Source organism: Planococcus citri, chromosome 4 (genome assembly GCF_950023065.1).
Source record: "Planococcus citri chromosome 4, ihPlaCitr1.1, whole genome shotgun sequence".
Taxonomy (NCBI): domain Eukaryota; kingdom Metazoa; phylum Arthropoda; class Insecta; order Hemiptera; family Pseudococcidae; genus Planococcus; species Planococcus citri.
In genome coordinates, this window is record NC_088680.1 from 70,374,134 (window position 1) to 70,841,727 (window position 467,594).

At 35.3% G+C, this 467,594-nt stretch overlaps 9 protein-coding genes and 1 long non-coding RNA gene across 17 annotated transcripts; 5 read left to right on the forward strand and 5 right to left on the reverse strand.

Moving 5' to 3' along the window:
- Positions 1 to 20,206: 20,206 nt before the first annotated feature.
- Positions 20,207 to 21,098, reverse strand: LOC135844607 (large ribosomal subunit protein eL39). The gene is made up of 3 exons (XM_065362845.1): positions 20,940 to 21,098; positions 20,565 to 20,668; positions 20,207 to 20,379 (listed from the first exon to the last, which is right to left on the reverse strand). The coding sequence occupies exons 1-3, from the start codon at positions 20,940 to 20,942 to the stop codon at positions 20,331 to 20,333; spliced, it is 156 nt and encodes a 51-aa protein (XP_065218917.1). The 5' UTR covers positions 20,943 to 21,098; the 3' UTR covers positions 20,207 to 20,330.
- Positions 21,099 to 23,004: 1,906 nt separating this feature from the next.
- DNApol-epsilon58 (DNA polymerase epsilon subunit 2) lies at positions 23,005 to 32,857 on the forward strand. Its single transcript, XM_065359650.1, has 11 exons — positions 23,005 to 23,281; positions 23,350 to 23,500; positions 23,574 to 23,746; positions 23,815 to 24,031; positions 24,123 to 24,244; positions 24,322 to 24,463; positions 24,541 to 24,776; positions 24,857 to 25,040; positions 25,116 to 25,292; positions 26,150 to 26,246; positions 30,752 to 32,857. The coding sequence occupies exons 1-10, from the start codon at positions 23,211 to 23,213 to the stop codon at positions 26,234 to 26,236; spliced, it is 1,560 nt and encodes a 519-aa protein (XP_065215722.1). The 5' UTR covers positions 23,005 to 23,210; the 3' UTR covers positions 26,237 to 26,246; positions 30,752 to 32,857.
- A 68,285-nt stretch (positions 32,858 to 101,142) lies between these two features.
- On the reverse strand, positions 101,143 to 106,175 carry LOC135845277 (uncharacterized). Its single transcript, XM_065363747.1, has 8 exons — positions 105,878 to 106,175; positions 105,434 to 105,778; positions 104,894 to 105,013; positions 104,679 to 104,801; positions 104,242 to 104,583; positions 102,045 to 102,164; positions 101,830 to 101,952; positions 101,143 to 101,547 (listed from the first exon to the last, which is right to left on the reverse strand). The coding sequence occupies exons 1-8, from the start codon at positions 105,905 to 105,907 to the stop codon at positions 101,203 to 101,205; spliced, it is 1,548 nt and encodes a 515-aa protein (XP_065219819.1). The 5' UTR covers positions 105,908 to 106,175; the 3' UTR covers positions 101,143 to 101,202.
- A 49,602-nt stretch (positions 106,176 to 155,777) lies between these two features.
- LOC135842271 (centrosomal and chromosomal factor-like) lies at positions 155,778 to 275,394 on the forward strand. Its single transcript, XM_065359649.1, has 2 exons — positions 155,778 to 156,924; positions 269,239 to 275,394. The coding sequence occupies exons 1-2, from the start codon at positions 156,168 to 156,170 to the stop codon at positions 270,219 to 270,221; spliced, it is 1,740 nt and encodes a 579-aa protein (XP_065215721.1). The 5' UTR covers positions 155,778 to 156,167; the 3' UTR covers positions 270,222 to 275,394.
- On the reverse strand, positions 247,193 to 252,164 carry LOC135843893 (uncharacterized). 2 transcript variants are annotated; one of them, XR_010558401.1, is made up of 8 exons: positions 251,453 to 252,164; positions 251,095 to 251,352; positions 250,819 to 250,974; positions 250,519 to 250,739; positions 250,278 to 250,450; positions 248,105 to 248,194; positions 247,916 to 248,009; positions 247,668 to 247,805 (listed from the first exon to the last, which is right to left on the reverse strand). XR_010558401.1 is itself a non-coding variant. In XM_065361940.1 (7 exons), exons 1-7 carry the CDS (start codon positions 251,471 to 251,473, stop codon positions 247,390 to 247,392), a joined length of 1,524 nt encoding a protein of 507 aa, XP_065218012.1. In that variant the 5' UTR covers positions 251,474 to 252,164; the 3' UTR covers positions 247,193 to 247,389. The 2 variants fall into 2 exon arrangements, 1 of the variants encoding a protein (XP_065218012.1); XM_065361940.1 differs by having other exon boundaries at positions 247,193 to 247,805; positions 247,916 to 248,194.
- Positions 275,395 to 276,414: 1,020 nt separating the features above from the next.
- LOC135842270 (hypoxia-inducible factor 1-alpha-like) lies at positions 276,415 to 408,577 on the reverse strand. 5 transcript variants are annotated; one of them, XM_065359644.1, is made up of 15 exons: positions 408,323 to 408,576; positions 382,393 to 382,580; positions 379,768 to 379,922; positions 376,886 to 377,056; positions 376,534 to 376,778; positions 376,301 to 376,429; positions 373,383 to 373,489; positions 371,531 to 371,675; positions 348,095 to 348,993; positions 317,468 to 317,721; positions 306,175 to 306,398; positions 300,339 to 300,679; positions 292,272 to 292,591; positions 281,601 to 281,997; positions 276,415 to 277,225 (listed from the first exon to the last, which is right to left on the reverse strand). In XM_065359644.1, exons 1-14 carry the CDS (start codon positions 408,379 to 408,381, stop codon positions 281,647 to 281,649), a joined length of 3,588 nt encoding a protein of 1,195 aa, XP_065215716.1. In that variant the 5' UTR covers positions 408,382 to 408,576; the 3' UTR covers positions 276,415 to 277,225; positions 281,601 to 281,646. The 5 variants fall into 5 exon arrangements, with proteins under 5 accessions (XP_065215716.1, XP_065215718.1, XP_065215717.1 ...); XM_065359646.1 differs by lacking the exon at positions 408,323 to 408,576 and adding an exon at positions 394,771 to 394,793; XM_065359645.1 differs by lacking the exon at positions 408,323 to 408,576 and adding an exon at positions 383,436 to 383,602.
- Positions 408,578 to 408,923: 346 nt separating this feature from the next.
- LOC135842274 (mitochondrial intermembrane space import and assembly protein 40) lies at positions 408,924 to 410,317 on the forward strand. 2 transcript variants are annotated; one of them, XM_065359653.1, is made up of 3 exons: positions 408,924 to 409,172; positions 409,299 to 409,386; positions 409,597 to 410,317. In XM_065359653.1, the coding sequence occupies exon 3, from the start codon at positions 409,820 to 409,822 to the stop codon at positions 410,246 to 410,248; it is 429 nt and encodes a 142-aa protein (XP_065215725.1). In that variant the 5' UTR covers positions 408,924 to 409,172; positions 409,299 to 409,386; positions 409,597 to 409,819; the 3' UTR covers positions 410,249 to 410,317. The 2 variants fall into 2 exon arrangements, with proteins under 2 accessions (XP_065215725.1, XP_065215724.1); XM_065359652.1 differs by having other exon boundaries at positions 408,924 to 409,155.
- Positions 410,318 to 410,758: 441 nt separating this feature from the next.
- LOC135842276 (uncharacterized) lies at positions 410,759 to 434,470 on the reverse strand. 2 transcript variants are annotated; one of them, XR_010558104.1, is made up of 5 exons: positions 434,396 to 434,470; positions 423,660 to 423,888; positions 419,029 to 419,167; positions 410,990 to 411,122; positions 410,759 to 410,876 (listed from the first exon to the last, which is right to left on the reverse strand). It is a non-coding gene; the product is annotated as an uncharacterized LOC135842276 (long non-coding RNA). The 2 variants fall into 2 exon arrangements; XR_010558103.1 differs by having other exon boundaries at positions 410,759 to 410,908.
- On the forward strand, positions 418,520 to 441,233 carry LOC135842273 (uncharacterized). Its single transcript, XM_065359651.1, has 5 exons — positions 418,520 to 418,736; positions 424,166 to 424,445; positions 434,438 to 434,539; positions 435,830 to 435,955; positions 440,820 to 441,233. The coding sequence occupies exons 2-5, from the start codon at positions 424,256 to 424,258 to the stop codon at positions 440,933 to 440,935; spliced, it is 534 nt and encodes a 177-aa protein (XP_065215723.1). The 5' UTR covers positions 418,520 to 418,736; positions 424,166 to 424,255; the 3' UTR covers positions 440,936 to 441,233.
- Positions 441,234 to 444,296: 3,063 nt separating this feature from the next.
- Positions 444,297 to 465,245, forward strand: LOC135843501 (uncharacterized). The gene is made up of 3 exons (XM_065361418.1): positions 444,297 to 444,625; positions 457,454 to 457,627; positions 464,616 to 465,245. Exons 1-3 carry the CDS (start codon positions 444,538 to 444,540, stop codon positions 464,726 to 464,728), a joined length of 375 nt encoding a protein of 124 aa, XP_065217490.1. The 5' UTR covers positions 444,297 to 444,537; the 3' UTR covers positions 464,729 to 465,245.
- Positions 465,246 to 467,594: the final 2,349 nt, after the last annotated feature.

Below are 467,594 nucleotides of genomic sequence, written 5' to 3' on the forward strand. Positions count from 1 at the left end.
AGATTTTTGAAACTTGAAATTCCCGCAACATTAATATTTATCAAATGGAGTTGGCAAGCTGAAATTTACTTCGCAGGCTACATGGTGGTTTCAAATGGTTTTGAAGCTTCCAGCTACTTTTAGGAAATTACAATTTTCCAAAAAAACGTCATACAACCTTTCAAAATGTTGCTGGAGGCTCCAAAACGACTTGAAATTTACCAGCAGTCAACTTCGTAGCATATTGAAATTAGTTTGCAGGATGAATTTCAACTCTCCGTCTTGGTACTCGTATGATAAAAGTTTGGGGAAATTTCAAGTTTCAAAAATCTACTGGAGGCTCCAGTAATTTTCAAAAAAGTCGTTGGAGGCTCTAAAATGACTTGAAATCCACCAGAAGTCGTTTTCAGGGGGTGTCAAAATTGGAGTGTAGAGTCAGCTTTCCATCTCCATTTGATGAAATTTTGTGAAAATTTAAAGTTTCAAAAATCTGCTGGAAGCTTCAGGAATTTTCAAAAAGTCGCTGGAGGATCCAAAACGACTTGAAATTCACCTGCAGTACTTTGTAGCGTATTGAAATTAGTTTTTAGAATAAATTTCAGCTTTACAACTCCAATTGGATGGAATTTTGTGGGAATTTTGAGTTTCAAAAATCTGCTGGAGGCTCCAGAACTGCTCAATACGGGTTGAAACCATTTCCAATCGATTTGACATATCGAAAATAGGGTATATCCCAAATTTCAGCTTTCTTGTTCAATTTGGTAAAATTTTGATTTTTTCCCTCATTTTTAGCCTAAATTGGATTTTCAAAAATTCGCCAAATATCGAAAAACGCACTTTAGCACTTGAAATTTTGACAGTCGATAAATTTTTGTATGATCTTTCGATCTACCTTTGTAAGGTTTGAAAAAGTTCGTGCAAGTCCTATGTTGAAACGCAAAATCTGCGATTTCGGCTGACATGTCAATCAAAATGCCCGCCATTTTGTAAGTGAGGCCAACTTTTTTCGGGTAAGTTTACTTTAAAATGTTCCTTAGGATGTCCCCTTCAAGAAAAAAGTTGTCCCGGAGGATCGGCGGGGGGGGGGTGCAATTACTCCTATTGTCATATGCCGAACTATGAGGCATAAAATGTCAAACTTTCTGTTTTCAGTTCGGATCTCACACGAGCTACCCTCAATCCCTTTTCTTGATTTCGGACCAATAGACCAAATTATTATTAGCATAGTTTTCGGACGAGGCCATATTCATGGCAAACGCGTTATATTATGAGCCTACAGCATACCTATGGATATAACATAGCAGCTATGGCTATGTACATAAGAGTTGTCTAATGCTTGTGGAATTTTCACAGTCTTGTTGAGGTTTATCTTAATCCGCCTACACTTGTAGGCTGCAGCGCGCATAGTCATTGCACGTCATAGAATAATAGATTAATGGCACCTAAATCGATAAGATATTCGCATTGGCGAGCCGCGCGATGGTGATGGTGATGGCGGGTTGCCTTTTGCTGTAGGTATACTCGCGTCGTACTATGTAGTATTTTACGAGTACCTACGTCCACGTCTCTACCGGTTTCTTATAGTCGTATTTTCAAAACACACCGTGCTCAATTGACGAATTACTCTTTGAGAAAAACTTATTTAATAGCGATGTGCTGAGGCCAGGCGGCTTCTTCGAACACGAACAATACACATTGTTGGCGTGATTCGGTACAGTACAGTGCAGTGCAGTACACTGCAACCAGCTCAACTAATGATCTTCATGTAAGTCTAATTATTCTTATATTAGAAAAAAAAAAAAGGAAGGAAAAAAAATCCCCGTATAGCCTTAACTACCAGTTATCGACTGCGTTTAAATTGTATTTTTATTATAGTCTGCAGCGCGCGATGGCATATAGTGGCACAAGTATAGTATAAGTACTATACGAGTAGGTAGGCATCAAAAGAAAGATATAGAGAAACACACTGCTGAGAAGACGAGTAAAAAGAAAAATTCACGGTGACGGTACGTCTATATTAGGTCTAGTTGGTAGCTGGTCACCAATTAAGAATCGTTTACTTGGTCAAAAGTATAACCCGGCCGGGCGGCCACCTTCGCCATTATTTTGTCAAATTTTCAAACTATACCGCGGTTGTTTCTCGAGGAGAAATGAAAAAATTGTCGAATCACTACGAATAATGATGAATAGGGGGAGGAAAACGAAAAACACGACCCTAAAATTCTTACATTTTGTGAATGCGTGCGATCTTCATAGGTAGAGGTACCTTTGACTGAAGAAAAGAGAATCGAATCGAATCGTTCGACATTCTTTTGTGATTTCCGGCCAAGATACAATAAGTACATGATTTAGAACAAGGAGGCGAACAGTGGCAGGCTGAGACGATGACGACTGAGAACGAGAGAGAGAGAGAGGAGTGGAAACGTGGTATTAATAAAAGTGATCTTCATCGTATAGGTATTAGGTACGAGTATAGTTCAATTGACTCTTGAATACCTATTACCTGAGAGGTAGGTACATTGGTACAAGGTACGAGTACGTGTGCGAGTAAGTAAAGTCGGGTTACGTTGACCTTATAGCGCTGCAGAGTGCAGAGCGTTGTGCAGATGAGATGGAGAAAATACGAGTAAAAACAACTCGTCGTTGGTTTTTAAAATGTCGATTTCGTGAAATAAAAATAATTAACGCCGCGCAGCTCTGGATGCTGTCCGTGTCCGTGTGCCGCGCCATCATAACTGTCTGGGAATTGTAAAGAAGCCTGAGGTCGAGCCAAGGCAAACCAGCTTCCGGCTGCATTTAAGGGCTGCCGTGGGCAACTGCTCTCTCTCACTCGTTCTACCTGAGACTCACCCCTTGACTCGATTAAGGTTCGTTTGCTTCCCTCTCTGCCTCTCTGTCTCTCTCTCTCTAGCACATCTCTTCGCAATATCTTTCCAATCAATCTTTTCCTTCTTAAACCTTATTATTATTTGTGATTATTAATAGTTTGTTGTGTACTCCACCCCGCTGTTGCGCTGTCCGTATCCGTATCTGCACCGATAAGCTATAATACTCTATAGCTGCACATCCTATAATACCTACTTACTTACATAAAACATCAATACCAGCTCGTAATCTTTCAAACACGCAAACGTAATTTTATTTTCTTCTTCCCTCCTCCTCCGCTTTCTATACTTACATACTGCTGCTCAATCAATGGTGATTTTTACGCACGGAATATATGCGCCAGAGTTGTCGTCGTAATTCGTCTTCCAAATCGAAAAATTCGACCACTCTGTGTACATTTTTTCGTGAAAAATTTCATCAAAATTGAGATCTCTAGAAGGGTAGGAAAAGGTACGATTAACAGATTCGAAATTAAGTTAAACGGTGAGGAATCAGTCGACGATCGGATGTTGACCCCTTGGCTATATAATAGAAGATACTACAAATTTGTGGAACAGGTGTGGGTTTTTCTTGTCACGCTATTTTTTTTCTACTATATGCTTTGGGCGTTAAAACGATTAATTTGTTGCCATATGGGGTGGGTCACTGGACATTCAGTAGCATGATTGCAGCTTTATAATATTGGCGTGTATCTTTGTGAAAAAATGAACGCTAGTTTGATTATTCTGTATAGGTAGTAGAAGGCGAGGATTAGTTCACGTAGGTCTGTGTATTTTTGATTTTTTTTTCGTTCGGTTCGCGAATGTGAGTTTACAAAAGTGAGTCTGCTTAATTCATAGGTAGCCTATACTTTTTATAGGTATCGAATATGCTAAAGGAACGTATTGAGGTGTAGTTGCATTTTTGGAAAGAGCACTGAGGGTCATTCCACGTCAATTCGACCAAAAAGTGGTAGGGGGTTCTGCGATTTTTTTGAAATTTTTCCTGTGGAAAGACTTTCCGGAGGAATGACCAATGGCGTAAATCGCAGCCCTCTAGTCCATTTTTAAAGGCAGCCAGGGGGTGTCAAAGTTTTCAGTGAACATACAATATCATCTATTTCAGAAGTGGATTACTCGATAACCGCGATACCTACCAAAATAGAACTTTTTCCCATAGTTAGGGGTTTTGAAAGGCTTTTTGGTGATATCATAAAAATCAGTGTTGCCACTTTTTTTCGTACAAAAAATTAGCTCAAAAAAATTCGAAACGTAGTTTTCATATGAGGAGCTGAGAATCAAAACTCACATTTGCCAAAAAAAAAAAAAAACGTTTTATGGCAGATTTGGATATACCGTTTTACACTCTATAATGTGACATATTCGGTTTTTTTGGATCAAAGTCATTTTGGTGTGAAATTCACCTTCAAAACCAAGGGTTAGAATCAAAACTCACATTTGCCAATGGCAAATGTGAGTTTTGATGAAAACTTAGTTTTGTTTGCAAAATTCCATAGGGAAAAGTTTGATAACAAGCTGAATTTTGGTACACGGGGGTTTTTTGATACGCTGAACACGAATTTGGGGTGTCCAGGTGAATCCGGTGTACGCTTCCCCCTTTTTTGTGGACCTTAAGCCCCCAAATTTGTTTTTTTGCGTTTAAGTCTGAAAATATGCAATTTTATGCAAGATTTATGTTTTTTGGGTCGCAGAATACGAATTTGACAATATTTTTTTTGTAGGGGTGGGGGATGAGGGGGTTAGGGGGGCGAGAAATTCAAAATTTGACTATAATGATGTGTGATATGTCGAAATGTATGTTTTTGAGGGTGTAGATCACGAATTTGACAATATTTTTTTTCGTAGGGGTCAATGGTGGGGGCTGAGGGGTGAAAATGGTTAAAAATTCAAAATTTGACTATAATGATGTGTGACATGTCGAAATGTACGTTTTCGTGGTTGTAGATCACGAATTTGACAATATTTTTTTCGTAAGGGTTGATGGTGGGGGATGAAGGGGGTGAAAAATTCAAAATTTGACCATAATGATGTGTGATATGTCGAAATGTATGTTTTTGAGAGTGTAGATCACGAATTTGACAATATTTTTTTCGTAGGGGTGAATTGTGGGGGATGAAGGGGGTGAAAACGGTGAACAATTCAAAATTTGACTATAATGATGTGTAATATGTCGAAATGTACCAAGTATAAATAATTCAACTGAAAGTGAGTAATTTTCATCAATTTACTCGATTTTAGTTTGTTATAAAGTCGTTATAGAGGTTTAATTTACGTTAAAACTCCGTGTTTTGCCTATTCTGCTACATAAATAGGAATAGAACAAATTTTTGCACGTAGATGCACGGGAAATCCCAGGGGCTAGTACTTCAGATAGTGTATTTCAAGATGTCATTTGCCATTTTTGCCCCCGAATGCCCCGGCGACGACAACAGTCAATTATAGTGAAAAATCATGGTGAATTTTGTTTAAATGTTACAAATTTTTTCTTCCAGGGACTTTGACGGCTCTCCAATAGAAAATTCTCCATCCCCCACCCTTCACCTTTTCTACACCTTCAAAAACTTACATTTTGACATATCACACATCATTATGGTCAAATTTTGAATTTTTCACCGTTTTCACCCCCTTCATCCCCCACAATTCACCCCTACGAAAAAAATATTGTCAAATTCGTGATCTACACCCTCAAAAACATACATTTCGACATATCACACATCATTATGGTCAAATTTTGAATTTTTCACCCCCTTCATCCCCCACCATCAACCCTTACGAAAAAAATATTGTCAAATTCGTGATCTACAACCACGAAAACGTACATTTCGACATGTCACACATCATTATAGTCAAATTTTGAATTTTTAACCATTTTCACCCCTCAGCCCCCACCATTGACCCCTACGAAAAAAAATATTGTCAAATTCGTGATCTACACCCTCAAAAACATACATTTCGACATATCACACATCATTATAGTCAAATTTTGAATTTCTCGCCCCCCTAACCCCCTCATCCCCCACCCCTACAAAAAAAATATTGTCAAATTCGTATTCTGCGACCCAAAAAACATAAATCTTGCATAAAATTGCATATTTTCAGACTTAAACGCAAAAAAACAAATTTGGGGGCTTAAGGTCCACAAAAAAAGGGGAAGCGTACACCGGATTCACCTGGACACCCCAAATTCGTGTTCAGCGTATCAAAAAACCCCCGTGTACCAAAATTCTGCTTGTTATCAAACTTTTCCCTATCGTCGTAATTAAAACAGTGAAAAAAAATTTGATTGCAAATCTTGGAGTCAAAACTCACATTTGCCATTCTTTGTCTGGATATTAAAGCAGAAGGGAGCTAGGTGAAAATCAGTCAACACAGGGAATCGTGTTCTAGTAGCGCTATCTAATGATTCATTTTGGTATTATAAGTTTTTTCAACTGGCAACACTACTAACTCAGTTTTTCGCGTTTTTCTCAAAATCGTTTATGGTGGCAAATGTGAGTTTTGATTCTCAGCTCCTCATATCGTTCCGACTCTCAAAAATTCTGAAAAAAATATATTACGGACAACTTTTCATTCTGAACAACGTATTAAAAAATTGAGATGGCACAATGTCGCAAAGTCGATTTAAAAAAATTTCAAGTTTGCGGAAAAATTCGATTTTTTGATTCAAATCATGAAAAAAAGTTTTGATTGGTGAAGTTGGCCCATTTGACCCCTATTTTTACGTATCTGTTGAAAAAATTTGAAAAAACCTTTTACTCGATGAAATAAACTACTCACAAAAAAATCAAAATTCGAAAAAATTCAATTTTCAATTTCAAACATCAAAAAAAGTTTAAATTTATTCAGTCGTCTTATTTTGACCTCTTTCTGACGTATTTCATGAAAAAGTTGATAAAAATTACACTCACAACAAAAAAATAAAAATTTGTTTATTTTTTGAATCTTTTCGAATTTTAATTTTTTTGTGATGAGTTCATTTCATCGAGTGAAAGCGTTTTTCCACATTAGAATTACTGCAATTCACACGAAACTGATGAAATGCCAGTTTTGTATTCTATTTTTTTTTTAATTTTTGGTTACTTTTTCAAACTTTTTTTTCATCAAAAAGTCACCAGGTTATGAAATATGACTTTTCAACGTTCTGTTGAATTCTGGTGACTTCTGGTGAATCAGACTAAGATTCACCAGAAGTCACCAGGTTTGCTAAATTGGCTCAAATAAGGCCACTTTTTTCACCAAAATTAAGTCACTAGGGTATGAAATATGACTTTTCAACGTTCGGGTGAATTCTGGTGACTTCTGGTGAATCTTGGTAACTGATTCGCCAGAAGTCACCAGGTTTACAAAATCGCTCAAATAAAGCCTCTTCTTTCACCAAAAAGTCACCCGGGTATGAAATATGACTTTTCATTGTTCTGGTGAATTCTGGTGACTTCTGATGAATCAGTCACCAAGATTCACCAGAAGTCACTAGGTTTGCAAAATCGCTCAAATAAAGCCTCTTCTTTCACCAAAAAGTCACCCGGGTATGAAATATGACTTTTCAACGTTCTGGTGACTTCTGGTGAATCTTGGTGACTGATTCGCCAGAAGTCACCGGCCAGAGTTCCCCAAAACATGTTATAAAACATGCCAAAATGAAAGTTTTTTATATAAAAATTTTCAATATATCTACTTGTATGTATTACGATTTTAGATTCGAGTGAGTGGACCAAAAAATACCTTTTATCGTGCTTACATTAGCACAATAGTAGGTACTACTCTTGATATACCTGCTTACTCTGTTATATAAATGGTTTGGATGCCATTAATGACTTAAAGCACTAATAAACATCGAATGGTAGGTATCAAGTATCAACTATATTTAGAGGTATACTAGTCGATTGATGGCTGGAAATTGTAAACATTATGATGTATGTCTAATTGTCTATACTCTACAGTAAAACAGTAAAGCTATGGGTACCATATGCAACGCTTCACACTTGAAATCTATTGTTTTATGGCTATTATACTCCACACGAGATCTACGCGGCTATTTGTTACAATACAAATCGACAATGTACGAGTACCTAGCAGTAAATTGATCGATGAAAGCGAGATGCCAACGTAAATATTACGTAGATTTTTCTACAGGCTCGAGTGAAATAAACCATTCCTCGGGGCAATAATAAATACCCATTAAGTAATTCGATAAAAATACACCTCAATGATTTTCCATCTTCGTGATAAATTGTAAGAAAGTAAAAAAGAGCAAGAGTATATTATAGTCCGGCATACGACAATAGGAGTAATTGCACCCCCCCCCCGCCGATCCTCCGTGACAACTTTTTTCTTGAAGGGGACATCCTAAGGAACATTTTAAAGCAAACTTGCCCAAAAAAAAGTTGGCCTTACTTACAAAATGGCGGCCATTTTGATTGACAGGTCAGCCGAAATCGCAGATTTTGCGTCTTAACATAGGACTTGCCCGACTTTTTTCAAACTTTACAAAGGTAGATCGAAAGATCATGCAAAAATTTATCACCTGTCGAAATTTCAAGTGCTAAAGTGCGTTTTTCGATTTTTGGTGAATTTTTGAAAATCCAATTTAGGCCAAAAATGAGGGGAAAAAATCAAAATTTTACCAACTTGACCGAGAAAGCTGAAATTTGGGATGTGCCCTATTTTCGACATGCCAAATCGATTGGAAACGGTTTCAACCCGTTTTGAGCAGTTCTGAAGCCTCCAGCAGATTTTTGAAACTCGAAATTCCCACAAAATTCCATCAAATTGGAGTTGTAAAGCTAAAATGTATTCTAAAAACTAATTTCAATACGCTACGAAGTACTGCAAGTGAACTTCAAGTCGTTTTGGATCCTCCAGTGACTTTTTGAAAATTCCTGAAGCCTCCAGCAGATTTTTGAAACTTTAAATTTTCACAAAATTTCATCAAATGGAGATGGAAAGCTGAAATTTACTCTACATTCCAATTTGAACACCCTCTGAAAACGACTTCTGGTGGATTTCAAGTCATTTTAGAGCCTCCAACTACTTTTTTGAAAATTACTGGAGCCTCCAGTAGATTTTTGAAACTTGAAATTTCCCCAAAATTTTATCAAACCAAGACGGAGAGTCGAAATTCATTCTGCAAACTAATTTCAATATGCTACGAAGTTGACTGCTGGTGAATTTCAAGTCGTTTTGGAGCCTCCAGCAACTTTTTGAAAGGTTGTATGACGTTTTTTTGGAAAATTTAAATTTCCTAAAAGTAGCTGGAAGCTTCAAAACCATTTGAAACCACCATGTAGTCTGCGAAGTGAATTTCAGCTTGCCAACTCCATTTGATAAATTAATGTGGCAGGAATTTCAAGTTTCAAAAATGTACTGGAGGCTCCAGTAATTTTCAAAAAAGTCGCTGGAGGCCCTAAAAAGACTTGAACCCACCTGAAGTCGTCTTCAGAGGGTGTTAAATTTTTTTTTTTTTCAAACACCTCCGACGCACTAGGCGCCAAGGGGTTTGTATTTATTTAAAAGAAAAAACAATCTTAATTTTAGGGTTACTAATATTAGCTATTCTATAATACAAACTATACCTTCACCCCAAAATTAAGATAAGGGACGGGAAGGTGAATGGGGGGGGGGGGAGTGAGACGGATCATCCACCCTGACCCAAACCCCTAGGCGGTTGCCTAAGGCTCGATCTCTGCCAAGTTCTAGGAGTCGTTACTCACGCGTACCTGTCTGATAGCAGACCGGGCCCCTGACCCGTCTTTGGGGGAAGTTTGAAGGGGGAGTGATTTCGCCTAGGGGTGGTCCCAACAAGTTGGGGCCCCTAGTTTAGAGACTGAGAGTACATTGGGATATTTGTGGGGCAGTCAGCGCACTTGCTACTGGCTTCTCGCTGACCACCCACATTAGAGATTGTTATGTTTTTCTATGCTAATCTAAGGCTACTAAATACAATTTTAGATATCTTGATCCAGGACTGTCTTCAAAATCACGACTTCTGGATGTTTGGATAACTTCTTTTTGTTTTTGGGTATTATTATTTTGGGGATTAATAAAAAAAGAAAGATATTATAAAAAGAAAAAGTATAAAAAATGAAAAAGAACAATATTTACAGTTTTTAGTTATTTACATTAAGTATTTTGAGTTTGACAGGCCATATCTAGACAGACTAAATTACACCTGAAACCCCAGTTACAAACATTTACATAAATATATATAAGGTGGAGGGTGCTATTTATAATTTGTCGGCACCAACCACCTCTTACAAACTAAATATAGGAAAGGTATTTATTTACATCTTAAAGCTAAAGTCTATTATCGGAAATCAGGTTGTCGCTTGGTACTGGCTACACTATCTTCGCAATTGGGTGCAGACTCGGACTGTAATTGGGGAGCTCTTGAAGAACTCGATGATTGAGTGTCTAACCAGTCCCCAATCCAGTTGATCCAGTCCGCAGCCCAACCTGGGTATAGCCAGTTTCTTAATTTCCAGTTCTGCGCATTTTACAACTAGATTTTTCAAAGTAATTAAAAAATCTTTCTTTGTTGGTTTTTGATTATACACTTCTTTTGTTACCATGTAGAGTATGTAGTTCTCGATTTTTTTACCATTTAGTTGATGGCTTGCTTTTTGATCTCTACTATCTCCCACACCGATGCCCCCTGCCCCTCAGAACATCTCTTGAACCAAATTTGCGAGTAATCTGCTTAGCGACGCCTGAGGACATCTTGAAATCTGCACTGACACAGTGCGCCAGTGCATATTCGGGGAAACAACGGAGAAGATCTTCTTCTATTTCCTCCAGAGTGAAGACACCGTTGGAAGTTGTTACCAACTCCCCCCAGCTTCCCCTCTGGAGCTTCTCGTTCAAATCCTTTTCTTTCTGGTCTAGTATTACTTTGACACGTTTGGGTGTGCTTGGGGCAGCCATCAGGTACTCTCTATATGGAAGTAATGCCGCCACCGCAGCCGGCCCAGCTGGTCTATAAAACCTCTCCTTAACAGCCCTAAGAACCAAGTACTGCATTGGGGGTGGGTATATGTGATGGTAGAAGAGTAGAGTATAAGGATGACCTAGCTCCCCGCTAATGAGAAGTTGCTCCAGGGCCCTGTCTACAATCCTACTACAGACATTTTGGTATTCTATATCAGTGAAATATTTTCCTACTATTGATTGTGGGCTTATGGGATTATCCTTCATTGTGGGTTTTTTCATATGGTCAAAGGAGTTTTGGACAACAGGGTGTTAAAATTGGAGTTTAGAGTAAATTTCAGCTTTCCATCTCCATTTAATGAAATTTTGTGAAAATTCAAAGTTTCAAAAATCTGCTGAAGGTTTCAGGAATTTTCAAAAAGTCGCTGGAGGATCCAAAACGACTTGAAATTCACCTGCAGTACTTCGTAGCGTATTGAAATTAGTTTTTAGAATAAATTTTAGCTTCACAACTCCAATTTGATGAAATTTTGTGGGAATTTCGAGTTTCAAAAATCTGCTGGAGGCTCCAGAACTGCTCAAAACGGGTTGAACTCGTATCCAATCGATTTGGCATGTCGAAAATAGGATATATTCCAAATTTCAGCTTTCTCGGTCAATTTGGTAAAATTATGATTTTTTCCCTCATTTTTGGCCTAAATTCGATTTTCAAAAATTCACCAAAAATCGAAAAACGCACTTTAGCACTTGAAATTTTGACAGGTGGTAAATTTTTGCATGATCTTTCGATCTACTTTTGTAAAGTTTGAAAAAGTTCGTGCAAGTACTATGTTAAGACGCAAAATCTGGGATTTCGGCTGACCTGTCAATCAAAATGACCGCCATTTTGTAAGTAAGACCAACTTTTTTTTGCCTAATTTGCTTTAAAATGTTCCTTAGGATGTCCCCTTCAAGAAAGAAGTTGTCCCGGAGGATCGGCGGGGGGGGGGGGGTGCAATTACTCCTATTGTCATATGCCCTACTATTAGGTAAAGCAAAACCAGGAGATTCCTCGAAAACATATATCCAAAGTAGGGGCAATTTTCATGATCTGGAAAAGCCAAATCCAAAAGCACCTGTATTCTAGTTTGGTGTACGGAATTTCAGGTGTGTTAGTTGAAAAGTGAATTTTTTATTCACAAAGTAGTGTAAAATTAAATTTTAGAAAGATGTACATAGGTACCTAGCTTTGATTTAATGAATGAGAAATATGGATACACTCCTGCGATCGCTAAATATTTATTTTTTTGTTTCAGGTTGAAAAAAATCAATGGATTTTCCCAGTCTTCAACTTTGCCTTGGTAAGTTATTTCTATCACAATTTACTTCATCAACTCGAATTATTTTCAATTTTATGCCTGAAAAGTGACTGAAAAAATGAAAAGAAATTGCATGCCTTCACTTTTTCATTTACAAACACAATCGAAAAAATATTTATAATCCGCATTACAACATTTACAAAACTATTCAACTCTATCTGTATACGTAGGCGTAATTACGAAATCGTCTCGAGATTTCCGAGAGCACAGTAGGTCAAAAGGGTAGAAAAAGAACGGCGATCGTAAAAGACGCGCGAGGGAGCTGAAGAACGTTGTTATAAGAAGGCGATCAGACGTACTCGTACTTTAATTCAGCGTTAATGAAAGAAATACGCGAATACGCGCGTTTAATTAAAATATTGCACGTTTTTTCGTATAGCTATTTTAAAAAATAATGGAGCAACATAAAACACAGAGTAATAATACGTAATCACGATGATAAAATGGAAAAAGCATCACGCATTTGTATGGGGCGATTCTCTCGGTGAATAGTGAGTCACGTAAATGTTACATCCGTTTGTCATACGCGAGCCGTACGTATCACACTCCTATAGGATGCGAACGCTCTGTGCTCTGTGCTCTGTCCAACTCCAACAGTGGTCATCTTGAATAAAATCGTGTGCTGCACGTTTGAATTTTTACTTATAAACAATACAAAATAGGAAAAAAAAATAAGATGAAGCAGACATCTTGAAGATGAGTTACCTACCTATACCTACTCTACGAGGTACATTACTTTTTTAAAAGTTGCCATCTGTGATCGTTGTAGATGAAAAAAAAAACAATGTAATACGTCGATAATTACTAGACCATTATTCGGGTGTTAATTTTTTGGTTTATTTATGGGCGGAGAGGCGGTGGCAATGGTGGCAGGTACAGGTAGTTGTGCGCGGTATCACGAGAATGGGACGAAAGAAAGCCTGAGAAAAAATGCTCGTTTCGGCCTCCTTAGCGATCAAATTCTCAAAGAGCTATTAATTTTTGTGATTACATTATTAGTAATCACGTTTCGTGACTGGTAAACCAAGTTATGATGAAGGAAGGGAAAAAGATGACTGTACAGAGCACGCGGACTAGATCAGGCAGAAATTTTAATTTTATTGCCGCTCATAAAGTTTCGATATAAATTAGAAATGAAAGGCACTACTTTATTGGCATCTGTGATTTATTTATCCAGTTTTTTTTTTATGTAAGCTCGAGCTTGCGCGTATTGCTAAATATTCGCGTTCGTTTGTGTAGTAGGTAGGTCTTGTTGGTTGTAGATTGGATTCGCACAGAACTAAATACTTACCAATACTTTGCTTTGGTTATCTGATCAGGTAATCATGGCGAAGTATCGTTGAACATCTCATAATTGATCCAGTTCCAGAATAAGTAAAGGTATCCAAACTAATGCAAACATTTTTGAATTGGACAAAATTAAATCGAAAGACCATGAAAAAATATATCTCAGCCGAAATTTTGGATGCTAAAGTGCAATTTTCGTTTTTTTTTTTTTGTCAATTTTTAAAAATCAAATTTGGGCCAAAAATTCAAAAAACTCAAAATTTTACCAAATTATGCTACAGAGCTGGAATTTGGTGTAGGTAAGTTAAGTACGAGTATACCCTATTTTTGGCCCATCAAATATATCGGAAACGGTTTCGAACCGTTTCGAGTAGTTTTGGAGCCTCCAGAGGATTTTTGAAAGTTGAAGTTTCTATAAAATTTTACCAAATGAAACAATTTACGATTTTTTGAGAAATTTTTGAAAATCAAATTTGGGCCAAAAATACAAAAATATCAAAGTTTTACCAAATTGGCTTAGAAAGCTGAAAAAGATTCTCAAAAGCTAAAATTTCCATGTAATTTTCCACAATGAAGTTGGAAAGCTAAAATTTACTTTTAATCCCAATTTCAAAATGCTGAGTTAGGTCAGCAGGTGATTTTAAGCTATTATGGAGCCTCCAGCGACATTTTGTAAATTCCAGTTTTCTAAAAAACACCATCAAATCTGTCCAAATTGGCTTGAAAAAAATGAAAGAAAACATCTCCGACAATAAAACTGAAAATCTTGATCATTTAAATTAGGCCTAAAAACAGAAATTAATATGAAAATTCTGTACATTATTTTGAAATCAAAAACATATGTAGATTGAATGAAATTGAAAAATCTAAAAATGAAATTGAAAACAATGAAAATAAAATAGGCCGGCGTAAAGTATCCTCTTTTGGGGAATATTTTAAATCATGGATTTTTCTTTGCTTAAGTTGAGTCAATGTTTAAAATTTCTAAATAAATACATTTTGTCTAACTTTAAAAAATTATTGCCAAAAAATGGTCAAAATTTTTGGTGGATTAGGTTCTAGTAATTTTTGGTCAGTTTCTGATAATTATTGGTAATTTTTTGGTAATTATCGGTAAGTTAGCCTCTCTTTTTTTGCTACATCTAGTAAATTTATGCAATTTTCGGTAATTTTTTAGATAATTCAGACTAAATTGACCTCTTGCTCATTTTTTTTGATAAATTCCTGGTAATTTTAGGTAAATTTTTGGTAATTTTATTGATAGTAATAGTATCATTACATATAAATGAAATTGTTGTTTTATGTATTTTCTGTTGGCAAGTTTTTGTAAATTATTGACAAAAATAGGTACATACTAATGATTTTTGGTAATTGAATTTAGTTGGTCGTTTTGGGTAATATTCTGGTAATTTTGTGCAAATTACTGGTACCTAATTCTGGATAAATTTACAGATAATTTCAGATTTAGACAAATTATTGGTAATTTTGGTAAATTACTGGTATTTTTGGTAAATTACTGGTAATTTTGGCGAATTACTGGTAATTTTGGCGAATTACTGGTAATTTTGGCAAATTACTGGTAATTTTGGTAAATTACTGGTAATTTTGGATTCTGGTAAATTTCTGTTAATTTTGGATTTTGGTAAATAACTGGTTATTTTAGATTTGGGTGGATTTGTTGGTAGTTTTAGATTTTGGTAAGTTACTGGTAATTTCAGGTTTTGCCAAATTACTGGTAATGGTAATTTTAATAAATATGTATTTATTGGTAATTTTAATTTTGTATTTTGGCAAATTGCTGGTAATTTTGGATTTTGGTAAATAACTGGTTATTTTAGATTTGGGTAAATATGTTAGTAGTCTTAGATTTTGGTAAATTACTGGTAATTTCAGGTTTTGGTAAATTACTGGTAATTTCAGGTTTTGGTAAATTACTGGTAATTTCAGGTTTTGGTAAATTACTGGTAATGGTAATTTTGGTAAATTACCAGGGATGAAAAGCTAGCCAAAAGCTTAAAGCCGAAAGCTGAAAGCCGAGCAGATTTTCGCACTTAGCCAAAAGCTAAAAGTTTGCAAGTTTCATTTTTTCCAAGCCGAAAGTTAGCCGAAAGTTCCATTCTTTTGGCTTTTTTCAAAGGCTTTTTTGCAGAATTGAATTCTCTAAATTTAGAAGAAACAAAAAAATTGAAAAATTTCATTCAATTTTATTTTAATGCGATTTAGTGAAATGAAAAAAAAGGAAAATAATTCTAGCCATGAATATTCTCCACTATCACTAATTATGAAATCAATGTACCTGATCTAATTTTTAATTCCATTTTGTTGTAAATTGATGGCGTATCAGCTAAAAGTTTAAAGTCGAAAGCTGAAAGCCAAAAGTTAAAAGCTAAAAGTCTAATGGAATATAGCTGAAAGCTGTTAAATTGAAAATATAAGGAAAAGCCATTGAAAGCCGAAAGTCTGGCTAAAGCAAGCCTTAAAAATCAAGATAGCCGAAAGTTAAAGCCAAAAGTTTCAATTTTGAAATTTCAAGCTAAAAGCCAAAAGCTGAAGTTTCATTTTAAGGCTTTTCATCCCTGTAAATTACTGATAATTTCAAGTTTTGGACTTTGATAAATTACTGGTAATGGTAATTTTGGTAAATTACAGGTAATTTTGGTAAATTACAGGTAATTTTGGTAAATTACAGGTAATTTTGGTAAATTACAGGTAATTTTGGTAAATTACAGGTAATTTTGGTAAATTACAGGTAATTTTGGTAAATTACAGGTAATTTTGGTAAATTACAGGTAATTTTGGTAAATTACAGGTAATTTTGGTAAATTACAGGTAATTTTGGTAAATTACAGGTAATTTTAGTAAATTACTAGTAATTTTGGATTTTAGTAAATTGCTGGTAATTTTGTATTTTGGCAAATTTCTGGTAATTTTGGATTTTGGTAAATAACTGGTTATTGTAGATTTGGGTGAATTTGTTAGTAGTTTAAGATTTTGGTAAATTACTGGTAATTTCAGGTTTTGGTAAATTATTGGTAATGGTAATTCTGGTAAATTATTATTGGTAATTTTAATTTTGTATTTTGGCAAATTACAGGTAATTTTGGTAAATTACAGGTAATTTTGGATTTTGGTAAATTCCTGGTAATTTTGTATTTTGGCAAATTGCTGGTAATTTTGGATTTTGGTAAATAACTGGTTATTTTAGATTTGGGTAAATTTGTTAGTAGTCTTAGATTTTGGTAAATTATACTGGTTATTTCAGGTTTTGGTAAATTACTGGTAATGGTAATTTTGGTAAATAACAGGTAATTTTGGTAAATTACAGACAGATATTTTTGGATTTTGGCAAATTTGTGGTAATTTTGGATTTTGGTAAATAACTGGTTATTTTAGATTTGGGTGAATTTGTTAGTAGTTTAAGATTTTGGTAAATTACTGGTAATTTCAGGTTTTGGTAAATTACTGGTAATGGTAATTTTGGTAAATTATTATTGGTAATTTTAATTTTGTATTTTGGCAAATTGCTGGTAATTTTGAATTTTGGTAAATAACTGGTTGTTTTAGATTTGGGTAAATTTGTTAGTAGTTTTAGATTTTGGTAAATTACTGGTAATTTCAGGTTTTGGTAAATTACTGGTAATGGTAATTTTGGTAAATTATTATTGGTAATTTTGATTTTGTATTTTGGCAAATTGCTGGTAATTTTGGATTTTGATAAATTACTGGATATTTTAGATTTATGTAAATTACCAGCAATTTCAGGTCTTGGTAAATTACTGTGTATTTTTATAGTATTAATTATTGGCAAATAGGTACTTGTATTTTTGGTAAATTAGGTGTTAACAATTTTTCAATTTTTAGTAAATAATTAGTACCTACTTACATAGTTGAAAAGTGTTTAGAAGATTGCTGGCACCTGGCACTTTTGGTGATTTTCAGGTCATTTTTGGAAAAGTAGTGTTAATTTACCTATCATTTTTTGTTGAATTATAAAAAAATTTTCACTTTTTTTTGTTGAATTTACGTTAATTTTTAGTTATTTTCTGGTAATTTTTGTCAATTTCTGGTTGATGATTTACTGGTTACTCATGGCAGTATTACTGGAAGCTTTTCAACGAGTACTTGTGATAGGTATAAAACATTTTCGAAAGAAATAGTCACTTTTTAAAAATTACAGTCTTTTAAAGATTACCCCAACTTTGGAAAAATGGTGTGTAATGGGTCAAGTAGGCCACTAACAAGCACCAATCGCTATCATACGTGCCAAAGTTAATTTGGTCAAATTTCAGGGCAATTTTTTTTTGGAAAACTCGAATTTCTAAAATGTCGGTGGAGGCTCCATAACACCTTAAAACCGCATCAAGTCGACTCAGAATTTCGAATTTCAGTTTTAAAGTAAATTTTAGCGTAGCTTTCCAACATCATTAGGTAAAATTTGTCGAAAATTTCAACTTTTTAAAATTTTCTAGAAGCTCCAGAACTGCTCAAAACTGTTCGAAATATTTTTCAATCGATTTGAGAAGTCGAAAATAAGCCACTGGCCAAATCTCAGACTTCTAAGTTACTTTGGTGAAATTTTTTTTTCATTTACCTACCTATAATTCAAATTGGCGTTTTCAAAAATTCACTTTAGCAGCTGAAATTTTGGCTGTTAATGTATCGAGTAAGTAATTGGTTCATCAAAGATCATCCTACAACAGAAAGATCACCAGCATCATTATTAAGGAGTGTCACTATCGATAGATGATCTGGTAATTAATCGAAAATCGCCCAAGTACCTAATCTACGTTGAAATGACGAGCATCTGAATACCTAGCGTCACGATTTCCATCCATTTCGTCTCACAAATATTTAAAATTTGCAATTTATGTTGCTAAAGTTTTTAATCAAGATCTTCGCTATCGCATTAATCACTTTATATGGGTTTGATGATGCGATTAACGAATTTATGCGAGTGTATTCTACGTAGATAAACATCAATACATTTCTATAAATTAACAAAAATATGCAAATGGATGAATAAATTTGTAAATAATACGCTATTTAAATTATTCCGAGCAGTCGACACAAAACCAGTTATTTTTTACGATCCGCGAACAAAGACGAATGTGTAATTCTTCGTGAGATCCTGCAATCTCTGAAGCTGCAATTATTTCAGCACGAATGCTGAAGTATTAACATTTTGTTTTTGAATAAGGAATTTTTCTGAATTATTTTTTCGGGGTTATTTGCTCGACAAGTATATGAGGACTTTCTGTAACGCTAATTAGTAATTAATAATTTGAAAAGAGCTGCATTCGAGTTAGAATGTTCAATACTTTAAAAAAAAAAAACAACTTGGGAGATATTTCCACACCGAAAATATACATTATAGAATCAAGAAGTAACATTTTGATAGGATGTCTTGCCTACGTGAATATTCTATTTGTACGAGTACCTACGATGAAGTTGAATTTTTTCGTTTATATTTTGAAAGAAAAAAAAGACTACCTATTCAATTATTAACGAAATCGAGTTGTAATTAACGAAGAATAATAGGTAGATATGAAAAAAAAAAAAAAAAAAAGTAAGAACATGAATGAGAAGAATGTCCTCTATGGTCGGCTTCCAAGTTGTTTTTCTGTCCAATTAGTGAATATTTTTCAACGAACGATGTCGTCAACTTACTTTTAACCATGAAGCTGGGTCTGAAATACGGGATTTCTTTGAAATGAAATATTTATCCGAATTGAATGAATCAGGTTGGTTTTTTTTTCATTTTCATTGTTGTAGGCTATTTAATAATTGAATAGAAACATTACTTCAATTAACGAATAAATTGCAAAAGGGTTAGGTACCCATTGGGAAGGAGGAAGAGAGAGGGGTGGTGGAGATGACTTTGAAATGATTCATGATTACCTAGACGGTTTCTTCTCCATATTTATTTAGATGTTTCCAAATTAACTAACTTTAAACCAAAATGATTGCAATTAGAGAATATAATAAAAAGACAATAATTTCGTGAAAAACGATCACTCCTGATGATTAAAATCAAAAATTAAAAAATCATTTTCAAGTTAATTTTTACCACGTAAAAACAAAAAGATAATTGGTTTGTAGCTGGAAAGAAAAGGATGAAGAATGGTGGAGATGGATATCCTCTTCAAATGGCATGTCCAAGTCTAAGACACCCTACAGCTGGATTTTTTCTACAAATTATTTCTCTAGGACCCTTATTTTCATGTCGACTGGTTCTTATTTGTACCTTTTTAACGTCTCACTTCTCTTAAAAATATTCGCAAATCTTGACAAAGGACTCACGCTTATCCTCACTCAAACCTTTCAAATCGAATTCGAAAACCAAGTTTGAATTACTTACTGATAACCACTGTAGATATTTTGTCAGAACCTTGTCACTATATCAAAATTTGGAAAATCATATCAAACACACGAACACAAGAATGAATTTGTCATTTTTCATGTTTTTACCATGTTCACTGAAATTACCCGAATTATTCTACGTCTTTGAATACTTCGAGTCAGTTCGAGTCTAGTTATTTCAGATTACAAAAGAGTGATCTTCCAAGTTCAACGTTTCATCAAACAGACCGAAAAAGTAACTCACTCGAGACGTTCATTTGGACCTAAAACGATCACTGCAGCAAATTCTGCTCGAACGTTGCAAAAAAATCAAAATCTTCTCAACATACGAGTAATTCGATGAAAAACACTAATTCGAAGACTACCAACGTGGAACAAAATCATTCTAAACTAAAAGAAACACATAAGATACAATTCGAAGAATACTGTTGACGTTTTATTCGTAAATTTCACACAACAAAACCATCATCATAAACGTAATCTAGAAAATAGATTCATGAAAATTAAAGAATAACGAAACGTTCGATTCCGGTTGTAATTACAATTTGAGCTTGGTTCTTCTCCAATGACGTCTTTTAGCGTTATATCTGTAACAAAAATTAACAACTTTGATTAATCAGCTGTACTTCAACTCTAGATGGAAAAACGGTATCGGTGGTTAAGCTCTAGTTAAATTAGTGGTTGAGTGGAAAACGAAGTTAGAAGCCAGGAATACGATCTTTAGAATGGAACTTGGATTGCTAATTCGAAAACGAAATGAAATGATCATTACCTTATGGTGTTACCGGTACGCATTCTGATCCATTGAGGGATGGGTCGATTCTGTTTCAGCTTTTTGGCAAGCTTTTGCTTGATCTTGAAAGATTTATGCGATGACTGAAATAAAACACATTTATTAGACAATGATTAACGTAATAACTCTCGTGAGGAAAGTTGAAATGTTATTAGTTGGGCAATAACCATCGAGGTACACATTTCAGCGTTTTCTCGTGTGAATTGCATACTTTGAGAAGAAATGTATACCTCATCGTAACGTTGTGTGGTGGTTCGTTGCTAATGCAAAAATGGACCCACTAACGTTAGCGAGAGCATTTCGAAGCAGGTGAATGCTTACAGAATAATTGATAGTATAACGAGAATAACTTACCATAGCGAGTGGAAATTTAAATCATACAACACTCGAAGAATTTCAATAAAATTTTACTACGTCAAGTTCTTTTCCAAAATTTTCAGAATAGAATCCAAACATGATAAGAAATTCGGCTTGAACACATGTCCATCGATGATTTCTTCGGTGAGCTACTAGAACGCCATCTATATTTTGATTTTGAACATTGATGAAAATAAATGAAATTGAAATGAAACTTTTTAGTTTTTTTTTTTTTTTAAATTTTGAAATTTGAAAATTCAAAATTTGATTTGAAATTTGAATTAAATTGATTGAAATGAAAAATAAGAAAAAAAATTCATGATAATATTGATAATCATGATTTATTATTCATGATCATGAAACAAGACGTTAGTTAAGTTAGGTAAGTCATAAGTGGTAAGTATATTGTAATTTTTGTACGTTTTTGATTTTGATGATGGAAGTGGAACAAAAATCAAAAATTGAATCGAACTTGAAGCTATGCTGATTATTCATTGTCTAATTTTGTAATTTAAATAATTATTCGTTGAATTTGGCGAATTCTTCGTTAATCGTTATTCAACTACTTCAGCTTCAACTTCAATCTCATGGAGTTGACAGAGAAATGAGAAGAGATAGTTGACGCTGTTGACACAGTCGAAAAATGAAATAACATTCAATGAAGTAATACATAAATAATGCTGACATGAATTAAAAGCGAACATCGTACTTATTTTTGTTTTTTTTTTCTTCATTCAATGTTCAAAATGATCTAATGATCAATAATAACTACGTCGGTGAAGCATTTTGAGCGACTATTTCGCGATGTTGTTTGATAAAAATAGACTCATTCAAATTCCATTTCATGCTCACTTCACCTACACCACTCATATAAACCAGAAATCCAGAATTTAGAAAATCCATCCATATCCCAAATAAATAAACAAACAACTTACGCTGAATTTCGCGTATTTTTATATATTGAAGCATTCAAAGCATTTTAATCATAATATTTAACACGTACACGCCTTTTTTTTATACGTAACAGGAAAAAGTAATACATCATTTATAAAGAACTAATCGATACATTAATTTTAACGTTCGACAGGAATTGAAATTTTAAGACACGAAACAATATAAACTACCGTAACAAAAACTTAACGATCATTTTCGAACTGTTTGATGTCTTTCCTGTGACTCAGCCAGTTTTCTTTCGCCATCCAGTCGAGTAAAAGGTAACCGGCAACAGCAACTAAAAAACACGTATTCAAAATAATGTTAATCGCTATCGAATATACGAAAATGATACGTTATTATGGCGAACATCGGATGGATCTACTTGACCACTTACATGGTACATAAGCTCCGATTGTTTGCTTGACGCGTCTAGGTAACGATGAGATAGTATCCTTCAGTCCAGGTATGATACCGATTTCGAAACTTGATAATCTGCTGTAGACTATGTGTCGCAGATGATATTCACGTCCTTTCGGTCCGTGGCCCATTTTTCTGAAATTAAAATTTATCTGTTATAGAGATCCGAACTCGAAACTGTACTGTGTACTAGAGTCTATAGATAGTGCACTGAATATTGATTGGTGTATTCTTCGGAAGGTTGTTGGGAACGTGTAAATGAGAATCAGAGATGAGAATAACTGAATTAAACGAGTTATAAGTCAGATTATCGACGAATAGTAGTGAATTAATAGTAATACTTGGTGTTAACCCTTATGACCTTACTGTAGATGGAATTGTTATTTCGTGATTATCTGGAGAGAATGTTTGATTACAATAGATGGAATAACAGAGTAGACGTTAAGGAATGACTTACCAGCTTTTTTATATGAATATTTCTCCGTTAAATAAGGATTTTTTCAATAATTTATTCGCACTATCACAATAAATCTTCAAGATTTTTTTTTTATCTCTCAGCTGAAATTTCAAGATCGGAAAGTTCGTAAGGTCGGGTTTTCGAACGAACGTTTTGTGCTTTTTCTCTGTTAAATGTGGCACTGTGTAAACTACGAGTGCACTTGAACGTGGACTGAGTACGATTGCGCATGCGCCGCTGCTTGGCGCGACCTGCTTGCAAGATGATTCATGGTTGAGAAAATTTGTGTTCATTTCGCGCTATTTTCTTTGCTAAATTTGCAATAATAATGTAATTCGTGTAGTTTTTCGTACTTTTAATCGAATATTTTCGCGTTTATGCTTCCAGAATCCTCGTAATATTGTCAGAGTATCACAAACGTTCGCAGTAATCGTGTAAATAAGTCATACCGGTTTCCAATGGACGAAAATCGGCTACTCCGAAAATCCATCATCACTTCCTTCAGACTCAATGGATTGAGTATTAAAGGGTAAATATAAAATTACATCAGTTTATTAATACTCGAACGGCGATATATTTCTTTGTATTGAATCACAGAGATGCTTGCGATTACTTGGTATCGCAACTGGGACCGGTCACTGAAGAAGAACGAAGCTCGTGGATTAGTAAAGTTACAGAATTCTTGCAGAAAAAGAAATCCTTATCGGATCCGGTCGTTTTAAAGAGTCATGTAGTTTCCGCCGTAGACGTTAGTATTGCATTTTTACTCGTACATTACGTATAATTGAGAACTTCTCATTGATATTGGCGCAATTTCGCAGGAATGTTGTAAATCTGAGATGGAAACAGCCGACGATGTGTTCTTCGTGATTGGAGCATTCGATGTACCGAAATTCAATTATCATCACGATACCAAAAAGTTCATACGTCGAATTGACGCTAAACGTAATGTTTTTGCCGAAGCTGAACACAGAATCAAGCATTTCAGTGACAGGTAATGCTGTATCTTGAATTACTCCTTGGTTTTTGTTCGGATTCAAACATTTCGAAGTTTGTTCGCAGATATACGATGATTAAGCAGAGAATCGATCGTCACGAACTACTTAGCTCTAGAAATAAAAGCTCAGATGAAGCGAAACTTCGAACGATAGATTACTTATTGAGTTGTGCGGCTGAAAACGAGAAAGTCGTAGTGTTCGGTATCTTAGCTCAGTTGCAAGAGGGTAAATATTTCTTAGAAGATCCGAGTGGGATTTTACCGTTGAATTTATCGCAAGCAGTATCCTTTTTTATGAACGAAAAGCTTTATTAGTTATTATACTCGTAGTTGGATCGTAACTGAATAATTTTCCTTAACTTTGTACGTACATATTTATCATAACGGATTATTCGCTGAAAATTGCCTTATTTTAGCCGAAGGCGAGTTTTGCGATGGCGTACTATGTGTCCATGGATTAGCTATGCCTCCTCCGGAATCATCTAAAATTAGCAGGTTGGTGTTTTTTAAATTTTTTCTGAGACTTAGGAGTGATTGTGGTTTGATAAACGTACGATTCGTTGTGATTACAGAACTTATTTTGGTAACGCGAACACGTTTGGCGGTCCATCTGAAGTATCTTTGAAAACTTCGGCTAGGATGATGAAAATTGAGGAATCTAACGAAGAAGCGATGATTGTGTTTATTTCCGATATATGGCTGGATAACGCAAAAGTAATTTTTTTAAAAATTGGAGTATTTAAAAAACAGTACGAATTTCATTAATTTGTGTTGTGATTTTTATGTGACAGGTTTTAGATAAAATAAGAATGTTGCTAGCCGGATACGACGAATATTCACCCCTAGCCATTGTTCTAATGGGTGATTTTCTATCAAAACCTTATGGAAATCAGCACTCGTCCATGTTTAGAGATAAATTCAAAGAGCTCGCTGTTATTATTAGTCATTACAAGAATCTGTTAGCAGAAACTACCTTTATTATCGTACCGGGTCCGACTGATTCACCTTACGCTAATATTTTACCAAGGTTCGTTTCACAGACAGAAGTTGGTGAAAATGATTATTTGAAAGGTTTAAATTAATTTCCTGGCGTGTTTTTCTTTACAGACCGCCGTTACCGTCATTTTTAACCGAAGAATTTTCGAAACGAGTGCCCAAAAGTATATTCACCACGAATCCTTGCCGTATTCAGTACTGTACTCAGGAAATAGTAGTCTTTCGAGAAGATATTCTGACAAAGATGTGCCGAAATTGCGTCCACTTTCCAGAATCCGGCGACGTCTCTTTGCATGTGAGTTGTTATTGTTGATTAAATTGTGATAATCATGCTACATAATTATTTACTGTTTATTTATTTATTTTACAGTTTGTGAAAACAATTCTATCGCAGTGTTACCTGACACCGGTTCCTTTATCGGTTTGTCCTGTGTATTGGAGCGAAGGAGCTGCGTTAACTATTTATCCTTTGCCAGATGTGTTGGTTGTAGCTGATCAACGTAGCCCGTTCAATATCACTCATAAGGATTGCGTCGTTTTTAATCCAGTGAGTAATTTTTCTCTTCGAAATTTTAATATTGATGGCAGGTATTTTGAAACCATGAAAAAAATTGCGAGCTTGCGGTTCTAAATTTTGAAATATCTGTTTAGCCTCTAGAAAAATTATCACCTGTATTTTATTCAATTCTTTTGTTTTTTCTCAACTTGAGGATATCTATTTGAGAGATTCGACATTTTTTAAGAGACCTAGGGAACTTTTTTATCTTGAGAATGAGATTTTTTACAGGGATATTGACCAGAAATGTAAAAATTTTAAAAAGTTTTCAGACTAGGAATTTTTCATTTTTTAAAAATTTTATTTATTTGTTTGATTTTTTCAACCTTTGGAAGCCTTTCAGTCTTTATGAGGATCAACATTGGTTGAGAGACGTCAAGCAGTTTTTTCCTTGAAAATAAGCTTTTATGATACTAAAATGTAAAACTAAAATTAAATCACAGATTTCAGTTTTTCTTTTTTTCCCCCAATTGTTTGGAGGCTCCAGGAAGTTTTTTTAAATTGTTTTTTTTTTTTCAAATTTTGGTGTTATTTTGATAGGAAATATGAAATTTTCAACAAAAATACCAGCTGTGATTTATTCAATTTTTTAAATTTTGGGGGGGGGAGTCGATTGGGAATTATCATTTCAGAAAATGTGTCATCCTCAGGGGGTGGGAGCTTCATAATAAGAGCCATCGTAGTCTATCCGGATTTTGTATAGAATGAAGGCATATTATTATCATATTCTTGCAATTGGAGGCGCATGTTTCGTTGAATGAAATCGTTCGCCAAGCTATAAGCTTCGAATTGCTTTGTTCAGTTATTAATTTTCCTCAGATTTGATCTTTCTATTGTTGTTTTTACAGAGTTCCTTCTCTCTTCGTCAGTTCTGTTTCACCGTATACGTTCCAGCTTCCAAACAAGTTGAAGACAGCCAGATATCTACGGATTGAATCTTTTTCGGTGAGTTCGCTCAACTTGTAAGGAGATCGAGAAAATCAAAAATTGCGATAAAAATGTCTTTTGAGCATTTTTGAAGAATTTTAAGCTCGAAATCGAGTCATAATTTTTGCGTAAAATTCGAATAATTTGACAAAACTCTTTTTTTGGGGTATTTCTGAAGAATTTTTAGCCCGAAATTGGGCCATGATTTATAGAATTTTTGAAAAATTATCACGTGATAGGTTAAAATGTGTTGATATTTCACCGAAAATTCAAATACTTGCCCGAAAATGTTTTAAAGAAATTTTGAAAAAATTTTAGTCCAGAATTGGGTCATGATTCATTGATTTTTGAAATATATTTTTAAAAAGTATTAATATGGGACCTATCAAATTAGATTTCAATTTCGCAAAATATTCAAACATTGTAACGAAATTTTTTTAGCATTTTTGAAAAATTTTCGCGTAACCGATCAAAATGGTTCGAAATTTCACTTAAAGTTCGAATATTTCGGCGAAACTGTTTTTAAAAAATGTTGAAGAGTTTTGAGTCCAAAAATGAGCCCATTTACCGGGTAAGGTAATTACTGAAAAATCTACCAAATTTTAAGCTTCAATTTTTCAAAAACACTCAGAAAAGGGTTCACGTAGAAATTTTTTATTTTCCCACAAAATTTTAATCAATTTTAATTTGTCGCGAGAGATTTTTTGAAAAATTCAGAAAATCATAACCCAATTTTGGGCTTATTTTTCAAAAAATGTTCAGTAATTTGGATTGTTTTTCCTAATTTTTCTGAAATTTTGAGGCATTTTATTACTTATGGCAATTTTTATCAACTTTTTTAGTAATTTTATAATTTTGAGAATGATGTATTAAATTTAATTTAGAGTTGAAAAATAAAAAAAGGAAATCGATTTTCGAGTTGAGAAACTGTTGCTTTTTTTCTCTTCGTCATCTTTAGTGGTTTTTTATCTGAAAAAAAAAACGAATTATTAAAACACTCGTACGCCGACGTTATAAATTCCCACCAAAGCCAATAACGTGAACCCGAAGACTGGAAGGGAGTGAGAACAGCTTAACCACGCATCAAAGATTACGCTAATCAGCCATTTAACGATTAAGCTGCGTGCAGTTGAGCACCCTAGGGAGTTAACTTCCAACCGTTTCGATTTTATTTTGTTCTTTTTTCAACACAGCACTCAGTTATTTCGCTATCTCTGCGGTGATCATTAATTATACGAGATATTTATGTGGTGCAATGTATAATTTTTTCAAATTTCTGTTCAACAGTCGTTCAATTTCGACCTTATCTTCATCGTTACTGAAACTTTTAGGCATTTGGCACGTTTTCATTTTGATTGAACAACATGAATACTGGATTGGGAATTTTTTATTCCACTTTTTTTTTTACAAAAAATGATCTAACAAGGGAATTTCTTGAGGTGTCCGTCTCCGATTTGAACCAGACCGCGATGTTGTATGGAAAGAGCATGTTCTAAAACCCCCAAATCCAAATATTCAGCTGCCCAAGTTGATTTTTCGATTTTTGGTGAATTTTTGAAAATCCAAAATTGACTTTTTGGTGACTTATGCTTTTTTTTAAAAAAAAAGTACGTACTTGATCTGTAAAAATGTTCAAAATAAGTCCTAAAACTGATATTAACCCCCCCCCCCCCATCCAAATTTTGCCATTTCCAGCCATTCTGGAGCCTCCAGCGCTATTTTTCAATTTCTCCAGAATTTTGAATTTGCTCCAGAAGGCGTGAATATGAAGTTGGGCAGCTAAAAATCGAGTTTTGTTTTATACTCGACCTGTTTAACGAATTTATCCACATTTGAGCTGATTCTGGAGGGCACACCTCAAAAGTGGTTTTGTGACCAGATTTTTTCATAATAAGAAATCCAAAAAATCAAAATTTTACCGTTTGCGAGGAAATTTTCGAAATTTACGCGAATCGCTGTATTTCGAACACAACAAACCCCCTGAGCCGGAGTTCCGCCATTTCCAGCCATTCTGAAGCCTCCAGTGCGATTTTTCAATTTGCTCCAGAAGGCGTGAATATGAAGTTGGGCAGCTTAAAATCGAGTTGTTTGTTGTACTCGACCTGTTTAACGAATTTATCCACATTTGAGCCGATTCTGGAGCGGACACCTCAAGAGTGGTTTTTTGACCAGCTTTTTTTCAAAATAAAAATATTCAAAAATCAAAAATTTCCCGTTTGCGAGAAAATTTTTGAAATTTGCGCGAATCGCAGTATTTTGGTATGAACTAACCCCACGAGGGCGAATTTCGCCATTTCCAGCCTTTCTTGGGCCTTCCTTTAATTTTTGGATATTTTTATTATGAAAAAAGCGGGTCAAAAACCCACTCTTGAGGTGTCCCATCACGAATCGGCTCAAATGTGGATAAATTCGTTAAACAGGTCGAGTATAAAACAAAACACGATTTTTAGCTGCCCAACTTCATATTCACGCCTTCTGGAGCAAATTGAAAATTCTGGAGAAATTGAAAAATCACGCTGGAGCCTCCAGAATTGCTGGAAATGGCGAAATTTGGATTTGGGGGGTTATTATCAGTTCTAGGACTTATTTTGAACATTTTTACTGATCAAGTACGTACTTTTTTAAAAAATGCATAAATCACCAAAATAGTCAATTTTGGATTTTCAAAAATTCGCCAAAAATCGAAAAATGAACTTGGGCAGCTGAAAATTTGGGTTTGGGGGTTTTAGAACATGCTCTTTCCAAAAATCGCGACCCCGTTCAAATCGGAGGCGGACACCTCAAGAGGTTCCCGTATGTTTCATAATTGACCTTGGGACGACCTTCAAACTCAAATTTCCAAAATAATTTGTTTTTCAAAATATAAAAATCCCCAATCGTCGATCTTTTTATTTTTAACCAAAAATTTTTTTGATTTGAAAATTATGTCATTTGCACATTTTTAACTGTCACACCTTTGCAGAAAATCATTTTTTTATTTTTTTCTCAAAATTTTGGATTTTGGCTTCGAAAAATCTGCTTAATGAAGTTTTACTCCTTCTCATAAGTAATGACATTTTTCAATTTCCATCCATAAGATTCTTCTCGGGTCTCAAAGGGCTGATATAGAATTCGGATACGATTTTGTGCATCGCTGTACAGAATTCCAAAGGCACTCGCGATCAAAAGTACACCCTGTTTTTCCACGCTGGTGCATTATTTTATTAACTCGACGCTGTGATAATTCCTTTTTGTGACGTAATCGCATCCTTGGTCGTTATCGCATTAAGTTACTTGGAGGTTTCCGTTAAACGGATATATGTGGAACCCACGTGAACCCTGTATAACCACAACACATACATACACATTTTACCCAACACACACCGTAGTACCAAACCAACTAGGTACTACATAAATACAACAAACCAACAATAACAATCTCGTATATATTCCCTACGACGATCACATGAATTAACCATGACAGAGTAAAAAAAAAAAAAAGCTTTACGTCGCTGCTTTCCTTTGTAATAACAGTAATAACAGCTAGGTTTTTCGATTTAATAGCGGAACATGACTCATAATAATTTTAAATGCATTTTCAAATTATACTCTACGTGAACCGAACGCTTAAGGGAGGTCACAAATGCAAATCTGTATACATTATACGATCTTGAGCTACTTTCGAGCTATTTTTCTTTTTCTTTCTTTCGTTTTCCTATAGTGTATTGTATACCCCGATGTAATAGAGTATTGAATGGCTTACAGTCGAAATTTACGAAAAAATTTGCACATGAAGAAACCGAAATTAGCATTTTTTGTTTGCGAAGCTGTCGCGCCTCGTTTTCGCTTCGGCGCACGTGAGGAAATATAAACAAAAGGTAGTGACTGGGAATGCCCAACCTGTCGTGTACTTGGACTTGATTTTAACAATGGTGCTGCTTCGTGTATTTTTCTCAGAATGAAATTTGCAGGTAATTTTTTTGGGGGATATTTTTTAGTTTCTGGATACCTTTTTTTGTGAACCCCTTGCCCCTCCCCAATTTTATGAAAATCGAAAAATCACGAAAATGTTGTGTGACGTGTCGATTTCTACTGATTTTAGGGCGCTGAATTCGAATATGTATTAATTTTTCAGATACCACCCATCGATGCCTTTTCATCTCTCAAGTACGAAAAATCCAAAAAAAATTCTAGTGTTTGAAAATTTCCCCTCAAAAGTCCTGCAAAACGATTAAAATTTGCATAATTTGAGATCCATTGATTCATGAATTTAAAATTTTCTAATTTGAAGCATGTGAGACTTTTAAAATGAGTGAGGAAGGTGACTTCAATGCGCTTAATTTTTTAAACAAAATGTTTGAAAATGGATAAAAGACTCAACACTCAAATTTCAATTTTATTTGACGTTTATTTCAACTGCTGTAAATAGCGAGCTGTCTCGAATTCGTGAACTGATTTTGTGCTCAGATGTGATTTAGTTTTTTTTTTCGTTGTAAATAGCCACCCATACCTAATTGATTTTTTATTTTGTTTTTCTGTTCCAGGTAAGTGCAGAATGTTTGCCATAAGAATAGAAAATGATTAGCAAGTCAGCAAGTATGTTTTTTTCTACATAATTCCTGGAGAAATACCAACCATGTCGTATATGTGCTACTCTTGGAATGGACTGATGGATAGAAAAACAGATGTCTCAACATTTTTCATTCCTGAATATTTTGTTATAATGAGACTTTTCATCCGCAAAACCGAAACGAAGGTTCTATCTTTCAAAGTTTTTGAAAATGACAAAAATTCGTCCAAGTTAGGAAATTAGGAATACCTATTTGATTTCTGAATTTAAAAGAAAATCCAATGATTTGAGGCACGAGAGACTATTTTGGACTTAGGTTCACCGATTTCGTTCGAAATTTTTTGTACGTCTCCTGCATTTGAAAATGATGGGAAATTTCCATCATTGGCTCCCACATTGATCTTATGGAGGTAGGGAAAGGTTTGTTTGTTTTTTAGCAGTTGAAATTGCTGGAGTTTGAGTAGGTACTCAAAAATGCTGTAACTTGAAGAAAATCTGTTTACTAAGTTTTAAAAAAGTGTCGGAGTAATTTCAAAAATATTTTCCAAAAATTTCGAATTTCAAAGTTGAGCTTGAATACTTATTCAATTTTTTAAAAGCTTGCCAAATTTCGGAACCACATGATTTGAAATTTTTGGAAATATTCCTAGAAGCATAAATTTTTATGATTTTTACTACGACGTTTTCGTGGTGGAGGTTCGCAAAACGATGATTTGGGGGGGGGGGCTACGGAATCCTAAAATTGGAGTCAAATGTAAAATATCGTGTGACCTATCGTTTTCTACGTTGTAAAGAGCGCTGAATACGAATATCAATTCACTTTCTTGATTAGACCCCTCCAACGTACCCATTGACCCTCCAAAATCGTTTAAAAATGGAAAAAAATCGTGTAGCAGTGGTTTATTAGGGGTTTCCCCCCAAATTCACCATCGACCACAAAATTTCCTGAAAATTGAAAAAATTATGTGACATACGGTTTTTGAGAGTTTTGGGAGTATCGAATATGAATAGTACAAGTATGAATTTGTTTTTCAATTTTCCAAAAAAAAAAAGAATCATTAAATAATTAAAAATTAAATATAAATAAATAAATAAATAAATAAATAAATAAATAAATAAATAAATAAATAACATAATTATATTTAAACATAAGAAAAATGAATTGAATAAAATATTATTACTAAAATAAAAAAAATTATATAAAAAATAATTAAAATTAAAATGATAAAAATTGAACTTGAATAATCAATAAAAAAATTAGTATAAAAAAATCAACTTGAAAATCAATATAAATAATATAAAAATAAAAATAAATATACTTACTTATAATAATAACCAATAATTATTACTAAAAAAAATCCTATAGATCTAGAGATGTATTCTAATACAAATATATTTCATGCAGTTTTGTTCAATTTTTTCCAAAAATTTTCAGATCAGGCATTTTTTTCATCATACGAATAACCTAAATACCACACGATTTTGTTAATTTTCAAGAAATTATGGAGAGAGAGGCTGGGGATCGAGTAGAAAAAATGAGGATATTCGTATTCTGCGCTCAGGGCTTGTATTCGGTCACTTTTCAAGTATCTTGAGTTACTAAAGTTACAAAAACTACTCATCTTTTAATTATTTTTTCTAGAAATTTGATTGCAAATGCCAAAAAGTTTCTATTTTGGTAAAAATTGCAATAAAATCTCACCCATTGTCAAAATTTTCCAACAGTCTCATTTATTGCTAAAAATTCTCACTTTTTTTGTAAAAAAATTCCAAATATTCGTTTTCCTCGAAGAATTATCCAAAAGTTTCTCTATTTTACCTCAATGAATGTCAATAAGTATTATATTTTTACCGAAAAATCGATCAAGATAGGTCTCCCATTTTCAACAAAGACAGCGAAAAACTACCATTTTGTTTGCCAATAATTTCGAAAAATTCGTGCTTTGTACTAAAAATTGTCACTCTTGTTTTTTGCCAAAAATTGTTCAAAATTGGCAAAATTTCTAGTTTTTTGTAAAAAAAAAAAATTTAAAAAGTTTGCTTTTTTTCAAAAAATTTAGCTTTTTAGCGATTTAAAAGATTACCTAGTTTTCTTTCTTTTGCCGAAAATTGACAAAAATTACAATGAAAAAAGTCTCAATTGTCGAAAAAAAAAATGTGAAATATGTCTAGGTATGTAATTTCTTAGCCAAAAATTCCCAAAAATTGCTAATTTTGGGCAAAATTATCGTTCAAGGTTTTTTTAATCCAAAAGCTTTAATAAGATATTTTCTGGAAATTGCCAAAAGGAATCAATTTTTTGTCCATAATTCCCGAAAAGTTCTGCTTTTTGCTAAAATTGTTGAGGTCTTGCTTTGTTTTTCTAAAATCTGCAAAATTCTCAGTTTTCAACAAAATTTTTAAAAATAGTCGTTTTTTTGCTAATTTCCAAGTCTTACTTTTCTTTGAAAATTTTTCACGTTTCTTTCTTTTTTGCCAGAAATTATCAGAAAACTATTTCTTTTGTCAGTCTTATTTTGTTTTACCAAAAATTGTGTTTTTTTTTACTGTCGAAGAATCTTGATTTTTCAACAAAAATTCGGCTTTTGAAATTTTTGAGATTGATATCGCAAAAATTAATTTTTTTTTTAAAAACCATTTATTTTTGTTCCTAACCTAAAAAGGTAAGAAAATAAACCTTTCGCTACCTCGATTTTGAATATTGCAAAAGTATCGACCTGCTGCCAATAATTATATAGTGCAACCGAAGGCATTTTATATCTAGTCTTTTACGTTCAGATTATTACGTAAATACGAACCAATTTCTGAGAATCTATCTGTCCATAAAATTGCCAAATACTGGTAATCAGCTTCTAGAATTATTTACTCGTAGATAGGTCGCGTTTATCATTTTGTCTACGCTTTCGTGTACAAATATATTTACCTAAGTAAGGCATAAATATAGGATACTTAATACCTATTCCTTACAGTGTGCAATGTGCATAAAAGACTATATTTCGACATCGTCATCGGTGTATCGGCGTTTCCATCCTCTCTTTCATGGCTTTTTATTAGTATCTTGTCGTGTCTTTTTCTGTCGTATGGTTTGATGGTGGAAAAAAGCTGATTTCGAATCATCTTCCTTGAATCAGGGTCTGACTAACAAGGGAACCTCTTGAGGTGTCCGCCTCCGATTTGAACGGGGTCGCGATTTTTGGAAAGAGCATGTTCTAAAACCCCCAAACCCAAATTTTCAGCTGCCCAAGTTCATTTTTCGATTTTTGGCGAATTTTTGAAAATCCAAAATTGACTATTTTGCTGATTTAGGTATGCTTTTTTAAAAAAAAGTACGTACTTGATCAGTAAAAATGTTCAAAATAAGTCCTAAAACTGATAATAACCCCCCAAATCCAAATTTCGCCATTTCCAGCCATTCTGGAGGCTCCAGCGTGATTTTTCAATTTCTCCAGAATTTTCAATTTGCTCCAGAAGGCGTGAATATGAAGTTGGGCAGCTAAAAATCGAGTTGTGTGTTATACTCGATCTGTTTAACAAGTTTATCCACATTTGAGTCGATTTTGGTGGGGACACCTCAAGAGTGGTTTTTTATCCAGCTTTTTTCATAATAAGAAATCCAAAACAATCAAAATTTTACCGTTTGCGAAGAAATTTTCGAAATTTGCGCGAATCGCTGTATTTCGAACACAACAAACCCTCTAAGGCCAAGTTCTGCCTTTTCCAGCCATTCTGGAGCCTCCGGTGCGATTTTTCAATTCTCCAGAATTTTCAATTTGCTGCAGAAGGCGTGAATATGAAGTTGGGCAGCTAAAAATCGAGTTGTGTGTTATACTCGACCTGTTTAACGAATTTATTCACATTTGAGTCGATTCTGGAGCGGACACCTCAAGAGTTGTGTTTTTACCAGATTTTTTCAAAATAAAAATATCCAAAAACCAAGAATTCCTCGTTTGAGAGAAAATTTTTGAAATTTGCGCGAATCGCTGTATTTTGTCATTAAATTAACCTCACGAGAGCGAATTTCGCCATTTCCAGCCTTTCTTGGGCCTCCCTTTAAGTTTTGGATTTCTTATTATGAAAAAAGCTGGTCAAAAAACCACTCTTGAGGTGTCCCTACCAAAATCGACTCAAATGTGGATAAACTCGTTAAACAGATCGAGTATAACACACAACTCGATTTTTATCTTCCCAACTTCATATTCACGCCTTCTGTAGCAAATTGAAAATTCTGGAGAAATTGAAAAATAGCGCTGGAGGCTCCAGAATGGCTGGAAATGGCGAAATTTGGATTTGAGGGGTTAATATCAGTTTTAGGACTTATTTTGAACATTCTTACTGATCAAGTAGGTACGTACTTTTTTAATTTTTTTAAAAAAGCATAAATCACCGATTGGATTTTCAAAAATTTGCCAAAAATCGAAAAATGAACTTGGGCAGCTGAAAACTTGGATTTGGGGGTTTTAGAACATGCTCTTTCCAAAAATCGCGGTCCCGTTCAAATCGGAGGCGAACACCTCAAGAGGTTCCCTTGTAAGGAGACGTGTCTTTGATAATTTAGAGTACACGAGTACTTTTCTCATCATCGTCGGTCTCATGTTGTTTCGTACGTGCATCTTCGGCTCTCTGATGCAGCTCATCTGTAGGCTGTATAGTGTGAAAGAGCCCTACTGGCGTTTCTAGTTTAATGACAAGTCTGGCAGGGCACAGCCGAGCCAACATGAACAGAACAGTTGAAACAGCCTATACGAAAGACTCGTTCCATGGGGGGTTGGTAATACTCGTATACGTACAATATGTTATATACGAGGCATTCAATTCTTCGTATACTACATACGAACGAGTATATTGGACGTACGAATTAATGATTACCAAATGCATTATCTCCAGTCAGCAGCTAAAGTATAGTATATGCAGTGAGGCCAGCCCGGGCATATCCGATATGATTTATTTGTCGATTGCCTCCCTACCCCCCCCCCCCCCTCTCATCGCCTTAGCCTTCCTCTCTTCTACAGATAGCATCGCCGAGTTCGCATCGCAAAACGTTTCGTTTCGTTTCGTTTCTTATAAGTCATTAATTTTTTTCTTCTCTCAACCTGAGAGATTATAATTTCATCGATGTGGTTTCTTTCTTCTTTTATGTCGCGCTATTGTACGTAGGTAAGGTACGTACGTACGTATAAGGTGCAGAAAAATGGAAAAAAGGTCATTCAACCGAGAAATCAATTCTCTATTGGGAGCTTTGACGCGTTAGTGGCACTGACTGTTGTGGCTGTGGCGATGGCGATGGCGTTCCTGTTGTCATATCGAAGTGCCTTTTTCTTACCGTTCTGTGTCTTTCTCCTCGTTTTCCCCGTACCTTGGCCAGGCCTGGCTGCGAGTCGGAGTTTTTAGTTTTATTGCACGAGAACGAAGGGTGAAAGTTTATACTTTCTCAACTTTTAACATTTATTAATGCCGAATGGCTAACGCTGCTAACGTCAAATAATAACGTGCTGGAAAAAACAACCCTTAAAAGGCTTTAGATTACGCAGCTGGAGAAGAAGTCGTTTCCCATTTTCGTCTTCTTATTCGCTCTTCTTCTTGCTGGGTGTTCGAGGGAAGAAGTTATAGTATACGGAGCAGCAGGCAGTGGGCGAGGGCGAATTTCTCTGTGGGACTGTAGCAGGTTCGTTTAATTGCTTACTTCTTCTTTGATTTGGTTCTCGGCGGGAATATCTTCTCTGCCCAAAGTTCATACTCGAATTAGGAGTCGGTCGGTGGCCTTTTTGAATTTCGATTCCGAAAAATTGTATACTTCTCTTATTCAATTGATCGGCGATTCAGATGGAGAGAATACGAGTAGATGAATAAAAATTAATCATTGATGTTTTCAATACTTGGGTTGTAAAATTTCATTTTTACCTATTTCGTCGGCGAAATAGCGAAAAATTTGGCGCTTATAAACGGAAAAAATACACATTTAATCGTAAGTTTAGGAAGGAAGTCATTTTATCGACTGATTGTTATAGCAGTGCAGAAACCGATTAACGTAGGACGTAGGTAGGTAGGTAGTATTACGCTAATTTGAATATCTGCGTCGATTTTAATATCGTAAAAAGTGAGCTCGCCCCTTCTTCGTTCGACCATTTCCTGTCCCGCGTATATTTAAACGCGGAAACGTCAACTGTGGGAGAGAAAACCTTGTTATTTAAAAAAGACGTTTTTAATTAATGAATTTTTCAGTAAAAAAAAAAGAAGAGAAAAAAACCGAGGAATCATAATAGTAATATAATAATGGAATGAATCAAAGCACAAACGGGATATATAGCCTGGGGTGGAAAAGCGATGAGGGAGGGAAGAATTGAATAAAAAGACAAAGACGGAACGAGAGCACTGTGAGACACTGACAGGGAAGACTTGAATTGATTTAGAATACGCTGTGCTGTAAAGAGGTGGTGTATTGATGGACAGGTTATATTTCCCTAATCCGTTTCCTTGCCTCGTTTACTGACAGTAGTTTATTTTATGGTAATTTTAGGTTATTTGATTAATTTTAGTTCTGATTCATTTATTTTTTTCTTTATTTTTGAACAGTTTTCTTGCCAATTTCGTGTATTAGGCTTGCCTCACGCAACTTTGCGGAGCTTTTGAGATATTTCTTGAACGCTTATATACCTTTTTTTTCAATGGGATTTTGTGATGGTTTTGTTACGTAGTTTTTCAGTTATGAAATTTCAACAATTTTAATCAATTTTTTCGTTATCAAGTTTAGGTTTTTTTCCAACGATCGATTGAATTTTGTCGGATTTTCTGTTCGTAATTTGTTTTTAAAAATTTTTTGTGTCATTTTAAGCAAATTTTGGTAATAATTTTACGTAACTTTGCCAATATCTTTTACGAAAGTTTCATCATTTTTTCGTTCTTTTCAACTATGTTTTTTCATTAATTTTTGGCCCATTTTGTAAAGTTTGTATGTAGTATATTCGGTAACACTTTGATAATTTTTGTATCGTTTTCGCCGATTTTTCATCAATTTTTTTTTGTTACTTATAATGATCTTGTTTCTAATATAGCTACTTTTTTTTTGCCAATTTTTAGCGATTTTGTTGAAATTTCGTAATAATATTTTAGCAATATTTTACATTTTACTCATTTTTTGCTCAACTTTTCGGTTTTATTTTGGCATACTAATTTTTCAATTTCATATAGTTTTAGTCGTTTCATCCATCATTGGGTCAAAATGGAAAAAATTTTGTTAATTTTTTGATAATTCAACTTGTTTGTGAATTGAGATATTGCCTCCACAAATTTCAAAAATATCGAAAACTTGCTATAAAAATTAAAAAAAAAAAAAGAATTTTGGCAATAAAAGAGAAGCGGTTAAACAATTTTGTAAAAACAGGACCTGTTTGGCTAAGGAACGTTTGGCAAACTCTGAAACAAAAACAGGACTTATTAGGCAGGCAAATGCTTTGTGGACGTTTTGTCGAGGAAAAAAAAAACAAATTTCTTGGAAATGTTGGTATAAATCACGACCATTTTGACCATTTTATTAAAAAACTACAATATATTTCCTGAGAAATTTGACAAAAAAACAGGAATTTTTTGAAAATTTTGGCAAAAACACGATTTTTTGGGCATTACCTATTGGCAAAACTGGTTTTGTTTGACAATTCTCGAAAAATTTGACCTTTTTTGACAATTTTGATCAAAATGGATACTTTTGGAGAATCGTGTCAAAAATGGACACTTTTTGACTACTTTTCTAAGAATTAACACTTTTTGAAATTTTTCGTCAACTCGTCAAAAATTGACACTCGTAGAGTTTTGACGAAAAAACAGGAATTTTTGGACAATTTTGGCAAAAATAAGATTTTTTGAACAGTGTGGGGTGGGCATTGTTTGACAAATTTTAGCTATTTGACTTTTTTTTTGCCATTTTCCCCCAAAAGTTGAAATTTTCTAAAAATGTTGACGAAAAAACTGGATTTTTGAAAAATGTTGTCAAAAATGAGATTTTTTGAGCGATCATGGCAAGAACAGGACTGTTTGGCAATTTTATCAAAATGTTACTTTTTTGACATTTTTTGAGAATTTTCGATTTTTTTCAACAACTTTGGTAAAAATAGAATTTTTTGGCAATGTTGCCAAGAACAGCAATGCTTGACAATTATAGAAAAAATTGACTCTTTTTGGCATTTTTCTTCAAAAATTGGCTTTTTTCAAGAATTTTGACAAAAAAATTTGAATTTTTAGACAATTTTGGCTAAAAAGGAATTGTTTGGGCGATGTTGAGAAGCAAGCACAGGACTGTTTGGCAATTTTATCAAATATTGACTTTTTTGACATTTAAGTATTCCCAAAAATTGACATTTTTTGAGAATTTTGACCAAAAAAAAAAAATAGGAATTTTTCATCAATTTTACAGTATTTTTTGGCGATCTTGCCAAGAACAGCAATTAACTTGACAATTATAGAAAAAATTGACTCTTTGGCATTTTTTCTCAAAAATTGATTTTTTCTAGGAATTTTGACAAAAAAGTTTGAATTTCTCGGGCGATATTGAAAAGAGCAGGACCGTTTGGAAATTTTAGCAAAAATTGACTCTTTTTGACATTTTTTGCCCAAAAATTGACACTTTTTGACAACTTTTCGTCAACTCATCAAAAATTGACACTCTGAGAATTTCGACGAAAAAAGTGGAACTGTTCGACAATTTTGGAAAAAATAGGATTTTTTTGAGCGATCTTGACAAAAACAGGACTGTTTGACAATTTTAGCACAAATTGACCTTTTTTGACATTTTCTCCCAAATTGACACTCTGTGAGAATTTTGACAAAAAAACAGGACTTTTTGACATTTTCGGTAGAACGGGATTTTTTTGGGCAATTTTGACAAGAACAGGAGTTTTTGACAATTTATCACAAATATGACTTTTTTTGACCATTTTGCCAAAAATTGACGCTTTTTGACATCTTTCCCAAAAATTGACACTTTGTTGACTTGGGCGAATTTGACAAAAAAAAATCAACAGAACTTTAGTATGCAACTTTACTAAAAAAGAGGATTTTTTATTCCGATAGATAATGTGAAAATCAATTCTTCTTGGATGTTTGGGGTTGAATGGGGGGGGGGCATAGTGGGCTGTGAGAATCCTCAAAACGGGCGTAATTCAAAAACTTACAATGAACTCTAAAACAATGGTACAATGATATCCTCTTTTATGTTTTTGGGGTCGAAGAATACGAATTTGACAATATTTTTTTTATAGGGGCGGGGGGTGAGGGGGTGAAGGGGGCGAAAAATTCAAAATTTGACTATAATGATGTGTGATAAGTCGAAATGTATGTTTTTGAGGGTGTAGATCACGAATCTGACAATATTTTTTTCATAGGGGTCAATGGTGGGGGCTGAAGGGGGTGAAAACGGTGAAAAATTCAAAATTTGACTATAATGATGTGTGATATGTCGAAATGTACCGAATATGAATAATTCAACTAAAAGTGAGTAATTTTCACCAATTTACTCGATTTTAGTTGTTATAAAGTAATTACTTATAGAGGTATAATTTACGTTGAAACTCTGTTTTTTGCCTCCTCTGCTGCATAAATAGGAATAGAAAAAATTTTTGCACGTAGATGCACGGGAAATTCCAGTGGCTGGAAATACTTAAGATAGTGTATTTCAAGATGTTAATTGCCATTTTTGCTCTAAAGTGCCCCCGCGACCTCCACAGTCGATTATAGTGAAAAATCTTGGCGAATTTCGTTAAAATGTGACAATTTTTTCTTCCAGGGACTTTGACGGCTCCCCAATAGAAAATTCTTCATCCCCCACCCTTCAACCCTTCTACACCCTCGAAAACGTACATTTTGACATATCACACGTAATTATGGTCAAATTTTGAATTTTTCACCGTTTTTACCCCCTTCATCCCCCACCATTCACCCCTACGAAAAAAATATTGTCAAATTCGTGATCTACACCCTCAAAAACATACAATTCGATATATCACACATCATTATGATCAAAATTTGAATTTTTCACCCCCTTCATCCCTCACCATTCACCCCTCTACGAAAAAAATATTGTCAAATTCGTGATCTACAACCTCGAAAACATACATTTCGACATATCACACATCATTATAGTCAAATTTTGAATTTTTAAACATTTTCACCCCCTCAGCCCCCACCATTGACCCCTACGAAAAAAATATTGTCAGATTCGTGATCTACACCCTCAAAAACATACATTTCGACATATTACACATCATTATAGTCAAATTTTGAATTTTTCGCTCCTCTCACCCCCCCTTACCCCCACCCCATCAAAAAAAATATTGTCAAATTCGTATTCTGCGACCCCAAAAACATAATGGAGGATATCATTGTACCATTTTTTTAGGGTTCATTGTAAGTTTTTGAATTACGCCCGTTTTGAGGGTGCTCACAGCCCACTGGGGGGGGGGGTTCGAAAAATTATGGACCTACAACTTTCATGAATCAACGTGTCCCCAAAAAAGAAGCGACAAAAATTGGCCCGGCGCGGCGGTACGTAATATCTTGTGATTTTGTTGTGTGATGGCAACACTGCGATCGGAAATTTATCATTTTTATTGTTTTTTTTTTTTTTTCGTTCTATGATTTTTAGTTTTTTGGCGATACTGCTTTTTGAATCAGAAATTTTGAAATTCGATTTTTCTCGCAACTTTTAAGATTTCTGGTTGCTAATTTTTTTTCCAAGAGGTACCTATGTTTTCGTCTTGCATTAGAATGGATAAAGATTTTAATCTTATTCTATAGGTCTAGAGAATTATTCGTACCTCTATCTACCTGTATGGTTTACACTTCAGATTATTAAAAGCCAATTTCCAGGCGTGGGCGTTATTATTTTTTATACCGAATTGAATGGTTTCTGATGTATCGTTGACATTTCCATTTTGTACCATGCTTTATATACTTAGTGGATATACGTGTGCGTCCTATCACATTACCATCGAATTATCGGATACATTATCTTCTACTTTGCCTCGTAATAGGCTGTTAGAATAATACCACGATCCTTGTCCATAACACTCCCTCATCGCACAGCGAATTTATCCGGCTTCCTAGATTTTATCCGGCGCTCGAGCGTATACGTGAATTAGCCTCTGTGGCGACGAAATTGCCTACGCAGCGCCGTGAATTTTTCCTTTCAGTTTCGCGCCAAAACAAGCGTAACCGTAGCCAGCCAACGAGTATACGAGATGAAAAATGGAAATCCATTTCTCGCTAGATGCAGACGAGGAGGAGGAGGGGGTAATTTTTCCCAACGCTTGGCTCGACTTATACTTACTAAATAGCATAAGCTGGTTTAGTAATTCGCTGTACACGAATATTTCACGTCTCTCTGTGGCCAGCTGTGAGTCTGAGACTGAGACAGAAACGAAATCGATGAAAATGTAATTTCTGCAACAATTACCTACTCAGCCGTTGCGTTGGTAAAAAAAAAGCTGGCATTTTTTTCAGACCTTTTCGTTGTATTATTTCAATATGTACAACAGACGACGACGAGCTATTGTACGATAATAATAATTGCTCGCGATATGGTTATGGCATCCAGGATTCATGGATGATGATGATGGGGGGGGGGGGGGGTGTTGGTGCAGGCGTAGCGTAGGCTGCAAACATTATTGCGAGTATGCGAAAAAATACCATAGGGAGAATTTTCCAGTCTAACCGTTGGCTTTTTTCATATTGATTGGTTGGTATTATATTTATGGTGTGGTGTACGTGTATTTCGCACCCCCTTTTTTTTGGTCCTATTTTTTTTTTTTTTTTGCAGAATACGTGCGATTGATGCGTTGAAAAAACATGGAGGCGGGTAAAAGGGGGTGTATTTTTTCAAAATATATACGTATTTTTGACATGTGAATATGTTGCCGGTTGATGGTAATCAGCGATCTTTGTTATATAAAGATACGCATCGTCGAAGCTTTTTTTAATGGCTGGCTTTTACCGCTCGCTCGCTGGTTCTCTTTGGGCTCGTAATTAACGACACGACTATACGGTTATACAAGGTACCTATAACTATATGAACAGGGCACAATAGACCGGTGATTTGACCCGAGGCTTCGAAATGCGTTGGATGTTCGCGGACCACCCTTTTTTTTTTTTTTTTAAACGTCGCTCGTCGTCTTGATCGTATTACAACAACGTTGTTCATTTTATAGGTATTATAGATGTAATCGAATTCGTGTTGCGTTCTTTTTTTTTCCCTCTCTTTTTCAATGGATTTAATAACGTGTGGTACTCGAGGTAGCGCGTTTTTCTTTTTTCACGAGTGGTTTAGTAAAAAGCTTAAATATTATTCAATTGGTTTCGTGTTTAGGTGCTTGAGTTTGGGTGCGTTCCTCACCCATTATGGTATAGGTTATGAAGCACCTATATAGCAGTGTGTATGAGTGAGTGTATGGTATACGTAAAGTCACGCAGGCGCCCGAGTCTTTATTTTTTTTTCTTCACCGTATGTAGTTTGCTTTAATGAGATGAAATAACGTAGCGAATTGAAGGAGTCTTTGAAGGAGATGCTTCGTTCATGTATAGTATACCTATTACCTACGTATTATATTGAGGTGCTACATGTCTGGCTGACTGTGATTTTCAGTGGCTCTGATGCTGCTGCGATATTTATTCCAACGTTTTAAAATGGTAAACCGTATAATAAGGATGTTGCTCCGGAATGCCACGATGACGAGGGAGCTGCCAACCGTAGTATTAATGGGAACGGATGAACAAAATTTAACTCGCATAGTCCGATATCTTGAAAGCGGCCGCCAAACCAATATTCACCCAGTACGAATCCTCTAGTCATTCCTTGCGTATTAGTGTAGTGTTTGGATTTGATGCGAGTTGTGTAAATAGAAATATACTAAATACGGGGAGCAGTAGGGAGAAGGCAGTTACCTTTTTTACCTGATAGTAATAATGGTGGATTTATCTTATGGTTCGATAATTTTTTTCTTGTTAAGTGTTGATCGGAATGTAAGCAAAAGATGATTGAGTATGTCTAATGTACTTACTGACGAAACGGGTTGAAATGACCATTTTGAGTTTGAACTGGGTGTCCATTTTCTAGGAAATCGAGAAAAGTCAGAGAATTTCGCCCTTCATGGAAATGTTTAGAGAATTCTAAATTTTTACTCCCAAGTGTCATAATAAAATGATGATTTTGTTCTTCAATTGCCTAAGAAGTCCTTAGTCCTGTTTTTTCAAAATTTCCCAAAAATCTTGGCATTTGTCAGAGTTGTAATAAAGTCCTTACTTTTGCTTAAATTGCTAAAAAAATTACAGTTTTTTTTCTGAAACATCTCCAATTGCCGCATAGAATTCCTGTTTTTGGGCAAAAATGTCAAAATTGACATGTTTCACTTTTTACAAAAATTTCCAAAAAAAAACAACTCATTTATTGCCAAAATTGTCATAATGATCCAACTGTGTCAAAATTGTGCAAAAGTTCGCGTTTACACCAAAATTTCCAAAGGCAAAAAGTTGCAGTTTTTTCCAAAATTGTCAAATAGGTATGTATAAGTCCTTTTTTTTGGCCAAGATTGAAAGAAGCCCTGTTTTTTTTTTTGCCTAAAATGCGATTAAAAGTCCTAAACAAAAGCACTTTCGCCAAAATTTATCAAAAAATCTCTTTTTATTCAAAATTGTCAAAAACCCATTTTTTTCAAAATTGCTAAATAAAAGTCCTACTTTTTGCCAAAATTGTAAAAAAAAAAGTCTTTTGTCAAAAATGCAATAATAATAAAGTTCAGAAAAAAATACACTGATTTTTATTAAAATTGACTAAAAAATATCCTTTTTTCAAACCGCTCTTTCTCCAAATTTGCTCAGTAAATGTTCAATTTTTTGCTAAAATTTCCAAAAAAAGGTCACATTTTATTGCCTAAATTGTCATAAAGATCCAATTTATTGTGGAAAATTGTATAAAAGTTCGCATTATTTACTTCCAATTTTTCTCCAAAATTGTCAAATAAAAGTCCTATCTGTTGACAAAATTGTAAAATTTAGTCCCATCGTTTTTTGCCTAAAAAAAAACACTGCTTTTCGTCAAAATTGACTTAAAGTACTTTTTTTCAAAATTTTCAAAAAGTACCTTTTTTCAAAATTGTTGAAAGTCCTGATCATTGTCGAAAAAACTTGTTTTTTCTTAAATCTTGCTCGATAAAAGCCCTATTTTTTTTGTTGATAAAATTTCCAAAAAAAGCCATATTTTATTGCCAAAATAGTCAGAAAGATCCTTTGAGTCAAAATTGTGTAAAAGTTTCAATTTACGCCAAAATTACCAAAAAGTCCTGTTTTTCATCAAAATTGCTCAAAAAGTCCTATTTTTGCCATAAATTGTCAGAAATACCTATTTTTTTGGTCAAAATTATTAATCTTGTTTTTCTCTCAAAACTTTCAATTCCAAAAAATTAAAGTCTTATTTTTTGCTAAAATTGTCAAAGTCCTGTTTTTTGTCAAAATTGTTCAGAAAGTCCTATTTTTGCCATAAATTGACGAAAATGTCTATTTTCTGGTCAAAAATATAAAAATTCTGTTTCTTCCCCAAGATTTTCAATTCCAAATAATAAAAGTCCTATTTTTAGCTAAAATTGCCAAAAAGTCCTATTTTTCATCAAAATTGCCCAAAAAGTCCCATTTTTGCCATAAATTGTCAAAAATGTTTATTTTTTGGTCAAAAATATAAATTCTGTTTCCTCCTCAAGATATTCAATTCCAAAAAATTAAAGTCCTATTTTTAGCTAAAATTACCAAAAAGTCCTGTTTTTTGTCAAAATTGCTCAAAAACTCCCATTTTTGCCATAAATTGTCAAAAATGTTTATTTTTTGGTCAAAAATATAATTCTGTTTCTTCCCCAGGATATTCAATTCCAAAAAATTAAAGTCCTATTTTTAGCTAAAATTACCAAAAAGTCCTGTTTTTTGTCAAAATTGCTCAAAAAGTCCCATGTTTGCCATAAATCGTCAGAAATACCTATTTTTTGGGTTAAAATTATTAATCTTGTTTTTTTCTCAAAACTTTCAATTCCAAAAAATAAAAGTCCTATTTTTCGCTAAGACTGCCAAAGTCCTGTTTTTTGTCAAAATTGTTCAGGAAGTCCCATTTTTGCTATAGATTGTCAAAAATGCCTATTTTTTGTCAAAATTATAAATGTTGTTTTTTCCCAACACGGCCAACACTTTCAAATAAAAGTCCTATTTTTTTTTTTTGCTAAAATTGCCAAGAAATTTTTTCATCCAAAGTTGTAAAAAATTGGTCCAAATCGCCCAGAAAGTCCCATTTTTTGTTAAAAATTTTCAAGAAGTTTTGATTTTTTGCAAAAGTAGTCAAGAAGGTCCTTTTTTTGCCAAATTTGTTAAAAGTAGATACTGTTTTTGTCGAAAATGCCCGAATATTCTCATTTTTGTCAATATTTTTTAAATGGCCCGTGCATTTTTGTCAAAATTTTCAAAACAATCGTTTTTTTTTTCAAGATTCCCAAATATTTCATTATTTTGTGAATTTTTTTCGACTTTTATAGGCCTCATAAAATGTACATAAGGGAACCAACATCATTTAGGAGACCGGAGAAAGGTTTTATTCTTCATCTTTTTTTTCCAAATTTGGAAGGGGAAGGGGGAGGGGGTTTCATACAAGAGAGTCGACATCATTTTTGGGGATCTGATGAAGGATTTTTCTTGAAAAATGGAATTCTACAAAGTGAAAATGAAATATGTATTTTCAAACAAAATTTCCCTGATTTTGATTTTATTCTCATTTTGTGAAGCGCTGATGTGGACTGAAGGTCCGGGAGAAAAATTCTGGCGTAGAAACAAAACATGTTGGTAAATTGAATTAAAAAAAAAAAAAATTCAACTAAGGGGGAGGGGTTACTGGCACCACTCTTTTTTGCAGACAAGGAAATATAAAAAATAGGGAATTATTTTCTCACCCGAGCCCCGAGGTAACAACTTTGAGATGGGAAGTGGAAAATTTCAACTAAAGGCCAAAATCAGTTCAATTTTGCGATTGGACTAATTTTTTAATGGAGTAAAGGACCTGCGTGAAGTTCGCGGATTTGTGTGTGAAAAAGATCACCACAAATGTTGGTGCTGATTTCCTCACTTTTCTTGCTCCTCTTTTTCATATCGAAGCATATACGAAACGTCATTCACCTTCCACATCTAGAACTCACTCAACTCACCCTCATCGTGCAATTCGAACAATCGCGTAATTGTACAATCATATACACGCGAGTCTATCCAACGATCTATTCAACAACGTGAAATAATGAAAAATATATTCATTTTTACTATAGTACAACGACTGCAAGAGAGTGATTCGTGGAACAAATCCCCACAGGGGGAATACTGTCCAAAAAAAAAGAAGCAAAAATACAGCAAGTGGATAGCGGGCCGCTATGTGCATTTTATTATAATGACGACTACGGTACCCCCCTGTTAAATGCATTTGCAAAATCCCTCGCTCGTTTGTACTGTATAAACGTAAGCGTAATAACCGTGCACCCCAACCCTATTCTTGAGACTGACGGACGTGGCGGAAGCGGTGCGGTGGTGGTGTAAAATTTTAGCATACTTATTGAGGGTATAATGCGCCTTGTAGCAAGGTTTTCACAACCAGAACGAGGACAAGAGTAGGCAAAATAAAGGAGACGAGCGCCGTACCAATTATGCGTTAGTACTCGATGAATCTTCCACCTTCCTCATCCTCTCTCTCTTCCCCAACACCTATATCTATGTATAGCTTTATCGGGCAGAAGAATGAAATTCTCGCTGTTGTAAATAGAACAATAAAGCCGCCCGAAGTATTTTCGCAAAAGCCTCAACAATTACCACAATTAATGGTACAACCATAGTACGTATACGATAGACGACGACGACGACGAAGCGAAGAAGAATACATTTATGTCTATACATATCTTACATAATCGGCCTGAAACGTCAAATTGACGTTTCGAAAGAAATAAATTGATTTCTTTTTTCCCTGTATACTTATAAGCCTGTACATGCTACACCGGCACCGTTGGCTTTGGCTCGCCTTGTTTTCCTAGTATAGTATTTCCATCATCGTTCAACGTCCCTTTTCTTTTTCTGTCTTTCTCTCTGTGGTAGGTTTTTTTTCTACTCGTACGATATCGAATATCGAATATTGAGTATCGAGCACCCTACCTTCGACATATGGTGCGCCTGTATTCGTCCAACTGAAATTGTATCGCATCGATGTACCTACTACTTGGGTAACAAAAGGCAACAGAATATAATCTGTGATTTCAGGGCTCAACTTTCTACGTGATAGAATTGCTTTTCTAAAAAAAAAAAAAAGGTAGCCGTCTTGCAATAATAAAATTATAAAATTAATAAAATATGTAAAAAGAACTCGTACGTTTGAGACTACAATTTCTTCTATTTGGTTTTTTTTTTTGTCCAATATTTTTCAGTTTTGAACAAAGCAAACAACATGAATCAAATGTAGTGAATTTTGGTATCAATATTCTCCATGAACACTTTCTGAAAAATACTTTTTCAAAAATAATGCTCAAATGTTATGTTATACGATACTTATTGCGAATTGAAATCTCATCAGTCATCATTCTAGTCGCCTTACATAATACTAAGTCATGTTGCGAAATCAAAAAATGACCATTCTCGACAATAATTTACCACCCATGTCCCATATATGACACACCTTCATGTGCCACAGTATTCTCAGCGCAGTTGTTTTCACCTGTTCGACCAACACATGTATCGAGAAAACAGAACCTTTTCGGAGATCATTACTCGTATACAGTGTGCTGCGAAACTACGACGAGTCGTTCTTTATGTACCTAAAGAGAATTAGAATGAAAGTTTAAGTGCTTGGTACAGCGCGGCTTTTAAGCTAGAAAATAAATGAACATTGAACGGCTGAATTGAAGCAGCAGCAGTACCAGCAGCCGCCGCGCTGCCCTCGTACAATTTACTTGGAGTGCTGTGTAGTTGATGGAAATCGTGCTGTATAGCGTTATAGCACGAGGTTTTTATAAGCTGCTAAGTGTATACTAATTTACATTGGATGGATTTTTTGATCAGATAGCTGAATTGATAACGAAAGATGAAGAGTGTTGAAGGAGCGCACATTTTTTCATATTACGTCATAGAAATGGTCCATGCCAAGTTTTAAAAAGATAATAAACAGGAGTATTTTCAAACAGATCCGTTCTTTTGAGAAAATATCACTTTTTATGGCAATTCGAGTGAAAAAAGTTTTTTTTTGGCAGAAATTGGGACTTCTTTACAATTTTGGTAAACAAGTAAGATTTTTCTAAAAGGATATTTTGGCGAAAAACGGGACTTTTTAATGCATGGCAGTCCAGACAGACAGGATTTTATGGCATTTTAGGCAGGAAACAAGAATTTAATACAATTTTGTCACAAAACGCACCTTTTTGACAGTTTTAGCAAAGAAGCAGGACTTTTTTGACGTTAATAAAAAAAAAGACTTTATAGCACTTTGTGAGCTCTAAACCGGATTTCTTACAATTTCCTTAAAAAAAAAAAAAAAAAAAAAACAGTAAGTTTTCTTGAAAGTTTTGACAAAAAATGGGACCTTTTGTGCAATTTTGACTAAAACAGTAACTTAACAAATTTTGCATAAAAAGGACCTTTACAATTTTGGTTTAAAAGAAGACTTTTGGCAATTTTAGCAAAAAAAAATAGTACGTTTTATTACCTGGAATTGAAAATCTTGGAAAAAACAGGATTTATAATTTTGACCAGAAAATAGGCATTTTTGATAATTTATGGCTAAAATGGGACGTTCTGGGCAATTATGACAAAAAACAGAACTTTTTGGCAATTTTAGCAAAAAATAGAGCTGTTATTTTTTGGAATTGAAAATCATAAGAAAAAATAGAGATTTTTGACACTTTATGGCAAAATGGGACGTTCTGAGCAATTTTGACAAAAATCAGGACTTTTTGGCAGTTTTAGCAAAAAATAGGACTTTTATTTTTGGAATTGAAAATCTTGAGAAAAAAACAAGATTTATAATTTTGACAAAAAAATGGGTATTTTTGATAGTTAATGGCAAAAATGGGACTTTCTGAACAATTTTGATAAGAAAAAGAGGACTTTTTGGCAATTTTAGCAAAAAATAAGACTTTTATTTTTTGGAAATGAAATTCTTGAGAAAGAAACAAGATTCATATTTTGACCAAAAAATGAGCATTGTTGACAGGTAATGGCAAAAATGGGACTTTCTGAACAATTTTGATGAAAAAACAGGACTTTTTGGCAATTTTAGCAAAAAATAGGACTTTTTTTTAAGAATTGAAAATCTTGAGAAACATGATTTATAATTTTGACAAAAAAATAGGCATTTTTGACAAATAATCGCAAAAGTGGGACTTTCTAAGCAATTTTGATGAAAAACAGGACTTTTTGGCAATTTTAGCAATTTTGGAAATGAAATTCTTGAAAAAGAAACAAGATTCATATTTTGACCAAAAAATGAACATTTTTGACAGGTAATGGCAAAAATGGGACTTTCTGAACAATTTTGATGAAAAAACAGGACTTTTTGGTAATTTTAGCATAAAATAGGACTTTTTTTTTAGAATTGAAAATCTTGAAAAACATGATTTATAATTTTGACAAAAAAATAAGCTGTTTTGACAATTTATGACAAAAATGGGACTTTTTGAGCAATTTTGATAAAAAACAGGACTTTTTGGCAATTTTAGCAAAAAATAGGACTGTTATTTTTTGGAATTGAAAATCTTAGAAAAAAATAGGGATTTTTGACACTTAATGGCAAAATGGGACGTTCTGAACAATTTTGACAAAAATCAGGACTTTTTGGCAATTTTAGCTAAAAATAGGACTTGTAATTATTTTTGGAATTGAAAATCTTGAGAAAAAAAAACAAGATTTATAATTTTGACAAAAAATAGGCATTTCTGACAATTAATGGCAAAAGTGGGACTTTCTGAGCAATTTTGATGAAAAACATGACTTTTTGGCAATTTTAGCAAAAAATAAGACTTTTTTTTTTGGAAATGAAATTCTTGAGAAAAAAACAAGATTCATAAAAAATGAGCATTCTTCAAGTCTGTTTAAGTGGGAGAGGTTTTTCCAAGGATGGACTAATTTTTTATGTTGAAAGAGCTTGTTTGTAGTTTGGAGAGACCAAAAGTTTCGCCATTTCTCAAGTTTTTTAGAATTGAAAATCTTTGGGAAAAAACATGATTTATAATTTTGACCGAAAAATAGGCTTTTTTGACAACTAATGGCAAAAATGGGACTTTCTGAGCAATTTTAATGAAAAACAGGACTTTTTGGCAATTTTAGCAAAAAATAAGACTTTTATTTTTTGGAAATGAAGTTCTTGAGAAAAAAACAAGATTCATAATTTTGACCAAAAAATGGGTATTTTTGATAGTTAATGGCAAAAATGGGACTTTCTGAACAATTTTGATAAGAAAAAGAGGACTTTTTGGCAATTTTGGCATAAAATAGGGCTTTTATTTTTTAGAATTGAAAATCTTAAGGAAAAATCAAGATTTATAATTTTGACAAAGAATAAGCGTTTTTGACAATTTATGGCAAAAATGGGACTTTCTGAGCAATTTTGATAAAAAACAGGACTTTTTGGCAATTTTATCAAAAAATAGGTCTTTTATTTTTTAGAATTGAAAATCTTGGGGGAAAAACCAGATTTATAATTTTGACAAAAAGAATAGGCATTTTTGACAATTTATGACAAAAATAGGGCTTTCTGAGAAGTTCTGATGAAAAACAAGACAATTCTTGGCAATTGTGGCAGTAAAATGTGTTTTTTTTAAGGACTTTTGAGCAAGTTTTAAGAAAAATCTGTTTTTCGACAAAGATCAATATTTTGTTTAAAATTGTCAAAAAGTGTCAATTCTTGTTAAAATTGCCAACAAGTGTCTGCAGTTTCTGTCAAAAAGTGTCAATTTCTGTCAAAATTGTTAAAAAGTGTTAATTTTTATGAAAATTGTGAAAAGTGTCAATAACTTTTGTCAAAATTATCAAAAAAAAAAATTGTTTCGGCTCAAATTGTTAAAAAGTTTTATCTTGTGCGAAAATTTTCAAAAAGGTCTGTCCCCCCCCCTCCCCAGGCAAAAACCAGGGCTTTTTTCAATTTCGGCAAAAAAAATAGGTCTTTTGTTTGACGATTTTGGCAAAAAATTGGAACTTTTTGGAAATTTTGGAATGACAATTTCAGCTATAAAAATGAGGTTGTAAAATGAAACTTTTATTGGGCAAGTTTTAAAAGAGCAGTTTTTTTTGACAAAAATTAGGACTTTCACAATTTTGAAAAAAAAACTTTTTTGTCAATTTTAATGAAAAAGAGTAGGTTTTTTTCAAGACTTTTAATTGCATTTTTACAGTTTTGGCAAAAAATAGGACTTTTATTCGACAATTTTGAGAAAAGGGTTTTTTGACAAAGATTTAGAACTTTTTGACAATTTTGAAAATGAAAGACTTTTTGGTCAGTTATTAACAACTTCAAGGAGTGGGAGCGGAAAAAAAAGAGAAAAATGTCCACCGTTCATAAAAATGAGGTACACCCTTGTACATATTATGCAATCGATTTTTAGTATGTAGACAGAATGGAAATTTCAATTCGAGAAATGAACAGGCTTCCAAAGTGGGTAGGTATTTGAAACTAACCAGAATAAGATAGCAAAGTCGTTTCTGCTTTTCCGTCGCACCATTCTCGTACTCATTAAATGTTTAAACTCACCCTCGTCGTGAGATTGTTAACGTTCTCGTATCGTACTAAATTCCAGAGATGCTGGATGCGTTATGGTATCTCGCGTATATGGTAAATAGTACACTATACATACTACGAGCAAGATGCTAAGCATAAGGAACGTTAGCGAGGTTCGAAAAGAGATTGTTCGCCGCAATAAAGTACAATGTTCCAGACTTACAAACAGATAAAAGTGTTGTATGACAGGAAGTCATCTGTTTGCTCGCAGATAAGCTTTGTCCCTGCCGCAGCTCGGCGGCATTTTCTTACGCCTTCTCTCCCTCACTCGCTCACCCTGCCTGTCCGATGGTAATGGCGCTAGCGTTGGGTTGTCGTCGTCGTCGTCGTCTTCTTCTTCGTCGAAGATAAGTGTATTTAAACGACTCTTCTGAAACCGTAATTGCCCACCCTTTTAACAATCTCTAAATGCCAACTCGGGAAAATTTTCTTGTTCGCCATATGCCTATAGCCTAACGCGACCCAACTCGTTCGCGTCCACGTTGCCAAAATTATCCTTCTCTCATATACGAGTATAAGATGAATTAATTGCAGGGATCTTCGTCGTAGCGTAGATGAGATCTAGTCGACGACCGAGGCGACCGTTTACCAACGTCACTAACAGAGTTTTTGCCGCGAGATTGTCTATTCTACCCTCATCAGCGACGTCGACGTCGAATCAGGGGTATTCAGAACGAATGAATTAGTACCTATTTTACTTAGTTGTTTATATGAATCAAAAATGAGAATATGGCTTGTTACAGAGCTAGAGATGTAGGTACCTACCTACGTCTTTTCGTACCATCTCGTTAATATAATTATCATCAGTCGTCGCATCTTCTCGCATCTTATACGTCCTCGTTCTTATACGTATTACCACGGTTTGTGCAACCTGAAAGAGACTAATTCGATATAAAATGCCTTTAAAAAAAATAAATAAATAACGTTCGCGTTCCGAGCCCACCCTGGCCCGCATTACTGCACTACTGATGATGCGACCTTATACAGTACACTAACTACTATAACTAATTCCAATTACGTAGTCTTTTGCCTCGAGAATCAGGCTGCTGCGAAAAACAGCTTCGGCTTTTTCTCGCACATCTCGTTCTCGCTCCTTTCAACGTCTAGAGCTGCGCCTCCTCGCCTTTCGCCTCTAAAAGTACACTCGTTTCAATCTGAATGCCTTTTAGTTGCGCAATATAAAATTTAATGCGTTTACAATGTAGAAGCGGAGGCTCTAATGCGGCGCTACTGTTTTTTTCTTACGGATTTTTTCCCTTCGTCGTTTAGTAATAGGATTAAAAATATTTTATAAATGAGCTTCTGTTCGCGTTCTGCTTTGCTTATAGGTCATCCAGCGACGAGCATTTGTTTCGTGTGCTTTTCGTTCGGCCTGGTTTTGTTTTCAGTTTTTTCATTCTTCATTAATTCGGTATATTGTGCCCATGCGACCAGCAAAAGAGCCTTTTTTTAGAAAAGAATTTGTTCAGTTTTGGATACGAGGGGGGGGGGGGGTATCAAAACTATCCTTCTTGGTTTCCTGCGATATAACTTACTAAAATTGATTGAAAAATCTCCAAACTCACCAGTAAGTTGGTAAAACTGAGAAAAAAATTGTTCACAATAATTATTATGAAAAGAGAAACAACTGAGGGGCTACTTTAAAGAATCACAGCCCCCCAAAACTTATATATTCTTCGCATTTTTACCTAATTCTTCTAAACCACGACGACGAGTTGACTCAATCTTCGTGTTATAAATTCATTTCGAATACTATAATTAAAAATAGGTATTAGGTATGTATTATACATTTTCGTATTCTCGGGAAACAAATTCCTTCAGTGAATTGGTTAAATTTATCCCACATCTCGTAAAGACTGGTCAATTGGTGGATAAATTAAAGATATTGGCCCGGAGGGTGATTCGTAAGCGCTGCCGAAGGTGAAGTTTTAAAGGGTGCATAAGTAGATGAAAGAGAAATGGGCGGGACAGAAACGCAGAAGGTAATTTAACGTTTTTAAGATTTTTAGCCTTTATTATTATTAGACTGTATTAAGTGGGAATTTAGTACCTATATAATTTGGTTTTCAATTTATTTTTAAATATGCACAAAATTATCAGCATGGGTACATTGTGATTATACAGGTAGAATACACTCGAATTAATGTATTATTTTATGCGTTGCTTTGATTGTAATTTTTCGGGAAAAGGTTAATAGGTACGCGTCAATTCTAATTGGGGATCGTATTGTGTACCTAAAAAGACTTATCGGAAACGAGTTTACCTCTCGCTGAGAATTTGAAAGGGGGATCAAACTAATATGTAGTATTAGAATTCCATGATTAAAACCACCTGAAGCACTTGTGCTAAAACTATGAGAGAAAAAATGTACGAAAAAAGAAACGTATCATGTTGAACATGCAGTCGATGATCCATCACATAACTGATTAGCAAGGTTGTGAAAACTAGAAAAAAAAACAAAATACCGAAAAAAAAACCAGAACATTAGGTACGTTAAAAACTAAATTTTGAATGAATAAAAATAACAAGCAATGAAAACCAAGAAAAAAACTTAAAAAAAATAACGAAATCTGAAAACCAAAAATCTAGGAAAGAAACCAAAAACTGAAAAACAAAAACTAAAAAACTAAACCTAGAGCTGAAACCCAAAACACATAAAATCGATATAAAAGAAGCACTAAAATCAGTGATGAATCAGTAAAAAAATTGATGTAATTTTAGTGAAATTTGGCAAATTGTAGCAAACCATACTTAATAATGACTTGAAAAGTGCGAATATATCTTTTCTATGCTGTTTACATGTTTTGTAACTCTCTTTCCAAAAAAAGCCATAATTTCTTGCCAAACTTGCAAAAAAAAAATCCGGCATAATTATATTGAAATTTTTATTATTTACCAAAATTGTAAAAATAACCTGGCTTTTTTGTCAAAATCATTCACTCAATAATTTTGCTTTTTCTATCATATGTACAAGTAAATACGAAAAAAATATCAAATATGTAAAAAAAAGTGGTTCTAACTCTCCAGCAAACTTGCAAAAAAGGCCCTAGTTTTTTTTGCCAAATTTCGAAATAGTAGAGCTTGTTTCATCAAAGATTGAACAAAATCCTCTATTTTGCAAAATTGATGAAAGTTTGCTGATTTTTTTGACCTAACTGGCAAGAAAAACTCCTGCTTTTCTAACCAAAATTCGTCAAAAGTACCAAGTAATTTTTTTTCAAAATTGTGAAAATATTCTGCTCTTATTACCAACATTGTTTTTAAAAAACCTTTTCAAACTTGCCAAAAAATTCTGTTTTTTTCTAAAATATCATCATCATCATCATTGAACTTTGACCCAGTGAGCTGTTCAGCCCATCTGGGAAAATGTAGAATTGCTCGCCGAGTCTTTTCTTTGGTCTTCCTCTGCTCCTCCTGCAGGGTGTCTAACAGGTACTGCAGGTACTGCAAGTACTGTAAAAGTACTGCATTGAAATCCTCGGTACTGCAAGTACTGCAAAGTACTGCATTTTGCCTGAAAAGAACTGTATTTTTTCTCAGAATCATTGATTTAAAATTTTTTAAAAACCTCAAAATGAATTAATTGGTGAAAATTAAAAAAAAAAAATGTTCATTTTGTACCTCAAAAAATTATAACACTGGTTAAATTGATACTTTTAAAAATTTTATATCGACAAATTCCAACCGGTTCAGAAATATTTTTTTTCTTGGGGGGGGGGGGGGGGTTCGGTGTAAGCTGGATAAAAAAAATAAGGTAATGCAAAAGGTACTGTAAAAGTACTGCATTTCTTCGGAGAAATTTTGTTAGACACCCTGTCCTGCCAGTTGGAGTGTATTCTTTGACTTTTCGAGGGGAGCGCTCATCAGGCATTCTGTCAAGTTTTTGCCATTTCTTTCTGTAATCTTTCACTTGTCTACTGATTGGCTCTGCTCCTGGCTCCTTCAGGATGTTTGCCTTCCTCTGGAGCATATATGCCAATCACTGAAATATCTTGGTTTCCAAATTTCAGATTTATCTCAAGTTGTCTTTCACTCCATATTCTACAGTAAAAGCTCGTTATAACGCTCTTCAAGGGACCGGAGAAAAAGAGCGTTATAACCGGAAGCGTTATAACAAGCTTTTACTGTATATGCCTGGATGTTGTCTTTGAGTCTGTTCCATGTATAAATCATAATCCCTGCTCTGGCACATTCAGCTTTTCCTACTCCAGCATACAGTCGGGTGAATTCTCCTCATTCATCAGTGCTGCTGCCCTTTTTCTTGGTTTCTGTGATAACAGTTATGTCGATGTTTCTCTGCATCAGATTATAGACACTGCACCTGGGCCCTCCAGGAAGACATCCAACTGCAGGCAACGGGGCAACGGGGAAAAGGGATGGTAGTAAAATCTTGTGTCATGCCAATTTCTCCCGCTGGGTGCTTTTGGCTGCGCTGTACTTCAATCTGCAGGCAATGAGGAAAGGAATGGTAGTGATATTTTGTGTAGTGCCAATTTCTCCCGCTTGGTGCTCTTGGTTGCGCTGTATTTTGTTCAAGAATTCGACACCAGCGCAGCCAAAAGCACCCAGCGGGATAAATTGGCATGGCACACGTAATTCAGCCAAAATGGCCGCTAGTTGGATGTCTTCCCGCAGGTCCAGTGTCTATACATACATCAGATGTATTCCAGCTCCTCTTCTTTTCTATTTATTCCTCACACATTCCAGGTAGCGGTCTTCAGCCTGTTTTGTTTCTTCCATAGCGTGGGCTTTTTCGCCTGCTGCCCAACAGGGTTCCCTGATTTTCCAGCTGGTTTCTTCTTATTTTTGTTTTCTCAAGAAATTGTTTTTTTCGCTTCTATGGGTTTCTAGCCCAAGGAAGTATAGCTTGATGAGGGGACTGCCCTCTGCGCCGTCAAGCCGACTTTCCCAAAGTTTGGTTATATGTAGCACCAAATTCTCGCTTTTGTACAGGATTTGTGTCTAGCACTAGCAGTATGTATGACTCTTGAGTATCGGGGTTCGCAAGCTTTGCTGCTCTTCCTGTTGCTGCTTCAGGGATATTTTCCGATTGTTTTCTCCTCTCTCCTACTTCCTGAGACGGCTTTATGTTGTAACCCATTCAAGTTGCAGCTTTCACGCTGGGCACAAGCCAAGGTGTTAGGTTTGGTCTTAACCTCATCCTCAGCTTCCAGCCTGGCAAAAATGAGTTACCAGCCTCTGTGACGTGGACGCTCCAAACTCTCTTAAGGTTTGTGTTCTCTACTCCTGGGACTGGCAGTTGTAGTGTAGATTGTACTTACCCCAAGTTGGCCTGAGGGGCCTCCAAAATATATATTAAGTATATTTTTTTTAATGGCAAACATGTCCTGCTTTGAGCCAAAATCGCGAAAATTATCGTTTTTTTGAACCAACATTTTGAAAAAGTACTACTTTCTTCATAAAATTGCAAAAATTTTGTTTCAGAATTTTACAAAATTTTTGATTTTTTGTACCTGCAGTTGTAAAAAAAAATCTCAATTTTCCTTCAATCTTGCAAAAAAAGTTCTGTTTTTTTTTTTTTTTAATGGCAATGATGTTCTGCTTTTGGCCAAAATTTTGAAAAGTTATCGTTTTTTTACCAAAATTTGGAAACAGTAGAGCTTTTTTCACTAAAATTGTAAAATCTCCGGTTTTTTGTCAAAAAAGTACGTACTAAGTAAATATAATTCTGCTTTCATTCAAAGTTTTGAAAAAAAGTTCTGCTTTTTTTTTACCAAACTTGTAAAAAAATTCCAATTCTTTTCCAAACTTGCAAAAAGTTCTGTTTTTTGATAAAATTACTTTAGTTTTTTCAAAATGGTGGACAAATGTAGGTACTGCTTTTAGCCAAAATTACAAAAAAAACATGGAAGTATGTTTTTCAAACCAAAATTTTGAGAATGTAGTGCTTTTTTTAACCCAAATTTCAAAAAATCCTGAATTTTGCATAATTGTAGAACATCTGTTGCATTTTTGGCCCAACTTGCAAAAGAACTCCTGTTTTTTTTCTACCAAAATTGCAAAAAAGCTTCAGTTTTTTGTCAAAAGTATCTACAAGTAAGTAGTAAGAAAATTTTGCATTTTTTCAGTTATATTTTTTAACAAAATTTGGCAGTATAAGAAAAACTTGGATTTTCTACCGAAACTTGTAAACAAGTTTTAATTCCTTGCCATACTTCAAAAAAAAAAATTCTTTTTTCTTGTCGAAGTGGTTTAGTTTTTATTTAAAATGGCCTACAAATTTCCTACTCTTGGCTAAAATTGCGAAAAATTATTGTTTTTTTGACCAAAATTTTGAAAAAGTAGAGCTTGTTTTTACCAAATTTTCAAAAAATACCTACAGCATTTTGCGAAATTGAAGAAAATTCGCTGCTTTTTGGTCTAATTTGCAAACCAGTCCTGCTTTTTTCTGTCTTAATTGAGAAAAGTCCTGCTTTATTTTTGGAAAAATAAAGAAAAAAGATTCTGCTTCTGCCTAAGTTTCAAAAACAGTACAGCTTTTTGGCTGAAATTGCTAGAAGTTCTGCAAAATCGTGCGATGTGTCCAATAATATGGTTTCGAGGGTGCTGAATACAAATATAACTTTATTATTTCATTGATTAGGCTCCTTCCACGCCCCCCTCCTCGAATCTCCTCTATTGTGGTCAAAATCTAAAACTATTGACGAAGTCATACGATATCTGACATTGTTATGAGTTTTCAAAGATGCTGAACACGAATTTGGCCTTATTCTTCGGTTATCCCCTATTTTATAGTAAAATAATGGAAAAGTTCTACCTAAACGCTGTGCGAAATATGAGAGAGGAGAGGGCAGAGGAGTGTGGGATCGAAAAAATGGAGTCATAATTATTATTGCACGTGAATTGTTTTAGGTAATGGTCCGAAAGAATGAGGGAAAAATGGTGCGAAGCGATGTGGGTCTTTTATGGAAGAGAATTTAATTTTGTTTTTGAAATGAGACATTTTTTTTCTCGTTTTAACCGTGAAATGAGAACGAGTAGCAGTCGTGTTCGTGTTTTGGTGTATGAGCCAGAGATGCTACAAAACGTTAAATTCATAAATTTCACATCGCATCGCGAATTAGCGACTAGATTAACAATATTACGACGACGACTATGAGAAATTTACGTACCTACCTACCTATCTACCTATCTAGCTAGCTATATCACAAACACAGTCACAACTGACGCCTAGTACAAGTATTTAATTACATTTTAAATTACCCACCGTCGCGTCGAGTCGCTCTATATCGAATACATATTTGTCAAGTGACAGCAATTAATCTGTGTCATTTTGTATATTCGCAACTCGCGTGTGCCACTGCCTGCGCAACAACCACAACCGCAACCGTAACCAGCCTCTGCTTTTATATTTGCTCTACGCGGATAGGATACATATGTGTATATCTCACTCTATATCTCTTTCTCTTCGAGTGCATAATACGAGTACACATAGGTACGTTTACGTACATAGACATACGAGTATATATAATTACTCAGAGCTACACACATCACACATACCTGCTCGCTGCTCAATTGTCAGGATGCATGGCATGGCACAACACAGCTCAGCATAGCATATCGAAGCGAAATAGCAAATAGCCTGACTTGAAACCATATGCTAACGATGACAGCTTCAGCTACATACTTATTATGTCTGCGTATCATCATCATCATTCTAAAATGTAGGTACTCGTATAGCCAGCCAGAGCCACGTTCGAAGGCTTTTTAGCTAAAACTAGGCACTTCAGTCTTCAAGTTGTATGGTCGATGAGTCGAGTCCACTTTGCGTTTACGGCTCGAAAACCGGATAACATTTTTAAAAGGTATTCCTATGCTCTTAACCAATTCCTTTCCTATAAAATATTATGTAGTAAAGATACGACTATACGAGTATGTCGTCGTCGTCGACGTCGTCAAAAGCTAGACCAGTTCCAAACATGCTGAAAAATTATACAATTGGTTCGCGTATAGACATTTTTCAAATATCTATACCTACCAGCAGTAACCACTCTCGGCAAATAAAAACTCACTCGACTTAATCAAACAACCGCCATCGCCAGTTTGGACAAAAACAATCATACCGGTTGTTGGAGGAGTTCCAGTTTTGGAACGTCATCGCGCTTTTTTATTTCTTCGCAGCCTGTTTTGGTTCTCTGTGATGCCCATTTCGTATACCTAGGTCAAGGATTGCTAAAATTCTTCTAATCTAATTCCTATAGTGTTAATCGCTCTTTGATCTCTTCACGATACACCGCGCCGATCGCGATTGTATGTAACTTTTCAGCGTGTAGGACAACGGTTTTTTTTTTGGTCGTGCTGCGAACCTTTTTCGTCTATCTTTGACCAGCTGCGAAACCTCACTCTTACCCCGAGTTCCCTTATCATTCATTGGCATCATTAGTTATTCTGAAATGTTTTTTTCGATCTTATTTCAAGCAGTTATCACGACCATCGGTCATTTGCTATCTTTCTAGATGATTTTTTTTGAGCAATTGATCAAAAGTATTGGTATTATACATACTTACCTATGACATAGTAGGGTAAGGTTGCCTAAATTGTATCACTGCTTGGTTTTTAGGACCTAAAGAGCCCAATTTTCATTCTTTTTGACTGATTTTTTTTTTAAATTGTAGCTTGAAACTTTGTATATCAAATGACATATCAATAGAGTAATTTATTCTTAAACGAGATGAGATATTTCAGTTTCCGAGAAGGTCTTCAAACGGTACGATTTGGGAAACTAGTCTCCTTAATCGTACCACCAGTTCCCAGGGCAGGACCCAAGAGCACGTGGCCCAACGAGATATCCCATTTTAGCGGCCCTAATTTTGGGCTCCTCAATTAATAGCCAAATTTTTTTCTCCCATTTTTTAAAGTGCAGGACACTGCGCATAAAAATTCATTCAAAAATTTTTAAAGCGGCCCAGTTTTTACCTCATTGGCCCAAATACGTCGCGGCCCACTGAGATTTTCTCGGTAACTCAGTGGGTGGGTCCGGGCCTGCCAGTTCCAAGTTGTACTACCCAGTCATTTTAGTCGTATCATCGAGGTAGAAAAATTCAAGAAAAAGCAAAAGGTTTTCATTCGTGTAGTTTTTACCTGGTATGATTTAGGGAACTCATTGCATGTATGTAGTGCAAATGTAATGGCATGATTTAATTAGGAAATCTCAATGTGGTACGATTTGGGCAACTTGGGCATTTTTTGAATTACTGGCAGCACTGTCATAAAATATATGTCTTGTAACTGACATCTGTGCGCGATGAAATGAATATAAATATGTGACGTGCTGTACGAGAATCAACCTTAGGTCAAAAAAAGGGGTTTCAAGTTAATGAGTGATCCGTATAGAAAAAAAAGACGCTCTTTCCAATGGCGCAAACCGCAACTTCGTATCTCCTATACTCTCCTCGGAAATCAACCGCAAAGTTGAGGGGTAGGGCCAAAATCAACACAAAATTCATTTTTTTAATTTTTTATGATTGTGGCAGTAAAAAATAACCTAATTTGCATACTAACACTTTTCAAGCCCCATTCGTGTATTTCACTTTTAAAAAACTTGTCAATTCATTATTAATTTTTATAAAAAAAAGTAGAATAAATTGCATTTTTGGTGAAAAATCTGCTTGAAAAAAATTAAAATGAATAAAACAATTGAAAAAAATTTTTAAAAATTGTTGACCCTGGATAAGATCAAACTTCATTCCTTCTGCGCAACAGTCCATCAGCCGCGTCACGCGACTAACCCGGCAGCATTAGGACCATGCAGTTATGACTGATTTACAGAAACAGTCACGGAGCCAAAGGGGGACCTATAGGAAACTACTGGAGATGTTTCTGTTGCCTACCAACCTGAAAAGAAGGCGCAAACCAGGGCTGTAAGGTAATTTAGGTTGGTAAATTACGGCGGTATTTTACCGTATTTTACAGTATTTTACCAAAAGTTTATTACCGTATTTTACCATAATTTACCAAAAAGCCAAATTAACACGACGAAAAACTTTCCCTATAAATTTACAAAAAATGTCCATGGAACATTTTCTATAATCTTTAATAACACCTAAAACAGATGGTAATTTACTTCAGAGGCAGGTCAGAAGTTCAGAACTTGAAATGTTCAAAGTCAAACTACAGAAAATAACTCTTCACATCCAAATTAGTAAAATACCATAAATACCGTAAAATACCGTATTTTACCACCGTATTTTACCAGCGAATAAATTACGGTAATTTAACAGCCCTGGCGCAAACACACTTCGAAACTTCAAATCTGTGTTTCTTAAAACACACTTTTTGCACTAAGGTCGATTCTCATAGAGCACTTCACATATGTGTTTCAAGCAATCCATTGAAAAAAATTCCACTTGATTAATCCTATCAGGTCTCCAACACCTTCCATACATAAAAAAATATAGATCACAACCACATATTTTCTTTAAATCGTGATAAGTTACACCAACATTAGTTAATCTGGCTGATTATTTTTGTATAGTAGGTAGCAACACTGACACATTTCAGTTAATACCTCAAAAAAATTATAGGAGTGCTACTTCTATGAATAGTAAGTCTAAAAAGGAAACCCTTTGACTTTGCAGTCTGGATCAAAATTTGAACTGATTGTAAGACGTTGAAAAATCGGCCCTATTACTCCAATTTTCAGCGGTTGAGGTTGATTTTTCAATTTTTGACGAATTTTAGAATTTTAGCTATTTGCTGATATGACTTGCAGAGAGCGATGTACAACCTTCAGAAAGTAGCAGATGAATACGGAATGAGAATATTGTCATAAAAAACAAAGGCGATGGCCTTTGAGGGGAAAGAGCCAATTCGCTGTAAAATTGTTGTAAATGGACTGCCAGTAGAACAAGTCAGAAGCTTTGAATATCTTGGGTGTGATCTTATAAAGGAGAGGTCGATGCACAAATTCCTGAGAGTAAGTGGGGCAATAAACTGAGCCATCCTTTCAAGAAAATTCAGAGCCGAAACTCAAATAAGAATCTACAATACACTGGCAAAACCAATGCTGCTGTATGGAAGTGAAACATGGACGATGAGAAAGGATATAAAAAGCAGAGTAACTGCAGTGGAAATGAAATTCATGCGAGCCACTGCAGTATATACGAGACACAATAGGAAAAGGGATGAAGACATCATGAGGGAGCTAGGAGCAGAACCAATCATTGGATGGGTGAAAGATTACAGAAAGAAATGGCAAAGACACGTTGATAGAATGCTTGACTAACAGTCCCCTCGAAAAGTCAAAGAATATGCTCCAACTGGCAGGAGGAGCAGTGGGAGACCAAAGAAAAAACTTGACGACACATCGGCAAGCAATTCTACAATGGTAGGGGATGCACCCACAGCTTCCACCTAAAGGGAAGATGTGTTCCCTCGGAGTGGCAGCACTGCTGCTAGTAGTGCGCTCTGTTGGATTAGTACAACTTACACCACTCTGAAAGCAGATATGCGTAGACACATTGAGTATATTTTCACTAGTGCTAGCGTTAGGTAGCATTTTAGAGCTTCCATTCCAGATGCCTTTTTATATTGTAAATGTTAACTGTTTCAATCAGAGATTAATTACAATATTTATATCTGGCAAGATCAGGTTCCCTGGGCTTAACCTCGTGTAGAACATGCTGGGCACTTCCCTCTGAATATCAAGGATATCTCACCACACTACAATTCTTCTACTGTTTCCCAGATGGGCTGAACAGCTCACCTGGTCAAAGTTCAATGATGATGATGAGGTTTATGTACCTAGTTCTACAGTGATCGTTGAAGTAAAAAAATTGCACGAGAGATTTATTGTGGACTGTACATATAAAACTTGGAAAACATCTATCTTATCTATTAGGTATACATATTAAAAGTTCATAATGTTCACAAGATTTACCGAGTTAAGGGAGAGCAGGACGGGTGAACACAACAGAACACTATGAACAGAACAATAGATATTATACTTACTTACACAAAAATTTTCGAATTTTCTAAACATTACCCAAACAGAACGATGTAACGCTCTGAACAAATGGATGCTAACCGAACAAAATGGTTCAACGTTTTGAACAAAAAACAATAATCAGAACAGAACAACATCTTCCAATTTTATTCAAATTATTCACTTTTCTTCGTGTTTTAGACTTCATTTTTATATGATACTAAGTTTTTTTTTGTCTTTCAAAGGCAGTAAAAGGCTTAATTTTTGAGATAAAAAGCTTCTTCCTATTTAGAATTCATCATGTAAGTGAAGAAAAAAATGACTGCAAAAGTGAGAACAGAATTCAAAACAAAATAGAACCAAATCAACCTGAAAAACCAGAGCAGAACATCTACTATGAAAAGTTTTTCTTTATGAACAGAACAGAACACTACAATCGTTTCGTTCACCAGCCCCAAGGGAGAATGAAATATTTTTCATGTTGTTTATAATATTCTAAATTTTTTACCATGATGTATAAATCTAGCAGCCATTTGCCTCGGTCTGAGGATGAGGCCTTGTCGATCCTTATTTTGGTGTCTTTATATGGTACAAGGATCCAATCAGTTATTGTTTCACGACCCTCATAAGGCTGAACAACCATCCCAAGCAAGTAGATAACATTACATTTGGGTTTATTATCAAAGACTCTCTCGAAGTCAGTGTTTAAGGTGACCACATATTTGAAAAGTTGAAAAATGTGTTCAAGGGGCGTTCGCATTCCGAACTTAAACTCGAAGACGAAATGTGGCTTACCATCCTCTTGCGCAAAAATGACCATATCCAAATTTTCACCATCACTGCCCTCTGTCTTCAATGCAATGCCTTTCTCACAATCAAACTTCATAGTTTTGAGTGTTTGAGTGATTTGGGCAGCAGCAAAAAACTCCTCTTCACTTTTCTGCGTGCAACTCTCAAGTGATGAACTCATCATTGGAAAAGATTTACCGTTGAACAGTTCTACATAGTGATCTATATCGCATTTATCCAGCGAGTCTTGAAGCAATTTTATCAAAGGTTCGTAGTGCAATTCATCGTGTGGTTTGCTTTTAAGATTTTCAGGAAGATCGCTCTCTATACGCTCTTCGACACCCTTATTTGGGTAATGGAGATATACCATTTGCGACTTCTGGCAGTACGTCTTGATTGTGAGGTAACCATCGCTGAGCATTTGCTTGTGTAAAGGGAACTGCCACTTTTCGGTAGTGTAGAATATATTATTTGGATCATAGAGTTCTTGTTTACTTATGCAGTAGTATTCTAAATACGAAATTCCCTTTTGCTCTTTTGTCATCCGTGCTATTATACCTGTTATATTAACTATTTCAGACCTGAAATCGTATAGCTTTAATTTACTCAAACAAGAACATACTGAACCTGGATCTAGTAATGTGTTGCTGGTTTCAGTGCTGAAACGATAGCCTCCATATTTGTTGATAATTTTTTCTACCATCGTATCAATGTCCGTGCCATGTTCTTGTGCCAAAATTTCTAAATGTGCTTTGAAATTCTTCCTGGTCTCATCTACAGTAAATCCCATTATCGATGAAAATTTCTCTTGGTGTGTTATGTCTTCTTCCAAACCATTCAGTGCTCCACTAAGCATTGATAATTTTGAAACACCGAAAATTAGAACCAACCATAATTCTGAGCTTTTCGCAGCCGCTCTAATGGCCAAATAAAATAATTTTAGCTCGGTAATGATATCATTTCGAATGTCCATGGGTGACTGCGTGAAGGGGTAATCAAATCCGTCTATTAAAATACTAACTCTTGAATTATACTTGGATTTTAACGCTTTAATTAGCCACTTGATGGAACCCTTACAATCACTTGTATTTGTGGATAAATCATACCCGTTGGCTATCTGCTTTATTATTTCTTTTAATTCATTTTTAAAATCTTCAACAGTATCCAGACTAATTAATTCAAAATTGATGTGAATCACTGGGTTCCTCTGCCATGTTCCATTCGGTTCAATTAAGTTTCCCATTTGTGATAGGGCGGTGTGTCTAAATAATTCTTCGGATCCGTACAAAAATTCATAAACCATTGAAAGGAAGAATGACTTCCCGAAGCTTCTAGGACGTGCGAGGAAGTAAATCTTATGGACAATGGGTACATCATCGTTGTATATTAGTTCTTTCAGGAAACTTGTTTTGTCAACAATAATATATTCTTTGCTGGATGTTTTAATTTCTCGAAAAGACTGACCTTTGTACGGTATTGCTGGTAATGAAAGTTTTGTGGATGGAGGTGTAGTGAGAATACCCTTTGTGCTGCCAGCTGATGGAGACACTGTGGTTTCTTGTAGAAGGGCATTTTGAGCAGGGGTTGGTTGAGTCTTCGTATCCTTTTTGTAGTCCTCTGCTGAAGGGTGCTCTAATGAAGTGCTATCTTGTGGAGGGACATTTGATTTAGGGTCTACAGTAGAAATGGCTAGTTGGTATAACAACAAAAAAACCACGTACACATACATAGCATACATAAGTACGGAGATATTTTATAGACTGAAATACAACGCATGCTGTTACGTTATAACATCACAACACCGCAGGAATGAATTAAGAATTTACTTAATTTTAAAACATTTTTTCATGATCCAGCGTAAAAGATTCCCAGCTTATTAATACTCAGATTGCTGGTCAGTATCCGTAAATCTGCAGATGATATGTATTTCATTTTATCTCGGTTGTGATTATTAACTGATTATTTTGAAGACTAACCTCGAGGAACCTTTTCATTTTCACTTCTACCTTCTGAATTTAGGTCAACCGATGGACAAAAACATTTTTTTTCTCTGTCAGACTTGCCAAGTGAAGGTTTGTCTTCCTTCAAAAATCGCAAAAAAGCTGTTTTTTTTTGGCCAAAATTGCAAAAATGTTGTGTGTTTTGTCACAATTGAAGAAACGGTTTTGGTTTTTTTCTTTTTTTTTCTCAATCAAATTTTGAAATTTTATTTTTATTAAATCCGACGACGCCTCTTTGTAGAAAGTGCAACCAAAAAAAGTTATGATATAGTCAAAATTGTGAGAAGTCTTAATCTTCCTACAATTGTTTATTCATTCGCGCCCTCTAAATTTTAATTCTTCAAATTTTTTGTGGTTCTATTTCAAAATGAAAAAAGTTGAAACATGAATTTCAAATCACCAATCGTTCTTCTCTAAATATCGAAACACTTGATAAAATTGTCCAAAAGTTGTTTTTCTTTCGAAATTTATTTTTTCGTTCTCTTTTAAAATAAATAAAATCTTAAATCGAATGAATTCCACCCCCCACCCCCTTCCCTAGAGTTTGAAACATTCGTTGAAACTTTCTGTTGAAGGTTCTGTAATTTTGAAAAAAAAAACAAAACTTTTTGCAGAATTAGAATTTTTTTACAAGTTTGGAAAAACTTTTTTTCAAAACTTTAAAATGAAAGCAGAATTATTTGGTACTTTTTTGACAAAAAACCGGAGATTTTGCAATTTTAGTGAAAAAAGCTCTACTGTTTCGAAATTTTGGCCAAAAACAAAACGTGATTACCATTAAAAAAAAAAAAAAAAAAAAAAAAAAAAAAAAACAGAAAATTTTCGCAAGATTGAAGGAAAATTGAGAATTTTTTTTACAACTGCAGGTACAAAAAACAAGAAATTTTGTAAAATTCTGAAACGAAAGCAAAATTATTTATGCAGTATACTTTTGACATAAAACTATTACAATTTTTTAGTAGTCTACTTTTGACAAAAGCTTTTTTGCAACTTTATGAAGAAAGTACTACTTTTTCAAAATTTTGGTTCAAAAAACGATAATTTTTCCGAGAAAGCAGGGCATGTTTGCCATTAAAAAAAAAAGTATTATAAGTATTTATATTTTGAAGAAAAAAAAACAGAATTTCTTGGTAAGTTTGAAAAAGTTTTTTTTCAAACAATTTTGGTAAAAAAAAAACAGAATATTTTCACAATTTTGAAACAAAAAAGTATTTATAGTACTTTTGACGTAAAATTTGGGATTTCTTGCAATTTTGGTTAGAAAAGCAGGAATTTTTCTCGCCAGTTAGGTCAAAAAACCAGCATTCAAATTATTCACTTTTTTCGTGTTTTAGACTTCATTTTTATGATACCAAGTTTTTTTTTGTCTTTCAAAGGCAGTAAAAGGCCTAATTTTCGAGGTAAAAAGCTTCTTCTTATTATGTATGAGAATTCATCATGTAAGTGAAGAAAAAAATGACTGCAAAAGTGAGAACAGAACAAAACAAAATAGAACCAAATCAACCTAAACAAAACCAGAACAGAAAAAATGAATCAAAATTAACTTGAACAAAACCAGAACAGAATACTATGAAAAGTTTTTCTTCATGAACAGAACAGAACACTACAATCGTTTCGTTCACCAGCCCCGAGGGAGAATGAAATATTTTTCATGTTGTTTAAAATATTCTAAATATTTCCTCATGATACATAAATCTGGCAGCCATTTGCCTCGGTCTGAGGATGAGGCCTTGTCGATCCTTATTTTGGTGTCTTCATATGGTACAAGGATCCAATCAGTTATAATTTCACGACCCTCATATGGCTGAACAACCATCCCAAGCAAGTAAATGACATTACATTTGGGTTTATTATCAAAGACTCCCTTAAATTCAGTGTTTAAGGTGACCACATATTTGAAAAGTTGAAAAATGTGTTCAAGGAGCGTTCGCATTTCGAACTTGAATTCGAAGACGAAATGTGGCTTACCATCCTCTTGCGCAAAAATGACCATATCCAAATTTTCACCATCACTGCCCTCTGTCTTCAATGCAATGCCTTTCTCACAATCAAACTTCATAGTTTTGAGTGTTTGAGTGATTTTGGCAGCAGCAAAAAACTCCTCTTCACTTTTCTGCGCGCAACTCTCAAGTGATGAACTGATCATTGGAAAAGATTCACCGTTGAACAGTTCTACAAAGTGATCTATATCGCATTTATCCAGCGAGTCTTGAAGCAATTTCGTCAAAGGTTCGTAGTGCAATTCATCATGCGGTTTGCTGTTAAGATTTGCAGGAAGATCGCTCTCTATACGCTCTTCGACACCCTTATTTGGGTAATGGAGATATACCATTTCCGACTTCTGGCAGTACGTCTTGATTGTGAGGTAACCATCGCTTAGCATTTGCTTGTGTAGAGGGGGCTGCCACTTTTCAATAGTGTAGTACATTGGATCATAGAGTTCTTGAACACATATGCAGTAGTATTTAAAATATGAAATTCCCTTTTGCTCCTTTGTCATCCGTGCTATTATACCTGTTATATCAACTATGTCAGTCCTGAAATCGTATAGCCCTAATTTACTCATACAAGAACACACTGAACCTGGATCTAGTAATGTGTCGCTGGTTTCAGTGCTGAAGCGATAGCCTCCATATTGGTTGATAATTTTTTGTACCATCGTATCAACGTCCGTGCCATATTCTTTTGCCAAAATTTCTAAATGTGCTTTGAAATTCTCCCTGGTCTCATCTACAGTAAATCCCATTATCGATGAAAATTTCTCTTCGAATGTTATGTCATTTTCCAAACGACTCAGCCCTGCAAGTATTGGTAATTTTGAAACACCCAAAATTAGAACCAACCATAAATCTGAGTTGAGTGCAGCTATTTTAATATCCTGGTAAAATAATTCCAGCTCAGTTCTGATACTTTGTCGAATGCTCTTGGGTGACTTTGTCAAGGGGAAATCGAATTCGCCTATTAAAATACTTACTCTCGACTTGTACTTGGATTTTAACGCTTCAATTAGCCAACTGATGGAACCATCATAATCACTAGTATTTGCGGGTATAGCATACTCTTTGGCTATTTGGTTTATTCTTTTTTTCAATCTATTTTTAAAACTTTGAACAGTATGCAGACTAATTAAATTAAAACTGATATGGATTACTGGATTCATCTTCCATTTTCCATCCGCTTCTATTGTGTTTCCTCTTCGTGATATGGCGGTGTTTTCAAAGAATTCTTCGGTTCCATTTAAAAATTCGTGAACCATTGACAGGAAGAAGGCTTTTCCGAAGGTTCTAGGACGTGCGAGGAAGTAAATGTTTTGGACAGAGTTTATATCAGCATTGTCTAGTAGCTCTTTGAGGAATCTCGTTTTGTCAACAACAATGTATTCTTTCCTCGATGTTTTGGTTTGTCGAAAGGTTTGACCTTGGCATGGTATTGCTGGTAATGAAAGTTTTGTTGATAAGGTGTTCGTTGGTGGTGCAGTACTGCTTGAAGTAGAATTGAGAATAAGTTTTACTGGGCCATCTGGTGGATGGTCCACTAATGAAGGGCTTCCTTGTGGAAGGTTTTTCGGAGTAAGGTCTGCACAAGAAAAAACTGGTTGGTACATATGCTTAACAACAACAAAAAAACACATACACATACGTAGCATACCTACCTACACAAGTATGCTAAATATTTTATACACTGAAATACAACGCATGCTGTTACGTTATAACATCACAACACCGCAGGATTGAATTAGGAATTTACTTAATTTTAAAACATTTTTTCATGATCCAGTGTAAAAAATGTCTAGTTTATTAGTAGGTACTCAGATTGCTGTTCAATATCAATAAATCGGCAGATAAATATGTATTTTCATTTTATCTCGGTTGTGATTATTAACTGATTATTTTTAAGACTAACCTCGAGGAGCCTTTTCATTTTCAACTTTTATCTTCTGAATGTAGGTCAACCGATGGACAAACTCGCCAACTAAATTATTTCAGATTTTAGATGTAGGCATCTGGGCTAATAACATAAGTGTATTGTCTTTAACAACTGCATGATTATGTAGCAGCTGTGATACAGCTCAAATTCAAGTCTATCACTAGACGTTTTGTTTTAGCTGGGACAGGCAGCGGAAATTCTGGGAGTCAAAACATTAATTTTCGAGTAATTTATAATTTTTGGAAAATTTTTCAGGGTGTGCACAAGCCTGGTAAACCTGGGAATGTCAGGGAATTTAGTGAAAGGTTACTTCAAACAGATTTTTCCATTTCTCATAATGAAAAAATTCACCTTCGCTTTACTCAGACAATTTTTTCGCTGGTTGGTTTTGTCATAAATTGCCAATTTCCCAGAAAGTCGTTGTTTTTTGCAAAAATTGTTGAAGTCTTGCATTTTATCAACTCAGTTTGATGATTGTAAGAAATCCTAATATTTGAAAACTCCAAAACTAAAATACTTATTGTCGGAATTTTTGTATTTTCCCAACTTTCGCGGAACACGGGGGGGCAGGCTGCCCCCTAGCCCCCCCCCCCCTTCGCTTCGTCCCTGCCAGGCAACTGCGGCTCCGGCTACCTCCCAATGGAACTAATCCACCAGAGTGCACTGACATAATCAGTGTAGCCTCCGCCTGGCCATAAATTCCCATCTAGGTGGGTAACTTGGAGTCCCTAGTCCCCACTACAAATTTCAAATCACCAATCATTCTTCTCTAAAGATTGAAACACTTGATAAAATTTCCAAATGTTTTTCTTTCGAAATTTTTCTGTTTTAAAATGAAAAAATCTCAAATCGAATGAATTTCACCCTCCCGCCACCCTTCCTTCCCTAAAGTTTGAAATATTTGATGAAACTTTGTGTTAATGTTTCTGCTTTTCTGCCAAAATTGGAGAAAGTCTGCATATTATTCCACTTTTTTTCTCCAATTAATTTCAACATTTTCTACTCATTTGATTTTCTTTTAAAATGGAAACATTTTTACTCGAATCAGTTTCACAGCCCCCCTCCCGCCGCCCTCCCACAATGTTTGAACCAATTGATATTCTCCATTCGGATATTTTCTTTTAAATTTTGGTTTTTTAAATTTTTCTGTAATTTTCTTCAAAAGTAGAGAAATTTTGACTCGAATGAATTCTGAGTTGTCCCCTCCCCCTTCCATATTGAAACATTTGATAACATAAATCCTGTTACAATTAAGTTCTACGTTCAAGTCAAAATTACAAAAAAAATTGTTAATTTTTCCGATAAAACTTTTTTTTTGATCTTTTGCGCGATTTTTGTATTTTTTTTCATGTTTACCTACGCACGTAAAATTTTAATTGTAATTTAATGATTGTGAAAGAGAAGAGTTTTAACTAATCAATCATTTTTTTTCTGTTTGTTTCAGGTAAGTGCTGAATTTTTGCCACAGGAATGAAAAACGATTTGAAAATGAGCAAGTACATTTTTTTACGCAGTTCATTGAAAATAAAAATTCAAACTTCTTCAACACAAAAATTAAATACTTTATGTGCATGTCCTAAATAAGTTTGGAAGAGGGTAAAGGAACACAGTGGGTTTTGTGAGATCCTACCTTGACAAAAATTTGAGATTTGGAACTGGAAATTTTCAGAAATTTTTGTCCCATTTTGAAAATGACTACCCTTTTAATCAAAAACTCTCTAGGCCTTAATTCCGTGGCAGGGAGCTCCCTTCCCCCCGCCTCAAGTTGGAATAAATCAATAATTCAAGTCTGTACACATTTTTAAAAATAATTTACAAAAATTGTACCAACTTTATTCTTATTTTTTCGACTTTTTCTGATTTTTTGTACCAAGCAAGAGGGGTTTTTTTTTAAGTGGGCTTTTGGGATAGACTTTGACCAGAAGTGAACAATCTTCATTCTTCATAAAGTTTGACTTTTTTTCTCAACTTTGGAGGGTTCTATACGTACAAACTGAACCAACATTGTTTGGAGGCTGTGAGAAATATTTTCTTAGAAAATTAGTTGTTGAGAAGGATCGTGACTAGAAATGAAAAATTTCCAACAATTTTCTATTGAGTTTGGTTCACTTTTTTATTACTTTTTCCAACTGGAGGGTGGAATATTCCATAGTAGGATATCTAGGGAGGGTTTTCTTTGAAGCGAGCATTATTTAGAAGAATTTTAACGCAGAAATGGGAAATTTTTGGGTTAATATGAGTACAAAGAAGTTTTTTCAACTTCAGAGGCTTTCGACACACCTTTTTTCAGTAGATTTTCCTTCAAAATTGAAAAAATTCGACGAGTGAGAGGCACAAAAAAACGAATCCCTGAAAATAAAAGCCACCCTAAGTTCTGTTTATTTTTGTGCGTTGTTATTCATTTTACCAAGTGCTTAATAGCAGTGCTAAAACTGTCATTTTTAGTGATACAATTTGACGCTCGAATGTGTACATATCCAGTACGTTAGCTTCTGTTTGCAAACAATAGCGAAGTGGTTTGATAAATAGAGACGAGGAACCGTCATCGTTGTCGTCGACTCGTCGTATTTGAATTTTCCACCAAAGGAGGGGGAAGGCTCTCGAAGGAATAATAATTTTCCGACTTCCGGCGACCGATGACCGACGACAACGTATTGATTTTGGGCCATGGCTGTCGATCATACATATAGGCATTCTGTGACGTTGATTTATATGGAAGGAGGAGTAGGTGGAGGAAAATACTCGCGAACGAGGAAAATGATTAACAATTATAGGTTACGTTGTAACGACAAACTAGTATTTTTTTCCCTCGCCGCCTCGAGTGGATGGGACGATTTGAGTCCAGGTGATTTATGATACGTAAAATGCTCGACGATGATGGTGAAATGGTGGACAGTTGGACACGTACTCGTTTACTTGTTGTTTTCAAGTCCGAAAGCCGAGAAGCGTACATGTTCAATTCATTTCAGCGACGAAGGGGTGAGTGTTGTAGGGGTTCTGTGTGCACCTGAAATTTCACCGTCCGCGTCATCGCTGACTGACTGTACCACCCTTTGCAAAGACCATCATCATCCCTCATGTTACCTACTCGACAAACGAAGGTGCCAGCGTGGTAATAATTTCAACTTGCAACGTCCTCCGTCGTCGTCGTTCATCGCGTCAATATGTCGAGAAAACTCGGCCGGTTTTTTGCCCGCGCGTCTCCCATCTCGGCCCTTTCTATTTCGCTATATACCGGATAACGTGACGTTTCCCACGGCTCGTTTAATTTGCAAATTAAATTCGAAAAGCTCGAGCTCGACGAGTCGGTAGTTCGGGGTAGCCTGTTCCTGTGCACGGTGTACGTGTGGGACTGGCAAGTGGGAAGGCACAGCAGTCGAGCAGACTCAAGTACGAAAATCAACATCGTAACGCATTTGTTTACTTTAAAGGCTGCGCTTTCAAAATCGTATAGATAGATACGGTTTAATGCGAAAAATGCTATTTTTAACGCGTCCTCGAAGCGATGCGGTGGTCCAATCAATTTTACCGTTTTTATAACTACCTCTCGTATCGTCCATGAACGACCCCTTTTTTCCAGCGTTATCGTCGTTCGCCAATAACGTTCATTTTTTACTTGTGAATTGATAATGTATTCGTGGGCAGTTTTTATAGAACAATTGGCGATTTACCGATTCAAATTGCTGCCTTTTTAAGGCGAAGCAAAACGCGCCAGTAGGGAAAATTTTCGATAAAACTAGGGATGAGGGTATTCAGGGTGGCCCTGGAAGATTATTTTTGGATAGCTATCTATTGTTGACCATGATGGTGCCTCATTGTTTATCACAATTTTGATATTTTTTGACATTTTGATCCCTTTAAAATTAGCATAAAAAAATTAAGCAGCTTGTCCCAGCTAGGAAAGCCAAAAATTCACCAAAAATTGAAAATTTTCCCAAAGTACAAAATTGTTTATAAAATTAAAAGTTTACCAATCATGAAAAATTTTGAAAATTTTCCAAAAATTTGAAAATATACCTACCTTAAAAATTGAAAATTTCCTGAAAGTCCAGATTTCTTGAAAAAAATTGGGAGGGGGAAGAAAACAATTCTAGTCCACTTCCAGTACCTATGTTCAACAAAAATTATCACCTGCATGACGCTGGGTTCTCTCAGTAGGGGTAACGGCCCAGTTTTTTTACCCTCTCTAGTTCTTTTACCCCCCAAAAATTTTCTGAAAAATAAGCCACCAAAGTCATGAATCAAATTGAAAACTATATCAACATGTTTTGTGGTTCTTTTGGAACACAATGCCCTTGAAAAACTGCATTTTCCATTTAATCTTCATGGTTCAGGGGACTTTGAAAAATGTGATGTGAATTTTAGTCGATTCTCTTAACAAAATTTTAAAAGTGTTTTGATTTTAAGGATTGGACGCACTAATTTCCATCAAAATGAGTTCATGAGTACATCGCTGAATTCTACACGCTCTGGTCTATTAGATGAGCTGGTTAGTTTTCATCAAAATTGTTTTCTAAACATTTTTAGAGGGGGTAAAAAAATAGGGAACGATTCAGGCCCAGTTTTCTATTTTTTTTACCGGGTAAAAAAATAGAAAATCCATATTAATTTTTGTTCTCTAATTTTTTTACCCCCCACTATTTTCAGAATTTTTGCTCGCTGAAGACCGTTTAAAGGCGTGATATAAATTTTATTCATTTTAGGGTTAGTTTTGAATGTATGGCTCTGAACTTTTGTAAATAATATTGTCTAAAAAACACTTTCTACAGTTGATTACATCAATTTAAATGATCAACCAAAAAAATTGAATAAAATATGATTGATACCCCTCTAATATAGGTTGTCTGTGAAAGCAAACAAAACAAAAACGGGTACAAAATTGAAGACCTTAAGTATAGCAATAACATGGAAACAGAAAATTGTAGCAGGAACTTTCACCATCTATATCCGCAAAAAATGTCTAAAAAATAGTTTCTTGTGAAAAAATGCGTTCATCTGGCGGTCCAGGAATTTTAGAGTCCAAAAAATACGTGTATTAAATTTTTTTGTTGAAAATTTGCACAATTAATCTTTATAAATTCTCAATTTTATTCTCAATTAGGTTTTCAAGCAATGAATACACTAATGATAACGGAAAGGGCACTTTTTGGCATGATTAATTAATAATTTGTCAGGAAACGTGATATGTCCTTAGGGGGGTAAAAGAATAGGGCCGTTACCCCTATAATTGAAAGAACCAACCTAGTTTGTCTGAATGAATGATCAACAACAGTAATAATTTATTCAATAGAAATTTCTTTGTTCTGAGACTGGCGATAACTACAGAACCATCTGATATGTCAAGCCAGCAAAGTAATATTGAAGATTATGTACATAAACAACCTAGAAACACACATGTGCTTTATAGACCTGGAAAAAGCATATGATAGGGTCAATAGAAAAAAACTCTTTGAAGTCCTAAAAGATGAAGAAATAACATATAAAATGCTAAAGTTAATAAACAGCATAATTATATGAGAACACTAGAATAAGAGTTCAAATTGGAAATAAACTCTCAGAACAAGCAGAAATGAACAGAGGAGTTTGCCAGAGATGCCCAATTGCCCACTGTCATGTGTTTTATTCAACATGTACATGGATCACATGGTAAAAGAATGGCAGAAAATGAAGCCAAAAGGAATCAAAACAGACAGAAGGCAGGAAATATCAACAGTGCTATTCGCAGATGATCAAGCAGTACTAGCCAAAACAGAAGATGACCTACAGAGATCAATGTACAATCTAACAAAGACATCAGAAAAATATGATATGAGAATATCATCGGAGAAAACAAAGACAATGGCCTTCAAAGGAAAGGAACCAGTAAGAAGCAAGATTGTAATTAATGGAAAAATAATTGAACAGGTCAATAATTTCAAATACCTGGGAAACACGATATCATACTAGGGAGAAGTAGATGTTGGTGAAAGGTTGCAAAGTTCCTGAGAGTCATAGTACTGATAAATAGGACCCTGAGAAGCAGTAAGGTATGAAAATAAACAAGATTGAAGGTGTACAATACCCTAGCAATACCAAAGATGACTTATGGAAGCGAGGTATGGGCACTGAAGAAGTCTGATAGAAGAAGAATAACGGCAGTGGAGATGAAGTTCATGAGGGGAACAGCAGGGGTGTCTCTCAGAGACAGAGTACCATCTGAGAAAATAATAGCAGATCTCAAGAGTGAAGCCAGTCATGAAGAAGATAAAACAGTATAGGAAAGATTGGAGAAATCATGTCAAAAGGATGGAGGAAACAAGATCACCAAAGCAGGTCCTCCAATATACACCAATGGGGAAGAGAAGCAGAGGGAGACCAAGGAGGAAACTCATTGATACCTCAGGCTCATCCTCAACAGGTTCCACACTGTAGCAGATAGGCCAACAGGCCTACTGCTTAGTGCTTACAAGGAAATGACGATGACAAGACAGGGCGGACCCAAGAACAAGGAAAATTTAGCAGCCACTGAGATATCCCATTTCAGCAGCCCTGATTTTGGGCGCCTCAATTACTCAGCCAAATGTTTTTTCTACTATTTTTCCAAGTGCAGGACACTAAGCATAAAAAAATTCATTCAGAAATTTTTTAAGCAGCCCAGTTTTTACCTCATCGGCTCACCAAGATTTTCTCGGTAACTCGGTGGGTGGGTCTGGGCCTAATGACAGGTTATACTCACTCATGCACAGTCAAATCTCTCTAGAACAAGCAGGATTTGTGAGAGGAAGAGAAACTATAGGGAGTAGATCCTCAACCTCAGATTGCTGATTGAGAAAGCACGCAAATACAATGTGTGTACTGTGCTATGTTTTGTAGATTACGAGAAAGCGTTTGACCGCGTACAATGGCAAAAACTGTGGAGAATTCTACTCTAGATGGGCACCCCAATACCTCTGGTGTGGCTGATGAAACAACTGTAAGAAGGGAGCATGGCAAATGTTTGAATTAACAGAGAAACAACGTCGGAGAAATTCCACCCAGAGAGGAGTATGACGGGCTGCATTATGTCCCCACTCCTGTTTAACCTATAAGGATAATAAGTATATAATTTTTGAGACTGCAGCTACTGGTATCAGAAAGCACCAATGATGATGGCTCAGGTGAATGGCAGGGAGGAGTGTCAATTGGAGGTGTACAAATTTCAAACCTATGTTACGCTGATGACACAACCCTCATTGCCTCAAGTGTTGATAGTATGACCAGTTTTCTGAAATGCCTGGAAGAGGTTAGTGCAAAATATGGCCTGCTGATGAATAAAGCGAAGACGAAGATTATGATTGTGAATTGGCCTGAGAACAACTTGCACTGAGATCCAGGAAATTGAGGGAATCAAAGTGGAGAACAAATTTGTATACCTGGGATCCATTGTGGATAACAAAGGAGGCAGTGAAGCCGAGATAGGACGCAGAGCGCAAATTACGAGAAGCACCATGTTTTGCCTAAAGAAAATTTGGTCAGATGCAGCAGTGAGCAAGACCCTAAAGATAAGGCTGGTAAACGCTCTGGTTTTCTCAGTGTTTCTCTATGTGTCAGAAACCTGGGCAGTATGCGAGGGAGACAGAAGAAAAATTGATGCGCTCGAGATGTGGTGTTGGAGAAGAATGCTTTGGATCCCACAGATGGAGAAAAGGACCAATGTTTCCATCCTAGGGAAAGTCGGTGTCTAGAAAAGGCTGTTGGCAGTGGTTCTCAGCAGAATCCTCAAATACTTTGGGCATGTCACAAGGGCTGATGTGATGGAGTCCCTGTTCATCCAAAGCTAGGCAGAGGGAACAAGAGGATTGCGCGCAGCTTCCCAGCATGCGTCCGTCAGGAGCGCCCTAAACAGAGACAGTTGGAGGGAGCTGGTGTATCGGGAATTATAATCAGTTAATCATGATACCCCCCGAAGGGGTGATACGGCACCAAGAAGAAGAATAATTTATTGACAGGAAGCTTCACCAGCCCCAGACGATCCCTAGTAACCAATCCATTTAAATATACCTAAACTAACAATACTACAAAAAGGTTGAAAATGTTTCAACATTGAATACATTTTCTAAAAAATTACAAATTACTAATCAGAAATTAGTGTTGTACCTTCCAACATTTTCGCAGCATGCCCCTGCCAAAACAGACTGCCTGATAACAGGCTTGAATATCGCTGTGTTACAACTGCTACATAATTATGCAGTTGTTACTTCGGTGTAACGAAGACAGCACAGTTGTATGTACGAGGAGGTAGGTATTCGATGAAATTAGCATATACCTACCGGAATATAAAATTTCAAATAATTTGGTTGGCGAGTATGTCCATTGGTTGACCTATACATTCAGAAGATAAAAGTTGAAAACGAAAAGGCTACCCGAGGCTAATTTTAATCATAATTCAGTTGATGATAATCGCTACCTAGATAAAATGAAATATCTGCAGATTCACTGATATTGAACAGCAATCTGAGTTCTAATCACGTTGGTAGAAATTTTTAACGCGAGAGTATGAAAAAATGTTTTAATCTGTGGCATGTTGAAACTACTTATGTAAATTCTTTATTCAAACCATGGATGTTGCGATGCCATATTGTTACAGGCATACAGGCATGTATTGTATTTCAATTTATAAATTAATGTCTCGCGTACTTCTGTATGCTATCTATGTGCACGTGGTTTTTTTTTTTGTTACACCAACCAGTCATTTCTACTGTAGACCATAAATCAATTGTCCCTCCACAAGATGGCACTGGCACTTCACCGGAGCACCTTTTAGCAAAGGACAGCAAAGAAGATCCGCGTGCTCAATCAACTCCTGCTCAAAATGCCCTTCAAATACCGTACCATGGCCAATACCTTCGAGAAATTAGAACATCAAGACCAGAATACATTGTTGTTGACAAAGCAAGTTTCCTGAAAGATCTAATGTACAATAATGATATAAAGTCTGCCCATACGATTTACGTGCTTACACGTCCTAAAACTTTCGGAAAGTCATTCTTCCTGTCGATGGTTTATGAATTTTTGTATGGATCCGAAGAATTATTTACCGAGCTAAAATTAGTTTATTGTGACATTAGAGCGGTTGCGAGAAGCTCAGAATTATGGTTTGTTCTAATTTTGGGCGTTTCAAAATTATAAATATGTACTTAGTGAAGCGATGAATGGTTTTGTACAATGACATAACATTCGAAGGAAAATTTTCATCGATAATGGGATTTACTGTTGATGAGATCAAGACGGATTTCAAACCACATTTAGAAATTTTGGCAGAAAAACGTGACACGGACATTGACACAATGGTTCAAGAAATTATCAACAAATATGGAGGCTAACACTTTAGCACCAACACCTCGGACTCGTTACTGGATCCTGGTTCAGTGTGTTCTTGTATGAGCCGATTAAAGCTATTAGATTTTGGGCCTAATGTAGATGCTCTAGACAATATTGTGGACCACAATATTGTCTAGAGCATCTACTTTAGGCCCAAAATCTAATAGCTCTGAAGAGAAGAAGATCTCTACCGAATATACGCCAGCCACTAGCAACAACATGGAAATCCCTTTACATATCCAAATGCACACCGATGGTTAACTGACTATCAAGATGTACCATAGAAAGTCGCAAAAGGTATTCATCTCGATTACCCAAATATGGGTGTTGAAAAGCGTATAGCGAGTAGTCTTCCTCCAATTGTAATAATTATGGAAATTAAGAATAACTACAGTAAAGAAGTAACTTTTTAATGTTTGAAGTTCGCATTTTTTCAGACCTGTTGTTCTAAAATTTTCTCTTTTTTCAAGGTTTTGAATTCTTGAAATTTCCATTTCTACTACAAAAAAAAACAAAAATTGCCACAAATTTTTTATTTTTACAGATTTTGAAATCTTTTTTTAAACCATTCTAGTCCGGCATATGATAATAGAAGTAATTACACCCCCCCCCCGGCCGATCCTCCAGGACAACATTTTTCTTAAGGGGACAAACTTGCCTAAAAAAAAGTTGGCCTTACTTACAAAATGGCGGCCATTTTGATTGACAGGTTAGCCGAAATCGCAGATTTTGCGTTTCAACATAGGACTTGCACGAAATTTTTCAAACCTTACAAAGGTAGATCGAAAGATTCTGCAAAAATTTATTACCTGTTAAAATTTCAAGTGCTAAAGTGCGTTTTTCGATTTTTGGTGAATTTTTGAAAATCCAATTTAGGCCAAAAATGAGGGAAAAAATCAAAATTTTACCAAATTGACTGAGAAAGCTGAAATTTGAGATGTGCCCTATTTTCGACATGCCAAATCGATTGAAAACGGTTTCAACTCGTTTTGAACAGTTCTGGAGCCTCCAGCAGATTTTTGAAACTCGAAATTCCCACAAAATTCCATCAAATTGGAGTTGTAAAGCTGAAATTTATTCTGCAAACTAATTTCAATACGCTACGAAGTACTGCAAGTGAATTTCAAGTCGTTTTGGAGCCTCCAGTGACTTTTTGAAAATTCCTGAAGCCTCCAGCAGATTTTTGAAACTTTGAATTTTCACAAAATTTTATGAAATGGAGATGGAAAGCTAAAATTTACTCTACACTCCAATTTTAACACCCTCTGAAGACGACTTCAGATGGGTTCAAGTCATTTTAGAGCCTCCAGCGACTTTTTTGAAAATTACTGGAGCCTCCAGTGGATTTTTGAAACTTGAAATTTCCGCAACATATTAATTTATTAAATGGAGTTGGCAAGCTGAAATTTACTTCGGAGACTACATGGTGGTTTCAAATGGGTTTGAAGCTTCCAGCTACTTTGAGGAAATTTCAATTTTCCAAAACAACGCCATACAACTTTTCAAAAAGTCGCTGGAGGCTCCAAAACTAAGGAACTAAATACCAGGTATGGAAATACGCCATCTTTGGATATAGATTTCGTAGTTTTGACGGTGATGTGATTTTTTCATTTCAGTCATATAAAGAAATGAAATCAAAAAAATGGTGGGAAAATGTTTATTTTGTGTATTAAAATGAATATGAAGTAAAAAAATAATGTAAATTGGCGGTATTATTAATAAATTGAGTCCTTAAAATTTTTTTTCTATATCCAAAGATGGCGTATTTCCATACCTGGTATTTAGTTCCTTATCCAAAACGACTTGAAATCCACCAGCAGTCAACCTCTAGCGTATTGAAATTAGTTTGCAGAATGAATTTCGACTTTCCATCTCAGTTTGATGAAATTTTGGGGAAATTTCAAGTTTCAAAAATCTACTGGAGGCCCCAGTAATTTTCAAGAAAGTCGCTGGAAGCTCTAAAATGACTTGAACCCATCTGAAGTCGCCTTCAGAGGGTGTTAAAATTGGAGTGTAGAGTAAATTTTAGCTTTCCATCTCCATTTCATGAAATTTTGTGAAAATTCAAAGTTTCAAAAATCTGCTGGAGGCTTCAGGAATTTTCAAAAAGTCACTGGAGGCTCCAAAACGACTTGAAATTCACTTGCAGTACTTCGTAGCGTATTGAAATTAGTTTGCAGAATAAATTTCAGCTTTACAACTCCAATTTGATGGAATTTTGTGGGAATTTCGAGTTTCAAAAATCTGCTGGAGGCTCCAGAACTGTTCAAAACGAGTTGAAACCGTTTTCAATCGATTTGGCATGTCGAAAATAGGGCACATCTCAAATTTCAGCTTTCTCAGTCAATTTGGTAAAATTTTGATTTTTTCCCTCATTTTTGGCCTAAATTGGATTTTCAAAAATTCACCAAAAATCGAAAAACGCACTTTAGCACTTGAAATTTTAACAGGTAATAAATTTTTGCAGAATCTTTCGATCTACCTTTGTAAGGTTTGAAAAATTTCGTGCAAGTCCTATGTTGAAACGCAAAATCTGCCATTTCGGCTGACCTGTCAATCAAAATGGCCGCCATTTTGTAAGTAAGGCCAACTTTTTTTTAGGCAAGTTCGCTTTAAAATGTTCCTTAGGATGCCCCCTTTAAGAAAAAAGTTGTCCCGGAGGATTGGCGGGGGGGAGGGGGTGCAATTACTCCTAAATTGTCATATGCCGGACTATTCAAATTTTTGAATTTTGTTTTTTCTAATTGTTTTAATTTTTTTCAATGTTTGATTTTTCAATAGTTTTTTTTCAATCCAAGACTAATTTCAAATTTTATGGTTCTACTTACTGAGCTGCTGAAAAGTAGCAAAACGTTTATTTCGGAGTAAGTAAATTTGTGTTTTGAAAAATCTTTCTTATCAAATGTTTCGCATTAATTATGCCAAAATATCAAAATATAACTTTCCTTTTTTTTTGAAAAAAGTTTAGGTTGAAATTTTTTTTGAGGGTTATGCTTTTGCTCAGTGTAAATTTTTTATCTGACAAAAAGCAACTTTGTATGCAAGTACGTAGATCTTGCAGTGCACTATAACCATGAAGTGGTATTGTAGGATGGGGTTGCTTTGCATAAATACAAATCGCAAACCAACATACAAAGCTAAACCTAACTAAGCGAACACGAATAGGTATTACTAATGGCTATTATATTCGTAATATGATTGCTTTTCCACCGCCGCGCCGCCTCTCTTGTATGTATGAACTTTTCCACCACTTCCACATTTTCATATTCCAACTCGTTGGTACTCCGCTCCTCTCCTCTCCTCCGCCTTTTATGTTATTTTTAAAAAGTCTCTGTCGAAATAAGGGTCAACCTGCAGCGTGTACCTCTACCTACCTACGAGTACCAACTACCCAGAGAGCACGTCTCGCAGATTACAAAAGGCACTGGCACTAATACAAACACAAAAGGCAGCACCGCATGAAAAACTCTATGCCGAACCCTCAACCCTCAACCCTCGTCGCAAAAATCATCCATAATCCGGCGAATTAATGAAAAAATTCAAATCGCCCGGTAATATTTTTACTCACTGGCATTGGCTTGCCTTGCCTTTCGCTTCGCTGCTTCTCTCTAATAACAACTTTTTAATGCCTCGTGGGCGTTTATACTCGTAGTATACGTCGGAAACATGGCAAATTCGATATTTAATAATAATAGACTTTCCGCCGCTCCTCGTATAAAAGACCGCGACTTTGGCGACGACGACGTTGCTGTTATTGAAAGGTTGTTCTTTTTTTTTCCTCTCTCATTTTACCCCGATATTGCGGCGGAAATTTTCTTCTAGATTTCCCACCGTTGAACCATCCATCTTGTTGCCACGCGAACTAAGTACTATGAGGGGTGCCTCATCGTATAGAATGATCGATTATTATTATTTTATCGCGCCAAATGAGGAATCGAATTGAAACTATTTTGGGTTGGCGGTTTGAGTACGCATGAGGTACTTTTTTGAACAGTTTGGATACTTAATCTATACTTACTTGTTTTTTTTTTTTCGTGAGATTTGGAGTTTGATCGCGATAAAATCTATAGACAGTGTGAAGTGAACTGATGTTTTTTCGGTCTACAGCCAAAAAAATTGTTTAATCAAAGCCAGCTATGCACTTTGAACCGAATGAAACCGTGAAAGAAATACACAAATTGAAGAAACATGACATTCGTACTTTCAAAACACACGAGTGGGTTAGTGGAAAAAATTTACATCATTCATAGTGGTAAATTATAACATGAACGTTGTGAAGCAGTTATTTTTCAAGTGTTACTTGGATATGTACGTATACGAGCAGTAATTTACGTTAAAGTGAGATGGCAGTTGAACGTGTAAATTTGCTCGTTAAATATTTACCACGTACACGCAAACGCTACAACGAATCATAACGAAAAAGCGTTAATTAAAAGGACACAAATTACACGTCCGCGTGTAGTGTACCAACAAACTCTCTCTCTGTAAGTATACGATATATAAGGCTGCGAAAAGTTACCCCTTTCGCGAAGATATGTACGATGTACGACGAAGGCGTCGGTCGGTGTTTGTGGTAAACAGACTCGCGTATGTATGTATTCGTGTAATTGTGTACATTACGTAGACATACTACAGACACATTTCGTATTTGTATACTTATAAGTATAAAGTGTACCTACGTATAATTTAGCGTTAGAGAAAATACGACCGAGCGATGCTTTGTGGCGGCGTTTCGTTGAAAAGACTAAAACAACCACGAAATTGGGTGCGGGTGTAAGGGTCGTAAAAGCAACCAACACACAACTCGTGGCTGTGTAACTTTTGCTGTAAACGGATATTAAAAGTGACCAAAGCCTGGCTATACGTATACACGGATCCGCTGCTGCAGCAACCCGAACGCAAAGTATAAGCTAAAGCTGCACCAATCTCGTTTCACGTAGAATACGAGTACGTGAAAGACCCACCACCGTATCTTGGCATTATTCCAACACATTTTTCCTTTCAAAAACTCGTATCGAATTTATCGAAAATTAGACACGACCGGAGGAAAAGTTGTTTAAGAGGTTGGCCTTTCAGTGAGGACTTTGGCTTTTTCAAATGCTAAAATGAAACCATCTTCCTTTCAGATTTCAGGTTCTAAAGTTCATTTTTGGATTTTTGAAAATTCGAAAAATTCGAAAAGTTGTATTGAGAACGATATTTAAACTTTTTCACGAAATACATGAATTTTTTTGAGCAAAACGAACCAAAATGCGAATAATGCACTCACAGGGTGACTAACGGTTATGAAAGTCACAAAAAAAAATCAGGAATTTTGGTAGGTGGTCATAAAAGTCATGAAAAAGTCATAAATTTTGCTCGAAAAATACTTGAAATTTTTTTTTAAAGCCCATAAAATGAAAGAAAAATTTAAAAATTGGAAATTTGTTGAAAATGTGTAGTGGGAGAAAAAATACACGAAGTTCTCCCACTTATGTGGGAGAAAAATATTTTTATCTGTCACCTACACTGGGAGAAATTTACATACGAAAAGTTCAGTCACCTTAATGGGAGAAAATTTTCCTGTCTCCTAATTGGGAGGAAAATTCTCATTCGCCATAGCAGCAGAATATTTTTCTACCCCCTAAGCGACAGATTTTCGATCATTTTAGTGACCAATTATGACGTCAGTGACCAAGCCGCGACAATTTAAACTTCCTACTCAGTGGTGGTGGCGCTTACGTCCAATTATAATCAAGAAATTATCGAACATAGCTGATTATACTCGATTGCATCATCGTTTTTTAGGTGGTGGCGCCAAGCTGTCCACCACTCTCGCGATAACAACCATTAGAAAACCAGTTCAACACAAATATCGCCGAGTATAATCGAACATGACGTAATTAGGGTACTGTACATTGGGTATGATTGACGTCAGCCATTTTGGTTGTCTCGCGTCGTTGTGTACATTCATCGGTAGTAAATGTTGTATAAGTGTGAGTAAGTCTCACCCACACTTATACAACATTTACTATCGATGAATGTACACAACGACGTGAGACAACCAAAATGGCTGACATCGATCATACCCAATGTGCAGTACCCTAATGTAATTCTAGTGCCAGCCGCGAATGATAGCGCCGTTAGAAGCGTCGAGTGCTTGCGCCACTGACTGCATACATTTCCCCACCCAATTTCTAGTAAAAAGTGCAGTTATAAAAGCTCTGATCCGAGACAATTTAGGCAGGACTGCAGACATCGACGCCACCAAGTATAGTTCCAACTTTACTTCCATCTCCGCGAATGGGCTGGAGCCCATTCGCCAGAAGAGACCAATAAATCCATCTTTAGCTCAATATTTCCAACTCTAGTTCCTACTGTTTCCAGCTTTAGCTTCCTTCAGTTCGTGATTTATTGGACTTTGATGAATTTCGGCATCTGCAGCCTCGGACTTTGTCATCATCTGCGATGACATTGTTTCTCAAGTCAAGTCCCTATGGGTCAATTAGTGAATCTTCAGCTGCCTCGGATCACTCTTTGAAATGCACAGAGATAGGTTTTAATAAGAAGTTGCCTTGGTTCACATTCCATCTTTAGATTTAAGTTTCAAGACCTTGGCTCACATTGTCTTTCTTTATTTTCTTTTTTGTTTGAAAATGATGTATCGCTCAGGACGTGCATTTTAGTTTTAAGTTCAACGGATGGTTCACTTCGTTCCTTTCTTTTTTTTCTTTTTTTAATATTTATTTTCCTTTTTGTTGCTCCTAGTTTAAGTATTCCCAAAATTCCCCAGGGTTGCGATCCTTTTTATTTGTCTTTGTTTTATCCCTTAAGTATAAGAATAAATGTCCTAAATGTGAATTTGTCTTGGACTTTTATTCAACTTTTGTGACTTTGAGAATTCAATGAATATTTCCAACTTTACCATAAATATATCATTCCGTTGAAAGTTCAATCATATCTTAGCTCAAGCTTCAATTGATCCAACTGTAACCCCACATATTATAAATATGTAAATATTGGGGAGGGAACCCATTTTACATCCGCGATTTGTCCGATCCTGAGATCTTGATGAGCTAGTCATAGAATCGCGAGAGATATCAATTTTGACATCACCAATATTTCCATCACTATTTTTCCAACAGAACGAGAGTGCATGAATCTGATATCCAGATGGCCAAAGAGGATTTGAATTAGTCTATATTTTCTTACCTTCAAAGAAATCAAGATTCAAAAATTTCCATTTTTGAATTCTTGGTGAAAAATCAAAAACTTCAAAATGAAAAATTTAATTTTTTATTTTATGGTAGTTTTTGGGTTTTTCCGAATATTTCTCCCTCCACAAATGTAAAGAAACTGAAAGACCTACTTGCCTACAAATTGAAGAAATTTTGTCGCAGTTTCAGGTTTTTGAGTTGGGGGGAGGGGGTATTTTGATGCGGTAAAAATGTGAAAAAGTCATGATTTTTTGTCTGAGTCGAGTTTTGTTGGACACGGTGAATCAATTCGACTTCCTCTCGCATCAACAACCAACAGTCAAAGGGCAATTCTGGAGCCTCCGGCGATTTTTTAATTTTCAAGAATTGAAAAATCGCTCTGAAGGATTCAAAAATGAGTTCTAGAACCTATAACTTGATTCCTTTCGAACTTTTTAGACGGTTACTGGAAAATTCCAGAAGTGCCAGTTCAAAAATGAATTTTTAACCAATTTTCAAATTTCAGAAAAAATAAGTAATTAGCTCTGATCAAAGTTGTAAGTTCTAAAATTCATTTTTATTTTAGACTTTTTGAAATAATTTCTGGAGAAAAATTGAAAACTCGCTGGAGACTCCAGAATGGCCCATTAACATATTTTTCTGATGTGTATGATAAATGATATTGAAGAAATTATTCGTATTGGTTCACTTTGCTCAAAAAAAAATTCAAGCAGGTTTCATGAAGAAGTTTATAGGTTGTCCTTATAACCTTGAAACAGCATTTTTTAATTTTTTTAATTTTCAAAAAATCAACTTTTTGCTATTTTGGTCCATATTTGAACTCAGCGCCTCCAAATCAATAATAGTCGATATAAGAGTTTTGAAACTAATACGGCCACTCATTGTTTGTTTAAAAAACTTTATTAACGGGTATTAGGCCGGATTACAAAAATAGATTTTGCTAATATTTCGCAAGAATTACATCTAGCTTCTTCAGAGCAGTGTTCGGTGAACACTGCTCTGAAGAAGCTAGATGTAATTCTTGCGAAATATTAGCAAAATCTATTTTTGTAATCCGGCCTAATACCCGTTAATAAAGTTTTTTAAACAAATAGTCGATATGTCACTTCACTTATGATTTTTTTTTTGAAATTTTTCAGAAGTGGGGAGGGGGAGGGAGCTGTGTAAGTGTTAGATGAATTTCGAACCAAATGAAAATTTTACAATTTTCCAGATTGATTTTTCATTTCTTCATCGATTTTTGGAGGATTTATATACGAAGGAGCCAACATTGCTTGATGAGGAACCGACGAAGGTTTTTTTTTTTGTTGAAAAGTTGGTCATTTAACATGAAATTCTTACAGAAATGTGAAATTTTCAACAAAAAGATTGTTGACTTTGATCTATTGATTTCTTAAAATTTTTATCGAGAAGGGGGGGGGTGGACAGGGTTGAGCTCCACATAATGAAATCACCCCCCCCCCCCAACCACCGCAAGTTGGTGAAAAACAAAAAAAAAACATGCAATCAGTTGATCAAAGTCTGTAGATTTTTTAAAATTCCACGTTTCTGTATCTGAATTTTCTTGAGTAAGTAACCACCTTTTTAAGAAAAAACTTTCAGCCCGTCAAGTGATGTTGGTCCCTTTGTGTATAAATCATTCCATAATTGGACTAAATACCCCAAAAAATGAAAATTTTGAATTAGCGAACTTTTTTTAAAGTTTTAGTGCTACCTATTTCGGACTCGTTGTCAGAAAACGTAGTCAAATAGGGATGAAAGTACATATATACTTGGAGGGTTTTTAGGAGGGAGAAGAGGAAAGAGAGGTTCGACTGAAAATTTGCCGACTGATGTAGGGGGAAAATAACAATTTTGCCTTTTGATAACATATTCAATATTCATATGGCTTATAAAATTTGGATTTTCGGTTTTGGATTTTCGGGGGCTCAAAAAATTTTTATTTTCTGTTTTGAAATTTCGGAGGACCAAATTATGAATTTTTTCATTTTAAAACAATAGAAAGAGATTGGTCCGAGTGTAGCAAGGCTGAAAACTTTTAAAAATTTGCATTTTGAAAAAAATGGGTCATTCCATGTCAATTCGACCAAAAAAATACGATTTTGGAAGACGATGTCTTTCGATTTCGCTCAAATTTTTTTTACAATATCTACCCACCCAGTAAATAAGAAACCCGCAATCAGTTTGGTCCCAGCCCCCTAAGGGGGTGGGTGGGAGGGCTTCCATTATTATCACATTGTCTCGAGGTACTCAACTTCAGCAGCGTATTCCTCCAAAACTATGATACTTTGATCAAAACTGATTTCACAGTTCGAAAGGGTATTGAATTTTAAACTTCTTAAGCATTTTGAAATTTTCAAAAGTTAAAAGTTAAACTTTCAAATTGAAAGTTCAAATTTCAAAATGGCGCTGTAAACGAAAGCTACTATTTAAAATTCTGAAAAAATGTCCATAGTTGTACCTTTTGATGCTTTTTTGAAATATTCAAGTTTCGAGATGAGATCTCTTGATTGAGAGGGAGCACCCCCACCCCCAATTTTGGGAGAAACTTTCGAAAAAAAATCTGGGGCATGTGATATATCGAATGGCATGTTTTTGGTAACGCTGAACACGAATATGGCGTTAGATTTTTGATTGGACCCCATCCACGGCCCCCAGCACCCCCAAACGGGGTAAAAGTTCAAAATAGAGTTTTTTTCAAGCGACATATCAAATAGTATGTTTTTAGTGACGCTGAACACGAATATGACGTCAGATTTTTGGTTGGACCCCATTTTACGGCCTCTTGACATTTTTTTTCGACTTTTATCAATTGGGGGAGGTTCTGGGAGCCATGGGTGTGGTCAATTTGAAATACTAAGGCTATATTCGTGTTCAGCGATATCGAAAACATACTATTTCATGTGTCACACGATTGAAATCATTTTTTTTAGGTTACCCCCCCCCCTTGAGGAAGTGTTGGGGGCCATTGATGGGTCCAATCAAAATTCTGACGTCATATTCGTGTTCAGCGTCACCAAAAACGTACTATTTGATGCGTCGCACGAAAAAAAAAACTATTTTGAACTTTTACCCCATTTGGGGAGGTGCTGGGGGCCGTGCATGGGGTCCAATCAAAAATTCAACGTCATATTCTTGTTCAGCGTTACCAAAAACATGGCATCCGATATATCACATGCCTCAGCTTTTTTTTAGATAGTTTTGCCCAAAATTGGGGGGAGGGCGTGCTCCCCCTCCATTGAGAGATCCCATATTTCAAAAAAGCATCAAAAGGTACATCTGTGGAAATTTTTTCAGAATTTTAAATGATAGCTCTCACTTACAGCGCCATTTTGAAATTTGAACTTTCAATTTGAAACTGATTGCGGGTTTCTTACTTACTGGGTGGGTAGATAAGGTAAAAAAAATTGAGCGAAATCGAAAGACATGACCCAAAAACATTGGTCGAATTGACTAAAAACGATGTTTTTTATGCAAAGGAGTGTATTTTTTGGCTTCTAAAATTTTAGAATTTGAAAATTTTTTTTTAGGATGTTAATTTTGAAAAAGAAAAAGGAACAGACCCAAGTGAGGGTGGTTTATTTTTTCATTTTAAAACTTTAGAAGTTAAATTATGGGTATTTTTTGTAGAAATTTTAACTTTGAAAAAGAAAACAAGCCTGAGCGAAACGAGGGCAAAAGCTTTCGAAAATTTGTATTTTGAGAAGTGAAAAAAAAAACGTGTTTTACTTTCATCACAAGCCCTCCTGAAAAAACGAGCCCGGGAAAACCGCCCCCTTCGCCCCTTCCCCTCTCGACGGCCCAGCACCAAAATTCGTATTATTTGTAATTTGACCTGTACCCAGTACCTTTATAAAATGAAAGCTGCTTTCAACTTTTTTTTTTTCATAATATCAACGGAGTTTGAAAAATACGATAATTTCTATAGCTGACATTCTTTCTATTCTTTCCCTCCTCCTCTTCCTCCTCTCGAATCAGGCGCCACGCCGGGCAAAGCATCGCTGGTCGCCATATCGGTGGAATTTTATCGATAAGGTTAATCTATAATCGATTATTATAACGTGTTAACGCGTTCGTAAGATATAATTAGTTCGGCATAGTTCGGGCACTCGCCAGCATCCAACACAAATAGGTGAATTATTCACGTAGCCGGTTATTATACGGCCGGCGACAGCGACAAATTCGTAAAATCGCGACCATGAACACGAATTACGAGTAATATGTGAGTAGGTGGCGACAGAAATCCATATTTTCAAAGTGTTGATAATTTAGATCGACGGGCGAGGTATTTGAACTGGCGTGTGTAGGTTGAAATGTCAACTTTCGTTGAATTTTGAGTGTCTTGAATTTTTTTTTTTGAAAAAATTACCTGCGAAAAATTTTATTGGATGATTTCAACTTGCAGGGGTTTTGTACGTTATTTCAATTTGATCTGTTTTTTGGAGCTCATTTGGGGCGAAAATACGTACACAACGTCTGAGTATGAATAATTGCTCTTTTTTTTTCTCGTAAAATTTATTTATTTCTGGATGAGGCACCAATAATGGTGACCAGATGAGGAGACAAGTCCACGACCAGATAGAGAGAAAACATCGCTTAGAAGCCGAAACTACAAAGTTTCTTCGTAACTATATCTCGCTGGCGTTTCCAAGGAAACAAAATGTGGCCGTGCTGCCGTTTACTTGTTAAATTTTATAGATACCAGGTCTACAAAGAGCAGAGTATAGCGAGCTCCCCAAATACGTGCATCCCGCTCATTCCATACTTTAACCAAGATTTTTTCCACGAAATGGCAATTTTGGGTCGAACTTTTGATTTGAAACTTTTTGAAAACGCGCGACATCGTCGTTGGAAATTTTCAACTCGAACCCTGCAACTCAAAGAGGCGAGGAGGCGGAAAATTATGGGATTTCCAAGGCGTCGAAAATGTAGGTAACGTACGCCGCCGTCGTCGTCGTCGCCGAATTGATTTTTCTCTTTTTCGACTCTCCCTCTCGTTGCACAAGACCATCCGATGAAGGTTATACACGAAAAAAAAATGCGTAAGTTGTGCGCGCTTATTTTTTCCAACAATCGGTATACGTCGCTGTAAGTTGTGCGCCGCTTTTGTTTCGGGTGGTCTATTTTCTTCCCAACGTGGGTAGGTTTCGAGTACCTTTTATTTGGGCTTATTTCGCAGGTAGCCGAGTACCTTCTGTATTATGAGGCAGTCGAGATTGCAGTGTTTCACGAACGAAATGTGCGTGAGAACGAGAAGTCAGCTGACTCGGCATGTAAGATTACAACGAAGTAATATTATTCGACCTTATGAGGGCAAAGATGGCGTCGTAACCATTATACTGGCGTACGCACGTACGCAGCTCGCGATACGACTCGATGTACGAGTACGATCAATTTTCATCGACGAAATGTGTAATTTATGGAATATACTGCCTCATAGAAATGAACGTGTTTATGCAATGTGATGTGGGTAATGCATCTCGTAGATGGGATGGTTTAGTTGAGGTAAAGTTAAATCAAATGAATGGACGTGGTTGGAAGAAACCGTAATTTTGTTTTTTTTAATCCAGCATTTTGAAAAATCTGGTGCTCAGTACACAGCTGAGAAAAAGGTGAGCGGCGTCGTGATAATTTTTAGTCCCATTTTCCTCTCTTTATTGGCCAAAAAAGTGAAAATAAGAACCAAATTCGGGGAAGTCAGAAGTCATCTAACATATCAAAAAATCAATGTAGAATGGAAAAATTCGTGTATTTTTTGAGTTTTTTGACTGTAAAAAACCTCGTGTTACACCATTTCCCTTTTCAGTTGGCTTTGGTAGGGGGGTATCCCTGAAGCCAGAAAAATTTTGACTTTTTGAGTAAAACAATGAAATTGTGAAACTGTTCAAATAAGCGGTTCTGAACAGATTGATGGCGATGACCGATGTCACTCAATTCCATGCAATTTTTTTCGACCGATTAATCAATTAGGTATCTCCGATTGTTTGGGACAAATGAATAGAAAGGAGGCGGAAAAGTGCATCACCAGCCAAAATTTCAATTGCTCAAAGTAGCCAAAAACGGGGGGGGGGAGAATCAAAATTTTACTCAGTGAATTGGATAGCTGAAGTTGGATTTGAACTCTATTTTCTGTTGAAAATAAAGTAAAATTTGCATAAACGATTACAATGTTTACACAAATTTTACTTTGCTTTTAACTTTTCCCCTAATTCGAGAATTATCGAGCAATAAATTGACAGCAAAACTGCTCTGGAACGTCGATCATGTTTCCTCGAATTTGGTTGATGTTAAGATGCTTTGTAAGCGGCGATGAACTCTGATAAGCAACTCAATCAGCTACCTGGATCCACAATATTATCGCATCAGCATTTTCGATAGGTACACCAGTTTTCGAGTGTAATGTACTCAGGCATCCGGCAAATTCAGCATAGCTGGAATGTTTGAGCTGTCTTTGAGCTGATGTCTTAGATGGTAAAATTTTCCAGAGTTATTGCTAACACACTGGCTGCGTTGAGGCGTGTGTCTCTGGTGACATAAAGCAGCTGGTTTGCTGATGATCGATGATCAATAGGGAACATCAGATGTATCGATGTCTGATTGCTTTCCCCAAGGTCAAAAACCTACATTCGGCGTGTTGTTAGGAACTATGGATGTCTTTGAAGTATCCATAGTGTTTTTCCATTTGGAACGATGTTGGCTTCAAACAGCTTCTGCATATGATTTTGGTGAAGCTTCAAATTCAGCCACAAAAATCTCTATCTCAACACAATTAGCTAGATCGTTGACATCTTGAGATTTCAAATGATTTTGGCCGCGTAATAATCGCCAAATGGTTTGCCAAAATCATCAAATAGTTCCTTGTTTGGGAATGACTAGTTTGATGTAAAGAACTAAATACCAGGTATGGAAATACGCCATCTTTGGTTATAGAAAAAAAATTTTAAGGACTCCATTTATTGATAATACCGCTAATTTATGTTATTTTTTTACTTCATATTCATTTTAATACACAAAATAAACATTTTCCCACCATTTTTTTGATTCCATTTCATTATACGACTGAAATGAAAAAATCATATCACCATCAAAACTATGAAATCTATAACCGAAAATGGCGTATTTCCATACCTGGTATCTATGTAGTTCCTTAGTTTGATGATGCTAATGATAATTCCAACAACAAGTGTCAAGACAACTCTGCACTGGGTTCAGACTTGACAAAATGGCGATTATTATGCTGCCAAAATCATTTGAAATCTCAAGATGTCAATGATCTAGCTAATTGTGTTGAGATAGAGATTTTTGTGGCTGAATTCAAAGCTTCACTGAAATTGTACGCAGAAGCTGTTTGAAGCCAATTGTTCCAAATGGAAAAACACTATGGATACTTCAAAGAAATCCATAGTTCCTAACAACGCGCCGAATGTAGGTTTTAGGCTACAGACATTTACATGAGTGTTGAGCGTTAGTGGGAGTGTTTTCAAATTTTCAAAGCTCGTTTGATGCTCTCGCTGATGCTCAAATATCAAAATTTTTTGATATTTCTGAGCATTGAGTGTCATCGCTCAGAAATATTCTCATCAAAACTGTCAAACGTTAAGATTACAGTTTTTAAATTTTTGCCAACGCTCTCACTAACACTCAACGCTCATGTCATGTCAGCAGCCTTAGACCTGTGGGAAAGTAATCAGACATTGATACGTCTGATGTTCCCTATCTATCATCAATCAGCAGCAAACAACCTGCTTTATGTCGCCAGAGACACACCCCTTGACGCAGCTAGTGTGTTATTGAAAACTCTGGAAAATTTTACCATCGAAAACATCAGCTATCTAAAACGTGAATCAAAGACAGCTCAAACATTCCAGCTATGCTGAATTTGCCGGATGCCTGAATACATTACACTCGACAACTGGTGTACCTATCAAAAATGCTGATGAGGCGATATTGTGGATCCAGGTAGCTGATTGAGTTACTTATCCGAGTTCATTGCCGCTTACAAAGCATCTTTAACATCAACCAAATTTGAGGAAACATGATTGGCCTTCTTCATGTTTGTACGGAGCAGTTTTGCTGTCGATTTATTGCTCGATAATTCTCAAATTAGGGAAAGTGTTAAAAATGAAGTAAAATTTGCGTAAACATTGTAATTGTTTATGTTTGTTGTAATGACTTGTAATTCTTTGTATTATCGTGGTACATTGTATTCGAGAAGTCATCAAACAACCTCCTATGACTTTTATATTTTTCTATTTGAATACTTTGACTATATATACATGGACTGCTATCTTCATTGTCACCGATGAAGCCGAAGTAATAGAGGTACTTAATCGGGAGCATCGGGAATTTTCATGCGCGCGCAGGAATCCGAACCGCGCTCACACCTTTCAATCACCAGCGATGGACACCCTCCCACGTTCCAACAACCGCACTGCTCCTTGCAACGAAATCTCGCGCATGCTCAGAGCCCATGTCCCGATTAAGTACCTCTATTGCTTTGGCTTCACAATTCTGTTCAACAACAATAGGAGATAGCAGTCCATGTATATATAGTCAAAGTTTGAATATCCAAAATCTTATTCGATTATTATTACCATTTCACACAAACGTTCGCATTATGGAGATTTTCTAATAATTTCTATCCATTTATTTTTCTGTACATATTTGTTCGTTTGTAAATATGTTGAATACTTACATCGTTTTATTTCGAATTGTGCATCGTATTGCATCAGGTTAATGATAATATTTCATTATTTTCAAACCCCCAGAATTGATTGGAAACGGTTTCGTACCATTTTGCAGAAAAGACCGTAGCATTAAAAAAGTGTATTCATTGAAACGTAATTATGTACTTTTGAAGTGAAAAACAAATTAAGTATATTATTCATAAGGTAAATTACTCATCAACTCATATTAGGTACTTACTCCACACCCACCATTTTCGTGCTCTTCGGCTTGTTTTTCGAACAGAATCTCATTAATTTCTTTTTCTGCTTGAATTTGTGACATATCATTTTGAAGGCAACGCATTTTCTCAGCCACAAGAGCACCAAAAAGATCCCACTGGTCTTGGCTTTGTTGTGCTTCACTTGTAGAAGAGCTGGATATACTTTCGTCCCAATTCTTGACGACAGACAATAAGGTCGCGTATTCGGTCTTCCTTATTTTGCAACTTTTACAGGTTTGAGTTTGGTCATCCTTTTTTGAAACAATTTCATCATTCGACGAGTGATCTTGTAGATCATCATTCTGCGCTGCAACGTGCACTTTGGAAGATGACTGCACTTCCTGTCAAAGTATGTAATTGTTTTGATGGATTACCTAGACTTTGCAAATAATATGTACTGTATTTTTTAAAAAAGTGATTACTGATTACCTCCACTTCGATTATTAAATCATTCATGGTTGAAGAAACGAAATTGATTCCATGTGCTAGATCCCGGTCATTGAAAAATGATTGAAGTTCCTGTGAAAGTGTTTATGTTGAATTGGCGTTCTCATTGCAAATACGTATTACTTGGTATTCATTTTTTTCCAAGTGCATAACTGCGTACCTCTGCTTCGTGCATTATATTATTCTCTATTAAAGTTCCGGAATCACTTATATCATTCAACAGAACATAATCTTGTTGTACATCTTCTTGCACTAGATCCTGCACGTTGAAAGATGATGGAAGTTCCTGCAAAAAAGCTTGTGTTAAATTGACTTGCTCTCGGCAGATGATTTTTGTAGTGCATGTGTTTTTTTTAAAACGTAGATATACCTCTATCTGCGTCATCATATTCTCTGTTGAATGTGCAGAATCGATTCCGTCAATCAACAAATTTCGTTCTGAAGGATTATGTACGTTGGAAGGTGACTGGACTGTCTGTGAAAGTACACGCGTTGAATTGGCTCGCTCTTTACAGAGGTTATTAGTAGGGTGGTTGCGGGTTAGATGCCCATAGTTGGGGGTTAGATGCCGGTGTGTCGCGGTTTTTTGAGCCTCACTGCCATAATTTTCATCGAAATGATTTCAAATTTGCGCGAATCGGTAGAGCAATTATTGCTCTATATTATACTAAAAGCGTAATTTTTTTTATCCAGTAGTTTTTTTGCAATTTGAAAAAAAAACAAGGTCACTTTTTGACCGGCATCTAACCCGCACCTACTGGCATCTATCCCCCCAGTGCGGGTTAGATGCCGATTTGGTGAGGGATAGATGCCACTACCCAAAACCCCCCCAAAAAAGGCTCCTGGAAGATTGAATTCGATGAAATTCTTTTATTTCATGCACAATAAATAAAATGAACATCAAAAATTCACAATGGAAGATTAATTAATAAAAAAATGAAAAAGTTGTTTTTGAGAATTGACAATATGTGTTAAAAATGAATGTAATTCCAAAAATTGACCACGCCAGTTGAAAATATTTAAAAAACCATCATTTTTGGACTTTTTGCCGCAGTATTAACAAAAAAAATTTTCACCTTCCTCACTCCCATTTAATTACTATGGGCATCTATCCCACTCACAAAAACCGGCATCTATCCCGAAATGATGGGTCAGATTGCAAGGTCAATTTTCATACCAGAATTGAAACAAATTTTTGTAAATTTGCTTGAATATGTTAGTTCAAGGTATATACTTATGCGTGAGATACTTACATGCAGTTTTGAAACACTTTTTCTGGAGAAAAAATGCGTTTCAAAAATTACGTGAAAAAAGTATCACTGGTTTTAGCTACATAAATTTTTTCATTCGCATATCAAACCAGGTTAACAATAACCGTCACAGATCAAAACTTTAACACAAACTATGTTCACCTTAAGGTATAATCTGTGCTAATCAGTTTTCAGAAAGAGTTGATAGGGAGCGATTGGTGACCACACCGGCATCTAACCCGCACCGGCATCTAACCCGCAACCACCCTACATATATATATTTTTTAATTGCATAACTTACCTCTGATTCAGTAACCTTATTCTCGGTTGAAGATATGAAATCGACGTTTGTTTTAATCTTCTTCTTTGTATTCAAAAATTGCAAGTGTTCAAAGAGGTACCATTTCGACTCGTATGACTCATCGCGTAGTTTTTTCGCAAGCTCATCTCGGAAATACATTTTCATGTCGTCTATTTTTTTTCTTGCTTGAACGTGTGAAATATCCAACGCATGCGCTATGCTAATCACGGTGTTATTTCTCGCAAATAATGTTTTCATGTCCCTATCCTGACTTTGGCTCCATAAGCATGGTTTTTGCTCCAAAAGTTTCGCCAAAGCAATGCATCTATTTTTCGTCCAAACCTATAAATTGAGTGAATCAGCGGTACGATGATTGAATTAATGAACATTTAATTGTTATAAATACATATACGTATACCGTAGGGATACTTCAGTGTACTCGACTTACTTCATTTTGTTCTCCGATTTGCGAACGCATCTTCTTGCCTTCACTCTAAAGTAGGTAATGAAATAAAAATATACAAAATTTCAAATTCCAAGTAGAAACATCAAACACGTTAAGAAATGATTTACGTTCGAATAGTTTGCAGGCACAGTAAGGAAAAAGTGTAAGTATTATCATCACCCTACTGATAAGGTATGGTGGAGTCAAGAACATCGAAGCGCTGGATGGTGACGGGGAAGAAGATACAGTATATACATATTATTTACATTTGTTTCAAATTCCAGAATACCATCTGTGCTTCATATGTGAGCATGTAAAACGGCTTAAGCTAGAAGGGTTAGGTATACCTGTAAAGAAAGCCAAAACCTTTGTCGAAGTACTCGTAGGTTTTTCCCCATTTGTATACTTGAATAAACGTATCGTTGAGGGGGGGGGGGGATGGATAATTTTTGGTTTCGATGAAATCGCCGTGTAGGTATAATACATTACATATATTATATTTCAAGGTAGTATTGGTCTAGGCATGAATTATGACTTAAGAGGAAGATCAGAAGATAATATTACGAATAAACCAAAAAAAAAGTTGATCGGGAATGACCACACAAATAAAATGCATGTTCGAAAATTTGCAATTATCAACAATTTCATTGAGAATCTAGAAAAGTCTTCCTCTTCATACCTAATTATTTATTGTTATTGGTTCTTGCGAAGAGAAAACCCTGATTTTTTCAATGACTTAAATTTTCCTGTGAATTTGACTTTGTTAATTTCTTTTTGGTGTGTGAAGGGTGGGGGGGGGGGTCGAGTGGAGAAAAAATTACGTTAAATACCATGATTTGCATATTATGTATGCCTCGTGTATTTTTTAGGTAATTTTATTAGCAATTAATTAATAAATGCGTTTTGCTTCATTGTTTCAGGTGAGTTATTAATTTCAAACAAGAATTTAAGCATGAGAAAAGTTGGAAAAGTACGTACCTTTCATGCGTTTATTATTCGTGAAAAATAGAACTACTCGCGTCCCATTCGACATTTTCAAAAAAAATCTGCTATTTTTTTTAAAAAAAAAGAGAGATTTGAAAAAAAGAGTTTAAAAAAAAAAAAAAAAAGAGATTAAAACCACTGTTGTTCAACTACTCAACATTATACTTAGTGCTAGTGTCAGTACATCTGAGAATCATAAACTAACCGCAAAGAGGGGTTCAAAATACCTACATGTTCCATAAAAATACATCGAAAAAGCTGAATTTTGCACTTGTAAAAAATTGTTGTGATCATTTTCCCCCCTCCAACCGGTTGTTGTTTTTTATGTAAAAAAAAAAACTGAACATTTCAGCTCTCCAACTTGTTACAAAGAAGCTCTCCATTTTTTTAGCAATTTGTATGGAGCTGCCCCCTCCCCTAGAAAAGAAAACAAAAACTCGAATGAATGGAAGCCAGTAAAACTTTTTTGATCCAATTGTATGGAGCAGCCTCTCTCCTCCTCTCTTCCCCCAATACGAAAAAATTTAATAATTCAACTCTTGTGAAACAGGATTTTTTTCAACTTTGGGGAGCTCCTGAAAATAGTCGGAAACGAAGGAAAGAAACCTTGTGATCACCCTTATCCGTCCCCGTCCCCCCGCCCCCAATCTTACAAATTTACTCGAGAAGCTTAGATTTATCTTGTAGGTACCTACATTAGAGTGGAATGAAAAAGACAACGTATTTTGGATTTTTACGAAAATTGGTTAGGAAGTTTACTTTTAGTGGGACACAATTCAGAAAAATTTTGAACCACATAGCTGTTTAGGGAGCTGAGACGGGGTCCTAAAAGTAAGGTCATTTCCGAAAAAATTGATTTTTTAATTTTGTGTCAGCGCTAGAGCCTCCCTAGAAAACCTGTAAACTGAAATATTTGCATACACATCTGAATGGCGAGCTTGGTGTGCCTGAGATCATGGGTTAAAGTTGTGGAATTTGAGAAGAAAACATAATCAACGCAATAAAAAAATGTATTCATTGGAAAAAAATTCCTGTAATTGAAAAAAAAACAACGTTATGATGTAAATTTTTCATTAGTACCTTTTCCACCAAACAAAACATTTTTTTGCTCTTCAGTTTGGTATCTGAATAGAATCTGATTAATCGCTCTTTCTGTGTGAATTTGTGACGTTGCATTTCGAAGATTACGCATTTTTTTAGCTACTAGAGCACCGAAAAGATCCCACTGGTCTTGGGTTTGTTCTGCTGCACTTGTGGAAGATCTGGATATACTTTCTTCCCAATGCTTAAGAGTGGTCGATAAGGTCGCATATTCCGCCTTCCTTTTCTCGCAAGCCTTACAGGATTGAGATTGGTGATCTTGATCTTCTTTCGAGATTCTTCGATGTGACTGAACTTCCTGTGAAAGTACTCTCTTTAAAATGACTTACTTTTCGCTTGTATCAATATGTAAATTAGAGGTTTTCTAGGTTTTCGCCGTTTTCATGTTGGGAAAACAATTTGCTTTAAAGAGTGTGATAGGGTATCCTGCCCAATTGACTAAATGACAAAAAAGTTGAGCTTTCAAAAAAAAATCAGGTCATTCGGTCAACTGGGCACAGTGCTCTAATATCGTGCAACCCTTCAAAGCAAATTGGAAATCTAGACAACCTCCTAGTTAAAGAGTGGATTAGTAAGGTACCTTTGATTCCATCATTACTTTATTCGTTGTGCAAGTTCCGGAATCGATTCCATCGTTCAACAAGTGGTTTCGTTGCATATTATCTTGTGCTGGATACTGCGCATTGAATAGTGATAGAAGTTCCTGCGAAAGTGCATCTCGTGTTCAATTAGTTCCTGTTTGTGGGTAATGATTATGTATTCGTAAATGCGTAATTAGGATACTGTTGTGGATACCTCCGCTTCGCCCATTATATTCTCCATCGAAGTCGCAGTATCGATTTCATCATTCAACAAGTGATCGTCTTGCACTTCATCTTGTCCTGGATCATGCGCATGGGAGGGTGACTGGGCTTTCTGTGAAAGTGTACTTGTTTTAAATTAACTCGCTCTTCACAGGAGACATTAGTGTAATGTACATAATTATAAGGTACTTATTTTTAGCCAAATTTTTGTAAAAAATGATGGCTATTGCGGTGGGCCCAACTTTGGATAAAAAGGTCGGGGTGAAAAATGTTGACAGTTCTCGACGTTTTGAGCTCAAACTAGACGATTCCCGGTGTGTCAGTTTTTATATATTTACATAGATATTTATTAGTTTCAGCACACTGGTCATTTTTACATTTTATGACCTGGAATCTGCTCTAATTGGTCAAATCAACTCAAACTTAGGGAATGGGGTTCTTTTAGGTCATTTTTTGGAGGGGCATAATATGACCCCAAATGGACGAAAATGGTCCAAAATCATATCATAAGTCAGTACCCCCATTGTGATTAACATAATTATCCAAATTCCAGCTTCCTAGGTCATCCTCACCTCGTTTGAGGTGGGAAAAACCACATTTGACCCCCTCACCCTTAAAATTGATCTAGAAGGCCCAAATTTTCAGCATACAATGGGAGGGTACCCCATGAATAATTATTGCAGGTTTCAACCTTCCAACCCTATTTGACCTCTCTCCAGGGTCAAAAAGTGAATCTTTGGTACATTTTACGTGTTTTTCAATTGTTCAGATAGCCTACAGCCCCTCCAAATTGACCTAGAGGGTCTAAATTCTCACAGTACAATGGGAGGATGTACCCGAAGTGCCTTTTGCATGTTTCAACCTTCCAACCTTATTTTTACAGTAAGGTCATTTTTTTTGGAGGGGCATAATATAACCCCAAATAGATGAAAAGGGTCCAAAATCATACCATAAGTCAGTACCCCCATTGTGATCAACATATCCAAAATTCAGCTTCCTAGGTCATCCCCACCCCGTTTGAGGTGGGAAAAACCATATTTGACCGCAGTTTTTAACCCCCTCACCCCTAAAATTGATCTAGAAGGTCCAAACTTTCAGCATATAATGAGAGGGTGCCCCATGAGTGATTATTGCAGGTTTCAACCTTCCAACCCTATTTGACCTCTCTCCAGGGTCAAAAAAGTGGATTTTTGGTCTATTTTACGTGTTTTTCAATTTTTCAGATAGCTTACAGCCCCTCCAAATTGACCTAAAGGGTCCAAATTTTCACAGTACAATGGGAGGATGTACCCGAAGTGTCTTTTGCATGTTTCAACCTTCCAACCTTATTTTTACAGTAAGGTCATTTTTTTTGGAGGGGCATAATATGACCCGAAATAGATGAAAAAGGTCCAAAATCATACCATTGGTCAGTACTCCCATTGTGATCAACATATCCAAATTTCAGCTTCCTAGGCCATCCCCACTCCGATTAAAGTGGGAAAAGCCACATTTGACCCCAGTTTTTGACCCCCTCACCCCTAAAATTGATCTAGAAGGTCCAAACTTTCAGCATATAATGGGAAGGTGCCCTATAAGTGATTATTGCAGGTTTCAACCTTCCAACCCTATTTGACCTCTCTCCGGGGTCAAAAAAGTGGATTTTTTTTGCTATTTTACATGTTTTTCAATTTTTCAGACAGCCTGTAGCCCCTCTAAATTGACCTGGAGGGTCCAAATTTTTACAGTACAATGAGAGGATGTACCTGAAGTCCTTTTTGCATGTTTCAACCTTCCAACCCCATTCGACCCCTCATTGGAGTCGAAAAAGTAAAATTTTGGGCTATTTTCCATATTTTTCAACTTCTTAACAACGTTTAGGAAAGCCTACAACCCCTTCAAATTGACCTACAGGGTCAAAATTTTCACAGTACTATATGGGAGGATGTACCCAAAGTGCCTTTTGCCAGTTTCAACCTTCCAACCTCATTTGACCTGTTTCAGGGTCAAGACAGGTTTGTTACCATATTTTTTAAAGGAGGAAGAAGAGAGTCGGACGAAGCCCAAGGAGGTGAGGGACGGAGTCCCCCCCCCGCCCAAACACAGGCGAAGCACAGGAGCGAAGCGAGAGTGCGAGTAGTTCAAGATCCCTCAATGTTTCTGGCACAAAAATTTGGTTATACGACTTTTTTTTTTAAATGCATACCTACCTCTGCTTTAGTAATCTTATCCTCTGGTGAAGGTGTGAAATCGATGTTTGTTTTAATCTTCTTCTTCGTATTCAAAAATTGTAAACGTTCGAAGAGGTACCATTTCGACTCATATGCCCCTTCGTGTAGTTTTTTTGCAAGTTCATGTTGGAAATACTCTTTCAGGTCCTCTATTTTATTTCTTGCTTGAACGTGTGAAACATTCAACTCATGCGCAATACTAATCGTGGCGTTGCGTCTAGCAATTAATGTTTTTATGCCCCCATCCTGAGTTTGGCTCCATAGGCATGGTTTTTGCCCCAAAAGATTTGCCAAAGCAATGCATTTTTTCTTCGTCCAAATCTAAAAATTGAGTGAATATATCATTGGAAAAACATTTGATTCTGGAATGCACAGGGTAATACTCGTACTTTACATTTATTTGTACTTCAACTTACTTCAGTTTCGATCATTATTTCATTCTTTTTGGTAGTTTCGGAATCGATTCCATTGGTCAACGAGTGATTTTGTTGCATGTCATCTTGTGCTGCATCCTGCGCATTCGATAGTGATAGATGTTGCTGTGAAAGTTTACCTCGTGTTGAATTGGTTGCGAGTTATGATTATGTATTTAGTACTTGATAAGTGCATAATTATTGTTGTGTATAAATACCTCTGTTTCACTCATTATATTCTCCTTGGAAGTCGCGGTATCAATTTCATCATTCAACAAGTGGACTTGTTGCATTTCATCTTGCATTGGATCATGCACATTGGAAGGTTGCTGGACTTCCTGTGAAAATGTACATGGCTTAAATCGGCTCGCTCTTCATAGGGTGCATTATATTATAGTCCATTGGCAAACTGCAGCTGTGCTGGGGTCATTTTTACATTATTCGACCTTGCAAAGATCAAAAATGTCAATACTTCATAGACCTTTGGGGCAGGGTGTGACTTATTTGAGATTTTCCAAGGGAAAATTTTGGTTTTTCCCCCCAAAAATTCGCCAAGAATGCCTTTTTTGGAATTTTTTGTGAATTCTACAGGTCATGTATTTATTAGGACCCGTATCAGTCTCCCATACCCTTGCCCAGGGAATATAAAGTTGTGGAACCCTAAAAATTGTGCACATCACCAGTCTTATTCTTCACTGAAACCATCAGTACATTAGATATACTTATTTTTTTAAAATATGTACAAACCCAGTACCCACCTTTGCTCCTTTACCGTTATTCTTTGTTGAAGGTGTGAAATTGATGTTTGTTTTAATCTTTTTCTTTTTATTGAAAAATTTTAGCCGTTTGAAGAGGTACCATTTCGGCTCATATGACTCATCACGTTGTTTTTTCGCAAGTTCAACCCGGAAATAAGTTTTCAAGTTTTCAATTTTTTTGTATGCTTGAGTGGGTGGAACGTTCAACGCACGCGCAATGCTAATCAGGGCTTCACGTTTCGCAACTAATGTTGTTATATTCTTATCATGTTTATTTCCGCTCCATAAGCATGGGTTTTTCTCCAAAAGTTTCGTCAAGGCGATGCATTTTTTTGACGTCCAAATCTAAAAATTGAGAGGCATTCAGCAGTATGATGATTGTGAAAACATATTCGATTCTAAAATGCACCAGAGTAATATTTTACTATTCTTAACTCAACTTACTATATTTTGTTCTCCGATCTGCGATGACATCTTTTTGCCTTTACTCTGATGTGAGAATGACAGTAAAAATATGTGGAATTTCAAATTTCAAGTAGAGACATCAAACACGAGGTAGAAACTGTTAAAACGCACATGTTTGTATGTAGTCGCCCAACACAAAGAATCTTGAAACATTGCATGTACTCGTACATTCATGGATCATCAATATTGTGATAACAGTGTTTCCATAAACAGAACGAAAAGTTAGCTTTTTGAAAACGAGACGTGGACTGGGCATCCACCTACTCGTACATCACATCTCAACCTTATGTACTCAAATCATACAACAACTCAGCTGCGCGCATAAATCTTTGTGGAGCGTTGTGATTGGTTGACGTCTCGAATGGTACCTCTTCGAAAAGGTGTTTTTGTTCTACGTGGAGATAGTTACATGCAAAGTGATAAGGATTTCCGGTTCATAATAATATTGTATTGTCGAAGCAACGGATAGAAGAGGGGGCCACTGCAAACCATTACGCTGGATGGTGATTGGAATGAAAATACGCATTGTTTTGAATTCCAGAACATTATTTATGCTCCATATGTGTGCTTGTGCGTGTGTGTATGAGTCCGGCTATAAACTTGAAAGGAAAGTGAAATTTTGGTGTCTAAAGTTACTTTTGGTATTCTTGTTGAAAGGGAATCAAGAAAAGAATTTAAAAAGTCAACAGCGAATACTTACAAGGAAGCCTTTTGAGGTTTCCGCCTCCGATTTGAACGGGACCGTGATTTTTGGAAAGAGCATGAGCTAAAACCCCCTAAACCAAATTTTCAGCTGCCCAAGTTCATTTTTCGATTTTTGGCGAATTTTTTAAAATTCAAAATTTTACTGTTTTTGGCGATTTATGCTTTTTTTTTAAAAGTACGTACTTGATCAATAAAAATGGTCAAAATAAGCCCTACAACTGGTATTAATTCCCCAAATCCAAATTTCACCATTTCCAGCCATTCTGGAGCCTCCAGCGCGATTTTTCAATTTCTCCAGAATTTTGAATATGCTCCAGAAGACGTGAATATGAAGTTGGGTAGCTAAAAATCGAGTTGTGTGTTATGCTCCACCTGTTTAACGAGTTTATCCACATTTGAGCCGATTCTGGAGGGGACACCTCAAGAATGGGTTTTTGACCAGCTTTTTTCATAATAAAAATATCCAAAAAATCAAAAGTTTCGCATTTGCAAAGAAATTTTCGAAATTGGCGCGAATCACTGTATTTTGTCATGAACTAACCTCACGAGGGTGAATTTCGCCATTTTCAGCCGTTCTGGAACCTCCGGTGCGATTTTTCAATTTGTGCAGAATTTTGAATGTGCTGTAGAAGGCGTGAGTATGAAGTTGGGCAGCTAAAAATCGTTAAACAGGTCGAGCATAACACACTACTCGATATTTAGCTGCCCAACTTCATATTCACACGTCTTCTGAAGCATTTATGTGCTGAGCGTTTGAAAATTTGCAAATCGCTCATTTTCAGATAAATTCCTGTTTCGAATATTTTTTCTTATGCAAATATTTCGCTTGAAATATATCATTCCAGAAACTAGGAAAATATTTTGGAACGCCGTGGTGCCAATTTTTTGATGATTTTTTGATAATTTCAAAATTGAAAATCGAAAAAAAAATAGCCGAAAACTTACGAAATTGTTCCTAAAACGAGTTGTGTAACGACAGGAGCAAAAAAAGACGATTTTTTCAAGAATGCTTCCTCTTTGAAAGCCCAAATCACCACTCGAGGGGCACCTCCGAAGCTAGGCATTTCTTTGTGGGTAACTTTCAACTCAATATGAAGGACTCTGCTGAATTTTGGTAAATTTCCTACTACTTTTTTTTCTCCATCCACCCTAAGATACATATCGAAGTCATGGTTTTCGCAGACGTCGGTTTCGAGCCACCTTGGGAGGGGGTGGGGGTGGGGTGTGAAGAAGTGAAAGGGTATAGTGGGTTAAGTATGGTGATTCGATCCTTGAAACTAAAAGGTCCAACCATGATGAGAAAAAACGGCGATGCAAATTTTGGACCCCTAGGACAAGTATTTTGGGGGGGAGGGGCTAAAATGTGTTTTTTAAAATCAATCTTCTCATTTTTCACCAAATACTGATACAAATTTCGCGTTTTCTTAGATCGGTTCTCTAGAGAGCCCGAAGAACAAAACCAATTTTGAAAAAAAATTTGGGCAATTGCCCTTTTAAAAATTGTGAACCGCCATTTTGTAATGAAGGGTCAAAGTAACAATGGAATTATTCTAGTCAAAACACGCGTAAATTATCCGTATACAGGGTGTCTAACAGGTCCTACTGGTCCTATTAGTCCTACTAAAGTCCTACTTTTTTTCAAAAGTCCTTTTGGTCCTACTAAAGTCCTACTTTTCAACAATTTCATGCAAAAGTCCTACTTTTTTTCAATTAGACCTTTTAAAACTTTCAATTTTTCCCCTTTTTTCCAGAATTTTGAGAGCTCATTTGTTGACTTTTTTAGATTTTGAGTTGCACATTTTTGAGAGCTTTCACCCTCGCTTCGCTCGGGCTATTTGCTCTTCTTTTCCCGCATGAAAAACTTTTTGTTCTAATTCAAAAAATGTTCAAAGTTTGAATCAGAAAACTCATTAGTCATATACTGATTTTCGAGATTTTTTTCCCTTGCTTCGCTCGGGTCTGTTTGTTTGTTTTTTTTTATTTTAGATTTTACAAAAAAAATATCATTCGAATTGTATCGTTTTTATGCCTCCTAGAATATTAATTTTCGAAAGCTTTTGCCCTCGCTTTACTCGGGCCCATTTGATTTTCTTTTTACATTTTTCATTCAACAAAAAATAACATTCAAATCTTACAATTTTGAAGCAAATAGTACTTGATATGAAATATTTACAATCAAAATTGAAGAATTCTGGTTAAATTTGATTTTAAGCCAACATAATGTGATGTTCATCAATTTTTAAAATCGATAAGGTGAAAATCAAACGAAAAATTGAATTGAAACATTATATTTTATGGCGTTTACCTACTTGTTTAAAAAAAATTATAAGGTGTTTGAAGACAAGAAAAGCAAACATTTTTTACAAAAATTTGGCCAAAAACTTGAATGTGAATTTTTACCCCCCCCCCCCTTAAAAAATTCCATAAGTGCCCGAAAAATGACCTGCTAAAAGTCCTGCTAAAAGTCCTACTTTTTTATTTTGAAATTTTGTTAGACACCCTGGTATATATACCATGAAAATTTCAAAAATTTTGGAGTGGTGGAAATTTGTCAAAAAAAAAATTAAAACTGACCACCCCTTGCTTTATTAACCATAAGCCATACATGAGTACAAGTTATGGATAAACCAGCTAGTAACCATTGATTTTATAAAATCATTTCATTCTGATGCCAACAGGAAATATTTATACATAGCCTTAAACTCCCGGACCTCTTTGACCCCCCCCCCCCCCCCACCACCCTCACAAAAGGTTATTTTTGATGAAAAATGAAGTCACCGATATGGGTGTCGTTTTCATATGAATCGAACCTTCTGAAAACGAATTTGCAGTCGAATTCCCGTTTGAACCTTTTTTCTCCCCCTCCTCCCTCCCCCAAAATGGTTATTTTGATTAAAAATAAAGTCGCCGATATGGGTGTCGTTTTCGTATGAATCGAAACATCTGAAAACGAATTTGCAGTCGAATTCCCATTTGAACCCTTTTTTCTCCCCCTCCCTCCCTCCCCCAAAATGGTTATTTTGATTAAAAATAAAGTCGCCGATATGGGTGTCGTTTTCGTATGAATCGAAACTTCTGAAAACGAATTTGCAGTCGAATTCCAATTTAAAACATTTTTTTCTCCCCCTCCCGCCTTTCCGGATAATAAATTCGTCATTAAAAAGTGTAGAAGTTTTTTGAATATTCTAACAACAGTGTGGTAAACAAGGATGGAACTACTCTATGTACATTAGAGCAATAAACAACTGAGTAATTAGATACGTAACCTATCTTAATATTATGGTAATGAAAGAAAATTTAATTTATATCCAGATTCCAGGAGAAGGGAAGAGAGGGGCAGAAAAATTGTTTAAATGGGAATTCGACTGCAAATTCGTTTTTAGAAGGTTCGATTCATATGAAAACGACACCCATATAGGTGATTTCATTTTTCATCAAAATAACCATTTAAGAGGGGGGGGGAGGGAAAGGGGTCCGGGAGTTTAAGGCTATGCGTAAATATTTCCTGTTGGCATCAGAATGAAATGATTTTATAAAATCAATGGTTACTAGCTGGTTTATCCATAACTTGTACCCATGTATGGTTTATGGTTAATAAAGCAAGGGGTGGTCAGTTTTTATTTATTTTTGACAAACTTCCACCACTCCAAAATTTTTGAAATTTTTATGGTATGTTTACGGATAAATTACGCGTGTTTTGACTAGAAAAATTCCATTGTTACTTTGACCCTTCATTACAATAAAATGGCGGTTCGCAATTTTTAAAAGGGCAGAACCCCCCCCCCCTTCCCCCCAAAAATTGCTCAATTTTTTTCTAAATTGGTTTTGTTCTTTGGACTCTCTAGAACCGATCTAAAAAAAACGCGAAATTCTTATCAGTATTTGGTGAAAAATGAGAAGATTAATTTGAAAAAACACATTTTAGCCTCTACTCCCCAAAGGCCCAAAATACTTGTCCTAGGGGTCCAAAATTTTCATCACCGTTTTTTCTCATCACGGTTGACCTTTTAGGGTAGGAGCGGTCAATAACTGTTTCAAGGGCCGAATCACCATACTTAATCCGCTATACCCTTCTGACGAAAAATCTGTAGGTATGTGTATCGAGAGTATTGTTTTCGGGGACGTGGCTCGGTGAAAAATTTTCTGTTGGAAAATCTAAAATTTGATGCACTGTTTCCCCTTGTGAGATCTTGAAAGTTAAGACTTCTTTTCAATGTCAGGGGGATTAAATTATATGAAAACGACTACACTACAAGAACGGCTATGGTATGGTGGACGAAATAATGGGGAGTTGAACCCTCTTCGATTCCCTTTGTGCTCCATTTATGGGATTTGGCGAATACCTAACTCTCGTGCCTAAAAAATGTCGTTTTGGGAATCTTGTTTATAGTACGAAACGTCTTGTTTCTATCATGACACGCAGTTTACTTACATTTTGCCACTGGACTATAGTTATACAAATGTATTATATAAGTAGATAAACAATTGTTTTAAAAAATGCATACCTTTGTTTCAATTTCGGCATTCTGTGTTGCAGTTTTGAAATCTAAGTTTTTTTTAATCATCTTCGCATTCGTCAAAAACTTTAAATGTTTGAATAGGTACCATTTCGGCGTATATGTCTCATTATTCGTTAGGTTTTTTTGTTGCCGACGCCACGTGCATCTCATTTTATTCATTGTATTTTGTACTTCATGGTGTGAAACATTCAATGCTGTGGCAATGCTAATCATCGCATCACGTTTAACATTTAATGTTGTCAAGCATCTATCCCTATTTTGACTCCATAAACATGGATTTTGCTCCCAAAGTTTCGCTAGAGCAATGCATTTTTCCGGCGTCCAACTCTAAAAATTGCGCAAATCAGCGGTCAAACTCTGCACAGAAGCCATTGGTATAAATACATTCTGTTAAAAATGCATACCTACATACCTCTGCTTCAGTAACCTTTGTTGAAAGTGTGAAATCTGTGATTGTTTCTATCCTTTTGGTGCAATTCAAAAACTTCAAATGTTTCAAGAGATACCATTTCGACGTCTTGGTAGTTTGGTTTTTTTGTATTATTCGCAATCTTTGTTTCACGGCTCTCATTTTTATTCGTACTTGATGGCGTGAGACATTGAATGCTTGCGCGATGCTAATCATTGCGTCACGTCTCACAATTAATGTTCTCGCGCACTTATCCCTATTTCGACTCCATAAGCATGGTTTTTGCTCCCAAAGTTTTGCCAGAGCTATACATTCTAGTCGCGTCCAAATCTGGAAATTGTGAAAATCATCAGTCTAACTCTACACAGAAGCCATTAGTGTGTATGTATGCATTTTTTTTTCTCGAAAAATGAATACCTACCTTTGCATTAGTAACCTTATTCTCTGTCGAAGGTGTGAAATCTAAGTTTGTTCCAATTTTCTTGATACTCATCTTCAAAAACTGTAAATGTTTGAAGAGGTACCATTTCGGTGTATCTGTCTTATTCGTTAGTTTTTTTTGATGCCGATCCCACGAAGCTTTCATGAGATAAATTTTATTTTGTACTTCGTGGTGTGAAACATTCAATGCTTGCGCAATGCTGACCAGGGCGTCCTTTCTCGCCTCTATAAATTGTACATAGTCGCCCTTCTCTTGCCTCCATAAACATGGGTGTTGCTCCCAAAGTTTCGCCAGAGCGATGCATTTTTTTGTCGTCCAAATCTGAAAATTTTGCAAATCATCAGCTTTATACTTTTCCCAGAACCCATGAGTATAAATATATAGGTATATTTTTTAAATGTGCACTTACACTTTCTTCAGTAACCTTATTCTCTGTTGAAGGTGTGAAATCTGCGTTTGTTTTAATCTTCGTCTCGCTATTCAAAAACTGTAAGTGTTCGAAAAGGTACCATTTCGACTCATATGACTCATCGCGTAGTTTTTTGGCAAGTTCACGTTGGAAATACTCTTTCAAGTTGTCTATTCTTTTTCTTGCTTGAGCGAACGAAACTTTCAACGCATTCGCAATGCTAATCACGGCGTCACGTTTCGCAAGTAATGTTTTTACGCGCATATCGTGATACCCACTTTGTCCCCATAAGCATGGTTTTTGTTCCAAAAGTTTAATCAGAGCGATGCGTTTTTCTGGCGTCCAAATCTAAAAATTGAGTAAATTAAAATCAACTAACTGTAGGTATGATACTCGTAATTGGAAAATTATTTGATGCTGAAATGCATCATGGTAATATTTTACTATACACAACTTACTTTATTCTGTTCTCCGATTTGCGAAGACATCTTTTTGACTTTACTCTAAAGTAGGTACCTAATTCAATAAAAATGTACGAATAATTTCAAGCTACCTGCATATGGAAACATCAAACACGCGATAAAAACCATTCAAATGCACTTTCAAATAGGTTATGGTAACGCATAGGTACATGGTGAATGTGTCACCCAATACGAGGAATCTTCGACCATTCACATAAGAACCACGAATTGTAAGAACAGAATGTCTGTAAACAGAGCGAAAAGTACCTATTCGAAAAGCAGAGGTTGTCTCTGTAAGTACATAACTACAACAACGTTCATGTATATGGTCGAAAAAATACACGTTTTTTAAAATCCCAGATTGTCATCTGCGCTGCATATGTGTGCGTGTGAAACCGGCTATAAACTCGAAAGGATGCAAAAAAGCCAGAAATTTCGTAGCAGTGCGGTTTTATTCAATTCGGACAAATACGATGTATTTCATTTTATGTCGGTGTTATAGGGTAGATGTGAATTTTTGCTATAACGGTGGTCAGGATTTCCAAATATTAGCAGGGCTCGTAATTTGGGTTTCCAAATCTAGGCATTACTCGGCTCGCATTCCTTTTTTATTCTTTTCCAACCGGCTGCTACCCACGTTATTTGTTAATATGAAACGTTTGTGTTTTTTTGCCAGAAACTGTTGAAAAGAGTTGAAAACAATGGAAGAAATGAAGTAATGCTGTCTACTTACTTACAAGGGAACTACCTGAACCGGCAGAAACAAAAATGAACGAATCAAAACTAGATCGAAAGGGGACCACCTCAGGACCCCAAATCCAAAATTCCAAGTGCTGAAGTTGATTTCTCGATTTTTGGTGAATTTTTGAAAATTGAAAAATCCAAAATATTATCAATTAATACCAAAAATAGAAAATATTGATGAAAATTGAAATTTTCTCGGGAAGAGGTTTAGATGGCATCCCGAACTCATTTACAACTATCGAAATTCGTAAAACCTCAATTCCAGTCATTGTGGAGCCTCCAGCGATTTTTTGTCATTTCTCCAGAAACTTGAAATTGCTGTGGAACGGCTAAAAATCAACTTCAGCACAAATAACTTTAATTGGAGCCTATGTGGGTTGCCTTCAACCAATTTTTGCGGCTGTCGCGAAAATCGGCGTCTGCCGGTTCAGATGTGTATTTTTGCCCACTGGAAAAAATGCCAAAATTTGAAAATGTTAAATATTCCATCTTTTGCGATGCTACCTATCCGAAATCGAGCTCCGACCCATTTTCGACGTTCCGAATTGGTAAAACCCCCATTTCGACCATTCTGGAGCCTCCAGCGGTTTTTTATCATTTCTCCAAAAACTTGAAATTGCTCTGGAACGCCTAAAAATCAACTTCAGCACAAATAACTTTAATTGGAGCCTATGTGGGTTGCCTTTAACCAATTTTTGCGGTTGTCGTGAAAATCGGCGTCTGCCGGTTCAGATGTGTATTTTTGCCCATTGACTTGTGCAATGAATAAACTGCAAAATTTGAAAATGTCAATATTCCATCTTTTGTGATGCTACCTATCCTGATTCGAACTCCAACATGTGTTTTTTTTTCCAAAGAAAGTACATATGTGCCATGCAGTGCCTACTTGGTACTGCACATGTACAAGTCAATGGGCAAAATACACATCTGAACCGGCAGACGCCGATTTTCACGACAACCGCAAAAATTGGTTAAAGGCAACCCACATAGGCTCCAATTAAAGTTATTTGTGCTGAAGTTGATTTTTAGGCGTTCCAGAGCAATTTCAAGTTTTTGGAGAAATGATAAAAAACCGCTGGAGGCTCCAGAATGGTCGAAATGGGGGTTTTACCAATTCGGAACGTCGAAAATGGGTCGGAGCTCGATTTCGGATAGGTAGCATCGCAAAAGATGGAATATTTAACATTTTCAAATTTTGGCATTTTTTCCAGTGGGCAAAAATACACATCTGAACCGGCAGACGCCGATTTTCGCGACAGCCGCAAAAATTGGTTGAAGGCAACCCACATAGGCTCCAATTAAAGTTATTTGTGCTGAAGTTGATTTTTAGCCGTTCCACAGCAATTTCAAGTTTCTGGAGAAATGACAAAAAATCGCTGGAGGCTCCACAATGACTGGAATTGAGGTTTTACGAATTTCGATAGTTGTAAATGAGTTCGGGATGCCATCTAAACCTCTTCCCGAGAAAATTTCAATTTTCATCAATATTTTCTATTTTTGGTATTAATTGATAATATTTTGGATTTTTCAATTTTCAAAAATTCACCAAAAATCGAGAAATCAACTTCAGCACTTGGAATTTTGGATTTGGGGTCCTGAGGTGGTCCCCTTTCGATCTAGCTTTGATTCGTTCATTTTTGTTTCTGCCGGTTCAGGTAGTTCCCTTGTTAGTTGATCAGGGAACCTCTTGAGGTGTCCGCGTCCGATTTGAACGGGACCGCGATTTTTGGAAAGAGCATGTTCTAAAATCCACAAATCCAAATTTTCAGCTGCCCAAGTTCATTTTGCGATTTTTGGCGAATTTTTGAAATTCCAAAATTGACTATTTTGGTGATTTATGCTTTTTTTTAAAAAAAGTACGTACTTGATCAGTAAAAATGTTCAAAATAGATCCTAAAACTGATTTTAACCCCCCAAATCCAAATTTCGCCATTTCCAGCCATTCTGGAGCCGCCAGCGCTATTTTCCAATTTCTCCAGAATTTTGAATTTGCTCCAGAAGGCGTGAATATAGGATGAATCCGGAGTCGTCTGGTTAAACTCAACTGTAGATAGTACTCGAGGAGATGAACAAAAAACGTTATTATGATAAGTTGCCTATCTTGTAAAATGAAGGAGCTACGTGCTCCGCAAAATCGGAAATTTACCCATTTTGAAAAATTTATCAAAAATAAGAAAATGTTTGAATCATTCAAATGATGCCACTAACCCATAGTACTCGAGTGGACGAACAAAAAATGTTATTACTTATAGCCAATTGCCTATCTTCAAAATTGAAGGGGCAAACCTGATTCAAAATATCCAAATTTCAATTGTCCCAAATTTGAGTTTTGAAATTGTGCTTGCCCCTTCAATTTTGAAGATAGGCAATTGGCCATGATAACTTTTTTTGTTCATCCACTCAAGTACTATGGGCTAGGAGCATTATTTAAATGGCACAAACATTTTCTTACTGTCTGCAAATTGAAGAAATTACCTCATTTTTGAACTAAAATTTACCTGTTTTGAAAAATTCTTCTAAAATAAGAAAATGTTTGAATCATTTAAATGATGCCCCTAACCCATAGTACTTGAGTGGACGAACAAAAAATGTTATTATGACCAATTGCCTATCTTCAAAATTGAAGGGGCAAGCACAATTTCAAAACTCAAGTTTGGGACAATTGAAATTTGGATATTTTGAATCAGGTTTGCCCCTTCAATTTTGAAGATAGGCAATTGGCTATAAGTAATAACATTTTTTGTTCGTCCACTCGAGTACTATGGGTTAGTGGCATCATTTGAATGATTCAAACATTTTCTTATTTTTGATAAATTTTTCAAAATGGGTAAATTTCAGATTTTGCGGAGCACGTAGCACCTTCATTTTACAAGATAGACAACTTATCATAAAACGTTTTTTGTTCGTCTCCTCGAGTACTATCTACAGTTGAGTTTAACCAGACGACTCCGGATTCATCCTATGAAGTTGGGCAGCTAAAAATCGAGTTATGTGTTATACTCGATCTGTTCAACGAGTTTATCCACATTTGAGTCGATTTTGGGAGGGACACCTCGAGAGCGGTTTTTTGACCATCTATTTTCAAAACTGGTCAAAAAACCCACTCTTGAGGTGTCCCTCCCAAAATCGGCTCAAATGTGGATAAACTCGTTGAACAGATCGAGTATAACACATAACTCGATTTTTAGCTGCCCAAATTCATATTCATGTCTTCTGGAGCAAATTCAAAATTCTGGAGAAATTTAAAAATCGCGCTGGAGGCTCCAGATTGGTGGGAAATGGCGGAATTCGGTTTCGTGAGGTTAGTTATGGACGAAATACAGCGATTCGCGTTTTCAAAAATTTCCTCACAAACGGGAAACTTTTGATTTTCTTGATTTTTGATTTGAAAAAAAAACTGGTCAAAAAACCACTCTTGAGGTGTCCTTCCCAGAATCGGCTCGAATGCAGATAAATTCGTTGAACAGATCGAGTATAACACGCAACTCGCATTTTAGCTGCCCAACTTCATATTCACGCCTTCTGGAGCAAATTCAAAATTCTGGAGAAATTGTAAAGTAGCGCTGGAGACTCCAGAGCGGCCGGAAATGGCGAAATTTGGATTTGGGGGGTTAAAATCAGTTTTAGGATTCATTTTGAACATTTTTACTGATCAGTACGTACTTTTTTTAAAAAAGCATAAATCACCAAAATAGTCAATTTTGGAGTTTCAAAAATTCGCCAACAATCGCAAAATGAACTTGGGCAGCTGAAAATTTAGATTTGAGGGTTGTACAACATGCTCTTTCCAAAAATCGGGGTCCCGTTCAAATCGGAGGGTGACACCTCAAGAGGTTCCCTTGTGAGAGGGCCTCTCTCTCCCAAATACCTAGTAAAATTAGCTTTTGATTCAAATTGAGTCTAGAGTGATCCAATGGATTACATACCTCCGATGTGACGTAAAAACTGAAAACCCTCCGTACAAATTTTTCACCTGTCATCTCATTTCCTTCATTTTCAGAAACATCAGAACTTCATTTCTTGATATCTCGAGTGTAATGGAGGGCGGGGGAAAGTAGTACGGCAATTACTTTCTAATACATGCATATTGGAGAGGAATCCCAACTCACGGTACAAAATTTTAGGTGCTTATACGTATTTGATTTTTTATGCTCTTAAAATCAAGCGCACCTTCTGCGTCAGGGAGAAATTTCAATACGAGATAGTTATGCCCGAAATATGATATTTTGCATAAATTAAATGTATGGATAAATACCAGAGTACTGCACGGTTAAGTTAAAATAGCCGGATAACCGCCAGAGCTGTCGGCTAATTTAACTACAGGTTACAAACTGCAGTTACTTTTGTCGGCGCGCGCAACCAGCGGTAAGTTAGGTTAATAACCATACGTTAACCGCATTCGGTTCTCTGGTGTCTCAACAATACATTTTGGTGACTCATCAAACAGATAAGACAGAATCGAACATTACATTTCCGATAAGAGCGCGGTATAATCGCAGGTAGTTTAGTCATTTTAACTACAAAATTATCCGCATAGGCTAACGCTAATATAACTGCTTTTGGATGAGTTATATTTGGTAGCTTACCGCACACGACACGCGACTAACGCAGATAACTTTTAACTATACCGTGCAGGACTCTGATAAATACTTTGTGTATTTTATAATTTTTTAGCAATCGATTAATAAATTCGTTTTGTTTCTTTGTTTCAGGTGAGTTATTAATCTCAAACAAGATACTTATCTATGCATGAGAGAAGCTGAAAAAGTACGTATGTACCTTTCATAGCGTTTATTATTCGTTGTTCGACCTACACAATACACATAGTGTTAGTGTCAGTACATCTGGGAGTCAGAAACCATAACGGTAAAGGGGTTTCTAAAATATTGAAAATGAATCGTAAACTGAATTTTACAATTGTAAAAACCTTTTGTGATTATTTCGTCCACTCCACTCCGATTGTTGTCTTTATGAGTCAAAAAAAACTTGAAAATTTCAGCTCTCCAACTTGTCACAAGGAGTTAATGGTCCTGTAAGTCCTGCAAAAGTTCTGCTTTTTGCCCATGAGTCCTGCAAGTCCTGCAAATCCTGCACTTGCCCCGCTTTTCATCAATTTTCTTCAAAAATTCTGTTTTTTTTTCAAATTATCAAATTAATTTTCCCTTTTTTCCGGAGTTTTGAAAACATTTTGTAGAAAAGGGCCAATTTGTCGGGTTTTTTAGAACGTGAGTTACGCAATTTTGAGAGCTTGTGTCAATTGCTCTTTTTTTCAAAAAAAAAAAAAAAAAAAAACATACTTAATTGTTAAAATTTGAAAAACGTTCAAATTTTGAATCAGAAAAATAAATTCCTTCCTGCATTATGAAATGTTTTTTAAACTTCTCAAAACATGAATTTTTGAAAGCTGGCCTCTCTTCACTCGAGCTCGTTTGCTGTGTTTTCGAGATTGAATTTTTAAATCATTCAAATTTTAAAATTTTGAATAATAAATCATTCTTTCATTCGTTACACAAGAAACCGTCGTTTTTATACCTCTCGAAATAGATACCTACATAATTACCTGCTGATTTTCAAAAGCCTTTACCCTCGCATCGCTTGTCTCAGACAATTGGTTCCTAGGTCATCCCCACTCCTTTTAAGATGAAAAAACCCGAAAATAGGGGCAAAATAAGGGGATTTTTAGCTTAATTCCGTTTTAAATGGGATGGTGATGACCTAGGAATGTGAAATTTGGATATGTTGATCACAGATAGGGTACTGTCCGATGGTATGATTTTGGACCCTTTTCATCCATTTGGGGTCATGTTATGCCCCTCCAAAAAAATGACCTTTCTGTAATTTTCAACTTTGACCCTCCCCACTCCAGAGGTCAACTATAGCTCTCAAAAGAATCCCATTCCCCAAGTTTGACTTCATTTTATCAATTAGAACAGGTTACAAGTCCCAAATCATAAAATGTAAAATTATTGAAATCAGATCACTTTGAGGGGTCGTAGCGCCACCCCCTTGAGGCTAGGGAGTTGGTCGATAGCTCATTTGATAGGTATTGGGGAGGAGATGAAATTATCACTGGGCTCATTTTACTCAAAATTCAATATTTCAGGAGTTCTTGATGAAAAACTGATTTTGGGAGGTTTTGATCCACTGTGGCGGGGTTAGCTCGTGGGGTAGGGGCGGGGACTTTTAGTATGTTGTTCAGCACACCACCCTAGATAATATTCACCAAAAAAACCTTTGTTTGCAATTATGTTTGGGTTCGCCCATTTTTTTCTGCAATTTGCCTGGGCTAAGGGTAAAGTTTAAAGTTTCACTATACCTAGACCTACTCAACTTACTTTATTTTGTTCTCCGATTTGCGAAGACATCTCTTTGTCTTTACTGGAAGTATGTGTATAGGTGATGTATTGAAAAGGAAGCACAGGAAGCCTTAATCACGCGTGTAATTGTTGGAAAAATATTCGATTTTGAAATGCACCGGAGTAATTTTTCCTCGGTCAAATTACTGTACTGGGTCGACCATCCGCCGAATCATCTTTTTGTCTTTTCTCCAAAGCTGGTAATGCAATGAAAATATTTAAAATTTCAAACCGAAACATTAAACACGAGAAACGAACGATTCGCATTCAAATATGTAGTTTACTTATCGCGATATCGTAAACGTATAGGTATTCTCACCCAACATCACTAATAGTGGGGGCGACTGTAAAAAAATGTTGGGTTGTTATTGGCTGTTATCTTTCTGAAAATGTGTTTCTTAGTTCTTTCTAAAATATGGACAGGCAATCCTGTTACAAGTTTGAAACTCTGACGAAAGAGTTGTTTGATGAAGTCACCACCACCAATCTACTTTCCATTATGGTATATTTTTTCAAATCCTAGAATCTCATCTGTTTCTCATATGGTTGCGTGTAAGGTCGACCTAATCGAGCCACAGAACCTGAGCGGGTGGTTTCCAGTATTTGTACATCGTCCGCAGCCAGGCCAACACCAGTCCCTAAAAGTGAGAAATACAAATAACACTGCCATAAATAATAATGCATGTACGCTGTATTCGTACAGTTTGGAATTATCGCAGCATTTTATCAAAACCGAAACTCGAATAATGATCGTAAAACAACTTACTATAGGAGATAAAGCCACGTAGTGAAATACTCCTATAGTTTCATAATTAAACGCGAGCAGCCGAAGCCCTACGGTGAGAGACCCTGCGAGTATTTTATTACGTTCAACCCTCGTTTACTCGGTTCTAAACTATATCATCTTCCTTGTCTGTCGACAGAATAACGTTTAAAACTAATTGTTATTTCGTTAATTTTTTCCCCTTCCTTGTTTTTTTTTCCGACACGAATGACGGATGATTTTAAGGCCTGATTATATGATACATATAGAAGAATCTGAGTCTGACGGATGAAAATTGAAAAATTTCATTATAAATGAGAAGGAGTATAACTTGGTTGAGCTGATTTTTTTTTCCCAATAGAGGTTTACTCAAAATTTCATTTTGGCATTCGTGGACATTTTTTCTATCCCTAGGTACATATTTCCAAAATGAATTTTCGATCTAAGGATATGAACATTTTCCGAAAAGTTTCTCCAGGTAATACCGACATGGAAATCAGAAAATTTTGAATAATATACAGGGTGTCCGGGGAGTGGCAGTGCAAACTTCAGATTTGGATCTAACAGGGTACGAGTAAAAAAATACGTAAGATAAACAAGTTGCCCAACTTGAAAATTGAAGGGGCAACGTACGATTTCAAAAATAATCCAAGAGCCAAAATCTAATTTTGACCATGGGGGTTGGTGGTAGTCTGAAAAATGAACAAAATTACCCATCATGACTTTTTGCTCAACTTGCAAATTGAAGGGGACAATTATTTTTAGTTTCAAGAAATCGCGATGAACAAAATAATTGCGGAAGAGAATACTACGTCAAAAAAAAAAAATGATCATAGCAAAATTTTTGAAATTTTTGACGTAGTAATTTTTCATGGAACGATCTTGATTCTCAATTTTCAAAGTATGAAATTTTGAGTAAACCTCATTTTAAAAAAATCTACTTCGACATTTGGTACTCATTCTTTCCCATATAATGAAATTTTTCAATTTTCATCCGTCAGATTCTTCTCTGGTCTCAAAGGGTTTAAAAAAAGATAGATCTGAAGAGTCGTAGAGAACCTGAAAAGCACTCCGCAGCATTTCTTTCCCAGTTTAATAAAATTTACAGAGGCAGAGGACTCGATTACTGTGAGGTGGAGGAGGAGGAGGAGGATGAGAGGGGGGGGGGTTAAGTGGTTTGCTAGCGAGAGTGCAAGTGTTTATAGTAGGTTGAAATATTCAGTATTTGTTGGACAAGTAGATATAGGTGGACAGACTGGCATGGCATGGCAGTTTGATAGGTATGAAAATATGTCACACTATGCTACACATTACACAGTTTACGACTCGGCCTTTATTATGCGAGGATATGGATATATAATGTAGGTAAATACTCGGCCAAGGTTAAAATGCTTATTTACTTGTCATTTAAAGCAGTTGTTTTCTTTCTACTTTTCAGAGAAAGCAGACAAATATATGTGTAAGGTATCTGTTCCTGTATATGTATATACGACGTATACGTTTACCTTTCCTACGCAGCCTTAAATTGTCGTAATATAATATACTCGCTCGGTCGCTTTTGCAGCGTCAGCACGACTACGTAAACAAATACTTACGAAAACATTCGATATTATTTACTCGTTTAAATTATACTCACGATGCCGCGAACGATAAGTTGTTGTGTTCGATGTGTACATGATTAGAAAGCAATGTAATGCATATTATTTTCAGTAAATTTCGGTCTCCCTCGTGCGAGTTCAAGGAAAATCCCTCCCCAAAAAGAATAATTTATGTCCTCCAAATTTTAAAGTTTTAAGCATTTCGCCCCCTCTCCTCTCCTCCTCATCCTTTAATTACTAATACTTGCAAAAAGTCCTATTTTTGCAAAAATTTGCGCAACCAGTGAGTTTTGTTAGACTTGAAAACAAAAGTCAAAGTCTGTTTTTTGCTTAATTTGCACAAGAATCCAGCCTCGTGCCAAAATAAAAGAGAAGTCCTGTTTTTTGTAGGAAAAAGGCAACATTTTCAACAAAAAAAAAAACAGAAAATTTTGATTTTTTGCTTAAATAATTTGCAAAATAGGTCTGTTTTTTGCCAAACTTTCTCAAAAATCCTCCTTTTTTGCAAATATCTCATTTTGCTGAAAATTATACCTACCATGATTGTTTGGATGTCCCTTTTTTCTAAAATGCTTTCAGTCAAGTCCTGTTTTTTTGTCGAAAAAAATGCCCCTCCTCCTTCTCGTTGCCTGCTAAAAAATCTTGTTTTTGCCAAAATTTCTCAAAAATCCATGTTTTTTTAAACAAAGTTACAGTTTTGCGAAATTGCCACCAAAACATAAAAAATATCAAGTACTTACCTATACTTTTTTTCAAATTATTGTCTTGTTTTTTTTTTGCTTGAAAATTTTGCATTTTGCCAAAATTGCCAAGTAGTTCTGTGTTTTTTTTTTTCACTGAAATTGCTCAGAATTCTAGAGAGTCTTGCCTCTTATGTTTGTCAAAATTACTTTGCAAAGCAGTGCAGTTACCTATCAAACTTACTCAAAAGTCTTGCTTTTATGTCATAATTACTGAGAAGTCCTGTTTTATTGCTAAAAATCGCCAAAAAGTTCTGAAAGTTCTTTTTTTGAAAAAAAAAATTGCTCGAGAAAATGTCTTGTTTTTGCCAAACTGAATCCTGTTTTGTGCCTAATTATGTTGCAAAAAAAAAGTCTTGTTTTAACCCAAAGTTGTAAACATTTTTCTGACAAGTTGCATGAAAAGTTCTTTTTGACCAAGATTGCAAAATTTATTCTTTCAAGTCCTGTTTTTGTCAAAATAGCACACAAAGACTTGGCTGTTTTTCTTCCTTTGCAAATTACAGTTTTGAGGTCCTGGAATCTTTAAGACCCCTTCCCCCCTCAAAATTATTGACCAAATTGAAAAAAAAAAGGGTTGGGTAACTTATGGGTTTATAGTCATTTTCAACACGAATTGCTGGTGAAAAAACCACCAGAATGATCCAAGGACCTTAAAAAACTTTTTGAGTGTTTTGGTGTCTCCTTGGTGAATCCTGGTGACTTCTGGCGACAGACTCACCCGAAGTCACCAAGTGAATTTTCGACTTTTTTAAAGGTGACTTTATGATGAAAAAATTACCACAATATCCTACTGATACTAAAATTTTTTTTTGATTATTGGTGACACCTTGGTGAATCCTGGTGACTTCTGGTGACACATTCACCAGCAGTCACCAAGTGAGTTATCAACTTTTTTGGGGGCTGAATTATGCTGTAAAAATCACAAGAATGTCCTATTTACCCTAGCAATTGTTTTCGAATGTCTGGTGACTCCTTGGTGAATCCCAGTGACTTTTGGTGACAGATTCACCAGAACTCACCAATTGAGTTTTCAAATGTTTTCAGGTGAATTTTTGTTGAAAAAATCACTAGCACGTTCTCAGGACCTTTAAAAATGTTTTTGGGTGTCTGGTGACACCTTGGTGAATCCTGGTGACTTCTGGTGACACATTCACCAAAAATCACCAAGTGAGTTTTGGACTTTTTAAAAAGTGACATTATGATGAAAAAACCACCACCAAATCATCCTGACCCTAGAAAACACCTGGTGAGACCTTGGTGAATCCTGGTGACTTCTGGTGACACATTCACCAGAAGTCACCAAGTGAGTTGTGGACCTTTTTTTGGGTAAATTAATGTTGTAGAAATCACCACAATATCCCCCTAACCCTAAAAATTTTTTATGAACATCTGGTGACACCTCGGTGGATCGTGGTGAATTCTGGTGACACATTCACCAGATGTCACCAAGTGAGTTTTCGACTTCGTTTTGGTTAAATTAATGTTGTAGAAATCACCACAATGTCCTCCTGACCCCAGAAATTTTTTCAGAACATCTGGTGACACCTTGGCGAATCCTGGTGAGTTATGGTGACACATTCACCAGAAGTCACCAAGTGAGTTTTCAATATTTTTTGGGGTAAAATAATGTTGTGGAAATCACCACAATATCCTACTAACCCTAAAAATGTTTTATGAACATCTGGTGACACCTCGGTGTGTTGAATTCTAGTGACACATTCACCAGAAGTCGCCAAGTGAATTTGCGACGTTTTTTTTTGGGTAAATTCATGTTGAAGAAATCACAAGAATGATCTCAGTGCCTTTAAAAATCTTTTTGGGTGTCTGGTGAGTCCTTGGTGAATGCTGGTGACTTCTGGTGACACATTCACCAGAAGTCACCAAGTGAGTTTTCGACTTTGTTTTGGGTAAATTAATGTTGTAGAAATCACCACAAAATCCTCTTGACCCTAGAATTTTTTTTTGAACATCTGGTGACATCTTAGTGGATCCTGGTGAGTTCTGGCGACCCATTTGTCCCATTCACCAGAAGTCACCTAGTGAGTTTTGGACTTTTTAAAAGTGATTTTATGATGAAAAATCACCACTGAAGGGGGAGAAAGTAATTATGCGCATTTTAATCCATCTTCTCTGGTTACACTCGGAAAATGCACATGTCTGTGTCCAAAATGTGGGGGGCACAACTCAAAATCAAACGCATTACTTTTGTTGATTCTCAATATAATTACATTTCTTCGCTTAAATGTAATTATCCACCAACATTAGGTATGTCCCTTGACTCTTTCCTAAGGAGCCTCGTGAACCGAAACAAATACACGATTTAATGGGGAACTTGATATTGTGAAGCGCGAAGTCATAAAATAATAGTATATGTCATTAATCGTTCAGGTAGGAAGCCCTGATAATAAATCATCTCAGGGATAAAGCGTATGAGGAAACTATGACATCAATTAGCCAAATGATAAATTCATGTATTGATAGCGTAAACACGTAATATCACAGGTTGCTCAAATCGTATACATGAATGAGACTTCTATAATTAAATAATAATTATAAACTTCTAGTAGAAAGCGTAATAAATCGAATGCGTAATATGGTGGCAGGCTTTCAACGTTTTTAGTTGCAAATTGAGCTCAAAGCCGGAAAGCTCATATGCAATCCCCTGTTGGGGTCTTGGTTAAGGACACCTCGCTCTCTGGATTGCTGTGCCTACTGACGAACTTTGCGTTACCTTAATGCCAAATCCGAGTATGTCCATACAAAAAAAGGACGATTTTACGCATCACTGATAAGGCTCGGATATGCTCGGAAGGGTTCGTTGAGTTTTGATTGAACATCGGTCAGCTTCGTGCATCTTCGGTGGTGCATTTTAACTGTACTCCGATGCAAATTTTTCAATTCAGGGCTTCCCAGAGCCTTATCAGTGACGCAAAACGACGATGTTTTTTTTGATGGACATACTCGGATTTGGCATTAAGGTAACGTTTTAACCCCGATGCCCTAGTGCTAGTTACATTCCAGGGTTCCTCATTTATGATCCTTCATGACTTATATCCCACAATATGGTGGAGATATAAGAATGCGTAAGGCGTGACTTGATATGTTATTCCATGATGAATGGGATAAGTTCCAAGCGTCCTTGGAAAGTGTATCCACAGCATAAATTCGAAATTGTAATTCTTGACCACCTAGGTCTTTCACTGGGCAGCAAGAAGTCGAAAGCGTGAGGAGGAATGGGTACAACAACAACAACTGGAACAGCTAGTGTGGTGAGTTGTTGGAACTAACAACTGAGGAAAAAATGCTTGTGCAGGAACTTTTATAGACGAAAGTTCAACATAAAAGCGGCAGGGATGACGGATATTTGGCGTAAAAGTAGGGATATAATGGCGCGCGTCGTGTAGGTTTCATTGGCAGCAGCAAATTGGTGGTGGTATCGTGGAAGGGTTGATGAGTCGCGAATATTTCTCGCGTCTGACGTCACAAATACCTTGTAGAATTACGTATAATCGTTCATTTTCTACCGCCTATAGTGGAAAAAGTGATCATTTCTACCGCTACACCACCATATCGTCCTCACCCTAGAAATTTTTTTTTGATTATCTGGTGACACTTTTTTGAATCCTGGTGACTTATGGTGGCTGATTCACCAACAGTCACCAAGTGAGTTTTCAACCGTTTTTAGTGAATCTATTTTGAAAAAACCAGAAGAATGTTCTCAGGACCTTTTAAAAATTTTGTTGGGCGACTGGTGACTCCTTTGTGAATTTTGGTGACTTCTGGTGACGTCCTTTTTGGGGGGGGGGGGGGGGAATAAGACCTCTCAAACTTTGTGTATGGCTCACAAAATTATTATCATAAAAATATAAGAAATGAAGAAAATCGAATCAACTTATTTTTGTTTTTAAAAAACTCATACGATTTATCGTCGGGTATGTTTTTCGTGGTGCTGAGTTAAATTTTCACATTAATTCATTTCAAAATGAGGAGCAGCTGAGACAATACGAGTGAAAGAGAAGTACTTCAACAGTCAACTCACACTTTTACAAATATCTTTCGGAATATCATCGTAATTTCCTCAAGTTATCGCCTTCTCCCGAAGCAAATCGATGCTCATCTTATTTTCAACCGAAAAACGAAGTGAAAAATTAACGATCCATTATCTCTCAGCGTATCTAACGTACCAGGTATCACAAATCTACTAAAGAATAGAAAAAAGAAATGATCCTTCGTCATCATCATCTCGTCACCTTAACGCCCATTCGTACATAGAAAAGAGGAGAGCGTACAAAATTCCACGACGGCGATCTACTGTACCTATCAGTTTAGGAGTACCCAGTGTCTATTTTAACCTACCTACCTATCAACACCTAACACCTATTTAATATACCCTATAGACAATTGTCTGCGTTTGTCTCGGTGACCGGAATGACGACGATGGCGCTGGCGGAACTAATTAAAAATCAATACGTCGATTTTATCGATTAACGTGATCGGATCAGCGATAATAATGGGATCCGAGGCGCTATTCATACCACAAGAAGCCGATCGAAGCATTATACAAGGGTTTTCTAGACTATCGCTTCGTTGATTTTGTATAAGAAAATAAATTATAACAATGGGTATCGGAGGCTGAAATTTTCTTGCTGGAATTCAGGACTACTTGTTTCTTATTTGCAAAATAAATAGTATTTTTGCGGCTTCTTTTCGCCCCATCGTTTGAATTATCAATTTGTGCGAACTCGATTAATATTCTCCAGTAACCTATTAGAAAATATCTCATCATCGAACTCGATACAACAATTTCCTCTTGTTCGATATACATACGAGTATTTTATAGAAAAGTTGAGGGAAAAAAAGGTAGGTACACTCGTTAATTATAGATGAGAACTAAAATTACAAACCGAACGAGTTCTCGTATAGGTACCTTAGTTCTGATAATTTCCTATCTTCATCTCGTCTGTCGTGTTTTGAAGGGAGAGACCTGCAAAGACCCAGCAGCCGAAACCCGATACACGTCGTTCGAGAAATTAATTTTCAAACACGATATTAAATTGAACGTTTGCGCGCACGTTGGGTAATTCGTTCAATTTTATACATTTTGTTCCCGCTGCTGCTTTTGTTATTAAGTTAATAAACGCGTCGTCGTCGTCGTCCTTGTACGATGATCCCCCTTTTATATAATATATGTAGGTAGTTCCAGCGGGGACAGACAAATCGAATTAGTCATCTCGCTCAAAAAAAAAAGAGAGAGAGTGAAATAGAAGTTGTCGAAGCTCATTGTGATGCTCCATGTGTCACAATTTCTCAAAAATCGTACATCTAAGAAGTTGTTCATTATCTAGAATTGGAAATGAAATTAAAATTTTTCAATTCGAGTTGCCAAGTTGCCGCTCATGTGTTCCATTAATTAGCCTGTATTTGTGAGACGAAATACGTACGCAATTTTAATTTTATCGCACGATCATAGTGAGCTAGTGAGCTCTGGGCAGTTTCGCGTATAAAAGCTTCGAGGCTGTAGCATGAGACTTCAAATAGAAGTACGAGTACATGCACGTATATGTAGTAGAAGGAAGAGAGAATGGGAAAAAAATCATAATTTAACGCTTCGAGGGGCGTCTAGCTCTAGAGTGTTCTTTGATTAGTCGTCCTTTTACACGCGAACCACACGAACGTGAAACTATTCTCATTTGGTATTTTGGTAGGTATTTTTCTCTTTCGTCTGCGGTCTGCTCTCGAGCTCTTGCACAGACTGCCAGGTATAGATAGATGGGTCTGTGCTGCATCTGCAGAGTCAAGTCGGACCTTACGACCTTACAAAGGGAACGAGCTAGATGTAAAGCATTCTCAAATGTATAAAAAATAATCGGGTTTTGGTTATTGATGATGGTATAATTGTTCGATACGCGAATAAATCATCAATTTTTAGCACTTTGCAGTACTACTTTGATCTGCAATTATATCGTGAGAATGAGAAGAGAAGATTTTTTCTGTGATTTTTGACTCGATTATGTCTTTCAAGCAAATTGTGTGAAACATTGACTAAACTGAACTATTTTCTATTATGAAACAGTACCTCCTCTTTAAGAAAATGTCCAAGTAGTGTAAAAAAAAAAAATAGGTACATATCAATATTTTGTATTAATGACCAACTTATCTAATCTAAACGTATCTGTTCTGTTTCTTTGTTGCAGGTGAGTACAATTGAATTTCCATCATAATAATGAAAAGTGAAATGGAAAGCTTTCTGTCACATTTCCTGGGAGAATTGGTCGCATTGATGATGAATAATTATGAACTACAAAATGTACGTATCGTTATTGAGATGGTTTTTATTCGTACTTGTAGATAAATTTTTGGCCATTTTTTTCTCTCACGACCTCTAAATATCACAAAATTTTACCCTCCCAACTTCAAATTAAATCGTTTACAAAAGTGTTCGACGGTTTTGACACCTCCCCTAACTTCCCTTCCCCTCACTTCCCTTCCTTTCCCTTCCATCAAATGATGGAAAACGTGGAACTTGAACCCTCCCTCAAAATATAGAAAAAATGAAAAACTGAAATTTCTACGCTTTACATTCTAACCCTTGGATTTGGTCCATTTTTATCAATGAATACATATTTTCCACACGATAAAAAGAGGTGGAAGTTGAACCCACTCCCCCCTCAAGAAATAAGAAAAATCAAAAAAATTGAAATTAACGTTCTCACGTTTTAATCCGTGAATTTGGTCAATTTTCAGTTGAAAAGAACTACCTACGATACTTTTCATTCCCCTCCCTTCCCTCATTTGAAGAAAAACGTGGAACTTATGCCTTCTCGAAAAGATGAGAAAATCAAAAAATTTGAAATTTTCATATATTTGCTTTCTAATATTTGGATTTTCATTTGTTTTTGATTCTCCCTGTAGCCCTCTTAGTCCGACATATGACAATAGGAGTAATTGCACCCCCCCCCCCCCGCCGATCATCCGGGACAATTTTTTTCTTAAACGGGACATCTTAAGGAATATTTTAAAGCAAGCTTGCCCAAAAAAAAATTGACCTTACTTACAAAATGGCGGCCATTTTGATTGACAGGTCAGTTGAAATCGCAGGTTTTGCGTTTCAACATAGAACTAACACGAAATTTTTCAAACCTTACGAAGGTAAATCGAAAGATCATGCAAAAATTTATCACCTGTCAAAATTTCAAGTGCTAAAGTGCGTTTTTCGATTTTTGGTGAATTTTTGAAAATCCAATTTAGGCCAAAAATGAGGGGAAAAATCAAAATTTTACCAAATTGACCAAGAAAGCTGAAATTTGGGATATACCCTATTTTCGAGATGCCAAATCGATTGAAAACGGTTTCAACCCGTTTTGAGTAGTTCTGGAGCTTCCAGCAGATTTTTGAAACTTGAAATTCCCACAAAATTCCATGATATAGGAGTTGTAAAGCTGAAATTTATACTAAAAACTAATTTCAATACGCTACGAATTACTGCAGGTGAATTTCAAGTCGTTTTCGAGCCTCCAGCAACATTTTGAACATTCCTTAAGCCTCCAGCAGATTTTTGAAACTTTAAATTTTCACGAAATTTCATCAAATGGAGATGGAAAGCTGAAATTTACTCTACACTCCAATTTTAACACCCTCTGAAAACGACTTCAGGTGGGTTCAAGTCATTCAGGAGCCTCCAGCGACTTTTTTGAAAATAACTGGAGCCTCCAGTAGATTTTTGAAACTTGAAATTTCCCCAAAATTTCATCAAACTGAGATGGAGAGTCGAAATTCATTCTGCAAACTAATTTCAATGCGGTACGAATTTGACTGCTGGTGGATTTCAAGTCTTTTGGAGCCTCCAGCGACTTTTTGAAAGGTTACATGGCGTTTTTTTTTGGAAAATTGAAATTTCCTAAAAGTAGCTGGAAGCTTCGAAACCATTTTAAACCACTGTAGTCTGCAAAATAAATTTCAGCTTGCCAACTCCATTTGATAAATTAAAAATCTACTGGAGTCTCCACTAATTTTCAAAAAAGTCCCTGGAGGCTCTTAAATGACTTGAACCCGCCTGAAGTCATCTTCAGAGGGTGTTAAAATTGGAGTGTAGAGTAAATTTCAGCTTTCCTGGAGGCTGTAAAATGACTTGTAATCCACCAGCAGTCAACTTCGTAGTGTATTGAAATTAGTTTGCAGAGTGAATTTTGACTTTCCATCTCAGTTTGATGAAATTTTGGAGGAATTTCAAGTCTCAATCATCTACTGGAGGCTCCCGTAGTTTTCAAAAAAGTCCCTGGAGGCTCTTAAATAACTTGAACCCACCTGAAGTCATCTTCAGAGGGTGTTAAAATGGGAGTGTACAGTAAATTTCAGCTTTCCATCTCGCCATTTGATGAAATTTTGTGAAAATTTAAAGTTTCAAAAATCTGCTGGAGGCTTCAGGAATGTTCAAAAAGTTGCTGGAGGCTTCAAAACGACTTGAAATTCACCTGCAGTACTTCGTAGCGTATTGAAATTAGTTTTTAGTATAAATTTCAGCTTTACAACTCCAATTTGATGGAATTTTGTGGGAATTTCGAGTTTCAAAAATCTGCTGGAGGCTCCAGAACTGCTCAAAACGGGTTGAAACCGTTTCCAATCGATTTGGCATGTCGAAAATAGGGTATATCCGAAATTTTAGCTTTCTTGGTCAATTTGGTAAAATTATGATTTTTCGCCTCATTTTTGGCCTAAATTGGATTTTCAAAAATTCACCAAAAATCGGAAAACGCACTTTAGCACTTGAAATTTTGACAGGTGATAAATTTTTGCATGATCTTTCGATCTACCTTTGTAAGGTTTGAAAATTTCGTACAAGTCCTATATGTTGAAACGCAAAATCTGCGATTTCGACTGACCTGTCAATCAAAATGGTTGCCATTGTGTAAGTAAGGCCAACTTTTTTTTGGGAAAGTTTGCTTTAAAATATTCCTTAGGATGTCCGCTTTCAGAAAAAAGTTGTCCCGGAGGATCGGCGGGGGGGGGGGGGGTGCAATTACTCCTATTGCCATATGCCGGACTATCTTCCGGATGGTAAAAAATTGCAATTTCAGCCTGATTCAAATTTCTGAAAAACAATTCGATGTACCTAACGGATTATGCAGGAAAATTGTGACACATTTAAAAACGATTATCATTAATAGAGTTGAAAAAGTTTCATCAATTTCTTATAAACTTTGATTTCTCCATTTTTTCGATTTTCCCAATGCATGGAGGGCTCCATACAAGAGGACCAAAAAATGGCTGGGGAAAAGATTGAAATTTTTTCTTGAAAATGAGGTTATGCAAAAATGGGAAGTTTCTAAATACATACTTGAATGGTATTTTTTTTTCAAAGGGTGCATGGGGCTCCTAAAATCACTTTTTTGGACACTTTTTTCTCATAAAAAACAACAATTTCTGGCGAGCGATGGGAGCATTAACAAAGAGCCACGCGCTAACAATAAATACACTCTTCTCTCCCCCCACCCCCCCCCTCATCGTATATTCATCAAGTTTCCACGAAAGTCGGGGCTATATAAATTTTCATATCGTCATTCACACGATTTCCTCCACGTTAAGCAGCTTTTTCCTACATTAAAGTCCTATATACGTAATACGTATCACACAATCACAGTAATTACGTGTGGAAACCTCTTCGTACCACGCCCTGGACACCCCTTTCTGGCATCGCACATGCACCACAATCGCTACTCGATAATTTAAAACCATTTAAAACGCGAATGAAAAGAGGGAAAAAAATATGAAGAAAACACACGCTAGGTATAGTAGGTATGTATAGAAATAGGAAAAGTTATCGTTAAAGCCTGGCCTGTGGAAAAAAGTGGTTATTTTTACAATTTCGTGGCACATTACACACAGTGTATAGGTAAAGGTATAGGTAGTAAGCTCAGACAGCTCGCGTGACCGTATTGTTTTTCTAACGGCTTATACTTATTACCTTACCTACTATAAAATTCTAGAACAGGTGCTATAAAGCATCCTACGACAATAAGCGCCGGATATGTACGCTGATTATGTAATTATTAGGCACAGTGAAAGAAATGAAAAAAAAAGGGGTAAAACTTTTTTTTCTTCTATATGGGGTACTGCTGCGGTGGGGAAAGATGTGCTATGTCGACTCGACGCCACCTACGTACGTCTTCGTAATCGTACCTAACGTGCTTATATTTATTTGAATTAAGGCCATATTATGTACGTGTAGTTACTAGAGTATTTATTTTCAGAATTCAATTTGTACTGTATACCTAGATTTACAGCTGTTGGATTCGTTTTTATGCAGTTTTTTCAAAGCTGAATGAATTAAAATTTTAGTTAATTGACCTAGAAATCTGATATGATATGCGGTGCCTATTTTCGAACACTCGAATCGATTACAAACGATTTCGGACCGTTTTGAGTAATTCTGAAGCCTCCAGAAGATTTCGGTAACTTGAAATTTCTACAAAATCTTACCAAATGAAGTTGGAAAGTTGAAATTTACGTGCTACTTTTTTTGGCTAAAATTGAAAAATTTTGCCAAAAAATCCTCAATTTTTTCTATAATGATGAAAGGTTTACTTTTTACGAAAAATATACAAAAACGCACACTTCTGGTAAAGTTTGCTAAAAAATTAAATTTATAAAAAAATTCCAAGAAAATCCACTTTTTGTCTGAAAATGCCTAAAAGCCATTCCTTTTGCTGAAATTATCCAAGTGTTCTTTTTTTGGCAAAAATTTGTCAAAAATCCTCAATTTTTCAGAAATGACAAAAATGCTTGATTTTTAGCAAAATATCTTCAAAAATTACAAAAAATTTTGGTTGTTTGTAAAATGGATAAAAATTGTTGTTTTTAAAAAAATTCCAAATTACCGCATTTTTTCCAAAAATTGTCCAAAAGTCATTTTTTTGACTAAATTACCTCAAAGCCATTCCTTTTGCTAAAATTGTTCAAATGTTGCTTTTTTGGCATGAATTTGTCAAATAATCATGACTTTTTTTTAAAATGACAAAATTTTTTGATTTTTAGCGAAGTATTTTCAAAAACGACAAAAACTGAAAATTGTTGTTTTGTTAGATACTAAAAATTCCAAAAAACCCAGCTTTTTTCAAAAATTGTCCTAAAGTTTTGCCTTTCTTCAGAAATCACTTTTTTCTTTTGCTATAGAAATCGCAAAAAAAAAGTTATGCTTTTTTCATCAAAAAGCTGCAAAATGGTGAGACTTTTAAGTCGCCCAAAAATGTAAATTTGGTCAACCAAAAGTTATCAAAAGGTCATCCTTTTTCATGTTTTCGATTTAGTAACCACCTTGATTCAAAAAGTTGAATTTTTGAAACGGATTATTGAGAATCAAAGAAAAGAGAACCCCAAAATACTCTGCAAGCGAGAATTTCAGAGGCTGGAATTTCATTTTCCAATATGTGGCGAATTTTTAAAATTTCCAATTTAATTTTTTTCTCTTGAAAAAAATCAAAATTTAAATAAATAGACGTAAAAAATGCTAAAATTTGTTTTGTACCATAGTTTGTCCTCCCGAATTGATTTTTGATGGTTTCGAACTATTCTGCAGCCTTGAGCGAATTTTCGAATTCTCCAGTTTTTCGAAAAAATGCTCCAAGTTTGGGGAAAATAATATTCAATGCATGTATAGTCAGATTCACCTTTTTTGTGACCCTGTTGGCGGATTTAAACTCATCTTTTTAGTGTGCGTAGCACACTATTGGTTTCGCTTTGAGAAATTGAAATTTCAATTACAATGAATGTTCTCTTAAGCTATCCAACCGTTTTTTGTACCTATTGGACACCATTTGAGAATCATTAAGGCGGAGGGAATAGATTAATTTTCATTCAATTCGGATGGGTAATTGCTGAGTAATTGCAATTTTAGTTCATTATTTTAATGCATTAAATCCTAAAAAAGGGAAAAGGGGACTTGTAGAACACCTGCCGCTCATTGTACCCTGCTATACCCCCAGTCTATTCCATCACCAGCTGTGTTTCATTGTACCCTGTTACACCCCCGGTCTGTTAGCTGTAAATTCCAAGTGGGAGTGGTTTGGTGGGGCGTTTACCAAACAAATATTATTTTAATGCCCTAACCCTCGTAGTGAATTTGTGGCTGAGTGGTTAGGGCATGTAGGTAGGACCGTAGGAATAGGAAATTTAGGGACCCAGGTTCGAATCCCCGTGAGGTAAGTAGGTAGGTGACAGATTTTTCGTAGGAAAATTGGATAGGTAAATGCTTTGGAGTTACCTATGTAGTAGGTACATGATAATGGGGTAAAAATCATGCTGAAATTGAGTTATGAATTATGATATATTTGCTATCTAAAAATTCATTTCATTAATTTTTTGTCTACCTATAGCCATAAGTATAGTAAGAATTACCTTGACATGAATAATTTTTAACTTTTTACTTATAATTTAAAAATTACTTCAAAATGTGTAATTAAACTAATTTTTGTACAATTGAAACGTGTAATTTTTATTATCATGATTTAGTAAAAATTATTAAAACAAAATGATTTTTACTATTGGTAGTGGTACCTATAGCGAAATTTATTAAAATGATAATTTTTACTATACGATTACAGTAAAAATTATTGAATGGGATCTGGTACTTAATTGTGCTAAATACCAGTATTTAGTTGAATTTTTTTGTAAAAATTACCCATATTTTTTTGTGTAATTTAGAGGCAATGCAAATTCTTAACATATTTTATAAGATTTAATTCTTAATTTAGAATAAAAAGCAAGTTCTGAAAATTGGTTTGAAAATTTATAAATTTGAAGACAATGGAAATTCTAAAAAAAATAATATGAAAATTTGTATTTAGAGACGCTGAGAATTCCAAAAATTGATTAAAAGTTCTGTAAGTTGCAGATAATGTGAACTTGAAAATTATATGAAATAAGTATTGTAATATTTATGAAGAAGATGAGAATTCTGAAAAATTGGAGGCAATGTAATTTCCAAAAATTGAGTAAACGTTTTACAATTTGTGGACAATATGAACTTGAAAATTGAATTTGAAATTTTTTAATTTAAAGACAATAAGAATTCTGAAAAATTATTCAAAATTTGACTATTTAGAGGCAATGTGAATTCTAAAAATTGATTGCAAATTTCCTAACTCAGCAGCAATGCAAAATTCTGAAAATTTATTGAAAACTTTATGAAATTGTAGCGATGGGGAATTTGGGAAATTGATTTGAAATTTTGTAAATTTTAAAACAATGCAAACTATGAAAAACAACTAGAAATTTCTTAATTTAGAAGCAATACAAGCTTATAAATTATTCTGAGATACCTATTGTAATTTAGAAAATATAAAAACACTGAAAAACAATTATTATTTTGAAGCAGTGAGAGTTTCAAAAATTCTCATCATGACATGGTTGATTCACTTATGCACTACCTAGATGTAATAACGGTTATAGCTGTAGAAAAGGCAGCTAGCTACGCACACTTTGCAGTTAAGCTTTACTTAGCTGTCTAGTTTTCTTTTTTTTCAAAAATAATCGCTCGAGAAGATTTTGCCGATTTGAACCAACACGAAAACATTCTGAAAAAGTCTCCCTAAATTTATCAAAAGGGTTGCAAAAATGACGAATAACAGTTAGTTAGGTGCTGAATTTCATTTTCAGTCGATTTACTGATTTTTTTTTCGAAAACTGGAGAATCCGAAAATCGAGTGGAGCCTCCAGAACTATTCGAAACCTTCACGAATTGATTTCGGAGGTCGAAAATAGGATACAAACCAAAGAAGGGGTCCCAATAACCCCTTTTTTTTTGGCACCACGACAGTTATCGACTGGACCACTCTTAAAATATCGTAATAAATATCCAAAATACGAATCGGTGGTTGGTCAACCCAAAATGACCATTTTTTGGGCTCCAGGGGTTCCCAAAGTTGCGATTACAAAAAGAATTCTAGGAAACACTGGGTATTATTTTCAAAAATTTTGGTAGCGTAACTTTTTTGGGTCAAATAAACTTTTTCATCAAGATAATTGAATATATACCTCAAAACGTTACGTTTGGCGCAAATCGCAGGTTTCTAGTTTTCCAGGGGTTCCAAAAATTTCGAAATTTCGAAAAAATGGAAAACTGGATTTTTGAGTACCAGCGGATAATTTTATTGAGCTCAAAATTTGGTAGGATGAAGGTCTTTCAGATACTAATAAACTGTAAAAAGATTTTTAGGGGGGCTCAAAGGGATAGGTTCAGAATGGTGGTTCCAAAATTATCCAAAAATCAACCCCCCCCATTTCTGCCCACGAGGGTCGAAAGTAGGAAAATCACCTCGCATAACGTTCATCAAGTTCAAACAGACATTTTACGCTAAAGAAGTTTTTGAAAATAATACTCAGTGGTTCCTAAAATTATTTTTGTAATCACAACTTTGGGAACCCATAACTGTCGTGGGGCCAAAAAATGGCCTTATCAGAACTCCTCCTTTCAGTCCTTTTATACCAATTTGATCGAAATTTAAATTTTTTTATCAAGTAGAAAATAAGCCTTTAATTTTTTTACGAATTCTCAAAAAAATCGAGAAATCAATTTCAGCTCCTGAAATTACATAAGTTACCCATTTGTTGGAAAACTAAAAATCCATTTCAACATCTCAGAATTTAGTTCTTAGATGGGTATAACAGTAACATCAACTTGATCAAATTTTGTGGAAATTTCACGTTTCTAAAATCTGTTGGAGACTCCAGAACTGCTCAAAACGAGTTGAAATCGTTTTCAATCGATTTGGCTGGTCTAAAACAAAGTTTGATATAGGGCATACTGCCTCCATCGCCTAAAGGGGGATGATTTTATGAACCCCTTAAACTGAGAAGTTTGAGAACGTGTTCTTTACGAAGGGTAAAATAGTTAGCAATTTGTCATCAATTAAATGACAGATTTATGATGACAAGTTAGGTCTTTGTATCGAGCTCGCGACCGCGAGTCGATTATTTAAATAGGGAAAAATGCCGACAAAGATCTTAGCCTTTGGTCACGTGACTATCTTAAAAAATTATATATACAAGTAGTCCGCGGCATTTTCCTCACTTAGTTCCGGTGCCTGCAGTAAGATGGTTCTTCGTCATTTAGTAATAAGTTTTTATTTGTTAACACCTCGCGTGTGAAATTTATATAATTTGATTTAGACAATCAATTGATCCGATGATCAATTGTATTGGAGTTCTTTTCGGTAGTTTGAGGTGTAACCGGTCACCTATAAATTATGCGAAGTGTTACGTGAAATCTCGTTTAGTTAAGGTGCCATCGAAGTTCTTAGTGTTAGTAGAACCCCAGATAGAGATGGTCAATGTGGACAGTTTTCAGGTAAATGTTAAAGCGCATTTATCATCAAGGTAATTGGCTTATTACTAATTATTGTAATAGGTAGGTATGAGGAATCGGAGAATTCCATGCCTACCTAATATTTTATCAATGGTGTTTTTGCATGACTTCATCGTGTATTTTGTGTATAGGTTTCTTATTTTTCTACTCGTGAGCATTCCCTAAATAGGAGGAATGCTACGAGGAAATTAATTAAGTGCACTCGGTACTAGTTATAAATTATGCTTAATACTTCCTTATGACGGATCGTAGTAGACGTAGGCTACCGATTGGTAGAACCGAAGTCCTATGTATAAACACGTTATAATAAATTCTTTAAATTGTATTGTAGGTTGTCTTTATTTCAACACTCAATACATAGATTTTTGCATAGTTATGCCAGGTTATTGGTTAGATAGAGAGTCTTGAGCTATCCAGGCAAATAGGGAAATATTCACTCCTAAGGTGATATTTCTAGAACTCACTAGCATAGGAAAACAAATAATTCCTTCTCTCCCTCTAACTGAGGCGTCTGTCCCTAACTATGTCAAGTTTATCTGAAATTTCAGGTTTCCAGGTTAATTTGATAAAATTTTGTTTTTTCCTCATTTTTGGCCTAATTTTTTTTCAAAAATTCACCAAAAATCGAAAAATGCTCTCGAGCACTTGAAATTTTGGCTGGTGATGAATTTTTACACGCTCTTTCAATTTAGTTTTGTCTAGTTCAAAAAATTTCCTGTGAGTCCAATGTTTGTTGTTAAGTACAATTTTTTATGGCAAGTTTGGTTTAAAAATGTCCCTTAGGATGTCCCCTTGGAGAAAAGTGTTGTTCCAGAGGAGGGGGGTGGGGTTGGAATTATTTCTATTGTCATATGCCTAGCTATAAAGTAATGCTCGGATTTGGATATGTACTTATGTGTATTGTGTATTTCGACGCACAACTACGTATATCAAGCAATAAAAAATGCCAGTTTTTTTACGTACATTGAACAATGCTTTCAAGTATTTGTACATGAAAATGTTATCCACTTGATCGATCATCTGTGTCGAATATTGAAAAATATGGTTTAGCTATAGCTATTGCTATAGATATACATGAAGTACACAATCCACCTGGAGAGGGAGACCTATGCCTATAAGCCTACATATATAGCCTACGACAAGTCTAAAAAAAAAAAGAAAGATTAACGAGTTGTTTCGATCGAATATCTTCTTTCTCATTGTGTAGTATTTAAAAAGACGATAGCGATAGTGATGAGCTCACCAAGGGTAGGCCGGTATTATTGTATAGGTACCTTTACCTACTATATGTATGCGTCATACTCGTATTCTACCTTATCGTAATTTCCACAATGGAAACACGTCGAACAAACTCGCTATCAAATCTATAATTCATTGTCCTCTAAACAACCGCATACCACACCTCTCGCCTTCACCCTCGCCCCCCCCCCCCTTCGTCGTTGACGAAATTCAAACGATAACCACCAACTCCAAGAGTCTACGCGGTACATTGTACGAGTACCAATACGCCAACAATAATTTGTAATGTGGTACTTTTGGTTGCGGTGTACGAGTATTTTGTATAAGTCCAAGTACAAGTATACTGAATTGTGTGCACAATACATTTCACATTGATGTAATATAATAGGTAGAGGTACTGTAATGTGCAAGGTACTTGTAGTAGTTGTCGAATAACGTGACCTTGGATAAATGAAAAAATATGCCCAAATTTTTAACAATATTTCATTTTTTGATAAGTTGTGCACGTTGTTGTACGTAGCAGGTCTCTGGCTGGATACAATATACATAGTTTATACATTACATTACATTACATTACATTACATATATGTAGTGTAATTCTAAGTACACTTTAAATTACAAAATTTTCATTCTGTAATCAAGGTCGATTCGTTTAAGTATGTACGTGAATTTTCTTCGCTAAATGAACCGCGACGACGACGACGAAATGTTTAAAAATTCTCAACTTCTCGCGGTCTCGAATAATTCAGCATTTTTTATCGCAGCTGTGAACTGTGAAGTGTTCGGAGGGAGAGGTTTTTTTTGCGATTCCTGCTGGTTAAACGAGGACGTAAATTGTCGAAATAATACTCTTCGGCTGTGGTGTTTGCACTCTTTGCTAGACTTACTGCAAATTGTACAATTATATACTTATACACAGATTTGCTTTGGTTGGTTGTTAGGTAGGTACCTATTCAGTCTGACCGTAGGTCTTGGTAGTCTATAGCTACAGCAGAAGGACGTGGTAGATTTTTATGTTTTCTCGGTGGAATGCCGCAAACCGCATTCCTATCGGGTTTCGCTGGTTCGAGTATATCTATCTACAGATTATAAGTCGGCGGTTTGAAAGAATCGTCGATTTCAGTGGTGATTTTTTTTCATCAATTCCTGGCCTGATGGAGAAAATGAATGAAGTAGAAACAAAAGAAGCCAAGTTTTTGGGGTAGAATGTGTAAGCGAGTATCTGTTTTATGTATCTCTCGATTCTGGTTTCGTCGACAATGCCGCAAACCGTAATTTGATCGAGTTTCTAGGTTAGAAAAGCGTGAGACTTGGCTAACTTGACAGCTATCCTGTTTGGTTAATAGTCTTTCGAGCAGAAGTTTGTCGTAGTCGATGTTTTCTTGAAAAAAATCACAATGCGTTGCTTTTTCAGTTTTTTTTACGTGTGTTGAGTGTGATGCTCATGAAGGTGTGTTGTATCCCTTTCCTCGCTGAAAAAATGAGGAGTCTGGATTCGTAATCTGCGAGCTAGAAAATCTACAGGCAGACAGGTCCATTGACAAGTGGTCTAATTTTGCATTTTCACTCCTCCTCTGCCCCTCCGCCTTAATCTCAATCGAAAAAATTCCTTCAGATTCGTGATCTGCAGGCTTGAAAACGTACATCTAGACATATCACACGACACAATTCCAAATTACGGACGTTAACCCCCCTCCCCCCGATTCATCACTCTGCCATGCCACCCCGCCAATCGAGAAATATAGCGCCAGATTCGCAATCTCAGGGGTGAAAAATGTGTACACTGTACCTTGAAATTCGTTAAATTTTTCGGATGATTTGAAATTGAGCACGTTTCCAGCTAGGGAGGAGTATTCCTTGACCACCCCCCACCCTTTATTCCGAAAAAATTGAAAAAGTCGTGTGACCTATGGTTTGTTAGTGTTTCGGAAGTGCTGATCTCGAATTTCAACTCGATTTTTTCATACGAGCCTCTCAGGTCCCACAATTAGCCCCCGCCCCCCAAAAAAATTTTTTAAAATTGAAAAGGTCGTGTGACCTATGGTTTGTTAGGGTTTTGAAAGTGCTCATTTCGAATTTCAACTCGATTTTTTCATACGAGCCTCTCAGATCCCACAATTGGCCCCCTCCGCCCCCGCCAAAATTCAAAAAAATTGAAAAAGTCATGTGACCTATGGTTTGTTAGGGTTTTGAAAGATGCTTATTTCGAATTTCAGCTCACTTTTTTCATACGAGCCTCTCAGGTCCCACAATTAGCCTCCCACTGCCAAAATTCGAAAAAATTAAAAAAGTCATGTGACCTATGGTTTGTTAGGTTTTTGGGGGTACTGATCTTGAAAATTATCCAAAAATCCCGTTTTTCGACAGTTGAATTGGCAAAAAAGTGCTATTTTGTACCTAAATTGTCAAAAAGTAGTAATTTTGGTAAAAATTGCCAAATTTCCTTTGATATTCCTGCTTTTTTGCATATTCTTAAAAATCACGAAATTGAAAGTTCAATTTTTAGCCAAAAGGGGCAAAAGGCCCCCGTTGGAGCTTGGCAGAGATCGAGCCTTAGGCAACCGCCTAGGGGTCTGGGTCAGGGTGGACGATCCGTCTCACTGTCCCCCCATTCCCCTTCCCGTCCCTCGTCTTAATCTTGGGGTGAAGGTATAGCTATATTCTAGAATAATTAATAGTAGTTAATATTAGTAACCCTAAGATTAAGATTGTTTTTTCTTTTTAATTAAATTAAACCCTCGGCGCCTAGTGCGACCGAGGAGTTTACCAAAAAAAAAAAAAAAAAAAAAAAAAAAATCGTCAGGAAGTTCCGTTTTTTCCAAACTTTGAAAAATTCATTTTTTTCTAAGGATTTATCCAAAAGCCTCGTTGTATGTATTTGTACATAAATTGCTAAAAAAAAGGGATCAATTTTTGCTAGATCTAATGATTCCCAAAATGTCCTGCTTTTTGCTGAAATTGTTGGTCTTGCTGTTTAAAAAAATGTTGCCAAAAGTCTCGTTTTTTTTTTTGCCAGAAATTGCAAAAATCCTTACTTTTTTACTAAGAAATTGTGAAAATGTATCGTTTTTTCATAAAAAAATTTCAAAATAGGTCAACTTTTTAAAATTATTGAAAAATAGGGCATTTCAGTTTATAATATTCTGTTTTTTTAAAATTATTTTTTCTTCATTAAAATGTTTTGCTCGCGTTTTTTCACCTTTTGGATTACTTTTTCGAGCTTTTTTGATCACGGCAGTCAATTTTTTTGGAAAAGATTATAAAATATGATGTTTCTTGCACTATATAATCCGCTGAAAGCTACTGACATATTAAAAGTTATCTCGGAGGGTAATAGGGGAAGGGATCATTCTCTTCGATACTTTTACCTACCTACCAAGTACATTGAACACAACTATACATTTACGTGGGTACGAGCATGTAGACCTACAATGAGGGAGATATCAATTTGACAGCGAACTATACTCTTTGGTGCATTCTACATTCGCTTTGAAAACGACGAAGTAATAATTCAGCCTGAAGGGAGTGGAAATTTTGACGAGATGCCAGTCACCCTTGTTGAAACGGGTCTCTGGAGAGATTTGTTTCACGAGGTTCACGATAGCCTGCAGTTAGATCGTATGTGGACTGGAAATAGTGAATTCTATGCGTAGGGTATGCACAATGCTCTTAGTGCAGTTTTTGTTGCAGAATGATCTCCTATTATTGCAAATTTTGATGGTGGAGAAAGATGGCTTGGGTGGTTATGAAAGGAGGGATTGAGAGCATGTGGATTCAAAACATCCTCCAGCGCAGATAATGTGAAATCTTCGAATCAATTACATTCTCTTTCGAGCCAATCTGAGCCTCCCCGGTAAATAAATTCGCTTTACAGGCTATTCTGAAAACTCCAGCACGTTTTTCAACTTCTTTAGAAGCCACAGCTTTATTTTTGAATGCCCGGATTCATTTCCATGCATGCTGGAAAAATTCAAGAATTCTGAAAGAACTGTAAATCGCATAGGAGTATCCGAAGTGATTTGATTTTTAGACAAGATGGATATATTGTCCAATTAGGTATGTGGATATTAGTTTCAGGATTAATTTCCATTTTCAGTGTCCCTTTAGCACTCCAAATTTTGGGAGAAAAGTTATGAAAATGTGATGTAACCGGTCGATCACCCCGCTACCCTTCCCAATCCACTTTAAAACATGCCAAATAATCATTTGGTTCATCATCTGACGTAATTTGGTTTTTCCCCCATCTCCATTCTATTTTCCACGTATCCATGTGATGCTCACGTATTGATAAATTGGTGAAATATTTCAATAACAGAATCGATCGCAAATGGTCATCCATTAGGGACGTTCATTGCGGCCAAACGGTTAGGCAATTTAACGCAGAATAATTTCCCATACTTATTCACTTTTATTTTCAGTATAACTACGATAGGGAAGGAAGATACACAGAGAAAGATACGAGTGGCCGAGGCGGCGCATCACATCGCGTACAGTGTAGTCGGTCTTGGGACAGAGTTGAAGGGGAGGGTACGAGTCGGCTGGAATATTATGTAAATTGTATTAATGGTACTGTTAAATGGGCCGTCGCTTATTCGCTTTTATATACGTGGAATAGACGAAAGGGATTCCAGGGGGAAAATATTATTTTACGTTTGGGCGTTGTTGTTGTTGTTTTTTTTTTGTTTTTTGTTTTTCATTCTCGTACGACGATGACTTGAACGAGAGCTGAAAGCTTTGTACATATAGAAATTCCAAAATGCGGACGGTGCCATGCCGGTGTTTGTTTACTGGATTTGGCGCCTAGAATCGAGCTGCCAGGGCAGGTACATACATACCGAGACCTACCTACGCTGCTCAGTGCTCTTATATGAAAATTACCATACGTTTTACGAGAGCAGAGCGACAAGAAAAGTAAAGCGGAAGCTGTCTCGTTTGTCGAAAAAAATCAACGTCAACTCGTATATCAATGTGGAACGTTTCAAAGTGTTTTTTTTTTTTAAATCTTAGAAGCGAGACGTAGGCCATCTGTGATGCATGTTGCACTATAGCTTTATAGATATCGTAATTTACTGAGCTGAGAGACTTTTGGAAGAAATCTCGAACCGGAACGAATTCGTTCAATTTTCATCGCTGAGTACCGAGTAGACGTGATCCATGTTTTGTCAAAATCGATTGAGTTGATTTTAACCCTTAAAGGCCTGAACCAAACTGGAAGTGATCAGAAAAAATGCGTTCAATTTGTTGAATGGGACTTACATGAATATCACTTTAATGTGTAGTATGCCCCCCTGCCCCTCAAAACTATTTCGTAAATGAGGGGTCAATTTTTTCAAATTTTTGTAAATTACAAAAGAGCAAAATACCTAATTGGCCCAAATTTGAAGTAATCTTATATAATCGCATTCCACGCACCTAATTATTGAAAGCAAATCCTTGATGAGACCCTTCCCATTTTTGGTGGGGCATAAATATGAAAAAGTTGAGGTAAAATACGGGCTAATGTCCTCCATTTTTATAATTTTATGAATTTGTTAATATGCTTTCACAAAATATAATCACAAAGGGTATATGCAGTGGGGGTACAGAGCGATTTTTTCAATTTTTGATTAAAATGAGAATACACTTCACTTAAGTAAAAAGATACGAAAATTATAAAATGTATATACAAGCATGCCTGAGCTTTTTCAGGACTTTTCACTTTCAGTTGCACTAATATCTAAAGCTCATCTGAATAGATTTTACACATCATTCGTAATTTGGGCAAAGTGAAATTTTTCTGACAATGCAGTTTACACGACTAAAAGATTGAACACACGTAAAAGAATCATGATTAGTTACAAAAATTAATAACTACAAGTACACATGTAAACAAGAATGCCTGAGCTTTTACAGAACTTAAGCTGACAGCTACCCAGGAATTGTTCAACACCTGTGTTGAAACATCAAAAATACCTCGATTATGGAGGCAGGCCCATGCCATTGCTATCCAGAAGCCAGGCAAAGACCCAAACGACCCTAAAAGTTACCGCCCTATATTGTTACTATGTCACCTGTATAAAATATTTGAGCGTGTGGTCCTAAATTGAGTAGCTGAGCATATTGACAAGAACCTAATCAGTCAGCAGGCAGGTTTCAGACCTGGGAAATCTTGTACTGGTCAGGTCCTGAGTTTAACACAGCACATTGAGGATTGTTTTGAACAGCGCAAGGTCACTGGTGCTGTGTTTATGGACCGAACTGCAGAGTTTGACACAGTGTGTCATCAGTTACATAGGTACAAGATTTATGAACTGACCAAGGACTACAAATTTACAGAAATCATCACAACACTGCTTAAAAACCAGAGGTTCTATGTGACATTAGATGGAAAGAACAGCACTTGGAGAAGGCAAAAGAATGGCTTGCTGCTGGGTAGTGTCCTGCCACCCATCCTTTTTAATATCATTCTACACCAATGACCAACCAATTGGAGGACCTGCACGTCGCTTCCTTTATGGAGACGGCTTGGCACTCACAGCACAGTGTGACACATTTGTAGAGGTGGAAGACACACTGAATCAGGCAATAGAAGAACTTGACGAATACTATAAAGCCAACTACCTCAGGCCAAATCCATCCAAGACAGAAACCAGTTCATTCCACCAGTGAAACCGTGAGGCCAAGAGACAGCTCAACATCCAATGGGGAAACACTGCACTGAATCAAAATGACCACCCCAAATATCTAGGAGTGACACTGGATAGATCACTCACCTACCAGCAACACTGTGAAAAAACCAAAATGAAAGTGGCTGCTAGAACAAATCTGATCCAAAAGCTGGTAGGTAGCAGATGGGGAGCTAAACCACCGGCCCTACACACATCAGTACTAGCACTGTGTTACTCAGTTGCAGTATATGCTTGCCCAGCATGGGGATGATCAGCACGTGCTAAAAAAGTAGATGTGCCCCTGAATGAAGCCTGCTGATTGGTGACAGGATGCATCAGACCAACTCCACTCACAGCTCTGCATTTTCTAGCAGGGATTGCACCACTGGAAGTGAGTAGGGAGGTGGCTGCCACAGCAGAAAAAACTAAAGCAACACACAACCCCCTACACCGCATGCATGGCTACAACTATAGACACTGTACCTGCGGGAAGACAACGAACTGGCAGCCATCTTGGCTGAATTACGTGTGTCATGCCAATTTATCCCGCTGGGTGCTTTTGGCTGCGCTGGTGTCGAATTCTTGAACGAAGTACCATGCGAACTGCGAAGTACAGCGCGTGCAGCCAAGAGCATCACTACCATCCCTCTTCCCTGTTGCCTGCAAACTGACGTACAGCGCAGCCAAAATCACCCAGCGGGAGAAATTGGCATGACACAAGATTTTACTACCGTCCCTTTTCCCCGTTACCTGCAGTTCGGTGTCTTACCCGGAGGGCACAGGTACAGTGTCTATAGCTACAACGAATTACCAGAGAGCAGACTAAAATCTAAACACTGTTTCCTGAGAACAGTGAATGAATTGAGTGCTCCTGCCAAAGTTGAACGCTGTCAAATCTGGAACACAGCATCAAGTAGCAATACTATGAGCGAATTACTGCCCCAAGGCAACCAACTGAAGTACAGCCTCTGGAAAATGCTGAATAGAATTAGAAGCGGAACAACACGCTCAAAATCCAACCTACACAGATGGCACTTTGCTGATGATGATCTGTGTGAATGTGGAGAGGTACAAGATGGCAGACAACTTTTCAGGTGTCTATTATATGGTGACTTAGATGCAGACAAACTGGACCGAGTTAATCAAAAATTGAAAAAATCGCTCTGTACCCCACTGCATGTACCCTTTGTGATTATATTTCGTGAAAGCGTATTAACAAATTCATAAAATTAAAAATGGAGGACATTGGCCCGTATTTTATCTCAACTTTTTCATATTTATGCCCCACCAAAAATGGGATATTTATGCCCCACCAAAAATGGGACGGGGCTCATCAAGGATTTGCTTTCAATAATTAGGTGTGTGGAATGCGATTATATAAGATTACCACAAATTTGGGCCAATTAGGTATATTGCTCTTTGTAATTTACAAAAATTTGAAAAAATGGACCCTCATTTTACGAAACAGTTTTGAGGGGCAGGGGAGCATACTACACATTAAAGTGATATTCATGTAGTCCCATTCAACAAATTGAAAACATTTTTTCTGATCACTTCCAGTAAATGTAAAATTCATACTGAATTCTGAGAAAAGTGATCTTAACACTCGAAGTGGCAGTCTAAAGTTTCATCTCGCTGCCTCTGAAATACAATTTCACTATTTTCTTCCCCCCCCCTTATATGTGCTCTTTAGAAAACGGAATTATGTGGCTCGAGGTGCCGTTTATGGTTTTGTCGTTGCTAAATTTATATACCACGTGATTAAATCAATCGCTGAAATACGAGCATGAGAGAGGTACGAGTACATATTGGATTTTTTGTAGTGGTAATTTGCTGTCGTTTAATATCGGTATTAATAATGGCTGCAATTACGGTTTGATTTGAGGGAAACCTTATATACGTATATGTGGTATACGAGTGTAATACGTACAGTTTCATTCGGTATATACAAGGTATGAACGAAGGTAAAGTGGTAGGCAGTAGGTACTCGTGCAACGATTATTACAATTTTAACAACCTTGGGACGAATTTGTAAAAGATTGCGGTCGAGTGAACGACAACGACAACGAGCAATTTCATTACACGGTGATGAAAATCGGTAAATTGTCGAGGACACGATTATAGGTACACTACACTCTGCCTGATACTCGTAGTAGGCTACACAATTTGTAGTTGTACACAATTATAAAAATGAATTCATGTAGAAAAACGTTGTCGTTGTCGAATGTCGACATTGTTGTTGGATGGATTCGCTGCAGAGAGCCCCCTGTCCAAGCAGCCTCTCTGAACCCGAGCGAGTATATTTTGCTTCCATGTGTGCGTGTATTGGTGTAGTGTATTAATCTTATGTAAGAAAATAACTCTCTTTATACTCCCTATATGTACGGTATAAGACGATATTACGTTTTCCCTGTACATATATCGAGATTGAAATGCGCCTTTTTGTGTGCTTATTCATGTGCGAGAACCTTTTTACAAAATATGAGAATAACGTCAAGATGGAAAAATCGCGTTCCATGTTTATTTTACGGATACAATTTGCTCGTGAAAGAGTCTTTATATAGATTGATAAGTCTTTACGATTTAGCTATACGAGTATGTAGCTATGTACCTACGTACAATGTACATTGACTAGATATCTGTAAGTGTACGAGTATGTACGTCTTATTACGTGTATTATACATGTGTGTATGGTGCTTCTGTTTACTTATTCGAAAAGTGGAAAATCGCGCACGATTATGGTGTTAAATTGACGTCTCTACTATACTGTCATCGTTGCGAAGTTTTCTTCGATGATTCGTGAAAAACAAAACAAAAAGCACAGTTGGAGTATCCTTCGAGTATGCTCGCCAAATTTCAACCTTGTAAGATTAATATTTCAAGGAGCTTAAAGCGTGAAACAAAAATTGAAAAGTTTCATTTATCAAATTATCATTTTATTTTGTATTTACATTGCATTCTTTACGCAGTCTTTATCAAATCGTTTTATTCTTATTTTTTGAAAAAAATTTCCAAGGGGGTCTTTTGGAGAAAAGAGAGATCGAGTCGAAAAACGAGTTCGAAATTTGAAATCAGCTTATCTGAGAACCTAACAAACCATAGGTCACACGACTTCTTCAATTTGTTTGAAAATTGGATGTTATTGTGGGCTTCGGGGGCCTCCTATTAAAAAATAGAAATGAAATTCAAGAGTAGCACCCCCGAAAACTTAACAAACCATAGGTCACACGACCTTTTCAATTTAATTGAATTTTTGGCGGCTTATTGCGGGACACAGGGGCGTTGTATCAAAAAAACGAGTTGAAATTCGAGATCAGCACCCCCAAAAACCTAACAAACCATAGGTCACACGACCTTTTAAATTTTTTTAAAAAATTTTTGGAGGGGGTGGGGGGCTAATTGTGGGACCTGAGAGGCTCATATGGAAAAATCTAGTTGAAATTCGAGATCAGCACTTCCGAAACACTAACAAACCATAGGTCACACGACTTTTTCAATTTTTTCGAATTTTGGTGGGGGGAGGGCTAATTGTGGGACCTGAGAGGCTCGTATGAAAAAAGTGATCTGAAATTCGAAATCAGCGCTATAAATAACGTAACAAACGATATGTCGCACAATGTTCGTTTTTTGTTCAAAATTCCTCCGAATTAGGGGGGGGGGGGGGGGGGGGGTTGGTGACCAAGGAATTTCCCTCTCTAGCTAAAAACGTGCTCAATTTCGAATCATCCGAAAAATTTAACGAATTTCAAGGTGAACACATTTTTTTACCCCTGAGATTGCGAATCTGACGCTATTTTCTCGATTGGTGGGGGGGGGGAGCGATGAATCAGAAAGGGAAGGGGGTTAACGTCCGTAATTTGGAAATTGTGTCGTGTGATATGTCTAGATGTATGTTTTCAAGCCTGTAGATCACGAATCTGAAGTCATTTTTTCGATTGAGATTAAGGCGGAGGGGCAGAGGAGGGATGGAAATATAAAATTAGACCATTTGTCAATTGATTCGTCTGCCTGTAAATTTTCTAGCTCGCAGATTACGAATCTAATTTTGCCAATCGGCAATCTCATCTTTAAAAATTCATAGTTGTAAACAGAGCCTCTTTTGTGGGGGTATGCTCACAAAAAAAAAATTTCAAAAATATCCAAAAATTGTCATAAAAACTGAAAAAATGATAGAAGGGGGGGGCTTAAAATTTGACAAAAAATAAGCTTTTAAGCAATTTTGTAAAAAAAAAAAAAAAACAGAATTTTTGTTTGGTCAACTTCAAAACAAAAAGAGGACTTTTTAGGCAGGCAAGGCAGAAATCAATGCTGTTTGTACGTTAGAAAAAAATCGCAATTTTTTTTAGCAATTTTGGCAAAAATTACGACCATTTGATCAAAAAATTACTTTCGAAGAATTTTGACGAAAAAACGTTACAACTTTTCGTTTACTCGCCAAAAAGTGACCATCTCTGACAATGTCCACAAAGAACAGGCTGGACAATTTTGGAAAAAATTGACCCCTATTGACAATTATTTCAACAAAAATGGACATTTTTTGACCACTGTGCCAAAAATGGACAGTTCTCAACTATTTTTGCCGAAGATTGACGCTTTTTGACACCCCTCTCCCCTAATTGACACTTTTTGACCACTATTCCAAAAATTGACTGGGCAAATTTGCCAAAAAGAAGACATAAAACACCAGACCAAAATCTTACAAGGGAACCTCTTGAGGTGTACGCCTCCGATTTGAACGGGACCGCGATTTTTGGAAAGAGCATGTTCTAAAACCCCCAAATCCAAATTTTCAGCTGCCCAAGTTCATTTTTCGATTTTTGGCGAATTTTTGAAAATCCAAAATTGACTATTTTGGTAATTTATGTTTTTTTAAAAAAATACGTACTTGATCAATAAAAATGGTCAAAATAAGTCCTAAAACTGATATTAATCCCCCCAAATCCAAATTTCGCCATTTCCAGTCATTCTGGAGCCTCCAGCGCGATTTTTCAATTTCTCCAGAATTTTGAATTTGGTCCAGAAAGCGTGAATATGAAGTACTCGAACTGTTTAACGAATTTATTCACATTTGAGCCGATTCTGGAGCAGACATCTCAAGAGTGGGGTTTTCACCAGCTTTTCTCATAATAAGAAATAAAAAAAAAAAAATCAAAATTTTACCGTTTGTGAGGAAATTTTTGAAATTTGCGCGAATTTCTGTATATCGTCATGAACAAACCACCTGAGGCCGAATTTCGCCATTTCCAGCCATTCTGGAGGCTCCAGCGCGATTTTTCAATTTCTCCAGAATCTTCAATTTGCTCCAAAAGGCGTGAATATGAAGTTAGGCAGCTAAAAATCAAGTTGTGTGTTATACTAGAACTGTTTAACGAATTTATTCACATTTGAGCCGATTCTGGAGCGGACACCTCAAAAGTGGGTTTTTGGCCAGCTTTTTTCATAATAAAAATATCCAAAAATTAAAGAGAGGCCCAAGAAAGGCTAGAAATGGCGAAATTCGCTCTCGTGTGGTTAATTAATGACGAAATACAGCAATTCGCGCAAATTTCAAAAATTTTCTCACAAACGAGAAATTTTTGATTTTTGAATATTTTTATTTTGAAAAAAAGCTGGTCAAAAAACGACTCTTGAGGTGTCCCCTCCAGAATCGACTCAAATGTTGATAAACTTGTTAAACAGATCGAGTATAACACACAACTCGATTTTTAGCTGCCCAACTTCATATTCACGCCTTCTTGAGCAAATTCAAAATTCTGGAGAAATTGAAAAATCGCGCTGGAGGCTCCAGAATGGCTGGAAATGTCGAAATTTGGATTTGGGGGGTTGAGATCTTATCAGTTTTAGGACTTATTTTGAACATTTTTATTGATCAAGTACGTACTTTTTTATAAAAAAGCATAAATCACCAAAATAGTCAATTTTGGATTTTCTAAAATTCGCCAAAAATCGAAAAATGAACTTGGGCAGTTGAAAATTTGGATTTGAGGGTTTTAGAACATGCTCTTTCCAAAAATCGTGGTGTCGTTCAAATCGGAGGCGGGCACCTCAACAGGATGTCTAACAGGTCCTACTGGTCCTATTAGTCCTACTAAAGTCCTACTTTTTTTCAAAAGTCCTTTTGGTCCTACTGAAGTCCTACTTTTCAACAATTTTATCTAAAAGTCCTACTTTTTTTCAATTAGACCTTTAAAAACTCTCAATGTTTCCCCTTTTTTCCAGAATTTTGAGGGTTCATTTGTTGACTTTTTTAGATTTCGAATTGCACATTTTTGAGAGCTTTCGCCCTCGCTTCCCTCGGGCTATTTGGTCTTCTTTTCCCGCATGAAAACCTTATTGTTCAAATTCAAGAAATGTTCAAAGTTCAAATCAGAAAAATAAACTCCTCTCTCCATAAAGAAACTTTTTGTTTTCACTTATCAAAACATGATTGAATGTTTGAAAGCTTTTGGCCTCGCTTATCGTTTTTATGCCTCTCGGAATACTGATTTCTGAGAGCTTTTGCCCTCGCTTCGCTCAAGCCCGTTCGCTTTACTTTGTCAATTTTGAATTTTTCAAAAAAAAAAAAAAACATTATTTGAATTTCAAAATTTTGAAACAAAATGATGAACTTTTTATGAGTCAAACATCATCGTTTTTTATATCTTTCGAAAATATACTAATTTTCGAGATTTTTTGCCCTTGCTTTGCTCGGGTCTGTTCGCTTTTCTTTTTTCTTTTAGATTTTACAAAAAATATAATATTCGAATTCTATCGTTTTTATGCCTCCTAGAATACTAATTTTCGAAAGCTTTTGCCCTCGCTTTGCTCGAGCCCATTTGATTTTCTTTTTACATTTTCCATTTTTCAACAAAAAATAACATTCAAATTTCAAAATTTTGAAGCAAATAGTGCATACTTAATATGAAATATTTACAATCAAAATTGAAGAATTCAGGTTGAATTTGATTTTAAGCGAAAATGATGTGATGTTCATCAATTTTTAAAATTCATAAGGAGAAAGTCAAACGAAAAATTGAATTGAAACATTATATTTTTGGCGTTTACCTACTTGTTTAAATAAAATCATAAGGTGTTTAAAGACAAGAAAAGCAAACATTTTTTACAAAAATTTGGCCAAAAACTTGAATGTGAATTTTTACCCCCCCCCCCCTCTCTACCCCTGCCCTTAAAAAATTCCATAAGTGCCCGAGAAATGACCTGCTGAAAGTCCTGCTAAAAGTCCTATTCAAGTCATACTTTTTTATTTTGAAATTTTGTTAGACACCCTGCTCAAGAGGTTCTCTTGTTAGCAAGTTCGGCAAACAGTAGGACCTTTTTTTTTGGCAATTTTGGAACAAAAACTAATAAAAAGAAGACTTTTTATTCCCGAAAATCAATTCTTTTTGGAAGTTTGTGGTGATGAGGGGGGGGGGGTGTACAAAAAATTCAATTTTCGAGAATATGTTATGTAAAAAAACCTGCTTATCTTACAGACAAATTTGTATAATGTCAATGTTTAAAAAATGCTGTGCTTAGTGTGTACTGTTTAGTGCTTACCACCTAAATTATTGTCGTTGTTAAAACGACTTTTTGTCGTTCAAATGACTACTATACCCATCGTGCAAACTACTTTTTTAATCGTTGAATTATGTGTTTCCCCTTATTTCATAAGTATCACTAATTTCCATGTCATAGCTAATCCACCCGTTTGTTTTTTGTTTCTTTGTTGTAGGTGAGTATCGAATTTCGATCTTGATCCATAATGCTGAAAAGTGGAGTAGAAAATTGTGTTTTCTTATTATTTGGGAGAATTGAATTGAGTTGGCCCTGGTCACATTTACAACAAAATTTGGGCTTCAATTTGTACGTATGATTGCATTAATTTTCGTAAACTTGTACATTGAGTTATTGCAATAATTGGACATTTTCGAGTTCGCTTCCCCTTCAAAAAAAAAGATCATTGGAACCAATAATAATTCGAATAATTTGTCACCAAATTTTATCACCTCAGCGAACGAACTCTCTAATGATCTCATGCTCGCTCGTTCGAACTACCTACTTATCTTCAAATCGTCTATCGACGAATTCAAAGTGATAAATCCGAGTTACATACATGAAAATATTCGCATTTTATTTTTATTGCCACGAAATCTCGTCGATACCTGAAAGATATTCGCGAATTAAATTTTTATTCCTTTCGAACGACGACTCACGACTGTCACTACGAAAAGAAGAAGGGGAAAATTCCACTCGTAAATCCCGATAACAAAAATATAAAAGAATTGAAAAAAATCCGATAATAATTCAATAGGAATTAGGAAAAAAAGGTGAGGTGTGAGGCGAGGATGAGGTACGGGTACGAATATTTCGCTCATTTTGGCAACGCAGCCTAATTCCAAACACCCAAGGTACGTAAAAATCGCAGGTTACGTAGGGAAATGTTTACAAGGCATAATTCCAAATGCTCTTGTAGTTCGGCACCACCACTGAACGAACGCTAAAATGAATCATATACGAGTCAGTTATCAGTTCAGTCAGTGAAAGTAAACAAACCACACTCAACTTCGAATTTCAATTTCGAAATGATGATTTATATAAAATTGGTGGAAATATTACTACCAGTTACTTTACTACCAAAGTACCGATGATTATTCACTTGGAGTTCTGCGGAATGTAGCTTTTAAGACTTAACTTGTATTGTGTATGATCTTTCGAAAATACGCCATCCATGCTAAATGAGGGGTGTTATATTTTAGTGTAAAATGATATCTACATTTGACACTACACGACGCAACGATTTTCATAATCCTAACTTTTATTGTTCGAGTTGTATTCTAGTTCAAAGTTCATAATTTTCATATTTAATTACTAAAGTGAAGTTTGAACTCTACCTAATAAAAATAAAAATTGAATGGTAAGTAATGCTGGGATTTTGGAATTTATTGCATCATGTAGAGCGTGAAATGTGGCTAAAACACCTATATGTCCACTGCATTCTGTCTTCCAATACAACGAAATAATACTTGGAACTTGTCAGTTTGCAGGAGAGCCTTTGAGTATATAATATATGCCCAAAGAGGAGAGCAAACTTTGAACTTGAATAAAACTTGAGGGGTAAAAAAAGCTAAGAGCTAAGCTAGGATTCTGCATATAAATCAATGAAATCATTGTAGACAATTTTACACTATTAAAATACTTATGTGCCCACTCAATGTTTTCTTCAATCTTCAATTTTATTTTAAACGAAAATACAATTTTTCGTAAACTTATTATATTATACTGATGTTGTATGTTTGAGAGAAGAAACAGGCAATGTGCTGAAATAGAAAATGAACGAGATTGCTCGTTATATTACACTGGTGGTGCCGAACTACAAGAGCATTTGGAATTATGCGTTTACAAGGTAGGCGCGCATGCGCACTCGCGTTCGGATATTAGCACGCGTAGCTGTCGATGGTAGGAGTGGGGTGGAGGTGGTTCGTGCGACGGCTGACTGCGGCGGCCTTTTGTTCGTTTCGTTTTTTCGTTAGTTCTGGCGCGGCGATGGTAACTGTGTGTACGTGTCGACGATGTCTCGTAATTTGTATAATATTATTTTCATAAATCGTTTACGTTGTTTTTTCTACGCTGTTAATTTATAATAATAAATTCGTAAATATTCGATCGGTGAATGGTGCTGTGACGAGATATTGTTTTATTTATTCGTATTTTTTAGCGTAAATTGATAATAATAATAATATTGTAAGATCGTGTGTTGTATTCTTTCTTCGTATTTCGTATTTCGTTTCTCGTTTGTGTGGTTGTTCGTGGTTTGTGTGTGTGTACGTGTGTTTCGAGCAGATCCAAGTGAAGAATAATAACGACGAAAAAAATTGAGAAAGGCGAAGATTGCAGCGATGGCGATGGCCGTAGTGAATAGTAATTTTCCATATTTCAATTTACCCAGCAATGGCGTCATCGGTGGCGGCGTCGGCGGCGGTAATAGCACCGGCGGTGGTCATCAAAACAATAGTTGTGCCAGTGTCAGTATGAATAGCGGTGGTCGAACGTTGATATCGAGCAATTTGAAAGATTTCACGAAACCGTTACACGTCGACTGTAGCGTGGAATACGAGCTGCCGAATTCGGCGAAGCCGCCGATCGGTACGAAAAACGAGCCTTTGTTAATGATCCATCCGTCGTATTACAGACGCGAAGAAAGCCAAAATCGTAGTCCGTTTATTAATAATTTACCTCAAAGGATAACCAACTACATGAGCAGCGGCAGCCAAAGCACCAGCAGTCAAGGCAGCAGCAGTAGCAGCAGCCGACAGCAACGTTCGCAAATGCGAGCTTTGGCGGCGGCGGCGGCCGCAGCTGCGGCGTATTCTCAGCCAGCGGTGGCGGTGGCCAAAACAGCGGCTTCATCTCATTCTCAGCAGCAAATGACGTCGTGTAATTCGAAATCGGCCACCGGTATCGGCGGCAGACCGCCTTTAATATGTTCTTCAAACGAGGCTGTGAATTGTAACACCGATCGAGGTATATTTAGAAGGAGCCCGATGACTGCAGCCGCCAATTCGGCCGACTTAAGCTTACATAGTGATATTCAAACCGTAGTACCCGATGCCAGATTTTTAACTGTGATGAAGGATAATAAATCGTTCATAACAGGTAATTGGAAATACCATTTTGCGTTTACTCGATACATATACTCGAATCGAAATCCGCCAACAACGTCGCCGTCGCTCGTTAAATTTAATTGCCCGCACATTGTGACCCCACATCGAATGAACCAAGTACGAAGTACGAACCAATGTTGTTGAGGAATCGTATATAGCTGATGTGGTGATGAAGCAGCAGCAGAGGCGATGTTTCTGTAGAGTGCTATTGTGTGTAGAAGTAGATTTGATCGAGGAAAAAAATAACCGAGACCGAGAGAAAACCGGGTTATGGTTATAATAAAATAATAATGCGGCGGTGCAGTGGCGGGTTTCGTTCAATATGGTTGCAATTTTATCGTTTTTTAGTATCAATTTGGTCGCATTTTTTCGAATCATTTCCCTTTCCGGGTTCCCAAAGTTGTGTGAAATGATCACACCCAACGTTGTGATCGAAATCTGTGGCTTTTTATGTGAAAATCATATACGAGATTCGAACTTCGAAGTATTGAAACTGATTGTGAGATCGTGTTTTGAACGCCAACTATCGAGTAACGTCTCCGGCTTCGTAATTTGGGTACCACTGATGCCACCAAATTGGTTAATTACTCAAATGAAAGACGGATCTTTCTACTTTGAGCCAATATGTCTGACTTGAAGATGCAATTTTTTAGTTTTTGAATTGACGAGTGAAATGTGACGTTGTATTTTCTCGGTTTTGGTTGAAAAAACTTCTAAATTTGAGGTGGCCCTTTTTTTAGAGAGCTGAATTAGGTGACCCTTTTTTAGAATGTTACAAATATTATTTTATTATCATCGAAAAGCTTCATTTTGCAGCAATCGGATACGAATGAGGGGTTCCCAAAAGAGCCATTTTTTGGTAGAAAAATCTCCAAAATTGTAACGTCTCCAGCTTCGTAATTTGGGTACCACTGATGCCACCGAATTGGTTAATTACTCAAATGAAAGAGGAATCCATCTACTTTGAGCCAATATGTCTGACTTGAAGATGCAATTTTTTAGTTTTTGAAATGTGACGTTGTTTTTTCTCGGTTTTGGTTGAAAAAATTAAAAATTCCTTAATTCGAGGTGGCCTTTTCTTAGGGCTGAATTAGGTGACCCTTTTTTACAATTTTGCAAATATTATTTTATGATCATCGAAAAGCTTCATTTTGGAGCAATTGGATACGAATGAGGGGTTCCTAAAATAGCCATTTTTTGGTAGTAAAATCTCTAAAATTGAACGTTTCGATTCGTTTGATATCAAATGATCGAAACTGATCGAATTTTGCTCTTTGAATGATTTTGAAACGTTTCAAATTGACTTCGTTCGAAGTGGTTTAATGATTTTAAGGTTTAGATATCGAATTTAGGCAATTTTCTCCAACTTTAGGGCGTGTTTAACCAAATTGACGAGCTTATTTCGATTTTTGACTTGTTACGAATTGATTTAGCGCTCGAATCACGTCTGGCAAATGAGTTAAATTCTTCATTTTCTGAACAGTTATGAAGTGTCTTGTCTACTCTTTGGAAAACTTGAAAAAATCAGAGAATTTCGTTCTTCTCGCAAATTTGTTTACTTGAAAATCAGAAAATTTAAATTTTAGAATTTAGATCGTGTAGTGTGGGAAGTAAAATCGAGAACTGTTACTCAGAAGTCGTCAAAAAGTACAGAGATGATGCCAACATTTATCAGAAAAACAGGCCCCCTCCCATTTGCACGAAGCTGAATTGAAAGTAAACTCGAAAATACATCGCCAGCCAAACTTTAGACGCTGAAGTATACATTTTTCTATTTTTACTGGTGAATTTTTGTGAGTCAAATTTTGGGTTAAAAGTCGTGGAAAAAAATCGAAATTTCATCAAATTAGTCTAGAAATCTGAAATGTGGTATGTGCCCTATTTTTGACCCCCCTCCCCCTCTCCCCTGGAATCGTTGGAAACGTTTTCGAATCGTTTTGAGCAGTTTGGGAGCTTCTGACGGATTTTTGGAAATGGGAATTTTCTCAAAATTTTACCAAAATAAAGTTAGAACGCGGAAATTTACTTTCTGTACTCTTATATTGAGTCGATTGGATGTGGTTTCAAGTGCATGAAAAAGTGTTGAATTCCATTAAATTCGTCTAAAAAAATGGTATAAAAAGCCGGAATTTTTAAAAAAATTTCGCCAGTGAGAATTTTTTGCAAATTCCGATCCAAAAAAAACCACAAAACGAAACTTTGATACTTTTAACTAAAAAAGGCCTTTTTAGCAATAATTTTGGCAAAAAAGTAAGACTGTTGAAAAGTTTTTAAAAAGATTAATCTTTTGGGAATTTTTACGAGAAAACGATAATTTTCTTCAATTATGTCACAAAGTGGGAATTTTTTACAATTTTTAGCAAGAAGCGAGACTTTGACAATTTTTATGCAAAAAACAGGACTTTTTGGAATTATTATGGTCAAGAAAGTGATGCTTTCGAGTAATTTCTGACAGAAAATAAAGGCTTTTAGATAGGTAATTTTTGAAGAAAAAAAAGAGGAATTTTTTAAAAAGGAAAACTCTTACAATCTTGGTAAAAATTATGGCAATTTTTTTTTTTTTTTTGAAAAGTGAAATTTTTATTGCATTTTTTGAGCAGTTTTCTATTCAATTGCTAAAAATCTAGCATTTTTGGAAAAAATTTTGGTATTTTTTTGCAAAAAACTGAGATTTTTTGGCTAAAATGCAGAATTTTTGAGGAAATTATTATCAACAAATTTTACTATTTTGCAACGTTTGTTGAAAATGCAAAACTGTTTTTCAATTTTTAAGCTAAAAAGCGAAACTTTTTGACATTTTATGTCAAACGCAAAAGTCGTCAAAAAGTACAGAAATGATGCCGAAATGTTTCAGAAAACAACCCCTCCCCCCCCCCCATTTGGACAAAGCTAAATTGAAAGTGAACTCGAAAATACGTCGCCAGCCAAAATTTCAGACGTTGAAGTCAACATTTTTCGATTTTTAGTGAATTTTTGTAAATCAAATTTTGGGTTGAAAGTCGAAAAAAAATCAAAATAATTCAGAAATCTAGAATTTGGTATGTGCCCGATTTTTGACCCCCTCCCCCCGCCGTCTCCCTCTGGAATCGATTGGAAATGGTTTCGAACCGTTTTGACATTGCAGTTTAGGAATCTCCGACGGATTTTTTGGAAATGGAAATTTTCTCAAAATTTTACCAAGTAGATAAAGTTAAAATGCGGAAATTGACTTTCTAACACTCTTATTTCAACATGCTGAGTCGATTGGACGTGGTTTCAAGTTAAATTGAATCGAATTCGTCAAAATTGTATTGAAATGCGGACTTTTTGGAAATTTTTGCCAACATAGTGAGAATTTATTACAAATTCCGAAAAAAAAATTACAAATTTTTAGCAAAATACCGGAACGAAACTTTGATAATTTTAACAAAAAAGGTTTTTTTTTTTTAGCAATTTTGGCAAATTGAAAAAAATCAGTCTTTTGGAAATTTTTGCAAGAAAACGACGATTTTCAACGATTATGTCACAAAGTGAGAATTTATTTTTACGATTTTTAGCAAAATGCAAAGACTTTGACTATTTTTATGAAAACTCGAGGACTTTTTGGAATTATTATTGTCAAGAAAGTGATGCTTTTCGGGAATTCCTGACAGAAAATGAAGGCTTCTTGGTAATTTTTGAGAAAAAAATGTAAAAATCTTTGGTAATTTTGTTAAAAAAAAAAAAAAAAAAACAGGAATTTTTTAAAAGAAAAAATTTCACAATCTTGGTGGAAATTATGGCAATTTTTTTCCTTTTTGAAAAGCATAATATTTTTATTGCATTTTTGTGGCAGTTTTATAGAACGGGGCTTTTCAATTACAAGAAATCTAGCATTTTTGGAAATTGTTGACAAAAAAGCAAGACTTTAAGACAATGTTTGAAGAAATATACATTTTTTGTATTTTTTGCAAATAACTGAGAATTTTTGGCTAAATGCAGGACTTTTCAAGATAAAAACGAGACTTTTTGGCATTTTTTGTTTAAAAAAATTTATAGAGAATTTTTTTTATCAAAAATGACAATTTTTATCAATAAACGAGGATTTTTTGGCAATTTTGACAAAAAGTGAGATTTTATGCAATTTTTGCCAAAAATAAAAAATGAAACTTTGACAAAAGTGTTCAGGTTAACATGAGCACGTCTCTAAAGGTGATTGGTGCTTGATATTGACTCGTTTGATCAACTACAAAAAAACACCAATTTTCTAAAATTGGCTTCGGCCAGTTCGAAATTGTATGTTTTTAAAATTCTCAATTTTGAAATCGTTGAAGAAATATGGCGATTTTGAACCAGCAGAGACAGATTTCAGAAAATTGGTACGAAATCGTTCAAGTAGGTCATTCGATCGCGTTTATACGTCCTGAAGTCAATTTGAACAGTTTTATGCGATTTTTTGAATATCTGGTATTTTCAAAATATCGCTGGAGGCTCCAGGACGGCTTGAATTAGGCTCCAATCGACTCGGACGTGTTGAAGGTAGCGTTTAAAACGAATTTTTGCTTTCCAACTTCACCGATTACTTGAAATTTTGTGAGGATTTCAACTTTTAAACCCTGCTGGAGGCTCCAGAAGTCTTCTGAGCGGTTTGAAAACGTTTCTAATTCGTTTGGGAGGTTAATAATAGAGTTTCTACAAAATTGCAGTTTTCTAGCGTAATTAAGTGAAATTTTGATTTTTTTTTCTTCAATTTTTGGCTCAAATTTGATGTTTTGAAATGTTGACTGGCGATGCAGGTGAAAAATGTTGGTGATTTCTTTGTGGAAGAAGGAAAGAGCGTAGGACTTCAACGTTGAAAGCATGATAAGAAAAAATTGAAAGGAAGTAAAAAAAAATCAATTTTTATTTGGTTACCTTCCAGATTAAAATATTCTTCAAGATTCACTTTTCATGAAAGTTTCAGGCATTTTCTGAAAAATGTACGTACGAATATTTTTTCGCGATAATTGATTTCTGGCTGCGAGAAGGTCTCGTATTAACTTTTTTGAGGCGTTTCAGGCTCAAAAATGTTGGAAACGTTGAATTTTTAAGGAAGACGAGTGCATGTTTCGTCCATCTGTGAAATGAGAGCAGGCGAATTCTCACGTAAGATTTTGAGCTTCAAATCATAACCATGAGCGTGCTATCAACTTCGGTATGAAATGAATTTACAAAATATGAGTGAGAAGAAATACGAGCTAAAAATTAATATGATGATGATGATAATTGTAATGCACGATATGGTAACCATACTTATAATAATCGTTGCAAAATCCCCTCCCCTCCGATAACTGCACGTTCTCTTCGCTCGTCTTTCTCCTTATCGTATATTAGCGTTAGAAATTTCGATCGCGTGACCGAGTTGAATACCAAAGTAAACATCGGATTAATCATCGGTTTAGTCATACTTTTTTCGGCTACGACTACGATGGCAACAATGTCGAGATTGTCGTATTAAGTAGGTAGGTATACCGACGAGCGATTATTTCTCTCATCGTCAACAATGGCAAAATGTCGTGGTCGTATGTGTGCGTCCCCCCCCCCCCTCCCTTCACTCCTCACTCCTCGTCGTACCGAAAATTACTCAGCTAGTCAGCTCTGCTTCCAAATAACGACGACGAACGTGCATTTATCTCGTCTGCTCATCTCATCTGCATATTTATGCTTTTGCCATTTGCATTAACGCGTACTTTCGTCAACGAACCGAAAATTTTTCTGTACTGTGGCCAAACCAAAGATACGTACTCGTATTTTTACGTATGCTTTATTGTGTGTATTGTTGTTGTGTACCTGATTCGGTGTATTGGGACATTTGGGGGGGGGGTATCCATTCGTATTTTCTCTTCGTCTGAAAGCCAGATTTATGCGTATGAGGATCAAACTGGCATATTGTATTCGGTATCTTTATATGTAAACGTATGGTAGAGTAATTATATGTATGGTATGGAATAATATGAATATGAATATGAATATGAGTATTGTTGCTGCCTTGCCTTGTACAAAGTTTAGTAGTGCGAAGTAATGAAAAAAGAACAAAAACAAAAAGGTACGAGTATTTACACGCGTCAATTAATATGTACTACGAAACAAATAGCCTTCCTCTCCTCTCTGCCCCCCTGCACCTTCAGTCACACCTCTGCGTTCGCGTGTAGCTGCTGAAGAAAGTTATGTAGCGTATACTATTGCAAAATATACCATACCTCTCTCTACCAGCCCAGCCCAGCCCAGCCAACAGGAAATAAAGCGGCGAATTTATCGAGTAAACGTCGAAGATAACGTTATTTTTTCGCTGTGCTAATTCCTGCAGCCAGCAGCTCGAGTATAATCATCATTTTTTTTTTCTCGTTCTCTCTTTCTCTTTTCACTCCTTTTGTTGGAAGAGAATTGAATTTTAGAATAGCGCGTAGGACGAACTTACATTATTGGGCTTTTCTACTCGTATACCCTTAGTAGAGGTACCCTGGGTTGGGTCTGGTATCATCGTACTCGTATAGTCGTATTCGTAGACTGAAAATCGATGACGGGTGATTAATTATGCCGAGTTTCAGTTTGACGAGGAACGAGTAGGTATTTGTTGTGTTGTAGAGACGTAGAGAGTGAATTTCGATAATATAGAGAGAGCCGAGGAAATATCGATATTTTTGCTAATTACAGCGCGAATGACCTTCCCGCATCGTCGTCGTCGTGCTGTGTGTTCCGGTTTAAGGGTTTAACGATGGCGATGGCGATGGAAGAAAAATTACCTACTGTACAGATGATTACACGATGTTTTATTCGAACATCGACGACGACGACGAGTTGTCCTTCTCTCTCTCTCTCCCTTTCTGTAGTGGTAATGAATGGTTTTGATGGAAAACGTTCTTCTGTCGAGCTGTGTAAATTTCGGCGAAATTATTGCTATATCTAAATGAAATATGCGATCATCATCGCGAAACGAACGACGAAGGTGATTCTGGCCATGATGGTTGATGCTTTTCGGTGCGGGTTGGAGTTGAAATTGAATTGCATTTATTCGATGTTATTTTAGGTCGGATGACGTTGCCTTTTTTTAGTTTGTAGAGAATATTTTTATTGTAGAGTTGGGCGAATTCGAGTGCGAAATAGATGTTGAATGTTGAATATGGAGAAGTTTCATTCTATGTGATACTCTAAAGCGAATAATTCTGCGTGAAATTGTTAATATTGTTTTTCTTTGAATTTGTTCAAATTTATCGACATTTATCTTCATTTTTAAAAAAAAATGTCAGTGATTTTTTTCCCTATCTTGATTGCGTAGTTTTTCAAGAAATTTTCGTATTTTGCAAAATGTTCTCTCATTTTTGATAATGATTGATGTAGTTTTTGTAATTTTTCACGTTTCGTGCATTTTTGTGGAATTTTTCGTGTATTTCGCGTACTTTTGGTCATTTTCAGCTGTATTTGTGACATTTTGATGAATTTTCAAACAATTTTTGAAAAATTTCGTTCAATTTGGCTTTAATTCATCTTTTACACAGTTTTTGTAGGATTTGGCTCAAATTCCTTGATAGATTTCATCAACTTGCAGTAATTTTCCAAGTGTTTTTATGTCATTCATTATTTTTATGAAGTTTTTACGACGTCTTATACTATTTCATCGAGTTTTTTAAAAATTGAAATCCTTACTAAAATTTTATCAATGTGAGTCATTTTTTGTGATTTTTTTAGTCGATTTTCAAAATTTTTCATGTAAATTTTTTACGAACGAATTGATTCACTTTTTTTGAAACATTGTACAGCAATTGAAGAGTGATATTCCAAAACTCGCTTTGTCCATTTTTATCAAAGTTGGGTTTTCAGTGGTACCTGGTAGATGAAGTATTGACTCACATTCCTACATCATCAACCTACCAAAATGAGGTGTTAAACTCACCTAAATAGCCAATTCACTAAAAATTAAAAAAAAAAATAATGTTCCAAAACGCGCTTTGTCCATTTTTATTGAACTTTTTTCCAGCAGTATTTAGTGGATGAAATGTATACCTACACTCCTACATCATAAATCCACCCAAATAAAGTGCTAAACTCGCCTAAAAAGCCAATTTACCCGTTTAAAGGGAAACTGTTTTTCCTCTCTCCTGAAAAGTTGTGAAAATGGACAAAGCGAGTTTTGGAATATCACTCTTCAATTGATCTGTTCACAATCGAATCGAATCATTTACAAACAATTGGCGATTAAGTAAATAGATTGATCGATTTCTCGGTGAATCATTCGCGAACGAATTGATTCGTATAAGTGACTCGTTCGCGAACGAATCGATTCATTTACTCAATTTTTGATGAATCATTTGCGAACGAATCGATTTATTTGCTCAATTTTTGGTGAATCATTCACGAACAAATTGAATTATTTTTTGTGAATCATTCGCGAACGAACTGATTTGTATAAATGAATCATTCGCGAACGAATCGATTCATTCACTCAATTTTTGATGAATCATTCGCGAACGAATCGATTCATTTACTCAATTTTTGATGAATCATTCGCGAACGAATTGATTTGCATAAGTGACTCGTTCGCGAACGAATCGATTCGTATTAGTGACTCATTTGCGAACGAATCGATTCATTTGCTCAATTTTTGGCGAATCATTCACGAACGAATTGAATTATTTTTTGTCAAACATTTACGAACGAATTGATTTGTATAGGTGAATCATTCGCGAACGAATTGATTCGTATAAGTGAACGAATCGAGTCGTATTAGTGACTCGTTCGCGAACGAATCGATTCATTTACTCAATTTTTGACGAATCATTCGCGAACGAATTGATTTGTATTAGTGATTCATTCGCGAACGAATCGATTCATTTACTAAATTTTTGATGAATCATTCGCGAACGAATTGATTTGCATAAGTGACTCGTTCGCGAACGAATCGATTCGTATTAGTGACTCATTTGCGAACGAATCGATTCATTTGCTCAATTTTTGGCGAATCATTCACGAACGAATTGAATTATTTTTTGTCAAACATTTACGAACGAATTGATTTGTATAGGTGAATCATTCGCGAACGAATTGATTCGTATAAGTGATTGAACGAATCGAGTCGTATTAGTGACTCGTTCGCGAACGAATCGATTCATTTACTCAATTTTTGACGAATCATTCGCGAACGAATTGATTTGTATTAGTGATTCATTCGCGAACGAATCGATTCATTTGCTTAATTTTTGGTGAATCATTCACGAACGAATTGAATTAAGTATTTTTTGTGAATCGTTCGCGAACGAATCGATTCGTTCGAGTGATTCGTTCGCGAACGAATTGATTTATAAATTAAAGAATTGACCAATTCGTTGGCGAATGGTTATTTCAAAAAATTGATCAATTCGTTCATGGCATTTCACCTACGTATTTAACCCTGGAATACTCTTTATTCTCAGCTAACAACATTCGATAACAAAAAGAGGGGGATTACAGCTCATAGAGCCAAAATCGATACCATCCTCGCAACTGTGAGAAAAAAACCCGGCGAAAAATTAAGAAAAGAAATCTCCAATATTCGAGACGTAAAGTAATTAAAAAGAAAATACACATAAGACGACGACGACGTCGACGATGCTGACGAGAACACTTCGAGGTAGAAAACCCTACCATAATAGGTACCTAAGAACAATACATCGGCCACCGCCCACACCGCACCCTCTTTATTCTCTGTAAACCCCATTATTATATCCGTTTACGATCAGCAATGGTACGTGGCCTGGTACAGGTTGTGCCATCAGACGAGAGAGGGTTAACGTGGCAAGACAAAGCTCCCAGCTCCGCGCACAGTAATAATAATACGACGAATTTCGAAAACTTTAGATCGTTTCACGTTGTTTATTGTATTTTGAAACTTTCGTCGAGGGGGTTTCCGGCGTTTTATATTTTTTGATGATTCGAGGGCACATCGTATATAGCAGGGAACCTCTTCCCCCCCTCCCCCCTCGTACTACGAGTACCTATTTTAGCCACTCAAGTGCACACTGCACAGAGAGAGCGCAATGGCAGGGCATTGGCAGTACGTGGACGTGTATTCGAGCCGAACTAATATCATAGCCATTCAAACTGTACAGTGCACTACGTGTAAGTATGTATATAAGTAGAAACAAACAACAGTATGGAAACTGGAAAGGTCCTTCGTGTACGATAAAATTTCCTTTCCACCGTCCCAAGCTCTCTTACCCCACCTCTAATTGCCAACCTTCTCAAAATCGATGCCCCAAACCAACGAAAAAAACCCACACCTTCACTCCACTTCCAAATCATCGCTAAACTTTTCTATCAAAATAGCAAAAAATACACAACACTGAAATCTTACAAACATTTTCAAAATATCGATATCGTCCTCCTCCGAACAAAATATACCTACGCAATAATTTCAACGACGACGCCAGAACGTCGTATCGTGTATCTCGCGATTTTCCGGCGGCCCAGCGTCGCGACGACGACAACGTACGGGGGAGAGGGAGGGGGCGACAGACGGCGATAAAGAAAAGAAAACTTCCCACAACTATCCGAGCGTATCAATTGGTATGTGTAGTGATACGAGAGCACGCAAAAATTTCAACACGATGAAAAAAATACGAAAGTAATCTTCGCCAAACTGTCCGAAACACCGTTCGAACTGTTTTCTAGCCGCAGATAGAAAAAAAAAACCGTGGGCGATGAATCCGCACAAAAATCGTATAAATGTAATTGCGGACGTGTTTCCTTGGACATATTTGACTAAATTAAACGCTCGGCAGGGTCGTCGAAGGTTTCGAACAGATATGAAAATGATTCGAATTAAAAATGAACAATTTAATAAACGTAATTAATTACTATTTATATACGATCCAGAAATCAAAAACTATATCCTCGATTCCACGAACAAAATGAGGAATATTACAATCGTGTGAAAAAAAAAATGCAATTTCTCGAAAAGCTCTAGCGCAGTCGATGGAAAGTTCTCAGTTTACGCCATTACTCGTACGCGTACATCGTCGTCATAACACGAGAACACACAATCATAACGATAAGGGTTAAAGTTCTGCGGCGCTCGTTCTATGAAAAGAAGTGACCTGAAAATGAAAATCTATGTCACGCCGAGTTTGTTTCATCGTTCAATCGTTAGTTCGTTCCATTGGTTGCAAACTCGTTGGTATTTTTTTTTTGAAAATATATCTCGTATAGAAAGAAATCAGCTTCGACGATGCGAGACTTCGATTATTTCGCTCGTAACGACCAAATATCATCAGGCAAGTAGGGGAAAAAGGGGGAAATGTAAACTTGATGGTAAACAGTCGCAGCTGGAAATGACGTGTATGGGTGTGAGTACTAGTACTACTATCTTCAAAAATTCAGTCATCAGTCTTCGAAACGATAAATTTTTTGAATTTCAGAAATCAGAAAGACGAATTTTCTATTCAACAGTTCATAACTTTGGATCGATCGCAGTAATGAAGCCAGAAGTACTCCCCTCTCCCCTCTTTTGATCCCAGAGTCACTGCAATTTTGTTGGAGAAAGTGAGTTTCGAGTGAGTTATGTATTTTGAATTGAGAAAAATTCGAAAGAGTTTTCTGGTCGACTACCCCCCTCCTCCTCCTCATCCCTCAATTCTACTCCAGGTTGTCTGGAAACGAAGTCCTTCAGAACGAAAAACTCATTGACAAAATTCGCTGGTTTGCTGCAAAAAAATTGGTCAAAATTCTCGAAACGGTTGAAAATTGACTAAAAGTTGATGTCACATCGCGAAACTTGAGATAAATCTCTTACCTAATAAAGTGAAAAAACAACAGATCAAAAACAATCACAGAGATAATCAGTTTATCACGAAAAAAGAAAAAAACAAGTGAAATTCGTACACAAATCAGTAAAAGTTGCCAAAATTACTGAGATTTCAAAAAGAGCTAAAAAAAACATCTGAAATATCAAAAAAAAAAAATCAGAAAATCAAAGAAACGAAAAAAAAATTGAGAAATCATAAAATCGAAGTACCATTTTTAAAAAATCGGCAAAATTTCGTGAAATTGCGTCAAGTTTGTGAAATGAAATTGTAAAAGATAAAAAACACGACATAAAAAAAATTGACAAACAACTACAATGTTGCTAATTGATATAAAATCCGATAAAAATAGTCGGGGAGGCCGCTTAAGGATAAATTGCACCCCCCCCCCGTCGATCCTCCGGGACAACTTTTTTCTTAAAGGGGGAGTCCTAAGGAACATTTCTAGCCCTTGTAGTCAAAAAAAAAAGTGGCCCTACTTACAAAATGGCGGCCATTTCGATTGGTAGGTCAGCCGAAATCGCAGATTTTGCGTTCCAACATAGGACTTGGACAAACTTTTTCAAACTGTACGAACGTAGATCGAAAGATCAAGCAAAAATTTATCACCTGTCAAAATTTCAAATGCTAAAGTACGTTTTTCGATTTTTGGTGAATTTTTGAAAATCAAATTTTGGCAAAAAATGAGGGGAAAAAATCAAAATTTTACCAAATTGGCCAAGAAAGCTGAAATTTGGGATACACCCTATTTTCGACATGCCAAATCGATTTTAAACTGTTTTAACCCGTTTTGAGCAGTTCTGGAGCCTCCAGCAGATGTTTGAAACTCGAAATTCCCACAAAATTTTACCAAAATGGAGTTGGAAAGCTGAAATTTATTCTGCAAACCAATTTTAACACGCTACGAAGTCAACTGCAGGGCGATTTCAAGTCGTTTTGGAACATCCAGCGATTTTTTGAAAATTACTGGAGCCTCCAGTAGATTTTTGAAACTTTAAATTCCTAAAAATTTCGCGATGGAAAATCAAAATTCATTCTGCAAAGTAATTTTAATACGCTACAAAGTCATCTGCTGGTTGATTTCAAGTCGTTTTGGAGCCTCCAGCCACTTTTTGAGAGGTCGTATGGTGTTTTTTGGAAAATTGAAATTTCCAATAAGTAGCTGGAAGCTTCAAAACCATTTAAAACCATTTGAAACCACCATGTGGTCGACTTCATCTTATTAAAATTAGTTTGAGAAGTAAATTTCAGCTTGCCAACTCCATTTGGTAAAATGTTGCGCGAATTTCAAGTTTCAAAAATCTACAGGAGGCTCCAGTAATTTTTGAAAAGTCGCTGGAGACTCTAAAATGATTTGAACCAACCTGAAGTCGTCTTCAGAGGGTGTTGAAATTGGAGTGTAAATTTCAGCTTTCCATCTCCATTTGATGTAATTTTGTGAAAATTTAAGTTTCAAAAATCTGATGGAGGCTCCAGTAATTTTCAAAAAATCGCTGGAGACTCCAAATCGGTTTGAAATCCACCTGCAGTTGACTGCATATTGTATTGAAATAAGTTTTCAGAGTAAATTACGGCTTGCTAACTCCATTTGATAAAATGTTGTAAAAATTTCAAGTTTCAAAAATCTGCTGGAGGCTCCAGTAATTTTCAAAAAATTGCTGGAGGCTCCAAAACGACTTGAAATTCACCTGCAGTTGACTTCGTAGCGTATTGAAATTGGTTTGCGGAATGAATTTCGACATTCCAAATTCCATTTGATAAAATTTTGTGGGAATTTCGAGTTTCAAAAATCTGCTGGAGGCTCCAGAACTGCTCAAAACGGGTTGAAACAGTTTCCAATCGATTTGGCATGTTGATAATAGAGTGTATCCCAAATTTCAGCTTTCTTGGCCAATTTGGTAACATTTTAAACGCACTTAAGCACTTCAAATTTTGACAGGTGATAAATTTTTGCTTGATCTTTCGATCTACCTTTGTACAGTTTGAAAAATTTCGTGCAAGTCCTATGTTGGAACGAAAAATCTGCGATTTCGGCTGACTGCCAATCAAAATGGCCGCCATTTTGTAAGTAGGGCCACCTTTTTTTTTTTTAGTACAAGGGATAGAAATGTTCCTTAGGACTCCCTCTTTAAGAAAAAAGTTGTCCCGGAGGATCGACGGGGGGGGGGATGCAATTTATCCTTAAGAGGGCTCCCCGACTAAAATGGGCAAAAATTAACAAAATTCAAGAAAACAAAAAAAATTTGAAAATAGCTAAAAGTTGACAAAATACGACAAAACTTGATCAAAATCGTGCAAAAATCGCTAAAGTAATTTAAAATCGTCAAAAATTAAAGCAAAATAGAGTGAAATACAAGAAAAATATTTTAAAATTTGTTAAAATAATATCATAAAAGGGGTTTAAATAAAATGATGAAAAGTTGAAAAAATATTGCGAAATTCGAAGAAAATTGATGAAATAAAATGTGGAAAAATTGAAAACATCTCGAGACTCTGTGTAGAATTGGCATAAAACATCGCTGAAAAAATACCAATAATTGCGCGATTAAACATCGTCAAAACTTGATAGAACAACATAAAAACACCTATAAACAGCTAGAAAAGTCGGTCTTCTCACGATAAATGGGTGAGTGTTTATTTCAACTTCTCCATAAATTTCAAATCATTCTGAAAGAGCCAAAAATGGACTTTAATACCATTGGTCGGTGCTTATTGGGTAAAATTCTCAATCATTTCAAGTGGTTAACGCGAAATATGTACCAATACCAGGAATGTGAGTTCAAAAATGAATTTCTGATCAATTTGTTGTAAATTATGTCCCACCATAATGCAGTATTGCATCGGTCTACGATCTGGCTTTCGAACATGGCCACATCGCTCGTCGTGAGCGCGATTAATGTAATTAGTTACGAAAATATATGTACGCGTTTATGAAAACAACGCCGGATTAATGCTTAGAGAGAGAGAGCGAACGAGTGAGAAAAAACAAAATGGAATATACAAGCAACGTATATTATAAATTGTTTTGAAATACTATTTCATACAATACTATAATATTATATCTATTCTATTGCAGCAAACGTTTTTTCTTTTTGTTTTAATATTAAAACCGTTACATTATCGCGTGCACTACTCGATAGGAATTTTTTTTCACAGTACGCTGTGCACTTTTGTCGCGGTGAAGTGACCACAACAACAACAACGTCGTTCGAGCTGCGATTCGGATTCGCGTTTAAATTTCATATCATATCTATACCTTACCTACATACAATGTACAGAAAGTTGAAGCGAGAGAATATCGAAGCCTGATACATCGAGTCGGAGTGAAAGAACACCACCGAATCGAGTCTATAGGTCTCATGTATACGCATCGATAGCTACGTTACCGCAAGAGAGAAAAAAAAATTGCGCCGAGATACGAGTATTACCTACTCTATCGTATATACCTATCTTGTGTACTCGTCGTAGCTGCAATTGAATGCAGAGGATCGACCGGTGTAACGAATAACGATATCGAGATGCTGAAATTTCATCGCCAGCCATGTCCGGGACATGGAGATGGAGCAGAGCACCAGTAACATAATGCTTTTCTATATTCCTATATACTCGTAGATTGTATACGTATAGGATCGCCAGCAGATAAATACTCGTATGTAGGTATCCCGGTGTCGATGTCCAACATCTGTGTGTGTCATTTCATCGTGATATTGTATCGGGTTATCTGACCATAAGGAGGTGTTCCAATTGGCTGACGAATTTCTCAACTGGACGAGGCTAAATCGAAAGAGCATATGAATGAAATTCTGATGTACGGAGTGTGATATTTCTGAAAATCAAGGGGATGGGAACGGAGAGTTTTCAGTTTTCACGTCGCATCGAAGGTATAGTCGAGTCGGCCATTGGATCACTTTCGACTCATCAATTTGAATCAAAAGCTAATTTCACAATTTTGTAAAGGGATGCCCTTTTGAGCTCAACTGAGTATAGCAAGAGGTATGGAAGTTTCTCAAAGTTTATTTTCAGTTGAGAAAGTCGAATGTTGGAATAACTATACGAGGGTATATAGCGAAGAACCTCGTGTACATATTTTGAATGATGATGACGATGATGAATACCGTGCACGTGCAGCTTTTCCGTACTATAATTCGGCAACCATTTCTAAAATGCAGCTTTGTTCGTCGTACTCGTACACTTCGCACCAGAATAAAAATAAGAGCTGTTTCTCGCGCATAGTTGCACTATACGTATATACGTTTCCTGGAACTTTAGCTCGTTTCGTTCGTCCTATAAGCCCCTTTTCTCGCGCGAGTTTTTATCGTACGTTAGTTTCAGTAGTGTCGGAATGCTGAGCCTTTAGACGAAGAAGAAGAAGAAGGCGGTAACGACGACGACGACGTCGAATATGCTCAACTTTATCTCAGCTATATAGTTGGAAACTTATTAATTCTTAATCCGTGCTCGTCGGTCGTTTTCACACAGCAGCGAGCGCAGCTCCGATTTTTCTTATCCGCTTTTACGATATCATCGCCAGCTGTGTTCTCCGTAAGATTTTCCGGCTGCTATTCGTCGTCGAGCAGTTGATTGCTGTTGGTTTTGTTTGGCCTGCTTTTATGTTTAATCGCCGCGGAGCCGAGCCGCGAGCTGGCGATGGATAGAGCCCTTTTTACGCGTACGTACGTCTTTTACGCCAGAAAATTGGCAACGGTCGTTGAATTTTGGACGAGGCGTGTGCTCGGAACCCTGCTCCGTTTGCTCGGCCTCGCTCGAATAATAATGCCGCCGCTGTAGCCGAAACTAAACCATTGCTCGTTTTAGAAGTTTGCCTCGCTCATCCTATACGTGGTATCGAAACGAAAAGCACGCGGATATATTACCCGGCGGCGGCGGTATTTTATCTGTTGTAAAACCGGGTCCGGTTCGAAATGCCAAAAATAGGGGGAACGATAATCCTCTTTTTGGTGGTATAGCAGTCCCATCGTCGTCCTCGTCCTCGTGGTGTGTACTTTAGTTATCGCCGCTGCTCATCGTTTCGCGCACTATAAATCTGGTCAAATGGTGTGCGTAAATCGACTTTGAACCCTCAACCCTCCTGCGCAACTTTCGCTCCGTTATGGGGTAAAAATTGCCGAGCAACCCTTTTTTCGGTGCTTTGACGAACTACGAGTAATACAGGCATGCCGAAGTGAAGGGTGGGAAGGAGACTTTTTCGTAAAAATACTCGTTCTACAGAGCACGATGGAATGTTCGACATGTGCACCTATCAAAACTTTCATTCGTCAGGTCGAATAATCAAAGTCGTCGTGAATTTTGATTTTATATTCGTAAAAATAATTCGTTTCGGGGAAAAAATGAAAAATTCAGCCTTCGTTCATCCGATTAATCGCGTATATAGCTGTTATCACGACAGACAGGTCATTTCGATTACCGTACCAAATACCAGGACGCGTTACTCGTATATACGCTAATTAGCAACACGCGTTTTAGCCAGCGCAGCGGCCGCCTAAGGGTATAAATTTACCTGTATACTCGTTCGACACTCGGGATTTCGAGAAATGATAATATTTACACGATTTCTCTAATATACTGAAAACAAGTAGGCAGGGTATGGTACACGCTGTACGGATGGTTACGTGTACAGAAATTCTGCGAATCGACGTCATTTTGCGCGCAATGGGTAAACTCAAAAAATACGAGTATGTAAACATTAAACACACAGCTAAACTGGTTCTGGCTTCCGTGATGTTTGTGTTTTCGTCGAAGGCGAACGCGATCGCGAAAAAGAAACGAAATACCGAGCGATCGTGTAATTGCTCGTCACGTCATTCGTGTCGAACGATGACGACGATCGATAATCAATTTCTGACTATGGCCTCAAAGAAAAAACAGCCAAGGAGAAGACAAGAGAATGGTGAAATTGCGTGCCTTTTGAAGCCAGCCAAACGAAACTATACGCACTCCTACATTAATTATTTTTACTCTCTTTTTTTCTATTCTCACGAAGGAATTTTTCGAATCTGGTACTATGCGATTTAAACGAAACCGAACTAGATCGAAAGAGTACGTTTTAAAACTCCCAAAACCAAAATTTCAGGAGCCAAGGTGCATTTCTTAGGGTTTTTGGCGAATTTTTGAAAATTTTGAAATTTTGAAAAATCTATTCTAAGGGTAATTTTTGAACTTTTTCTTGAAGTCTTATATCCCAATAATAGCCAAAAAAAAACCGTTCATTTTTGCCAAAAACTGGCAAAAAACCACGCTCTTTTGAACAAAATTTCAAAAAAATTCTCACTTTTTTTCAAAAATTAATTGTCCGAAAGTTTGTCCCAAAAACTGGCAAAAAACCACGCTCTTTTGAACAAAATTGCAAAAAAATTCTCACTTTTTTTCAAAAATTAATTGTCCGAAAGTTTGTCCCAAAAACTGGCAAAAAACCACGCTCTTTTGAACAAAATCGCAAAAAAACTGTCACTTTTTTTCAAAAATTAATTGCCCGAAAGTTTGTCCCAAAAACTGGCAAAAAACCACGCTCTTTTGAACAAAATTGCAAAAAAATTCTCACTTTTTTTCAAAAATTAATTGTCCGAAAGTTTGTCCCAAAAACTGGCAAAAAACCACGCTCTTTTGAACAAAATCGCAAAAAAACTGTCACTTTTTTTCAAAAATTAATTGCCCGAAAGTTTGCCTTTTTTGATAAAACTTGACAAAACGTCCCAATTTCTATCGAAAAGTTGCAAAATAGTCCCAACTTTTATAACAGAAATTGAGAAAAAATATAATTTTTTTTTCAATAATCGCCGAAATTTTTTGCATTTTGCTAAAATTATCATAATTTCCTCTCTATAACGAGAATTCTCGCTTTTCAGAAAAATCGCTACCAAGTCTCGCCCTCCCCCCTCCCCCCTATAAAAAAACTCGATTTTTCGCCAAAAATTACCGTGTAGTACCCGTACGTACTTGAGTCAATTATTCCCAAAAAGTCCAGCTTTTTGCAGAAATTGTCAAGTATTTTATAGTTTTTTTAGCAATCAATTATTAATAAATACGTTTTGTTTCTTTGTTTCAGGTGAGTTATCAATTTCAAACAAGATATTTAAGCACGAGCAAAGCTGGAAAAGTATGTACCTTTCATACGTTTATTATTCGTGAAAATAGAACAAACTATTCGCGTCCCATTCTACATACATTTTCAAAAAAAAAAAAAACCTGCTGATTTAAAAAAAAGAAGAGAGAGATTAAAACCAGTTTTTAACCTATAGTGCTCGTGTAAGTACATTTGGATTTTGGAAGTTACAAACTACCCGCAAAGGGGGTTTCTAAAATATTAAAAATGGATCGAAAGATGAATTTTACGCTTGTAAACATTTTTTGTGATCATTTTGCCCCGCCCTCCCCCTTCTGGTTGTCGTTTTTTATGTGCATAAAAACCTGAAAATTTAATCTTTCCAACTTGTTGTGAGGAAGCCCTTAAACCTTGGGTCAGAATTTTTCTTGATAATTTTTCAAAAAAGTCAATTCTCCCGGTCTGCGAGCTATTTTGGTCGATTTGTATGGAATTGGAACTGCCTCTTCCCTTGAAAAAAAGCAAGAAATTGAATAAATGGAAGTTGGTAATAGTTTTTTGATTCAATTGTACAAATTCTCCCCTCCCTCCCCCTCCCACCAAAAAAAAAAATGGAAAAAATCATCCTTCAACCCCCTCTCAACGACATTTTTTCAATTTTTAAAAAATTCGGTGAGCTTCTTACGAGAGCATAAATATTGTTGAGAGACCGAGGGAGGTTTTTTCGACTGAAATTGAATCTTTTCAAAAACTTTTTGCAGACTTCAATTTTTATTTTGAAAAATTTTATCGATTTTCCCCAATTTCGGAGTCTCGGGTGTTCCCTTGGTATTTTTTGAAAACTATATTCTGAATCGTTAATATTTTTTGGGAAAGTGGGGGGAGAGGGGTGTTGAGTTTCAGCTTTTCAAGTCAATTTGGTAAAAAAAAATTTTTTTCATTTTCGACGTGAAAATTTTTGAAAATTCTGCAAAAAATTGAAAAATGCTTTTCAGCTTTTGAAATTATTGTTGATATTTTTTGGGAAAGTGGGGGGGGGGAGTGTTGAGTTTCAGCTTTTCAAGTCAATTTGATAAAATTTTGATTTTTTTTTTCATTTTCGACGTGAAAATTTTTGAAAATTCTGCAAAAAATTGAAAAATGTAGCAGTGGGGGTGTTTTGAGTTTCAGCTTTTCAAGTCAATTTGGTAAAATTTTTATTTTTTTTTATTTTCATTTTCAACGTGAAAATTTTTGAAAATTCTGCAAAAAAATCGAAAAATGCTTTTCAGCTTCCGAAATTTTGGTTCATGTGCTCTTTTGATTCAGCTTTGTCTGGTGCAAACATTTTTCTGATGATTGGGACTCCACCCTCCTCCTCTTCTCAATGGATGTCAGAAACTGAAGTTTCTCCTATGTATTATATTGTTACAATAGGCTTCAGTCAGTCATCTGTCTTTGGTATACTAATGCTGCATTTTTTTCGACCCCTGTGCTGTTTTGTCAGTGCATCTAACGATAAGTGTAATTTCTCAATCAATTAAAATATCCTCTGCAAATATCGTCATCAATGTTCGATGAGATGATGCGAGCGAGGGTCTCTGAAGATTGGCACACCAGCCAGCCTCAGTCACTCGACACAAAACAAAGCTTGTCTCTCTTTAAAAATATGTCCCATCGTTTCGGCCTGTACCTTATGTTCAGTTAGTTTCCAGCTCGCTATTCTAAGTAAGTATCCACTTGTCGATGCTGCATCGCAGCGCGAAAGAAAAGAAAAATGTAGTAAAACGTCATCTCTTGAGCCTGCTGCTGTTTTCGAGTGTAAACGGAAATGGGATTCAGTTACCGGAATAACAACGATGCGACGTGACATGACAGTGGCGATAAAGAATGAGAGAAATATTACCTACCTCGCTTGCGGTGTGGTGAAGATGAAGAAGAATACCTAATGCGAGTAGAGTAGATGAGAAGAGATAGAAGTTTCGTAGTAGTTTGAAAATTATTGCGTTATACTTATGTGTGTGTATATAGGAAGAGTAAAGAGTGGGTGTTTTGTATGCTCGACAATATGGCGACGAGTAGGTACGCGGACAGGGTTTGGATTTTTGAAGGAAAAAAAAGCCAACTTGGCGTGTTTGGTTCTTTTCGCTCCGGCTTTGTCTTTTTGTTGTCATTAGGGGGTTGAAAACTTATTCCCAGCTATACGACGACGACGACGACGACGACGACGACGATGGTTAATTACACCACGGTGCAGTGGTGGTTGCGATGGTTGGTGATGGTGTTGTGAGGCAGGGGGTGAGTGAGGCGAGCGCGTATACTATATCGCGTGTAAACATACGAAACAATAATAACGACGAGAATTTCCGTTATGTGTATTGTGTAATTGGCGATGACGATGACGCCATGGCTTAAATGTTGTACTGTATACAGTGTGTTTCGAAAATATAGGTGTATACACGATGCAGGTGGTTTTTGAATTGATCGAGATGATGATGATGATGATGATGGGGACATTTAAATTGTGGTTCTGATTTTCTGAAAGTGTGTCTGTTGAATCGATTTTTGAAATTTCAATTTTGTTTGCGAATTGAAGGATTTAATTGGAAGTACAAGGATGTTGGCTGATTTTTTTCGATAATTTCAAACATTCGACGAGTTTTTTCCATTTTTGATATGTAAGTAGTGCACGTCGAAGCGAACCAAGTATGAGGATTTGTGAAACATTCTGTTGCTATAACTTGGCTATGTCGACATCGTCGTGTGTCGTCATCGTCGGTGGCCATTTATTAACGTCAAGTTTTATACGTCGGTTGTAGTTTGTATTTTATTTAATGTGCGCGAGTTTTAACCACCATTACCCTTCTTTGCAACTTGTGCTCGTCTATTCTATATGACATGTCCGACGGGCCAACGTTCATTTTGAACCTACATACGAGTATAAGCTTACTCGCTACAGCTGGTCAAGTTGGAATATGTTTTTGATTTCGAACACCCAAGCCACGAGCAACCCGATCTGCGAAATGTGTGCGAATTTTGAGTACTTTACCTCTCCCTTTCCCTCTCTGCATTACGCTGGCGTTAAACTTATATACGAGTATAGCTTCTATCGTATCTAGACGATTAATCGAACAAATAGAATCCATTTTCGATGAATAGGAAATTTCCCTCGACCCGAATACCCATAATATATGTACTCTATTCGTATGGTATAGATAGGTGTGATGTGCAGAGAGGGTGTGTTGAGGAGTGGGAGGGGTGAACAAGAAACCGCATTTACGTATCTACAATTCTACACATCATATAGGTACCTATAGCTACGTATAGGGGTGCGAAAGCGAGAGCGCAAAATTAGGGATTAAACAGAGAGGGTTATTCTCGTATATCTACGGTGCCGTTTCCGACGATTTATTATTCATTTTTCCCTCGTATATATATGGCGCGATGCGATATCGTTCTGCACGATAAACTGTTCTGTGTTCTTGGCAAAATATAACGTATTGTATCGGTCAATTTTGTAGTACTCGTTTCGATCCCTTTCTCCCGATGTCACTGTTGTGTGTGTGGGCTGGGTTTACCACGATTATATTCGACGTTTTGAAAGCTGTGGTGAAAAATATCCCTTCCCTGACAAAAAGAGGTCTCGCGACTGGTGCAAAAAATTTCGAACTGGACGATGGAGAATCATTAGAGGACTCCAAAATGCGCCAGAGGAAAAAATTTTGGATACTGAATTTCATTTTTGGATTTTTGACGAATTTTTCAAAATTCGGATTTGATTTTCTCATGGTAAAAAAATTAAAATTTGATCAAATCGACTGAAAGGCTGACATTTGATTTGAACCCTATTTTCGGGTGGGGGAAGGGGTGGAAAACCGGTTTCAACCCAAATTTCAACTTTTTAGGTGAATTAGATCAAATTTTGATTTTTTTGAAATATGTAAATTAGTCAAATTTAAATTTACAATTCGCCAAAAATTAAATTGAAAAATGAATTTCAGTTCCGAAAGAAGTCATCATCATCATCAACGTCATAGTCGCAAGCGACTAGTGTGCCCCCAATAATGGCTGCCACTCCTCTCTGTCTTGAGCTAGTGTGCCTGCAGTCGCAACTCTTGCCAAAGAGAATTCCTTTTTCGGTGTTTTCTGGTCCTCTTCTGGCTACATGTTCAAAATAACTCATTATCCTGGTTTCACATGTGTGTCATTCCGCAGGTAATGGGCCCATTTGGTCGATATTGAGTTATGGGTGGGTGGGGGGGGGGGGGTGAAGTAGACCTCCGGAGCAATCATATGAGCTGGATAAGTGGATAGAAGCCCAAAAAGTGCAAAAAAAACTCAAAAAAGTCCATAAATAAAAATTTGAAAAGCTCAACTTTTGAGAAAATTGCCTTTGAAGTTTTTTTTTCTGAAAAAAGCTGAAATTTTATGTAATCCCAAAACCTTCATACCTAAAATTTAACATTATTGTTTCTGATGTCAAATATTACTACCCACCTACAATAGCGATTTTTTTTACTCAATCTTTTCATGTTTATGAGCGTTTTAAACCTGAAAAACAATGATTAATAAATTAAAATTTTGCATAAAAATTCATTACTCTGTTCAAAAGTAAAAAAAAATATTAAATTACATTTTCTGTTAAAATTCAACTTGTAAAAATAAAAATCATGAATTTTTTTAAATTTCTTCCCAAGGTGTGATTTGAACCCATACCTCCTGTTTAACAATCCTGTACCTATGCCACACAGTTAGCGCTGCAGCTTCCTAAAACGCGTTTTCGAATGGTATACATGTTGCCATTGGCAACTAGGTGCAGTATAATTTGGAGGGTATTTTTTGGGACGTCTTTGGAAATGAATTTACCACAAAAAAAACAAAATTGACCAAATGGGCCCTTCTTAGAAAAACTTTAGTTCCATTTTTCTCCACTTGGAGTGCACCTGCAGCCTTGATACTTTAACACACAATAGTCGGATATGTTCTACATTGAAATCCATCAAAACCTCGATTATCAATTCTCTCGACTTTTTCACTAAAAACACGATTATCTCGATAAATAGAATCGACCAAATGGGCCCATTATCTACAGAATGACACATATTTTATTTAGCCTGGTTGGTTCTTGCAGTTGTTCCACAATTAATGCATTTGTTTGGTGCACCACTGTGGTATCTTCAACATCCTGCAACATACGCACCATACCCACATTTCAAAGGCATCAATTCTTCTTCGATAATTTTGCTTCAATGTCCAGGTCTCCGTTCCATATAAGAAAACTGGAAAAACTAGCACCCCGATTAGTCTCTTCCTCTCTTCCTCATTTTTATGGAGATTTTCTAGTTGGTGGCGACCTTTCTCAACTAAGACATCGCTGCTTTTCCAAGAGCTATGCATCCACAAGTGAACCCAGCAAATAAATAAATAAGGTTACTTTTTCAAATTCATTCAGAGCTTTGAATTCTGGTAAGTATCCAGATCTATCAACAGCCATGACCTTGGTTTTTCCCACATTTATGAGGAGTCCCATGTCCTCACTGACCATCCTTACCCACCTGCTCAGTTCTGCCAGTTCCTCTTCATTTGCAGCTATAAAGGTGGTTTCATCAGCATAACAGAAATTGGTGATTTGAGATTCTTTTTCCTCCTATCTTGATGCCGCCTTCCCATTTCTCTAAGGCTTTTCGCATGATGTACTTGCCATAGATGTTGAACAGCAGAAGTGAGAGTATGCAACCCTGCCTTACTCCCAGTTCTGGCCAAAACTGGTTAGACTCTTTCCCCACCTACTCTCACCATCATCTCATTCTCTTGTCATACAGCGATTTGATCAGCTCAATTAGGTGCTCTGGAACTCCCATCTCGTGTAGTATTTCAAATAGCTTTGTCCAATTGGCACAGTCAAAGGCCATTGTATAGTCAACAAACATTGTACTGCAGGGATGTTGAATTCACAAAATTATTTGATTATTTGTCTGATGTTCAAAATCTGCTCTCTTGTATCTCATCCAGGCATAAAACCTGCCTGTTCAGGTGGAATATGCCTATGCAAGAAAGCCTTGATCCTGTTGTTGATTATTTGGAGCATCACTTTACTGGCATGTGGAATAAGGGCTATTGTGCGATAGTTAGCGCAATTTTTTGTATCACCTTTCTTGCGTAGCGGAATTAACACTGATTTGCACCAATCGTCTGGCTATTCTCTTTTCCACCATATTATGTTGTTGCATATCTTCTAGATCACATTCTCTGCTTTTTTACCCATGGACTGTAATATCTCAGTCTCGATACCGTCACATTCAGGTGCTTTGCGTTTTCTCAACGGCTTGATGGCAAGAAAATTTTTTAAAAATTCCAATTATACTACTCATGCAGATATATTTTTGAAAGAAAAAATGATTGTGTGCTTGAATTATAGTTGAATTGGGTTCAGAGATATGCCGGTTTCAAATGTTCTTTTATCAATATCTCCGCTGTGAGGAGGGGGGGGGGTCAAAAATTTTGAAAAAATTCAGGCGGATAGACTCGCGTCTCTTTCATATATTTTGGGTGAATTCAAATTTTTTTATTCAAAACTCGTTGATGTATGATGCCCCCCCCCCCAACAACGGGGTTCTCCATCGTGTGTGTTGAAGTGAGGGTGGGGGAGTGGCTAACATTTTTATAAAAATACTGGTGATGTATTTTGGGGTCATCTTTCAATTCCACTTCATCCGGTTCAGAATTTTTTATGCCGGTGGAGTACTTCCCTCGTTAGTGACCCTTTACTTGACGTATACTCGAACGATTAATGTGTACACTGTACACTGTACGTCGGTCGTCCCCTTATTCTGAAGTGAAGTGTTTGTGCCATGGGCGGATATGAACCGATGTCCGATGCCCAATTGTTTGCGGCAATGTGCATCGTTCTCCAAATTACGTCGTCGGAATTATAAATGAGACTGAGAGAGACCACACTGCATAATATAACGAACGGCTGGTTGAGGTTTTGAAAAGTCTGTCTATGTAACGAATTCCTTTCTGCTGTCATTATATTACGCTGTAGCAGGTCTTGGTAGAGAGAGATGATGTAGCTCTTCAGACAGTTTTGTTTGCCCATCCTGTTATGACGATGGCATTTTTAAGAGTATTTATTCGAATTCTAGCTCCAACACTAATTTCACCACCAGTCGATCATCCGCGTGAATTATGTTTTCTAACCAATTCTGGGGAGTTGGGAGGTTGAAATTTTCAAACTTGATATTGTAGATAGTAAAAGGGCTACCCTACTTGGAGCTGAAGCCTGAAATACTCCCAAATCGACTATTTAAGCAATATTTTAGTCACTCTAGAGATCCACGTACGAACGATTTCCTCTTATTATGCCAAGACGAAGGGTCGAAAGTGAGATAGGAAGAGTGAGAAAGCAACCAAGATACACCGTTACGATGTATTTACATGTTTCGTTTCGTGTTATTCTGTTGTATTTTTTTTTGTTTTGTTTTTTTTTGCGAATTATCTTTTGGAGCGTGAAATTTTCACCTCTTGTGTATGTTGTATCGCTAATGCCTCCCCCTCGCTCGGCGCGACGTAGTCTGCACGCTATACGTAGGTAGGTATATACGAATTTAGCTTCGTATACCATTATAAAGTATATATTATAAGGAAGATAAACGAGCATTAAAAAGGGTCTTGTATTTACGCGTACATACGTACGTACGTACCTACACGATATATATTATAGAGAAGAAGTTAGCGAGTAAAGGGTAATGCTGCCGCTCTATTGTACTATACGTATAAAGTTGGATGGTTTGAGATAAAATCTAATTTAAACGCTTGGTAGCTTTTGAAAAGCAGCAAAGGGGAAGCGTTATTATGGCAATGAGTTTGAATCTCATCAAAGAGCATCGTCGTCGTAGATTTACTCCTACTTTCTTTTAAATGCTCGTAAATTACCCTATTACTACAACGTTGTCCTGGCGAACGGTTTGGTTTGTTTTATGGTTTATGCAGGGATGAGGAAAGGGGAGGGAGCGAGAAGGAGGGTGTTAAAACATGACTGGAACAAGTCAGCTTGGATTCGTCGCAAGTTCATTTTTAATTTTTATCTTTTTTGAGTGCATAAAATCAACAAAATAAGGAGTAGAGGTAGAATGAGGTAGAGTAGAAGCATGGTGGAGTTGTCGCAGGGTGAAAAAGTTGACGAATACGATTACGTCGAAAGCAGATCGGAGCTTCAACTTTTTTTTTTGTCAAGGAGGGCCACGTAGAAAAAGGATAAATAGCGGGTTATCAATCATGATACATTGTATTGTACATAACGTAGCATTTTTATATCCCAAGGTCTGGCTGTTATACGTCAATGATGGCTTTTACCCACGCAGCTCAGCTCTTTGAGCTCTTGCAGGGGAACCATAAGAGCATGGAGCAAAGAATATAGCATTTTCGGATGAAAATTTCCAACAGCGTGGTCTCGCGTTTCGGTGGGGTTAAAAATAACTCTTCTTTGATGTGGTCGTGATGTATGTGTACGACTATACGTAGGCGTAGATCACTGGGGATGTGTTCAGTGTTGACTGTTGAGAGTGAGTAGTGAGGGTAAGATGAAGAAGTACATATTGTGCTGTGCGAACTGCGAAGTCTCCAAGGGGCCCAAATGAACCGAATGCGGCTGACTCGTGGGTCGCGAATCGCGTAAATTTTTCCATATCAATTATTATCATATCGTATCGTATATGGATGGTGTACTTGAACATATACCTAATTAATGCGTGTACGATGGAGAAATTAAGTAGTATTCGCACATAATCACATATCAAGTTTCGCGAGAAGCAGAAAGAGGTTTTCGGTTGTCGTCGTCGTCGTCGTCGCCACTTTGCTGCGGCATTTTTTCATTTTTTTTTTTTTTTTTATGAGCTTGTATGTGTGCGTGTACGCGTCTCATTTAAACGTATATTTTATGCGTATGCATACGTAAACACGGTATTGTCTCGGAGTAAATATTAACATAATATGTAAAGCTGCACGGTTGCTGCGGGTTTTTCGTTCGTCGTATACTTCGTATGTAATGTAGGTATACGACTTACGTGCAGCATATCGTACGTACTATACGAGTATAATGTCATATTGGTACGCCAGGTACCATACCATACAGCCGAGAGCTGAGCTGTGCAGTGTGCTGTGTGCTATATGGTATGCTGTACACATTTTACACACATATACACACATACACACAGCTCATCGTAATTTACATTATTTATGTCGTTTCGCTATGTAGATGCGCGTACTCGTACTCGTACTTACTTACGTATTTATTTTACAGAAACATACGCGCATTCATGTACGACATACTACATAAAACCAGTCATGGTATTTCACTGGTGTAGCTGTTATTGTTGTTGTCGTCGTCGTCGTCGTAGTGGTGGTTTTTTTCCTTCTTCTTCTTCATTTTTTCATCGATGTTTCATATACGTTATGGTATCGTATTGTCGTTGAATTCCCAATCGATAAGTAAGAAAAAAAAAAATGAAAGCAGGAAAATGTGCGGTGTAAGTGAGCAAAATAATTGGAACGTATACGAAAAAAGTTGAGATTACGTGTCAGGTGTTGAATCAACGATAAAATTTAAGATTGCTTTGTACGATGGAGGATGGCTGGAGAAAAGGGGAGGGGGTCGAAATTTAATGAATTCGAAGCGGAATGAGGTAAGAGTGAAATTCAATACGGTTGTTATAATTTTCAGGTTTGCAATTTTACCCCATCTGATCTCGTCGTCGATGATTTTTTGGGCTGGTTGTACTCTAACTTGAGATATATGGAGCTGGACGAGAAAATGATGGCAAATGTTTAAAATTTTTTAGTCTTAGGTTATTTTTTTCTGCTTTTTCGCCTTTCAGAAAAAAAAATGTTTTCTGGTTTGGATCTCTAATTTTTTGAACACAAATTTCAATTTGGAATTTTTTAGAGAGTGAGAGGAAGGGGAAAGGGATGCTTTCAGATACCAAAGGTTCTGTTTTTTGATGAAGCTATCTGAGTGCAATATTGAAATTTGTTTTGGTTTTGATTTTCATTGGCAAGAATGGTATCTCAAATGACGAAGAATTTTGCAACCCGGATAGTGCCAGATCGGAAGAACATTCAAAAACGTATGTACTTCATCAGCCAAAATTTCAAGTGCTAAACTGAATTTTTTTTGAAAATCAAATTTTTGGCCAAAAATGAAAGAAGAAGTGAAAGTAGTGAAAAGGTAGTAATTTTAAAAGTTGGTAGTGAAAATAGTGAAAAAAAAGTTGATTTTCAGTGATATTCTGCTTGAAAGGTAGTAAAAAATGAAAAAAGTGGAAAATCCGATTTTCTGCCCATTAAAAAATATATAAAAATTCATCATCATTGAACTTTGACCCAGTGAGCTGTTCAGCCCATCTGGGAAAATGTAGAAGAATTACTCGCCAATGTATCATCAAGTCTTTTCTTTGGTCTTCCTCTGCTCCTCCTGCCAGTTGGAGTGTATTCTTTGACTTTTCGAGGGGACAGTTCATCAGGCATTCTGTCAACGTGTTTTTGCCATTTCTTTCTGTAATCTTTCACTCGTCTAATGATTGGCTCTGCTCCTAGCTCCTTCAGGATGTGTCTTCGTTCCTTTTCCTATCTTGTCTAGTATATCCTGCTGTGAGTGCTGTGGCTGGCATGAATCTCATTTCCACTGCGGTTACTCTGCTATTTATATCCTTTCTCATTGTCCATGTTTCACTTCCATACAGCAGCATTGGTCTTGCCAGCATATTGTAGATTCTTATTCGAGTTTCGGCTCTGACTTTTCTTGGAGGTATGGCTCGGTTTATACAGGGTGCCCAGAAATATCGAGCACCCCAAAGAAAGTTTTTCATTAAAAATATAGGTTGGCAACGTGAAATAGATTCATATGATTGGTGGAATGTTATCTCTCCAGTCCAACAACCAATCATGTGCTATCATTATTATCATTCACTGTGACCAACCAAAGTATTTTAGTAGAAAACTTTTTTAGGGGTACTCGGTATTTCTGGGCACCCTGTAGCTCCACTTACTCTCAGGAATTCACTGATCTTAAGATGACAGCTCGCATCTGAGATATTTAAAGCTTTTAACTTGTTCCACTGGCAGTCCATTTACAACGATTTTGCTGCGTATTGGCTGTTTCCCCTGGAAGGCCATCACCTTTATTTTTGACGATGAGATTCTCATTCCGTACTTGTCAGCTACTTTCTGAAGATTGTACATTGCTCTCTGCAAGTCATCTTCGTTCTCAGCAAAGACCACCTGATCATCAGCAAACAGCAGGGTATTGACATGGGTGTCGTTGATGTCTAGCCCTTTTGGCTTGGTTTTCAGCCATTCTTTAATCGTGTCATCAAAGTAGATGTTGAACAGACTACACGACATTGGGCATCCCTGTCTTACTCCTCTTCCTATCTTCTTTGCTTCCGACATGTTTCCAGATCTTACTCTTATTACATTATCCGTGTATATTTCCTCAATTAGGCGTACTATTGTTCATTCACTTTAATTTTCCTCAGGATTTCAAACAACTTCTTCCTTCGTACTCGATCATTTGCCTTCTACAGATCAACAAAGCACAAGTGGGTCTCTAGGTTATATTCTTGTCTCTTCTCCATCAGCAGCTTTGTTGCATAACTCCATCTATGCATGATCTTCCCTTTTGAAATCCATTTTGGTATTCTAATATTATTGGCTCCGCATGGCTCTTGATTCTTCTCGCTAGCATCTTTGCAAGTATTTTGTAGGCAGGATTTAGTAGGCTAATTCCACGGTAGTTTCCTGGGTCATTTCGGTCTCCTTTTTTGAAAATGGGTATTACAATTGCAGTGGGGAAGTCTTCTGGTATGGTCGTACCTGATAGTATTTTATTGTAGAAAGCTAGCAGTCTCTTCTTAATGGTTATTGTGGCGTTCTTGAATAAATCTGTTGGTAATTCATCACTGCCTGGGGTTTTTCCATTTCTGGAGCTTTTCAAGGCTCCATCTAGCTCTTCCCAAGAAAATGGCTCATACTTGTTTTCCTCATGGTTTGCCACGTCAATTTCATTGTTGGGATCACTCCATAAGTTCGCATAGTATTCAACCATTTTTTCGCATCAACCATTTTTTCGCAGTCTGGTGGGGCAATGTTGGCTCTGTGTACCTCATCTTCCGATATTCTTTTGATTATTTTGTACACTTTTGGTTTCAGTTTATATGTATCCCTCTCCATGTTTGCCCACAAACCTTGCATATTGTTCGTGTCGTGTTTCTCTTATCATCTTTTTTGTCTTGCGGCACTGTTCTTTGTAGCTTCCTTAAAAATGGGGAAAAAATTACCAAGCCCAAACTCCCCAAAAAATAAAAAATAAATCAACCTGTTGGCAGGTGGGGGGGGGGGGTGTCAAGAATATGTTGAAAAATGGTGATTTTTTTTTGAAAGGTAGTGAAAAGGTAGTGGTTTTTTGCCGTTAAATTCTCATAGACACCTTTCTCACGAAATTCTCTATTTTCTGCTCTGCGAACTGCGATTGGAAACGTTTTGAACCGTTTTGAGCAGTTCAAGAGTCTCCAGCAGCAGATTTTCTAAGCTTGAAATTTTCTCGAAATTTTATCCCATGAAGTTGGAAAACTGAAAATTGCATTACATGTGTACCCTTATCTCAACATGCAGAGTTGATTAAAGGTGATTTGCGCCATTCTAGGACCTTTAGCCATATTTCGACAGAATTTCATAAACACCATAAAAATTGTCCAAGTTCATTGTGTGAAATTATGATGGAAATTTCAACTTTCGAAAATCTGCTAGAGGCTGCAGAACCGCTCACAACGGTTCGAAACCGTTTCCAATCAGTTCGAGGGGTCGAAAATACAGTAGGTATTTTTGGCCCAAATTTGATTTTCAAAAATTCACCAAAAATCGACAAAATGCATTTCAGCATCTGCAATTTTTGCAGGTGTTTTTTTTGCATGCTATGCTCTTTAGATTTTTTAGCTTTGCCCTGTTCGAAATTGTTTCTGCCGATTGGAATTCTCCCTCCTCCCCCCCCCCTCCTGTCAGTATTTGATTCAGATTAATGTACTTTTTGCAATGGCACCAATCGCTGTAGGTCTAGATTTCGGTCTTTGTGTTCGACTCAACGAAAAGTTCACCTCTGCGTCTCACCTGTCTTGTCTCAGTTTGAGCTGCTTATTTAAATTTTGAATATTCTTAATCCCGCGGTATTGTCGCCCAATGCGGTAAGATGATGAATTGTAAAAATGGGCGTGGGTCTGCTCATATATATATATGTACTCTGGGCGGATGGTGGTCGGATAAAAGCGCTGTACGGGTGTTTAAGGTAGAAGGTAAAGGTAATAGCTTCTCGTAAACCGGATTATTTATGCTATTTAACGTGCATAGTATACGATACGCCGCCGCCGCCGCGCCTCTCGCTCTTTGACCATCTTTCTGTGGTTCTTCGATATAATGGTATTCTTTGCATACGTAAATATAGGTATGTTTATCTATCTTCATCTTTGTGGCTATGGCTTGTCTCTCAGCGTATACCATACTCGCGTACATTTCACCTCCACCACGTCCACCTTTGTATGTAGTATAAGACGAAAAAAAAAATTTACAGAAAAAACTTGGCCACGATGATGGTTTTTTTTCTTCTTCGAAGAGAGATGAGAATTATGGTGAAATACTGTGTGATGTTGCACGAATGAATGATGATGTTTTGATGACGAACGACATCGAGTGAAATGAAACGAATCGCGGAATGTTCGATATTAAAAGTTGTGCTACGATAATGAATTATTACCTATGTACGAGTACGCGAGCTCGTAATCTCCACTCTTCTGGCTTCGTCATCCTTGAGATTGTAATTTTTTTCGGGTTTTTATGGTGTGTTTTTTTTTTCATCGGGGCAGAGAAAATGTGAGAGGGGTTTGAGTGGTTTTTTTTTAGTGTTTTCGCTGGTCCACGCTATTTATCGTTGATCGGTTGATTTAGTGTGTACGAAGTCGCGAGATACCAGATATGATGAGAAATTCCACGTATACCGATGCAAGATGGATTTTATTCTCTTTTTTTTTCTGTTTCTTTTTACGTCGAATATTTATTTTAGTTTTAGTTTTTTTTTTTTTTTTATAATACGCGAACGAGAGCTTATATATAGGCGCTTTTTCTATGTAATAAATAGAGATGTCAGAGAGCGAGAGCGATGAAAGCAGCATATTATACTTACAAAGGAGGGAAGGAGCGAGAGGAAATACAGCGCGACCGCGATCAATGAATCTTGACAAGAGGAGATCGATGTGTGCGAGTGAAGGTAAGAATATTGAAGGTACGTATATGTGATATGCATTATAATAATGCTACGTCGTTGTATTGTTGATCGACGACTGCAGGCAATGGTACGAGTATAAGTACATATATAAGGCGACCATTTCAATTCGAGCCCATGAATAAGGATGTTTTAAATGTATAAAAATGTGTACCTTACCTATACGTACGAACGTAATCTCGTGTATTTTGAAAAGGCAATCGATATTTACATCGTCGTCGCCCATTCCATCTTTTATATAAATATCGGTGCAAAGCTTCGCGAATCGATGAAAAATTATACAAAGCGTGTTCGCAGCAGAACTGGTTATAAATGGATTTTTTTTTTTCATTTTACGAAAGCGATCTCATGGCATGGCACGTATAACTCAGCTGTACTCGTAATGGAGTTGGAGATTACTGAAACGATTCGTCGATTATTTAGGATATTATTACGGATTTTTCCTTCGTCGTAGAATGATTTTCACGTCGCTGCGGTAAGTCGCCGGCGAAAATTAAATCGATTTATTCGTCGCGTTCTTCGCGTTTGGTTGACCTTTTGGTTCATCTCCATCGATCCGATTATAGTTTAGTTGGTATGTTGAATGTTTTTAAATCGCATTCTCCCTGGTTTCTTGGTTGATTGGTGCGTTGAACTTTTCGATTTCATTGAAACGAATTTAGGATTTGGGTTGGGCACCAATTTTGCTCGGGAATTTGCGAAATTTTTAGCAATTTTTGAAAAATTTGGATAAATGAAGGGGTAGGGGGAGGGTGTATTTAGGATGATGAGCGATTTTCTCGTAGTACTCGGTTTCGATGGATAGATTTTTGCACGGTTGGAAACGATTCAGATTGAAAACATGATTAGAATGATTTTTTAGAGTGATTCATGATCTGTGTGAATCAATTTTTTTGCTGTGATTCACGATTGGAGATTCGTAAGAATTATGAGCCGAATTATTTTACTCGAATTTTGGAATACTTCCATCAATTTTTGACAATTTTCAGTCATTTTTATGACCATTTTTTTTACTATGATATTTTGTGTATTTTTTTAAAATTCCATTTTGACAATATTTGATCAATTTTATTGTTCATAATCAACTCGATTTTCGCAAGATTTTGTTCAAATTTTGAGATTATTTATCAGTTTATGGTACTTAATTTTAATTGTTTGTTTTTTTCGAAATTTTGTCCAATTTATTGTACTTACTAAAATTTCGCCACTTTTTGGTGATTTTCAATCAAATCATTCAAACGCCATTTTGACAATATTCTGTTCGATTTTAGCTAAATTTGGCCACATTTTGTGGTACTTTTTGATTGATTTTGGATGCTTTTTAGTGTGCGTAGCACACTATTGGTTTCGCTTTGAGAAATTGAAATTTCAATTACAATGAATGTTCTCTTAAGCTATCCAACCGTTTTTTGTACCTATTGGACACCATTTGAGAATCATTAAGGCGGAGGGAATAGATTAATTTCCATTCAATTCGGATGGGTAATTGCTGAGTAATTGCAATTTTAGTTCATTATTTTAATGCATTAAATCCTAAAAAAGGGAAAAGGGGACTTGTAGAACACCTGCCGCTCATTGTACCCTGCTATACCCCCAGTCTATTCCATCACCAGCTGTGTTTCATTGTACCCTGTTACACCCCCGGTCTGTTAGCTGTAAATTCCAAGTGGGCGTGGTTTGGTGGGGCGTTTACCAAGCAAATAAATTATTTTAATGCCCTAACCCTCGAAGCAAAGTTGTGGCTGAGTGGTTAGGGCATGTAGGTAGGAATAGGAAATTTAGGGACCCAGGTTTGAATCCCCGTGAGGTAAGTAGGTAGGTGATGGATTTTTCGTAGGAAAATTGGATAGGTAAATGCTTTGGAGTTACCTATGTAGTACATGATAATGGGGCAAAAATAATGCTGAAATTGAGTTATGAATTATGATATCATTTGCTAACTAAAAATTCATTTCATTAATTTTTTGTCTATCTATAGCCATAAGTATAGTAAGAATTATACTTATAATTTAAAAATTACTTCAAAATGAGTAATTAAACTAATTTTTATACAATTGAAACATGTAATTTTTATTATCATGATTTAGTAAAAATTATTAAAACAAAATGATTTTTACTATTGGTACCTATAGCAAAATTTATTAAAATAATAAGTTTTCCTATATGATTACAGTAAAAATTATTGAATAGGATCTGGTACTTAATTGTGCTAAATACCAGTTTAAATTTTTTTGTAAAAATTACCCATATTTTTTTCATGTAATTTAGAGGCAATGCAAATTCTTAACATATTTTATAAGATTTAATTCTTAATTTAGAATAAAAAGCAAGTTCTGAAAATTGGTTTGAAAATTTATAAATTTGAAGACAATGGAAATTCTGAAAAAATAATATGAAAATTTGTATTTAGAGATTCTGAGAATTCCAAAAATTGATTAAAAGTTCTGTAAGTTGCAGATAATGTGAACTTGAAAATTATATGAAATAAGTATTGTAATATTTATGAAGAAGATGAGAATTCTGAAAAATTGGAGGCAATGTGAATTCCAAAAATTGAGTAAACGTTTTACAATTTGTGGACAATATGAACTTGAAAATTGAATTTGAAATTTTTTAGTTTAAAGACAATAAGAATTCTGAAAAATTATTCATAATTTGACTATTTAGAAGCAATGTGAATTCTAAAAATTGATTGCAAATTTCCTAACTCAGCAGCAATGCAAAATGCTGAAAATTTATTGAAAACTTTATGAAATTGTAGCGATGGGGAATTCGGGAAATTGATTTGAAATATTGTAAATTTTAAAACAATGCAAACTATGAAAAACAACTAGAAATTTCTTAATTTAGAACCAATACAAGCTTATAAATTATTCTGAAATACCTATTGTAATTTGGAAAATATGAAAACACTGAAAAACAATAAATTATTATTTTGAAGCAGTGAGAGTTTCAAAAATTCTCATCACTGTGACATGGTTGATTCACTTATGCACTACCTAGATGTAATAACGGTTATAGCTGTAGAAAAGGCAGCTAGCTACGCACACTTTGCACTAGTTTTTGTGTGTTTTCATGTCATTTTCAACATTGTTCACAAATGAAATGTTTTGTGCAAATTTTGCTGAAATTTCATCGGTTTTTTTTTGTTTATTGGCATTTTTATCATTTTTTTGATCTTAGTTTTCAACAATTTTTCTGTCGACTTTTTTTTTGTTTTCCTGAGGTACATAATTCTTGTTATTTTTATTTTGTAATTTTTCGCAATTTTTTTCAATTTTTGCTGAATTTTATTCAACTTTATTCTTATTTTTTAATCAAATTTTCGTAATTTTCTGCAATTAGATTAATTTTTTCGCATTTCCGAGACATTTTACTGTTAATTTCAGTTTTTTTCAATCATTTTCTGGGCAGTTTAGGCGAGTTACGAAATCATCGAAGGCTATTTTTCAAAATTCCAAGGATTTTGCGTAAAAATTACGAAATTTCTTGCCTTTTCTCGGGTTTTCAGATTTTCCAGGGAACTCGTCTTTTAATCTACGCTATCGTCACGAATAATTCATGTAAAAAGATGTCTATGTGTACTGTGTAGGCAGCACAACAGTATAAGTAAGGTACCTAGTACGTACTACAATGTACATCTACATACCAATGCCATCACAAAGATGCAGCCACATCACACGCTCACGTTTTTCTTCTTCTTTTTTTCGCACCGCAATTCAGTTCAGTTCAAAACACGTACCACAATGGATTTTTATACCCATCACGCATCCCCCTTTCTTTTTGGCTCTCAGCTTCTCTTTCTCTGGCGGTGCTAGTTGTTTGGACTGTTCTTTTGTACGTATACATACAAGTAGAAGAGAATATCGTGGACTCTGCTAGACGTACCTATACGTATAGCCATACGTAATACGTGTCTAGTACACATTACATACATATCTGAATTTACAATGCTGAAAGAGAAGCAGCAGCGAGCCGGAGGGAGCGAACCCGAACAGCACTATACTACATATACGATAATGGGAAAAAAATACTAAATAGGATGACAAAACCGGCACGCCATCGCCACGCCATACCATCGCGAATAACAATAAAAATATACGTACAAACGCCGCGCAGGTTTCTAATTTCCACCTTACCTTACCTTGCATTTACCATACCTATACGACGTGTACGTGGATGTGTACAAATACGATGGTTGTATCTCCTCAACCATCTATCTACGTACTATATGCATTCAACTACACACAATAATATGCAAACCCTCCGTGTCCGCCTCTCTTTTGGTACCGCAGTTGTAAATAAATTGACCCGAGAAAGAATGGCAAAAAGCAGTAAGAGAGAAAGAAGGAAAAAAAAACGTGAAATAAATCACTAATTGTTATAAAACGAAAGAATGAAAACCAACGTTTTCCTATCCATTTATTAGACACACGACTGCAAAAAAAAAAAAAAAAAACACTAGGGGAAAAAAACTCGCACGTACGTTAGCTAAGTCAAGTTGCAAAATGCTGCAAAATTATTCATCAAGCCGGTGGGACCCGTATGCAGATGAACATTTATTCATCCTGCACGTGAAACTGTCAGTCCACAAGGGGGAGGGTACCTACTCGTACTAGAAAATCGACCATCTCCTCGGTGACCCAACTAACCAGATGTATACGACTTTCATGAAGCATGCAACCAGTTCCCACGTATTATTAATAATTTTCAATTTTTCCAATAAATATTCGTGTACGTGAGATCGAATCGAACGTACCAACATTAAAAATATTCCTATACGTCTTCGTTGCTAAATATTTTTACACGTATACACGTCTTCTACCTATACGTGATTATTAATAATGTAAAAAATTTTCAACGTCGATTTCGTCATCGTCATCATCGCCATCATCGTTTCGTCAACTTCCCTCACTCTTCCAATACTTTCATTAACCATTCGAATATATTTTTATTTTAAATTGCACCTGCAACAAGTACACAGACCTACTACGTAGGTAAGTGTATTTATTCAATGTTTTGGTTAATTGAATATCCGGCGAAAGGCTGTTACCCTGCCTGAATGTATTATTAAGACGGTGTGTACTCGAGTACCTATATACGTAAATGTATTTTATTCATTACGTGTATGGGAGAAAATCGATGTGAATTTGCCATTATTGGCGGCAGCACGGCCGACATTACACCAGTTTCCTCCTTATGTACTTGTTCGTTCACAAATGTACACGATTTTTTCATCCGTTCATCGTTCTTCTCCGCTCTTCGTCCCGTATCCATATTCCCACAGCAAGTCATCCTTTTTGATGAGTTGAGAACGAACAGAAACGATAATCACACACGGGATTAGAGATCGCAGATTTGGCGAAATTCTCCTAATTTATATACGCGATTTTCAGGTTTTTTTTGCCATCGCGTATAGACTAATAATTATTATGTATGGTGAAATTTTACATACTAACGTGATGTAAAATTTTATAAATTTAGTAAAGGCTTTCAGAAAATAGAAATGAGTTCATGATGGGCCATCAATGAGCAGACCAATGCAGATGTTCAAGTTCATTTTGAGCTACTTGAGAACTAACTGAACATTTCAAAAAATGAGAACCACAATTCTCAGTAAAAATCACTCCGAGTGACCAAAAATTGATTGCATATTTAAAAAAAAAAAAAAAAAAAAAAAAAAAAAAACAGTCAAAAGTTGAAAACACATCTCAAAATTTGGGTAAAATGTTGCATTGTTGCATAAATCACAAAGAATATTGAAAATTACTAAACATTGTAAGTGATCCAATAATGTTATTTGAAATAGAAATAAATTGTGTTGAATTGATCTCTCAGCCATTGAAAATTGGCATAAATTGATGAAAAATATTGTGATAAAATACTTCGAAATAAAACGATGTATTTAAACATATTTACACAATACAAAATATGTACAGAAAAATAAACGGTAGAAAATTGCCATAATACAAACATTAGCATGATCTGAACATTAGTTAGAATATTCGAAAATCGGAATCGCGAATATAAAAATATTACTAAGTCATCGTCGATGTTTGTTGACTTGACAAATACAATGTTGACCACACCCAACCTTTACTTTAAGATGCACACTTTGTATTTGTTCATTAAGTGCTCTTGCCTGATGATGAAAAGTTGTACTTTTTAAAAAGATCTTTGCAATAAAAAGCATTAAAAATAAGGAGAGAGTTTTTTCTTTTCCAATTATTGGACTCCTTAGTTTTGGTTCATCCTTTACCTAAATACAATGTATCTTGATAGTTCAAAGAATTACCCATATTTACGACAAAATAAATAAATAAATAAATAAATAAATAAATAAATATAGATAATGATGCTATTTTACATTATTTTTAACTTTTTGTTTGTTTACAAAATTCGTTAATGTAAAATTATCTACCTTCTGAAAATCAATGAAACATACCAAAAATTGAGCAAACTACCTATTAACTGATCAAAAATATTGAAAAAAGAAAAAAAAATATGTTGAAAAGTTCAAAAAACTGATCAAATATTATCAAAATGAAACAAAATTGTGAAAAATCACTTCTTCTTTTCAGCTTTTTTTTCTCAATCCAGTGCTGGATGAAGGGCTCCCCAACTTCCTTCCTCTAGCTGAAGTCCTGGGCTGTATTCCACCATTCTCCATCACATGTCGGTATTTCATCTTGGCATCCCCATTGCCCATTTTCTATCTGGTCTCCACCGAGTAGTCTTTACCACCCATCACTGATCCCCGCTTTTAGCAACATGACCATACCAGCGCCCTTGCACCGCTTGGCCATCTCCATAATATCTGTCATTCCCATATGCTCTCTCAAATTTTCTTCACTGCTCCCTTGTCTCGCAGCATTATCCCCAGCACTGACCGCTCCATTTGCCTCTGCATCTTAATAATTCTATCTTCCAGCTTCTTTGTCAATGCCCATGTCTCACTAGAGTCTGGGGCCACCTCCATCTGGGCATGTTTCGTTACCTTAATGCCAAATCCGTGTGTTTGTCCATAAAAAATTGCCTTTTTGTGTCACTGATAAGACTCTTTTTTTTTTTCTAATTGTACCCTAGTCCAGACTTGCCCAGTGGGGGAAGTATATTGTTATTTGACGGGACACAGCTTATTATTTACTGGAGGGGTTTATCTAATAAGTCTACATCTTAATAATAACAATACATCTTAGAATCTTACTTATCCAGATTGCGTTATATTGATGTATGATACAAGCAACTTGTTGTTGATTGATGATTTGGTGTGTTAATTAAAGTAGTTGGCGAAACTGAATCAGCTCGAAAACAAGCGAATAGAAATAATGTATCAGAAATCAATAATGAGATTCATGTATGTAAAATAGAAGGAATCATACCTGATCCCCCCTGCAAGCAGGGGGGGGGGTCGAGGAGACAGCAGCTGTTCAATGAAGCGCTGGTAAACTTGATTGACTGGTTGGGAAATTCTTCTTGGTTTGTCGCGGCAATCGGAACCTCAACCAACGAAAGAGTGGAGTTACATTTCAGTTAGCTGATGATGATGTTACAAATAGTAATTGATTTGAGTATCGTACCTGAAGATCCCCCCTCTCAACCACGCAAGGCTCACTACTAGGACCTGATAAGACTCTGGGATGCCCTAAATTGAAAAATTTGCATCGAGTGCAGTAAAAGTGCACTAAGTACCATGGAAAATGTACAAAGCTGACCAATGTTCAATCAGAACTCAACGAACCCTTCCGAGTATATCCAAACCTTATTAATGATGCGTAAAATTGTACTTTTTTTGTATGGACATACACGGATTTGGCATTGAGGAAACTACTTTTTATCAGTTACACTGAAAGAAATGAATGGCAATGAGTACCGCAAAACGCGGTAATTTTGGTATAGGAATTGAATATAGAAATCAATCCATCTCAGTTCGGGAATGGTTACCACTCTTGATTCACTCATTACATTAGTAATGTAATAAGTGCATCAAGAGTGGTAACCATTCCCGAACTGAGATGGATTGATTTCTATATTCAATTCCTATACCAAAATTACCGCGTTTTGCGGTGCTCATTGCATCGTTTTGCTATTCATTTCTTTCAGTGTACAAACCCATTGCACATAGTTTTGGTCTTCCCTTTATTAATTTTCAGTCCTACTTCTAGACATGCATCCTGCACCTTGTCCAGCATTCCCTAAAGTTCGTCCATATCCTATGCTGTCAGTACTACTTACATTGGCAGCGTATAGCAAATGGGTCAATTTTTCTCCAGAAATCTCCAGTCCTCCCTCACCCCATAATATATCTCTGATGCTGTTTTAGAGTGTGGTTGTGAACAATTTAGGTGAATGGGCATCTCCCTGTCTTATTCCCTTTTTGAGCCTTATTTTAGCTGTTTCCCCATTGGCTATAATAGAAGCTGTGGCATTTCTGTCATGCGTAGGTAAGTATAGGAGCAATCCCAATCTTTTCAAGAGCTAATTGTTGACGGAATTTCAGCAGTGAAATTGAGCAAAACCCTGTAAATTTTGCTACAGGGTGCCCAGAAATATTGTGAACCCAAAAGAAAGTTTTTTTATTATAAATATATGGTTGGCAACGTGGAGTAGATGCATATGATTGGTGGAATGTTATCACCTCTCAGTCTAACAACCAATCATGTGCTATCATTATTATTATTCAGTGTAATCGACTGAAACACTTAGCAGAAATTTTTTTTAGGGTTTCACGATATTTCTGGGCACCCTGTACTATTACCTATCTGCTCAAGTGTCTATCTACCTATCTCCTATACCTACTGTAGTATCGTTCTCATATTTAGAAGGTACATGAGATCAAAACGTGCGATGCAAATTGTGCTATTTCTAGACTCGTTCGAATAACGTGCTGTAAACTAAAAGATAATTAATCGATTTATTCATCCAGAAATTTGCAATACGGCGCGGCGCGTTAATTTATGAACGAATATCGCGCCCGGCGTTGAATTTAACGAGGTTTGCCATATGGCGATGAAATGATGGAACATTTACACCAGTATGGCGAGGTTGGGCCGAGGGGGTTAAATTCGCTCGAGTTTTGACCTAGAGATGGTATACTCGCGTATGTTGCTATAGGTATATGAGAGTAGAGTTACTGGTAATTTAGCTACTTATACTCGTAGTTTTAGTCGAGCACCTACTTCTCTAATATGTGTACTATTACTTGTTACCTCGATCGTGAATAATTTTACTTCCGTTAACTTTAACTTACATTTATGCATCTTGCATCTTGAATTTAATGTAATTACCTATACGAAAAAATAAACGTATGTACTAATTGTGTATGTCTGTTTTCTCTGTTTCAGGTGAGTTTTTTGGATCCACTTTTGTTGGTTTTGAGAATTCACACCGACTCGTTTATTAATTTAGTCGAGCAAGTACGAGTTGATTATCGTGAACTTGTGAGTACTCGAATATTATATACCTACATTTATTATTCCGAACTGGACGTCTTCGTCGCCATGGTAAAAACGTTGTTGCAAAAAATGATAAATTACGTGTGAAATTTTTTTCTCTAAAAAAAACCACGACGAATAAATTCCGTCATCATTTAAATGTGAAAAAAAATGGTAAAATGAAGAAAAACCACTCCGGTCGAAAAAGAAAATAATTTATGGGCGAATTACGTCAGCGGCAGAAAGGCAGGCACCTGGCTTGGCTCATCTCATCGTCGTCTTCGTCGTCGTGTGACATATTTTTGTTGTGCAGGATGTCTCGAGTGACCTATTAAGTTTCCCAGATTCGAAAATATATATAATTAAATTATACCTACGGCGGAAAAGGTTATTTATTTCATTAATAACGAGACTCGACTCGTCGTGTCCGCGAAATGCGAATCGAGAAGTGACAGAAGATGGCGAAGAAACTGCATACGTATTTTTGAGCGTGATTTTTACGTAGAATGTCGGTTATAATTTTGCGAATAAGCTTTACCAGCTTATCGAAGGTTGCTGGCAATGGTGGTTTTGGTTTCCTAATGATAATTTTTTTCTCAAGTCTATAAGCTAGAATAATATGGTACGAGTATATGTTGAAAAAACCTACTATTCTGTGTTCTGAGAATTTTTTGTTTTTTCGGTCGATGGAAAATTTTATGCACGCTTACGTGGGTATTTTGACGTATACTTAATAAATGGAAACGTTTTGGTTAATATTTTTTTCAAGAATGTATTTTCGTACGGTAATAAAATAATATTGTCGAATGAAGAATGCGATACGATAAGTATATAGGTATAGGTACTCGGTACTCGGATTACCTACGGAATTTTTGAGACTGACGATGAGAGTTGGAGAGAGACGACCGTTATGTATTGACGAACTGAAGGGAAAATTCTAATCGCGATGGTTACGTATAATACGTAGCTGTTTTTAATTACTTTGTTTGTTTATTTAATTACTCGCTATAGTCGCTGTGCTGTGCCGTCGTCGTCGATTGATTTATATTTGTACGGTATCTGTTTTCGAATGTGTCTGTCTACATCGTCGTCGCTGTCGTCGCTGGTGATAAAGCGCCCTATTTAATTACTCTGGGATCGAGATGAGCAATGGCTGACATACACAGTACACACCATAGGTGTTGGTTTTCCTCAGTTTTCGAGCATGTTTGCGATGATTTCGATTTTCGTATATCGATGGTTGTTACGATACGAATTTTGTAGAGTTGACTCATTCGTTTGAAAATGGGCGTTTATGTTGTGCTGGGTTTTTTGGTTCAAGTAGTTGGCTGATTGTTTCTCAATTTGTGAAGTCTAAGTACGAAGAGATTTGCTAAGGTGTTGAAATTTCTGATTTCGGAAAATTAGATCTACCCCATTGGAAGGTTTTCATTTGTAGGGGCAATCATAAAAACTTGATTTTAGCAAAAATTGTGAAACAAACTCTAATTTTTGGTCGAAAATGACTTGAAATTTTTCTGTTTCCAAAATTATAAAACATAAGTACATAAACTCTGCTTTTTGTGCCGAAAATGGCAAAAAAAAAATGTCAAAATTGTAAGAAAAACTGCTGTTTTTCAAAAATTGCCAAAAGTCTTACTTTTTTGCCACAATTGCTGAAAATTACGTTTTTTTTGGCAAAAATTTCACTTTTTTGGAAAAATGTTGCTCTTTTGCCAGAATTTCATAAAAAATGTGTTCATCTATAAATTGTTAAAATTCTTGCTTTCTTGCAAAAGGTACCAAAAATTTGTTTTTTGCATGGTGGAACATTGTTTTGTCAAAGTTGCAAAAATCTTACATTTTTGCAAAAATTTCCAAAAATCATATTTTACTCATATTAGAATTTACAAAAGTTTTATCCCCCCCCCCATTTGTCTATGAAGCCAAAAAACGTCTTGTCTTACAAAAGCTGCAGAAAAAAAAAACATTGCATTATTGCAAAAATTGCAAAAATTGCCAAAATTGCCGAAAATCTTACCAATTTTTTTTTGCAAAAATTCTCAACAAAAAAATGTTTTTTGCCAAAACGTACAAAAACTTGCTTTTTTGCTAAATTTTCCAATATTTCCAAAAATTTTGTTTTTTGTAAACGTTTCCAAAAATTTTCACTTTTTTGCAAAAAATTTTTCTCTTTTGCCTAAATTTCAAAAAAAAAGAGAAAACATCTAAAGACTGATGTTTCTAAAAATCTTGTTTTTTGCAAAAGTTTACAAAAAAATTCGTATTTTTTGGCAGAATTGCCATAAATTCTTGCCAATGTTGCGAAAAAATCTTACATTTTTGGGAAATTTGCCTAAAGTTTTTTATCTTGCAAAAATTTCCAAAAATCTTGCTTTCCTTACTATAATTTACAAAAATTGTCTTTTTTCCAAAATTTCCAAAAACTTCGTTTTTTTTTTCAAAATTGCCAAAAAACTTGTGTTTTTGCCAAAAATGCAAAAAATTTTCGATATTTTCATTTTTTCAAAAATTGTCAAAATTTTCGAAAATGTTGCTGTTTTGCAAAAATTTTAGAAATTTTTAGATACTTAATTGCCTAAAAATTTTCATTTTGCAAAAATTACCAAAAATCTTGCTTTCCTTGCTAAAATTTACAAAATTTGTCTATTTATTCCAAAATTTCCAAAAAATTTTTTTTTTCAAAATTGCCAAAAAACTTGTTTTTTTTGCCAAAATTGCAAAAAATCTTCCAGTTTTTCAAAAATTTTCAAAAATTTTAGAATTTTTTTTGTCAGAATTGCAATTTTGTCTGTTTGCTAAAATTTCCAATAATCTTACATTTTTGCCAATGTTCTTAAAATTTTTCGCTTTTTCGACAAATTTGCAAAAAGTGGTGTTATTATGACAAGATTACGCAAATGTTTTGGCAAACATTTCACTTTTTTGTGAAAAAAGAGCCATTTTGAAAAAAATGGCAAAATTATCCCAATTTGGGTCGAAATTGCGCAAAAGTACCGCTTTCGTCCATTTCTTTCAATTTCGACGAATATTTCACCATCTCCCTTTTTGCTCTCTGACCTGAAGGGTAAAATATCATATTTTTCAGATACATCCAGCGCACTCTCCGATACGCCAACGACCGCCAACATTTTTATTACAATTCTCGGTCGATCGCGTCGTCTTCTAAAACACTCCAACTCGTCTTTGACCATTAAATTAGACTGTTATAAAGGGCTGACATGAGACAGCTGGCACACAGGGTACGTTATATTTTTGTAGCGTGTACTATAGTGCTACACTATACTATACGGTCGCAAAATGAGACGAAAAATTCTCATCTTCGGGCCACTTGCAGTCGTTGGCGTGTACTAGCTTTATTAGGTTATGAAACAAAGTTCGTAGTATAGAAGAAGAGAAAGAGAAAGAGAACGACCGAGCTGTGTATAGCGGCGAAAAATGAGAGAGAAAAAAGCGGCGAACACGAGTATACGACGACGTATAATTGCGCCTCGTAACCTTAACTAGGGGCCATTATATTCGGTCGGGCGTTTCGTTTCTTCGTTTCTTTTCATTTTCTCGCCATAACCCCTTTCTTTGCTGCCAGTGCCAGTGCCATGCAATGCCATGTCAAAGCTGTTGTCTATCTTCGCATTAGGTACTCGCAGCCGCTCAGTTCTATAGTAGTTAAATAGGTAGACAAGTAGGTAGAGGTATTACAAGCACAAAGTACGTACTACATACGAGTAGTAATGCAATACAATGTAGATAATCGTCGAATTCACGCTACATAGTAATACAATGTGTATAACGATAACAGCAGCATATTCTCGTGAGACGCATATGGCGACTCTGCAAATGAGCCGAGCGTCTCCGAATTAAAAAATCTCTCGTTTCTGCTCCATTCTCATACACTACACTTTCGCCCCTTTTTACGTAAGTATACGCCAATTCGAGAGTACATGCGAGTAGTTTTTTTCAACATTTCAACACTTTTGGCTCAGCTAGATAGAAACACGAGTGTCGAGTACCCCTGTACTTCCCTTTTTCATAATGCAGTTAGCTCTCTGTAACGTCGTCGTCGTCTCGGTTTTTATTTTATTTTTTATTTTTTCTCTACACACAACAAAATGTCAAAGTTGAACGCATTCTTTTGCCCTGTATGCCCCATGCCCCATGCCCCACAGAAATGACTCTGGGATTACTTACTACTGCAGGGTACTATATGACGTTAGTCACGCGACATTTTTAACTCGTGGATTTTCCACATTGTAAGTTATGTGCATAGTTCTCTGTATCTCTCTGTCTACGCAAGTACTCATTTTTTTCTTCTTTTTTGATGCCATGTGCTATCTCTCATACTCCTATTATTATGCTCTAGTAGTATATATACGCGGTTTCGGGTCCAACGTAAACAGCTATATTGCAAAAACACGTTTCAATTGCGTGTTGTTTTTATTGTTATTATTCGTATTATTGTCTGGTATACGAGTACTATGAACGAAAATTACGTCCTGACGGTCGGGTTAGGTTAGGTTGGGTTGGGTCGCTTTTTAAACGTTATTATAAAACGAAAGCAGCTCACACAGCTCACACAGCTCACACAGCTCACAGCTCAGCTGTAGCTGTACTGTACCGCATCGCTCGATCCCCTCGGGCCTCGGGTTATCTTCTCGATATACTATAATATTATTCTTTCTCTCGCGTCTACCCTCCGCTTCTTTCTGCTCGTACGCTCTGGTCTCTCTTATATAGCGCGGTAATTACATTATAAAAACGTGTTTGGACGATAACGAAAATAAAATTCTCGTATAGCTGAAAAAAAGAATACGCCGCCGCGCCGCGCCACTCTGTTGCCGACAAAAGACCAGCGAATCAATGTCCGTTTAATTACCTACATACGAAAAGTTGGCCCGAGCTGTCACAGAATCCATTAGGTAAGCACTACGCTACTAGAGAGATGCATCGCAGGTCTCCTCTCGGGAAAACTTCAGCCATCGACCAATGGCCACTATTGTATTAGAAAAAATTACCAGTTTTTTTTTTCAACTTGGTTCAATTTTTCAAATTCTGTATAGCGAATACAAAGTGCCACGAATGAGGCATATTTAGGACAGATAAACGCCATTATACAAATCTACATACGACAAGGTACATACATTCGAGCTTCGCGAGGTACATCCTACAGTACACGATAGCTGTGTAGGTACCACTAGGAACGGTTATAGGTGCTCAAGCTCATACATATGCAGAATACACATACACATATACATATAAACATTCGACAGTGTTAATTCGTTAGCGAGGTTAATTTACATGCATTTTGGTCGCACCTAAATACGAACAAAACGGGCCAGGGCATTTACATGCACAATCGTGCACAAAATTAAGGTATAAAAGTTACTTCCGCGAATGAATAACGTGTACTTTTTCGCGCTACACGAATCGTTGTGCTGAAAAACTAGGTTCAAAACAAATTTTCTCATTTTCAAAGAGGATTGAAAAAAAAAATTCAAGAAAATTAATTTAAAAAATTTGAAGTTTCGTGACAAAATGGAGAAAAAAAAGAACACTTAATTTTGACGAAAAAATATTGGTTCAATAATCTCGGTTTTGACCAAGAAAGCAGAAATTTTTTCAGTATTGGCAATATAAAAATCAAGAGTCCGGACTTTTTTTTTGAATTCTTACCAATTTATAACAATCAGGATGATCAAAAATGAAAAAATATTTTGTAAATGATATTTTCATTGTTGAAGGAAAGGAGTTGGATTTTTAGGTCAACGTTTTCACATTCAAAGAGAACAGAAAAAAATCAAAACACTGCAGATAAAAAAGGAATATTTTTAAAAAATGAAAGAACCAGGATTCGTGGAGGTTTTTTGAAATTTTGGCGAAAATGAAGACTTTTACAACTTTTTTGTTAATGAATTTTAATATTTTTGGTAAAAAAATCAAGGTGTTTGCATTTCTGAGAAAAAAGAAAAATTTTCAGACTCTTGACAAAACGCTAAATTTTTGTCAATTTCGGCCAAAAAAAATCGAAATTTTCGCCGTTTTGGACCAAAAACCGAATTTTTTGTAATGCAACTTTGGAAATAAAAAAGATTTAAACTGCTATTACAATATTTCAACGAAAAAACTTTCTGCAACTTTGCGAAAAAATCAGAGTATTTTTGCTTTTCTGAGATAAAAATCAAAATTTTTCGACATTTTTGACAAAACGTTGAATTTTTGCTTTTTTTTGGGGGGGGGGACAGATTTTTTTGCAATGCAACTTTAGCAATAACAAAATGGAAGATATTTCGAAAAAAATCAGAATTTTTAGCTTTTTGGACAAAAACTAGGAGTTTTTGCAACAATTTTGTAGCTCTAGAAACATTATCTACGTTGAAATTTTTCTCTTGGGCTTGTTTTTCAAAAAAATAAAATCGAAAGTTTGTTTTACGAAGGGTGAAGAAGTGTTGAAATATTGGCTCGAAGGACTCAGAAATCTCTATCGTTATTTTTTGAAAATCTTTTTGCGAAAATTGTTTGCAGGGTTTCGTAAAATCTCACAAAAAATTTTTTTTTTTTTTTAAATGTTGAATAGGAGAAAATTTGAAGTTTTCGTGATACCCCCCCCCCTCCCTCCCTCCCTCCCAATCCACTAAATTTGAGGAACTCAGCAGAAAAATTGTGGTAATGAGATTTTTTGGTGGGAAACTGATTTTTGGTACATTAAGTCTGTTTTGATGTCCTGAAAACAAATCCGAGGAGTCTTCCAAAAAGTCCAGGGGAAGCGTCCCCATCTCCATTGTGGGTTTTAGCCCTCCAAAATCGGGTCCCCTGGCTATCGAATTAGTATACAAAGAATTTTTCAATCCCTCGGGGAGGGGGGGAGAGGGAGGGTGGAGCCAGACCAAATCAAAATGTCTGAGGGGTTTTGAAGTAATGCTAAAAACATAACTAGACAGCTAAGCAAAGCTTAGCTGCAAACTGTGCGTAGCTAGCTGCCTTTTCTACAGCTATAACCGTTATTACATCTAGGTAGTGCCTAAGTGAATCAACCATGTCACAGTAATGAAAATTTTTGAAACTCTCACTGCTTCAAAATAATAATTGTTTTTCAGTGTTTTCATATTTTCCAAATTACAATAGGTATTTCAGAATAATTTATAAGCTTGTATTGCTTCTAAATTAAGAAATTTCTAGTTGTTTTTCATAGTTTGCATTGTTTTAAAATTTACAAAATTTCAAATCGATTTCCCGAATTCCCCATCGCTACAATTTCATAAAGTTTTCAATAAATTTTCAGAATTTTGCATTGCTGCTGAGTTAGGAAATTTGCAATCAATTTTTAGAATTCACATTGCCTCTAAATAGTCAAATTTTGAATAATTTTTCAGAATTCTTATCGTCTTTAAATTAAAAAATTTCAAATTCAATTTTCAAGTTCATATTGTCCACAAATTGTAAAACGTTTACTCAATTTTTGGAATTTACATTGCCTCCAATTTTTCAGAATTCTCATCTTCTTCATAAATATTACAATACTTATTTCATATAATTTTCAAGTTCACATTATCTGCAACTTACGGAACTTTTAATCAATTTTCATATCATTTTTTTTAGAATTTCCATTGTCTTCAAATTTATAAATTTTCAAACCAATTTTCAGAACTTGCTTTTTATTCTAAATTAAGAATAAATCTTATAAAATATGTTAAGAATTTGAATTGCCTCTAACTTACATGAAAAAAAATATGGGTAATTTAATTTGTAATTTAATTTTTACAAAAAAATTTAACTAAATACTGGTATTTAGCACAATTAAGTACCAGATCCCATTCAATAATTTTTACTGTAATCGTATAGTAAAACTTATCATTTTAATAGACAAAAAATTGATGAAATGAATTTTTAGTTAGCAAATAATATCATAATTCATAACTCAATTTCAGCATTATTTTTGTCCCATTATAATGTACTACATAGGTAACTCCAAAGCATTTACCTATCCAATTTTCCTACGAAAAATCTGTCACCTACCTACTTACCTCACGGGGATTCGAACCTAGGTCCCTGAATTTCCCATTCCTACCTACATGCCCTAACCACTCAGCCACGAATTCACTACGAGGGTTAGGGCATTAAAATAATATATTTGTTTGGTAAACGCCCCACCAAACCACTCCCACTTGGAATTTACTGCTAACAGACCGGGGGTGTAACAGGGTACAATGAAACACAGCTGGTGATGGAATAGACTGGGGGTATAGCAGGGTACAATGAGCGGCAGGTGTTCTACAAGTCCCCTTTTCCCTTTTTTAGGATTTAATGCATTAAAATAATGAACTAAAATTGCAATTACTCAGCAATTACCCATCCGAATTGAATGAAAATAAATCTATACCCTCCGCCTTAATGATTCTCAAATGGTGTCCAATAGGTACGAAAAACGGTTGGATAGCTTAAGAGAACATTCATTGTAATTGAAATTTCAATTTCTCAAAGCGCTACGCACACTAAAAAGGTGGCATACTCTTTATACGTCTGAAATGCTGCGAGGTGATTTTCGGTATAAATTTTATTCCACCTCTATGTCTTTGCAGAGCTTCAAACCCCCCCCCCCGATTCGAATTGGTGTAGCTCCACTGCCTCCCTCCCCCTCCCTCCCTCCCACCAAGGGCTTGGAAAATTCAATGTAGACTTATTCCATACGGAATTTGGAATAGATCAAGATTCTTGAGAGCTAATTTTGCTAATTTTGGGGAGCTGAAATCCGCAATTGAGGAACGCCCCCCCCCCCGAGATTTGGGAGACTCCTCGGATTCGTTTTCAGGACATGAAAATGCACTTATGTATTAAAAATCAAAAATTCCATATAGAATGCTAATTTCCCTGGACTAATAGTTAATCACTAATCATCCTAACTCGTGTGCATATCTGCATATAAGTAGGTCTGTGTTGTGTTTGCAGGGATTTGACATAGGACCTGAGGGGCTTCAAGGGAGGGCTAAATTTGGTATTACGTCGTCGCGACGCCTGGCCTGTGTAATGAAATGGATATTTTTTGACAGTGTAGTCTTATCGCGTCGCCGACGCCTTCTTATGCGACCGAAATGATAATTCTCTGTAACAAATGATAAGAGAATACTACATAGAACGAGTACGAATGCGTGTGCTGTGCAGTGATTTATGGCCGAAACATGGTCGTCGTTTTATTTGGGTGTTATAGCGTAGCTCTGTTATACCAGATGCGCGGCAGGAGGTACCTACCTACTGCTGTATTGCTTTAGTTCACTCTTATTTCTACGCTTTGTTAATTGAAATTTTACTGTACATGTTCGATATACGAGTATTGTACGTTTTCGTATCTGTGTGTGTAGAAATTTGCTAAAAATTCGAACGAATTGATTTCTTTAGAAATGATCAAATCTCATCTCCCCCCCCCCCACCCTGGGTCGAATACATTTTTCTTTATCTGTATTTATTTTTCGAACTGCCCAAAATCACTTTCAAAGACAGAATGGTAGAATTATATTTCTCGCAAGGAGAAGGATCATTTCAACTACGTGAGGTTTTTTTGGTTTCGATTGAAACGAACCAACAATTCCCAAAAGGAGCTCATATTTCTATTCTGCAGAAAATAGTAAGAACCGTTTTGAAAGAAAAGAAAAAAGAACAGAAAGAAAAAAACAAAACATCGATTCGATACAATATCGTTGTTAGTTGATACTCGTACGAGTAAAAGAAGGCAAGGCAAGGCAAGGCGAAAAAGAGAACTATGCCAACAGTTAGGAAACCTCAAAAATAAAAGCAAAAGAAAAGAATGAAAAGTTTTACGATTACTTATACACAACAACGTATACTCGTACTCGTACGTGTACACGACGACGAAAGTAACAATGAAAAGGTTTTTGAATTCGAGTAAGTATAGATTTTCTGGAGGCATTTTTTTTTTGTGCTTATGAAAAAAAAAAGTATAGACTCCAACAACTGTACGGTTCGATACGATGCGCGCAGCAGCGCAAAATGGTACAAATGTATTTTTTAAACGTGAGCCTGGCTGAGGTGCTGTGTGCAAGAATGTACCATAAAACAGGCTGGGGTAAAAAAGAGACGATTTTTTTTTTTGCTGTTGTAAATTCAAAATGCATTCATCACGCGTTGCGACCTTTTTTTCCTAACTTTTTTTATTTTATTGCTTCATCTGAAACACGACCATCGCGCAGTCTGAGTCGTCTGAGTCGTTGTTCAATTTGAAAAAATACTCTCTATCGAAATTAAACTGGTCGTAACTTTTTTATTAACTCGCGTCTCGTGTCCTTTTTTTTATTTGCCGATGACGTAGTCGTCGTAGTCGTCGTCGTCGCCGCATTCGATGGAAATGGAAACTTTTTTTTAGTAAAAAAATTTCATTACGTTGGTCGATGCAGCCTTTGCCGCACCCCTCTATCGCAATTTCCGATACAGAATGAAAGCAGCCGTAGTACGAGTGGAAAAGGTTGCGCTAAAAAGGAGGGTCTGGCGTTATTTTTATTAGGACGCCTGATAACGGATTTCGATTAGCGATGAATCGAGTTTGAGTTTTTTTTTCTCTTTTTTCAGCTTATTTTCCTTCTTCGTCGTCCTTTTCACAATCCTTTCTACACGGTATCTGAGTGAAGGAAGGCGTGATGGGGGATGAGGGATGAAATACGAAATATCACAAAGAAAGGGTTTCGACGAGCGGAGCGGTGGTAGAGATGAATTGATACGAGAAGGTAAAAAAGGGTTTTTATGGTTGGAGTGTATTTTAATTTTTTTTTCTGTCGCTTTTCTTCCAAATTATTATTGGCCGCAACAGTGTGTGTTTCTTTTGTCAGTTGTAAGTGAAAAAAAGGCGTATATTTGTGTATTTTTTTTTATTTTCGGTGTTCGGACAAGTCACGTAATTCAAGTTGAACCAACCACACGAACGACCGTAGTAGGTATAATTTTCTCGATGGAATTTTCTCCTCCATGCTGACGACGGTTGGGTTTTTAATTTATTTCTAAACGAAGAGGCCGGCGCTGCGATTGGAATTTTAATTTTTTGATTACCGTTTTGTATATGCCAATAGCAGTCGAGTCGAATTTCATTGTCGTGGGGGTAAGATGACGTATCTGGTTTTGCCTTTGCCTGCGCTCTATAGAGAAAGATGTCGGTTTTTTTTGGGGGCGACGAGGTGCTGAAAAATTCATCTATAGAAGAGTGCTTGATGAGATGTAGAAGGGAGAATGAGAGGGTATCGTGATATTTTTCTATACTCCGTACTCGACGGTCATTTTAATATTCGTAGAATATGAGAGAGAATTAGTCATCCAGCGCCAATTACGCTCGAATTAATAATTTGTTGGCTCGTAAATTGTGTATAGTGTGTACATTTACTCGTATATAGTCGTCGTACCTTAGGTACATTATACTGTAGTTGAAATTTAATACGATGATGGGGTCGAGAGATGCGAGATAGCAGACCGTGGTCGTGGTGGCGATGGCGTGGTTCTGGGCTCTTACATACGAGACGTAGGTCTGGGTATACCTTATGGAGATAAGGTCATTTGATCGGTGATGGTCCGAAGAGCGGATATCGTGTGTGGGTACTTAGTTTTCGATTCGTTTTCATAATGAGAGTGGCTCTTTTATAGCCCGTGTTGAAGTACACGTACAGCAGAGCTCGATACTCGATAGTCGATAGCTCATCGCGTTACGATGTATGTACATATTAATTCGAATCACCTTGGTATTGAAAGAGGCAGTCGCCATTCTGTTGTGAAGGTATCTTGTGGTCCTATATTCTATAGATTCGAGATGATGGTGCAGAAAAATAATGTCTAGAGATATACGAGTCGAATATTTTCATCGCTTGTGCGAAATCGTGAGCGAATTTTATCATCGTTGTGGAAATTAGAATGTTGGCAGTTTGAAATGTTGAGCATAGTCGAGGTACTACATGGGGAATCTTCTATTTGGAGCTGAGAAGTGAAAGATTTTTCGAATTTTTTAGCATTTTGGAACGTGTGCGGAAATTAGTCGATCGTCTTGATAAAATATTAAAATTTTTGATTTATTTTTATTTCTAAAGAGAGCATTGTCTGATATTGCCAAGATCAAAATTTCAGCTGATGAATTGATTTTTTTTGCGTATTTTTTAATATGAAAAATGACCATTCTCAGATCTAAAGACTGGACCAAATCCGTGTAGTACCTCTGCATAAGAAAGGCTCATCAAAGATGGAATGCTCGAACTATAGGACCATATCGTTGATATTATTTTCATCAGACAGTGAAGTACTTATTACCTCAATGTTTAACTTGACTAGTATGGCACTTCCATATTTCTCATGGGGTCTGTCGATAATAAGTTTCATACCTTCAATTTTTGGCTTCTGGCTTTCTCTGCGCCTGTGTTTCTCTTGAATGGCAATCACATCTATGTTCAGGTTCTTGACCATTTCAGCTAGTATAACTTCCTTTGGCCCTGACAGGCCCTCTATGTTTATGGACATGATCCTTAAAGGAGGTGTCCTTGTCTGAGGCCCTGAGAAGGGCCATTTTAACCCCGGTGTAGGGTGCATGATCGACTAGTGATGGGATGATTAGCCAGTAGTTAACTACTGTTTCCAGGGGGTGCCAGCTTATCGAGAAAATTTATTCACAGTTCTTAAAGAAAGCATTCGCGGAGTCTCATCCTGACACTCAACGGTAAAAACAGCACCTGGAGGCAGCAAAAGAATGGATTGCCTCAGGGCAGTGTTTTGTCACCAATTCTCTTCAACATTTACACCAATGACCAACCAATTGGACCAGATACTAACCACTTTCTGTATGCAGATGATCTTGCACTAACTGCCCAACATGATAAGTTTGCGGAGGTGGAGGACACACTAAACCAGGCTATAGAAGAACTAGACACATACTATAAAGATAACCACCTCAAACCAAATCCAACAAAGACAGAGACATGCTCCTTTCCAGGGTTGCGGAACAATACCGATACCGAAAAACCAATACCGGCAAAACCGCCTAATTTTTGAAAAAAATTGAAAAAACTGAAAACCGATACCAATAAGTTGACAAATGAAAAACCGATTTAGAAAATACCAATATAATTTCAAAATTGGTACAAAATACCGAAAACCAATACCAAAATTATTTTAAAATCTGTATTTTGGTACTCATTTTTGCATATTTCTGCAAATGAAACAATTCCAACATCAAACAAAATGAGTTTATTCATTTCAATGATCGCTTTTCTTTGTTGATTTTCCTCTCATTTCATTCTCATTTCAACTTTTATACTACTACTCTCTCAATTTCTGAATTTCAAGCCAAAGTGTTCTGTATTTAGCTTGATTTTTGGGTGATAAAATACCAATACCAAAACCGAAATAAAATTCACAAAAATTGGAAAAACCGATACCGAAAACCGAAATTTTGAGGTAGAAATTGATGAAAACCGAAAAACCAATACCGTTTTAGCCACCACATTTGAAATACCAATACCACGTACCGATACCGTTTTGTTTTATTGTTCTGTAACCCTGCTCCTTTCATCTCAGAAATTGTGAAGCAAAGCGTCAATTGAATATTTGGTGGGGTGGAACAGATCTGAAGCATACAGATAACCCCAAATACCTGGGTGTAACCCTAGATAGGTCTTTGACCTACAAGAGGCACTGTGAGGCAACTAAAATGAAAGTTGCAGCCAGAACAAATATAATTTGCAAACTAGCAGGCAGCAGTTGGGGAGCTAAGCCCCAAGTTATGAGAGCATCTGCACTGGCACTGTGCTATTCAGTGGGAGAGTATGCCTGCCCTGTTTGGAGTCGTTCAGCACATACAAGCAAAGTTGATATACCCTTAAACAAAGCATGTAGATTGGTGACAGGATGCTTACGCCCAACACCTTTGAATAACCTATATGAGTTGAGTGGAATAATTGCTCCACCAGCAGTCAGATGTGAAGTTGCATCCATGGTAGAGAAGACAAAAGATACTCCTAGTACAGATAGATGTCGCATATGGAATGCAGGTGGCCAGGGAAGAACTAGGCAGGAAGCCCTACCAAGCGGAGAATACTTGAAATACAGACTGTGGAAAACACTGAACAGATTGAGGTGTGGAGTCACAAGATCTAAGTACAACCTTCATAGATGGCAGTTGCAGGGTGTCTACTGGCAAGAAAAAGGCAAGAAAGTTAGAAAAAGGCGAGAAATTCACATGGGTGGCAAGAAAGTTAGAAAATAGTGTAGAAATTCCTTCGAAAAGCAAGAAAATTTCCAAGAATTCACATCAAAAATCTCTGAAAAATTGAAGTTATCTCACCAAAATTTTAAGTTTTTATTTTGTTAAAATTGATGATGTTCTACTTTTCGAATTAAAAATTTTCCAAAAATTTTGCCCTCGCTTCGCTCGGGCCATTCAAGATGCTATTTAAGAATTCAAAAATTAAATAGGAAATTTTTCATTTCCAGGTAATACCCAAACCATTTGAAAAGTGCAAATTTTTCATTTTCTGAACAGAACGACTAACTTTTCAAAATTGTTGATATTATTGAGCTTCGCTGAAAATGTAAAATAAAGCATACAAAATGGTCGTTTTTTCGTTTTTTACACAAATTTTTTCAACAAATTTTCGCTCTCGCTTCGCTCGAGCTGTAATTTTACCCTCCTTTCAATACAATGGTCATTCATTGTGAAGAGTTTTCTGAAAACTACCTAAAATGTCCATTTTTCGTGTCTAAATTTCTGATTTTGCTCTCCCCTCAATCACAAATAAGAATATAAGCTCTTTTATGGTTTGATCCTGTAATTGTTGTACATATATGTCACTGGTATTTAGCACGTTAAAATTTTGATTTTTGTCGGAAAAATAACAATTTTTTGTTGGAAAAATGACATCATACAGCATACACCCCCTCCCCCAAATAACCTGACTTCGATCCGCATTCGAGTTAACTTTTTATTTTGTTACTGTTTTCATCATAGAATTGAATTCACTTCAGTAGACATGCCTCAACGTCTGTTTTTATCACGTTTCTTTATTACTATTTTTTCATTTGAGAAATTAATTCACTTCTCTGCTTTGAAGAATAAATTTTTGAGAAATTTTGTTTGGGAGGGGGGGGGGTTAGAGGCGTTAGCGAAGATTATCTAGATGCGTAAATTTGAAGGGGGGTAAGAAAATTCATTTTTGGAAGCAAGAAAAAAGCAAGAAAAAGGCGAGAAATTTGCTTTTTTGATTTCAGTAGACACTCTGCTGAGTTGGCTGATGATGATCTGTGTGAATGCGGCGATGTTCAGACTGACAGACAATTATTTGAGTGTGAATTATCAGGAAAAATTGATCCTGGAAAATTAAATGGGACACGTCTTGATGATGAAGCAGTTAGATTCCTGGAGTACTGGCAGGAGAAGGGTATATAGATTTAGATGTAGATTAAGATTTGGATTGAGTTTTTTTCATATTATTTTAGGCATGTCGACCCGATACGAGAAAAAAAAATTGTTGATATCACATGCGAGCGAGGTACTACTGGCGATCATACACAAGTGTATCAAGGCATACATTCTACTGCAGATCCCACCAGAACAAGGGAGTTCTGTACCAGGAAGAGGCACGTGAGAGCAAATCCTAAATGTGGGCCAAGTGATTGAAAAGCCAAGAGAATTCAACAGGCTGGTGTACATGTCACCTTAAAGGCAACAGCCTGTATGTCCATTGAAAAAAGTATGATTTTACTCATCACTGATAAGGTTCGGATATGCTTGGAAGGGTTCGTTGAGTCCTGATTGAACATCGGTTAGCTTCATAGATTTTCGGTTCTGTGGTTCACTTTTACTGCACCCAGGTGCAAATTCTCCGTTTCTGGGCATCCCAAAGTCTTATCTGTAACGCACAAAGACAATTTTTTAATCGAAATACACGCCATTACCTTTAAGGTGACGAATGTGCTTCATTGACTACAAGAAGGCATTCAACAATGTCAAATGGAAGATCCTGTGGCAAAACCTCAAAAAGCTCGGAGTTCCAGTGCACCTCATCAGTCTCATGAAAAGTTTGTACGAGGGCAATGTGGCGCAGATGAGAGTAGAAGGAGAGCTCACCAATCATTTCCATACAGCAAAAGAAGTGAGATAAGGGTGCATACTCAGTCCAATTCTCTTCAACACATACGTAAAATGGATTTTTTGCCCCATTTTTTTTTTAAATTTACAACAAATCTATAAATGCACTTCAGAGTCTAAAATTTTGCTTCTGGGACGTTTGTTTGAATTTTTAATTGTTTTTAGAAATTCTTTTATTGCAATGGTAGTTACAACTGGACCAAATGGGGTCGAGGGATGTTGGTGGGAAATTTCCCGAAATGATTTTTTTTTTCAAACGCTATATCATCTTCTCTGTGTGGCCCCTTCGAAATGAATCGTAAAATTAATCTTCCTTTTTTTGATATTCTACAGCTTTTGTTTAAATTTTTTGAACGTTTTTGATCCTTCCTAAAGTGGAACGTAATGAGGAGACTGGTTGTAGTTATAGAACATCATCGTGGGGGGGGAGGGTGTTCGACAATTTTGAAACCAACTCGATTCGAAACGCAATAACGTACGTAATTCCGTATCGTTCGCGAAATAAATCAAAACAAAGTACCTGGCTGGTGTCGTTTCTATATTTTTTTTCATGTTTATTTTATGATTCAAAAAAATCTGCACGTGAAGTATTTTGAAAACGAATGTTTCAGTATAGTGTTTTCGATGATACCACAGGTACTACGATGCTTACGTCAATTGTCAGCTGACAGTTTCACAAAAAAAAGGGGTGGAGGATGGGGTTAAAGTGGGTGTAACTGCGACATTTAGGTATGTACATATACAAGTACATTGTACAATAGGAAAAACTATATGTAGAGAAGATATATTACACGTGACGTTTCAACGTGGTCGCCATATTTTTCGCGAATATTTTATAGGGTACGTGTGTGTGTGTGTAATGTGTATATGTACGAGTATGTAATGTACGTAGTCGTCATCGTCGTGTTTATCGTGTTTACGTCCGAAATAAAAACGCACATTCTTGGATGGCGACGAGGGCGGGGGAGGGGGGATGGGTTGGCATCGCCGCCGCGCCGCATTCGCTCGGAAAATACGCGTATAATTTGGGCGATAAATTTTTATTCGCGTTTCGTGGAGCGGATTTGACGACGAGTATGTGGGTTGTGGGTGTAATATGTATACTTTGGAGTGCGCTGGTTTTATCATCGCATGGGTATTATATGATTACCATATACCGTGAGCTGTGTGCTGTGTGGTGTGGTATGCAAAAGTTGGGTACGAGAATGAGGACGGGGGCAGGGGCAGGGGTAGAAGTTGTCGTATATTCGAGGGACCGTGTGCCATGTACCTAGTCCTCGATCCCACCCGAATAAAATGAAATGGGAAAAAATATACTCTCGAATCATCGACTTCCCGTCAGAACAACTGCCCTGCTCGTCTCTCCGTCGTTATCGTCGTCGTCGGTTGCGCACCCTTTTTCCGCCGCCGTACACAGGCACACACTGTACGCGAGTAACGAGAACGAAACCCGCGCTAGTGAAATACTAATGTAGTAAGTTAACCCATACCTGTAATTTAGGCCCACAAACACAATATAGTATATAGGTATTAGGTTGTATGGATAAAAAAAAAGAAATACCGTAACTTGATTTCGTTACAAACGCGTTATCGTTGTGTGTTTCACCGCGCCAGTTCGTCGGTACCGCGTCGACTTCTCCTCTTTTCTTCTCCCATCCTGCTTGTCAAATGGTTGGCTTGTTTCTTTAATTGATTCGTGATTGTGTGTTCGCCATGTTGTGACGTCAATTAAATACCTACGCTACGTAGCTTTGCGAAACTGCGAATCTGTAAAGGATGAAATTGCTGTAGATGACTGCTCTTCTTTGATACAAAGTTTAACTTGGCACTGGGAGTGGAAGAGGGGGGGAGAGACTGCTTTTTTTGTCAAAATTGTCGAAAAGTTGTGTTTTTTTTTTTGGTTTTTGCCTGAAATGATATTTGTATACGTTAAAAAGCCTTGTTTTTTTCAAAGGGTCGAAAAATATTTAATTTTTGTTGAAAATAGTGTTTTTTTTCCAAAATTGTCAGAAAGTTTCATTTTTAGCCAAAATTTTCAAAAAGTACTTTTTTTTCTGTCAATCTATTTTTTTTTTTTTTTTTTTTTTTTTTTTTTTTTTTTTGGTAAAAATTTCCAGTTAAGTATGTTTTTTTCTGATTTCCTCGTTAAACTTTGTAATTTTAAATTCATTTCTTTGTCATTTTTTCTTTCTTTTTTATTTTTGAAATTGATAAAAACATTTTGACTCGTGAAAATTCTGGCTTGCTTCAATGAATTTGAAACCTTCTCCCCACCGAATTGAACCTCCTTTCCGGTATTCGAAGGTGTGGAAAATAGGGAAATTGGGAGAATTGATCTCAAAATCATGAAAAGAACTATTTAGTCCGGCATATGACAATAGGAGTAATTGCACTCCCCCCCGCCCCGCGATCCTCCGGGACAACTTTTTTCTTAAAGGGGACATCCTAAGGAACATTTTAAAGCAAACTTGCCAAAAAAAAAGTTGGCCTTACTTACAAAATGGCGGCCATTTTGATTGACAGGTCAGCCGAAATCGCAGATTTTGCGTTTTAACATAGGACTTGCAAGAAATTTTTCAAACTTTACAAAGGTAGATCGAAAGATCATGCAAACATTTATCACCTGTCAAAATTTCAAGTGTTGAAGTGCGTTTTTCGATTTTTGGTGAATTTTTGAAAATCCAATTTAGGCCAAAAACGAGGGGAAAAATCAAAATTTTACCAAATTGACCAAGAAAACTGAAATATGGGATATACCCTACTTTCGACATGCCAAATCAATTGGAAACGGTTTCAACCCGTTTTGAGCAGTTCTGGAGCCTCCAGCAGATTTTTGAAACTCGAAATTCCCACAAAATTCTATCAATTTGGAGTTGTAAAGCTAAAATTTATTCTAAAAACTAAGTTCAATTCGCTATGAAGTACTGCAGGTGAATTTCAAGTCGTTTTGGAGCCTCCAGCGACCTTTTGAAAATTCCTGAAGCTTCCAGCAGATTTTTGAAACTTTAAATTTTCACAAAATTTCATCAAATGGAGATGGAAAGCTGAAATTTACTTCGCAGGATACATGGTGGTTTCAAATGGTTTTGAAGCTTTCAGCTACTTTAAGGAAATTTCAATTTTCCAGAAAAACGGCATACAACCTTTCAAAAAGTTGTTGGAGGCTCCAAAACGACTTGAAATTCACCAACAGTCAACTTCGTAGCGTATTGAAATTAGTTTGCAGAATGAATGTTGACTCTCTATCTTAGTTTGATGTAATTTTGGGGAAATTTCAAGTTTCAAAAATCTACTGGAGGCTCCAGTAATTTTCAAAAAAGTGGTTGGAGGCTTTAAAATGACTTGAAATCCGCCAGAAGTTTTCAGAGGGTGTTGTAATTGGAGTGTAGAGTAAATTTCAGATTTCCATCTCCATTTGATGAAATTTTGTGAAAATTTAAAGTTTCAAAAATCTGCTGGAGGCATCAGGAATTTTCAAAAAGTCGCTGGAGGCTCCAAAACGACTTGAAATTCACCTGCAGTACTTCGTAGCGTATTGAAATTAGTTTTTAGAATAAATTTTTGCTTTGCAACTCCAATTTGATGGAATTTTACGGGAATTTCGAGTTTCAAAAATCTGCTGGAGGCTCCAAAACTGCTCAAAACGGGTTGAAACCGTTTCCAATCGATTTGGCATGTCGAAAATAGGGTATATATCCCAAATTTCAGCTTTCTTGGTCAATTTGGTAAAATTTTGACATTTTCTCCTCATTTTTGGCCTAAATTCGATTTTCAAAAATTCACCAAAAATCGAAAAACGCACTTCAGCATTTGAAATTTTGACAGATCATAAATTTTTGCATGATCTTTCGATCTACCTTTGTAAAGTTTGAAAAAGTTCGTGCAAGTCCTTTGTTGAAACGCAAAATCTGCGATTTCGGCTGACCTGTCAATCAAAATGGCCGCCATTTTGTAAGACCAACTTTTTTTCGGGCAAGTTTGCTTTAAAATGTTCCTTAGGATGTCCCCTTTAGGAAAAAAGTTGTCCCAGAGGATCGGCGAGGGGTTGCAATTACTCCTATTGTCATATGCCGGACTAATTTTTGCGAAAGTCACGTTTAAAAATACGTAAAAAAAAGAAAAGTTGGACAACTTATTTGGCCAAAGTGAACTCGCTGAAATAGTTTTTAATTACGCGAGTCATGTCTATGTCGAGTGTGGAGTGTGTAACTGTACCGTGTAGTCAATATCGACCCTATTTTGGCTGCTGCCAGCGTCGCCAGCGTGGCGTATTTTTAAGCTTACCGAGTAAGTATTCTTGGTCACGATCTTGGCGAGTTGTCACCACGAATCACGTAGTACAAATAATACCAGTCGTGGCCGAGCTGTGGCCTCCCTCAACCCCTCCACTCGGCTCCCCCCATTCACATGCACTTGTCGACCAAATTACTAGTTCCTGCTTCTCCCCCTCCCCTCCCCTCTTCTCATGTCCCTATTTTGTGGTGGATTTTGTCCGAGGCTTCGATTAAGCCGCGAGTTATCAAAAGTGTCAAAATTTTGATCCTAAAATGCATAAAATGAATCGAGAATTCAAAATTATCAAAAAAATATAAAAAGAAATTGGTTTTTGAAGGTTTTTTTTTTTTTGGTATTTTTTTCAACAACGATGCGATGCTTGTTGTCGATGGCAATGATCGTGTATTTGGTGTTGCTAACAACTATAACAAGGCAACATCACGGTTCATTAACACTTTTACGTAAATTTGAACGGATTCGAGCTCGAATGTGGAAATGTGGCCGATGTTGGGTGATGTGGTGTGGTGTGTGGTGTGTCTGTGTACATAATACCGTATGTATACTCGTAGGTGCGCCAATATAACCGTACGAGTACTATACGAACGTCAGGTAATGGAGAAAAATTCTTCGCACGTTGTTTGGCAAACGGAGTACATACGTACATACTGTACATAAATTGGAAAAAAATCGAGGTACGTCGTGACGACTGCTGCGGCGACTGCCTTGTGTACATTTGCCATCTTTCTAATCTCTGTATTTGGCTTGGCTCGAACCTGATACATACGTGTGTTCTAGTTTGGATTTCTAGTACGTTTGCATGCCCGAGTTGCATAGACGAAGACGCGTTTCAGTTTGTGCTTTCGAAGAAAAAAAAGTACGAAAATTATAATTTCAAACGCCCGAATGCGCGAAACAAAAAAAGGAATCCGAGAGATGAAGGGAAGGGGAAGAGAATCCTTAAAGTGTAGAAAAATACGAGTATTCGTCGTCGTCGCTACGGTTGAAAGTTTAAGAAGTAGGATTTTTTTTCTTGGTTCTAATTTGAAGCTTCGAGTCGACATTTACCAAGCACACGAAAAGAAAAAAAACGCCTCGGTAAGCCGTCGACGTAGTTTTTTTTTCTTATTTTTTCTACGCCAGCTGCGTTGGTTGTATTGTACAGTATACGTAGAAAGAACGTCGGTTGAAAATTTTTCGCCGGGGTTTTTAAAAGCGTGTTTGTTGCCCACCCTTCGAGACGTGCTAATCGAAAAAAATGAGTTCTAGAAGCACAACAGAGCGCGGAGCGGAGAAGAAATCGGCCTAAAAAGAATGGGTAAAAAGTAACGTTTTTAAGCGCCCCTAGAAGGGGATGCGATGTCGTGATGAGTAGTACAGTTGGAGTGTAATTCTTTGAGAGAACAAGTTTTGCCAGGTCGGTCGTAATTTTACTGCGCTATACGTAAAGCCATAGAAAATAAAGAAAAGAATGAAACGAAATGAAGATATAGATGAAGATGTTGGAAAAGGAAGTTGAATTAGGGAAACGAGGAAGTTATTCGTTGTACTTACTGTACTTGTATAGGTAGATATATTATTTAATAGCTGTCAAAATACATTGTAGGTACTCGTATATAAAACTTGTCAACTTTTAAGAGCGAACAAAATTGGGAATTCTGTTGATAAATATTCTGAAAAATGGGGTATTGATAAATAATATGTATACGAGTATCTCACAAAGAAAGGAATCTCAATTGTCGAAAACTATTTTGAATCGGACGGTGCTGAATTGGATGTGTGTGAAAATATATTTCTAGCTAAAATTTAAAGTGCTGAATTGCATTTTTAGATTTTTTGTAAATTTTTAAAAATCGAATTTTGTTTCAAAAAATAGAAAAAAAATGAAAATTTTACCAAAAATTGACGCAGAAAGCTGAAATTTGATATGTCCCCTATTTTCAACCCCCTTGAATCGATTGGAAACTGGTTTAAATTGTTTTGAGCAGTTCTGGAGACTCTAGTACATTTTTCAAATGAAGAAATGTCATAAAATTAAATCCAATGAAGCTGGTAATGGAAATTCGATTCGCATATATCTCAATTTTGACGTGATGAGTCATTTGGAGGAGTTTGTCGGCCATTCTGGAGCCTCCAACTGTATTTTGAAAATTCCAGATAACTAAGTATAGTAAAAACCATTTTTACAACACTTTTTGAGAATCTGGAATTTCCAAAAAGTTGCTGGAGGCACCAGAACGGTGTGAGTTAATTCGAGCCTCCCAACTTCATAGTCTAGCATATGACTGTAGGAGAAATTGCACCCCCCCCCCCCGCCGATCCTTCGGGACAACTTTTTTCATGAAGGGGACATATTAAGGAACATTTTAAAGCAAACTTGCCAAAAAAAAAGTTGGCCTTAATTACAAAATGGCGGCCATTTTGATTGACAGGTCAGCCGGAATCGCAGATTTTGCGTTTCAACATACTTAGGACTTGCACGAACTTTTTCAAACTTTACAAAGGTAGATCGAAAGATCATGCAAACATTTATCATTTGTCAAAATTTCAAGTGCTAAAGTGCGTTTTTCGATTTTTGGTGAATTTTTGAAAATCGAATTTAGGCCAAAAATGAGGAAAAAAATCAAAATTTTACCAAATTGACCAAGAAAGCTGAAATTTGGGATACATCCTATTTTTGACAGGCCAAATCGATTGGAAACGGTTTCAACACGTTTTGAGCAGTTCTGGAGCCTTCAGCAGATTTTTGAATCTCGAAATTCCCACAAAATTCCATTAAGTTGGAGTTGGAAAGCTAAAATTTATTCAAAAAACTATTTTCAATACGCTACGAAGTACTGCAGGTAAATTCCAAGTCGTTTTGAATCCTCCAGCGACTTTTTGAAAATTCCTGGAGCCTCCAGTAGACTTTTGAAACTTGAAATTTCCCCAACATTAATTTATCAAATGGAGTTGGCAAGCTGCAATTTACTTCGCGGACTACATAGTGGTTTCATATGGTTTTTATGGTTTTTAAGCTTCCAGCTACTTTTAGGAAATTTTAATTTTCCAAAAAAACCCCATACAACCTTTCAAAAAGTCGCTGGAGGCTCCAAAACGACTTGAAATCCACCAGCAGTCAACTTCGTAGCGTATTGAAATTAGTTTGCAGAATAAATTTTGACTCTCCATCTCAGTTTGATGAAATTTTGGGGAAATTTCAAGTTTCAAAAATCTACTGGAGGCTCCAGCAATTTTCAAAAAATCCCCGGAGGCTCCAAAACGACTTAAAATCCACCTGCAGGTGACTTCGTATCATACTGAAATTAGTTTGCAGAATGAATTTCAGCTTACCATCTCCATTTGATGAAATTTTGTAAAAATTTCAAGTTTCAAAAATCTGCTGGAGGCTTCAGGAATTTTAAAAAACTCGTTGGAGGTTCCAAAACGACTTGAAATTTACCTGCAGTACTTCGTAACGTATTGAATTAAGTTTTTAGAATAAATTTCAGCTTTACAACTCCAATATCATGGAATTTTGTGGGAATTTCATGTTTCAAAAATCTGCTGGAGGCTCCAGAACTGCTCAAAACTGGTTGAAACAGTTTCCAATCGATTTGGCAGGTCGAAAATAGGGTATATCCCAAATTTCAGCATTCTATGTCAATTTGGTAAAATTTTGATTTTTTTCTCATTTTTGGCCTAAATGGGATTTTCAAAAATTTACCAAAAATCGAAAAACGCACTTTAGCACTTGAAATTTTGACAGGTGATAAATTTTTGCATGATCTTTCGATCTACCTTTGTAAGGTTTGAAAAATTTCTTGCAACTCCCATGTTGAAACGCAAAATCTGCGATTTCGGCTGACCTGTCAATCAAAATGGCCGCCAGTTTGTAAGTAAGGCCAACTTTTTTTTGGGCAAGTTTGCTTTAAAATGTTCCTCAGGATGTCCCCTTTAAGAAAAAAAAGTTGTCCCGGAGGATCGGTGGGGGGGAGGGGGGTGAAATTACTCCTATTGTCATATGCCTGACTTTCACTGAATAAATTTTTTATTGAAATTTCAACTTTCTAAAATCTGCTAAAGTTGTTTCAAACAGTTCTGGAGCCTCCAGTAGATTTTTAAAAATTGAGATTTGTTACCAAATTTTACCAAGTGAAACTGGTAAGCTAAAATTTATTGCATACATGTACCCTAATTTTAATTTCAACACGTCGAATCCATTGCAGGTGATTCGTGAGGGAAAATTTCCAAAATTGGATTTCTCGGAAGTCTCATCTTTTTTGCAAAAAAAATCAAGCACGATTATACTTTTCTTACCTGATTCCGAGTCGAGTTCTCAATTTGTGTGTTTTCGAAATATGTATTAGAGTTTTATAAATTGAGTTTAGGGGGGGGGGGGGGTAATTTTTAGTGTTTTCGGTTTTTATTCGACAAACTGGGTAGGTTTTGCTGTTCCTTATATTCAATAACGACCCCGGTGGTCCAATCGTTTCATGTATCCGGTCGAATGAATTTGTTACGGATGTCGGATCTTGATCGTTGATCATCGATGTACGTTTGGTAAATCGAAATAGACAACTTAGAATTGACCCGATGGCCAGAATTATTATGAAATGACGAACGAATGATTTTCATATCTGTCTAATTGCGTTCGATTGTGCTGTATAGGTAGGTAGAGGTACTCACTTTTAGACGAGACTTCATACGATAATATTTCTCTACTTTATGTCATCGACGATTCAATATTGTTCATCGCTCATCGTGTTTTATGTCACCCTATATTTTTTCTTGTTTGACACGTTCTTATAGCGCGTCATTCGCTGTCATTTCAATATGTTCCTTCCTTCAGCTGGCATTTGTGGGACGAACGAGCGATTAATTTAAATCACGTGGAAGCAGGCGAAACCGACATCGACATCGATATCGAATCGTTACGAAGTCTAATGACGTCCGATGATGGGTTATGGAGAATTCTAATCAAATCGCTGCGATCCATTTTTTCCCTCTTTTTTTAGAAAATTTTTTAACGAGTGTTTCCTTAATGGATATTTTGTTGTCGCAAGAATAAATAGGGGCGAATTTCACGAGGGTCACACTGGAAAGTGGAAACTAACGATTTGGTTGCAGATTGCACCGATCATGCAACTGATGGGAATTGGGTGGGGGGGGGGGGCTTGGACATCCTGTATGTATAGACAGGGTGTCTACTGGCAAGAAAAAGGCAAGAAAGTTAGAAAAAGGCGAGAAATTCACATGGGTGGCAAGAAAGTTAGAAAATAGTGTAGAAATTCCTTCGAAAAGCAAGAAAATTTCCAAGAATTCACATCAAAAATCTCTGAAAAATTGAAGTTATCCCACCAAAATTTTAAGTTTTTATTTTGTTAAAATTGATGATGTTCTACTTTTCGAATTAAAAATTTTCCAAAAATTTTGCCCTCGCTTCGCTCGGGCCATTCAAGATGCTATTTTCAAAATTTTCAAGAATTCAAAAATTAAATAGGAAATTTTTCATTTCCAGGTAATACCCAAACCATTTGAAAAGTGCAAATTTTTCATTTTCTGAACAGAACGACTAACTTTTCAAAATTGTTGATATTATTGAGCTTCGCTGAAAATGTAAAATAAAGCATACAAAATGGTCGTTTTTTCGTTTTTTACACCAATTTTTTCAACAAATTTTCGCTCTCGCTTCGATCGAGCTGTAATTTTACCCTCATTTCAATACAATGATCATTCATTGTGAAGAGTTTTCTGAAAACTACCTAAAATGTCCATTTTTCGTGTCTAAATTTCTGATTTTGCTCTCCCCTCAATCACAAATAAGAATATAAGCTCTTTTATGGTTTGATCCTGTAATTGTTGTATATGTCACTGGTATTTAGCACGTTGAAATTTTGATTTTTGTCGGAAAAATAACAATTTTTTGATGGAAAAATGACATCATACAGCATACACCCCCTCCCCCAAATAACCTGACTTCTATCCGCATTCGAGTTGACTTTTTATTTTGTTACTGTTTTCATCATGGAATTGAATTCACGTCTGTTTTTATCACTTTTTTTATTGCTATTTTTTCATTTGAGAAATTAATTCACTTCTCTGCTTTGAAGAATAAATTTTTGAGAAATTTTGTTTGGGAGGGAGGGAGGGAGGGGGGTTAGAGAGGTTAGCGAAGATTATCTAGATGCGTAAATTTGAAGGGGGTAAGAAAATTCATTTTTGGAAGCAAGAAAAAAGCAAGAAAAAGGCGAGAAATTCGCTTTTTTGATTTTAGTAGACACTCTGATAGATTGGGTAGCAGCAGCTAGGGCACTGCATAATGTGTTCGAAAATTATTACATTCGTGTACATTTTGTACCTACCTATATGTACAATAATGTGTAGTATAGGTATTTATTATCGTGTTATTGTGAAACGCTGGGCTGACGACAATGCACGCTAGACATAGACGACGATGTACACATTCTGGTCGTGTATTTATGGAAGTCGAACAGAAGGTCGACTGTACATATATACGATCCGGCAAAAGGGTTGAAAGGAAACGAGCTGCTAAATTTTATATGTATAGACTCCTTCGTGCTACGTGAATAGGGTCAAATTAAACCTTTAGACGTGCGTTGAAGAAGGAAAAAAAACTACAAAGATGAAATAATACATAAAGGAAAGCAGAAACCGTATATAGAATGGTATGTACCTACTGAAGAACGGTGATGACGATGGTGTATTCGAATGAAGAAAGCTCTTTCTCTACTCGCTATAGCTATGTAATGATAATGAAATGATGATGAAAAAAAAAGAGGTATTCACTATTACCAAGGACCGGCGTGAAAAAGCTCGAGTAAACGACCAAGGGCGAAAAAATCACCGTGTCGTCGGCTCTATTGTATTGTCGTTGTCTTCTTGACTCGAAGACGAAGGTGTTTTTGTACTATGAGAAGGATACTCCGAGGTATTGTAATAGAATTGTGTGTAGTACATACTTTGTAGTACATATATCGATCAACGGCAGCAGCTATATGATTCGTATAAATATTTCGTGTCCAGATTTTCTCGTCGATTGTACGTCGTATTTGTTCGTTGTTGTGTTTTTTTTTGTCTACGATTCATTTATTTTTTTTTCTTCCTTTTTTTCGTGTGAATAATGAAAGATTGGTTTTTGTACGATGTGTATTATTATTCTACAGTTTCTACTTTTCGTATTGTAAAGCGTGTCCCCATGAAGGGCATTAGATGTGAATTAGAGACGGATGAAATCACTATAGTGTGTTCGAATCGAATACTGCTAGGAAAGGTACGATTTTTGAGAAAAATCTCGCCAATTCTGATCAAAAAGACGATTTTTATGATCGTAAATTCTCCAAAGTCGGTGTCAAATTGAGAATTTTTGACGATTCTGATGAGGGAGCCCTTTCGTGGTGACTGGATTTCGATTTGAACAAGACTGTGATTTTTAAAAAGAGCATGGTCGGAACCCCCCCCCCCCCCCCCCGAATTAAAATTTGAGATGTTCAAATTGGTTTTTTGATATCTGGCAAATTTTTGAAAATTCAAAATCAACCATTTTTTTTTCTAAAAATATTTATTCCTGCAATAAATCGGTTCAAATGTGGAGAATTCGTTGAATAGGTCGTGAATAAGCCACAACTGAATTTTTAGCTCTCCAAATCGATTTCTGCGCCTTCTGTAGAAATATCGAAATCCTGGAGAAATCGAAAAATTGCGCTGGAGGCTTCAGAATGACTGGAAATGGTGAAATTCTAGTTTAAGGAGTTAGTTTCAGACGAGGCACAATTTCAAAAATTTCCCCACGAACAATTTTTTTCCTCATTTTTAAATACCAAAAAAAATGCACTCGAAGGGTCTGCCTGGAAATCGGGTCGATTTTTTTTTGGGGGGGGGGGGCTAAATTTTTAGGTGCCCAAATTAATTTCAACGCCTTCTAAAGAAAATGTAAAATTCTGGAGAAATTGAAAATTCACGTTGGAGGCTTCAGAATGGCTAAAAATGTCACGATGAAATTTGAGTTCAGGTGGTTGGTTTCAGGCAAGAAACGATCATTGGTGCAAATTTCAAAAATTTCCAAGTCAAAAAAATGCCCTTGAAGCGTCTACCCGGAAATCGGTTCAAAGTGGGGAGAGGGGGGACTAGTTTCATAGGGTCGAGCATAAGCCATAACTCACAACTTTCAGCTGCCGAAATTAATTTCGACGCCTTCCGATGAAATTGCGAAATTCTGGAGAAATGGAAAATCACGCTGGAGGCTCCAAAATGGCTCGAAATTGTGAAATTTACATCCGGAGGGGTCAGTTTTTAGACAAAATACAGCTATTCTTCCAAATTTCGAAAATTTTATGAGATTGACAGAGACTTTAAAAAATCGGTCAATTTTGAAGAAAAAAGTTTTTGGTCACCCTGTTTTGAATTACTTTTTTCAAATTACATAACATAAAATACCTGTCATATTTTTCTTCAAAATATCTGAAATGCAGTTATTTTCAATTCCGAAAGATGAGGTGTTTGAGGGGGGGGGCAAAAAGTCATAATCCAACTTCGAGGCATTTGTTGGGAAAATTTTTCTGCCCTAGTCTCCATTTTAGTTTAGAGTATTCCCTCATCGTTGAATCCGCGTTTCATTTTTTTCGATCATTACCCCCTTTTCCTCCTTCAATCAGAATGAACGGATATTGAAAAATATCAAGATGCAAGCGTCGAGTCGAATTAAGTAAACTGCGAATGAGGAAAACTGTCGAAACAGGAGGTGGAAAAATGTTGCAACGAGAGTATGTACTCGTATTTTGTAACATGCATAACATTAACAACCCATTGTCGTCTCGTTGAAAAATATACTCGTACTTACAAAGGAGGTACCTTTACTTTTACCTAATAAATTGTTGGTGTTTTGCAAGTTCGTTGTTGCCTTGTGTAGTGTAGCACTATAGCACCGTGAACGAGTATTAGCTCGGTATAGTTTTGCCTTTTGCGGTTCGTGTTGTTTGTTTTGGAAAAATTCAACTGTAAACTATGTCGGCGTCGTCGACGATATTTCGAAACGGAAAATTTTACTAACGATATTATGCTGTATAATATGTATGTATATTCGTTTATAGCTCGAGTCGAGCACACGCGTATAGAAAATAGGATAAGCAGGCGGGAGGAGTAGAAGGGAAGTTATAAGTTATATGAAAGCTTAAACGTCGGTGGCAGCAGCGTCGTCATCGTCGTCGTCGTCCCTGAGACGCCACCGTGCGCTGGTTCCTATCACGCATATACAATTTTTAGCTAGAGAAAAGACGTATACTAAAAAGGCGACTATGTATGCGGTGGATAAAGGGGGTACCGGGGGGGAGGGGAACGCGATGATGGTGGAACACTTACGTAAATACATTTCCAATACTTTGCGATGTGTACGGCGCACGCTGTGGCAATATCAATGGGCGATGTTTAGTGTTTGCTTTCTTGGTCGTAAGTCGTAATGTAGGTAGGTACTGTACCTCTACCTGCCTATTTACATTTCATGTCGAGCTGTTCGAGTACGACGAGTACGAGTACGACCGTATCGTGCTTTTTACTTCGACGACAAATGTACATGTACCGAGAAAAGTTAACCAAACCACTTTAAACTGTTGCCATTTTTATCGGTTTTTATGGTCGAAATACGCGGAAATGACGGAGACAGAGAGAGAAAGCGTATGTACATTTTGTCGACATAGGTGGACGATGGCACTCGATACTTGACTTATACGACGACGACGACGACGACGACGACGTGTTGTACATACTTAGACTTACATATTTTCTACGTATGTATGTAGAAATAAGGCAAGATGATACCGTAAATGTACGTATACGTGTTCGATGTCATGCATGGTTAGTACTGTCTTTGAATGATGTGCCTGCAACGACGACGACGACGACGATGATGATACAAATAGGTAGTTTGAAATTCATTACAGTGATTCCCGGTTTCCCTCCGAGCCAAAAAGGGAAAAAGTAGCATAATTTTCTCGCTTTGGTCGGATCTCTGTCTTGCATCGTCGTTTGGATAGCTCATCCCTTCGGGGCTTGCCTTAATCGAGAAAAAATCCGCTGTGGTTGCTAGAGGGAAGGGGCGAGAATTCTGTGGCGCTTTCTAGTTGTTTTTGTGAAATTTCAGCCCCCTTGGTCATTGGGGGAATGCTTCAGCGAAAAAACCAATGAGCTGAAGTCCTCTATTTTGAAGAAGACACATCTGGGGCACCTTTCAAGCCTTGTGGGTCAATTTTGGAGAGAGAATGAAGTACCAATTATGGATCAAAAATTACCGATCCACAAGCGGGCTCTTATAAATCAAGGATGCATTTTAATGGCAATTTTTTTGAAATTTTTCCAACTCAAGGCTATATATTTGTCCAAACTTATGTTTAGCTTCACCGATTTTTTTCTATATTCATACTGTTATGTTCCCGAAAATTAAACAATTTATTAGTGCAAATAAATATGAATTATTTATTAATTCAAAATTACAGACAGTGGAAAAATTAAAATAAATAATAAATTACCTTAATAAAAGTATCAGTAATTGACTTGATTACACAATTCGAATAAAAATATAAAAATTTACTCAAGCCAATTATATTGGATTTAAAATAATTAATAAAATTTCCGCACTGTGACAAATTTATCAAAAATGAACTTTAAATAAAAAATTTAAGTAAAATGAAAATAATATGAATTTATATGAAATGAGGTTTTAAGTTGTACCGAACAAAAATAATATTTACATTCGAGTTAGAAAGGAAGAGAAAAAGATGTTTAATGTAAACGGACAGCTAACTAACTAACTGCTCATTGTTTATTTGGAAGAGGATAATATGAAAATTATCCTCTCCCAATCACTCACCAACACTAAGACACAGAGGTAAAAATTTACTACCACAAATGTAAATTTACCAATATTTAGGAAACAGACCTGGAGAAAAAAGGTAGAGGAAAACTCATAAAAATATTACCCACACAAAAACACTTCCAACATGGAAGAATACAAAGTATTTGGTTGTTAATGTGTGTGTGTGTGTAATAACCCTTGGAATGCTACTCACACAGTAACATTCAGTGGTCTCATCGACACAGGGTAAAAGTCATAAAAAAGGCAGAAGGTATAGACTGATGAGTGATACTAAAATGTATGAATTTGTAATATAACACGTTATATTACAAGTTCATACATAGAGAGACAAAAAAATATGCGCTTTTAAAAACGCAGTTGAATCAAATGCATAATGCATAGGTAACGTAGAAGTAAGGCAGCAACTTAACAATACCTATTGCATTTCATTCGAATTTTGAGAGAGTAGCTAAAAATTTGATGAAAAAAAATGAATACTTACCACTTGCGGATCAAAAATTTTAGGCCAGCTTGCAGATCAAAAATAAATTCACAAAATTCCAATCAAATGCAAATGATTATCATTGCACATCATCAAACGATAAGTTATAGCCTGGGGGTAACCCTTAAAGACCCAGACTAATCCTGAGATGTTGTGTGAAAATGCTTTCAATTTCCTGAATTAGATCATCACAAGCATCACTTTAACCCACAGTTTGCCCCCCAGCCCCTTAAAGCCGTCTCGTAAAAGCCATACCGATTTATTTAATTTTCCTTGAAAACCGAGAAAGCAAAAACCCCAATGAGGTCAATCATGGAACTGAATGATATAGTATCATTAGGTGTACTGAATGAGTGAAAGCATATCCCCAAAGAACACCCCACCCCTTTTTGGGGGGCAAATTTTCAAAAAAGTTGGGATAAAAAAATTGGACCCATGCTCCATTTTTGGATAAACATATTGATGGTAGACCCTTCACAAAATGAAATCATGAAACGTGTGAAAATGGTGGACCAGAGCGATTTTTTGAAAATTTGATTCGCTTGTCTTGATAAAAACCCGAAAAAACAGAGCATGAATACGCAAAGTACATAATATGGGAAATATTATCAAGTAGGCTTGAAATGACAGAAACAAGAATTGAAAGGAACACAGATGCTTTTAACAGCACATAAGTTCAGATAATCTACAATCCACCCATCAAATCTGTTTATCACTCCGTGGATATTCTTTCTCGATATTTGTCACCAAATAGTTACATCCTACAAAGGTTAGCAGTACGATTGTTTTTCTGCAGAAATATCGAAATAGGTTTATCAACCACTTTGAAAAGCTTTACACAGTCAAATTGCTGCACTCCCTGGCATTTCATAATGTTCAAGCATTCATGAAGAAGTCACTATCCCTTCTCGATCATAGATAATGTAGTTCTACATCATGAAAATTGCACGAGCAGAAGTCGAGGTTTACAATCATGAGATTGTGTCCAGCTTATGACTACAGGATTCAGGGGATATGAGATTCAGTAAAAAGCTTTCAACTGTTGTTCAACCACAACTCTGAACTTTTGAATGTTTTGAGAAATTCCTGCTGAAGTTGATATTCTTTCTCGATATTTGTCAACAAATAGTTACATCCTGCAAAAGGTTCGTGGTACGATTGTTTTTCTGCAGAAGTATCAAAATAGGCTTATCTACCACTTTGAAAAGCTTTACACTGTCAAATTGCAGCTGTCTCTGGCATTTCATAATGTTGAAGCATTCATGAAGAAGTCACTATCCCTCCCCGATCATTGATAGTGAAGTTGTACATCTTGAAAATTGCTTGAGCAGAATTCGTTGTTTCCAATCATAATATTTCATGATGTTGGATCTTTTTTTTGCAACAGCCTGGCTAGTTCGCAACTTGTCCGGCATGTTTGTAATCAGAAAGTAAACATTTTTACGGCAAAGATTTTGTTAAATTTGTACAAGTGTTTTTAATTAATTCAATTACATCGATCCAAAGAGTATATTCAACGAATATTTGGTTTCTATGTGTGAAGCTAAGTACCAAGAACTACTTTTTTGTGGATTTTAGGTTTATGTTAGGCGCTTTTTGGTAGAATGACAATGTTCAAACATGAAATCGCTGTAATGTTTTCAAAATTGATGATTATAAGTCAAGTCTTATGTATTTATGTTGCGTACAACGTATATTTTCATGTTCTGGTGAATAAACATTCCAATTGTGAAATTCAGTTTTGGTCCGTAATTGGTTTGATCCACAATTGGTAGCTAATTTTTTTTCTATGAATTTTTCAATTTCAAAAGGGTTGTCAGGTACCAATTACGGACCAGTCCACAACTGGTAGTTTTTCAACTTCAATATTTGTGAACTTTGATGATGAAAATTTTCCAATGTGGTTCTCAGGGTACTACATATAACTGGTCTCAGAGTGAAAAAAATTAAACGCTTCCTATTTGCATGATCCGCAATTGGTACCTCCTCCAAAACTGTCTTTTTTTAGACCTTATTTCAAATATGAATTAGGGAAATGAAAATTACTTTTTTTCAAAACTGAACACCTTTAAGCGAAAGAGGAAGCTTCAAGGATTATTATTATTTTTTTAAATATCAAAATTGGGTTGTAAATGATGTCTTGGCGATTAATTATAAAAAAGTGGTCCGTAACTGGTAGTTCAGTTCACCCTATACAAATGGGCCCACATTATTTGGAATGACTGAAAGTAAGCGAGACAGTTTTTGTTACGATACCCTCAAGAATGGGAAATTAGACTAAATACGAATTCTGATCAAATAGCACCCCTGCAATAATCCTCAGCACCCACGAGTGACTTGGTATGCTATTCGCAAAACTACATTTCCTGTTGGAACAGGAATGGAATATGCAATGCCTTGATTTTTGAGGAACGTTGGGTACACATGGCATGGCATAGTGAATACCTCCCTCTGGGTTGGCACACCTTGTCGACAATACGACGTATACTTACTTACGTTTGAATGATGAGGATACAGGACAGGACAGAGGTCAGCATTGGGCAGGGCTCACACGCGATAATTCACTAAAATTCCATTCGCATTTGCTCTCGCTTTGAAATTGAAAAAAAAAAAAATTAAGAGAAATAAGCACCATACCGAGGGACAAAGAAGAGGTATACCTAATCCATCCACCTAACACACTCACAAATCAACCTTGAATGGTATATAGTATAGTATTATAGTACACGTTCGAGCCTGGTTGCCTGGCTGGGTTTTATATTAGGAGAAAAGAGTGCCTATACTTTGCCTACCTACGTGAAAAACAGACAGAGACAGAGACGACGACGACGACGTGAGGTTGTGTAGGGTGTTGCTTGTGAGCCTGCTACAACATACATAGTATATGAGTATCTAAAATGTAGTAGTAGTATGCTACATACGGTGTATGTGGTACCTTCAAAGGGATGATTTATTTTCTTTTGTAACGCAGGCCCCGGCGGGCTTTCTGTGAAATAGTCGACTTATTTACGCCGCCGCCGGCCACATGTAAACTGTGCATCTTTTTCAGAAATAAGCTACAGCTCGACTGGAGGGGTATAGCGGGGCTAAAATCCGCAGAAACGAAGAAAATCACTACGCTGAGCCTGTTTTTCTACTCGTACTACACAATGTGCTTGTGCTAGGATGGTATAAATGTATACGGATGGATTGGATGGCATAAATAACTTTTTTCCAGTTGTTTAGACGCTTACAGGGCGACTTAGGATGCTTTCTTTCTTGCTCGGCCATTGAAATATTATGCCTGTCTGTCTGCCTCGTTCTGCGGATATGTATGCTGTGTAGATATACGAGTATTATTCGCCAGAGTGTAGCGTACGTATGAAAAGAATTGTTGGAAAATAATAAATGAGGAGTATCTGCGAAGAAAAGTTGTATGTAAAAGTACATCCGAGCATTTTATTCGTTGCCATATGATCGCCAGAGGCGGATCTAAGGAGAAAGGCATCAGATTGGCCCATTTTGGAAATTGTGATTATTATTTCCCCCCCCCCCACCCTACTTCTTGGTGCTTTGATGTTAGAAATTGAGTCATCACTTCGACAATTTTCCTGTTTGGCAGATAAAGTAGGTGGGTACGACTTGGTATGAAAAAAATATTTTTTTACGACAAAACGGCAAAATTCCTGGATTTGGAGAATTTTGACAACACAGGGGCTTTTTTTTACAATTTAAAAATAAATGAATTTTTCACAATTTTGGCCAAAAAAGTCAAATTGTTGGTAGTTTGATTTAAAACTGATTTTTTTTTTCAATTTTCACAGAAAAAAAAAACAGATTTTCATGTGACAAAACAGCGAGGGTTTCTGGAAATTTAGTCCGGCATATGACAATAGGAGTGGATAATTGCAACCCCCCCCCCCGGTCATCCGGGACAACTTTTTTCTTAAAGGGGACATCCTAAGGAGCATTTTAAAGCAAACTTGCCCAAAAAAAAGTTGGCCTTACTTACAAAATGGCGGCCATTTTGATTGACAGGTCAGCCGAAATCGCAGATTTTGCGTTTCAACATAGGACTTATGCAAATTTTCAAACTTTACAAAAGTAGATCAAAAGATCATGCAAAAATTTATCACCTGTCAAAATTTCAAGTGCTAAAGTGCGTTATTCGTTTTTTGGTGAATTTTTGAAAATCCAATTTAGGCCAAAAATGAGGGAAAAAATCAAAATTTCACCAAATTGACCGAGAAAGCTGAAATTTGAGATATACCCTATTTTCGACATGCCAAATCGATTGGAAACGGCTTCAACCCGTTTTGAGCAGTTCTGGAGCCTCCAGCAGATTTTTGAAAATCGAAATTCCCACAAAATTTCATCAAATTGGAGTTGTAAAGCTAAAATTTATTCTAAAAACTAATTTCAATACGCTACGAAGTACTGCAGGTGAATTTCAAGTCGTTTTGGAGCCTCCAGCGACTTTTTGAAAATTCCTGAAGCCTCTAGCAGATTTTTGAAACTCGAAATTCCCACAAAATTCTATCAAATTGGAGTTGTAAAGCTAAAATTTACTCTACACTCTAATTTTAACACCCTCTGAAGACGACTTCAGGTGGGTTCAAGTCATTTTAGAGCCTCCAGCGACTTTTTTGAAAATTACTGGAGCCTCCAGCAGATGTTTGGAACTTTGAATTTTCACAAAATTTCATCAAATGGAGATGGAAAGCTGAAATTTACTATAGGTACACTCCAATTTTAACATCATTTGAAGACGACTTCAGGTGGGTTTAACTTCAAGTCATTTTGGAGCCTCTAGCGAATTTTTTGAAAATTACTGGAGCCTCCAGTAGATTTTTGAAACTTGAAATTTCCTCAACAATAATTTATAAAATGGAGTTGGCAAGCTGAAATTCACTTCGCAGACTACATGGTGGTTTCAAATGGTTTTGAAGCTTCCAGCTACTTTTAGGAAATTTCAATTTTCCAAAGAAACGTCATACAACCTATCAAAAAGTCGCTGGAGGCTCCAAAACGACTTGAAATCCACCAGTAGTCAACTTCGATGCGTATTGAAATTGGTTTGCAGAATGAATTTCAACTCTTCACCTCAGTTTGATGAAATTTTGGGGATATTACAAGTTTCAAAAATCTACTGGAGGCTCCAGTAATTTTCAAAAAGTCGCTGGAGGCTCCAGAACTGCTCAAAACGGGTTGAAACCGTATCCAATCGATTTAGCATATTGAAAATAGGATATATCCCAAATTTCAGCTTTCTCGGTCAATTAGGTAAAATTTTGATTTTTTTTCTCATTTTTGACTTAAATTGGATTTTCAAAAATTCACCAAAAATCGAAAAATGCACTTTAGCACTTGAAATTTTGACAGGTGATAAATTTTTACATGATCTTTCGATCTACCTTTGTAAAGTTTGAAAGTTTTCTTACAAGTCCTATGTTGAAACGCAAAATCTACGATTTCGAGTGACCTGTCAATCAAAATGGCCGCCATTTTGTAAGTAAAGCCAACTTTTTTTGGGAAAGTTTGCTTTAACATATTCCTTAGGATGTCCCCTTTAAGAAAAAAGTTGTCTCGGAGGATCGGCCGGGGGGGGGGGGTGCAATTACCTTTACAGGGTGTCTAACAGGTACTGCAGGTACTGAAAGTACTGTAAAAGTACTGCATTGAAATCCTCAGTACTGCAAAGTACTGCATTTTGCCTGAAAAGTACTGTATTTTTTCTCAGAATCATTGATTTAAAATTTTTTAAAAACCTCAAAATGAATTAATTGGTGAAAATTTAAAAAAAAAAAAATGTTCATTTTATACCTCAAAAGATGGCAACACTTGTTATATTAATACTTGTAAAAATTTTATTTTTATCGACAAATTCCAACCGGTTCAAAAATATTTTTTCTTGGGGGGGGGGGGGGTCGGTGTAAGCTGGATAAAAAAAATAAGGTAATGCAAAAGATACTGTAAAAGTACTGCATTTCTTCGGAGAAATTTGTTAGACACCCTGTTTTATTGTCATATGCCGGACTATAGTCCTCGTTTGCGATTTTGACCCAAAAAACAGATTTCGGATCAAAGGAGCGAGACTTTCTGGAAATCCGAACCATAATAGGAGTTTTTTCTATAATTTTTGGGGAAAAAATACTTTTCCATCCATCAACTCTCGTCATGTGGGAATAAAAAAAAAAAGATTACAGCATAATGGGAAAAAATTACCCAACTCATACCAGCCAGAGTCGTCAGTTGTCTTGATGATTTCTTACCATTTTTCAAAAACTATTCTATGGGGTGCGTCTTGGAAAACGTAATTTTTTCCCAGCCTGTTGTGATAATAACGACCTCGCAAATTGCCATACCCATTCGTGTTAGTGTTTTTTTTTCTGGTTCGATCGACCGAACCGAAACTATGGCTGCCAATTCGCCGTATCCTGGGGTTATCGGGTAACGCCCGTTTGGAACGATGGTACCAGGAAATTTGAACACCCCTGCTGATCGTACATAGTAATAAATGGAAGCGTTTCGTACGAGTAATATTGTTGTGTAGTCGTGGTGTGATTTTGCTTTTTTTCTTTTGCATACTCGTCGTATCATCGCCCATCGGTTATCGTTGGCAGGATGATGGAAAAAACACGTCGATGTGCGAATAATAGCGTATATTAACGCCTCTCCCTGCAGAAATGACGAAAGGGGTGTTCGAATGGTTCGGAATAAATGGAGGAATAATAACGCGTGCTTATGAATTATCTATTCGCTCGATCATACGTGGCAGGCCTGGCAGGGTTCATTGAATGACCCATTTTCGTATTCGTTTAGTAGTACTTATGTGCCTAGTGCCTACCTATCTGTACCTAATTATTGTTGAAAAATATAAAAACTAATGTGAAATTTTATTTTTTTTGTGTTACAGGTGAGTTGAAAAGATCATCAAATAGACCATTCGGATAAGTATACAACATATTGTGCTATGTAGTAGTATAAAATATAAATAATACATTATAAGCTGATGATCGAAAAGCGGATGAACCAATACAGATGGGTAAAGTACCTATACATTGACGTGCTAATACTTATATACGCTTCGAATATTTATTATAGTCCGACTCCGAGTCAAATTGTACCCGAAGTTTCGAGGAACCCGTTTTAGTACTAAATTGAATCGAAAACGATTAAATTGATAGATAATTTTACGAGCTATTGGCTAATGGATTCTGAAGTGTAGGGGACCGAACGAAGGAGCAGGCGAGCCGGTTTCTTTGTAGGAAAAATTACATCGATAGGAGAACGCGTTTAAAAAAGAACCTTTGTTATCGAGCCATTAAAATCGACCAAGGGGAGAAGGGTGGGTTACTTTTACAAGAGATGATGTAAATTGATTGGGGAGAGATTCATTGTTGTGTTGTTCGGAGCATTGAAATGTGAATGTTGGAGGACTCCCCTCTTTATTTTATTCGTTCTTTGAGGAAAAAGTGTATGATTTTGGGCGTTAAATCGATCATTTTTTTTAAAAAAAATGATTTGAACGTAGAAATGGTTCAGTTTGGGTTTATTTTGGGTGCTTGTAGATTAGAAAGAGCATTGGTTGAAATTTCAGGTGCTGAAGTTCGTTTTTTTAGATTTTTGATGAATTTTTGAAAAATAGAATTTGGGTCAGTTATCGCCTCGTTGAACTTAATATTATTTCTGCGAATGACTCAATTTTGTAAAGTTGCGAAGTGAAGTGTGAAATTGTTTGGTTGTTCTTGAACATCGTGACCTTGGTTTTCCTTTTCCATTCCATTCTCGCGATAATAAATGATTTCTTGAAATATGTTGAAAAAACTCGCAGCCAGTAAATATGTTACAGCTCGCAATCGTTGCTAAAATCGTATAGTGTGCTTGTAAAATGTATAGGTAGGTAGGTAGGTACACGTTGTGTGTAATGTGTATATCGTAAAAACTCGAAAATTACCTAGAAAAAAAAATACTCAACGAAAACACAATTTCGACCACCTACTCGTACCTAACAAATTGCGTGTTATGTGAAAATTTCGAAGAAAAAGTGGAAAATATAAAGATGACGTGAAGGCGAACAAAAAAGAAACGAGTGCATTCCACGAAGCGGAAAATAAAATCGTAAAAGTACTAAAGGCGAAAAAAAAAGCGACGTTAAAAAAATACACATTATACATAAACAGAGTGCGGTACGTCTACGTATCATGATGTTTTTCTAAACGTGATAACGGCGTACGTCAGTTTTTGACGAACGAAAGTACGAGTATAAAACCTTCCCTTATTTTTTGGTATAAGTAGTTGGTTTTTAGAAAGAAATTACGACCTCGGTTTGGGGTTTTTCTCGCTCCCTTTCTTCTCGACTTTTCGAGTACATACGTATTTTTCACTACGTTATCGTCGAGGAATTAAAAAAATGTCTTATCGTTGAGCTCTGCTTGAAAGTTCAAAGTATTGAAGGTTGATGCGGTGGTGCCAGCAACCGTGTATTAATTGAGTTCACTTCACCCCCTCCCCCCTCCACCCCACCACACCACCACACTTCAGATTTTATGTTCATTTCACGACGTAACGTGTGAAAGAATTGAGGTAGAAAAACAACTTTGAAGGAAGAAAGCTCGCTTTTTAGCAAAATAACTGAAAAATCTCAGCTTTTTCCTAAGAAATTGCTCCGAGATCTCGCTTATTTGCCATAAAATTGCCAAAATGCATAATTTTTTTTTTCTGATGACAATAATTTTCAAAAAATCTTACTTTTTGGCAAAAATAGTAAAAAAATCCCCTGCTTTTTGTTCTTGTTTTTGATTTTTTTTTCAAAATTTTTTCGCAAGTCTCGCTTTCTTGCCAAAAATCTACCAAAAAACGTCCTTTTTCTGTAATTATTGTTGTCTTGCTTTTTTCCAAAAATTCTGGTTTTTTGGCCCGAAATTGCGAACATTCTCACTTGATTGCCAAATATTGTCAATTCGTAGGTTCGCAAGTTGCGACACTACGAACTGGTATACGAAACGTTCGCAGAATCGTAAATTGAACAGTAAAAATTTTTACTTCATGACTTGGTGCCAATTTGCGAACTTGCAAACGCTTCATATACCATACGAACACTACTATACCTCGTTCGCATGTTTGTAACTTGCGAACTTGAAATTACACCATTGCCGTGTTCGCATTGTCGTACTTTGGATTCGTACGTAAAAATCTCGCCAATTTGCGAACCTGCGGACAGGGTATCGTATATTCGTAGATTCGCAAGTTGCGACAATACGAAGCTGTATATGAAGCGTTCGCAGGTTCGCAAATTGGCACCAAATTACGAAGTAAAAAATTTTAAGGGCCAATTCGCGTACCTGCAAACGCTTCATATACAGGTTCGTAGTGTCGCAACTTGCGAACCTACTAATAGTACATACCTTGGTTGCAGGTTCGTAACTTGCGAACTTGAAATTACACCGTTGCTGTGTTCGCATTATCGTACTTTGGACTTGCAACAATTTTTACTTGCCAATTTGCAAACCTGCGACCGCTTCATATACTGGTTCGCAGGTTTGCAGCTTGCGAACTTAAAATTACACTGTTGCTGTGTTCGCATTATTGTATGTACTTTGGACTTGTAAAAATTTTTACTGGCCAATTTGCGTACCTGCGAACGCTTCATATACTGGTTCGCAGGTTCGCAAATTGGCCTGTAAAAATTTCTACTTCGTAACTTGGTGCCAATTTGCGAACCTGCGAACGCTTCATATACAGCTTCGTAAGTTCGCAAGTTGCAAACCTACGAATACTACCATACCTTGTTCGCAGGTTCGTAACTTGCGAACTTGAAATTACACCGTTGCTGTGTTCGCATTATCGTACTTTGGTACTAGTAAAAATTTTCACTCGCCAAGTTGCAAACCTGCGAACCCTTCATATACAGGTTCGCAGGTTCGCAACTTGCGAACTAAATTTTTACTTGCCAATTTGCGAAACTACGAATAGTACTAACCTTCGTTCCCAGGTTCGTAACTTGCAAACATGAAATTACAATGTTTCTGTGTTCGCATTATCGTACTTTGGACTTGCAACAATTTTTACTTGCCAATTTGCAAACCTGCGAACGCTTCATATACAGCTTCGGAAGTTCGCAACTTGCGAACCTACGAATACTACCATACCTTGTTCGCCGGTTCGTAACTTGCAAACTTGAAATTACACCATTGCTGTGTTCGCATTATCGTACATAGCTTTATTAAAAGCACCACACACATTTTCCCCTACCTCCGCCATTCATACCTATTAGGGTGGCAATGAAAAGCATGGGTAAATTTTTTTTTTCGATTTCGAAATAGCTCACCCCCCAAAAATGTTCATTTGGGTACTAAACAAAAATTCCCAAAGTTTCATCCCGATAGCTTAATATTAACACGAGGCGCATGAGCCCCAAAGTTGCAAACACAGCAGTTTTCACCAGGAGCCCGTAACTCGTAACTACAGGTCCACGGCGCGTCGTGGTAAACGACTCGTGCCGCGCTAAATATCTGAAGAGTCATAATAGCCAAGAAATTGAACCTTTCCCATGTTGTATTCAATTTATTGTTCCGCCTGGGTATTATTACTGTATTTACACATCGAGTCCAAAGTTTACTAGTTAATTTTAACCAATCAGTGAAAAACTGATTGTTATTAACACGTAAAGTTCAAAGTTCATTAGTCATTTTTATCCAATCATAGAGATGCTGTACTTGTTATTTTACATCAGAGTTCCAAGTCCACTCAAGGGTTGAAAACTTCTAAATACACCTTCTGCTTGAATTTTCAATCATTTATATTTGTTGGTTTGAACAGATTCAATGTTTGAATCGTAAATTTGAATTTTGTGGTGAATGTGGGCTCGATTACGTTACACTGGGCAATGGCAAATTTGTGTTTGGTTTGAAAGTAGGCGTAATCGATAGTTTAGACCCTAAAACAAAAAACTGAGTGACTTTTTTGAACTTGAGTCGTTTTTGCAGTCAGAGGAGATGGCCTTTACGAAAATGACCGTTTTTGCGTTTCTTCAAGAATTCACAGTGACATCCGTATTGTTTTGCGAAAAAAGCTGAGTTCACTTTTGGATTATATGAATTATTTCGGGTAAATAATTTCTCCGAATTTTGATTTTTCAAGTTTCAAGCGCATGTAGAAGATGTTTGTTTGTAGTATTTTGAATTTTTAAAAAAAAGGCTCCAGTGCAGTAGATAATCAACCTTCGATAAAAGGCATATTTTTTGACTTGCACTGTGTATGTAGAATAATTATGATTTTACAGCACATATAAGTGATTTCATCTCACCCCAGGGGACTGGAGCTTCAAAACTATGATTTTAGGAGTAAATGGGTGATTTTGTGCGTTTTGAACCGAGTGATTGCCAACATTGTTTGCAGGTGAACGTTCTGGAGATGAGAGTTGTGGATTTTTTTTTTCAATTTCAGAGCATCGAATTGACTTTGAACGTAACTTTACAAGCTGAAAATGGTTTTGAAAAGGGTATATTTGAGGTGAATTTTTCGTGTTTCAAACATTAAGAAGAAAAATTAGTCATATGCGCTTGAAACTGTGAGAATCAAAAATCGGAGAAATTAGTTTACTTAAAAAAGTTTGTAGAATCCGAAAATGACTTCAGTTTTTTTCAAAAATCAATACGGATGTCGCTATGAATTCTAGAAGCAGGGCAGGAACGGCCATTTTTGCAACTTCGACCATCTCTCCTGACTGCAAAAACGACTCAAATTTGAAAAACTCACTCAGTTTTTTTATTTAGGATCCAAACTATCGATTATGCATATTTTCAAACCAAACACAACCCAGTGTAATGTAATTGAGAGCACATTCACCACAAAATTCAAATTTACGATTCAAACATTGAATCTGTTCAAACCAACAAGTATAAATGTTTGAAAATTCAAGCAGAAGATGTATTTATAAGCTTTCAACCCTTGAGTGTACTTGGAACTCTAATGTAAAGAATCAAGTACAGTATCGCCATAATTGAATAAAAATGACTAATGAACTTTGAACTTTACGTGTTAATAACAATCAGCTTTTCACTGATTGGTTAAAATTGACTAGTAAACTTTGGATTCGATGTGTAAATACAGAAATAATACCCAGGTGGAACAATAAAGTGAATACAACATGGGAAAGGTTCAATTTCTTGGCTATATGACTTCTTCAGATATTTAGCGCGGCACGAGTCGTTTACCACGACGCGCCGTGGACTTGTAGTACGAGTTACGGGCTTTTGGTGAAAAGTGCTGTGTTTGCAACTTTGGGGCTCATGCGCCTCGTGTTAATATTAAGCTATCAGGATGAAACTTTGGGAATTTTTGTTTAGTACCCAAATGAACATTTTTGGGGGATGAGCTATTTCAAAATCGAAAAAAAAAATTTCATTGCCACCCTAATACCTATAAACATAAAAAATGCAGAAAAATCCTTCAATGTTACCCCAGTTTACGGTAACAATAATTTTCAAGAAATGTTGCTTTTTGGCAAAAATATCTGTACTTAGTCAATACGTAGGTTCACAAGTTGCGATACTACGAACTAGTATAAATGAAGCGTTCGCAGGTTCGCAAATTGGCACCAAGTTACAATGTAAAAATTTTTACTGGCCAATTTGCGAACCAGCGAACCAGTATATAAAGCGTTCGCAGGTTCGCAAATTGGCCAGTAAAAATTTTTACTAGTACCAAAGTATGATAACGCGAACACAGCAACAATGTAATTTCAAGTTCGCAAGTTACAAATCTGCGAACGAGGTATGGTAGTGTTTGTAGCTTCGCAAGTTGCGATACTACGAACTAGTAAATGAAGCGTTCGCAAGTTCGCAAATTGGCACCAAGTTACGAAGTAAAAATTACAATAATGCAAACGCAGCAACAGTGTAATTTCAAGTTCGCAAGTTACGAACCTGCAAACAAGGTGTGGTGGTATTCGTAGGTTCGCAAGTTGCAAACCTGCGAACCAGTATATGAAGCGTTTGCAGGTTCGCAAATTGGCACAAAGTTGCAATGTATAAATTTTTACTGGCCAATTTGCGAACCTGCAAACGCTTCATATACTGGTTCGCAGGTTCGTAATTTGCGAACCTGCGAACCAGCATATGAAGCGTTCGCAGGTATGCAAATTGATGAGTAAAAATGTTTACATGTCCAAAGTACGATAATGCCAACACAGCAACGGTGTGAATTCAAGTTCGCAAGTTGCGACACTACGAACAAGGTATGGTAGTATTTGTAGGTTCGCAAATTGTCACTACGAAATTTTTACTGGTCAATTTGCGTACTAGCGAACGCTTCACATACAGGTTCGTAGGTTCGTAATTTGCGAACCTGCGAACCAGCATATGAAGCGTTCGCAGGTATGCAAATTGATGAGTAAAAATGTTTACATGTCCAAAGTACGATAATGCCAACACAGCAACGGTGTGAATTCAAGTTCGCAAGTTGCGACACTACGAACAAGGTATGGTAGTATTTGTAGGTTCGCAAATTGTCACTACGAAATTTTTACTGGTCAATTTGCGTACTAGCGAACGCTTCACATACAGGTTCGTAGGTTCGTAATTTGCGAACCTGCGAACCAGTATATGATGCGTTCGCTAGTACGCAAATTGGCCAGTAAAAATGTTTACAAGTCCAAAGTACGATAATGCGAACACAGCAACGGTGTAATTTCAAGTTCGCAATTTACGAACCTGCGAACCTGTATTTCAAGCGTTTGCAGGTACGCAAATTGGCCCTTAAAATTTTTTCCTTCGTAACTGGATGCCAAATTGCGAACCTGCGAACGCTTCATACACAGGTTCGTAGTGTCGCAACTTGCGAACCTACGAATACTGTCATATCTTGTTCGCAGGTTCGCAAATTGGCAAGTAAAAATTTTTACGAGTGCAAAGTACGATAATGCGAACACAGCAACGGTGTAATTTCAAGTTCGCAAGTTACGAACCTGCGAACAAAGTATGGTAGTGTTTGTAGCTTCGCAAGTTGCGATACTACGAACTAGTAAATGAAGCGTTCGCAAGTTCGCAAAGTGGCACCAAGCTACGAAATAAAAATTTTTATTGGTCAATTTGCGAACCTGCGAACACTTCATATACAGGTTCGTAGTGTCGCAACTTGCGAAGCTACAAACACTACCATACCTTGTTCGCAGGTTCGTAACTTGCGAACTTGAAATTACACCGTTGCTGTGTTCGCATGTTCGTATTGTAAAAATTTTCACTCGCCAATTTGCGAACCTACGAAATTGAGTAACTTTGGTAGGTAACTAAAAAAGCGGCAGGCACTTTTTGACAATTTTTGGCAATAAAGTGAGAATGTTCGCAATTTCGGGCCAAAAAAAACACACAATTTTTGGAAAAAAGCAAGACACCAATAAATTTCAGAAAAAGGACGTTTTTTGGTAAACTTTTGACAAAAAAGCTAGACTTGCAAAAAATTTTTGAAAAATAATCAAAATCAAGAACTTTTGGCAAATTAAAGATGAAAAATTTTTGCCAAAAAGCAAGAATCTGACAATATTGGGAAATCGTCGCCAAAAGAATTATTTTTTTACATTTTTGTCAAAAAAGCGAGTTCATTTGTGACGTGGTAAAGAAAATACTATTTTGTAATTTTTGAAAACTTCTGCTAAAAAAAAAACAGATTGTACAAAAAACAAAATCCTGTTTTAATCGTTTTTTTTTTGTTTGAAATTTTTTTTCGGAGCTTTTTTGGTTTTTTGCATGTTATTGTTTCTACGTTCTCGAGAAAACTTCAAATCTGACCATTTCATTTTTCTTTTGAAAACACTGTTTTAGAAAATTTACATGTTTTCAAAAAATAAACAAACAAACAAACAAACGAATTTGTACTAACCTTGAAAAAAGCAAGTCGTTGCAGTTTTACTGAAATATGAGAATCATTGACAATTTTTGACAAAAAGTAAGTTTTCTGATAATTTTAGCAAAACCAGAACGTTGTTGCAATTTTTACAAAAAATGATATTTTTTTGCAAGTTTTTTGAAAAAAGTGAAACTTTTGGCAATAAAGCAAGACTTGGAAGTTTTTGGAAAAAAATAATAATTTTTGTAATTTTTTGGACAAATCTTACTGAATTTTCAAACGAGGAGAATTTTTCAAAATTTTTGCAAAAAGGTTTTGGAAACTATAAACAAAAAAACGATATCTGGCAACAAAAAAACAATTTTGAGTAAAAAGCGAGACTTGAGTTATTTTAGAAAGAGCACGCTGTCTTTTGGCAATTTTTGGCAAAAAAACGTTACCAACTATTTCTCTAAGAAGCAAAAATTTTGTAAATTTACAAATAACGAGAATTTCTATCAAACAGCGAGAGTTGATCAATTTTAGCAAGAAGTGGCAATTTCAGAGAATTATCGGTAAAAAAAATAATTTGTTTTCAAAATTTTCGTTAAAAAGCAACACTTTGACAATTTTTGAAAATCTTGACTTTTTGCAATTATTGTATTGGATACTTTTTTTGACAAATGAAATATTTTTTTTTTTTACAAGTTTTTGTGATAGAAATCGCACTTTTTTTTAATTTGTGGTGTTTTTGGCATTTTTTTTTTTTGAAAGAAAGCAAAACTTCGATTTTTGAAAAAAAAGTAAATTTTTTAAAAATTTTTTGACAAATTATCGTCAATATTTGAAAAGCAAGACTTTCTTACTATTTTTGCCAAAAAGCAAGGTTTTTTGAAAATTATTGTCAGAAAAAATAATTATGCATTTCGGCAATTTTATGGCGCAAATAAGCGAGACTTCGGAGCAATTTTTGAAAAAAAAACTGTTATTTTTCAGTTACCTATTTTGCTAAAAAGTGAGCTTTCTCCTTCAAAGTTTTTTTTTCTACCTCAATTTTTCACGTCACGTCGCGTCATGAAATGAAAAGAATATCTGTGGTGGAGTGGAGGAGGAGGGTGAAGTGAACGCAAAATTCCTCAACAACAACGTAGTGATCGCAGGAAATAAAATGTTGATTTATTAATGGAAAATAGCAAAACTACAATAATTTACAAAAATATTCACAATGTTAGAGATGGAATTATGCAATATGAGAATATAACATACGGAAAAGAACGTACGAAAAAACGATAATAAATAAACAATAACGATATAAACAACCAAGGTATAAGAAACTAACGTGTAAAACTTAATTTTCGGATTCGGACTCCTCAACGGAATCATATTGATCGTCTTCGGGATCTGTCGGAGAGTAATCGGAATCGATGATCTCATCGTCATCTGTATCTTCTATCGACTTGTTCATTTCCGTCATTTTTGCGAACAGCGTTTCTATTTGACCTAGTTCGGAATCGGTTAACAGTTTGGTATGATTTTTATGCATTTGTCTAAGCCATTTCAAAGGTGTAAAGTGGGGTTTGCCGACAATTTTTTCTTTTTTTTCATGGCCGTCTCTTGTTTTGGGCGCGGAAAAACTCGACTTGCAGTTAGGAACCCTGCACGCAGCTTTGGCCATGAATCCCGACTGAAGTGCGTATAAGTAACATGCACGATCCAAGTCCAGTTTGTTGGTTTGCTTTTCAGCTAATTCGGCTTTTACGTAATCTATATGCAAATCAAAGAAATAACAATCATTAGTCATTGAAATTTATATGCGAAGGATTTGCTAACGAAATTGTAATTTTCAAAGAATGAAAAAAATTTTGATAACTTACCTATTGCCGATTTTACACTCACTACGAGTAGTAGTTCTCTTGGCTTAGGTGACGTTTTACATTCACTCCAGATCAACGAATAACGTTCGGGGATCTGGACATTCGGAAAAGTACGATTATTAAAAGTGAACGGAACTGTCATCGTGCCTTCGTAATCTCCATTCAAATAGCGAACTCTCCTATCCCTACCTTCGAAAGAAGACGCATAAATCGGCGGTTTAATTAATTCAGCCGTTGTTGATTGTTCTGCCCATGCCCATGACTTTTGCAATTCGATTCCTAAATAAGATAATAAAGCAGAATAACAAATTAACAATATCGATGTATACAAGCAAATAATATACGAGTATTTTAGTCCGGCATATGACAATAGGAGTAATTGCACCCCCCCCCCCCGATCCTCCGGGACAGCTTTTTTTCTTGAAGGGGACATCCTAAGGAACATTTTAAAGCAAACTTGCCAAAAAAAAGTTGGCCTTACTCACAAAATGGCGGCCTTTTTGATCGACAGGTCAGTCGAAATCGCAGATTTTGCGTTCCAACATAGGACTTTCACGGAATTTTTCAAACCTTACAAAAGTAGATCGAAATATCATGCAAATATTTATCACCTGTCAAAATTTCAAGTGCTAAAGTGCGTTTTTCGATTTTTGGTGAATTTTTGAAAATCCAATTTAGGCCAAAAATGAGAGAAAAAAATCAAAATTTTACCAAATTTACCTAGAAAGCTGAAATTTGAGATATACCCTATTTTCGACATGCCAAATCGATAGGAAACGATTCCAACCAGTTTTGAGCAGTTCTGAAGCCTCCAGCAGATTTTTGAAACTCGAAATTCCCACAAAATTCCCGTCAAATTGGAGTTGTAAAACTAAAATTTATTCTAAAAACTAATTTCAATACGCTACGAAGTACTGCAGGTGAATTTCAAGTCGTTTTGGAGCCTCCAGCGACTTTTTGAAAATTCCTGAAGCCACCAGTAAATTTTGAATTTTCACAAAATTTTATGAAATGGAGATGGAAAGCTGAAATTCACTCTACACTCCAATTTTAACACCCTCTAAAGACGACTTCAGGTAGGTTCAAGTCATTTTAGAGCCTCTGGCGACTTTTTTGAAAAATACTGGAGCCTCCAGTGAGTAGATTTTTGAAACTTGAAATTTACTCTACACTCCAATTCTAACACCCTCTGAAGACGACTTCAGGTGAGTTCAAGTCATTTTAGAGCCTCCAGCGACTTTTTTGAAAATTACTTGAGTCTCCAGTAGATTTTTGAAACTTGAATGGAGTTGGCAAGCTAAAATTTACGTCACAGACTACATGGTGGTTTCAAATGGTTTTGAAGCTTCCAGCTACTTTTAGGAAATTTCAATTTTCCAGAAAACCGCCATACAACCTTTCAAAAAGTCGCTGGAGGCTCCAAAACGACTCGAAATCCACCAGCAGTCAACTTCGCAGCTTTTAAAATTAGTTTGCAGAATGAATTGCGACTCTCCATTTCAGTTTGATGAAATTTTGGGGAAATTTCAAGTTTCAAAAATGTACTGGAGGCTCCAGTAATTTTTAAAAAAGTTGCTGGAGGCTATAAAATGACTTGAACCCACCCGAAGTCGTCTTCAGAGGGTGTTAAAATTGGAATGTAGAATAAATTTCAGCTTTCCATCTTCATTTCATGAAATTTTTAAGTTTTAAAAATCTACTGGAGGCTTCAGGAATTTTCAAAAAGTCACTGGAGGATCCAAAACGACTTGAAATTCACCTGCAGTACTTCGTAGCGTATTGAAATTAGTTTTTAGAATAAATTTTAGCTTTACAACTCCAATTTTGATGGAATTTTGTGAGAATTTCGAGTTTTAAAAATCTGCTGAAGGCTCCAGAACTGCTTAAAACGGGTTGAAACCGTTTCCAATCGATTTGGCATGTCGAAAATAGGGTATATCCCAAATTTCAGCTTTCTTGGTCAATTTGGTAAAATTTTGATTTTTCCCCTCATTTTTGGCCTAAATTCGATTTTCAAAAATTCACCAAAAATCGAAAAACGCACTTTAGCACTTGAAATGTTGACAGGTGATAAATTTTTGCAAGATCTTTCGATCTACTTTTGTAAAGTTTGAAAATTTTCATGCAAGTCCTCTGTTGAAACGCAAAATCTGGGATTTCGGCTGACCTGTCAATCAAAATGGCCGCCATTTTGCGAGTAAGGCCAACTTTTTTTTTGGCAAGTTTGCTTTAAAATGTTCCTTAGGATGTCCATTGTCACCTTAAAGAAAAAAGCTGCCCCGGATCATCGGCGGGGGGGGGGTGCAATTACTCCTATTGCCATATGACGGACTATTTAGGATGCGTCGTATACTACACTTACGTTTCTTTTTATAGTCTAATTCTTCAAAGGGCACCGAACGCTTTTTTTTCTTTTGGCCAGCTTCTTTTCTTAACTTATTAAAATATTCGTCAAAACCGCCCCATATTGTCGAAAGTTTTGCATCGAATTGGGCCCTGTGTTTTTGACCGAAGGTGTAATCGCCCTTGGCAGCTCTGAAAATTCGAAATAATCAATAAAATTCCATCATTTGAATGCAGTTGCTATGCGCAAGAGAACTTACTGATTTATCACGATGCGCTCGAATGATATTTGTTCTTGATGCATGCGGATTAATAATCTTGAGCGTTCGATTGTCTCAATTGACCGAAAATCTTCATCCGCTTCTGCCAAGTGTCGATCGATGGTTTCGGCGTTACTCAATTTTGCCCTTTTTCCCATTATAGATCCGTCATCTTCTCCATCCTCAAATAGAAGGGCTAATTGCCTAGGATCGTTGGACTTCTGTAAAAAAAAAAACGTAATTACAATTATCAAATAGTTTATTTTAGATGGTAATTACTAATGCAAAGTGTTAACTTACATGTTTTTGGGCTCTACTCGAAGTACCGTGAAGTTGCTCATTTATAACGCCTCCCGATTGCGGTGGCAACGGATACTGGTTCGGACGAAGCACATGCTTAACAATTTGAGTACGAATTTCTTCTGTAGCATTTGGATATCTCTCGAAAAATGAACGCTACAAATGAAAATGAATAAAAAAATATATAAATAATTGAAATATTAATTAAATTATCGATTAAATCACTCTATTATTATTTAAAATATAGATTATTACTCCACGGTGAAAAATGCTTACAATCGGATCTACGTTAACGTGTTGTTTTGAAAAATCTGTAGGACGATATGGGTAGATTTCGCTTTTATCGATAATATCGACATTATCCGATTTATGTCCGATCGGAAGCACCGTGAAAGTTGTATCACTCGATCCAACTATAACCACAATTATGTTCTTTGCTCTTACGGTACGTTCGTTTGCAGCAAAATTCGTTAAAGTTGACCGTAAAACTTTACCAAAATCACCGATTTCAGACGGTTGGCTGTTATCACCATTCTGAATGTAACATACGTAACAACGTGATTATTTTATATACGTACAGAAAGTAAATACAAATAGTAATGCATACGATATGAGTCTTGTAATAATTACTTACCGTTGATTGTTCGCAAGCCATTATAAATACAATAAAAATACATTCGACAATTTTAACAATTTCAACACATTCATTCGTTGAAACGTAAATAATTCATGATAATATCAAGTCTTCAAGTATAGACAGTGTAGAGGAAGACGAAAATCTGCGTTTCACAAATCCACGCCTATCAGTGGTCCACGCTTATGTTAGTTCCGTTTTGTACGATGCACGCATTGGAACATACTAGCTAAAAACGTGTTCGCTTTACAGTAAGTTGTACAGAGAGTACACGAAGAAATTGCTTTTCTCAATTTTTTACCCAAAAATGGAAGGGTTTTTCGCATTTTTGTCTTGGACATTATTCGAAGAGAATTTAATTTTCTTTTTTTTAGTATAAAAAAAATTTAATTTTGATGATTTCCAAAGCGATAAATTGAATTTTCATACAACAGTTTCTACCTGTTTTCAGTGTATATTCATTATTCTGCAAGCAGCTTATTTTTTGAAAATCCACGAAAAATACATGGTACGTAACACCCAATTTTTTCAACTCGTATCTTAATATTCGGCATTTTCTCCTCTTTAAATTGATATACTAATTACCAGATTTGTAGATTCAATACTCGCGGAAGTATTCAATTATGTAATTAGGTCAAGTGATGCAATAAAGTGATTTAACATTGCTGATACCTGTAAGAAATTGCATTTTCTAATTTTTACACGAAAGCGGGGGCCTCCCTCCCTCCCTCCCTCCCTCCCTCACTCTCAAAAAATGAAAAAAAAAACAAAAAAGTTCTGAACGAACTATTTTTGAACAAAAAATGAAGGCTGAAAAAAAAATATGTTTTGAACCAAAAAAAAAAACATCTTGCGCAGTTCGCAAGATTAACCGACTTTGCTACAAAAAGTTACCAATTTACCAAAAATAACCCCAGCAATTTATAACATTTACCTCAGTAATTTACCAGACATTACCTCAAAATTGACCAATTTACCAAAATTTACAAATTTACCAAAATTTACCAATTATACCAAAATTTATCAATTTACCAAAATTTATCAATTTACCAAAATTTACCAATTTACCAAAATTTATCAATTTACCAAAATTTACCAATACACCAAAATTTACCAATTTACCAAAATTTACCAATTTATCAAAATTCACCAATTTCCTAAAATTTACCAATATACCAAAATTTACCAATACACCAAAATTTACCAATTTACCAAAATTTGCCGAAATTTACCAATTTTACAAAATTTACCAATTTTACAAAATTTACCAATTTTACAAAATTTACCAATTTTACAAAATTTACCAATTTTTACAAAATTTACCAATTTTACAAAATTTACCAATTTACCAACATTTACCAATTTACAAAAATTTACTAATTTTGCCAAAAATAACTCCAGCAATTTACCAACATTTACCTCAGTAATTTACCAGACATTACCCACTAATTTACCAATTTTCCAATTTTCCAATTTACCAAAAATTACCCCAGCAATTTACCAACATTTACTTCAGTAATTTACCAGACATTGTCTCACTAATTTACCAATTTTTTACCGATTTTTTTAATTACCCCAGTAATTTACTGTCAAAGGTTTTTACCAATTTACCAAAATTTACCAATTTACATTATTTTGTTATTTTGTTTTTTAGCAGAAGTAGCCAAAAATAACCAAAAGCAATTTTTTGCCACGTTACAAAAAAAAACTCTTTTGACAAAAATACGAAAAAAATTGTTTTGCCAATGATTCAATTCTGCAAAATGGTCAAATTCCTGCTTTTTGGCAAAAGTTCTTATCTTTTAGCTAAGAGTTTTTTTTTTTCAAAAATTACTGCAAGTCTCACTTTTTTGCCAGAAATTTCCAAAATATAAATATCACTTTTTTACCAATAATTTTCAAAAAGTCCTGGTTTTGGCTAAAATTGACCAAATCTTGTGTTTTCTTGCCAGAAATTGACCAAAAAAAAACGTAATTTTTCTAAAATCATCAAAGTCTCGCCTTTTTTCACAAATTGTTTTTTCTTTCCTTTGGCCAGAAATTGCAAACATTCTCACTTGGTTGGCAAAAATTGCCAAAAAGTGCTGCTTTTTTATCAATTCAAAAAGTTACGAAATAGTTCAACTTTTTAAAAATTAGAAACCGATTTTTTGATGATTTTTTTTTTTTAATGCAATGTAATGTTTTGCTCTCGTTTTGTCACTGTTTGTTTATTTTTTGGATAATTTTTCAAGGTTTTTTAGTTAATTAATGAAGTTGCCTTTTTTTTTTTTTTTGCAAAAATTGAGTTGGTGCATTTTTTATATTCTAGGGATTGGGGTGGCAATAGAAGGGAGCATTGGAGGAGGGGTAAACGTGAAAAGTCAGCTTACGTAACACGCTATTTGACATTTCGTTAGTCATTTTTACCGAAATTTTAGACTTGAAATCCCATTACGATAGTGGATTTTTTTTCAAAGTGTTTGATTTTTTAGCTGCAAAATTTGGCAAGGGTTTAAAAATTGAGCGTTTAAAAAGGGCTCAACTTCAACTGATTCAAGACGATTGGAGGGTGAATGATGATAAATGGACTGTATTTCATTTTGAACTACTAAATGCTGCAAGTTTAGAAATGGTTCAATCGGAAATGTGGAATTTTTACTACATTGTTTGAAGGTTGAGATTTTTTTTTTGCCTTTAGGGTGATATCTTGCTTATTAGAGGATCAAAACGAGGAAACGGTGCAGGAAATTTTTCTATCATGTACCCTGGACTAACAATACATGTACTTTGAAATAGTCGAGCACGTCTTCGTATCGATTTTCTCAACAGCACTTTTTTTTGCTTCCATTTTTACAGTCCACTTTTCCTACTTCTTTGCCTTCTGCATTATACATTCGTTTTTCGGTCTTTGTTTTTGTGTAGGTACGTTGAGATTGGAATGAGAAATAGGCGCGAGCGAGAAAGGAGTGTCGTGTACGTTAGTGTGGGTGTGAGTAGCTGGGTAGGTAGGTAGGTAGGTAGGTACCTAATACGCGGGTATTTGGCATCTCCGACTATAGAAACTAGAAAGGCGAATTCATTTTGTAAAATGGTCTTTACATTTGAGCAGATAATAACACAGAGCAAAGTACGCGAATTGCCATTATACGAGTACAACTGCGAAGGTGAAGGCAGCTTCGCGATGCGCGCTTTTTCGCGCCAAACTACCCGTAGCGATGATTTCGTATTTCGGTTTACGTGCCAAACGCCTTCTCTTTCTTTCTTTCTCTTTTTTTTTCCCAACATCTTACTCCTGTTTCACATCCACACACACACACGCACACAACTGAATAAGAGAGAACTTTATAACCAACTCACCCATAGTTTTTAGTCGTCGTCGTCGTCGTCTTTCGAGGGTAAATTGAACACGATGAAGGTGGTTTTAGACGTAGCCAGGACTATAGGGCCAGGGGTGCGCCTTTTTAGTTTTTAATCTTGGGTGGAAGTTTTCTTTTCATTTCTTTATTCGCGCCAATGCGAACTCAATGAACGAGCACTCGCAAAGGCAAAGGCAAAAGCAGCCCAAAAGGTAATTACGTCCGTCGGGTTTCTATTGTCTAGCAGTGTTCGGGTTTTGGTTGAAATGAAAAGGGTGGAGGACGGGGAGTCATTTGTAGAGGACCCTTCGGCAGGGCTACATATCGTATACGATAAGCAAGTCTTGTCGGCGGTATTTTTCAGTACACGTGTATACTTTTACTTTGACGAGTCTTTTGAAGCGAATTTTTTGGCGTAAAATGTTAACTGGGCCTGCTGCAGTCGCTCTCTGGTTTCAATCTTACGATGACGGCGAGATACTATTAGCAGCATTTCACAGCATGCCGAGCACATTCCTACCTACTACGAGGGACCTTATCTGCAAAACTTTAGGAAGCAGAGCTCGTACATAGTTAAAACTACTATGTAAGAGTAAGAGTAAAAGAGTATATAAGATGTAACGAAGGGAAGCCGAAGCCGAATAAGAGACGAGAAATGCTGCGCTGGTATTCATGGCCCGTAGCCCGTAATAAGCTTTAATTGCCGCGCAGCTGGTGGAACGTTGCGTTGGTTGGTGCTCGTAAAAAGCAGGTTTGTCGGTTATAAAAGGCCAACGAGCTAGCGACTTTTTTATACGATTACGACGTTCTCTAGATCGAATTTTATACGAGTACGAGTACGTACACAGACACAGACACACGCATTCTCAGGCCCGGTTCGCCTGCTTCGCATTCTGCCTTGCCTCGCTTGAAAAACTAAACGCACCGTGTAATAAATAGCGTCGTACTAGGGATCAGGGAGACGGCGGTGGCGGCGAAGGCGGCGTGGCGTACTCGTAAAATGTTGCTCTCGCTCCAGCACTAGCACAGCAATCCGGTCGTATAATATTTTCAAACCCACAATGAATGAATAACTCTTCCTCGGTTGTTCGATTTGACTGTGTTTCGTATGCCTTTTTCATTTTTCCCACCCTGTTTTTTTTGGGGCGAATTTTTCAAGCTAAGCATCGCTTTGAAGACGTTTTCAAGCGATATTCGCCCAATTTCACTGAAATTTCACGACCTTTAAATAATTTGAAATAATTTTTAACGCTTTTATTTTCATTGTGAACGTAAAATCAATTATGTCACATAAAATTATGAATTTTTAAAATATTGTTTCCAAAATTGAGGAATGACAGGGGGCACTGAGGGGTCGTAGCTAAAAACCGAGTGAATATTCGAACTCAGCACCTTCGAAAACCCAACAAACGATACGTCACACGCCATTTGAATTACAACTTCGAATTTTCAACCTCACGTGGGGCACTGATGGGGTGGGGGCAGAGGGGGGCAAATCGAAAACATACGCGAATATTCGAGCTCAGCACGTTCAAATAAGCAACGATCAGTAAGTCACTCGACTTTCGAAGGTTTTTAGAATTTTGATAAAAATTGTGTACCCTTACACCCCCTCCCCCTCATCAAATGTTGCTAAAATTCCATAATTTCGCCCTTCGCTCGCCCTATTTCGATTTTCCACAAAATAGAATATTGTAAGTAAAAAGATCACCAACGGCGAAAAACGATACAGTACAGTTGTTGATTTGAGCAATTCAAAGTGCAGAACAGCGAAGAGACGTGTCCGGGGTAATTAGTTTTTCGTGTTAGTAACAGGAATCACGAGTTCCTTATCCTTTTCCATAACATTTTCTTTCTCGAATCCGACCTCTAACACCGCAGCGTGAGTTCGTTTTTCACACTGGTCGATAATGTACAAAAGTCGTACCTACACATAATTCGATGATGAATGATGGAGCCAAGTTTTTCATCGCCAACGCCGGAAAATGGAAGAATATGGACTCTGGTATAGGATAACACTCTGATATGTTGTAGCACAAGTGTAGAGAAAATTTCTTCATCGTGGGTCGTTTCAGTATAAATGTAATGTTATGTATAAATAGGGAGTTAATTGCGAGGCTGAGATTTTTATGCGGCTTCCACGAAGTCGTACAACTTACTAAACCGTCATCGGTGGACTAATCGTGTATTGTTATGGCCGCAATATGAGATGAATACATACGATATAGATGTACACATTGTACACAACGAGTATTGAGAATGACCCGAGGTCTTTCCTTATGCAGGACGAGTCGGCGCCGCCATCAATCGCCATGTTTGGTATCTCAGTTTCAAAATTTCACTTATTCATACTTTACGCTGCTGTAACCAGGCAGATATCCCGAAGGATATTTTTCGAGAAAAAAATAACATTGGTAACCTTTGTCCACCAAAAAAGTACCCAATAAGGTAATCAAAAGTATTAATTGAAAACGTTCTGTTTTGCAAATATTTTTATCAACATCATGCACGAAAATTGAAAGCTAAAAATTAACTATGGAGGAGGGGGGGAGGGGTTAGAAACTTTTATAACACGAAAAAAAAGTCGATAAAACGATGAAAAATTTATATCCAGAGGCGTGCCGAAAAGGGGGCAGGAGGGTTGTCCAGGCATCTCAACATTTTTTTTTTTTCATTTTTTAAGTAAGTAACTTTGGTAACCCTTTTTTTTTTTTACCCAAAAAGTAACCAAAAATTTTCAGTTTAGCAAATATTTTTACCAATGTTCACGCATGAAAATTGTAAGCATGAAATTAACGTGGTTCGGTGGGAGGGGGGGGGGGGGTAGGTCGTCGCAGAACCTTTAGTAATACGAGAAAAAGTCAATAAAACGATGAAAAAATAAAATCTGAGGGGAGTGAGGTGGCCGCTCTCAACAGTAAAATTTAGTCATAAATAAAGTTGTGAATTTTTGGAAAAAATTGGGTGAGTTGGAAAAAGTTGGGAAATTTGGGAAGAAATGGGTAAGCAGGGAAAATCAAAGAATTACCAAAAACTACGGACTTTAACATCTCGAATTATAAATTCGCTCATGCCAGATCAAAAAATGCCCAATTTTTTGCATCTCGTCTGTTTTGTTAAAAATGATGAAAAATTTCACCCCTATCATATGTTATGCCCAAAATTGCAAAAAAAAAAAAACGTGGCTTTTGCCAAAATTGTCAACCCGTGGCTTTTTTTGCCCAAAGATTGCCCAAAAAAAACCCTCCCTCCTTCTGAAATTGTCCAAGTCTCGTTTTTTATCAAAAATTTCTGAAAATTCTAATTTTTTGCCAAAAAGTTTTGTTTTTTGTTGAAATTGTACAAGTCTTGCTTATTACCAAAAATTACCACGTATCCACACTTTTTATTCGGTAGAAAAATTGCCATAAATCTGACTTTTTTTTACTGAAAACGATGAAAAAAATTGTCTCCTGAAGTAAAAATAGTTCAAAAGTCTCGACAAAGTGTTTTTTTTTGACAATAATTTTTAATATTAAAAGTTGTGCTTTTTGTGCTTAAATTGTTGAAGTCTTGATGGAGTGTTTCTCGATAATTTTTTTTCAGTGTTAAAATTATTGGTTACTTTTTCAAACTTCAATGAGTGTTAAACTTGATGTTTTTTTGTTTAATTTTATTTATTTTTGTATATTTTTTTTGAGAATAAAAACTTAAAAAATTGAGCACGAACTTTTTCATTTTTTTTTTTTTTTTTCTGTATAAGATGGTGAAAATTTTGAATTTTTTTGAAAATGGAAATTCATAGTAATTTTGGTACTTATGTATACTGCTAAAAATTTTGTCATTTTGAAAAATACCTTGAAACATCAGTAATTACCGTAAATTTCTGCTACTGTATTTACAAGAAGTTATTAATAATTGGTAAATTACGGTAAATTAATTACCATGGTAATTACGGTAAATTTACTGTGAAAATTCGTGGTAATTTTGGTTTTGGAACTTCGTATACTGCTAAAAATCCTGTCATTCGGACCTCCACGTTCCCCAGAGGGCGATACCGTCGCGCATTCTGATTGGCTGTTGATATTTCTGTGCTCTTGTTGTTTACATTTCAAAACGGGACTTTTTATCACAAACTTCGGCGATTTCATACTCGTATTCATTTTCAACAATATTTCATTAATTTCGTAAATTTTGTGGTGTTTTTTTAGTGTTTTTGATTAATATATGACTTCTAATATCGTGATACGTTGTGAATAATAAATATTACCTCGAGTTACACTGTTTTTAGAGAGCTTAGAAGGATGAAACAAAGTTGCACGATTAAATGGATTTAAAGTTATTTGCAAGTGTTATTTTAATTCACCACAACATTTACTCGATAGCACGATCGCAAAACAATTTTCTATACGTAAATTTAGTTTTATTCAATGTGAATTAATGGAAATATAACATCGAATTTGAAATCGCCGAAGTTTGTGATAAAAAGTCCCGTTTTGAGAAGTAAACAAAGAAAGGTACAGAATATCACTAGCCAATCAGAATGCGCGACGGTATCGCCCTCTGGGGAACGTGGAAGTCCGAATTCTAAAAAATACTTAAAAACGTCCAGTAATTACCGTAAATTCTTGGTAATTACCGTAAATTTTTGGTAATTACCGTAAATTACGAGTAATTACGGGAAATAGTTTATGGTAATCTTAGGGAACTGTAACCCAGGTATGTCAGACGGCCATTTTGTTCCTGGTTTGACGAACTTAGCATTGCAGTATATGGGAATTCGGCAAACTTTAATCGCGTATATCTTCAAAACCGTGCACTTTTACAACTTTTTCATAATAACATTTTTGAAAGAGAATTGAATGAGCTTTCCAATGGTATGCTACATGTATCAATTGAAATACATTTAATTGTTTTGAATTTCAGTCATTTTTCAGCACTTCATTTTTGGGTTAAAAATAGTTTGAAATTGTGTGAAATTCACAGCATGTGCTCTAATTCAATGATTACTTTCATTCTATGCCAGAAATTCCGTCATAAAAACCTTGAATCGAAAAACAACAATTTTTTTTCGTGAGGAACAAAATGGGAGTCTGACATACCCGGGTTACAGTACCTTAGGTAATCTTGGTAAATTTCTGGTAATTACAATAAGTTATGTATTAATATTTAATAATATTGTCAATTGGTAAATTGGTAAATTACTACCTGGTAATTACGGTAAATTTCCAGTGGAACTTCGTGGTAATTTTGGTACTACTTAGTATACTGCTAAAAATTCTGTCATCCTGAAAAATACTTAGAAAACGTCCAGTAATTACCGTAAATTACGAGTAATTACGGGAAATAGTTTATGGTAATCTTAGTAAATTTCTGGTAATTACAATAAGTTATGTATTAATAATTGACAATTGGTAAATTGGTAAATTACTACCTGGTAATTACGGTAAATTTCCAGTGGAAATTCGTGGTAATTTTGGTACTTACTTATACCGATGAAAATCTTTTCATCTTGAAAAATACCTTTAAAACATCAGTAATTACTGTGAACTTTTGGTAATTACCGTAAATTACGAGTAATTACGGTAAATTACCGGCGCTTATGGTAAATTATTGGCAATCTCTCAATGGCGATTTAATATTGAAATTTTATCCGGAAACACTGTCCCCTCTCAGAGTAAACGTGTTTGAAATTAGTTTCCTCCAACACTCGAGTGTGACTGGTTGACTCTTCACTGACAATAGTACCAAAAGTGAAAGAGCATCATCCGTGAGGCCTCCATCATTTTGACCTTTGAAGCGTCGTCGTCTGAGATTGCCTATTACGATACATCGTTAGTGTAAATAAAAAACTAAAAACAGAGAAGATTAAGAATGATGAGTTCGCCTTCGCCATGAACAGTTGGGTGAGGGGGGGGGGGGTGAAGGGTGAGCGATGTTTAATGGCCACGGCGATGGTATGCATAAATGTATAAGTAAAGTATAGAGAAGTATACTATACGAATACGTTTACACTTTCGAGTATAGCGTTTCGATAATGGAAAAATTCTGTGGACGCGTTGCCTTTTTGCATAACAACGAGCGATGGCCGTGGCTCGGGCTCGAACGATGTGTGGTGTACGTAAATATTGACGTATGTTTGGGAAATTTTTCGAGAGAAACGTGTAAACGACCAAGAGAGTGTTGGTCGTGTACTCGTATATGTGGTTTGAAATTCAAATCATCACGTACAGAAGAATCGAGTCGAGCCGAGCCCGTATGTACTCGTATGTGTGTGAGTGTGGTGTTGGTGTGTACTGGATACATTAACTAGGCACCCAATAACAGGAATACGGGCGACAAAATGTGGAATGGTCGGACAGAGGGGCAGACAGAGTCGAATTGAATGATGGGCGCGCGTGCGTTGGTCAATTATTTTATTATTCGTGCCATCGAATCGAATATACCGTACCATACCATACCATTGACGTACCATGTACAATTGCAAACCAGAGATGAAAGCTGCAATGGAACAGGAGTCTCAGTCTGGTGCATTTAATTCTATCTCTTTGGGGGATTCCGATTTGAGCTGCACATGGAAGCCAACTTACACCCCCCGAAACTGTTACGACGACTTCGACTGGGCGACTTGGGACGTTCCTCGTGCTCCTTTGCTATACTAACATAGGAGTAAACAATGATGAAAATGAATAGTAATAATAAATAAAAAGCGAACAGCAGCTCGTAAGTCGTATAACGTCGAAAAAAAAAATAATAAAGCAAAAAGTAGTTTGATAAAGATAATTCGTGACTCGTGTAAGCGAAGCGGATGATGAAGGGAAAGACTTGGCGTAACCCTTTTTCGCAAATCGGCGATATAGCTTCTTGCGACTCGGACTACCTACCCTATATATATATATAGAGCCTTTCGTTGTGCGTGGCCCATTACCGCTAACACAAGTAATCATTGTCGACGAGAGATGAAAGCGAGATTATTCTTTTTGTACGCGAGTACCGAGCGAAACGAACCCTTTTATACGGTTTGTGTTTATAGTTTGGATGTTGCTCATTAAGTCGCAGCGGGGTATTTGTTAATTGATCGCGTTGCCTAGGGTGGAGTTTTTCGAGTCGCTTCTTTTATTTTTTTCCATTTTTTTTTCTTTTTTTAGTGGCCTTCGTCGCCGCCGCCGCCGCGCCGTCGACGATCTTGTATCGGATGCTTTTACGAGCTATTTCCATTAACGACGATGTGAGGCGGCGAGGTTTGTTAGGTTGGGGAGTGAATAAGCGATGATGGGACCTCATGTCACGTCACACGCTAACCAAATTGGGAATTGACTCGAGCGAGTATTCGGTTGAAGACTATACGAAGTGCAATTTGCACCGAATAATATAATGGTTTGATTGATTTCATCTCGGGTCTAAAAAGGGTTCGATAAATGAATATGAAACGATCCCAAAAATTCATTACGATGAATGGGAAGCTGTTTTGTTGAAGGGTAATTGGCCTGCTGAAATTTTGCTTACACGTAGAAGATTTTGTATGGCGATTTCCCAATAAACATTCGAGTTTTTTGCATTTCGAACTCCGCTGAGAATTCGAGTTTCCTTTTTTTTTTTTTTTTTTTTGGCGTTGTGTTACTATAGGAAAAACTTTGAATACTTTTGCAATAGCGCTGGAAAGTTTGTGAAAAATTAGCATTCAAAGCATTTTTATAGTATACGGTGAATGAGAAGTGTTTGCGAAACGTAAATGGTTGGAAACAAGAATTCATGCGAAAGTCACGGGAGGGGCTTTAGAAGACGAAAAAAAATATAAAATATTTGCCAGATGCTCTTCTCTCTCGATGGCGCGGTATTTGTTTAATTTCGAAACAAACTCACCCTTATAGTGTGCTCCCTCGTATACCTGTGTCTAAAACATGACTCTGCTCTTTGGCTTTGTTCAAAAAGAAAACATACTGTTGATCAGGTGGGTACTTTTTGGGGTGGAGATAATTTTTGAAAATTTGCCAAAAAATTACAAATTACCACAAACTGATGAAATTTTTTCAAGAATCTGGCAAATTTTTGCGAAAACCACTTGAATGATGTGAAAATACTCGAAAGTCGATGAAATCATCGAAAATGATCTAAAATAGAATGAAACTTCTGAAGAAAATTTTGGCGAAAGTTGTATGAAAAAACATTCTAAAACACGTTTAAAATAACATATATAAATGTCCAAGAACAATCATTAAAAATGATTTTAAAAAAATGGTAGAAATCACCAAAAAATACTAAATGGAATTTCAAGAAAATTTGGCAAAATTGGATACATGTTTGATAATGAAATTTGAATATAACGTAATGAAATATCATTATAATATGTACGATGCACAATTTGAAATAAAACACAATGTATTTAACATATTTACAAACAAACAAATATGTACGTTGTTAGCGACTATGGATTTCTTCGGAGTGTCCATAGTATCTTTCGATTTGAAATGGTCTTGGCTTCAAACAGCTTCCACATACGACTTCGTTGAAGCTTCGAATTCAGCTGTCAAAATCTCGATTTCAACGCAATTAGCGTAATTGTTCAGAATCGGAGATTTCGAACCAATTTGGTCGCATAATAATCGCCATTTTGTCAAGTCTGAACTGTGTGCAGAATGGTCTTGACTATCGTCGTTGATATCATCGTTAGCGTCATCGAATTCGTCATTCCCGAGTGAGGAACTGTTCAATTATTTTGGTGAACTTTTCGGAGTCAATGTAGTTGAAGATTTTGGTGTAGCAGACAATGACTTCAACGTAGAAGGTGCACTTTTCTTCAGTGTTGACGTAGTGCTTTTAGTTTCCTTCGCATCACTGATTTCGGTATCAGTATCAATCGGATCTAACAAGCCTTGATTGATTGGTAAAGTAACTCGTTGGTCGCAATCTCAAAGTTTCTTGTTAAAAGTGACATCTTTTGAAATAACAATGTCACTTTTCTTTGGAACATAAACTCGATATTGCTCTTCACCATCGTATCCGACAAGGTAACCTGCGAGTATCTTTTTATCTGATTTTCGACATAATTGAATCAGAACGTTAGCCTAGCACTTTGAACTCACAATTAGAAGGTGTTGTATTCGCGGTGGTATATCAAACCACAATTTGTAAGAAGTCGAGCCATTAATCAATGATTTGCCTAAGGTAAAGTGGGGTAATTCCTAATTCAGATGGCAAAATTCAAAATTTTAGCAATTTCTCATTTTTTGGGTTTCCTGTACATTTTGGTGCAAAAATGATGAAACAACTTTATTCCTACCTCCTTCAGCTACACATTGACTATATTGAAGAGTGATTTGTGCGAAGGCTTCATACAGGGTGGCCAGAAATATCGGGTACCCCTAAGAAAGTTTTTCATTAAAAATATAGGTTGGCAACGTGAAATAGATGCATATGATTGGTGGAATGTTATCTCTCCAGTCCAACAACCAATCATGTGTTATCATTATTATCATTCACTGTGACCAACCGAAGTATTTAGTTAGAAAACTTTTTTAGGGGTACCCGATATTTCTGGCCACCCTGTACATACCCGTACAACAATGACCATGCTAATTTCGATGTGAATGTCAACCCATCCACATCCGTCACTTTTGGATGCCACATGTCGATGTGAATTTCGACCCTGTGTCGAGCTAATTGTCAATGTAATTGTGGACTGATGTTGATCTACATTCGTGTCAACAATTGGCTCCACATAGGGTCGAAATTCACATCGACATGGGGCATCCAAAAGTGATGGATGTGGATGGATCGACATTCACATCGAAATTTATGTCGACCTCCTGCTTCATTAAGTTATGGAATTTGAGTTTAACAATTTTTAATTTTTTTTCCCAAAAATTATTTCCTCTGATGTGGCTATTGCTAGTGCTGAAAACAGCATCGATGCAAAGTCCACTTCCAAAGAAGTACAGACGAAAAGTCTGTATAATCAAGAAGTTCAACAGAAATCCCTTATATCAAAGATGGTGCAATACTTTAGCTGCGAGTACTAAACTAATCCATTTTCATGTCGACATGTCGATGTTAATGTTGATGTGAAATTCGACATCAACAAATACATCCACAATATCAACATCATATCATCTACATCTCCAAACTGCGGAAAAGTGAATAATTTCATCAATTCCCTAAAAAATTTGTTTTCCACATTGAACAAGATCGTATTTTTGAATGTTTACTAAAATTTTAAGCACTAAAACAGAAATTTTAATTCTGAAAAATTGGTCGACATAGTTGTAGACATCTACATGTCGAGATGGCATGTCAAGGTATCAGAAATAATGAGAAAATTTCAAAAATTTTCATTTACCTGGCTTTTGTATGGACTGAAGATTCCTACTAAATAATTAATTGATCACTTTTCCTTTTCCATCATATGTTGGAAAAAAAACGTAGTCGATGTAAATGTCGACATCTACAATTGTTGTGCGGGTATACTTAATTGAAAAAACATTTTGGAAGGTCAAGTTATCGGAATTACCCCATTTTTGGGGCAATTCCAATAATGAGTTTTATAAGGAAAGTAGTTTTCCTGGGGTAATTCCGAGCCAGTAATGTTGAAATATACCTTTTATTGCATAGCTGGGTTTTTATTTCATATAAATTGAATCATTAGAACAAAAATTGAAATTTTTTAACAAATATGCATTTTTGAGGCATAATTTTTGAAAACTAGACTAACTAGAGAAAAAAGCCCCCTTTTGAGGGTTTTCTTTGATAATTTCAACCCCCCAAAAAAATACTACATCAAAACACAGAAAAAAACATTACAGGGCAATTTCGCTAGGGCTATTGGAATCACCCCACAACATAAAAAATGATCGACATGTTTGATAATTCAGTACCACCAAACAAATAATTATAAAAGCAAAATCAAAAGAGGAACTGACACTTTAACACATATCCATCAAATTTCAACTTCTAAACAGAATTTTTCAACAAGTTTTGAACGATAAAAACGAGTTTCAAAAATGCACTGTTTTTTGCAGCAAAGGTTTTAGGCATTCAGATTTTGAACACTGCACTGACTTGACAAATGGAGCAAATGGACCATCTCATTAATGGGTGTAGGTTGGCACTAAAACTACCTACTTTCTTCATCATTTGTGCCAAAATGTGCTTTGCAACAAAGCTAGGGCTTGCTATCGGAATTACCCGACTTTACCTTACTCGATTCAGCAAATACGGAGCAGTGGTAACAAGTTCAGCCCAGATTTTGACAGGATACGTAATATGTGGATTGGAATATTTGAATGTTCGCGCCATCTCGACAATTGTACTGCTTTTGCCTTTTGCATTCAACAGCACCGGATTGTGTTGATAACTGTTGATGAACACCAAATTCTCGTAATACTGAACTTACTGCTTTGTTGTCGAACTCACCTCGGTTATCAGACTGAAATTTCAACACACGGTGACCAAGAGCGCTACTAGATTTGAATAGTACCTCTCGAATGCAACGAGATACTACTGCAGTGGTTTTCTCCTTCTCAACGAACATGTGACCATAATGCGAAAAATGATCTTTAATTGAGGAGCTGAGAATCAAAACTCACATTTGCCAAAAAAAAAAAAAAACGTTTTATGGCAGATTTGGATATACCGTTTTACACTCTATAATGTGACATATTCGGTTTTTTTGGATCAAAGTCATTTTGGTGTGAAATTCACCTTCAAAACCAAGGGTTAGAATCAAAACTCACATTTGCCAATGGCAAATGTGAGTTTTGATGAAAACTTAGTTTTGTTTGCAAAATTCCATAGGGAAAAGTTTGATAACAAGCTGAATTTTGGTACACGGGGGTTTTTTGATACGCTGAACACGAATTTGGGGTGTCCAGGTGAATCCGGTGTACGCTTCCCCCTTTTTTGTGGACCTTAAGCCCCCAAATTTGTTTTTTTGCGTTTAAGTCTGAAAATATGCAATTTTATGCAAGATTTATGTTTTTTGGGTCGCAGAATACGAATTTGACAATATTTTTTTTGTAGGGGTGGGGGATGAGGGGGTTAGGGGGGCGAGAAATTCAAAATTTGACTATAATGATGTGTGATATGTCGAAATGTATGTTTTTGAGGGTGTAGATCACGAATTTGACAATATTTTTTTTCGTAGGGGTCAATGGTGGGGGCTGAGGGGTGAAAATGGTTAAAAATTCAAAATTTGACTATAATGATGTGTGACATGTCGAAATGTACGTTTTCGTGGTTGTAGATCACGAATTTGACAATATTTTTTTCGTAAGGGTTGATGGTGGGGGATGAAGGGGGTGAAAAATTCAAAATTTGACCATAATGATGTGTGATATGTCGAAATGTATGTTTTTGAGAGTGTAGATCACGAATTTGACAATATTTTTTTCGTAGGGGTGAATTGTGGGGGATGAAGGGGGTGAAAACGGTGAACAATTCAAAATTTGACTATAATGATGTGTAATATGTCGAAATGTACCAAGTATAAATAATTCAACTGAAAGTGAGTAATTTTCATCAATTTACTCGATTTTAGTTTGTTATAAAGTCGTTATAGAGGTTTAATTTACGTTAAAACTCCGTGTTTTGCCTATTCTGCTACATAAATAGGAATAGAACAAATTTTTGCACGTAGATGCACGGGAAATCCCAGGGGCTAGTACTTCAGATAGTGTATTTCAAGATGTCATTTGCCATTTTTGCCCCCGAATGCCCCGGCGACGACAACAGTCAATTATAGTGAAAAATCATGGTGAATTTTGTTTAAATGTTACAAATTTTTTCTTCCAGGGACTTTGACGGCTCTCCAATAGAAAATTCTCCATCCCCCACCCTTCACCTTTTCTACACCTTCAAAAACTTACATTTTGACATATCACACATCATTATGGTCAAATTTTGAATTTTTCACCGTTTTCACCCCCTTCATCCCCCACAATTCACCCCTACGAAAAAAATATTGTCAAATTCGTGATCTACACCCTCAAAAACATACATTTCGACATATCACACATCATTATGGTCAAATTTTGAATTTTTCACCCCCTTCATCCCCCACCATCAACCCTTACGAAAAAAATATTGTCAAATTCGTGATCTACAACCACGAAAACGTACATTTCGACATGTCACACATCATTATAGTCAAATTTTGAATTTTTAACCATTTTCACCCCTCAGCCCCCACCATTGACCCCTACGAAAAAAAATATTGTCAAATTCGTGATCTACACCCTCAAAAACATACATTTCGACATATCACACATCATTATAGTCAAATTTTGAATTTCTCGCCCCCCTAACCCCCTCATCCCCCACCCCTACAAAAAAAATATTGTCAAATTCGTATTCTGCGACCCAAAAAACATAAATCTTGCATAAAATTGCATATTTTCAGACTTAAACGCAAAAAAACAAATTTGGGGGCTTAAGGTCCACAAAAAAAGGGGAAGCGTACACCGGATTCACCTGGACACCCCAAATTCGTGTTCAGCGTATCAAAAAACCCCCGTGTACCAAAATTCTGCTTGTTATCAAACTTTTCCCTATCGTCGTAATTAAAACAGTGAAAAAAAATTTGATTGCAAATCTTGGAGTCAAAACTCACATTTGCCATTCTTTGTCTGGATATTAAAGCAGAAGGGAGCTAGGTGAAAATCAGTCAACACAGGGAATCGTGTTCTAGTAGCGCTATCTAATGATTCATTTTGGTATTATAAGTTTTTTCAACTGGCAACACTACTAACTCAGTTTTTCGCGTTTTTCTCAAAATCGTTTATGGTGGCAAATGTGAGTTTTGATTCTCAGCTCCTCAATTACAATCAGGTATCTGTGACCACCAAAGGAACAATCAATCAAATGGTCCGCAAACATCACCAGAAATCTGCTCATCAAATTCGCAATGCCTGGTATTACATATCTTATCACCTGATGTGTCACTGCAGGGCATTGTGAATTTCCAATGCCTCATACCAGGGAAGATATTTGAGTTGTCCACCCTATCCACTCTTTCCCATACACCAACATCAATTTATTCTATTTTTTTTTCATCTTTTGGGGGCTTTAGACGATTGGATGGGATCATAATAATTTTGGAAACTGGGGAAATTTTTTTTTCTTGAAACGAAGATTACTGAGGAGAGATCTGACGCAGAGATGGAAAATGTTTGGATCAATTGGAATTTTTTCATTTTTCTCTAGAGTGGGGCTACAATTTTCAGAGATCTTTATGAATATGAGGAAAGTAGAAAAATCGCCTTTGAAACGTCTATAAGTTGAGAGCCACTTTAACCTGCACTCCTGGTTCCATTTTGGTATCCACAGATTTCGATTATTCTTGGTTTTGAAGTTATTTGTAGCCTATTTTTCATATGTACATTGTACATAGAATATTTATAGAAATGTTCCATCCACGTACAATTATTTGTTGGCACATCACTAATGTCGTACTTTTGTTTTTGATTTTGCTTGCAGATATTTTACCTTCAGTATGTCAAGAAGTCAACAACAACACCAGCAGCAACAACAGTATCAGCAACAGTAGCAGCAACAACAACCACCACAACAATTCTAGCGTATCAGCAAAAACGTTGAGTAGTAATGGCGGCGCTGCTTCTTCGATAGCTTCATCTGGCGGTGGCGTAATTAGTCGAAAGCAACGTTCAATGGCGGCGTTGGCCGGTCACCAGCAACACCAACAGCAACAACCAGCGGTTGGCGTAGCGGCTGTGGCACCATCGGCGGTCGCCTGCTCCGGCTGCAATCCGTGCATGGAAGGCGACCCATGCTCCGGCTACATGCTGTCTTCATCTTCGGCAGCGGCTGTCTCGCAGCATCATCGTCATCGAATGCAGCAACAACCCTGGTCCGGTATGACGGCTCCGCAATTCGCCGCCTTCCCGACTACATCAGGCGGCGGTAAGTTGCGCAAGAGCACGATGGACTCGCCGGCAGCGGCCGCTCCGGCATCTGTTGTGGGGTCGAATACCTCGCTGACGCAGAAACGTACCACGCCATGGCCACCCAATGAAACCAACATGAATGCCGCCAAGCGAAGTAAACTCTCCATGGTAAGCGATCACCACAACCATCATCATCATAATAATAATAATCATAAATCCAATACGGCGGCCGCCGCTGCTGCTGCTGCTGCAGCTGCCGCAGCAGCGGCCGCAGCCGCAGCGGCCAGCACTAATTTGTATTCGGCTTCGGCGGCCGCTAATTTCACTCAATGGTGTAATAACATTTTACCAAATTATTCGGCGACTACGGCTGCTGCGGCCAATGCTACGCCCGCCGTCGCAGCCACCGCCGCCGCGTCCGCCGCTGACTGCTGTAAGGTTTGCCAGCAGCAGCAGTGGAATTACACGAGTCATTGTCGGGCGGCCAGCGCCGCTAATACCGCCTCCAGTATTATATGGAATAATGAAAATATGCTTAGGTTATTTCAAGTCTGATGTTTATTTTTAAAACGCGTTATTTCGATGATTATTATTACTATTATTTATACGATTAGTACCTACTATTTCTTGTTTTTCGCCCTGTTTACTCTTGTCTCGTCTTTTTCCTTGTTTCGTTTTATTTTTCGAGTGCGTTTTTCTTCTTTTTTTGACGGAATTAGTCTTTGTTTTTCGTTTACGAACTTGAGGTTTTTTCGTGTCGTTTTTTGAAAACTTGTATTAAGGAGATCTCGAATCTCAAAGATTTGGGTATCGAAACTTTCAAAAAAAAAAAAAAAAAAAAAGTTACAAATGAGTTCAGAATTTAAAAACAATTTCGGTTATCAAAATTTACCTAATTCGAGTTCAAAAATTGAAAAAAAAACCTACAATGCTGCAAAATATCGATATTTTTTATTAGTGGGTAATTTAAAAATCGAAAAGTCATCGACGAGAAACGATTTCGTACCCACAATACATTGACTGACGATTCGAATCGATAAATGATCGATAATGAAAAAAAAAAAAATGAAAAAATTTGTGAAAAGTATAATGAGGTATATGATATCCGATTACTTGATTACTATACTTGATTATTTTTATGTACTACGTATTTATAATACAAACATATACACTGTAGTTACCTAGAACATGTTTTTGTTTTGTGATAAATTTATGCCAGCTTCGAGTTAGCTGCGTTTCTGTACATGTACAGTGTTTGTACGATAATTTATAATTATTAATTAATTACTCGTGTGTATTTAAGAGACGAACGTATTTAATTCGGATATAGGTAATTTTAGCGTAATACCAGGTATCTACTTTTTTTTTATTACTATATTTTTTTTTTGTACGACAAAACGAGAGAGAAGATTATGATTTTTCCTTTTTCCTCCTCCTTTTTTTTTTGTACAGTATTGTGATTTAGATGTACAAAGCTTGAATTTTTTCCAGTCATATGTTGTATACGTGAAATCGTTTACTTTCCTTATTTCGTATTTTTTTTTTTTTTTTTGTCTTATTCGCCAAATTAGTCTTACAGTTAGATAAGTTATTGTGCCTAAATAAGTTGACGTTTTGGTCTGGATTGTCAACCATTCAGTCCTATTCCCCCCCCCCCCCCCCCCCCACTCCTCCATTTGAACTCTCAACCTCTCAAATCTTTTTTCCAAGTTTTTTTTTTTTTTTTTTTTTTGAAAACAGTTTTTGTTCAAGTTATGACAACAAGTTTTTCAAAATTTGAATTTTTCTATTTTTTTTTTTTTTTTTTTTTTTTTGAAATGTAGGTAACTCTTGAATGTTGGAAGTTTTTTAAAATCAAATTTGCCAATTTTTTTTCTTAGAAATCTGACAAGTCTGTTTTTCTATCTTTTGATTATTTTTCCAAAATAATTCTTGCCCAAAAATTTTAACTAAAATTTGCCAATTTTTTTCAAATTTGACAGTTACAATTTTAATTTAAAAATTCATCAATGTTTTCTCAATTCGAAGTTTTTCTTACAAAAATTGGTAGTCTTTTCTTCTTATTTCACTTTTTTTTTCAAAATTTTTGAAATAGTTGTCAAAAAATCCAATTTTTTGAAAAAGTTGTCAAAAAAAAGTCCATTTTGAAAAAGTTGTCAAAAAGTATCAATTCTTGATGAGTACGATTATCAAACAATCTCAATTTTTGAAAAAGTTGTCTAGAAAGTTCAATTTTTGATACAATTGTCAAAAAAAGCCAATTTTTGAAAAAATTGTCGAAAAATCTAATTTTCAAAAAAAAAGGTTGTCAAAAAATGTCAACTTTGAAAAAGTTGTCAAAAATGTCAATTTTTGAAAAAAGTGTCAAAAAATATCAAGTTTTAAAAAAGTTGTCAAAAAATGTCTATTCTTAAAAAAGTTGTCTAAAAATATAAATTCTGAAAAAGTTGTCAAAAAGTATCAATTTTTGAAACGGTTATCAAAAAAATCACAATTTTTAAAAAAGGTTGTGAAAAAACTGTGAATTTTCAAAAAAGGTTGTCAAAAAATGTCAATTTTTGATACAATTTTGTCAAAAAATATCAAGTTCATAAAAAGTTGTCCAAAAATGTCGATTCTTGAAAAAGTTGTCTAAAAATGCAAATTCTGAAAAAGTTGTCAAAAAGTTTCAATTTTTGATATGATTATCAAAAAATCGCAATTTTTAAAAAAGATTGTGAAAAAACATGAACTTTTGAAAAAGTTGTCTAGAAAGTTCAATTTTTTATACAATTGTCAAAAATGCCAATTTTTGAAAAAGTTGTCAAAAAGTGTTAATTTTCAAAAAAGGTCATCAAAAAATCTAATTTTCAAAAAATGTCAATTTTTGATACAATTTTGTCAAAAAATATAAAGTTCTAAAAAAGTTGTCTAAAAATTTCGATTCTCAAAAAAGTTGTCTAAAAATGCCAATTCTGAAAAAGTTGTCAAAAAGTTTCAATTTTTGATATGATTATCAAAAAATCACAATTTTTAAAAAAGGTTGTGAAAAAAACATGAATTTTTGAAAAAGATGTCTAGAAAGTTCAATTGATTATACAATTGTCAAAAATGTCAATTTTTGAAAAAGTCGTCAAAAAATCTAATTTTCAAAAAAGGTTGTCAAAAAATGTCAATTTTTGATACAATTTTGTCGAAAAATATCAAGTTCAAAAAAAGTTGTCCAAATATGTCGATTCTTGAAAAAGTTGTCTAAAAATGCCAATTCTGAAAAAGTTGTCAAAAAGTTTCAATTTTTGATATGATTATCAAAAAATCACAATTTTTAAAAAAGATTGCGAAAAAACATGAATTTTTGAAAAAGTTGTCTAGAAAGTTCAATTTTTGATACAATTGTCAAAAATGTCAATTTTTGAAAAAGTTGTCAAAAAGTGTTAATTTTCAAAAAAGGTCATCAAAAAATCTAATTTTCAAAAAAGGTTGTCAAAAAATGTCAATTTTTGAAAAAGTTGTCAAAAAATATCAAGTTTTAAAAAAGTTGTCAAAAAATATCAATTTTTAAAAGAGGTTGTCAAAAATTGTCAATATCGAAGAAGTTTGTCAAAAAATGTGAATATTTTGACAATTTTATTTTATACCTAATTGGCAAGTTTTTCCTCCAAAATTCAGTTGTTTTTTCCCTATTTGGCAAATTTTTGAAAAGAGTTACTTATTCGATTTTTTTCCAAGTTTCAAATTTCGGTTGACAATTCACGACTTGACGTTTGTTTGTCTTTGTATTTTTGTAGATGCGTGATTGTGTGCGTTTGTAGTAGCTGTAGGTACTTGGATTATTATTCGTACTAATTATTACTCTACAAAACTACACATGCACGTAATAATATTTCACCCTCGTTAATGTGATATACTATACCTGTAATTATTACCTATGTATCGAACTATAACGGAAAAATATTCGGTAAATTTTTCATTTTTGACTGTAAGATGCTCGTTTCCGGTACAGTGCGCATGCGCCTATGTTCTAGTCCACGAGTCTTTTCTTTTCTTCTTTTTTTTTCGCTTTCTTTCTTTTATTCCTTTTCTTGTAATATTTTTTGCGATCGAGCACGATGAAGCGCACCCTTGTACAATGTACACTATATAAATGTACTTCTTCGTGATTGAATAGTTACCGAAGAAATTTCATCGAGAGTCGAACGAGGAATGAAATACGTCAGAATATAATACGTAGACATACGTACCTCTCTGCTTCCTTCTTCATTCGCTCGCGCGGTCACGTATCGAAAAATCGTATTTCAACCCCCTTTGTATACTTACTGGGGGTAACCTGGTTCTTTTGAGACGTGTGTATTGTACGTACTACCAGCAGCAGCGAATGAAGCAGAAAGACAGATAGCGATAGAGGTAGAGACTAGAGAGAGAGAGAGAGAAAAATTCAACATGGTGAAAGACGCGACGGAAACGAGCACAGCTTCAATTTTTTTTCTTCTTTTTTTTTCCTCTCTGGATGAAAAGGGTAATTCGTTGTAAGCCTGTGCCTATGCTCCCCTTCCCCTCCGACACGTTTTCACCCCTGGCCCTGCGTTTTGTATAAGGCGACATTTTTGATTTTTACTACGGGAATGGCTGTACTATTTCATTTTTTTTTCTACCTCGGCGTGAAAGCTTTTTTATATCGTACTTTTACGTCGTTGTTTTGATTTTCTAGTTCGCCGTGATTTCGATGGTATCGCGACCCAAGCAGATTGAGATATCCTTCGACGTGCTTTACATTCCAAAAAAGAAAAAAGTTGGAAATTTTTTCATTAACAACCCAGCGAATGAAAGAATGCGAAAACTGAGTACTATATAGTGGTAGAAGCCGTATTGTGTTCATTCTTCGAGAATAATACGAAAAATATACGCAAATTGATCGGTCGGTCGGTACAAAGTACGAACCCCTTTATTTATTTTATTTTCATTTTTTTTTCGATTTTTGTTTACGTACCCAAGATAAATAATACATATCTCGAATTTGTTGTTAAGAAAAAAATGTTCCCCTCTCGACTGTACGTTATTCAAAATATTTTTGGGCTTTCATATAGACTGTTGAAAAAAAAATCGATTCGTTAATACGTTATTTGTAGTGTAGAGCTGCGTATTAAGCGTCGAAAATTCTACGTAGGTGGTTTCCCCCTTCCCTTTTTTGGGGGTATATCTTCTTATACTTATAAGATGATGTGTAATTTATCGCTTACCTTACGGCGTTTTGTTTTCTTTCTTTTCCGCTGTTTGTTTTCATTTTTTTCGTTTTTTTCTGTCTCTCTCTCTCTCTATCTGTTTCTCTTTCGTTGTCATTGATTTATGATTATTTATTTATGTACACGTAAATGCGAATGCGAATGCGAATGCGAAATTTTGTGTAACGGATAGAAAAACTTTGTGCGGATAAATCGTAAGCAAAAAATGTACAGTAATTGGCGCGCCACGGCGGCGTGCTCCTGTTTTCTCAATGCGTGTATGTGTGTGTGTGTATTCCTCTTCTTTTTATTTTTAATGTCTGTGATAATTAATCTATTTTGCCGTGTTTATTTAAGATTTACTATTGTACTGTATAATCATGATATATATAATACGTATATATATTTATGATAAAAAAAAGTCGAAGATGCGAGAAAAAGTCAAAAAAATGTACGCGAATATTATTAAATATTCATTATATAATATTTACCTATCATCAAATTCCTTTAAATAAAGTTTCTGCAACGTCTTTTCGTTTATTTTTCCAAAAATGACCGACAGAGAGCGCCGCAATGCAGAGTTGTGGCGCTATCTATGGTGGAAATGTCGAACTAGAGTTTTGCAAAAAATTGCCATAGTGGTGCTATCTATGCAAAGTTGATGGAACTGGAAAAATTTCAAAACTACTAGCGCAATCTATATGAAGTTATTGGAACTAAATTAATTGAATCTTCAAAACGTACTAGTGGCGCTATCTATAAGAAGTTATTGGAACTACAAACTTTTTTAAATGATACAAGTGGCGCTATCTATAAGAAGAAAACTCTTTTTTCTTCCTTTTGTTCTTCTCTTTCAGTCTGAGTCTTCTTCCAAAACAATTTTTTTTTTACAAAAAAACCTATTTTTTTTGCAGAGGGAAAGCTTCTCCCTTTCACACAGGGAATATTCCTCCCCACAGAATTATAATTGATATCTTGGTTTTTAAACAAATTTAAAATTGTCAGCCTTGGGGCACTGTTGCATTTCAAAATTGTTGGCTGGGGGGGGGGGATGAACATGGCAAAAAAAAGGATCCATCCGCCTCCCCCGCCACTCCACTCCCAAAGCTTGTTTTCCTTATATAGTTTCCACTACACAGTTTATCTAAGAGTAGTAAACTATACCACTAAGAATTCAAGGTTACACTTTTTTCCTTATAAGACTTTTTGTCTACATACTTCATCTGCGAGTAGTAAAGTACACCTTGGGCTAACCACTTTTCCACTTTTTAGCCCTTATATAATTTTTGGTACATAGGTTATCTGCGAGTAGTAAACTATACCATCAGATGATTGAGGGATTGGTTTTAAACCTTATATAGTTTTCATTACACAGATTATCTAGGAGAAGTATACCGTCACACTGTATTTTCAAAGTATTCAGTTTACACTTTTAGTTGATAGATGTCAGCAGTCAGCACTGTATACCTCCCTCACACATTTCTGCCTACTGTACACCAACTAAAAGGTAAGTGGTGCACTACAGGTGCCCTGAAAAAGAAACACACCCATCTGCGATATTCATTATAATTGAAAATTTCCACACAAATAAAAACAAAATACGAATAATTGAATGTAAAAATAATTGGTAAAATACATTTCAGAGACAATCTTAGCAATAATGACGACCGTCCAGTTGTAATAATAACCGTCAAGATGTACTGAAATAGTACATTATTCAGTCCGGAAAACAAGGTAAGGTAAGACAAAAAAAAAAAAAAAAACAAGAAAACATGAAATAAGAAACACAATCGTTCCATTTAGATAACAAAATCATTAGTAACGGGAAAAGGGGGGGTTTACAAAATGGCACCTCTGGATACACGAAATCAAGGTAGGGGGAGGGGAATTCATATAAACGAAACGCAGAGATTCTAAAAGTGTACGAATATGTTTCAACGATAATAAAGATGACGATGTTGATGGTCTTACAACAATTTTTTCCCTCCTTTCACAATAACACAAACATACAATATTATTAACGAATGTTTTAAAAAAATTGTTCTTAAAATTAGAAGAAAAAAAAAGAAAAGAAAAAGTTATTTAGAATAGAAAGCTTTACGTTACAAAATAATTAGAGTCTTAAGAATATTATAAAAATCAAAGAAAATACAATATAAAATATTAAATCTTTTATCAACTACAAAACGCTGCCCTTTTCTTTTCAGTACACTGTTGGTTGGTTTTTTTATATGTACCTCTGCTGGGTTTCTTTTTGAAAAAAAAAAATGCAAAATAAAGAGAGAACGTGTAAGCGCGCCAATGCCACAGATATCGTTCAAAATTCACAGACAGGTTTCTCAATAATATACACAGCGTCAACTGGAAAAACATTTCTAAATTAGAAAAATCAGTACTTACTTACCCAAAAACTATTGCTAGTCATACGCTAAAAAGCCAGTACCTAATAATTAAATAATACGCTCTAACAATAAGAGTAAGTCAAATTTGGCAACACTGAAGAGAGAAAATTGGCAACGGCGCAACGTTAAAATGCATGACGCATACGCATTTAGAAACGATATTTGGCAACGTTGTTCGCTAGAGGTTGCCAATTAACGTTTCAACGTTTCCAGAAGAAGGAAACCTACGCTGGCCTGCAAATGATTTCTACTTCATTATTATTCGATATTATTCGCGCGAAAAGCCTTTGTCATTTGGTGGAATCAAAATATATTGTAACCATTCCAATTCGGTACCTGGGTAATTAAACGCGTTCCGAAAAATCGTTAAGAACAGAACAAGGTGCGCAACTTATCGAGGGCGAGAGAGAGAAAAAGACAGAAATATAGCGACAAGGACGATGCGACGTTGCCGAATATTACGCTATTCGACAACAACGTAGCTTTTAACGGCGTTGTATAATTCCGCAGACGGTAGCGACAGCGGCATTTTAAATGCCTTTTTTGACAAGCTGCCATAAAAAGTTGCAGGATACGCGAGAAAGCACATTTTTTATTTTATCCAACCAAATAACGATAACGGTAGGGACAGATAGGCAGATGGTATATTTTTATAAAGACGTCGCTTCAATTTTAACGAGCTTAAACAAACCGTGCTGAGCTGGGCTTGCCTCACAAAACTACGAATTTTCTGTTTCGAAATTTGCGCGAGAAAAAATGGGTACTACGCGTAGGTACCTCTAACCTTTTAAAATATCAAACTAGCGGAACGACAGGCGGCGTTGCTGGCATTTACAATAATTTTGGAATGGCATCGGGATTAGGAGCAATGTGCTCAAACAATGACCACATGTGTTTGACATTTTCACTCGTCACGGCGCGGCGAGGCGAGGCGAGAGGCTTAGCTACTAGGCTGCGAGTTGGTTTAAATTACCTGCAGCTTTCGGCTATCGCCCTCGATATTCTTCTCATTTTTCTCTCTTTTCAGCAGTTCGAGTCGTTGCCAAATTGACGAGCCCTATGCGTTTATTTCGAAACGTTTCTCGTGATTTATTACTACATATAAATTCATAATATACAGGGTGTCCGATCTTTCAGCGAAATACTTTTTATGGTTTTTCAAATTTGAGAAGCTATCTGACTTGGTGAAAGGGGGAAATGAATTGACGAAATTTTGACGCAGAGAATGAGAATTTTGAAAAATATGCCAACTTTTCTTCAATTTTCCAGAAATTAAAAATTTGCATACTTTTTTCTTTTTTTCAAAAGGGGGGGGGGAGAGAATGTGAGTGCACCACAACCCTTATTTGAATTAAATGGAAAATAAAAAAAAAAAACAAATCCTGTAAGCCCTCTAAAAACTACTGCATTTCTTTTCTTATTTTAGAGGAGTATGAACCATCCATAATTTAAGGAGGATGTAGGAGTTCCCAGAACCACTTTTCTCAATTTTTTTTGGAAATTGGAAAAGATCACATAAATTGAGACCTAGAGCGTGGATCTTCCGAAATTATCTACTATTTAGAAGTTAATAAAATACTTAATCAAAAAATATTTTCTCATAAAAATTAGGATTTTTTGAAAAAAATTTACATTTTTCCATTTTTTTATAAGAGAGAGAGGAAGGAGGATGTAGGGGGTTTCAAAACTTTTTTTTTTGGATTTTGTGAGGAATCGAAAAAGAATTCCATAAAAATTGAGACATTTCAAAAAAATATGTACTGCATTTTTGTTTTTTTTTACGGAGAGGGCGCAGCGTGGGCCTTACAAAATTATTTTTTAAAAATTACTTATTTAAAAATTACTTTTTCATAAAGAAAGGCTTTGAAAAAAATCACATTTTTTCACTTATCTGATAGTCCGGCATATGACAACAGGATTAATTGCACCCCCCCCCCCCGCCGATCCTCCGGGACAACTTTTTTCTTAAAGAGGACATCCTAAAGAACATTTTAAAGCAAACTAGCCCAAAAAAAAGTTGGCCTTACTTACAAAATGGCGGCCATTTTGATTGACAGGTCAGCCGAAATCGCAGATTTTGCGTTTCAACATAGGACTTGCACGGAATTTTTCAAACTTTACAAAGGTAGACCGAAAGATCATGCAAAAATTCATCACCTATCAAAATTTCAAGTGCTAAAGTGCGATTTTCGATTTTTGGTGAATTTTTGAAAATCCAATTTAGGCCAAAAATGAGGGAAAAAATCAAAATTTCACCAAATTGACCTTGGAAACTGTTTCAAACCGTTTTGAGGAGTTTTGAAGCCTCCAGCAGATTTTTGAAACTTGAAATTTCCACAAAATTCCATCAAATTGGGGTTGTAAAGCTGAAATTTATTCTAAGAACTAATTTCAATACGCTACAAAGTACTGCAGGTGAATTTCAAGTCGTTTTGAAGCCTCCAGCGACTTTTTGAAAATTCCTGAAGCCTTCAGCAGATTTTTGAAACTTCAAATTTTTACACAATTTCATCAGATTAACGCCCTTTAAAGACGACTTTAGGTGGGTTCAAGTCAGTTTAGAGCCCGCAGCAACTTTTTTGAACATTACTGGAGCCTCCAGTAGATTTTTGAAACTTGAAATTCCCACAACATTAATTTATCAAATGGAGTTGGCAAGCTGAAATTTACTTCGCAGACTACATGGTGGTTTCAAATGGTTTTGAAGCTTCCAGCTACTTCTAGGAAATTTCAATTTTCCAAAAAAACGCCATAACTACAACCTTTCAAAAAGTCGCTGGAGGCTCCAAAACGACTTGATATCCACCAGCCAGCAGTCAACTTCATAGCGTATTGAAATTAGTTTGCAGAAAAAATTTCGACTCTCCATCTCAGTTTGATGAAATTTTGGGGAAATTTCAAGTTTCAAAAATCTACAAGAGGCTCCAGTAATTTTCAAAAAAGTCACTGGAGGCTCCAAAACGACTTGAAATTCACCTGCAGTACTTTGTAGCGTATTGAAATTAGTTTTTAGAATAAATTTCAGCTTTACAACCCCAATTTGATGGAATTTTGTGGAAATTTTGAGTTTCAAAAATCTGCTGGAGGCTCCAGAACTGCTCAAAACGTGTTGAAACCATTTCCAATGGATTTAGCATGTCGAAAATAGGGTATATCCCAAATTTCAGCTTTCTCGGTCAATTTGGTGAAATTTTGATTTTTTCCCTCATTTTTGGCCTAAATTCGATTTTCAAAAATTCACCAAAAATCAAAAAACGCACTTTAGCACTTGAAATTTTGACAGGTGATGAATTTTTCCATGATCTTTCGATCTACTTTTGTAAGGTTTGAAAAATTTCGTGCAAGTCCCATGTTGAAATGCAAAATCTGCGATTTCGGCTGACCTGTCAATCAAAATGGCCGCCATTTTGTAAGTAAAGCCAACTTTTTTTGGGCAAGTTTGCTTTAAAATGTTCCTCAGGATGTCCCCTTTAAGAAAAAAGTTGTCCCGGAGGATCGGCGGGGGGGGGGGTGCAATTACTCCTATTGTCATATGCCGGAATATGAAAGAGAGAGGAAGGAGGATGCAGGAGTTCTCAGAACTCAATTGTTTTTGGATTTGTTCAGAAATCGAAAAAAATTCCTATCGAGAATTTCTTTTTTGAAATTAATGAATAATTCTCGATCAAAGTAGATATTTTCTCATAAAAAATAAGACCATGCAACAAAATAATTACATTTTCCCACTTTATGTACCTAAAAGAGATAAAAAGGTGGATGTCGGGGTTCCCAGAACCACTCTAAAAATTTCCCATCCAAAATTACTTTTTTTTTAATTTGAATTTCTGATCAAAAAAATAATTTTTCATAAAAATAAAAGCTGTTTAATTTTTTTTTCTAAAAGAGAGGGTAAGAATGGTGTAGGGATACCCAGATTCACTTCTTTAGATTTCATGAAAAATCGAAAAAAAGTCCCATAAAAATTGAGACCATTCGAAAAAATATTGTATTTTTCTGTTTTTCTAAGGAAGAGGAGGAGCGTGGACCTTCCAAAATTCCTCTATTGAAATTGATGAATTCTTGATAAAAAAAAATATATACATATATATTTTCCCATAAAAAATATGACTTTTCGAAAAAATCACATTTTCTCCCTTTTTCTAAAATATGTACCAAGGAGGATGTAGGAGTTCCCAAAACCACGAAAGAATTCAGCTTCCAGCAAAGCTGAAACCAGACATCCTCAAACCCCCCCCCTTCGGACGACCATGTCAGAGAAAAATTCACGTTCTCGAACTAAACCAACTAAGTATAATAGGTAGGTATGTAAATGTATTATTCAATTAGGTACTTACCGCTTTAAAATTGGTTCAAAAAACTCCGACGTGACGACGGACGAAATCAAATAATGGAAGTGCATTCCAGCGCCTTGAGGAGATCGCATCCCTGCAGCAGTTCTCCGGCTGATGGCGCATTCACAGCGTAATCTTGCTCGGTTAAATCCATTAGCGACGGTATTTGACTGCTCTCCGAGTCGAACAAGTTGGCTGATTTCTTCTTGAACGGCGACCAACATTTTGAGTCGAGTGAGCCGTTGCCATTGCCGATGTTGTTTTTGGCTTGGTAATTATTACTGTTTGTATTCGACTGGTGCTGGTGCTGGTGCTGCTGGTGGGCCGGATTGGAATATCGGACGACGCCGCCGCCATCGTCGACGCTACGTCTCGTATTCGTATCTTTGAAATCTTCATCCTGCGAACACATTATCGAAATAGCCAAATAACAATATGGTAGGGAAAAAAAGAAGAAAAATGGCCACGATGAAAATCGATACGAAAAAAGTCTAAATTTAGACCATCGAAGTAGACAGCTCGTACTTCTACTTATATCCATCATAACACGAGTAAACAGTGTAGTCGTAGTCGTGGTCGTAAATAGAACCGAGTACTTGTCTACGTGTTTGGAGGCTCTTCTCGAAAAACACAGCAACGAGCCCAGCTAACTCATCAATTTTCTCTAGCACAAATTCGCAACTAATTACTGTACTCTCGTATAGTCTTTGAAAGTAAACGACAACTGTGCAACCTCGCACTGTTCGCCTTCCGCGTCCATATCGAGTTTAGTACCCAACTCGAAAAGAAAACCGCAACGTTACCCAACTTTTTATCTCGTTTCTTTGTTATTTAATTCTTTTTGATGCGGCACGGCGCGGCGCACAAAGTTTCAGAGTTTTCAAAAACAGACAGACAGACGAAAAGACTAGCAACTTTTAACAACCACGTGTACGCAATTAGTCGTGCTCGTCGCGGAGAATTTCGCCAATTACCCAGTTCGTCGGTGTTTGAAAACCAACTGAGAGAGAACGGCGCGGGCGCGGGTGCGTGGTTAAAATTTAATTTTTTGGCCCGAGAAAGGAGAAAGGGTCCCGATCGAGGCCCATACGTCGCTTACGCTTTTTCTTACTCACTCGTACCACTGTCGACTCCACGGTATATCGCGAATATAATTTATGAAAGGCGAAAAATGAATAATCGTTTATACCCCTTTTTCTTCGTACGGTATACAAAGCGCCATTCTTTCGAATACGCCCAGCCCCAGGATCAGGCCCAACCGTCATGTTGCTCCACTTCCTCCTCGACTCGCCCCGAACTTTTTAAAATTAATTTCATTAATCGGTTTTTCATTCTTTTTTTTTTCGCCTCCTCTTCTCTCCTCCACCCCACCTTTTCTTCTTCTTTTTCGCAAACGAGCGATAAAAAGAGACAGCTTTCGCTCGCGTTGGGCCAAGTTCGAGTTGCGCGTTATCGTTCCTTTTCCTCACGAGAGTCGATCGAGTTTCGTACGAATAATTTTCATATACAAGTGAAATATGATAGGAGTACGAGCATTTCGTGTCGGCCTTTTCCAACTTCAAATTCGTAATTTTTAGACCCTTTTTTGGCAGCGAATTGGTTAAATTTCGAGAGAGGCACGAAAATTCAAAAAAAAAAAAAAAAAAAATCATCTTCATTTGCCACAACGATATCAGTTTATTTTTTTATTCTTAAATTTCAACGAATATTTTATCAATTTTGAATTTTTAATGACATTTGTCTTGGAAAAAGTCGATTTTTTAAATTTTTACGAAATGGGACGGGACCTAGGAGGCTTTGGAGGGGTTAATTAAACCAAAATAGTGAGTCGATATTCGCATTCAACGTTCACAAAAACCTATAAAAGGATATGTCACACGACATTTGACTATTTTAAAAACATTTTGTACATTTTGGGGCCTCGAGTCCCCCCCCCCCCACCTCCTCTGTTATACAATCTCAATAACAAAAAATTGATGCTCACAAGGAAACCTCTTGAGGTGTCCGCCTTCGATTTGAACGGGACCCCGATTTTTGGAAAGAGCATGTTCTAAAACCCCCAAATACAAATTTTCAGCTGCCCAAGATCATTTTTCGATTTTGGCGAATTTTTGAAAATCCAAAATTGACTATTTCGGTGATTTATGCTTTTTTTTAAAAAGTACATACTTGATCAGTAAAAATGTTCAAAATAAATTCTAAAACTGATATTAACCCCCCAAATCCGAATTTCGCCATTTCCAGCCATTCTGGAGCCTCCAGCGCTATTTTTCAATTTCTCCAGAATTTTGAATTTGCTCCAGAAGGCGTGAATATGAAGTTGGGCAGCTAAAAATCGAGTTGTGTGTTATAGTCGACCTGTTTAACGAATTTATCCACATTTGAGCCGATTCTGGAGCGGACACCTCAAGAGTGGTTTTTTGACCAGGTTTTTTTTCAAAATAAAAATATTCAAAAATCAAAAATTTCTCGTTTACGAAAAAATTTTTGAAATTTGCGCGAATCGCTGTATTTTGTCATTAATTAACTACACGAGAGCAAAGTTCGCCATTTCCAGCTTTTCTTGGGCCTACCTTTAATTTTTGGATATTTTTATTATGAAAAAAGCTGGCCAAAACCCACTCTTGAGGTGTCCGCTCAAGAATCGGCTCAAATGTGAATAAATTCGTTAAACAGTTCTAGTATAACACACAACTCGATTTTTAGCTGCCCAACTTCATATTCACGCCTTCTGGAGCAAATTGAAAATTCTGGAGAAATTGAAAAATCGCTTTGGAGGCTCCACAATGGCTGGAAATGGCGAAATTCGCCCTCGTGAGGTTAGTTCATGATATAATACTGCGATTCACGCAGATTTCAAAAATTTTCTCGCAAACGAAAAATTTTTGATTTTTGAATATTTTTATTTTGAAAAAAAGCTGGCCAAAAAACCACTCTTGAGGTTTCCGCTCCAGAATCGGCTCAAAAGCGGATAAATTCGTTAAACAGGTCGACTATAACACACAACTCGATTTTTAGCTGCCCAACTTCATATTCACTCCTTCTGGAGCAAATTCAAAATTCTGGAGAAATTGAAAAATTGCGCTGGAGGCTCCAGAATTGCTGGAAATGGAGAAATTTGGATGGGGGGGGGGGGGTTAATATCAGTTTTAGGACTTATTTTGAACATTTTTATTGATCAAGTACGTATTTTTTTAAAAAAAGCATAAATCACCAAAATAGTCAATTTTGGATTTTCAAAAATTCGCCAAAATTCGAAAAATGAACTTGGGCAGCTGAAAATTTGGATTTGGGGTTTTAGAACATACTCTTTCCAAAAATCGCGGTCCCGTTCAAATCGGAGGCGGACACCTCAAGAGATTCCCTTGTCAGTTTTAAATTAATAGATGGTTCTGATTTTGAAAAATGAAATCATTGAATTTCATGAGAAAATAATTCTCTATTTTATTATTTTCCTCCAGCCCAAAGAAAGTTATTCCGGAAGCCCCCACTCCCCAAAAAAGCCAAAAACAATTTTTCTAAAAATTTTCCATTTCTGCATACGTAGTTTATTTCAAAAAAAAACCTCTCCTCCTGGTATCTCGAGAAATTTTTGTTCTCTTGTATGAAGCCCCTTTACCAAAGTAACTCAATACATCATAGTAAGGTAGTTTTTTTTTTGAAAATTATTCATTTCTTGGTAAGAATCCCATCTTCAAAAAACTCTATTTTAAAAAAAAACTCCCAAAATAGAAAAAAATAAAAAAAGAATGCAAATTTTTGAAAAATTTTATTTTCTGGTGAACATTTTTTCAAAGCCCCTCTTTTTGAGAAGAAATTTCCTTGAACCCTGCAATATTTCGGGTTTGAATTTTTTCAACTTGAAAGGCGGGTACTCTACACAAGGGGAGGGGGAAGCGCTGAAGTGACTCTAGAAAAACAATAAGCTGATATTCGTATTTAATGCTCCCAAAAACCTGTAAAAACGATATATTTATATCACACGATTTATTTGCTTTTGTTTTTCTTCTCGTACATTTTGACCAAAATTTAGGGGCTTTGAGCTCCCCCACCCTTCCTCCTTCGTTATGCAATCCTAAATGCGAAACGTTTGGATATTATTTTGAAGTTTGACTGAAATCGTTGAATTTTATGAGAACTATTTTATTACCTTGTATGGATCCCCCCTCTCCCTCATCAAAGTTGGAAATTTGAAAATTTTCATTTCCGCGTCAAAAAATCTTACCAAATGACTCAAATTTCAACAAAAAAAATCCCAAAAATTTAGAAAAATAAAAAAAAATAAAGAATAAAAATTTTTGGAAAATTTTATTTTCTGTTGCAAATTTTTCAAAAAAATGTCCAGCTGGGCGCCAACAATATTTCGGTTTTGAATTTTTCCAACTTGGAAGGGAGGGGGGTAGACCAGGATATTCAAAAATACTCCATCAGACCAAACTTCGGAAGGTGAATTTTGATTTTCAATTTTTGGCAAATTTTTTGAAAATTCTTGTGGTTTCTATTTTCAGTGAAACTGGCAAAATTTCATCAAATTAAAGTAATAAAATTTTGGAAATTTAAAACCCCACTTTCAAAATTACATTTTTTTTGCCATTTCTGAAGCCTTGAGCCAATTTCTACACTTAGTAGTTTTGGGAAAAATTGAAAGGGAGTATCGAAAAATACTGAATTCGACCAAATTTCAAGAACTGAATTCCATTTTCAAATTTTTTGGCAAATTTTTCGAAAATTCTTATGGTTTTTATTTCAGGTGAAAATATCAAAATTTCGTCAAATTCAAGTACTATTTTGAAAATTTAAAGACCAACTTTCGAAATTACGAAATTTTTTGACATCCTGAAGCCTCGAGCGGATTCATCTACTTGTTACGTTTTGGAAAAACTGAAAGGAATATCGAAAAATGTCAAATCGACCACATTTCGGAGGCTGAAATCAACTTTTCGAATTTCTATCGAAAATTTTCAAACTATCAAATTCAAATCATTTTTAGAAAAAAAAAAATCAAAAATTTGATCAAACTGAGGGATACCCTGTTTTAAATCTTCCCAATCGATTCGCGCTGATTTCAACTTTCCAGCAATAATTCCGGAGTCTCCAAAGAATCTCACCAATAATAATTCCCTTTTTAAAAAAAATCCCAAGTTTGAAAAAAAAAAATAAAGAGTAAAAATCGTTGGAAAATTTTATTTTCTGCTGCCATAATTTTTTTGAAGCCCCTATTTTCGAGAAAAAATTTCCCGTGGCCCTACCAATATTTTGGTTTTGAATTTTTCCAACTTGGGGGGAGGGGGGAGGGAGTGCAGTACACAAGGGAACCAATATTCTGGCGGCGAGGGGAGGGGGAGATGAGGAGACCCAAAAATATTTTATCAGATCTAACTTCAGGAGGTGAATTTCAATTTTCAATTTTTGACAAATTTTTTTAAAATTTTTGTGGGCTTCATTACCCGTGAAAATATCGAAATTTCATCGAAATGAATTTCAGCTGTCTACCTAAATTTTACCATATTCTGACTTTTTTTTTTGTTTCGAAAATCTGAATTTGGATTTTCAAAAATTTACCAAAAATCGAAAAACAAAATCCAACGTTTTAAAATTGGCCAGATGATATGTCTATGAACGTTCTTTCAATTTTTTTTTTTTTTTTGATCAATGAGTTGGATACCTCTCAGCAGCATTACAAGGGATCAACAGTCCATATTTCCAACATTATTTTCGATCATGCATAAATGGTATTGGTCTCATAAACCGCGATCTCGAGGAAAAGGAACGACGAGTCAACGACGAACGAACGAACGAACAAACGAACGTAAAAATAATGATCATTATTCGCGAACAAATTATCGTTACTAACGCGAAAAACGTCCCTGAAATCAAATACGATACTAGTTTCACACAAATCGATAATTCAATACCTAACGAGCAAATTATCGCCGTGAAAAGATCACTATCGCGGAAAAAACATTCGATTTCGACAAAAAATACGTCAAGCAGTCATTTTTCAGGTCCTCAGACCACCGATAAAAAATTCTCCGTTACGAAAACACCAATTTATGTACTTCATTTAATTATGAAGCCAGCTCAACTCGGTCTCAAACAAAAACCTAACCTAACCCTAACCCTAACCGGTACCATTTTGTCATGCCCCCTCCCTCCACTTTATTTTTAATTTCAATTTTAATTACCAAATTCCAACCAATGAAATACTACAAAAACAGAAACCTTTATTCAGTTTTCCGTTCGAACAAAATAACAACAATAACAACAGGGCAACAGAACAAAGCTAACAAACAAACGTAACAATCAACAGCGATTGTTCGTCTTCGTCTCGTGTATCAACACGATGATCACTTTTGATCGTCGTTGGTAGTGGTAGCGGCCCTCATCGAGGCTCTAGAAAAAAAATTGTATCTCTTCGTCGTATCTCGTATTACGTATACGTAGACGTATGTAGGTACTACCAACTGGACTAATAAAATAACAACAATAACCATAGTAACAACTAATCTTAAGCAAATACTGGTTAATCAATTAACGAAATCGAAACCGCGTAAATTGACCAATGGTAATAAAATCATCCTCTAAAAAATTAGAGATCTTTTTTTAAATCATTTTTCATTTTTAATTTATATACACGCGACTTTTTTCTTTATTCTTTTTTTTTGTTTTTGAGTATTTTGACAAAAAAAAGGGGGGGTTTGAATACGAACGTAATAATAATTATTATATCAATAGGTAGGTATATTGGTGTTTTCGTAATAAATGTATTATTTATATATTGCGTTTTTTTTTCTTTTTTAGAAAAATAAATAAGTATAAATGCGCCTTTGAGCTACTATACGTCGTCACTTGTCACTTGTTATTACATCATCAGTAACTGCCTCTTTTATTTGAGAAAAAAAATTCCGACATCAAGATATGCCCATTAAGCGCATTTTGCTTCGATACTCGGCAGTGAACGAAAACAAAAAAAAATAACTAGAAGAAGGAGAACGAATCAGGGCGACAGAAACACTCTGTACCAATCAAGATCGTCGACCAACGTGTCAACAAATCGTAATAAATGAACGATGAGTAGATAAATATTGCTTTGCCATAGGTGACATGGGAAGGAGGCTTTTGCAGAAGTTTACACAAAAATGAAGACTTTATGAACGATCATAAAACCGGGGAAGTTGCATAAGAAGCTCCTTTCAAATTATACAGAGAAGTCGTTTCTTCTTCTTAGATCACTGAAATCAAAGAAAAGTGAATTGTGGAATTTAAAACCAAAAAAAAAAAAAAATTTAAATGGTGAAAAAAATACTCAAAATTTTGAATAATTGAAAGAAAAATGGAAAAAGCGAGTCTTTCTTCAATATTAGCAAAAAATATGACTATTCGGTAATTTTGTCATAATACCTAAAGCACAAAAACGTTCGCGATTTTGGGGGAAAACGTGATTTTTTTACATGGGGATTTTTACAAATTTCTTTCGAGAGAACAAAAAAAAAACTTTTCTGCAAATTTCAAATCAAAACTGGACTTTTTAAAATTTAAAAAAATGAAAAAAAAAAAAAAAAATGATGCAGCTTGGGATTTTTTTTGGCAAATTTGGTAGAAAAATAGGATGTTTTGAAAGTTTTACCAAAATAGGATTTTTTTCATGTTTCGAACCAGAGCACAAAAACTTTCGCAATTTTGGGGAAAAAAACATGATTTTCTTGCAAGTTTAGGAAATTAATATACAGAGAAGTCGTTTCTTCATCTTAGATCACTGAAATCAAAGAAAAGTTGATTGTGGAACTTGAAAACAAAAAAAAAACAAAAACAAAAAAACTGGAAATGATGAAAAAATACTCAAAATTTCGAATAATTGAGAAAAAAATGGGAAAAGCAAGACTTTCTTCAATTTTAGCAAAAAATATGACTGGTAATTTCGTCAATTATGGAGAAAAAACTGTTTTTTTGCAAGGAGACTTTTACAAGTTTCTTTCATGGGGACAAGAAAAGACTTTTCTGCAAATTTCGGATCAAAACTAGACTTTTTTTAATTCTAAAAAAAAAAAAAAAAAAAAAAAAAAAAAAATGCAGCTTGGAATTTTTTTGGCAAAGGTAGAAAAATAGGATGTTTGGAAGTTTTACCAAAACAGGATTTTTTTCATGTTTAATAAACACGATTTTAGACCAGAGCACAAAAACGTTCGCAATTTTGGGAAAAAACATGTTTTTTTGTAAGTTTAGGAACTTAATGAGGTTTGCACTTCTGATTTTTTTTTTGTTAATTTTACTATGAACTGAATAGGATTTTTTATCAACTCTGAGAACTTTTACAGGTTTTGATAATGAATAAAACTTTAGAAAAAATCCCCTCCAACATTTTTTTCGATTTTTTTTGTTGTAATTTTAGGGAAAAAAAGGACTTTTTAGCTATGTATTTTGTCAAAAAGTGACTTTTTTAGCATGACTGCAGAAGAACAGAATTTTTTTGCAAGTTTAGCAAAAAGTAAGACTTTTGAGAAGATGATTCTAAAAAAGGGATTTTTTAGATTATTCCAAAAAAAAGAACTCCTTGAGAAAATCATCCAAGAAAAGTACTTTTTTTCATGTTGGGGGTTAAAATAATGCATTTTTGAAATTTTGATCTTTTTGACAGGATTTCTTGCATTTTAGCCAAAGGGGGGAACTTTTCATAACGTTTGAAACGTCTAAAAACAAGACTTCTTGGAAAATTTCACAAAAAAAAAAAAAAAAAATACACTTTGAATGCATTTTTTAAAATATTTACTCACATTTTAAAACGTTTTTTTCAAAAACAGTACGTTTTATAGGGACTTTTTTTTGCATGTTTGGGAACGAAAATGGAACTTTTCAGCAACTATGAAAAAAATAATAAAAAAATTGATGTTTTTCAAGATTTTAGTAAAAAAAAATAAAAACAAGAAAGTTTTTCCAAAAAATACTTTCTAGAAAATTAATATCTCAAGAAGGGAGTTTTTGTCTTCTACGTGTTCGAAAATGAAATGTTTTTTTTTTTTAATTTTTGAGAAAAAAAACACTTTTGCACTTCTGATTTTTTCTGTAATTTAATCATTTTACTTTCAAAGGAATAGGACTTTTTACATGTCAATTTCAATTCTGTGGGATTTTGTCAGTTTTAATAATAAATAAGAGTTCAAGTTTTTCCTAAAAAGAAAATTTTTAAATTTAAAAAATAATAAATGATTTTGGTTTTAAAAAAAGTGGATTTTTTTGATATTTTTCCAACAAATCACATTTTTAGCACGACTGGCAACGAACAGAATTTTTTAATAAGTTCAAAGGTTAAACTTTTTCGCAATTTAAAAAAAAAAAAAAATGGACTAATTTCCATCCAAAAACTGACCAAAGTAATGAAAAAAAAACCTGATCAAAATAGCTCTTTCAATTGATCAAAATAATTATCCACTTTGAAAGGGGCTTTCCAATTCCAATCTCGTTTAATGAAACCGTTTAAATTCTAACAGGGCAGTCCAGTTCAATTTTAGGACGAAATGATTATTGGTGGTTAAAATTTCTTCCCTACAAAACTGATCCTTTGAGTGACTAATTCGATTACATTAAATATGAATCCGGCACATGACACCCAAATTCCATAATTTATCTGGATTTCACCACTTCACCGTTTCACCTATGGCAAGGTTTCGTCCAGAATCATCTGTAAGTATATTGCGTCAAAAACATCGCGTAGATTAATATGCGACAGGTATTACTATATGTAAAGAAAAGGAACTATATTTCGGAGTCTCTTTAACGATACGTACTAAAAGGAAAACACCTCTGAATTCTGGGCCAGAATGAGGTGCGAGGCGAAAAAGGAAGACTCAACGCGGCACACCTTGATCCAGTACTATCGAATCGCATCCTTGACCAGAGAATGCGATGGCAAAAAAAAAAAAAACAAACCCCGTGTCTTAATACTGAAAGTTATCAATGTACGTTGGCACGTCAGCAAAATGGGCAAGTGCCCGAGGGAATCGAAATTCATCAACGATATCAACGTACTCAAAATTTCTTTTTGACGAAGGAGAGGTAGAGATGAGTTATCGTATAACTAAAATTAACTACCAACTGCATAATGTCGTATACTCGTATTTCGCGTTCGTTTCACAACGAGGCAGACTGACCGAAGAAGAAGAAGGAAAAAAAGGAACGTGTGTAAGTGAATCGAAAAATCGAATTTCGAAATCAACTCGAGGGGGGGGGGGTCGAAGCTATAAAACAAGGGAAAGGGAGAGAGAGAAGGAGGGCGAAAATTAGACTAAAAATTATATACAACGGTCTCTCTTCTCGGATCTAGAGTAAGAATCGGGGGAACTGGGGGACTGGTATACTTCGTCATAATACGACTCGTAGTCGTACGTCACAAATATACAAACAAGAGGATAAAAGAACACAGCGTATAAAAGACACAGAGTGTGAGAGAGATACTACGCATTTTACAAGATCCCTCGTCCTCAAAAATCAAATTCAACGGCGACGCAGATTTCAGATTACACAACAGACACGAGAAGAATCAGAGCCTGGGAAGAAAGGGGGCCTTAAAACGAGCTATTTCTTCGAGGCGCAAACGACCGACGACGAATAATATCTGCTGGCAGTACTGGAAGAAGAATTAAAACGATTTTTCACCGAAGTAGTAGTATTCATACATACGTATCCGGCGTTTAAATCACATCCGCTCACGAGTAGATTCATCAGAACGCTATTCGTCTGTTTAGCCACCGCCTCGGCCATAGCCGCAGATTCCTGCTGAATCCTCCTGTTGCCCGCCGTATTCGAATTCGCGTTGCCGTTGCCAGCACCGCCTCCTCCGGCTGCTCCGTTCACGATTATCGTTCGAGAAGTTTGCTTACTTCTTTTGCACGAGTTGGCGCCTCGGCCCCAACTGTTCTCGGACACTGTACGTTTGCTGCCCGCCGCGATATGGGCGTTTTTGGCGCGTTTATCGTCCGTCGAACGATTATTGCACGTATCTGTGGAAAATACGAGAAAAATTAAAATTTAGTTCATACTTGTTGAGGGGAAAAAATGCTTTGTCGCTTCGGTGATGATTTCCATGCGTACAAGTACCTATTTTGTGCTTTCTTTTTGAATGGGTGTTGAGGGGAGATGGGGGAGAAGGAAGGAGAGGCTCGTTTTTCTCGATTTAACATCAAATTTCTTCAATAAAATGTGTAATTTATTTCGAAAATTTGTTTTCGTTTCGTTTCAAAGTTGAACTCGTATTTTGTCGTTTTTCATTTTTTTTATAATGAAAAGCACGATATTCCGCGAGCAGAAAAATGTTTCGTTTTATTGTTCGTGACAGCGACGCACTATTCCATTCGAACAAAAGCAACCCATAACAACTACAAAACGATTAATTTAATAATAAAAAAAAAAAAAAAAAAAAAAAAAAAACGAAATTAGAAATTTGTTTACTTTGCAGTCACGCAAAAGTATAATTGAGTAACACTTGCAAAAATGAAGTTGAAATTTAAATTTGTTTCCTATATCCATCGCGGTTTCATTCATTTAAAAAAACTCAGTCTGATTTTACCGGATCTTATTTATAAAAAAATTCTGTCGCAGAAGTGAAAATTTTCGAATACGAGCCTTCAAAAAAGGCATAAAATTGCTCAGATATTTTTAAATGACTATAAATTGATGAAACGTGAAAGAAATTGACCAAAATTTAGCGAATTATGTTTAAAAATGACATGAAAGCAAACAAAAATCATCTGAAAAAAAATGAAAAAAATGGGTAAATCGGAAAAAAATTGAAAAAAAATCGAGGAAATTGCTTAAAAAATCATTAAAAAAAATCAAAGGAAAATAATGTGAAATATAGAAAACCGTCGAAAAAACCTTCGAGAAAATTGTTTAACAATTTGAAAAAAAATCCAAAAAAAAGTCGATGAAATATCGCGATATTTAAATAAATTCTCAAAATCGTAAAACATGACAAAAATTGATAAAAATGTGAAAATATAAATTGAACAATACCAAAGCATGATAACTTTCCGAGAAAATTACAACAAAAAAGTAAGTAATACTGGCAAAAATCGATAAAAATCACCAGAAAATGATAAAGTTGCCTAAAAATGGCGAAAATCAGTTAAAATTACGACAAAAAAATCTGATAAAATGTCTCGAATTTTGCAAAAACTCGACTTTCAAAAAAAATAAATGCATAAATAGTTTTAAAAATTTGCTTAAATATCGACAATTTTTTTTTTAAATGACATCGAAAACAACTTGATGAAGTGTTTTAAAATTCAAATACAATTTTTCAAAAAAAATTACAAAAATCAACACAATACCTAAAGTCGAATTATCAAAATTTTAGTCCAAATTCTCAACAATAATAGTATATTACATACCAAGTTCAATAATGTGGGTGATTATAAACGAGTGCGAATTGCAGGACGAGCCGAAGGCGAGGACTGCAATTCGCGTACGAGTTTATAATCACCCACATTTTTTGAACTTGTGTGTGTAATGTATTTTATTCAATACATTGCATATAAATATACACAATTATACCATCAATGTTTAGACGTGAAGAAGCGTTTTTATGAGTCGACACGACAACCGAAGTATGCGTAGTGCGTACTCGCAGATAAAGTGTGTAGCCGAAATGATTAAAAAAAAACAAGCCTTAGGGCGTGGAGGGAGGGGGAGGTGGTGGATCTCCTGTTTCTGCTACAATTTTTTCCCCGTAATAATCGGACTTTGTCACCTTCCGCGTCATCCCAAACAATAGGATTCGAGCAGTGCGGCCACGTAATGAATGTTTATTATTTTCCTAGGACAATAATGTGAACATTATTTTCGTTTCATTTAGTCGCTCATAAAAACGCACTTTTCGCGTCTAGTATTGGTGGTATAATTGTGCGTTTATATGCCTGTATTGAATAAATTATATTATGAAGAATTGTAAAAATTTGTCAAAATTATACATCAGTCATTAATATGAAGTTTCTAAAAATTTTTTTAAAAAAATGATAAAAATAGACTACTCGAGAAAAATTGTTGAAATTTTTTTTTAATTACCAAAAAACTAGAACAAGATTAAAAGTTGATGAAAAATATTTAAAAAGGTCGAAAAACATGGATAAAAAAAAATTCCGAAAAAATTACGTACAAAAGTTTGAAAAGTTGCTGCATAAAAACGAGTATTAATTTAATGACAATTTTGGAATGAATCCTGCAATTTTTAAAAAATTCAGCCAATTTTGGCAAGAATAATGCTCGAAACATTTTCAAAATTAGACAATTCATATTAAAACAACTAAAAACGATTAAAAACGATGATAAAATTCCTGAAAATTTGAGCAAAAAATTTAAAAGTGATTAAAATTTATCAATTGAAATAAAATTTTACAAAACTTACATAAAAGTAATCGAGAAAGAAAAAAACATAAAAATTATCCGAATCGCTTTTTGAAAAAAAAAATAATAATAACAGAATTACAGTAAAATTGTGCAATATTTGGCCAAACATGCTTGAAAAATTGGTTGAAAAAATATTTTTAAAAATGAAATCAAAACAAAGGAAAATTACTAAAAATAACTCGAATATCTCAAAATTTGAATAAAATCTTGCAACAATTGGTTAATCAGATCGATAAAAATTACCAAAAAATTCATCAAAATGTTATCACTCAGAATAGAAAAAATTTGGCAAAAATTACATGAAATAATTATGTCGCTAAAAAAAAATCAATAAAATTTCTGTACAATTGTGCTAGATTTAGCAAAAAGTAGCTCAACAAATTGTTGACAACGTGCTAAAAAAAAAAAAATAGAATTTAAACAACTGATTTAAAAAAAAAAAAAAAAAAAAATGAAAAGTACCAAAAATTTATTAAACTTAATCAAGATGGACTGAAATTTTGCAGAAATCATATAAAATGTATTATCGAAAACTATAAAATCGGTATAAAAATCAATGAAATTTCCTTAAAACTGCAGAGCAAGACATGAGACGAAAAATGCCTCAAATTTTTTTTTTTTTAATTTCGTTATAAACACGTCAGAAACAACATTGAAACGAATGAAAACGACCGACAGAGAGTGAAATTTCTTAAAATTTGTACACAATATTATTTTCAAAAATTTAAAAACCACCAAAATTATTTAAAAAAAAAAAAGTTGCCAAAATTGAACGAAGCTTACTTCAGCAAAATTATTGCTCAAAAAAGAATACAAATTAAACGTCACGAAAAATTGATTAAATATGATGAAAATGGAATTTAATAAATTATTTTTACGAAAATTGTGGACTGATAAAAAAAACTCAAACAGCTTCCAAAAATACCGAACAAGCTGAAATTTTATTTTTCGATTTTGGAGAAATTTTTGAAAATTCAAATTTAGCTTAATTTTCAATTAAAAATCAAAACTCGAACAAATTAAGACATAAATCTTGAATTTGCTTCATATCGTACATTTCAGACACCCCTCGCCCCCCCCGACGATTGGTTGCGAATTCGTGGCATTCTGAAGGCTCTAGCAAATTTCTAAATTTCCCAACTTCGGAGAAATTAAAAAAAAAAAAATTAAAAATTATATTCAACGTCTAAGAAGTTTATTATTGTGACTTTTGAGATTAATTATTCTTAAAATCGTTTTCAGTCTGTTCAAATCGTAACATTTCAGTAGGTAGTTTTTTTCGGGAACTGAAAAATTCAAAAAAATGTCTATCTTCGGAGAAGAAGATAAAATATCAATAAAAACAAAAAATAAATAAATAAATTTCGCCAAAATTGCACATACCACCTTTCTTGAAATTTCCTACCTAACTGATGAAAATTTAACAATTACCTCTCTTCAAGATGTGGCCAATGTCCTAGCCCAATCTTTTGCAAAAGTTTCCTCAACAAGCTCTTATAGTCCTACTTTCCAAATGATCAAAGCACAAGCTGAAAATGAAACACTTGATTTCTCATCTGAAAACCTAGAGTCCTATAACACCCCTTTTTCTATGCAAGAATTACTATACTGCTTAAATCACAACATAAAAGACTCATCTCCAGGGCCTGATGACATCCACCCTCACATGTTGAAATATTTGGATGAAAATGGAAAAAATGACCTATTGAACTTATATAACAAAATTTGGACTACAAATTCATTTCCTCAAACATGGAAAAGTGCTACTATCATTCCCATCCTAAAACCAGGTAAAAATCCTCATCTCCCTTCTAGTTATAGACCCATTTCCTTAACATCAGTCCCTTGCAAAATCTTAGAAAAAATGGTTATCAAAAGACTAAATTGGTTCATAGATAGCACAAACTCTCTCAGTTCCTTTCAAAGTGGATTTAGAAAAAAAAGATCTACACTGGACCATCTTTTTAGCCTACAAAATGAAATTAACACTGCTTTTGAAAATAAAGAATATGTACTTTCAGTGTTCTTTGACCTTGAAAAAGCATTCGATAAAGCTTGGCGCTACAAAATTCTCAGAAAACTACACTCCTTTGGAATACGTGGACACTTGGCATACTTTATTCAAAACTTTCTAACAAATCGTTCTTTCAGAGTTCGCCTAGATAACACTTACTCAAAATCCTTTGAAATTGAAAATGGAGTTCCTCAAGGTTCTGTTCTTAGTACAATCTTGTTTCTGATTCAAATTGATGACATTTGTGATGTTATAACTAAACCACTCTCTTTGAGAATTTTTGCAGATGACTTAAACATCTCTCTTAGATCTAAAAACATCAACCTTATTGTAGAAGTAATTCAGGAAACCCTAAATAAAATTGAAAAATGGGCTGAAACAAATGGTTTAAGTTTTTCAGAATCTAAAACACACTGTGTACTTTTTTCCAGAAAAAATCAAATTAACCCAAAACCTACTCTAAAATTCAAAGGTCGCTCCTTGGAGTTCAAATGTTCTACTAAATTTCTCGGACTTACGTTTGATAAAAAACTAACTTGGACCCCCCATTTTCTAAATGAAGAGTGATATTCCAAAACTCGCTTTGTCCATTTTCACAACTTTTCAGGAAAGAGGAAAAACAGTTTCCCTTTAAACGGGTAAATTGGCTTTTTAGGCGAGTTTAGCACTTTATTTGGGTGGATTTATGATGTAGGAGTGTAGGTATACACTTCATCCACTAAATACTGCTGAAAAAAATTTCAATAAAAATGGACAAAGCGCGTTTTGGAACATTATTTTTTTTTAAATTTTTAGTGAATTGGGTATTTAGGTGAGTTTAACACCTCATTTTGGTAGGTTGATGATGTAGGAATGTGAGTTAATACTTCATCTACCAGGTACTGCTGAAAACCCAACTTTGATAAAAATGGACAAAGCGAGTTTTGGAATATCACTCTTCAAATGTAAAATCAGAAATCTTGAAACGTATCAATTTATTAAAAATAATTAAAAATCCTAAATATAACCCTTCCCGTAAATTATTAATCCACCTATATAAATCTCTCATACGCAGCAAAATTGACTATGGTAGTCCATGCTTTACAAAAATTTCTAATAAAACAGCCAATATCTTGAAAACTGTTCAAAATTCTTCTTTACGGATTTGCATTGGAGCTCTTTACTCCTCCCCCATTGATAGTATCTACTGTGAAGCTGCAGAACTACCCTCAAATTACAGAAAAACACTAGTAACAAATAAATTCATTACATCAGCCTCGGCTAATCCATCACACCCCCTCCAAAATCTTATCTCAATATTCAGCTTACATCATTTCCAACAAAATGACAACCCACTTGCTAAATTCATCTCTGAAATAAAAAACCTTGAAATTGATCTCAAAAATCTCATCCAAAAACCCATAACATACCCTCCTTGGCTTTTAAAACCCTTACAAATTGATTTTCAACTGAGAAATTATCCAAAAAGAAACCATTCTCCATTAGAAATCAAAAGCCACTATCTTGAACTCATATCAAACTACACAGAATTCAATTTATGCTTTACTGATGGTTCCAAAATCCCTAACCTACATACAGGATATGCTTTCTCCATAAATGAAAAAATTTTCAATTTTAAAATTCATGAGGTCTCTTCAATATATACTGCTGAACTTCTTGCAATTCACCATTGTCTTTTGAACATATCCACCACACAGCTTGAAAACAAAAACTTTTTAATACAAAGTGACTCTCTTAGCTCCTTGATATCCATACAAAACATTTTTTCTGATCACCCTATTGTTCAAAATATTCACAAAATTCTGCTGGATCTTCAAAATTCAAACCACACCATCCACCTTATGTATACTCCTAGTCATGTCGGCATTGAAGGAAATGAAATTGTTGACACCTATGCAAAATCAGCCACTAACCCCCCACCCTTCACCATTTTCACCCCTGACGATATAAAATCCTTCTTTAAACAAAATATTCACTCTACATGGCAACATTTCTGGTCATCACAGACATCAAACAAACTCTTTCAACACAAAAAAACAATCTACCCTTGGAAGAACCTTGATCACCTAAACAGAAAAGAGGAAATAATTATAACTCGTCTAAGAATAGGTCACTCTAAAATCACACATAACCATCTCTATCAAAAAATCCCAAAACCCCCCTGTCAATTCTGCGAAAATGAACCTACATCCATCCAACATCTACTATTCACCTGTCCTAAATTACAGCAAACAAGACTATCTCTCCAAATAGACCCAACTTCAATGATCATCCCAGATAACCCTTCCGAAATCCAAAAATTTATAACCCTACTAAAGAGCATCAACCTGATAAACCAAATCTAAACCCTTCTATCCACGGGTGTAATAATCCAGCAATTATAAACACCCCAAAAAAAAAAAAAAAAAAAAAAAAAAAAAACTTGTTGTCGAAATTTTCTAAAATACTCTTAATCTGCAGTTTCAGCAGCAAGAAAAATCAACTCTCATTTTAGAATCGTTATCAAAAAACATCCCTAGTGGACTTTTCTCCGACTCCCCCCCCCCCGCCAGCTAAGAATAAAAATAAATCCACCACGATTCAAATACGAAATGGCACAAACACGTAGTAAACCCGTCATGAAAAAATATCCATCTGCACACGCTACGAAGTAGGTAATTTCATCCGGTAAAAAATAAATTGCTTCATTGTAAGTAATTCGTTCGAAAAATGAAAACTGAAAAGCGACTCGAAAAATAAATTATGCAATTTTAAATTTGCACTAGGTAAGGTAGGTAGGTAGGTAGGTAGGTACACGACGAACGACTATTTAAAAAGCGTTGAAATTTTCGCAATACACCCGGTCGGTCTCTCGTATTAGTCGTATTGTTATTCCAAAATCAAATTGACGACGACGCTATAGTTAGAGTTACGCGCAGCGAATCTCGCTAACGGCCCAATAATACAGGATGACGACTCGACGAACGAATTCAATTCCATCCTACCTCACCCTGTGCCTCGGAATGTACGTATACCTTGCTACTAACCTACGTATATTTTTTTTTTCACAGTATTTCATTACATTTTCAATGCACATCGTGTAGCGCAATTCCGGTCACGTTCAATTTTTTTTTCTCTCTCCGTTCAAATTGCAATTTTATTCGTATCGTCCGTCGAAAAATAAAAAAAAACCAACACAATATTCGAGAGGAAAAGTGAGGGGGAGTGAGGAGGAACAACCATTAAGAGTATTTCGTAACGGTTTGAGGCAATATAAAAACACACGTAGATGTCATCACCGCGCGAAGCTCGAGAGTCGAGACTGGATGCTGGGGATGCTGGATATTTACCTTTTTTCGCGGTATTATTCGTCCTGCGTTTCATCTCGGTAATGACGTTTACATTACGATGATACGCGACCGTTTTGAAATGACCGATACTCGAGTAATTACGATCGGCCAGACTATTGACGTTGTTGCCGAAATTATTGGCGTGTTTGGTGGCTGCTCCACCGGCGGCGTTGGCGTGGTTAGCGTTGCCGTTGCTGCCACGGTGCTCGTTGTCTCTGTCTCCTCCGCCGTCGTAATTACATATAGGCTTGGCCTTTAATAATTTCGCCAAACTGCTGGTCGTGTGATCTAAGCGCGGAGATAATGAACAATTGGATGTTGGAGAACTTGGCTCTGAAGACCTAGATGAAAAATAAACAAACAAACCGAATGTGTAAATATACAACTTATGTAGGTGTACGCAGAACAGAACACACACATTTGTACGTACACGTAAATAAAATACCTACTCGACGACGACGTGTACAAACGCGCCGCGCTAACGTTAAATAAGAAATCTAGTCTAATATTAATTTAGCTAAAATAACAACAACAACCGAATACAAATTTACAACGCGTACAAACGTGCAGATCTCATCTTACCAAAAGTCCTGAAGAACTAAAGAACGAACGCAGTTTGGAAACAGGAGGGGAAATCAAAACAGAATATTTACACCGCCTTTTTAGTCCGGCATATGACAATAGGAGTGATTGCACCCCCCCCCCCCCCGCCGATCCTCCGGGAACCATTTTTCTTAAAGGGGACATCCTAAGGACCATTTTAATGCAATGTTGCAAAAAAAAAAGTTGGCCTTACTTACAAAATGGCGGCCATTTTGATTTTCAGGTCAGCCGAAATCGCAGATTTTGCGTTTTAACATAGGACTAGCACAAACTTTTTCAAACTTTACAAAGGTAGATCGAAAGATCAAGCAAAAATTTATCACCTGTCCAAATTTCAAGTATTAAAGTGCGTTTTTCGATTTTTGGTGAATTTTTAAAAGTCCAATTTAGGCCAAAAATGAGGGAAAAAATCAAAATTTTACCAAATTGACCAAGAAAGCTGAAATATGGGATATACCCTATTTTCGACATGCCAAATCGATTGGAAACGGTTTCAACCCGGTTTGAGCAGTTCTGGAGCCTCCAGCAGATTTTTGAAACTCGAAATTCCCACAAAATTCCATCAAATTAGAGTTGTATTAAAGCTAAAATTCATTCTAAAAACTAATTTCAATACGCTACGAAGTACTGCAGGTGAATTTCAAGTTGTTTTGGAGCCTCCAGCGACTTTTTGAAAATTCCTGAAGTCTCCAGCAGATTTTTGAAAGTTTAAATTTTCACAAAATTTCATCAAATAGCCGTCTGAAAACGACTTCTGGTGGATTTCAAGTCATTTTAGAGCCTCCAGCGACTTTTTTGAAAATTACTGGAGCCTCCAGTAGATTTTTGAAACTTGAAATTTCCCCAACATTAATTTATCAAATGGAGTTGGCACGCTGAAATTTACTTCGCAGGATACATGGTGGTTTCAAATGGTTTTGATGCTTCCAGCTACTTTTAGGAAATTTCAATTTTCCAAAAAAAACGTCATACAACCTTACAAAAAGTTGCTGGAGGCTTTGAAACGACTTGAAATCCACCAGTAGTCAACTTCGTATCGTATTGAAATTAGTTTGCAGAATGAATTTCGACTCTCCATCTTGGTTTGATAACATTTTGGGGAAATTTCAAGTTTCAAAAATCTACTGGAGGCTCCAGTAATTTTCAAAAAAGTCGCTGGAGGCTCTAAAATGACTTGAAATCCACCAGAAGTCGTTTTCAGACGGTGTTAAAATTGGAGTGTAGATAAATGTTAGCTTTCCATCTCTATTTGATGAAATTTTGTGAAAATTTAAACTTTCAAAAATCTGCTGGAGACTTCAGGAATTTTCAAAAAGTCGCTGGAGGCTCCAAAACAACTTGAAATTCACCTGCAGTACTTCGTAGCGTATTGAAAATAGTTTTTAAAATAAATTTTAGCTTTACAACTCCAATTTGATGGAATTTTGTGGGAATTTCGAGTTTCAAAAATCTGCTGGAGGCTCCAGAACTGCTCAAACCGGGTTGAAACCGTTTCCAATCGATTTGGCATGTCGAAAATAGAGTATATCCCAAATTTCAGCTTTCTTGGTCAATTTGGTAAAATTTTGATTTTTCCCTCATTTTTGGCCTAAATTGGACTTTTAAAAATTCACCAAAAATCGAAAAACGCACTTTAATACTTGAAATTTGGACAGGTGATAAATTTTTGCTTGATCTTTCGATCTACCTTTGTAAAGTTTGAAAAAGTTTGTGCAAGTCCTATGTTAAAACGCAAAATCTGCGATTTCGGCTGACCTGAAAATCAAAATGGCCGCCATTTTGTAAGTAAGGCCAACTTTTTTTTGGCAACTTTGCATTAAAATGTTCCTTAGGACGTCCCCTTTAAGAAAAATGTTGTCCCGGAGGATCGGCGGGGGGGGGTGGTGCAATTACTGCTATTGTCATAATTATGCCGGACTATTTCAATTTTTTTTTTCAAGATTCAGAGCAGTGTGCTTCTCAAATTGTCCATTTTCGTCCCACGAAAAACCACCCCCGGCCCTCTCAGTTATGTTATGTTGGTATTTTTGTAGGCTGCCCCCCCCCTCCCACGGAAAGAAATCACAAAAAAACAAAGTATAATAAATTGTTTAAAAATTATAAATTTCTATGTCAAAATTAATTCTTCAAAAAATTGTTTTGAGACAGAGACACAGAGATTAATTTTTTTTATTCGAACAAAATTTTTGAAAAGACATGAAAAACAAACGTCACCAGTAAAAATTTTAAAAGCAGAAGTGCATTTTTTCATTTTTGGGGAATTTTTAAAAATTGAAAATTTTCAACGCTCGCATCAAATTTTTTTCAAAAAAAAAACCTGTAGTAACCAAAAAAGTGAAAAAACGCGAGCAAAACAATTTTTAATGCAGAAAAAAAATCACTAAGAAAACCATTTGAATTATTTCAATAGTTTTTGATAAAAAATCGAGACTTTATGACAATCTTGGGCAACACGGCAAGAATCTTTGCAATTTCAGGCGAAAATGTCAATTTCTGGCAAAATAAAACAAAACCGACAATTTGAGTAAGATTTTTGGCGACTTCTGTCAAAAAAGTGAAACTTATTTTGATACTCGAGCAAAAATTTGATAATTTAGCAAAATCAACAATTTTTTGGAATTGTTAATGGCGAAGAAATGACATTTTTTGAAGCAATTATTCGTTGAAAAATTAGATTTTTTACTTCAAAATTTTTGGTAAGTAATTTTAGGATTTTTAATTATTGGCAAAAAATTGAAAATTTTCACGATACCGTTAAGCATTTTTTTTTTTGAAAATGCGAAATTGTTTTTTGGCCCATTTTTCGGTCAAAAAGTGAGGCTTTTTGGGCATTTTTAATAATTAGACAAAAAGCGAGCCTTTTTCATTGCTAAAAAAAAAACACCCAAAAAAAAAAGAAGGTAAACATTTTTTGTAGCAAGCAAAACTTTTGGACAATTTTTTTCAGCAAAAAAATAAAAAATTTTGAAATTACATTTTTTTGCAATTTTTTGTACAAAAATGGGGGTTTTTCCCTTTGTAATTTTCGGTAATTTTAGGAGAAAAAATAGGACTTTTTCATTGCTGAAAAGCAAAAATTTTGGACAAAAAAAGTAAACATTTTTGAATATTTTTTTTGCAAAAAAGTAAAAATTTTAATTTTTTTAATTTTTTCATTGCTTAAAAGCTACAATTTTTGTAAGCAAAACTTATGGACAATTTTTAGAAAAAAGCAGGTAATTATTTTCGAACTTTTTCGCGAAAAAATGAAAATCTGAATCAATGATAATTTTTTGCAATCTTTGTTGAAAATGCATGAGTATTTTTGGACAATTTTTTGGTTAAAAAACGAAAAGTGAGTTTTTTTTTAGCATTTTATTTAAGCAATAAACCGGGTTTTGGGGTAAGTAATTTTTACTTGAGGAGGGGGGGGGGTGAAATGATTATTTTTCATAATTTAATAAGCGAAAAAATGACAATTTCAAATTTTCAGCGAATTAAAACGATATTATTTAAAAATTTTGACAAAGAATGAAATTTTGGAATTTTCAATTTTCAAAAATAGGTAATTACTGCTCGAGACAGCTCGAAGCCGTTTTCAATCGACTGGGGAGGGGAGGAGAGGGGTGTCGAAAACGGGCTACAAATTTTCAGCTTTCTAGACCAGTCAACATATAAATCAGGTATTGGCAAAAATGTGATATCTACTTTTTGGCAATTTCTGACAAATACCTAAACGAGGTTTATGGATACTTTGATAAGCAAAAATTTGATAATTTCAGCAAAATCGGCAATTTTTTAAAATTGTTATTGGCGAAAAAATGACATTTTTTTAGCAATTTTTCGTTGAAAAATGAGATTTTTACTAAAAATTTTTATGATACTTTTTTGCGATATTTTATAAAATGCGAAATTTTTTTGGGCCAATTTTTCGGTTAAAAAAAGATACTTTTTGGGCATTTTGTATGTATTAGACAAAAAGCGAGTCTTTTTCATTGCTATAAAGGCAAAAACTTTTGGACAATTTTCGAAAAAAAGTAATTATTTTCAAACTTTTTTGCAAAAACCTGAAAATTTTAAAATTATATTTTTTTGCAATTTTTTGTATGTACAAAAGTGGAGGTTTTTCACTTCGTAATTTTTGATAATTTTAGGAGAAAAAATGAGACTTTTTCATTGCTAAAAAGCAAAAACTTTGGACATTTTTGGAAAAAAAATAGGCATTTTTAAAATTTTTTTGCAAAAACGTGAAAATTTTGATGTTTTTTTATGAGACTTTTTTTGGTCAATTTTTCAATCGAAAAACGAATTTAGTTTGCAAAAAATGACAATTTCGAATTTTTAGCAATTTTTTGTGGGGGGGGGGGGTGTTTGTAATTACTTGATTATTACACCCGTCATCGTGTGAGATTTAAATCGAGTTGGTAAGGTCAAGTTTTTTAGTTAGGTCTAAGAATTTTTTAATTTCGGAAGGGTCGTCATTAAAATGATATTATTTGAAAATTTTGACAAAGAATGAAATTTTGGAATTTTCAATTTTCAAAAATAGGTAATAATTGCTCGAGACAGCTCGAAGCAGTTTTCAATCGACTGGGGAGGGGAGTGGAGGGGAAGGGTGTCGAAAACCGGCTACAAATTTTCAGCTTTCTAAGCCTGTTTGGTAAATTTTTTTTTTCATTTTACACATAATATAAGATTTTCACTAAAAAATGCACTAAGTTGATTTGCATGCACTTTTTATTTCTCCCTATTCGGTTCAGAACCGGTTCAGCCAATTGGACGCAAGAATAAAAATTATTAGCATTTTTCCCATGACAAATTTTCAATAAATACACGATCGCAGTTTTCCTCATCGTTGTGAGAAAATTGTTCGAACTCCTTTCTTTCAATTTCATACTAAAGTTACCAAATCTCATCGAATTTCAAGTTTGTTTTTTTTATCAAGGCCCATTTTTTAATTTTCCATTTTTTTTTTGTCTGATCATCAACCACTGGACAAAATTTCCCGAAAAATGGCCGACTTTCGAACCAGATTGGGAATTTTCAATTTTCAGGACCATGTATAAAATCTGAGCTTTTTTGGCACTCAAATTTCAAAAATTTTAATGGTATTTGAAATATCATTTTCAGATACCCCATCGACCGATTTATTCCTATCAAAATTTTTGTTGTTGAAAATTTCAGCATCTAACTCAACAATCGAGACATGATCAATTTATCGATCAATGCTGGGAAATACTCGAAATATACTAACCACGTGGAAGATTCTCCCGACGACGATCCCCACATAAAATCGTTCGTGACAAATGGCAGTAACGGATCTTGATCCAGTGATAATGGTATATAAGGCGATTTTCCCGATAAATCGTCGATATCGTCTGTGGGATTTATTAGACTAAAGTCCAGAAAATGAGTAACCGAGTTATCGTGTAACGAAGAATCGTCGCTGCAAAATGACGGAATACTGCAATCTTCGTTCTGTAAACGAAACAACCAAAAAAAAAAAAGCAAAATGTTAAAAAAATGTTGATACAATTCGCGTACACCTATATTTGGTACCTTAATTTTTAACCTCGATTATCATTTATTCATCGTGAATTTCGGTATAATTAATTCGTTATACCTACTTACTCGTATTATACCCATAATGTAGGTAGTCTAAAAATAACCCATATCGCTCGTTTTCACTTTCATATGTATTAATAATGTAATATTACAATTAAGTAGGTAGATATCACAACCACCAACACCTTCATCGTCGTCGTCGTCGTCGTCGTAGTCGTCAAAAAGTGTACGATATAAAATGAAAAGTGAAAAAAAAAAAAGACACCGGTAATTGGATTGTACGAGTACGCGGCGGCGTATAATATAACGATGATTCGAGCCATAATTACAATGTACTTCGTAACACTGTTTAATTAACAAACCATTTTTACAACACATTTTATGTAATACGGTTCGCTATGAACTTTAGCCCTTTCAAAATGCAATTAAAACCTTACATTATTGCAGCATCTCCGCGCGACTAAGTATACACCGAATAGTGTACGTATGCACCACCACAGTATGTGTATAATACATAAATGTAACGAACGTGATACGATCGTTAAAAAGTGCACATATTCGCACGTGATTTAACGACCTTTACCAACGAGCCAAAATAAATTCCGAGTCGTTAATTTAGTATATACCCCATTATTCCAAATACACGGTGCTTCGAAACAAAAAAACACCATACTCTGTAGCGTTACAGCTCGACTGACTGAGCCATCCATTAATTTAGGAAACGAAAATGCAACCTTTTGGCTTTTTCTGCAAAAATCCGCAAGCGAGAGGATTGGTTGCCTACCTAAATGAAGCATTTATAGGTACGTATGATAACTTCGATGTAGTACGAGTAGGTACCTCTAATGCACTCGGAGATTAGCTAAATTAAAACCGACGAATATTTTCAGCTCGAGTTTATAATTCTCGCGATTACATTATTTCAGCTATACGTGTACGTATAAGCTCGTAAACGAAAAGTAGAGAGAGTTTCGAAATTAATTTTTCATTTAGAGAGCGAAAGAGACGAAGAGGAGGGAAAGGATAATAACGTTGAAATTCCTAAATTCCTGTATAGCAGAGGATTACGCAAAAAAAAAACAACAAAGTTTGGAATTTAGTTTCTTTTGCAAACGATTGGATTTAGTACAGACGTAATTTCACGAGGAAAACTTTTTTCTTTATTTCTGTAACGATTCAACCGCATAACAAAATAAATAGGTAAGTCAAACGATTCTTCAAGGTATTCTCGAAATAAATACGCGATTAATTTGTTTTTTTTTTTTTTTTTTCGAAATAACCAAATGAAAATAACTCAGTTGGATCGATAATTCAACTAACTGTTCCGTACACAATTTCGAGCCACAACACGCGATACTTTGAGAGAACCGACGAACAGGAGCAGTCAAGGTATAACATAAACATAGGTAAATACGATTTCTCAACAATCATTCGACAATTTGAAAAAAAAGAACACCCCCCCCCCCCCCGGTAAAATGAACTGGTCCTCGGATTTTCTAAATTTTAATGATGAAACATTGTTGGGTACTTTTGGAAGAGTCGAAATTCTGTCTGCAAACTAGTTTCAATACGCTACGAAGTTGACTGCTGGTGGATTTCAAGTCGTTTTGGAGCCTCCAGCGACTTTTTGAAGGGTTGTATGGCGTTTTTTTTTTTGGAAAATTAAAATTTCCTAAAAGTAGCTGGAAGCTTCATTTGAAACCACCATGTAATCTGCGAAGTAAATTTCAGCTTGCCAACTCCATTTGATAAATTATTGTTGGGGAAATTTCAAGTTTCAAATATCTACTGGAGGCTCCGGTGATTTTAAAAAAGTCGCTGGAGGCTCCAAAATGACTTGAACCTACCTGAAGTCGACTTCAGAGGGTGTTAAAATTGGAGTGTAGAGTAAATTTCAGCTTTCCATCTCCATTTGATGAAATTTTGTGAAAATTTAAAGTTTCAAAAATCTGCTGGAGGCTCCAGAAATTTTCAAAAAAAGCCGCTGGAGGCCCTAAAATTACTTGAACCCACCTGAAGTCGTCTTCAGAGGGTGTTAAAATTGGAGTGTAGAGTAAATTTCAGCTTTCTATCTCCATTTGATGAAATTTTATGAAAATTTAAAGTTTCAAAAATCTGCTGCAGGCTTCAGGAATTTTCAAAAACTTGCTGGAGGCTCCAAAACGACTTTAAATTCACCTGCAGTACTTCGTAGCGTATTGAATTTAGTTTATAGAATAAATTTCAGCTTTACAACTCCAATTTGATGGAATTTTGTGAGAATTTCGAGTTTCAAAAATCTGCTGGAGGCTCCAGAACTGCTCAAAACGGATTGAAACCGTTTCCAATCGATTTGGCATGTCGAAAATAGGGTATATCCCAAATTTCAGCTTTCTCGGTCAATTTGGTACAATTTTGATTTTTTCCCTCATTTTTGGCCTAAAGGAGGAGTATCGATAAGGCTATTTTTTGGCCCCAGACAGTTATCGACTGAACCACTCTTAAAATGTTGTAATAAATGCCCAAAATGCGAATCCGTGGTTAGTTGACCCAAAATGACCATATTTGGGCTCCAGGGGTCCCCAAAGTTGCGAATAAAAAAAGAATTTTTGGAACCACTGGGTATTATTTTTAAAAACTTTTTTGGCGGGGGGCAGAAATTCGGGGGGTTTTACTTTTTGGAAAATTTTGGAACCACCATTTTGAACCCACCCCTTTGAACCCCGCTAAAAAGCTTTTTACAGTTCATTAGTATTTGAAAGACCTCCATCCTACCAAATTTTCAGCTCAATGAAAATTTTCGCTGGTACTCAAAAAACCTATTTTCCAATTTTTCGTAATTTCGATATTTTGGGAACCCCTGTAAAACTATAAACTTGCGATTTGCGCCAAACGTAAGGTTTTGAGGTATATATTCAATTAACCAGATGACAAAGGTTTAATTAAGCTCCGTGTACATTTGTAATTTTGAACCCTTTTTTCAGAGCCCTCCATTTTAGGAACCCCTGAAAAAGGCGATTATGCATATTTTTTCAAATAGGTAAATTGAAGAATTTACATTTGGAAAACACTAGCAAGAGCTCGATAATTTTTCACTCGATTTTGCCAATAATTTTCAAAATTGAGCTTTTTTGGGCCAAATTCTGAGATTTTACTTCGTTGAAATCATGAAAACGTGATTTTAACGTTTTTTCGAAGAGTAAAATCTCAGAACTTGGCCCAAAAAAGCTCAATTTTGAAAGTTATTAGTAAAATCGAGTGAAAAATTATCGAGCTCTTGCTAGTGTGTTCCAAATGTTGTAAATCCTTCAATTTATTTGAAAAAATAGGCATAATCTCTTTTTTCAGGGGTGCCCAAAGTGGGGGGCTCTAAAAAAGGGTTCAAAATTACGAATATACAGGAAGCTTAATTAAACTTTTTCACATAGGTAATTGAATATATGCCTCAAAACGTTACGTTTGGCGCAAATCGCAGGTTTCCAGCTATCCAGGGGTTCCCAAAAAATCCAAATTACAAAAAATTGGAAATTTGGATTTTTGAGTACCAGCGCAAAATTTTATTGAGCTCAAAATTTGGTAGGATGGAGGTCTTTCAGATACTAATAAACTGTAAGCAGCTTTTTAGGGGGGTTCAAAGGGATAGGTTCAAAATGGTGGTTCCAAAATTTTTCAAAAATGAAAACCCCCAATTCTGCCCCTGAGGGTCGAAAATGGAAAAATTGTCTCGTATAATGTTTAACGGGTTCAAACAGATATTTTACGTTGAAAAAGTTTTTGAAAATAATACTCAGTGGTTCCAAAAATTATTTTTTTATTCGCAACTTTGGGGACCCTGGAGCCCGAAAAATGGTCATTTTGGGTCAACTAACCACAGATTCGTATTTTGGGCATTTATTACAACATTTTAATTGTGGTTCAGTCGATAACTGGCTGGGGCCAAAAAATGGCCTTATCGGTACTCCTCCTTTGATTTTCAAAAATGCACCAAAAATCTAAAAACGCACTTTAGTACTTGAAATTTTGACAGGTAATAAATTTTTGCATGATCTTTCGATCTATCTTGTAAAGTTTGAAAAAATTCGTGCAAGTCCTATGTTGAAACGCAAAATCTGCGATTTCGGCTGACCTGTCAATCAAAATGGCGGCCATTTTGTAAGTAAGGTCAACTTTTTTTGGTCAAGTTTGCTTTAAAATGTTCCTTAGAATGTCCCCTATAAGAAAAAAGTTGTCCCGGAGAATCGGCCGGGGGGAGGGAGTGCAATTACTCCTATTGTCATATGCCGGACTACAATGAAAATGGTCAAAATGAGTCCCAAAACTAATATTAATTACCCAAATCCAAATTTCACCATTTCTAGCCATTCTGGAGTCTACAGCGCGATTTTTCAATTTCTCCAGAATTTTGAATTTGCTCCAGAAGGCGTGAATATGCAGTTGGGCAGCTAAAAATCGAGTTGTGTATGTATTATACTCGACCTGTTTAACGAGTTTATCTACATTTGAGCCGATTTTGAGAGTGACACCTCAAGAGTGGTTTTTTGAGGTGTCACTCTCGCTCCAAAACGTGATGAAATACAGCGATTCGCGCAAATTTCAAAAATTTCCTCACAAACTGTTATCTTTTGATTTTTTGGATTTTTAATTTTGAAAAAAAGCTGGTCAAAAAACCACTCTTGGAGTGTCACTCCCAAAATCGGCTCAAATGTAGATAAACTCGTTAAACAGGTCGAGTATAATACACAACTCGATTTTTAGCTGCCCAACTTCATATTCACGCCTTCTGGAGCGAATTCAAAATTCTGGAGAAATTGAAAAATCGCGCTGGAGGCTCCAGAATGGCTGGAAATGGTGAAATTTGGATTTGGGGGGGGGGGGGGGTAGTTTTGAACAAAATACACCGATTCGCGTGACTTTCAAAAATGTCCACACAAACGGGAAACTTTTGATTTTTTGGATTTTTCAATTTTGAAAAAAGCTGGTCAAAAAGCCACTTTTGAGGTGTTACTCTCAAAATCGGCTCAAATGTGGATAAACTCGTTAAACAGGTCGAGTATAATACACAACTCGATTTTTAGCTGTTAACTGCATATTGACGCCTTCTGGAGCAAATTCAAAACTCTGGAGAAATTGAAAAATCGCGCTGGAGGCTCCAGAATGGCTGGAAATGGTGAAATTCGGATTTGGGTAATTATTATTAGTTTTGGGACTAATTTTGACCATTTTTATTGATCAAGTACGTACTTTTTAAAAAAAAAAACATAAATCACCAAAAATAGTCAATTTTGAATTTTCAAAAATTCGCCAAAAATCGAAAAATGAACTTGGGCAGCTGAAAATTTAGGTTTGGGGGTTTTAGACTATGCTCTTTCCAGAAATCGCGATCCCGTTCAAACCGGAGTGTGACACCTCAAGAGGTTCCCTTGTTAGCTAAAGTTTCGTTCAAATCAGAGGACATGAGGTCAAAAGATTCACTAGTAATAAAATTTGAAAAACTCGAAGGCTTCAAAGAGAACTTCTACAGTACAGGTATTTCGATCCGAATCCTCCATATATTTTTGAATCTATTCAATGAACCGTTCGCGAACACGAAATTATTACCAAGATGAAACTTGACGCACATTTTCGCAACACCCTGTAACGATATAGACAATACTCGACGACGCCGCCGCCGCCACCATTCAACCGATTTATTGGCAATTAATCATCATTCATCGCGGATCAACCAATCCAATGCCATCCTCGTAACCGTTATACTTTTTTTTTTTGCTTTCGCGAATCTGTTAATAAAATGAAAAAATTAACATCCCGAAATGCTCGACCCATCATTTCCTTTCAGTTTTATTCCACTCGACTGGCCATTTTACGCCGACGCGATTACGCGATTAGCGAGCTGAAATAACAGCGCAGGTAAATTTAGCGACCCGTTTAATTTTTTTTTTAAAACTGTGTCGAAACACGCGATCTAAATTAAGAACCGATGACCCATCTCTCGATGATAATTTTTCGCTTGATAAAATTTATATTATAAGTACGCGAAGGAACGAATTCGCGAACAACGATCATAGTACGATATGAAAAACGAGAACAAATTCCAGCTCTGAGTTCACGAATTTATGTACGACGACGAGAAACATGTTATCGGTATCGTAAAAAGACGACAGGCTAAATTATAATATAATAAATCATATTCAAGGTTCGGCTCGGTTCTTTTGGCTTATTTTTATTCGACTAAATATTTCGGCGAATGCGCCATGCGGCATAATGTGTATTTGGTAAGTTAACTACCTCTTAAATACTGTTTATTTACTTCCGCGAGATCGCTGCAGCGTCGCACTTTTTTTCAAAAGCCTACCAAACCTGATCCTCAGAAAAAAACCTGGTTTTTAATCCAATATTACCGTAAAAATTTTCAAGCAAAAAACGTATAATAATTATGACAGAAGTTATCACAAAAAAAATGATCTTGAAGAGAACCACGCGATAATCGATAAGGATCGGGTATTTTTTTTTTAAAAAACTAACTTGACGTTCTTTGGCGATATTTCACTAAAAAGACGAGAGAAAAATAATTTTGTATCAACCTGCTCTCTCCCTCTCCCTCCTGGTCGAGAATGGTCCTGCCTGGTGGACGCATTACAATAAGTATTGTTCCTCGTGACCAATGAGGAGTTTTCTTCAAAAAAGGGCTATTCAGAAAAATTTTCATAAAACGTTTACAGACTTCAATTTTTATTTTTTTTTAAATATTTTCCAATTTAAGAGACTCGAAATTGTTAGAAAGACTGAGAAATGATTTTTTAAAGGGTTGGAAGAATTCAGATACTTATAGAAATAAAAAAATTCGAAAAATTATCAGGTAGGTACAGACCAATTTTTCATTTTTGAGAATCGTTTTCCAATTTGAGAAACCTAAATTTGTTTGGGGTCGATGAACATTTTCTTTTAAAAAAGTCTGAAACAATTTCTGACACAGAAATGAAAAAATTTCGAAAAAATTTTACATACTTCAATTATTCATTTTTTGGGAAATTTTTTTCCAATTTGGGAGACTTAAATTATTTGGGACACCGATGAACATTTTTTTAAATGTTGGAATAGTTTGGACAAAGAAATGAGAAAAATTTCAAAAAAAATTTACGGACTTCAATTTTTTATTTTTTGAAGAATGTTTTCAATTTGAGAGACTTAAATTATTTGGGACACCGATGAACATTTTTTTAAATGTTGGAATAGTTTGGACAAAGAAATGAGAAAAATTTCAAAAAAAATTTACGGACTTCAATTTTTTATTTTTTGAAGAATGTTTTCAATTTGAGAAACTCAAAATTGTTAAAGGACTGAGAAACGAGTTTTTTTTCCACCATTTGCTAGTAAACCCTACCCCACCTTGGCAATCTTTTAACCCTATCATTGACCTATCTTTGACAGAATTTAATAAAAATCTCACCAACCCCATCATACTTAAAAGACATTTTCTTCTTCTTCTTGACAAGTATAAAGAATACAGTCACATATATACGGATGGCTCAAAAACCAAACAATTCACTGGATGTGCTATCATTCATGACGATATCTCTATTCCCATTGCTCTCCCCTCCCTTTGCACCATTCTCACTGCTGAATTATATGCAATTAAATCTGCAATAACATATTCCCTTGATTTTTCATTAAATAAAGTTACAGTTTTTACTGACTCACTATCAGCTCTTTTATCAATAAAAAACTATAGGTCAAAATATTCACATCCTATATCACTTGAAATTGTTGAACTCCTGCAACTCTTCCAAAATAGCACACCCATACTATGCTGGATACCTTCACACTCCCAGATTCATGGTAATGAGTTGGCTGATAAAATAGCTAAGCAAGCACACCTGCACCTCCCCCTTGCCAACATTCCAATCCCTCTATCAGACCTAAAGCTCCATTCAAAAACTTTAATGCATGAAGTGTTTCAATTTTCATGGTCTCTAATCCCTAGCTCAAATAAACTAAAAAGAATAAAAAACACTACATCTTTGTGGAAAACTTCTGAACAACTTCAGCGTAGATCTGAAGTTCTTCTCACCAGACTCAGAACTGGTCACTCTCTTCTTACTCACCAATTCATATTCCTCAAACAGCCTCCTCCATCATGCCCAGAATGCAACATCCCTTTAAACATTGCTCATCTACTAATAGACTGTCCTTCCTACCAAAATGAACGCTCCAGACTTCTAAATTCCAACCAACTTCAAGTCCTCCTTTCTGATGACCCCACTCATATAGACAATGTCATTAAATTTCTTTACTCTACTAAATTAGATAAAAAAATTTAAAATTTAAAAACCCAGGTAGCCCATTTTTTGTACTGATTGTGACTTTATTTCTAGATATGTATATACCCTAATCATAAGTTTGTCTTAATATAGGGCCCCTAGCCTAAGTTGCTGTAAATGGCTCTTAATAAATAAATAAAAAAAATAAATAAATTTCATTTTTTAAAGAGTTGGAAGAATTCAGACACAGAATTTCGAAAACTAAAAAAATGTTCAGATGCAGAACAATTTCTCATTTTTGAGAAACGTTTTCCAATTTGAGAGATTGAAATTTGTTTGGGGATCGATGAACATTTTTTTTAAAAAAAGGACTGAAATAATTCTGACACAAAAATGAAAAAATTTCAAAAAAATCTTACAGACTTCAATTTTTCATTTTTTGAAGAATGTTTTCAATTTGAGAGACTCAAAATTGTTAGAGGACTGAGAAACGAGTTTTTTTTTCATTTTTTAAAGAGTTGGAAGAGTTCAGACAGAAATTTGAAAAATAAAAAAATGTTCAGATGCAGACCAATTTCTCATTTTTGAGAAACGTGTTCCAATTTGAGAGATTCAAATTTGTTTGGGGATCGATGAACATTTTTTTTAAAAAAAGGGCTGAAATAATTCTGACACAAAAATGAAAAAATTTCAAAAAAATCTTACAGACTTCAATTTTTTATTTTTTGAAAAGTATTTTTCAATTTGAAAGTCTCAAAATTCGTGGGGGCGGGGGTGGGGCGATGAATATTTTTCTCAATGATTGGAAAAATTTGGACACAAAAATAAAAAAATTCCAGAAAAATTTTACAGACTAAAATTTTTTATTTTTTGAAAAATGTTTTCAATTTGAGAGACTTAAATTATTTGGGACACCGATGAACATTTTTTTAAATGTTGGAATAGTTTGGACAAAGAAATGAGAAAAATTTCAAAAAAAATTTACGGACTTCAATTTTTTATTTTTTGAAGAATGTTTTCAATTTGAGAAACTCAAAATTGTTAAAGGACTGAGAAACGAGTTTTTTTTTTCATTTTTTAAAGAGTTGGAAGAATTCAGACACAGAATTTCGAAAACTAAAAAAATGTTCAGATGCAGAACAATTTCTCATTTTTGAGAAACGTTTTCCAATTTGAGAGATTCAAATTTGTTTGGGGATCGATGAACATTTTTTTTAAAAAAAGGGCTGAAATAATTCTGACACAGAAATGAAAAATTTTCAAAAAAATCTTACAGGCTTCAAATTTTTCATTTTTTGAAGAATGTTTTCAATTTGAGAGACTTAAAATTATTTGGGACACCGATGAAAATTTGTTTAAATTTTGGAATAGTTTAGACAGAGAAATGAGAAAAATTTCAAAAAAAAATTACAGACTTCAATTTTTCATTTTTTGAAGAATGTTTTCAATTTGAGAGACTCAAAATTGTTAAAGGACTGAGAAACGAGTTTTTTTTTTCATTTTTTAAAGAGTTGGAAGAATTCAGACACAGAAATTTGAAAAATAAAAAAATGTTCAGATGCAGGCCAATTTCTCATTTTTGAGAAACGTTTTCCAATTTGAGAGATTCAAATTTGTTTGAAGATCGATGAACATTTTTTTTTTTTTAAGGGCTGAAATAATTCTGACACAAAAATGAAAAAATTTCAAAAAAATCTTACAGACTTCAATTTTTCATTTTTTGAAAAATATTTTTCAATTTGAAAGTCTCAAAATTGGTGGGGGCGGGGGTGGGGCGATGAATATTTTTCTCAAGGATTGGAAAAATTTGGACACAAAAATAAACAAATTCCAGAAAAATTTTACAGACTAAAATTTTTCATTTTTTGAAAAATGTTTTCCGATTTGAGAGACTCCAAAATTGTTGGGGGGGGGGGGAATAAACATTTTTTTCAAGGGTTGGAGGTATAAAAAGATTTTTTTCAATTTTACTGATTTCAATTTTTAATTTTTTAAAACATTTTCTCCAATTTTGGGAGATCTGCAGAGGTTTCATCTTGAAAAGGAAATCATTTTTTAAAAAATGGAAATTTTTGGATAAATATTTTTTTTCTTTCTAGTTTTTTTCTCTTCATTTACGTAATTGGGATGGGATGAGGAGTATCTAGTCACATCAAAGCAAATAAAAATTACTCGTATTAAAAATTGATATTTGAACAAAAAGTTGCAAAAATGGCTTTAAAAAAATGTCATCAAAATGGAAAGAAATTTTGCAAAATTTACGTAAAATATCATTAAAAATGTAAGCCATACAAATCACTGAAAATGACCGAAAATTAATGAAGTTATGCAATAAAATTGTGCCAAATATGGCAAAACGTGCTTAAAACGCCATTAAAAACAACCTACAGATGGTAAAGGCCATTCTAGCAAGACTTGATTTCAAATCGCATGTCAACAAAATTTTCAGGAATTTTTCTCACCGGGGGGGGGGGGGGGTGTGTAAAAAAAAGCAGGAAAAAATAAGAGCCATCCTCATTCCTCATTACAACATCTCCGGCGCATAAATTTGAGAACAAAATGAACAATATATCTCAAGTTTAGTAGATTTTTCATCAGATTTTTGAACTTTTCCACTATTTTTTTTCGCATTCTAACATCTTTTTTGAACCTCCCTTCCATCCAAAAACGCAGAAGATTCATCCCTAAGACTTGAAATATACATACCATACTCTATCGAATAAAATACATCATAAAAGTACGTACTTGAGGGGTTAATATAGGCGATAAAGGTCTTGAAGACGGTTCGAGATCATCTCTAGTATAGCTGAAGAATGAATTTGGCGACGACGAAGACAGATCTCTGTCCGTATCGCTGGACAACAGGCGGCAATCGGAGAACATAATATCGTCCAGCATATCGGGCAATACGTAATCGATGGGGTTATCGTCTAAAGGCACGCAAACGTCACCGGCTGTCGGCGCTAAATGCGTTAGATCTTCTGGATCTTCTTTGAGCACTGCAACACGAAAACAATGCAAATCCAACATTAGACTTTATGGTACAACAAGAAAAAAAGGTAGGTAAAAAATAAATGCAATTTACAAGGAAAAAAGAACTGAGAAAGGAAACACAGTCGTAGATACCTCTCTATGTACCGATTCGTGCGTGAAAAATTATTGGCATTCGACATTCGACAAATGCCTGCGAAAGTTGCGAGGGGGATCGGGGGTTGGTTCGATACGACGAGCGAGGCGCGCAAAAGACGCGCCAAAATGTAACCCAAACGCGGGCCCTGCCTTTCAGCCTTTCAGCTTTTGTTGGTAACATTTTATACATAGTATATAACCAAATACATACGAGAATCGATTTTTCCAACATCATCTCGTTTGTTCGCCACCCAGACTCGAGCCAACGGGCGCGAGTGGTGCAAATACTCGTATACAGTTAAGGGAGGCAAACAGCCGAGCACAGGTCTAGCAGCCACCCAAGTTTAACTGCTAACACTGACCCATTTAACAATATCTAGGCGAAGTGCTTCGCTGATGCTTTTTCCCGCTCGCCTCTCCTCTCCTTCTATCTTTTCGTCCTTCTCTCTAGCACAGGACAATTTTCGAAAGTGTACACAAACACAAACCGAAAAACAACACTGTTTAATATCGTCGTCCTTCTAACGCGCGCCAAAACTTTTACCATTTTCATTTTCTCGTCGACGACGACGACGCCGCCGCCGCCGACATCGCACAACTGCTCGAATTTCCATTTTATTACCATGTTGTACGAGTATTTTCTATTTTAATACGCGTGTATACGAGTAAGTATATGTATATCGAGCCATCCGGGCATTTTTTTCTTTCATTTTTTCGCCGGCAAAATGCTACAAATATCCGAGCTATTTCGGCACAGTTTTTTTCAATTACTAAATCTACAGTTCTACACTTCGATGGGAAATTCATTCAGAGTAAAGTCACGACATGAAAATCGCTCGTATTTCAACTTCCCATTAGCCGAATGAAAATGAAAAGCTCCGAGGATTTGAACTTCAACCTTTGAAAAATCGACACGTGCGAAGGCGAAGGATTTTATGAAATCATTTTTCAAAAATTCAACTTCCCCCCCGCACTCGATTTTATTGGAATTGAATAAAAATTAATTAATGCAATAGATATTAAGAAATTACGAAAGCTTCGAATTATACACTGAGATGTTGAAATCCATCATGAAATTCACATCTCAGGAGGGGGGGGGGGAGGAGACTGAAAAAGAACAAAAGACGCAAAAAATGAAGGGCTCTGCGTCATTGAAAATGAAAAAAAAGTTTGGAAATAAAACGGGATGACCCTGATAATAACTTGTGAGAAATTAATTCACAAAACTTTTTTCACTTCAACTCCCCCTCCCTACCCCCCCCCCCCCCCCCCCAAAAACTCATAAGTTTTAACGAAGAAAGGAGGGACTTGAAAATTCTAACCCTTGGCTTGAAAATCGAATAGTTCCCGGATCCTCTCCCTCTCATCTAGTTCTGAAAAAAAAGGAAAAATTATTTGAGACTCCCCCCTTCGCCCTCTACGATGAGAAATTTGCACGAAACAACTTACCAAAAAAAAAAGTCAAGCTAAAATTTTCATGTTTCTACTTCTAATTCTAGTATTTGGTCCGTTTTCACCAGAAAATGCACTATTTACTCACCTCCTCCCCTTCATAATTAGAAAACTGGAACTTGACTCACTCAAAAAAAAAAATGAGAAAAATCGAAAACTGGATATTTTTGCATTCTAATAATATACTTTGGATTTGGTCCACACTCTCAACCTCCCCCCCAGCCAATTATAGACGAGTAGAATTCAATTTACTTCATTTTTTGACTTTTTTCAAACTATAGGATGCCTCTCTATGTAGAAGGACCAACACTTGGAGGGGGGGGGGCGAAGGACAATTTTTGAAAAAACGTTTTTCCATGATATTGAAAAAAATCACTTCTATTTTGTTGACATTTTTTTTTTAACTGGGGGGGGGGGGGGCTTACAAAAGAAGGCATTTTTTTCGGAAGGAAGGAGTATTCAGACGAATTTTACGACAAATGGAAAATTTTCAATTTTTTTTGGGGGGGAGGGGGGATTTTGTATAAGAGGATCAGTATTATTCTATTATTTGGAAAACCCTGGGAGATTTTCTTTCCAAATGAAGATTATTCAAGAGGATTCTAACAAAAAATGAGAAATTGTCAAGTTTTACAGACCAATTTATCAGTTTTTCCAAAAATTTGGAGGGTTTTCTACAAAAGGACCAATATTATTTGGGGTCCGATGGAGATGTTTTCTAAAAAGGGGTTACTTGGATGGATTCTGATCGAAATTGAAAATTTTCAAAATAATTATGCTTATTGCTTACAGACTTTGATTTAATCCATTTTCGAGAGAGAGGGGGGCAGAAGGAGGAGGGAAAGGGCATTTTTCCAAACAAGAGAGGAGAACCAAAATAACTTGGGAGTGATCTCTATCCAAATTTTTCACGCATAAATCATAATTTTTCAACTACCCCACTCAAAAAACATTTTCAAACAATTTCGAAACCTTCCTTCTCATTTTTTCAAGTTTTATTTTAGGGAAGGGGGGTGGAAGGTTTATTAAGAGTCCGACATTCATTTCTATTTTCTTTTCGAATGGACACAACATTTTTTCATTTTGAGGGGGGGGGGAGGGAGGGAATGTTTTTCCAATTTTTGTTGTGAATTGAAAATTATTTTCTCCACTTTTTCCAAGTTTCTACTACTTTTTCCGCTAAAGTGTTCAGAAATCGTTAATTATTCACTACTAATTTTCAAAATCACTAAAAATGCTAATTTTTCAGATAAATTGGATCTTTTGTCGTTTTTTAAATAGGGCAAAACGCTCTGACGTCACACAGTGTATAAGTGGTTGCGGATCTTGATTCCCCTTACATTCTGTAGGCTTCAAGCTAGTGATTGTTCTGTCCACTTTGCATTTTGATATGCCAAAACTTTCAAATCATCTCGAGGATCCCATTATTTTATGGCTCTAAATTGTAGAGAATTTTGTGCCCTTTCCAACGGTAATAAATTTTTTGAAATCCTCAAAGGTCGTCCTAGAGAAAATTCACTTAAGGAGCTGAAAAAGGTAGCCAATTCAATATAATTGTTCTGTTCACTTTGCACTTTGAGGCAACAGAATTTTTAAACCATCTCGAGGACCCCATTATTTTATGGCTCTAAATTGTAGAGAATTTTGTGCATTTTCCAACGGTAATAAATTTTTTGAAATCCTCAAAGGTCTTCCTTGAGGAAATTGACTTGAGGAGCAGAAAAATGCGGCAAAATTCAACTCATTGTTCTGTCAGCTTTGCACTTTGAGGTGGCAGAACTTTTAAACCATCTGAAGGGCCCCATTATTTTATGGTTTGAAATTGTAGAGAATTTTATCCCCTTTCCAACGGTACTACATTTTTTGAAATCCGTGAAAGTCTTCCTTGAGAAAATCGACTTGACGAGTTAAAAAAGGTAGCCAATTTAGCATATATTGTTTGGTCCACTTTGAACTTTGAGGCGGCAGAACTTTTAAACCATCTCGAGGACCTCATTATTTTATGGCTCTAAATTGTAGAGAATTTTGTGCCCTTTCCAACGGTAATAAATTTTTTGAAATCCTCAAAGGTCTTCCTTGAAGAAATTGACTTAAGGAGCAGAAAAATGCGGCAAAATTCAACTCATTGTTCTGTCAGCTTTGCACTTTGAGGTGGCAGAACTTTTAAACCATCTGAAGGACCCCATTATTTTATGGTTTGAAATTGTAGAGAATTTTATCCCCTTTCCAACGGTACTACATTTTTGGAAATCCTCAAAGGTCTTCCTCGAGAAAATTGACTTGATGAGCTGAAAAGTAGAAGTGAACAGCATTGTTTACAGCTAGACTTGTGAGGTTTAGCCTACCATTCACAAGGTGCATGTATGCAACCTGAAATGCGCGTTTTGCCCTATATTTTTTTCATAGTTGAGGGAAGGGGGCATCCAGCTAGACTTTGAAATCCTCCCAGTCCCTAAGGCTGTTTTGATAACCTCGCATAAAGTTCCCAAAGTTGTGAAAATTCAAAAAAAAAAAAAAGAAAAAAAGAAAAAAAAAATGAAAACCTTGATTAGAATTGGCAAAAACATCTGTAAGTTTCTCATTACTACGGCAACTTTTTAAATGAGGTCTATTTCCAGAAAACCTCCCTCGGTCACAAAAAAAAAATTGGGCTCTATGCAAGAATATAAGCATTATGAGGGGGGGGGGGATCAAGGAGTTTTTTTAAACGAAAAGGGGTGTTACTTTAAAAAAATCTAACTCAGAAATGAAAACTTTTCAGATCAACTGATTTTTTTTTCAACAGGGGGCGCGGGGCGGGGCGGAGGCCTTATTTCATAAATCCAAAAAATTCATGAACAGAGAGCACCAAAAAAAAACAAAACTTCACAAATTAATAGAACGCAGTTTCCAAAAAAAAAAAAATTATTTTTTCCATTCCACACTCATTCGTCTAATAAACGGTTTTAAGTACGTAATATTTTTAGTCTAATTTCACTTTCGCGCTCGCGTCTTCCGTCCTTTACTCCATACACTCGTATAATTGATGAGATCACGGCGCCACTACGTGCTAATGGAGGTATTTTAATTACGATTTTGTTCTTCGAGTTGAATTTGAACCAACTACGACGACATCACTCGGGCTTGACTGATTAAATACGTACTCGTACACGAAATTTCATACCTAAATAGAGAACGCGCTTCGCATCGAAATAACACACTAATTTCGTATCGTTTGACAAAATATTAATACAACTACATATACCGAAGTGGGCATATAAAATACATATAGACAATGTGAATGGAACTTGGAACACCTCTATACCAGTATAGGTACATTTCATGCAGTAAGTATCCAAGGTAGGTATCACGGTATACGTAGAAACGTAGGTATAGGTAATATGTGCATGTATTTAAAAAAGCTGGAAAAACTAGTATACCGGCTAAATTACCCGGGCGTTTTTCACAAATACTGGCTGTCCTTAATACTTAATACTTACTATAGCCACGTATTAAAACATACATACTACACGTTGATACCGATGCCAATACCGATATCAAAATACATAAATAAATATACAAAAACTGTGCAGGCAAATTGCCCATAACGAGCTCACTTTTTTCCCAAACGTCTGCTAATTCGATAGGAATCATATGACAGCGACTCGCAACAATCGCGCAATACACAAAATCACCCATCAAATCATTTTTTTTTTTGCAACGAAATCAAAACGCAAAATTCAATTATGGAAAAAACAAAAGGTAGGTATAAAATACCTATCTATTTCACACGGAACACAGACACGTCAATCACACGTCGAGTTGCTGATCATACAGAAAAAAAAAATACGACACCGATGGTGATTCTACCTTACTTACAATACGTACATTGTTACATCGATTGTATCGCAATCGCATTTCCACTTTTTCCCCAAGTACTCTTTTAATTCTCTGATAAGCTCAACAGCGTTTTAGCTTCGTTCCCTCAGCTCCTCTTCCCACCTTGATTCACATACATACATGCATATATAGCTGACTGACCGACAGACGATAATAATTAATGACCAATTTTTATCCCTTCCATCGGTTGATATAATTATTGCATATTGTATATTACATTAAAATACACCAACGATTACATGCCCCTTATAGCCCTCTCACAATCCGTACATTATCATAAAATGAACGATAAATTATATCGTATATCTAAATTTAAATTCATTCAATTAGGTACGATTACGAACTATACTGTAGCAACCGATAATCGTGACATTTTGATGATTTTTCAATTTTTTGGATTAAAAAAATTTTCATATTTTTTACCAAGCTTGAATATTCGTATAGCAAACCAATAATAAGTAGGTAGGTAAGTAAATAGGTAGGTAGTGGGTAACTGGATATCTTGGTGAGTTGGTACTACTATACATATGTGGGTTTATAACCTGTGTTTCAATGCTCGCGATAGTGCTCACTGCTTAGTCGTTCAAATTCTTCAAATGGCTATAGGTACAATAGATTAGATAGCACACACGAGCAGTATTGTGAAAATCAACTCACACATAAGCGAACATGAAAGTTTGAAATGCATGGTAAAATACGAGTGTGCGAGCAATTACGATTAGAACATCGTTAAAACACCCTTAGATGACATAGAAACAGTTTTTTAAAAAACAAAAAAATTCATAAGATTTCACAATTTAGGAAAATTTTTTGAAAAAGTTGTCTAAAGTATTAAAATTTGTTTCAACTCGATGAGAATTACCAAAAATTTGCACAATCTTAGAAAAAAAAAATTGAACAAAACTTGGCAAAATTTGTTTAAAAACACGTCAAAATGAGAAAAAAAAATCAAATTATGAAAAAAATGGAATAAAATTTTTTATGAATCAATAGGTACTTTCAGTGACAAAAAAAACTTCAAAATTGGAATAAAAAATATTGCTGAAAATAATCAAAAATTGATGAAATAATTTTTTACGAAGTCGTTTAACCCTTAAAGACCCAGGCTAATCCTGAGATGTTGGGTGAAAATGCTTTCAATTTCCTGAATTAGATCATCACAAGCATCACTTTAACCCACAGTTTGCCCCCCAGCCCCTTAAAGCCGTCTCGTAAAAGCCGTACCAATTTATTTAATTTTCCTTGAAAACCGAGAAAGCAAAAACCCCAATGAGGTCAATCATGGAACTGAATGATATAGTATCATTAGGTGTACTGAATGAGTGAAAGCATATCGCCAAAGAACACCCCACCCCTTTTTGGGGGGCAAATTTTCAAAAAAGTTGGGATAAAAAAATTGGACCCATGCTCCATTTTTGGATAAACATATTGATGGTAGACCCTTCACAAAATGAAATCATGAAAGGTGTGAAAATGGTGGACCAGAGCGATTTTTTGAAAATTTGATTCGCTTGTCTCGATAAAAACCCGAAAAAACATAGCATGAATACGCAAAGTACATAATATGGGAAATATTGTCAAGTAGGCTTGAAATGACAGAAACAAGAATTGAAAGGAACACAGATGCTTTTAACAGCACATAAGTTCAGATAATCTACAATTCACCCATCAAATCTGTTTATCACTCTGTGGATATTCTTTCTCGATATTTGTCACCAAATAGTTACATCCTACAAAGGTTAGCAGTATGATTGTTTTTCTGCAGAAATATCGAAATAGGTTTATCTACCACTTTGAAAAGCTTTACACAGTCAAATTGCAGCACTCCCTGGCATTTCATAATGTTCAAGCATTCATGAAGAAGTCACTATCCCTCCTTGATCATAGATAATGTAGTTCTACATCATGAAAATTGCACGAGCAGAAGTCGTCGTTTATAATCATGAGATTGTGTCTAGCTTATGACTACAGGATTCAGGGGATTTGAGATTCAGTAAAAAGCTTTCAACTGTTGTTCAACCACAACTCTGAACTTTTGAATGTTTTGAGAAATTCCTGCTGAAGTTGATATTCTTTCTCGATATTTGTCAACAAATAGTTACATCCCGCAAAAGGTTAGTGGTACGATTATTTTTCTGCAGAAGTATCGAAATAGGCTTATCTACCACTTTGAAAAGCTTTACACTGTCAAATTGCAGCTGTTTCTGGCATTTCATAATGTTGAAGCATTCATGAAGAAGTCACTATCCCTCCTCGATCATTGATAGTGTAGTTCAACATCATAAAATATCATGATTGGAAACAACAAATTCTGCTCAAGCAATTTTCAAGATGTACAACTTCACTATCAATGATCGGGGAGGGATAGTGACTTCTTCATGAATGCTTCAACATTATGAAATGCCAGAAACAGCTGCAATTTGACAGTGTGAAGCTTTTCAAAGTGGTAGATAAGCCTATTTCGATACTTCTGCAGAAAAATAATCGTACCACTAACCTTTTGCGGGATGTAACTATTTGTTGACAAATATCGAGAAAGAATATCAACTTCAGCAGGAATTTCTCAAAACATTCAAAAGTTCAGAGTTGTGGTTGAACAACAGTTGAAAGCTTTTTACTGAATCTCAAATCCCCTGAATCCTGTAGTCATAAGCTAGACACAATCTCATGATTATAAACGACGACTTCTGCTCGTGCAATTTTCATGATGTAGAACTACATTATCTATGATCGAGGAGGGATAGTGACTTCTTCATGAATGCTTGAACATTATGAAATGCCAGGGAGTGCTGCAATTTGACTGTGTAAAGCTTTTCAAAGTGGTAGATAAACCTATTTCGATATTTCTGCAGAAAAACAATCATACCGCTAACCTTTGTAGGATGTAACTATTTGGTGACAAATATCGAGAAAGAATATCCACAGAGTGATAAACAGATTTGATGGGTGAATTGTAGATTATCTGAACTTATGTGCTGTTAAAAGCATCTGTGTTCCTTTCAATTCTTGTTTCTGTCATTTCAAGCCTACTTGACAATATTTCCCATATTATGTACTTTGCGTATTCATGCTATGTTTTTTCGGGTTTTTATCGAGACAAGCGAATCAAATTTTCAAAAAATCGCTCTGGTCCACCATTTTCACACCTTTCATGATTTCATTTTGTGAAGGGTCTACCATCAATATGTTTATCCAAAAATGGAGCATGGGTCCAATTTTTTTATCCCAACTTTTTTGAAAATTTGCCCCCCAAAAAGGGGTGGGGTGTTCTTTGGCGATATGCTTTCACTCATTCAGTACACCTAATGATACTATATCATTCAGTTCCATGATTGACCTCATTGGGGTTTTTGCTTTCTCGGTTTTCAAGGAAAATTAAATAAATTGGTACGGCTTTTACGAGACGGCTTTAAGGGGCAGGGGGGCAAACTGTGGGTTAAAGTGATGCTTGTGATGATCTAATTCAGGAAATTGAAAGCATTTTCACCCAACATCTCAGGATTAGCCTGGGTCTTTAAGGGTTAAAATAAATCTGGTCAAAAATCCAAAAATAATAAAATGCCCGAGTCGTTTCGATTACAATACAAATTATACGTACCGCGTTCGCGACGACTAATTGCAAAATTACCACCGTTAAACCGAACCTATTTGCAGCCAGCACGATTTTGCGCTGAGTTATGTAGCCAAATTCGCAGTTCGCACTGACGCGGTGTAGCGATGATTTATAATGAGCAAAAAAAAAAAAAAATAAAATAGTAGCGAGTATATTTAGAGTATTTCAAGATCGCGAAGGCGAAAGGCGTCTTCCTTTGACCGTGCACTGCCGTAAATGATCACGGATGCGGTACACGAACTAATAATGGCTCTCACACGTGCAGGTGCATTTTTTCAAAAAGTCAACTTGGACTTAAATATTACGAACAGAGTGTGTGTAGGTTGGTTAGAAAAATTTTCAAATTAAATTTGTCAATCATTAATTGTTAACCCGCATATCTCCCCCCCCCCCCCCTACCCCAAAAAAACACAGAAAACACTCCAAGAGAAAAATGACACCAATTTTCATCAAGAAGTACATATTCAATTTCTACATACGATGAATGAGTATTTTGAGAAGCCCTAAATATGGATTTTCAGATCTTCGAAAAAAAGCTTTCTATAGCTGTTGATTTGGATGATAGTTTGATTTTCCCTCCAATTTTTGCCCAAATTTAACTCTCAGAAGATCACAAAAATTAAAAAATGCATCTTATCACTTTTCACGAGATCCAGAACTGCTCAAAATAGTTCAAAACCGTTCCCAAGTGATTCAAGAAGGGGGGGGGGGGTTGAAAATAAGATACACACCAAATTTTAGCTTTCTACGTGAATTTGATGAAATTTTGATTTTTCCCATTTTTGGGGCCAAATTTGATTTCCTATGCCCTTTTGATTCAGCTCAGTCCGGTTCAAAAATTCATCTACCAGTTCGAACATTTCCCTCGTTTCGTTTGATGGCGAATATTTTTCAAAAATATAATATTTACATCGCATTATTACATCAAAGCATAACGAACGTAGGAATTTCACCATCGAAGGAAATATTGTATTCTCTATTCAAATTTCCAGTCACCATGGCAACGATAGAAGCAGCAATTTCAGTGCAGTAGCCGTGTCGGCTGCTGGTGCCACCATCGACGGTCGGTATCATTAATTAAAAAGCTTTTCAAAATTCAAAATGTAGACTCGAGTAGGTAGTATAGTAAGGTACGTCGCACAAGCCATAATGACAAAAAGTTACGTCTGCTCGTCATGTTTCTTCACGCTTACACTGGCTTTGTCGTTGAGCTTTTCATGCTCACCTTAAATTTATTTAGACTCGCGTCCAGTCTATATACCCTCTTACATCATAATATTATGGTCACAAGTGTAGGCTGTAGGTTGATCAGCGACGTCGTCGATACGACGATGCTTGTTCAATTTGTCATCTTTGTACAGGAAGAAAGCTACAAAAGCTTGATCCTATTTTGTTCAAATCTTCCAGATATTCATTTATTTATTTTTTTAGCTCACTCAGCAGACTACAAATGAGCTACAAAGCAACTACACGAACATATACATAGCTACAAATTATCCGTCAAATGTCGACGTCGTCGTTGTTACGCTACACTACAATGATGGCCGGCAATATCTATACTATTCGTATACTGTAAAGCCTGCTGTCGTCATCGTAGCGTCTTTTAAAAATCTATTTCAGTTATCGAGTACCTCATGGCGCATAACGTACGAGTAAGTAACGTATTTACCTACACATGTATAGTACCTACTTGACGCACAGGTAAAAAAGCAAAGCTCTAACCATATCACATACGTAAAGACTATGGTCAGAGAGAGGAAAGCAGACTCAAGTACGAGTACATAAATACGTACGAGTATGTGCCTGCCTATGTGTATGTAAACGGCAAATTTCGACCACTCGCCCTTTTCACGTAATAAGTATGGCACACACCGTACAGCAAGCTACATACATACGAGCATATGACGTTAACAACACTGGCGAGAATACTTTGCCAAATTGTTACTTTAACAGTCATCTCCTCTGTATCGTATAAGCAATTAGATTACAACTACCACTACTTATAGCCGTAGCCTACTGTTATTGACTTTGCTAGCGCGAAATTTATGCTTAAAATATTTCAACAACTCGGACATCATAAAGCCCATCCTCCACATTTTGTATTTCTTTATTTTCGGACCGTGTCAATTTTCGCGAATTAGTGTTGCTCGATAAGTAAACAAATTAATGTACACACTACTCATAGAGCACCTCCTCATAAAGGAATTTCCGAGTGAAATAGGTTAAATGCTCCTATTATCCTCGGATTTTTGAAATTTCGATAAAACATTGTCGGGTATCTTTTAAAAAAATGTAGAAGGCAAAAAAATTCCCTTGTCTACAATGATGAAAAAAAGATCTCAACTTTGGCAAGGACAGTCGAAAAGCATGGCATCTGCTCAAAAGACTGAATGGAGAAAAAAGTCAAGCAAGGAGTTTCACTCAGACAACAGCAAACCTGATTGCTCACCAGTTGCTCATAAATGGAAAGACAAATGGTAGTGCTAAAAGCAAGCAAATTATTTGTAATTAAGCAGACAAAGTGAAAAACTTTTCGTCTTCGTTCACATACGCCAAAGTCATAGCAGCTGTATGTTCAGCTAAACATCGAAAGCAGCAGGTGTTGATAAAATGTATGTGGAGCAGATAAAGCATTTTGGACCAAAAACTGTTACCTAGATCCAGGAATTGTACAACACCTGTGTAGAAACATCAAAAATACCCTGATCATGGAGGCAGGCCCATGTCATTGCTATCCAGAAGCCAGGCAAAGACCCAAATGATCCTAAAAGTTACCGCCCTACATCGTTACTATGTTACCTGTATAAGAAACTTGAGCGAGTGGTCCTAAATCGAGTAGCTGAGCATTTTGACAAGAACCTAATCAGTCTGCAGGCAGGTTTCAGACCTGGGAAATCTTGTACTGGCCAGGTCCTGAGTTTAACACAGCACATAGAGGAATGGTTTTGAACAGTGCAAGGTCACTGGTGCTGTGTTTGTGGACCTCACTGCAGCATTTGACACAGTGTGTTATCGGTTACTTCGGTACAAGTTTATGAACTGACCAGGGACTACAAACTTACAGAAATCAAAGACTGGAGGTTCTATGTGACTTTAAATGGAAAGAATAGCACTTGGAGAAGGCAAAAGAATGGCTTGCCCTGGGGAAGTGTCCTGTCACCCATCCTTTTTAATATCTACACCAATGACCAATCCAATTGGAGGACCTGTATGTCACTTCCTTTATGCAGACAACTTGGTGCTCACACCACAGTGTGACACATTTGTAGAGGTGGAAGACACACTGAATCAGGCAATAGAAGAACTCGACAAATACTATAAAGCCAACCACCTCAAGCCAAATCCATCCAAGACAGAAACCTGTTCTTTCCACCTGCAAAACTGTGAAGCCAAGAGACAGCACAACATCCAATGGGGAAACACTGCACTGAATCACAATGACCACCCCAAATATCTAGGAATGACACTGGATAGATCACTCACCTACAGGCAACACTGTGAAAAAACCCAAAATGAAAGTAGCTGCTACAACAAATGAATGGTGCTATTCAAGAAGGTCCTATCGACCGATAGGTCCTTTTTGAGGAGTTCATGAAATTTGAATCTCTGACATTTTCTGCACACAATGGTGCAAACCGCAGCGCACTATGTGGTGTTTTTCACAAACAGCAGCCATATGAAGTTGGTGAGGCTGGCCCACCACAGTGACTTGGATGGCAAAAAAAGGCGCGCATGGGGTTTTACAACAAAACTCAAGAGTTGGAAGTAGTGATATCGTAGTCATTTTCAACGAGGAATTCGAATCCGATGTCCTTTTTTTTGCCCGACCCCTTGGGGGAGGGGGAGTGGGGTGCGACGGAAATTGAATTTTGTAAAAATGAAAAAAATTGAGTGATTCTGAATTTAATTTTTTCCTCAAGAGTTGGTGTTTTAAACTTGTAAATTACGTACCTAACAAGTTGTCTGAACTATTTCATGTTTTTGGTAGGTTTGAGAAGGAATAAAATCGATTTTTAGGTGGATAACCGCAAGAAGGCCCTGTCGTTTCAAGAAGGTCCCATCAAGGTCTCTTTTGTAAAGCGCTCCCATGGAAATATTGGTTGTGGAAAAAAAAATTACTACGCAGGAAATGAACAGTGGAAAGATGCTTCTGTTCAACAAAAAAAACCGGAGCTCGCTATATCATTGTAAACCAAAATAGCAAAACACTGAAATATAAAAATGTGTTTTTCTCAAAACCAGGTTTTTGGCAATAGGACCTTCTTGAATAGCACCATTCAAATCTGATCCGAAAGCTGGTAGGTAGCAGATGGGGAGCTAAACCACAGGTCCTGCGCACATCAGCACTAGCGCTGTGTTACTCAGTTGCAGAATATGCTTGCCCAGCATGGGGACAATCAGCACATGCTTAAAAAGTAGAAAGATGTGCCCCTGAATGAAGCCTGTTGATTGGTGACAGGATGCCTCAGACCAACTCCACTCAAAGCTCTGCATTGTCTCGCAGAAATTGCGTAGGGAGGTGGCTGCCAGAGCAGAAAAAACTAAAGCAACACACAACCCCCTACACCCTATGCATGGCTACAACAAATTACCAGAGAGCAGACTAAAATCCAGACACAGTTTCCTGAGAATGAACGCTGTCAAATCTGGAACACAGCATCAAGTAGCAATACTATGAGAGAATCATTGCCCCAAGGCAACCAACTGAAGTACAGCCTCTGGAAAACGCTGAATAGAATTAGAAGTGGAACAACACGCTCGAAATCCAACCTACACAGATGGCACTTGGCTGATGACGATCTGTGGGAGTGTGGCGAGGTACAAGATGACAGACACCTTTTCAGGTGCCGTTTATATGGTGACTTTGACGCAGACAAACTGGACTGGGCAATTGATGAAGAGGGGATGAAGTTCCTCAAATATTGGGACAAGAAGGGAATTTAGGTACTTAGTATTGCCGACTGGACAAGAGAAAAAAAATGGCGAAAAAACGTTTTTATCCAAAAAAATCACACTTCAACGAGCTTTAAATAAAAAATTTTTGAATCCACTCAAAAATATATAGAGGAGACATGAGTCTGTCCATGTGAATTTTTTCAACATTTTTTGCCCCCCCCCCTCCAGGAGGGAGATATTGACAAAAGAAAATGTTAAACCATCATATCTCCGAATCTAATTCAAGCACACAAATTTTTTTTCTTTCAAAAATATACTTATCTCCATGAGTAGGTAAGTAGGTACTATGTATAATTGGATTTTTTCAAATTTTTCCTCCATGTGGGTCACCTTCAAAAATTCAAAAATGTGTTTTTTGTGTCACTACACCACCAAAAAAAGCAATACCACCGGTGATATAATTCTGCAATTTTGCACGTGGTCTCCAAAAAAAATAGAAAACCAAGCAACTTCTTTAAACTCCAATTTTGGACCCATAGGCACCCTCTCGCCCAATTTTGGAGCAAAAACTAGACTCATGCCTCCTCTATCTAAATATTGAGTGATTTCAAAAATTTTGTATTCAAAATTCGTTGACGAATGACTTCCCCCTCGAAAAAAGTGTTTCCCCATCATAGGCCAGGGGGTGAGGTGGGGTCAATTTTTTTGACTTCAACATTTAATCAAAATTTTAAAAATCCCAGGACTGGACTATTTCACCCATTTTACCCGGGAATACCCTTTATACTAATGGTAACCAAAATTCCAAAAGCTAAAGTTTATTTTTGGATTTTTGAAAATTTGAAAAATTCAAAAAACTTGTTTCAAGGGCGATTTTTAAACTACATCGTGAAATAAACCTGCAGTTTTTTGATCTAACGAACTAAATACGAACACGTCCTTCAATTTCACTCCCACACAAGGAATAATAACGCGTAGCATTACAGATGTGGCCTTATTCACGAGGGGATGAAAGGGGGTGAAAATACCGCAATTTGCGTCGAATCAATACCACTGTGTATGCAGGAAGTCACAAACGTACGTACAGGGCGTGGATAGGGAATAGGGATACAATACTCTGTCGAGAAAGAAAGTTAATTTATGCAGCTACGTAATAGGTACTCACTACTTAGGTAGGGTACGTAAACATAATATGTACACTACATGGTCACAAAATTTCACACGTTTATATGGGAAATGTGACTGTAAGTGTAACTTATCTTTTACCGACTTTTCGGAGAAAAGTGGAGTATTGTATTTGTTGCGATAGTGGAAGTTGGGTCGGGGAGTGACTTTTCTTTGCGTTTCGAGGGTCTGGGATCACGATAGGCTCATTCCCAAAATTTCAGGTTTCCTTATATAAGGTTTATATATATAGATATATATAGAGATATATATATACAATTTTTTTTTTGAATTTTTGATTTAATTCGAAAGCTACGAACTTTTGGATCGAAGTGAATATGCGAAATTATAGAGATCGTAGAGGCCTACTTAGATTTCAAGTTTCATCAAAATCGGTTCAGCCGTTTTCTAGGTAATGAATTTTGAAAAATTTTGAAAAAAAATTTTGTCGCTCGATAAACTTGTAAGCTGCGTTCTTTTGGAACTTGATGATGATGCCAAAATGTTCGGCTAGTAGCCTAGTTGTGACATTTAAAATTTGATCAAAATCGGTTCAGCCGTTGCTGAGAAATTAAATTTTTAATAAATTTTGTGCAAAGTCACCCCCCGAAAATTTGAAAAAGCTCAATTTTGTTTTCGATTACGTAAGAAAGCTACGAACTTTTGGATCATGGTGCAAGTGCGAAATCATAGGAATGGTGATGGACTTGTGATACTTCAAGTTTCAGAAAAATTGGTTCAGTCGTTACTCAAGGTAATGATTTTTAAGTGAAAAATGTCGAAAAAAAATTTTGTCGCTCGATAAACTTGGAAGCTTTGAACTTTTGAAACACGATGATGGTGACAAATTGTCCGGCTAGTATCCAAGGGCTGACATTTTGAGTTTCATCAAAATCGGTTCAACCGTTCCTGAGAAATAATTTTTTTAAAAGTTCAATTTTAAATGAATTCGTGTGCCAAGTCTTTACTTAAATATTTAAGTACTCGTATGTGATGAGGTGAATTTACACATAAAATTCAATTTCTCAGCAACGGCCGAATCGATTTTGATCAAATTTGAAATTTCAGAACTACACTACTTAGCGGAGATTTCGCCATCATCATCAAGTTCCAAAAGTTCAAAGCTTCCAAGTTTATCGAGCGACAAAATTTTTTTTCGACATTTTTCACATAAAAACTCATTTAAAAATTTATTTCTCAGGAACCTTTGAACCGATTTTGATGAAACTCAAAATGTCAGCCCTTGGATACTAGCCGGACAATTTGTCACCATCATCGTGTTTCAAAAGTTCAAAGCTTCCAAGTTTATCGAGCGACAAAATTTTTTTTCGACATTTTTCACTTAAAAATCATTACCTTGAGTAACGACTGAACCAATTTTTCTGAAACTTGAAGTATCACAAGTCCACCACCATTCCCATGATGCCAGACTTGCACCATGATCCAAAAGTTCGTAGCTTTCACGCGTAATCGAAAACAAAATTTTCAAAAGCTCAAAGCTTTCAAATTTGTCGAGCGACAAAATTTTTTTTCAGAATTTTTCAAAACTCATTACCTAGGAAATGGCTGAACTGATTTCGATGAAACTTGAAATCTCACTAGGTTTGCTCGATTCCTATTAAGTATACGACCCTCAATTTTTTGTGAATCATTCGTGAACGAATTGATCAATTTTTTGAAAGAACCATTCGCCAACGAATCTTTAATTTATGAATAAATTCGTTCGCGAATGAGTCACTAATACGAATCAATTCGTTCGCGAATGATTCATTGAAAATTGAGTAAATGAATCAATTCGTTCGCGAACGAATCACTTGTATGAATTAATTCGTTCGCGAACGATTCACTTGTACGAATCGATTCGTTCGCGAACGATTCACTTGTACGGATCGATTCGTTCGCGAACGATTCACTTGTACGAATCGATTCGTTCGCGAACGATTCACTTGTACGAATCAATTCGTTCGCGAACAATTCACTTGTATGATTCGATTCGTTCGCGAACGAGTCACTTATACGAATCGATTCGTTCGCGAACGATTCACTTATACGAATCGATTCATTCACGAACAAGTCACTTATACGAATCAGTTCGTTCGCGAATCACTGTTTAAATAAAAGTGGATCAATTCGTTCGTAAAAGATATTTATTTTACAAAAAGTCGGTCTTCTCACGCTTAATGCGTGAGAGTTTTTTTTTAATTGAGTGAGTAATTATTAAAAGATGGTGACGATAAATTACCAAGTTAAATGACGTAGTAGCTCTATCTGTATGTATATTACGATATGTTTAAAAAATGATAGAAGAAGAAAACGCAAGCAGCAGACATCGCCTATTAACCTAATTTGTATTTTAATCTTTTATAATCTGCTGATGCGCTTATCGAATCCGAATCGCCGTTTTGGAATTCTAAACGGTGGAATTTTTTCGTCAGCTCACTACCATTCTTCGTAATCCTCCTATCACTGTAATTATATTCTGCGAGTGTGTTCGGTGTGGTCTGTGGGGTGATTATCGTTCCTAGCTTCTTACATAATCGCTTTAATTCAGAAAACTTTTCCTGATAATTTGAAAAATATTACGAATCACAAAAAACCTCTTGAAAATATTCATTCGTTGAAGGGACAATTTAAATCATCTTTTCCAAAATTGGGAGATGGATAATTTCAACAAAAAAAGGACACTCGAGATGAGTGATTTTTTGACGCTTAAGTGACCAAAAAAAACAATCAATCATTGGGAATGAGAAATCTACGTAACCTAATTGGGTCTACACTACAGTAAATATGTGAGAAAATCTTGAGCAAAATACGATTACGGTGGATGATGTAAAATGAAGAGAGGGAACAAGGGATGCAATAAATCGTATCGGAGCTTATCTCCCATTTTTTTTTCTTTCACTCGACATTGATAAGAAGAAAATAGATGCATTGTTAGTAACCTTGTACGAATTTGGTAAGTGTGGCTTTCTTACAATTATCCGACTGATTTATAGTCAGTCTAGTACCAATTACCTTGCAAAGTATTGTTTCATTCATTACAAATATTCAGTTCTAAAAAAATTTCCAACATTTTATACTTTTCTTCCCACCATTTCAATGGGTTTCCTATAATGGAGGCCAATTGCTTGAGAAAATTTGTTAATTTCTTATGAAATTGGCTTAGAAATTTTTTTAAAAATAATTTAATATGGCTAAAATTTAGTAAACATTTTTCAAAACATGACTAAATCAACAAAAATTAAGAAAAATTCGGAAAAAAATTAAATGCAACCAAAACAGAACAAAATTTGAAAAAAACCACAAAAAATGCCATAAAAAATTTTGAAATACCATCTCATAAAATCTAAGCAAAATATTTCAAATAATCAACAAAAATTACAAGAAATCTGGGAGAATTGAATATCAAGTATTGGCACAATAAAATTTTGCAAAATTGAAAAAAAAAAACATGAAAATCTTAAAAATAGTTACGTACAAGAATTTTTCAAAAAAATTGATGAAATTTCAATGATATTGCAAAGAATTGAGCGAAAGTTGCATGAAACACGTGAGAAAATGGCATAACATGGCAACCACTGGAAAAGACCAAAAATTCATTCAATTTCCCTCCAAGTTTGCCCAATTTTGCCAAAATTTTTAGATTATTGTTTTATTACAGATTTCAATGTAAAATCTTCTTCGCTTGTTTTCAACAATTTTTCTGCAATTTCCACCAAATATCGCAGAATTTTCGCAACTTTTTGATAATTTTCGGTAATTTTAGTGCTCTTATATTGTTTAAATAAATTTTCGAACATTTTTTCATGCAGTTTTTGAAACGTTTTACCGAGTTCTACTTGGTTTCTGGTGACAGGACGAACTATAAAATTTCCAACTTTATGTAGAACTACCCAAACAAGAAATGACATTAAAATATGGCAAACCAATCAATATAGACGCGAAATTCATCGAGTGCCATCCAACTATCGATATCGCAGATCTAAACACAAAACGCAAGTTTTACTTCGAAACGTAGAGCTAATGGTTACTTTTCAGTATACAATAAATGGGTTTGTATTGTCTCCGCTTCGATATGGTTAGTTATAATTCCATAATTGATGCGATGGCACAAGTACGAGTTGTTAACAATTTAATAAATTGTCGTCGTCGAGGAATGTTTTCGCGACGAACAAATGAAGAGGATGAGGGGGGCGGGGTGCGGTATGAGGAGATACTCTCTTACATAATGCTCGCGACATGTGCTACAAACAATATACATACGAGTACATCAACAATATTCTACTCGTACATACCAGAATAAGGCGTATATAAGAGAATACTCGTGCAACGTATGTGATGTGTAAAGTACTTGTACGTATACGTAGATATCATACATGAAAATTGAGAAGAGACGATCGGAGGGAGAAGTTACACGATGTATGTAAATGTGTCCGTATTGTAGAGAGAAACAGAGAAACGGAGAGGCAGAAGACGCGGATGACGGATTCGCCGACGGCTAATTAGGAAGTACTCGGTTAGTAGTGAAGTAGTAGCCTTCGAGAATATTTTCATTAATACGGCGCGCTGCTACGCGTATCATTCGACGAATACTCGTAGTACGCAGATCTAGCGAGCAGAAAAACAACGAGGTGGTGCAATTCGCAACTTTGCACGCCGGTGATAAGCTATAGAGAAAAGTGAAGGGCAACGACGCGACGTCAACATCTCTCCTCTAGTTTGCCAAAACCAAAGATCACCATAGAGCATGGATGGTTGGATGCTGAGCTGACTATCTCATCATCTCAACTCTTCTCGAGCTGTCCATGTCCAATTCCATAAACACACACCGATCGCCATCATCATCATCATCACATCCTCTTCTCGTATTGAGCAAAAATGAGCATAGACAACATAATAACATCACCGAGTTGGAGTTAGATCACCACACTGAGGTCTGAGGAAGCATCGGCGGCATCAGACGAAGGGGACGATCTATTTTCAGATAATTAAACGTTGCCAAGTCGTGTTCGCGATTTACTCGCGATCTGCGGTGAAAAACAGCTACACCGTCTTATAGTCGTATAGTAATCTTACAGCATTCATCAGCGGAGTGTCACTGTTGGTCATATCGTCTCGAAACCGCCGCGTCGAAGATGCGGGCATCGTCGAGAGAGCGAGGGAAAAGAGAGGATGAGAAAAATTCGCGAATGCGGAAAAATCCTTCTGATTGACTGTACGAGACATGGCCGCGCCACCGCCGTTGCTGCTGCACAGGTAGAGAAGAATGCCAAAAAATTATTTCAGTTTCAAAATCATTCTAAAACGTACATTGGCGGGGTTGAAAAAGGAATGCGTACTACTGTGACAAGAACATAACGAAATTCACGGTCGCGTTGGCTGTATTTTTTTATTTTTCGTATTTATTTACTTCTTTCCTCGTTTGTCTCGCGAAAAATGAAAGAAAGCTTCTACAAGCAGAGAAAAAAAGGAAAACTAGCAGAGTAAACGTTTCTACAGTTTTCTCAATTGATCGAACGTCGTCGGCTGTCAATTTTCCTGGCAGCTTTTTCAACATATTGCGTGGGTCGAAAATCGAATGTTTACCTAATGAGAAAATAAGCATCGAGATCGGCACAAAAATTTATAAACCAAACAAACGTGAATGAATCAAAAGACGACTCCGAAAAACATTCAGTCGCTGAAATTCATTTTTCGATTTTTGGCGAATTTTTAAAAATTCGAATTTGGCTTATTTCTCATAAAAAAGAAAAATTCAAAGTGGTATCTACTCTAGGGTAAGATAGGTGAAATGCCCTAGTCCTCGGATTTTTGAAATTTTTATGAAACATTGTTAGCTACCCTTAAAAAACATTTTGGGGCCAAAAAATTTTCCCATGTCCCACTCCCTCACCTACAAAGGCGAAAAACGTATTTTTCGGGGAAAATCATACTTCTCAACGAGTTTTGAAAAAAAATTGAATTTCCCCAAAATGTACCTATTGTCCTACAGGAGATTATGAGTCTAGCCACGTGAATTTTTTTCAGCATTTTATAGACTCTCGGATGAGGGGGGGGGGAGAGATATTGACAAAAGAAAATGTTAAACTTGGAAAAGATTCGATTGGCTATACTCATATTTCCTGTTAGGGCTCTGTATATACATTTTGGGCGAATTCGATCCAGTTTTTGTTCATTGCAAAACTCATTGAATTTTCTCCCGAAAAAAACGTTCTTTGGCATTGTGGGCAAGGGGGGGGGTGAAGTGGGGGAAATTTTTTCGGCTTCAGTAGCGTATTAAAATTGGTTTGCAGAATGAATTTCGACTCTCCATCTTGGTTTGATGAAATTTTGAGGAAATTTCAAGATTCAAAAATCTACTGGAGGCTCCAGTAATTTTCAAAAATGTCGTTGGAGGCTCTAAAATGACTTGAAATCCACCAGAAGTCGTTTTCAGAGGGTGTTAAAATTGGAGTGTAGAGTAAATTTCAGCTTTCCATCCCCATTTGATGAAATTTTGTGAAAATTTAAAGTTTCAAAAATCTGCTGGAGTCTTCAGGAATTTTCAAAAAGTCGCTGGAGGATCCAAAACAACTTGAAATTCACCTGCAGTACTTCGTAGCGTATTGAAATTAGTTTTTGGAATAAATTTTAGCTTACAACTCCAATTTGATGGAATTTTTAGGAATTTCGAGATTCAAAAATCTGCTGGAGGCTCCAGAACTGCTCAAAACGGGTTGAAACCGATTTGGCGTGTCGAAAATAGGGTATACCCCAAATTTCAGCTTTCTTGGTCAATTTGGTAAAATTTTGATTTTTTCCCTCATTTTTGGCCTAAATGGGATTTTCAAAAATTCACCAAAAATCGAAAAACGCACTTTAGCACTTGAAATTTTGACAGGTGATAAAGTTTTGCAAGATCTTTCGATCTAACTTTGTAAAAGTTTGAAAAAGTTCGTGCAAGTCCTACGTTGAAACGCAAAATCTGCGATTTCGGCTGACCTGTCAATCATGGCCGCCATTTTGTAAGTAAGGCCAACTTTTTTTGGGGCAAGTTTGCTTTAAAATGTTCCTTAGGATGTCCCCTTTCAAGAAAAAAGTTGTCCCGGAGGATCGGCGGGGGGAGGGGGTGCTATTACTCCTATTCTCATATGCCGGACTAATAATAAAGGCGTATAATTTTAAAAGTAACGGACTTCTTCCTACGCTACAGACTTGTAATTCAAGCCGACCAGTGTTTCGAAGTACGAAAAAGCAAATTTACGCCTAATCAGCAAAATTTAGTCTCTATTTACCTTCCATTTCATCGTCGTTATTTTCTTTTCCATTGTTTTCGCAATAACTATAACCGTATCGGTCAATTTCTTTCCTTCTTTGGCCAATGTTTAGCTTTTTTTTTTCTTTCTCTCTCCTTGTTTCTATAACATCGAGAAAATCTACACGCTTTCGATTTCTGTCGACGTCGTTCGGTCGTGTTTTATGCTTCTTTTTTTTCCTTCTTCCGATTCCGCAACACGACGAGCGACGACGAGTAAAGGAAATAAAGAAATTGAAATAATTGAAATGGAACGATTCGACGTTTCCCTCGAGTACTTGTAACAAACATGCAGCAGCTATGTATTTATGTACATCTGTAGCGACATCGATCGACGCAGGCTTCCAATACCTACCCCTATTTCCGAATAGCTGTAATAAAACGTGTGTGTGTGGGAGGGGGGGGGGGGGTAAAACCTCCTCCGCAAGGAATGTTTTCAATCGTGGGAATGTTTTTGGCTCTAAATTTTATAATAAAAAGTTATTGATGATGGAATTTCACAAGATTTTTTTTGTTTTCAAAATTTCGACAAAATGTCAGAAAGTCATTTTTGGAAGATTGACGTAGCAATAGATTGATTTGCCAAAGTTACAGGTAATTCGCCTAAAATTGTCAAATTACCAGTAATTTACCAAAAAATTACCAAATTTCTAGTAATTTTCAAAAAAATAACAAATATTATTTTCAATGAGCTGCTAAAAAATTACGTCGATTTTTTGATTTTTGAACTGCATTTGCTCGAGTAAAACAATCACTTTTGTAGGACTTTGTCAACTATTTGTTTTCTGTAGATCAGATATTCGTGGAGAAAAAATAATAACCTAGACAACGTCTACTGATCACATCTCGTAGGACTCTTCGTATATATGTACAAGGAAAGACGCCGATAAAAAGACTATACGGTAATAAAATTTTAGTACGCGTGGCGACTGTTTAGTATCGTCGTCGTGTGAACACAAAATGACAATTTCGTAAGCCTACAGCGTATTAATAATAATAACATTCAGTCATTATTATTACTCGTATATGTCATAACCTCGTCTCTTAATCACATTCGCATCTCTTTTCCTCCTCTTGTACGAATATTTCGCGCTAGCCATCTTCACAATCCGCCATTTTGAATTACACACTATATTTATTCCATATAGCCTAGTATAACGAAGTATTTTCATTTCGTTTGTTTTCAGCATCTCTGAGAGAAAAATCAACGGAATCTGGTTATATACTCGTACTACTTCAATTTCACCAAAACGAAGACTGCTTTAAGGAGTTCAATACTCAAATTCAGTACATTGGATCCGAAAACACAATATGACGGTTCGTGATTTAGTAGAAAGCCCAGCATTTCATCATCGACTATTTCCAAGCACACTTACGAAAATTATAACTCCAAAGTGCCAAGCTCGAGTACTTTTCTTATCACGATAATCGAATGAACAATGCATTTACAAAGTTTAATTACTAATCCCAGCGCGTGTTCGCGATGAATCGATGAATTTCTCCTGTATAATTACGAAGCTTATTCATACCCAAGACGAGCACATACGTCCAAAATTCAAACGACGATGGATAAGTGAAAATGCAGCGTCATTTGTCCCACATTACATCTCAAAAATTTCACTTAATGCTGGTAAAAAATAAAACAAAGTTTTTAAAAATTGTTGCAAAAAAATGACTTTTTGAATAATTTTTGTAAAAAAATAATTTTTTGGCAATTTTTGCAAAAAAGTAAAATTTATGGAAATTTTGTGCAAACAAGCATGTTTGTTTGACACTTTTATTTTGAACAAAAAGAAAACCAAATTTTTGTAAATTTCAGCAAGAGAGCAAGATTTTTGGAAATTTTGTCATGAAAGTAAGATTTTTGCAATTTTGGGAAAATGTAAGATTATTTTGTAATTTTTCAACAAAAAACAGAATTTTTGAAAATTTTTGCAAAAACATAATTTTTGGAAAGTTTTGCAAAAAAGTAAGATTTTTTTTGAAATTTTGGCAATAAGCAAGATTTTTTGCAATCCTGACAAAAAAAAAACAAAATTCTTAAAATCACTGCAAAAAATAATTTTTTGACAATTCATTTCCAAAAAAGTAACATTTTTGGCAATTTTAATTTAAAAAAGTAAAATTTTTGGCAATTTTAGTAAAAAAGCAAAATTTTTGGCAATTTTGGAAAAAATTAAAATTAATAGAAATTTTGCCATAAAAGCAGGATTTTTGGTAATTTTGGCAAGAAAGCAAGATTTTTGAAAAATTTTGTCATGAAAGTAAGATTTTTGCAATTTTGGCAAAATGTAAGATTATTTTGCAATTTTCTGACAAAAAACAGAATTTTTGAAAATTTTTGAAAATTTTTGCAAAAAGATAATTTTTGGAAAGTTTTGCAAAAAAGTAAGACTTTTTGCAATTTTGGCAATAAGCAAGATTTTTTGCAATCCTGACAAAAAAACAAAATTATTAAAATCACTGCAAAAAAATAATTTTTTGACAATTTATTTCCAAAAAAGTAAAATTTTTGGCAATTTTGAAAAAAAATTGAAAATAATAGAAATTTTGCCATAATGCAGGATTTTTGGTAATTTTGGCAAGAAAGCAAGATTTTTGAAAAATTTTCGCAAGAAAGTAAGATTTTTGGAAATTTTTGCACATACATAAAAGTGATATTTTGGAAAATTCTTGCAAAAAAGTATTCAAGCTTAAAACTTTGATTTTGCCCTCCCCTTGAGTACCTTTTGACCATCGTCTCGATCAGTACACACGATGCCCCTCAATATAACATAATGTAGGTACAAGCTTTCAACGCAGAATAATACCAAATACTACGATTTTATTATATAAAAATAAATATGATGAAAGTTTTTATCTTTCAGACCAGATGTGAGATTTGATAATACACTTAGCATTCACCAGGGAAGAGCATTGAAGCCTATACATATAGCATAGCTCGGTTCATACTCGATTATAAAGACATACAATTAATAATAATTATCGCAATAGGTTATCTATCACAAATTCTAAGGTACATTATCGAAGTTCGAGGTTCAGCTGACTACGAAGGGATACCTAATATCATCCATCATTTCATTTCTAGTACATTCCAACCGCTGTACCTCTCTATTTATTACGCAATATTTTAGGTACGTGGTACACATACATACATACATATTACCAGTATGTAGAATACCAACGACGATGGTAGCTCTCATTTTTTTCATTCATTCAATTTTTTCGAGTCGATTTCCTAAAAAAACACACCAACTATGTGATCTCGTGAAAATTGAAAATTACTCTCAAACACTTTTTTTTAAAAAAAAAAAAAAGATGCATTCACGCGGAAATTAATTAGTCATCTCGGTTAAAGTGTAATCAACACTAGCGCAACAGTTTGCTTCTTTTTGATGACTAGGTGTACGTTTTATGAATATGAGATAAGATCGAGATAGTCGATTAACGGTTCCAACATCGGGAGAGATTTTTATCCCCTATAGATCACACCGTGACTTCATTATTAATCCTCATTCCTTATCATTCTGTTCCTTCACCGACTGTGTGATGATAATATACTAGGCACGTGTCATCTGAAAAAGTGACAGTTAGAGAGACCAAGAACCTCATACATTGGAAGAAAGCAGCACATTTGGAGTATTTGGCGATTACTTCTGAATGATTCGGAGGTTTGAGTAGGTAAGCATTCGAGCAATACCATCGAAGACATAACCAAACTAAAAAAAACAGTTCCAAATTACGAGCCAATTCTCAATCTCACGTCAACCTCGAAAAAATACCATACGAGTAATAATATATTCTTATCAAAAAACCAACATGACGAAAAAAAAATATGAACCAAACAACTCGATTATAGTATCTCGGTTATAAGGCGTTCTAATAATCTGTCAAGTGTACGTTAAGTTATACGACGACGTTACGTAGTATACCCTACACACAATAGTCTTCAAGTATATGTACGAATTCTCGAGTATTTGAAAGAAAAAATTTCATCTAATCGACGCTTTTTTTTTACAGCTTACAACACACAGACACACCAAACAAGCACTTAATTACTCGCGTTTTTCTATTGGTTCGCAAACAAGCTGCGTAACTTGACGTCCGATTCGGTCCCAACTCTTATTACACCTGAGCAGGTAGGTACGTATAGGTACACCAAAGTAATTGCGTTAACGCAGCTACGTTATACCTTTTCTTTCGAGAAAATCGTGCCAGAGTGAGAGGGCGAGAGGAAAAAAACCGCCAATAAAAACCTTCTAGCGTCTACGAGTGAAAAAAAACTCGATTAAGTAAAAAATTTCCAAGAATTCGCGTCCTTTCCAATCACACGTGTAATTAATTTCTCGCTGAACTGGAAAAACGGTTGATACATATAACGCTCGATGGATTCAAAATCACAGTTCTGCCACTCGCTGTCGTCTGTGTATTGTGCTTTAAAAAACAAAAGGTGAGCCCAACCGGAGTGAAAGGGGATCAGGGGGGGAATCGAACTAAAGAGGAGGAAATTTCAACGACGAGTAGGTAGGTACACGTGTATATGTATTATAAAAAATCCTCTTCTTTCTTTCTTTCTTTTTTTTATTAATGTCCTTATTCGCGATTAATTAATACGTCTGGAGGCTGGAACGATCGGTTATGCGATAATTACTTTGCTTATTCCGATCGCGGGATGATAATAATATCCAGTATTGTGTCGCAAACAAAATGCCGGCACCGGCACAATCTTCACAGTGGGCAGAGACGGGGTTATATTGGCGAAAGTATCGACGTAAAAAATTCAAACCCTCGAACACGAACCATGGATGCATGCGTAGCCTTGCATACGTGGCCAGGTCGACAATAATTACGATCAAACGTACGAGTACAACACACTTGAAAACTCTTCAACTTCACACTTTCGAGGGCCATTTTATCGATATTTCTCTTGTGTCTTAGACCATTCAATTGTCATGGCACCTCGTCTTGTGCCCACAAGTGAAGTATTCCAACTGGCAAAAAAATTTTGAACCAAAAGAGCGAGCTGCAAAAATATATCACCATTTACCAGTTAAAATTTCAGGAGCCAAAAGTGCATGTTTTAATTTGGGTCAAAAAAAGAAAAAAAAAGTGCAAATTACACTTAATTGATCTAGACAGCTGAAATTTTGTATTTCTTCATCTATAATCAGGTCTTTTCTTCTCACTTCTTTTTTGAGAGCACTCTAATTCTCGATCCACTCTCCTATGAAGTTCTGATTTTTTTTTTGCCAAATTTTCCCAAGTAAATTATCAAAAAATGACCATTTTTGTGCAAAATTTCCAAAAAATGCCTATTTCTTGTCAAAATTGTCAAAAAGTGGCCATTTTTGGTAAAATTGTTGAAAGGAGGCAATTTTTGCCAAAACTGCCAGACAGTCCAGTGCTTACCGAAATTTCTCAAGAAACCCTGTTTTTGTCCAAAATTCCCAAAAAATGCATATTTTTTCTCAAAATTGTCAAATGTGTCCATTTTTGGCAAAATTATCGAAAATAAGTAATTTTTGCAAAAACTGTGAGACCGTCTAGTGGTTTCCAAGATTTCTCCAAAAAATCATGTTTTTACCAAAATTGTCAAAAAATTCCTAGGTAAGTACTTAGGTACCTTATTTCTTGTCAAAATTGTCAAAAAGTGGCCTTTTTTGGTAAAATTGTTGAAAATAGACAATTTTTGACAGCCCAGTGCTTATTACCAAAATTTCTCAAAAAATTCCCATTTCGTGTCAAAATTATCAAAAAGTGGTCATTTTTGGTAAAACTGTGGAAAAGAGGTAATTTTTGACAAAACTGTGTGACAGTCTAGTGCTTACCAAAATTTCTCAAACAAATCCTGTTTCTGTCCAACATTGTCAAAAAATTTAATTTTCTTGTCAAAATTGTCAAAAGAGTCCATTTTTGGTGAAATTCTCAAAAAAAGTCAATTTTTGTCAAAACTGTCAAAAAAGTCCAGTTCTTGCCAAAATTTACCAAAAAATTCCTATTTCTTGTCAAAATTATCAAAAAGTGGCCATTTTTGGCAAAACTGTGGAAAAGAGGTAATTTTTGACAAAACTGTGTGACAGTCTAGTGCTTACCAAAATTTCTCAAACAAATCCTGTTTCTGTCCAACATTGTCAAAAAATTTAATTTTCTTGTCAAAATTGTCAAAAGAGTCCATTTTTGGTGAAATTCTCAAAAAAAGTCAATTTTTGTCAAAACTGTCAAAAAAGTCGATTTTTGTCAAAACTGTCAAAAAAGTCCAGTTCTTGCCAAAATTTACCAAAAAATTCCTATTTCTTGTCAAAATTATCAAAAAGTGGCCATTTTTGGCAAAACTGTGGAAAAGAGGTAATTTTTGACGAAACTGTGAGACAGTCTAGTAGCTCACCAAAATTTCTCAATCAAAATTGTCAAAAGTGTCCATTTTTGGTAAACTTCTCAAAAAAAGTCAATTTTTGTCAAAACTGTCTAAAAAGTCCAGTGCTTGCCAAAATTTCCCAAAAAATCCTGTTTTTGCCCAAAATTGTCAAAAATGTCCTATTTTTTGTCAAAATTATCAAAAAGTGTCCATTTTTGGTAAAACTGTGAAAAAGAGGTAATTTTTGACAAAACTGTGAGACAGTCTAGTGCTCACCAAAATTTCTCAAACAAATCCTGTTTCTGCCCAAAATTGTCAAAAAATTTAATTTTTTTGTCAAAATTGCCAAAAAGTGTCCATTTTTGGTAAAATTTTCAAAAAGTGGCCATTTTTGGTAAAACTGTGGAAAAGAGGTAATTTTTGACAAAACTGTGAGACAGTCTAGTGCTCACCAAAATTTTTCAAACAAATCCTGTTTCTGTCCAACATTGTCAAAAAATTTAATTTTCTTGTCAAAATTGTCAAAAAGTGCCCATTTTTGGTAAAATTCTTGAAAAAAGACAATTTTTTCCATAACTGTCAAAAAAGTCCAGTGCTTGCCAAAATTTCCCAAAAATCCTGTTTTTGCCCAAAATGATACGGTTTCAAAATTTTCTGCTAGTTGAACGCAATAATCAAAATTTTTGGAAAATTGCATTTTCAAAAAAAACTCAATTCTCGAATACTTTTTATTTTTTCAATTTTGAATTCTCAAATACTTTTTATTTAAAAAATTTCAGGTTCATAAAAAAATTGCCATTAAAAAAAAAACACCCAAAAAACTTTTTTCAAAAAATTTTCAATTTTTGAGCTCTTTTACCCTCTCCTTCTATCTTGCATACAGAAAAATCAATTTCGCCAATCTAGAGAATAATTAATAAATGTAAGCGAATATTTGCAACACAATAAAGAAGGGTAATGATAGAGAGGGGAGGGTTCAACACTCCAAAAGTACCTTTCTGAACAAGAAAAATCAAGTTTGGACTTTCAACTATACGAATTTTATTTCGAAAAAGTCACTTCAACTGATGATGTACGAGTATTTTTGAATATTCTTTCGATTTAGCTACGTCAGGTTAGGACGCCTCCCTAGTCAATTTCAAATTACACCATTCATTCGATTACTCCTATCCAGGAGGTTCGGTTTTTCAATTGCGATTCACCCAGTGATTCTTAGGAGAGTGGTGGAGGGATGGCAAAAACCGGTTTCGATGACATGAGCCCAAAAATGAGAATTGCAATCGAAAGCCTCAGCATCACGAATTGAGACTGGATGGCCCAAAAATGAAACATCCCATGACATTTCTCTTCTCCTTCATTCGCCTTTGATTTCGGAAAGCAAGTCCTTCCAGTTCAAATAATGAATCAGTACTTGGAGGGACACGAATTACAGTGGTAATTTCTTCTCACGGCAAAGATTGAACTGGAGGTAGAGCGAGGTCATCAGCTTCAGATGGTATGGTGACTCTTACATTTATATGTAGGTTTTCACCATTCCATCAAACACAACAGAAATAAACCCAAATCCAAAAAACAAAAAAAGGTACTCACTCGTAAGTCCAGTATCATCCAATCCCAAAAATCCTTTGTTCATTTCCTCGGTAAACGGTACAAAAACATTAACGGTTGCCGGTTTGGGTATATCGGATACCTTCACGACGACGACGCTGCTATCATCGGACGGCGATGATGGGGCGGCAGAAGACTCATTAGATTGAATATTTTCGATTTTAATCGACTGTTCGGCCTCAGAAGACGAAGGAGGCGACGACGACAAATGGTCGTTCTCGCTGCTGATGCTGCTGCCGGACGACGAAAGACCATAAAACGATACCGAATCCTTTCTACGATCTTCGTTCATCAACCAGTATTCGTCCAAAGTTGCACACGGAGGCGACGCTGACGTATCGGAATCGCTACAGCTGCTTCCGCTGCTACTGCTACTACTGGCCAGCAACAGTTCTTCGATGCCCAAAGGTACGCTGCTGGTCAATGGTTCGGCATCGACTTTACGTTGTTGTTGTTGCTGCTGCTGTTTAACAACGCAGCCGGAAGATTGTTTCTTGTTTTTGATAGCGCCGGTACTGGCAGCAGCGGTACGTTGTTGTTGTTGGGTATTGGTGGCTGGGGCAACGGTAGAATATCGGTTTTTGGTGGCGTTCACCGTGATTTTGTTGTTGCTGCTGCTGCTGTAAGGAGATGGCGACGGCGACGGATTGATGCGTAATTTCTCGATCAGACGTTGAGGCGAATTTTCGTACAGATATGTTTCGGCTGCGGCTGCGGCTGCAGATGATGAGGCTGCGGCTGTAGTGGTAGAGGTAGATGTTGTGTCGGCGGCGGCTGTGGCGGCGGTAAGGCTACGAGGCGGCGAATCGACTGGCGTGAGCGGAGTGCATGAGTTGTCTAACTGACACAACGAATATATCTCGTTTTTGTTTTCGATTTCGCTAAAAGAACACAAAATATAACCAAAAATAAAATAAACTGACAAAATCTAGAAAAAAAAAAAAAAAAATACCAAAAATTCTAACGATTAAAAATTGGAAAATTATCGCGAGGGGGGGGGGCACAAGGAGTATATCAAAAGAAACTATTCGTAATAAAGTTGCACGTTAAGTATACATACACAAACATGGAATACGATAAAAAAAAACAACAACAACAAATTGATAATAACAAATAAAAAGGAAGTACGAGAACACACAAACCAACTCGGTCGCAAATTACACTCTTAAAAATACGATATTACTCCCACGAAAAGAGGTAAAAATATCAAAATTTTTTTCTCTTTCTTTTCACAAACATCAATACGATCTCGTAATATTGATTCGCTACGATATCACAGAATATAACGTGAATACGATTCGACGACTTTTGCTGGTATTCGTAGATATTGAGCAAAGTAAACACGACACATTCATTCGTCTCTTTCTGGTAGGTAGGTAGGTATGTTTTTACATAGGTAGCAAAACGTTGTGAGATGACCAATGATAAGATATATACGTAATTGAGTACGGTTATAACTCGCACAATCACAAAATCACTGCACGATTTGCGCGAATTCCGCTAAATAAACGAGGTAAAATGGCACTGGTTTCGAACACACCACCGATGAAAAAGGTGAGAAAAATGAAATTAATCATTAAAGAGAGCCGACGAACAAAATGAAAACAATACGATATAGGCAGATAAACAGACGGGTATTTGAGACGACGATGACGACGACGAAAGCTCGCCAAAACGCGGCATCGAACTAAAAAAGCCAGAACTTTTAACCCAGTTTGCAGTGTATCTGAAATCGATCGATTCGGTAAAACTCGTCGCTATTCGTGACTAATCGGGAGGTGAACGGTCTCCACCTTTTTCCTGACCTATCTGCCGCGTATATTCTGTCTCTCCATTTTCTCGCGCGCCGCTCGCTTCGCTTAATATAGAGATACTGTACTGGTCGTATATCGACGACCGACGTCGACGTCGACGTCGTCGCGTCCCATTCCCAAGCAGGTGGATCGGCGGCGAGCAGCGCCGCGACGTCCACTTCAATCGCGCGACTCGTACTTGTACCTACATTACATACATTACACATCCTACCTCTACCCATCTCCCAACCTACCTATCTACACACACACACATGCTCACACATAGGCCACAAATTGTACGTAAATCAACGTACATCATACATATACATACGTATAATGCTCCGAGTAAGTATGTGAGTATGTGTAGTCAACAATGCGCAACTATAATCGCTTCTTAAAATAATACCATCGCATTTCACAGCACACACACACACACACACACACACACACCGCACCACCACAACAGCAGCAGCACCAACAAACAGGCGCAGGCGAGGTCGTCGTTGTAATGTTCGAGCTTTCAAGGTCTTCTCTTTGGCCGCTCCCTTACTCCCTAATGGCTGAGAAAACTTTACCTATCCTACGCTATTCTATTCGTAATCCGCAGGTACAACGCGAACGTCGCAAACCACCCTCTACCAACCAAGAAGCAGATTAGCAGCGTCTCTTCTCCGTCTATCCTATAGTCAAAATACACCCCCTCACTCCACTCCCCCCACCCCACCCCTCCACAACGATGAATACGCGGACGACTTTCGATATCAACACTGCTATGTGATGTTCGTTCATAACCGCGTAAAAGTTGTAAAAGCTCGAACAATTCGAGTCTATAGATTACAATATTACAGGCGGTTCGATTCTTTCGACGATTGCGACAAGCACGCAATTCTCATCCTGTCGTCCCTCTTCTGTCTTCACTTCGTCAACATCGCAGCGAACTTTTCGCCAAGTAAAGCTGACGTTTTCACGCAACAAAATATTATTGCAAAATAATAAAAGCTCAGTGCTGCGAAACTACATTCTACAACCGAAATTAGGCAGGTGGGCAATAGATAGGCAAATCCAAAATCCAAGAAGCCGAATTCGTACTTTCTTGCATTCTCAAAATGAAATTTCGTGTCACGTCAACTCTTTTTTTCCCAAATAGTCACCCCCCTCCTCTTAAAAAAAATATCAAATTTTCAGGGTAGTTATGTACAAATTTTTCAAGTTGATAATTTTTTCAAAATTTCTTTTTACGTAAGGTTAAGAACGTATAATTTACCTCATCCCCTCTTCCCCAACAAATTTTCAAAAATTTCTCTTCTTTTCCAACAAGAAAGCGAAATATTGTCAAAAAAACTTCGTACAGCCTGTAACGAGATTCGGGTTCGCTCTCGATTAAAATTCGCAACGGAATCAAAAATTTTATTTTTGTGATTTATAGCAAAAAAAGTTGAAGAAATTGAAGGAAAATTTGCGACTAAGGAAGTATTTTGCAACTTCAGCAACCAACTTTTGAAATTCTCCCTCAAATTCTTGCCATTAATATTACATGAAAATTTTGTGAAAATTTTCAGAAACCGGGTGAAATTTCTGTAAAGACAGAACTCGGTAAAAATTGCATTAAACTTTATTAGAAACCTGCCCGAGGCTTTATGTGGAAGCACTGAGCTGCGTGCCCTCAAAGAAAATTTCAAAACTACGTAGAAAATTTCCATAAAAACTTAACAAAATGAAAGAATCTGGGGGAAAAATGAAATTTGACTGAAAAAAGAAGACTATTTAGTTAGTCGAAGCAAAAATCGATGCTCTTTGGACAAAAGGAAAGAACTTTTTAGAAAATTTGGCAAAGATGAGGACGAATTGACTTTTTGTCAATTTACCAAAAATTGACACTCTCTGACAATTTTGACAAAAAACGGTATTTTTTCAACAATTTTTTGCCAATGTTTTTTGTGCAATCTTTACGAGAACAGATCTGTTTGTTAATTTTGGTAAAAATTGACCCATTTTGTTAACTTTACCAAAAAAGGACATATTTTGACAATTGTGCCACAAATGGACACTTCTCGACTACTTTCACTTTGCTAAAAATTAACCTTTTTTTGATAAATTTTCCAAAAATTGACGATTTTTGACTAGGACAAGTTTGGCAAAAAACAGAACTTTTGTCTGACAATTTTGAAACACATTCACAAGGACTTTTTTTTAAACAGATATTGCGAAAAAATCAATTCTTTTCGGATGTTTTGGGTTAGGGGAGGGGATGAGGGGGTACAAAAAAATATAGACTTACAACTTTTGAGATGGACTAGCGTGTCCCCAAAAAAGAAGTGATAAAAAAAGCCTGTCAGGGCTGTTCTTTGTCCCCCTCCTCCCAAGGAACCTTCGAAAATACCTATCAAAAAATTACCATAAGAACTGAAAAAAATGAAAGAATCTGAAAAAAATAAAATAAAATAAAAACAACTTTTCAGAATTTGCCTGCAGTGCACCCAAAAAAGATCAAAAAAAAAGGCCTGCTTAAAATGAAAAAACACAAAAAATATGCACAAATATATTTTGAAAAATTTTGATGAAATTTCATCAGTTTTTAGCAATAATTTCTAGTGATTTTAACGCTTTCAAAGTATTTCTATGCCAAATTGAACACATTTGAACGACGTTCGGGGCAACTTTTCGAGAATACTCAAATTTTGATGAAATTTCAATTCATCCGGGTTAGGTGATTTTACCTAGCTTTTTGGAGCTCCACTCTCGCCCCTTCATTTATAGTGTCCTGAAATATTGTTCAAAATGTCAGAAAAATGAAATTCGAATAATTTTTCATCATGAGAAGCCCATAGGAGAAAGGTGCACTCTGATAAGTATCTGGGTGAAAATGATGAAACTACACTTTTAATACAGCAACTTCACCTTTTCTGATTGATTTTCTTGAAATTATTTTTTTATTTGAAATTATGATTTTATGAAGGTGTAGGAGAGTGGGGGGGGGCACTGCGAATCCAAAACGTTGGATAAAATCTGCAATTCATTTATGGCATAATCGATTTTTTCTTGAAAAATTTTGAAAATACGATGCATTTTTCGATTTTAGGTGAATTTTTGAAAATCAAAATTGGTCCAGAGATGGGGGAAAAAATCAAAATTTCACCAAATTGATCAAAGAAGCTCAAATTTGACATGGATATTTATTCAACCCCCCCCCCCCCACCCGAACTAATCAGCTACGGTATCCTTTTTGAGCAATTCTGAAAAACCACCAGTACATTTTTGAAAAATGCAATTTTCGCATTTAATCCAACGTAGTTGAAAACTCAAAATTCGCCCGTTCTGGAGCCTGCAACTAAATTTTGAAAATCCAAAATTTGGAATCGTTTGCAATCGATGAAGGTGGTTGAAAATAAGGTGTTCACAAAATTTCAGATTTCTAAATCAATTTCATTTGGTAAATTTTAGAATTTTTTTTTGCATTTTTGGCTCAAATTTGATTTTAAAAAATTCACCAGTTCTGGAGCTTGCAGCTAAATTTTGAAAATCCAAAATTTGGAATCGTTTCCAATCGATTAAGGTGATTGAAAATAAGGTGCGCAGTAAATTTCAGATTTCTAGATCAATTTGGTAAATTTTGGATTTTTTTTTGCATTTTTGACCCAAATTTGATTTTAAAAAAATCACCAATAATTGAAAAATGCATTTTAGCACGCGAAATTTTGTTTGCCTGGCCTGTCGGTTTGATTTCATCCGGTTAAATTTTTCCACCATTTCGGATACCTCCCCAACCCCTGTTGATGCCAACAGACAAAAGTCTCACATGAAAGCTCCAACGTCACATTTGTTTCAAATTACAGTATAGAGATACGCTACGTAATAAAAATTTGAAAAACTTGTTAGATATGTACGATATAACTAGCCAGAATTTCTCTACAACGAGTTTGTTTTTTGTTATTTTCATTTTTTTTCAAGATTCGCGTCAACTTTCAGCAAGTACCTACATACAAAAGTAAAGTAGTTTCTGTAAGTTCAAGTACTCGTGTAGGAGAATCACAGCACGTCGAATGTGCGTGCAAAAAATGTCATATACACGCTGTATTATCTGGGGTATTTCTATTTACACATTAGCTACTCGTACTACTAATACATACTGCGTTGAATACAACGACGCGACGCGACGCGGTAATCATTCAAGTTGAATATTATATCAGCGCCTCCTCGCGTAATTCTAAAATAATGCTGCTATCACATGATTCATTCATGATCCGAAAAATTACAACTGCGGCGCGTTGCTGTTGTTTTTGTTGCAGATGCTGCTACAAACTTCGACTCGACTCTAGTCACTCACACACGCAGACGCATCACGCACATAAATAAGAAGAGTGTAAACTGCGATAGGTATTAGGTACATAGGTAATTTCTATCGCAATCTCGAGGTCCAAGTTCAATTTTTCAAATGTCCAGAATTCATGGAAAATTTTACAATTCAGTCTTCGTTAGCAGACTTTAGCGCAATTAACGTGTCTGGCGCGATAAAAATTATTTCATGTTTTCGCAAATTTTATAATAATGAATTAGAAGATCTGAGATCGACAACAATTTTATCGTAATCAATGCAGATAGCTATTATATTGCGTAATGTGGAATGAGAATCAGTACAGGTTAACATGGAATCACCCGAATCCACTTTTTCATCTCTGAGGGTGGAGGGGAGGAGGGGGGGTACAATTACGAATTTTTCTGAGAATGATTGACAGGGGGGAGGGGTGACTTTTCGATACAACTCAATTTTCAGTCGAGAGGGAGGGCAACATTTTCATCGAGTTTTTTCCTATCAAAATCAACAACTGAAAAAAATTGCAAAAAAAATTGTCCAAAGTTTGATATCTGCAAACCATCAGGTAGCAATATAGATAAGGTAGAAGTTCACATCACAGACTCACGCGACCGGCCGGTCGATCGCCATTGCGGCCTAACAAATACACGAGTATAACCTTGAAAGTGATTAACGTATTCGTCAAACAACTTGTAAGCATATGTAAAGTTTTGAAACTTACAGAAAACTTTTCAAGATGCCCAAAGCGTCTTGTAAATACCTCGCCCGAACTTCACAATAGATACAAAAAGAGAGAGTGAGACAGAGAGAGTAAGACAGAAGAAGGCGAGAAAAAGCTATACGGTAGAAAAATGAAAACATAATTAATCCTATACGTGTTTCGGTGCCATCTCAACTTAAGGACAAGGTAACGCCCAACCAAAAATGTTCGTTTCTGTGGCGACTATTTTTAGCAATTTTCGATACCGCAAAAATACTTACATATTATGCATGCGAGCAGCGCGGACGGTAAATTTACCAAACAACTCGTTCCTATCATAAACTTTCCACACACATTCCTATAACACGAACGAATCCCTTTCATTTTTACATTAGGCTACTCCGAGCTTCGGGTACATACATAGCTTCATCTTTATTCAAAAAAAAGTAAGTAAGGTACAGTACAATTTTTGCCATAAATCATAAGCACCGAAACAAAAACTCAGGCATAATTCAAAAAGAAAAGCCGACTTTAGCGACGAATACGACGATGATGACGTGTTGACAGACCGCACATTTATGGCTTTTGAATTACTCGTATTTTACATCAATATACTATATACATTATACGTAGCTCCTCGGTCGCAGCATTAGCAGCAAAAGTAACAAGACAACCGTACCTACGTCGAAGTGTGTAGTGTACTATGTACTAAATGCAAGAGAAAAAGAAAAGATATACTAAAAACGAAGAGAAATGTTCCGTAACACATTAAGCATTTTATCGTATTATGCCGTACGCGCGAATGTAAATAAATAATCTTCTTACTTCAGAAATACTATATAGTATGGCATAATTCATGTTCAGACAAGGGAGAAAGGGGGAGGAAACTCATTCAATGCCATTTTCCTCTTTCAACTATCGCGTTTTTGCATAATAATTAGTACAAGGAAGTACAATTTGCGAACTTTGATTCAAAACTATACCGTACGAAAAAGATAGAGAGATTAGGTAATAACGAAATTAATCCCCCTCTCTCCTTCCAATATTAGTTTAAAAATTGGATCAGTATTTTTAATTGGTTCGTTTAAATCACAATGTTACAAAGTCCACTATTAACCCTCAATTTTATTTCACTAGCTATGATGCATGGCAATTGGAGGACTTGTCGAATTGCTAACAAGGGAACCTCTTGAGGTGTCCGCCTCCGATTTGAACGAGACCGCGATTTTTGGAAAGAGCATGTTCTAAAACCCCCAAATCCAAATTTTCAGCTGCCCAAGTTCATTTTTCGATTTTTGGCGAATTTTTGAAAATCCAAAATTGACTATTTTGGTGATTTATGCTTTTTTTTTTAAAAAAAAGTAGATACGTACTTGATCGGTAAAAATGTTCAAAATAAGTTCTAAAACTAATATCCGCCCTCACACAAAATCCAAATTTCGTCATTTCAAGCCATTCTGGAGCCTCCAGCGCGATTTTTCAATTTCTCCAATATTTTCAATTTGCTCCAGAAGGCGTGAATATGAAGTTGGGCAGCTGAAACTCGAGTTGTGTGTTATACTCGACCTGTTTAACGAATTTATCCACATTTGAGCCGATTCTGGAGCGGACACCTCAAGAGTGGGTTTTTGACCAGATTTTTTTCATAATAAAACTATCCAAAAATTAAAGGGAGGCCCAAGAAAGGCTGGAAATGGCGAAATTCGCCCTCGTGGGGTTAGTTCATGACAAAATACTGCGATTCGCGCAAATTTCAAAAATTTTCTCGCAAACGAGAAATTTTTGATTTTTGAATATTTTTATTTTGAAAAAAAAGCTGGTCAAAAACCACTCTTGAGGTGTCCGCTCCAGAATCGGCTCAAATGTGGATAAATTCGTTTAACAGGTCGAGTATAACACACAACTCGAGTTTTAGCTGCCCAACTTCCTATTCACGCTTTCTGGAGCAAATTGAAAATTTTGGAGAAATTGAAAAATCGCGCTGGAGCCTCCAGAATAGCTGGAAATGGCGAAATTTGGATTTGGGGGGTTAATATCAGTTTTAGGACTTATTTTGAACATTTTTATTGATCAAGTACGTACTTTTTTAAAAAGGCATAAATCACAGAAATAGTCAATTTTGGATTTTCAAAAATTCGCCAAAAATCGAAAAATGAACTTGGCCAGCTGAAAATTTGGATTTGGGGGTTTTAGAACATGCTCTTTCCAAAAATCGCGGTCCCGTTCAAATCGGAGGCGGACACCTCAAGGGAATAGAAGGATGGAGGAGGAAGGGTGAAAGTCCACTCGCGATCGAAGCACATTTCAATAAAAAAAATTCAATTTATGCGTCTGATTTCCAGTGATTAATCATAATCTTTTCAGGAAAACACCTCCCCATATCTGAAAACAATCTATCCCCTCCTCAAAATGGAACCTCTCTAAAAATTCGGAAAAAATAGCAAGGTGTCTAACAAATTCTCAAAATGAAAAGCCAGGACTTTGGCAGCACTGGACATTTTTCAAAAAGTAAAACCTCGCAACCTTTTTATGATGAGGGGGAGGGGGTGGTGGTTCAATAATTTACATGTCAATTTTTCTCTTTTTTCAATGTCTTTAGACATTCTAAGATTTTTCCGAAAGGAGAAAGGTGTCATAAATACCTTCAATATTTCAATTTTTCATTGGCGAGGAATTTTGCAATTTTTTTTGGGGGGGGGAGAGGGAGGAGACGTAAATATTCCGCTTTTCCAGTGTCATGTGGTATTTCAATATTTTTTCGAGAGGGGAGGGGGTTTACAATATTTTTACACCACTTGAGTTTTTTGTTTTAAAAATTTTTCAACTTATTTTGAGCGTTTTTAATAAAATTATCATCATACTTAGGAACTTTTTCAACAGAAATTGTTCTAAAAACAAAAAAAAATTAAAAAGAGCAGAATTTCCAACTAAGAGGGAGGAGATGCCGAAATTTTTTTTTCAAATATTTTTTTCAACTTGGAGGCTCTCAGTATGATTTGATGATTTGATTTCCAACTCAGAGGGAGGAGAGGCCAAATTTTTAATTTTCATGAAAACCTAGCAACAACTCTACGAGCCTGAAAACGACTTCAGGTGGGTTCAAGTCATTTTAGAGCCTCCAGCGACTTTTTTGAAAATTACTGGAGCCTCCAGTAGATTTTTGGAACTTGAAATTCCCGCAACATTAATTTATCAAATGGAGTTGGCAAGCTGAAATTTACTTCGCAGACTACATGGTGGTTTCAAATGGTTTTGAAGCTTCCAGCTACTTTTAGGAAATTTCCATTTTCCAAAAAAAACGCCATACAACCTTTCAAAAAGTTGCTGGAGGCTCCAAAACGACTTGAAATCCACCAGCAGTCAACTTCGTAGCGTATTGAAATTAGTTTGCAGAATGAATTTCGACTCTTCATCTCAGTATGATGAAATTTTGGGAAGATTTCAAGTTTCAAAAATCTACTGGAGTCTCTAATAATTTTCAAAAAAGTCGCTGGAGGCTCTAAAATGACTTGAACCCACCTGAAGTCATCTTCAGAGGGTGTTAAAATTGGAGTATAGAGTAAATTTCAGCTTTCCATCTCCATTTTCATGAAATTTTGTGAAAATTCAAAGTTTCAAAAATCTGCTGGAGGCTTCAGGAATTTTCAAAAAGTCGCTGGAGGCTCCAAAACGACTTGAAATTCACCTGCAGTACTTCGTAACGTATTGAAATTCGTTTTTAGAATAAATTTCAGCGTTACAACTCCAATTTGATGGCATTTTGTGGGAATTTCGAGTTTCAAGAATCTGCTGGAGGCTCCAGAACTGCTTAAAACGGGTTGAAACAGTTTCCAGTCGATTTAGAATGTCGAAAATAGGGTATATTCCAAATTTCAGCTTTCTTAGTCAATTTGGTAAAATTTCAAATTTTTCCCCTCATTTTTGGCCTAAATGCGATTTTCAAAAATTCACCAAAAATCGAAAACCGCACTTTAGCACTTGAAATTTTGACAGGTGATTAATTTTTGAATGATCTTTCGATCTACCTTTGTAAGGTTTGAAAAATTTCGTGCAAGTCATAGTTGAAACGCAAAATCTGCGATTTTAACTCACCTGTCAATCAAAATGGCCGCCATTTTGTAATTAAGGCCAACTTTTTTTGGGGCAAGTTTACTGTAAAATGTTCCTTAGGATGTCCCCTATAAGAAAAAAGTTGTCCCGTGGATCGGGGGGGGGGGTGTGCAATTACTCCTATTGTCATAGGCCGTACTATAAGTATGGCCAGTGGGGGGGGGGGGGGGTTATACCAAGCATTTTTTGCAAAGTTAGAGAAGCTTGATTACGCTTGCTGAAAAATACACCCTCGAAAAATCTAATAAATAATACCTAAGTACTTAAATAAATTAAGGAAAATTTTCGAGTTAATACTCGAGCGAATAAAGAAACGGAATTTTCCTCGATAGTAATTCTGCACTCATGTCGATTGAAACGACTCACGACACTTGAATTATAGTATGTCCCATCGATCGTTTCAAAATAGTCTTAAACAAAAATGACGACTAGCTAATACACAATGTAGTATACAATATATACCCGAATCTGATTATTTTTTCAATGGAAAAAGGTCAATAAATATGGCCATTTTTACCCTCATCGTCGACTCTATTCATACCACAAAGCCTCCATTTTTACTTTTCATTTCGAGAAAAATGACACTTTCGTAAGTTGACGTCGTCGTACTCGTACAATTTCCGCTTCGAATATTTTCCCAAGTTTTAAAAATGTAACATTTCTATCCTGCCAAACCCTCCCTCTCCCAATCACCTCCTATATTCATCGTATACAAAATCTTGAAGAAACCCCAGCAAAAACAAACACCACGCATACGACCTCTCCTCTCTTCCTCTCCCTCAAAAGGAAAATCACTCCCAAAATCAATAGATCTAAACATAGAACCTCTGCCTTCCCCTCCCCCTTCACTCATCTCTTTATCTTTTTTGTCCAAAATTAAGCGATAAAACAACCCCCGACATCGCTCCCAACTCGATTCGGTTCGGACTCGGGCGCCAAAAATAACCGCGCTCGAAAACCTTGACTTTTTGGCCGAATAAAAATATCCACACGCTGCATAAATGCGAGATAACGGAAATTTAAAGCACGGATTCTTTAAGGCCACGTGTAAAACACTTTCTTCTTTTTTTTTTCATTCTCTCTCCTTCTTTCTTTCTTTTTGAAATTTTTTCCACCCAGCGATAACCCTTTTCTGCTCTCTCGCAAAGTTTTCACATAATCGTACACTATACGTGTACTGTGTAAGTTCGCCAAGGCAATGCAGGGCGGTGGGGTGACGTGACGCGGCCAAATTATTTTCTTCGTCGTCGTTTTCATTTCGTTTCACGTGTATTTGTTAAATAACAAGCACATACGGTGTGAAGTACTACTCAGGGTTAACATATGCTCACTTATGTATTACCTACAATATTTAGAAAAAAAATCACGATTTTCAAATTAGGAAATTGAAAAAATTTCAGCAGTTCAATTGCAAAATTCCGGGGTTCAAAAAATTTCATGTAAAAAATTTAAAAAATGATAAGAAATTTGAAATTTATACGTTTTATATTCCAACCCTTGAATTTGGCCTATTTTCATGGGAAATGCACCATTTGAAAATTTCAACACCCCCCCCCCCTCCCACCTGATGAAAAAGAACTCACGCTATTAAAAACACGAGAAAATGTTGAAAAAAGGTGAAATGTTCATGTTTTTATTATATTTTATTAGGTAATCCTTGTATTTGGCCAATTTTCATCAAGAAATGAATCTGATCTCCCCTTCGCCCCCCCCCCAGATGATGAAAAAGTAGAACTTGGGCCCTTTTTAAAAAATAATCGGATGGGACACGTACGTAAAATAATTCTGCCAAAGAAATTGAAAATTGAACAAAACTTTACCCACTTGAATTAGTTTCATTTTTTTATCTTTTTCAACTTAGGGAACCTCTATTTTATGGATGAGATCAAGATTGTTTGGGATTCCAAAAGAGCTATTTTCTCGTGGAGATCGCCGTTTTAAAGGATTCTGAACAAAAAGGAAAATTTTCAAAACATTTTTACAAACTTTGATGTTGTATTTTTGTAATTTCTGTCAAATTGTGGAGCTTTAATATAACAGGGTCTTCCACAGGAATTTATTGACCGAAAATCACTACCTTTCAAAATATTTTAAGCCCTCCCTCCCCCCCCCCATCCGATCAATTTTTTATTTTTGGTTTGGAATTTGTAATTTTTTACATTTGAGTTGATGTTTTCATCAATTTGAAATCAATCATGAGAATTTTTTTTTGAAAAAATCACTACTATTTCGCTACTTTTTCTCAGCCACATTTTCTGAACGCTTTTCACTCGACCTCCTTCTCCTTCCCCGTCACCCCACTCACAAAAAAATTAACAAAATCAAATTTTTTCAGTTTCACAAAAAAAAATTTCAAAAAAATCCAGCTATACTGACGTCAAATATTCCAACACTGCTGCCAATTTCATCAAAAATGAACTTTACGTAATACACACTCGTAATCTCATCATTACACCTCTGTCGCTAGATGCAAAATGTACGTCATTATGAGCGACCTAATGTCGGGTCAAACACGTACATAATGAGCGTATTATATCCCTAGTGTTATGTGGCAACGCCGCGAAACTCGCCATTACGTACGTGTTACGTTTGGACATAATTTAACAAATTTAACCGGTGAAGTTTGGTCACTCATAGACGCACATTTTTTGCATCTAAACAACAGAAGTGTAAAATGGTGAGGTTACGAGTGTTTATTATGTAAAGCACCTTACACTACGCGATTAATAAAGTGTGTGATTATGAACTCGTGCAAAGTTACAGCGCTCGTCTTCGACTCGCGCAGTAACTTTGCACTCGTTCATAATCACCCACTTTATTAATCTAGTAATGTAATGTACTATTTTTCAATGATTTGAAGGTTTTTGTTACGAGTTTGAATTTTTTCATTTTTTTCATTAAGTACTTTTTCAATATTTTCACAACCCATTTTTAAATTCACATATCTTTTTTTGGTGTGGAAAATCGAATTTCCCACTTTTACATTTTTCACTACCTTACAATCAAAATAATTTCTGAAAATCACTGCTTTTTCCCTACTTTAACCACCTGCAGACACCCCGTACAAGAAAACCAATAAGTATAGCTCGGGGACAAAAGACATTTTTATAAAAAGAAAATCATTTGGAAAAATTTCAGACCCGAAAATTTTTTCTCTCGCTAATTTGAATTTTTTCATTTTGAAATTTTTTTAATCAAATTTTAGAAGCTGCCAGCACAACATTCTTTAGACGTACAAAGAAAGTATTCCAAATTGTTGAACAATTTTTGAACCGAACAAATTTAAATTAAAAAGGCTTTCAAAAATACATCATCAACCAAAATTGCAAGTTTGAAAAATTATTCCATGTTTTAGTAAATTATTGAAAATATTTGAACCCAAACTGTATGAAGAAATCAAAATCTCGCCGATTTGATAAAGAAATCAGAAATTTGATATAATATATTGAAACCTACATTTTTGACTTCTCAATAATTTTGAGTAGTTTGGGAGCTTCCAGCTTCCGGCACATTTTTGAAAATTGAAATTTCCACAAAATTCCATCCAACACAGTTGGAAGATTAAAATTTACAACATTAGACCTCAATTTCAAAATGTTGAGATCATTGACTCCTACAATTTCAAAAAAGCTACATATAAACATTTAATGGTGCTGGATTGGGTAAAATTTTATGGAAATTTATGTTTTCAAAAATCAACCGAAGACTCCAGAATTACTCAAAATGGTTCGAAATAGTTTCCAATCGATTTTGATGATCGAAAATAGAGCACACGCTAAATTTCAGCTTTATAAAATCAATTTGGTAAAATTTTTATTGTTTTCTTTCCTCTTTTTTGACCCAAATTTGATTTTCAAAACTTCACGAAAAATCGGAAATCGTACTTCAGCCTTTGAAATGTTGATTGATAATTGATTATTGCCTACTTTCCAAATCTTCAAGGGGATGTAACCTAAAAAAATCATGAAAAATTGTAAATCGTACTTCAGCCTTTGAAATGTTGATTGATAATTGATTATTGCCTACTTTCCAAATCTTCAAGGGGATGTAACCTAAAAAAATCAAACTCCAAAATAAAGACCCTACCAAATATTCCAAAGGGTCCGTTTCTTTCACAAGGTGTACCAGGAAGAAACCACAATCCATCCGAAATCCCCTCTTAAATCACCAAAAACCTTCGTTCCTTCTTACACGAGCGTAACAATTCCGAACACCAAAAGAAAGGCGAAAAATGGCCAAAGTGGAGTCTAACACGGCCTTGGCCACCAAATCGAGGTCAATACTGCTAATTACATTTTTTTTAATAAAACATATCGCCTTGTTTATCTCTTTTTTTACATTTAAACCGTATCAGCTGTCGATAAAATTCGTCAAAATTCTCTCTCTCTCTCATCTTTTGGAATCATTACATTTATGTACATACGGTACATTTATATCAAATAATTATGAAACTGATAAGAAATATGTAATATAATAATTCTCAACTTACGTACACATACGTACGTAGCGTGTATGTAAATCTACATGTAGGTTTCTCTGATAAAAAGTAAACCAACACAATCGCAAGAAGATATGAGGCGAATAAAATAAAATGGCATTTTTCATTCGTGCGACGACGAGCGAATTTTTGTCGTCGATTCCGAACACGTTTTCTCATTATTATCTGCCTTTGCTTCTCTCTTATCTCTCTATTACCTCATAACGTAGTTATAAAAGGCTGCAGGTATTTTCGATGATTCATAATCATAATAATAGCGTCGTCGTCGTCGAAACCGTACGCTGAACAGGTGAGAGCAGAGAGCATGAAGGGGTACGTAACATAACGAAAACGTCAATACGACCAAATACTTTTGCCAAAGGTAGGTAAGGTAAGGTAAGGCAATGAAAACGCATATCGATTTAAAATGCTATTCCAACTCTTTCTAACGAATAATTCGTATCGCCTTATAGCATGTACAAAGGAGTACGAGGATGAAAAAGGGCCTAACTGCTCGGAAGGACGACTTCATTATACCTTAGCAATGCGATTAGTTGATTTTTTTTTCTTCGTTCGCACCTGAAAATCTTATACATACAATAGCAAAACCGAACGTAAAAACGATAACCAATCTTATCCTTCCATTTTGTTCTGACGCATGACGTCGAATATTTGGCAATCGCCTATGACGTCATCATAAAAACAACAATCGAAAAGATAAAACTACATAATGCGAAAAAATCAGTATTCAAAATACTAATAAAGAAGAGAAGAAGAAAAAAATACAGAGAAGCAACAAAAAATACGAGTAATCTAGAAGTTTCAATTTTTCAATCGATTCATTTTTTCCTTCCACTAATGGATGCAAAATAATTAAAATAACGCCTTCGTCGTTCGTTCGTCGTCGATGCGGTGAGAAAATATTTCGCAAATTAATTCGTTAATTAAAAGCCGAGCAAATGCAATTCGTTACTTTTCTGACGAGCCGACATTATTAATACTCATTGAAAGTTCAACTTCGCTCCACTTCGATCCCCAAAGCTTTTACTGTAAATATACCGAACGCTATTCGAGAAATTATCGAATTTCATCTTCCTTTACTTAATGCCAAGATAAAAGCAGCGATTCGCATTATTGCATTATGAACTACGCACTCTCTTCTACTATGGCCTTTCAAAATGAAATTTTCAATGAGTTTTTTTTTTTATTAAATCCTTTTACAAGTCGTGAAGCTGGGTGCTCAAAATATCACAAAAAAATGAGAACTGATTTTTTGAAGAAAAACCATACTCTAATTTTATCGAGCGGGGGGGGGGGTTACCGTTACACCAAAATTTCCATCATGACAATGACAATCTGCAAATATTGATGAGATATCAATGGACAACTTTGGTCCAAAAAAATTTTCAATGGAGGACTTTTTGGAATAGAGGGGGGGGGGGGTCCTCAGGAAATGGAAATTGAACTTTGGGTGCACATTGTCTGTTTCATTTTCAATTTTGAAAAATTTTCATTCTTTTTACTGAGGTTTGATTTTGAATAGTTTTGATGAAAATCCCCCCAAAAAATGAATTTGAGGGTGCCAACGTATTTAATTTTCAAAATTGGAGGGGAGGGAGGGCTCGAATCGAAATTTTTCCAATAACTAAAAATATTCGTAGGACTTCCAATGCACAATATTTTTAGAAAAAAAATTCAAAAATTTCATTTCAATCGGGGTAAAATGACCATTTTTGTCAAATTAAAAATCTAACCAACGAAATTGTTCAATTTTTTTGAAAAAATGATTCAATAAAAATTAAAATGCAGCTGAATACCTATATAATTTCAGTAGAGTTTAAACTACTGCATAAAATTTTCAAAAATCATTTAAAATTTCAAAATCAGTACCATTTTAGCGATATTTTTCACATTAATTTAATTTTTCATCCAATAATGTTGTAATAATCCGGTAATTATAAACACCCCCCCCCCAAAAAAAAAAATTCCAAATTATTGATCTACAAAAAAAAAATTACGAAAAATACTTGACAATAAAAAAATCGAAACATCAAATTTACAATACTTAATAGAGAGGATAAAAACCAGACAAAAATCATTAAAAACTTACTCTCAACAAAGGTAAATAATCCTTTCACACTCGAAAGTGAAAAAAAAACCAATCACACAATATTACACCACATTAACAAAAAAAACAACATGAAAACAATCGTCCAAAACGATATGTAAGTAGGTATAAAAATCGACACAAAAATTTGAAAATCCACACGACTACTCCACCACCGTCCGGTCCGGTCTTCAAAGACACGCCGAAAAAATAAAAAGAACGATTCGAGAAAAATTGGATTTAAAAAAAAAAAATTAAAACTACACGCTAAATAATATCAGCGTACATATTTCGATTTCGGTAATAATTAGCGCAACTTTTGCGTTAAATTATTCAAATAACGGCTTAACGTCAGTGTAACACGATAAAAGCGATAAAGAAAAAAAATTGGAAAAAAATAAGAATGAAAGAAAATACGCAATTAAGAGCTTATATTCCCAATCCGAAAGCCAGCAAAGTTGGCAAGATTTAAGTTGCAGATTACAGCTGTAGGTAGGTAGGTAGGTAGGTAGGTAAAGAAAGGTATACGAGCAGCTCTACATTTACATTAATATCGATACACATAATAATGAATCGTTATGAAAATGATGATAAGAAGCGCCACCGCACGTGGAATTTTCGCAAACCGCCTTCCTTCCTTCACCTTTAATTGTATTTTTTGAACTTGGCGAGAGAAAAAAAAATTGTTTCGAGCGTATATTACGAGGTATTTACTTAATAAATTTTGCGCTTTGGGAAAAAATGATGATGGCGAATACGAGATGGCATTTTAATGTATAAATGGGTTAATTAGCAAGCGCCTCTTGATGTATTGTGTATAATGTTCGCATGCGAAATAGAGGTAATATTTCGTGTGTTTTATTTTTAGGAGTAGTAAATAAATATTTTCATTATGCATTAATATTATTAAACTATAGAATCATTTTACAGAAATTTTGAAAATTTTCAGTATTTTACTTTAATATTCCTACATAGTTTTTTTTTTCTAAAAAACGAATCATTTTCAGTATACGAGTATTTATGGATTTTTTCTCCCGAAAATGGGAGAATTTGAAAATTCGCTGGATACTCCAAAACGGATCGAAAACCATCACCAATCGACTCGGGAAGGCGAAAATGAAATATAAATTAAATTTTAGTCCATATTTACTTCAATTTAATCAATTTTTCTTAATGGGATATGGATTAAACTTGGAACTTTCAAAATTCTCCAAAAATCGAAATAATATGAATTTTAGCAAGCCTTTTGGAATGTCTCCTTTGTTAAGATAAAATAATCTCAGGGCGAAACGAAGGTAAAGGGGGGGGGGTTGAATACTTCAGATTAATCATTTCAAAAAAAATTATCATTTATTGACTGTATTTTGATTTCACGAAAAAAAAAATTTAAAATAACGAAAACTCGAGCCTAAATTTTTCAAAACTTTATAAAAGTGGGAATAAATAAAAAAATTTTAAAGTTTATTGGGCAAAAAAGCAAATAAAAGGCAGGAACAACGGCAAAGTTTGCAGGAAGAAGGCGAGAAGTTTGAAAAAAATGCAGGAAAAAATTCTCGAAAGAAAAAGTTAAAAATATAAGCATAAATCATCAAAACCATGTACGAGTAGAATAATGAAAACATTTCCAGAACATTCAAAATTTGCCCTAATTTACACGTAAATTACCTATAAAATTTTTTTGTAAAAATCTATTGCTCGAAAAATAAAAAATTGAAAACATTTTTCCAAACTAAAATCAAGCAATAAAAGGAAAAACACTAAAATTTTTGAAAAATTATCATAAAATCAGAAAATTAATGGGTTTTTAAAAAGTTGAAAAATCGGGAGAAAATAATACATATGATAAAATATCATGAAAATATTACAAAAATTTATACATGTGGCCCAAATTACAGGCAAATTACTGAAAATTGCAAAAAAATGCATAAAATACTCATAATATTGAAAAAAGGTTTCCCAAATGAATACCTAGGAAAAAAGCAAACCTCTGACGAAAAGTTGATCAAAAAAGGGTCATTCCACGTCAATCGGACCAAGAAGTGGTAGGTGGGTTCGGCGATTTTTTTGAAATTTTTCCTCTGGAAAGACCTTCCGAAGGGATGACCAATGGCGCAAATCGCAGCCCTCTAGCTCATTTTTAACGGCAGCCAGGGAGTGTCAAAGTTTTCAGTGAACTTAAAATATCATCCATTTCAGCAGAGAATTGCTCGATAACCGCGATACCTACAAAAATGGAACTTTTTCCCATAGTTAGAAGTTTTGAAAGGCTTTTTGGTGGTATCATAAAAATCAGTGTTGCCACTTTTTTTCGTACAAAAAATTAGCTCAAAAAGTTTCAAAACGTAATTTTCATATCGTTCCGACTCTCAAAAATTCTGAAAAAAATATATTATGGACAACTGTTCATGCTGAACAACATATTAAAAAATTGGGATGGTAACTTGTAACAAAGTCGATTTAAAAAAATTTAAACTTTGCGAAAAAATGTGATTTTTTGATTTAAAACATGAAATAAAGTTTTGATTGGTAAAGTTGATCCATTTGATCCCTATTTTTACGTATCTGTTGAGAAAGTTGAAAAAACCCCTTCACTCGGTGAAATTAACTCATCACAAAAAAATCAAAATTCAAAAAAATTCAAAAAAAAGCAAATTTCATTTTTTTTGCTGTGAGTGAGATTTTTATCAACTTTTTCATGAAATACGTCAGAAAGTGGTCAAAATAAGACAACTGAATAAATTTAAGCTTTTTTTGATGTTTGAAATTGAAAATTGAATTTTTTCAAATTATGATTTTTTTGTGAAAAGTTCATTTTATTGATTGAAAGGGGTTTTTTCAACTTTTTCAACAGATACGTGAAAATAGGGGTCAAATGGGTCAACTTTACCAATAAAAACTTTTTTTCATGTTTTAAATCAAAAAATCGCATTTTTTCGCAAAGTTTAAATTTTTTTAAATCGACTTTGTTACAAGTTACCATCCCAATTTTTTAATATGTTGTTCAGCATGAATAGTTGTCCATAATATATTTTTTTCAGAATTTTTGAGAGTCGGAACGATATGAAAATTAGGTTTTGAAACTTTTTGAGCTAATTTTTTGTACGAAAAAAAGTGGCAACACTGATTTTTATGACATCACCAAAAAGCCTTTCAAAACCTCTAACTATGGGGAAAAGTTCCATTTTTGTAGGTATCGCGGTTATCGAGCAATCCACTGCTGAAATGGATGATATTTTAGGTTCACTGAAAACTTTGACACCCCCTGGCTGCCGTCAAAAATGAGCTAGAGGGCTGCGATTTGCGCCATTGGTCATCCCTTCGGAAGGTCTTTCCACAGGAAAAATTTCAAAAAAATCGCCGAACCCACCTACCACTTCTTGGTTCAATTGACGTGGAATGACCCAAAAGCCAATTTTTTTAAAAATAAAAATGCAAAAAAATTGAACAAAATATGAAAAAGTAGTTTTAAAAAAATATATAAAATACCAAAACTTTGAACGTTGAAAAAATTCAGAAGCATTCAAACCTCCTTTACAGGCCAAAAAATTTATTTTCAATTTGGGAATCAATGATTCTCAAATTTGACAATATTTCGTATTTTAAAAAAATAGGTATTTTCAAAGTTTTAAAATATTAAATCACCCCCCCCCCCCTTATCATCCCCGCTACCATCGGACAGTCCAAACTATAATTTTTCTAACAAATTCGATATATTTTGTCAATATTCGCCATTTTCAGATACTTAACAAAAAAATATCAATATTTTATAAATTTTTTCGCCATTTTCAGCAATTTTGTTAAATTTTGATGGAATTTTGTCAGCTTCTCCGATTTTGTAACTCATTTTAGATTTTTTTACACTACATTAACGATACTTTTTCAATTTTTTCTTGATCTGTGACCAATTATGCGACCATTCGACCTAACCTTTCAGTAATTTTACGAATGTTAGTCGATAATTTGCGCAATTTTCCAATATTTTACAAGTTTTTCGAATTTGCTGGAATTTTTTCCACGAATTTCTTGTTAATTTCGTTGTGTTTCTGTAGTTTCTACTTTAAAATTTTTCTGCACTATATTTATACAATTTTTTTGAAATTTTTTTCTAGTAAACTACACATAACCTCAAAATCAAAGTAGAAGGCATCACGAACTGAATGAAGAGGCCGAGATCAGAGAAAGAAGGTAACACTCAAATAATTTCAAGAATTGCAATAGCTTTAAAAAATATCATTATCTACTCTAGTAACTTCAAACTAGAAAAATTCGAGCTCACATTTGAAGAAAAAAAAATCCAATAAGACTACAAGTCTCTCATCTAATTTAATCCCTTCGCTCGATACGTCCATTTCGAGACAACTACAAGATCAATGGCCTCGTAAAATCCTCGATACAATTTCATCGTCGACTCGCGAATTATTCGTCAGCTAATTCTCGCTCGGCTCGCTCAGTATTCGTGAACGTAAGTCGTAAGCTCAGTATACATATACAAATACGACACATAGCACCACGACGAGAAATCCAAAACAAACCTGGATATCATCCAAATTCGTCGTATTCGACATTCTCAACTTTTAGCCAAATTCAAATAACCCCGACCGCGCACTATTCTCATCTTGAAAAAGGGTTAATGGAATGAAATCTTCTCATATATAGTAGGTAGAATAGACTCTTGAGAGGAATCGCTCGTTCGCATTAATTCTGGTCGAATGAACGCGCACCTTTGAAGATGAAGTCGTCGAATGGAATTGTACACGAAACAATGCACCTGTCAGTGTCTGTAGTCTTTGTATATAGCTCATGTAGCATAGTACCTACTCGTATTTGTCACATCACATATTATACGTTACGTAACAAGTAGTACATATAAGCCAGCAATTGGCACGTCGAGTCGTCTGGTTACACACTTAAGTAATCCAAATAATATTATACACTCGATTAAATATGTATTACCAATAATTTCGAAATTTTACGTCGTCGAAATAAATTTAAATGAGAAATTAAGCTCGTCTCTCGTACTACACACGAAGCAGGAAAAATGAACGATTTTCGAGTGAGGATGTCTGTGACGCGTCACAAAGACGACGCGACGAAGCACGCAAGCAGAGACGAGGACGAGGGGAGGAAAAAATCGAAGCTCGATGCTGGTCGATGATTTATTACCAGCAGACGATTCCAACGCTAGGTAGCAATTAATTTGGAGAAATTTTCGAAACCGTTCGATAAAACGTGGAAAACATTTTCACCTCCCACATCCACACACACTCTCGATAACAGAATATTAGGTCTAGGAACGAATAAATAGGTATAGGATAGGTGCTAGTAGCTGTGGGTGAACTTTCCACCCTCAAGATAACGAGTATATGAACTCGTCGTCGAGGACTACTTGGCCAACTCAAACGTTCGTTAAAGCGATAAGGTTCGTTTTCAAGTTTTTTTCCATTCTTATTTCAGCGACACGAACGACAATTTTGAGCTTTGTGCTAATGCTATTGTCATATTTTTAGTCCAATTCAACTTATAAATGTGATAAGGGCGCCTCGTACTATTCATATGAAAATTTTTGGATGAATTTTTCACTCGCATCCCTTAAAGTTTTCTATGGGAAAAAAATTCTTTGAAAATTGTGACCTCGGTTTTTTTTTTTTTTTTTTGAATTTTAGAAAATTCTAACCAGAAATGATATTTTTTTGTTTTTTATTTTCAACTTGGGGAAACTCCTTGCACGACTTTTTTGATGAAGGGTTGAGGGGAGGAGAGGAGAGGGAGAATCTCAACAAGTATGGTATTATTTTCTCAAAAAATTTAACAACTTGTGGTTGAGAGTAGAAAGCCAAAAAAAAAAAACTTACAAAATAAAAACCACCCTAACAATACACATAACAAGATAAAATGGTGTACAGATTCCAAAACACTTACCTAACGATGAAGTTGACGCAAACGACGCTCAATGGCTTTTGATTATTACTATAAATTAACGTGACTTGAGTCACGACCCACTTATAACCGCCACCGAGGGCTAAAAATCTATATCGTTCCGTCTGCGACTGACCTTTTTCAAAAACTGCAAAAATAAACAAAAAAAACAAAACATCAACAACTTTTATACGTCGCAATTTCAGTATCAATAATCATAATCAATAAAATAAAATTGAAAAATTCCAATTAACGAAGAATTGATTATTCTTTTAATATTTTTTATCTTCATTGTTGTTTTTTTTTTCGATGAACATAATTCGCAGTCGTCGATCGTCTTCGTTCTGAGTTGAAATTCAGATTGGCCAAAAAAATTCTAATCGTTTTTGACGATGATGATGACGTAAGTAAAGGGTATCAAAATTTCAATTGAATTATGAAATTTGCGATATCTTTCAATTGAGTAAAAATACACGAAATATGAAAATTTTTTCATCGTTTGACGTAGGTAGGTGTGCAGTCGAAGCAGAAAGTACAGGGTACATTTTATCATCATCAGTATTTAATAAAAAAAAAAAAAAAAAAAAAAAATGCTCAAGTAAGTAATACTTTTAATTTGTTTGATAATTTAATGCGCAAAATTTTTCAAAAAAGCACTACAAAAAATACCAAAATTTCAAGTCATTTGAAAATATGTCAATTTTTTGAAAAAATTCAAGAAAAAAATCACATTAATTCAAATTTGAAAAAATTCTTCCATTTCAATCCCTGAATCGAAATGATTGGAAAATTTTTCACCTATCGATGCATTTTGCCATTAACAGTTTAATATCTAATTTGAAAATGCAACATAATCAAAATTCAAATGTTCGATTTCTAATCAATTCCGATTTATGCTTTTTGCTTAATTACTTCTTAACAAAGCAAAGTCAACATTATGGCCAATAAAATCGAAAGCTTCATTTAACGATCGACACGACGACAGATAAAAGCTAGAGTTCCGATAAAATACGTAAATTAATATTTTTTTCAAATTACCACCTAGTTAATTGGATTAACTCTAAAAATACACACGTGCATATGCATAACGGACTGAATATCTCTCGTCCCTTGGCGCCAACACTGACCAACTCTTTCCTCGCATTATATTGATAATTTTGAAGAAAAAGTTCAACATTTAAAAAATAATCTAATTGAACCAGGTGCCAGGTGGCCAAAAATTATCAAAATTTACACCGAATTGCGTTCAATTAAAAAATTCAACTACCTATCCAAAAAATTACAAATTAAAAAAAAAATCATCGAAAAAAAAATATTGGAGCAATTTGCTTTATAAACGTAGAATCATTTCGTACTCGTAATCATTCCATTTCAAATTACATATTCTAAACTAGATCCATTCAAAAAAAAAAAAAAAAAACCTTGAACATTGAAACGAAAAAAAGTGACCAGTCTTGTATTCCGATAGAATTAAAATTTTGGTATTAATGAAGAAAAAAAATCTATATTTGTTCGCTTATCTCTAGGCTGTTTATTATTTCCAAACTCTCTACGTTCATCGTTTCGATTTCGATAAAAAGCAAAAAAAAAAAAAAAAAAAGATAGAGAAAAAAAAATCAAATTAATTCAAAAAGCCTTGAAATCGTTCGGCGCGTGTCAATAAACCCACCAGCGGTACACGTAATTTTTATCGAAAAAACCTTCAATCTGCGAAGGAACCAGCGATAAGAATATTCTCCAAATGCACAACTTTTTAGCTCTCAATATACTTACGTGTGTATTCTTCGATACCCTAGCCTAATTAACGCGAATAAAAATAACAAAATAATAATTACGCCTCATTAGGCACACTTACGGTTTTTGAAGCAGTTTTTTATCACCGCCGTATCTTGAGCATGATGATAATCGTAGATGGATTTTTTAATCAGCGCGTCCGGATTGTAGCCGAAAAATTCCACAATTCTGAAATAATACATATCACATGTCAAATGAGTGCTGTTTAGCGCAATAAATAACCTTTTTGTTTTAACAATACAATTACGATTAAATAATACCTATACTACCAGCCTATCACGTGCATCGAATAATTTTTAATATTTCGTAATGTAAGTTAAGTACCAAGTTCTTAATCAATCAGTTGTACATTCCATTTGACTTTTCTTCAAAAACTGAACCACATTTCTTATCTCCATTTCAAACAACAAAAGTACCCCCTCCTCTCACTTCAAAAAAAAATTGGAGGATTAAAATAACACCAAGTCAAAGACCATAATTATTACAATCCCAAATTATTCATATCAGGGAAGATGCCATTTTTTGAATTATTTCATTAAAATACATTTAATTCAAAGAATTCAGAAAAAATCCATTCAAAATGGAAAAATCTCCTGAAAAACATACAAAAATCTACATTACAAATTTTCTTTGAAAAATCATATAAAAATAATATAAATTCAAAAACTAAACAAAACAAACCAAAAATTTATCAAAAACGTTTCCATAAAAATGTACAAAAATCGATTTAAAAATAGAAAAAAAACACCTGGAAAATATTACAGATTTTCTTAAAAATCATGCAAATATTTAGAATCTATTTTTCAAAAATCAATGAGATAAGAAAATAGCTTTCTTTTATCAGTTCACTTCCTTTGAGAAAAAAAATCTGGGAAAAAATGTATCCCTGGAAAAATCAACTTCAGCGATCAAGTCATGAAAAGTTACCAAACTCGAGTATTGAATCTTTCAGCACATTATTTTGTAATTTTGTTTCTTAACTTTATTCACTAATTTTCGATGAGCCGAAAATGTTGATTCATTTCCGGGGGTGGGGGGGAGGAGGTGATGGGATAGATTAGCGGAGTGCCCAGTACTGTGAGTCGTCTTAAACCTTTTTTTTTTTTAAAGGACCTCACAGTTTTTTTTAAATTACAAAATCTCAAAACCAAAAAGATTCAATACTTTAAATGACATTAATTTCAAAATTAAAAATGACCTAATACTACCCTTCCACCCCCTCCTCTTCAAAAAAAAAAAAAAAACTCAATAACGTTAACAAAATTATCAAAGCAAAATATTTCAAAAATTTAAAGCAGTCAAAAAATGAAAAACTGAGATTTTTCAATGCACAATTTTTATTAAAATTAAATTTGAAAAAAATATACTTTGAAATTTTGTTTTGCAATACAAGTCGAAAACACAAAATTTCTGACCTCTTCACCTTTTTCAAATTTTTTTCTTCAATTTTCAAAAAAAAAAAAAAAGTATAAAGAAGACTCACTTAAGCGTTTAGATTTTCAAATAAATTAATTTTTGGAGGAAAATGTCAAAATTTTGAGGCTGTCATGAAGAGAAAAGGGTCTAGGAGGCTCTCATTTTAAAAATTCCAATTTTTATCACTCCCCAATAACTAAATTCATTCAATTTAAGACTTTTTTTTGGCTAAAAAAAATTGAAAAAAACACTGCAATTATATTTTAGGTGACAGAATCTCTAAACAAAATGTGGAAAGAAAGGGGGAGGGGTGAAAAACGCGTTGAAAATTTGTATTTCACTAATTTTATGTACATTTTGGCATCCTACTGACTTCTCGAATCCGAGAATTAAATGAAAATACAAGAAACCGAACTTCAAAAAATAATTTTGACTCGACTGGAGCTCATTTGAAAAGAATTCTGCGCACCAAAACTCTTTAAAATGGCGAAAAATCATCCGACTTAAAAATATTTTTCGATTAAAAAATCAAAACGAAAAATCAGAAGACAGCAGGGGCATTTACAACCCATGATAATTAGAAAAATAGGGGCAGAAATTTGAAATGAAAGCAAAATTCTGCGACATTTGTTAATTTCTCTAGAAGAGTATAATTTCTGGAATTTTCTCAGTTTTCCAAAGACTTTGGGCACCTTGCGAATGTTCCTCCACAGATTTCATTTCATTGTGAACACTTCAAACTTGAAATACAAAAATGAAACAAGAAATTATCATCGCTACATGAATAATTTTTTTAAACTCTCATTTTCAAAAATATGAAAAAAATCTCATTTTCAAAAATATGAAAAAAATTGAAAAAATTGTCCAAATCACAGCATCACTTTTCAACCAAATTTTTTCACTTTTTCGCGGTCATTTGGGTTCAAAAGCGAACTTGGCAAAAACCGACAAGGCTAAAATGATAATTAGTATTTTTTTTTTCAACAGCAAACATAGTAGTAACTCCGAACTAATCATTCTTCATGTAGGAAGTGCTTCGATACATACAGCGACGAAACAAATTAAAACGACATTTATTTCAATTTATCGAGCGTTCTATGTTCTTCTCTTCTGCGAATTATCAGTTCACAAAGGGCGTTTGCCGAAAAAAAACACGACCAATTTTCAACCGCTGACAATTCTAAGAATCACGCCGGTCTCGCTTATTTATAATAATTTTACCTTGAAAGGTACCCGTAAACAGTGTATTTTTATTTTCGTCAAGTGGGAAGTTGTGTTCGAAAAAAAAAGAATTGTCTATGTTAGAAAACTGCAATCCAATACAATACCCTTGATTAGCGATATAAAAAGCTTTTTAAAAAAAATAAATAAATAAAAAAAAACACCAGTTATTATTTTTTTTTTTGAAAAATATTTATACGCGACACCAGCCAACATGCTCATAATATTCAAATATCACCCATTTCATAACAATCCAGCATTAGTTCGATAATGATACGAGTAAAATATCCCAAAACCTGCACACACTGGCAGAGAGGATCAATTTTTGAAATTTTTGTTTACCTATTATCGACTTCTGCGAACTTCATATCCAAAGAGTGCACGCTATAAAAGGCGTTCACCGATAAACGCACTCGTAAATCCGTCTTTTTGCTACATTTACCCAGTGCCGATATAATCTTTACCTCAATACTGCGTATACAGCAAAATACCAACATTAAAATAGACGTAAAGAAGACAAACAGATAGAAGAACCAAGAGAAACCATTTTTCCAGTCACATTCGGTGATAATTACCTTTCGTCGGCGTACGTGTACTTCATGTCCAGCGAGTGCTTACTCAGAAAAGTATTAATTCCGAGAGGTATCTCGATATTAGCCGGGTGCCAAATCGCTTCGCCTATACCGATGAAATGGTAAGCCGGAGTATTGGCCACGATCGAGTTCGAGTCGCCGTCTTCTGAGGTAGCAGCGTTATTATTTGCGTCTTGATCGACCTGAGGTGGTTTAGTTGGCATTACACGACCGGTATAGTGAATGACCTGAAAACAAAATCCATACAGTTAGTTATAATTTGAACGTACAGCAAAAAACGAGCTGTAGAGATTGATCGCAAAATCACAAACCCATGATCGAGGCATGAAATTACCTTATATTGAGTCGCTTTATTACAATTAACCGATCGTCCTTTTGGACTCCACTTCATTCGAAGGAAGTAAGATTTTTGGACGTTGACGTCTTTGGTGGATAACATTTCTTTTATTTCGGCATGATCGCAAGGGTGGCTCAATTCGTATATACTTTGTCCGAGAACTTCGACCTGGAAATCACAAAAACAGCGTAATTAGTAGATGAAAAATTGAATTGAAAATGCTCAAACTACGTCAGCATTTTGTATTCATTATAGTACGGATCAACGAGAACGCCACCGATGGTTGGTTAAGTGGAAATTTATTCGAGTTGGAATTTTGCTGGATCAAAATTTTTCTATTTCAGGAGTAAACTAAGTACATAGAAGAAAATGGGAAAATTCAGAGTACAATTTTCAAAAATTGAGATTTTTTTACAACTTTTTCAAAATTTGATATTTTAGACAAACTTTTTCAAAAATCAAGATTTTTAGACAATCTTTTCAAAAATTGACATTTCTGACAACTTTTTTTAAAAATTAAATTTTGACAATTGTTTCAAAAATTGACATTTTTGACAACTTTTTCAAAATTGACATTTTTTGACAACTTTTTTTACAAATCGAGATTTTTAGACAATTTTTTTTAAAAATGAGATTTCTGACAACCTTTTTAGACAACTTTTTGCAAAAATGACATTTTTCGACAAGTTTTTCAAAAATTGAAATTTTTTGACAACCTTTTTTAAAAATTGATATTTTTGACAACTTGTTGAGAAATTGACATTTTTGACAACTTTTTGAAAAATTGACATTTTTGACAACTTTTTTACAATACTTAATTGAGATTTTTAGACAACCTTTTTTACAAATTGAGATTTTTAGACAATTTTTAAAAAATTGAGATTTTTGACAACCTTTTTAAGAAATTGAGATTTTTTGACAACTTTTTCAAAAATTGAGATTTTTAGACAATTTTTAAAAAAATTGAGATTTTTGACCACTTGTTGAAAAATTGACATTTTTTGACAACCTTTTTTAAAACTTGATATTTTTTGACAACTTTTTGAAAAATTGACTTTTTTGACAACTTTTTCAAAAATTAAGCTTCTTAGACAAATTTTTTCAAAAAATAAGACATTTTTTGACAACTTTTTGAAAAATTGATACTTTTTGACAACCTATTTCAAAAATTGTGATTCCAGAAAACCTTTTAAAAAAATTGTCATTTTTTGACAACTGTTTCAAAAATTGTCATTTTTTGACAACTGTTTCAAAAATTGACATTTTTTGACAACTTTTGCAAAAATTGATATTTTTTTGACAACTTCTTAAACAATTGACATTTTTTGACAGCATTTTGAAAAATTGAGATTTTTTGACAACCTTTTCAAAAAATTGACATTTTTTGACAACCTTTTTTACAAATTGAAATTTTTAGACAATTTTTTAAAAAAATTGAGATTTTTGACCACGTGTTGAAAAATTGGCATTTTTTGACAACCTTCTTTAAAACTTGACCTTTTTGACAACTTTTTCAAAAATTAAGCTTTTTAGACAATTTTTTCAAAAAATAAGACATTTTTTGACAACTTATGGAAAAATTGAGACTTTTTGACAACCTATTTCAAAAATTGTGATTTCAGAAAACCTTTTAAAAAAATTGTCATTTTTTGACAACCTTTTTCAAAAATTGATATTTTTTGACAATTTTTGCAAAAATTGATATTTTTTTGACAACTTCTTGAAAAATTGACATTTTTTGACAGCATTAATTTTGAAAAATTGAGATTTTTTGACAACCTTTTCAAAAAATTGACATTTTCGACAATCTTTTTTAAAATTGAATTTTTTGACAATTTCTTTAAAAATTTACAATTTTTGACAACTTGTTCGAAAATCGACATTTTTTGACTTAGGCAAATTATGAAAAAAAAATAGAACCTTATTCCTAAGCAACTAAACTAGTTTGGCAATTATTTTGGAACATAAAGAGGTCTTTTCAACAGATAAAGAAAATATCAATTCTTCTTGAATGTTTGGAGTGGGGGGGGGGGGCGCAAAACATCATGACCTTACCTGAAAAATCCTTATACCTTTTTCACATACTGATGTACAATTTTTTTTCAAATTTTACGAAAGTTTTGTCATTTTTTTGTTTATTATAATACCAATTTTTAGGCCTTATTTATCTTTTAAAGAAATTTTAACGATGTTAAGATACACATAATTTTTCAAAAACTTCACGATGTTTCACTAAAATTTCATTACTTCTTGGTAATATTTAAAGGTTTTATTGTTTTTTTTTTCAAGATTTCAAAAACTATAAGTAGCTCAGGGCAGTTTTTCAATAATAACGGATGCATTTGCATATCCACGCACATCACACCTTGGAATTACACAACCATTTTCAATTTTACGACAGTAAAAAAAAAAAATCGTGAAAAAACACAACACGCAATTTGGCATGTTGCGGAACGACCAAAAAAACGGCGTTTCAAGTAGGCAACTTAACTAACACCTCATCATACTAGCCAATATTGGCGGATTACGGAACCGCGAAGCTGAACACAGAGCGAGTACAGCGAATGACCTTGCGATCGTAAAAATACTCGGTATAAAATCGGGTAATCGACACCGTTAAACTTGGCACCTTGGGAAAAATTATATCGTCCTAATTTCTTAATTAATTATACAAGACTGCCTGCATATCGTGCGTATATTTACATGCACACACAGTACATATCTATTCCCCACCACCACCACTGCCACCAACTACCCATAAAGGTGTGTAGTCGTGTTGCAACCACCACCACCGCCACTACCGTTGTATAAAAAATACACATAAACGAGCCCAGCTCTGAAGTACCATACTAGTACAGTATGTTAGATATGTGTTTTACCTGTTGCAGGCCCAAATAACGATTAACGCTTTCCGATATGTATACGATATCGCCTTCTGCTGTGGTTACTAATAAGAAACCTTCCAACGAATCCACAAACAAAGAATCCATGCTACATCCTTCGATTTTGGTTTCTTTTTCCTCTTTGGTAGGTACTGAAAAAAAAACACGAGTAATTAAATAAGTTAGGTACAACTGCTACGAGTAATTATTATACCTACATATTATAAGTTTCGCTTCGCGAGCTACCAGAATGAGCGAGGAAAAAAAAAGAAAATTCCGTAGCTTTAGGGGGATTTTTCCCCACCATTTCAGGATAATTACGAGTACGATTTCGCGTATATAACGATGGCATGATGGCGATTTTTATCGACTTTTAAGACGTATCAGGAAGTAATTAAGCGTGGGGATTTCTGGGTCGGTTTGATTTGGTATTCGCATAGGCCTATTACGATCAGCTAAATTAACTGTGTTAGGCTCAGAAAAAGTGAAAAAATCAAATTTTCAAAGAAGGTAAAAATAATTGGACCTTTTTTAAAGATTTATTTTTTGGAGTCACGCTAAATCTCAGAAATTGTAAATCCATAATTTTTTTACCCCCTCCTCATCCCAAACATCCAAAAAGCAATGATTTTCGCCTCATCTGTTTGAAAAGTCCTCTGTTTGTTCCAAAATTGCCGCAAGTCTTGTTTTTTTTTTTATTTTTTTACAAAATTTTGCTTACAAGGTTTTGTTTTTAGTTTTGTTATCCAAATTTTCTAAAATTAAAAAGTGTTAGTTTTTGGCAAGAGTATCAATTTTTAAAAACAAACATGTCAAGAAGCGTCAATTTTTGGCAACATGATCAGACTGCGTCAGTTTTTGACATATTTATCAAAAAATGTCCATTTTTGCCAAATGTCAAAAAATTCCCACCTTCGGTAAAATTATCAAAAAGGGTCAATTTTTGCCTAAAGTGTCAAACAGTCCTATGCTTGCCAAAATTGCTCAAAAAAATCGTGTTTTAGCAATAAAAATTTCTTCAGTTTTTATGGGAATTTTACATAATTTTAAAATTTTATTGCGGACCACTTTGGGGGCAAGTGCCCCCACAAAAAAAAAGCCCTGATGTATAACGATACCAAAATATGTAATAACGTAAGCGAAAGAGCATGCAAAAATACATCATCAGCCAAAGTTTCAGACACCAAAGCACATTTTTCAATATTTGATTATTTTTCAAAATCAAAAGGTCAAAAAAGCAAAAAAAAAAAAATCAAAATTTCATGTAATTGCGACCTAGAATTCTACAAATTGGTACGTTCCCTATTTCCGATCACCCCCCCCCTCCATCGATATTAAACCATTTTGAGCAATTCTGGAGTCCCCAGCAGATTTTTGAAAGCTGAAATTTCCACAAAATTCCACCCAATGAAGTTGAAAAGTACTTTAGACCCTAACTCTAACAAGCTGAGTCGATTGGAGGAGGTTTCAAACCGTTCTAGAGCTTCCAGCCACATTTTGGAAATTCTAAATTTTTAAAAAGTGCCAATATAAAACGTCTAGATTCATTTCAACACGTACAAACGCGATTGGTGCTTGTTAGAAAATGTGTTGAAGTCGTTTATGGTTTTGAAGTTCATTTCGACAGAATTTATGACGTTTGACGATATACCTACTGGAATTTTCAAAAAAAAAAAAAACCATCTAGATGAGGCTCCAAAACGGCTTGAAAACATATCCAGTCGATTCGGTATGTCACCAAAAATGACCATAGTCCGGCGAAAGGTGCACAGTACGTAGGTAAATTTTTCAAATTTTCAATGTGAAACCGCTGGAGAAATTCTTTGATTCCAAACTGGCAGAAACTGATTGTGGAAAAATAGCGTTTAATCGGTCGAGTGAGTCAGTATAACAAGCACCAATCACGTTTATACCAGCTGAAGTTGATTTGGATGGTTTTTGTGGTACTTTTGAAAAATCTGGAATTTCCAAAATACAGCTGGAAGCTCCAGAATAGCTTGAAACCGCCTCAAATTGATTCATCATGTTGAAATTAGGGTACACTTGATGTAAATTTTGATTTTACAACTTCACTGGTAAAATTTCATGGCAATTTTAACCATCGGAAATCTGCTGGAGGCTCCAGAACTGCTCAAAACGGTCCGGAACCGTTTCCAATCTATTCGAAGGGTCCTCCAAAATAGAATACATACCAAATTTCATCAATTCAACAATCCAACTCAATTTGGTACAATTTCAATTTTTTCCCATTTTTTACATTTTTTGGTTTTCAAAAATTCACCAAAACTCAAAATTCACTCAAAACCCACATTTTTGCAAAAAAAATAAAAAAATAAATAAAATCACAAAAAAATGTTGAAGCTGCAACCTTCGAGAACCTTTTGTGGAAAAAAGTGCATTTTGTTGATAAATTTAGATCCTGAAAACACTTTTTCCTATTCGTCTTGAAAATAGGACTCAAAAAGCAACAGATATCCAAACCAGACGATCCTCAAAATTTCAGCACATCGATAAATCTTTCAATTAGCCCCCCCCCCCCTCTCAAAAAAATAACCATCATCCTTTTCATCATTACAATTGAACCTCTAAACACGAGAACGAATAAAAAATCAATCAACTTACACGAATCGACAACAGCCCGTATCTTTAAAAGTGATATAGCCAATCTGATGACCGATGCTTTATCTAAATGTGCCACTTTGGAAGCAGGAATAGGCAATAACGATGACAAATCGGTGAATATCTCAGTTTCTCTACCACGTCTACACCGGGCAGCATCTCTCGACTTTTCTTTTCTTCTTTCCATGTTTCTGTTGACAATCAAAAATCAAAAAAATAACATTAAAATGAGAACGACCTAAGTTAAATAAACACAAATTTTTATCTACATAGAAAAGCGAAAAATACGCTACGTTATCGATATTTTATGTATGTACAAGAATATAATCGGAAATACTGTTATTCCAACACATCGTTTATAGTACGTTCAATTAATATTTATAGTTGTTCACTTTTTTCCTTCAGCACATCATCACTATACACGATATAATTTCATCATTTTAATTCCCTTCTATGTTCATTTTATCTACTCCAACACAAAAGTACGGGCAGTTAGAGAAGTACACACGAGTAATACCCACAAGTTCGATGCCATAGCTACGATTTAGCAATAAAATACCAACCGTGTAGCATTCTAAAAGCAAAAAAAATAATAATTCGCTGGTATTTGAACCATTTCTTATAAATTTTTTCACGTTTTATTGCACCAGTTCTGGAAAAACCAAACTCATCAACGAAGCATTCGAGATGAGCAACCACGATGAAGACTTTTGTCAGGTATATTGAGTACTTTTTGGTAACTAAAAATTCCACAATCGAATAATTTTATGATTTTTTCCCTTCTATCAATTCGATCATTCGATTCAACAAAATGAACTCGAGTGACTATTTATCAGCATGACCACTTCATGAATCACAAGTGCATAAGTTGAATTCTCGGAACATGAAGATGTGCAAGAAGTAGGTACTCGATCGTTGGGTAATTCCTGAACCATTTTGATCAAACTGCAATATCTTTTCGATGAATTTGAATCCTCATTCAGCGTACAAAATGACTAAGAAAATCGAACAAAACGCGTTTCTAAGAGGGCAAAAACTCTACTTACTGGACTTTTTTTTCATATCAATTTCAATATTCTGAGAAACTCCACGAAATTTCGGATCACCATTCGGGGGAAAAGAGAATGAATTCGCGACTCACGAGGGCACGTTTCGACGGTAGGTTTGCCAGGTGCACTGGTCAACTTTCGCACGCGACTGCTGATCGACTACTGATTTCGTGCTGCGATCTTACCATCGCCGAGCAAAAAACCCATCCGTCGTAATTTGCCATTATCTCGATGTACGAGCATCATCTCACATAGACACTTGATCTTGCCAACTGATTGCAGTAGACCTATAACTAGAGCTACGAATGTATATTGAATTTCATGAAGATCAGGTCAATGGCCCCTTTACTATCTACCATTGATTTTTGTAAAAAATCAATGCTATCTACATACAGAATGAAGACATGTTTCAGGGCAATTTTCAGACAAAATAAAGTCAAAAACGCTTCACAGCAACGAGAAGAATGCAACTGCGCAAAAAGCATCCCAGAAGGAAGCTAGGAAACTGCGATGCAATAACGATAACAAAGCATCAGTAAAAATACGAATAATAGCGAGTAAAAGTACATAATAACATACATTCTTATCAGTGAAGTATCTTTGTTTTCGCGAATTAACTACATACAACGTAGCGTCGATTCGTTTATTTTATCTAATTAGGAGAATGCGGACGAGAGAAACAATTTTTTGTTGTTTTTATTCGCACCTCGCCACAAATATGCAACGACGCGACGACGATGACCACCACCAGCACTGCTGTCGTCGCCAATCAAACGCAACAAGGTGTGCACGACCTTGGCCGACTATAAAAATGATCGTCTACTCCGCATGTTAAGCATTGATATGTATTATTTGTATACATAAATGCATCCTAAAGTCAATATGAACGAAAAAATAAACCATCATGGTCGATGCATGATATTCATTATTACGTATGTACATTCGCTATTCAAATTTTAGCAGTTCACCAAGTGATAAGGGAAGTAAACAAAGCACAGTAGAAGAAGTGATGCTTTGAGCCTTGAGGCCATGAAAATACTCTCAGCTGGCAACGTATTTAAATTTTTTCTTAAAAAAAGAATAACTTGAGAATCTTTCAACATTAAAATGTAACCATTTCTATTTCAATAAGATTATCTGCATTCAAATTTAAATTGTTCAACTTTTCAACATCCCACTACTTGGAGTCAACTTCAACGATGCACTATACGAAAATCTGGACTTCTGGAGACCGCTTCAACCACCCCTCCACCCCCTCATTGGATGGCAAATTGCAATTTTCGTTGAAAAAAATCAAGTTGAAATTTAGTTTTTCAAATCGAAGAAGTTCTTCAAATTGGAAAGAATATCGAAGGTTTGTGATTGTTGTTCCTCGCCCCGCCATTTCATCTCCTCGGAGTTCAATATCATTCATTAAAATCAAGAGAGGGGACTGGGAAACTGGGGGTTGAAAATTTGCCACTTTAAAACACTTGAGAATGAACTGAAATTTGAAAAATAATGAGCCAAATAATCTATAGTAAATTACACAAGCCAAATAGAAGATTTTTGAAACACTGGTTGGAAATTTAAATTTTGCTACTTTTGCTGAATTTTCTTCAGTTTTTGGTAATTTTTTTATTAAATTTAACGCTGTTTTTTATTCACGATTTATCACTTTCAAGGTTTTTTCAACAATTTTTATCGAAATTTCGTTACTTTTTGGTACCTTGTCAAGATTTTAATAGTTTCTTCGTGTTTTTAGAGGTTAGGTATTTCAACAATGTTTGATAAAGTTTCACATAAATTTTAGGCAATTAACAGCGATTCAATTTTTTTTCTCATTGGGGTGTTATTTTCTCATGTTTTTGAAACCTTTAAAGGATTTTTAGACAAATTTAACCGAAATTTCGAGCGTTTTCACACAGGCTATTGAGTAACTTGTAGCGATTTTGATGTGTTTTTTTTGTTTTTTTAATCTTTTGAACAAGTTTTAAACGAAGTTTCAAGCAATATTTTTTTGTGAAATTTTTGATGTTTTCTGAAATTTATATCTATCAATTTTAAAACGTTTTCTCGTGATTTTAAATCAATTCAACCGGTTTTAAAATTAAATCATTTTTATTGTTAAAAAATCCATATTTCCGTCAAAATTGTCAGAAAGTGGCCATTTTTGACACAATTGTGAAAAAGTGCCTGTTTTTGTCAAAATTGTCAAAAAGTGCCTGTTTTTGTCAAAATTGTCAGAAAATGCCTACTTTTGGCAAAATTGTCAACAAGGGTTGATTTTTGTCGAAATTGTCAAACAGTCCTGTTCTTGCCAAGATTGCTCAAAAAAATTCTTCTTCCGCCAAAAATTGTCGAAATGTAGTAAAATGTGTCTATTTTTGGCACAATTTTCAAAAAGTGTCTATTTTTGGCAAAATTGTCAACAAGGGTTGATTTTTGTCGAAATTGTCAAACAGTCTTATTCTTGCTAAGATTGCCCAAAAAAATTCTTCTCTCGCCAAAAGTTGTCAAAATGTAGTAAAATGTGTCCAATTTTGGCACAATTGTCAAAAAGTGTCCATTTTTGGCAAAATTGTCAAAAAAGGTTGATTTTTGCCGAAATTGCCCAAAAAAATTCTTCTTTTGCCAAAAATTGTCAAAATGTAATAAAATGTGTCCATTTTTGGCACAATTGTCAAAAAGTGTCCATTTTTGACAAAATTGTCAAAAAAGGTTGATTTTTGCCAAAATCGCCCAACAGTCCTATTCTTGCCAAAATTGCCCAAAAAAATTCTTCTTTCGCCAAAAATTGTCAAAATGTAGTAAAATGTGGCCATTTTTGACAAAATTGTCAAAAAGTGTCTTTTTTGTCAAAATTGCCAAAAAGTGCCAGTTTTTGTTAAAATTGTCAGAAAGTGTCTATTTTTGGAAAAATTGTCAACAAGGGTTGATTTTTGTCGAAATTGTCAAACAGTCCTGTTCTTGCCAAGATTGCTCAAAAAAATTCTTCTTCCGCCAAAAATTGTCAAAATGTAGTAAAATGTGTCTATTTTTGGCACAATTTTCAAAAAGTGTCTATTTTTGGCAAAATTGTCAACAAGGGTTGATTTTTGTCGAAATTGTCAAACAGTCTTATTCTTGCCAAGGTTGCCTAAAAAAATACCTCTCTCGCCAAAAATTGTCAATATGTAGTAAAATGTGTCCAATTTTGGCACAATTGTCAAAAAGTGTCCATTTTTGGAAAAATTGTCAAAAAAGGTTGATTTTTGCCAAAATTGCCCAAAAAAATATTTCTTTTGCCAAAAATTGTCAAAATGTAGTAAAATGTGTCCATTTTTGGCACAATTGTCAAGAAGTGTCCATTTTTGGCAAAATTATCAAAACAGGTAGATTTTTGCCAAACTTGCCCAACAGTCCTATTCTTGCCAAAATTGCCCAAAAAAATTCTTCTCTCGCCAAAAATTGTCAAAATGTAGTAAAATGTGTCCAATTTTGGCACAATTGTCAAAAAGTGTCCATTTTTGGCAAAATTGTCAAAAAAGGTTGATTTTTGCCGAAATTGCCCAAAAAAATTCTTCTTTTGCCAAAAATTGTCAAAATGTAGTAAAATGTGGCCATTTTTGGCACAATTGTCAAAAAGTGTCCATTTTTGGCAAAATTATCAAAACAGGTTGATTTTTGCCGAAATTGCCCAACAGTCCTATTCTTGCCAAGATTGCCTAAAAAAATTCTTCTCTCCCCAAAAATTGTCAAAATGTAGTAAAATGTGTCCAATTTTGGCACAATTGTCAAAAAGTGTCCATTTTTGGCAAAATTGTCAAAAAAGATTGATTTTTGCCGAAATTATCCAACAGTCCTCTTTTTACCAAGATTGCCCAAAAAACCTTGTTTTTGCTAAAATTGTCAAAATGTAGTAAGATAGACAAAAAATGTCTATTTTTGTCAAAATTGTCAGAAAGTGCTCACTTCTGGAAAAATTGTCAACAAGGGTTGATTTTTGCCGAAATTGCCCTATTCTTGCCAAGATTGTCCAAAAAATTATTTTTTTGCTAAAATTGCCAAAATGTAGTAAAATAGTCAAGAAGTATCCATTTTTGGCACAATTGTCAAAAAATGTCAATTTTTGACAAAATTGTCGGAGAGTGCCCATTTTTGGGAAAATTTTTGCACTTGAATTTTTTTTAGAACATGCCCTTCAAATATTTTGAACAAATTTGCTACACCAGAAGGCTGAAATTCTCCACAAAAGATGTAGGACCAAGGGTAAGAATGAAAAAAAAAACATGATTTTTTTTTTTGAAAAATCGTCTCTTCGAGAGCCCATTTTCAAGTCGGATAATGCTCAAAGTTGAAGGAGAATTTGGTCAAAATCAAAATCCTCTGATATTTTTTCTTCGCAATTCACTCAAATACTTTTACTGAAAATTGAATAAATTCTACATCAATTATCGTACATTGTTTATCTTTTAAAATCTGCAATTTTTTTCGAGTGTGAAAAATATTTCAGAGAATTTCGAGTACCTCAAAAACACAGCGACTAAATGGCTTTTCCGAGCCATAAATTGTGAAAACTCGTTTATCAGTATCTACCGATTAATTACATATTCTCAAACCCGATTTTCGACCTTATTATAGGGTACTATCGACTTGCGATCAACGGTAAATTATAATATGAGAATTGAGAATCTATGTAAGTTAAGTACAATGGCAATTAATTCGATGTGACGAAACTAATACAGTACCCAAACTAAGGTGATTGACATTCTAGTTCTCAAAACGTTCGGATGCTCTGGTAATCAATTAATCATTTTCTCGTCGATAATCAGGATCATTATAATAAATAACAAAAGCAACTCAAAACCTTTCCCAATTTTTAATCCTGCCATAAATATTACTTTCGTTCCTTTTTTTGTGTGTTGTTTTTTACTTTTTTTTTTTCAACATAACACGTCTCGAATCCAGAATTTGTTCACCATTCGAGAAAAAAAAACCACCTAATCAGTAACTAAATCACTCTCCCTGTAAAAAATGCAATGCACTTGTACCCTGCCTGTATCACACATGAAACAAAGTTCGAAATCATTATCGCAATTCCGAAACTATAATAAGTACACAGAACACAATATCAACACCATAATCAAGGTAAATTACACATCATTCATAAGCGAGTATATAGTTAATAAGTTTTATGTATTCCTTTTTCTGAAAATTTTCTTTGATAAATTATGCATTATTTCATCTACTTTCGTTACACACATAATACATAATTGGCTTAGGTATATGTACTTATAAGCATTCATCACAGGGAATTTAATCAATTTTGGCGTCAATATACTCGAGTGAGAAAATATAACATGTACGAGTCAAATATGAGTACTAAATGTTTCAAGAACAATAAAATCGACAAAGCCGAACTATATCAACTAAAAAGCTCGTAATTCGTAATCGTAATTACAGAAAGAATTACTTTGTGGTGAATCAATTTGAACCGAGCGATTCGATTTAAATGCTTTGGGAGTAATGATTTCGCGAGTACAGGTACTCGTATGTATTTAATATTATTTTATAGTTTGCAAACACGTATTTCTACGGCTTGGGTCGATTCTTTGAAAAAAATTATTTACGATAGAATCTGGTTGTACCAGCATACCTATTTACATAAATATCGTACAGAGTATATCGAATAGCTTATGAAGATCGATTCTCAATACTATAATTAGAGCGAATAAAACGACTATTTCCGAGAAGTAATTTACCAAACTCGAATTATTACTCTTATGGCAAACGGTTGGTTTCTTTCTTTCTTTCCTTTTTTTTGGTAGCATCGTCGCATCACGTAAATTTTATGGCATGTAGGCTGATTTTTTTCACGTGCAAAATACTTTGTGCCCAACTACCATCTGCCTAAATGCACTTGAAGCGAATACCTCCTCAATTCCAGTCGGTTTAATTCTTCTAAGAAATTTTGCATTCGTGGCATATACATACTTACTCGTAAGTTTAAAATATCTCGTATATCTTTACTTTACCTATCTCTATCTATACTACATAGTTTGGTATTCTTGGCGGTAATATCGCGTCATCGTGATTTTGTTTTTTTGTCACGACGAAATACTGCAGTCGTTATGAATACAGAAGACTGTGAATTTGCGCAGGTACATATATGCATGAAGGTGAGTCTAGAGACGTAACATGTAGGTAGGTACAACCATATTCGATGAATATCGGATATTATGCCAAGTTTCTCGTCACTTTGCAACTTTAATTAATAATTAGCATTCGGTATCGACTAATACACACACAAAGTAGAGTGCATCTCGAAGTAACAAAATGTTTCTGATTCAAACCAATTCAGCATTCGGCTATGTTCAAATTCTTGGAATTCAATTTTTGGGGGGAGGGGGTGGGGAGCGAAACAATTTTTTTCAAATTATTAACCACAGAAAAATCAGGAAAAAACGTGAAAAATTAACTATTTTTGAATCCTTTATGGGTGGATCTGAATTTTTGAAATAATGCATCAAAGAAAATTTTTTGTTGATTGGTCTCAAAAAAATGATATTGAACTGCTGAAAATTCAAGCTGTTCAAAAACAACTCAACATTTCAGGTCATTCTCACGCAAATATGCTCGCAATTTCAAAAAAAAAAAAAATTCGGGTAATTTCTAAAAATTATTGAAGGAGAAAAATAATATTTTCTTCATTCCTCTCCCTACCTCTTTCGTGAAGAAATCGACGTGAAAATGAACTGAATAAATTGAAAAAGAAACAAGGATGCAACATTCAAACTGAATCTATACCTCAGTCTCTCCTCCTTCCTCTTCTATAAGAAATCAAACGAACCAAAAAAAAATTGTTAAAAAAATAAGAAAATTAAAAATAATTTTTTCTATATCATTCATGGTATCTAACGGAATAATTTTTGAAAAAATCACTACTTTTTCACTTCTTTTTTCACTACCTCTTTTTAATCAAATTTTCAGAAAGCTATCCATTAGACCCCCCCCCCCCCACCACCCTCAAACACAAAAAGTTAACAAAGTCAGATTTTTCACAGGAAAGTTTTCAAAAAAAAAAATCAAAATTATGAAAAAAAAATACAAATGAACGCATTACTAAATTTTTTTATTTTTTCACTGCCTACCTTTTTGACTAAATTCACTACTTTTTCAATACTTTCACTACACTGAAACTGATTCACGACTGTCAATTAATCATTAGTATTAACCCTTCCCAAAAACACCCAAAAATTAAAAAAAAACTTCAAAAACGAGAAAAAATTGAACGCATTTTTTTAAAATTTTCCAATGAGCAAAAAGAACTGCTACTTGATAATTCGAAATTTATGAGTCCCCGGGGGGGGGGGGGTGGAGGTGGAGGAGGTCAACAATTTATCTAACAAGGGAACTACCCAAGGTGTGACAAGCCGATCGAAAAATTTTTTTCACAGGCGGATAGAGCATCAAAAAATATACTATGAGCCAAAATTTTAGCTGCTGAGGTTCACAGGGGGGAAAGTTATGGGGGTTTGAATATCGAAAAATCGCAAAAATCCACAAAAATACACTGAAAAAAATATAAAAATTGAAATCATTCGGCACCCTGTTCGCCTCAGCAGCTAATTTTTTGGCCACGATCTACCATCGATGTATGACGCCTTATGGCAGACAAGTCGCCGCGATCTGCGTGTAACACCTTGGGGGTGAATTTTTCCCCACCCCCTAATTTTGGGCGAAACTTTTGAAAGAAAATCTGGGGCAAGTGATATATCAAATTGTATGTTTTTGGTGACGCTGAATACGAATATGACGTCAGATTTTTGATCGGACCCCATCCACGGCACCCAGCACCTCCCCAAAGGGGGTAAAAGTTCATAAAAGTGGTGGATGGGGTCCAATCAAAAATTTGACGTCTTATTCGTGTTCAGCGTCGCCAAAAACATACAATTCGATACATCACATGCCCCAGATTTTCTTTCAAAAGTTTCGTCCAAAATTAGGGGATGGGGAAAAATTCATCCCCAATGTGTTAAACACACGGATCGAAGCGACTTGTCCAATCAAAAATCTGACGTCATATTCGTATTCAGCGTCACAAAAAAAACATACTATTTCATGTGTCGCACGAACAAAACACTTTTTTGAACTTTTACCCCCTTTGGGGAGGTGCTGGGTGCCGTGGATGGGGTCCGATCAAAAATCTGACGTCATATTCGTATTCAGCGTCACCAAAAACATACAATTTGATATATCACTTGCCTCAGATTTTCTTTCAAAAGTTTCGCCCAAAATTAGGGGGTGGGGAAAAATTCACCCCCAAGGTGTTACACGCAGATCGCGGCGACTTGTCTGCCATAAGGCGTCATACATCGATGGTAGATCGTGGCCAAAAAATTAGCTGCTGAGGCGAACAGGGTGCCGAATGATTTCAATTTTTATATTTTTTTCAGTGTATTTTTGTGGATTTTTGCGATTTTTCGATATTCAAACTCCCATAACTTTCCCCCCTGTGAACCTCAGCAGCTAAAATTTTGGCTCATAGTATATTTTTTGATGCTCTATCCGCCTGTGAAAAAATTTTTTCGATCGGCGTGTCACACCTTGGGTAGTTCCCTTGTAAGTTTGAATTTGATGAACAAAAAAAATTCCATATTGAAACAGAAATTTTTTTGAAAAAACAAGATTCAGGGAGACAAAACAAATATGTAGATGGAATTAAAATTCATCAAAGTTAATTTTTTTCCTAATTCTTATAGAGAACCAAAAAAAGTGAGGTAATAAAGCAGGAACTTTTCGTCAATTTTGAAAAAAAAATCCAAGACAAATGTAGGTATAGATGCAGGAAAAGCAAGACGCAGGACTTTTATACAGCTAAATATCCTTTTGTGCATCCTGGTTTCTGTACTTTTGTCTTGAAAATTTCCAAAAAGTTTTGACTTTTTTTATGAAACTTGAAAAAAAGCTCTTCTTGTTTATATTTGTATGTTTCCCTCAATCGATTCATTTCCACGATTTATTTTCCTTCTGAGTTTTGATTTTTATTCGTGGTTTTCAAGTTCTATTTGAACACAGAAAAAATTAGACTTCATGGTATCTAACAACATTTTTTTTTTTTTTTTTTTTTTGAAAAATCACTACTTTTTTTAACCTAACATTCAGAAAGTTCTTCACTCGTACCCCTCCCCCTTCCCTCACTCAAAAAATGAACGATTTTTCACGAGAAATTATCAAAAAAATTTTAATTGGATTTGTGGACAAATTTTTTCCAATTTCATCAAAAATGAACTTTTTTAAAAATGACTTGATGGTTTTTGTTGCCCGTTCAAATTTTTATATTTTTTCACTACCTTTTTGACTAAATTCACTACTTTTTCACTACTTTTACTACCCATTTTTAAAATCACTACTTTTTCACTATACATTCACTACGTTCACTACCTGTCAGATATAGATACCCTGTCATTTAAAGATTATTTGACAACCCAAGAACCACCAAAAAGTGCTCAAATGACCAAAAATTGAAAAAAAAATACTCAAAAATGAAACTCAGTAAAAAATTATAAAAACTGCCAAGAATACACCGGAAAAAGCACAAAAATTGACAAAAAAAACAAGGAATACTGAGAAATGTCTTTCAACTTGCTTCAAAATTTGATAAAAAATATAAATATTTCATGAAAATAAGTTTTAAAAGTTAACGTACGATCGAACAAATTTGAACTAAAATTTTCCAAAAACATGCCTGAAATATTGAAAAAATATTCAAAATTACGGAAAATTGATAAGAAAGCAATCAAATGCTGAAAAAATCACAGTCTCTTAAACTTTCGTTAAAATTACGTCAAAATTTCAAAATAACAGAAAAATCCAACATAAATTGCCCAAATGTGAGAAAATTGATCAAAAATCATCAAAATTAAACGAAAATTGATCAAAATTGCACAAAGTATCATAAAAAAAATACATAGTTCAATTTTCAGATCAGATACTGGAAATTACTAAAAAAAATTGAGCCAAAGGCAAAAATGATTACAATTTTTTTTTTAAGTCGAAAACGCATGGAAAGTGACAAAAAGTTGACTTGACACTCAGAAATTTCAATAAAATTTTGTAAATGTGCTTGGAATACAAAAAAAAAAAAAAAAAATCTAAAAAATGATAATTGATAAACATTGAAAAAATTGCAGTAAAATTGAATGAGAGTGGATACAAATAGCTTGAAACCCATAAAAACAAATAAAAAAAAAACTAAAGTTGATGAAATATCTCAGAATTTGAGCAGAAAAAGGCAATATTATTGCCATAAAAGTCATTCAACGCAATTATTCCCCCATGCACCCTTTTCACAGAATTAAGTCGTGGTACCTAATGGAATTTTTCTTGCAAAAAAATTACTACTTTTTTCAATAAAATTTTCAGAAAGCTCTTCACTCGACCCCCCCCCCCCTCCCTCCCTCCCAATTGACACAAAAAAATCAACATAGTCACTTTTTTCGCGGGAGAATTTTTCAAAAAAATTGAAATTGGAATACAATTTGTAAACAATTTTATCAAAAATAAACTTTTCTTCCAATTATTTGAAATTTTTTGTTGTTTTTGACTAAATTCATTACTTTTTCATTTCTTTCGCTACCTGTTAAATACCCTGTAAATATGAGTAAATCAGCCTATATAGGCTCGTTCACTTCCACCAATAAGTCAATGAAATATTTCCAAAACTCGCAACCCCCTCCCCCCTCCACAAGTTAAACCTAATCGAAATTTCCAGCACGGAGATCAAAATCTTCCTAAATTCCGATCACAATATTGCAGGCTAATTTTCAATACACGAGTACACTCGAGTATTCGTGTATGTTTCGTGAAACATCGCGACTGAAATCTAAATAAGGCTAATTTAGGGCGATATAATAGCGATTGACGTCAATAATACCGCCACGAACTTCCCAACTACGAACGTGTTGACGATACAACGACGACGGACTTTGAAGAAGAAGAAGAAGAAGAAGGAAAAAAATCATCAATCATCGTACACCGACATGACTCTCGAGGAAGGAAAGAATAATTTGAAAGAAAGAGACGGAGAGACTGGCTCGTTTTGTTTTGTTTTTTTAGAAAGATGATGACGTCGACAAGGACGTGATGCGAGGGGGAATACGAGTAGGCATTTTGAGAAAAATTGATTGAAAAAATGCATTATCGTATCGAACCCTTAACAGCAGCGCCACCACCGAGGTTAATCAAAAATACATATCGTTATACATACATATACAACATCAAGTGTACATATGGATAAGTAGGTATGTACTATCTAATTAAACAAAACGCTATATACTTATCAATTTGAGAAAATCTAAATCAATCTCACGTTTTGTATAGGCAGGCCAGGCCTACAACAGTACGTTCGAATGGTCAAAATTCAACAAAAAATTATCTCGAGCCGATAAAAGAAACGACAAAAAAGTAAGCTGGATCGACAGATCGAGACGAGAACGTCCAAAGTAAAATACGAGTACAAATAACGCCGATAAATGCCATCTCGATCAAACGGTAACAAATTTAATGGTGAAAAAAAAGGTCACGCGAAATTTGCAATCGCCACTATTATCCTCATCATCATCACTCACATCAGCATCACTTACGTACTTTTTAACCAACACGTGACGACGACACTTCATTGTTCGGTTCGTTTGTGACGCGAATTCGCCGCACACACTTTTCAAAACACTCGCGTCGCGATGCAGCCGAAATTTGATGATTTTCGCGATGCAGAAAATTTTCAACGATGAAGAAATTGAGCAATTATGAGGAAAAGAAAAGGCATAAACTGCGTTCAAACGAAATATCCACTAAACTGAGCCTTGTCCGACGACAGTAATGTAGCTCGGTCAGTCGCTCTAATTAGTCGAGCCTAATCGAGGCTAGATTTAGATTTAGCTTTGCTTCGAGCTAATTGGTCGCTTTTTTTTGATGGCCACTTTGGTATCGAATGAATTTCGTAAATACCACATTAGAAGACTACACTCTGCTTATGATATGGTCGTTTATGTATCTTCTGTTGTGCTTCTATTTTCAATGTACGAGTATTTCGGTTATAAGCCTCTTCTAAATTTGAGCTCTTCGGAGATGAGAAAGAGAAGGGGTTATGTTCTCTTCCATTTCAAGTCTTTTGCTCCTCTTCTCAGTACAGAGGATCTCATCAGGTACTCTGTACATCTCAAGATGTCGTCGGACTCAGCAGTAATAGCAGTAACAGCAAAAGTATCCAAACAAGTTATTGTTTACCGATGGAAAATATTCGTCGATTGGGGAAAAACAGCAGAACGACGAGCTTCCGAGTAGGTAGGTATACCTATTAATTATTCAACACCTCTCTACCTCTACCGTCTCTTTTTCTTTTCACTGCAGTTCGCGTGCCTTGGTGGCCCGACCAGTCGAGTCAATTATTATCAAATACGAAACGATAATTTTTGACTGAATTATCCGCAGCTACGTCACAGGCTGCCGTTTACTCGTCATATTCGTTGTCGTGTGTCAATAGTAGTCAATACTGGCTCTCTAATGTGTTTTTCTTATGCCGCGACATCCGCGCCAAAAAGAGGACGCGGAATACCAATTAACATACCAAACAGGCGAACACACCCCCTCTGGAAAAACTACCTTAAAACATCGCCGCCGCGCCCCCCGCACCGCGCAGCACTCGTTACGTCACCTTCGGTCTCGGGGCTCGACGTAATAATAATAACTCGATTGCGGCCAGATTATCAAGCCGCGTTTGCGTTTGCACTCTGCATAAATTGTTATCAGCTGATTGATAACGGCAACTTGCAACGCAAATAATTAGGATTTATTGTTTGTTAAAAATCACGTGATACGCATGCTCCATCAAAAGGTCAACAATGCGTAGCAGAAAAGGTAAAAAAGGGCTGGGGAATCGAGTTAGGTCGAAATATGTAGATGTACTGAAAAAAAAAACGATCAGACATTGACAAAAAATCTTAAAATGCAGGATTCGGATCTTTCAAAAAATTTATGTTGCTCACCTCGTGCAAAATTAGGATGGTGAATTGCCAGAGATTGTCTTAAGAAAAATATACCCACCTTTAAAAAATCTGGAAAAAGTAACCAAACAGTAACCAGTAACCAAAAAAAGTGACTAAAAAAAGATTTGAATGTGTAAAAAAACAGTGACTAAAAAACTTTAATCCATACAAAGGCGTTATGAAACAATGTCAGGGGGGGGGGTGTGAAGACTGAAAATCTCAACTTTTTACTACAGACTCCCCCCTCCCATCCTACCAAGATTTTTTCAACTTATGGGCCAGAGAGAATGGCTGTAAACTAAATACTTTACATAGTTTACATTTCGTAAAGTAAAATATTTTTATTTCACTGAGGGCCGGTTTTTCAACGTGTAGATAAGGAATTTAACTCTTGGTTAGCGACTAACCGACGATTCCGATTGGCGGTTAGCGCTTAACTGGGTGGTTAAATCCCTACCTGAGCGATTGAAAACTGGTCCTGAAGCAGCTGCAATATGAGAGGAAGAACAGAGAGGTAATGAGAAGAGGCAGAGAAGAGAGGAACAAATACATCAACAAAATATGGGCCGAAATTGAACAACATGAGAACAAAAATGAAACCACAGATATGTTCCAGAAAAGCAAAATTATCACGAGAACGTTTGAAGCAAGATCAATCCCTTTAAAAAATGAGGAGGGATCTGTGCTGGCAAATAAAGAAGAGGTAAAGCAGAGATGGCGGAAATACTGTGAAAAACTGATGTCAGATGACACATGGAGATGAACTAGATGCTACAGAACCTCCTAATGATGATGAGCCGGATATACTGAGAGCAGAAGTGGAGGCAGCCATAAAGAAGCTCAGGAAAAACAAATTCGGACCGTGCATGACAAGAGTCGCCACGTAGCAGAAATACTGAGAACTACAACAAGCGGTATAGGTGCTGAAAATTTAACATTGTCTCTTATGGACGGAGCTCAGTTTTCATACGTTTTTCGATAAAATCTTCAAAAGTGTTGATTTTCGGAAGAAAATCATCTGAATTTTCGTTTTCCTCGTGAAATTACCTTTAAAATGACGTATTGTAATTGTAATTTAATGGGCTCTGAATGTTTCTTTGATCATAAATGTGATGAAAAAATATGCCAAAATGGTGATAAAAGTCTTAATATCACGATTCACGAGCAATAATTAACGATTACGCATCACACAACGAACAAAGCAAAGAAGTAAGTACATATTCTGGTAGTAAATTTCACGAGGAATACAAAACTTCTACTCAAATTGGCTGAAAGAGTAATATTTTTCAGCATTTTATTAAAAATCGAACAGAAACGGTAATGTTCCATAAGAAGCAGTGTTAAAATTCAAGCGGTATACCGCTTGCTTCTTCTTCTCAGTGGCAGCACACTAGCGCGCCACACCTACGCACGGCCCGAATCAGCTGGAGCAGGTGGTGTAGTTGCAGGAATGATAACAGCAGCATCAAATGAGAGTACCACAATATTACACGACATATGCAACAAAATATGGAGAGGTTGAAAATGGCCACAGGACTGGACCACATCCATAATTATACATACCCCTGCACAAAAAAGGGTCAAAGCTTGAATCTTCCAACTACAGAACAATCTCCCTGATATCTCACGCCAGCAAGGTACTCCTAAACATCATACATGAACACATCAAGGCATTTATACGAGGGTCATTCAATAACTAAGTTTCCCTATATTTGGAAAAATTGAAAAAATGATCAAAACATTTCGGAAAAAAAGTATAATATATTTGAAGATATTCTCTATTTCTCTACGTAATCGCCGTTACATTCTAAGCACTTGTTGTACCGCTAGAGTAGCTTTTCTATCCCCGCGCAGTAGTGTGGTGCTGCCAAATTCTCAAAGTAGGTGTGAACGGCACGCTGCAGTTTGGCTGCGTTTTCGAATCGTTCGCCTCCAAATTCGACTTTCAGGTGACAGAATAGGTAATAATCCGATGGGGCCAGGTCAGGGGAATGCAGCGGATGTGGAAAAACTTCCCAATTAAACGTTTTAAGGAGCTCTTGAGTTGCATTTGCCGTGTGAGAATGGGCATTATCGTGAATCAGCAGCACTTTTTGACGCAATTTTCCTCGTTGTTTGTTCTGAATCGCGCGTTGGAGGTTTTTTAAAGTCTCCTGGTAAGATAAGGAATTAATGGTTTTACTTTTCTCCATATATTCCTCCAGAAGAATGCCCTCAGTATCCCAAAACACCGTGAGGAGGACCTTTCTGGCGGATGGCACAGTCTTGAATTTTTTTGGCGCTTTTTTGCCTAGACTGACCCACTGCATCAATTGTCTTCGCGTTTCCGGGCACATTTCTCGGTTTTGGATTGGGGGGGGGGGGGGAATCGACTCAGTACTCACTTCTGTCCTCCTATTCCCCTTTCCTATGAGAAAATCTCAGAGAATAATTTTGACCTTTGGAGACCTTTTTGAAAGGATTTAATTGTAAGAGCACAAAAATAATTCGAAAATCGCAAAATCAAAAATGAGTGTGAGCAAATTCTTGAATAAATTTTACTCACAAGGAAACCTTTCGAGGTGTCCGGTCCGCCTCCGATTTCACCAAAACCGAGATTTTTGAAAAGAGCAAGACCAAAATTTCAGCAACCCAAATTGATTCATCAATAATTTTTGGCGAATGTCCAAAAATTTTAAATAATTGACCATTTTTGGCGACTTACGCTTTATGTACCTATTTATTCAGTAAAAATTATGAAAATTAGTCCTGAAGCAAATATCAACCCTCCATAACAAATTTCACCATTTCGATTTCAAGCCATTTCGGAGCTTTCTCCAGCACAATTTTTGATTTCTTCGAAATTTTAAAATTCCACCAGATGGCGTAAAAATCCAAAAGAAATTGATTTGGGTAGCTAAAAATCGAGTTGTAAAAAGTCTAAAATTTTCTCTAGGTGAGGAAATTCTTGAAACGTACACGAATGGCAATACCTTGGCTAAAATCAACCCTCTGAATTCGAATTTCATCATTTCGAGCCATTCTATAGGTCGAGAATACGCCACAACTCGATTTTTAGCTGCCTAAATTGAATTCCTTATTTTTTGAGGAAATTTTGAAATTCTGGATTAATCGAAAATCGCAATGGACACATTTTTTTCAAAAAAGCAGAAATCTTAAAAATCGTCCGTTTAAATTTTCAAAAATTCGTCAAAAAAAACGAAAAATCGATTTGGGCAGCTGCAATTTTAGTTGAGGGTTTCAGACCATGCTGTTTTCAAAAATCCTGGTCCCGTTCAAATTGGGATCGGGCACCTCGAAAGGTTGAGGATACCAACACATTTGAGATCACCAAACATACACCGAATTTTTTTCAACACAGAATATCAATTTACTCGCGTGGTAATCGATTTTTCCAAAACTCTCCACCCCTCTATTTAAAGCTGACGCGAGTTAATCGCACTCTCAAGTCATACCTGCAATTTGTACTCGAAAATCGACCTCGACGCACGATTATTAGGTACTCTCGAGTGACACTTGAAAATTTTTCCAAAAAATTCGAGTTTTATAGATATCAATCAGTCACGTCGTCGTTGTCGTCTGTCGAATTATCTCAATTTGAAAAATCAACCAACACATGCAACGCTGCGAAAGAAGATGAAAATCACAAAAACTAATTCCTCTCTTTGTCCAGCAGTAATATGGTCTCACATATGAGAAGCGACGCGACAGAGTCCAATTGAATTAATTTATGTACATGAGAGAAGAAGAACATGCATTATCTAAATCATTCGTAATGGGCAATTTAATTCGTCAATTAGGAGCTCATCGACGAAAGCAGCAGCAAACATTATTCCATCGCGTGTGTAGCTCGTTGTTTTGAGCCAGGTACTCGCGGTTATCATATGGATTAAGGTAATACCTACTAGACCTACAATACTGTTCGAGCACTCCTCCATTTATCATAATATGTACTAGCATGCCTGAAATTTGCAACCGTTTTACTATAGGGATTCGGATTGCTCTGATCGCTCTTCCAGGAGGTCATATTCTCGCGAATCCTCTCATAATATGCGTCTATATGACTACCTCATACCTCATACCTCATCATTCTACGTTATAAACAGTGAGCAATTGAGCATGCGAGCAAAACTGTAGATATACATACGTACGTATTTTGATAATAAACGTACTATACAAATACACGGACACCGACAAAATGAAAAAAACAGAATCAATCGTACGAAGGACAACTACATCTTGTTCCAAGTCAGTGCCCGTATCAACTTCATTACACAAACACAGACAGACAACAGACACACATATGCAGCCAGCTTATATAATATGTTGCACACATTCTCGACTCGTCTTTTCCTCCCCATTCTTCACCTCCTCTGGATGGTAGCTCTTTCCGGGTTTCTTTACTACAGCAATAGCATGCCATACACAACCACACTGTGTTGGCAGTTGAGTTCGTACAAAATATAATTAATATTATTGATATACATAAATTTCAGACAAAAAAATATGCATTGCTTTCTCGAACGAAGCATAGAAGCAAAGCTTCGACCAAGTCATTGTGTGAAACAGCGATTCGCTAACGAGTCTCTCTTTATTTACGCAAGTTGAAGGTATCCGAAAATAGAAAAAAAAAAAAAAAAAATTATTAAGCAATTAAGCAGACCTATTAAGCGTATAGTTATCGAACAAGCGAGAAATAAGAAAAGAAAAAGAAAATATGAAAAATTAACAAAAACAAGATAGCCTATCTAGTTTATATACGATACGCGCATACAGCTTGGTTATATTTATACGAGTACAATACGTAGGCCTACTACAGGTATGAAGAAGTATGAACGTAGGGTAGATGGGGGTAGGAAGGTCTGGTAGGTGTGTTTTGTGTCTCGGGTTGGGGCCGAGGTGGGGATAAGAAGTTCTATAATCACGGCGACTACTATTCAGTATTTGCCAGTCGATCTAATTGAGAATCAATAGGTATATTTTTCATAACTTCAAAAAATGATTATAAATTCACCAAATCAGCTAGTGACGTTTTTTGGGGTACCTGATACTTTTGTACACCCTGTAGGATGTAGAATTGTAGAAACCACAGTACAGAATTCAGAGCAAGAGTAATGACAGAAAGAGCAGGACATTTTTTCAACTTTTTATAGCAGCTCTAGAGGAAATTTTCAGAAATTTGAATTGGGAAGAAAAGGGTCTTGAAATCAACGACATCTTTCTTAATAACATTCACGAAAAATTATACAAAATTGATGAAAAATCAGCCAAATTGAGAAAAATTTGGTCAAAAATTTCTTTAAAAAACCTCGTGAAAGCATTTCCATCACCAAATTATGATAAGGTCATGCAGAAGTGCTTAAAATTAAAAAAAAAAAAAAAAGTTGAGAATTACTCACATAGTCACAAAAAATAATGAAATTTAAAATTGGCATTGATCAAAAATCGCTAAATGTTATTGAAATATGACAAAAATAACATAAACACAACTAAAAAGACGAAAAAATGAAAAAAAATATCTTTAAATATGACTTGAAAAAAGTAATAGAACCACTTCAAGCTGATAATGCTTCCCCTTCCAAATTACGTCATTTTGCAAAACCTCTAAGTAACTTTTAAATAAATACGAGTGTCTCTATGTCCAAAAAACCTCATCTCCTCCTAAATTCTCGAAAATTATCAAAAAATTGACGTTTCATTAAAACGACTGAAATTTTCCTCGATCTGATCAAGATTTCTAGACACTGACTTCACACTAATACATTCCTTATCTCCGCAAACCCACTCCAACTCGCCACATCAGCTCATTCATCTCTACACCTTGCAGTCTCAAGGCACACAAATCAAATCATTCCTTAATATTCTGTCAACCCCACGTTCGTAAAGGAAACCAAAAAAAAAAAGGGTAAATAAGATAAAAATCTTACCAAACAACAACGCACTGTTTTCTGAGCTTCGTTGCGAGCAACAGGGACACAGAATAATAGAAAAAAAAAAGAAGAAGAAAAAGGACGAAACGAGTCAATTATCCGCACAGCTAAAACAATCAATCGATGAATTAGCGAAAAAAATTGCGATTGCGAAGCGTGCGTTGCGGGGGCAGCGGGAGGAGGCATCGCGCGGTCGCAGCGTAACCCTATAGTGGTAATGAATATCTCGTCGTGTCGATGTCGTCGAGTATCTTCGTTCGTTCGTTTGTCCCTGTGACGTCAGTCAAAATGTATTTGCGAATCCATTTGATAAAAATTTTTAATTGGCCGCGGTCACATTACAGTGAGTTCACAACGTCGGTCGTGTCATAAAGATTAAAAATTCGAAGCAATTTCCAAAAAAAAAAACAAATACAAAAATGCGTTGCTTTCCATTTCCTATTCATGAAAAGTATCACACTCTATTTCTAATAATCTAAATCCGACTCGTTGGAAGAAAACAAAACAAGGGACACAAAAAAAATTCAGCGGTAGAAATTTCCACATAGTGAACAATACAGCAAACCCTGACCTCGAAGATATTTAAACACACTACACATGCATTTAAGGTTACACTAACTTACTACCTGCTAAAAACCCACAACAATAAAAGACTAAAATGGTACACAAAATACGATACAAATAAACAACCTCACGTCTCTTTCAAACAGTTCTATTTTCACGGTCCATTTTCTATAAACTTTTATTATGTATAGTGAATAAAATCGACCCTCATTGAGAACCTAAAATGCATTAACACTTTCCTAAAAAAGGACACATTCCAATCGTGAAAAATGCACCGCATTTGATTGAATCCTCAAAATACAACTAATGGCGTCAAAAACCCTTTTCAAAAAAAAGTAATCAACAGGTGATAAAAACAATTAAAACACGTGTTCTAAAATCACCCAGATACCAATTCTTTCTGTTTTTTCAAGATAATTATTCAGGTAGCCGACAGCAAAATCGCGCGATATATTCGAGTCCCTTTTAAGAAAAGAAAACCTATTCTTTACGTTCGTACATAGTTTGTATTTTTCGTTGACCTAATTATGACCCTTTATCGCAGTAGTAATAGCAACATGGATGACGTCTGAGCTAAAAACTTCGCTATTAATTACATACTTATTATTGCTGGTAGGATCTCAACTCACATCCAGACCATCTACATACACGTAATGCTTAGAAAAAATGCATCTTACATCGAACTTGCCCAAAAAAAAAGTTGACCTTACTTACAAAATGGCGGCCATTTTGATTGACAGGTCAGCCGAAATCGCAGATTTTGCGTTCCAACTTAAGACTTGCACAAAATTTTTCAAACTTTACAAAGGTAGATCGAAAGATCATGCAAAAATTCATCACCTGTCAAAATTTCAAGTGCTATAGCGCCTTTTTCGATTTTTGGTGAATTTTTGAAAATCGAATTTAGGCCAAAAATGAGGGGAAAAAATCAAAATTTTACCAAATTGACCAAGAAAGCTGAAATTTGGGATATACCCTATTTTCGACATGCCAAATCGATTGGAAACGGTTTCAACCCGTTTTGAGCAGTTCTGGAGCCTCCAGCAGATTTTTGAACCTCGAAATTCCTACAAAATTCCATCAAATTGGAGTTGTAAAGCTAAAATTTATTCTAAAAACTAATTTCAATACGCCATGGCGCCTCCGGTAGATTTTTGAAAATTGAAATTTCCCCAACATTAATTTATCAAATGGAGTTGGCAAGCTGAAATTTACTTCGCAGACTACATGGTGGTTTCAAATGGTTTTGAAGCTTCCAGCTACTTTTAGGAAATTTCAATTTTCCAAAAAAAACGCCATACAACCTTTCAAAAAGTCGCTGAAGGCTCCAAAACGACTTGAAATCCACTAGCAGTCAACTTCGTAGCGTATTGAAATTAGTTTGCAGAATGAATTTCGACTCTCCATCTCAGTTTGATGAAATTTTGGGAAATTTCAAGTTTCAAAAATCTACTGGAGGCTCCAGTAATTTTCAAAAAAGTCGCTGGAGGCTCTAAAATGACTTGAACCCACCTGAAGTCGTCTTCAGAGGGCGTTAAAATTGGAGTGTAGAGTAAATTCCAGCTTTCCATCTCCATTTGATAAATTTTGTGAAAATTAAAAAAAAATCTGCTGGAGGCTTCAGTAATTTTCAAAAAAAGTCGCTGGAGGCCCTAAAATTACTTGAACCCACCTGAAGTCGTCTTCAGAGGATGTTAAAATTGGAGTGTAGAGTAAATTTCAGCTTTCCATCTCCATTTGATGAAATTTTGTGAAAATTTAAAGTTTCAAAAATCTGCTGGAGGTATGTATATCCCAAATTTCAGCTTTCTTGGTCAATTTGGTAAAATTTTGATTTTTTCCCTCATTTTTGGCCTAAATTGGATTTTCAAAAATTCACCAAAAATCGGTGAGAGTCTTAAGTTGGAACGCAAAATCTGCAATTTCGGCTGACCTGTCAATCAAAATGGCCGCCATTTTGTAAGTAAGGTCAACTTTTTTTTGGGCAAGTTTGCTTTAAAATGTACCTTAGAATGTCCCCTTTAAGAAAAAAGTTGTCCCGGAGGATCGGCGGGGGGTGCAATTACTCCTATATTAGTAGATAGCAGGGAGATATTCCAATTCAAAATGAGTTCGAATTTGAGTTCAGGACTTCCAAAAACGTGATCAACCACATGTCCCACGATTTTTTATCTACTTTCTGAAAATTTTGGGGGTCGAGAGGGCCCAAATAAAAAAAAAAAAATAACTTCATATTTTTACTCAGCGATCCCAGAAACCTAATAATCCATGTCACACGATTTTTTCAATTTTCAGGAAATTTTGTCGGTGGGGGGGGGGCGTTGGAGGGGTCTAATCAAAAAAATAAGTTGATATTCGTATTCAGCGCTTTCTAAAACATATGAAACGATATTTGACATTTTTGGGGCTCAGAACCCCCCTTGAAATTTTTTTCAATTTTCAGAAAATTTTGGAGTCGAGAGGAACGTTGGAGTGGCCGAATCAAAAAAATGACTTCGTATTCTCACTCAAAGCTCCCAAAAACTTAAAAAAAAAAAAAACATATATCACACGAATTTTTCGATTTTCAAACAATTTTGATGGTTCAGGGGAGGGGGGGTCGAATCAAAAAAATAAGTCCATATTCGTACAACGCTTTCGAAAACATGTAAAACGATACGTCACACGATATTTGACAGTTTTTCACATTTTGACCAAAATTTTGAAGCTTAGCTCCCCCCCTCACTTTCCTCTTCCTAATGGTTCACGAATTTCATCTGAAAAAGTTCATAGTTGTAAATATCATGAAGATGTACGTTTCCTGGATTTTTTCCAAATTTTTGAATCAAATCCCCAAAATTTGGCAAGCTTTTGAAAATTATTAATAATTGGCAAATATTTTTGAAAAAACTTTCAATCAACTTTGAAATTCCGCAAACAGATTCTCTCCAAGTATCAACAGTACCGAGTAATTAGACTTCAAAGCAGAGAATCACGATGAGACATCCACACTGTTGCGTAAAAAACCACTTCTCCTTTTCGGGGGGGGGGGGGCGGGGGGGTGCTGACATTTTTGGTGATGGCGATTTTCTTGTAATCCTAGAGTACAAGGATTCAGGGAACGTATGTACAAAAAAATTATGAGCAAAATCGAAGTTTCCAAGCCCAAAACTAGGCTAGACAAACAACGAACAGGTGCACTCGAAACATAAAAAGAACAGCTAATTCACCTAAGCGTCCTAAGCACCTATAGTGCCAAACGATAAGACAAGTTCAAACACCTTACTCCTCGCAGCTTAAAATACGCGATTAAATATACCAGCAACTTCGTCAACAACTCAGGTAGGTACTGTAAAAAATATCCAAATAACACGATACGAGAACGTGATAAATAAAAACGCAATAATTTTGATAAAAATTGAAACACGAGACATTGCTGTTATTTTCAAGAAATTCAAAAATTTCACACCATATTTAGTTATGGGAAGTGTACCTAAGGTACCCAGCTACCTACACCTGTTATCTTCGAAAGCATAAAAATAAACGCAAATTGAAATAAATTCCAAAAATTTTTAACATATTATGTAAGATAGCTAAAAAGCATGGCAGGTTGGAGTATTGGACTGATAAAAATATCGTCTATAAAAAAATCCACGATATACCACGTACTTCTGTTGTCTATTTTGAAATAACCATAATTTTGTACGTGTTTCTTTACTGCAAATACGATGCACCGTATCGAGTATCGATACAAATACTTTCTCGAAAAAGAAGTAAGAATAAAAATTAATCAAATTCAGCTGTTTCGATCGAACTTTGCACAACAGGTGCATAGATTTTAATCGGTCAAATCCATTTTGAGAGCTCCTCAGCCATCAAGAGGCAAAATCAAGCCATAGATACTCAATATTATAAATAAACCATCGAACTACGTCAATCAATATCCTGATTCCTGATGGGACTTCTTCGAAATGTTTTACAGGAGAAAAAAACCTGTTAACTGGATCTGATAACATCTCACAGCGAACAAAAAAAAAACACTCGATGATATAAAAACGTAAAATCCGATGATAGCAAAATTTGCATACGAAGTACAGTAAGTACGATACAAGAGAACTGACGAGGTAATATCTCAGTCGATAAATTCCTCTTATCAAAACGCATCGGTGAAAAATGCTTGAATTTGTACTTTGTAACACAGGTATTTTAGATAAATTCCGAATTCAAACTACGCTATCGTCGGGGAAATCTCGTCAAATATTTTACAAAGCACACTAGCACTAGGGTATGTTAATTTATGCTAATGTAAGGAATTGAAATACATTATTATAACACATATTTGGTAGTTTTTCATTAGGTAATTGAGAACTTGTCGCAGGCAAATTATTCGCATTTGTCAACACTGTATTGAAGCACATGTATCGGCTCGCATTACAAGAGGCATTGTTTGTAGCATCTGTGTTCTAGAGCCTGTTCTACAACACATAAAATATGTGATTTTTCTTTTGTTTTGGTAACGAAGAAAACAGATTTATCGACATAAACGTATTGATATTTAAAAATCATACTTCTAATTCGGAGAATCAGACACCCATTAGTGAATTTTTTATCATCGAGTGCTACGTTTAGTTACATACATATAATATTAATCGTCGTAAGTGCTCGCTGTATTGTAAAATTATTGCATTGCGGATCATAAATTGGAACAAAAATGATACTTTTTTATGTAATTAACAAAGAAACCTTCGCTCTTCCAATTTTTACGCCAATAATTAACCATAAAAATTGAACAAAGGTCAATGATACCGATAAAAAAACGACAAAAAAGCATACATCCATCCGTCCACTCCACTGTTGAACTTTCAAGTCGTCATTGAACGATGCAAAGCTCAACTTCCGCAAATATTTACAACGTCCATCAATCGATAATCTAGGTAATCGATATGATAAAACAAATACACGAGAGTACCACCAAAAACTGTTCGGTAATCGAAATACAGAATACTCGAATTAGATAGATTTTTCTACAAGGACATAAACACTTACATCACCTTCCTATTATCGCACCACATTCTTCACTAACCATTCCCAAACTACTTCATAGTGTCCAAATGCATCAAAATGACTAGAAATCGAATATTTTATGATACACTCAGTTTTCTATCAATTATATCATTCCTTCGGTTCGAACTCTGCTATTATTTTGATCTGTCACTGATAATGATAATGAAATGTATACTGGAATAGGTCGCATATTTTGAAGATAGAAAACAGATTCGCGAACAAACAATAGACTCTTGCACAGAGGAGCTTTTGTAAATTGCGATGCAATGCTCTTCGATGAAAATAACTGATCGTATCAATCACTAGTTAGGATAATAAAACGAATATTATTCCGAATTACCTTCGTTTCTCCTTAGGTGTTTTGGCGTGTTTTTTTTCTGGTTTCTCGGATCGTCCCATCGTGTAACGTTGAAGCACACACTAAAAACAAACTCTGAAGTAATATTTCGCGATTAATTGTTTTTTCATTCTAAAACTAATTCATTATACGTTTAATTTTACGTATTAAATGCAAACGACGAACATCGTAACCATTTTTATCGATACGAATACGAAATCAACTTTCTCTACATTGGACATCGATCACAGCTTCCATTTTGCTGAAATCCTACTTTGAAAGCTCTAGTCTACGAATATCACAGATCAAATCATTCAGAACGGAATATAAGGAGTTGCAGCAAGAATGTTGATCAACTTTTTGTACAACTCATTCAAAATGATTTTTTTCGCCAAAAACGCGATAAAAAAAGTATTTTAGAATTTTTTTAAAGCAAAAGATTGATAATTGACAAAATTTATATCACAAAGTACTTAAAAACAGTGGAAAAGATTATTAAAATTCAAAATGAGAAAAATACGACGATAAGTCCAAAATTCAACACGACAAAAGTTCGAATATGTAAATTTAAAAAAAAAAATTCTTCTTCACAAGCCTAAAAACAATAATTGCACAATTTATCAGTCGGTTGCGGTGTTTCTCGATTTTGCAAGAGAAAATTTTCTAAAAAATTCAAATTTTCGCGATAAATGTTGAAAATTTTAATATTTTGACATGAAAATCGTATTCTATTGAGTTCGAGTACATTGTGAAGGTTTCCGGCTTCGAATCAAATGACCGGTTCGAAGAGTTTAGCTACATCAAATGTTGGGATTTCACTACCTGGATGTCTCATTGTCAGTATATAATAATGGTATTTAGACTATTTTACTTTATACCTCATGGTTGATATTTTAATCAGTAATTGTTGCGAAAAAGAATAGAATTACTACATTCCTTTTACAAACATTCGCTAAATCGTGTTTTTTCGTAATTGCAGAGAAATTGAAGGCAAACCGAAGTCACAAATTGACAAGGAAGTATTCAAAGACTGCATTCTCTACGGGATCGAAAATCTTTTCGGTGAGGTGAGTTGACTAACCGCATTATTTCAATGTTTCTGAAATCTGATAATACTCTCCGTACTATCGACTTGATACGATTCAAATGAGTAATCATTGAATTGATTTTCTTCGTATCTATAATTAATTTTCTTTTTCATGAAAGTTAATCTAATTCACATCTACATGATTAAATGATCTCGCATACTTAAAATTCAATTCCATTTTTTGTTTCAGTTTGGAACTTGCATTCCGATCGACGTGGTGAACTACAATCAATCGAACAATCGTGTTATTCTTAGGTGTCCGAGCTATTTTTATCCCAAACTACGATCCGCGCTAACCCTAACCGGAGAGTATCAAAACCATACCTGTTGTTTTTGTGTTCATCAAGCATCGACTAAACTTATATCGTTCGCTTCTAAAAGTACTTCCTTCAAACACGCTCATTACAAACAAAATGTCGTACTGTCGTAAAGAAGGCAAAGACACTATTATCTTCGCAACCAAAGAAAACCACGAAGAGCCCAGTACTGTAAAATTACCACCGATTGAGAAACCTCCCGGATTAATTCTACCGGACGGTAACATCAACTGGAATTGCCCGTGCTTAGGTGGAATGGCAACGGGACCATGTGGTATTGAATTTAGAGAAGCTTTCACCTGTTTTCATTATAGTAAGGCTGATCCTAAAGGAAGTGACTGTTTGGATCCTTTTCGTACGATGACTCAATGTATGCAGAATTATCCGGCTTTGTATGATTCCAAAGATGATGAAAGTATGTATCCTGAGGATGATGACGAATTCGAGCCAATAGAGCCCAAAGAATCAGCGACAAATAAAGTAGAAAGTGCCTCGTCTTCGCAAAGTACTAGTAGTAAGAAGTGATGTTTAAAGTAGTTGTTTTTTGTTTGTTGTTTCGTGTAGTTTTGTATAATACATTGTTCTAAAAATCAACTTTTTTTCATCATTACTTTTGTATGGATAGGTAGCTAATTGCGAATACTTGGGCGAGTCGTTCTGATGAAATAATGATCAGATTTTTTTCATCATATTATGTAGTACAAATAATTCATCGGAAAGTATAACTCGGTTCTTCTACAACGTAGAAACGCGATCGATTGCCAGTATTGATAATTACTCGATAACGAAATTTTTAATACGACTTTTTTACAACTACAATGATTCGAACAAGATACTATAAGTAGCTAATCGGGGATAAATCCATCTCATTAAGACTGGAAAATACGTTTTGAAAATGATCGTGTACGATTGGTCATTAGTTAATCAACGACTTCTAATATTCGATTGCATACAAGCGCAACCGCAACGTTGAGCGTGGATTTTTGACGTTAATTAGCCGAACAGATATTTGAAAGAAAAGCAACTTACGTTCGTCGAACTGTTCTGCTTCGGAATTTCCAACTTTGCTTGGTTTCATGATATCGTGACTTAAATTTCTAAACTCGATTATCTGGTATGTAGAACGCCTAACATCGACGAAACAAATTCTTTTCTGAAATGATTGATATGTTTGAATGTTAACTACTGAAAAAAATTGTTCGAAAATATAATATTTTATATCAATCAAATTCTTAGCCTATAATGTTATGGTTTTATGATAGTTACCATTCGGTTATGAATTTTCAGTAACTTTAAATCAGCCTTTATTGCGCTCAGGAACGTGATCATATGATTGGGTAGAAAGAGAAACGTTCAGACCGAAATTGAAAAAAATGACGAAGGAACAATTTTATTTATCCTGTAACAAAGAAACATAATTATAAAATTTAATTTAACGCAAGTCTTCATATACTTAGCTAAACTAAATTAAATTTGAATTAAGTAAATTGAAAAGTGATATTTTTTGCTACTCAAAACGTTCCATAGGTAATTATAATCTTGTAATCAATGTTTGTAAGTTCGATTCTAGGTAACAATTTTTTTTACTTTCGCAGCTTATAATAAGCTAATCATTCTCAAATTATTTTTTTGGAATTTAAAAAAAAAACGAAACTGTTGAAATAAGAGAATGAATTTCCGTACCTCTAATTTATTTTACCATTTTAACCTAATTTTCTCAATCGCATGAGGAATAAGAGTATACCTACTTTATTTGCGGTATTTCAAGCAAATTTGGTAATTTTTTGCCATAAATGAAGAGAAACTGAAAAAAGTTAATTGCGTTAAAATCCGAACCATCTGTAGAATATTTTTCTACGAGAGAAGAAATTTTATGACCTAAAGGGAGTTCTACATGGTTTGAAAAGGGGAAGGGGCACTAAAATGAAACGAAACATTTGAAACCGAATAACAAAAAAAAATAACGTTACGTGAAAATCGAAAATATTCATTAGCGAATTAATTATAAATTATAAATTATCGTCGAAAATAATATTTTAAGAATGTAGCCCTTGAAAAATCACGAATTATAATAATCAAATTCAAAGTTCGGTCCGTTGAACGGTTGAATCTAAAAAGGTTGCTTTTTTCTCAATTACATGAGGAATTGAGACTATAGCGCATTTGTGCTGCGCCTTACATGGTTTTAGTAATGCAACACTTCTAACAAGATAGAAAATTGCTCACATTGAATTGAATAGCATTCAATGGGTAGGTAAAATTAAAAGTAAATTAAATAATAATACAATGAATTAAAAAACTGAATTTACTAGTAAAATTGATTAAAGTTAGACTAGATTAAATCAAATTAAAACCGAATTGTTTCATTTTCATCGATTCATTTTCATCATGTTCAAGATTACATATTTTAATCAACTCGATTAAAATCTTATTATGGTGCTTACTCAATAGTCAACTTTATAATATTGTTTGTTATTAAAATTAAAATTAAAATTCAGTTCAATTTAAAGGAAAGCTAATTCAATTTATTGAATTTAAATGAAAATGAAATAAAACTGAAATGAATATAATGTGCTGTAGAAATAAAATTTAATTCAATTCAAAATACATGTAACTAAATCAAATCGAAATTGATCGAATAAAATTAATTTTGGAATAAAATAGATTCAAGCCGAATTCCAATTGAACTAAATTAAATTACTTTAAATTAGAGAATAATTTAGAATTCAATTGATTTAAAAATTCAAAATCAATTTATACCAATAGTCGGGGACTGGTCGTAACTAAATCAAATTGAATTAAATTAAAATTGAAATAAATTAAATGAAAAATTATTCATTTTAGCGAATTGAGTTGAAATTTGCTGAAATTCGGTATTTCATTTTAATTTTGTTTGATTCAAAATTATTCATACTTAAAAATTAGGATAATTTTGTTAATTATTCCATTTATTCCAATTTCAACTCAATTCAATTTTACCTAATTAAATTTATGTAATTTTATTATTTGAATATGATTTATAAATTTGGTTCGATTTAATATTTAATTAGGTATCTAAATTGAATATTTAATTGCATCAAAATCTTATGTAGGTACTTTAATTTTATTGTAGAACATTCAATTTTATTTTAAATTTAATTTCTAGTTATTCCATTTTAATTTTAAATTAATTTTAATCTGAATCATTCGAGTAATTTCAATTTATAAATTATTTAATTAAAGCTCAACTTGAATTTTGTTTTATTCCAAGAATTCCATATTTATTATCGCTTGAGCTTAGGAGGTATTCAATTCTGTTTTTGATTTATTTCAATATCTTATAATCCTAATTTAATTCAATTCAATTTTTATAGAAAATTATTTTAATTTAATTTAATTCAATTTGATGCAATTGAATTCGCCCAATTCAATTCTGATCGAATATATTCAATTTCGATCAAATTCATTTAATTCATCTACATTCTACAATTTCTAATTTATTTTCAAATCAATTCAATTCATTATTAATCTCATTCAATTTTCCATTCAATTTTAGTTCAATCTAATTTTAATCTATTGAATTTAATTTCGTTTCGATGCAGTTTCATTTCAATTTATATGTACTTATTCGTATTTTTATTTATTTCATTTCTATTAATTTAGTTATTTTAGTTTTGTTTAAAATTTAGCTTCATATCAATGTAATTTAATCTGCTAAATTTGGTTTTATTTCGAGTTGATTTTACTTGATCTTGATTCTTGATTCTCGGTTTCATTATCATCTAGTTTTATTTCAATTTGGCGATTTGTTTCTTCAATATAATGAGTAAGGAAATTCAATTTAAATTCAATGTGATTGATATCTATAGTTAGTTATATTTTTTTATTAAATTAATTTTGATGTAAATGCATTCTGAAATTAGAAAATCCAATTTTAATTCAATATTATAATCGAACTTGAAATTATTTTATCCGGAGTTTATAGGTAGAGAGGTATTCAATTTTGGTTTGATTTATTTTGATTCGTTTTAATTTTAATTCAATTTAATTTTAATGAAAAATACATTTCAATTTATTTGTATTCGAATTCAATTTGTACCAACCTGAGTTAAATGTATATAATTTAATCAGCTTACTTCAAATTGAATTAAATTCAAGCAATTTTTCTTGAAGGGGGGTTATTTTTTTAGTTTACCCAATTTATCATTTTTGAATATTTATATATTACATATTTCAATAATTCTCGTATAAATCATTTCAATTCCATTAATTTGCAATTTCATTTTGATTTAGAATACAGCATTACTCGAATCTAATTTACCTATTTTCTATTTATTCAATCCATCATAATTCATAATCTTATTCAATATAATTTCAATTATATTTCATTTGAATTTAAATTACTTATCATTCCAATCACAATTGATTTTGAGTATGTAATTAATTTTTGACTTAGTACTGACTACTGAGATTCGTTTTCATTTAAGCTTTCATTTATTTTGATTCAATTTCGCTTCAAGTTGATTTAATTGGTTTCTGTATCATTCAAATCTATAGCTTGTTGTTGTTTTCTTTCCTAATTCAGTTTCATTTTAATTTAATTCTAGTATTCTGACCAGTCTTTCCTTCAATATTGTATGAAAAAATGATTTTTTGAATTTATTTTTCAGTGAAATTAATCGAGGTGAATAATTATTTCTTCATATTTTGGTTTCAACACGATTGTATAAAGAATATATGCAAGGTTAGTTTCGAGTTTTTCCACCGGAAGTTTTCCCAAATTTTCCAATAATTTTTTTTTTTTGAAATGGAATAGAAAATATCATTTTAGACCTGCTGAAACTCAATTCAAAGTGGCATAGTTTAATACTCGCAGAGAAACTTTCTCATCTATTTGTATAAATATTAAATAAATGCCAAAAAGAGATTCAGGTGTCATAACAATGAACATCTATAATAAAGTCGTCGAATATCGACGATAAATCATTGTTGCGCTTATCGGTATCACGATATGATTCCGAGCGCTTGGAATGACTCACCAGGTGAGTCATATCCTGCATGATGAACGAGGGGTGTTCTGTGCGCCTATCTTCCAATAGGTAGGCAACACATATCCCATGTGACTGCATAATTTTTGAATGGCGAAAGGACAGCCTCTTTTTAGATTAAACCAAAGTCCTCACATGTAGGTACCGGGTGACTTAAAAGTTCCAAAATTCCAAATTTTTTTTGATTGAAAAATATGTTTTCGAACAGGCTTTTTAAACTGTGTTGTTATTAATAGCAGAGGGGTCCTCCCCCAAGTAATTGAAGTTTCATCCCGCATTGAAATTGCATAGCCCACATTTTGCAGGGGCAGGCCAGGCATAATTGAATAGTGAGAACTAGGCAGACAATTATCATTGGTGTACGAAAGGTAGTCAACGTCGGATTATTTTAGGGTACATGGAGTCTCTGCTATGCAACGACTGCCATTTCATTTCTTTTTGGCTGCTGATATTTTTTTAAGAAATTAATTTTTCGATTCCGGAACTTTTAAGTCACCCTGTACATACTTCAATATGATGATATCATTTCTAATAGAAAAAGAAAATTAATTTATATTCGTGAAACAAAAAAATTAATATAAGTATAGCTTATGTATACCGAGAATTGTTTCAAGATGTCTATTATGATAAGTTAGGTAATGAAAAATTACAACACAATATTTACTTTGCTCCATTACATATTTAGAAAATTTTCCTTTTTCACAACTCAAATTTACCTCGTTGAAATTTCGCAAATTGCTGCATTTTCAAGACAAATTTGAAAATTTACCATTTGAGAATAGTCCGGCATATGACAATAGGAGTAATTGCACCCCCGCCCCTCGCCGATCCTCCGGGACAACTTTTTTCTTAAAGGGGACATCCTAAGGAACATTTTAAAGCAAACTTGTCCAAAAAAAAGTTGGCCTTACTTACAAAATGGCGGCCATTTTGATTGACAGGTCAGCCGAAATCGCAGATTTTGCTTTTTAACATAGGACTTGCACGAACTTTTTCAAACTTTACAAAGGTAGTTCGAAAGATCATGCAAAAATTTATCACCTGTCAAAATTTCAAGTGCTAAAGTGCGTTTTTCGATTTTTGGCGAATTTTTGAAAATCGAATTTAGGCCAAAAATGAGGGGAAAAATCAAAATTTTATCAAATTGACCAAGAAAGCAGAAATTTGGGATATACCCTATTTTCGACATGCCAAATCGATTTGAAACGGTTCCAACCCGTTTTGAGCAATTCTGGAGCCTCCAGCAAATTTTTGAAACTTGAAATTCCAACAAAATTCCATCAAATTGGAGTTGTAAAGCTAAAATTTATTCTAAAAACTAATTTCAATACGCTACGAAGTACTGCAGGTGAATTTCAAGTCGTTTTGGAGCCTCCAGCGACTTTTTGAAAATTCCTGAAACCTCCAGCAGATTTTTGAAACTTTAAATTTTCACAAAATTTCATCAAATAGAGATGGAAAGCTGAAAACTCTACACCCCAATTTTAACACACTCTGAAAACGACTTCTGGTGGATTTCAAGTCATTTTAGAGCCTCCAACAACTTTTTTGAAAATTACTGGAGTCTCCAGTAGATTTTTGAATCTTGAAATTTACCCAAAATTTTATCAAACCAAGATGGAGAGTTGTAATTCATTCTGCAAACTAATTTCTATGCGCTACGAAGTGGACTGCTGGTGGATTTCAAGTCGTTTTGGAGCCTGCAGCATACTTTTTGAAAGGTTGTATGACGTTTTTTTGAAAAATTGAAATTTCCTAAAAGTAGCTGGAAGCTTCAAAACCATTTGAAACCACCATGTAGTCTGCGAAGTAAATTTCAGCTTGCCAACTCCATTTGGTAAATTAATGTTGGGGAAATTTCAAGTTAAAAAAATCTGCTGGAGGCTCCAGTAATTCTCAAAAAAGTCGCTGGAGGCCCTAAAATTACTTGAACCCACCTGAAGTCGTCTTCAGAGGGTGTTAAAATTGGAGTGTAGAGTAAATTTCAGCTTTCCATCTCCATTTGATGAAATTTTGTGAAAATTTAAAGTTTCAAAAATCTGCTGGAGGCTCCAGTGATTTTCAAAAGAGTCGCTGGAGGCCCTAAAATTACTTGAACCCACCTGAAGTCGTCTTCAGAGGGTGTTAAAAATGGAGTGTAGGGTAAATTTCAGCTTTCCATCTCCATTTGATGACATTTTGTGAATATTCAAAGTTTCAAAAATCTGCTGGAGGTTTCAGGAATGTTCAAAAAGTCGCTGGAGGCTCTAGAATTGCTCAAAACGGGTTGGAACCGTTTCCAATCGATTTGGCATGTCGTAAATAGGGTATATCCCAAATTTCAGCTTTCTTGGTCAATTTGGTAAAATTTTGATTTTTCCCCTCATTTTTGGCCTAAATTGGATTTTCAAAAATTCACCAAAAATCGAAAAACGCACTTTAGCACTTGAAATTTTGACAGGTGATTAATTTTTGCATGATCTTTCTATCTACCTTTGTAAAGTTTGAAAAAGTTCGTGCAAGTCCTATGTTAAAACGCAAAATCAGCGATTTCGGCTGACCTGTCAATCAAAATGGCCGCCATTTTGTAAGTAAGGCCAACTTTTTTTTGGCAACTTTGCTTTAAAATGTTCCTTAGGATGTCCCCTTTAAGAAAAAAGTTGTCCCGGAGGATCGGCGGGGGGGGGGGGGGTGCAATTACTCCTATTGTCATATGCCGGACTAGAAGGAACAGAATCAGAATCCAGAATCCATATATCAAGTTACATTAGGCCTTGAACTTTTAATACCTCTCGTAATTTTTTCAAGACGCAAAAAAGTTCGGTTGCTCGATCTTATAGGCATTAAATTTCCTAAAAAAAAGTACCTATTTAAAAAAGCTACAGGTACCTACTTAATTGTATCGTATCGTATTGTTCAAAGAGTGATAATAATTAAGTTTAAGTAAGTGTATCGTACGAGTATAACTGGTTAGTGACGAAATGAATAATGGTCCTTGCACCAAGTCGTAAATAAAATATAAATTCATACGAATAAATCTGTTGCTGTACACTGTACAGGTAAGTAGGAAAATAAAGCACCGTTTTTAAAACCACGTTTTTATTCATTTTCTGTGTTTATTTCAAAAAAGTTGGTAGGTTCGAGTACTTGTGATAAGCTTATAGGCACCTATTTTTAAAAAAATGCAGATACTCGCAGTTTATGGTGATTGGTGAGCGCATTAGTTGATTGGTATACATTACAGATACACGCTCACGAGGCACGATGCAGTATCGATTTACCATTACGTCGCGACAGAGAAATTACAGACAGACCGAAACCGAAATCTAATCGCTACACTTAATTAATTACTCGATAGGTACTTATTCAAAAGCAACGTTTAATTTCATTTTCATCTTTCATACATTTAAAAAAAAAATACGAAACCATCGCATACCAGTACACTAAATTGCCCTCTTCATAGATACATAGGTAATTTGGGTAAAAAAAATTAAAATTTATTCTTTTCACGAAGAATCGCGTTAAAATAAGCGTCTTATACAAGCCTACTTTTAACGGTACAAAATATTCATAACTCCGTACTCGAGTTATGAGTCCGTGTTAAACGAATGTAAACACGATTTCATTGTTTAATTAATGACAATATTAGGCACACCACACACCAACGTCGTCGTCGACGGCTAATGCAGTCTATTCTACTCGTATACGCAAAGACTTGGAATTTTTTAAGCCTGACTTAGAGGTACCTACTCGTAAAACCACAATATAGCGAGACTGCGCTCTGGCTCTATACTGTTTTAGTTCGTAAGTGACAATGACAATTAGGTGTTTGCTCGCTTGCAGCGAACAGCTCACAATTTTCGTCGTAGTAAGACTAATAGACTTTCACGTAACGTAAACGTAGCTATAAGTTTGCGGGGTTTTCCGGATTTTGTTGTCTTGCCGAGTGCATGTGTGATGGTATTTGCAGCCAATTTTCAGAAGGAAATGAGCGAAATTTCGTCGAGGTGAGTTGAACAGAACAACGTAATGAATTTACGTCGTAGTGATATGTTTATGTTTATTGTGCCTAGGTTAGGTTTTGTTTTTGGCAATTATGTAGGTAGATATTTTCGTAGATGCAATTTTTTTTAAAAGATTGATTGTGAATTTTATTGGGAATACTTCGATCATCTCGAATATAGAATTTAGATATCATATTCACCAACCTGTGACTCTTTGATAAAAAAACAGGTACAGTTTCATTTTAAATTCACTTAAAAAATATATGTAGGTAGTCAGTCATTTAGCTGTACTTACACAAGTTCTTTCAACATGATTAGTAGCATGAGCATCTTCGAAATTCTTCATCTTCATTCTCAGGTTCGAATCAATATTTTATTGAAATTTACTCTGCTCCTGGCCAGTTTTTCTCCAAAAATCGCACAGTGATTGAGCTCTAAAACAGATAAAAATTTTAAAATTAAAAAAAACATACAAAATAAAATATAAAAATGGCTCTTATTTACTCGTACATATTTTATGATTTCTTTGTGTTTTTGAACGCTCCCTCCTAATTATTTGAAAATTTCAGCCCTATAATTTTAAATTAAATCATGTTTAAAAGCCTTAAAAAAATGAGAAAAATGTAATTTATTGGAAATTTATGAAATTTTCTACATAATCCTCTTTTTTAAGATCCCCCCTGTTCCCAAACGATGTTGGTTCCCTTGTAATTGCATCCTCGATCATCGAAAAAGAATGAAAAAAATTCAAAGAAAAACGAAAAATTGTAGTCTGGAAATACTTTTTTGGAAATTATTTTCCATTTCAGGCCAGAATCATTGTAAATAATCCGCTTTTGAAGAATATCCCCTCCTTCGCCCCCTTCTCAAATATTCACCAACTTGTTTAGAGCACCCATTGGTGAACCAAGAGAGATTTTCTCTCGAAAATGGAATTTCTGACGCAGAAACAGGAAATTTTCAACAGAAAAAAAGATGACCGACTTTGATTCATTTTATATTTTTTTATTTCTTCCAACTTGGAGGAGGGATGGAGGGGGCTACCTGAAAAGAGGCCGAAACTGTTCGGTGAATGGAGGAGGGGGGGGGAGGTTTTGTCTTGAAAAGAGGATTATTCAGGAGAATTCTGACGCAGATAGGGGAAATTTGCACCTCAAAGTTCAAACTTAATCCATCGAAGAACTTCAATTTATGGATTTTTTAAAAATATTTCACTTTAAAAATATATCGCTAAAACATGTCAAAATAAAAAAAATAAAAAATGACAAAAATTGATAAATTATTTTAATAATCAAAAAAAGCATTGCAAAATTTGCCTAATAAGTAAAATTTATCGCCATTAATTTATCAAATAATTTTCAATATTGATCGACAAATCTATGTGGCTATCATGAAAAGTACGGAGTGGCATAAAACTGAGTAAAAATGAACAAAACTCGATAAAATTGAAAAAGTCACTTGAAAATTTGTTGAAAAGTTACTATAAAGAAATTGAAAATGACCATTGGTTGATTATACGACGAAAAATTGAAGCTAAATCTTGCACAAAATGCCTTAAATTTCAAAAAGTTTTTAAAAATATCAAAATTTAATAAAATCCAATTAAACGGTTGAATACATGAAATTTTTTTAAAATCACGATATTTGGAAAAAGAATTTGCAAAACATGCCGGAATTATCGAAAAATCAAAAGTGATGAAATTTGGAAAAATTTACTTATTCCAAGTATCTCGAAAAATTGTGGAATAGTCATCAAAATCAATAAAAGCTACCAAAACTGGAAATAATTTCAAAGCAAAACGTGAAAAAAAATGTTTAAATTTAATAAAATTCCATGAAAATAGGTAAGATATGTAGTTGAAAAGTATAAAATTCAAGAGTAAAATTTCAGAAAAAATTCCTAACATACTAGAAAATCATTTGAAAAGGAAGAAATTTCACGAAAATCATACAAAGTGTCGTAAAAGTTGATTTAAAAAAACAACCAAAAGTAGTAAAATTGAAAAACTTTTGAGTAAAACTTGAAAAAGGTCATTCAAAACATTTTAAAACTTTTTAAAATGATATACGTTAATTTAAAACGACCGTAAATTGATGAAATGTGCATAAAATTCAAGCAAGTTTAACAGAAAGTCGACGAAAGTATTGGAAATCATCATTTAACCAATAAGTTTCATCAAAATTACGTAATTATCAAAAAAAGTATATCAATTGAGAAATTAGTCACCCACAGACCTTTTTTTATATTTCGTTTCTGAGGGGGACGCTAGATTGAAGTTAAGCCCCTAATTTTCATACCCCCCCCCCGGCCATTGTACATAATTTGCATTTTTGAGAAAGAAAATCGAAGTTTCAAACTTTACATTTTTACCAAATTTTATCAAATGGAGATGGAAAGCTGAAATTTACTCTACACTCCAATTTTAACGCCTTCTGAAGACGACTTCAGGTGGGTTCAAAGTCATTTTGGAGCCTCCAGCAACTTTTTTAAAATTACTGGAGCCTCTAGTAGATTTTTTTGAAACACGAAATTTCCACAAAATTTCATCAAAATGGAGTTGGAAAGCTGAAAATTATTCTGCAAACTAATTTCAATGTGCTACGAAGTCAACTGCAGGGAGATTTCAAGTCATTATGGAGCCTCCGGCGATTTTTTGAAAATTACTGGAGCCAACAGCAAATTTTTGAAACTTGGAATTTCTCCAAAATTTCATCAAACGGAGATGGAAAGTCGAAATTCATTCCGCAAACTAATTTCAATACGCTACGAAGTCGACTGCTGGTGGATTTCAAGTCGTTTTGGAGCCTCCAGCGACTTTTTGAAAGGTCGTATGGCGTGTTTTGGAAAATTGAAATTTCCAAAAAGTAGCTGGAATCTTCAAAACCATTTGAAACCACCATGTAGTCGACTTCATATCGCATTAAGATTAGTCTGTGAAATAAATTTCAGCTTTCCATCTCCATTTGATGAAATTTTGTAAAAATTTAAAGTTTAAAAAATCTGCTGGAGGCTCCAGAATTTTCAAAAAATTGCTGGAGGCTCCAAAATGACTTGAAATCCCCCTGCAGTTGACTTCGTAGCGTATTGAAATTAGTTTGCAGAATGATTTTCAGCTTTTCAACTCCATTTTGATGAAATTTTGTGGAAATTTCGGGTTTCAAAAATTTTCTGGAGGCTCCAAAACTGCTCAAAACGGTTTGAAACAGTTTCCAATCGATTTGGCATGTCGAAAATAGGGTATATCCCAAATTTCAGCTTTCTTGGTCAATTTGGTAAAATTTTGATTTTTCCCCTCATTTTGGGCCTGAATTTGATTTTCAAAAATTCACCAAAAATCGAAAAATGCACTTTAGCATTTGAAATTTTGACAGGTGAAAAATTTTTGCCTGATCTTTCGATCTACCTTTGTAAGGTTTGAAAAATTTTCGTGCAAAGCCTGTGTTGGAACGCAAAATCTGCGATTTCGGCTGATCTGCCAGAGGATCGACGGTGGAGGGGTGCAATAATTCTTGAACGGGCTCCCCGACGTGCAGATAAGTACTGAGGTACAAACTTGAATGCTTAATTTTAGATTTACGAATTTTCGTTGTAATTCTGATCTCGTTTTCTCACTTTACTATTTTGATAATTCAACATTTTTTTAAATAGTTACCAAAATTTATTCATTTTTTTCATTTTTTTCAAAATCGTTCATTTTTTTAGTTTTTATGGAAATTTTTCGATAATTTCGAACTTTTCTTTGGGGAGACGGCGTCCCCCTGCCCCCCCCCCCCCACAAAAAAGCCCTGGTCACCGATACAGAAAACATAATGAGAAAGAAATTGACAAAATTGAATAAAATATTGCGAAAAAGTTTTCAAAAATATCACAAAAACAGTTGAAAATTAATGAAGATTGATAATAAAAAGTTGCAAAATTTAAGAATAATATCGCGCAAGTACGAGTGAAAAATATGTAAAAAAAATTGATCATTTTGACAAAATGAAAATCAGTAAAAATCACCAAAAATATTTGTATGTATGTATTTAGTTAAATTTTACAAAATTTAACTAAAATTGAAAATTGATAACTTTCATTTTCAATAATTCTGAATAATTTTTCAGAGTTTTTTCAGCATTCCAATCTGTTTTCAACTCTTCATCGTACATTTTTGGCAAATATTTCTGAAATTTCAACATTTTTGACAATTTTACAGTAATTTTTATTTTAATTACCTAATGCTTTTCAAAATGTTTTTATATCATTTTAACGTGTTTTTAACATCTATTTCATGCAATTTTTACCAAATTGTGCAGGAATTTGATCACAGTATTTTTAATATTTTTACCAACCTAGGTGTAGAAAAAGTTTCATATTCAATTTTAGTGCGTTTTTCACGTTTTTAAGTCATTTTAACGATAATTTGTATTATTTTTGCAAAATTTTTCTCAATTTTTTAGCAAAATTTTACTCGAGTTTCATTATTTTTTAGAAATTAACAAATTTTTAACATATAGGTACTTCTATTTATGTTTGAAAAAAGTTAGAAACTTCAGCAATATGTTTTATAATTTTTTTTCCCAAAATTTTGATAAATTTCAATTTTTCAGAATTTTGACAAATTTTACTGAAATTTCATCGTATTATTTCGTTGATTTACTCGTGTTTTGAAGCCATTTTCAACAATCAAAAGTTACTCAATTTTAGAATAATTAGGCATTTACAAATTTTTTTTGGATTTTATGCATATACAAATTTTTCATTTTGGGAGCTCCCTGGCACGATTTCGTTTCAACTTGGAGGGCCAACATTTTCTTGAATTTGGAAAGGAGACTCGACGAGACCTTAGAAAAAGGGAACCACAGCTCATTTTTTTTCTAAATACGAGTAATATTAAATTGCGATTCAAATATAAAATCGTTTTCATCCTCCTGATCGTGTCGTACCTCTTCACTTACGTAGACGTTTTTGATTTTCCATATTCCATATCGTCAATTATTCAGGAACACGTCCAATCGCCCATCTTCAACATTTCCCATTTCCGCATCAAGGATACTTGTGAGCTCCAGTCGACACGAAATCCTTCGCCATTTCCCTTCGAAATTACGCAGCATTCGGTAAAAATCGAATTTCCTTCGAAAAGTGTAACCGTGTCGTGTCCTACTTCGCAGAACTCTAAAACAGATAAAAATTTAGAAATAAAAAACCCATTCTATTAAAGATACCCGTTTTAATGAGAGAATGACCAACGACGACGACGACGACGTAATAAATTGGTAATTTTTGTAAGTAAGAAATAAAAAACTTATGTAAACAAACCATAAAGCGATTTGCTTTTTTAAACGTTTCAAATAAAATATCTAATGAGTCAGCTAATAAGCTTATATAGGTACCTATAGCATAAATACCAGACCTTGAGTTTTAAAGGTTAGCGGTAATGTAATGTTTTCAGCTGATGATAATTGTTCAATAATAATGCGTTAGCCATGTTGTCGCTGTGATGTAAAGTCGTACCTCAATACACTGCACGCGTCCAAGTGACATGCTTTTAAGCGGCCGATTCAAATTCTTTAGTTTGGTGCAGTTTATCGTAATGTATATGGGATTATTTCGGAATCTGCCGGCAATCTGTGGTGCTCCGGAGATGCGTAGCGGTGGCAATAACCTTATAGAGCATCAGGTTACATCTGACGAAGCCAAACAAGCCGTAAAGGATATCGAACCGGATAAAAGTACGTACGAGAATTTGTATCAGTGATTTTTTAATTTTTTTTCGCTAAAGCTCGACATCGACATCGCTCATCGTTGTCGTACAAATATAATCTGTCACTATACCTATCTATTCTATTGAAACTTTGAAAGATGTTCATTGTCGTACGATTCATTTATATTACACCTAATTCGTATTCGTGCGACGTTATAAGTATTAAAAAAGAATATCGTGTATGAATAAGAAGCCGCTGGGTGAGCAATGAGCCTACATATAATATTACTTCGCTGATTCGTCATTGTTTCGATTCGGCGAATTCACAGAGTGCAGTGCAGCGTTCCTAGGTACTCGGCGTATAGTTTTGCATATCTATGCATTCACACGGCTTAGTCACAGACAATAAGGGAACGTCGATGTCAGAGACGACGATCTTAATTATCTTCTATTCAAAATAGGTACCTCTACCTATACAGCCAAGTCCTTGAATATTTACCCAGCTAACGACGAATATGTACGCGATTATATTACATTTTGTCAGGTGAGATTCGCTGTAAAGATTAGGTCTAAGTTTAGATAGGTATAACATTGATCACAGGTGCATGCGCGTTTGTATAATTTCCAGTTCATATGGATGATGTTTGACCATTGTGCCGCGATGAATACCCATCGATAGGGTTATAATGTAGATCTAGCTAGGTACATTACAATAGATCTGTAGAGAATAATACAATTTTCAAATTATCTGCATGCGGTGAACACCCAACTTTGTCTATACATAAACGTGATATTTATTGCGATCAACATCAATCGTATATCCGTGTAAGTGATACTGGTACGAGATCACTTTAGGTGTCAAGGCTCAAGGGTATTTTCATTCGTCGATCGGTGTCAGATTATAAGTACCTACGTAAACGTAACATGAGCGTAATTAACCACCCACGTTACACACATTTGGAAATTTGGCGTTAATTGGATAATTGTTTCAATATTAGCGGGAATTCGCCACCGAGTACTCAGAAAAGTTGGTTAAAATTCAATTTTGTTTTAGTACGCGGAATGTGACAGTGGAAATAATTGCAACCCCCCCTCCCCCCCGCAGATTCTATGAGACAACTTTTTCCTTAAAAGGTACAATACAGCGAAATCGCAGATTTTGCTTTTCAACATGGGACTGGCTCGAACATTTTTTGAAATGGACAAACCTAGGCCGAAAGAGGATGCGAAAATTCATCACCAGCCAAAATTTCAAGAGCTCAAGTGCATTTTTTAGATTTTTGGTGAATTTTTTTGAAAATCAAATTTTAGCCAAAAATGAGAAAAAAAACAAAATTTCATTAAATTTACCTAGAAATCTAAAATTTGGGATATATCTTATTTTCGACCTGCCTAATCGATTGGAAACGGTTTCGAACCGTTTTGAGTAATTCTGGAGCCTCCAGCAGATTTTTGAAACTCGAAATTTCCCCAAAATTTCATCAAAATCTAGTTAGAAAGACGAAATTTATTCTGTTAACTAATTTTAATACGCCATGAAGTCGACTGCAGGTGGATTTCAAACCGTTTTGTAGCTTCCAACGACTATTTAAAAATTACTGCAGCCTCCAGCAGATTTTTGATGCTCGAAATTTTCATAAAATTTTACCAAACACAGTTGGAAATTCGAAATTTACTCCGCATTTCTAATTTCAATACGCAATTGAGTCGACTGGTGGTGACTTCAAGTCATTTAGGCGCTTCCAGCAATTTTTTGAAAATTCTTGGAGCCTCCAGTACATTTTAGAAATTTGAATTTCCAAAAAATGTCATCAAACGGAATTAAGAAGCCGAAATTCTTTCTGCAAACTGATTTCAATACGTCATGAAGTCGACTGCAGGTAGTTTCAGGTCGTTTTAAAGCTTCCAGCTACTTTTTTGGACCTTCATGGCCGATAGGGTGCCTGTCATTTTTCCAAAATCGGTGTATTCCAGCCTGAGAAACATATTTTTTCGCATCGATTTCAATTGTTTTACACTTCTTTGAAAATTTGATAAATTATCCTTCTGCCTCCGTTTGAGGTAGAAAGATGAAATTCAGTTTACACTTCACTTTTGACATTATTCCGAAGTGGATTGCAAAAAATTTCAATCCGTTTTAGAGCCTCCAGCAGATTCTTAGAAAATTCTTTTTTTTTTCAAAAAATGCCACAAAATCTGTCCGAATTGACTTTAGCAAGTTTACTGTGCAAAGTGAATTTCAGCTTTCCAAATCCATCAAGTTTCAAAAATCTACTGGAGGCTCCAAAACGACTTGAAAGCCAACCGCAGTAGACTACACAGCGTATTGAAAGTATGTATGTAGTTTACAGAATGAATTTTGGATTTTCAATTGCATTTTGATGAAATTTTGTGGAAATTTCAAGTTTCAAAAATTTACTGGAGGCTCCAGAAATTTCCAAAAAGAAGCTGGAAGCTTCAAAATGACTTAAACCCGTCAGCAGTCGACTTAATAGCGTATTTAAATTGGAGTGCAGGTAAATTCCGGATTTTCAACATTCAACTTCATTTGATGAAATTTAGTGGAAATTTCAAGTTTCAAAAATCTGCTGGAGGCTCCAGAACTGCTGAAAACGGTTTGAGACCGGCTCCAATCGATTTACCAGGTTGAAAATAGAATATATCCCAAATTTCAGCTTTCTTTGGTCAATTTAGTAAAATTTTTCTCATTTTTATTCTCCAAGAATCGATAGATGCTTTTCTTATTAGTCCAGCATATGACAATAGGAGTAATTGCACCCCCACCCCCCGCCGATCCTCTGGGCCAACTTTTTTCTTAAAGGGGACATCCTAAGGAACATTTTAAAGCAAACTAGCCCAAAAAAAAGTTGGCCTTACTTACAAAATGGCGGCCATTTTGATTGACAGGTCAGCCAAAATCGCAGATTTTGCGTTTCAATACAGGACTTACACGAAATTTTTCAAACCTTACAAAGGTAGATCGAAAGATCATGCAAAAATTTATCACCAGTCAGAATTTCAAGTGCTAAAGTGCGTTTTTCGATTTTTGGCGAATTTTTGAAAATCGAATTTAGGTCAAAAATGAGAGAAAAAATCAAAATGTTACCAAATTGACCAAGAAAGCAGAAATTTGGGATATACCCTATTTTCGACATGCCAAATCGATTGGAAACGGTTTCAACCCGTTTTGAGCAGTTCTGGAGCCTCCAGCAGATTTTTGAAACTCGAAATTCTCACAAAATTTCATCAAATTGGAGTTAAAAAGCTGAAATTTATTCTTAAAACTAATTTCAATACGCTACGAAGCACTGCAGGTGAATTTCAAGTCGTTTTGGAGCCTCCAGCGACTTTTTGAAAATTCCTGAAGCCTCCAGCAGATTTTTGAAACTTGAAATTTCCCCAACATTAATTTATCAAATTGATTTGGCAAGCTGAAATTTACTTCGCAGACTACATGGTGGTTTCAAATGGTTTTGAAGCTTCCAGCTACCTTTAGGAAATTTCAATTTTCCATTCAATTTTTCAAAAAAAAAAAAAAAACGCCATACAACATTTCAAAAAGTCGCTGAAGGCTCCAAAACGACTTGAAATCCACCAGCAGTCAACTTCATAGCGTATTGAAATTAGTTTGCAGAATGAATTTCGACTCTCCATCTCAGTTTGATGAAATTTTGGGGAAATTTCAAGTTTCAAAAATCTACTGGAGATTCCAGTAATTTCCAAAAAAGTCGCTGGAGGCTCTAAAATGACTTGAACCCACCTGAAGTCGTCTTCAGAGGGTGTTGAAATTGGAGTGGAGAGTGAATTTCAGCTGTCCATCTCCATTGATGAAATTTTGTGTAAATTTAAAGTTTCAAAAATCTGCTGGAGGCTTCAAGAATTTTCAAAAAGTCGCTGGAGGCTCCAAAACGACTTGAAATTTAATTGCAGTACTTCGTAGCGTATTGAAATTAGTTTTTAGAATAAATTTCAGCTTTACAACTCCAATTTAATGGAATTTTGTGGGAATTTCGAGTTTCAAAAATCTGCTGGAGACTCCAGCACTGCTCAAAACTGTTTGAAACCTGCTCCAATCGATTTACCAGGTTGAAAATGGGATATAACCCAAATTTCAGGTTACTACGTTAATTTGGTAAAATTTTGATTTTTAGTGTGCGTAGCACACTATTAGTTTCGGTCTGAAAGTGGAAAAATTCTTTGGAACGAATGTTCTCTAAGATGGATGGACCGATTTTTTTGAAATTTTTGTAGGTAGGTGTGGTTTAATGTGAGGCATGGAACGCCGTAATTATAATTGCAATTACTCAATTTAGCTTCTTGAGTAATTGCAATTAATTACGAAAATTTGTACCAAAAAAAGAATAAAAAGGGGAAAAGGGCCATATCAAAAGGAACGCCGACAAAAGCAAAGCCGACCTCAGTTAAATTTCGAAATTTAGGTAACGCCACAGGGGTTCTAAAATCTTGTCTATTGTTCAATTTTTGAATTTATTTTTCAAAATTGAACAAAGGAAAAGATTTTATCAAAAGTGAAGCCGACCCCCTGTGGTGTTATATTTATCAAAAGGGAAGCCGAAATCCGTTTTAAAATGTAACACCGCAGGTGTCCTAAAATATTCTTATCTACAGTGTTATCTTTCCCTTTGTTCAATTTACATGAAACATTTCTCTATTGTTCAATTTTGAGAAAGGTTTTTAGAACACCTGCAGGTGTTTCATTTACACACATTCAGTACCTAGACACCGCAAGCAGGTGGTTACCCTTTCGGTATCAAAACCCACCAGTCATTCGTGATTTTGCTGTGCTCCCAAGAGGTTCTCTCAGTACCGTAGCGCTTTTGGAGTCACATATGCTTTCAACTCAGGAGCTTTCAGAATAGCATAGTGTACTTATTCGGAATCGCTTTGTGCTTTTTATTTCAAAATGACGTTGTGTTTATTTTCAAATTCGCGTTCTTTTTTTTCAAAATCGCATTGTGCTTTTTTTCAAAGTTGTGTTGTGCTTTTTTTTCAAATTCGCGATGTGCTTTTTTTCAAATTCGCATTCTTTTTTTTCAAAATCACGTTGTGTTTTTTTTCTAAATCGCATGGTGCTTTTTTTCAAATTCATGTTGTGCTTTTTTTTCTAAATCGCGTTGTGATTTTTTTCAAATTCGCGTTGTGCTTTTTTTTCAAATTCGCGATGTCCTTTTTTTCAAATTCGCGTTGTGCTTTTTTTTTTGAAACCGAGCTGTGCTTTTTTTTCAAATTCGCGGTGTGCTTTTTTTTTCTAAATCTCGTGGTGCTTTTTTTTCAAATTCATATTGTGCTTTTTTTTCAAATTCGCGTTGTGATTTTTTTCAAATTCGCGTTGTGCTTTTTTTCAAAATCGCATGTGGTTTTTTTTTCAAATTTGCATTGTGCTTTTTTTTTCAAATTTGCGTTGTGCTTTTTTTTCAAATTCGCGATGTGTTTTTTTTCAAATTCACGTTGTGCTTTTTTTTGAAACCAACTTGTGCTTTTTTTCAAATTCGAGTTGTGCTTTTTTTTCTAAATCGCGTTGTGATTTTTTTCAAATTCACGTTGTGCTTTTTTTCAAAATTGCTTGTGGTTTTTTTTTCAAATTCGCGTTGTGCTTTTTTTTCAAATTCGCTTTGTGCTTTTTTTTCAAATTCGCAATGTGCTTTTTTTCAAATTTGTGTTGTGCTTTTTTTTGTAACCGAGTTGTGCTTTTTTTTCAAATTCGCATTGTGATTTTTTTCAAATTCGCGTTGTGCTTTTTTTTCTAAATCGCTTGTGGTTTTTTTTCAAATTTGCGTTGTGCTTTTTTTTCAAATTCGCGTTGTGCTTTTTTTTCAAATTCGCGATGTGCTTTTTTTCAAATTCGCGTTGTGCTTTTTTTTTCTAAATCGCTTGTGGTTTTTTTTTCAAATTTGCGTTGTGCTTTTTTTCAAATTCGCGTTGTGCTTTTTTTTCAAAATCGCGTCATGCTTTTTTTTTCAAAATCGCGTTGTGCTTTTTTTTTGAATTCGCGTTGTGCTTTTTTTTTCAAAATCGCTCGTGCTTCTTTTTCAAATTCGCGTTGTGCTTTTTTTTGAAACGGAGTTGTGCTTTTTTTCAAATTCGCGTTGTGCTTTTTTTTCTAAATCACGTTGTGATTTTTTTCAAATTCGCGTTGTGCTTTTTTTTCAAAATCGCTTGTGGTTTTTTTTCAAATTTGCGATGTGCTTTTTTTTCAAATTCGCGTTGTGCTTTCTTTTTGAAACTCAGTTGTTCTTTTTTTTCAAAGTCGCGTTGTGCTTTTTTATGCTTTTTTTCCGAAATCATGTTGTGCTTTTTTTTTTTGTAATCGCGTTGTGCTTTATTTTGCTTTTTTACCGAAATTGCGTTGTGCTTTTTTCCCCAAAGTCGCGTTGTGCTTTATTTTGTTTTTTTTTCGAAATCGCATTTTGCTTTTTTTCTTGAAATCATGTTGTGCTTTTTTTTTCGAAATCGCGTTGTGCATTTTTACCGAAATCGCGTTTTCCTTTTTTTGACTTTTTTCAGAAATCACGTTGTGCTATTTTCGACTTTTTTTCTGAAATTGCATTGTGCTTTTTTTTTACTGAAATCGCATTGTGCTTTTTTTTTTGTAGTCACGTTGTGCTTTTTTTTCAAAATCGCGTTGTGCTTTTTTCCCCAAATTCTCATTGTGCTTTATTTTGCTTTTTTCGAAATCACATTGTGATTTTTTTCGAAATCGCATTGTGCTTTTTTCCCCAAAATCGCGTTGTGCTTTATTTTGGTTTTTTTTCGAAATCGCATTTTGCTTTTTTTCTTGAAATCATGTTGTGCTTTTTTTTCGAAATCGCGTTGTGCTTTTTTTCCGAAATCACGTTTTCCTTTTTTTTTGACTTTTTTCAGAAATCGCGTTGTGCTTTTTTCTGTAGTCACGTTGTGCTTTTTTTCGAAATCGCGTTGTGCTGTTTTCCCCAAAATCTCGTTGTGCTTTATTTTGCTTTTTTCAAAATCACATTGTGATTTTTTTCGAAATCGTGTTGTGCTTTTTTTCAAATTCACATTGTGCTTTTTTTTCCAAATTTGCGTTTTTTTTTTTTGAAATCGCGTTTTAATTTCGAATTTGCGCTGTGCTTTTTTTCAAATTCGCGATGTGCTTTTTTTTCCAAAATCGTGTTGTGCTTATTTTTTCGAAATTACGTTTTTATTTTCAAAATTGTTTGTTTTTTATTTAAATTGCGCTGTGTCCTTTTTTAAAAAATCTTATTGTGCTTCTTTTTTCAAAATCGTGTTGTGCTTTGTTTGGAAGTTGTGTTTTTTTTAAAATTGCATTGTGCTTTCAAAATCAAAATTGTGTTCTGTTTTTGAAATCCCAATTGCGTTTTTTCAAAACCGCGTTGTGCTTTGTTTTTCAAATTCGCGTTGTGCTTTCAAAATCAAAATTGCGTTGTTCTTTTCGAAATTGGGTTTTACTTTTGTAACAAAATAAGCGAAGCACACTGTTGCAGCTGCGCTTAGCGCAGCTGTCTAGTTTTCTCATTTTTTGGCCCCGAATTTGATTTTTAAAAATTCTCCAAAAATCGAAAAATGTACTATTTAGCACTTGAAATTGTGGCTGATGATAAATTTTTGCATGCTCTTTCGATCATAGCTTTGTCCAGTTGAAAAAATTTGTAGGGGTCCTATGTTGGAAAGCAAAATCTGCGATTTCGACTCACCTTTCAATCAAAGTACCCCCCCCCCCAAATAGTGCTTTTCTGAAGAAGATTCACCAAATTCAGGGATTAAAATTTAGAAGAAAAATAAAAACGTAAAATTATTTATTTTTTTACATTTTTTGAGGAAGGGAACAATTTCTACTTACCCTTTCAGGTACCGTCACAAAATCTAACTACCTTGTACCGTCACAAAATCTAACTACCTTGTAATTTAATATTTTTTTTTTCAAAACCACCTGGAAATACCACTAAATGATTACACAAATAAGAATTTTGGCGATTTACTCAATTTTGAGGAAAATACTCAGGTAGTTAGATACTGTGATGCTAACCATTGGTACGCGTCACAATATCTAACTACCTTTTTTTTCGCTGTAAATCGCGGGAGGATGTGTGCGGTGGTTCTCCACTACGACGAGGAACATTCTCGTTATGTTAAGAATGGAAGAATGCCAAATCAACGAATCGATCTATTTTATTTTGAAAAATTGTGAAAAAATTTGCAGGTATGTGTTGTATGAATTCATGTTTTATTTCCTTTTTTTTTTTTTTATACAAGCAGCTACAATATGCTATAAAATATGTACCAAGTATAACATTCGAAAGCTGTTACAAAAAAACAGGTAACTACACAATGACTAGAAATAATTAGAATCCATATTCCTCCCATTCTGCAAGATGGCGAAGCAAAAAGTAAAACGTTTCCCCTACATTTTTTTTATTTTCGTAAAATTGCCTCCACATGTATTCGTCTAAGTAGGAGGCTTTTCGATCGTCAGGCACAGTCATGACATCCTTCCTCCGGAGGAACTTCTTCACTCTTGACCAGGCCGCCTCAATTGCCTGGGTATGAACTCCTGTCTCCGGATTTACGAAATTCGAGCTGTGGTTTACAGTTTGGTGGGTGAACCCAGCCTGCTCCAACCCTGCATACCCCCTCCAAAGATCACTCCAAATAATCGAACCTGCGGCAACATTTTCCCTCAATTTTGCATCAAAATAAAATGGATCGATTCGTTGATTTGGCATTCTTAACATCAGAGAATGTTCCTCATCGTAGTGGAGAACCACCGCACACATCCTCCCGCGATTTACAGAGAAAAAAAAAGGTAGTTAGATATTGTGACACGTATGCATCACAGTATCTAACTACCTGAGTATTTTCAGGGGGGAAAAAAAGGTAGTTAGATATTGTGACGCGTACCGGTTAGCATCACAGTATCTAACTACCTGAGTATTTTCCTCAAAATTGAGGGAACCGCAAAAATTCTGTTCCTTCGCCACATTTCTGGCAATTTTGCAATATTTTCAAAAAAAAAATTGCAAAAATTGCGGGTAGTTAGATTCTGTTATATTACCCTTTTTCATAATGTAGAGATGAGGTCAATTTAACAATATATTTTCTATTGAAAATGCACCAAATCCAAAGATTAGAAGGGAAAAAATGTAAAAATTTCAATTGTTTGGATTTCTTATATATTTAAAGAATTGGGGGAGGGGACATAACATAAATAAGGCACACCCTACTCTTCATCGAAATACAGGTAATTTTCGTAAATTCACATTTAGGTCGCACGTAAGACACCTTATACTGATCTGAGTATCTGGAAACAACACCTTACGTGAGCAGAAAGCTTATCTCTAGCTTATCGTCAAGTTGTTTGCATTGGCCAAAGCGATATTTACGATTTACCTACACATAGGTAGATCTAGGCAGACACGTATTAAGGAGCATTAGCGAGACAATAATCAATGTTGGTGGAATTAAAACCGAGGAATCCGGCTCATTACCTAATTACCAATCCACACGACCGTGCATTTTTCGGTTTTATTTACTCCATTTTAACACGATACCGCCAGAACACGCAGAACCGCGGATTCTATTTTTCCATAGGATAGATATTTCAATCAAAGGCATAGAATAGGCCACATTGTCTACACGTGTCATGTCGTATAACATTCATTTCCATTAATCACGTCTGTATTTTGCGGTCATCGCCGCGATGAGGCGTGAAAATTGAAATCTGCGACAGTGATTTTTTTTCTAATGAAATGCTGCAGGTGCGACGAAAAATATTCGTCGAAACTGTCGAAACAAAGTATTTTTTTCAGCTCGTTGATGAGACGAAATCAGCCATCAGCGTCATTGCGACCATGATACTTTATACTTTAAAACAAGCTCGTACTCGCTTCGCATAAAGCAATTTTTTAAAACCACGATCTATAAAATATTAATGTATCATCGGTGTAATCATAAAGATATATTTTAAAACCATAATAATACCTGCTACAAGAAGTGATGAAGTTGATTCTGTTTCTGTTACAGTGATTACAGTCGGATGCAAATCGTGCAGCCGAGTGGACATACAATACTGTCTTTCTGATGATGTGATATCGGATCACTGCTGCTGTGATAGAAAATTTAAAGGTCAGTTGAGCATAATATATGAAGGTACAATAATGAGTACAATACCATAATGGTACTGCTAACGAAGGTGCTATTTTAGACGACCAGCTCCGATTTTGAACGAAAGTTGAATTTTTGGAAAGAAGAACATGTTTCAGGATTAGCGTCACAGTAACCAAAATTCCAGCTAAACAAATTGAGTTTTAGATTTTTGACTTTAAAAATTTTGAATCGTTCAATTTCACTCGAAATATTCAAAATCCTACCTATCGAATCCATCTGTTTTTTGTAATCCAGTCCCCAGTACCCCACCATCCCTTTTCTCATTCCGCAAAATCATAATTATTAATGATGTGGTGTACTAATTCGAAGCAGCTAAATTCAAATATTTATCAATTTTTTGGATTCGACCACTCAGTGTTCCCTCAGCCACTTGATATTTTTCAAAATGAGAGGCTGAACCGGCACTGCGAAGTCGAATCTAAAAAACGAATCTATTTTCGAACTCAATATCTTCGAATTATGTAGTAGGATTAGACGTATTACCTATACGTCACTTTTTCGCAGAAAACTTCAAACTTGAAATTCTCCGAAAATCTTAATATTAATCCGAGCAACTGAAATTTTTCAACGAAACGTGCTCTGTCCAAAAATATAACTTTCATTCAAAACCGGATCCGAGCACTTTGAGTGATTCCCTTTCAAATTTTCATATTGGAAAATACGCTATACGATTTGCAAAACGCAAAAGCCGCCGAATAAACGTACCTACTTTTAGAATATGAGATACAACAGCGCATTTTCATTTTCGAGGTCAGCCGTATCAATACGCATAAAAATTAGTCTGGATTTCATTTCGGCGCCTTTCTCAAACGCCACATCGACGCGACGCTGCTCTTAAAAGGTCATGTAAACAATAACAATGGTTGCGTAGAAAAAAATTGGCACACGCGCGACACGAACTATTAAATTCTGAAAATATACAAAAATAAAATCAGAAATAATGAATACGATAGGAAACCTTGTAAGGAAAAAATAAAACGTTGCGATCGTACATTAAATTTAAATTTGAATGCTCTCGATTATGCAATCGTTGCAATCTTCAACAACATATAGTACGCTCCAATCACGGATATGGATCTATTTTGGTCAGATAACAATTTATTTTGACACGTTCAAATAATCTGCCCTAGAAAGAATTATTTGAAAAAAAAAACGATAAATATTATTTCATGAAAATGAAGTATACCTATAGATTAAAATCATCCTATCTTATGTGACTCATGCGATTTTCTTAATTTTTAATTTCAGAAAGGTTCCCATATATAGAACATACTTGTACCTTGGAAGATTCTCCATGTCAGCCGGTTGCTCGAGACTGCAGCGAATATACTCGTATTGTGGACTGTTGCTGTAATCAACAATTGGCGAGTAAATGTTAGTTCTTGATTATTATTTGAGCATGTTCTTGTCTTCAAAAATTAAATCAACCAGCAACCACAGCTCGATTAGTGGTATTAGTCGACAGAATATCTACAGTAAAACCTACCTAAACAGAAACGACATTACAACAATCATTTAATTAATGATTATGAATAATAATGATCATCATTACGGGGACTTATCTACTTTTATATATACGCTGCAAATGAGGCAGCGAAAAGAAAAAAATCATCTCACTATTAGCGAAGGTTATTTTTTCACCTTTTACACTGAATAAGACAGTACAAGTTATTTAGTTAACTAGCAAATTTTTTGATGTGAACATCTTCGCCTCTCATTAATTCAATTTAATGACAAATCTGATAATTTTTTTCACAGAGTTCATTTTTTATGTAGAACGTGAAAGTCCGGCATATGACAATATAGAAATAATCGCAACCCCTCCCCGATCCTACGAGACAACTTTTCTCTTAAAAGGGACATCCCAAGAAAAATTTCAAAGCAAACTTTCCAAAGAAAAATTGGCTTTACCAACAAAATGGAGGCCATTTTGATCGACAGGTTAGACGCAAATCGCAAATTTTGCTTTCCAGCAAAGGATTCGCACGAAATTTTTTGAACTGGACCAAGCTAGATCAAAATAGCATGCAAAAATTCATCACCAGCTAATAACTGTATTTTTTGATTTTTGACGAATTTTTAAAAATCAAAATGTCAAAAATGAAAGAAAAAAAAATCAAAATTTTGTTAAATTGGCCTAGAAAGCTGAAATTTGAGGTACACCCTATTTTAAACTTGCCAAATCGATTGGATACGGTTTCAAACCATTTTGAGCAGTTCTGGAGCCTCCAGCAGATTTTTGAAACTTGAAATTTCCACAAAATTTCATCAAATGAGGCCATCTTTTGTTTAAAAATCGAAATTTTTAATCAAGTACATTCAAATTCTAAAATTGTGTTGACAAAAAAATAAAATTCGTCCCAAAAAACATTTTTTTACCTCTTGAAAATACAAATTTTTGAAATTTTTTACCATCGTTTCGCTTACGAGCCTCTGCTTTTTTCTTGTTTTTCAAATTGAAATCGAACTTTTATAAAAATCTATTAAGGGATTCGAATTTTAAGAATGTTCAAGCCTAAAAAAAAAAAAATGCCACATGACAAAACATTGTTTTTCTACTTCTCTAAATTAGAATTTTCTCTCAATGCGCTCGGACCTATTCGCTATTTCTGTTTCAAAATTCAAACTATTAAAAACCAGCCAGTAGATATATTTTGTTCATTATAAGGATTAGTTAATAAAATCGACACTAGGTAAGCGCTAGTGTCGCGTTTACGATTTACGTTTCATACGTAGTAGATGGACGCTTGCAGGCTGGAAGTGGTGGTTTGACTGAGAGGGGTAAACGTTTCTTGCGTCGTGTGAATTATAGGTACGATTTTTTTTTTTATTGATGATGGGTGTTTAGTGAAGCCCTCAAATTTGGGTTATTTTGAAAAGTGGAAATATGAGAGTGTGACATGTCGATTGTAATGTTTTTGACAACGCTGAATCCAAAAATGGGATCTTCTAGTAAATACGTTATAGGTTGAGTATTGTTAACTTCGCAGATTTTAAATATTTCAGTAGTCCAATTTGGTGTATAACCTTTTGCAAATTTCTTGCACCCTTTATACTTCTTCAATCGTTTTGAAGTATTTTTCAGTATACACTGTAATACTTCACTTTCGTAAGATTTGTTAACCTCAACAGGACTACGTTCAATGGTTGAATGATACAAATGAAGAGTGATATTCCAAAACTCGCTTTGTCCATTTTTATCAAAGTTGGGTTTTCAGCAGTACCTGGTAGATGAAGTATTAACTCACATTCCTACATCATCAACCTACCAAAATAAGGTGTTAAACTCACCTCAATAGCCAATTCACTAAAAATTAAAAAAAAAATAATATTCCAAAATGCGCTTTGTCCATTTTTATTGAAATTTTTTTCAGCAGTATTTAGTGGATGAAGTGTATACCTACACTCCTACATCATAAAACCACCCAAATAAAGTGCTAAACTCGCCTAAAAAGCCAATTTACCCGTTTAGAGGGAAACTGTTTTTCGTCTTTCCTGAAAAGTTGTGAAAATGGACAAAGCGAGTTTTGGAATATCACTCTTCAAATGATTAAACTAATTTATAATTTTTGGTAAAATTTCCAAAAAAAACTATAAGACCCTATAACACTCATCTCTTTAAATAACATCGTTTTCAACGTTCTTATACATCGTTCTACAATGGAGGCCTTTGTAACCAAATAGGTAGAGTTGTGATTAATTTTATATTTTTTCAAAACCTTACTACATTTTTGATTATAAAATTCGGTTCCTTTATCTGTTTGTAAAAATTTTGGACAAGTGATTTTTGAAAATATGTTCTCCAAAGCATCAGCAACTGTTTCTGTCAATTTATTTTTCAGAGGAACTGCCCAAACAAATTTTGAAAATGTATCTATCATCACCAAGACATAGGTACTTGAAATTTTTATTCAAAGAAGCGTATGGTATTATCTCAAATAGATCTGCTTGAAATAAATCATACAACCCATTAATTACAGTTGTACGACGAATACATTTTTTTCGAGCTGGTTTATACTTTTTCACAGAATTTTTTTCATTTTTTTCGCCACTTTTTTACAAATTTTTCTGTTTTTTATATATGTTAAAGACCTAACATTACTAATGTTGGTTACTATACCAGAAGATTGTCGAGTACACGTACCAGAACACCTACCAGTAGCAGTACTTGCTCTAATACCTACAGTAAAAAATTATCGAATCTCTTATTCAAACTATATATTTATATATATTTCCCCCCTCCATTTCAAGTCGTATCCAAAAAATAAGCCCATTTTCGAATTCAGCGTTATCGAAAACATAACAATCGATATGTCACACTCATATTTTTACATTTTTCAGAATACCCCTTTGAGGGCTTCACTGTTCACCCATTGAAAATACATGAAACAAAAAGGTATCTATTAATTTACTCCACGCGACTACGTCGCGCCGTGTGTAACGTATACCCCCCTTAGTCCAACCACCGCTTCCAGCCCGCAAGCCTCCATCAACTACTACACAACGTAGATGACCAACGAAAACGCAAACGCGACACTAGCGCTTACCTAGTGTCGATTTTATTAACTAATCCTTATAATGAACAAAATATATCTACTCCAGCCATTCAAATTCTGAAATTTTGAGCTAAAAAAGCGAACAAATTTTTGAAAAACATTGTTTTTTACCTCTCTAAATACGAATTTTTAAAAGTTTTCGCCCTCCTTTCTCTTTTCTAAATAAGAAAAAAATCCATTTTTGAAACTTTTATAAAATTCAAAAGGGAAAACAACAACTTTTTATAAGCTCTAATACGAATAAAGGATTTCAATTGGAAAAATTATCAGTCATTTTATTCAACAAAATTGGCATTTCTTTCTATGGAAAATGTTTCGCCCCCCTCGGCCCTCCCCCATAAAATAAACAGGAACACCTCTAAATTTTGTTCGTTTTAAATTGACTAATTTTTGAGAAATTGAATAAACAGACAAAAATAAAAATAAATTGCACAACTTGCATTCAAATAATATACGAACCTGAGAAAAAAATAGGACGAAAAAGATTCTTAGGGGAAGGGAGGGGATAAAGTTTTGAGGGCCACATCCGGTGCATTCGCCAGGGGCCCCCATCCAAACCTGTCTGCCACATTTTTGTCCATCAATTTCATACTTCTTGGAGAATTTGAAAAATTGCCCTAGTTTGAGATAGAAAGATGAAATTCAGTTTACACCCTATTTTCGACATCAATATTACGAGGTGGATTATACAGGCACTTTCAATCCATTTTGGAGCCTCCCAGCAGATTTTTAGAAACTTCTCTTTTTCAAAAAATGCCACAAAGTCTGTCCGAATTGACTTTAGCACGTACTGATGTGCAGAGTAATTTTGTCATTTGTGGAAATTCCAAGTTTCAAAAATCTTTTGGAGGCTCTAGAGCTGTTCAAAACAGCTTGAAACAGTTTCCAATCGATTTGGCAGGTCAAAAATGGAGAATATCTATAATTTCAGCTTTGCAGATCAATTTTGAAAAATTTTGATTTTTTTAAAATTTTTGGCTTAAAGATTTTCAAGAATTCACAAAAAATTGAAAAATACACTTGGGCACTTGAAATTTTGGCTGGTGATTACTTTTGCATGTTTTTTCGGTCTCGCTTTGTCCAGTTCAAAAAATTTCTTGCTGGTCTTATGTTGGAAAGAAAACTCCATGATTTCGGTTGAAACCGTTTCCAATCGATTTGGCAGGTCAAAAATGCAGAATATTCCAAATGTCAGCTTTACAGGTCAATTTGGTGAAATATTGACCTTTTCCCCTCATTTTTGGCCTAAATTTGATTTTCAAAAATTCACCAAAAATCGAAAAATGCACTTGAGCACTTGAAATTTTGGCTGGTGATTACTTTTGCATTTTTTTTCGATCTGATGTTGTTCAGTTCAAAAAATTTCTTGCTGCTTTCATGTTGGAAAGAAAAATCTGTGATTTTGGCTGACTTGTCAATCGAAATAGCCCCACCGTTTTGTTAGTAAAGCCAACTTTTTTAGGCAAGTTTTCTTTAAAATATTTCTTAGTACGTCCCTTTTAAGAAAAAAGTTGTTCCAGATGATCAAGCGGAGGGGGGGGGCGGAGGAGGAGATTATTCCTATTGTCATATACTTACCGGATTATAAACATTCAGGAGCTTTAATTACAATTTTTGAAAAAATAATCAAATTTTAATCTTCTATTTCTATTTATTTATTTATTTATTTATTTCTGTTGCAGGGAAAGCGAATTACCTGAAATCGTGTGCGAGTAGACCTCAAGCACCTCCTATTTACGAGTCGATTCTTTCTTCTTATAATTTATTGGTGCAATATATAAATGTGATATTCGCTTGAATATCTTTTCCAATGTAGGTAATTTGCTTATTGTTGCGTCAAAAGAGTGCTTCATCCTCCCATTCACACCAGCACGCAGTGGACATTGAACATCGAAGCAAATATGCAATTGACTGACCAGTGAACCCATCATCTCCGGTGCTGGAAATAAAGAAAACAACCATAAGTATACCTATCGGCTAGAGAGGCTAGTAAATGTACATTGTACTATGTATGCTGTAGTAGTGTATGCAATTCGAAGAAAGTGCTTCCACAAATTATAAACCGTAAAAAAATACAAAACATGTACTTATAGTAATTCAGTTAATCACATTGACTCGGAATAGGCTGCTATAAACTCGTATATTTGTACCAAATAAAGACCTATACGAAAAAATCCGAGATGACAATTCACAATTGATGTTAAACGAAAACAATTGCTACGCGAAGTCGTTCTTCCAGAAAACCAGCCGGAGCGTGACAATTAATCGACACTTGATTAAATTTTCTACGACTTTGGCCACGAATATACTTCATATCCTATTGAGAAACGGGATATCAACACCGAGTATCAACTTATTCTTTCCTTAATGCTGGATATTTCTAGAAAAATCTCCGTAGAATCGTACTCTTAACTCATTTAGTAGGTACCTAACTCGATTATTTTTCGAGAAAAATTTGAACTTGAATTATAATCATTTTATGAGCACTTAGGTAAAAACTCGTGAAAAAATTTCAAGGCATTTAAAAAAAATATCAAAAATCCTGCAGCTATACATCGTATTGATCTTCCTTAACCTCACCCTACAACATTACAGAAATTCTGTGCTGAAAAATCAGCTAATTCTTTAAAAAATGTATTAAGTAAGTATACCTAAAATATCACCAGCCAAAATTTCAAGTGCTAAAAACAATTTTCAAAAAAAAAAAAAAAAAAAAAAAATTGGAAAAAATCAAAATTTCAACGATTTGAAATGGAAAAGTTATTTCAATTTGTATCCATCAAATCAATAATTTTCCTAAAAAACAAGAGTTATGCAAAAAGTTCTACGTAAACAATTATCAGCATCACTGCATCAGCTTGACTTTTCTGAAGAGTTTTCAAAAATTTGTCTGTAATGAGACCCAATGAGTAGAGCCATTAACAAGGCTCGTACTCAATTTTGTAGTTAGATAATCAAAAAAACTTGAAAAATTAACCAAAAAATACGTAATTTTAAAAATGAGACAAAACGTGAGTTAAACATTTTGATAATGCAGAGAAAAAATTAACAAAAGCTTGTATTCAATTCCCCCTCCCCTCCCTCCTTCCAAAAGTACATACCATGGTAACCAAAAAAGCTTGAATAAGTAACCAAAAAGTAATTTAAAGAGAGAAAAAACGGAAGTAAAAATAAGTATATTTCAATAATGCAGAGAAAAATGACCAAAAAAAATGAAATTTTTGGTAAGAATTTTCGTATTTTCTAAAAAAAAAATATTTTGGACAAAAATAAGCGAAACTTTGACCATTTTAAAAAAAGAAAAGCTTTTAGGCAATTTCTAGAAAAAGAACGAGATTTTTGGACCCCTCTTGGAATAAAATAAAGTTTTTTGTTTTTTGTTTTTTTTTTTTTAGCGAAAAAACGACAATTTCTGACCATCTTTCTGTAACTGAAAATTTTTGTAAACTTATGAATAAGCGAGAATTTTTGACACTTTTTGAAAAAAAGCAAGACTGACGATTTCAGCAAAAGCATGGCTTATTGGGAATTATGGGTAAAAAAGTGATCCTTTTTAGCAAATTTTCAGCTAAAAACTAAAAAGTGAGATTTTTGGACAATTTTTATAGTGCGATTTTTTTTTTAGCGAAAAAACGACAATTTTTGACTATTTTTCTATAAACTGAAGTTTTTGTAGATTTTTTAAAAAGCCAGAATTTTTGATAATTTTTGGCAAAAAGCAACACTGAGAAATTCAGTAAAAGCAGGACTCTGAATTGGGAATTATTGGCAAAAAAGTGATCCTTTTTAGCAATTTTGGGCTAAAAATTGCGATTTTTGGACAGTTTTTGAATAGGGTGAACATTTTTTGTTTTTTTTAACGAAAAAACGACAATTTTTGACTTTTATTTTACAAACAGACCATTTTTGTAGATTTTTGAAAAATCAAGAATTTTTGATAATTTTTGACAAAGAAGTGATGATTTTTAGCAATTTTTGGAAAAAAGGAGACTTTTGAGAATTCTTGAAAAAGGAGGACGTACTTTTCAACAATTTTCGTCATAAAGCAAAACTTTGACACTTTTAACGAAAAGCAGGACATTTTGTTAGTTAATTAGGGCTCAAAATATGATTTTCTTTGGCAATTTATGCTAAAATTGTGAGATTTTGGTACAATTATTGAAAAAAATGTGATACTTTTCGGAATTTTCTGCAAAAAATAGTGATTATCAGCTATTTTTCTGACGAAAAGCAAAAATTTTTGTCTTTTTTGAATAGGAGAAAACTTTTGAAAATTTTCGGCAAAAAGCAACATTTTGACAGTAATTCTAATAGAAAAGGTGTTTTTTTTTTGGCAATTTTCAGCAAAAAAACTTGACTTTTTGACAATTTCATTTAAAAAAAGGTGAAATTTTTTGGAACTTTTAGCAAAAAAAAAGAGTTTTTTAAAGCAAGTTTGTGAGGAAAAGCGAGTGTTTTTGTGATTTTTTTTCCCAAAAAAAACAAGACATTGACAATTTTAGTGAATAATATGGTAATTATTTTGAAAAAAATGAGAATTTTGAACAATTTTGGAAAAAAGAAACTTTTTGGAATTTTCTGCAAAGAAAACAAGCAAACGACAATACTTGACCATTTTTCTAAAAAACAAAAAAATTTGTAGAATTTTTGACAATTTTTGACAAAAAGCAAATCTTAGACAATTTTATCAGAAAGCACGACTTTTTGTGAATAATTGACAAGAAAATGGTACTTTTTCGAAATTTTTGTCAAAAAGTAAGACTTTTTTTTTTAGTAATTTCTGATAACTTTTGGGTAATTTTTTGCAAAAAAACAACTATTTTTAGCAAAAAAAAAAAAGATTTTTTGTCAATTAAGTGATTAAAACACAAAAAATGCTCGATTAGAAAATATTTCATTATGTTGACCTAATTTTTATAAATTCGTTCAACGTACTTACAACTCTGACTACCTCTTGGTTTTTCATTAAAATTTACGTGAAAAAATATACCTGTATAAAAGTGTAAGAAGGTGACTTTAAATTCATCATATTATGACGTTTGCCATAAGAGGTCTGCATGGTCCATTGATAATGAGTAATGAGCCAAATAAATGACACTATACGAGTACGTACATTAAGTATAGCTAAGTACATACACGAATAATAAAGAAAGATAGAAAGACAGAAACACTCGAAGAACCGGAGCGCTGTCGGTTAGAGAATTAAATTTTCATATGAAAAAGAAACGAACTGGTTAATAGCGGTTAACACGTTACAACCGTTATACTTGGTTTATAGCCGATCAAAGTATTAAGGCGATTCTTATAGCCAGTGATTAATAATTCGGCTTCTTCATCAACACCCGCGTGTGTCCGGTGCCTTGATTTTGCTCCTTTTTAATAACCATTTAGGTATCGAAAATGCCGCGATTTTCAAAATTATCGCTCGGGTTTGCGTTATGTGTAGTTTTATGTGTATCTTTTATCGATGTACGTGGAAGTCCTGTAGGTGAGTAGAGATATTTTTTCCAATATACTACTTATCGATTATCGTTATCGTTATCGTTATCATATTCATTAAACCTACATTCTGCATCAAGGTAATTTACCTAGTTAATTTTTGAATAAAAAACGTACTCGATATACAGTTCGATTTTTAATAAAAATTGATGAACATGTATTCCATTCCATCTTCTCTCTTTTTCTTTTCAGTCGAGCTCGCGAGATCAAACTCTTCAATATTATTCACATTTGCGAATTCATCTAATAAACCCACGTAAAATGTACCTATTTATTTGGCACTAGTCCAAATATGAAAATAGGTTGATCGGTCAAACCTCTTTTCACCATATTTTTTTTCGCGCAATTTTAATTTGTTTGCGCAGCACTAAACAAGTTTCTAAATACTTTCTACCGATACTGAATTTTTTCAGTTTAAATAGATATAGGTACCTATTTGCCCACCTTGTACCTATTGTTTTTATGTGGAGTTTCTAATTAAATAATGTTCCAACAACGAAAGATCAGCATAAATGATTTTATAATTTATAAAATTAACGTAAGCCTTCAGTACAGGAACTACAGACTCACCCATAGACAATTCAAGTTACATTGTACGCAACAGAATCTAAATTGGGGCAAATAATCTGCCAAGAGGAAAAAATTTAATCACAAATTTAATAATTACAAGTGTATCAGAACACAATCTTGGGATGAATAGAATATTACATACCTATAAGTAGGTAGTATTTCGATCAGATAATGATTTTTAAACAGGTGCATGGGTACTCGTGTTTTTTTGTTTGGTTTTGAATAAACGAATGAATTTTGCCGAAGGCTAGATAGGTACGAATTAGAATCCAATTCTTCATTTGCATATCAAAATCAGTTTCAAATTGAAAAAAAAAAAGAAAACTGATCAAGAGGTGAAAAAGTGGTCGACATTGCCACCGTTTTCCTTAAAAAGTTTCCATGATTTGCATGATATTTTCATTGTTCCATGTTTCTCAATGTTTTCGAATCTCCAGAGAAACTGAGAAAGCATTTCTTCATATGTGAGCCGCGCATACGGAAAGGGACCTAACGACCAAAAAAAAAAAAGTTTTTCTGAAATTGTTGTAGGAACTCTGTAAAGGGTTCCTACAACAATTTCAGAGAACTTTTTTTTTTTTTTTTTTTTGGTCGTTAGGTCCCTTTCCGTATGCGCCCTCACATATTATTAGGTACCTATACAAATTAGTTTATGAAAATGAAAATAAAATTACTTTTGCTCAAACTAATCGAAATGGCTCAGATAACAAAAATTCTATTTTTGAACATTTTATACTAATTTTTATCCGAAAATAAAATTACATACTCTTGATCGAAAGAAGCAAGATCAAAAAATGGCTCAAAAAAACAAAAACTTCATTTTTGAACATTTTATACTAAATTTTTATCCTTAAGAGGAGCCATTCGCCCCATCTCTGGGCTACATCACTGATTTTAATTGATTTAGGAACATTTTCCAAAACATGTTCTAACCTATTTAAACCACCCAAACAAAAATTTCAGTTTTCAGTTCAAAAATCAATTGTACGAGTGAAAAAATTAACTCGAACCGGAATCGGTCCGAACAGAATTTGGAAAATTGTTCTAGGATCAAAAAATGGTCAAAAATATGATTAATTTGAGTAACAGATGTAAATTTTTAAGCACCGTTTTCATAGAATTCTTCAAGATCTGCGAAATTTAAAAATCCACTCGAAACTTTAAAGCAGCTCAAGGGTGCTTTGAATTTCATCTTCCAATATCGATTGAATCGAATTTTTATATTCTTCATAGTTATCTATCAAAATTCAAATAACTACTCAAAATTTTGTCAAAAATTTGGACGCACCCTTTTGATTTGAAACTTCTTGCACATGCCTTTGCCTATCTAATTCCCAACTCCTTGAGTTTTTTTACCACTAAATCTCTGGTAATTTTCAAAGACTCTCCTCCTCTTCACCCTAAAACATTTTCAGTCGTTTACTGATGAAATAAATTACGTACATAGGTACCTACGTTATAGATACTTGATGGGAAAAATAATTTTTCAATTTACATTCGAGGTATAGGTATACGAAAGAACATAATTTTAAAATGTTTTCAAGTTTCAACAATTTTTTTTTCTCACAGAAAGTAACAATTTTGCAGCGAGAGATATGTAAATTAAGTATAACCTTGAAAACGCTACTTTAAACATAAAGATAGCCCATTAACTTAAATTTCAGTCGTGCCGGACGCCGTCAATATTCAAAAAAATAAAAAAATCCAAGTTATTCAAAAAAATTTTTATTTTTGCGTCAAAGTTCTTCTAAATGACACTTTTTTTAAAAAAGAAAACGCTTTCTTCCGTCCCCCAAGCAATGTTGATCCCCTTCATTGGACCCCCCCCCCGGTTGTAAATAATTTTTTAAAATGGAAATTCAAGTCGATATAAATTTTTTGAGACTTTCTTTCTTCTGTGTTGGAATTCTTTCAAACAACCCCTCTTCAAGGAAATACCCCTCCCTGGTCTCTCCAAAAATGTTGGTTTCCTCGAATGAAATCTCCCAAAATTGAAATAAATTAAAAGAAAGAAAAAACGAAAAATTAAAGTCTGCAAAACGATTTTGAAGCTAGTATATTCTGGTAATTTTTTTTTTAAATATTAAATTTTCACAAAAAAGTTCCTTTGGGCATGCTCAAAGCTTGGGGGACCCTAAGAAAGGGGGGGTTTCTTGAAAAAAAGATTATTCAGAAGGGTTTTGACTAACTCCCCATTTTTTTTATTCACCAAATTGTTCAAATTTATTCATTTTTTCGAGAGAGGAACTCCATACAAAGGAACCAAAATTATTGGGGGCAAGTTTCTTGAAAAGGGAATAATTCAGGAAACTCAGAAAGCAGAAATTGAAAATGTTTGAATGAATTGTTTGTATTCTTTCCAGCTTTGGAGGCGGGAGGGGGAGGCTTCCAGCACAACTTTTTGTAGATTTGAGAAAAAGTCAGAAAATATGCAGTAATTTTCTCATCCGAGTAAATTATGTAAAACTACACACAAGGAGACGAGAGCTCAAAAAAGTGATAATTGCTTGAAATAAGAGCAACCTCAATTCCTCGGGGAGGGGAAGAAAGAACTGAATCAAGAATCTCATTCGTGACAACGTCGTCATACTTTTACATAAACCGTACCATATTAGGTGATAGGTAAGGTACAAAAGTAGGTAAAGTAAAAAATTCGGGAATTTCACATTTTTGAGACAGGATTTCCTCATTTAAATTAATTCTTTCAAATTCACTACATCTCTACGAAATTAAACGAACTCAAATTTGAAAAAAAAAATACGAAAATTTCAACACGATGTACTTGTATCTATTGTTTTTTATGCAAAATTGCATAATTTTCTCACCATTTAACTCAAATTGCAAAAATTTTAATTTTTTCATTATTCTCAAGCGAAGTACTTATCCTTCTGCATAATGGCCCAACAAAGGGGAATCGAAAGATGACCACAAAATACATAGTTACATCATAAGCAAAAATTTCAGGAGCTGGAATTCGTTTTTCAATTGTTAACAAATTTGTTAAAATTAAAATTTTTTTGATTCCTCGTGAAAAAAATCAAAAATTAATCAAATCGTCGTGAAAAGCTAAAATTAAGTTTGTACCCTATTTTCGACCTCTCAAATCGATTGGAGATGGTTTCGAATCGTTCTGGAGCCTCCAGCGGATTTTTCGATTCTCCAGTTTTCGAAAACATGCTGTAGGTAAGTGAGGTGAAAATGAAATTCAGCATTATAAACTCGAATTTGCCATTTTTGTGATCAATTCGATCGTTTTAGGTAGGTTTCTTTAAATTTTTTTTGCGTCGGATCAAATCCAAAATTTATTTCTTTTGCAATTAGGTCATTTGGGGGGGGGGGGGGGAGGATGAAAAATTCATCATTCCCAAACACGCGAACGAAAAATGCTGAAATTTGTTTTTCACCCCATTTTCGACCTGCCAAGTCGATCGGTGATGATATTAAACTATTCTGGAGCCTCCAGCGGATTTTCGGATTCTCAAGTTTTCAGGTCTCAAACGAAGGAAAAAATATCAACATCGCAGATAAAAAACAATTTCCTCGTTTACACCACCTCGGTACCGCCTCGCCACAGTTTCTGGTTCAACGTTACATTGAGAGACCTAAACAGTAGAACATGACTAAGTTCGAATACAATCTTCATAATACGACATATGCCAGTAGGAATATGTAATTGCACCCCCCTTCCTCCCCATCGATCATCTGTGACAATTTTTTTTAAAAATAGGCCATCCTACGGAACATTTTAAAGCAAACTTGCCAAAAAAAAAGGTTGGGTTTGCTAACAAAATGAAAGTCATTTTGACTGACAGGTCGGACTAAATCGCAGATTTTGCTTTTTAACATAGGTAGGACTCGCACGAAATTTTTTGAACTGGACAAAACCAGATCGAAAGAGCATGTAGAAGTAATCACCAGTCAAAATTTCAAGTGCCAAAGTGCGCTTTTCGATTTTTGGTGAATTTTTGAAAATCAAATTTAAGCCAAAAATGAGGAAAAAAATCAAAATTTTACCAAATTGACCTAGAAAGCTAAAATTTGGCATATACTCTATTTTCGACTTGCTAAAGCGATTAAAAACGGTTTCAAACGATTTCGAGCAGTTTTGGAGCTTTCAGCATATTTTTGAAACTTGAAATTTTGTGAAAATTTCGTCAAATAAAGTTGGAAATCCAAAATTCATACTGCCCACCAACTTCAACACTCTCTTATGAGTTTAAGTGATTTTGGAGCCTGCAGCGACTTTTTGAAAATTCTTGGAGCCTCCAGTTGATTTTTGAAACTTGAAATCACCAATTCACAACTCGAACGTAGTTTTTATCAGTTTTGCTTCCCATATTACTCCATAGGTATGTAGGTATACGTTTGCAAAAATGACGACTTTACAATGACGCATTCATTCGTATAAACACTTTCAATTTCATACTCGCGTAATAACGACTCGTGTGGAATGGACTGAATAACAAAATTAAATCAAACATTCAATTATACACATACGTTCATATACACGTACACTTACGCCCCAAAAAAATTACAAATATAAGTATACTCGACTCGTATACTCGTATGTACGATAATTACGAAAAATTTCATTACACATCCGTACACAAGCGGCAATATTCTTCAAGGTAACCCATATTATACTCGTAATATTCGTCGTACGTACGAGTATAGTATAGGTATGTATTACCCAAGTGCATCACTTTGGTTCATATATGTATACCCGTAAAATAAAGTTACCATTGTAATCGAACGAAATGCTTGAAAAATTTCCAACTTTTCCTCCTCACGATTGCATTAATTATCAACATTTAACATTGAACCGGTAGGTACCTACTGTCTCCTCGTTTTTCAAGGATCCAGATTGTTGAGTTCTTATACTTACGTACAGAATTTAGTACGTAAAAAAATCACAGGTTATGATGAGGACCCCCCTCGAAAAATAAACAATGTAGGACCTGACGAAAAAAAAGAGGTTACATCATCTATTGCATTTTTTTCCACGTACCTCTCTACCTATATACTTACACCTACATATTTATAAGAGTATTATATTCTCATTCTCATAATTATATCGAACGTTTAATTTTCCAAGCGTTTAAAATATCGTAAGTACAGTAAAATGTCAAGTCGTTAAAACACACTTCCTGAAATGAAGGAGAATTATTTTCATTGTAATTAAAAATTTGGCCACATAGGTAGGTATATGTACTCATGTATAACTGGTTTTAATTGTTTGGGTTGACGCAACGTATAAGAAATTTCAGTTTCGGTTTTTAAAATTCGTCATTCGCATGCATTAGCTGATCCCCTTGGATAATTAAATCCTCGCACCCTTTTTTTAATTCGCAAATTCAAGTTCAAGTTACTCGTACGTATCAAATGTGTATTTTTTATTCTTCAAATAAATATTTTCCGAGGGGGGATCTCTGAATGTAAAATTTATCAATTTAAATGAAAAATTGAAACTCAATTTCAGCAGTTAGGTACGAGTACACACATTTGGCTTGTATACATAATATAATGTTTGCTATCATACCTAGTACACTTAATTTGAAGAGTATCATATTTAATCCGCAACCCGATCAGCTAATAGAGGTTTAAACACAATAATTACACCGGCTCGATTACATATTTATGCGGTGGTTTTAAAAAAAATTAATTTACGTTCATCTCTTCGAGAACCAAATCGAGTACCTACCTAATCTACTGCATTGCCCAGCTAGAAAATCTGTTCTTCTACCCGCCGCATATTATTATTGTTTAATCGATCACCGAAAACTGGTTACCTATTTACTTATCGTTAGTAGTTGGTTTACCAGGCATTATCGTAAAAAGTGATGTCTAATTATTTTCAAATTCCCTCCTATAATACCGATAGATAACGAGTCGTCGTATTTCGTAATTTTTTAAAACAAAATATTATTACATAACACTTGCAATGGCTTAAAGTACCTATATGTACATGATATGCAAGGCTGCAAGCACATTCAACAGCCAACATTAAATTATTCTAAATGAATGATGGCAAGTAGCGCCTTTATTTTTCCTAGCTATGCAAATCAATTAACACGATCTTCGTTTTCATTTTTTCAATGGACGCGCGTGTGAGATGACTCTCTAATTCATTCTAGTCAAAAATGCAAAAAAATTCTAACTTCTGCTAAAATGTCAAAAAATGACTTATTTTTCGCCGAAAATTCGAAAACAATTATTCAAAATTTTTTCCAAAATTGGTTGCATTGTATTCGAAAATATAAAAATTATGTCCTGAAAAAAAAATTAAAAATTGTAAATTCTCGAGAGCTTTTGCCGTCACCTCGCTCGAGCTCCATTCATATTTTTAAAAATTATTATAATTTCTATGAAAACTGAAAATTTTAAAGCCATGAAAACCAACTTTTTGCATCATCAAAAATTCAAGAATGATGTTTTCTGAAAGCCATTGCCCTCTCTATTTTAATTTTTGAAAATATGCATTATAATTTCCTGAAAACTGAAGCGCAAGAAAAAATTAGGAGAACGCTATTCACTGGTAAGCGAAGCTAATTCATCAGGCGATCATTTGAATCAACCCTTAGGTCAGCTAAGAGCACTATTCACTTGTAAGTGAACCTAACACAAACCTAAGGGAGGACCTATCTACTTTGTAGATTCGCGAATGTCTGGCGAACTACCGCCTCACCATTCGCTTTTCAGTAAATAAAAAAACTTCAAGCACTGCAGAGAGTACTGGTAAATCTTATATATTTGAAGAATGGAATATCAAAATATCTAAGTTAAAACAAAGAAAAGAAAAGGCAAAAAAACGAAATACAAAAAGCAAACAAAAATAAATTTATGGACTATGGTCCCACCCTCACTCCATACCTACCTACCGAAGTAAATAGGTACCAGGTTGTAATACCTAAGCCGTAGCTAATGGTTAGGTATTATGTGAGCTGTACATGCCACTCATAAGCGCATATACAGACTGAATTTTGACACACAGAGCACTCGCGTCGAAAGCTATAGGTATAGCCTACGAGTCCCTACCTAACAACGTCCATATACATGCCGTATCAGATAGGTACGCGATCTGTTAGATAGGTGCATGGCTCGCTAAAGAAGCAAAAACCCCATTTTTATTTCTCCTAGAAGAAATAAAAATGTACTTTTTCTCGCCTTACAAAACTATTGTTAAAATTTTTAAATGTTGGAGCTGTGAAAATCAACTTTTTGCGTCAGTTACTTACTCATTTTACGTTTCTACATTTTTGTCAAAATATTCGTTATTTTTTTTGTAAGATTTTGAAAGTGTCATGCAGTATTGGGAATCGAAGTGTGACGTCACAATTACGTCACAGCGCATTTTTACGGGATTTCACGTTCTCATTTGGTCCCAAACAAAACTGTAGTCCCATAAGAAACCATGTAAAAATGGCATACTTGTCGTTCAAATTTCTCAATGAATAAGACACTTGTTGATAAAAAACTTATTTAAAACAAAAATTTAGACTTTCTAACATATCATATTATAAAACTAGCTTTTTTTAACACAACATTTCAGAGAAAATTGAAATTGAAAAGTAGCAAATTTACATGCAATCTTATGGAACGCTTCCGCAGGTTGGGACCAAATGAGATTGTTTACTTACTCACACATACTTGAGTTTTACAACACACAAAGATCCGCTTCGATGCCCAATGCAGTCGATCAAAATGATTTTTGCAATTTGGAAGAGTTCTTAGTCCAAAATTAAGTCTTAATTTTCGGAGTTTTCAAAAAAAAAAGTCATGCAATCGACCAAATTTACTCAAAATTTTGCAAAAAAAAAACAAATATTTTGACAAAAATGTTTCTTTTAGCGATTTTGAAGAATTTTTAGCCTAAAATTGAGTCATGATCTCCCGGATTTTTGGAAAAAGTGTCATACAATCTATCAAAATAGGTCAATTGAAAAATTCAAACATTTCGATGGAAGTGTTTTTGTGCATTTTTGAAAAATTTCAAGCTCAAAATAATTATGTCATGAAGTCGTGATTTTCTGAATTTTTGAAAAATGTGTCATAACTATTATTATGAAAAGTGGTTGAAATTTCGCAAAATGTCTTCATAGAAATTTTTGATTGCTTTTTTTTTCTTGTATACAGTCAACATGCCTAACTTAACATGAAAAACCACTCAATCTAAATCTAAATACCCTTCTCCTGTCAGTACTTGAGGAATCTAACTGCGTCATCGTCTAGTGTCCCATTTAATTTTCCAGGATTGATTTTTCCTGATAATTCACACTCAAATAAGTGCTTGTCAGTCTGAACTTTGCCGCATTCACACAGATCATCATCAGCCAACTGCCATCTAGATGAAGATTGTACGTAGATCGTGTGGCTCCGCTCCTCATTCAGTTGAGTGTTTTCCACAGTCCATATTTCACTCAGATATTCTCCACTTGGTAGGGTTTCCTGGCTGGTTCTTCCCTCAGCACCTGCATTCCTTCATATCCATACATAGAACGCAGCGGCCTTTTTAGCATCTTTGTCTTCTCTGAGATGGATGCAACTTCACATCTGACTGCTGGTGGGGCAACTCCACTCAACTCATACACATTATTCAATGGTGTTGGGTGTAAGCACCCTATCACCAATCTACAATCTACATTCTCTGTTTAAGGGTATATCAACTTTAGTTTCATGTGCTGAATGACTCCAAAGAGGGCAGGATACTCCCCCACTGAATAGTGCAGTGCCAGCGCAGATGTTCTCATAACTTGGGGCATAGCTCCTCAACTGTTGCCTGCTAGTTTGCAAATATATTTGTTCTTGCTGCAACTTTCATTTTAGTTGCCTCACAGTGCCTTTTGTAGGTCAAGGACCTATCTAGGGTTACACCTAGGTATTTGGTTATCTGCATGTTTAAGATCTGTTCCACCCCATCAAATATTCAATTGTCGCTTTGCTTTACGATTTCTGAGATGAAAAGAGCATGTTTCTGTGTTTGTTGGATTTGATTTGAGGTGGTTATCTTTATAGTAAGTATGTGTCCAGTTCCTCTATAGCCTGGTTTAGTGTGTCCTCCACCTCTGCAAACGCATTATGTTGGGCAGTTAGTGCAATATCATCTGCATACAGAATAAGGGTCATTGGTGTAAATATTGAAGAGAATTGGTGACAAAACACTGCCCTGGGGCAATCCGTTCTTTTGCCGCCTCCAGGTGCTGTTTTTACCATTGACCCGTGTAGCACAAGTGATGCCAAAGTTGATGGAAAAGACAAGATCTCTAATCTGTCACTTGTCGACACAACATTTGTTGACACCAATGTTGATAAATGACCAGTGAGAAGTTGATATCAAAATCGACTGTTGTCTCCCTTTATTATTTGTTTTGACAAGGTCTCGACATTGGTGTCATTTTTTTAAGTCTAAAAGAAGCAAATTTTGATTGAAAATGTGCGAAATGTGCCCAAAACTATTTTTTTGATTCAAGAAAAATTATTCTCAAAAATTTTTCACCCTAAAAAATTTTTTGAAAGAAAAAATTTTCCCTGGGTAGGGATAAAACCTAGGTTGCCACTCACTTCTGTCACGTTCTCTAACCAGGGTTGGGCATCTACGCGTAGAATAGCCTATTCTACATTTTGGTGTAGAATACGTAAAATTTGATGTAGAATGCGTAAAATGCGTAGAATGCGTAGAATGCGCGTAGAATGCGTAAAATACGGTGTAGAATGCGTAGAATGCAACAAAACCACCCATCTGAAAGCCAAACAAATTGTTTATTTACCAAAAATGCACTTTTGAAAAATGAAAGTTCAACTTTTTTGTTCAGGAAATGAAATTTGAAATATGAATTTGGGTTTTCTTCTTTTGAATTATATAAATTGATTATAACAATTATGAATTTGATTTGAGAAAAGAACTCAATAGACTTAGGTACGAACTGAACAGAAAAAGTGATAAGACTAGTAATCATAATGCCGAAGCCGAATGAAGCTGTGTTAGGTGAGCTTAATTTCAAAATTATAAAAACTACAAGAAAAGCAGGTGATTTGAAATACGTTTCTGGTTACTATTTTGTTCTTGTTCTTTACCTTATACTGTTACTATTTCGTTTTTTTTTAAACTTTACTATTACCATTTCATTTTTTTACATACCAGCATTAAAATAAATGATGTAAAAAATGAAAAAAATATACCTAAGTATTTTGAAAAAATAAAAATAATCTGCATGTTTATTCTACATCGTATTCTACGCATTCTACGCATTCTACGCATTCTACGCATTCTACATTTGCTTCAGGCTATTCTACACGTGCTATTTTACGCGTAGAATGCCCATGTATTCTACATGGTGTATTCTAGGCACAACCCTGTCTCTAACCACTAGACAATTGCCGCTGTTGAGTAGAAAGGCCTTAAAAGAATAATCAGTCCATCTTATTTTGGACTTAGACAATTTTTCTTATTGTATTGTCGACTCAGACATCAACAAATGAGTCGGCAACACTTTGAAATTTCTAAAAATATTTTATAGATCTTGTAATTGACATCAACTTTCTCATCAATACTAACCAGATGGTTGATGTCGATTACAAGATCTACAAAAGTATCTACTTGATGACGACATTTTGTAGATACTTTTGTAGACCCTATAATCGATATCAAAATTCAGGTCATCTTGCTGATGCCAAAGTTGGCGACAATTATTAGGTCGACAAAAGTAACTATACAAGATCAAAAATTTGTAGATGCTTTTGTCAATCTTATAGTCAACATCAACTTCAGATCAACAAGATGATCTGAATTTTGATATCAATCATGGGTCTACAAAGGTATCTACTATATATCAAAATCTTGCACATAACTGTAGATACAAATGTAGACATCAATGACGACCATTAGCATTTTCATCATAGTTTTTGAAAATAGTGTCAATTTTTAATCAATTATCTTAAACGCAGTTAGATTAACCCCTTTATGGATAATGTTCCGACTTTTTTCAATCAACAATCATGTAAAATCATGTTCAGTGCTACGTGGGCGAGTGTCACATAAAATCTTTGGTCTTTCATCAACATAGTGACTATTTGTGTAAATTTAAAATCATTTGTAAGTTGGTACACCTTATACTGAAGTAGTCGGTGGCACACTGTGTCAAAAGCTGCAGTGAGGTCGACAGACACTACTCCAGTGACTTTCTTCTTTTCAAAGCCATCTTCAATGTGCTGTATTAGGTGTATCTAATATCTGGCCAGTGCATAATTTCCCTGGTCTACATTTAACCTGCTGTCTGATCAGCCCCTTATCTATAAAATCAGCCATGTGATTCAAAATTACTCTTTCAAAAATCTTGTTGGGTGCTTTTAGCCTATTTTAATAGGTAGGGTTTGTGTCAACTTTATCAAACTATTACACATAATGACCCATATTGGAACTTGAAATTTTTCAAAAATTCTCAAAAAAAAAGGTTTTTACAGAAATTTTTTATTCTCTGTCCAAATTTAGGTAATAAATTATAAGTAATGACCGACTTGAAAAACTTCAAATAAGGGTAATGTTTTCTAATACAAGGTACCCAGATTCGGTTTTTAAATTTTTTTTCAACTTAAGTAACTTTTCCACAAGATGCTTCCAAAAAAAAAAAAAAAAAAAAAAAAACTGAAACCAGAACCATGAGTCATACCCGTAATTACGAAGAAAAAATAATAATAAACAGGTTGCTTATCCGTCAAATTTATAAAAGAAAATAATAGCAAGGTAGGTACTTGAAAAAAGTGAACTTTAAAAATTGAAGTAGAAAACTATATACTCAATCCATAATATGAATAGAACTTCTCGAGTTTTTGCATTTCGATTTGATTCAACGTCAAAAGAGCAAATTACCTTGTAGCATTCAATCAAAATAAATTCAAGACCCCCCCCCCCCGATCACACGATCTCGACAAATTTTACACGTTATTTTCCTATACCAATGTTCGTACCTAACTGGTTAATATAATGTATAACACAAAATACGTATACATTTTATGACCGCATGACAAAGCGTCGCAACGTCAGTCAATCGTCAAATAATAACAATAGCAGTATAGCTTAATTACAGTTTTTATGAGTCGAATAAAAATGTACCTCCTATTTTAAAACCGTGAATCATGAACGGGTTTTACCCAAACGTACGCCAATTTTTTCCTCGTTATAATTACCTCTATTAACAATTTTACTATAATTTTTCATTGAAACTGAAAAAAATGAACTTTTTTTTTATTGCAGTTGAAAATACAAACGATGGAGACGATGCGGAAGACGACAAATTATCGCCAGAATTGGAAGAATTGTTGATGAAAAAAAAGCGAAGATTCGATTGCCCTTTGTGCGATTCATCGGTTTATAGTTATTGCAGCGATAAGCTTTTACACGATGCATGTTGCTGTCTGAGTCCATATGGTACGAGTAATAACGAAATTAATTTTTAAAAAATTGTTTAAATTATAAAAATTTATCAGATTTTAACAAAATACCTTTACTAGGCATAAAAACTGATAAAAAAACCCAAATTGGCACAATTTCAAAAAAATTTAGCAAAAACTGAGGAATATGCGAAAAATAGTTGAAAATGTGTGAAAATTGTTGAAAAATGATGAAAGACACAAAATACTCAGAATGTCATGTTAGTCCGTCATATGACAATACCTAGGAGTAATTGCACCCCCCCCCCGACGATCCTCCAGGACAACTTTTTTCATAAAGGGGACTAAGAAACATTTTGAAGCAAACTTGCCTAAAAATGAGTTGACCTTACTTACAAAATGGCGGCCATTTTGATTGACAGGTCAACCGAAATCGCAGATTTTGCGTTTCAACATAGGACTTGCACGAAATTTTTCAAACTTTACAAGGGTAGATCGAAAGATCATGCAAAAATTTAGCACCTGTCAAAATTTCAAGTGCTAAAGTGCGTTTTCGGTTTTTGGTGAATTTTTGAAAATCCAATTTAGGCCAAAAATGAGGGAAAAAATCAATATTTTACCAAATTGACCAAGAGAGCTGAAATTTGGGATATACCCTGTTCTCGACATGCCAAATGGATTGGAAACGGTTTCAACCCGTTTTGAAAAGTTCTGGAGCCTTCAGCAGATTTTTGAAACTTTAAATTTTCACAAAATTTTCATTAAATGGAGATGGAAAGCTGAAATTTACGCTACACTCCAATTTTAACACCCTCTGAAGACGACTTCAGGTGGGTGCAAGTCATTTTAGAGCCTTCAGCGACTTTTTGAAAATTACTGGAGCCTCCAGTAGATTTTTGAAACTTGAAATTTCGAGACTGAGATGGAGAGTCGACGAAATTCATTCTGCAAACTAATTTCAATACGCTACGAAGTTGGCTGCTGGTGGATTTTAAGTCGTTTTGGAGCCTCCAGCGACTTTTCGAAAGGTTGTATGACGTTTTTTTGAAAATTGAAATTTCCTAAAAGTAGCTGGAAGCTTCAAAACCATTTGAAACCACCATGTCGCCTGCTAAATAAATTTCAGCTTGACAACTCCATTTGATAAATTGATGTTGGGGAAATTTCAAGTTTCAAAAATCTACTGGAGGCTCCAGTAATTTTCAAAAAAGTCGCTGGAGGCTCTAAAATGACTTGAACCAACCTGAAGTATTCAGAGGGTGTTAATATTAGTTTGCACAATGAATTTCGACTCTCTATCTCCATTTGATGAAATTTTGTAAAAATTGAAAGTTTCAAAAATTTGCTGGAGGCTCCAGTAATTTTCAAAAATGTCGCTGGAAGCTCTAAAATGACTTGAACCCACCTGAAGTCGTCTTCAGAGGGTGTTAAAATTAGTTTGCAGAATGAGTTTCGACTCTCCATCTCAGTTTGACGACATTTTGTGAAAATTTTAAGTTTCAAAAATCTTATGGAGGCTTCAGGAATTTTCAAAAAAGTCGCTGGAGGCTCCAAAACTACTTTTAAATTCACCTGCAGTACTTCGTAGCGTATTGAAATTAGTTTTTAGAATAAATTTCAGCTTTACAACTCCAATTTGATGGAATTTTGTGGACATTTCGAGTTTCAAAAATCGGCAGGAGGCTCCAGAACTGCTCAAAACAGTTCGAAACCATTTCCAATCGATTTGACATGTCGAAAATATGGTATATCCTAAATTTTAGCTTTATTGATCAATTTGGTAAAATTTTGATTTTTCCCCTCATTTTTGGTCTAAATTCGATTTTCAAAAATTCACCAAAAAATCGAAAAACGCACTTTAGCACTTGAAATTTTGACAGGTTGATCTACCTTTGTAAAGTTTGAAAAAGTTCGTCCAAGTCCTATGTTGAAACGCAAAATCTGCGATTCGGCTGACCTGTCAATCAAAATGGCCGCCATTTTGTAAGTAAGGCCAACTTTTTTTTGGGCAAGTTTGCTTCAAAATGTTCCTTACGATGTCCCCTTTAAGAAAAAAGTTGTCCCGGAGGATCGGTGGGGGGGGGGTGCAATTACTCCTATTGTCATATGCCGGACTATATTGTTTAGAAAAATAATTATATCTACGGAGTATGAGGAAAAATCAGCAAAATTGAATAAAACGTTGCAACTAATTCGTTCAAGTGTTATGAAAGCAGTTTAAAAATTATCAAAAGTTCACAACAACAAAGAATTCAAGTAAAATCTTGCAAACAATGAACAATGCCAAAAATTCCAGAAAATCTCCAAAAATGTTGAAATGTCTTTCATACGTCATGAAAATATGGTGACATTTATAAAAATGACATCGAATAATTCGAATATCATTGAAAAACCTGTGAAATTGTTGTGAAAAAATCAATAAAAACTACCAAACTTTATCGCAATACCTAATTAAGTACTTATCTACTTCAAAAAAAAAAAAAAAAAAAAAAAAAAAAGGAGCAAAACTTGTAGAAAATTGTTCAAAATATTTCAATTTTGACGAAATTTTGCGAACATTGCTCAAAACTTTCGAGAAAAGTCATATGTAAAAACAATTGAAATTGTTTAAAAGTTGATGAAACATGCTGAAATTTGTTCAAAATAAAAAGTGGTGGAAATGTCAAAAAAAAACTATTAAAAATAACAAAAAATTTCATAAACTACAATAAAAAAAAATTTTTTTAACTGCAAAACCATTACAAAATAAGTTACATAGTTATAAGAAAATCCTCAAAAATTGATAAAATTGTAAAATTTCAAAAAAGGAAATTCGAAAATACTGGAAAATACATATCAAAAGCGTTATTGAAAATATAAAATCAACTTCTCCTCGTAAAAATGATGAATAAAACGTTTCTAAGATGAAAATTTCTATCAGCAATTCCAAAAAACATTCCCTAGACTTGAGTATAGGTACTGTTTTTTCATTAAAAATAGACAGTCTGACTGGCCAAAAAGTCACAAACTTGAAAAAATCCAATCCCCTGCACAAGCTGATGCTACTACACACGCACGTGTACCTCCAATACGCGAGTAAAGTTGCCTACTCGTGCATCTAAAGGCATTTAACGTGTACAGAAAACACTCGACTATCGCAACGTCCCGATCCCAATCAACGCACATTACAATATTGGAATTTATCATCTCCATTAGCCAAATTCTTCTTTAAATTACCGCAGTTGAAAATGTCATCGTTAAATACTTGAAAATCCATTGTGAAAAATTTACGAGATAAAATTTTCATTAAAATTGGTCACGTTTGTAAACGGTGCTCCTGCTACCGGCTACGTAACATACTACATGGATCGGCAATAGAATGTATGTATGTAATTATATCACAGTGCCAACGTCGAGGAATTTAACGAAAAAATTTATCGTGCACATAAAGCACAGTGTGCGAATCACCTGTGCACGTGATGACGACTCGGGTCATTACTCGCCAATTATATGAGCGGAGTGCAGAAAAATGCTTCGGTATTGGTTGCTGGTATAGTTACTGATAATGACCGAGCAATTTTCATTCATTAAGAAAATTCATCGCAACGAGGAAATCGCGAACGCGTAGTATAATTTTTCTGAGAAATTTTCGCATAAAGACAAGGGCGAAGAGAGGGACATTTCATCGAGTCATTTTGTTTTGATCTACGTAGATATATGTAATATTTTCATCATCGATAATATCGTACGTTGATAGAGATACCTGATATACCTACCAATACGTAATTGCCTTCGTAATCCGGAAAAAATATTATTACATAATTGCCATAGTCGAGTTTTAGAAAAACACTCGTAATGAGTATTCAATCAAAAGGAAAATACCGAAAGAATTTTTGATTTAGGAAGACAAAAACGCTTGCCATGCTCCTCCACGAGTTTTTGGGTACATGGCCGCACGCCGCAGGGCTCACGTGGCAAACGACATTATCATCATTATCATTGTCGTCATAGCGTATGGACCGCCGACGCCGTCGCTGCCGCAGCCAGCCTCTCCAATATACCCAATAGTGACCCTAGGCCCCTCTTAACAAATCTTCTTCCTCAAGTCTGCACTTACTTTACACTGTCAGTTACCAATGTCTTTCGCCTTCGCAATCGAAACGCTACCTAAGGCGATCGCAATTAAGTATCTAGTTAATTTCCAAGTATACTTAGCATAATGAGGCTCATTTGCCTTCAAATTTTATGGCTAGAGAGTTCCTCCTGGCCAATCACAAAATGTTTGTTTGCCGAATGAAAAAGTGTGCGAGATTGGCTGAAGCTGTAGGTACTATTTTTTTTTTTTTTTTTTTTGGAAAATTTCAAGTAAAACAGTATTTTTTTTGATGAGTGATGAGAGTAGTTGATTTTTTTATTCTCCAACTTTGGACGAGGAGAAAAGCAAAGGAAAATGGTGTGGTCCGAGCGAAAAATTTAATTCGAGAATTAAAAACCCTTAGTTTTTGGTAATTCCCTGCTCATAGACAATTTCTTCACAACTTTTTCCAACTCACTCGATGATTCCCAAATGACTTACTTTTCACCTAAATTTTTCTAAGAAAATTGAATAATCTCTGAAACTCCAGTTCACTTCGCTCAAAAAATTGTATATTTCATAAAAAAGTTTAAGAATTATTTGCAAAACGTATTTTTCAAATTTTCAAAAACTCAAAAATGAACTCAAACATTTGAAGTTTTGGTCATAGTCCGGCATATGACAATAGGAGTAATTGCACTCCCCCCCCGCCAATCCTTCAGGACAACTTTTTTCTTAAAGGGGACATTCTAAGCAACATTTTAAAGCAAACTTGCCCGAAAAAAAGTTGGCCTTACTTACAAAATGGCGGCCATTTTGATTGACAGGTCAGCCGAAATCGCAAATTTTACGTTTCAACATAGGACTTGCACGAAATTTTTCAAACTTTACAAAGGTAGATCGAAAGATCACGCAAAAATTTATCACCTGACAAAATTTCAAGAGCCAAAGTGCGTTTTTCGATTTTTGGTGAATTTTTGAAACTCCAATTTAGGCCAAAAATGAGGGAAAAAATCAAAATTCTACAAAATTTACCAAGAAAGCTGAAATTTTGGGATATATCTACCCTATTTTCGACATGCCAAATCGATTGGAAACGGTTTCAACTCGTTTTGAGCAGTTCTGGAGCCTCCAGCAGATTTTTGAAACTCGAAATTCCCACAAAATTCCATCAAATTGGAGTTGTAAAGCTAAAATTTATTCTAAAAACTAATTTCAATACGCTACGAAGTACTGCAGGTGAATTTCAAGTCGTTTTGGAGCCTCCAGCGACTTTTCGAAAATTCCTGAAACCTCCAGCAGATTTTTGAAACTTTGAATTTTCACAACATTTCATCAAATGGAGATGGAAAGCTGAAATTAACTCTACACTTCAATTTTAACACCCTCTGAAGACGACTTCAGGTGGATTCAAGTCATTTTAGAGCCTCCAACGACTTTCTTGAAAATTACTGGTGCCTCCAGTAGATTTTTGAAACTTGAAATTTCCCCAAAATTTCATCAAACCAAGATGGAGAGTCGAAATTCATTCTGCAAACTGATTTCAATAAGCTACGAAGTTGACTGCTGGTGAATTTCAAGTCGTTTTGGAGCCTCCAGCGACTTTTTGAAAGGTTGTATGACGTTTTTTTGGAAAATTGAAATTTCCTAGGAAGCTTCAAAACCATTTGAAACCCCCATGTAGTCTGCGAAGTAAATTTCAGCTTGCGAACTCCATTTAATAAATTAATATTGGGAAAATTTCAAGTTTCAAAAATCTACTGGAGGCTCCAGTAATTTTCAAAAAAGTCGCTGGAGGCCCTAAAATGACTTGAACCCACCTGAAGTCGTCTTCAGAAGATGTTAAAATTGGAGTGTAGAGTAAATTTCAGCTTTACAACTCCAATTTGATGGAATTTTGTGGGAATTTCGAGTTTCAAAAATCGGCAGGAGGATCCAGAACTGCTCAAAACGGGTTGAAACCGTTTCCGATCGATTTGGCATGTCGAAAATAGTGCATATCCCAAATTTCCGCTTTCTTGGTAAATTTGGTAAAATTTTGATTTTTTCCCTCATTTTTGGCCTAAATTCGATTTTCAAAAATTCACCAAAAATCGAAAAACGCACTTTGGCACTTGAAATTTTGACAGGTGATAATTTTTGCATGATCTTTCGATCTACCTTTGTAAAGTTTGAAAAATTTCGTGCAAGTCTTATGTTAAAACGTATAAAATCCGCGATTTCGGCTGACCTGTCAATCAAAATGCCCGCCATTTTGTAAGTAAGGCCAACTTTTTTTGGGGGAAGTTTGCTTTAAAATGTTCCTTAGGATGTCCCATTTAAGAAAAAAGTTGTCCCGGTGGATCGGCGAGGGGGGGGGTGCAATTACTCCTATTGTCATAAACTATCAAGGGTGGTTTTAGGACATGCTCTTTATGATCCAGTTTGGTTTCGTTCAAATTGAAGCGCGTGAGTTCAAAAGGTTCCTTTATAAAATGTATCCAGACAATAAAAATTATTTGTAGCATTTTGAGGGTCGAGTCAGACAATGACCAAGAGGAGGGGTAGAACATTTGCCAGCTTGTACTGTAAATTTATTATAATAAAATTGTAATCATTGGAAAACATTCTTTCAATCATAAAATGTAAGTTATTTTCGGACACAAATTTATGCAAAATTAATCTCCGCAACCATTAGCAAAAAATGTCGAAATATAAATAAGTTGCTGGAAAAGAAAACATATAGGTGGCGATGTTGCGAGGTTACTTTCGCACGTTTTTTGTCCGAAAACCAAACAAAACAAAACAAAAACAACAACTCGAGTCGTTCAACCAAACACGTGATTCCAAATAATTTTCCAACATGTTCGAGAATACCTATACAAATACAAATACCCATACTCGTACATCGGAGAAAATTTAGAAAAGACCGGTTTCGCATGTATGTATTATGGATTGGTAAAATGTTGACGCGAAATATTTCATTTTTCAGAAACACATCTTCCTCTGCAATGCAAATTTGCCGATTGCTCGTTCCTGCACGCGAACTCTTGCAAAGAGCACAGATTAATAACAGCGTGCTGCTGTAACCAATTGGCTAACTGACAGCGCGAAAGAAAAGCCTTCATCCGAAGAAAAGCGACGAGTTGAATTGGCTGATGGGATTTGAGCTACATTAATTAGCATTTATCCTTAAGTTAAGTAATATAATGTGTTCAGTGGAATTCATAATGAGCGAAGTGATTTTTTTTCTTACTTGGAATAGTTCGAGATAATGCACTAAGATGAAAGTGTCGGAATTTTTTTCTTAATCTTTCTGATTTTTTGCTAATTCCGCGGATATTTAGACCAAAAATAAAAACAATTTTATTATTATACAAATAGGTTTCATCGCACATGCAATAATGGGCTAATACCTACTTATTTGAAACGAATTATGCCAATTTTTGTGTATTTATGCATAGGTACAATCTTTTAATTATATTTTCGCATTTATAATTTGTGTACTTCAAAATACGTAATATTGTTGTACAAACCTATACCTAATCAATAAATACAAATTATTTTATTATTTGTATAATTGCACCAATTTTTAAATAAATTTTTCTTGTTTTATTTTTAATTATAGGTACTTATACACAAACCTTTTATCCCAAAATGAATTTCAAAAACATCAAAAAATTGTCATAAAAACTGAACAAAATGAAATTTTTTCGGGGGAAAATGACAAAAAAAGAAGTTTTTATACAATTTTGTAGAAAACAAGGATTATGGCAAAAATTACGACCATTTGACTATTTTACTAAAAAACTACTTCCATGAGAATTTTGACGAAAAAACATTACAACATTTCGTCAACTGATAATTTTTTAATAATTTTAGCAAAGTTGGTAGTACAATTTTTACCAAAAATGTACAATTTTTACCACTTTCACCAAAAATGGGCACTTTTAGACAACTTTGACGAAAAATAGTCCTTTTCAACATTTTTACTAAAAATGGACACTTTTTGACAATTTTAACAAAAATGGTAACTTTTTTTCAAAAAATGATTTTCTTGACTTGGTCAAATTGAAAAAAAACCCAAGAACCTCATAAACTATGTTTGGCAAAAAAAAGACTTTTGTTTGACAATTTAGAACGAAAAAAGGACTTTTTAACCAGATAAGGCGAAAATCAATTCTTTTTGGAAGTTGGTTGAGCAATTGAGTATGGCTCAATTTTCGTTGATTTTGCCACAATATACTTAGGTATTGCTCATGAAGGTAGGTAGAAAGGTAGACGTACAAAAGGGTAGATGGCGAAAAAAAATATCAAAGGATTTCTATCTGAAAATTGAGTTGACCGTCACTCAGAATTTTTTTTAACTCCGGAGATGCCTCTAGAGAGGAGATGTGTGTCCTAAGAGAGAAAAAGCTTACTTTTCAGTTTTTTGAAATTGGCAATAATGACTAAAAAATTGACACCACTGCATTCAAAAATATTTTCCCAGTTTCGGAAATGTTTTCTTTCCCAAAAAGACCCAGATTGAAAAAACCACGATTTCATCAAAAATGCCCTCTCTTTGAGAATTCATATTTCTCCTTTCGGAACACCTCCGGAGCTGAAATTGAAGTTTAATTGCTGTTTGCCACTGGACTATTTGTTTTTACCGACTATAGTCCGGCATATGACAATAGGAGTAATTGCCACCCCCCCTCCGATCCTCCGGGACAACTTTTTTCTTAAATGGGACATCCTAAGGAACATTTTAAAGCAAACTTGCCCAAAAAAAAGTTGGCCTTACTTACAAAATGGCGGCCACTTTGATTGACAGGTCAGCCGAAATCGCAGATTTTGCGTTTCAACATAGGACTTGCACGAAATTTTTCAAACTTTACAAAGATGGAACGAAAGATCATGCAAAAATTTATCACCTGTCAAAATTTCAAGTGCTAAAGTGCGTTTTTCGATTTTTGGTGAATTTTTGAAAATCCAATTTAGGCTAAAAATGAGGGAGTGAAATTTGGAATATACCCTATTTTCGACATGCCAAATCGATTGGAAACGGTTTCAACCCGTTTTGAGCAGTTCTGGAGCCTCCAGCAGATTTTTGAAACTCGTAATGTCCACAAAATTCCATCAAATTGGAGTTGTAAAGCTGAAATTTATTCTAAAAACTAATTTCAATACGCTACGAAGTACTGCGGGAGAATTTCAAGTCGTTTTGGAGCCTCCGGCGACTTTTTGAAAATTCCTAAAGCCTCCAGCAGATTTTTGATACTTGAAATTTCCCCAAAATTTCATCAAACTGAGATGGAAAGTCGAAATTTACTCTACACTCCAATTATAACACCCTCTGAAGACGACTTCAGGTGGGTTCAAGTCATTTTAGAGCCTCCAGCGACTTTTTTGAAAATTACTGGAGCCTCCAGGAGCTTTTTGAAACTTGAAATTTCCCCAAAATTTCATCAAACTGAAATGGAGCCGAAATTTACTCTGCAAACTAATTTTAACACCCTCTGAAGACGACTTCTGGTGAGTTCAAGTCATTTTAGAGCCTCCAGCGACTTTTTTGAAAATTACTGGAGCCTCCACCAGATTTTTGAAACTTTAAATTTTCACAAAATCTCATCAAATGGAGATGGAGAGTCGAAATTCATTCTGCAAACTAATTTTAACACCCTCTGAAGACGACAGCAGGTAAGTTCAAGTAATTTTAGAGCCTCCAGCGACTTTTTTGAAAATTACTGGAGCCTCCATTAGATTTTTGAAACTTGAAATTTCCCAAACATTAATTTATCAAATGCAGTTGGCTAGCTGAAATTTACTTCGCAGACTACATGGTGGTTTCAAATGGTTTTAAAGCTTCCAGCAACTTTTAGGAAATTTCAATTTTCCAAAAAAAATGCCATACAACCTTTCGAATAGTCGCTGGAGGCTCCAAAACGACTTGAAATTCACCAGCAGTCAACTTTGTAGCGTATTGAAA

Excerpts from the sequence above, each read along its gene's own strand:
- LOC135842274 (XM_065359653.1), top strand. The coding sequence starts at position 409,820 with ATGTCGTACTGTCGTAAAGAAGGCAAAGACACTATTATCTTCGCAACC.
- LOC135842271 (XM_065359649.1), top strand. The coding sequence starts at position 156,168 with ATGGCGATGGCCGTAGTGAATAGTAATTTTCCATATTTCAATTTACCC. Across the intron at positions 156,925-269,238 it reads TAATAAATCGTTCATAACAG|ATATTTTACCTTCAGTATGT; the intron begins GTAATTGGAAAT and ends TTTTGCTTGCAG.
- LOC135843893 (XM_065361940.1), bottom strand. The coding sequence starts at position 251,473 with ATGGCTTGCGAACAATCAACG. Across the intron at positions 248,195-250,277 it reads ATTAGACTATAAAAAGAAAC|GAATCGAATTGCAAAAGTCA; the intron begins GTAAGTGTAGTA and ends TATCTTATTTAG. Across the intron at positions 247,806-247,915 it reads GAGTGTAAAATCGGCAATAG|ATTACGTAAAAGCCGAATTA; the intron begins GTAAGTTATCAA and ends ATTTGCATATAG.
- LOC135845277 (XM_065363747.1), bottom strand. The coding sequence starts at position 105,907 with ATGTCATCGCAGATCGGAGAACAAAATATA. Across the intron at positions 102,165-104,241 it reads ATAAGATTACTAAAGCAGAG|AAAGCCCAGTCACCCTCCCA; the intron begins GTAGGTATGCAT and ends ACACTTTCACAG. Across the intron at positions 101,953-102,044 it reads ATATAATGGGCGAAGCGGAG|GAACTTCTATCACTATTCAA; the intron begins GTATCCACAACA and ends GCACTTTCGCAG.
- LOC135842270 (XM_065359644.1), bottom strand. The coding sequence starts at position 408,381 with ATGGGACGATCCGAGAAACCAGAAAAAAAACACGCCAAAACACCTAAG. Across the intron at positions 382,581-408,322 it reads ACACCTAAGGAGAAACGAAG|AAACATGGAAAGAAGAAAAG; the intron begins GTAATTCGGAAT and ends GATTGTCAACAG. Across the intron at positions 371,676-373,382 it reads AAAAAACTGCTTCAAAAACC|TTTTTGAAAAAGGTCAGTCG; the intron begins GTAAGTGTGCCT and ends TTATTTTTGCAG.
- LOC135842273 (XM_065359651.1), top strand. The coding sequence starts at position 424,256 with ATGCTTTTAAGCGGCCGATTCAAATTCTTTAGTTTGGTGCAGTTTATC. Across the intron at positions 434,540-435,829 it reads CTGTGATAGAAAATTTAAAG|AAAGGTTCCCATATATAGAA; the intron begins GTCAGTTGAGCA and ends TTTTAATTTCAG. Across the intron at positions 435,956-440,819 it reads TCAACAATTGGCGAGTAAAT|GGAAAGCGAATTACCTGAAA; the intron begins GTTAGTTCTTGA and ends TTTCTGTTGCAG.
- LOC135844607 (XM_065362845.1), bottom strand. Across the intron at positions 20,380-20,564 it reads CGTACCGGTAACACCATAAG|ATATAACGCTAAAAGACGTC; the intron begins GTAATGATCATT and ends TTTTTGTTACAG.
- LOC135843501 (XM_065361418.1), top strand. The coding sequence starts at position 444,538 with ATGCCGCGATTTTCAAAATTATCGCTCGGGTTTGCGTTATGTGTAGTT. Across the intron at positions 444,626-457,453 it reads TGTACGTGGAAGTCCTGTAG|TTGAAAATACAAACGATGGA; the intron begins GTGAGTAGAGAT and ends TTTTTATTGCAG. Across the intron at positions 457,628-464,615 it reads TTGCTGTCTGAGTCCATATG|AAACACATCTTCCTCTGCAA; the intron begins GTACGAGTAATA and ends TTCATTTTTCAG.
- DNApol-epsilon58 (XM_065359650.1), top strand. The coding sequence starts at position 23,211 with ATGGACGAAAATCGGCTACTCCGAAAATCCATCATCACTTCCTTCAGA. Across the intron at positions 23,747-23,814 it reads ATCAAGCATTTCAGTGACAG|ATATACGATGATTAAGCAGA; the intron begins GTAATGCTGTAT and ends GTTTGTTCGCAG. Across the intron at positions 24,777-24,856 it reads TACGCTAATATTTTACCAAG|ACCGCCGTTACCGTCATTTT; the intron begins GTTCGTTTCACA and ends TTTTCTTTACAG.